This window comes from Pholcus phalangioides, unplaced genomic scaffold (genome assembly GCF_987345545.1).
Source record: "Pholcus phalangioides strain wild (caught in Gottingen) unplaced genomic scaffold, Ppha-v1.0 ptg000007l_1, whole genome shotgun sequence".
In the NCBI taxonomy this organism is placed as follows: Eukaryota; Metazoa; Arthropoda; class Arachnida; order Araneae; family Pholcidae; genus Pholcus; species Pholcus phalangioides.
Window position 1 is genome coordinate 3087877 of NW_028301600.1, and position 574999 is coordinate 3662875.

The 574999-nt window shown below is 36.7% G+C and overlaps 5 protein-coding genes, 1 long non-coding RNA gene and 3 other non-coding genes across 12 annotated transcripts; 4 read left to right on the forward strand and 5 right to left on the reverse strand.

Annotated features, from left to right (window-relative positions):
• Positions 1-1098: 1098 nt before the first annotated feature.
• Positions 1099-233224, forward strand: LOC149084801 (la-related protein 1-like). Of its 3 annotated transcripts, none has more exons than XM_089232541.1 (20): positions 1099-1234; positions 1345-1452; positions 32761-32820; positions 48125-48181; positions 64016-64151; positions 66697-66852; positions 68479-68568; positions 81992-82142; positions 85077-85221; positions 87443-87599; positions 103559-103617; positions 122565-122674; positions 126654-126858; positions 133922-134053; positions 145135-145235; positions 151089-151364; positions 176676-176785; positions 196938-197062; positions 201645-202641; positions 233085-233224. In XM_089232541.1, the coding sequence occupies exons 3-19, from the start codon at positions 32797-32799 to the stop codon at positions 202623-202625; spliced, it is 3015 nt and encodes a 1004-aa protein (XP_089088667.1). In that variant the 5' UTR covers positions 1099-1234; positions 1345-1452; positions 32761-32796; the 3' UTR covers positions 202626-202641; positions 233085-233224. The 3 variants fall into 3 exon arrangements, with proteins under 3 accessions (XP_089088667.1, XP_089088668.1, XP_089088669.1); XM_089232542.1 differs by having other exon boundaries at positions 103562-103617; XM_089232543.1 differs by lacking the exon at positions 48125-48181.
• Positions 186716-186787, reverse strand: TRNAG-GCC (transfer RNA glycine (anticodon GCC)). Its single transcript has one exon. It is a non-coding gene; the product is annotated as a tRNA-Gly (tRNA).
• Positions 233225-243457: 10233 nt separating the features above from the next.
• LOC149084803 (uncharacterized) lies at positions 243458-272589 on the forward strand. The gene is made up of 3 exons (XR_016192876.1): positions 243458-243595; positions 271158-271250; positions 272264-272589. It is a non-coding gene; the product is annotated as an uncharacterized LOC149084803 (long non-coding RNA).
• A 10028-nt stretch (positions 272590-282617) lies between these two features.
• Positions 282618-302033, reverse strand: LOC149084804 (heart- and neural crest derivatives-expressed protein 2-like). The gene is made up of 2 exons (XM_089233807.1): positions 301467-302033; positions 282618-283490 (listed from the first exon to the last, which is right to left on the reverse strand). The coding sequence occupies exons 1-2, from the start codon at positions 302031-302033 to the stop codon at positions 283392-283394; spliced, it is 666 nt and encodes a 221-aa protein (XP_089089933.1). The 3' UTR covers positions 282618-283391.
• Positions 288237-288310, reverse strand: TRNAT-AGU (transfer RNA threonine (anticodon AGU)). Its single transcript has one exon. It is a non-coding gene; the product is annotated as a tRNA-Thr (tRNA).
• On the forward strand, positions 288484-288557 carry TRNAT-AGU (transfer RNA threonine (anticodon AGU)). The gene has a single exon. It is a non-coding gene; the product is annotated as a tRNA-Thr (tRNA).
• A 43177-nt stretch (positions 302034-345210) lies between the features above and the next one.
• On the reverse strand, positions 345211-368755 carry LOC149084807 (vascular endothelial growth factor A-like). The gene is made up of 5 exons (XM_089232544.1): positions 368608-368755; positions 354253-354367; positions 352651-352841; positions 350098-350393; positions 345211-349294 (listed from the first exon to the last, which is right to left on the reverse strand). Exons 1-5 carry the CDS (start codon positions 368689-368691, stop codon positions 349069-349071), a joined length of 912 nt encoding a protein of 303 aa, XP_089088670.1. The 5' UTR covers positions 368692-368755; the 3' UTR covers positions 345211-349068.
• An 8848-nt stretch (positions 368756-377603) lies between these two features.
• LOC149084808 (uncharacterized) lies at positions 377604-383587 on the forward strand. The gene is made up of 2 exons (XM_089233808.1): positions 377604-377731; positions 382981-383587. Exons 1-2 carry the CDS (start codon positions 377604-377606, stop codon positions 383585-383587), a joined length of 735 nt encoding a protein of 244 aa, XP_089089934.1.
• A 72013-nt stretch (positions 383588-455600) lies between these two features.
• On the reverse strand, positions 455601-555814 carry LOC149084809 (C-terminal-binding protein-like). Of its 2 annotated transcripts, none has more exons than XM_089232545.1 (9): positions 555005-555814; positions 498115-498210; positions 489012-489154; positions 480792-480952; positions 472589-472733; positions 469496-469702; positions 465811-466035; positions 460032-460163; positions 455601-457661 (listed from the first exon to the last, which is right to left on the reverse strand). In XM_089232545.1, exons 3-9 carry the CDS (start codon positions 489058-489060, stop codon positions 457300-457302), a joined length of 1281 nt encoding a protein of 426 aa, XP_089088671.1. In that variant the 5' UTR covers positions 489061-489154; positions 498115-498210; positions 555005-555814; the 3' UTR covers positions 455601-457299. The 2 variants fall into 2 exon arrangements, with proteins under 2 accessions (XP_089088671.1, XP_089088672.1); XM_089232546.1 differs by having other exon boundaries at positions 460032-460160; positions 555005-555405.
• Between the last annotated feature and the right edge of the window lie 19185 nt (positions 555815-574999).

The window sequence follows — 574999 nt, forward strand, 5'->3', positions numbered from 1 at the left end:
CCAACGAGGTGGCTGATAAAAAGATGCCCATAAAAATATGGATGTCATATGTTTCAAAAATACAGCAACCCAATTAAAAATGCAATTAACACAAATTACAAACAATATATACACATGATAAAATATTATACAATGCCCATAAAGAATACTTATGGTTGTCTTATTCTAAGAATGGATAGCTTCTCGATTTACCCCAACATGTTTATCGTATTTCTTTTTAAACGTGTCAATTGTGATACAATTTACTACCTCCGGGGGTAAGCTATTCCATTTATTAACAACCCTATTGGAGAAAAATTCCCTGCGACACCATAACCTTGCATTGTCCCTCAGCAATCGATACTGGTGTCCCCTTGTAAAAGCAGTCGATTGGCGGTGTACTAAAAGTTCATGGTCCATCCTATCCACCCCATTGAAAATTTTGAACACTTCGATCATATCTCCTCGACACCTGCGTTCATCCAATGTAAACATATTCAAAAAATGAAGTCTTTCTTCATAACTCAAGCCCTGTGTGCCAATAAGGACACGCGTAGCTCTTCTCTGCACCCCTTCAACCAAGTCTATGTCCCTCTGTAGGTATGGTCTCCAAAACCTTACAGCATAGAGGAAACTTGGGGGATTAAAAACCGCTGGCTGTGTTTATGGTATTTAAACAATTTTGTGCCATAATTGGTGATTTAGCCATGATTTGGCAGCAATTTAGCGACAATTGGCACTGTCCCGTATTTTCCCGTATTGTTGAACCGAATGTCCCGTATTTTCCTAGAGGATATATGGACCACCTCGAGGAAATATATACGTATAGCCCGGTTTTCCTAGAAGCAGGTATCTACAGTGCGTGCAGCATTAAAACTCTGATTGGTTAAAAAAAAACCTGAATTTCAAGTTTTTAACCAATCAGCATTTTCACATTGCACACGGCGTAGAAATTCTACTCCTAGGAAAACTTGGCTTATGGTCACATAGACATGTAGGTGTATGAAATTATATCCCAGTTTGACTGCCCTCTATTGCTATAAAGGAGAACCCACGAAATCAGCGTGTAACTGTGAAAGCAAACAATCAGGCATTACTGTTGTAGCAGCGGTGTTGGAGAAAAGAACAAGAAGAAATACCATACCATCATTCTATGCAATGTTTTGTATTCGACTTCGCACGCGTGCCGTGTTCACTTCGTTCGGAGCTGTTAATGTTATTCTTTAGTTGCGTCGTAAGTAGTGACTGTGAGGGGGTAAGTGAATTACAGTGTCCATTTAATCATTTATAATTGATACAGACATGAGATGAGCGACAGTACTTCGATTTTAACTCAAAATGATTAAATGAAACTTTTCATTTTAGAAATAAGTACCGAAAACCTCAAGAGCACGTTCCGCCATATGGCCTCTACTGTGTTGCAGATAAGAAGCTCTTCATTCTCGTGCAGTTTTTATTAAAGGAACGTGCAAGGTGAGTACTGTTATGAAATTTATGATTTATTCACATAAACATTTTTTTCTTCTAATTCTTGGTGTTCAACTCCTTTGTCAGTTTAGTAAATAAGAACCAACTGTGTTTTCCCTCGGTAAGAAATAGTTCAAATATAAGCCAGAAGCAGGTGGTTCTGTAAAACGACCTTTTTTTTTTTTTTTCGATAGTTTAAATAAAGTCTATGAAAAAAAAAACCGCATCTCTGTTGCTCATATTAATTCATGATGTTTATGTTTGCTTGAATTACAGTAGCATGGCTTTGCTCATCACTGAAGTACTTGTTGGCAATTTTCTTCTATTTTTGTCTGTGTGATCAAGTATATATAATTTTGAAGGATTAAGTTGCTGCTAGTGGATTACAACCTTTAATGAAAGAAAATAGGGGGGGGGGGAGACTTGCTCATTTAGCTCAGGACCATTTGACTTAGGTTTTAAATAGGTTCTTCTGATGTAAGAATGGTGTATTTGAGCCCTGTTTACACATGTTACATGATTTTGTAGTTAACTAAATTTTAATTTGACAAGTTTTAAAAAAGTTATACATTAAGTGGAGTTAGTAAATTTTCATTGGATAATTTTTATATCGGGCACATGGGCATAGGCCTACTTAACCCTTTAAGCAGTTTTTAAAAATTTCTTAATTCTCATAACTGCCACGGTAGAAATCACTAAACCTTCTAGAAATTGCCACCTGTTTTCAAGAATATTTTTTTTCCTATTGCGAGCCAATAAGTGCTTTCCCCCAACATAATAAAAAAGGCAGAGGAAAAACTACAGTATTTGTTATTTATGCTGTATGCAATGATCCTATGTCGCCTCAAAGGGAAAGTGGCCATTCAAGTATTACATCCGTATTGATGGGGGGGGAAATGTGATTTCGGATTTTCTGACTTTTCATATATACATTAGATCAGTTGACTCCACCTTTGACGCAAATATGAGAGGCAATGCCACCCCTCATATTTTCGCCCATGAGGTGTGAATGATGCTTACATCATCAACCACCCTTTAAAAAATTACGAAATATTCTTAATGGTATCTTTACTCGGAATGGCAAAAATGAATAAAAAACCTTTCCCTTAGCTTGTGGGTACCTGAACTAACATCCCCCCTCCTCCATTAATAAGTCCTTGTTTTTAAGCAACCATCTTGCCATTGGATGATTAATATCTCAGAAAAATATCTAAGTAAGACGAGAGCTCAATGCTTTGTCCCAACTAGCAATGGCAATCTTACTACTTCTTTAATTAATGCTCAACTTGGACTAGTGATTTATAAACTTGAAGTACAAGTTAAAAATATAGGGTGTTCAGCCTATAATCATATGCAAAAATAATCCCTGTTCATACATGGTGTTCACAACAGTATCAGATGGTAGTAGTCAGATTCCCTATGGTTTCATTTTTGAAGGGCAATCTTAATCAGGCATTCACAGGATTGACCTTTAAAGGGGAGGTGGCATACAAATAGCTTAGGAGTGGGTCGCAATGAATTTCTTAGAGAAATTTTGAGTTTTTAGCCTTCAAATAGCATTGAAATCAGCATAAATGACTGACTATAACGTATAAAAACACTTTCTTTTGATATAATTTTTTTAATATTCCCTCCGCATACGTCTTTGATCCCAATATGCGTTAATGGAGAGGTGATAAAATTTTGCTGATAATGGGGGGGGGGAGAAAAAGGTGTGTTAAACAGCTAATAATCTGAAGACAATAGTTGAATGGCCGCAAAGAAAAAACATTCTCGCCCCATTCTGTTATCAGACTTTGAACAAATGCTGACTCCTCCCATAGCAGTTAATTGACGGAATGGGGAAGCAAAACATGTTATCAGGAGCTGAAAACTTGAAACTGTATCTGAGCTCGTCAATGCTAAAATGAGAGAATTTTAAGAACCCGAAATATGTTTTGGGGTTGCTGATACGAGAGCATTTTAAGAACCTGAGATATCTCTATATTGCCACTGTAAAGGTTAACCAAAAAAATAGAATTCAGTTTATTTACTTCTCAACTAAATCACTTGATAACTTAACGTGTGTAAATGGCCCTTAACATCTGCATACATTTTAAAGTACCTGACAACTTAAAATTTAGTTAACTACTAAATCATTTAATGCATGTCTAAATGGGCCTTCAATTATCTACAATTTTAGTATGTGAGCTGATAAATTACACCAGGACTTAAATCAAGTAGTAATTTAGGTGAGAACCAAATTTATTGGGGAGACAAGCATATTCTTCTACAGATTAAAAGCAGCCAGAAGGGTTTTTTTTAACTTTTCTGAAAGTTAGTGATTTCTTTGTCTGGTTTTGTCCTTTTCTGTTAATATTTTTTTCCAAAAATGTAGTGTTGGTCTAAGACATCCCAAACGTTTTGTTCCATCGCCCCCTTTTTCAATTTTTTTACCTCTCTCATCGCCCCCCAGCTTAATCGTACCCATAGGATTCTATGTTATACTCGTAGCTTCTACCGTCCCCTTGGACCATTTCATCACCCACTTTGGGAAACACTGGTCTAAGACCTCCCAATTTAATAGTCACACATAACATTTTTGGCAGAAATGATAATTTTTAATCGCTATAGCAGCCTGGCACTTTGTGAAGCTTTTGACTATATTGAAAAATGACACTCTGGGACTGCATCTCAGTTATATAATCATTACTCAAAATTAGTTTCAATGATGAATCCTAATGAATTTGGTTTCAGGTTATAAGCATTATTAGCAGTGATCTTGAACAGCTTAAGCAAGGGTGTCAGGGTTGCAGTAGTTTATAAGAGTTGGGTTGACAAGAGTGACAGGATTGCAGCAACTTAAGCTCTAGTTAACTCAGCCAATAAAAAAATTTTGAAATTTCTAATAGTAAAAATTCACGTAACATACTTTTGAGCCACACCTTGATGACAGATGTTGAGAAAGCTTGAGTCAATACCCAGTGGTGTTGGAGCCGGGGGTGCTGTGGGACTGGGCAGAGCACCCACAGAATTGATTAAGAAATAAAATTCTCTTACATAGATTTCTTATTTTTTCACAAATATTGAACATAAAAAAAAACTGCCTGTTTCCCTACTATGTATCTTGAACCTTGTTGGAGCCCCTGGTTTCAAAACAATTGACATTTTGATATAAGCCTTTAGGCGCGCCCACTCTTCTTTCTCACAATTTTTGCTTGTGTCAAAGATTCCTGCTTTTGCCTAAGGGATGGATGATATCCAGGCATCATATGTTTTGGCAGTGGTATCAAAATTGGGGGTTGGCGTGGTTACTTGAGCACCCACAGTTAAACAGAAACCTTTTACTGATTGATTTCGTAAAAAAAACAAATAAAAATTTTTTTTCACCCTATATGTCTTGTTCTGTCGGCTTGTTTTATCTATATGTGCTCAGTAGTTATTTGCATGGTCAGGCAGGTACAAAGGGTATTTTCATAAAGAAAGAGCACATATTTTTTTTCTTGATTGTGTCCCTCCTTTGCCTCAGAGTGAAAATGTGTTTTACAATAATTCTACATTGATGGGGGCGATCAGACATGTTTCAGTGGACCAATTGAATATCCGAAGGGGACCATTCAAGTATTACATAAGCAGATTTTCAGCTATTTTTGACCCCCCCCCCCCCCCCCCGTCATCAAAATTTCGTCAGCAGCTTAGAATATTTCATATCTTCAAAAAGGGGTGGTTGATGACGTAAGCCACCTTCAAACCCCCTCCCCCCTTGTCAGCAAAAGTCAGCAAATCCGAAACCCCCTCCCCCCTCAATGCTGAAGTAATACTTGAATGACCCCTAACAGGATGACCCAACAACTGGTTAGTATGTTCATCTGCCCTTAACCCTTTCAACTTTTGGCTTTGGGCTACCTCAAGAATGTTTTGTGCAGTGTTCTGATTGCGAACTTTGCTGAGTTGAAAGCGTATTCATAGCATTAAAATGACACACTCAAATATCTGTTAAACAAGCATTTTTGCGCTTTCATCTCGTGGCAGAATATGTTGGACAAGATATTGAACATTTCTTTTGTAAGTTGTTGGTGTTTGTTTTACTTAATTTTTGAGACATTTCCATGAATTATGAAATCATGCGATGCTAATTAAATTGTCATTTTGCTCCCAACTGGCTATTACTTCCATTCTGCCTGAAATTTCCCTAGTGTTGGATGAGTACAGCGTCATCTATTTTACATTGTTAAGTATTTTTTTCTTTGATAAACTTAATTTCATTGCTTCGGGAATATTCATGAAAATTTTAAAGTCATTCTGTTAGTGGTTCTGATTTTACAGCATTTTGAAATTGGAATTTTAATATGCTCATCTTGTGTATCGTAAATCATTGCTAACTAATCTGCATTAAGTATGCTTCATTAACCGACTGACGGTCCTGCACGTATATGTACGTGTGAAGTTGATGCCTTCCAAACGGTCCAGGCCGTATTTTTACGTGTGAACTTTTGGACTTCCAAATGGTCCTGGCCATAAATATACTGCCTTGCTTTCCCCCCATAAAGAATCACTAAGCTGGCTTAACATACGCCCCTCTCCTTTCTCCACGAAATGACCATTGTACTCGCAACAGCGCTGGGCATTGAAAACGACAAAATGGCTTCTGCCTCTTCGGCGGGAGGGGATAGTTTTCAATTAACTTAGCAGATAGACGTTTGACAAGCATCTCTCGAATAGTCAGTTCAAAGAAGCCTATTCAAAAAGCCAAAGAGGAATTTTCAGAAAGTATAAAAAAGGCGGCTCTTCAGCAAGAAATGCCCCACCTAAAAGGCACGTCTTTATCTTATTATAGAAATTCTTATCGCTTGATTGTAGGATATGTACTGGCATTCACTTTTATTTTTGCATGAAAAAATTACATCGTATTAAAACTCATTGACTGCGAAACACTGAATGCAAGATAGAGATGAACAGGATTCCCCCCCCCCGAATTGTGACATCCTGGCTTTCCAGTGATTTTAATTTTTTTACAGTATAGGCGAAATTTTTTAATTTTATTTTTCATTTGTTTATCTTTACCTCTTTATCACTACTCAAGTACGATACGGCAGAACCTCAATTATCCGATGTGATTGGAAAGCCCTTGGCATCATATACTCTATCGGCTGCATGCTCCAGTTTAAAGAGAAGAGACACAACACGAAAATGAAGGGAAGATCGCTGTGAAACACGCGGCACACGACGCTTAACTCCTCCAGAAACAGTCTGCCAATCATGCCCGACGTAAAGCGCCGACTTTTTTTAACCTTCAGAAAATAACTTTTGGGTATCTTTATGTTAGGGGTCATTCAAGTATTACGTCAGCATGGATGGGGGATTTTCGATTTGCTGACTTGATGACGTGGAGCGGGGGATGATTCTTATGTCATCAACCACCCTTTATAAAAAATATGAAATATTCTCAATGGCGTCTTACTCGGTGCGCGAAAAACGATTAAACCTTTTCACTAGTTTCTGGGCACCTGAAATAACATTCTCCCTATTGAGTCCCCTACAGAGCCACTCTAGTGATCTTCAAATACTTAGCAGATCCAAATGCTCTGGAGCTGTGCCGCGCGTCATATAAGTGATCCGTGATTATGCCGCAGATCACTTAAGTAATCTGGGAATGTGCCGCGGTTAACTTGAGTGATGTAGAACCGCACTGGTGGCAGGACCAGTGCTCTAAAACTTTGTCACATGTCATTCAAGGGATCGCTTAAATGGTCTGGAATTGTGCCACTAGTCACTTAAGCGATCTGTAAATGTGGGGTCAAGGGTTACCAAGGGCTTAGAGAGGTAGGGTCGCAATGAATTTCTTGAGCAATTTCGGGTTCTTAGCCTTCAAATAGCATTGAAATTAACAAAAATTGATTATAATAACATATAAAGATATTTTGTTTCGAAATTGTACAAATCTTTTAAAAAATTATTTTGTGGATTGAAAAAATAAATTTTTGATCAACTGGGGGGAAGCCCCCGATTTAGATTCCACCAATAAGCGTTAGGAGGAAGGGGGGCAGAGCGTTGACAGGGGGAGGGTGAGAGTTTTGCTGACTTTTTCTGACAAGAGGGGATGAGTTAAAAATTGATGAAAATTTGCTCACGTAATATTTGAACAGCCCCTTATTTTAAAGCATACATGTGCTCAACACATGGCCTAAATGTGGCCTGCCTCAAGTGGCTCGTGGAAAATTCTTACTTCAATTGAGCGGCCCACGGCACATTCCCAGATTGTTTGAGTGAGTGATTTCCGGGAGGAGGCTTTCTTTCTTTCAAACCAAGCACAACTCAGGTCTATTACCATCTATGGGCAATTTACTATCTAGGAAGTTGTGCTGGAAGTGTGTGTGCCTAGAGTTGCTGCAAATATAAATAATTTTGTAAGAGAAATCTTTGTCAGCTGTGGTTTTTATTTTGAATAATTGGAGGGGGAATGAATATCACTTTTAGAATTTTTATAATTTATGTGATGCTGTTACGAGTTATATTTTTGACTAATACTTGAAGGTTTTAGAACACTTTGGTGACAACAGAAAGCATGTATGTGGATTGATTATTTTATGAATTCTTATGATGCTGCGTAACAAATCAAAACTTGTAATTTTTGAACCACTTCTACATCTATATTTTTGAGAAGAGGGAAAGTTTGTTTGCAAATTAAAAATAAATTTGCATATGTGCCCCGGCCTTTTTTTTTGCTGTAAAACTTGTAAGTTATGAAGTTTGCCATGACTCCTTAAAAACAGCTTGAAACTCCTTAAAAAGTCCTTAAAAATTCCTTACTTTTCATTTTGAAAATTTTGTATGAACCCTATTAAAATTTAAAAATAAAATACAATTTTTTCATTGTGTCTTTTGGTCATTTATCACACTTCTTATAAAAAGTGTGCTGATTGTACAAACGAAACATACAAATGGTTGACTGACTTCTTTTTTTTCCATCTAAGATAGTGATCTGGTGGCCCAGCCATTAGATACGTCGGAAGAGTTACAAAACCGTGGGTGCTTGACTTGAGCTTTACATGGAAACTATTGATCCCTGAATGAATTTTGGGGGTGCTCAGATCAGTGGTACAGAATACTGTAGGTACTCGAGCGCTCACTGCACCCTCTGGCTCCACTCCCACTGCCAGTCATCCCCCTAAATGCCAGAATTTTACTTATATATTGTGGAATCTTGACTAAGTATTGCACTGTCAGTTCCTTCCCCCAACCCACAAGAAATTTCTGGCTACGGCTCTTCCAATAGCACCATTGTTCACATAATAGAAAGGTCTTACAGGCCTTGAGGTCAAACAACCTAACATAACATTTATTTGCACAATAATGTTTTTAGGAAGAAATTTAACAATCAAACGTGCCACAGCAATCAAATTCAATTAGTGAGAAAAACTAATTTCTTAGTAAAATAATTACCGTACTCCCCCACATTAGCTGGCATGCCGGGAAACAGTGAAGCAGACCAGCATGCTGAAAATATCCGTATTTTCCAGAATGCCGATAAATTCGATTCATGGATTCTGGGAAATTCTTGAATATCTTTATTTTTTATTAATTTCTTTTCAGGAAAATAGATTATATATATCCACGGAGCCAATAATGATGGCTCTTACTGGATGTTAGTGAAAACAAACAGTTGAATATTTAATATTAGAATGAATAACTGAATGGGAGGAAGAAGGAAATGAAACATTTCATAGAGAATCAAATATTGTTCAATGTCGGTACTGTAATTGAAAGAAGGTAAAATTTGATTAGTCTTCTATACATGTGTATGAACAGGGCCGCAACTAGATGCTTGGTCACCTGGGACAAGCACACATTTTTACGCCCCCTTGTAAAAGGAGAGGTTTCAGAATGAAATTTGCACCCCCCTCTGGTTCAGCGCTCTGGGTACGAGACCCGTCTGCTCCCCCTAGTTGCGGCCCTGTGTATGAATGAAGGCTGACAGTTGAATTCATATCAGATGGCATAGAGTTATAAAATTCAGGAACTATGTAAGTAAAATACTTTCTTTTCAAAGTTTTATGAACACAAGATAATGCATAGATTCAATTTATTCCTGAGGAAGAACGAGACAAATTAATATGTGAAAACTGATTTTTTTGAAAATGAGGAAGTGTGATTTAGAAAAATATACACATATATATCAACTTTATTCGGAAAATCCACTGATTCAGCTGAATGCATGCTGTGATCCTATTATAACCTCACTTTTTCCGGCATGCCGAAAGTGGCCAAGACCACAACATACAGAAAGCTGGTGCCCCTCGTGTTTTACGGTATGCCGGCCAATGCGTGGGAATACGGTAAGTTTATTGAAATTTTTGAGTAAAATAATTTGGTAGTTGTTCAAATCAGCGCTCGTGTAATCACTTCCATTTTGCCCAGATCTTTACTTGAAAAGTAAGAAATACGTTCGCAGAGGAATGGGAAAAAAGACGAGCCCACCAAAAGCCAAGTATTGTACTTAGTTTGAATCCTTTTACGAAAGAACACACCTTTTCTTTTCCTCTCCTACAAAGAAGCATTCAACAGTGGGCGGAACAAAATTTTAAACCACACAACACTAAATCCGATATCCCGCTGTTTGTATGGGGGGAAGGAAAAATTGTTGGATTTTTTTCGAAGAGGTTTTGTGAGAATTACCTGAACCTTTTTCAAGTAGATTTTTTCAACACCCTCAAACCATCAGTCGGTTAAACACATTTTGTATTTTTACTTAGTTTTTATCATATTTTAATCAGGGTTGTTTGGTTTAAATCGGGGGGGGGGGGTGGTTTTTCCTGCAAAATAACACTATAAATCTTGGCTTGTTTATTATTGGCCAAAATGATTAATTCTTACCACATTTCCTATTCTTGGGGTATCTTTAAATGGTGTAAAATCATATAAGTGGGTTTTTTTTTCAAAAAAATCTTATAAAAGTGGCCTGAATATAAGTTTTCTTTCATATTAACTACTTTAGTTACTGAAAATTATATACAGTACCAAAATTTCTCATTCTTATTGCATTTTATAACTTTGCACTACATTCTCATGTTCCATCTTAAGCAAATTCATGAATGAGGATTGCATTACACATATGTGGTGGTGGTGTATTATCTCACAGGCTTTTTTTCCTTTACAAAGAAGCAGCAATAGTAGTTACTTCACTGTCATACATTATATTTATATAAAGTTCTGATTCCAAAACACTAATAAGAACTGCTGGTCAGAATGGCTTGAAAATTTGTATGGATTCATTACATGAAGCAATGGAATTTTTTTTCACCCTATATGTTTTGTTCTGTCGGCTTGTTTTATCTATATGTGCTCAGTAGTTATTTGCATGGTCAGGCACGTACAAAGGGTATTTTCATAAAGAAAGAGCACATATTGCTTTTCTTGATTGTGTCCCTCCTTTGCCTCAGAGTGAAAATGTGTTTTACAATAATTCTACATTGATGGGGGCAATCCAGACATGTTTCAGTGGACCAATTGAATAACTGAAGGGGGCCATTCAAGTATTACGTAAGCAGATTTTCAGCTATTTTTGACCCCCCCCCCCCCTCATCAAAATTTAGTCAACAGCTTAGAATATATATAGATATCTTCAAAAAGGGGTGGTTGATGACGTAAGCGACGTTCAAACCCCCTCCCCCCTTGTCAGCAAATCCGAACCCCCCCCCCCCCCCGATGCTTACGTAATACTTGAATGACTCCAAGAGAATACAGGATTTTTTTAGATGAATTTGTCTTTCATCTGTCATCTTACAAAACTTCTAGGTTTAGAAATAGGTTTTACTCACCTTAAAAAAAGTCTTAGTTAATAACGTGGAGGTAACCACGTTATGAACTGAGACGTAAATGGGGGGAATAGTGCAAAAATTTTTTCTTTTTTAAAGAAGTTTTACGAACCCTCTGATGGTAACAAGTAAGTTGTTTGTCTTATCATGTAGGAATATGGCTTAGCAGCCAATAGTCCTGGATAATAATTGAAGATTATAGTGACGCGGATGTAGTCAAAACTTCTTTTGTTGAAGTTAATTACGGTGATAACAAAACATGAATATTGATAAGCAAAAAAATATTTAATCAATTTTAAAGATACTTATTCCCGATGAATTTCCTTTCATCAAACGTTCCAGAAAAGAGCAGACTTTTTCTGTTTGCACATGTTGTGTTACGGACATAAACATCGGTCATGGTGGAAAGACTGACATCACCCATATGAAATCAAAAAACATCAAGCAAGTGTCACAAAAAGTTAGTGTTCGTCAAAAATTGGTGCTTTTTCCCTTCATCTTCTGATGGTTATGGGGTCATTCGTGCAGAATGTTTGTTCACATAGTTTCTGATTGAACACAATATTTTTTTTAAGATCACCATTGAAGTTTTGGCCTCCTATTTCATTTGTTTTTTGCGTAGGGATTTTATTCCTAAGGGTTTAACTTCCATGTATAAAATCTCTATTTTATTTGATTCCAATTTTTGAGTAAGGATTTTATTCCCTATGTTTTAACTTTTGTGTGTCGGAAAGCCCCTATTTCATTTGGAAAAATCTCTTTTGTATTTCTTAGGGAGTGGTTTTAGTATAAAATACTGGTCCTTGTGAAAATCTCCCTAATGTAATATATCTACTACTTAATACCATTTATAGATGATAGCATGGCCTCCACAAGGGGTGGGCTGACAAGGCTCCCGCGCTGGGGCCGGGAGGATTTTGATTATTTTTTTGTTTTTTCACGCTATAAATTCATCCTAAAGGAGGCCCCGTGAAAGTCGCTGATCGTCGAAAAGATCCCAGCCTAGGGGGCCCTGCTTCAGGATGTGGGGGCCATGGGTGATTAGTAATAAAGAAGGGCAGTCATGCTCTGGATGCCATGCTAACTGGTTGTACTAATCCATGTCCATCGCTATAGTTAGTAGACCAAACAGTAAATAACCAAGCATCAATATATATCATGGTGTCAGTTAGAGAAATACTCACATATTTTTGAATTTACGCTTCAAAAAAAATCCGAAAAAGATGGCGAACAGTCTGTTGACCATCCAGCCATTCGATGCCGGAACAAACCCGTCTGAAGCATGGAGGTATTGGAAGGAAGACTTCTTGGATTATTTAGAAGAGCTTAAATACAGCTCGGAGGCAGAAACTATGAAAATTGCTCTTTTTCGTCATGTGTGTGGAAAAGAAGCAGTTGCGATCCTTTGATATTGCGCCCGCAGCGGCAATCACTGTGATATCGCTCAAACAAATCCTTCGTGAGTTTGACAAATATTTCTCTGACTATCAGAACGAGATTTATGCATCTTTCAAATTCCTTAAAATAAAACAAGAAAAAGGCGAAAAATTTGCCACTATTATTCGCGACTACGATGCGCAGTCGTCGAGTGTAATTGCGGGCAGTCAATGGAAAGAATGCTCCGTGACAAGATAATCCAAGGACTGCGTGACAAAGCACTAGAAGAAAGACTGGTCCAAGAAACGAATAGATCAACAAAAACACTGCAAGACATCATTAGCGAGTGCAAAACGTGCGAACATAGTAAGGCACAGGCAATGGAGATGGGCGAAAGTAAAATAACGGTCGACGCCGTAAGGAGAAACAAACACCACACAGCAGGCTCGTGGCCAGCAAACAACGGAAAAGCTGATCAGAGAGACTGTTAACAGTGTGGAAAAAAGCACCGTCCGAAAGAGTGCCCAGCCTTCGGAAGTAAGTGCCATGGAAAAAAATCACTGGGCCAAAGTTTGTAGGAAAAAGACTTCCTATAAAAGAACAAATACTCACCGAGTTAACACAGTAGATCGTGCCAGTGACGACAGTGGCTCAGATGCTGTTTATTTAGATGAATTAAAATCGATTGATGCCTTAGATAATGAAAAATCAAACTCTATGTGGCTTCAGAAGATCCTAGTTAATGGGAACGAAGTCAAATTTAAGCTGGATACTGGAGCACAAGTGAACATTATACCTAAGAGTGAACTGCTAAAATGGGAAATAAAGCCAACTGTAAAGAAAATCAAACAACCAGTGCTAGACTACAGTGATAATGTAGTTCCAATACTGGGTGAGTGTTCGTGAACTTGTGAGGTCAAGAATCAGAAGAAAAGTTTTTTAAATTTCTTCTAACAACTCTGAACTCCTGCCCTATATTAAGCCTAGTTGCTTGCAATGAATTGGAACTAATTAAAAGATTGAATGACCTTATGAAAATGAACAGAAATTCACATAAGAGTGATACACCGGAAGAAGTTATGAAAGAATTCTCAGATGTTTTTACTGGTGTGGGACGACTGTAAACGTACTGTAAAAATTAAATTGAAAGGAAATTATTCACCAAATGTGGCAGCTCCACGTGAAGTGCCATTGGCTTTTCATGGAAAGTGAAAGAGGAGCTGAAACGCATAATGGAATAATTGCAAAAGTAGAGGAACCTACTGAGTGGGTCAGCAACATGGTTGTGGTGAATACACCCAAAAAATTACGCATTTGTCTAGACCCAAGGCCATTAAATGATGCCACACAAAGACCTCACTATCAAATACCAGCAGCCAATAATCTGATAACAAAGCTGCAAGGATGTAAATTATTTACAGTTTTAGATGCAAAAAATGGATTCTGGCAGTTTCCACTTGATGAAGAATCGTCATTTTTAACAATTTTCACAACACCTAGGGGAAGATATCGATTTTTAGTTTTACCATTTGGACTAAACAACGCCCAAGAAGAGTTTCAGAGGGCCATGAATGAAATTTTTAAAAATACAAATACAACACCACAACAGACAAAATGCCCAACAAGGTGACTGATAAAAAGATGCCCATAAAAATATGGTTGTCATATATTCAAAATACAGCAACCCAATTAAAAATGCAATTAACACAAATTATAAACAATATATACACATGATAAAATATTATACAATGCCCATAAAGAATACTTATGGTTGTCTTATTCTAAGTATGGATAGCTTCTCGATTTACCCCAACATGTTTATCATACTTCTTTTTAAACGTGTCAATTGTGTTACAATTTACTACCTCCGGGGGTAAGCTATTCCATTTATTAACAACCCTATTAGAGAAAAATTCCCTGCGACACCATAACCTTGCATTGTCCCTCACCAATCGATACTGGTGCCCCCTTGTAAAAGCAGTCGATTGGCGGTGTACTAAAAGTTCATGGTCTATCCTATCCATCCCATTGAAAATTTTGAACACTTCGATCATATCTCCTCGACACCTGTGTTCATCCAATGTAAACATATTCAAAAAATGAAGTCTCTCTTCATAACTCAAGCCCCGTGTGCCAATAAGGACACGCGTAGCTCTTCTCTGCACCCCTTCAAGCAAGTCTATGTCCCTCTGTAGGTATGGTCTCCAAAACCTTACAGCATACTCCAGTCCAGGACGAACTAAGCCTCGAAAAAGCGGAAGAATGATTTTAGGAGAACGCGAAGAGACCTTTTTAAAAATGAGACCAAGCACTCTATTCGATTTTTTGACCACTGCTGAACAATGTTCAGAAAACCTAAGTCGCTCGTCAATGAGAATTCCCAAATCGGTGACCCTAGTTGAATCCGGGATAGTGACACCATTCAACTCGTAAGAGAACCGTGGGTTGTTCAAACCAAAATGAGCGACCATGCACTTATCAACGCTAAACGTCATGCTCCATTCATTTGCCCATGCTGCAATCCTGTTTAGACTGGTCTGGAGCAACTCCCTATCGCTTTTATTCCTGATTACCCCCATTAGCTTCACATTATCTGCGAATTTGCTAATACTCCCATCGATACCCTGATCGAGTTTATCGATAAAAAGTGAAAAAAGTATGGGGCCAAGGACACTTCCCTGAGGAACTCCACTTGTGACGTCTGTCCAACCAGAGAATTCCCCGTTCACCATAATTCGTTGCGACCTATCTCTTAACCACGATTCTATCCAATTCAGCAAGTTGCCCCCAATTCCAATCTCGTGTAAACGTTTCAAGAGTTTGCCATGTTGGACCCGATCGAATGCCTTCTGGAAATCAAGGTAAACAATATCGACATTTTTGCTCTTACCCAAAGCCTTAGTCACGTGATCATAGAAGCAAAGGAGGTTAGTTACGCATGACCTCCCCTTCCTGATTATCCGACAATAGATTATTCTCATCTATCCATTTCACAAACTGCCTTTTGATGATAATTTACAAAATTTTCGAGATGGAGCTCGTCAAACTCACTGGACGATAATTTGACACTGTTTCTCTACTACCCTTCTTAAATATCGGAACAACGTTAGCAAGTTTCCAATCTCTTGGGACGATACCCTCAGCAACACTACTCTTGTATATCTGTGCCACTGGCCCCAACAATTCATTAGCACATTCCCTGAGGACCCTGGGATAGATATCATCTGGTCCTGGTGCTTTGCTTGCACATATATTTCTTAGAAGATTTAGGACCTCCACGTCTTCTACTTGAATATCGTTGAGGGTTTTATTACCCCATGCAACACCCGTATATCGAATATCATTATCTCCACTAAAAACCGATGCGAAAAAGTCATTGAAAGCACTACACATGCCTACATTGCTCTCTACCCTAAAGCCTCCTATCGAGAGGGGGCCAACTGTCCCCTTACATCCATTATTGACGTATCGAAAAAATGATTTTGGGTCAGAGCCAATGTTATCTGCCAACCTAGATTCAACTTCCTTTTTACTATCCCTTATCGCTTCCCTTACTATCCCTAACTTTTTATTTACTATCCCTAAAGATGATCCAGAAATAAATCCATACTTTGATGACATAGTCCTTGGATCATCATCCATGCAAGAACATTGTCAGTTACTCCATCGATTCCTTACACAAGCCAGAGAAGCTAATCTTAAGTTCAATATTGAAAAGACACAATTAGCCTTAAAATCAGTCAATTATTTGGGACATATAATGTCTGATACTGGAATAACTCCAGATCCCAAAAAAAGTTAAGGCCATTAATAAGTTTGCTGTTCCCAAATGTCATGAGGATCTACAGATTTCATGGAATAACTTATCTAGCCAAGTTCACTCCTCACTTGTCTAGTTTAACTCATTCGCTACATCAGCTATTAAAACAAAATACGAGATACTGAGTGGGTGTGGGATGAAAATACCCAACGTGATTTTGACAAATTAAAACAAATGATAGAGCAAGCTCCATGTCTACAATATCTTGATGTGAAATAGTCAGTGACTGTTTCAGTGTATGCCAGCCAGCATGGATTAGGAGCAGTTCTCCTACAAGATAACAAACCAGTTGGATATGGATCTGCTACACTTACAGCAGCTCAAACACGCTATGCACAGATTGAGAAAGAACTGTTAGCTGTGATCTATGGACATTTCAATTATTACACCTATGGAAGACCAGTAGTTGTTCAAACCGATCACAAGCCCCTTCTAGGGTTGAGTAAAAAGCAATATGACACAATCTCTCCCAGATTTCAGCGCATGCTATTGAGATTGAACAAATATGATGTTTAACTTATGTTCATACCTGGTAAAGAGCTAAAGATTGCAGACACCTTGTCAAGAGCTCAATGGCCAAATCATAAATTTGAAGAGGATTACGAGCAAGAAGCAGTTGTCTCGATTAATCTCCTTGCATGTGCTACACCCAATAAGTGGCACGAATATGCTTCAATGACAGCGAATGATGCAGAGCTGCAGGATGTGCTTCATCATGTTCAAAAGGGATGGCCAGAAAATAGTAGAACCAGAGCAGCAGCTCAGCCTTACTGGCACTGTAGAGATGAGCTGTATTATTCTAAAGAAGGAATAATATGCAGAGGCCAGAGACTTGTTATGCCACAAGTTGCAAGACCAGAAGTCTTGAAAAAACTGCATGTCTCGCATCGAGGTATTATTGCTTGCAAATTCTGCGGAAGCTAGAGAATATTTCTACTGGCCGAAAATGAATGATGATGTGGAAAACTACATCAATAGATGTAAAATCTGTCAGCAAAATCAGGGGACAAATTCTAAAGAAGTCCTGTTCACACAAATTCTTCCTGGAAGACCGTGGGAAAAAGTGGCATGTGGCTTTTTCTACTTGAGAGGTCAACAGTATCTTTTGATGATTGATTATTTCTCAAAGTACATAGAAGTTAAAAACATGAAGAGTACTAATGCAAAGGCAGTAATGGAAGCAATGAAAAGCATCTTTGCAAGGCATGGAATACCAGAAGAATTGGTGAGTGACGGAGGGCCATCATTTAATGCAGAAAGTCTTCAAAAATTTTTCAAAGAGTGGAACGTGATATACAGTATTACTTCACCTCACTTTCCCAGAAGCAACGGCCAAGTTTAGAGAGCTGTACAAACTTTGAAGAAGTCTCTCACAAAAGCTGTAGAAGAAGGTAAAGATTTACATAGGATACAACCTACACAGGATCTTCCTTCTCCGGCTGAACTGCTGATGGGCAGACGATTAAGATCCTTTTTGACAACTCATCCTCATCAACTCAAGCCAAAGTTTTCTACAGCTGAAGCCAGTAAAATCTTGAAAACTAGACAAGTATATCAGACGTAAAGATTTGGCAAACATGCAGTGTATCATCCTGAACTCAAACAGGGCTCAAGGGTCTGGTTCAAGAAAAGACCTTGTGAACCATGGCAACAAGGTGTCATAACCAAGACAAGACCAAAACCCCATTCCTATATCATCGAGGGAAAGGAGGTACATATTGAAGAAATAGACACCACATAAGAGAAGACAGAACAACTAATGAGAAGATCAGAACCAGAACAGTTGAAGATTTGTACCTTTTAACGGCAGTTAAAAAGATGAAATCTTCAACTTCAGATACAATTCCATTAGTAGGTCAAATCCTGAGAAAGTCAGCGAGGACTGTAGTTAAACCCATATGTTATGGACAATAAATTTAATATTCATTATCACATTAACTATAATAGAACTTTAACGTTTCTTAAAAAAAAAAAAAAGGCATGTAATATATCTACTAAATACTATTTATAGATGGCAGCACCGTCCTGCCATGTAAGATGGTGATAGTAATAAAGAAGGGCAATCATGCTCTGGATGCCATGCTTACTGGTTGTAGCAATCTATGTCCATCGCTATAGTTAGTGGACCAAACAGTAAATAGCCAAGCATCAATATATATAACCTAATTTTCATTTTCAAAAGTTGGCAGCTATGCTCTTTGTCCTAGTCCTAGCCATCGTTTCTCCGTGCCCTTCTAGAACAGTTTAGAAAAAGAAAAAAATTTTAGAGCATGAAACTGACATGCATTAATGTTGCAAACTCACAACAAAACCCCTAGGAGCCACAATGCACAATTCGAGAACTTCTGATATCTATAATTCTTTGTCAAAAAACTTTGTTATATTTATAGATAGCAAAAGGTTCCATCCTGGGCAGGGTGTTAAATTAAGAAAAAAGAGAATTATAGCAGGAAAACTTAAAAAAATGTTGTCAGTCAGAGGCACCAACATGAAGAAAACATTGAGGAGATTGAAAGTTGTCAATTGTCTCATATATGGGATTGAAGTCTACACTGGGGGGGGGGGGACAAACGTTGTGTTGCATTTTATATTCATTAATTATTCTGTGGTACTTAGCCCCTTCACAAAATTTACTGGGGAAGGGCTGAAATGGTCTCGGCCACCAGGTTCTGGCACCTATGTGTCAGTAAAATTCAAACTATAGGGCCTAAATGATTCACAAGAAAAAACAATTTTTTAAAAGCCTTTTATCTAGTTGAGAAAATACAGCGAGTTCATTTTACAATAGGTCACTCATATAGTACCTTTACAATAGAGGGTTTGTCGATTGGTGACCGTGGCAAAATTCACTACGACTTCCACTTTTCCTCGCACAGTCATTCTCTCTCCAGTGATTGTCTGTAGCGTCAATGATGGTGGTACGTAGTGAAGTCGTTGCTGGAATTTTTGAGCCAGATCTGTCCTGACAATGCTCACATTGGCTCTTGTATCGATTACTTTTACATGGGAGTCCATTGATTTTTGCCTCTCACGTAGTGTCCAAGGTCTCCACCATGCAGATGTGAAACGTGGTACACTCGGCATGGTGCATCTCCTGTACTGGCAGCCACGACTGAGCATGCCCTCCGCAGTTAGCCCTTTTCAGGGCTTTTCCAGTACAACCATGACTTGTCTTTCCAGGTCCCACGATCGTTGGTGGCAGTCTTCAGGAGATTTTTTAGCTCTCTAATGTCTGCCATAGAGTCCTCCACAAGAGCACCGCTGACCATTCGTCTGTCTCTCCTCGAAGCTTGCTGGGCTGCTTGGAATTTCATAGTGTAGACGACAGGGACGCCGGAAGTCAGAAATGATTGGTGTTGCTCAAAGTATGCGAGTCATTTCTCTGTACAGACCATAACATTTACATATATTTTCGCCTGACCATACGTCCCTTTTTGAAGTAGGGTGTCTTGTTTTTTTTCGAATCTATTGGATTTTAGCGATAACCCGTTCTTCAACCTACTTTTGTAGTAGTGGTAAAATTTTCACTACAGTAAAATGTAACAAACCTATGCAAGAGAGGGTGTAGGGGTCCCTTGTCTGCTCCAAGACCAGTGCCGTCTTGATGCATGGGTCCACCTGAGCACGGCCTGGGGGCCTCACAAGAATGAGAACCAGTTAAAATTTTCGAAAATTTGCCAATTGGGAATCTCAGAAAAATCGCTTGGCCCTGCAGCCCATGATGCTCTAAAGACGGCCCTGCTCAATACAAACAAAAATTAAAATTATTTTTTTGAATAAATTAAAATATTGATAGAAAATACCTTTACGTGCTATATTTTTCCAATTTCTGTAAATTTAAAACGTTTTTTTGAAGGTAATGAATTAAAAATGTCTCTGGAACAGATGCCTTGGGGCCCCCCTCATAATATTTACGTAGAACTGTGAAATTCTATTATAAACCGAAATAAAGTGGTGGAAAATGGGTTTAATCATCAATCAATGATGGTTTTGATCATCAATTCTTTAAAACCATGCTAATGCGTATTCTGAAATCGAATAGTTCTATCGTATGTATTTTACAATTTTTAATCAATTATTGAATTGGATTGTTGATAATTTAGTTGAATTCGCATTTCAAGTTCTTCGATATCATTTAAATTGATAACCAATACCACACAGTAACGTTGTGGGTCATTTGAGTAAAGTGGTTTCAGAATATTGGGGAAGCTTACATTGAAAATAGAAAGTGATGCAAATATATAATGCAGGGGTTATCGAACTGTGTGCCGCGGCACCCTAAAAAGGTTTTCTGAAGAGACTGTTAAACTGCACTGGGGAGCCGTGGACAAGCGTTGATTAGGAAAAGAGGTGCCGCGGGTGGAAAAGGTTTGAGAACCCCTGACATAATATAAGTGTATAAGAAGTCCCACACATCCTCCAACGCTGCCTGCGCTGGGATCTTTGATGGGCCTCCAGGCCAAGTGATTTTTCTGAGGCCCTCCCTATTACGCAAATTATCGAAAGTTTCAACCAGATCTAATTTTTGTGAGGTTTCTTCTTCTCTTGGACCTTCGAGCCGTGGCAACACATTGTTGGGATCAGAAACGTATGCAGGAGGGGAGCCAAGGGGGCTCGTGCACCCCTCCCAGACAAAATTTTTTTTTTTTAATGTAAAAAACATTAAAAAAAAATTAATTTAAAAAGAAAATACCTTTATATGTAATTATAGTCGATTTCTGTTAATTTCAATGCTGTTTGAAGGGTAAGAACTCAAAATTTCTTTTTAAAAAATTCATTGCGACCCTCACTTTAAGCCATATATGGTATACTATGGACCCCCCGGACCAAATGTGGGCCTGAAGGTTGTCTGATGTGGCTTGCCCCCTCAAACCCAATTTTGTGAAAATGAACTAAGCGGCACATTTACAGATAGCTTAAATAATCCATGACACAATTCCAGAGCATTTAAGTGGCCCATGGCACATTTGTAGATCACTGAAGCAAGCTCGTCGCACATTCAAAGATCACTTAAGTAATCCGCGACACAGTTCCAGAACACTTGAACGATCCGTAGCACATTTAGAGATCTCTTGAGTGACATGTGGTACAATTTTAGAGCAGTTAGCGGCCCCCACTGTGGTTCTACATGACTCAAGTTATCCGTGGAACATTCCCAGATTACTTAAGTGATCCGTGGCCATGCCCCCCCAAGGAGTGGTCTGACAAGGCTCCAGCCCTGGGGTCGGGGGTTGATTTTCATCATTTTTTTTGTTTTTTCACGCTATAAATTTATCATAAAGGGGCCGGTAAAAGACCCCAGCCTAGGGGCCCTGCTTCAGGATGTGGGGGTCATGTCCGTGGCATAATTACAGATCACTTGAGTGATGCGTTGCACAGTTCCAGAGCACTTAAGCAGCCCGGACATATTTCCTGAGCACTTGATGGATCCGTGAAACATTTAGAGATCGCTGAAGAGGCTCTGTAAGGAATTTACCTTTAGGGAGAATGTTAGTTCAGGCGCCCACAATATATCTAAAGATTTTTTTCGTTTTTGACGGATCAAGTAAGATGCCATTGAAAATATTTCGTATTTTCATAAAGGGTGGTTGATGACTTAAGCATCATCCATAACCCCCTTGTCATCAAAAGTCAGCAAATCGGGAACCCCCTCCCCCATCGATGCTGACGTTATACTTGAATGACCCCTTACGTCTCAATAGTTTCAGACACGAAAAATATTTGCCCAATTTTATATATTTGGGGATAGGAACCGCAAGGGCGTAGTGAGGGGAAGACTTGGGGGGGTCTGGTCCCCTCCCGAAATGACCGAGAAAAAGGGAGAAAGATGGCCAAATCTATTGTTGTATCACTTTCATTCCCCCCCCCCCAAACGAAATTTCTGGCTACGCCCCTGAGGAATTGCCATCCATTATTTCAAAAAATACAAAAATGCTGTGAAATATTCATACAGAAAATGTTAAATACACAATTCAATAGATTAATACTAAAACTGGTGAAAATTTATCACTGAAAGCAATTTTAAACTATAATGAAAGAAAATAAAATCCTGAAACTGATAAAAAAATTTTGGACTTGATGAATCAAAAATAATTGAAAGAATTAATAATTCCTGCACCAATTCAGAATTTACAGGGGGGGGGGGGGAATTTTTCAGAATTGTTGAAAGAAATAATTCCAGAATTGATGAAACTTCAGAATTAATGCAAGAAGTAATTTCAGAATTCGTGAAAGCCTCAGATAGTTTACCGTGAGTGCGGGGGACCACAAAGCAAGGTGCCCAGTGCGACCGCTCCTGACTCACATTCCTGAGAGCAGCTCTCACTTTCACAGCGGAAATCACTTTTCCTCATTTCTCTTTGACAGCCTCAACCATTTGTCAGTGAATATCTGTTGTTTAAATTTTGTTGGCTGGGATTTTTGTCAGTCCAAATCAGAGGCGGATTTAAGGGCGGGCGCACCCCAGGGCCATCATTTCAACTTTTTCCGGGGGGGGGGGGCAAAGAGCATGTACTAAAGGTACATATATATATATATATATATATATATATAATACAAATTTGTGTATACGCACACCATTTGTAGTGTATTTTCAAAAGCCGGGGGGGGGGGGGCTTTGAAAATAGCCCAGCCCTACCCCTCCTGAATGACGGGCCTGGGGCGCACACCCTGGGCCACGTAAAACCAAAACGTTACAATTTTTTTCCTAATTTAAGGGGTCCAGTATTTACTTTTACGTCCGGGGTTTCAACTGACTTTAATCCGCATCTGCCCTCCCCCACTCCCAAGCAAAACTTTTCACGGGTTCTTCTGTAGTGAATTTACAGCTTGAAAAACACCCCAAAAAATTATGGTTATTGTCCCAGGCCCTAGGGCTGTTTTCATGTTGACCTTACCCTTGTGGGGTCAAATGCCGAACTTGACCATACGGAAATTGGGGGTCGACATCTGCACAACAATTTTACGGAATTTAAGAGGTAAACTTTAAAGTTATTGGCAACATCAGCAGATGGTTTTTCTACAGTTAATTACACAAAAGAAAGCAAAAACAAAAATATCATTTAGATAAAAGCAAACTTACGTGGGGTAGAATCTAGTTCATCAATATGTCACTATGAAATCCTTTGAACTTTTAAAAAAAACAAATCTTAAGCATTTTTTTGCTCACATAGGAGCGTTTCATTATTCCAATGGAGCAAATTTGTGATTACTACTGTCTGATATAAATAGTTCAATCTTACATGAACGGCGGCGAATGGTTTGAATCTCTACATGCAGCTGGTCATCCGACAGACACTGAGCGGGAAAAAAAAATTTACACACCATAGTTAGTCCAGCCAGGGCTGCAACTAGAGAACTAGAGGGGGGGGGGCAGATGGGTTTCTTAACCCGTGCGCTAGACCTGGAGGGGGCGCAAATTTCATTCTGAAACCTCGCCTTCAACATTTCAAGGAGGCGTCAAAATGCGCTCTTGCCCCGGGTGACCAAGCGTTTAGTTGTGGCCCTGAGTCCAGCATAGGAATCCGTATTGCTGTACAGCAGAAACGATTTTTTTCCCCTCGTGTGTGTGTGGTATAGGTATACTTTATATCTATTCAAGCAAACAGCCGGGGAATTTTTGTTGCATGCTATCAGCGGCTCTCTTTTCGCTGAGTAAAAAAAGGCAGACAGCTTCAATATTGTTAATTGAACGCATGTGTTGAATGGGTCTGCAAAACGATTTTTTCTTCTCCCTATAGAAATATTTGGTTCTGAGGAAAAAAAGAAGCCCCTTTGAAGTTATGCAGCTTGGTGCACTGTAGCACAGATGTTTTTTCAGTCTCCAAGGAAGGTGGGATACAGAGTTTTCTCGTGGCATTATTGTCATCTAGTTGTCAACGGAGCCCTGAAGCAGTAGGATATTTTCGGGGAAAAGGAACAGAGAGTATGGAAAAACATTTCCCACCCTTGCTGTGTTGTTTGAGTCTCATGAAGACGGATACTCAAAAATACGAAAAGAAAAAAAATACAATTAAAAATACTAGTTTCAAGATGGGAGGGGAGGACCAGAGACATGTTTCCCTTCCTTTGAGCCTTGCAACAAAACGAAGGATTTTCAGTGCGATAAGGGGAAGAGGGATCCTCCAAATTCTTATAATTTACAAATGAGGTTGCAAGCCTTGCTTTGTTCTGGGAGGGGTTTTCATCTTTCCCCTTGTAAATGATTTTTAGACTGAAAAATTAAAATTATATGTACCATAATAGTGAAATAAACCAATTAGTTATTCGTGGAAATGCTTGAAAAATGAAGGGGTAATGAATATAGTTGCCCGATACGATTGATGTCACGGCGCAGTACTGGGCCTCGGCCTGGCGGTGGAGAAACACTGTTTTAGACGATAACTTCATGGTGATAATTAAAACGTTGTGTATCTTTTCTTTTTATATATTTGAAGTCATTTATTTATATTTTCCTTCACAAATTCTCCCTCACACTGCCAGAAGTCGTGGAAAATGGAAAAACAAACGTCGAACCATTTCTCCTTCCTCTTTGAATCTCAATATACAGCATCTCATTTCACTAGGATGTTTTTTTAATACTTGTTTATATGTCTATATTTGTTTATTTAAACTTATGTTGAGCTTTGAATTTTAATTTTGATAGTAGCACTGGAATAAACGATTCTGTAGTGTGTGTATATATATATATTTTTTTTTTTTTTTTTGCGTAAAAACTTTAGATAACAAAGGTGTGCCATTATTGCATTTATTATTTTTTGTTTTATTTTACAAGTTTTATTTTCTCAGCGACTTTTTTTTTTGTACTTTTTAACTACATTGATGATACTTGATTGATGCCATTCAACTCTTTACACAGCATAATAGCAATAAGCTTCCTTATGATTTTCAGCAGTAAATGAGTACATAAAGTAATGAAAAGTGATGGGTATAGATCAGCTTTTTCTAAGTGTGCATCGCTGTTTCTAGGGGCATCGCCAACCTTTATGTGGGTGTAACGTATTGTGTAATCGTTACTTCCCGGTTCTTTAATATTTTCCCCCCAGTAACCATTGAGTGGATGACAACAATGAAATAGACAAAGGTTTTGATTGAACTATAAACATTTATTCAATTATATGTTAAACTATTAATGTTACGTTTTATCTACAATCATCACAGTTAGGCTTTTCTCTCAATGTTACAATGAAACAATAAAAGGGATCGATCTCACCGCCATGTCCAGGTTTTCACGTGTTAGTTCTCATCGTCCGATAGACACTCCCAGGTGTCTACCTCACAGCCAAAGACTCCCCGGTACCAGCTTCAGTCGGGTTTGGTGTCTTCAAACACTCGTTGAGACCAGAGCTCAGCCGCTGCACATGGAACTGGAGGGGAAAGTTCACGGGTAGCTGGTCTGGCCACTAACCAATCCACTAGATCACGACGTTGAAACCTCACGTGAAGTCAAGCGATGAGACGGGTTAAGTGCCAAGGTACACTTCTACAATTATAACTTCATTATATTTATGAGACGATCTAGCTCACACCATAACAGGGCTTGATGCCTTAGTGATAAGTAGCAGAATCGGTCGTAAGTAGGTAAGGTAGTAAGCATATCCCTAACTGGCTTTTATATAGTAGCATTCCCATAATGCCTCACGAAAGAACCAATCACATCATTGAAGCTACGGCATTAGCTTGTATCTAATTTACATAATTTCATGAGAGAAAAGGAAATATTGTAAACATTATAATATTGAATCTGGCAACCAAACATAACAAATTGGAGATCTGGCCAGGATCCACAACTTTTAGACCTATTGCACATTGTGTAAACTCATGACATTATAAACCGTGAGATGGTCCTAGGAACCACCGATGGCGTGGAGGTAAAATATATTGCACATTTATATAACACTTTGCTGAACATTTATATTGCACTAATATATTGCACAACTAAAATAAAGTTTGACGATGACGATTCAACGTGGCCTCCACCGACGAACGACGAACCACGGGACCCCTTCCCCCCCCCCCCCAGAGGGACAGGGAAGGTAACTAGACGAGCTATTGGGATCTCTGACATGGATGTAAAGCGTAATTTATATGGGACGTTGGCAGCCCGACCTCTGGCCCCGTTCTCGCCCAACGGCTAGGAGACCCCACACCCCCCCCCTGACCGTCAGACTAAGCAAACTAACTGCCTCTAACCGGAATGTCAGCGGAAGCCTCGGGTGGTTTCCGGTAACCAACAAACCCTGGGGCCTAAACAAGATTAATTGAACAATAGGATTGTAGGAGGTCCCAGGTCGTCATGTTATGTGGGGTGTCGTGGCGAGCTTGAGATATTGATTTGTTTATGCTTTTAAGAAGTTCTTTTATACGGGAAAATATCTATTAATCTATCCTGAAGAGCCGCTGACGAATCATGAATTAGGCGCAAGGGAGCCGTGGTTGACAAAAGTTTGTGAACCATTGGAATAGGACAGCGGTTCTCAACCAGTGTTCCGTGGAGCTCTCGGGGCTCCTTGGGCACTCCCCAGGGGCTCCACGACCACTCAAGGAAAATATAAAAAAAACCAGTAAAATTAAAAAAAATAATTATAAATATTTTTAAATAGTAAAAATAAATCAGTAATTTTGATGGATAATTAAAAATGGGCCTATGAGGCTCTGCCATAAAATTTTTTTATTAAAGAGGGTCCGCTAGTGAGAAAAGGTTGAGAAACGCTGGTATTGGGAAAGTGTTCCACTGAGAGAGGGATTAACTTTACAAAATGCCAATGCTAAAATAAGAACGTGAGGTATCTTGTCAATGCCACTCAAAGGGTTGAGATCCGTCTGAAATCAGCGATGAAACGTACTGTCTCAAGTCTATTGCTGTGACTACCGTTGTGGAATTGAGATTCTATGATGCTCATTTTATTCTCATGCTTAATGGACATATAGGATGTATGAGAAAGTCCCTTGGACCTGAAATGACTTGCAAACAAAAAGAGCTGCAGTAATGCAACTCCTCACAAGGAAAGGGTCCCATGGATATGTCTTCAAAAATTTTAATTAAAAAAAAAAGTGCTTTCAATTCAATTCAATTTTATTCATCACATCATAAAACTTACATTGGCAAAATGAAGAAAAAATCCATCCAAGGGATCGTTGTTGATCCATACTGGTGGACACGATTATTATTAAGTTAATTTTCAAACACGAATAGTAAATATTAATAATAAACTAATAATCAAAAAAAACAATGAAACAACGCAAGACAGAGAAATCATCTAATAAATATGACATACATAACACACACATATTCGCAGACATAAAATATTACATTGATTTGAATTAAGATTATTGATTTGTTTTATTAATATAAATAAAATAAATTATAAATGAAGCAAATAATTAGTATTAAGATAAATAATGGCTAATAAAATGGCTTTCAGTGCAATATTTGAGCTTAGTTCAAATGGTGATTGGTATGATTGGTATTTCTTTAGCAATACGAGCAGATATGTTCCGGCGTCCCTGGTAGACGAACACTTTTCACGTTCTTGTATTCGCCCAGACGCAATGCATTCTGCATGTCGGGGTCCTTGACAGAGTCGACAAAGCACTGCAGAAACAGTCCATCCCTGATGTCTGGCAGGCAGTCCAGGTAAGCCTACTGTGAGAGCCTTTCGACGTCCATGGCCAGTTCTTGTAAGGTTTCTCCAGCCCTCTCTGTTGCCTAGTCTTCAGTTGCAGCCAGTGAAAGTCCTTGAGGTAATTTTCTCCAAACCTCAGGTCGAGTGCGTTCGTCAGAGCTTCATAGTTGGATCTGTTCTTGGCAGCAAGCGTCTGAATAATTTTGGCAGCTTTACCTCAGAGAGCAGCGGCTAGGTGAAAGGCCTTGAGTACACAGTCCCATCCATTCGCTGAGGCAATCATCTCGAACTGGGTCCTGTAGATCTACCACAATGTCCTCCTGTCATACATCGAGGGCTTGATGTTCAGGCAGATTAAGTTAGCTATGGCTGGCGTCCATAGAAAACGTATATTCTTGAATTTTCTTTTTTAGCTCTTGTATCTTCTTGGAGAGCTTTTTGTCGACTGCATTCATTTCTTGAGAGTTCTTTCACGGTGTCAACTATTCTGTCCACTCTGCTTTCCACGACAGATGTCTCCTTTCACTCCTGCAATCGATGTAGCAATGTCTTCCTTCACTCCTACAATCGATGTAGCAATGTCTTTCTTCACTCTAGCAATCAATGTGGCCATTTCCTCTTTCATTCCGGATATGCAATGCATCAATATCTTCAATGATGATATCTGGCATTGGAAACAATGATTTACACAAGATAATATCTGAACTAAATGAACATAAAGCGACAGGATATGATGGTATAACAGTAAAAATGATCAAAATCATAGCCAGATATCATAATGACTTGTTACTATACCTAATAAATACTTCACTAATAAAAGGAATTTTCTATCCCGAACTCAAAGTTTCCATCGTGTACCCAATTTTTAAAAAAGGTGATAAAAACCTTTTAGCAAATTATAGACCTATTTCAGCACTCCCGGTGTTTTCAAAAATAGTTGAGAAAAGTATGAAAACAAAATTGATTAGTTACTTGAAACGTATAAACTTCTTTGCTGAGAATCAATACGGTTTTCAAACAGGAAAAAGCACTGTAATGGCAATCGCAAAAGTTAATGAATATCTAAACCAGAGCTTCAACAACAATAATTATTCAATAGCAGTTTTTATCGATTTAAAAAGAGCTTTTGATAATGTAGATCCATCTCTGTTATTACATAAGATGGAGAATGCCGGAATTCGTGGTGAACTATTGCGGTGGTTCGAGATGTGCTGTTATGGACGAATACAGGCAGTCTATATAGAAAATGAAAAAAGTGATTACCTTGAAATAAAAAAAGGAATACCTCAGGGAACAGTACTTGGTCCCGCACTTTTTCTGATATATATAAATGAATTATGCCTTCTAAATTTGCATGGTAGAATAGTGTCTTTCGCGGATGACACCGTATTATATGTTGAAGGTAAAAATATTTCTCATTTGATAACTGAAGTTGAAGATGACCTTAGACAGATTAACACATGGCTAACAAAAAATAAATTACTTCCAAACGTAGAAAAAACAAAATTCATCTGTCTAAAAATTAGAGATATTAAACCAGAAACTCCAATATCACTAAGATTACACGTTTGTAAATACCCCTCCCAAATTTGTTCTTGCAGTCACATAGAAAGAGTAAGAGAATATAGTTATTTAGGTGTAGTTATACAAGACGACCTAAAATGGAATAGCCATTCTAACAATGTTTGTAATACGATAAGAAAACAAATTGCAGCTTTATATAGATTAAGAAACATTGTAAGTCCGGAACTCCTTAAAACAATTTTCTACGCCTGGATCCAATCAAGAGTAACTTACGCTATTACAGCGTGGGGAGGTGCCTATCACGACAATATTAAGAACTTAAATAACATTTATAATCGCATAAAACGTAAGGTAATGTTATTTAATAATCCAGATCTACTGAAATCAGAAATTTTAATACTTGATCTAAGACAAATTTATGTGTATAAAATGATAATTTTTATGACTAAAAACCATAATTTATTTCTTAAAACTAATAAGGATAGAACCTCAAATAGATACAACTTCTTGTATATAACTCCAAAAACAAATAAATACCTTGTTCAAAAAAGTATAAATTACCTAGGACCAACTATTTGTAACAAATTCGGAAAAAAATTATCAGACCTTAGAACAAATAAACATCTCAAGAAAGAAATTTTCACGATCTCAAACTCTGTAACGAATTTTGAAAGGTTTATTGAAAATATAAATAGGTAACCAAGGAAAAATTTAAAATATCTATAATAAAAAAAAAAATAAATAAAAATAAATATAAATCGAGCGTGCCGTTTATTATATATAATATTTATTAAGCTCTAGGACGGACCAAATGGGTCCCTAAGAGCTGCATAGTGTATGTTTTGTCTTTTGTTCTGTTGTCTTTATTTTATTTTGTATATTTGTGTCCATGTATTTATGTGTGCTGTTTTGAATTATTAAAAAAAAAAAATTGTTGCATTGACATCTGAGCTCGTCAACTCGATCTTATCATTCACATCGGCAACGTCTCCCTTGAGTTTAGCAAGAGGCGGTGACATCTTTTACGGCAGCGATGGATGTGTTGACTGTGGCGGTAGATTTGTTAATTTTTTCCATGAGGCCCAACTTTATCTGGCTTATCACAGACAGCAACTGGTTCAGCTGTTCTCACATTTCATTCATCTCCATTTTTCTTGTCTTTACCATTCAAGTCCTTGAATTACCTTACTCCTGACACAATTGTTCTGGATAATAAGACCTTGAAATAAGCAGAGGATGGAAACACTTTGCAGGACGTTACAAATTTATTTACAGAACAGCAATTTACATGTATTTATAAGCTGATCAGAGAGTGAACAACTTTCTCGCAAAGTTTAATCACAACTGACTTTTTATAGTCTCTCTCCTCTCATTCTCCTGCTGTCGTCCTAGTATTGCTTTTTATAGGCTCGAAAAAATTTCTTGAGAGTTCTTGTAGTTCCTGGAAATTGAAGCCACTGTCTGAAGGGGGGAATCTTCTGCAATGTTCTCCGCCAATCGCATTTCTTTGCGATAAACAGAAACTGGTATCAACTGTCATTGCCAACAGAAGATGGCAATATTTTTTTCAGAGACTCTTTAAAAAAAATCATGCCATCTATCATCTATAGGTCATAACAGTAGCAGTACCCCTAGTGGCTTCTGATACATGCTGATATAAAAAATTATCTAGTACTAACTTAGTCTCTTTCATATTGATCTCTAGCTGAAAGTTCTCTCAATCGATATTCGGGTAACTGAAATCCCCTAATGTGACAACCCTCTTACGCTTACACATGTAGGAAATTTCATCATGTATTTTGACAATGTCACTTGAATCCCTATTCAGTGGATTGTAACAAACCCTACAAGTTTATGATGCCTTTTGTTTTCAATCTGAGCCTATATAGTTTCAATCACTTCTCTGCACATTACTCTTTAGCCTTCACACATGATTTCATGTATATCAAGACTCCACCCTATTTTCTATCCAATGTATTTCTTAGAGAAGTATAGTTTCCTGAGGTGTGTAAGATTCATCCCCTTTGTTTGCCCAAGATTCTGTAATGGCTATAAGATCCAGTCCCTCCACAGTACCATAGTTTCTGAAAAAAATTTCTTATTACCCCTGTTCCTGGCATCTGTAATTTAATGTCAATTGAGAAGCCATCCAAGTCAGAGGTGGGCAATTCCCTATCTATACGGTTAACATTTCCAGTCAGTCAAGGACTCGTTGCAGAACAATGCAAGACATTCTTTGCTTTAGGGATTATAATTTGAAGTCTGAGGACAATACAAAATTATTGTTAATTATATCGGCATGTCTGCTAACATAGAAAGATGTTTTTAAGTCCTCAAGTTAAATACTACACTATTTTGGACAGATTTTATTGGGGGAGGGGGAAGAATAGTTGATTATACTGCAACATTTTGCTGCTGCCTGAATTTTATTGATTCTTCAAGCCCTGGGTTTTTAAGATTCTAACTTGAGACATAGACTTTGTTGAAGGAGTGCAAAGAGCCACTAGAGCACTAACGAATATGCAAGGCTGGAGCTACTACTAGATATTGAGTTTTAATTAAAGCAAAACTTTTTAATGTTAGCAGAATGTATTGATATTTGAAATTTCCCTGGTTTTTTCTATTTCTGTACAGCTGATGCTCAGATAATTATTTACTAGTGGGTGCATGTTAAACATAGAGAAACTGCATATCAAACAGTATAACCAATTATATTAGACTTTTAATGCATGTTGAATACGAAATTAAGATTGTAAACATATGGTCTGGATAATTATATATTTTTCACATGAGCAAAGAAATACCAGATAGATTTTTTAATATGAATGAGGCTAGATACTTATTATAGATATTATTTTCACATGAAAATTCAATTTCGCTCATAAAACCAGGTTTTTTTACAAGTTTGCTGTAATATTGAGTCTTCATTGATCGCATAAGGAAAATTTGCAGTGGTCATTCTATTCTTTGTTAGACAGTACCTTTTGCTGTACAATGAAAGTATTTTGAAGGAAAAAAATGCAAGTAGCCTATTCTTGCCTTTTGGTCATTTTTTGTTTTGTAACTTTGATCTTACTTCATTAGTGAACTGTGCCTGTCAAGGAAATTGTATTTATTGTAGCTGTTTACAAAAGCTTGTTATTTTCATATTTACAAATTATTTTTATTTTTTTAGGATTTTGTTTTTTTGTAACTCATTCAACATCTTGTAATGGATTCAGAAAAAAGCTCTGATGTAAGTTCAACTGTTTTTATAAATGATATGTTAACATTTAATAAAAGATATAACATGTTATATGGGGTGATTATAAAAAAACTATCCCGACGTATGGGCCCCTAACTATCATACCATTCAGATACTGAATGAAATTTTGGCATAAGGTATTTTGAGGTATGCGCTCAAGAATGATATGGAAAACAACAGTGTCACTCTAAAAGTTACGGTTACAGTGAGAAAATTTCGAAAATATCAAATGGCAACACCAAGTTTTTTGTATTGGAATGTGATCTCCATTGTGAAAAACCCTAAATAGCGTTGGAATGGCACCTGTAGCACGAAAATCCCCGGAGCTAGGCAAGGAAAAAGTAAAAAGGACTTTGCCGTGCACCAGAGCATTAATGTTCGTTTCATTCGTCACACCGTTTCTTCGGCTGAGATCCCAGTCTGATTAGTCCTCCACAAGGTCATGTGGAAAATTTGTGAAACACAATAAAATGCTTTATGCTGCTTCTCTGTCCTTATTGGTTGTCCTCACTTTTAGCCTATTTACCGCTGCTGATTTTCATGCTACAGTTGCCGTTCGAACGCTATTTAGGGTTTTTCACAATGGAGATCACATTCCAATACAAAAAACTTGGTGTTGCCATTTGATATTTTCGAAATTTTCTCACTGTAACCGTAACTGTTGGTGACACTGTTGTTTTCCATATCATTCTTGAGCGCATACATCAAAATACCTTATGGCAAAATTTCACTCAGTTTCTGTGAATGGTATGTTAGTTAGGGGCCCATATGTCGGGATAGTTTTTTTATAATCACCCTGTATATATAATATTTTTATAATATGTTCTAATTGAAATATTGTCAGGTTATGTGTGTGTGTTACCGAGAAAAGAGAAGTGTGATTGATCTCTTTATTTAACACTACGAAGATGATTTGGAGGACTATACCTAGAAAGACTGCAAGGGTCTGTGTGACCCCCATAGCTTTTTTGGCAATTTTTGAACATTTTTATTTTAGAGAAAGACAGAATGGTTATGACACAAAAAATTAAGGTGCACATACATTGATCTATCAATCTATTTTTATTATTAATTAGTTTTTAAAACATTCTGTGCAAATGACTTTTTTTATGTGCGTCAGTGTAGAAGGAACATGCAACTGGAAGATTTATTTTCTCACCAATAGGATTCCAGTGTTAAATCGCTTCTAAATTTTGAATAGGATCAATGAGTTTGATCTACTTTGGAAGCACCTGATGGAAATTTTTTCCCAAAGGGTTTTAACCAAGCATATCCATTTGAAAGAAATGTACTTAATTCTAATAATGTGAAATATCAGTATCTGTAAGCCAGGGCTGGAACTGGGTGGAGGGCAATTTTGCTGGGTGAAAAAATTTAGGTGTGAACAAAAACAAAATTATCTAATTTTAAAATGGTGGGGCGGGAAAATCATGTTTGCCCGGGCAGCAAAATCGCACAAAAATCCTAGATATACCCTGCTGTAAGCAATGAGTTTCTTGTAAAATATTTTGGTATTCTTGACATTTTGTTGACGAAGATCTCGTGATATTCTATACACTTCTATCTGCAGCAGTTTCTTCGCAACCAAATAAATGGGATATTGTTGAGATCTTGAATATTTATGGTAATTAGTTGATCTTTGGACATAGTTCTAGGTTTTTGTGGTCTAAATATAGTTTGCGTTTATGGTTTCCTGCTGCATTTTATATAATACACAATAATTAAATTATGATTCACATGTCCATCAGACTGCTGATAAGTGAGTAAATGTACCATTACATTTTCGGTTTTTGACAAAATGACAGAAAAACTTGAACAATGCTGCTGCATTAAATTTTGTATAAAGCTTGGTGATTCCTGAGTGGAAACAATCCGCAAGATTCAACAGGCCTCCGGAGACGGAGTGATCGGCACTGCACAGATTGTGACCTTCAATCACAACCGGGAAAAAAAACTTCTCGAGCAAACACAATAAGAGTTGAGAATAAGAACTTATTACAATCAACTTTTATTACTGAATTTAACATTATTTAAACTTATTGAAATCCGAGAAATTTTGACTAAAGTTTGAATTTCACCATAAGTCTTGCTCCCTCGATATGACAGTCCAGATCTTCAATCCATAGAGAATCAGTCCTTCAAAGTGTCCTTCAACCACCCTCAAACTGTGCCACTGACTTCCTTTACTTTATGGACCTTAGAGGATGATCATACGGCCCGGAGTTGAATTTATCTATGGCAGTCTGAGTGTGACCGATGAAGCAAGTTACAGATGAATATGTGATTGTCAAGTATTATTAATTATTAAATGTGATTGTCGCATATTCCCAAGAGATCTTTATGATCTGATATCTAAGATGCAGATGTGAAATGTAATATCCAGAGGTCCCAAAGCAAAATGTTTTTCATTGTTCTGCAATGAGCCCTCGGCTGACTGGAAATGTTCTGTGGTAAAAATCTCCATAGTAGTGCAGTTCTATTTTTTTCTGGATGGTTCTATAGCTGCACTGATTGCCTTGCACTGCACTTGACCAATTTAACCGGGATCCTTAGTCAGCATGATATTTTATCCTTTGAAGATGACACCCATAACGTGTCGAAATGCATTGGTAGTTCTGTATTTTCCTTGTGTTTGCTTTTTTCATTGGTGATTTTTCTGAGTAGTATTAGGCAAAGTCTATTCTTCCATGAAAACCCTCTCTCTCTTTGAAACAGGAAACGCATTCAACAATTAACAAGTTTCAACATAGCTGGGTGCCGCTGTGGTGGTCGAGTGGTTATAGCGACGATGCAAGGATCCGGGTTCGATCCCCACAGTGGTGGTCGGCTGAAGTTGGTTTTCTGTGGTTCCCAACTTCAAGGCGCAAATGCGAGCCGATCTCCCTGTTAAAAAGTCTCGCCACAGAGAGCAACAGTCCTACAACGATAAATCATTCAATCATAACACTTCACTCATAGTTAGAAAAACTAGTGGCAGATGGCAGCACTACACATAACAAGCATTACAGAGAAACAACAAAAACTTCACGTCAGGTTTCACTACACGTACACGCACATTCCCACATGTACCGATTCGTTGGGGTGTTCCGCGGGGGGGGGTGCACATGTGGTGTAGTAGTAGTAGGTAGGGCCTCCAAAAAATGGCTTGGGGATCCATGATGTTCTTAAGTCAGCCACCTCGTTGGGCAATTTGCCTGTTGTGGCGTTGTATTTGTATTTAGAAACATGGTTCAGTCAATACAATTTTGAAACTGATTACTTCAGTATTTTAAATGTGCATATGAGACATGTATGGGAATCTCCACTGGTAAGGAACTAGAAAACAGTGACAGCTGACCTAATCGATGACATAACTTATTTCCTAAGTGTAGTATTTTTCTGAGATTTTTTCTTCAACTCTGTTTCGAAATCATTTGGTGTGATCCTTATAAAATTTTTAAGTTCTAATTTTATCAACTTCTATAGTTCTTTCTTTTTTCATTCTGCTGGCCAAGTAAAATAAAGAAATTGGCAGCGCAAATTCCTACAACTTCACTACTAGACATGACCATTTGTGAAACACCAACACCCTGTGGTCTAGATGCACAATAATGTGTGCAGACTGTTGGGGAACAAACTGTATATAACTTTTGTTGTACAAAGGCCACAACAGGCAAAATGTCCAACAAGGTGGCTGGAAAAAAACTGGCCATAAAAAAAATATGGATATAAATAAAAATATAAAATGTTCAATATTTAGTTTCTCTGAACAAGGATTTAGAGCAGATTGTATATAGGGGTCATTCAAATATTACGTCAGCATCAATGGGGGAGGGGTTTTCGATTTGCTGACTTTTGATGACAAGGGGGAGGAGGGTTTGGATGATGCTTACGTCATCAACTACCCTTTATGAAGATATGGAATATTCTTAATGGCATCTTATTCGGTACGCCAGAAACGGAAAAACCTTTCAATAGTTATTGGGCACCTGAATTAACATTCTCCCTATTGATAAGTCCCCTACAAAGCCACTTAAACTATCTCTAAATGTTTCACGGATCCTTCAAATGTTCTGGAACTGCGTCACGGGCAGGGTTCGCACATCCTTACAAACTCCTTAAGAAGTCATAACTTTTCATTTCCCTCTGGCAGGGCCCTTATAACTCCTTACTTTTTGCAGCCACTCCTTAAAAAGTCTTTATTTTTTTTCTCTGAAGGGATGGTCTTTCTTAAAATAGGCATTCCTACATGGTGATGAATAGCATTGCCTAGAAAAATAAGAGGAAGCTTCCCCCTCCCCAATATAAAGAGGGAGAACAGAGAAAAAAACAACCCCCCCTTCTCCTTTGTAATAGGAAATGTGAAAGCAGGGGGGGATGGGATTGGAACATCCAATGGTTGTGCGTACCTGCCAACCATTACGATTTTGTCATATTTAGTACGATTTTAACAAATTAATATGATTATACGCTTTTGCTTCTAAAAATATGATTTTTTACCAAATCGCTAATTCTGACGTTTTCCTGCCTATGTCGCGATCGGCTATGGAAATCGATGGTCCATTGAACGACATCACTCTGCGGAACCAGTAGCCGAAAATTCCCCCACACCCAGCGGTGAGAAAAAGTTGAACACCACTGGGAGGTTTTTTTTGTTGGTGTAGCTTACGCGGCGAAACGATGTATCGAGCTGCCTATATTAAGCAGTATACTGAGTGCAGACCTCGCAGCACTCCTATTTTTCCTACTATTTTCTTACTTTCGCCGCAATCGCCCTTTTTTTACCGCAATTCTCTCTTACTATTCCTATTTTACCCCCCCTTCTTTTGTTTACAGCCAATATCTCACTACGAGAAACCACAAAATGTCACTGCTTTCCGCAGTTTTTTTTTTTACAGTTTTTGTGTTTTATCACATCGCAACTCGCTACTGAAAAATAATTTTTTTTTTCAGTTCCCCGCGGTTTGTTTTCAAAGAAATAAAAAGTCGCCAGTGCAAGCAGCAGAAATTACTATGATCGATCGTCATTGCGTCAAAACAATAAATTTGCATATGTGCCCCACTCTTTTTTTTGCTTTAAAACTTATTAACCTTTTAATTGCCGTAATAGTTATTAAGTTTGCCATGACTCCTTAAAAACTGCTTGAAACTCCTTAAAAACTCTTTAATTTTTATTTAGGAAATTTTGTATGAACCCTGACGGGTTACTTAAGTGATCTTTGAGGCCTACTTCAGTGATCTGAAAATGTGCCATGGGCCACTTAAATGCTCCAGAATTTTGCCACGGATCATGTAAGGGATTTGTAAATGTGCCGCTTAGTTCATTTTTACAAAATTAGGTTAGAGAGGGGGCAAGTCACATCAGATAACCTTCAGGTCACATTTGGTCTGTGGGTCAAGGGTTTACCATATATGGGTTAAAGGGTGGCTCGCAATGAATTTCTAAAAGAGAAATTTAGATTTCTTAGCCTTCAAATAGCATGGAAATTAACAGAAATTGATTATAATATATAAAGGTATTTTCTTTCGAAATTTTAATAATTAAAAAATTTTTCTGCCTTAAAACTTTTTTTTCATCTCGGGGAGGCGCATGAGCCCCTATGGGGGGCCCCTTTCTGCATACGTTTTTGATCCTACCAATATGCGTTGGGAGGTAGGGGGCAGTGCTGACAAAATTTTGCTGGCAGGGTGTCAAAAATGGTTGAAAATTTGCTGATGTAATACTTAAACGGCCCCATATACAGCAGTTTATATGTATACAGGGATTCCCCTATCAAGACTGCCCAAACTCTGCACAGCCAGATTCCTCTCTTGGAATACATAAAAAAATACCCAAAGAACTGTACGACCTATAGTTTTCGAGAAAAATGTTAAAGAAAAGTACATATGACGTCATATTTGGTGCAAGGAAAAAAAAACTTCATTGGATGGCTTGACGTCATTCCACGGCGCATGCATGCCTTGATATGCGCAGTGGATATTTTGAACATCTTCCTATGTGAACATGTGCAAATACTGATGTTCATATTTCAAATGAAGTTTTTTTTCCTGCACTGGATATGACGTCGTACTTTTATTCCACATTTTTCTAAAACTATGGGTCATACAGTTCTGTAGGCATTTTTTATGTATTCCAAGTGAGGAATCTGGTTGCGCAAAGTTTGGGCGGTCTTGATGGGATACCCTGTATATACACATGAGCAACAACTCTAATCCATGTCCAATAGTGAATTCCTAAAACAGGTATACATAGTAAAGAATACACAATATACCAAGGATTTCACAATAGTGGATTCCTTGCAGGTATACTACTTATTACAAAAATGGTTCTTGTATATCCTCTCTGTAACCATTCAGTTCAAATGAAAAATTTCTGAAAAGTTACATTTGAATTTCTGTATGGTCCCTGGGTTTGTAAATAACATTTAGCTGAAAAAAACCCTTTTTGCACCAACTTGTGAAACAAAGCCATTCTTTTGTGACCAAAACTGAGTTATAGCAAAGGCATAGATATATATAGATCAGGGGTGGCCTGCAGGGTGTTTTTATGCTTGTCCCAACAAGGTGAAAATGTGTATTAAATGTGTGATAATTATTTGAACAATTGCTCAAATTGCTCAGCTGTTTGAGCTGTTGTTCCAACAGCAGACTGGTTAACTGACAAACTACTTGCATTTATTATTTCTAGTGTGAAAAATTACCAAATTAATTAAAAAATTATTTTCCACCACATCACCTTTTTTAACACACACATCACAAACAAATGTCTCATAACGTTTGTTTATGGCTGTTTGTTACCAACTAGGCTATGCAAATCTAATAATTCCAAAGATAAAAAATGTTATATTTGCTAGTGGAGTTGGTATTTTTCCATTGATCAATAAAGCTCCTCAGGTGGACATAATTTGTGCTGAGTATAGAGAAACATTTACCTCTAAATTTTGACATGAAATGTTGTTGGTATTCCACATTGCATTAGGCTGTCAATTCTTCAATTCAAACCATTGATATTCTGATTAAGCAAGGTAGCTCACTAAACCACCTCGCTGGGCATTTTGCCTGTTGTGGTGGTGTATTTATTTGTATAAATAAAATGCATGTATCGCAAATCTGGATCCTTGTAATTTTATAGATGTACATGAGCACCAAGTAATGACGCACGTTCATCCTCTCACATGTATAGTTTTCCCAGTGGCGTACTTACAATCCCTACTCTATTAGTAACACAGGAAGCGTTAGCACGCAGGTGATTGGTTACTACGAGCAAGAAAGATACCAAGACGTCATGAGCGGCAGAGCTTTTCGCGAAATCAAATTTCGCCAAATAACTTGCTAGGCACTTTTTAGTTGACACTAAAAAAATTAGTAAATAGTTGTGAAAATAATATAATTAATATAATGTAATTAAAGATACGTAAATTTTGTGTTTGACTGTGATAAATGCAAAATTTGCCAATTTTGACGAATAAATGCTGAAATTTTATTTTTTACAACTTTTTCAAGAAATCTGTAATTTGCACTTTTTGAAGTGGAAAGTTATAATTTTGCTTAGTACTTGTGAGCGTGCTTAAAAGGGGGGGGGGGCACAAGCATCACTTCTTTTCCCTCTGACATTGTGTTTAGATGTAAAACAGTCGAGTTCGGTTATAATATAGCCCTAGGTGATTCGAGAAGAGTATGTAATAACCTATGTGTATGTTATAAGCGAGAAGTTGAAAATAGCTTACGTAGCAATAGCATATATGCATTATTGAGATTGTCGTGGAAAAAATAAGCTTATGCAGCACATAATTGAAATATAATATAGTATGAATATAGGTTTTGATTGATACCTGAAAAATTTTGGAAATGTACTAGAAAATGAGATAAATACAACAACATGCAAACATTTTTGGAAATGTTAATGATTTTTTTTGAGATTTATGCTAACAGTTTATCCCTTTGAAGTTGACAGCAGTGTACAATTTAAAAATTCAGGAAAAAAAACCCACTGATGTTTATGAATTTTATATACACGTCATTGTATTAGCAGAGCTTTTCAAGTGACCGAGTTGATTTGCAACAACTGTTTTTCCATCATCGTCACCAATAAAAAGATCACAAAGTAATAAAAACAAGTAAAAATTCAATAATTTAAAAAACCTAGACGATACAGTTTTACACAGAAAGACAGTTGATGGTGAAAATAGTTGATGGCGAAAATAGTTGATGGCGAAAATAGTTGATGGCGTTAAATTTAAAAAGTTATTTATTGCTATCTGTTGATGAGGAATGTAACAATTCTGGCAACATGTTAAATTCAAGGAAACAATTATTTTCCGGATATTATGCTGAGGTGAACTCGGAAAGAAAAATCATCACATTCCAGGTCCTCTTCCATACCGAGCAAGCATGCTACCATCTACACCAGTGGAGACACGACCCTGACATCCTGATGACTTTTTTTCAGAGTTCACCTCAGCATAATATGTGGGAAATAACTGTTTCCATGATATATCTTGGGCTGAGAAAAACCCATCTATCACTCTCTAATATGTTAAATTATTGAAAAAAAAAATTAGGTCTTTTTGTGAGAAAATGTCAAGATGTCACCAAGAACTGAATAAAAATATAAACTCCTACTCAAGATATCACCCAAATAAATGTACAAAAATGTTTTTGACTATTTTTCTAGGTTTTTTTTGCAGTATGTTATACAGTCGAATGCCTTTATAACGAATGCCAAGAGTCCGGAGGAATCACTTTGTTAAAACAAAATTTCGTTGCAAAGGAATTTCGGGTTGCCTAGCATTGTTCGTATGTAAACTTATTTCAGGGATTAGGAAAGTGTTCGTTATATATATATAAAATGAGATTTTCGCTATAACGGTATTCGTTAAAACAGGATTCGAATGTATCCAGATTATTTTTTTCATCAAGACCATTCTTTTAGTTTGTTATATTGACAGTGTATTTTTAAGCAGGGTATGTTATAACAGAGGTAAAAATATATAGACTATGAATGGGCCATTGAGTTCCCACGACACATTCCAAACATATGGATGCATTACATGTCACCTGGAAAATAAACTAGCTTTGAACTTTAAAAAAACAGAAATCTGTGTTATAATATTTACCATCTCAGTAGTCTGTTGAAATATGGTAACCAGCATTTATTTGAACATGTAATTGCATTTAATCGCATGTACACTCGTGTTAACCGCATATATTCTCATTTACTCCTTTTCGCAAACTTATAAGGTACAACACTTATTTTTATTTTGTGGACATTTGGGGATTGTGATCAGAGTTGTGTATTGCATTATAATTTTGTTATTTTTCGAAATTACACTGATATTCATTATGTTAATGGTATTAGTCTTGCTTGTATAGTTATGAATGTATTGCAAGGTCTGGAATTTAGTAACAACTTATAAGAGGGTTGACTACTGAGGGGTGTTCACAGAAACCATGAAAAGTGTATAATTATTGTACTATTTAATAAATGAACGATATTTAAAAAAAATTACTCATGCTCTGTAAACATAAATCTCTGATGATGTCACATTATCCATGGGGGATTTTTGGGTAACGGTTTGGCGGCAGATCCGCACGGTGCGTTTCCGCATAGGGGAGATTTTGGACACATTTCCGCACAATCAAGCCCCTTCTTAAATATCTTTTTTCTTTCTCTCTACCCCCCTACTTTCATTTATTGCCTTCTTGAAATGGATAGGAGTTGTATAGAGGCTGTACAGATAACTTACCACATAACATTGGTAATTTCTTCACCTTTTTTTTTTAATCACTTGAATGTCAAATTCTTTTTACATAGAAATGTTGCGGGAAAGTTGCTAAAGCTATGATCGCTTTGGTGAACTCAATGAATTTTAAATAAGTTTATCACTTTCACTGGCGATTATCCATAATTCCTAATTTATGTCTGTATATTTGATAAATGTAAAAAAAAATTATCACTTCTTTTTTCTTCATTTAACCTGTTAATTAGTTTGCAATACGTCCACGACACGTATTTTGCCATAAAAATTAAAATAAGTGTCTGTCGAAAGATTTTCCACACACATAATTATGTACAAATAAAACCAACATTACCAATTCAATGACGATTTATTATATTTACCAATACAAGACCTTACGAACTGGGGAATATACATAATCACCAATAAATGTGATGAAGTCTTGGTATATGAACAGAATGTATTAAACTTACAAAATTGTTATGCATAATAAATCAAAATTTTTATTTACAAAAAGGTGTTTTCGCATTCTCCTGGAGCCATACCTACAGAGAGGCATGGACTTGGTTGATGGGTGCAGAGAAGTGCTACGCGTGCTCTTGTTGGCACATAAGGCTTGATTTCATTCATATGTTTACATTGGAGAAACGCAAGTGTCGGGGGTACATAATCGAAGTGTTTATAAAATTTTCATTGGGATGGATAGGATGGACCTTGAGTTATTAATACACCTTCAATCAACTGCTTCAACAAGAAGACACAATATCGTTTAGTAAGGAAAAATTCCAGGTTGTGGTGTCAGAGTTTTTCTCTAATAGGGTTGTCAATGAAGTGACAACCTTAACCCTAAGGGAATAACCTCCAGGGGTTGTGAATTCTAACACAATTGATACGTTTAAAAAGAAGTATGATAGACATAGTGGGATAAATTGAGAAGCTATTCATACTGAAAAACTATTCATACTTAGATAAGACAACCATAATTTTTTTATGGGCAGTATATATTAAATTTTTTTTGGTGATATGTTTTTATATTGGGCATTTTGGTTATATTTGACATCCCTATTTTTTATGGGCATAATTTTTTCAGCCACCTCTTCGGGCAAATTTGCCTGTCATGGCCTTTCTATATAATTACCGAATTTTACTCTTTTACCTTAACCTGTGTATGAATATTAGATGTAATACGTTGTACACGTGCGTGTTGAATATTATGCTTTGTTTGGTCCAGCCCCCACGATGCCTCAGTCGTTGGCAGAAGAGAGAGAGGTCACATGAAAACAAATCTTTCTAAAATAGCTTGTCGTCCAACTAGACCTCAGCCATGTTCAATGCACATTTTACCACAGGATTAACTCGTAAAATAAACCAATAATTTACCGATTTTGAAGTATGAATATTTATGCTGATAAAGAGACATCATTGTTTACAAAATATTTAAACCCCTTTTTTTCCCCTTAAAATGAACAGTTTTGTCACTCTGCCCGTTTCCTCTGGAATAAATAGTTTGAAGGTTACGTCCTAAAATTTATCACACTTATTTATTTAGCTTGTAACATGAATTTGAATCCTCAACATAAATATTATGATAGAAAATAGTGTTAAATGCAAAATTTTTACATTCTCATTTGAAATAAACCTTGCTTTAAAATTTTTGAAAAGCACATTTACATGATGCAGGAAAAAAAAGCTGAGCTCCAAATAAGAAATAATGATTAATAACCGTAAATTTGCCAGCAAAATATTTCGTTTATTAATTAAAAAATAATTTGGTGCCATAATGAAAAAGCGTAAAGAATATTTCGGTTGAAGAAAAGAAACATGGTTAATAAAATCTAATTAGCTATGAAGTATTGCAGTCATTTTTTCCTTGAATAATTTTTTATTTCACGGTTATACTTGTTAAACTAAAATTCTGTTGCAAAAATTTACTCCAATTTTGCAATGTAAGCTAGGCTTTTTTTGATCTCTTTCGTGCTTTTAATAATAAAGCAGAATGTGTGAAATACGTCTGTCCAGTTTAGCATACCTTGCACATCTTTTTTTTGCCTTCTAAATCCACCTCTGCTCGACTCATGTAGAAGTCGCTGTATTTAGATTCCCCTCTCATACCCAGGATCAGCCTTCTGTTCTTTGGATTTAGTTTATCCATAATGGAATTGAATCTTATGCCATCCTTCTAAGGCATTGTTTGTTTTGTGTTTTCTTTTATTACAATTCCAAATATTGATTTTCCCCACGAAATTTTCGAACCACTCTTTCACAAAGTAGTCATAAAATTCTTGAAATTTTGGGTGTTGAGAGTTTTCCTGGATGTATAGCCTCATACACCCGTCATCTACATCTTCTAATGGTAAATGTGCTAATGCTGCACACATACGCACATGTAATCTTACACTGAAGAGCTAAAAAAACTGGTACACCTGCCTAATATCGTGTAGGGCCTCCGAGCACTCTGAAGTGCCTCAACACAACGTGGCATGGACTCGACTAATGTCTGAAGTAGTGCTAGAGGTAATTGACACCATGAATCCTGCAGGGCTGTCCATAAATCTGTAGGAGTAAGACGGGGTGGAGATCTCTTCTGAACAGTTGCAAGCCATCCCAGATATGTTCAATAATGTTCATGTCTGGGGATTTAGGTGGCCAGCGGAAGTGTCTAAAGTCAGAAGAGTGTTCCTAGAGCCACTTTGTAGCAATTCTGGACGTGTGGGGTGTCGCATTGTCCTGCTGAAACTGTCCAAGTCCGTCGGAATGCACAATGGACATGAATGGGTGCAGGTGATCAGACAGGATGCTTACGTACCTGCCACCTGTCATAGTCGTATCTAGACGTATCAGGGATCTCATATCACGCCAACTGCATACGCCCCATACCATTGTAACATCCCTTAATGGGGTTACCTGCCTGGTTCGAATTATCCAGTTAAAGGCAGACAACAAGCAGGAAACAAACAAACGAGTTGTTTTGTATCACTTCAAAAGGCTTTATTACAATAACGGTTATTTTACACTAAGTTAGACTTCGTTCATTAAAACAATTTTTTTTACGTTAAAGTCAATTATTCGAACATCAATTTTAATTATAAAAAAGCGTGGATCTCACCGCAGAAGTCCATGTCCATTTAGCCGGACATCACGTTTCTTCTCGCAGACCAAGAGATGCAAGTGCGCTAGGTACGATAACAATGTAGATCTGTTCATGTCGTTGGAACCAACCGAAGAACAGTGTCCCAAGTTTCAGAGCAAGTTGTCAGCAACCAGTTTCCAGGTAAACCTCCCAGCAATCATTGATGACAGTCCATCGGAGTCCAGCCAGTTGAACGTCGAAGATAGAGATACTGGACGTTTCTATAGCATTAGACCTGAAGTTTCGTCACGAACCAAACCATTCAAGGTTTCATCTGCCAGAGGGCAACTAGTCACGGGTTAAACTGCAAGACTCGTTAATTGATTATTTAGCTTTTATAAAAACATCTTCATCGGACCCGCTGGGAACAAGAATGGTAGTTATTTAGATCATATTATATTAAAATTTCATGACCGAAATCGAGAACAAGCTACTCAAGTATCCAAAGCGAGAGGTAAATACAAGAATGAACGAATGAATGCGATTAATGAGATCGAGAGACATGCTTTTATACATCGTAAACCGGCTTTAACTTTAGGACCATTCGTCCACCGGTAACACTCCATCTCTCAATAAAAATTCAACAATTCACAAAAATAATTTGTTGCATACAAAACAAAGTCAAAAAATATTTCTTAATTTCTCAGTGGCAATGCTAAACGTAATCGGGCGAGCTGGCCAGGCTCTCCGATCACGCCTCTTATGTCAAACACAAAAACAAAACAATTATTCCGGCGGAAGTCTACAGCCAACCTCCGAAACAGGTAAATAAAAATACAATAACATTATAACGAGACGATGTGATATCTCCCCCGGGAGAATCCCCAAACTAAATAATTAAGCGTATGTTAGATGAGAACTAAATTTTGGTGGGACATCAGTCGCCCAACCTTGGTTCCGTCCTCGTCAAACGACCGCAAGACCCCACCCTACGGCCGTAGGACTAAGTTGACTTTCTGGCTCATGACAGTATGCCAGCGGAACTTCTGGATGGTTTCCGGTAGCTGAGCGGTCCCTGGGGCCTAAACATGACTATTTCCCACATAACAAATTAACAACAGTAACGGAGAAGGACGTCATCCTGATCCGTTACACCATCACAGAACCTCCACCAGCTTGAACAGTCCCCTGTTGACATGTAGGGTCCATGGATTCATGAGGTTGTCTCCATACCCGTACACGTCCATCAGCTCGAACCATCAACAATTGGAACCGAGACTCGTCAGACCAGGCAACGTGTTTCCAGTCCTCAACAGTCCAATGTTGGTGTTGTCGGGCCCAGGCGAGGCGTAAAGCTTTGTGTCATGTAGTCATCAAGGGTACACGAGTGGGCCTTCGGCTCCGAAAGCCAATATCGATGATGTTTCGTTGAATGGTTCGCACGCTGACACTTGTTGATGGCCCAGCATTGAAATCTGCAGCAATTTGCGGAAGGGTTGAACGTCTGTCACGTTTAATGATTCTCATCAGTCCCGTTCTTACATGATCTTTTTCCGGCCGCAGCGATGTCGTTGATTTAATTTTTTATCGGATTCCCGATATTCACGGTACACTCATGAAATGGTCGTACGAGAAAATCCAAATTTCATCGCTACCTTGGAGATGCTATGTCCCATCTCTCGTGCGCCGACTATAACACCACGTTCAAACTCACTTAAATCTCGATAACCTGCCATTGTACAAATACAAATACCACGCCACAACAGGCAAATTGCCTTAAGAACATCATGGATCCCCAAGCCATTTTTTGGAGGCCCTACCTCCTACTACTACACCACATGTGCACCCCCCCCCCCCGTGGAACCCCCAACGAATCGTTACATACGAGAATGTGCGTGACCTGACGTGAAGTTTTTTGTTTCTCTGTAATGCTTGTTATGTGTAGTGCTGCCATCTGCCCCCAGTTTTTCTAACTATGAGTGAAGTGTTATGATTGAATGATTTATCGTTGTAGTACTGTTGCTCTCTGTGGCGAGACTTTTTAACGGGGAGATCGGCTCGCATTTGCGCCTTGAAGTTGGGAACCACAGAAAACCAACTTCAGCCGACCACCACTGTGGGGTTCGAACCCGGATCCTCGCATCGCGAGTCCGTCACTATAACCGCTCGACCACCACAGCGGCAAATTGTAAAATTTATGTATCTCTAAATATAATAAATATTGAATAATATAATTTAAGCCTTTTTGAAATTAATAAAATAAAACAATAAAATTTGAGAAATATTGTATCCATTATGTTGGCCCTGGCAGAAAGAAGTTACCAACCTTTTGTAATTAGCTTTACAAAACCAAAGAAATGAATGTCTTGTATCTTAAAATGTTGCACCAGAAAAGCAAAAACATTTTCTAAGGTTTGTAATTCTCATTTTTAACATTTCTAAAAAAATTGATTTAGCTTCTGGTTTTTGTATTTTGTTTACTTAATTATAAGAATTTTTTTTTTTAAAGGATACTGCTAAAAACCTTGATGAATGGCCCACGTTAGGTGAAGTAAAAGAAAATGAGGTAATCTTTTCTTTCAACCAATTTGGAATATTAAAACAATTGGTTTATACATAGTATCTATGGTATTGCACAGTTACTAACTTGACCTTTAATGTGTACATGCACCTTTATTTATATGATATTTTAGGCCAAACTAGGCCTATACTAGAGAATGCGGTAGAATGAGAGACACATAGGCCTATTGTTTGATATTGTACAAAAATTCAGTGATCGTGGGAGAATCGACAATAATGGAGAGCAGTTTGTTCCAGTGAAATATGATATGAAGAAAGAGAAGCTGTGTGTGTGTATTTAAAACAGTAAGTAGAAGCAAAGATAGATTGTACTTTTTAGACATGGTCAATTCTATTGGAGCTACAAGATTGTTTAGGTAGAATACCAAAAGTTTAGGTGACCATGGAGAATATGGTTAATCAAGAAATAAGTTGTAATATAATACTCGTAAATAAGAGGATAGTGATGGAATTGGAGATTAAGTTTACATTTTAGTTCGAATACAAAGACAAAAAGCGCAACCAGCGGTCATGGATGAAGCAGGTGGATTTATTTTGGATTGATTTAAATTTGTCGATATTACTGGAAGTGTAGGAGCCCCACATTTCAGCTGTATAGGAAAGTATGGGAGAAATGTAAGTTTTATAATAGAGTAGTCGGACATCCCCTGAGTAGAATATTTAAGATTGCAGCGTAAGGAGAGGTGTATTGAAATATTTCTAGTGGATGTAATCAGCATTTATTCCAGCGTAGATCTGCTGAGATAACGATGCTGAGGTATTTAATTTGAAAAACCTTGGATATAGTCAAGTTACTGATAAGAGTATGAAAATTCAAAGGGATGCATTTTACGGGAAACTCTCATAGAAACTGGTTTTGGGGTGTTGATAGGCATTTGCTTTATTAACACATTTCTCGGCAGAATTTCTAATGAATCTGTACATATAAGACAGAGTTTTGTGAGTGTATGTTGTGACTTTAAAGTATATACAGTAGACTCTCTGTATCTCGACACCCTAAAAGTATAAACATGTTGACTTAAGCGGATGTTGAGTTAGCGGGTTTCGCTCTAAATTTTTGCCGATCGTTTTTGTGTATGTAATTATATGCATGCAAACAATTCGATTAAATAAAATGCTAATTCTCTCATTAATTTTAATTCGGGTTTGTTTCATAATAGAATCAAAACAAAAAAATTTACCTCATGAAAAATAATCAAGTATATTTTTCTTCAGAAAACGAAAATTCTGCTACACTGTTCAGTTTATCCCGCGATTGTTCAGCTTTTTCCTGAGTGCATAGGAATCGACGTATTACATCTACAGCTTTTAATGCATCGTGACGAGATGGTGCAAATACTTCATCTGAACTTTGATTCTATTTCTTCAGAACATGAAACACTTCCTCTTTGATTCTAGAATATCGTCGTCTTCTAAAAGTCCTGGAGTTACAAGATCAAAGTCAACGTTCACAAATTCATCCTCTATAAAATCAGCTGTAGCGTTATTTATGTTTTCTGCACAAGTAATCTGAGAGGAATCTTCGGATAAATTATCGTTTTTCAGACTAGGAACAAAAACTAACATGACGAAAGCAGTTCCGAATCGTGACACTCGTGACTGACTTCCACGCATAATCAATCATTTCAATAGCATCTAAAACAAATTTTTGCGTTCATTCCAACATCCATAAATTCACAAATTTTTTTTGGTCTGTAATTTTCTGTAAAAAGTTTTCATACTTAGGATAATTCCTTGATCCAGTGGTTGTGAAATTGCTGTTGAATTAGGTGGTAAAAAGCATAATTTTATTGCAGTAAGGTCCGTTATTTTTGGATGAGTGGTGCAATTATCCAAAATAAATAAAACTTTTTTTCTCTTGAAAATTTTCTATCAAACTTCCTCAACCATTGTTAGAAAATCTCATGTCATCCATGTATTTTTGTTGCCATCATAGACCACAGGAAGAGTTTTAACATTTTTAAAGCACTGCGGGTTTTTTGATTTTCCGATAACTAAGGGTTTCAATTTTTCAGAACCGTCTGAGTTTGAAGCCAAAAGAACTATCAAACGATCTTTGTGTTTTTTACCTCCTTCACATTTTCGCCTTTGAAGGCAAGCATTTGGTTGGGCAAAAAGCGAAAAAATAAACCTGCCTCATCACAAACACATCTGCATCTTTATACCCTTCTATCATTGGTTTCAGAATATCATTCTTCCAATTTTCAACTGTATCTTGAGATGCAGATATGCTCTCTCCACAAACTTTCCTAAAAACAATGCCATGACTCTCTTTGAATCTGGTCAACCATCCACTGCTCGCAATAAAATCACCTTGATTGAGACTTTTTGTGAAATTTTTTTTTTTTTTTTTTTTTTTTTTTTTTATTGAACAAACAGCACAATTGACAAAACAGACAAAAAAAAAAATTAAACAAACACTTTTCGACCCAAAGGGATATAAGAAACCTTCCATGGGTCGTATTGATACATTACATAAAGAATTTCTGGCAACATACATACATTTACTACAATTGCTGCATTCAAGTCACACCAACTATATTACCTTAAAAGTTAAACTATAGTCTGATATGTCGAAATACAGATATATTTTCTTACGCAACAAAAATATAAACAAATTTTACTCCTTATATCATTTGCAATTGCATTAACCATCGAACGAAACGAACCGCTCCATATCTGCTATTTCCAGTATACGATCCTTTATAGTCTTTTTAAACATATAAAATGATTGCTGTTGTCTAATAATATCATCAAATTCTCTACATATTCTTGGAGCAAGAAAACATATTGATTTTTTGAAAATTGTTTTTTTAGGTAATGGTATTTGATATAAATATTGTGATCTCATAGTTCTTTGTATATTCACTCTGGGATACCAATCAGGATTCTTATAGATGTATACTAAAACTTTATACAGATAAAGTTGCCGTATATTAAATTGGATCAATGATACTTTATTTTGTGCAGAACTGTTAGTTTGTATAATGTCACGTCGCAAACAGTCATAAAGATTATCAATAGTATGGATTGAATTTTTATATGTTCCCCCCCAAACTTGTAGTCCATATAAAATATGTGGGAACACCCATGCAAAAAATACTTCTTTCAAACTTTGGTGTGAGATGATAGCCTTTAATTTATACGTCATTGCTGTGATTGCTCGTAATTTATTAACAACTTGATCAGTATGATCTTTCCATTTTAGGTTAGATGAAATAATGATTCCAAGATATTTATAATGCTGTACTCTTTCAATGTATGAACAGTTACATATAGTATTTGAAAGAAAGTCGTTACATTCATGAAATTTCATTAAATCTGTCTGTGTGCTTAAGTTAGTTAAATTAAAAAGAACCCATTTAGTTTTGCTAGCATTTAGCCTAAGTCGAAGGTTTCGAATTCTTTTATTTATTGCATGAATGTCTTTTTCCAAATTTTTTATCAGTTCTTCAGTTGTTTCAGCGGAGGAAACTAGAACTGTATCATCTGCGAATGAAACAAGTTGACCGGAAATATTGATATTATGAATTTCATTAATGTAAATAGAAAAAAGTATTGGGCCAAGAACCGATCCCTGAGGTACGCCTGTATCTATTGCCTTTACCTGACTTATCGCATTGCCTACTTTAACTGTCTGTTTCCTATTTGTTATAAAAGATCTGATCCAATCGAGTGGGAGCCCTCTTACTCCAATATTTTTTAGTTTTTCCAATAAGATATCCCAGTTTACTGTATCAAACGCTTTACTGATATCTATAAATACAGCTGCTACTTTTTTGTTATTATTAATTTTATTTTGTATATAATCCATTAATCTAATCATAGCCATTTCAGTATTCCTTTTTTCCCTGAAACCAAATTGATGATGTGAGTAGTAGGCAATGGCGTGTAAATAACTATTAAGTTGTCGTTTTACCCATTTCTCTAATAATTTTGACATAATAGGTAAAATCGAAATTGGTCTGTAATTGTTCATGTCATCTTTATTACCTTTCTTGTATATGGGCGTAACAATCGACTTTTTTAGTTCATTATAAAATATTCCAGTATCTAGAGATTTATTAATCAGATGGGTTATTAGTGATGGGTGGTGACGATAGATAATTTTAATCATTCTTGGTGTCAGACCATCACTTCCTTTGCTTCACCATCCTTTGCTTTCTCTTGAATTATTGGTCCTGATAATGGGATTGAGTGAGATCGAGCGGATTTGAACCACAAAAGAGTTGCTTCTTCTACATCACTGAAGTCTGATTTTCTTATGCGTTTTCTGCTTGGTTCATAAGAAGATTCAAATGCTGACGAAATTTTTTCTTTATTTTTGGCAAATGTTGAAATAGTGTTCCGTGCAACTCCATATTCTTTGGCGAGTTCACTTTGAGTTTTACCCGATTCCATTATTTTCAAAATTTCAACTTTTGATTTTAAACTTAGTGTGAAGTTTGCGTGGAGCCATTATATTCATGGCCGTCGATACTTTATATATATATATATATATATAGATGATAGTTTTCCAACCTTTTTTGTCCCAACTCCCTCTTCTTTAGGTCCCGCTGGAACATTCCATCGCCCACGTTGGGAATCACTGCTCTAGATGAAAACCAAATGACATATTCAGCATCTAACCAGACTTCAGCTCTTTTTCTTTTACTCCTTTTCCAAGAAATCGAAAAACTGAGTTCCACCGAAAACATTCTTTACAACAGAAGATATCAAAACTCCCAGTAGATAAGATTTTTATCCCTATTGGATGTTGACAATATCCACACTTTTTTGACCATGAAAAGAATGAAAGACCTTTTTTGGAAACTCCAGTAAAATGATAAGCCAGCCAACTGGTTTCAAACATTCATTCTTCACATATACGCCCCCCTCCTCTGCCCCCAATGCAAAAAAGGGACCCATCATAGAGAACAAAGAAACTAAGGATTGTCAAAGTACCCATGAACAATGTCAAAAAATTTTTACAACTTGTAACAGAAGGCCGATTGTAAAGACCAGTCGTGGTGAAGGGACAAAAATCGTAGTCGACTTAAGCGGAGCTAAGCCAAACATATGTCGAGTTAGAGAGGTTTCCCTACATTGAAATTAGTATTGTGCCAACCAAGGGAATAATAGATGTCGAGTTATCTGGATAGTCGTGTTATCCACGTGTCAGGTTACAGAGAGTCTATTGTATATTGTGTCAGAGTTTAGCTTGTTCATGTTGTTGTGGGTGCTGCTATCTGTCTTTCATATTTTGAAGTAAAGATAGTAAATGATAGTTGCTAACTGTTAAATTTTTCATAGTTTCTACAGATGGTTGCATTCAACTTTTGAGTTCTTGGGAAATATTCTCATTACTGCGAAATTTTTTTTGCAGTATTTAGTTTATTTTTAAAACTTTTTAAAGTGTGTCAATCTTTACCAACTAGCTATAGCGTGACAAATTCATATATGAGACTTGTTAATTAAGTGTGCTACTTTTATTCATATAAAATACAGGGCCGTGAGGATTCACAGTTTCATTTTCCCATTAATTTCTCATTAGTTGTCTGTATGACCGGACCTTTCACTTACACAAAATAAATTTACCGGGCAACAGGCTTCCAAAGGTTGAGAACCACTGATCAAGCCTTTGGTCATTCACATACCTGCACACATTCTAGGTCATTCACTGATTTGGTCTCTTTGTTGGTCACTCTTTTGCTCACTCAAAAAAATGTGCTTGCAAACTTGGTCACTTACTGATCTATTACCTAGCTGTCATTTGGACAGATGCAGATTTATTGAGGGTCATACAAATTTTGCTGGCCTTCTCCTATTCTACTAATTTTCTGGGACATCTGTTCTTCAAATTTACTGTCCTGGTCCGTAGTCCCCCGAGGCTCCCTGTAAATACACTGCTGGTGTTTTTCATTGTAGCTCAGTTGAATTGGTAATATTTACTGAAGTCATGGGCAAAGATGATATGTGTAACTTATTATATTATAATAACTGTGACAAAAAATTACGTATGTTCATCTTATATTTTTCATACATAGCAAATACTTTACTTACATTTTAACGAGGGTTGGGGTTTTGGACAGGACACGCGGGATAAACTGTCCAAAACTGTCTGAAACTGTCAAACCTCCAGGTTTCAAAATGGTATGTGGGAACCTATAGATTATTTTTCATGATATCAACATTAAAAAATATACTAGCGGAATATGAAACTAACAAAATCAAAAAATCTTTCAAAAGGTCTTTTTTTCCAAGTTTATTGTTTCAACAAATTCATGGTTTTAAGCTGGAAATCTGATAAATTAATATCACTTGTCTAACTGTTTAAATAAACTGTTTTAAATTTTTCAGTTTGTTATAAATGTTTTTTTCTACTTCACATTATTTTTCATACATGATTGCGAAGCAAGTACTGCAATTAGGACAGTGGATTGTCTAAAACCGTGCTGAATCTCGCAGAACACTTTTCTTTAGAAAATACAATTATACATTATATTGAGTGTACCAAATATGCACAGTCACAATCATTGCATTGTGAAACTCAACAAATATTATTTTCTATTAGATAATATTGGGAACAGCTTTGGTATAAGGGACACGCCAAATTGGCGACTTTTTTTCCGGCGATAAGTTGCCATCGTTGGCGCGCTCTGGTTTGTTGTTGTTCTGCTGGGTTGTCGTTGTTCCAGAATGTTCGTAGAATTCTGCCAGTCGGTGGCGCTGACTGTTGTTTTTCCGGGTTCTTAGCGTCCTAGCGCGTCTTTCAAACGGGTTTTACTGCCATTTTCAAACTGGGTTTTCTCTTTTTCTCATTCTATCCTTTCTCTTTTTTTCTTCCAAATGACGTCACTTAATAGCCGCGGCTTTTTGAAAAACCGTTGGGATAGTTCTTCATATTTTCTCTTCCTTCCGTATATATGATGTAGTGTGTGTGTCGGATTAATTGGAATCATTTTGGATATCTTTTCCCTCAGGTTGTACCTTTAATATTTTCCAATATTTATTCTTTTCTACATGCAGGATGCCCCTGCATCCTTTTTATTTTATTTATTTTATACCGTTGATTATTTTTAAGAACCCGGATTCTCGGAAAGAGAGTCCGGGTTTTAATTTATTATAAATAGAATATTTTTATTTATACAACATGCAGGACCGTTGATTATTTATAAGAACCCGGATTTTCGGAAAGAGAGTCCGGGTTTTAATTTATAATACATAGAATATTTTTATTTATACAGCAGGACCGTTATTTATTCACAACGGTCCGGGTTTTATTTAAACCCTGATTTCATTTTTTTTTATCCAGTTTTATTTTTTAAATACTCCACAGCTTATTTTTGTTTATGCCATTTGTTTTTACTGTTTTCTATGCTGGCGACTTTTTTTTTTCTGGCGCACGTAGTGTCTGGCGGCTTTTTCTCGGGCTGTCTGACATATTTGGCGCCAGGAAAAAAAAGTCGCAGAAAATCGCCAACCTGTCCCTTATACCAAAGCTGTTCCTAATATTGTAATGATGTAAATAAATATCAATGGTCTAATGTTTATTTAATGCAAATTGTTCAATTTTGACTTTTTAAACTTTTTATTTTGTAATTTTTAAGTGAACTTTCTATTTTACATTCACAATTAAATTAAAAAATTTTGAATAAATGAAAATATCTGAACTGAAAATATCTTTATTTTCAAAATTAATGCTAAATTTATATATTACCACAGCTCTAAACCAACACCACTGTCGATATAAGTGAAAACCTTTTTTTCCAGTCTTTGGAAAATTTTGAACAATTTCAACTATAGTTAGCAATCATTTCGTGACAATTGGCGATGTCTCAAATTTCCCAGTATTTCTGATCCTGAGAGGAATTTTCTATGAACGTCGGTGAAAGAATCCATTGACACGCATTATGTATAATATAAACATTTATTACACATAATAAAGTAAAGCAGGATTATATAACAAAGATACAAACGTGTATACAGTACAACCGCCAAATAGCTACTGACGAATAGTTCACATTACCCATCAGGGTGCTGAGCTCAATACGGAAATTGCATTCCATAGCATCAACATTTTCTGGATTTTTTAATTTTTTCTTTACTTTGTATCTTAAACACTACCATCATACCATATTTAATGTTTCTATACGACTGCTAGAAGTGCCTGGGATTTTTGATGATCATGAGTCAGTGTCACAAGGAAATCACGAATTCAAATTTCTCAATAACTGCAAATGATAAAGTGAAATTCAGAGGTTTAATTGAATTTGTAAAATACTCTAGATATACAGGGGTTGGACAAAATAATATGAACACCTGTGTGAAATGAGACAAAATCTTTATTAATAGGCTGTTGGCCTTCCTTTGCATTAATTACAGCTTGTATTTGTCGTGGGATGGACATATACAAGTCATGCACAACAATCACAGGGATACGTAGCCACTCCTCCTGAAAAAAGACCACTAATTCAGAACGTGTCTTTGGAGGTGGAAACCTACTGCACATTTTGGCCTGCAAAATATCCCACAAAGGTTCAATTATATTAAGATATGGGGACCAAGTGGGCCACACAAGGTGTTGCAGTTCATCATGGTGTTCATCAAGTTAGTCTCCGACAACTCCAGCAGTGTGAGCGGGCGAATTATCTTCTTGGAACACAGGTCGAGAATCAGGGAACAAATATTGCACCATTGGATGAAGATGGTCTCCCAGAATACTGACATTAATTGCTGCATTAATCCGCCCATCCAGGACAACAGGTGGGCCGAGACCAAGGTGAGACATCGCGCCCCACAGCATCACTGATCCCCCTCCATACTTAACAGTAGGAAGGAGACAATCAACGTCATAGGTTTGTGCTGGCGTTCTTCAAATGTACTCACGTCCGTTAGTCTGGTATAATGTGAATGACGATTCAGCTGACCAGATGACATTCTCCCATTTGTTGTGTCCAATTCTTATGTTTGTGACACCATGTTTGTTGTTTCAAGGCATTGCATAGTGTCACCAATGATTTTGGACTAGTCGCTCTACCTTGTATGTTTGCTGCATGTAGTTCATGGCAGATATTTTTTGTCTATACACCTCCCTGTAGATGTTTGTTCATCTCAGATGTTATCTGGGATGCTGTTATCTTGTGCTTTCTGGCTGCAATCCGCTTCAAAACCCTTCTGGGTCTGTCGGCCACTGTTATGCTTGGTAGATGTCTTTCCCTGTTTGCTATAGGCTGTCATTACCATCGACACAGTACTTCTCCCGACACTAACAAGGGTGGCCATTTTCATTATTGTGGCCCCGGCAAGACAAGCTCCAACAATCTTGTCTCTTTCAAAATCAAGTCAGCCATAACAAAGTTTTAACGCCCCAATATATATCACATCCGAACTCTATCACTGTTACAACTACACTGATGTGTGCACATTATCGCCCATCAAGTGAGACTCTTCCACACTAGAGGGCAGGCGTATATGATAGGTTCCCTCAAGTGTTTTTTGCACAGGTGTTCACATTTTGTCCAACCCCTGTATGTCAAGTTTCAAGTCTTTGAGCAACTTCAATATGGAGGTATGAGGGTCTCAAAAGTACCTAAGTTGCTTCCAAAAAAGGATGTTATGGTCATGCTGGTTTTGCTAGACTTGGCAGGGGTACTGCAGTGCTCCCAGTTACAACACACAGGAAAGGAAAAATTTGAGTTATGATTCTAGCACTCAAATAATGTGAAGTTAGTATTGGAAGTTTAACCCCTCAAGGCTGGAGGAGATTTCAATGAATCCTGTCTCGGAGGAGATTAAAATGGAATCGCTTGTTTTTGCAGATGCTTAGTTAAAAAATTATAACATTTAAACTAATAGAATTAATTTGAAATTTTTTATGTTTATAAAATAACGTCTATGATATATAACAGCGTTTCTAAACCTAAGGACCAGTAAGATGTCTGAAACAATTTTACGGACCACTTGCATCCCATATTACAGGACATTCCTGTAATTTTGGTGGTTCTGATTTTTTTTTATACATTTGTCCCGCTTTTTAGATGCTTTTATTTGAAGTAATGAATACTGGTTTTTTTTCTAAAAACAGTATGTAAATTATGTTACTGTAATTATGCCAAAAAATAGATATTCATTTCACATATTTGTCAGGTTAAATTTTTTTCCCTAAGTTTATTTAGCGATTTTAATAAAAATTAGTGATTTAGTGAGTACTTCCATCAATATTTTTTATGACAGTTGGTTATGTCCTGCATTTTACGTTAGTTAAGATTCCACTTTACCTTATTTTTGTCAATGAAATATGCCCATCTGATCATTTGAATATTTTTCGAGAAATATATTTTTAATTTGATTTGCAGCAGCCCTTAATTTCGTCACCCTTAAGCAATTTTAAGGGTAATTAGAAAAATTGAATTTTTAGCTATATATATAAAAGTATGAAGGTATATTTTTGGTTGAACCCATATGGATATTACTGATATCAATTACAAAGGTTGAATAATTTTTCATTCTGTGGGAATTAAATTACCAAGTCTGCCTGCGGACCACTCTTGCCATCATCGCAAGGGTTGAGAAACGCTGTTCTATTTCTATAGTATCACCTGTGCTATCTTAACTTTTTTTTCTTTTTGTAAAATTTTTTTCCCACTTCTATCAGAGCCCAAAAATCAGATTTATAACTCAGCTCGTTGCTGTAACACCAAACTATTCTACTATGTACTGAGTACGTCGCTTGATGGCATGTAAAGGTGGGGCATGACTTTAAGGGGTTAACAAAAATTGAATCAGATTTTTTTGAATATAAATTCTTTTATTGGTCAGTTTCTTATCTTTATTTTACATTGTTATCCTTCTATTCTAAGTGATATCTTGCATGTTCCTTTTCATTGACAGCAAACCGTAAGGGGCGATTGGTGTTTTGTTGCACCATTTTACTGACATTCTTCCCTTATTAAATGCAATATCTCTTTATTATGAAAGTGGTAATAAACTCCAAACAGTTTAGTGGTTCTCCTTGTACTTTTAGCGTTGACAAGTGCATGTTCACTCATTTTGGTTCCAGCACCCCATTACATTTCACTCATGAGCTAAATGGTAATGTAATATACAGGTCTTCAGTAAATGCATTCCCCGGGATATCCTTGGTCATTTTTTGGTGATCAAATACAAAACAAATATAACTAAATACCAAAAGTAAAGACTTAATCCATAAGAAAGAAATATGGTGCACTGACCTTAACCTCATTGTTCTCCAAGACAATTGTTCAACAAGGTGATAACCAGGTCAGCTGACCTTCCAACTCTCAATTATCCAAGGAGGTCCCACAACACATTTCCACTCACGGACGAGTGATCAATATAATCACAATTGGTTCAAAATATAACAGAAGGGACCACACAGTCCTCACAGGTTTGTAGTTACATTGGGTGTAGAGAAACTCTTCTGGCAATGCTGAACTTATATATGAACATCCTAATACCAACAATCTTTTTTGCATTTTTCACTGATCAGAATTGCCCATATCTAACTGGTGGCAATGGTTCTACTTTTTGTACTGTCAAGGCCATCGGTGTGTCACAAACACTATGCTGGTTAAGAAAACAATGCTAGAAGTAACAATTTGTTATGGTAAAACTATTCTGGATGCAACCAAGCTTACCGATTTGGGAATTCTTGAATGGCTTAGGTTTTTTTTAACTTTGTTTCTCAAAGGTCAAAAAAGCAAATACTCAAATACAATACTCGGCTAGATTATTAAAAAGGCCTGTTTGCAATCTCCTAGAATCATTCTTTTGCTTTTCCTAGGCTTAGCTCATCCTGGCCTGGAGTATGCCATGTGGTTCGGTTCTGTAGACCTATCTTATGATATACTTATTTGAAGGGAGTGCAAAGAACAACCATTAGAAAATATATATATGACACCGATATTTATTATGGGCATCTGTTTCTCAGCTATTTCGTTGGGCATTTTGCCTGTTGTGGTCTTGTATTAGAGCCCCCAAAGCAGAATGTTTTGCATTGTTCTGCAATGAGCCCTCAGCTGAATGAAAATTGTTCTGCAGTAAAAGTTTCTATAGTTGTGTTTTGCTATGTAGACAAGTTCTTTCCTTACCAAGATTGTTTTGCAACATAAGTTGCAATTTTCAGCATATTCTGTTTTAGGGACTAAAGCACTAGTGTGTATGCAAGACTGGAGCTACGAAGAAAGACCTGATTTGTTGAATGTTTTCTTTGGAACAAGGTTGGCGTTATAGAGATTAGGGATCAACATTTCTCTTACAGGAAAGTGGAAATTGGAGTGCTCATTCCTGTGATTATAAACATATTGGTTATCGTAAACGTGTAATTCAAGTAAATTTAAAAGCATTTAGTAACAAATAAAATATTAATATTAGAGTTATTAATGTTCAAAGTTGATTAACTAATGTTAATAATTGTTATTAATTTATTAAAAAATTTTGAATGATTAATATTATGTGATTGATTTGTTAGAAATAATTTTTCTCACTAAAGGTTCAACTCTAAAACAGGTCAATGTGGGAGTGGGTGAATATATCTTAGAAATTACCAATTTATTGTGCTTCGAGTTTAAGGCAGGTATTATGCTAAAAGTTTTAGAAAAGTTCTTGTACAAAACTTGAAAAATGCAACCAATAAGCATATTGCTTGCATTTGAGCAAATGTAATCAATAGGCTTATTGGTTTTTTTTCAAGTTTTGTGAACGATCTTTTATAAAACATTTATAGTGTAATCTTGGCATTAAATAATATTTAGTAATGGATGTGGATAATATATAAATTTTTGTAATTAAACTATATTAATATTCTCACTAGTTGGAATTATTGCAAATTAAAGTATTCTACAATACTGTTGGAAATGTAATGTGTTGGAAAAAAAAACTTCTTTAGAAAAATTCACTGAAGTACAGAAAAATTGCTCCCCCCCCCCTTTCGAAGTAATTTCAATATTTGTAGAGAATAATTCTTCAAATAGATTTACACTTGACTAGGCACTTATTATTTTTGAAAAAAACATTTTATTGAGTTTAGAAACAAAGATTTGCCATTGCAAAAAGGATTAGTGTTTTGCATATGCAGCAATGTTTCGGTGGTGGACTTAACCCTTTAAGTGGCACAGCAAGAAATCACCAAGCCCCCTTTAAAATGCCATATCTTTTTCGATGAAGTAATTTTTTTTGATTTCATCAGGTGGAAAGATAGTGGCATAAGGAAAATTGTTCCATTGAGAAATCAACTTTACAAAATATCTGGGCTTGTTATAATGCTAAAAATTGAAGGCTTTCAAGAGGCAAGGTATCTTGTCATTGCTGCTGAGAGGGTTAATAAATGAATTCACAAATGAATGAAAAAAGACCAAATTCAAGTGACTTATTTATTGTAGATTCTCACTCTTACAAATTACTGTAAATTTTGCCAACATTAAAATATGTATGGGCTTGTCAAAGCTAAAATAGCAGGCAAGAGATGTCTCGTCAATGTCACCTAGAGGTTAAATACACTATGTAATTCATTAATTTAATAATTTATCTATTCAATTAATTTTATTCAAAATTTATTGATTGTTGCATCTAAAATGCCGTTTCTAGTGATAAAAATTTCTTAGGAATGCTTAATTCAGTATAGAAAAGTGATTTTGGTTCTTCTGGGGTCCCGAGAAATGCGTTCAGATTCCTGGAAAATTCTCTTGAATTTTAAGTGTGGGATCCCAGGAGGGAAACCGTAGTGGAGATATGATTGAAGTATTTAAGATTCTCAAGGGGATCATTAGAATGGATCATGAAATATTGTAATGCCGTCATATTAGTTAGGATAATTCCAGGTTGTGTCACAGGGAATTTTTTTCCAACAGAGTTGGAAAAGGCATGGTATAGTGTATCTTCTATTGTGAATGCTCCCACACCTTCAAGAGGAAATGTGATAAGTTGGGTGGGGGTAATTGAGAAGCTATCCATATTTAAATGAATGGCAACCATATTTGTATGAGCAGATTAGTTGTTTACTTTTCCTGGCTTATTGGTATGTATTAGTTAGCTGTATTTAGGCTATGACAACCATATATTTTTTAACTTTTTTCCCAATATTTAATTTTTTTTTCCCCAGCCACCTATTTGTACGATTTGCCTGTTGTGGTTTCTTATTTTGCATTTGTATTTATTTGTATTTTCATTCTGTTTTTTTGTATTTACTTTCTAAAGTTGCCTTTTTAGTTCCTCATTGAATCCAAACTACCATTAAAAACTGGCTTGCTAAAAGTGACAGAATAGCTATAAAAAATTAGTTGTACCAAAAAATATATTAATTTCTTCTTTAAATCCAGATTTGCCAACGCCATATGGCAGAGGCTACTATGCGATATTGTTCATGCATCCCACTTCACTTTTATTGATTAAAAATCCTAATTTTTTTTCATAACCTGAGTTCTGGAGATTCAGACTTATTAGAATGAAGTGAAATCACTAATCTATTGCAGAATTAACAAAACTTGCATTAAGAAATATCTAAGTTGAAATTTGTGTTTATCATAGTAGTACGTAAGGCTTTAGATGTGCAGGTCTTGGTTCAAATCCTCTTTTGGACTTGGATGTGTATTAACTCTAATATTTTTCCTGAACAGATTGCATGAATCTCTTGGAAAATTGAACAATAAAAAAAAAATTATGTAAGATTGCCCAAAACATTTATTGCTCTTTTAGTAATTCAGTTAAGTGAGATATGAAGATTTAAAAATTTTGTCAACAATGACAGTCTTTAATTCTTCATTTTTTTTATGCAAGATGTCAGCTTTTTGTTTGTTTTCAATCTGGTCTTTGAAGTTTTGCATCCGACTTATCTATTTCATGAATAATTATGATGGCAATTAGTTTTTTTAAATATAATTTTCATACTTGTTGTATTTATACATATAGTGATACCTTGGCTAACAAAGATAATTGATTGCATTTGTTAGCCGTAACATGATTTTCCAAGTTTCTATAAAATTGTTTAATTTGCTCTAGGAACTGCCTAAAATTTCAAAGTAACCTTTGTAAAACCTTCATATATCCAAGTAAGCACTATAAAAAAATAAACTGATCGAAGGTTGAAATAAACTTCACAATTGAATGAAAGAGAATTTAAAGAAAGATGAAAAACTGAACATCTTTTTATGTTATATATGTTTAAGTATGCTAGTTCGTCCACCGTAGTTAAAAAAAGTGCTTGCCTGAGGTGGTGTGCTATGTGATATAGTCAGGACATTTCTTTCATGCATGCAGATGAAAAATAAGCTAGATTGTCTAGACTGTTCATTTCGATGCCAAGTGTCTTGCCATTAGACTGCTGAAACCAGTTTAAAAAAGTCTAAGGCTCTTTTTTTAAAATTCATTTTCTTTTAGCCTAATCATTTATTTCACATGTAATGGCTTTATATAGTGAATGGCTTCTGAAAGTGAAGGCGATATATCTGGAAAGTGATTGCAAAGAGGAAATAAACTAATCTGCTTCAAGGGACAGTAGTTATTTGTTGAATTCATTTTGATTGGTACAGAAACTGAGCTTATGACATGTCTGTTTTTTGATAGTGTATGCATCCATAATAACAAACATGTTCATTAGCCGAATCTGTATTTATTAGCCAAGGCAGAAAAACTTTAAAAAAAATCGGTTAGCCCAAAAATCTGTTAGCCGAGGTATCACTGTATATGTGTGTTTATAAAAGTTTTTAGACAAAAATTCGGAGATACTTCTGATATTGTTTGAAAGTGTTCCAAAGCCACTGAATTTAATAGTTACAATCTTCTAAGGTAGTTCCAAACTTTTTACAATAAATATTTTTTATAGAAAAATGATGTTTCAAGCACAAACCGAAGTATTAACAAGGAACAAGAAAATCCACTGCTTGTTCAAGATGATGACTCAGCAAAAGAAAATCAAGATACTAGAAAGCAATCGAATTGGCCTCAAAATAAAAAAAAAGGTTGTTATTTGCAAGTCTTTTTTTTAGTTTTATTGAAACAGGTTATAGTATGTGAGGGGTGATTCAAAAGTTCGAACCATTTGGCTGTAGAAAAAACATAATAAATTTAATTTATTCGCTTATGCATGCATAGTAATTTTTACAGGTTCTTAGAGCATGTAAATGTAAAATTTTTGAATGTATAGTATTGTTTCTTTTTTGTGTGACAATGAATGATAATTTGTGTGAAAATGAATAATCTCCTTAATTGAAAGTCTGCCCAGTAATTCAATTTCTTATTGTGAAAAGGAAAAAGTTTGAGAAAATCATCCTGTGCATTTTTGTGAACTTCATTTAGTCTAGAAGAACCCTCACGTGTTTCTAAAACACTTTCAATGTTATGGAGCATAATTTAGAAAAACTGTTGAACTGGTGGGAAAATTTTTAAAGAGGGTATGAAATGGTTTTTTTTATACATTGCACTGTGCGTTTAATGTTATTATATTGGGGACTCAAGATTTCTGATAACAATAACCAACTTATAACTACTGTATTTTAAGTATAAGTTACCTTTGTTTGCCAAAAATAGGGTTTCTTACTCATGGATAGTATTATAGATATTAAGAAATTATATATATATTCAGTTCTTTGTAATTCACAATGAGGGTGACTTTGATAATGAACTATAGTTAATATAGCTGATTGTAATTTATCAGAGAAGAGTGACGAGTGGTTTTAAGGGTTTCTATGATGAACGAAAAATCTCAAATATTTTGAAATAAATATTTTTGAAACTTTTTCCAAATTCTAACCCCAAAAAATCAGGGGGCTCCTTATTAAACATTAAGATAGAGTATAACTGAAAAAAAACCAGAAGTAAATGTGACCATGCATTCCGTTTTTACGTAGAAAATGGTATAGCTCAGTTTTTTCTTGCACAAAACTAGTTGCAAAATGTTGATATTGCAGCGTTACACTGACTTTTCTTTTGAATTTCCTGCATTAAGCTGTGATTCTATCCTTTTTTTTTTATTCAGCTATTGTGAGGAGTTATCATAATCCACATTAAGCAGTTTTATTTTATTTTTTTAATGTACTGTGTTTCTTTGGAGAAAGTCTTTCAGTTGAAGATCTGTGAATCTGGTCAACTAAAAGAAACTGATCTAAAGCTGAATGGGCTTATTTCTACATTACTTTTGCCTCCACTATACAAAGTCTAATGCAGCTCCATATATGTATTTGACCATAGCTGTTACTACATTGAACATTGCAGGACCGGACACACCCCGCTTCCCATCTCAAGGAGATATCGAAGCTGTTACTACAGCAAGATTAGGACATACTAAGCTGAGTACGAAAATGTTCGTCAACAAGGGAGAGTATCTACTAACCTCCCACATAGTCTTGCATATTTATAGCAACTTGCAGGGGAGAAATAAGTCTTGTTCAGCTTCAAAATGTTAAAAACAACCAGATGAATAAAATTATAAAACAAAATCCTGAAAACTATAAATTTTTTCGATATTATGGTGTATGTCCATTTTTGTACTTGGCAAAAGTGATGAACCGGAAATAGCATTATCCATCAGTGCCTATTGTATTATCAAAAATATGAGGAAAAAATTACTGATTAAAGAAAAGTGGTATTTATGTATTGGGAACCATTAACCTGTCAACGCCTGCACTTTGATATGCTTTGAATTCCATTTTGGTGTTGGGATATTTTTTTGAAATTGCAGCAATTAGGAATATTCCAAGAGATTTTTTAAATACAGTAGACTCTCGATCCGATCATGCATTAATCAGGCCCATCCAGTTATCCATTGTTTTTTAGGTGGGTTTCCTTTGGGCATATATAGAAGAGGAGAATATGTTGCTGTATGTGTCTGTGAGCTGAAGTTTTTATTATTCAAATGGGCTTTTTCAATTGACTTCCAGTAATCTGGCAATTTCAATAATCCGGCACACTCTGGTCTGATATGTGCTGGATTAGCGAGAGTCTACTGTACATCACAACAGGAAGTATAACATTGGGCAACAAGTGTCCTCTATTGGGGACAGTAAAATATGGCAACATATTTGAGAAAATTTAAGTGAAACAATTTAGAATTGTGCTGGTTAAGAACATAAAACTGTAAGTAATCAATTACAAAAGAATAACCTGCATGAAAATAACAATATAATGTTGGTAATACAAGGTGGAAAACAAAAGTGCCCACCCTGAGATAATAAAATACACTAACTTCAAGAGTTCATTTCTAAACCAAAAATGGCTTCTTGAGAATCTGTTCCATGTCAATCTCTGAGTAGGGTTGTCATCTACACCTGCTAAAATATACAACATCTAGCTGCAAGGTTAAAATATTATATAAAACCAAATCCTCACTGTCCTCAAATGAAGACACTGGGTGGAAATGGGTTAATACATTTATTCCTCTCATTCATACTTATTCCTCTCATTCGTTCTTTTTTTTAATTACTAATCTGTCCATATGTTTGAATTGGCCCTCCTATAAATGTGAAAAATGAAAAAGATTTTTTTTTAGTTCGCTTTTTGATTTTATAGGATCTAAACAAAAATGGGTGCCTCTTGATATCGATTCTGGTAAGGACAAAAAGAAAAATAGTAAAAATGGAAAGTCATCTCCACAGAAAAAAAACAGTGAACTCATCCATACTGAAAAGAAGAAGAAAGAAAAAGAAGATTCGTCTAAGTTTTCAGGTTGGTTTTTAAAGCTCTTACATGATAAGAAAATTAATGTTTAATTATGACAACATAATTTTTAATGTAGTTACCCACCCACTAAGACAGGATTTATGAAAAATACATCCCCCAAGGTGGTCATGACAGGTTCAAATGTTATATGAGGAGAATCAACACAGAGTAGTTTTCAGATTACCAAATCAGTGCGAGCAAAGCCGCGGGTAACAGCTGGTCATTTATATATATTTCTAGCTCTTGTAATTTCATTCTTTATTGGGTTGCTGTATTTTAGAAATGTGACACTCATGTTTGTAATGAGTATCTTTTTCTCAGCGACCTCGTTAGGTATTTTGCCTGTTGTGGCCTTGTATTCAATATATATGTTAATTTGGATGCTTTGGAATTTTCAAACAATATAATTATAACATTCTTTTTTTGACAGAAGCAATCTCTGCATTCTCAGGAAAAATAAATTTTCCCATCTTCTCACAAATCTAATAAGAACCTTGTATTCATCTGCCATCATTAGCACAATAACATATTTACAGCACTTTTCCCTCGGTAGTTAAACAAACTAAAGTTCCCAGCGAAGCTTGGCTGGTGTGATCCTCTTTCAGTGCAGAAGCTTATGTGGCAATATTCATCCCAACCCCAAAGCAGAATATACCAAAATTTGCAACTTACATCACAGAACAATCTTTGTTGCTGCAGAACAATTTTCAGAATACCTTAAAGAGAAGACACTCTTTAGTATAAAAAACACTGTTTCACTGCAGAACATTTTCAATCAGCTGAGGACCCATTGCAGAACAGTTCAAAACTTTCTGCTTTGGGGCATTCCAAAATCAAGCAGAATTTTAGTGATTTTTCAGAAATTGTGGTCATCTTTATTTGAGCAACAAATTCAAAGAAAAATGTTCATGTTCACTCATAATCACAATAGCACAGGCATCACACTCTTGTCAGCATCACCCAGTAATGGAGGAAACTGTTGTAAAAGTAACATCAACATAAAAACTGAGCTTAAGTGCTAAATTTCTTTTTCTTCATGAACTTTGCAAAGTAAAATTTCAAATGTAATGAATTGATTTGGGGAATAAATTTAAGCAAACATAAAAGACCAGAAAAATTATAAAGTTTTCTGGAAATATTTTGGCACAAAATTTGAGTTTTATTCATATCCAACAAATCTTTTGCCCTATTTGATAGCATCTTGTTGTAATTTTCCATGTATGATTTTCTAAGGTTGTACTGTAAAGTGTTGAAACACATTCATTAGGAATCTCGTACCTATTATCATAATCAATACAGTTTTATATGAAAAACATCTTCTGCCATCACTGACTGATCTTGTTCAACCACTGTTTTTTAAAACAATGTTTGGGTTGAAACATTCATTTTCATCTCTTCCTTTGTTGAAATATTGCTCATACATAAAATAACACACTGGTCTCACTTGATTTAACCCTAGACCAGCTTTTAAAAAAACTGCTTAAATGTCTATCTTGAAAGCATATGCTTCTGAAGTCAACTTTGGCTTTAAAATCGTGAACCGACAATGATGCGAAATAATAATGTTGCTTTTTTTAATACTATAATGACACATTGAATAATCAAAATATTTTTTATTTACTCTTTTTTTAGGAAAGAATCAAAAAAATAGTGAGCGAGAAATGTATTCACGAAGCAGACGAGGAAGGGGATATATGCATGATTGGCGATCTAAAAGACGAGGTGAGAAAACTTACGTGTAGTATAAGCATATGTATTGCATTCAATGACTTTTTTGCATCGGTTTTCTAAAGAGAAGGCAATATTCAAAGTGTGGATGTACCATGGGGTTATAAAGTTCTCAACATTATTGAAGTGGAAGATATGAAACTCCTAAAATTTCTTGAAAATATATCTGCTTACGAAGCACCAGGACCAGATGATATTTATCTTAGAAGCATTAGAGAATGTGTTAATGAATTGTATATTGAGTAGTGTTGCTGAGGGTATCGTTCCAAGTTATTGGAAGCTTACTAATCTAGCTTCAATGTTCAGAAAGGATAGAGAAACAGTATCGAATTACTGTCCAGTGAATTTGATGAATGAGCTCCCTCTTGAAAATTTTGGAAATGATCAAAAGGCAACTATAGTGGAGTGGATAGACAAGAATAATGTATTGGTGGGAAACAAGCTTGGGTTCTCACAAAGGGAAAGTCACGTGTAACCAATCCTTTTTCCTTCTATGTTCATGTGACCAACTCTTTGGACAAAGGCAATAAAGTTGATATTGTGTATCTTGATTTCCCGGAGGCATTCGATTGGTCCAAAATGGTAAACTCTAAAGCATTCAAACAAGATTGATATTTTTGGGAATTGGCGAGAATCATGGTTGTGAGATGGGTCAGAGAGGGCTAGATCAATGCTGAATTTTCTGATTGGATAAGTATCACAAGTGAAGTTGCTCTAGGAAGTGTCTGTAGCCCCATACTTTTTCACTTTTTATCAATAAACTTAATCAAGGTATCAATAGAATTGTTATCAAATTCACACATGACGTGAAGTTAATGGAAGTAGTCAGGAATCCAAGCGATAGGGAGTTGCTTCAGACAAACTTGAATATGATCGCAGTGAGTTCAAACTTTTACAAGTGCATGGTCACTCATATTTTGGTTTGAACAAACCACTTTTCATTTATGAGTGTACATGGTGCTCTTTAGTTCTGACATATAAATATGATCTACTGTGCTCTTCTTTTTTAACCAGTACATTTGGAAACTTCTTTTATGCTAAAGTTTGTTAATTGTAGAGTTCCTATCACAATAAACAGTTCTATCAATTTTTAAATTTTTGGATGCACCCATCCTTTGGGAATGCTTCGGTATCTCTGTGGGATGTGAAGTGGGGTGCATGCGGCAATGTTCAATGCACAAATTTTTGATATCACTGATTTTTATCTCTGTTGGTTGTAATTTTAATCATCTGAATTTTTCAAGTTCAGTGTTAATTAAATTCATTAGATACCACATGTTTCATAAATATTGATTATTAATCAATAATAAAGATGTTTATAAAACATTTCAATGTTGATTTTGTACTAGTTCGGTTTGTCAACTCCTAGGTTTTACCCATTTCAAGTATAATACCCATTTAACGTAAAAAACAATTTTTTGTGGAGTGATTTAATACTCTTATACATGTTTTGTGAAAAAATAAAATTGGTGGGGCAAGTGCATTTTTTTTTTTTATCAACTTTTGCCTTCAAAATCTATTGCATCAAGATTGTTTAGCAAGTGCACAAGACAGAAATGACATCAAGAGCAAACTTCGCTGCAAAATCATCATACAGGATGTCTATCAACATGGGAAATTCTTTAAATGAGACAAAAGTCACTGAAGTCTAGAAAAATTCATAAGATTAGAAAAAGGATTACTGATTCCTTCAATTTCAGTTCAAAGTCCCTGCAAATTAAATGGAAATCTAGCTTACAAAAACTTCAATGTTAGTTCAATTTGCAAAATGTGATTTAGACCTGAAACATCTTGATGATGACTGAGAACAGTCTCTCAGAATACCTAGGTTACAAAGAATTTTTTTTAAATTTTAAATTGAGTGATTACTTTTTAATCAGATCTTGTTAATTATTAAGAATGCATATCTTTTGACCTAATCTCTCGCATTTTAATTCACCATAAATAAGTAAACTAACAAACTATCTACAAGCAGGAAATGTGAACACAAATCTGTGTTTGTCCTGGGATTACATTATAAAAGTTTTATGAAACTTGAAAAATTCAAGTAATAAGCCATATCAGTTACATCGAGCAAACTTTTATAGTGTAATCTCATCCTTTATATATGCAACATTAAAGGTCATTGAGCTTGAATCAACTTCATGGATTAACATTTTTCTTGTAGAGAAAGGTGCTTTTTTATTCATGAGTGCCCCCTTCCGTAAAGTAAATGCCTAGTAGTGTCACAGTATGACACATGGTGCAGGTTTATCGATTCATGGGATGCGTAACCAAAGGGTCATTTAGCATCAACTAAATGAAAACATCTTATTGACAAGATTGTTTCTTACACAATTGTGTAACATGATCCATGTTACCAACATAAATGTTTAAAGAAGGTCTCTAAAAGTATATATTTTCTAAAATAATTGTTAAAGTAATGTTAAAATAAATTAAAAAATTACCCTTTGTTTATCCGATCTTCTGCAATCAGCCACTATGATGGCATGGTTGACAATTGCAGCCGATTAACACTTTTACTTCCATCATTCTGTACTAATGTTTTGAGTTTAATGTACCATTTGACCTTCGGTCATTAAATTTTTAAGACTAAAATAGAATAAATTATAGTTTGTGCATTTATTACCCACAGATCCAGCTGAATATCATTCAATGATCTAATATTTTCAAGATTCTTTTGTAGGTCCAGTCTCTCCATACTTAAGATGAATCACAGAGTTATCTCATTGCTGTCTTCGCCACTCAAAGGACTCTGTTTTCAAGTTGATCCATCTTCATGTGGAGGACGAAGAGACACTGGGGAGAAGCCAACCATCCTAACTTATGTTAATACAAAAACAACGCCACAACATGCAAAATGCCCAATGAGGTGGCTGAGAAAAAGATGCCCATAATAAATATGGATGCCATATACTTAAAAAATACAGCAATCCAATTAAAAATGCAATTACAAACAATATTTATACATGACAAAATATTATACAATGTCCCACAAAGAATACTTATGGTTGTCTTATTCTAAAAATGGATAGCTTCTCGATTTACCCTAACATGTTTATCGTATTTATTTTTAAACATGTCAATTGTGTTAGAATTTATTACCCCCAGGATCAGACATTCCATTTATTAACAACCCTATTAGAAAATATTTCCCTACGACACGCCATAACCTAGAATTATCTCTTACCGATCAATACTGGTGTCCCTTTCTGAAAGCATTCGACTGACATTTTACTAATAATTCATGGTCCATCCTATCCATCCCATTGAAAATTTTGAACTCTTCGATCTCCCAGACATCTGCGTTCATCTAATGTTAACATTAAAAAAATTAAGTCTTGCTTCATAACTCAAGCCCCGTGTGCCAATAAGGACACGCGTAGCTCTTCTCTGCACCCCTTCAACCAAGTCTATGTCCCTTTGTAGGTATGATCTCCAAAACCTTACAGCATACTCCAGTCCAATATGAACTAACCCTCGAAAAAGCAAAAGAATGACTTTAGGAGAACGCGAAGACACCTTTTGAAAATCAAATCAAGCATGTTTTTTGACAACTGCTGAACAATGTTCAGAAAACCTAAGACGCTGGTCAATGAGAATTACCAAATTTTTGAACCTAGTTGCATCTAGGATAGTGACTCCATTTAACTTGTAAGTGAACCGTGGGTTGTTTGAACCAAAATGAGCGACCATGCACTTTCAATGCTGCCTCAATCCTGTTCAAGTTGGTCTGGAGCAACTCCCTATCCCTATCGCTTTGATTACTTTCTACCCCCATTAGCTTCATGTCATCTGTGAATTTGCTAGCAATCTCATTAATACCCTGATCAAGTTTATCGATAAAAAGTGAAAAAGTATGGGGCCAAGGACACTTCCTTGAGGAATTTCACTTGTGACGCCTTTCTAACCAGAGAATTTCCGATTCACCATAACTTGTTGTGCCCTATCTCTTAACCACGATTCTATCCAATTCAGCAAGTTGCCCCCACTTGAGCTGATCACTGGTTAGACTTGTGGATGTGTTTGATATCTTTGTTGCATAAATAATAATGAAAGTACAAGTAGCGTATGGCTCTGATCGTAAGCAATACTTGTACATCAAATCGCGAACAATTTTCCAGGCACTGCCTGCCCACTGAAACCCCTATATCTCAAGATTAAATGAATTGACATATCTAAAAATCATCTGCATATTTCTACAAGAGAAATATTTCAGATTGGAAACACTGATCGATCGGCCGCATTCACATACGGCTTGTGTTGTACTGCGATTTCCTTCTGACTGATAAAAGAAAAATTTGCCAGGATTTTTCTGAACACCCCGAAAAATTTTTTTTGTAGAGATCCGCCAAGCACATGAAATATATATCATATTATACACTCAAAAAATTAATAACCCGCTTGAAATACACATTATTAAAATAAACATATGTATGGCATAATTCAACTAACCATCCTGTAAACTGAAAAATCTATCTAAAATATACATAATATATGCTACTCCTTCCAAAAAATACATTAAATATATAATTATTTTCCCAAATGCATATTATACACATACTAAACCCCTAAAATACTATGTACAAGATTCCTAACGGGTCCCACTCTCATCAAAATTTAGTGTCATTAATCGATCCTGGATATAAGTGGCAATTTCAGTAAGAAATCTACAGTTGTGGACATAAATAAAATCTATCATCAATCCATTCAGTATGGATATTGAACTAAAACAGATCTCTAAGTATGATTTGGAAATTAAGAATGATCAGGAATAACTATTATTAACAATTCATATTGAAATTTCAAAAACATATGTATGGAAATTTGTTTTCATGTTAGGACAATCAACGCTGTCTGTGAGCAATTCTCTGATCGAAATCGGGCCGATAATGGATCATTTTCAATGGACCACCCCGGTCGAGCCCCCATTTATGCAACAAATATATTGTTGCCTTCCCGGGATTGTTTGTGATCTACAGACAACAAATTGAAAACAAAAAACAATATTCCATCAAAAACTATTCATTATTAACAATTGATTTTCCCTTACCTCTACATTTCAAACATAAAATTCAATGATCATAAATTATGAATATTATAACAGCTCGATCATTGCGCACAAAAAATAACAATGAATGATTTGACCAGTGTGGAATCTTTGTTGGTCTCCAATTTTAGCTGTACATTCAAATAAGTCCAATCAAGTTCAAGTATCCAGAGCAACTCCATCACCACACAACACAAACTATCAGTTCGTAGTCGGTTCATTGGATGATCCTCCACTCCAAAGAACACCTCCAAAAGTCCAAGCACAGTGATCAGCTCAAGTCAGAATGGTCTGCCTCTCCCCAGTATCTCCGTCTTCCACATGAAGATGGAATTAACTTGAAAACAGTTTTTTGAGTGGTGAAGACAGCAATTGAGAACTCTGTAATCAGGGCTCCCATTTGTCCTACTTTTTGGTAAAATGTCCTACTTTCTCAGTTTTGTTTTACTTTCTAGTTTTCATCTTACTTTTCACCAAATCCTATCAACAAAATTGGTGTAATTTGGTTTAATTCAGCAAGGAATCATCAATATATTGCCAAATATTACAAATGTAGTAGATTGCAATTAATGATTCTGCCAAATTATATTACAAATTATATCATTTTTGATGTTATTTGGGACTGGGGTGTATGTGGACCATTTGGTTTATTAATTTTTCATTTTGCTTAGTTTGAGGGTTCAACAAGTAGAATAGTGATTAACAACTTCTGTCTGATTGGAAAAATAATTTTGTATTTACTACTTCATGGTCTTGGGCAGTAACTAACATTCATCATTCAAAATTATGGTCCACATTCTGTGTATAAGTGAAACAACAGTTTGCACTGCAAATAAGTTGGATACATAGGCCTATTCTAGGTTTGGCGATTCTGACGCTACCCAATAGCATTCAGTTGTCTGTATTTTTAGTACATGGAGAGACATAAACCATATTTACAATGCTTGGCAAAGAGCTAAAAATTAAAGCGCTTTATTTGTCAAAAATGATTACACTGATATTGTGTGCGAGTGATTAGTGAAGCGTAAAGAAATCCCATTAAAAAAAAGGTGGATAGCACAGTAAAACCATCTGGTTCACCTTGGCTTATTTACATAGGATCGTGTAATTTACTCATTTTGCACTGTGCTTTTGAAAGTGGTTTCGACAGTGTCATTTTTAAAAGACTTGCATGTCTTCATAATTTGCTGTGTATTGTCCAAGAGAGTTGACAGGCCGGAATGTGTAAGACTAAAAAAAAAAACGTTTATATTGTAGGGAGAGACAGAAAATAATTATCTAGTTGCCAAGAGTGGGGGGGTGGGTGTCTGGTTCCCCCTCCCCAAAATGTGAGAAAATGACCAAAAAAAGGAAAAAGATAGCCAAACCTATTGTTCTATCACTTTGAAAAATCCCCCCCAAAATGAAAGTGCCCCCTCCTCCAAATGAAATTTCTCTCCACTGGCTGCTAGTACATTGTTTTGACCAAAATTTTTTTCGTAATCAAGTCATTTATGTCATTTTGCTTTGGCTTGAGTCAATGTTATAGGATACTGAAATATTTTTATTTAAATAAAAGTAAAAATTTAGGGGGAGGGGGAGAGAGATATTTTTTTATAATGCTATGATTATGTTGTCTAAGGGGGTACCCTCCCCGTCCTACTTTTTCCTATTTTTTGTAATTTTTTGAGTGGGAGCCTTGCTGTAATTCATCTTAACAGACTGATGGATCTGCACGTAGAAATACATGTGAAAAAAATCCTTTCCAACACAGTTCTGAACATAGAAACACGAGGCAGAATATCTGCTCTTGAACGGCTCTGAACGTATATCTCAGTTTTTCCTTCCACCTTAACATCTTTGTTAAACATAACAAGGATGGGCCAGGGCCTCTCCCCTTTCTTCACGCGAACACTCCTGAAGGGATTAAGCCCAACGGTACTGTGCAAGACAAGTGTCAGAATTTCTGTGGTCAACTTCAAAAGTCAATAATTCTTTGTGGCGTACAACATGTTTTGAATATCACAATCGGAATCTTGGAAAAAAAAAGTATATTTATCTTCTGTCTTTTGGAAATCCCAAGTGATTTTGAGGAAGGAAAGAGATGTTTTCCTCCCTTTTTTTCATTACAAATATTACCCAGTTTCCAAGAAAATCTCGTTTTCAGCATAGACTGATTCCAGCCCAGTTGACCCGGCCAATGTCCAAAATTCGGGTTTTTGCCGGTCCCTATACATCAGTGGTTCTCAACCTTTGGAAGCCTGCTTCCCGGTTGATTTCCTTTTTGCAACTGGAAGACCTGGTCATACACATGACTGACAGGAAATAAATGGGTAAAAATGAAACGGTAAACCACACTTATGGCCCGGTTTGACTGATGTCAAGGTCTGGCACCGGGTCACGACCCGGTGGTTGAGAAACACTGCTATACATCTTTATATCGGCCCCTATGATTCTCTGTCATCACCGTGTTGGCATATTTGTTTGTGATAATTATGGCCATTTATAATTGGCCATAGTGAACCATAATGATTATGGTTAGCTATGGCAACCCTAACGAACAAAGGAATCTGAATATTGATATATAGCATAAGCGCTGGAACCATTTGAGCCTCCTCCCCAATAAATTTTGTAAGAGGGCTGAGCCCCCCCCCCCCCACAATAATTTCTAAAAAAAATAATGTAATTCACCTTCCCACTCCTGCATACTTGCTTGAGTCCCGTATATATACGGGACGACCAACAACTTTCAGTCCCCCAATGTTTTCTTCATGTCGGTGCCTCTGATATATAGGGGCCGGCAAAAGCCTGAATTTCGGATATTGGCCGGCTCATCTGGGCTTTCCCCGTCACGAATTGGCCAACTTCGGGTTTTGGCAGCAACATATCTGTTATACTTGAATGTGCGGAATTCTTTTTATTTTTGAGAAGCAAAATCTGACACTAAATGATATCAACCGCAGTACAAATGAATGTTGAATACTGTGTGCAATTGTGATACTCTAGCTCTTTCAGAGTACTCCACTCCCATCAGAGCTTTTTTCATTTTTAAGTTTTCTTATTTAGATCAGTGGTACTCAACCTGGGGCCATATGGAAGGGGGGGGGGGCCCTTGCGGTCCTGGGATATTTTAAGGTTGCCAAGGGTGAAAATTAGATTAAAGGAGAGCCATGACAACTGGTAAAGGGGCCACAGAGAGCTGTGAAGAAATAAAGCTTTCAAGTGAATTATGTTAGGAAAAATCTGGTTACTTTCACAATTCAGCAGAGCTATTCATAGAACCAGGGTCATACTTGCTCATGTAAGCATGATCCGGGGCTTCATATCGTGGCTTACATGATGTGATCTGATGCGATTTTCGAATGTAAGTTTTTTGTGTATATTTATACATATAAACTTACATTCGAAATCATCACATCAGATCGTAAGTTCTTACTTCCGGCTAAGCATGGGACCCCAGAACATCATCTTTGTCCAGGGAGCTATGACGTGAGACGGCCATGCATAAAATACCCTTGAGAAGGAAGCTTACTGAACTCTAGCCCAGGATAGGCGCTGACCCAGGATAATGATGTATAGGGAGGCTCTATTTATTGTGTTGGTTCGTTGGTCATCCCATATTCAGGGGTGGGAACTCTGCGCCAATTGTGCCGCACTGCGCCAAAACTAATATCTGGCGCCATCCTGCTCCAATAGCGTATTTTCGCATTTTTCTGCATCAAATAGTGAATTTTGCTTCAGTATGTCCGCAATTTCGGAAAGGAGGGCAAAAAAATTTTGTTCCTGCTAGCCACGAAACGTTTCTTTACGAGAGAGAAGAGCGTGTTTTATTCCACTATACTTAAACTATCGACCCCTGATCGGGCTTTCCATCGCAAAACCCCGGATATTGTCCATGATCGTGGAACTGAAGATGGCTTGCAATGCCTTTCAGCTTTAAAGTGCAAATTCGAGTGTTTCCGTTTAAAAAAAAAAATGTCGTCACTGGAAGCAGCAGAAATTACTGTAGTCGATTGTCATTGTGTTAAATCCCGATGTTTCGTGAAAAAAATTTTCATTCCGGGAGTAAAAAGCGCATGTCCACTGAATTACGAATTTTAGTTTAGAAACTTTGCCGAATAACGAGCGTTAAATTGCTAATTTTGCTGAATAACGAGCGTTAAATTGCTAATGTTACCAAATAACGAGCTTTAAATCGTCAATCTCGCCAAATAGCGAGTGTCAGATCGCCAATCTCGCCAGATAATGAGTGCTGAATCGCCAAACATAGAGTTGATTGTTCCGGAATTCTCTCCCATTTTGCAACAATTTCTTTCCAAGTATAAAAAAATTAAAAACTTATAAAATTTTTTTAGCTCATTTGAAGTGCTGCTGTTCAAGGCAGCAAATAGTGCCCACAGTAAGCAAAAATCATCTTAAATAGACGGGTGCAAAAAATTTTATGATAGCCGCTCTTTCAAACAAGGTGTCAAAAGCCTAAAACACAAAAATCAAGCTGACGAAAAGATGTTTGATAACAAAAGACAGTGCAGTTTTATTTTGAAAAGGGTGGAGAGTTAACGAAAATATTCTTGTTGATTTCACTGTTCCAATTTATAAATATCTGCTCCGAATCCCATATTTTGCTGCTCCAAATCCCATATTTTGCTGCTCCAAAACTGATCCGAATCCTGAATTTTGCTGCTCCAAAGCTGCTCCAAAATGGACTTAGTCACTTCCCACCCCTGCGTATTTTACAAAGACATATTTTCCCATATAATTTGGAGTTTGGTAGGGATGATCACACACCTGGATCTGCACCGGCCCCATTGTTCCAGAGATTTTTTTGAAACGCATAAATTTAGTTTTGATTAAATTTAATTGGAAATGGTCCCACTCTTGGATGATGGGGGGGGGGGGGCAGATAAGACAGAGGGCTAAGAGTAAAAAAATATTGTCCGAAGAAGGTCATGGGCTGAAAAAGGTTGAGAAACACTGATTTTTAGATGATCGTACTTGTCAGGGACTAGGCCAGTGTTTGATCAGAAGAGTGACAGAAAGCGTGGCTAGTAAGTAAGGAACGAGGTCAATGAGTGACCAATTGAAAGATTGACCATCAAGATTAGGGTATGAAAGCATGTGAGCTACCAAAAGAGTAATTTAGAGAGAGAGAGAGAATGCATGGAGAGGGTGGAAAAGTGAGCTGTAGCCAAGAGCGACAAATCAGTGGTCAAAAAAATTAGACTAGAATGAGTAAAGAGCGGCAAAATTTGTACAGTGTACAGCCCACTTGACGGAAAAATTGTGAATCTGCCTCCGAACATTTTTTCCGAGACAATGTGCTTGATTATAATGTTTTTATTTTTATTGATTTTATTGCCAGCAAACCTAAACAAATCATTATAAAAGTATTGAAAAAAGTATCTTTGTTAGTAATGAATGCTTCATTGCTTCAACTTTTTATGAACAAAGACATTTTTCTGCTTGAAATGGATAAAATATTACTAATTGCATTATAAATTCCATTATTAAGTTTATGCCGTGAGCATTCTAGACGTCAATTTCAATTGGCGCGTACAGCTCTCCTGAGCAGAGATACAATATCTACCAAAAAAGAATGAAAAATACCTAAAGAAAGGAGGGAAAAAAGATGCGATCGGCACACAAAAGTAATAAAATGAGCGTATGTCATTCCGAGAAGATTGCAGACATCTGTCACGATCTGGGCAGTCCAAAGCAATCAACCTCACAGAAAGGCCTCTATGTCCTGTTGTGCGTATGTGGGGAAAGGAAAAATAGCCAGAACCTTTTCGAAGCGTTTTTCATCCTGGAGACCAAGCATTTTTGAAGTAGTTTTTTGTCAACACCTTGAACCGCCAGTCGGTTAAGTATGGCGAGATTGCACCTACACAAGGATCTCGAACATATTAGATCATTGAATTATATTCCACTAGATCCATGGGTAATAAATGCACAAACTATAAATTATTCTATTTTAGCCTTAAAACTTTAATGACCAAAGGTCAAATGGTAAACTAAACTCAAGTTATGAGTATAGAATGATGATGGAAGTAGAAGTGTTAATCGGCTGCAATCGCTAATCACGAGATCATAGTGGCCGATTGCGGAAGATCAGATAAACAATAAGTATTTTTTAAATATATTTCAGCATTACTTTAACAATTATTTTATAAAATATATACTTTTAGAGACCTAAACATTTATGTTGGTATCATTTATCATGTTACAATTGATGAATTTATTATGATCTGTTTCCTCTTCTGACTGGCATGTTTTTGCTTAACATGCACACATAACAATTTACACATTTATATTCTTTCATGGTTTTCATAAACATTGAGTAGACTTTTCTCTTTTTCATATTAAAATTTCAAGTCCAATGGTAGTTGATACAATGATCAGCAATTAAGGCATAGAATTCAAGGCTTCATATGAAAACTAAATTTCGGTTTTTATTTAGGGACCCTAGTGTCCCATTGTAATGCATTGGAAATATTTAGTGCAATTATATCTAAGTTTAGCTCCCTATATTTCTCTAAAATTTATTCCATGAAAAAAATCTATAAATAATAGAACAGCTATATTTCTGTACTGTATCTAGGGATTAGGTTCAAGTCTATATTTACCGGATCTTCTATATATCTTTTCATCAAGAACCAACATGCATATCATACTATGTTATACTTTACTTCAATATCATTGAAGTTAAATATAAAAAAAATTAAAATTAATTTTTTTTATGTAAATTAGTGACTTTTAAAAAAAAATTAAGGAATTTATATCAAGCTGATTTAAATCAGCATACCGTAACAATACCTAAAACTCTTCCCACCATATTAAGTTATATGTGGGATGCTCCTTCCTTGACCCAGTCTTGAGACCATAAGTTATGTAGAATTACAATTCTGTTGAATTTTTATTGAAAATTTTCACAGACCTCATAAGTAATCATGGTCTCTTTACCCCTTTGTTTACAGCATCCTTGTATGCTGTTGCGAAGTTCAAATATCTTAAGACATCCCTTTCCTGCCTAACTTACAGCAGCTGTCGTGTGTTTGTGTGGGTATCATGATCACAGTTTTAAAAGAGATAACAAAAAAAGAAATACATATCTTATCATATAAATGTGCTATTTAATGTAATTTTAACCCATGTAGATTTTAAACTTAATGTGGCTGAGAGAGAGAAAGAGAAGATAGTGCAGTAATATAGATTTTATGAGAAATGTGCCGTAACACTGGTTTTGGTCTTTGAAGAGTAACTGGGCTGTTATTGGAATTTGGCATCATCTACCCCAGCAGGTGTGATGTCACTGTTGATTATTTATATTGTTAATTGAGAAAAAGGAAGAGAGAAACTATATAAAGTACATGTTTCAGGAAGAGTACACTCCTGCAACACTCCCTTTGGAAGCTTCAGGAATCAAACGAACTTGATGTCCACTTAGAGTGATTTTGACTTGCCAGAAATATGCTGATGAAAGGGAAAAAAGAGCTAGAGTGCGATGAGGAGGATATGTGTGTATTAAGTAATCTTTTCGAAAGAGTTTCAATATTGTGCCAGTGTTGCGCCTAGAAGAAACAATAAAATAATTTCACCATTATAGCTGAAAATTATCTGTGTAAGGGTCAACTGCTACATATTTCACACCCGAATATGGGAGCTATGCTTGATTTGTGTTTGTGTAACCTAAAGGAGTGCTTGTGTGTTCAAAATAGGGTGCTATCTATCCTCCAAATTGCCAATGTGGGGATTCATAATTTAGTGTATAGGTCTGCTGAGCTCCATGACATCAGACTTTTTCCCAAAAGTAAAGATAGCCATTTTAAAGTTAGTCAGAAAATTGTATTTAGCCAACCACTTTTACCAGTGTAAATCTGGATTTTCATGTTTTGCATCTGTGGATATTAGACTTTCTTTCCTATTATACGCCTATACTTATCTGAAACCTGATTTTGTGTGACATCAGTGATCAGATCCCCCAAGTGCCATGGGTGCTCGATACCCATTCGAATCTGATTAAACTGAATGATCAAACTGCAAGTTTCCCGAACTGCATACATATGAAATACACATAACCACTTATAAAGCCCTTATTTTGTACTTAAAAGCCATGTTAAATGACCATCATTCAGTTGTCTTATGTTTAAGTTTCTGCTTCGTTATTTTGCTCTCTCACCCCCAGCTTGAGGAACATTGGTCTAACTGTAATTCATAAATATTGAAGTGGGGATTAATAAGTACATGATGAAATTGGAATTTAGCATTTTCTGAATATGAAACTTCATAGTTATAAGTGGTACCTGAAATAATCAATTGAAACTATGTTGGACCAGGCTTTATTAACGAGTTATTGCAGTGAAGTTATATTTCTTATACTTTGTCTAGCTTACTCACAGGAAAGTCATTTTCCAGAACTAAATGGATACGATTCCTTTGGTTATGATATGTACTATCCATCATATACAAATGCATGTTATTGGACTCCTTATTTACCAGCTACTGACATTGCTTTAAAAGATGCAATTCGGAAACAAGTGTGAGTATAATTTTTTTAAATATTATGCAGTGGAATTTCAGTTTATGAGTATAATTCATTCTGCAAACATGCTCGCAATTCAGATCACTTTTTCATCGAAACAAATTTTTACATAGAAACAAATTTTACATTGCAAGAAGGCCTTTTGTCCAAAAACATCAGTTTCAGACTTATTTATTGACTTTCTCTTGTAAATATGTATTTTTAAACACTTTTGTTTTCGTGGCATTTTTCCCAAGTTTTCTTGGAATTTGAGCTCACACTGATGAAATGTTTGCCTGCCTTTTCTATTGATAAGTATGATAATAAAAACAGCATTAGTAGCAGGATTGTCAATCATTGTTCAGTTGCCATCCATTGTACATGTTGAAAAAAATAAATTGGATACGATTTTGAATAAGATATGAAAACTGTCATAGTAATTTAGTCTAAAAATAATTCCCTTCTGAAGGAATTTTTTGTTGTAAAATTCTCTCCTACTTTTCTCAATATCTTTTACATTATGTTGAAGGCAATTTTAAATTAGATGAAAAAAAATAGTGTTTTTTTTTTTTTTTTTTTTTTTGGGAAGAGATTTATCTCCTACACAGAGGTTACACCGGCTAAATACAACAAATATAAACAGAATTTACTATTCATGATCATTTCATCTTGGGGTTCATCCTCTCATGTTAGATTTCGAAGTTTGAAAATCACATAAAATATCAGCTGACCACCACTGTTGCGACTGCTGAAATCTAACCAAGGCTTTCATGAAGTGATTCAATACCCACGTAACAGTCCTATTTTAAACTAACTAAACTTGGTACTCTTAAGGCAGTGGTTTTCTAAGTGTGCATCACAGCTTCTAGGGGTGTTGCTATTTTTTTTCCAGCGGTATCATGATGACCTTTTGATATTGATATGCACCTGTTTGATGCTTTGAATTTTTTGTTTGTTAGACTATTCTGGTGATATTGACTAGACTTCTGGATAGATATTTTGTGGATAGATATTGACTTGGCAAGGGGGCCGAGGGTGATATAAGTTTGAGAACCACTGACTTAACCATATTGTAGCCTGATACATGAATGGTTCAGGCTCAACAGAATCCTGTGCTAAGGAATGCTTGCATGCAGTTTTGGGTTCAGCAGATGCCATTTAATTGTGGATGCAGACAAGACATACCTTCACTATATATTGCTTTCGATGTTTTTGGCAAGATTATTTATGGAGTTGCCTTTACAAACCACATGAACATACACTCGTGTGCAAATTAAGAGAATTAGCACATTATATAGAATTTCTGAAAAACCAGGACAGATTTTAATGAAATTTGGTACAAATACACTGTTATAACAGAGAAAGATGTCCCATACAAAAGTCATAGTATGCACGCATGATTATCAGTAAAGCTCATCATTGCAGGAATGTCCAAACTCCACATTGGGAGATCGAACTGAAAATGAGTCTAATATGGGGTGAGGTCCCCTCTTACAGCCACACAGGTCGCACAGCACGATGACATACTGGACTCGAGGCAGTTCAGGAGTGTCTGTGGCAATCAGTCCCACTTCTGCAGCAATGCAGTTTTCAGTTCCGGGATGGTTCTGAGAGGGGGATGGCGAGATGCAATTGCCTTTCCAAGTGCGTCCCAGACATGTTCTATAGGGTTTAGGTCAGGAGATCTTTCTAGCCAATCCATATGCTGAATATCCACACTTTCTAGATAATCATTGACCAGGTGAAGCCCTATGTGGATGAGCATTGTCATCCATGAACAGGAACCGAGGGCCAACTGCACCCCTGAAAAGTTGAACATAGGGCTCTAAGATCTCCTCTCTACCTTCTAGCAGTCATGGACCCTCTGCCAAACATATGGAGGGGTGTGCGGCCCTCCAACATGCCACATGCCTGCCCAGACTATGACACCTCCACCACCATAGTGGTCCATTTCCCTGATGTGTGAGGGATGGTATCGGGTACCAAGCTCTCCAGATAAGTGTACGTCGAGAATCAGTGTCCAAGCTGAATCTCAACTCATCTGTGAAGAACAGGGTGCTCCACTGAAGTCTGGTCCAAGGCTGATGTCTGCACCATGCTAAACGCTCTCGCATGTGTGCTGCAGTTAGCGGGATGCAAACAGCGGATCTTTCATAAAGCCCTCGGGCAAGAGTAAACCATGAAATTCAAGTTCTAGTGGCAGCATGTAGCTGACGTGAGAGCTGTGATGCTGTAGCAGTCCTGTGGCGCCGCGCTGAAAGTGCCAAATAACGATCCTCATTGGTCATCTTGGTTCTTCGATGACCTTGTCCAAGTCTTCTCAATATGGATCCAGTTTTCTGAAACTGTTTCCACAAATTGCAGACGACACTTGGAGTAACATTGAGCTCTGTAGCTACCTGCACTGTGATTGCCCTGCCTCCAATCTACCAACGATTCTCCGTCTCATTCCGTCATCCATACGTTTGTGGCTACTCATTTTACCTGATAGCTTATAAAATTTAATAACCAAACTCTTGTGAGAAACAGCGAATGTCGCAGAGAGTATGAGCACATGAATCCTGGGAAATGCCTCGTGCCCTTATCCCCTCCATGGTCACTGCTCCACCTACACGCACGTATACGACATTGAATATTTGCATATTCCTTCGGTGGCATTATTAGTACCTGTGGTTCAGTACTTTTTGTGAAAATAGACAATGTGCAAATTTCTTAATTTTGTGCATGAGTGTAGATGAGTTAATAGAAACAATATTTTGGTATTTTTATTTTCTCAAAAGATTTTGTAATTTTCTTGCAATTTCTGACAAAAAAAAAGGAAATGGGCATTAATTTGAAAAATTCATATTTATATTTATTGAACTAAACAAAGACCAAAAATGCTTAAGTTTTTGAAAATACGATTATATCATTCATTGTATTAACGTGTAGCTGACTTAAATTTCATTTCAGGGAATACTACTTCAGTGAAGAAAATCTTCAAGGGGATTTTTTCATTCGAAGGAAAATGGATACTGAAGGCTATCTTCCAATAAGCTTGATTGCAAGTTTCAATAGAATACAATCAATGACTCATGACATTGGAAAGATTGTTGAGGTATTTTTGAGATTCCTAAATATTGAAATCATGTTTGAGAGACTGATTAGTTTTTCAAAGACATTCTTTTTTGGATTCTAACAATTTTTTTTGTAATTTTTAGGGCTATTTTTTTGTTTTCATTTTTTTTTTTTTTTAGTATTTTTTTAGGTCAACATCTGGGCCTTGGTGATATAGATACCATTCACAAGTCAAACAGGTGCAGATTCAGATAAGAGCAATAAGGTGACCCCCCCCATCCCCCATAAAATCCAGAATGTCAATGGAAACTAATTATTTTATAGCGTAAAATACAGAATGTATATTCAACATACATCCTTTACTCCCACTGGATCACTATTCTCGACATAATGCCCTGGATTCACACCTGGCTAAAAACTGGTTGATCTGTCATTTTGTATACTAATATTCTTTAAGAACACCTTTTGCAGACTCTTGTGTTTAAAACTGATATGGCAGTCACACAACTACTCACATTTGTTTATCTCAAATTAACAAAAATTCACCAAAATGTAATCAAAGTACCACATGCATGCATCAGTGACAGTAAAAATTTGAAGCATTATTTAACTATTCCAGAGTAGGTTGTTGCTGGTACAAGTATATAATATCATTTTCATTGTTCATCATTACTCAACTTTGTGAGGTCTTCCTCATCCATTATTCTTATAATTCTAGTCTTCAATTCTCAGGAGGAAAAATTTTTCATCTTTTGTCCAAGCATATTTCAAGTTGCTCTTTCTAAACTCTTGTGGGGAAAAACAAGCATTTGCTCTCCTGCAAAAGATGCTCATTTATATATATTCTGTTGGATGCAAAGTTGGAGTTTATTGTATCTGCTGTCAATTGTTGAGACTTAGCTTTTTGTATCCAGTTTTTTTTTTGAGTGTTCGCTTGCAAATCTTACAGGTTTGTTTTTATTTGCATCTCTTGTGGGTACTCTATGCAAGTTCTCTATTTCTGCATTTACTAGTATTCCTATTTTGTGCTTTATTATATTCACAATTTCTATAACATCTGAAAGCATCTCTGGAACTCTATGTACTTCGATATTGTTTTTCCTGCCCTTGTTTTCTATGTCATTTATTCTAATTTTTATCTCTTTTTTCAGGCTTAGATTTTCTGATTTAATTTCCTTAATATCCTTATCAATGCATTCAATATTTGATTTCATTTCTTGTATATTTTTCCAGAGATCGTCAACGCTGTGAATTAAAAGTTATTGCCTTTGTTATGCCAACTGTTTCTTTGTTCAGCTCCTTGTCAGTTTTCAGATTGTCACAGTAAAATGATTTTTCATCTCCTGTCAAAGTTAGATTTTTTCGAGTTTGTCAAGCTTCTCCTCAAAGGATGTTTTAATATAGTTTTATTTCCTCTGCATTAACACTCTCAAACTTGGGGCACACACAAGCATCTTCTTTTTACTTCAGCCATTCTTCTAAAACAGTGGTTATTAACCGGTGGTCCACGGAGCCGCAGGGGCTCTGCAGCGACTCAAGGAAAATAAATGAAAATCAGTAAATTTGATAGATAAATAAAAAAGGTCTACAGGGGTCCGCCATAAAAATTATACACAAAAAAGGGCTCCTCGAGTCAAACAGGGCTTCACCAGTCAAAAAAGGTTGAGAACCGCTGTTCTAAAAGCACTCTCACTTGTTCCTACACAAACAGGGTGTAGTATCAGAGCACTTTTTTGCATTGAAAAACTTCAGTCCTGTCCACAGCAACACCATTAGTTTCCTGAATTTTTTTAAAAATAGTTTGTTTTTGACTAATAGACGTCGCTATGATTGTTCTCTTGTTAAGTCAATTTGATACATATAATCGATGTTCACATTATATTTTAATACATTCACACAAATTTTATTGTTTCTAGGTACCTTGTACTTGTATTTTTTTCAGAATATATTCCTTATCATCCAATATCTTGTTAAAATTTGCCTAATAAACATAAAAATTAGCTCTCAAGCGTATGTGTTTGTAAATATAAGTGATGTTGCCACTTCCCAACAATGTTTCCACCGACAATATCCTTGCCAATCCCACCATGTGAATTCTAACATAGCGAATTATTTCATGTCTACCTCTGCTTAATATATCTATAGAACGTTTGGTTAGAGAAGAAAAGTTCAGGGAAAAGTCAGTTTTTCTTTCAGTACGTGGTAGACACTGATACATAATTCTTAATGATCTAATAATTTTTTTGTGATCTTTTTTTCAGGCATTAAAGGAGAGTTCTAAGCTTGAGCTATTAGACAGTGTGAAAGTGAGAACTAAAGTAGAACCAGAAAAATGGCCACTCTCTGACACCTTAGCCTCAGAACTTCACCCTGATGTTCCAGATTTTATCCCTGGAAAAATCTGGCCATTGCCTTCTGGTAAAGCAGTTTATTACATTTACCAGTTCAAAACAAAGAAAAAGAGACATTGTCTATTAAAACTATGAATATACTACTATTTATTGCCAAACAGTTGTTAATAAATAAAATAGCTTACCCCCGGAGGTAGTAAATTGTAACACAATTGACACGTTTAAAAAGAAATACGATAAACATGTTGGGGTAAATCGAGAAGCTATCCATACTTAGAATGAGACAACCATAAGTATTCTTTATGGGCATTGTATAATATTTTATCATGTGTATATATTGTTTACAATTTTTGTTAATTGCGTTGCTATATTTTTGAAATATATGACATCAATATTTTTATGGGCATCTTTTTCTCAGCCACCTCGTTGGGCATTTTGCTTGTTGTGGCATTGTATTTGCTTCTAATCCAATGCAGTGTTTTTCAACCTGTGGTTCATGGACGCCCATGGGTTTGTGAGTACTTTATGATGACACATTTTGTGCCGTGAAACTATAATTTATTTAATTTTTTGACATGCAAATTATAAAAAAAAGTACATTTAAGATTTTATGGGAGAGAAACATCAAAATTTATTTTATGACACTACGGGAGTAGAGCATTGACTGGCATTACAGGGTGTTCACAGTACATTTACGTTCACTACAGGGGCTCTGCAACATCAAAAAGGTTGGAAAACACTGATCTAATGGTTGAATAAAAGGTTTTTGCAGCTACAAAGCCATTGTTCTATGGTGATGCTAGTGCTGGTGGATGTGTCTGGTTGTTATTTCGGAAACATACAGTCATGACTCCTTTCTTTTTTTAGTTATTTAATAGAAGAGAGAGACTTTTAGGACATGTTCGGTCGACAGTTGGAGCCAGACTGAACTCCAATACCAGAACACACTAGATAATGCCTAGCTAGTGAGTGGCATAAAAAATATAATAAAAATATAAAAATTGTACAAGACAAGCAGCGCCACAGTTCATTGGAGTTCTCAGTCAACATTTCTGGTACCTCCATTGGTTGGTATCGTTGGCAGTGTTTAAAGATCTTGAAATTTAAGATTTTTGTTTTTGACTACTATAATGAACTTTCTGAGATTTCAGCCCACAAATAAAGCCAGTGATGCTGCTCTATTCTGAATTATCTGGGTCCCTCTTAAAGAAACAATCATTTCCCCTTATCATTTACTGTTTTCCCCCGAATCGCACTATTTAATTTCTGAAAACGCATACCATATTCCCCTGCATTAGTTGTCATTATGGGAAAAACAAGGTTTGATAAGGATCACCATATACATTCAGCCAATTCAATTGATTTTTAGAATGAAAATACTGTATTAAAGAATGTTTTTGAGGCCTGTTGGTGCAGTGTAGTAGTTAGTATTTGGGTTTAATTACTTTTATTGGGGTAAATATTCTACTAATATAGTGAAAGCTTACAAAAACTCTGACACTGAGGAATTGACTCATCAATGTAATGAAACCATGGTTCGTACGGTCCTTGAAAACCTTGAAAAGTCCTTGAAAATAAATAAGAGTCCTTGAAAATAAATAAGAGTCCTTGAAAAAGAATTTTATTTTAAGAATTCTGTGAGAGTCCTTGAAAAATTTGTGTTTTCCGAAATAGTTTTCGCCACTTTTTTTTTTTTTTTACTTCGTAAGGGACTTAAAAAGTCCTTAAAAAGTGCAAAGCACAGGGAAAAAGCCTTAGTAGCCAATAACCCTGGATAATTGGATTTAAAGCACGTTTTTCCCCATTATTATAAAGCCGTGTTTTCGTAGGAGCAGGTTTTTTGTGCCGCGTGCAAAGTGAATCGCCCAGCGTAATACGCCGTCCACTCACCAATAATAAGAAAACAAGTTTGACTGTTTTCCTAGAGAGCGCAACAAGCCTCACACTGCAGTGTTTTACGTCGGGCGTGATTGGCCGACTGTTTCTGGAGGAGTCAAATGCGTTGTGCGCCACTCGTTTTACCGATCTTCTCTTCATTTTTGTTTTCTTTCACTTCCCTTCATCGAGCTCGATGCTTCCCTTCAAACCGGAGCATGCAGATGACAGAGTAGCTGATAGCAGGGCCGTGAGCCGATGCGCCACGGTAGGAATACACAAACGCGTAGTGTGATTATGTAAAACGTTTCTGCCGACGCGAAATGATACAGTTCGGTTCATGCGGTGCCAAAAACTTTATTGGAATGTTTTTTCCCTTTTTATTCTCTGTGCACGTGGAACCGCTCGGCCCGACGCAATATGTAAATCGCTGGCGGCATGCTCTCACCCTCACAGGAGCTCGGCTTTGTACTGTAGGCTGGTTTTTTCCTCGTCTATGTCGGGATTGTTTTTTTTCTCCCTGAGATTGCCGGTTGTTATTTGTCGGCCGTTTTATTTATTTATTTCTTTTATGATCGTAAATGATCTTGTTTTTTTTCCTTGCAACTTTTATGGAATAAAAGCTAGAGTTCAAAATGAACTTCCGATCATTGTTTTTTTTCTTCAGCTCAGTCGGCACGCTCTGGCCCCCAACAACCAACCAATACCTATTTCTAGAGTAGAAGTCCTTCTGCAGTTGCCCCCCCCCCCCTCCCGCGTTCTAGTACCGGCGCTGGTATGACGTCAGTGGTCTACATAATTACTTGGAAGATCACGTGACGCGTTGAATGTCGGCGCATCTCCGTTATTTTCTAATGGTATCCATAGTTGTTTAAAGGAGTTTAAAACAATAAATGAAAGAAATAATTTCAGTATCGATGATATGATTCCAAAATTAATGAAGGAAAAAATTACAGAATTAATGAAAGAAAGAATTACAGAATTAATGAAATATAATTCCAAAATTAATGAGAGAATTCCAAAATTAATAAAGCAATAATTCCAGAATTAATGAAATAATTTTAGAATCAATAAAATAATTCAGCATTAGCGAAAGAAACAAATCCAGAATTGATGAAAGCAATTCCAAAAGTTATGAAAAATTATTCCAGAATTGTTGAAAGAAATAATTCCAGAATTGATGAAAAAATTCCAGAATTAATGAAAGAAATTATTCCAGAATTAATGAAAGAAATTATTCCAGCATTAATGAAATAAATAAATCCAGAATTAATGAAAGAAATAATTTAATCTTTTTCTATCTTTAGAAGAGTTTTTTTTTTTAGCCTTTAAAAGGAAATTAATTGCAATATTTAGAGACTAAACTACGTTTCAATGAGGAAATTGACAGGCACGAACTGTGTTATTCAATGTGTCATATGTTTTGTATGATATATATGTGTATGTGGCCTCCTTTATTCATTACAGATGATGTGAAATAAAATAGGTAGAAATGTAATCTCTGAAAGTTTTAATCAAAATTAAATATGTGCCTATTCATGTTAAAAATATGCTTTTGTAAAAAAAAAGTCCTTGAATTTTTAAGTTTTACCTTGAAAAGTGCTTGAATAGTCCTTGAATTTTTTTTCGTTGGAATAGTACGAACCATGTGAAACAAGTATAATTAAGTTAGATGCAATATATATTTACTGATAAACCAAATTTGAATTTCCCCTAATCAATTTTTCATTTTGCACTAGTGTACGTTTTAAAGACCTTTTGCTTTTCTTTCAATAATATCTTCTGATTCATTCAAATCCTTGCAGAGTAACTAACTTTATACAAGGAAACAGTTATTTTCCGGATATTATGCTGAGGTGAGCTCGGAAAGAAAAGTCATCACGTCTCCGCCGGGACACGAACCCAGGCCCTCTTGCATACCGGGCAAGCATGCTACCATCTACACCACTGGAGACACATGAATCTGCCTTCCTAATTTCACGTACTGTGTCGTGAGGCGCTGAAGTAGAGGCATTAGTAGCCTCTCTTAACTTCAGGAAATGGTCAGGAAATGATGACTTTTCTTTCCGAGCTCACCTCAGCATAATATCCGGAAAATAACTGTTTCCTTGATATCTCTGGCTGAGACAAAAGCCGGCTAAATCTAACTTTATACATTTTTTTTTATTCATTCCATTTACAGCCAAACATCTGAACTTACATCATGCAAGATAAATCTCCCTGAGCTTTAGCTGAGCTGGATATTTTCCTCCCCTAGTGGTTACAACACCACAACAGGCAAAATGCCCAACGAGGTGGCTGAGAAAAAGATGCCCATAAAAATATGGATGTCATATATTTCAAAAATATAGCAACCCAATTAAAAATGCAATTAACAAAAATTATAAACAATATATACACATGATAAAATACTATACAATGCCCATAAAGAATACTTATGGTTGCCTTATTCTAAGAATGGATAGCTTCTCGATTTACCCCAACATGTTAATTGTATTTCTTTTTAAATGTGTCAATTGTGTTACAATTTACTACCTCCAGGGGTAAGCTATTCCATTTATTAACAACCCTATTAGAGAAAAATTCCCTGCGACACACCATAACCTAGAATCTCTTACCGATCAATACTGGTGTCCCTTTCTGAAAGCATTCGACTGACATTTTACTGATAATTCATAGTCCATCTTACCCATCCCATTGAAAATTTTGAACTCTTCAATCTCCCCAACACCTGCGTTCATCCAATGTTAACATTAAAAAAATGAAGTCTTGCTTCATAACTTGATCCCTGTGTGCCAATAAGGACACCGGTAGCTCTTCTCTGCACCCTTTCAACCAAGTCTATGTCCCTCTGTAGGTATGTTCTCCACAACCTCACAGCATACTCCAGTCCAGGACGAATTATGCCTCAAAAAAGCGGAAGAATGACTTTAGGAAAACGCGAAGAGATCTTTTTGAAAATGAGACCAAGCATTCTATTCGTTTTTTTGACCACCTCTGAACAATGTTCAGAAAACCTAAGCCGCTCGTCAATGAGAATTCCTAAATCTGTAACCCTAGTTGCATCCGGGATAGTGACACCAACTCGTGAGAGAACTGTGGGTTATTTGAACCAAAATGAGCAACCATGCACTTATCAATGCTAAACGTCATGCTCCATTTATATGCCTATGCTGCAATCCTGTTTAAGTTGGTCTGGAGCAACTCCCTATCCCTATCATTCCCGATTACCCCCCATTAGCTTCACATCATCTGCGAATTTACTAGTAATCCCATCGATACCCTGATCGAGTTTATCGATAAAAGTAAAAAATGTATGGAGTCAAGGACACTTCCTTGAGGAACTCCACTTGTGACGTCTGTCCAACCAGAGGATTCCCCGTTCACCATAACTCGTTGTGACCTATCTCTTAACCATGAAATTTGGAGATGTAGTGGATCCCTATTCGGTGGATTGTAACAAACTCCAACAATAAGTTTATGACTTCTTTTGTTCTCAAGTTCAACCCATATACATTCAATATCACTTCTCTGCACGTTACACTCTCTAGCCTTTGAACAGGTTTTCAAGTATATCAACATTCCACCCCCTTTCCTATCAGATCTATTTTTTAAAAAAGCATCTAATCCTGAGATATGTAAGAAAGATTCATCCCCATCGTTTGCTCAAGATTCTGTAATGGCTATAAGATCCAGGCATTCCACAACTATCATAGTTTCTAAAAAATCTTATTACCCAAGCTCCTGGCATTTATTAGCACACATTTTAATTTGCCCAGTGATTTAGTGTCAATCAAGAAGCCATCCAAGTCAGAGGTGGGTAATTCCCCGTCAGTACTGTTGTGATTATCGTTAACTAACCCGCATTCCCGACTACGTGGTCTGGGAGTAAAAAACCTGACCTAAGACTATCCCAGACCCCCCCTCTTATTTAGATGGATCCCATCTGAACGAAGCCACCTATCGGTAAATACGGGAAGCTCCAAGAATGTGACCCCAAGTGTGGAGAAAATATCTTTCAGGCCTATATTGAATTAGTGGATCCTACTCCTGTACCCCTTACTACCCCTCGGCAGCACCGGAATCACTGCCACATCTGAACCCCCCTCCCTAGCGGATAATAGTAAATCCTGGTACTCTGACAGACACTCACTAATATTCGCTCCTGCCTGATTCGTTCCCACCCACAGAATCACCCGCAAGGGCAACTTTCGGCAATGAAAAATGTCTCGAACGTTTCCAATCTTCCCCCTAGGAAGACAACAGCTCTCGAAACCCCGAAAATCCCTACACACTCGGTTCCCAAGTTCCCTAACCATAGAATCGCTGATGATTAAACCCCTATCACTATCCCCCTCTACCTCATCCACGACCACCCATTCGCCCTCTAAACTGTCATTCGTGGAGATAGCTTCTTCATCAACAGGTGGCTCCGTTATAACCGGGCCCTCTAGCACCCTAACTTTTTCCTGTAAAGCTTTGACCTCGAGTTCCAGCCTTGTCCTATCCAAGCACCCTTTACAATTGAAACTGTCAGCTACTACACCCCTAGACCAGGGAAACCTCCCTTCGCAAGCTCTACACAACACTAGTTGAGATCGAGGCATACTATCAATATTGCTAAAGCTAGATAATAATAATTAAAAATAGGAAAATGAGATACATTAACAGGAATTTAAAATAATGTAATATACATTAGTATGCGAAATATACGTAAGAGAATGTACGAAAAAATTATGTAAAATGGAATGCTCAACACTAAATCATGAAGAATAAAATGTATATTAAATAAGGAATACAACACTCTAAAAAAAGTATTAAGCTACAAAGTACAACTTAAACTTATTAGAATTAGCTAACTATCTCAAATCACTAACACTACAACAATAGGCCCAAGTGGAAGTAAAAACAAAGTTATTGAGAGTACCCGGGAAAAAGTATGCACTGTTTGCTAACACTAACGTCCAAAAAACAAAAATTTATATCAAAGAAGCGAGAAAACACAAACCTGGCGAAAATACAATGAAAATGAAATGTGAACGAGAAAAAAAATATCGGTCGATCGAAAATACACAACGAAAATTTTAAAAAATGAGAGCAATATAATAAAAAAACCACTTATCTCGCAATCCAACGTGTGCTAGAAAAAAAAGAAAACCACAGCAGAATATGACCCAAAAATAAACAACACGCTAAGTAAAACTCACGAGAGCGAAGAAAAACACATAGAAAGACACAACATAAACGGTTCATAACTGTAATCTATTATCATTAAGGTGCATAAATGCGCCTTTTTAATCTGAATAGAGTAATTACGTCATGTGTTGGTGACATAGGCGTACTCAAAATTTCCTCAGGGCAAGTGTTGATAATTTTGTTTTTCTCGCAAAATAACACTGATCTTGGCTGGAGAAAAGGAGGGAAAGGGGGGTTACACAATAATTGATTAAACCTATCATGTGCTTTTGTATCCATTAGAATGTCTGTTTTGTGCTCAGTAGGTGGTGCCATCTACCCTTAAAATTGTCAACATACGGATATGCAATAGAATGTATATTTATATTGTATGTTTTCAGGGCCAGAGCTAAAAACTGTGGCCTGGGGGACCAAATATTATTTTGCTGCCCTTAAGATATGGCCGTCTGAAAAGAGTTTCCTTTTTTCACTTCTGTTGCCCTTTGTGATTCCCAAAAAGTTGGTCACGACCCCCTTTGGGGCAGAGGGTAATTACGATCTGAGATGTTGCGAGGCAATTTCCTAAATAAAATGTCATGAGAGTAAATATATCAAATCAGTTTAATAATTCTTGAAGGTGGCAGGTGATCCCATAATGAGCGCATAATAATACTAACGTGATCCACACGTATTCCCAAGGGATCAGCATGATCCGTCCAGGGAATTTGTTAGTGTTAATAAACATCCATGCCCGAACCGGGATTTGAACCCAGACCTGCACAGTGAGACGCTAGTTCCCTAACCACTCGACTGTCAGGCGGCATCATTTTACATTTTCTCCTATGGGTTTTGGAAAAATGCCTGCCCTTCAAAGGATTGAGCTTATTACAGTTGAATCCTGCTTTAACAAATACCGTTACAGCAAATCTCGTTTTGATGAACACTTTTCCAACCCCCAAGATAAGTTTACACTGAGACATTCAAAAACCTGGAATTTCCTTATAATGAAATTTTGTTATAACGAAGTGATTTCTCTGGTCTTTTGGAGTTTGTTATAACAGGATTCAACTGTATATATGTCATATAACATTAAAATTCTAAATAAAATTTGATCAAAATAATTAAAAGAAAAATCTTATATTCAGTCATGTATTGCAAATGTGCTTTTGTGCACTTTTATGAGAAAACATGAAAATGAATAAATTAATACATTTATTCTGTATCCGAAGACAAAATTTATCTATTGAAAATCCTAGAATTGCTTTTTTCATTTCCTAGTTTTTGAAATTGTGATTCTCATCATTATTTTGCTTACACATGTGTAGCATAAAGATAAGTTTTACCTACCTATTGCTGCGAAATTTTCGAGCAGTCTTGAATTCATATGTTCATGACCAGAGGCGTGGTACACAGGGGAGAACATAGTGGGCTCGTGCCCTCCCGAAAACAATAAAAGTTTTCAAACATTTTAGTGAAAAATTAAAATATCACTCTATACTGTATTTTATCTTTATCCATTTCTGTTCATTTGAAATGCTTTTTGAAGGTTAGTAGCTCAAAATTTCTCTGAAAGAGATTTCTTTTGTTCTCCGATTCCAATGTGCCTCTTCTAAAGGTTGATCTTGCGTACACTAGTATTCGTGACCAGGGTGCAGGGTATTGTAATTTGGTAGGTTTTCTCATGATGCAACTTCGGTAACTCAAATTCTACCTCCAGTCATTGTACTGTTTGATTATTATTTGGCACAGCATAACCTTGATGGTGCTTTCACCAATAAAAATCAAAACACCAATTCAATCCAAAGGTGCATATGTACTCTCGAATGATTGATGGCACATATCGCTGCAAATCTGTCTGAAAATATATTTTTGTTGAAGTGGGCTGTTGTGCACTCTCTGAAGATTTTTTCTACTGCTTTTGCTATCTCAATTCGACCACACATTCTATGACTAAAAGTGCTTGTTCAGGTGTTTCATATCAAAAATTATCAAAATTTCTCCCATGAATTTAGAATCGCACTGTGACTAAGGTTTTGGGTAAGGGCAAAAATGTAGATTATGTTTACCTTGATTTCCAGAAGGCATTCGATCTGGTCCAGCATGGTAAACTCTTGAAGCGTTTACACAAGATTGGGGCAACTTGCTGAATTGGATAGAATCGTGGTTGAGAGAGGTCACGGGTTATGGTGAAAGGGAATTCTCTGATTGGACAGGTGTCACTAGTGGAGTTCCTCAAGGAAGTGTCCTGGGTCTTATATTTTTTCACTTTTTATCAATAAACTCGATCACGGTATCGATGGGATTGTTAGCAAATTTGCAGATGACATGAATCTAATGGGGGGGGGGGCGGTAGCTGGGAATCAAAGTGATAGGGAGTTGCTCCAGACCAACTTGAACAGGATTGGAATATGAACAAATGAATGGAGCAGAAGTTTAGCTTTGGAAAGTGCATGGTTTCTCATTTTAGTTCGAACAACCCACATTTCTTTTAAGAGTCTATCCCGGATGCAATTAGGATGACAGATTTGGGACTTCTTATTGATGAGCAGTTTAAGTTTTCTGAACATTGTTCAGCAGTGGTAAAAGTGAATAGAATGCTCGGTTTTATTTTGAAAAAGTGTCTTAGCATTCTAAAGTCATTCTTCTGCTTTTCTGACGCTTTGTTCGTCCTGAACTGGAGTATGCTGTAAGGTTTTGAAGACCATACCTACAGAGGGGCATAGACTTGGTTGAAGAGGTGCAGAGAAGAGCTACGTGTCCCCTTGTTGGCACACAGGTCATGAGTTATGAAGCGAGGCTTTATTTTTTTAATGTTAACATTGGATGAACGCAGGTGTCAGGGAGATATGATTGAAATGTTCAAAATTTTCAACGGGTTGGATAGGATGGACCATGAATTATTAATACAGTCAATCGACTGTTTTCACTAGGGACACCAGTATTGATTGGTGAGGGACATAGACACAAACATTATAAAAAAAAAATATATATATATATATATATATATATATATATATATATATATATATACAATGATAAAATATTATACAATGCCCATAAAATGTATTTATGGTTGTCTTATTGTAATTATGGATAGCTTCTCGATTAACCACAACATGTTTGTTGAGACAAGGTTATGGTGTCGCATGAAATTTTTCTCTATTAGGGTTAATAAATGGAATAGCTTGCTCCCGGAGGTAGTAAATTCTAACACAATTGACATGTTTAAAAAGAAATACGATAAACATGTTGGGGTAAATCGAGAAGCTATCCATACTTAGAATAAGACAACCATAAATATGTTCTATGGGCATTGTATATTATTTTATGTGTATATATATTTTTTACAATTTTTGTGATTACATTTTTAATTGGCTTGCTGTAGTTTAGTAATATATGGCATCCATACACTTGTTATGGGCATTGTTTTCTCAGCCACCTCGTTGGGTATTTTGCCTGAGTATTTTTTGCAAAATAAAAATTATTTGCCTTGTATTTGTATATTCTCCCTCAGGTTTGATCCTGGGACCATGACAACAACCTTCACGGTGGTAGACGAGCATCTTACCACCATGCCACTCAGCCACAATTGTCATTGCCTTATGCCTGGTGCCAGCCCTGTACGGTTTTTATTGTCATGGCAACACTTTTTAAAAGGAATAGCCCATTTTAAATTGGAAAACCATAGAAATAGTCATTACCAGACAATCATTGGCATAAGCGAAGGGGAGAAGATTTAGGGTTGGTTTCTCCCCCCCACGCGTAGATTATGGTCACAGAAAAAAAAGTAAAATCCCCTTTTGGAAATTTACCCCTTTCCCGCGATCATGCATATACTTCTGCTGCCAACCACCACTGCATGGCCGCTTGTGTCAAACTTGGATTTATACTATGTGGAACTTCCATGACCTGGAACTCAGAACAACCACCACCATGTCGCATAGCTGGTGGATGGCAAAATATTTTAGCAAGGGTTTTACAGTAGTAGTTTTTTCCACATTGGTTTTTAAAAGATAATAAAATATAAATGTTACAGGAAAAATATAAATTTTTTAATTATAATTGAAAAAATGAAAATGACAAATATTATTAATATACATAAACAAAAGTAATAATGGAGATAGGAACGTATTTACATGGGTGAAACACATAATTATTATTTTTTATACTAGTAGAAAGGAAAATTATATTTTTAAATCTATAGTTCTTCTAGTTCTTTTGATGCTAGGTGATTAAACAATATCTGATATCAACATTAACTATATCTGGCACTGATGAACAATAAAATAGATGTTCAACTTTTCTCTTAAGGAACTTTGTAAAAGTTTTTATTGGATGCATCCCACACTGTAAACGTGTAACAAATTTGACTAGGAAATAACCAAAGATGGAATTAAAGAGAAGAAATGGATATAGCTGAAGTTTTTATAGGGAAAAGTATAGAACTAAAATATAAATTATATTCAAAAGCAAATAAAAGTAGTATTAAAAATCGGTGTAAGTTGAATATTCCAAGGTAAACTAGGAAAATTTCAAGTTTTATACTGTTCTAAGGTACACAATCTTTTTTTTTTTCAAGGCACACAGTGCTCCATTGTTTGTGAAAAATATTAACTTTTTCATGATGCTTGGTTTTATTGAGTACTTCATACGATTTATGAGGAGAATGCATATATAATAATTACTAGATATAGTTCAGTAAACTTGAAACATTGAGAAGAAACACTGCAAAAATAAGAACAATTTTTTTACTTTATATGCCTACTTCAAAAAACTGTCAATGTCATAGACAAAGAGCTGATACCACGTTCAGTTTTAAGGTTGTTCTAATTTCTTGCACTCCAAAAACATCAGCTAGAATGCAATACTATAGAAGATTTGCTTTCTATTTTGTACCTTTAGAACACAACACATCTCTTATAAGAGCTTTCTTGTTATCTCAGTCAGCAATCATCACTGTCAAAACAAAAACAAAACTAACCAAAAGACTGAAAATTACTTTGAATGGATTAGTAGAACTACGAAGCTACCAACAACCTTCAAATGTGATGCACAAAGGCAAACCGAAGACAACTTGTTGAACTGAAAAGTCGCAAACAAGAAAAATGTATTTGTATGTGTTTTATATGGTATAAAGTGTCAAATAGCCCATATGATGCACTACTAGGGAAAGGGTCCTTTGCCAAAAATATAAATATCAGGGAATGTGTTGACGTAGTCTGACACCCCAAACGTGAGGGGGTGTATGATGGCCCCCACATTCTCCAGGCCACAGCAAGGTCTCCAGGCTGGTATCTTTTTCGAGCCCTCAGACCAGACTTTCACAGGCCCCTTTATGATGAATTCATAGTGTGAAAAACAAGTTATTAGAATTGTGCCTTGTCAGCTTCACTTTTGTGGGGGTCATGGGGGCTACATTTATAATGTTTTGTGACTGTAAAAAATGCAAAATGCCACTGACAGATTTATATGGATCCGTAGTAGCGCTGCACCTTCTCTAAAAGATATATGAGTAAAATAAAACAAATGAGTCTTCACGGGAATCTAAAATAACAGAAATTAAATAAATGTTTGGGGATGCAGCCATTCAAGGATGAAGATAATAATAATCTGATCATTTGTAATATATCAACTAGATAAACTCCATCTAGTTGTGAGATAATAAAGCAGAAGGATGGCTGTGCAGTAGCAGCATATGTATGACATTATTCCATCATATCCATCTGATAAAAATAGAAAAATCAGCTCAACATACTTTCGTAAGTACGACCATCACGTATAACCGCAATGAAAAATGTCATTGCAACCAGCTGACTGGTTAACACTAGAAAGACCCTGCACGCTGTTTAAGCTTACATATCTCTGCTAAGAATAAACCAAACCACTTGGAATTTCTCGACTTTTCTTGAATTAGCATGTTCTTATTGTATACCAAAGTTTTTCATTCTCTTTTTTTAACTACGAAGATACGAGAGGATATACCTAGAAAGATGGAAGGGGGTCATTGTGACCCTTCCTTATATCCTAGCACATTATGCGGTAAATACTACTGTCATCGTCATAATTGATTTCTAAGTAGATTGTAATTCTTCTGAAAGTCTTTTTTTTTTTGTGTTTGACTTTGCGTGTGACCTTTCTTTTCTTCTCATTCTTATCTGCAAGTGTCCGTCAGCAGGTGTGTAATTTTTGTCTTTTGTCAAGCATTTTTTCCATATTATTCGATAAATTGTTTGTCCTGAGATGTAGAAAATTTGAGTATGTGATCATTTCAAATAGTTTAAAAATGGAGAAAACATGTATTTACTGAAAATACTCCAGGAGTTGCGAAGATTAATGAGAGAAACTCTGGAAGCAGTGATGATGAAAGTGCAGAAGAGCACGAGATCTACTCTATGCCGAACTGTGGAGAAGCAAGTATCGGTTCTGATGACTAAGATTTAAATCAAAATAAAATTATTTCTTCATCAGTTGGTACAAAATAGAATGCCATTGAGAAATAAGAAACGCAAAATCGTGAGAAATGATACCTTGTTGAAGCCACAGAAACGATCTAAGAGTCAGATAATTTCTATCCGATAGCCTAGTAGTACTCCATCTGTCGTTGGTGAAGAAACTGCAGCAGATGGGAGCATATGGAAAATCATAAAACCTTCCTCAACTTTAGGACGTTGAGGATCTCAAAATATATTGAGAGAAAATCAAGACCCGTATTTTGTGCGTCGAAAAACATAAATGAAAGTGTTCTGAGTTCGTGCTGCCTTATTTTCAGCAATAAAATGTGTCATACAGAAATGTACAGAAGCTCAAGTTCATCGTCATCTAAATGAAACTTGGTCAGTTTCTTTGCCTGAACTGGATGCAACGATATCCATTATGTATGCAAGAGGTGTATATGATGCAAAAAAACTTCCCCTTGAATTCATTGTGGTTATCGGTTTGGGGTCCTCCAGTTTTCCCAAACAATGACAGATCATTTCAAAGAAATTTTGAAATTCATGAGATTTGATTTGAAATCTGAAATGTCTGAAAGATTGCTCGCTGATAAATTTGCTCTTGCATCTTCACTATAGAATTCATTCATAGAAAACAGTGCGGCTTGCTGCAAACCAGAACCCAATCTAACTGTCGACAAACAACTTTTAAGAGCAAGATGTCCATTTACACAGTATATCCCAAGTAAGCCAGATAAATTTGGGATAAAATTCTAGCTTCTTGCCTGTGTTGACTCCAAATATATTCTAAACAGATTTCCTTACACTGGAGCTGATAACACCAGACCAGCAAATAAAAATGTCCATGAGCATGTTGTAATTCGATTAGTCAAACCTTATCTAGGAAAAGGTTGACTATTTTTGTATCGCACAGATTATGTGCATTACAGCAAGGGTTACAAGCTTGGTTGGGACCCTTCGAAAAAACCGTCGTGAGGTGCCACCAACTGCAAAAACAAGATAAGATCTATACTCTTCAATCGTATTCAAAACTGGAACTGATATCACGCTGACATCCTGTCAGGGTGAAAATAATAGAAATGTTTTAGTTCTCTGAGTTTGCTTCATACTGATGTAACTTTCAACGATAAAGAAAAAAAGATCCCAGAAACAGTTGCCTATTATAATGAAACTAAATATGGAGTCGGCATCGTGGATCAAATGGTGCGATTACACACTAACGAGACTGGAAGTTTTTGCTAGCCAATGCATGTATTTTCTAACATTTTGGATATGTCGGCGATAAATGCTTGGATTTTGTACAAACAAGAGACAGGAAAGAAATCACTCTGAGAACTTGCATATTGCAGTTATGCGAAGAACTCTGTGCTGAGTATTTCAACTTGAAAACTACAATTCGAAATGTGATAATATACAAAACACCTATTGATGGAGACAAAAAATGACAAATACCAAGGAAGAAGGAACTGCAAGGACAATAAAACACTTCAGTCGTGTACGCAATGCAAAAATCCAGTGGGCGGCAAATGTGCATTGAGAGAGGTGATTTGTACAGAATGCTTTGAGTGTTAGATAAAAACAAAATATAGTAACAGGTCAGTGGTTTCATCCTTTGTTTTTTGTGTTATAATTGTTTTAAAAATGACATACCGTGATTTGAAACAAGGTATCTGAAAATTGCAAAAAAACTACGGGGGTCATTTTGATCCCATCCCGTCTTTCTAGGTATACTCTCACGATCTGTCTCTCTAGTGTTAAAGCACACAACCCCATGTTTTCTTAACGTTATTTTCTTTCGTCTACTCAGACTCTCGTTCTGAAGCTCCACTACAACGCTTCTTTTTCACTCTCACTCCACAAAGCATTGTTTTCTGATGTGTTCAGTGCATTTGTAATTCATCATTTCCTGAATGATTTTGATATCATTTTTAAAGGTATACTCCTCCATGCATCTAGCAATCAATCGGTTATTATCAGAAACCCTTAGAGATGTGATCACATTAAGCGCAATGCACTGTTCTAAAAAATGAATTCTTTGTTCACCCACATGGAACAACCTAGGTTTTTGAAGCAATCGTAATTAAATAAAAACCTTGTCCTGTATGCATATTTCTTCTTTCCAGTCTGGGACATGACCAAGCAGATTTTACCAAGAACACTGTAGAGTTGATGTAAACTTGTTCTCATGTGCATGGTATTCTAAATATACTTGCAATTAATAAAGATCTATGTTGTTCTTTGGCTGATCATAGACCTTTGGTGATTTTCTGTGCAGGCTTGAAGTTTGTCTTGATGTTTTTTTCCTGATTTCATCTGAATAAAATTAGGAGAGTTGATGAACTGATCAAAAGTTTTGTATTTTTTTAGGTTATTTTGCCATTTATAAGAAGTTAATGTGAATATCTTTTTTTTTTTTACACATTCATGCAATTCCAAACTAACACTACCAAATTAAACTTATTTGCTGATAATTAAGTATGTTCTAGGAATTTGTATTCTTATGGTAATTTTAATTATCTTTTAGCAGTTGCTAATGGTGAAACCGGTTCAAAACCAAAATTCAGTACATCTGGATCCATGGAGGTAATTGTTTTATTTCATTTTATTATCTTGTTCAATTTTTGTTAGGCACCATTTTTTGTCTTAAAAGTTCTGAGTACTTTCCCCACTGTCATAAAAAATATGAATTTAAAATATTGTCCAGAAATCTGATTACAAAATATTTGAATTTTATTTAGAAAAATGCGAGCTTTTCTTTGTACAATCTCAGCTTCTTTCATCTAAAGAAGCTCTGTCAAATAACTATTGATTGCACCTTTGTAATGATCATATTTATATCACACTAAATATATTTATTAAATTAAATGGAGTGGGGAGTGCGCTATCATTTCCAAAATATTCAGCTTTATTGCACACTTACTCTTTCTTGAAACACTTTGAATGTACCCAAAAATACTGTGACAAAGTAATTAGCAATCTGTCTTGATTGACACAATGAAATTTTATCCCTTAAATATTTTGCAGCCTGTGGTTAATTTATCAGCAGCATAATGGACCACGGTATACCCCATGACAGCATTTCTCAACCTATGGTCTGTGACAATGAGAGTCCACAGGCTTTTAATTAAATGAAAATTTCTTTACCTGTTTTGATTGCTTATTAGTAATATAATTATAGGTTCAAATGAAAAATTAGGCCTTCATACTTAGGATAACCATATTTTTTTAATCAAGAGAAATACAGGATGGCGCTGCAACTGTAGCCATAAAATATTTTCCAAATATGCTGCAAGTTATCGCTGAATGATCATGAACTACTGCAAATTGCAGTGAACGAAAATATATTTCACCAAAAAAGTTCGTGACCGAACAACCATATTTCGAGAAAAATACGGAAATATAGGGCCTTAAAAATAGAAAGATACGAATCCAACTGTCACCAAAGACATTGCGATAAGTCCACAAAATCTCCAATTGTTGCTAAAATAGCTGAAAAGTTACTAATTGGCATAGGGTTTGTTGAAACATATCAGTAAATATGTATCATTTTATATATCCGATATTTTTTTTTTTCAAAATGGTATAGTTTTGATATTTTGAGTCACAAATGATTTGATATTTTCATGGATTAATGAATTCTTCAACCATAAATTAGTTCATCTGTAAATAAACAACTCAAAAATGAAAATATTCAGTTTAGAATAGGCAATATATCTTCAGCCAAGAATGGACTGATATTTTCGTCTCATGTTTTCAGTTGTAAATGGGCTGACATTTTCAGCCTCATGTTATGTGTTGTAAATGGCTGATATTTTCAATTGAGGATGGTTTGATATTTTCATCCACGAATGGGCTAATATTGTCAGTTAAAATTGGACTTGCATTTTCCGTTAAGAATGGTTTGCTATTTTGCAATCGAGAATCAACTGATATTTTCAGTAAAAAAGTTTAGATATTTTCGAAAATATCATTTACAAAACCTGCTACTCCAGTTAAATCTGAAGAGTTTGAAACATCATATTAATAATTGTCAAATGTAAATCTTGATGTCAAGTTGGAAATGTTCTAAATTTTATAGTTTTCACAAATGGTGTAAACATTCATACTTGTAATGACTCGTTCAGAGAGGCGATCTGGCTTCGGTAATTAGAGACATTACTTAATTAAAAAATATACTTTATTTACATCTTCAAGTACTAATGGCACAAAGGCCTAACAGACATTTTTACTCTTCAGTGTTTACTGATCGACTGACTCTTCTTTTTTTTCCTTCATGCTCGCACACACATATAGATCGTCCGTGATGTCACAGCTGCCAGTTTGTATTTGCTGGAGGTGGTACCGCAGTGCCCCCTTTGCAGTGTTCTTGAACATGTTAAGGCACGAACCTGTTCACAAACTTGACTTTGTGACTGGACCGCGTCTTTCGAATGTCTTTTGCTTGCAGGTCTTCGGGTGGATCGCTGTTGCGTACTTCTCGGCTTGATGTCAGTGGGACTTCAGCATCTTGAGTCATGAAAGCGGGCTTGATTCGATTGATACGCACTACATGCGGCTTTCCCTTTTTCAGTATCTTGAAGACATCTTTCTTCCACTGTAGCACTGGATAAGGGCCTTCATACAGTGAGATGATGCCAGCATTGGTCGGAAATCCTGGAATACTCATCTCAACGTCACTTAAGACTTCAGATCTCTCAGGTGCATTGAATTCTCGAGGAATTCTAATGGTTGAACCATACACCAGTTCAGTTGGACTTACCTGAATATCTTCCTCCAGGGATGCTTGGAAGCCTAAGAGGGTTGTCGTCAGTGATTCTGTCCATCTGAAAGAACTTTATTGCTCATTTTAGAGGACGGTGCAAATTTTTTATCAAATCATCAGATTTTGGATTATACGGTGAAGTTCGTTTTCTTTCGATGCCCTACAGTTTAGTCAGTTCATTGAACAGGCATGATTCGTACTGTTTACCCTGGTCGGTCTTGATGCACTCAGGAACTCCAAATCTGGACACCCATTCTGTGAAAAGTATTTTAGCTAGAGATTGTGCTGTCATATCCACTATTGGATATGCCTCAGGCCAGTGAGTTGATTGATCTATGACTGTTAAGCAGTCGCTCTTGCCTTCGGATTCTGTCAAAGGGCCTATCAGGTCACAGTGTATGTGTTGGAACTGTAATGTTGGTAAATCATATTTACCTAGTTCAGATTTCGTATGTTTCACAATTTTACTTTGCTGACAGTCAAGACATGTCTTGACCCACTCATGACAATCATGATTGATTGATGGCCAGACAAATATTTCTTTCACCAAAATCAAGGATTTCTTGATTCCCAGGTGTTAAACAATGCAGATTGGAGAAGACACTTCTGTGTAATGATTTTTTATTATATATGGTTTTGCTTTTTACTCGTGGATATGTCACAATTAACCATGGTGTTTGAATTTGGCATAGAAGTTTTTTCAATTTTGGCACTGCATTTTTGTCATAATGATAGTGAATTAAAAGAGTATCTTAGTTTTCTGAAGCGAGTTTGTCGTAATTCAAAGGACTTGGAATTCATATTTCCACTATGCGCCACAATGCATTGGCTGACTTATTTCTTTTACCGGTCGCATGGATTATGTCGGTTGTGAATTCGGATATGTGAGAAAGCCGACGAGACTGTCTCTTTGAATAATTATCACCTGCTTTTCGAAGAGCATAGATGATAGGCTTATGATCGGTCTGGATTTAGCATAGTTGTGCTTCTAGCATATGCTTAAAATTTTTTACTGATTCGTAAATGACAAGTCTTTTACTCTTTTTTTTTTTAAATGACTATCAAAACTCGAATATTTTTGTTGTGTTTTTCTAAATGTTTAGAAAAACTGTGCATTGTTTTAGTTTGTTATTTTTGAGAGTGTTCAATGTTGCACCAATTGCTTTGTCGCTGGCATCACACTGGAGTATTAATTTCCCGTCAACGCTAGGAAATGCTAACAATTTTGCTAGCAATTTCAGAATTTTCGAATGCAGTATTTAGTTCTGCATTCCATTCAGTCTTCGTCTGATTATTCTTTTTTGTCGACCTTATAAGTAGGTTGGGTTAAAGGTGCTAGAATTTTTGAGTGGCATTTCTAATGAATCTGTGATAGAAATTTATTAATCCAAGATATTTTCTTAGTTTGGCAATGAAAATAGGTTTAGAAAAATTTTGTGTAGTAGTGATCTTGCATTCGAGTGTTTGTATGACATCACTTATTTCGTGACCTAAGAAAGTGACTTTAGGTTGGCCATAAACGCATTTTGAAACATTAATATTTAGACCATAGGCATAGTCTCTGGAGAACCTTCTGTACGTGTTGCATGTGTTGTTGCTCGTTTTAGGAAAGAATTAGAACATCATCTAAGGCCGAGATTACACTAAAGTTTTATAAAATCCCTTTTATAAAACTTGAAAAATCCAGCCAATAAATCTCATAGGTTACAGTCAAGCAAATGCAACCAATAATTGGTGGCAACATGACAGTAGGGAGGACACACACATGTTGCTATTCTCCGGAAATTTATTCAATTTCCCATTTATTTATTGATCATTTCTTAAAAATATTTAACTTGCTTGCGTGTGATAGAAAAGTATCTTTCCAAATATGTCGATGAAATAAAATTAATCCATAGACATATGTGATCTCTTTGCGAATGACGTCCACCGAGTTCTTGATATCTATGTTAATATATCTCTTTTGATCAATCATAACAATGGTGGATACATGTTCAATTTGTGAAGGCGAAGTACTGAAAGGGAAGGAGGTATTTTCATGTTCTGATTGTGAATCACTTATTCATTCGAAATGTGTTGGAACCACAGACTCAAATTTCAAATTTCAAAAAAAAAAAAAAAAAATGTGTGTGCTGAAATGAGACAAAAATGGCTGTGTACTGACTGCATAATATCAGCAAAGATAGAAAAACAGGGAAAATTGTGGCTTGAAAAAATACATGATATTCGTGAAGAATGTCGAATTATGACTAAACAGATGGGAAAAAAAAATCTCTGAAGAACGCAGTGCATTGAAATTCGAAATGATGAAATTGAGAAAATCCATCGAGTTCAATGATGAAACACTCAAGACATGAAAGCTGAACTATCGGAGGTAAACAAAGAATTACAGGCAATGAAGAGATCGAATGAAAAGTTGCGAAGTGAAAATAATATTTTGAAAGAAAAAATCAAGACCATTTACGATGAACTGGATAAAATTGAGTTACGATCAAAATCAAGCAATATAGAGATACAAGGAATGCGGGAGGAAAAGGGGGAGGATATGATGAAAATAGTGCTTGAAATCGGTAAAACTTTAAAAGTGTATAAACCGAATGATATACAAATAATACAAATACAACGCCACAACAGGCAAATTGCCCAACGAGGTGGCTGACTTAAGAACATCATGGATCCCCGAACCCTTTTTTACCCTACCTACTACTGCTACACCACACATGCACCCCGCCCTCAACCCCCCACGGAACCCCCAACGAATCGGTACATGCGGGAATGTCAAAGCTACTCATAAATAAACGTTTTACTAAGACTCTCAAAGACCTTTTTTATCACATTCTGAAGTTCAAGAAGGATAACGAGTTTGACTTTGCATGGGTGAGAGACGGCAAGGTCTTACTGAGGAAAAGGCAGGGTGAAAAATTCATCATATTCGTAACATAAATGACTTGGATAAAATTAATCAACAGCAGAATTCCCAGGAATAAATAACGTAAGTATCAATTCACCTTGCCTTGAAACATTCGATGATTTAGTGAGTTTTTCAAACAGTCCTAAAACTTTCAATATATTGCACGTAAATATTAGAAGCACCTGTGAAAATTTTAACAATTTATTATTGTATTTAGAAAAGTTAGTAGTTCCATTTGATGTTGTATTACTGTCTGAAATTTGGATCAAAGATCATGAAACTGATCTGTACAATATTTCTGGTTATACCTTTTTTGAATGTCGAAATAGAAATAGATCAGGCGGCATTATTGCATACGTAAATAACAAATATTCATTTTTAAGTACTGCCTTGAATATGAATACAGCTGAAGGCTTATATTTGTACAGTGAAATGTTAGATCTATGCATAATTTTAATTTACAGATCCCATGATTTTTCTCGAATGGATTATACTAATGAGTTTAGATCAATTATTAGCAATTTAAGGTATAAAAATATCTATACTGGAGATATTAATATGGATATATTGAAGTTTGACACGGACAGTGTGAGTACATGAGTCTTGTCGGAGTTTGATTTTTATCATACGTAAATACACCAACAATAAAGTCAGCGTGTTTAGATCACATTTTCATTCGAAACGCAAAGCTAAATTATCAATATGAAACAGCAGTATCAAAATTAGAGATAACTGATCATTTACCACTGGTTATTAAATGTGATCTTGGAATTGATACACAACTTTTAAATAATAATCAAAACAATAGTGATAGATTTTGTCAATGTGGATTATGACAAGTTTGAAGTATGGGTAGAAAATTATGAATTTGATGAAAACATTTCAATGAGACTGATGCAAATATATTATATTACAAAATTCTTGATATTGTGTTCAGGCATTATAATTTCTGGACAAAGTAGTCTAAATTCTAAACAGGAAATAATTTTAAAAGTGAATGGATTACACATTGAAATGTATGGTCGATACTAAAGAAAGACTTTATAAAGTTTTTAGACCAAATCCTTCAGATTGTGATAAGGAAAATAATTACGAAAGCTATAACAAACAGTTAAAAAAACTAAAAGCTGCAAAGGATGCTTTTACCATGATAAATTTATAAAATGTAACATCAAGAAACAATGGAAAGTTACTAATGATATCATAAATCAAAAAATAAATAAAATAGTACTTCCAGTAAATACTGATTCTAAAACATTAGTAAATGAATTTTTTATCAATTCTGCAATAACTGAAGATTCTGAGTTATATAATAGATTAGTTTTTAGTAGTACCAAACCAGTATGATTCTATAGTCGTGACTGAGATAGAGGAAAGGAACGTAAAGAATTTAATAAACAAACTTGAAAATAATAAAGCGGTTGGTTATGATGGAATCATGCCAAAAATGTTAAAAATTGTCAGTAAATACCATATAATGTGGGTTATAAACTTTAAAAACTCTTCAATTCTCTGTGAAGTTTTTATTGATGAATTAAAACGTGCTCTTGTCATACCCATTCATAAATCAGGTAATGTCAATGATTTCAAAAACTATCACCCGATCTCTTTTGCCTTTTTTTTCGAAAATTTCAGAAAAAATAATGAAACACAAAATTATAAGTTTTCTAAATCAAATTTTTTTTTGAGAAATCAGTTCGGTTTTCTTGAAAATAAGAAAACCGAGATGGCAATTTTGAAATTTTCAGAAAAAGTGTATGAAAGTATTAATGACAGCAATAGAACCCTTGCTATCTTTTTAGACTTAAAAAAAGCTTTTGATAGTGTCGATCATCCAATTCTTATGCATAAGTTACAGGGTTCCCAGCAACCTGGAAAGTCAGGGAGAATCAGGGAAAGTCAGGGAAAATATGAAATATTTGTCAAAAGTCAAGGGAAAATTCTAAATACCGTATATACTCGTATGTAAGCCGACCCCCCCCCCCCCACTTCAAGACCACCAAAATCGCAATAAATAGAAAACCCGTGTATAAGCCGACCCCAAAAAATCCATACATTTCAGAGAAAAAAAATTCTTATATTTTCATGAAAAATTAATAGTTTACGGAAATTTACAATAAAAAAACGTTTAAAACCTTTTAATCCGTTTCTTCTGAGTCTCCAAGCTCATCGTAATCAGATCCGCATCGGGGGTCTGGCATCTTCGTTTTTATCTTCATCTAGGCTGTCATCGCCATTGTCATTTTCAAAGATGATATCATCTGCAGTTCCGTCCATCGCATTGCTGATGCAACACGTTTTGAACGATCTGATGATAATTTCGGTGGAAACAGAATTCCACGCCTCATGTGTCCATTGGCACACTAGGCCAATGTCAGGTTTCTTCAAGGCAACCACTTTTTTTTGTAGTTTCTTTATCATCGGAACCCATCCATTCGATCCACAAATTCCTCAAATAATCTTAGAAAAACTTGTCGATGTGCACATAAGGCTTTCCAGTCGACATTAGCCCACCTGGTATCAAAGCCAATGATGTTTTCGATTTCTTTGCCTCGGATTTGACATCGGTTCTGTGGGGTTTGAACATACCCCATACCAATATAATGCTGGTTTCTCTAACACTGGTATAAAAATGACTACTGATTGTGGGGTCAAAATTTTCTCATCAAAAACTGACCCGAGTATAAGCCGACCCCCCCACTTGAGGAGCGAATTTTTCCACAAAAAAACTCGGCTTATGCACGAGTATATACGGTACTTGGGAAAAGTCAGGGAAAATTTGAAGGGGAAAAAATCAGAGGATAAATCTACATTCAAATGGTTTACCTTCACTTTTTTCCATGGAAGATTATTTTTCAGATCCCCAGGGAGAGGAAAAAAAATCCTTATTAGCATTTTCCTCCAGATCTCCTACTGAGAGAAATGTCTTATCAGTTGAAGGGTGGGATTTTACAATGTTGGCCAAGAAACAATCTGCCCTCTGAGTAAATAGATGGAGGGAATCTAAAGTGGAGAGACCCTCCTTTCCAATGTTGAAATCAAAGCCAATACCAGCTCTTAACTTCTTTACTATTTCTCCTGAAAAAACATTTTATTTTCTTGTTTTTTTTTTTTCCTGCCTGTGGGTAGAGAACCTTTAGGCCCACTGAGCGGATGTGGGTCCAGATCCCAGATCCGCATGCCCTTTCACACGAGCACTAAAGTTCTTAAAAATCTTTAGTTTGAAATTTGTGCATAAAAACTTTTTTCCCCCAATTTTTGTAATTATTTTTCTCCTTCACCCCTGATTTAGTGCTCATAGGCAGCCTAGAGCTATTCTTTGGTGGTTTAATCTAGAGTCCCATAGAATAATCTTAATAGTTTAATCTTAACATAAAGATGCCTTTTCAGTTTGATCATCACAATTAGTCAATGAGAGAATATATCTCAAAATATTTTCAAAAGGTTTTGAAAAAAAATCTAAGATCTGTGTTTTTCGAAAATATGAAAAAAAAATTCCAAAAACATATCCAATGATGTTCCAAAAAAAAAAATCAGGAGATATCAAAGACTTTGCAAGTAGAAAAAGGGGAAGGGGTGGAGACTTTCAAAATGTCTGTGCTTAGAAATATTCACATCACAATTCTGTGTTAAGCCTGGATTATACTATAAAAATTTTATAATTCTTTTATAAATGCAACCAATAAGCTGATCGGTTGCATTTTCTCGAATGTAACCGATAAATTTATTGGTTGCTTTGTTTCAAGTTTTATAAAATAACTTTCATAAACCTTTTAGAGTGAAATCCCATTCTTAGATTAGTCATTTCTGAAATATAATTTTTTTTTTTAAGTTTATAGACTCAATATCATGTAAAGTGTATATGTAGGTATTGGGGGTGGGGGGCACACACCAAAACTATTCAAGTGCTTAGGGCTTTCAAACGTGTTAATCCAGCCCTGAGTGAACGCCGTACATGGATAATGTTGTTTAATAAAAGTATATAGTTTTAAAAATACAAAAATAAATATTTAAAACAATTTTAAATATTTATATTTTTATAATTTTAAAAATTTAAAAAGAAAAAATTAAAAATTTGTAATTAAATTTAAAAGTTATTAAAGTATTCAGTCAATTATATTTGTAATGAATTAAAGAACGGCTTATAATTTTGGTCCCGTCAGTGTTCGTTGTTGGCAGGTTTTATTATATAAAATTGTAAAGTATGGACAAAAGGCAGTTAAAATTGCTATATCTCCTTTATCTCAGAAGGAAACGGAGGGATAGACGTATATATGTGGGTACATCCTATTGATGCACAGGGACCTTCATATGGTGTTTTTATATTTATGTCAAATAATTAAAAAAATTCCATGCAAAATCATCTTGAAAAACTAGCCAAAGATGTGGACTAATTCGACCCGCATCCGTGTCGTGTGAATAGCTCCAAATAACCTAATGTACGAAACTTGTATGTGCGGATGCGGAGCCCGCACATAGGTTTTCACACATGCGGATGCCATCCGGACCCACATGAACACTTCAAAGGTGCGGGCGCATTCCACATAGTCTGAAATGTTCTGTATATATCAATTATTAAAACTTCTTCCGGACCTGCATCCGCTCCGTGTGAAAGGTCCCTTAACCTTTATATGTTGAAGAATGGTTTGAATTCAATTATCTCTGTGAAATTTCCAAGGAAACTAGTGTTGTTGCAAGATCATATACACAGTTTGATTTTGTAAGGAGTGGTGTTGGCGGCAAAATATTAGCATCTGTCTGTAATGTGCTTTTCAATGGTATATTACCGTGAAATGCTATACAGTCGCCCCACCCCGTATTTGTCGTTTTTTTCCTTCATTGGGTTTTTTCCTCAGCAATCGTCATTTACATGTTTTGTTTAGAAAATTTGAGTTGTTCCTGTTTAGGATGGCTCATTTGTCTAGTGCTACTGATAATGCTCCGAAAATACAAAAAAAAAAGTTTACAAAAAAAATTAGGTGTATTGACTATGCTTGGCGAAAGTAAGTCAGTTGCTGCTTTGGCTCAACACCAGATGGTTTTCATGATATAGATCCCTTTATGGTACGTTCTACACATGTAGAAAAATTGGTAGAGGAAGTCTCTTCAACATACTCCAACATACTTGATGATATGGAGAAGAAACGGCAAACAGAAATTACAATGTTCTTTCAGAAAACATCACCAACAATCAATCGCTGCATCCTCGTTTGCATTCCCTTACAATTTTGTGTTACCCTGCTCTTCTCGCGATGTTCAATAAACAAGATAAACAAAAAATCTATGGTTTCAGTTATTTGCAATTTCCCATATTTTCCCCACCCCCAGAATGTAACCCCCACAAATACGGGGGAGGGGTCGACTATAATTTAGAGCATAGTTTCCTAACCTTTTTTGTCCCATCTCGCCCCCCTTCAGAAATTTTTTTCTCCCATCGCCCCCAATGCAATCTAACCTATAGGATCCTATGTTATACCTGTAGCTTCTACCGCCCCCTGGAACATTCCATCGCCCCCAAGGGGGCGTTAACACCCATGTTGGGAATCACTGATTTAGTGATATTAGATGGTTTAGAATTATATATTATATATGCGTGTGTCGGTGTACGCACAATTGTCAGGGAAATTTTTGAATTTGGTCAGGGAAAGTCAGGGAAATGATCAAACAGATTTTGTTGGGAACCCTGAAGTTATATTGTTCAGGTATAAGAGGTAACACTTATCACTGGTTTAAAACTTATCTGTCAAATAGAATGCAAGCAGTTAAAATAAATGATACAATAGGTACATACAGGATTATTAAAAATGGCGTCCCACAGGGTTCTGTTCTTGGACCAATTTTAGTTCTAATCTTTGTTAATGATATCAATAATCTGGATCTACATGGTGATTTAATTAGCTATGCCGATGACACAGCTATTGTTTTGTCAGAACGAACGTATACCATGCTGAAATCTGATACTCAAGATGATCTGATACTGATCAGATACTTGATGAATACAAGAAGAAAAATTAACACTTGGCTGAGGCATAATAAGTTAACCTTGAATCTCAACAAAACTAAATATATAAATTTTCAATTATATAATAGAAATATTGAAACACTTATAATTCAATGGCATGAGTTAGGATGTTCTGATGACCAATGTTTTTGTCCCATTGTTTAAGAGTTTAAATATTTAGGGGTCATTATAAACAAAAATTTGAAATGGAACTCTCATGCAACTGCACTTGGTAACAAAATAAAATACATGAATGTTCGTTCATATTGCTTGAAAAATATATATCCTCAATTTATTCATAACTTTATTTTGCTTGGTTCTACTCACTTATTCAGTATGCTATGTCTTTGGAGGTGATTATGAGTCCAACGTAAATGTTTTAATAAGTGCTCTGAAAAAACTATAAATATCATCTCTCTTAACTCTACACCATATGCCTATAAGTATAAATCAGACCATATTAAAAACTGTACATATACCGAAGCCTAATGTTTGTTTATAAAAATCCTAGTTGGTTTGAAATCAAACAATGCCCAGCAAACACACGACTCTGTGAAGGTTTTCAATATAATATAATATACAACCTATAAAAACATTAACCCAAAAGCAGTTCATACATTTGGCTCCATTATATTTTAATAACCTGCCAAATGAAATAAAATATGAAAATTAAGAGCTTTCAAAAAACTAATTATCAATATATTAATATTTTACTACAATAGGAAGGTACTTCTCGGCCCCCAGTATACAGTGTTGTCACACCAAGGCCTCTGTATTAATTGTCTATTTGTATACTTATATTTTGTTGAGTACTTAGTATACGAAAGTGTTTGCCACCACAGAAAAATTTATGTTCATATACTCTGGACGGATCAAGTGATCCCTTGAGTAGAATACTGTATTTATATATATATTGTTTTTTTCCTTTCTTTATGAACTATTTATTGTTATTAATCTTATTGGTTGAATTTTTCAAATTTTATAAAAACTTTTAGAAAACTTTTATAGTGTAATCCCGGTCTAAGTAGCATATGGCGAAATCAACAGAATGTAAAACTTCATTCATAAACCTTTGGAAGGTTAGTGTGATGCATTTAGGTCTAACATTTAGCTACAAAAATTTGAAACTTCCAAAAGGGGTCGCTAGGGCTGTTTTAGGAATATCTTTGTTTGATACAGGAATATGGAAATACACTCGGACAATGTCCAATTTCGTGAAAATCTTTTTGCCATGTAACACATTTGTCAGATTGTGAATATGTGGGATAGGATATCTATCGGGCGAAGTAACCATATTTATATAGACGGCAATAATCTCTGCATATCCTGTATGAGCCATCTGGTTTCTGAACCATGTGGATCGGTGATGACCAAGACGATCTTGAGGGTCTACATATCCCTTGTTCTATAAGATATAAACACTTTTTTTTACACCCCCTTTTTCTTATGTAATTTCTCGGTTTCGAGTACAGCGCCAAACTTTTGTTTGTATATAATGCAGTGACTTGTTTGACTGCTTTGTGAAAATTCGGTGTGGGATTTATGAGTTCTGGAAATTTTTTCAGGATGTCTACATATTTAGAACTGTTAAAAATTAACCGAATTTCAGCTGTGAAATGTTTTTTATTTTACCAAAAACATGCATATTTTTTTACAGTCCAGAATCCTTTTGTTTTTCAAATCGAGTAGACTGAAATTTTTCAAGAAATCAGCTTCAATAATCGGAATTGAGACTGGGGCTATGATGAAACTCCATTTGAAACACCTTAATCCAAGGTCAAAGTTAAGAACTTGTTGACCGAAAATTGGAATTTTAGTGCCATTGGCAGCTAACAAATGTTGATCGGAAGACTTCAGTTTACAGTTTAACGGGGACAGTATGCATGACACGTCACTTCCAGAATCAAAAATATCAAATGAGAGTGTGTGTTGAAAATATGCAATCGTTTTTTTGTTTGTGCTACACCGTTTTCAGTGTCGTTTGACAATGCAGCACACCTTATTAGTTTTCTGCATTTCATAAGTTGCAAGGTTTACGACATTTATACAACTTTTTTTTCGAATTGTTCATGATAATAGCAAATATTTGTTTCCTGTTGTTGATTTTCTTTTGGGGCATAAGACTTTCGATTTCGAGACTGAGTGTGGCCTGTGTTGTGTAGTAGGAAAACTAATATTTTTCGCTTAAGCTTCGCTATGACTCTTTGTAAGTCAGCAATTTCATCATTTTTCGATGCGGATGGCCAATCCGATATTGCATAAAAATTTGCATCAATGCAAACTTTGCCAATCTTATTGACTATGAGGGCTAATTCTGAGAAGTCCGCCATTGCAGCACTCAATATTGCCTGCACATTAGCAGGGAGCTTTTTGAGAAACAATATTTTGAGAAATTCCTGTCACCGAGCTTTTCTTTCTAGCTCTTAGCTAACACTTTCATTTGTCATAAAGTAGATGGTTTCTCATCCCCTAGCTGTAGCTCGGAAAGTAATCTCTGGATTTGTTGAGTTTTGAGAGTCTGTAAATTCCTCCAACAAGTGTTTTTTTGGTGGTTTCGTATTGACCAGTGCTTGTGGATCGACTATGACATTTGTCACAGCAGACAACGTTTCCAAATCGAAGTGTGCCATCAAAGTACACTGCTGGCCACCCAAATTGCAACACCAAGAAAGACAAGAGATATCGCAACAATATTTATTTTGTAGATAACATGTTGACCAAGCATCAAATGATTAAATTTATAGACTTCTGTGAAGTGTGGTTCCTGCCAAAATCAGTAGCCAGAGTAGCCGCCATTGTTGGAGATCACCGCTGCCACACGCCTCGGCATTGATTCAAAGAGACTTTGGATGTGTTCTTGGGGTACAGCAGACCAAGCAGCTTCCACGCGTTGCCAAAGTTGATCTGGTGTGGCAGCTGGGGATGTAATCTGGGTCAATCGTTGAGCAACCATGGACCACATGTTTTCTATCGGCGAAAGATCCGGAGAGCGAGCTGGCCAGGGAAGCAATTCAATCTGGCGATTGACGAAGAACCTTTGGACAATGCGTGCCACGTGTGGTCGCGCATTATCCTGTTGAAATATGGCTGTGGGCAAGCCCCTGAAGGTAAGGAAGGACAACTGGCTCCAACACCTCGGAGATGTAGCGCTGGCTTTTTAAAGTACCGGCAATGCATACTAGAGGAGTGCGAGAGTGATATCCAATACCGCCCCATACCATAATACCCGGTGCAGGACCAGTGTGGCGGTGTATAACGCAGCTGTTCAGCATCCTCTCTCCACGGTGTCTCCAGACTCGAATCCGACCCTCGTGGTGTTGCAGACAGAAGCGTGACTCGTCAGTAAAGACAATTTCATTCCATTGTGCCGTCCACATCCTTCTTTCATTGCACCATTGGCGGCGGAGACGTCTGTGGCTCTGCGTCAAGGGTAGACGAAGCAATGGACGTCTTGCGGACAGACCACTCTGCTGTAAACGGCGTCGAATGGTACGCGCAGACACTGGATGATGCGGTACAGACTGAATGTGCTGTGCTATGGTTCGTGATGTGGCTGAGCGATCCGTCACTGCCATACGCACAATACGCCTATCATCACGTGAAGTGGTGCACTGAGGTGGATGCGATCGAACACGTCGGTCCGTCGTACCCTCCTGCATCCAACGATCACATATCCGCATTACAGTTGTTTGGTTTCGTCCAACACGACTACCGATTTATACCGAGATAATCCACAATCTTGGTAGGCCACTATCCTTCCTCTGTCAAACTCGGATACTTGATCAAAAGATGATCGCTGTTTTCTACGAGGCATAATTGATCGTTGTTTTGAAAAAACCACAAGAAAAACACAATTGCCGTATTTCAAATCGTCGAAATCTCCAAGCCTTAAATAGCGCTTTGAAGTGGCACCACAGGCACGCGTGATGTGCGTCTGCGCTGAAATTCTAATCATTTGCATATCTCACCTCCGCTAATGCATGTTGTAAATTTCATATTATTTGCATGCTTCCTTCAGGGTGTTGCATTTACGGTGGCCAGCAGTATACTTTGTATTATCTGAAGTTATTTTAGAAATTTCAAAGTTCGCCTCGACCTTAGTAAACCATATTGCAATATTATTTTTCCACATAGATGAGATTTTTACTGCCACGTGCGCTACTTTGAACGTGGTTGCATTTTTGGAATTTCAATTTTTGGTAATTTTTCTCAAATTGTTCAGTGAGCGGCAAATTTAATTTGTAAATTTCAATGCTTAAACAATTGCACGTTCAAACTAGACCCTCTCAGCATGATACAGCTATTAGCACATACCTGAAATGAAAGCTCACGCCATGTATCCATGTTTAGATTTGCTTCAAAGGCTGTTCTCTGGGGTCACACACCAAATGCAATGATCTGGCTTCGGTAATTAGATGCATTACTTAATTAAATAATATAATTTTTATTTACATCTTCAGATACTAACGGCACGCAGGCCTAATGGACTTTTTACTCTTTAGTGTTTACCGATCGACTGACTGACTTTTTCTCTCATATGCACACGCACACATAAATCGTTCGTGATGTTACAGCTGTCAGTTTTTATTTGCTGGAGGCGGCAGGCACTGCATACTCTAGAATAGATTGACTATTCTGTTGAAAATATCTGATCACAATTTTGATCTTGAATGTGAAAAGTTATGTTAAAAACATTATGTTATTTAGAAATATCAGATAAATGTTTTTAGGTTAAGGGATAAATATCTTGACTATTACTTTATATCAAGCCTGAAAATGTTCATAATCAGCAATATGTGAACTATTGAAAATATCTGATATATATCAAAATATCCTATATATATCTAAATATCGGATATTTTCGATATTTATGACCCTTGAATAGGCAGGAAAATGAAGGGTTAGTGGAAATTCAGAATGAATTTCAATGCAGTTCATGAAAAAAACATTTCGTAACAAATATGTAAGATGAAGGTTTTATAGCTATAGTTATAATATAATTTATAGTTTTTAAAAGCCATTCATGATTTTAGTAAAGATGAAAAATTCAAATAAACTTCATTTTAAAAAGGAAAATTGTGTAGTGAAAAAAATTTCGAACGACAAAGAAAAATACGAATGTCACATAAAATTCCAGGTAATATTTTCCCTCTAATCATGCTGTAAGTTCATGGTCCGTTGAATGGTTCAAGACATTTTACTGGTTTTTAGGTTCGAAAAGGTTGAGAAACACTCGCACATTTCCTATGGGAATTACATCAGCCCTGAAGCAGAATGTTTATTATTGTTCTGCAATGAGCCCTTAACTGATTGAAAATGTTTTACAGTAAAAATTTCCATAAAAGTGTTTTTTTTTTGTAGAGAAGAGTTGTTTTCCTGAAATTCTTAAGAGATGTGCTGCAGCAGCCCTGATTTTTTTTTTTTTTTTTTTTTTTTTTTTTTGCAGTGTTACGTCACAATTTTCGGCATATTCTGTTTTGGGATACTGTAGGGAAAAAATATTCTATGGATGTGAATCTCAATTCTTTATTGTTCTGTCACCCTTAAAAATGACTATTTCTGTTAGAAATCTCTTTGAAAGATTTTGAAAAAAGTGTAAAAAGAGACATATTTCAAAAAACCAAATCACTGAGTAAATGTATTATAGAATGGACTTTTTTTTTTTCATCTATATTTTAGATGGGAAAGGAAGTAGTTATTAATTATATGAAGTAATTACCAATTTTTAAATTACTCCTGAAAAATTACAGTATGTTAGGTTCTCCTGAAATCATTCTCATGTTTGATAGTAGAAAACTACGGAGCGAAAAATGCTTTTGGAAGGAAGCATTATGAAATCAAATAAGTATTTGAGGAAGGTAAATGTATAACTTTGAGAAAGCTAATTTTTAGCTAAGAAACCGAAAAAAACAAGAAATTGATATTAGTTAAGATATGTAAATATATGTATGATTTTGAAAAAAGCGTTATATCAAAATTTATCTGGTGGGGGAAAAAGTTGACGAAATTTGAATAAAAAAAAAAATTAACTTGAGAAAGTCAAAGAAATCCATTTATAAATGTGAATTCACAATCTATTATAGAATAAAACTAGAAATATTCCTATGCAAGGGTGCATAGTTAACAGCACATATAGCATTTTACTGGCAAACTGTTGATCCTATGAAAAGTACCCAGATTACATGGAAAACTCAGATGTCATTCATGTTGCAAGTGATTGTATAGTTAATAAAATAAAAATGTTGCTTTTTATATGAACATCCTTTCTTCAAAAACCCAATTAGAAAGTTGGTTGGTCTGTCTCCTGAAACTAACAAAGAAAAAATTCACAATTTCAAGTCTAATATTCGCTGAGATATTCAAATTTTAAAAACGCAGGAAAGTTGGAAAAACTACAGCATTATAAATACGAATAAAACTATTTACCCACATTTAATGGATTTTTTTTTCGACTTTTTTTCTGTTTTTTGAATTGGAACATCTCGGTGAATATTGCACTTAAAAACTTTTAATTTTTTTTGTTTATTTCAGGAGAGAGACGGGGCAAAATTTTTCTAATAAAGTCTTTGAGCACACAGCGACCATATAAAAAGTTTTTTTAGTTTGATAACTATATAAGCCCTTGCAACATGAATGATGTGTCTGAGTTCTACATGTTATTTGGATAATTTTTCTAATTGGAAATATTACTCTAGGATCAATGGTTTACTGGTAAAATGCTGTACGTGCAGTTACCTATGCACCCTATATTCTTAAACTATTTTAGAGTTATAGGGGATAATAGAAAAAATATGTGTTACATCTAAAAAACCTACATTTGTGAAGTTTCTACGAGCCCTACACACAAACTAAGCACATATCTGGGAAAAATCCTTTATGATGATATCATTTACATTGAAATATTTGGATTTATTGGCGAGCCAGAAGTGTTGAAAGATTGGCGAAGTTCAAAATCAAATTGTTGCCAAAATTTTCAAAATTTTGCCAATTATGCAAATGCCCTTCTGGCTACAATTGGTCAAATTTACCAAAAACTTGTCTATTGCATCAGCTGTCAAAAAGAGCCCACAATAAACAATATCTGTGTTTTGATTCAGGAGGAATTTAGCCCTTTTGTTTGCAATACATCACTGAAATCTGTGTTCACATGAAGTAATTTTAGGCTGCAAAATCAAATTGTCACCAAAATCTGTAACTGCAGATTCTAAATTTTTGTTGAATATCTACTTTGATAAACATTGATTTCATTAATGTATTACAAATAAAGGGTTAAATTTCTCCAGAACCAGAACACTAATGTGGTTTATTGTAGGCTTTTTCGAAAGCTGATGCAATGGACAAGTTTTTTTGGTGAATTTTACCTATATATATTGTAGCCAAAAGGGTATTAGCATCATTAACAATGGAAAATTTTGGCAACAATTCAATTTTGAACTCTTTTAATCTTTTAGCTTTTGTAGCTTGCCAATAAATCTATTTATTATTAAAATAGTGTCCTCATATAGGATTTTATCTGTTTTTTCCAAATATGTGTCTAGTTTGCGTGTAGGTCTCTTAAAAACTTCACAAATACTGTTTATTAGACTTGACACATATTTTTTTGCTAATCGATTATTTACAATAACTCAAATGGTTTGAGATAGTACAGGGTTGGTGGGGTGTTTTATGATCCACTTAGGCTTGTCTATCACCCCCCCCCCCCTTGTTTGAGAGAATAGGTCCGATTCATCCTGTATATGTATGTTCATGTTATTTGAATTTTTACAAACTAATTTTTAGTACATTAAATGTTTAAAAAATGCATTTTAATCTTCACACACTTTTTTAGATTAATTTTTATTCGAAAATATTTCCAGGAAATTGTGGAAGAGGGGAAAGAAACTGGTGAAAATAGAGATGATTTAGATTTCAAATTTGATGAGGAGTTGGTGGCAGAAGCATCCGAAAAATCAGCTAATTCACCACTGTAAGCAATTATTTTAAATTATTTATTATTTTAAAGAAAGAAAAGTTGATAGTCTCAGCTGGGAATCGGACCCTGGTACAGATTGCCAGAGAACTAGTGTTTTGGGCTGTGAAAAACATCTCTCAGTACATTCAACTTTTTCACTACTGATTTTAACTGCAAATGCACCTAGTGAATTATTCCTTTGAGAAATCTAGTTGAAAACAGTTTGGAAAGTGTAAGAAATTGTTGTTTGGTGATCTTTGTCTGCATGTATGTCTAGGGGTGAGTATGTTATGCATTTCTGAGTGCATCTATCTTCCAAATTCTAAATGAATAATCAAGGATTTTGGAATTTGACTAATTTTTTGCGTTGTAGGTGGAGTGTCCAAATTCCTTACATTTTTAATCCAGCTGCAAATCGTATTTCCCAATAATTCTCTTGGGAATTCGAGAAATCACTTATTTACAGTTAAACCCTGTTTATACAACTCCCTCTGTGTATGCAATATTATTTTCGGCCTCTTACGCTTTATACTTTTTAAAGTTGAAATATTTTATTTATGTGATGCACACAACTTAATCAATTACACGATGTTTTCACAACATGAATCCCATATTTTATAATTAATTTTTTAATATTATATTATTTATAATAATGATGCATACAGTTAAACGTAGAAGGTTTACAAATCTTCGCGCCGAAGGGTGAATTGGTGCTTGTGTACTCGACTCTCCCAGTGACGGCCGTGGCACCACATCCTGAATTTCATTGTGGTTTTTCCAGGCTCCATAAAACTTACACAATTTCATATTATTCCTATTGCAGATTAAATTGAATTTACACAGCATGAAATTTTATTTTCTTTAATTTTTCCCACAGTTAGCAAAGGGAAAAAGAAATAGAATGTCTTACCTTTTATATAGTTTGAATTACAACTTGCCTATGCAGCACTAAGATGGCTTCATTCCAATTATACTGATCACATGCTTACACATCACTCTTAATCACACTTTTGATAAATATAATAATTCATACCCACTAGCACAGAAGCAGCATTCAATAATTCTGCATTTTAAATTATGTCTAAACATTTGAAATTTGTAGCTTGAACTGTATAAACTGATTTTTCCCCACTTGTACATCATGGTCTTTTTTTGGCATTTAAAGCCATTCAGATTGAAAGGCAATCTTGTTCAGTGGTCATTCCACTTAAAAGTAAAAAAGAACAAAAAAATAAACTACCCCCTCTCCTTCGCACACAATCTTTTATTTTCTTTTAGGATTGCTTAAAAAACAGGATCAGTTGTGAAGGACAAATTTTCCTAGGGAAGGGATTAATGTGCACGAAATTGGGCAGCATAAAGCCATAAAATTTCCTCTCTCAATCACTTGCAGGTGGTTAGACGAAAATGACAAAAAGAATAAGTTTTTAAGTATCAAGGTTGCAGAGAGAGGAAAGCCAAGAAAGTATTGGAGGGTATAGCGCAATTATTCCCCATGGAAAAATGGGGTCTTAAGTGAGGCCAGAAAGTAATGGGTGCTAATGAGTGAAGAATTTATATTACATATTACACATGTTTGACTGAATAGCAGAGCACTTCCGCCTTTTTCAGAAATGGAGGGATCGCACACATAGAATAATTGGGATAGCTATTGACACACTATAACACGTTTAGAAATGACTACAGGCATGGAATTGTAACACCATTTCCTTTTTTCAGATCTTATCTCCTTCGTTCATCTCTTGTTTCCACTTCCCGAAAACAGTATTGGGATTTCAGAGAAGGCAGGGTTGCTAGTACAGTTTACACTAACTGGAAGCCCCCTCCACATTTTTTTTCCCAATTCATCCCCCATCTCTTTCTGAAGCAATGCTATAGAATATTGAGTAAATTTTTAACAAGTATTCCCATTATGTTGTTTTTTAAATCGTATATTTCATTTTCAGTATTAATGTGTCGCAACAGTAATTTCCAGATTTCCCGGGAATTTTTCTGAGGATTTTGGGAATGGAAAATCACAAAAAATTCTCAAGAACTGGGGCAGGCCGAAATTCTCCCAAAGAACCTAGTTGTGGGTCTGTTGTTTGGTGTAAAGACTTTCAACCCCTTTACATACAGGTTTGCGGCAACAAAATTAGATGCATAGTTGAAGTAACTGATATATCTTGGCATCTTTGTCAATGTTTAGGAGAAAAACAGGAAGCAGGTTTTCCTTTCTATCCCATCTAAGCCACCCTTTTCATATACATGTTGTACTATTTTTTTCTTACTCGTCAAAAAGAAGTGAGTAAAGAAAAAAAATGCTTAATTGAAGGGGGAAAATTGAATTGAGTTCTTAGGGTTATTGATGAAGCCTGATTAGAAGGAAAGGAGAGAGTGCTGTAAAGAAAGTGGTTCTCAACCTTTAGAAGCCTGAAGCCCATTGAAATTTAATTTTTTATTGCAAGGGCCCGGTCATAAATGCAACTAGTGAAAAATGGAAAGTGAAATGAATAACTCATGGTCAGATTTCACTGATGAGGCGGTGACCCAGCGGTAGAGAAACGCTGCTCTAAGATGTTACTCTCCCTCATAGGGAAAAAGGTAGATGTTAAGCTGCCTCTCATTTGTTCTGATGTTGGAAAATAACACTTCTGCCAGTCCCCACTGCTCAACCATAGGAATCAAATTTCCACTGCTCCAGGTCAACTTGAACAGGATTGCAGCATGGGCTAATGAATGTGGCATGACGTTTAGCATCGACAAATGCATGATCACTCATTTTGGTTTAAACATCCCACGTTTCACTTACGAGTTGAATGGTATTACTATTCCTGATGCAATTAGGGCCACAGATTTGGGAATTCTCATTGACGAGTGGCTCAAGTTTTTGAATATTGTTTGGTGATCAAAAAAGCCAATGGTTTCATTCTTGAAAAAGTGTCTTAGTGTTCTCCTAAAATCATTCTTCCACTTTTCCGAGGTTCAGTTCCTCTTGGACTGGAGTATATGTGATAAGGGGAGAACATCTCCCCTTATCACATATGATCCCAATCCAATAATTTCTGAATTTTCTATCATTTTTCGAACTTTTCATGTGTTTGAATGCATGCATAATATGTTATCTTGTTCTGTGGCAATACAGTAAACTTTCAATCATTCGAAGCAGGCCTGTGATGTGTTGGATAATTGAAATAGTCCGATTACTAGACAGATATTGTGATATTTTTTTGTGTCCACTCATTTATCTTTGATTAATATTAATAAAATAACTATCCCACCTTGATTGATAGTTAGTTTTTTATCTCTTAAATTTGTGTTATCTTTCTATCTAATACTTTTCTGATTTAACAGATTTTGTCTATAATTCTTTAACTTTGTGCACCAGTAGAGCAGGGGGTGTGTCAGATAATTAAGAATCTATCGTGTGTGTTCTCCTATCTATTTATATATAAAATAACGTGTCCTAACTGATTCATCATCGCTGAGCCCAAACCTATGAAATTTGATGAATGTTTCATTTCATAATGTAAAGACTCGATAAGGGGTTTTTCAAAGTTCAATACATAAGGGAGTTCAAAGGTTATATAGAGAAATTTTGCTGAGCTGAAACTGCTGTAAGTATATATGACATTTGATCAGTTTTATTTCATGATGCAAAGACTTGGTATTCGACCCCTGAAGAGGAGGTCATAAGAGGGTTCAAAGGTTATAAAGGAAAATCATGCCAAGCCAAAAACCACAAGCTATAAATATGAAGTTTGGTGAGAGTCTATTATAAAATATAATACTAAGACATTTTTAAAAATTCAACCCTGAAAGGGTGTCATGAGGGGGATTCAAATGTTGTGTGGGGGAAATCATCGCTGAGCAATTTTCAGAGTACTAAATCCACATGAGCGAAGCTATGGATAACAGCTAGTGCTAACATATAGTGCTATATTTAGACATCTATAATGAAGTATGCGTTTTCATGCACATATGATGCATTTTTATTTTGTTTTTTTTCACGTAGATCCAAAAAGCCTTTTAGTGAACTAAGTGATCAGGATGTATATAAACTTATAATAGTCACTCAAACGCCTCAGTCTTCACGCAAGGTTGATAGCAATCACAGACCAAGAGCTTGGACATCAGGTATGAGCCCAGAAATGGCAACGGTAATGAATGATGGTCTTCATTACTTTGAACAAAACTATTCCGGAAACCATTACTCAGATGTAAGACTCTCTATATTTCATTGATTCATTGTTAGTTTTTCTTAGCTAAAATTGCTTCTTTTGAACAAATGAATGTATAGGAAGTGCAGTGATTTTGAAATACCATTTTTATTTATTTTATTTTTGTTCTAATTTAAGATGGCAAGAAACCTGAAGCCTGTATTTTTTATGAAATTTGGTTTCTTTTTTTGTTGTCAAATGTATGGTATTTAAAATTAAAAATGTCCAAAAAAGGAGGATTTATAAAGAATGATATTTGGGGGTAATATGAAATAGTCAGATAATATACATACAAATACAAATACAACGCCACAACAGGCAAATTGCCCAACGAGGTGGCTGACTTAAGAACATCATGGATCCCCGAGCCCTTTTTTACCCTACCTACGAGCCCTACCTACTACTGCTACACCACACATGCACCCCGCCCACAACCCCCCGTGAAACCCCCAACGAATCGGTACATGCGGGAATGTGCATGTACGTATAGTGAAACCTGACGTGAAGTTTTTTTGTTTCTCTGTAATGCTTGTTATGTGTAGTGCTGCCATCTGCCACCAGTTTTTCAAACTATGAGTGAAGTGTTATGATTGAATGATTTTTTGTTGTAGGACTGTTGCTCTCTGTGGCAAGACTTTTAAAGGGGGAGATCGGCTCGCATTTGCGCCTTGAAGTTGGGAACCACAGAAAACCAAATTCAGCCGATCACCACTGTGGGGTTCGAACCCGGATCTTTGCATCGCGAGTCCGTCACTATAATAGGAGTGACTGATCTATGAATAGGAGTTCAAAATGAAAAATTAAAATTAATCACAAAATCAAGTTTTAATAGACATTAAGGCTAGTCCATTCAATTGTTCTTGACTTATAGTTGATGTTTAATAAGTCTTTATTAATTTTAAATTTGAAAAATTATGTTCATTCTTCCAATTACTCTTTAATCTTAAGCTTACAAAAACATTTGGAAATGAATCCACATAGCCATTGTTTGTGATGAAAGATAAGGCTTTTTGTGGTGGGGGAAGAGGCACCAGAGGTACACATAGTTGAAAAATTTATATATGGTCATATTTGGTCAAACGGTTTTTGAAGTTTGTTGAATGGAATCATTTCCATTAATGCCATGTTCCTCTTCATCACTGAACATAATTTCAAGATTCCAACACGGTTTCTTCAAATCCTCTTTATCCCATGTTCGCAGATTGTCTATTTGATACAGAAATCAGAAGCTATTGCTGTGGTTTTCCATATGCTGGAATTTTTAAATATGTTCATCCTCACTTTCCTAAGAGAATTTCTTTTTTTTGTTCCTTGGGCGCACTTCTTTGTCTGCAAGCATTGTTAGGTCTGTAATAACACCATTGACTCCATCAGACCTCTTGTTTTCAAGAAATACAGGACATTTTTGAGATTCATTGAACTTTTTAGATCACATGACTTTGTGTAATATTTTATTAACCATGTTTATTCTAAACATTATCTCATGCCAGGTGACTAAAAAGCAAAGGAACTTGAAACTCAGCAGTTTTCAAGCAATTCTCCAAGCAGCGTTTTTGCCAAAAATGTCAATTTTTTTTATCTTGGGAGGATTCATACACAGCATCATAAATTTGCTCAGTATAGTGAGGCTTGCCTGTCTTTCCTCAACTATATTTCTACCTCTTTATTGTCGGAAATCTACAAAAGAATTTCTCATATATATGAATACAGATATTTCTCTGCCCCACTTTTGTCAATGTATTTAGAGAGTTTTTAGCAATTTACCCATCTCTTTCTTTCTCTGATCTTTTCAGTCATGCATTGTTTTTCCCATTATTTTTCTAAAAAAAACCCTGTCTAAGCGCCATAAAAATGTAACACCACCTGGAGTAACATTGTACCCGAAGGATACAACAATTATTAACAAGTAACCTACGTATGTTCATAAATGTCTGTTTCTTTCAAAGATGACTGCAGTATCAATATATAGCCTGAAAAATGTGCCTGGTATGTCTTAAAATAACATAGACACCCAAAATTATTTTCGATTAAATGTGTTCAGCTAGCAATAACTGGCTTGTTTGCAACAGGATCTTGGGAAAGGCGGCTAGATTCCCGGAAAATACTCTGGTGCATTTCAGGTGCGGGATCCCGGTAGAGAAACCATAGCGGATAGCAATTGTGGCTGTGGCGTTAGCACCAGTCAGCCAGTTGATGGATGAGTATTTTTTGGGGAAGGGGTGTTCGTTGAAAGTTCTATTGCTCTCGGCTCAGTTCACCATGGTTGGTGCCAAATGGACCGATGTTATATTGTCATCGCCAATTCACAAAGATTCCACCTTGTTGTCCCTATTGCTGTATTGTATAGTAATATTTTGTCTGAAAATATTCACCTTTGAAACAAAGCCTTAAAAATCTCCCCTCTTTAGTTGATGCTCCCTTTCTTTCAAACCGAGCACGACTCTGGTCTATCACCATCTATGGGCGATTTATTACCTAGTGAGTTGACTGGAAGTGTAACTGTGTGTGACCTAATAGTCTGAGTTTGTATGTAGTGTTTGATTTTTCAGTGCTGTCATCTATATTTCAGAAGTGAAATGAGTGATGTGTTATGATTGAATTACATTTGTACTGTTTGTAGGTCTGTTGCTCTGTGGCGAAACCCCCATCTAACCAGAAAGCTAAAAATTATCAATTAAAAAATGAGCAGAGCGCAATAAAATGCACCTCTCATGATGTACATTGTGCTTGGTTTCAAATTATTAACCAGTAGATTATTTGCTGATGACTGTAATTTACCATATCATTCACCATGAATCTTATCAAGAACTTCTTTAACATAACCTGGCTTCCAACACAGACTGGTGTCCTGATGGCAAATGCCAATCAATATCTCTAAAATGGTTCACATGAAAGTTACTAGTAAATTACTTCTTCTTGATTACTCGTATGCCGTCAATAATTTAACGTTATCCCAAGTTTCTCAAATCAAATACCTCAGTGTCATGATCTCAGTGGACCTACGTTGGAACAAACATGTTAACTGCGTTTACCAGAAATGTCTAAGCAAACTTTTCTTCCACCCCGCCACAACCTTAAACACTCCACTCAGGATATCAGACTACTTTGTTACCAAACTTATATCTTCCCTGTTCTTTCTTACGGCGCTGAAATCTGGGACCCCAACACCTCCAGTAATATAGACAAACTCGAATCAATCCAAAATAAATCCGCTCGATTTGCTCACGACTACTGGTCATCTTCTGTGTTCGAACTTGAAAACGAACTTCATCTCCCTCTCTACTCTTCATCTCATCTCTTGATTAACATTGTTATATAAAATTTTCCATGGTCAATTCAACATAGATACTTCTGGTATTTTAGCTAAACCATCCTACATCTCTAGAAGACTCGACCATTCCCTTAAAATAAAACCTATTTTTGCTTCCACTGACTGCTTTAAATACAGCTTCTTTCCTCATACCATTGGTGAATGGAACAAACTCCCAAGCTCTATTGTCGAATTTCCCAGTATCACTAGTTTTTTGTCCAATATAAAACAATAATTTGGTCATTTTCAATCACATACTCTTGTATAGGCCCCAGGGCCAACAATATTGTATAAATAAATAAAAATAAATTAAAACTCTTTCAGTAATTTATAAATACTTTTCAAAAGTTGGACAGGCAAATTTCTAGTAGGGAAAAAACGAATCACCAAGCATGATGATGGTATGGTGACAATCGAACCACATTCATTGTAGAGTATCATAGGAGCATTTTGAAGTAGTTTATTACTGTTTCACTTGACAGCCATGCTTTAAGATTGGAAAAAGCTAGTATTCCATAATTTCCACACTACCTATATAGTGTGTAAAGTCATATGCTCTTTGTTTTTCTACTCATTTTGTGATACATATATTTCCAATTAAAAAAAGTATCCAAATAATGTGCACATTTTTAGATATGTCATTTCTTTTACTAGAGACTGTATGTACAGAGAATTTAATTTTTTTCTATGCAGTTTCTTTGTCCTCTAACTTTAGATTAATATTTTTTTCCTAAGCCCAAAAAAAAAAAAATTACTTGTTTCTGAGAGCAGAATTTGCTGAGATATTGCTGATTGAAAAGAAAGGGGACATCTCGGAAAGGAGAAAAATTTAGTTTATTAAAACTGCAAAAAATGATTTTTCCCCCTCTAGTTTGTTCCTTAATATATGCTCTGTTCTTTCCCTTATTTTCAGTTAAATTTCCAGCTAATATTGCACTTAGAAACAGGATAATTTTTTGTGGGGGACTCGGAAGAGATGGAAATGATTTTTTTATTGGAACATGGGGACCTTATAAAAAATAAAATTTTGTATATCAGTACACATATAGGGATCGCCCTAGTAAAAGAAATGATATATTTAAAATGCTCTAGAGTATTAGGTTACTTTTTATAATTTTAAATTGAAGTCCATCGAAAAAATTTATAGAAAGTACTTTTTTCCAAATGCTTTCATACTGTATTTAGTTTTTCATTCTACTCAACACATCAAATTCAAAATCGTAGGAAGAATAAATTTTCTATTATTTTGTAATATTATGTGGTTTTTCAGTCCAAAAGTAAATTTTAAATTCAAATTTTCTATAAGCAAATCATTTGTGTATCATATATGATACACTTAATAGTCGTAAAAAATCTGAATGCTGAAAGCTAAGCCAGGGGTTCTCAAATTGTACCAGATGAGACCACAAGTGACGGACAACTAGTTTTTTTAAATGTTAATAAAATTCAGATGTTTAACCCTAGTAAAAGTGTGTACACTGCTTCCCACAACATGTTTGTTGACAAATGTATAAAACAAATTGTGGCTTTCTTTTCGTGGCAAAATAAATATTCATTATAATGTATTCAACATATTTAAATTGGTAAATATATATATTTTGTGGAAGAATAACCTTTACATAATGATACTCAGAAAAATAACTAATGAAGAAGGCAAATACAGGAAAAAATCAAAACTCCTTATGCATTTCAACATGCTATGGGTGTCATTTTCAAAGGATACGAAATATCACGATCGAGGATCCTACTAGTTTCATTACCTAATCTTAACTCTCAGTTGCTCAGTGGAAAGAAAAATATACGTCTGTCCAAGTCATTCTTGTCACAACGTTTGACTTGACGCATATTTTTCTTTCCACTGAGCAACCGAGAGTTAAGATTTGGTAATTAATCCAAGTGGAATCCTCAGTCAGCATGATATTTTGTATTCTCTGAAGACAACACCCATAGCATGTCGAAATGCATAATGAGTTTTGATTTTTTTTTCTCTCTTTCTGTATTTGCCTTTTTCGTTGATTTTTCTGAATATTTTGTTAGCTTATAGTGCTGAGGAAATTTTCAAGCACCAGGTTAATCAATTCACTGCACTAAATGATTAAAAATTTTTTTTTTTTTTCAGACTGATTAGAACTAAAATAACCTACAGAAAATTTACATCATAATTATTTTTTTTTTCACAATGGGGTAGTGAAAGGGTTGAATATTCAAGCTGAAATAGCAAGTTGAGTGTTTAAATTGTGATTCAAAATCCTTGAACAATTTTATTGTGATTAAATAACTTTACCATGAAAAACCTAGTTTAGGAAGACCACTTGTAACAAGTTTTTGTGATGACAGGCAATTGCAAAGAATGGCTTAGTCTCAAAAAATGTCTGCTGGAGGTATAATTGTGTCATCAGTTAAGGCTACCTCAAAAAATACAGTTCATAAGCCTATTAAAGAAACTGGTTATTTGGTTCGCAAGAGAATGACTCTTAAACCACCTTTCAGAAGCATCTCGAGCGTATATCATAATGGGCATATGTCTTATAGTTGTATGTATTATTCAGTGACAAAAAAGCAAATGAAATCTCTTTATGATCCGGGTAGGTATGCAAGCTAAACTAAATAAACTCGTACTGAGTTTTATTAGCTAAAAAAGCTTGCGGTATGCTGAGCAACAATTACACTCAATGCTTTGTAAGAATGCACTGTCCGAACAAAGCTGCTGTGAAACATAGGTGCACAGATCACGAGTTTACACGTGGCCGGTCCGCGACGTTTTGGCATGATGACATGAGTTTACATGTGGCCGGTCAACAATGTGTTAAGTTGGTCTAGACCATTTCCCTAATCTCTTTGATTCTCGACTTTGCCCATTAATTTTAAGTTATCTCCGAATTTGCTGATCCCATCAATACCCTGGTCGAATTTATTGATAAAAAATGAAAATTATGGGACCAAGGACAACTCCTTTAGGAACTTCTGACATCTGTGCAATCAGATCTGCAAGGATGAATTGAGGAGCTTAGTTTCAAAATATAACATTTCAATTTTTTTTATATTTACAGTAGAAGTAAACGTATTCGTCCGGAATATGTTTGTTTTACAAAAGTCAAAAATATCCTAAGTGGTAGCATACAGGAATGGTGGAAGAATATTTAAATACTATTTTTCTTGATCCGCATTTGAAGGGGAAAATTTACATTTGAATTTTGGAAATGTTCTGTTTTGAAAGAAAATTGGTAGAAATGTCAGCTTGTAATGAAAATTGGAGCTGGTCAAGTATGACAAAATAGGAAATTTCCATGTCACCTGTTGATTCTAGAAGGTTTTACCTAGCCCAGGAAGGTACCCTTACTGCTCTCTCATCATTAACATATGAAACACAATCATTCTACAGTGGAACCTCCCGCAACCACTGATAGAATGACTGAATAGAATGAATTTTGAATTACATCGACAGAACTCAATGTATTTTACTATTCATTAATGGATCTTATATATACAACTCTCACATCAATTTTGCACTTGGTGCTCTGCTGTTTCCAATTTGGTTATTTGTAATAATGGTATTTGTCTAGTTATAGTAACTTTTTAATGATCCTTCTGCTGGGAAATTAATATTATGTGTGAATATAAGGCTCACCTGTTTGAGATACTTGCCTTATTTCATTAGTTATGTGCAATTGATATCAAAAGTATTAAGTGTCAAAATAATGTGACTTGACTATGTCTTTAGAAATGTAATGACATAATTTTTTTTATTTTCAGCCTAGTTATGTACCATCAGCATATTTTGGACCCATGTCTTTGCCTTCTGCAATGAATCCATTTTTTGATCCCAGAGGATTAATGGTATCAAGGTTTTATCCTGTTCCGAGAGGCAGCTATCCTTTTGATGCTGTAAAGTATATTTTTATTTATTTAAAGTTTAATTCTCTCTGAAGAGTATTTAATAATTGAAGGTTTTGCTTCCAGAAGTTCTGTTTTGGCACTTTTGAGTCAAGTTTCATTTTCTTGTTAAAAATATATATATCCTTCATTTTGTACTAGACAGGTAACTCCAGCAGTTAGTTCCTACATCTCTCAATAGATAGAGCTAACATCATCATAGCATTTGGGAAAGAAAGGGGCAAAAAAAGGGAGCGGACTGTTTCTTATCGAATGGAAGAAAAATGGAGCTACCTCTTTTTTTCAGCAAACCCTTCAATTTCAAAGTTTATTTTTAACTTTTTATACTTCAGTAGAACTTGGTATGTTGGTAGTTGTTAATTTTCGAAATTGACTAATGTGACTTTTACTGAATACCATTATTGTAATTTTTTTATAATTATAAATAATGATAGGGGTAAAATTTGTCAAAGAATTCCACAATCCCACCTGGCACCACATTGACCTCATATTCATACAGTATGTCTACTATCAGTGACCAATAGCTAATTCCTAAACTCTCATTCTTATGGGTAACCTCTAATAACAAAAGTTTCAAATGTTGTCATCTGTTATGCAAAAGATGTTTGTCAAAAAATATATATTTCAGAATGGGACCATACATTAAATTTAATTTGGTAACTGAGTCCTACATGTGACACTTGGTAAATTCTTCATGCAGTAACATGTAGAATGAAAAATTTTTTTTTTCTTTGACCAAAATTGACCAAATAAAAAAATTTGGAATTGTGCGAGTTTTAGGCAGTTTCCTTATCTAATTTCCTTATCTAAATGACTTGATCTGTCAAGCTCCAAGGAGCTGTGCAAAAGTTTTTATCTAATAACCAGTATAATTTTCTTTCAATTTTATTGAATGACATGAGTTGTTATGGTGCTCGTTATTTAATAAATTTAAGTAGTCAAAATTATTTCTCTTAAATATGGTTGTGAACCCTCTTCCCCATCTATAAGTACAATGGATGCTTGAACTTCAATTAGCTGTAATTCAGTCAGTTTTGGTTATAAAATAATGGATTGTTGTTTTTTTTTTGGTTTTGCATGTCAATGCATGAATTTTTGATAAATGTAATGTACAAGATCCAAGGCCACATAAAAAAAATGAAATTCATAATTTTCAGGTATAACTTTTTAAAATTGAAACAGCTCCTCAGAGATAATTGACAACATTTGAAACATTTTTTGTGATTATAAGTTATATGCAATTTCTAAATAATTAGTCTTGGACATAAGTGAACCTTGGAACCAAGCCTCCCCATATTGGCAATGTTCATCACCGGGAGGGGGAAGCCCTAAAAATTTTTTTACCATAAATCTTTTTTCTAAAACAAATTTTTATAACATACACAAAATTTATTCATGGCTTTTTTTAAAATTCAAGTCAGTTTTCCTTAACTTAAAAAAAAAAAATTGTGAATCTGCTATTCTGTGTCAAACTAGCAGTAATACCTACCACTGCCCGGGTTTAATCACAACAGTACTGATGGGGAATTGCCCACCTCTGACTTGGATGGCTTCTCGAATGACAATAAATCACCAGGCAAATTGAAATGTGTGCTAATAAATGCCAGGAGCTTGGGTAATAAGAAAGATTTTTTAGAAACTATGATATTTGTGGAGGGCTTGGATCTTATAGCCATTACAGAATCTTGGGCAAACGATGGGGATGAATCTTTCTTACACATCTCAGGATTAGATGCTTTTTTAAAAAATAGATCTGATAGGAAAGGGGGTGGAGTGTTGATATACGTGAAATCATGTTTGAAGGCTAGGGAGTGTGACATGAAGAAAAGTGATATTGAAACTACAACCTCTGACAATATAGTTCGGTGAATGAAGTCAGAATGACCGATCTGGCAACACTGGCGAAGAAAAACGCTGCACATGCATAGCGGCAGGTGTTGACCATCTTCCGCCACCGTTGTTCAGTTGAGCGTCGTTTGTGTTCCGTGAAAGACTTGTTTTGCAAAGTGCTTGTTTAGTGCGTTGGTTCTTAACTGAGAACAGGAAAATTAACAGGAAAATCCACAAGGAATTTCTACCTGAGGGAATGATGATGAATGCTGCAAGGTACATTGAAATTTTGACCTGTTTCATGAAACGTCTATGCAGGGTACGACCTCAGTACGCACAACAAGGTTCATGGTTTCTTGTTCACAACAATGCTCGCCCTCACACAGCCAATATCGTCAAAGAGTTCCTGGAAAAAAAGGGGGTGGTGCAAATTGAACATCCACCATACTCACCAGATCTCCATCCTCCAGACTTCTTCCTATTTCCACGACTCAAACTCGCTTTGAAAGAAAAGAGATTTGACGATATTCCTGACATCCAACGAAACGTGACGAGGCTTTTGAACTCCATCCCAAAAGAAGACTTCTTGCAAAGTTTCCAGGACATGTATAGGAGATCTCAGCGGTGCATAGTAATGGGAGGTGACTATTTGGAAGGACAGTAAGGCAACTTTCGTTAACATTTCATCTACGTTAATGTTACAGGACTATTCACCGAACTTTATTGTCAGAGGTTGTATATGAGTTGAGCTTGAAAACAAAAGACATCATAAACTTATTGTTAAGGTTTGTTGCAATCCACCGAATAGGGATCCAAACTACATTATCAAATTTCATGATGAAATTTCCTACATGTGTAAGCGTAAGAGGGTTATCATACTAGGGGATTTCAATTACCCAGGTATTGATTGGGCGAACCTTTCATCTAGAGGTCAGTATGAAAGAGACTTTCTTAAGTTGGTGCTCAAACGTTTTTGTATCAGCATGTATCAGAAGCCACTAAGGGTACTGCTATTTTGGATTTAGTTCTTACTAGTTCTGAGGATCTTGTTGAACATGTTTCGGTGGGGAAAGAGTTTTCTTTCAGTGATCGTGCCGTTCATCAGTTTTCTCTAAATTTTCTTTGGGTAAGGTTGATAACAAAAGACTGGTTCCTTGTTTTCAGAGAACTAACTTTGATGTTTTGAGAGGAAGGTTAGCCGAAGTTTTCAAAGGGCGGTTGGAATCAGTAGGAGTAGTAGGTCAATAGGAAGAATTTAGTATGAAGCTGTCCGCTGTTTTGCACGACGTCATACCCTTTTTTCGAAAGAAGCGTATTTGTACATCGCACCCTCTATGGTTCACGGATAGTGTGTGTAACCTTTATCTTGAAAAGAAAAGAGCATTCAGAGAGTATAAAAGTGGACAAGGTGACCTAACATTGTTTATTGATAAAAGAAAGAGAGTTGAAGAAAGAGATAAAGGATAGTGTAAAAAAAGTTGAATCTAGGTTGGGAGATAACATTCGCTCTGACCCAAAATCATTTTTTCAATGTGTCAATGATGGATGTAAGGGGACAGTCGCCCCCTCTCGATAGGAGGTTCTAGGTTAGAGACCAATGTAGGCATGTGTAGTGCTTTCAATTACTTTTTTGCGTCGGTTTTTAATGGAGATAACGATATTCAATATATGGGTGTTGCATGGGGTAATAAAACCCTTAACTATATTCAAGTGGAAGACGTGGAGGTCCTGAATCTTCTAAAAAATACATGTACACGCAAAGCACCAGCACCAGATGATATCTGTCCTCAGAGAATGTTTAAATGAATTGTTGGGGCCAGTCGCACAGATATACAGGAGTAGTGTTCCTGAGGGTATTGCCCCAAGGGATTGGAAACTTGCTAATGTTGTTCTGATATTTAAGATGGGTAGTAGAGAAGTTGTGTCCAATTATCGTCCAATGAGTTTGACGAGCTCCCTCTCGAAAATGTTGGAAATTATCATCAAAAGGCAGTTTGTGAAGTGGATAGACGAGAATAATGTATTGTCAGATAATCAGCATGGGTTCAGGAAGGGGAAGTCATGTGTAACTAACCTCTGTTGCTTCTATGATCACGTGACTAAAGCTTTGGGTAAGAGCAAAAATGTAGATGTTGTTTACCTTAATTTCCAGAAGGCATTCGATCGGGTCCAACACGGTAAACTCTTGAAGCGTTTACACGAGATTGGAATTGGGGGCAACTTGCTGAATTGGATAGAATCGTGGGTAAGAGATAGGTCGCAACGAGTTATGGTGAACGGGGAATTCTCTGGTTGGACAGGCGTCACAAGTGGAGTTCCTCAAGGAAGTGTCCTTGGCTCCATACTTATTTCACTTTTTATTCATAAACTCGATCAGGGTATCGATGGGATTACTAGCAAATTCGCAGATGATGTGAAGCTAATGGGGGTAATCGGGAATCAAAACGATAGGGAGTTGCTCCAGAGCAACTTAAACAGGATTGCAGCATGGGCAAATGAATGGAGCATGTTGTTTAGCGTTGACAAGTGCATGGTCGCTCACTTTGGTTCGAACAACGCATCGTTCTCCTACGAGTTGAATGGTGTTGCTATCCTGGATGTAACTAGGGTCACCGATTTGGGAATTCTCATTGACGAGCGGGTTAGGTTTTCTGAACATTGTTCAGCGGTGGTCAAAAAAGCGAATAGAATGCTCGGTTTCATTTTCAAAATGGTCTCTTCGCATTCTCCTAAAGTCATTCTTCCGCTTTTTCGAGGCATAGTTCGTCCTGGACTGGAGTATGCTGTAAGGTAGTGGAGAACATACCTACAGAGGGACATAGACTTGGTTGAAAGGGTGCAGAGAAGAGCTACCGGTGTCCTTATTGGCACACAGGGATCGAGTTATGAAGAAAGACTTATTTTTAAAATATGCTTACATTGGATGAGCGCAGGTGTTGGGGAGATATGATCAAAGTGTTCAAAATTTTCAACGGGATGGATAGGATGGACCATGAACTTTTAGTACACCGCCAATCAACTGCTTTTACAAGGGGACACCAGTATAGATTGGTATGGGACAATGTGAGGTTATGGTGTCGCAGGGAATTTTTTTCTAATGGGTTGTTAATAAATGGAATAGCTTACCCCCGGAGGTAGTAAATTGTAACAAAATTGACACGTTTAAAAAGAAATACGATAAACATGTTGGGGTAAATTGAGAAGCTATCCATACTTAAAATAAGACAACTATAATATTGATTATGGACATTGTATAATATTGTTTATGGACATTGTATAATATTGTTTATGGACATTGTATAATATTGTTTATGGACATTGTGTAATATTGTTTATGGACATTGTATAATATTGTTTATGGACATTGTATAATATTGTCTATGGACATTATGTAATATTTTATCATGTGTATATATTTATAATTTTTGGATTGTGCTATAATTGGGTTGCCGTATTTTTGAATTATATGACATCCATATTTGTTATGGGCATCTTTTTCTCAGCCACCTTGTTTGGCATTTTACCTGTTATGGCATATTTGTATTTTCTTTGTGTACTGGCAGCATTATAAAAGCGACAAACCATTGTTTGGGAACCAAGGTATCAAAATTAAGCTATTGTTGCTGGACAGTTTTTACTCTATCAGGCATTTGCTCAACTCTGAACTTTTAAAGTAGTCTGTTACAGGCTTGTTTGGTGCACATACAAAATTTTTTCACAGATTGGTATTGAATTGTAGATTTTTATAGAGTACACGCAGGCAGACACACAGAAAATAATTTTTTATATGTATATGGATGTGAAGTTTTTCATTTTGCAGTGCCATCTGCGAGTGATATTTGAACTTTCTTTTATTTATCAAGAAGAACTCTAGGCCGTGATAAGTTATCTTAGTGTAAACTGTTCCTTTTTATGTCAAATGTTCATTTGTTACTAGTTTGATATTTATTCTTTGGAGATGCAGTCTTTGCATGTCATTTTGTATTCTATAGGATTACGGAATTCAACCTATATAACAATAAAGATTTCTACAATCCTTTTTAACAAAAGTTTCTAAAAAAACAAAACAAAAACAGACTTCCATAGTTTTTCCTCATTGGTCATAGTTTCATATTTTATGGTAGAAATCCATAGAAACTATAGAAATTCCATATTAGTTGGCAAGTATGAGTAATTGTCTATTGAATAATAAGATTGAACATCTTCAATGAAAGCAGTGCACATATATAAGAACATATATTGTGCTCACTTTTATCATTGTCCGATGGTGAATTTCTAAACTGTCTATCTCTGCGTTTGGACACACAAAACTGGTTTTTGACAGGACACGAGTTTTACTGTCCAAAACCTCAAAGCTAAAGTTAGACATGGAAACCCTATGGACTTTTTTAATGGCAGTAAAATACTAAAAATTTAGTTCTTGCACATCAAAAAAAACTATCAATCAGTTAACCATACCAAATCTGTTTAAAATACCAAAACTGTCTGAAAATTAAAATGTACTTGACTGTAGGTTTTGATTTGTCACAAACTTGTCCAAAACCTGTCCTTAAATGCCAAAATACAGCATAAAAACAAATATACTTTAATTTTATTTTACGAACACACTATAAAAACTGCTTATAATTTTCAAAACTTTGAATAGCCTCAAAGTCAGGGTTGGCAAGATTTTGGACAGTACTGTAAAAACCATGGTGAATATTTTGGTTTTTACTGTCCTGTCCAAAACTGTCTGAAATTTCCATCTTAAAATTATATATTGAAAGTAAGGTGTAAAGTAAAAATGCTTTTAACCAAATAAAAGATTGCAAATTTGAGTACAGTGTTCATACAAGCAGTTATGTTTGATATTAATTTATTATACGGATTTTCAGCTTTAAACTATCAACTTGACAAATAAAATGATGCTTTCAGATAGTTTGATTTTTGAAAGGATGACGCCGCTCTCCACGACCATACGAAGGTTTTAACTGGCTGTTGTGAAGATGAATTTTTGGAAAGAGAAAATTCAACTGCCTTTGTCGAATCCGCCTCCTTTCACTTTCAGGGTGAACGCCCTAGACCACTAGACTACAAACGCAATGAATCTCTCAATCTTTCCTTGGAGCTCGTGTGCACTGAAAGGGACCGTACATGGATGACAGGACCAGACTCGGGCCAAGCCCACAACTTCTGCAAAAAAATTCATCTTTGCAACAGCCAGTTAAAACCTTTGTATGGTGGTGGAGAGTGACGTCATCCTTTCATAAGTTGCCATCTGGTGGCAGCGTCAGCAGTTGTGAGCTTGGCCTTAGTCTGGTCTGGCTGTCCATGTACGGTCCCTTTCAGTGCACACGAGCTCCAAGGAAAGATTGAGAGATTCGTTGCTTTTGTAGTCTAGGATGTTTACCTGGAAAGTGAAAGGACGTGGGTTCAATTCCTGCAAATGCAGTTGAACTTTGTCTTTCCTAAAATTCATCTTCGCAACAGCCAGTTGTTAAAACCTTCGTAGTTTTTTTTTTTTTTTTTTTTTTGACACATTCTGAATCTAAATTGCTTTTTTAATTTGCTTGTGGGGTTTTATTAGTACAGTGGCGAGTCCAGATATAATGAAGTCCCACTAAAACGTGAAACGCATTCATAATACCTGATATAATCTATGATAAATATTCAAGTTTAATGAGCGAAATCCACTTGAAGCTATGTTTCTCAACCTATAGTTCATGGTCTAAAGGTGGTCCTTAGACTAGAAAATTTAATTATAATTTAAATAAAAATTATTCACATGTGTCAAATATATTGACAATATTCGTATATGTTTTTAATAAAATATTTGAGATGAGTGTTACCAAAATCAATAGATCTAAAGGTGAGTCTCAGCTCTTAGATGTATTACCGATTTATGTCAGGCTATTTGAAAAATGAATTATAAAATAAACAGGATGTGATAGAAAGTTTATTGCATTGAGCTAGAGGAAACAGTAAATTTTTAGTCAGAGTTTTGGAATATTTTATAAAAGTCAGCAACAGATGCTGTGGCAGTCTGAAAGAACTAAAATACTATTTGTAAAATATTTGCCATTTCAATAGTTTAATCTCGCATAGTTCTTAAAATATGCAGAAATTTGTGCAAGCGAAGTGTTCCTAGAGTTCTCCAAGGAATTAGTCATTGTTGATGTTTCCAGTCTGTAAAAATTTTTCAAACAGACCCTTTGTTATACCTTTATTCGGACCTTCGGTCACATCAAACTTTTATTGAAAATTGTAGCTCATTTCAACAAACTGATTTAGGCGGTGGAATTTGAAGACAAAGAAATATCTGTTTCAAAGAATAAACATACTTGCACAGGAAAAACTGGCAATGAAAAGATAATTAAAAAATCATCTTTCTCAATAGCTGACAACAATGATCATTTTGGAAAAAACAGCTTTATTACTCGGTCCTAAATTTAATTTTGTAATGAGTGGGCTTCCGGCTGCTTGCCTCCAATCGTCCAAGTTCACTAACCAATTCACACATCAAACTGGTATTTTGTGTTCTTCATTCATTTATGTGTGCAGCTGAAACGCTATTTAGTTCCGGTGTTATCATTATACATCCGATTGAATATATTTTTTAGTTGTATAGATGCAGAATTATTTTCCATGTATTTGTCTCTATTCAGCTTATTTGTTCTGTCCTTTAATTGTATAGTAATTATTCTCTGAATTCTTCCTGTTCATCAGTATAGATCCCCAATGATCTCTTGAAGAATTTGCTTTTTAATATCATGTAACGTTTCATCATGATTAACTTTCAATTAGAAAAACAGCAGGACAACAATGTAAAGAATACAATTTCACAGACTGTGCTTCCCTACACCTCTCGCTGAACACCTGCAGTACCATGTGCTGCTGAACTTTTTACTAATTTCTAAATTCTGTCTAAAATCAATTTGGGCCATGTGGGATAAGACGTTTGCACAGGTTTCTGTGAATTTCATTCTTTGACTGTTATGTTGTTGCTCAACTATTTGCAGCGACAACATGCATTTATATATTATAAACACTGCATTTTAATTTTTATATAACTGCATCACCATCTGTTGCCTAACTTTGTAGCTAACTTCAAAATTATGTCCACCTTAAAATTTACTGTTTTCTATATCATGATTCAGCAAACACGACATTTCTATTGCTTCACTGTTTTTTTATTTTTTCAATAGTCCAGTCATTTTTGGGATACTTTGTATGTGACATCGTATGCAGTCGGCCCCACTTAAACTAATATCAATGATTCCAGCATCCAGTACATAATAAATTGAGCGGACACATTGATGAACAAAGACCCTTTAAGAAAATCCTACGTATGTACTGTGCCATCAACATTTTAATCACCTTGTTGCACCATTAATGTATCTTTAAAACTAATAAAAAATTAATAATTAAATTTAGTTCAGGGGTGGGAACTCTGCGCCAATTGCGCCGCACTGCTCCAAAACTAATATCTTGCACCATCCTGCTCCAATAGCGTATTTTCGCATTTTTCTGCACCAAATAGTGAATTTTGCTTCAGTATGCCCGGAATTTCGGAAAGGACGCCAAAAAAATTTTGTTCCTGCTAGCCACGAAACGTTTCTTTACGAGAGAGAAGAGCGTGTTTTATTCCACTATACTTAAACTATCGACCCCTGATCGGGCTTTCCATCGCACAACCCCGGATATTGTCCGTGATCGTGAAACTGAAGATGGCTTGCAATACCTTTCAGCTTTAAAGTGCAAATTCGAGTGTTTCCGTTTAAAAAAAAAAGTCGTCACTGGAAGCAGCAGAAATTACTGTAGTCGATTGTCATTGTGTTAAATCCCGATGTTTCGTGAAAAAAATTTTCATTCCGGGAGTAAAAAGCGCGTGCCCGCCGAATTACGAATGTTAGTTTAGAAACTTTGCCGAATAACGAGCGTTAAATCGCTAATTTTGCCGAATAACGAGCGTTAAATCGCTAATTTTGCCGAATAACGAGCGTTAAATTGCTAATTTTGCCGAATAACGAGCGTTAAATCATCAATATCGCCAAATAACGAGCGTTAAATCGTCAATCTCGCCAAATAGCGAGTGTCAGATCGCCAATCTCGCCAGATAATGAGTGCTGAATCGCCAAACATCGAGTTGATTGTTCCGAAATTCTCTCCAATTTTGCAACAATTTCTTTCCAAGTATAAAAAAATTAAAAACTTATAAAATTTTTTTAGCTCATTTGAAGTGCTGCTGTTCAAGGCAGTGCCCACAGTAAGCAAAAATCATCTTAAATAGACGGGTGCAAAAAATTTTATGATAGCCGCTGTTTCAAACAAGGTGTCAAAACGAAGGTTTTTTTTTTTAACAACTGGATGTTGCGAAGATATATTTTGGAAAGAGAAAATTCAACTACCCCTGCGGGGAATCGAACCCATGTCCTTTCACTTTCCGGGTGAACTCTCTAGACCACTAAACTACAGAGGCACAGAATCTCTCAATCTTTCCTTGGAGCTCGTGTACACTGAAAGGGACCATACATGGACGGCCGGACCAGACTCAGGCCAAGCTCACAACTGCTGACGCTGCCACCAGATGGCGACTTACACAAGGATGACGATAAACCTTTGTTTGATAGATGTGAGTGACGTCATCCTTGTGTAAGGTGTCAAAAGCTTAAAACACCAAAAATCAAGCTGACGAAAAGGTGTTTGATAACAAAAGACAGTGAAGTTTTATTTTGAAAAGGGTTGAGGGTTAACGAAAATATTCTTGTTAATTTCACTGTTCCAATTTATAAATATCTGCTCCGAATCCCATATTTTGCTGCTCCAAATCCCGAATTTGCTGCTCCAAAACTGCTCCAAATCCTGAATTTTGCTGCTCCAAAACTGCTCCAAATCCTGAATTTTGCTGCTCCGAAATGGACTTAGTCACTTCCCACCCCTGTTAGTTGTAAATTACGAAAATTACTTGTAAGAAAATGACTTCTGTATTAAATTAAACATTTATAGCAGGGGTTTTCAAACTTTTCCCACCCATGACGTCCCTTCGAAAAACCTTTGTCAGGGTCGCCTCTCTGCAGCACCTCAAACATTTGAGGTGCACGGTTTGAGAACCCCTGATCTATAGGAAGAAAATTACGTTAAAAATATCTTTCCTAAAATTGTTCCAAAAAAATTTTTCATCTTTTTGAAGGAATACAGTAAATTTATTCAAATTGAAAAATATTTTTGATTTGTATTTCTAATGCACTTATTTTTTTTTTCAGAGACTTAATTACCAAAAGTCAAGAAGCAATAGTGATGCGATGGGTCAACATGTTGGTTGGATGATGGATAGCAGATCCCGCACTCGTGCAAATTCAGTTGGGTATGTACATTCAGTTTTTCTTGTTTTTAAATCTCTGTTTTGCTTATTCAGTTTTTGAATAACGTTTCAGTTGTGAAGGTTTTAACAACTGGCTGTTGAGAAGATGAATTTTTGGGAAGAGAAAATTCAAGTGCTTTGCGGGGAATCTAGTGGTCTAGGGTGTTCACCTGGATAGTGAAAGGATGTGGGTTTGATTCCCCGCAAAGTCAGTTGAATTTTATGAATTTTTTTACACTTGTGCTTATCTAATCACTTCTTAACCCTTTCTCATGTTTTATAATTTTTCTATTCCACTCTGATGTTGGATGACATTTAACACACACGTTTTTTCTTGTGCATTTATTTGCTTGGTTTGCAGTTTCAGCCTATTCAACACTTCAATTCTTTTATGTAATTTAACGTAGATAATTAAGTCATCGGATGAGACTATAGCTTTTAAATCTCTTTTAAAACTTGGTAGTATTTACATGTAAATCATCAATTTCTTTTCCATTGAAAAAAGAAATGAGTAGATGGGGACTAGTGGCCAGGGTTGGTAAAAAAACCAAAAAACTGGGTTTTTTTTGTTTAAACCAGGTTTTTTGTTTTAAATAATTAACGTTAAAAACTATAAAATTTCTAAAAAATCATTCAAACTTCTAATAATTAATTAAAATAAAATGTTTATTAATGTAATTAACACTATTCCCATATTAATTAATCAATAAATATTTCTTACATTTTAGCAAAAACCAACTTTTTCAGTTTGATTATTTTGATTATTTTTTGCTTAACTCAATGGATTACTTCGTGTTTGAAAATTCTTTTAATGTTGTTATTAATTATATAATATATAAAGATGTTTTCTCCAGTTACTTTCAGTATGCTTAATTATGAAGCTATTTTGCAAAAACTATAATAAAAATTAGGTGATGCATAAAATAATGCAGATTAATTAACAATGATTTACGATATACAGGGTGATTATAAATAAGGTTCTGATTTTTAAAAAAAACTAAAAAAAAACAGTTGTCAGAATGACTTGAAAATTGACATGAATATTCCTGAAGAAATGGAATTTTATTTGGTAAAGGGGAAAAAAATACAAAAATACTTAAAAATGTAAAATTAATGATATAATCTAACACGTGGGAAATTTGCTCGCAGAATGGAAACGCTAGCCAATCGTGGCAAAATGATACCTTAATTATAGCATTGCACAATTTCATAATTCATGGAAACATCACAAAAAAATGAAGTAATTCAACAAATAACTACAACTTACTCAAGAAATGTTAAATATGTTGTCCACCGTGTTCTGGCTGGCTATAAGGTGAAAGCACAAAAATTCTTGTTCAACAACAGATCAGAGTATGACATGGTCATGATGTGGATGCACTTGCAATTCACCTTGATTAAACCAAACACGCCCCCACATTAATATTCCTGAAAAACTTCTAACATATAAGGGATGTGCTGGAGATTGCAATTCACCAAAGTTTGCAATCTGACCACTGTTCATAACATTTTGAGGTACCCCCCCCCCCCCCACAGCCAGAAGTTGCAAGGGTTAAGTTGCATCCTGTTATTGTCAAAATTGGTCTTCTGGAGCTGATTTGCTGGTATTGCAATGTGCATCTTGATAGAAGTTGTTCTATCCACACACTCATGCTGTGGAAATGCCGAAATGATGTGGTTGCACGAAATAGATTGTACTGCTGACCAAGTACAGCATCATTTACTTGCACATTTTGCACAAGAAACTTCCATTGTTTCAGGAGTATTCATGCAAATTTTCAAGTCATTCTGACCAGTACTTGTAGTTTTAGAATCAAAACCTTAATTATAATCACCTATATATAGCTGATTATTTTTCATAAATCTGTTACTACTATACAGTAGAACCGAGATTAACTGGGCTTAATGGTGAAGGTATTAAAAAAAACTTTAATATTAAGATTGAGATATACAGTAGATGTGCTACTTCTTATGGGAAAGAACATGAGAATGTTTGAGGTAATGTAACTACTAGTGTGTACACTGGTCTTTGTCCTTTAAGGACAGCTGGTGTCTCTATTGGATTATTGGACCACCTGCCCCTAACATGATGATGTCACTACTGTTGCTGCTTCTTTGTGAAGGGAAAAAGAAACCTTGTGAGATAATACACCACTACATTTAGATGTAAACTGAAGAGCCAAAAAAACTGGTACAGGCATGCGTATGCAAATAAAGAGATATGGAACCAATCAGAGTACGGCGCTGCGGTCGGCAACACCTATATAACACAACAAGTGTCTGGCATAATTGTTAGATCGGTTACTGCTGCTACAATGGCAGGTTATCGAGATTTAAGTGAGTTTGAACGTGGTGTTATAGTCGGCGCAAGAGAGATGGGACATAGTATCTCCGAGGTAGCGATGAAATTTGGATTTTCACGTACGACCATTTCACGAGTGTGCCGTCAATATCGGGAAACCGGTAAAAAATTGAATCTACGACATCGCTGCGGCCGGAAAAATATCATGCAAGAACGGGACCAACAAAGACTTACGAGAATCATTAAACGTGGCAGACGTGCAACCCTTCCGCAAATTGCTGCAGATTTCAATGCTGGGCCATCAACAAGTGTCAGCGTGCGAACCATTCAACGAAACATCATCTATATGGGCTTTCGGTGCCGAAGGCCCATTCGTGTACCCTTGATGACTGCACGACACAAAGCTTTACGCCTCGCCTTTGCCCAACAACACCGACATCGGACTGTTGAGGACTGGAAACACGTTGCCTGGTCTGATGAGTCTCGGTTCCAATTGCTTCGATCTGATGGACGTGTATGGGTATGGAGGCAACCTCATGAATCCATGGAGCCTACATGTCAACAGGGGACTATTCAAGCTGGTGGAGCCTCTGTGATGATATGGGGTGTGTGCAGTTGGCGTGATATGTGACCCCTGATACGTCTAGATACGACTCTGACAGGTGACAGGTACGTAAGCATCCTGTCTGATCACCTGCACCCATTCATGTCCATTGTGCATTCCGACGGACTTGGAGAATTTCAGCAGGACAATGTGACACCCCACACGTCCAGAATTGCTACAAAGTGGCTCCAGGAACACTCTTCTGACTTTAGACACTTCCGCTGGCCACCTAAATATCGGAACATAATTCATGAACATTATTGAACATATCTGGGATGCCTTGCAGCGTGCCGTTCAGAAGAGATCTCCACCCCCTCTTACTCCTGTGGATTTATGAACAGCCCTGCAGGATTCATGGTGTCAATTACCTCCAGCACTCCCGGTAACACTCCGGATCCAAAACAGGACCTGGATTGTAACGTCACAACCTCGGCTGAGTGATACATTACGGCTTGTACTTCTAGGAGACTTTGGTTCTACCTGTGGGTTGTATGGAATGCAGTTGGATGGGATGAAACAACTCCTGAGTAGTATATATTTTTTGCTTATAGAATTATCTTCCTTGCTACACACAGTTCAGACATTACAAGACACCATAAATGGGTAAAATTGAAAGAGAATTGTTTTCATTTATTTTTAAACAATTTATCTGATGTTTAAAAGTCTGTAGTATATATACAGGGTGTTGCCCCCCCCCCCGCAACAAACTCAGCGGGAGGGGGGGGGGATATTAGGCAACAAGAGCCACAAAAATAGCCATAGAGCATGGTATCACAAACCATGTTTAGTTACTACTTAGTTACTACTTAGTTACTACAATCTACTTTCAGAAATTTAACTGTGCTGCACAGACTATTATAATCAAGCTGTCAAGTAAATGATTTTTGTACTTATTTTACTTTTTTGTACTTATTATACTTTTTTACACCACAGGCTATGTTGTGATTATGCTATGAAATCATGGTTCGCACATCCTTACAAACTCCTTAAAAACTCCTAACTTTTCATTTCCCTCTGGAAGGGCCCTTATAACTCCTTACGTTTTGCAGCCACGCCTGAAAAAGTCCCTTTTTTTTTAGTTAGTGAAAATCTCAAAAATAGATGTTGAAGGGACATGGAAAGAGGCTGTTAGCCTCCAAGCTCCACAGTCCTCAATCCATTAGACTTCTTTTTTGGGTACACCTTAAATCACTTGTGTATAGTACAGCTGCAAAGAAAGAGGATCTCGTAGCACAGATCAGCATCGCTGCGGCAGATATTGCTAGCACATCCGGTATCTTTGAGCACATCCAAGAATCGTTATTTCATCGCTGTTGGCTGTGCAATGACCTTCGCGGCTGCAACTTAGAGCAACTCCTGCAATAATTTCTCTTCACCTACTTTCAGAAATTTAACTGTGCTGCACAGACTATTATAATCAAGCTGTCAAGTAAATGATTTTTGTACTTATTTTACTTTTTTGTACTTATTATACTTTTTTACACCACAGGCTATGTTGTGATTATGCTATGAAATCATGGTTCGCACATCCTTACAAACTCCTTAAAAACTCCTAACTTTTCATTTCCCTCTGGAAGGGCCCTTATAACTCCTTACGTTTTGCAGCCACGCCTGAAAAAGTCCCTTTTTTTTTCTCTGAAAGGATGATCTTTCTTAGAATAGGCATTCCCCATGGTGATGAATAGCATTGCCTAGAAAAATAAGAGGAAGCTTCCCCCGAATATAAAGAGGAAGAAAAGAGAAAAAAAAACGCTCTCTCCCTTTGTAATAGGAAATGTGAAAGTAGGGGATGGGATTGGAACATCCAATGGTTGTGCATACCTGCCAACCGTTACAATTTTGTCGTATTTAGTAAATTAATACGATTATACGCTTTTGCTTCTAAAAATGTGATTTTTTACCGAATCGCTAGTTTTGACGTGTTTTCCTGCCTATGTTGCAAACTGGTCAGCATTGGAAATCGATTGTCCGTAGAACGACATCACTCCGCTGAACCAGTAGCCGAAAATTCCAGGAAATATCTAGGAAGTTGTGCTGGAAGTGTGTGTGTGCGTGCCTAGAGTTGCTGCAAATATAAATAATTTTGTAAGAAAAATCTTTGTCGGCTGTGGTTTTTATTTTGAATAATTGTAGGGGGAATGAATATCACTTTTAGAATTTTTAGAATTTATGTGATGCTGTTACGAGTTATATTTTTGACTAATACTTGAAAGTTTTAGAACACTTTGGTGACAACAGAAAGCATTCATGTGGATTGATTATTTTATGAATTCTTATGATGCTGGGTAACAAATCAAAACTTGTAATTTTAGAACCACTTCTACATCTATATTTTTGAGAAGAGGGAAAGTTTGTTTGCAAATTAAAAATAAATTTCATATGTGCCCCGCCCTTTTTTTTGCTGTAAAACTTGTAAGTTATGAAGTTTGCCATGACTCCTTAAAAACAGCTTGAAACTCCTTAAAAAGTCCTTAAAAACTCCTTACTTTTCATTTTGAAAATTTTGTATGAACCCTGGAAATAAATCATGGGTGGAGATATGGGCCCCTCCCCCCAAGCGTCGAACATGGAGTCGGCTGATCTAATGTATATATGTATAGACATCATCATTGTGGCCCCCCCCCCCCAGCAATAATGACACTCCTCCTGTCTATCTCCGCCTATGAAATAAATGTTTTCCTACTAATTATTGGCTTTTTTGTCCCAATTGAAATCACACCCTTCATTAGTTTTTGCGATTGTCACCAACTAAATGTGGTTTGCAATACCATGTTCTACATCAGTTTTTGTTTCTCTTGATGCCTAATATCACCCTCTGAGTTTGTTGCTACTTCAAGGCAATGTCCTGTATAACTATTGAAATACTTCAATTGAATTTTTTTAAAATTTTGAATTAGGGATATTTTTTTATTTAATTAGTGATCTTATTTTTTACTTATTTTTATTTTAGTGATGAGGTAGTTTCACCTGGCAGTTGTCCACAATACATGCCAAACTTTGAGCATCCAAGCCATGCTTTGCTTAAAGAAAAAGGGTTCACTCCAGTTGCTTACCATAAATTTCATGATCGATGCCTTAAAGAGAGGAAAGTGCTTGGAATTGGTTGTTCTCAAGAAATGAATACACTGTTTAGATTTTGGTCTTTTTTTTTGAGGGATCACTTCAATCGTAAGATGTATGATGAATTTAGAAAATTGGCGATTGCAGATGCTGAAGCAACTTACAGGTCAGTTGGCAACTTTCTTATTGAGCTATAAGTAAGTAAAATATATTTTTTTTTTTAGTTGAATTCCACTCCCCTCCTTTTTTTTCCAAAAACCCGCTGTCCTTTCTAGAATTTTTCCTGACTTAGGGTACTTCTACTTGTGAAAGATATTGTTTTTATGAACACATGGTTTCTATTAGTCCTGGACTGAACAGAGCACCAACCTCTCAGTCTGAGCATTGGTAGAAAATCTGTCTTTAATTATCTATAAATTGTAGGTATCTGTTTAGGATGTACTTATGTGCACATAAAATGACTGTGGTGCCTCTAAAATGAATGAAATTGCAAATGAATTAATAGTTAAATTCTCTGAGGGCCTGTTCCCTTATAGCCAAGAACAAAGTTCTTTTTTTCATTCATTGGAAAAGGCAAGGTGAAGTCCTGAAATTCACCTTTTATCATGGTGTACCCACAGCACCTCTTAGGGATAGGCCTCCATACGCTGTTCGTGGTGACACACGAGTAGCCCATGGCATTGGAAAGAATTTTCAGGCAATTGCAAACAGTAGTGTTTGAAAAGACCGGTCAAGAAATATTTAAAACTGGGAAAAATGTTACGCAGTTTTATACAAATGAATACAAATACCACAGCAGGCAAAATACCCTATGAGATTGCTGAGAAAATATAGATGGCAATTATAACTAAAATACAACAACCTAAAATTAGAGCAGTAATTCAAAAAAAATAATACACACTAAAATAAAACTCATAAAAACTAATTATTGATGAAATAAAATACACTGCCCATAGAAAATTATGGCTGTCTTCTCTTAAGTATGGATGGCTTCTCGATTCACCCCATTATAAACATGTTTATAATGGAGGTGTCAATTATTTTAAATGGGTCAATTGCGGTAGAATTCAAGACTTTTGGGGTAAGCTGTTTCACTTTTTCACAACCCTATTAGAAAAAATTTCTTTGGACACCACAACCTGAAGGTCCCTTACCAATCAATACTGGTGTCCCTTTCTTGAAGTAGTTGATTGACAGTGTATTAATAATTCATGCATGGTTCGTACGGTCCTTAGGAAAAAAAGTTAATTTTCAAGGCCTTGAAAGTCTGAAAATCCACAAGTCCTTGAAAAATATTTTTTTTTGAAATTCTGCAAGGGTCTTACCTGGAAAAAAATCATTTTCAAGTCCTTGAAAAAAAAAAGTTTTCCAAAATAGTTTTTTAATACTTCATAAGTGACGTTATTGAAAGTGCAAAGTACAGGGAAAAAGCTTTAGCAGCCAATAACCCTGGATAATTGGATTTAAAGCACATTTTTTTCCATTATTCTTATGGTAATGTATATCCTGTGATCGTATGTAGAAGCATTTGGAGTCCTTGAAAGTAATTAAACTTTTGTTCTTATTTTTTTCTGGAGGACTTTCAATAGAAAGAAGAAAAAGATCAATATCTTTTAAAAAAGTTTCATATTTTTGCAGAAATAATTTGTCTTTCGGTCCTTAAGTGAGTGGAGCTAACTCTGATTAGCGTTAACAAAACATTGGTTTTTTTAAAGAGTGATGTGAAGCGCTTATACAAGGTTCTTGAAAGGAAAAAAAAAATGAGTGAAAAGTATATTTTTAATACCATATATACTCGTGTATAAGCCGACTCGTATATAAGCCGACCCCCCTACTGCAGGACCAGCAAAACCATAATAAATTGAAAACCCGTGTATAAGCCGACCCCAAAAAATCTGTGCATTTCAGAGAAAAAAAATTCTTATATTTCCATGCAAAATGAATAGCTTACGGAAATTTACAACAGAAAACGATTCAAACTTTTTAAACTGTTTCTTCTGAGTCTCCAAGCTCATCGTAATCCATCAAATCATCATAGAGGGTGCAGCATCGCCCCTATGAAGGGTACGCTGTCATCGCCATTGTCACTTTCAAAGAGGATATCATCTTCAGTTCCGTCCATCGCATTGCTGATGCAACAATTTTTGAAGGATCGGATGATAATTTCGGTGGAGACAGAATTCCACGCCTCATGTACCCATTGGCACACTAGGCCAATGTCAGGTTTCTTCAAGGCACCACCTTTTGTGGTTTCTTTATCATCGGAACTCATCCATTCGATCCACAAATTCGTCAAACAGTCTTTGAAAGGCTTGTTGATGCTGACATGTAAAGGGTGTACAATCAACGTTAGCCCACCTGGTATCAAAGTCAATGATGTTTTGTTTTCGATTTCTTTGCCTCGGCTTTGACATTTTCGGGAGTTTGAACATATCCCATACTAATAACGCCGGTTTCTCGAACACTGCTACAAAAATGACTACAGATTGCGCGGGGTCGATATTTTCTCATCAAAAACTGACCCGAGTATAAGCCGACCCCCCCCCCCCCCCCACTTGAGGAACGAATTTTTCCACAAAAAAACTCGGCTTATACACGAGTATATACGGTAACTTGTGGCTGAAAAATCCCTGCTATCAAGATTGGTTGCTGAGTATGCCAGAAAAAAATGCTGCCAAATGCAAGCTGTGCTTCATAATCATCAATATCGTTTCAATGGGAGAATTGGTGCTGCAATCCTATATCAAAAGTAAGAAGCATTGCGATTTTGTGAAAATCAGGCAATAATCTTCGAATTTATTGCTCAAGAAACTTCCTGCCGTGAATGATTCTATCAAGCCTGAAGGTGACACTGTTGAAAACAAAATAAGTGTTTCAAATGGAAATGGTATTGGAGGTCATTTATTGCAGTTGAAGTTGTGAATGCAGAAATTATATGGACACTACATTTTATAAAAAAAACCATCATTCGTGCAAATAATATAAAGTCTGGGGAAGGGAGCTGTAGATAATATGCAGTGGCCTATAAATCATTCTTAGAAATGTATTAGAATATGAATTATTATAAATACTGAGAATGTGTTTTTAGTGTATAATTTATGAATTATCAGCAAGAAATTAAGAGTAATTTGTATTTTTTTTTTTTTTTTTTTTTTTTTTTTTTTTTTTTTTTTTTTTTCGGAAACATTTTCCATGGGGGAAATTAGTCATAAACCTCTGTGATCTCTTAATGATTTACACAGTGCGGGTTTTTTCTATGATAAAAACATGCACCTTGCTTGTCTGAATTTTTTTATTTTATTTCAATGTTGACGTTAAAATTTGAAGATGTGTTAGTATGCAATGAATTCGCTGTATGATATACATTGCACATAATGTGAAATAAAATATGTAGAAATATAATCTCAAAGTTTCAATCAAAATTAAACGTGCATATTATTCATGTGAAAAATATGCGTTTGAAAAAAGAATCCTTGAATTTTTAAAGTTTACCTGGAAAAGTTCTTGAATAGTCATTGAATTTTTTTTCTTTGAAAGAGTACAAACCATGTCATGGTTCATCCTATCCATCCCATTCAAAATTTCAAACACTTCGATCATATCTCCCCAATGGGTTCCGTTCACAATCCCGACAGACGAAATCCCGACAAGTCACAATCCCGACAGACGAAATCCCGACAGGTCAAAATCCCGACAGGGTCGAAATCCCGACAGGTCAAAATCCCGACAGGGTCGAAATCCCGACAGGGTCGAAATCCCGACAGGTCAAAATCCCGACACGGTCGAAATCCCGACAGGTCAAAATCCCGACAGGGTCGAAATCCCGACAAGTCAAAATCCCGACACGGTCGAAATCCCGACACTGTCCAATTTAAAAATTCAATTTCGCCGTATAAGCCGCACTTCGTGATTTCTGTCGGGATTTGAATTTCTCGCGGTGAGGGGCGTGCGGCCGCCGATGAGAATGATAAATTGCGATCAAATAAATTTTTCAAATTTTAATTTCGCCGTATAAGCCGCACTTCGCGATTTCTGTCGGGATTTGAATTTCTCGCGATGAAGGGCGTTGGGGTGACGATGAGAATGATAAATTGCTATCAAATAAATTTTCAAATTTCAATTTCGCCGTATAAGCCGCACTTCGTGATTTCTGTCGGGATTTGAATTTCTTGCGGCAAGGGGCGTTGGGGTGACGATGAGAATGATGAATTGCGATGAAATACATTTTTAAAATTTTAATTTCGCCGTATAAGCCGCATTTCGCGATTTCTGTCGGGATTTGAATTTCTTGCGGCAAGGGGCGTTGGGGTGACGATGAGAATGATAAATTGCGATGAAATAAATTTTTCAAATTTTAATTTTGCCGTATAAACCGCACTTCGCGATTTCTGTCGGGATTTGAATTTCTTGCGGCAAGGGGCGTTGGGGTGACGATGAGAATGATAAATTGCGATGAAATAAATTTTTCAAATTTTAATTTTGCCGTATAAGCCGCACTTCGCGATTTCTGTCGGGATTTGAATTTCTCGCGACGAGGGGCGTTGGGGCGCCGATGAGAATGATAAATTGCGATGAAATAAATTTTTCAAATTTTAATTTTGCCGTATAAGCCGCGGTTCGGGATTTGAATTTCTTGCGGTGAGGGGCGTGGGGGCGCCGATGAGAATGATAAATTGTGATCAAATAAATTTTCAAATTTTAATTTCGCCGTATAAGCCGCACTTCGTGATTCCAGAGGCCTGAGTTAGGTCCGACCGTTCATCGCATACAAGTTCCAAGGAAAAATTGATATTCTTTGCCTTTGTAGTCTAGTGGGCTCACCCAGAAAGCTCGAGAACGTGGGTTTGATTCCTAGCAAGAGCACAGGTGAATTTTTCCTTCCTAACTTCATCTCTCATCAGCCAACCGTTGAAACCTTCGTATAGATAGCGGAAAGTGATATCATCCTCGGAAAATACAGTGTGTGTGGCTCAAAACAAAAAAATCTAAATTTTTCTTTGATTTCCCGTCCTTTAACTTCCAATTTGAAAGTTGTTGCATTGTCTCTCCTGATGCCAACAGAAAAATTGCATGTTTCTCAGTGCAATATTCGCTAAGATATTTGAATTCGAAAACTGGAGAAAAGTTATGAAAAGACAGCAAAAACTAATCGACAACGCTCCTTCCCCAAATTTATGCTGTCCTTTCCACCTTTCCTTCGAATTTTGAATTCAAATATCTCGGCGAACATTGTACTTGTCAACTTAGATTTTTTTTGTTGGTCTCAGGAGATACGGTGCAGTCACTTTATAATTAGAAGTTTTAAAAATTTATATTTTTTTATTTTGTTACACACTGTGTTTTCACTCTCAAAACTGGTACAGGGTAATTTTTGAACGCCTTTTGAGCATTTTTTCAAACTGAAATCATCTCTACCACGGATGGTTGAGAAGACAATGGCCGTACTAACTCTTAAAGGACACCCTGTATGCAACTACACTACCACACAATTTGCATACTCTCTTCAAAGCCTTAAGACCAACTTAGAGATAGAATTTTAAGAAATTTTTTTGGGAGTCTCAACAGTATAAAATAAAACTATTGACAGAATTTTATGTTTATAGCTTCGTAGTGAGAAGGGGGGAATTGGGGATCCGGTCCCTTCGAAATGAGAGAAAATGATTGAAATAAGGTAAAACATGGCCAAATATATTATTTGACCACCTTGTCCCCCCCCCCCCCCCGCATGGAATTTCTAGATACGGGCCTGACCTTCAGTGGTTGCGGCTCGGCGATGAATCAGTGAATTAAGCTGTCAAGACATGTAATTTTATACATATGAATAAAAATATTTATCTACTATTACATTGCTTTCGAAAACCTTGAAAATTTTAAATTAAGATCTTCATGAAACGGTCTAACTTTGTGCAATATCATTTGACATTTTAAGTCTATTTGAAACTTGAGCGAGAAAGAATTTCGAAAAATTCTCAAAGAAAATAATAAGGAACAGCAGTGTTTGTGGAGGATAGAAAAATCGATAAATGCCAGAAAAAGGCAACCCTGAATCCTTTGCTTTTCGCCAAGTTGGAAAAGTAAATGAATTTCCAAATTATTGATCTCCATTGATCATGGTATGCGCCACAAACCACTTGCAGCGACAAACGGAAATCCCGACAGAAATCGCGAAGTGCGGCTTATACGGCGAAATTAAAGTTAGAAAATTTATTTGATAGCAATTCATCATTCTCATCGTCGCCCCAACGCCCTTAATCGCGAGAAAGTCAAATCCCGACAGAAATCACGAAGTGCGGCTTATACGGCGAAATTAAAATTTGAAAATTTTATTTGATCGCAATTCATCATTCTCATCGTCGCCCCAACGCCCTTAATCGCGAGAAAGTCAAATCCCGACAGAAATCGCGAAGTGCGGCTTATACGGCGAAATTAAAATTTGAAAATTTATTTGATAGCAATTTATCATTCTCATCGTCACCCCAACGCCCTTCATCGCGAGAAATTCAAATCCCGACAAAAATCGCGAAGTGCGGCTTATACGGCGAAATTGAAATTTTAAAATTTATTTGATAGCAATTTATCATTCTCATCGTCACCCCAACGCCCCTTGCCGCAAGAAATTCAAATCCCGACAGAAATCGCGAAGTGCGGCTTATACGGCGAAATTAAAATTTGAAAAATTTATTTCATCGCAATTTATCATTCTCATCGTCACCCCAACGCCACTTGCCGTAAGAAATTCAAATCCCGACAGAAATCGCGAAGTGCGGCTTATACGGCGAAATTAAAATTTAAAAAATTTATTTGATTGCAATTTATCATTCTCATCGTCACCCCAACGCCCCTTGCCGCAAGAAATTCAAATCCCGACAGAAATCGCGAAGTGCGGCTTATACGGCGAAATTAAAATTTGAAAAATTTATTTCATCGCAATTTATCATTCTCATCGTCACCCCAAGGCCCCTTGCCGCAAGAAATTCAAATCCCGACAGAAATCGCGAAGTGCGGCTTATACGGCGAAATTAAAATTTGAAAAATTTATTTCATCGCAATTTATCATTCTCATCGTCACCCCAACGCCCCTTGCCGTAAGAAATTCAAATCCCGACAGAAATCGCGAAGTGCGGCTTATACGGCGAAATTAAAATTTAAAAAATTTATTTGATCGCAATTTATCATTCTCATCGGCGCCCCAACGCCCCTTGCCGTAAGAAATTCAAATCCCGACAGAAATCGCGAAGTGCGGCTTATACGGCGAAATTGAATTTTTAAATTCGACCGTGTCGGGATTTTGACCGTGTCGGGATTTTGACCGTGTCGGGAATTTGACCTGTCGGGATTTCGACCGTGTCGGGATTTTGACCTGTCGGGATTTCGACCCTGTCGGAATTCTGACCGTGTCGGGATTTTGACTTGTCGGGATTTCGACCCTGTCGGGATTTTGACCTGTCGGGATTTCGTCTGTCGGGATTATGACCCACACCCCTCCCCAATACCTGTGTTCTTCCGATGTAAACATATTTATAAAATGAAGTCCTTCATAGCTTAAGCCCAGTGTACCAACAAGAGTGCGCATGGCTTTTTTCTGCACCTTCTTAACCACGTCTATGCCCTTCTGTAGGTATGATCTTCAAAATCTTACGGCATATTCCATTTGCAGGACTAAGTCCCTGAAAGAATGAAACCAGGTATTTTTTTAGTTTTTTTGACCACCGCTGAACAATGTTTAGAAAACCTAAGGCGTCAACAAGAATCCTCAAATCAGTGGTCTTTTTTACATTCAAAATATTATTACCATTTAACTCGTTAGTGAATTGTGTGTTCGAACCAAAATGAGTGATCATGTGAATGATCACACTTGTCAATGCTGAAACTCGTGCTCTATCCATTTGCCCATGCTGTGACCATATTGAAGTTAATCTGGAGCAACCCCCATCAGCTTCACGTCTGTGAATTTGCCAACAATCCCATTGATATCCTGATCAAGTTTAGCTTTAAAAAATGAAAAAGTATAAGGCTAAGAACACTTGTGACACCTGTTCAATTAGAAAAATCCATGTTTATTACAATTCGCTGTGATCTATCTGGCAACAGAGATTCTATCCAGTTCAAGTTGCCCCCAATGCCAGGCTCATGCAAACACTTTGATAGTTAACTATGTTAAACCCTATCAAATGCCTTTTGGAAAGCTAGGTATACAGTGTCAATGTTTTTGCCTCTGCTCAAAGACTTAAATCTTCTTTCTATGATCATTTGACTGATTTGAGAGAAGATTCCAAGTATCTTTAAATTTTTTTGAAATTAAACTTTGCTTGGAATAAAAATTATCTTTTTCTTTTTTTCTTAAATATATTTAAGTGACGTAATATTTCTTTAGAAAAGTGACATACATTTTCTACATATAAAAGCAACGCAGGATGACAGTTTTCCTAACTTTAAATAAAAATCTTCATAACTTTAACATTAATTTACAGTCCATTGTGCAAAATAGAATCCTTAAAAGATAAAAATAGTTTTAAAAGTTTTAATTTTCTTTTTCCTCCTGTACATTTGGTTTTGATTTGTTTCAAGTGAAAAATTAACTCATTTTTGCTTTTACAATAATTAAAGTATTTATAGCATGTTTTACTAGATTTTTCATTGCATCAGAAGGTTGATGTTCTGAACAATTTACTGATGTGAATTTTGTTTTTAAATAACACCCGTTTTCAAATTTGTGGCAAGGGAATGATAGTTTCTTAGACAAAAAAAAAAATTTCTTTGTACTTATCAGATATCTGTTGAAAAATAATAGTATAATTAAAATAATACACAATTGGATTTTGGAATTTCCCATCTGGGAAACGAACTTCCTCTGTCATGATTTTATAAAGGAATTTTCATAGTCATTTAGTGCAAAGTGTTCAGTACCATACTGTTCGTACAAATCATGCATTTTTTTGAATTTCGAATAGAAATAATAGCAAATTTTGACAATTATCCAGTGATGGAAGTTAGAACTGGTAAGACAGGGATTGATGTATTTAATTGTCATCTGTCTCAATGGTATTATACTGAAACACCTTAAATCTTGTTCATTTTGATTAACTTCTAAATTTATTTTTCTACAATTATAACATCTATTTCCCCATAATTTCCAGAATTAATTTTGATAATCTCTATACTTTGTAATTGCAATTTTCACTTTCAAAAATATATTGAAATTGGGATGTTGTGATCTGAATTTTCCAAACCTACGTTCTAGCACATCAGTTTGGATTTTTCCACTTAGAAATTACTTTTTTTGAAGTTTAGCCTTGCACTATAAAAACAAGCAGTAGTTGCTGCCAAGTCATTTTATTAACTGACTTCACTACAATATTGCCACCCTTGAAATCAAAATATTGCTTTAAATGAGTATCATTTAACATTATAAAGACAACTGCATGTGTCATGTTTTTCCAAGTTTTTGAAAAGTTTTTTTAGCACAAGAAGGATACAACCTTCTTGGCACTGACTTGTAATCGGATAAAAAAAATTTTAGATTAAAAGTTATTTTGGTGCCCAGAAAGACAAATAGTGCTTTAATAAATGCAAATAATATCTAAAAACATCCAAATTTCATTTTTGTATGTTAAAATGATTAATGGGTATCAAAATTTTTTTAATTATCAGAATAAGGAAAGAAATTTCAATCGAGCAGTATAAAAAGAGTAAAACTTTTCATAATAGAACTTGGAGCAACAAGTCTTATTGAACGATTGCCTTGCACTAATTTTTTTCATGTTGACTTTTTTGCTAGAACTTCAAAGACAAAATTATTTAATTTAATGACAGAAAATTAACGCACTCTGGGTCCATTTTTGTGATTTCGTTCTTCCATTACAGATGAAAACACTGCATCCAAATGGCATACTGAATGAACACCATAACTCTTCCGCTAGAGTTATCTCATTGCTGAGATCTCTTCCAGCCCATCTTTGTGGCAGAGCTAAATGGCATACTGTGATATAATTTTGAAACATAATAACATGATTTTGATTAATAAAATTTCTTTGCACATGCTATTACAGGGTGTTCATAATTAAAGAACTCTGGTTTCGACTGTAGGCAGCTTTAAAATAGTCATCAGAAAATTGTGAAATTTTGTATAAGATTTAATGAAAGGATGGGAATTTCTTTCAGTAAAAAAAATTAGTTCCAAATATCGCCACAAAAGGGTGTTTCATTAATGAATTACATATTCCACCACATTTTTTACTTGTTTAATTTTTATTACAGCAAAACATGTTCCACATTGGGGATGGGGGCAGATAGCGATTTGGCTGATGTTTTGGCTTAATATCAATTTTTTTTAAATTCATCACAATTATAAATAAAATTGATGTTTTTAATAAAATTTTTATCCTTGCTGAATCAATTTTTTTTATTTCTTGTTATAATTTTACATCTAATTAAAAGAAAATGCCAACCATTATTTGCTCTCAACTAGTGATGCATCATTAAATGTATGACGTATTTTGTTATTTCTCTTCTTTAGATGTTTTTGTCCCTTTTTGCTTCTTTCAGTAGCTCAACACTTATCTTGTCTAGGTACATCCTTCAGTTAGTGAACTTGTGTAATTTATGCTCACTTCTACCTTATTGCAGTAGGATTCTATTTTCAGTTTTGTTTTCCTTATAATAGAAATTCTCTCTCACCTGACATAACCTCTTTCATGTACATTAACAATAAAATATAATAAATTTTCTTTCTCTTAATTTATGGGGAAAAGTCCAATTGATATAATTTTTTTAAAATTAATTTGTTGTGCTTAGATTTATGCAGATATTCCGCCAAATACCTAAGCATTATTTGGCAGAACCAACTATTCAGCAAAAGGGCAGAATACTGAATGGCAGCTGAATCTCATCTCTATTCCCCATGATGACTGTCTTTAAGATTAGTGGTAAAATTCTTGGGTTGTCATGACATACCAGATGTTTCAAATGCCCCAAAGCCAAAAATCACATGGTTTAAGGTCTGGGGATCAGGAAGGCCACACATTAGTAACATGCTGGCTGATGACATGTTCTTGTGTAAAATGTCATTTAAGAACGTTCTTTAAACGCACCCTGCAATAAGTGAAGCTCCACCCCATCTTGCATAAAGATTATGCGTGCAAGTATGTCCAGCGAACTTGTGTGCAGGTTTTCAAAGTACTACACCAGAGATGCCACTGTACTTTAATTTACCTGGGACCCAGGGTATTAAAAAAATGTGTGTCCTTTTTGAGTGAAAGTGGGGTCCCTCTTGAAAAAAAAATTATCTTGAAAAAGGTATGCCCCCCCCCTTCCCCATAATTCACTGGTATCTCTATGAATTTTTTTCCAGCATGCCCCATGTTTTTCATCACCTGCTTATATCTATGTTACTTATATCTTCGTTGAGACAGCAGCGGGTCATGTTCTGGGTAGGAGGAGGAAGCGCTGGCATCTCTGTGAATCAAATGATTCATTTCTAAAAACATGTTCTCTACAAAGGTTCATTTACTTTCATTGTGTATTAGTAGGAAAAGCTTTCAAAGAAGTCCATTAATGAGAATTTGACATATGAAATGTGTAGCACATATAACAAATCTAAACCAAATATACAGTTGATCCCGCTTATAACGTCCCCATTTAGAACATTTTTCCACTTTGTACAATAGATTTTCATGGTCCTGACTTTAATTCTTATTAAGATTTCCTGTTTGAAGTGTTTTCCTGCTTACATTTTTTTATGACAGTTTTTTGAAAATCGCTATAAGTAGGATCCACTGTAATTAAAAGTTAGAGGCACACATTTATATATTTACTAATAAATCAATCTATAAATTCCCTTTTGATTGATTTTTCATTTCTTTAAAAAAAATCTTAGCTCTTTCAATAATATCTTCTGATTTAAATTTAAAAAGCAAATGAGATTTTTTCTCACAGTACACTCTCAGACACATCTTCCGATTCTCTCTATTCATATGAGCAAGGATTTCATAATTATCCTTGTGAAGCAATTTCCTGGTAGAATGATTTTATTTTCCCTCCCTGTTGGTCCACCACTAGGATCTGTCACCATTTAACTGCCACATATTTTCACATCTGAATATAGGAGCTATGTCAGATTTGTGTTTGTGAAACTCAAGTTAGTTTGCGTGTATGTGTCCAGCATTTGGCGTGTTTTGTGTTCAGTAGGTAGTGCCATCTATCTAGTGCTGCAACCAGATACTTTCTCAAATGGGGCAAGCACATATTTTGGCACCCGTATGATGTAGAAGAAGCAGTTATAAAGGGGGAATTCGGCACCCCCTCTAGTCCAGAGCTCATGGAGTGGGAGTGAACTAGACCCGCCTGCTTCCCCCCACCCTAGTTGTGGCCCTGAATCTATCCTTCAAATTGGTTTTTCATGTATTTGAAATTTAATGTATAAATATTTGTGTGATTTTCGTGGTGAACAGAGCTTTTCTCAAAGGAATAGCCAAACCCGGATTTTCATCAAAGGCAAAATCGGGGGGTATGGAGGTCCCCCCTCACCCCAAGAAAATGGAAAATATTTTGAAGAAAATTAAAATATTGGAGAAAATAGTCTTTTATACTATGTTAATTTAAAATTCTTTTTGAGCATTAATGATCCACAATTACTGAAGAAAAAATCCTGCCCCTTCTAAAGCCGATTCTGCGTATCACACCATGATTAACGGTGACTAGCACATAGTAGCTATATGACAAAACTGAATATTCAAGGTAGAGTTTTTACAAATTTGTTTTTTTTAATGATCTTGGAAAATGTTTCGCACTTTGAACAGGCGTTCCAAATCCTTTAGGATTTTTTAAAAATGTGCATTCGCAATCTTATAAGAACAAGGTGAATTTACGCCGTATAGACCGTTGTCTTCGAATGCTGGCAGATATCCGCGAAAGTACAGTGATTTCTGATATGTAACTGGAGGGGAGAGAATCCGTAGGGGAGTAAAAACTCAGGAATTCTCTTTGAAAATTCTGTACATGGCCCAAAAAATGAATTAAAATTCAGAATTTTTAAAAAATCGCACAATTAGTGAAAATTCAGTGTATCAATGAAAATTCAGAAATTAATGAATCCCATAATGAATTCCGAATTTAAAAATAACTCCTGAATGAATTAAAAGTTAGAGCTAATGAAAAGTCAGAACTAATGAAATAACAATATATAATAAAAATTCAGAAAAATAAAATAATTCAGGAATGAAAAGAAATAATTGATAATACAGTGTCTATGTAAATAACATTAATATACATATTTAAAAATATTTCGTAAGAGAATGCAAACACCATCAAAATTACTGTTTAATTTTTAATAAACCCCCTACCGAATACAAAGAATTGTGCATTTGTGACACAAAATTCTGTGGCTCAACAGCAGTGCCTATGAGTGCGCATGTACACGTGATTAGTGTAGTGTCACCTTGTGTCTCAATTTGCGCTGTCCTTTTGATTTCCTTTGGCTTTAAAACAGCGCTGCCCAGTGTCGTGTTGTGAACGTGGCTCAATTTGCACGCTGTCTAAGGGAAACTAAATATCTTCAACAACCCGCGTGTTTATTACTACAATACAGTGTGGTATACGAAGTAGTAAAACCACTTTTTCAAGGTCATGCGCGATTGTGATAAGACTGTGAAAACAAGGAAAAAAGTTGGAGGTTTTTCTCTCTACTTTTTTCATCTTGGAACTAGGAAAGGATGCGTCTCAGAGGACGCGTGAACTAAATTTTTATGCATCTTTTCCTGAAATTTTGGGTATTATACATTATAGCGCATCAATGGCATCTGCTACACCTTCTGGTGACAGTATTTAGAACTAATTTTTTTCCACTGAAAAAAGTCCACAGTCCACATCACTTTATTAAGTCATCCATAAAATTTCATAAGTTTTTGATGACTGATTTTGGCTCTAGGCAGCTTTGAGATGAGGTTCTTTAATTATAGGTATCCTGTATTATATCATTGTAAGCGCTTGAGTGGTGCTGTAGTAAAATCTTGTACCACTAAGGTCTTTGTCAGGGTCTACGTGTTTGATCCGGAGAAGAACATTAAAAAAGTTCTTTACCTACAGAGCCTGGGGGTTACCATCGACAGATGGTACTGTAGTGACCTCTAGTTCAACTTTTACCCATGGTGGCAAAATGTCACGCTTCACATTTTCCCCTTAAAAAAGGATTGTTACCTAACAATGCAAAAGGCGAAAAAAAAAAGTTTTTCAGAGTAGATGACAAGAGACCATGTGTGTGAGGTGTTATAAATTTCTTTGTGTCTGCTTAACCAGTCAAGTGGCAATGACGAATATATGGGTCATAATGTTTCCAATCCTTGAGTGGTGATGACGAATATATGGCATAGCTGCCAAGTCTCCCGAATTTTAGCTTCATCGCTCGACCTCCCGAAAAGTTCTTAAATCTCCCGAAATTCCCTTTTTAAGGAAATTTTACAAACCCTCTGATAGTAACAAGAAAGTTGTTTGTCTTATCGTGCAGGGAAATGGCTTAGCAGCCAATAGTCCTGGATAATAATTGAAGATTATAGTGACGCGCATATGGTCAAAATTTCTTTTGTTGAAGTTACGTACGTGCGATATAACAAAGCACGAATAATGATAAGCAAAAACATATTTAATCAATTTTAAAGTTACTTATTCCGATGAATATCCTTTCATCAAACGTTCCAGAAAAGGGCAGACTTTTCCTTTTTGTACAAGTTGTGTTACGGACATAAACATCGGTCATGGAAAGACTGCCATCATCACTCATGTGAAATGAAAAAAAAAAACCATCAAGCAAGTGTCACAAAAAATCAGTGTTCTTCAAAAATTGACGGTGTTTTCCTTCATCTTCCGGTAACTTTGGGGTCATTCGCGCAGAATGTTTGTTCACAGCATTTCTGATTGAACACAATATTTATTTTTATATTATTGAAGTTTTGGCCTCCAATTTCACTTGTTTTTTGCGTAGGAATTTTATTCCCAAGGGTTTAACTTCCATGTGTGTAAAATCCCTATTTTAATTTGACTTCAGTTTTTGAGTAGGGATCTTATTCCCTACGCTTTGACTTTTATGTTTGGAAAATCCCTATTGTATTTATTAGGGAGTGGTTTTAGCATAAAATACGGGTTTGCGCGAAAATCTCCCGAATTTTCATTTTCAAAAGTTGGCAGCTATGATATGGGTCAAACTTTTTCCAATCCTTGAGCGGTGGTGACGCATATATGGGTCATGGAAGACCTGTTCTTCCCCCTTGACCTATTGTAGCTTGACTGACACCTTCAACGCCTCCTAATCCTTCAAATGAATGAAGCGCTCGGTTGAACAGTACAATGAATTGGTTATAGACCATCACAATAAATACCGTCTGTACAGAATAAGGTGTGGCTTTTTTACTGGTATCTTGAAAGTAAGAATGCTAGATTGTTAAAATGGAATTAGGGAGGGGTGGTACAGAGAAAGAGAGAGAAACTGTTTATCTTTCCAAGGAGAGGAACTGTTTTTTCCACACTTATATTCACAACATGTGAAGCTGTACATCAAAAATTTTCTCAAAAATATTGGGTTTTTTTTTTCATTTTAATTTTTCAGTGAAATCTCAATATAACTATATCCTCGGGACCATGAAAAATATCGTTTTAGAAGGATTGTTGCTATATTGAGAGGTAGTACTTTAATATTAGGCTATAGGCATTGCTAAATAAGACTAAAAAATATCGTTGTAGTAGGATTTATCGTTGTATCAGTGTCATTGTAACGAGATTTCACTGTATATAAACACATAAATAAACGTATGCAATCTACTAAAATCCAACAAAAAGTTTATTGACTGGAAGATGAAATTAAAATTAAATTTTTTTCAGAATTTATTATTTTTTTTTTAGAATTTTTTCCAAGTTATACGTATATAGATTTAACTTGAGACTTGCATAATATTTCGTGCTATTTGTTAATACACAATGGCTGTATTTTTTTTTACATGTTTTAATTATATTTTAAAAATTTTTTAAATACAGTAAAACCCCGCTACAACGATAAATCCTTCAACAATGATATTTTTTCAAGTTTTGTGCGGAAATGTCACTACTCTAATGTTAAATTGCTGCCTCTCGATATAACGATAACCAATATACAACGATATTTCTTTCTTGGTCTGAATAAATAAATAAATATATATATATATATATACACACACACACACACACACACACACACACACACACACACACATAATAGCAGGGCCGCAACTAGGGACCAGGGGTGTAAGTCGATTGCGCCGAAGATAAACGGTTTATAGGTCGATTGTGCTCACCCCGAATTCCAAACAACCCGATTTCCAGACTCAGCGCAATCGATCTGTTGGGGGAACACAAACACTCCCATTGTCGGTGCAATCGACCGAGCCCTGGGAGCAGGTGGGTCTCGTGCCCTGGGTGCTGGACCAGAGGGGGGCACAAATTTCATTCTCAAACCTTACCTTCAACATTACAAGGGGGCGCCAAAATACGCACTTGTCCCGGGTGACCAAGCATCTAGTTGCGACCCTGCATAATAGTGGCGAAGCCTGAAATTGGGCAGTTTGCCCAGCCAATGTCCAAATTTTGTGCTTTGACCGGCCCCATGTATCGATTTAGGGTCATCACCACGTTGGCATAGTGTTTGGTGATAATTGTGGCTATTTATAATTATGGCTAGCGACAGCAACTCTAACGATAAAAGAGATCGATATACCGATCAGAAACGCTCAGAAAGACCGTATCAGAAAGACTTTTTTTCTCTTTTGAAAGCAATAATAGCTATGTCCATTGCAGCCTACCAAAAAAAACTAAATTTTATAAAGAAATAGCTCGTACGCGGTTTACGTCAAAACCAAGACTTTCTTTATTTGAAAACGTATGTGATGTGGCCTTTTTGAAACATTGTGCTGCATGTTTAATTTGTCTTCGAAAGCAAAATCTACTGTTTTATCTGACATCTTAATTTCCTGAATTTTTTCTTTTTTATGTGAAATTTGAAAAAAAAAAATCTTAGAGATGTCGGTTTGTCAAAAATAATATTGAAATTGACATGTTTTCTGAGCAGCGTCAAGGCATGAAACGATTCCCCCAAATACAGAATGTTTCGTTGGCGTATGAAAAGGGGAGAAGGGGGTTTGGGGTTCAAGCTTTGGCCGAGATTACAGCGTTATTTTTCAGTAAAAACTTCACTCCCCCCCCCCTTCAGAAGAAAAAAAAAATTGACACCCCCCCCCCCCCACACACACACACACACACACACACACACACACATTCTTGAGAAAATCCTGAGAACGCCTATGTTGTATTTAGTATACTTTTGATACACCAAGCTACTCGATATATACAGTAGTTTTCATAATACATACCATGCATGCAAAAAAGAATGGGATGATTGTGGTCCGGATTTGATAATATAATTCCTTTTGTATAATTCTTTCATTCTCTTTGAATGATTCAAAAAAAAAAAAGACCAAAAATTGTTTGGTGTTTATGCACTTACTAAAATAAAAGACATATTTTGTGCATGCTTATTTGGCAAAAATGATTTAAACGCAACACGGTTGACATTTACAATCATATCAAGAAAAATAATAATCGGCACATATTTATTCATATGGAATGTTGTTATATCATCAATTAAATTTTTAATCTTTATTTTAATCTATTCATTTTAAGAATGTTCAGATTACTGAAAAATGCGTATCGCTCGTGCAAAATGTGTTATTCGCTTAATCATATCATTTTCCAAGCTGGTACTGATATAATGAAATTCGTGTATATTGAATACATTCGCTGTTTTTTCTAACTTTGTTATAAGCGGGTACAACTGTGTGTATGTATGCGGGGTTTTTTTTTTAATGTGTTTATAGAATCCTATCATAACACATGTAATTTATGCGAAGCGTAAAAATTCAATTACATGTGACCAACTGAATGTGACATTACATTGAGATAAACCCTGAAAAGCAGTTATCGTTGATTCAATTAAAATTTTGACAAATATTCCATTTCTTTTGTTACCTTTCATTTTATTTGGTCAGTATATCATCAAAGAAAGTAAATTTCATCAAAAGAAAAAAAAATTCTGTAAGATACATCGCATTGTTGAACATGCCACCTAGCAAAACGAGGCTCAAATAGGCTTTTAAAACGTTTGCGTTAATAACGTATCTTAAATTATTAATGGCATGTATTAAATAAATCATAATATTGCTTCCTTCCATATACACATAAAATCGATATATTTTATAATCAGTTTTTTTTATGTGAAGTATAAATCATTTCGTGTGGTATAAATAGATTAAATAAAAACGAAGGTATTTTTTCCAATTCATTGTATATTTCAAATTTACTCATAAGATATAATATCGATATTTGTGTAATTAAAATCATCGACTACTGTTATTTTCAACTTTCTACAAAATTCAAGGTACATTATATATGTATATTTTTGTGCCTTATCACACAATGTGTGTTGGTTTCATAAATTCCCTATACTGTTCAAAACTGTGCAGCCTTTTCCCTTGCGAAAAAGCTATTCGATTAAACTGAAAAGTATGCATTGGAGAAGTGCATCACACTGCTCGGATAAAATGTGCCAAGACACTTTAGTGATACCACAAAATGATAAATCGCATGCAACGTCAGCGAAAGAGGAACGAAAAAATTGCAAGAAAGTGTGATTATAAAGTATTGTAACGCCGCAAAACTCTACGTAGACTCAGAACGGGCTTAAATATTTTTTAAATAAAAAAGAAAAGAAAAAAACTTTGTTGCGTAATCCCTGATACCCCGTTATAATGTTGCTGTACATTTAGAGAATATAAACGCTTCTTTTCGCCAATAAATTAGTGAGAAAAGTACAATATAAATGTATATACAGTGAAACATCGATATAACGATAGTCTGCGGACTAAGAAAAAATATCTGTAGTGGGATTATCGCTATATCGAGAGGCAGCCGATTAACATTAGAGTATAGACATTTCCAAATAATACTTTAAAAATATAGTTGTATCAAGTGTCATTTTAGCGAGGTTCCACAGCAATAAGAAAAATGAACTTCTAAATATGTCTGTGAGCACGACGGGGAGAAAAAAAATAGCCAATACTGTAACAAAAGAACAAGTACTGAAGTTGAGTGCGTATTAGTAAAGAATAGGATCACTTAGGAATAGGTGTAGCCAACCTGTCACTTGGATGGACCCCACCAACCACGCCTTCTCTGTTGTCCTGCATGTTTGATGGGGGGGGGGGGATAGCACTACTTGAGATAAAGAAGCTTCACCACTTTACAAGTATTTTTCCGTATAACCTCACACCATTTTTCAAATATAAATCAAAAAACCTTTCACCGCTCAACCGGTTAATAAATTGTTGTTTATTTATTAAAACTTGATTGTCATCTTTTACAATGGTGCTGAACACCAGCTCATACAGATAGGCGCCCAAACCAGTACCTATAAATTGGTGACACGGACGTGATCATTTCATCCGTTCCATATGAACAATCTGCTGAATGTCGATTGCGTCGCTATAATGCCACCTCCATTTTGGAAAAAAAAATCAAAACTTGTAGTTCATCCACCTAGAAGCGCAACTCTCGATTGCAGCGATAACTGCTGATGACACAAAATTCAACCACACCATCGCTGGTATTGATGCCAATATTCTATTGGCAGTCCAAGATTTGGTTCTAGAACCTCCCCAGCAGAACAAATACGACATGCTCAAGACACATTTGATTCAGGTTTATGCAGAGAGTGAATCATCCAAAATCTATATGCTTCTGCAAGGTTTAGAGCTAGAAGGTCAAAAACCATCGCATCTGCTTGCCGGACGTAACATCAGTGATGACTTACTGAAATCATTGTGGCTAGCGTGACTCCCGGCTAACGTACAAGCTACACTAGCTGCTTCAAGAGAATGGCTTCAATGGCAGATATAATTGCCGAGTTGGCCATTCCAAATATCTGCTTAGCATCCAGTCAATCACTGGTGCAACAAGTTGCTTCTTCGACTCAAGAATTGAATGAGCTGAAGGCCATTATTCACACTTCACAGTGGCAGCCTAGATCTTTCCATTATCATAAATGGTATTCTCGCTCTCGATCCCACAACCAAGCCCAATACAAACAAGCTCATAATAGCTCTGGCTTCTACCATATCAATTTTGGAGCTCTGGTTAAGAAATGTCAACAGCCCTGCTCCTTGAACACCTCAGCGGGGGCAGTCTTCCACTGGCCAAGGCCGCAGCTGCCAATGCGTTGAGTCATACTGGCCGATCCTTCTACCAACTTGACTTATTTGATTGACATGGGTGCTGATGTGTCAGTCGTCCCACGAACTGTCATCAATACCCACAAGAAACCAGAGAAGTTATCTCTTACTGCCGACAATGGTTCCCCTATCTCAACTTAGGATACAAAACTTCTAACATTGAATTTGAACCTGCGAAGGACATTTGCTTGGCCTTTCATCATAGCCAACATAATTCGACCAATTCTCAGTGTAGATTTCTATCGCATTTCAACCTGTTAGTCGATAGCAAACATCATCACCTCATTGATGGAACAACCCTGTTATCAGCTACCTGATCCATTGCGAGAAATATCACAGCTCCATCTTTTCGCTTGAGCAGTATCGATCAATTACCATCCCCATATCAAAATATAGTCAGAGTTCCCCAATATTCTCCATTCACATATGGGGAAAAGTGGAAAGTCTCATGAAAAGAGTTCGAGTTTATGATGGAACAAGAACTTTGTGTCAGCCTTCTAAAAGCAATTGGTCTAGCCCACTCCATCTAGTACCAAAGAAATCTGGTGAATGGAGCTACAGAGCACTCAACAAAATCGCTGCACCCAATCGTCACCTGATTCCTTTCCTTATAGATTGCTCGCACATTCTCCGCAGAACGGCAATATATTCCTCAATTGACCTGATTAGAGCGTATCAACAAATTCCAATGCAAGAATCAGATATTTTGAAAACATCAATTACTACACCATTGTACTCTTTGAATTTCCGTATATGACCTTTGGATTAAGCAATGCATCGCAGACCTTTCAGAGATTCATGAATGTGGTTCTGCAAGGATTTTGTATTCAGTTACTGGGACGATATCAGGGTTGCTTCTCCAAGATGAGCAAACTTATCTCCAACACTTACGTGAAATAATCAGTGAATTTTTTAAATTTTTTTCAAAAATTTCAATATGGACTGCATAAATTTGTCAAAATGCATATTTGGTGTCCCAACTATCAAATTCTTGCGATATGAAATTAGCAAGAATGGGCTCAAACTATTATCTGCCAAAGTAGATGTCATCAAGAACTTTATGCAACCCACTTCCGTGCGTCGATTCTTGGACATGTTAAATGTTTACCACAGGTTCATACGTAAGTGTACAGACCTGCATTGACCACTCAATTGGACTCAACAAGCTTCACAATCCTTCTCCAATGTCAAGGAAGCACTCTGCAATGCTACATCCAAATGTGCACCTTTCTCTCATAACAGATGCATCAGACAATGCCATCGGTGCAGTGTTACAGCAAGAACATGGCGGCATGATTCAATCTCTCAGTTTTTCTCTTGTAGGCTATCCCAGTCCCAAGAAAAATACAGTGTGTATGACAGAACTTCTAGCTATTTATAGTGCAGTTAAACATTTCAATGGCAACTAGAAGGACAAAACATTTTACCATTCACAGTGATCATCGTCTATTGATCTACGCCTTCAAACAAGACCTGAACATAGCTTCTCCTGGGCAACTACAGTGATTGAGTTATATCGCAGAATTTACTACTGATATCAGGTGTATTTCCGGACCAAACAATATAGTTGCTGACACTTTATCATGCATCACAACCATTGCTTCCCCATCACCAATTGACTACGATGCGATTGCCGACTCAATGTGACGAATTGTGTGAACTCCAACAAATCTTAGCACCAAAGATTGTCACACTTCATTTGCCAGACAGTAGTACTGCAAAAGACTTGTTATGTGACATTTCCACAGGACACATCCGTCCTTACATTCCGGAATCACATAGAAGACGAGCTTTTGAATCACTCGATACACTTTCTCATCCAGGTGTGAAAGGGGGAGATTGGGGGGGGGGCAATCATCCCTCCCCCAAGTGAAATGCAAATATGATAATACTGCATTTAATAAATCTGTTGAAAATTACTTGTATCAAAACATTTTTGATTAAATAACAAATTCAAGAAAATATTGATTAAAAAGCGGAAAAAACTGGGGCATTTTTTCAAAAAAGTCGGGATGGAGAAGAAAAACAAAACCGGGACTGGACTTATCCAATCGCCAAGATCTCTTCCAGCCCAGCTTTGTGGCAGAGTCCGGAATACTTTATTTCACGTCAAAAAAACATACAAAAGTTTTACAACATATTTTCCCCAGAAAATTGGGTATTGTCGTGATTAATAAATTTTGTGATTTCGGACAAGATGGGGTTGGGAGTTAGAGAAAGGTTTCTTGGTTTCGTTAAGATAGGATGAATGTACACATGTTAGGATGGAGGTGTATTTTAAAAGCAATGGGGGGGGGGGGCTGTGCAATCTCATCTGTTATCTTACACTTGTCATATTATATACACAGGATACCAAAAGAGAAACAAAATGGGAATCTTGTATTGTAAAATATGAAATATAGTGAGTCATCTCACTTAACACCTTTTATTGGTGAGCAAATGGGTTTGATAAATTGCGGACTAGAAAAGCCAGCTTCAGTTTTATTGGGTTGAGTTCACTCGCTCCTGTGTGAAAATATAAAAAATATAAATATTTTCTGGGGAATATATACAATTAGGGATCAGAGTGCCATCTTGCTTAGCACCTTATTCGGTGAGCAACATGAATACGACAATATGAGTAGTACGCATTTGTGTTGTGGTCGTAAAATGCATGAAGAACGTGAATAGAAGAAAGAGAAATATGTAAAACAGCTGTAAAATATATCTACATAATAGAAAAACCTGTTATAAATTTAGGTTTTAGAAAACCTTGTACCTATTGGTATGGTACTACACAGGGCCGGTCTTAGACCTAGTTGCGCCCGGTGCAAAAACAGTAGTCAGCGCCCCCCCTCCCAGGTGCGGATACAGAGTGATGTGTCGGAGGAGGCAATTTTTGCTAGTCATTACTGTCCCGTGAAATACGGGACAGATTCATTCTACCATATTATCAGACTCTGTGTGTGGTGATAGTCCCCATCGCCCTCCCCCCCCCTCTTGGTTGGATATTAAGGGACGAAGAAGTCGGAAAAGCTTTCTTCCTAAAATGGGGTTACCACCATTTAACTTGTAAACAAGCATAAAAACCCAACTTGTTTGATTTAAAAACTATAAAAAAAGTCACACATTTATGCAAGGTACTCATCACAAAGGATCTATCTTCTTCATACTTATTTTAATTGAATTTTATGGTAAAATAAGTATATATATACACACACTGAAGAGCCAAAAAAACTGGTGTACCTGCCTAATATCGTGTAGGGCCCCGCGAGCCCGCAGAAGTGCCGCAACACAACGTGGCATGGACTCGACTAATGTCTGAAGTAGTGCTGGAGGTAATTGACACCATGAATCCTGCAGGGCTGTTCATAAATCCGTAGGAGTAAGAGGGGGGTGGAGATCTCTTCTGAACAGCACGTTGCAAGGCATCCCAGATATGTTCAATAATGTTCATGTCTGGGGATTTTGGTGGCCAGCGGAAGTGTCTAAAGTCAGAAGAGGAGCCACTCGTTCTTGGAGCCACTTTGTAGCAATTCTGGATGTGTGGGGTGTCACATTGTCCTGCTGAAATTTTCCAAGTCCATTGGAATGCACAATGGACATGAATGGGTGCAGGTGATCAGACAGTATGCTTACGTACCTGTCAGAGTCGTATCTAGAGTCCCATATCACGCCAACTGCACACGCCCCATACCATCACAGAGCCTCCACTAGCTTGAACAGTCCCCTGTTGACATGTAGGGTCCATGGATTCATGAGGTGGTCTCCATACCCGTACACGTCCATCAGCTCGAAGCAATTGGAACCGAGACTCGTCAGACCAGGTAACGTGTTTCCAGTCCAATGTCGGTGTTGTCAGGCCCAGGCGAGGCGTAAAGCTTTGTGTTGTGCAGTCAGCAAGGGTACACGAGTGGGGCTTCGGCTCTGAAAGCCCATATCAATGATGTTTCGTTGAATGGTTCGCACGCTGACACTTGTGGATGGCCCAGCATTGAAATCTGCCGCAATTTGCGGAAGGGTTGCACGTCTGTCACGTTTAATGATTCTCGTCAGTCGTCGTTGGTCCCGTTCTTGCATGATCTTTTTCCTGCCGCAGCGATGTCATAGATTTAATTTTTTAATTAGAGAGGGGGGATGAATTTTTGGCTGGGAACTTATTTTGGGCACTTTCCCCTAAATCTTTGGATTGAACTTGTTTTTAGAAATCAATTGTTTGATTCACAGGGGTGCCTGTAAATAATGGAGTGGGACCAACTTAATTTTTTTTCAAGAGGAACCCACTTTCATTCCCGGGACTCAGGTAAATTAGAGTGGAGTGCCATCTCTGCCTCAGTAGCATGAATCTCATTGAAACACAATTGCGGAACAGAATAAATGTAAAAAATATAAATAACATTATTTCTGTTCCTGTTAATGGCCCCGGCAGGCAACAATTCAATTTCGAAAATGCTTTTGAATTGTGGATAGCAAAAATCTCTGCAAATTCTTGAGAACTAAAATATTTTTTGTACTGTAATTTACATTTTATATTAAAGAATTTTTATTTATACATGGTTAGCATTTTTTGATTTATATTTTCATCTTGAACTTCATATAAGTTGTTTTGGAATCTGTATTTTATATGACGTGTCAATTTGGCTAAGGTTCTCATTTGGCTACAACTTTTTCCATCTGATTAGCCAAATTGCTACAATTGATAAAAAGTCAGGGCAAACTCTGCTTGAAACAGAGTCTGCTTGACTTTTATCTTGACATGGTCATATTTTTATTCATTGTTTTATGAAAGCTATTTGCTCATTGTATTTTCTTTCAATCAGATAAATAATGTGGAAAAATGTCAAGCAAAAAAATAGTTATTACGATTAAACTTATTTCTTGCCTTTTCATGGTAATTTTTTGATGAGTGAATACAGAAGTTGGCAGCAAGTGCCAGTGGTAATTTGGCTTGAATATAAAATTTGTTGCAGTGACTGTGCTATGTTTGGTGTTTGAAAAAAAAATTCTGAAAATGACTCTCTCACATGAGGCTAATATTGAAACATCTTTTTAGGTTTTGACAAGTTTTGCTTTCTGAGATGAGTTGGTTGAATAAATCTCAGTGAAAATATTTTCAAATAATGGTTTTAAAGTTTATAATCTGGCATAAGTATGTAAATTTTAATGTTTATGAACATAAGGTTATTTGTAACATACAGGTATGGTCTGGAATGTTTGTTCCGTTTCTACAGTTATGGATTGGAAAAGAACTACAGAGAAGATCTCTTTGAAGATTTTCAGAAAGAAACTTTGAAGGATGTGCAAAATGGTATATTTTAATATTTTCACACCACTTCATTCTCAGATTTTTAATTTCTCTAAAAGGGATAAAAATTTATATTCTGGTGTACTCAAACCTTGTTAAATCAAGGGGAAAAATGTGTGAGAATCTCGTGCAATAGAAATAGACCTTCTAGGATCCAATAACCAACTTCTCTGTTAGTTGGTTTGTGCTAGCTGAAATGAGATATAAAAAATTTTGATTCAAAATATCACGTGAATACAGGTTGACAGGCATTTCAGACATTTGAAAATCTCATGAACTTAAAATTGTGGAATGATGGTTTTGACAGTAAAAGTATGGTAAGTATTCATATTCAGTATTCATAAAGTATGGTTTTGACAATCACTTATCTAGACCAAATTAATTGGGATGAAAGGTGTCGAACATGTTATGCACCTGTGAGTACATGGGTTGAGTAATGCAGAGGGGGATTTTGATTTCTGTATAAAATTCTGGAAGTGGGGAGTGCTCAGAATAGTGTTCTACAATATGGTGGGTGCTTGAATACTTACGGCACCCCTGGCTCCAATGCCACTGTTTGGATCCCAAAATCTGGCCCAAGGCCCAACATGAAATGGGAAGGGGAGGAAGAATTATTAAAAGCTTTAACTAATTCTTAAATTGTCTATCATAAATTTTTTTCCCCTTTATTTACAGGTAAATACAGTTAGCCTTTATGTGTTGATAATTAGTATGTAGCGTAACTGTTTTTAATTATTAATGCTATTAAACTGTTATTAATAAAGATTAATATTTATTTAATCAATAATTATTAGTGTAATTTATAACATATGCAGTTGGATCTCTACAGTTGGATACCAGAGAAGAGGATAAACCATGATCAAGTATTTAATACTGATAAATTTTTTAAATATTTCTCTGCTCCATTTCCATATATCAGTAGAAGAGAAGATGGATAAAACCACTAGAGAGAATTATAAATTAGAAAGTAAATGTTTCTAAAAAAGTATTTATTTATGACATGTCACTCTCCACTTGTTAATGCAAGATATACAGAAAACTGGATGTTGTGAAGATATTTATTATTTCAGATGTTGATTCTCACACAACATCCAGTTTTCTGTATATCTTGCATTAACAAGTGGAGAGCGACATCGTATATATATATATATATATATCCATCTGGTGGCTTGTTGTCCATGAGCTGATCATGTCAGACTGTCCTTTGCATGGTTCTGTTCGGCATATATATGCTCTAGCGAAGGAAAGTCTCTATCTCCTCTGTAGCTTAGTGGTGAGAGCACTAGTCCGGCAATCGAGGGACCCGGGTTTGACTCCCAGTAAAGGCAGAGGTGAGTTTTTCCTTCCTTAAAAAAATCAGCATCTGAAATAATAAATATATTCACAACATCCAGTTTTCTGTATATCTTGTATTATTTATTTTTGCTAACCCCCCCCCCCCCCCCGTTTGTACAAAATCATTTAGTTGGTTTTTCACTGGAAAGTTTTGACTGGTAAGAACCACTGGATTGTTTACCAATAAGGCAAGGCTTGACAAATCAAGAGAAAAGTATATGACATGTATATAGCTAGCCGATAACCATGAGATAAGCTCAGAAAATGTATGTCTTAATTGAAAAAGAAAAATTAGAATTTTATATAAAAAAAACTGCTGTAATGTGATAAATGCTTGAAGTCTCCATCAGCAAAACTCCTAGTATTTGAGTCATGTAAAAACCAATTTTTATTTTTTTCCTCTTTTTGCATATATGAATTCCTATAAAATAAAAATTACTATTTTGTGCAATGTTCATACACATACTATATTATTTTTGGTAGAGATAGAGGGGCACCATATAGAAATTATTGGTTAATACAGCTGTTGCTTGATATTTTTCCCAATTATTTAATTATGATAAAAAATTTAATCGATATTGCAGTTTTTTTCCCAATTTTTTATCATTAAAAGATAATTTTTAGAAAATTAACTCATAAGATTAAGTTTTGAAAGACCAGTTATTAACAGATATTTTGACCAGAATTTATAGCCTTTACTTGTTTCTACTGATATTCAAAATAAGCATATATAGGTATTTTAATAGGCATGCTATTAAGAATATAATTTTCTCTGTAGGTGGTAAAAACCATCCATGGTAAATACCATGCCAACCCTGCCTACCCAGGGGGGTGAACTATTTCTGCAGTCCTTAGTAACTACTAATTCAAATGAACTACTGGTCAGAGGACTGAAGTTAAGGACTGCTTCAACTACCGGTAGTTGAGAGGAACTAAGAGTAACCGTGAACTACTGGTCCTTAAGACCACGTGAAATAGTAATTAGAGGAGGAAAAATTTTTTGGTTTCGAGAGAGTAGCGGATCTCGAACCAATCAGGATACCGTTTGAACTCTACAACTACTACTAATTATTTAACAATAATTTTTTCCTCACTGGTGGTAGCGATTTCATATTTACAACTGGTTGTAAGCTAACTTTTTTCCAAGGGATTTTTTCTTGCCGATGCTTCACATTTTTTTTTCTGCACTATTTTTATTGCTGGCTTGTTTACTTATCCTATAAATGTATGAGGATGCGGCAGTTTTCACTTTTGAGGATTTTTTTTTCACATTAAAATTCAGTATATAATAATAGTAAAAATCTTTTTCTTGTCCTTGACTTGACAAATGAATTCCAGGCACCAAGTCGCCATAGCGAAAAAAAGGTTTATATATTGGCAACTAAAATTTCCTATGCATGATCACAAAATTTTTGGAATTTATATCTGTGCATCTTCTAACATGAGGATGGTTGAAAAACTCTAATAATTTTTTTTTACCTTGGACTATTTTTCTTAAATATATACTTGGCGTTCACCATGAATGTTTTTAAATTTTTTGAGCTTTGTTTCTACCCTAAAGTTTTGGCCACAGATAGATGAAGAGAAACCCCCTATTGGCAGACAGCTTATTTTTTATTTTCACTCTAATTGTAGCTTTGCTTAAAAACACATCCTTAGTAATCTCTTGTGGGCCCCCATTTTTTTTTAAGTTAACATAGAAATTTTCCAGTGTCGTATGGTTGCCTGTGCAGTTGAAAGGTGTGATATTATTTGTTGTAAAGTAATTTGGTTTCAATATTTTCATTCACAAAATATGCTCATCAAAGAATATAATTATAATTTTTTCAAAGAATTAATACCATTGTTTTTCAGTTGGAAAAAATATTCAAGGTTGTTGTTTTAAATGTCCTCGCTCTTATTTATATATTTGTTCCAATGGGGTTGCTGATACAAATGAAATTAATGAGAGAAAATAAGGCAATATAATGTGTTGAAATTTGTGACGATATAATGTTTAAATTTGTGTCATTGAATCATGCATGGAAATATTTTTTCCCCATGAAAATAATAGAAACTGTTGCTTAAAGGCAAATACATAGAATTAAAATTACCTTTGCTTGATTGGGAAGCATATTTCAGAACCCTTCATTTGCTCCATGAAAACCTTAGCATAACTTTGCAGTTAGCCACATTCAAGTTCCTAGGAAACTAAATTTTTGGAGTTAGAAAAATCTCGCTATACAAATGCTGTTTTACTTATGTTTTTAATGCTGCTATACATCAGCTGTTTACTCACAGCAGGATCAAAAAATAAAGCTTGTTAAAAAAAATTTGAATTTCATAAAGTCTCAAAGTTTTCTATTTTAAACTTTTAAAGTATCTGAAGTGGAAAAAAAGAAATTTTTGTCCAATCACAAAGGTAATTAGTTTTCAAGAAAAATTTTGAAAGGCATGTGTTTGGCCATACACATAAAATAAAACAAATTTTTGCGAAAAAATAGTATTTGAGCATAACACCAAATACTGAAGTAGTAATAAGTTTCGAACAGTAATTGTGCTTCTCTTATGATGATGCCACATATACTTCAACATTAGCTACTATGAAAAAATTTCAACTTTGTTTTCTAGTCTTATTGTACGGATTTTTTTTTATATCTCAATATAACATAATTCCTTAATAAATATGCTTCATCTTAGAGCGAGTTACAGAATATAGTTGCTTAAGAAGTTGCATGATATTTCTTTTCTGAAAATTAAACTTTCATCAAGTCTTACAATATTGTTCATAGATGATTGAACAGTTCAAGATTGATAATCAAATCAAGATTTTAATCCTTCAGTGTGTGAGTTTCAGAAAAATTAATGCTTCACATTACTGCAAATTTACCATGCTTTATTTAAATTTTAACATTACTTATATCACAAAAAAATAAAATAGTATAGTCATCCAAGCACAAATTTTTATCATGTCAATAATATTCAAAATTATTTATTTACACACACATGCTCAATTTAGACACAAATTTTCATTAAAATTAAATACAGCACAACACATAGAATGTGAAACTTTAATCTGATATTATAGTTTGATTAGATTTATATATTTCACTTGCCATGTAAACATGTCCAATACGATCCAAAATAGACATGAGCTATTTTATATTTTTCAGCATCGCCAAGTGGGATCCACTGCCTATCGATTGTGAGAGATTATGGCCATTTACATTTTTAAACAACACATTTAGCGGGCAAAAAAATATTAAGAATATCTTTGAAAACTCTTCCTATATAGTTTGATAGCAAGAAATAATTCTTACCTTAGTATGAACGTGCTCGCACTTCGTCGCGGCTTCATTCGCTGATGTCAACATACACGTATATCACAGCAGCAGATTTTGGAGGATATGATGATGAGTACTTTAACTTTGAAGATACCAAACATATAGACGATGTTTTATTGGTCATTTTTTCCTGAATAAAATTGTCTAATTCATTGAAAGAAAATCATATTTTATCGCTAAATACGCTAGCGCGAGCACGCGGCTAGTGGTGAAATTTCTTCCCACCCAAGATGGCTGCCGTGAGCTACTGCTTAACGACTAGTGCTAGGCAGTCCTTAGCTGCGGTCCTAAGTAACTACTTTCTCATCTTCGCTGTAGTTGGGAACGGACGTGCTCTTAATGCGCTCCGCTCACCGACCAATAGCAGAAGTTTTATCCAAAACCGTTGCCGGGGGATTACCAAAGGATTATCTGTCACTTCAGTGCGCCATTTTGTGTCGTTCTTTGTGTTTTTCTTCGTTCTCATGAGTTTTACTTAGCGTGTTGTTTATTTTTGGGTCATATTCTGTGGTGTTCTTTTTTTTTTCTAGCACACGTTGGATTCTGAGATAAGTGGTTTTTTTTACTATATTGCTCTCAATTTTTTAAATTTCCGTTGTGTATTTTCGATTGACTTAGATTTTTTTCTTGTTCGCATTTCATTTTCATTGTATTTTTGCCAGGTTTTCTCGCTTCTCTGATATAAATTTGTAGGCTTTTGGACGTTAGTGTTAGCAAACAGTGTATACTTTTTCCCAGGTTCTCTCAATAACTTTGTTTTTCCTTTCACTTAGGCCTATGGTTGTAGTGTTAGTGTGATTTGAAATAGTTAGATAATTATAATAAGTATAAATTGTACTTTGTAGCTTAATACTTTTTTTAGAGTGTGTTGTATTCTTTATATACATATTTAATTTATTCTTTGTGATTTAGTTTTGAGCATTCTATTTTATGTAATTTTTTCGTACAATCTCTTACACATATTTTACATTTTTATATTTTAATTTCCTGTTAATGTTTTTCATTTTCCTATTTTTAATTATTACCTAGCTTTAGCAATAGTGTTAGTATGCCTCGACTAGTGTTGTGTAGAGCTTGCGATGGGAGGTTTCCCTGGTCTAGGGGTATAGTAACTGATAGTTTCAATTGTAAAGGGTGCTTGCATAGGAAAAGGCTGAAACTCGAGGTCGAAGCTTTACAGGAAAAAGTTGGGGTGCTAAAGGGCCCGGTTGTAACGGAGCCTCTGGTCGTCGAGCCACCTGTTGATGAAGAAGCAATATCCACGAACAACGACAGTTTTGAGGGCAAATGGGTGGTCGTGGATGAGGTAGAGGGGGATAGTGATAGGGGTTTAATCATCGGTGATTCTATGGTTAGGGAACTTGGGAACCGAATGTGTAGGGTTTTTCGGGGTTTCGATTGCTGTTGTCTCTTCCTGGGGGGAAGATTGGCAACGTTCGAGACGTTTTTCATCGCCGAAAGTTGCCCTTGCGGGTGATTCTGTGGGTGGGAACAAATCAGGTAGGAGCGAATATTAGTGAGTCTCTGTCAGAGTACCGGGATTTACTATTATCCGCTAGGGAGGGGGCTCAGATGTGGCAGTGATTCCAGTGCTACCAAGGGGTAGTAGGGGGTATAGGAGTAGGATCCACCAATTCAATATAGGCTTGAAGGACATTTGCTCCTCACTTGGGGTCACGTTCTTGCAGCTTCCCGTATTTACCGATAGGTGGCTTCGTTTGGATGGGATCCATCTATATATATATATATATATGTATGAACTGTTGGGATCCTGTACTGTTCTTGTGTTATTGTTATGTTTGCGTTGTTTCATCAGTTATGTTAGTATTCATATGTTAGATGTAATATGAGTTCTAGTGGAGTAGTGATAATCTTCAATGAGTTCTAGTGGAGATCAATATGCTTTCGTTAAATAAATCCGTTAATTTGCCATTCATTATTTTCGTATTCTTTCCGTCTGTACTCGTGTATAACCACACTTTGCCAACAAGGGTTATGGGCCCAGTCATGAGTGCAGATTGGAAGTTTTAAATGATACGTTACGATTTTGAATCGGAAAGTGAAAACATCCTTTGTGCAAACATGTCCATATTTTTCTCATTGCATTTGCAACACTGGTCAGTGAACTATAATTTTCAATCGGAAACTTCTGTTTGCCATCCGTAATATCTTCGACATTGGGATCTCCGTCATATTTTTATTGATCGCCGGCTTCATTGGGTCTAGCATATTCATCCTTTATCAAGCTTATGAGATTGATGGGAGCTTTATTTTGCCAATTACCAAGTGTTTCTGCCAATTACCGGGAAAGAATCATAGTTTTTCATCGGAAGTGCATATTCACAATCATCTTGAAATTCTCGTTTTTCGTTGATCAGTCTTTTCCGCTCAAGGTCGTAGCTGATTTGTTTCATCAAGGACAATCAGTAAACTTGAAAAGAACTGATTGAAGAAAACGATTTACTAATGAGTGTGTCAACTGAAAAATCACAGAATTAGAGATTGATCAAATCAAAATACCAGGATGAAGAAATTTTCAGGTATGAGAAAAATTCTAAAATTTTTCATTGTCAATACGAGTTTTTCGACGGGACCGCAGAAATTAGTTGTACTAGACTGCTCGCAAGGTTGTATTATATGCTTATACTCATTGCAACATTTTTTTAAGAAATGAATTACTGGTAATTTCATTTATACTCTATTGTTTTTTTTTTGTTTTTTTTTTGTGTATGCTTATAAATTATATTCTTATACATTATAGATACAAAGGATGTAAAAATTAAGGTCCTAAATGGGGACAATTGGCATACTTGGATAGCTGATATTAAGGTCCTTCTCATGGATAGGGGCTGTGTGTCTTTCATAGATGAAACAGAACCTCCATTGGATGATGAAACCGCATCATGTGAAGAAGTATTGGATTATAATTTGAGAAAAAATAGAGCATATTCAACAATATACTATGCAGTTGATCCTCAGTACAGAAATTTGATAGCTAAAAATACTGATGGGAAATCTGCATATATGACACTAAAAGAGTACTTTGAGCCAAATACCAGAGTGCATGTCATCTCATTATTAGATGAATTTTTCTCACTTTGATTTGATAAGAGATCAAAAACTATAGGCAAACCTGCCAACTCTCCCGATTTAGGCGGGAGACTCCAGACTTTTCATCTGTCCTCCCGCTCTCCAGATTTGTTAAAATTTCTCCGGATTTTGGCAGAAAATTAGATTTTACGTGAGCTCACGTTGCCATGACATCAATGATTCCCGTCGTTAGTTAGGGAAAACACCCATAGAGGACAGCTGTTGTCATTTCCATCGAGCAGCCTTAAAAAAAGTCTGTGACCACATTTAAGCAACTGGCAAAGATGTGACTTTGTTTTCGTAGTGTTTATCTGCAATCATTTATCAGGGGGAAAGCCCTTGGTTGCCGAAATTCCTGTATAATTGTTATTGTATTCCATTAACAGCCGTGCGGTAAACACGTTTTTTTGTCTGCAGCTTTGTAATTTGAGTTTTTTAAAATTGTTTCTTCCGATTAAACGTGTTCAGAAAGAAAATATAAAACTTTAAGCTATAATAAAGCTAAAATATAAAGCTCATGTTATTATAAAGAGTTAATGTACCCAAGATAGAATCACTGATAGCATTCACGAAAGGAAACACATATTTTATGAACAGTATGCAGATGCGACTTCTCTATTCTGCACGGAAAGACAGACATGGAATTATATTCTGCTCAGAGGCAATGCAGAACCTGTCTTGAGGGGGGGGGGGAATGTAACTTTTTCTTAATTGATGATAAAAATTTCAATTTTTTTTTTTTTTTTTAAATTTTCTTTTTTTTGAAATTATTTTTTTTGATCGAGACTGTGAGTGCTGGGGGTGGGGAAGCCCCGAGATTTTGGATTTCAAAAGTTAGCACGTCTGTATAAGGTTATATTGTGCTAGATTGAGAAATTGCGTACAAAGATTAGAAGATGCTGGACAAGCATTAGAATCTTAATATCAGAGTTTTCAATTGATAAGGTATCTCCCACAAGAATTTTCAGGAATAGTTCAAACTATTTAGAGATGGCCTGAAAAAAATTTTCTCTTTGATAAAGTCGCTAAAGAGACAGTATTGGATGAAAATAGATTGTTACAAGCTAACAAAAACATGAGTAATTTTGAGAATAGTGTAGTTGGGGCATATGGTGCAACTGTTAAATGCAATAAAGGTAATCCAAATGCTAAAACTAAGTTAAAGATCAAAGGAAAAATGAACAATTCTAAAAAACTCGAACCTTGTTACAGATGTGGGAAGTTTGGGCATTTGAAGGTTAATTGTAATGTAAAAGTACCAAATCTTTCAAACAAATATTGTAACAAAAATGAAAATTTAACCAGTGTTAGTAAAAGTTTCAAAGAAAAATGTAATGTAAAAGATAAGCCAGTATTTGAGTCAAATGTTGAAGTCTTGCTTAATCATGCTAAACTTCATATGGATAAATTTAGTTGGTGTATAGATAGTGGAGCAACTCACCATTGTTGTAACAATAAAGACTTTTTCACTAACTTTAAGGAATTAGAAGATGTAAATATGGTTTTAGCTGTAGATGGGGTTGAAAGCCCAATAGTAGGTATTGGTGATGTAACTGTCCATGTAAGATTAAAGGGAAAACTGATTACTATTGAAATATGTGATGTATTGTATTCACTGAAATTGAGACACAATTTAATGTCATGTTTATTGTTAGAAAAATGTGGTACATATTTTATTTGTTGTAATGGAAAACTTCGTCTCTATACACCAGAGGATGGACAATTATTTTATGGTATAAGAAAAAATTATATGTTCTAAGACCAATGTATGATCTTAATGGTAATTCAGATAAGAATTTTAATACAAGATATACAGAAGACTGGATGTTGTGAAGATATTTATTATTTGAGATGTTAATTTTTTAAGGAAGGAAAAAACTCATCTCTGCCTCTACCGGGAGTCGAACCCGGGTCCCTCGATTGCCGGACGAGTGCTCTGACCACTAAGCTACAGAGGAGATAGAGATTTCCCTTCGCTAGAGCGTATATATGCCGAACGGAACCGTGCAATGGACGGTGAAACCGATCAGCTAATAGCTCTTGGACGACGAGCCACCACAGGGCTATATATATGACATGAATGTCGCTCTCCACTTGTTAATACAAGATATACAGAAGACTGGATGTTGTGAAGATATTTATTATTTGAGATGTTAATTTTTTAAGGAAGGAAAAAACTCATCTCTGCCTCTACCGGGAGTCGAACCCGGGTCCCTCGATTGGCGGACGAGTGCTCTGACCACTAAGCTACAGAGGAGATAGAGATTTCCCTTCGCTAGAGCGTATATATGCCGAACGGAACCGTGCAATGGACGGTGAAACCGATCAGCTAATAGCTCTTGGTATATATCTTGTATTAACAAGTGGAGAGCGACATTCATGTCATATATATAGCCCTCTGGTGGCTCGTCGTCCAAGAGCTATTAGCTGATCGGTTTCACCGTCCATTGCACGGTTCCGTTCGGCATATATACGCTCTAGCGAAGGGAAATCTCTATCTCCTCTGTAGCTTAGTGGTCAGAGCACTCGTCCGGCAATCGAGGGACCCGGGTTCGACTCCCGGTAGAGGCAGAGATGAGTTTTTTCCTTCCTTAAAAAATTAACATCTCAAATAATAAATATCTTCACAACATCCAGTCTTCTGTATATCTTGTATTAACAAGTGGAGAGTGACATTCATGTCATAAGAATTTTAATGTTAATGAATTGATAACAAACTGTTGTGAAACCTCAAATAACTTCAAGAGTGCATCTGTTGATACAAATGTCAAAAAAGAAAAGTATAATTCCATTGCAAGAACTGATGATAATATAGAACTTTGGCATGAACGTTTTTGTCATGTGAATACACATTATTTGCGTAATATGAGTAAGAATTCAAGTGTTAGAGGGTTACCATTGTTAAATAATCCTATGGAAGAATGTGTTAGTTGCAAACTGGCAAAAACTAAGAGAAAACCTTACAAACCTACTGACAAAATTTGATCTAGTAGAAATTTGGAATTATTACACATGGATGTATGTGACCTATTGAATCTTGTGGAGGGAGTTTATATTTCCTAACTATAAGAGATTATTCGCGAAAAGTGTTTGTTTTTCCAATGAAAAGAAAAGGTGAAGTTTTCCAACTTTTTGTAAAATTTCAAAAGAGACAGGAAAGGTTTCTAAATCTGAAAATAGAGTAACTGTTCGTATAGATAATGACATGGAATTTTGTCATAATGAATTTGTAAAATTCTTAGACAATCAGGGAATTGGATATGAAAGGACAAATGATTATACTCCAGAACAGAATGGTGTGAGTGAACATTATAACCTAACAGCATTAGATGGTGTTAAAGCTATGCTGAAAGATAGTGAAATTGATAAAAAGTTCTGGGCAGAAGCAATAAATTTTTTCACTTACGTTTGGAATAGGGTCTGTCACAAGAACCAAACAAAAACACCATTTGAGTTATATGGGGGGAACAAACCAATGGTATCCCATTTGAAGGTTTTTGGCAGTACTGTTTATGTAGGAGTTCCAAAACAAAAAAAGAAATAAACTAGACATGAGAGCACGTTTAGGAACCATGATGGGATATGCCCAAAGAACACATGGTTATAGAATTTGGTTAAGAGATGAACACAGAATGATTGAAACTGCTAATAACTTTAATGAACAATTGAAAGAAAATGACATTCTAATAAACAAAATTATGCTAACTTCAAAATAGATGACATTTCATACTCAGACGATGAAACTAAGTCAGTAGACTTATCTGAAAGTTCAGAATTCATCACTAAAATTAACCCAGATGTAACAAAAGTTGCACACAACAAAATTGTGGACAGAGGAAGAAAAAATTTAGTTCCTTGTGTATATCAATCCCATGGATTAGAAAAACTGTCTTGAGAAAAGATCAATCAAGGACAGACATCTATTACTATATTGATGGGACAAAAACAAGATTTAGATCCCCACATGATATAAAAAATACTGTGTGAAACGGGGCATAGAGTTTAGAAATGAACTTTTTAATTTTAGTGGTAAAGATAATTCATCAGGTAAACTTTCAGTTATGTAAATACAATATTACCCAAAGCATGATGCAGAATTTTCCAGAAGCAAACCAAGTTGAATTGAAAATTCCCAAGAACTATAAAGATGTATTTAATTCTCCTCAGGTAAAAAATTGGCAAAATGCTATGGATGAAGAAATACAAATTATCAAAGATAGGCAAGTTTGGGAATTAGTTCCGCCACCCAAAGAACAAGTTATTGGATGCAGATGGGTATATACAACAAAATTAAATGAAAAAGGGGAAATAGTTAAGTATAAGGCTCGCTTAGTAGCCGAAGGTTATGGACAAAGAAAAGGGGAATCATATGATGAAGTTTATAGTCCAGTAGTAAATTTCAGTGTCATTCGATTATTTTTCTCTTTATTGGTATGTATGCTTGGTTGGTTACATTATCAATTAGATGTAAAAAGTGCATATCTGTATGCGAAATTATCCAAACCTATTTTTATGTCGCAACCAGAAGGATATATAAATGACAAGAAGAAAAATTATGTATGTCTGTTAAGAGTTTGTATGGTTTACATCAAAGTGGTAGGGAATGGTATTTAGAATTGGATGCAATGTTGAAAAAAAATGGACTTCGTAAAATTTAAATGATGCAACTGTGTATACAGGAGAGGGAAAACTGTAATATTAGTGTATGTTGATGATATAATAATTTTTGGAAAAACTAAGCAAGCTATAGATGAAGCTATCACTATATTAGGTTGATCTCTGGTATCACTATATTTGATGGCATTTCTGATCACTAAATTCCTTTTGTAAATTTTTCCTTCCATCACACCCTCCTTTCTTTTAAACTCCCTGCACAGGATGTTTAACATCACGGAAAAGTCCCGGAATGAGAGAAAAAAAAAGATCACGGAAGTCCTGAAGTCACAAAATTTGAGTGAAGGTCACTGTTTTTTTTTTACGATCCTCCAGAGATTTTTTTAGATTCCCCCCCCCCCTAAAATCTAGGCTTTGAAGCAGCTGTGGTGTTCAATATTTTTCCTCTCTCTCTCAGGTTTCATTTTTATTTATTTTTTGCCTTGGAGGGATGGATGGGTGAGTAGCAGCAGGAAAGAACAATGTCAATGTGTAGTCGCCTTACATCGGGACAGACATATGGGTGAGGCAAGAGCTATTTAGCCTGGATGAACAAGAAAACTTTTCTTTCTTTGCTTATCAGGACATTTCAACATCTTTAATATTCCCCTAAAGCAGTGTTCTCAGGATCGCGCGATAATTCCTAGAGGAGTGGGGGTTGACCTGGTAAGGACAGTTGAGTCATCTTGGGAACAATATTGGTTTTCCGTAGAAAGGACATGACCTTCCCCCCCCCCCTTAGATTGTGGAGCAGGGTATTTATAGTCTAGTTCACTAGCTGACAAACCCTTACGAACTTTTGCAGCTTGAATCCATTTGTGTCTGATCGAGGAGTCTTGAAATTTCATAATAATAGGACAAACTTTCTTCCTGTTGACCGAATTTACTCGATGCATCTTAACGATTTCTTCAGGGTGATATAACTCTAGTAGGGACCCAATTTTCGAAACTAAATTTTGGAGGTTCTCCCATTTGTTCTCTGGCATTCCCTGTATTTTGATGTTCGTGACTTCAATTCCATGTCATCCAGTATTGTGTATGCATTCCCAACTTTTTGGGTTAATGTTTGATTTTTCCTTTTACAGTCTGTAGTTCGTATTTTTTATTTCCTTCATCTCATCTTTCATCTCCGCCAATTCGGTTTTCAAATATTTTTTTGCATTGTCGCCAAATTCCAATGACTTTTTTAACTCCAAAATCTCAGCTTTAAGTTCTTTGCATTTGTGATGTTAATTTTATTGTGATCTCGGGTGTCATTTTTTTTCATCTCGGATCTGGTCATCCATGACTTTTTGCTCTAGATTTCCCAATGATTCTTTGCATAATTCACAATTCCAGCTTTGTTTGTCCTTCATTTTTCTGAAGTTTGCTTCAGAGATGCCAACACACATTGGATGATATAAATTTTCACACTCACAACACTTGAAAAACTCCATTGTGGTCGAAAATTTCTTTTACAAATCTTGCAATATACAGGGTGTTTAAAAAAGAATCACCCGATTTGAAATGCGTATATTACAAAAAATATTCAACATATGTAGACACTTAAGATTAATTTTATATTACATTGCTAATCAGTTTTTTTTTAAAAACAAATGAAAGGTGCTCAATATGTCCACCTTGGGATGCACGGCATATGTCTATACAGTAGTCAAATTCTTTGCGAGCACCCAAACTTTTGCGAGCATGTTTGCATCCACTGCTTCCACTGCTGCTGTTATGCATATCTTCAGTTCGGCTAATGTAGCTGGAAGGGGAGGCATATAAACGTAGTCTTTTATAACCCCCCCCCCCCCCACAGGAAGAAATTGCACACTGAGGTCCAATGATCTTGAAGGCCAGTGATATTTAACTGAATTGTGAGATCTTGTATGGCCAATCCATCGTTTAGGAATGGGATTGTTAAAAAATTCTCGAACGTCCAAGCTCCAATGGGGTGGTTCCCCGTCCTGCTGGAAAATGAAGTCATCCGAATCGGTTTCTAACTGTGGGAAAGCCGATCTGGAAAAACTCTGAAGTGGTGGCTGAAGGAAGAGCATTAGCGTTACCTCGGTAACTGTGTGAAACTCAAGATTTCCCTCTTTCTACCTATACATTATTCGATCAAAACGGATTAAATGCTGAATAGTTGATTTTTTTGAAACGCCCTGTATATTCACATTGTCGTCAGTTAAGAGCTGTTCCATCGGTTTCAATTACTGTACAACAACATACAAAAACAAAAATATTGATCAATTTTTTCCCTTTTCTGATAATTACATTTTTTTTTTGTAATTTCAATATTAATGAAGGTTAAAGTATGTATTCATGGTCTAGTTAATTCGTAAAATCAACAGTAATTTCAATATTAAATAAATGCCTAAACAAGGAAAAAATTCTGAGCTACTATAAAAGATGTTAACATGTCCATGAAGCTATAGAATTGAGCACCTTGAGGATAATTGAGAATTTTAAGTTATATTTGGTTGACTGAATCATTTCGAGAAGATAAATTTGTGTAAAAATGCTTAAACATCGACTGCTGCAAGCAAAAATAAATTTCATGAGTGGAATCCTGTTCATTTGTTAATACAGTGAAAGCTGTATAAAACGGAAGGTCAAGAGACGAATAATTTTCTGTTCCAGACAGGTTTCTGTTTTATAGAGGTGCACATGAAAATATATGCAGTGTATCTATCATTTACGAAACTTGAGATTTGAGAACATCACCTTAACATGACTTATAAACCAAAAAGTGTTAAACAGAGACATGCATATTATTTTGAATTTTTTCATGTTTTATACTTCAAATAACTGTAAATTTGAAATTTCATATTTAATGAGCTAATAGTTAAACTTCAAAATAAAATGTTCTCTTGAATAGCTGTAGAATGAACACTTACTTTTGTCAAAAATGAAAAATTCCAGGACAGTGAAACCTCAATATAACAATATTCTATAGACCAAGAAAAAATATTGTTGTAGAGGGATTATCGCACACACACATTATATCGAGAGGCAAAATTATCCTTATGTGTGATTGAATTTATGCGGTTTTTATCTTTTTCTATGTTGACATTGTTAGTACCATCAGAAAATGCTCTTTTATATATTTATTTGCTGCAAAAAATTGTGAATTTTTATAATAAATTAGTCAATTACTTGCTATTGTAAAAAAGTTTGCCGCATTGCACTTTCATGTCTTACACAAAAAGTAGTGCTAATATTGCATTTTAGCTTTTGGTGATTTTTTTAGTGCAAAATATTGATATTATCGGATGCCTTCAGAAGAAGGACAGCAAGTAAAAAAGTTAAAATTAAATTTAAAACTATTTTGAGGAAAATATAAAAAAATATCATTGGAGCTGTTTCAAAAATTTCCTAAAAATATCGTTATAAAGGATTTTATTGTAGTGAAGTATGTTATATCAACTATCGTTGTAGCAAGGTTTCACTGTATTTAAAATAAAAATTGAGAAATTACATATTTTCTTAAAACGGACAATGAGATCAACAACCAATAATGTTTATAGATTCTACATAATTTTAATACATAAATTTTGCTTTCTTACACCTCTACAAACTCCATTTTTGTGTTTGAATTCAAAATGTGTTTCTTGTTGCTGGTGGCCATCTCTGCGCTGAATGAAAATCTCTGCAGTAGCCAAAACATGGTATCACTAAATTGTAAACAATAATTCAGTCTCCCTCGCGTATTACTCTCCCAAAATTATCAAACTTTTTCCAAGTAATATGAGTATTTTCTAGCAAAAAAGTCACCATTTTCATTATAAATGAAATGCTAAACAAGCTTTTACTAAATTTTTAATAATAAATTCGCTTTTTATCAAGCCTGACTTTTCCAGAACCAGTTCAGATAGATAATAAGCATTCATCTTTTTTTTCCAAGAAGTGAAAGAGTTTGCATAACAAAAAGGGGATCAGAATGACTTAACTTTCCTTTCATCCAAAGGACAAAAAGTTGCATTTGACCAACAATTCTTTCCTTTTTAGAAGGTTTTGTATATACAGATAGACTAAATATGCCTTCCGTTTCCGCATTAGACAGTTTCCGTCTTAGAGGTTTCCTATGATTCAAAATGCATTAATTATTAGGGTGGAATGAAAAAGGGTGTTTTTTTCACTTTTTTTGGAAATTGATGTCTTAGTATTCAAAAGATGCCTTTCAAGGTTTTAAGAAGTTATACCAAGATCTAGGAAAATATTTTAATATCTTGAGGTTCCTCACAGACCCTAAAGGTCGAGCAAATAGACTTTTCTAAGTACATATTATAAAAATCTATTTAAGCATAAAAAAAGTTAATGATTTTTAAAAAGCATTCTCTAAAAAAAGAAAAACACTTAATTTGAGTTATTCAGTACATGAGGCAAAACTGAATATATATATATATAAACCCAGAGAAATACTTATATATGGAACTCTTGTTTTGAGTAATAACTGACAAGCAAATATGCAGCATTGCAGCTGTCATGGCAGTTGAAAGAATTTTTCAAGCACTCTGAATGTAGTGATTGATAGAGGGGGACGAAAATAAACTATTTTTTTGGGGGGTGGGAACAAAATGACCATGTTCCAAATTAAACTAAAAAAAACATAGTTTGATGATATAAGTGTCAGGAGAAAGCATCTATTGCTTTCTCTGTTATCACAGTTATTACATTTCACTTTTTTGGAAAATAGTCCGCTTTTTTTTCAAACAATGGAAGAGGACTACTTGATTTTATTCTGATTTCAATGAAGCCTTCACGACTCTCGGTTGTTGATACAGCAAGAGATGCTTCAGTTACGAGTCGTACGTACCATTCAACTGCTTGTGTGTTACACCGGAAATTCGGTACAGATGGAAAAGCAGGTTCGGGTAATTTTTTTGTGGGTCCATTTCCTGATTTTTATAATGGTGGTTGTCATTCGCACTTGATCCCCTGCAAATAGTTCCGAATAGTGCTTAGCAGAAAAGTTTATTTTTGGATCATATGGAATGTACATATTTCTGCTTCTGATAATCCTTCATTTTTTTAATTTTCAGAATTCTTTTGATTCCCAGTTCTTTGTAAATGAGAGTAATGAGAGCAATAAATTCTCTGGGTGGGCATAGAAAGCGTTCCTTTGAATAACTGGGTCAATGATGCATAATATTTTGTCAGGTAAAAATCCTGGATAACTCCACTAAATTTAACAAATGTTTTGCTTCATCAGCACACGATGACTTTATCTTGATATTGAACCACATTGGTGGGTAAACTTTCGTTATGTATTCAGTGAAAATGCTGAGATTTTCATTGGGCTTTTCTGTTATAGAGTATAACCTCAAAATAGCGTTAGCCACCTAGCATGCGAAAGTTTGCCTGGATCACAGTGTGATAACGAAGCAGGTAAATCACCCATTTCTATTGCTCGTACCATTTCCACAAGCTATCTTTGATCTGCACTTAAATCACTGTTGTCACTGTCCATTATCGGAAGGTTATTAGAGATTGGTTTAAATTTCACAATAGGTAATCTTTTCAAAATTTTCCAAACTTTTTCCATTATCACCTTGAGGCCTGTGTGGACTGATGGAACATCCATCTAGATGCTTCACAAGATGCCTTAGAGGTAACTCATTGAAGTGAAAAAGACAAATAAGCCATTGCAAGGGATGGCCTATTTCTTTCTCTATTAATTTGATAACACCATTTTTATAACCAGTATTGGTAACAGTTCCGTCGCATCCGATTGCCATCAATTCTTTCGTATCAAAATCTTGCTTCAAAAAGTCTAGGATTGATGACTATATATCCCTTGCTCTACTGCTTCTTGGAGTTGGGTGACCAAGATAAATTGACCCAGGTTCCTGCAATATAGTTATGTGTTCTTCTATGGAAAGAATCACCTTCTTTGACATTAGCTAAGGTTTTGTCTTTTCGACCATCAGAATATATTTCTCGCACATTTTTTTCTAGGAATTTTATTTTTCAAAAGAACTCTCTGTGATGCTCTTTCACACCTTATTTTCTCCCGGTCTATTGTAAGTTTTCAGTGGTTGAACTAGTTTCCGCCGTTTCTTCTTGAGATGACTTCAAACGGATACCATTTTCATTTTCCTTTGTTCATTGTTTCTCAATTTCTTCGTTGTTAGGACATCTATTACCAATGGCCATCTTGCGTGTACTTCTTTGATCTTGCAAGAAATCTCGCTCTGAATTTGCTACCTTTCTCAACTTGTCACACTTAGTCTTCAAAATCGCATTTGTATCCTGCAATGTCAAACAATTTCCATGCTTCGTATTGAAAAGATTTCAAGTTCAATTTGAAAGTTTGAGAATCTTTCCTTGCTTTCATATTTTTCTCAAGATTCTTGTATTTAAAGACAGTAAAAGTCTTTGAAAATTTTGCATATTCATTGGTGAGAAACCATAGGAATTGAAGCAGTTTTCCATATATTTTGAATCTTTGGCACAATAATTTCAAGAATGTCTGCAATAGCTGGATATTTTCTTGATTGTTGTGCCTTCATATTGCAAAGAGTCAGCAAATAACAAAGGATAACATCGCCATAGGTGGGCAAGACCACAGAATGCTACTCTTTAGGATTTCCAAAAATGTCACAACAATAAAAACTTCTAGTCGTCATTTTCTTCTCAGTTAAGGGGTAAGATTGCAAATGAATACTGAAAACAAGGGAAAAACAATGAGGTCACTGAATGAATCACGTGTTCAGGGGAATAGGAAATCCTCCTCCGTGGTGTCATGTTACAGAATTCCACACGTGCTTAAAACTTTAAGGGCGATGAGAAACCTGGAGAAGTTTGAATTTTGGGGGAAAAAATTGGGAATGGTATTTCTTCGCATAAAGGCATATTTTAAATTCTATTACAATGGCAATTTCGGAATAAAAAATTTCATTCCACCCTATTAATTATTCACAAGACTATATATTTTATTCGTTTTAGACAGGTTTCTGTCTCATACAATGTCTGTCTTAGGTTTCACTGTATCAGAATGAAATTATCTAAAAGATGATTAAAATGCAAATAAAATAGGAATTTTTTTCCTGACACGTTAAAAAATTAAAATTGCCTTATAATAATAAGTCTGTTATAGTGAAAAGTTTTTCAGTGATTGTAAGCTCTCATTTAGCAGATTTTTACCTTACTGAATGTTTTATTAGAAATTATTAGGATTATAATGTCAGATTTTTTTTGAATAAATGTTTTATTTTTTCATCAAGTATGTTAGAAAAATAAACCAACGTGACAGCTATATAATTTCTATATTTTTTTATAAATAAATTTTGGCCCATAAGCATTCTCTCACATGCAAGAAATATAAAAGAATCATTTTCTGCGGATTTCTGAAATATCTAAAAATAGACGTTCAATGTACTACATGCAGTAGACTTTTGATAATCCGGCATTTTTGGGCAGGTTTACTTCAGCTCCCTATTTGAGAGGAAAACGTGTCACTATGTCTGTGCACAGCAGTTTATATTATTTGAAATGAACTTTTTCAATTAACTTCCGATAATCCAGCATACCTTGGTCTGTGTCGAATTAACGAGTCTACTGTGGTATTTTAATAACCTTCCAGTTTAGTTGCATGACATCTAGAGAACTCTTATTTTACTTTAAAAAGTTGGAGAAGCCTTTTTTCTGTATTATGGTTGCATTTAACCTGCTATTTGAACATGAAAATGATATCCACATATCATAATTTTGCAGCTTTCATGAAAAGCTTTAATTTTTTTTTTTTTTTTGATATTTTCTTAATCTAGGTTATCTTTATGGACTGGAAAAATTTTGGGCCTTTCTCAAATATTATGAGCGTGGATCAGAAGTGAAAGTAGATCCTGTTTTGAAAGCTACGCTGCAAGGTTTCAAAACATTAGAAGATTTCCGGGTATAGTTTTGCCTTTGAATGACAATTGTAAAATACACTGCCTCAACAAAAAAATTGCATATTGCAACACTTTGTTGGATCCTTTATCCATTTAGAAGAAATTACAGCGCACATTCTTTGTGACTTAATCATACAATATCTTGGCACTTATTTCTAGCCTGATCTGCATCATTGTTTCTTTGAGGAGCTTGGTGAATATGGGAAGAAATGAATGACTTCTCAGATTCTCTGATACTTTTGTAATAAATTCTACCGGATGTTTCAGGAAAGATGGGGAAAACTCTCTCTTTAAGAGGTGATAGTACACACCAATACAAACAATTGTCATCAAAGAATGCATGGTCTAACATGAAATGCAAACGCCCGCTCAACAAATGTTAAAACGGTATTCCTGTTGAAATTTATCTGGAGAAAAAGAACACCATGATGCAAATGTAACCTGGGGAAGAAATCGTATGCAAATCTGCGTCACAGTGAATAAAAGGTACTGATGCCAGTCTTGTGAAGTTAGCCAGTCCCATTTCGCACAACTGCCGGTGTAAGCGCACTAATGTTTTCAGTTTGGGCAACCTTCTGTAGAGAAAATGCTCAAAACGCTGAGCATACATTAGTGCTGCCTCTGTGGTGCTTCTGTTTGCAGCTCCGTAAATGAAATGTATGTCTGCTTTTTCAGTATTACTAAAGTGCATTATATTATCCCGTATGTTAGAACAGTTGCACGCTGGAATAACTTCACAGGGTTGGCATCCACACCTTTTATTCACTGTGATTCAGATTTGCACACGGTTTCTTCCTACCCGGGTTACATTTGCATCATGATGTTCTTTTTCTCCCAATAAATTTCAACAGGAATGCAGTTGTAATGTTTGCGGAGCGACTGTTTCGAAATGCGCTGGCGCTTTTACATTTCATGTTAGACCATGCATTCTTTGACAATTGTTTATATTGGTGTGTACTATCACCCCTTAAAGTTTTTCCCATCATTTCTGAATCACCCTGTATAGGTTCTTGATTGGACTGGGTTGAAAATAAGTGCCTGCCAATCCTATTGCCCAAAGAATAGTGTTTCTCCAACCAGTTTTCATAGTCTGAGTGCATTGTATCTCAGTATTTTCATCTTGGTGTTACATGTCATTGCCTTCAGAGGAAAATGATGGATGAATATTAATGGGGCTGTAGCCAGGAAATTTATTTTGGAGGGGTGCGACACTAGTATTTTGGGGGGACCAAAGTGATAAAACAATAGATTAATTGATTTTTTTACGTAAAAAAAAAATAAAAAAAATATATAATTTTCACATTGTGTCTATTTTCACAAAAAGTACTGAACCAAAGGTACTAATAATGCCACCAAATAAGTATGCAAATATTCAGTGTTGAATACGTAAGTGTACGCGTGCGTGTGGGTGGAGCTGTGACCACGGAGGGGATGATAAGGGCATGAGGCGTTTTCCATGATCTGTGTGCTCGTACCCCTTGGCGACATTCACTGTTTCTCGCAACAGTTATTTTGTGAATTTTATAAGCTATCAGGTAAAATGAGTAGCCACAAAGGTATAGATGATGGAATGAGATGGAGAATATTTGGTAGATTGGAGGCAGGGCAATCACAAGTGCAGGTAGCTACAGAGTTTGATGTTACTCCCAGTGTCGTCTGCAATTTATGGAAACTGGATCTATATTGAGAAGACCTGGACATGGTCATCAAAGAGCCATGACAACCAATGAGGATCGTTATTTGGCACTTTCAGCATGGCGCCACGGGACTGCTACAGCATCATAGCTCTCACGTCAGCTACATGCTGCCATTGGAACTCGAGTTTCACGGTTTACTGTTGCCCGAAGGCTTCATGAGAGAGGGCTTTATGCCGGAAGACCTGCTGTTTGCGTCCTGCTAACTGCAGCACACAAGAGTGCGTTTAGCGTAGTGCAGACAACATCAGCTTTGGACGAGACTTCAGTGGAGCACCCTGTTCTTCAGAGATAAGTCGAGATTCAGCTTGGACACTGATTCTTGACGTACACTCATCTGGAGAGCCTGGTACCCGTTACCATCCCTCCCACAGCAGGGAAATAGACCACTATGGTGGGGGAAATGTTATGGTCTGGGCAGCACACCCCTCCATGTGTTTGGCAGAGGGTCCATGACTGCTAGGAGGTATAGAGAGGACATCTTAGAGCCCTATGTTTGACTTTTCAGGGGCGCAGTTGGCCCTCGGTTCCTGTTCATGGATGACAACGCTCATCCACATTGGGCTCAACTGGTCAAAGATCATCTGAAAAGTGAGGATATTTGGCGTGTGGATTGGCTAGCCAGATCTCTTGACCTAAACCCTCTAGAACATAACTGGGACGCACCTGGGAAGGCAATTGCATCTTGCCATCCCCCTCTGAGAACCATCCCGGAACTGAAAAGTGCATTGCTGTAGAAGTGGGACCGATTGCCACAGGGACTCCTCAACTGCCTCGTGTCCAGTATGCCATCACGCTGTGCGACCTGTCTGACTGTGAGAGGTGACCATACCCCATATTAGACTCATTTTCAGTTCGATCTCGCAATGTGGAGTTTGGACATTCCTGCAATGATGAGCTTTACTGATAATCATGCGTGCATACTATGACTTTTGTATGGGACATCTTTCTCTGTTATAACAGTGTATTTGTACCAAATTTCATTAAAATCTGTCCTGGTTTTTCAGAAATTCTACATAATGTGCTAATTCTCTTAATTTTGCACATGAGTGTATGTTCATGTGGTTTGTAAATGCAACTCCATAAAGAACCTTGCCAAAAACGTTGAAAGCAATATATAGTGAAAATTTTGACATGGAATATGAGTGAAGGTACGTCTTGTCTGCATCCACAATTAAATGGCATCTGCTGAACCCAAAACTGCATGCAAGCATTCCTTAGCACAGGATTCTGTTGAACCTGAACCATTCATGTATCAGGCTACAATATGGTTAAGTCAGTGGTTCTCAAACTTATATCAGATGACTTATATCTTCTGAAATTGCAGAAAAAGTGACAGGTTGCCGGGGAAAATCTCTCCTTAGTAAAAAAAACAAAACAGGAATATATGCAATGTTACTATAATTAATTGATGCCACTTTTGACAAATCTATTCATTTCATTTCCATAGTTTAGCCTTATTGTCGCCTGCTTGGAATCAATATTTACACTTGAAATGGTGAAGATTTGATTCCTTGGAGGAATGACATTTTCATTTAGGATTGACTACCGTTAAAATATTTTTTGCACATAAAGTGATAACCATATTTCTCACTCTCTTATACATGGTGATTCCTTAATTCCCTTGTTCCAATTTTACTGGTGAACGATTGATCCAAGAGGCAAAATCCTAGAGTTCAATTACGAAAAATTATCCAAATAACGTGTAGACCTTGGATACGTTATTTATGTTGCAAGGGGTTGTATAGTTAATAAAATTTTAAAAAAAATTTATATGTACACAGAGCAACAACTTTCTAATTAGGTATTTAGGACTGTCTCTCCTTATGCCAACAAAGAAATTCCTTTTCCTATGCAATATTTGCTGATATATGTGGTCAGTTTTCTTCCCTTTTTTTCTCCTTGCTCTCTTGGAAAAAAAACTTTTGAGGGAAGATCATCACACCCATTTGGTTTGGAGGGAGTGCTTCGGAATTTTTTCCACTTTTGTCGCTCTCTCTTCTTTTCAATTCCCATTGTGCTTAACCCAGTCTATCCTAATTTAAAAGTTTGATGATTGATGTGGTAGCATTTTATGAATTAATTCCCCCGTCATTTTTTTAAATGTGCATATTTTTCAAAATTTTACTGGGACTACGAGATATTTTACAAATTTCCGCCGATCCCATTGCGCTTTTTGCATGGAAAACTACACTATGTGCAAGAGAACTTCCTTCTGATGAACAAACAGTGCTGCAACTAGGAGGCGAGCAGGTGGTCTGGTTTCCCGGGCGTAGTATCGGAAGGGGGGGGGGCACAAATTCCATCCTTTAAATTTCATCTTTTCAATTGTCCCTGAATAGCTTTTAATAAGAAACGTACTGCCATGGGACATAATCACCAAAACATAACGGGGGGGCTAAATCAGACTAAAGTTGGGAAGAACAGCATAATCAGCTTGTCCATTGATTTATGATTTTTTTTTACCAACTTCTCCATATTTTTTTAATTCAAATATCTTAGTGAATATTGCACTTAGAAATGTGGAATTGTTTTTGTTGCCTCTGGAGAGATGGCAACAACTTTTTAATTAGGCTTTTTGGACAGGGTATCCTTATAAAGTTTTTTTTTAATTTTAATTAACTGTGTACAACCCCTTGCAATATGAATGACGCATCTGAGGTCTACAAGTAATTTGGATACTTTTCCCCTAATTGGAAGTATGCTGTAGGATCAACAGTTCACGAGTAAAATGTGACGAGAGTTAAGGAATCGCCCTGTGATCCAATCATCCCTAATCTGAATGAAAAACTGGTTTAATGTGTACTTGTATCAACACTAACATTTTTTAGTTTATTTTAGACTCTTATTTTTGTGTATTTATAAGTTGAATGAAATATTTTTTTTGCAGATGCACGAAGTTAGTCATGCTCAGGGTCCTTTCATCACAAGACATCGAAATTTGTCAGAATCTGGGGGATCAAATCAAGTCAGTTGTAATAATGAATTTCATTCTCGTAGAAACACAATATCCGCTACTGATGCAGCCCGCAGGCGAGGATCTCAAAACAAACAAGAAATTAAAAGAAATCAATGTTTCAGAAGAAATTCATCTTCAAATGAAACACATGGTTTGAAGGTACATAAAACCAACTCTGTGCCCATTAAAAGCTCTTTTGATAGAACTGCAGCAGGTCATCTAGAGAAGAATAAAAAAAAGTCTGAAAAAGAGAACAAAGGTAAAGAAACTTCTGCAGCTACAGAGAAACCATCTGATAAAAAAATGAGCTTAACTAACGTTGATTCTAATTCAAGTGGTACTGTAAGTGAAGTTGTAACATCTGTTTCAGCCGATGCTTCGAATTATTCAGCAGAAATGTCACTCACAGAATCAGAATTGACCGCAAAGCTTCATTTAACTCAACAAGCAGCCTTAAAGAAAGAGAGCAAAGTAAATGATGAAAGTAATATTACATTAGTGAAAGATGATTTGGGAAGTAAATCTAATAGTGTAGATGGTGATAATATTTCACAGAGTTCTAAGAAAACATCCAGTAAAGGAAGAAAATGCAATGTTTCAAACAATATTGAGAATGACAGCAAAACCAATGCAAACAATGATTCCACTGATAAAGAAACCGTAGTTACAGAATGTTCTTCTGGCTCTTTGTGCGAACAGAAAATTTGTGAGTCTGATAATATTACAGCTCATCCAGCAGAACCATTGTGTAGTAATGAAAATGTTTCTGATGCTAAGAATATTGTTCCTTCAAATGATGAAAATGAAAGTTTGCACCATAAAAGCAGCTTCCAAACCAAAAACTGCAGCTATGATGATGAAACTCAAGAAAAGATCGAGATAACTGGTGAATGTGATAACACTCATGACTAAATGTCATTGGACATAAGTAAGTATATTTTTTACACATTGGAATGTGCTGAAATAACGTTTTCATTGTATCCTCTTGAAAATGCCTAAATATGCCTAACATGAAAAAGTATCACTTGCAGAGTAATAATAGCATAGAGCAAATGGTTACACATTCAACTGTCTGAATGTGATAATATTTCTGAAATGTATTTCAGAGTAGTCAACCCTGTTTGGTTGGCTCGTTTTGCAAACAATCCTGTTTACAAACTAATCTTGGTTTACGAACAGGACTGAATTTCAAGCAAAGGATATGTTGAAAGATCTGTGGTCACATGGCTATTTTATTTTTATTTGAGAGAAGAGTTAGTTGAAGAATTTGTTTTCATCCGAGTAATGTTCATGTCCCAAAATATGACTAATGCACAGGAGTTGCTGCGAAAATTCACACTAGAAAACCAGGGTATCAGGAACAGATGAATTCATTTTACATTGTTTCTTATGAGAAAAATTGTTGAGGGTTCGCACATCCTTACAAACTCCTTAAAAAGTCCCAACTTTTCATTTCCCTCTGGAAGGACCCTTATAACTCCTTACTTTTTGCAGCCACTCCTGAAAAAGTCCTTATTTTTTTTCTCTGAAGGGATGATCTTTCTTAGAATAGGCATTCCCCATGGTGATGAATAGCATTGCCTAGAAAAATAAGAGGAAGCTTTCCCGAATATAAAAAGGGAGAAAAGAGAAAAAAAATGCCCTCCTTTGTAATAGGAAATGTGAAAGCACAGGGGATGGGATTGGAACATCCAATGGTTGTGCATACTTGCCAACCGTTATGATTTTGTCGTATTTAGTACAATTTTAGCAAATTAATATTATACGCTTTTGCTTCTGAAAATACAATTTTTACTGAATCGCTAATTTTGACGTTTTCCTGCCTGTGTCTCAAACTGGTCAGCATTAGAAATCGATGGTCCGTTGAACAACATCACTCCATGGAACCAGTACCCGAAAATTCCCCCTCGCAGCGGTGAGAAAAAGTTTTTTTTAAAGTTTTTACTGGTGCGGCTTATGCGGCGGAACGATGTCTCGAACCGCCTCTATTAAGCAGTATACTGAGTGCAGACCTCGAACGTTCCTATTTTTCCTACTTTCGCCGCAATCGTCCTTTTTTACCGCAATTCTCTCCTACTATTCCTATTTTATTTCTCCCTCCCTTTTGTTTACAGCTAATATCTTGCTACAAAAATTCTGAGAAACCGCAAAATGTCACTGCTTTCCGCAGTTTTTTGATGTGTTTTATTCACATCACAACTTTGCTACTGAAAAAGAAGAGGGGGAAAAAAATTTCAGTTCTACTGTAGTAGGGGACGACGACAAGCGTATCTTTCTGCCGCCGCGCTTAACACATACTGGCGAGTCGAACAAAGAGTGAGATTTGAAAAGAGAAAATGCATCGGGATGAACATCGATGTTCCCTCTCATACTGACGAGGCAGAGGAGAGCGACAATAACCGCAGGCGTTCCGAAGGGTAAAGAAGAAAAGCCTTTGAGCTGGAAACGTGACATCTCGCCAACTAGTAACCCTACAGCCTGTTCATGCCAAATCAATCAGTTTGGCAATATTGGAGGATTCCAATAAACCAGCGGTTCTCAACCAGTGCTCCGCTGAGCCCTTAAGGCCCCATGTGAACTCCCAGGGGCTCCACGGCCACTGGAGGAAAATTTAAAAAAATCAGTAAATTTGACAAAAAATAATTATTAATATTTTTGAATAATAGAAACAAGTCAGAAACTTTTATGAATAATGTAATAAATATACTTAGCCATTTAAAAGGCTAAAACCTAAAGATGTTATTTTGCTATCAGATAGTGGCAACGGTGCTTTTGTAAACACAACACAATATTTTTGTGTCTCCAGCAAGTAAGCTATTCGTGCATTTTCACGCCAGTGCTTAGATTATGTATCTCCACATTTAAAGTCATAAATAATCAATTATATTAATGTTAAACCAGTTCAGGAAATATTATTTATAGTAAATAAATTTAAAAAAAAGGTGCCTGGTTCTCCGCGATAGAAATTACATACCGGAAAAAGGGCTCTGTGGGTCAAAAAAGGTTGAGAAGCACTGTAATAAATGCGTTAATCCTTAGAAGACTACAAGTTTTGATATAAGTTTTTAATGACTTGTATCAAACCGTTGTTTCAAATATTATTGCATAATGTGTATAAAGATTGAAATAATTATACTTCAATCAAGATAGAGAGACAACAGAATTAGTTAAGACACTGAATAAAAATACACCTCAATGATGAAACCATAATTTTTTTTATGGCCAGTGTATCATTATGAAAATGATTGTTATTAGCGATAAATGTATACATGGTCATTAATCATAAATTATCAGTGTGGATCCATTATTTGACATCCCAGAATTATAGATTCCTCCTATATGCAGGGCCGTCTTAAGAGCATCATGGGCCCCCGGGCCAAATGATTTTTCTGAGGCCCTACCAGGCAAATTCTCAAATCTCAACCACATCTCACTTTTGTGAAGCCTTTTTTATCTTGAGGTTCCCCCGGGCCGTGCCCTGGTGGGCCCATGCCTTAAGACGGCACTGCTTATATTCGGCATGCGCTGTGCATAACCAATTTCAATGAACGCATGGATGCTGCAATAAACTGGTTTCGATTTTGTAAGAAATACAGAGATATGTATTGTGTGAGATGTTTATTATTTGTATCAGAAAAAAATCTTGTGTCTCTTTCATAACACGCATTCCAATTCAAATCCACGGAAATAACAGATATTCAGTACAACAAAATAAAAGAGAAAAAAACAAACCATGTTTCAACAATGTTAGTAAGGGATGAGCAATCATCACGGTGTTTATTCGGTTTTCCTAAAATCCAGGAGTTCTCCAATCTCAAACATTTTCCACCCGCACCGCCCCTTTCCCTTATGAAGAGCCATTGGCGTACGCAAAGGGGGATTTGGGGTTCTAACCCCCCCTTAAGCCAAGATTATAGTGTTACTTTGCAGGAAAAAACATAAACCCCCCCCCCAAAAAAAATTCTACATACGCCTATGTGAAGAGCAGTTGTAAGCAAAGCATTTCTTTAAAAAACCTTTGTCAGGACCACTGGGAAGCTTCACCCCAACAAAGGTTGGCGTATGCAGTTTGAGAATCCCTGCTAATTCATCAACGTGTTGACAAATCCAGGGCCGTCATTTGAGGGGGGTCGGGGGCTTTTGGAAATACAAATACACTAAAAGTGGTGTATATACATAGAGTTCACGTTCTTTGCCTTCACCCCCCCCCCACTCTCCTCTGAAAAACATTGAAATGATGTTCCTGGAAAAATCTCTACAAATTTGTTGAAATTATAAGAACATGTCCAGTATTCAACATTTTCTGAGTCACAGAACCCTTTTTAGTATATAATTTCTACGACGGAGCCCTGTACGTTACATTTTTTTTTCATTTGGTCATAAAATTTACTCATTCACTTTACTTTAATCGAGTGAACGTGGAGCCTTCTCAACCAGTGCACGTGGAGCACTGGTTGAGAACTGCTGGTATAGACAGCACATAAAGTTTTCTTTCTAAAAGATTTTTTGATGTGTTTGTGGGGAAGACATGATTTTTCCACCCCAGCGACTGCATAATGATTTATAGTGGTATATATAATAGTGATAATGACAATCACATTATAGTGATTTTATAGTGGTTTTCCTGTTTCCTACAGAAAGTTGCTACCCTTTACATTTTGCAGCCCAGGGCAAAGGCATGGGGCATGAAAAAACATTGAGAGGGCTGAAAGTTGCCAGTCTCGTGACGAGCCTCGAGCCCGTATGTAGAAGGATGCAGTGCCACGGATTATTTATTCATTAATTGGGGAAGGGGGTTCTCAGCTCCCCAACATGAAATTTATTGGGGGGGGGGTGAAATAGCCCCCCCCCCTCCCGTTATGTTCTGGTGCCTATGTCCCATGGCAGTACGTTTCTTATTAAAAGCTATTCAGGGACAATTGAAAAGATGAAATTTAAAGGATGGAATTTACGCCCCCCCCCCTCTTCCGATACTATGCCCGGGAAACCAGACCACCTGCTCCTCTCCTAGTTGCAGCACTGTTTGTTCGTCAGAAGGAAGTTCTCTTGCACATAGTGTAGTTTTCCATTCAAAAAGCGCAATGGGATGGGCGGAAATTTATGAAATATCTCGTAGTCCCAGTAAAATTTTGAAAAATATGCACATTTAAAAAAATGACGGGGGAATTAATTCGTAAAATGCTACCACATCAATCGTCAAACTTTTAAATTAGGATAGACTGAGTTAAGCACAATGGGAATTGAAAGGAAGAGAGAGCGACAAAAGTGGAAAAAATTCCGAAGCACTCCCTCTAAACCAAATGGGTGTAATGATCTTCCCTCAAAAGTATTTTTTCCAAGAGAGCAAGGAGAAAAAAAGGGAAGAAAACTGACCATTCCCCAAATAGCGTTTGATTTTACCTTGCGGTAAAAACAAACTGAATTGAAAGAGTCACATACCCTGTGGAGTTGCCTCTTTTTCCTCGTTGTCTTGCTGCCCGAGTATGTGAGGCGCAGAACAAAACAGTACATTTGTTTTCGACACTCGCTCGTACCTCTTCGCTCACATCCCCAGTATGTGTTCAGCTTCAAAGTGCTAAAAACTGAAGTCCAGTGGGGAAAGCGAATCTGTTTTGCAGATTGGTTACCGTAAATGAAAAGGCAAAAAAAAGGAAGGTTCTATCCACACAGAGATTCCATGAGTTTCTATAGGTTTCTATCTCCTGTAATGAGCTTTCATCCCTGGAATACATACCATATATACTCATGTATAAGCCGACCCCCCCCCCCGCCCCCCACTTCAGGACCACCAAAACCGCAATAAATTGAAAACCCGTGTATAAGCTGACCCCAAAAAAATCTGCGCATTTTAGGGAAAAAAATTCTTATATTTTTATGCAAAATTAATAGCTTCCGGAAATTTACAATAGAAAAGTTGGCAACGCCGCCTTTGTTTACAAACACCTACGTTCGAGAGCTCTTTATTTTTTGTGAATATTAGACGAATTTTAACAAGATATTACATGATAGGGATTATATTCTGAAAAATGTAAGTACCAAGTACACGAAAAATATAAAATTCACGTAAATTTATCAAAATATTTAATGTAAACATAAAAAGCTCATGTAACAAATTGACAACAAAACAACAATCGTAGTGACATCTGTGAGTCAAAAAGTGAAACATAAAAAAAAAAATCGGGAAGTATGGAATGTGAGAACTGTAAAGGTGCCATTGTGGACAAGACTGAGGTATTTCAATGTAAAAAATGTGCTCTGATGCTACACCTGGTTTGTGTAGGAACGAGCAAGAGTGCTTTTAGAAGAATGGCTAAAATAAAAAAAGATGCTTATTTATGCCCCAAGTGTGAAAGTGTTAATGCGGAGGGAATCGAAAAAATCAAAGCTGGCTTTGACGACAAACTTGACAAATTGGAAAAAATCATGGAGAAACTTCAACAAGAGATGAAAAATTATTTTACTGCTGCAATCGGAAAACTGGCAACAAGACGAGGAGCTGAACAAAGAAACAGTTGACATAACAAAGGCAATAACTTTTAATTCACAGTGTGTTGAGGATCTCGGGAAAAAGATATGTGAAATGAAATTATGTATTGATAAGGAAAATAAAGAAATTAAATCAGAAAATCGAAACCTAAAAAAAAAAGTGAAGGAGCTCAAAATCAGAATAAATGACATAGAAAAAAAAGAGTAGAAAAAACAACATTGAAATAAATGGAGTTCCAGAGATGCCTTCAGAAAATATCATAGAAATTGTGAATGTAATAAAGCAAGAAATAGGGATACAGGAAATCACAGAAATAGAGAACCTACATAGAGTACCCACAAGAAATGAAAATAAAAGCAAACCTATAATAAGATTTGCAAGTGAACACCCAAAAAAAATTATGGATACAAAAGGCAAAGTCTCAAGAATTGACAGCTGATACAGTAAACCCCAACTTCGCATCCAACAGAATATATATAAATGAACATCTTTCACAGGAGAGCAAACGTTTGTTTTTCCTGACCAGAGTTTAAAAAGAGCAACGACTTCAAGTATGCTTGGGCAAAAGATGGAAAAATTTTCCTCCAGAGACTTGATGACTCTAGAATCATAAGAATAAGGGATGAGGAAGACCTCAAAAAGTTGAGTGCTGATGAACAATGAAAATGATATAATAGACTCGTACCAACAACAACCTACTCTGGAGGAAATATGTGAAGTAAATAATTTTTTTAATTATTCCTTAAAAAGCAGCAAGATATCCTCATCTTGAATATACAAAGTTTAAAAATCCAATTTTGATAATTTTCTGGTATTTTTGAGGTCATTACCACAATATATAGATATTATATGCCTAACAGAAATATGGTTAAAGGAAGAGGAATTATTCAATTATGACATTGTTAATTATGATCATTTGAATGATTATCAAACATATTCTAACTGTAGAAGGTATAACAAATCAGGGGGGGGGTCATTATGTATATTAATAAATCAATTAAAAGCCTCAAAAACCCTTGCAATTTCATAACTGCTGAAAGCTTATGTATTAACCTGCCAGATTGTGATATTGATATTTTATTACTATATAGATCTCACTCATATACTATTTCACAGTTCAATGAGGAGTTGAAGGCCTTTATTTCAAAAACAAAAAAAAGCATGTTAATCACTGGGGATTTAAACATTAATATATTAGAGAATAATAATGAGGTATCAAATTATCTTGACATAATGGCTGTAAATGGCTTCATTGCTTTACAGGAGTCAGTAACCAGAGAATTACATGAAGGAGGTACTTGCATTGATCATGTTTTTTATAGATCAAATAAAAATACTTTACAACAGTTCTCTGTACTTAAAACACACGTTACTGATCACTATCCAATACTTGGTTACATTGATTTTCAAGATCAAAAGAGTATTAAAAATAATAAAGAATACTCCAAAACAAAAATTGATTATACTAAATTTGAAAGATTAATATCACATGTATCCTTCGGAAATGTTTTCTCAGAAAAAGAAACCAAACAAAAATATAAACAGTTTACAGATATTATCTCACTCAATTCTAATTCTAACCTCTGGACCAAAACACAACAATGTAAATGTAATAGAAAAAATGAGTGGATTACTAAAGATCTCATACTGAAGATAAATACTAAAGAAAAGTTATATAAAAAATATAGGAAATATCCCAACATACTTGCATATAAAAATGAATATAAGAATTATGATAAAATGTTAAAATTTCAAATAAAAAAAGCTAAACAAGAATATCTAAAAAACAAATTTATTGAATGTAATAGAGACAAGCGAAAACAATGGAATTGTATAGATACTTTTATATTCAATAAAAATAACAGAAAACAAATACTCCCAATCCATTATGATCCTAAAAATTTAGCAAATGACTTTAATAAGGAATTCATTGATAGAAACTTGAATACCAATACTATAGGATACACACGTCAACATGAAAGTATATACAATAGTGTAAACTCAATAGCAATTATAGATATTGATATACCTACTTTAAAAAAATTAATAAATGATTTAGATGATTTTAAAGCAATTGGTTATGATGGCTTAACATCGAAAATGCTAAAAATAATTTCATTCTATCACATTGAAGTATTAAAACATCTAATTGACTTGTCAATCAAAGAAAGTTACTTCTATGACGAAATGAAATATTCCCTTGTTTACCCAATTTACAAAAAAGGAGATCCTAATAATATGAATAATTACAGACCAATTTCAGTTCTCCCGATTTTTTCTAAAGTAATAGAGAAACATATGAACAAACAAGTTGTAAATTTTCTAAATCATAATTTTTTTGCACCAAATCAGTATGGATTTCAACAGAAGAAAAATACAGAAATGGCAATAATCAAACTTTGTCAACACATGAATACAGGATACAATAATAATAAATATTCTATGATAATCTACCTGGATTTAAAAGAAGCGTTTGATAATGTTGATCTAAATATATTAACACAAAAGTTGCATAAAGCTGGTGTTTGAGGAAGTATTCTGGAATGGTTCAAAACTTATTATTCTAGAAGGCAACAGGCAGTCGTCATCAATAAGCAAATAAGCGAATACCTACAGGTTCAAAAGGGTGTCCCTCAGGGATCAGTTTTGGGCCCTACATTATTTTTGATTTATATTAATGACTTCTGTTTGCTGAATCTAAATGGAAAACTTGTATCATTTGCTGATGATACAGCTCTTTACGTGGAAGATGACAACTTTGAGAACCTTATAGAAAAAACAGAAAGACCTCAGATATATTAATCAATGGATGACCGAAAACAAACTTGAATTAAATGTACACAAAACCCAGTATCAATGCATTAAAACAAGAAACATAAACTCTAATTTCGAGATCTCCATTAAAATTCACACTTGCCAACAACAAACACAACAGAACTGCAATTGTCATGAAATAGAAAGAGTGCACCGATATGAATACCTAGGAGTTATTATACAGGACGATTTAAAATGGAACTTGCAATGTGATAAATTAACTAATAAAATCCGATTTTATATAGTTTTACTTTATAAATTAAAATATTTAATAGATGGAGATTTTTTAAAGGAAATTTTTTATGCATGGATTTATTCAATTATAACCTATGGATTATGTGCCTGGGGTGGGGCTTACCTAACCAATATTACGAAATTAAATAACACTTACAACAAAGCAAGAACACTAATAATACAAACATGTAACACGTACGATAACAATATAAATTGCCATACATTAGACAGGTATATGTTTACAGACTTATAAATTTTGTGTTAAAAAACAATAACTGGTTAAAGAAGAAAACAAACAGAACTTCGGCAAGAATCAAACATGAATTTGAAGTTCCAAAAACAAATAAACACCTTTTTCAAAAATGTTTCTTGTTTACTGCTCCAAAAATAATGAATTCATTTCAGTCGACAGCTCATAATTGTAACAATGAATATGATGCTTTCATGTACGCAAAAAGTGTACAAAATTACGAAAATATATTTTAAGATTGTTTTTATAAAATACAATATAAATAGTGACATCAATGGGAAATATTGGAATAATTTAATCGTAGCTGAAATAAACATTTATTATGATGTCATGATACAAAAATAAAATAAATAATAAGAAAATAAAAATAAATAAAAAGGATATGTGAACCAGAGCCAGAGTTGGGTGAACGTACACAGAGAAAGCATATGGTGATCATACAAATACAACGCCACAACAGGCAAATTGCCCAACGAGGTGGCTGACTTAAGAACATCATGGATCCCGAGCCATTTTTTGGAGGCCCTACCTACTACTGCTACACCACACATAACCCCCCCCCCCCGCGGAACCCCCAACGAATCGGTACATGCGGGAATGTGCGTGTACGTATAGTGAAACCTGACGTGAAGTTTTTTGTTTCTCTGTAATGCTTGTTATGTGTAGTGCTGCCATCTGCCACCAGTTTTTCTAACTATGAGTGAAGTGTTATGATCGAATGATTTATCGTTGTAGGACTGTTGCTCTCTGTGGCGAGACTTTTTAACGGTGAGATCGGCTTGCATTTGCGCCTTGAAGTTGGGAACCACAGAAAACCAACTTCAGCCGACCACCACTGTGGGGTTCGAACTCGGATCCTCGCATCGCGAGTCCGTCACTATAACCACTCGACCACCACAGCGGCAATATGTGTGTATATATATGTATATCTCTATGAGCATGTACGTAGTCATGTGAGTATGTATGTGTATATATGAAGGTTTTGTGAAACAAAAAGGAAAATTCATTTCAGACTAATTATTTATACAAGAAATATCGTGATTCAACAATTTCAGATCTCACAATTCAAATTTTTAGTGTGCATAAATTTTTGAAATATTCATATACTATTACATAACATTTATTAACATAACGTACGATACTTAGAAAAAAAAATGGCGGCAAAATATAATAATTTAATCCATAGGGCTGCCTGAAAGGACGTTATGTCCCTTGGGGTCCAATATGACTATTTATTGTGTTCATGTGTTGTTCTTTCTATGTGCTTTTGTTCTGTCTTTTATATGTATTTTGTGTTTGTTTTTGCAAATAAAAAAAAAAAAGATTCAACCTTTTTAATCCATTTCTTCTGAGTCTCCAAGCTCATCGTAATCGATCATATCATCATAGGGGGTGTGGCATCTTCGTTTTTATCTTCATCTGGACTGGCATCGCCATTGTCACTTTCAGAGGATATCATCTTCAGTTCCGTCCATCGCATTGCTGATGCAACACTTTTTGAAGGATCGGATGATAATTTCGGTGGAAACAGAATTCCACGCCTCGTGTACCCATTGGCACACTAGGCAATGTCAGGTTTCTTCCAGGCACCACCTTTTTGTAGTCGCTTTATCATCGAGACTCATCCATTCGATCCAGAAATTTCTGTCTTTGAGAGGCTTGTTGATGCTCAGATCTAAAGGCTTCACAATTGACGTTAGCCCACCTGGTATAAAAGCCAATGATATTTTCGATTTCTTTGATTCGGCTTTGACACTATCGGTTCTGTGGGGTTTGAACATATCCTATACCAATAATGCCGGTTTCTTGAACACTGCTCCGGGCCTTTTCTTCCATATTTCCTGGATCCATTGTAGAATGCCCTTTTCATCCATCCAGCCCTTTTCCTGGGCTTTCACGATCTTTCTTGGTGGGAACTTCATGTTTGAAGGAATTTTCTTCCTTTTGAAAATCACAACTGGAGGCAATTTCTTTCCATCAGCCATGCACGATATCACGACCGTAAATCGTGTTTTTTCGTACCCAGTTGTTCTAACAAAGATGGTTTTTTCCCCCGAGTTCATCAACAGTTCTATTGCTTGAAAAATGGAAAGTAACTGGAGTTTCGTCCATATTACCGATTTGTGACAGTTCAAATCCCTGTCTTTTTCGCAGTTCAATTATGAACTTCTGGAAAGATTCAATTCTGCTTTCTAATTTTTCTGGGAGTTTTTGTGCGATCTTTGTTCACTGGTGTAAGCACAGGTCGAAACGGTTCATGAAACGAGTGCACCAACCTGGGGATGCATAGAACTTTTCTGGATTTGTGTCTTTGAATTTAACACTCTCAGCTAGTTTCGATGCTTTCGGACGAATGGCTGTCCTTGCCACGATTGTACCTTTCAGTCTGAGGTGTAGCACCCATTCATTCAATTGCTTCTCAAGTTCAGGGAACACCGATACTTTTCCTTGAAGTCTTTTTTGTCTTTCGCATGGCTGAAACTTTCTCTTTCATTTTCCGCCATTCTCTCACTTGTTTCTCTTTGACGTTATATGTCCGAGCTGCAGCACAGTTATTGTTTTCTTCCGCGAATTTGATAACTTTCAGTTTGAAAGACACATCATACGGAAATATTTTTGCTTTCTCCATTTTTGATCGTTGATACTTACTGATACAACACTAGATCAATGATTTTTCTGTGGGTGATCACGACTTGTACTGCCCGGGAAAAAAATTACCACGTGGATTTAACCTGGAAAGTACTAACACTACTAACACAACCGCCATGTATAGCTACAAAAATCACTCTGATGATTTGCAACACCATCTATCGCTACTAATCATTACGCCATCAATAGTTACAAAAATGACTACTGATTGCGGGGGTCGATATTTTCTTGTCAAAAACTGACCCGTGTACAAGCCGACCCCCCCCCCCCCCACTTGAGGAACAAGTTTTTCCACAAAAAAACTTGGCTTATACACGAGTATATACGGTATATACATTACATCAGTCGACTCCACCTTTGACGTTGAGGTGGGGGGAAATGTCCCCACGCCCCCCCTTATCTCTGCCCATGCTAACTGGATCATTTCGTGTTGGCAGAAATGTGTTACATAGTGACCTTACGCATTTGTGTTTTCCAATCGTGGCGCATCAGCTCAGGACGGCGATATAGTATATAACCCTGGCGTCAGCTACTCTATCGGCTGCATGCTTCGGTTTGAAGGGAAGAGACACAACACAAAATTAAAGAGAAGATCGCTGAAACGCATGGCACACACACAACGCTTAACTCCTCCAGAAGCAGTCCGCCAATCACGCCTGATGTAAAGCGCTGTCGTGAGCCGTATTGCGCTCTGTAGGAAAACATTTGTACTGCTTTTCTTATTGGTGAGTGGACGGCGTGTCGCGCTGGGTGATTCATGTTGCGTGTCGCACAGAAAACATGCTTCTAGAAAATCTGGCTTTAAGTGACAGAGCCCAAGCCACGTCTGGTTTTACGGGGGGGGGGGGGAGAGGCGAGCTGATCAGCCGCTAGCTGAACCCACTTTTTTTTAACCTTCAGAAAATAACTTTCGGGTAGCTTTATGTTAGGGGTCATTCAAGTATTATGTCAGCATCGATGGGGGATTTCCGATTTGCTGACTTTGATGATGGGGTGGGGGAGGGGGGTCATGAACCACTCTTCATAAAAATATGAAATATTCTTAATGTCGTCTTACTCGGTTGGCGAAAAAGGAATAGAACTTTTCATTAGTTTGTGGGCACCTGAACTAACATTTTCCCTATTGAGTCCCCTACAGAGTCACTTTAGTGATCTCTAAGTACTTAGCGGATCCGGATCTGTGCTGCACGTCATACAAGTGATCTGTGATTATGCCGCGGATCACTTAAGTAATCTGGGAATGTGCCGCGGATAACTTGAGTGATGTAGAACCGCACTGGTGGCCGCACCAATGCTCTAAAACTTTGTCACATGTCACTCAAGGGATCTCTTAATGTGCCGCAGATCGCTTAAATGGTCTGGAATTGTGCCATGAGTCACTTGGATGTATAAATGTGTCACTTGGTTCATTTTTACAAAAATAGATTTGGGGACAGGCCACATTTGGTCCACACAGGCCAGATGTTTACCGCGAGACAAGGGTTACCAAGGGCTTACAGGTAAAGTCGCAATGAATTCTTGAGCCATTTTGAGTTTGTAGCCTTCAAATAGCATTGAAATTAACAAATTGATTACAATAACATATATAAAGATATTTTGTTTCAAAATTGTAATTTTAAAAAATATTTTTTTGCATTAAAAAAATAAATTTTTGATCATCTGGGGGCAGCCCCCCAACCCAGATTCAGATTCCACCCCTGTACGTTTCTGATCCCACCAATAAGCGTTAGGAGGAAGGGGGAGGGTGAGACTTTTGCTGACTTTTTCTGACAAGGGTAGTGGGTCAAAAATTGCTAAAAATTTGCCGACGTAATACTTTAACAGCCCCTTATTTTAAAGCATACATGTGCTCAACACGTGGCCTCAAGTGGCCCCAGTACACTTAAAGATAAATTAAGTGGCTCACAGCACATTCTTACCTCATTTAAATGACCCGCTGCATATTTCCAGATCACTCAAGTGGCTCGTGGCAACTTCTTACTTCAATTGAGTGGCTCAAGGCAAATTTCCCAATCACTTAAGTGGCCCTCTGCACATTCCCCGATGACTTGAGTGAGTGATTTCCAGGGGGGACTTTCTTTCAAACCAAGCACTAGGATGGGACAAAAAAGGGTGTTTTTTTCACTTTTTTGGAAATTGATGTCTTAGTATTCAAAAGATGCCTTTCAAGGTTTTAAGAAGTTATACCAAGATCTAGGCACATATTTTAATATCTTGAGGTTCCTCACAGACCCTAAAGGTCGAGCAAAAAGACTTTTCTAAGTACACATTATAAAAATCTATTTAAGCATTAAAAAAGTTAATGATTTTTAAAAAGCATTCTCTAAAAAAAGAAAAACACTTAATTTGAGTTATTCAGTACATGAGGCAAAACTGAAAATATATATATACACACACACACACACCCAGAGAAATACTTATATATGGAACTCTTGTTTTGAGTAATAGCTGCAATGCTGCATATTTGCTTGTCAGCTGTCATAGCAGTTGAAAGAATTTTTCAAGCACTCTGAATGTAGTGATTGATAGAGGGGGACGAAAATAAACTATTTTTTTGGGGGGTGGGAACAAAACTATAACCATGTTCCAAATTAAAAAACTAAAAAAAACATAGATGCATTCTCCTGACACTTATATCATCAAACTATTGCTTCCTCTGTTATCACACTGTTATTACATTTCACGTTTTTGGAAAATAGTCCGCTTTTTTTTGAAACGATGGAAGAGGAGTACACTCAAACCGGTTTTTGTGCAGTGGATAGGGACCGCATAAAAAAAATCGCACAAAACTTCACGAGTAGCTATAAAAAATATTTTTCACAACACATTTAAAAAGTATTTTTTTTATGCGGTGGATAGGGACCGCATAAAAAATGTCTCACGTAGAAAATAACTCAAAACCTTACGACATAACTAAGAATTGCTTTTTCAAATGAAATCAAGACACGAGGCTTGGCAGCAGGGCCGCAACTAGGTCGGCCGGGGCAACAAAATGCATTTTAGCGCCCCCTCATAATATTGAAGGAGAGATTAAAGAGTGAAATTTGCGCCCCCTCTAGTACAGCACCTGCACCCCCCTGCAGTTGCGGCCCTGCTTGGCAGATACTTGGAATCTCGCCAAACCTTTTGGAATCTGATTGAGAAAATACACATGTAAACATTTTTTAATATTTTATTTACATATGTAATTATTTTACACATAATGCTCTAAGTGAGATAGGCTGTAATGTTTAATTATTTTGATACCATGATTTTTTTTTCCTTTTTAAATTTAAATTATTATACAGCTTGAAAACATCTATCAAATCTGCATTCCATTAAAAAGCAATCCTCATAGCTCTCCTCTACCCCAGATATGTCATTGATGCGCTATAATGCATCAAATGCCCAGAATTTCAGAAAAGGACTCAGAAAAATTTGGTTCATGCGTCCTTTCTTAGTTTTAAGACAAGTACTTTTCAGAGAAGAACTTTTTCTTTTCAGTCCATCACAATCGTGCAAACTTGAAAAGGTGGTTTTACTACTTTGTATACTGTACTGCATTGATATACATGTGGGTTGTTGAAGATATTTAGTTGCTTCCCTTAATAAGGGGCCGTGTACAGAATTTTCAAATTTTGGAGTTTCTATTCTCCTGCAGATTTTCTCCTCTCCAGTTATATACCGGAAATTATGGTACTTTTGTGGCTATCTGCCGGCATTCAAAGACAGCATCTATACGGTGGAAATTCGCCTTGTTCTTACAAGGTTGGGAATGCACATTTTTTGAAAAATCGTAAAGTATTTGGAACGCCTGTTCAAAGTGTAAAACAGAGATCGCTCAGAAAAAAAACGAATCTGTAAGAACTCTACCTTGAATATCCAGTTTTGTCATCTAGCTGCTATGTGGTAGTCATTGTTTCACATCGCGAAAATCATTAGTGTGTATGTGCGAAATTGGCTTTTGGAGGGGCAGAAGTATTTCCTTCACAGAAAATTGTGAGTCACTAATGCTGAAAAAGAATTTTTAAATTAACATATTACAAGACTGTATTCTCTCCAATATTTTAATTTTCTACAAATTTTTTTTTTAATTTTCTGTTTTCTTGGAGCGGGGGAAGGGGTCTTGCCCCCTATAACTTCCCAGATGATTTTGCCTTTTGTGAAAATCTGGGTTTGGAACCCGCTATTACGCAGTGGTAATCGGCTAAAAAATGAAATGATTTTCTAAGGTTATTTCCAATTTTGAGTTCGCTATTCCTTTGAAAAAGCTCTGGTCACCACGAAAATCAGACCTACAACACAAATATGTATACATTAAATTTCAAATCCATGAAAAACCAATTTGTAAGATAGGTTCAGGGCCGCAACTAGGGGGAGAGCAGGCGGGTCTAGTTCCCCCCTTCCGGGCTCTGGACTAGAGGGGGTGCCAAATTCACCCTTTATAACTGCTTATACATTACACATGGTGCCAAAATGTGTGCTGGTCCCATTTGAGAAAGTATCTAGTTGCAGTCCTAAATAGATGCCACTGTCTACTGAACACAAAACACGCTAAATGCTAGGCACACTGACACACTTTAGTTTCACTGACACAAATCTGACATAGCTTCCATCAGAGGCGCCAACATGAAAAAAAAATTGGAGGGGCTGAAAGGTGCTGATCGTCCCATATATACAGGACTCAAGCAGGAGGAGGAAGGTGCATTGCATTGGAAATTATTTCTCCAGCCATAGAAAAACAAAATACTGACATGTGAGAATGCGTGGGTCCACAATCACATTGAGTTTAAGTTTTATATATCATATAAAATCAAAATTTATTCAAACATAAATTTATTGATTTAGGAAAGGACAAAAAAATACCTTTTTTTTGGTACATAAAAAGTCAATATAATATTTCTCCAAGGGGCAAAAAAAACTACTTTGGGAAATTAAAAGGCACATAAAAATAAATTATATATTACACAAGTAGGAAAAAAATATTGATGCATAAAAATACAATAAAATTCACAAATCTGTATAAACTTTCTCCAAGAAGCAGCTAGATACCTACATTGGGAAATTGCGAAACAAGTAAACAGAAGTGCACCATCTAATATTACACACACAAAATGAAAAACATATGCTGGTCATTATCCCATAACTGGACAAGAACTTATCGAAAATAAATGACCCATATAAAGGGATAAACAAGTCTGAAACACATTGTTTTACAACTAAAGTAAACATTCCAAAACCCATTGTTGAGGCCCGTGAAACTATTGTACTCAACTTCCAATATTTTTTTTGGCTAGCGCTATTAAACTTTAACACTAGCCTAGTATTCAAGTCTGGTCCTGTTTGGTATATATGCATAGTCATGCATGGTCAAACAAGTGAATAAAATGCTTGGTTTCAGTTTCAAAAAGGTCTCTTCGCATTCTCCTAAAGTCATTCTTCCACTTTTCTGAGGCTTATTTTGTCCTGGACTGGAGAATGCTGCAAGGTTTTGGAGACCATATGAATACAAATACAACGCCACAACAGGCAAATTGCCCAACGAGGTGGCTGACGTAAGAACATCATGGATCCCCGAGCCATTTTTTGGAGGCTCTACCTACTACTGCTACACCACACATGCACTCCGCCCACACCCCCCCCCCCACACACACACACCCCCCCCCCCCACACACACACACCCCATACCTACAGAGGGACATAGATTTGGTTGACGGGGTGTGTGCAGAGAAGAGCTACAAGTGCTTTTGTTAGCGCACAAGGCTTGAGCTATGAAGAAAGACTTGATTCCTTGAATATTTTTAGATTGGAGGAATGCAGGTGTTGGGGGGGGGGGAATATGATCGAAGTGTTTAAAATTTTCAAAGGGATGGATAGGATGGACCATCAGTCATTAATAGACCCTCAATCAACTGCTTCGACAAAGGGACATCAGTATCGTTTAGTGAGAGAGAACTCCAGGTCATGGTATAATGGAGTTTTTCCCATAATAGGGAAATGGGATCATGTTGGAATTAACAATTGATACGTTTAAGTAGTACGATGACATATTGGGATAAATTGAGAAGCTATCCATACTTAGTTAAGACAACCATAATCATCTTTTTTATGGACAGTGTTTTATATATTGGTAAGTTTTTTTTAGTGATGTATGCTTTTATACTGGATTGTTATATATTTTGGTTATATTTAATATCCATATTTTTTGTGGATAAATTTTTTTAGCCACCTCGTTGGGCAATTTGCCTGTTGTGGCTCTTGTATTTTTATAATTTAGTGCCGATTAATATAAAATTATTTCGAGAATGTACACACAGAGCAGATAGAAAAACCGATGATGCATACAGATCATACTACTTTCTAGCAGGGTATGTCAATTTAAATTTGCTGGATTTGAATCATGAATTTTATTCATTTTGAATTTTTACTCGCATGTATCAGAATGGGTCTTTTTTTTTTTTTGATTGACTCCTTGGTAAATTTATTTTTTTTATACTATTATATGATAACAATAAAATTTGATTTGAAAATTCAAAGATTCAAATTACCCAATGTTTTTTTAAACATCATACATTTAAATCACAAAATTCAAATGCCAATAATTTAGTAATATAGTAGTCATATATATCTTAAGAAATATATTTTGAGGTTATCTGGCTATACAGGATATACTTTTGTCTCCCTTGGTCTGTACTTTGCCCGAGGGGTAGACCAGTCTGGTGGATTGCAGCTGAGACCCCAAAGATTACATGGGATGAGCTGAACAAATAGTATTTGGCAAAACCTGACATGCAGCAATAGAAACAAATTTCAGAAAGTTTTCTATGGTAGAGGCGAGCTATACAGGTAGGAATAGTGACGGCAACATATTCAGAGTATTTGGCATGAAAGAGTCTGAGATTTTGATATATTCAGGTCTCAAAGAGTTGTCACCGTTTGACACTTCAGAGCTTTCTGGTTGCTCAATAATTTGATAATGTTCCATTGGAATGGGTGACAAATTTTTACTCGGTGTAACCAAAGTCTTAATTTATCCATTGCAGTCATGCACTGCAAAATAAAAATACAAAACATTAGCACAGAAGACTTAGGATCAAATGCATTGACAGTGACCAAGTTATAAAGTACATACAGTCTAACCTCGTTGTAGGCCCCTCCCCCACAACGATTAAGTGCTTGAATTTTTCAGTGAACAAATCTTCCATATGTAGAGATTACACATGCTAATTTGTGATTCAATATAATGCCAAACTCGTTGTAGTGCCAGAAACTTGCGAGACAAATGGTGGCATTACATCTGGTGGGTTTTGACTTTTTTTAAAGTGAATTCCAAGGTTAAATAATACCAATTTCAGTTTTCAAACAAATTTTTGAAAAATAAAATAGTTTTAAAAATAATTATTAAACCAAAATTATTTTTGGTTTAATAATTATTAAACCAAATTGAATATTGGTTTCAATTTTTATTTGCTTATATTGTCTCGAACCTCCCATACAATCTATACAAATTATTTCGCAGGTATCTGGCTACAGGATGTACCTTTGCTTCCCTTGGTCTGTTACTTTGCCCGAGGGGAGACCACAGTTGGGCTGATTGTAACTTTGAATGAAATTATTGTATTTAATTCACTCTTTTATGATTCTCATGGCATAATACATGTAAAATGTTGCAAATACTGTACATATAGTGTCATTTATAGTGTCTCATTAGCTTCAAAGTATATGAACTGATCACTATTGGCCTGATAATATTTCACACTAATTAAAAGGAGCCAGACAATTTTCCAATTAGTTGAATGCATTGCAATAAGGCAGGTTTCCAATTCGCTTAACACATATGTTTGGATAAGGTTACTTGTATACATATTCTTCTGTAACATTTTTTTTTCTTTGTACATTAGAACCTCGTCATAACAGACTGAAAGTTATCCATTATAATGAAAGTCCAGTTTACATAGGTGGAAATAGAACTGAAAGTCTGGGGGCATGTGATGTCAATTTATTTATATGCATATAAATTAGGTTAGTTTTCTCCCCCATTGACACTGGGATTGATGGGGGCATTCCTCCCCTTCCCCCCCCCTGTATCTCTACTCCTGCTGGTTTATAACATAATTCTTATAGGGGTGTAATGTTACAGGGCGTGCATCAATGAAAGAATAGTAATTAGCTGTAAACACAGTTTATTATGTATCAAATAAAAACAGCCTTAAAAATAGGTTGAAGTTGAAAAAGATGAATTTGACCTTCATGTCAGTAAATAGTGGAACCTCCATAAATCTGGCGTGTCCATTAACGTGTTGACCCAAAGCAGATGTTAAGTTAGCAGGGTTTTGTTTGATCTCACCCTCACTAACATTGATGTATGCATGTATAATTATGTGTATATGTACAGTTCTATCTCATAATCAAATAAACAAAATGATACATTTTTTTTGCAAAAAGTTTCCAAATCTTAAATTGGAGTGAAAAAAACATGGCATGTGACAATAGTTGTGTTTAAAAAAAATCGAACTACATATTTGTGACTTGTAGTCCACAGGTTTATTTTTCAGGTTCAGAGCAGTGGGAAGTGACCCTATTCCCAGGTGTGAAGAATATCAATGCAAACAGGGGAATCAGAAGTGTTTCAAACCTGTGGGTGCTCGTCTTGAGCTTTACATAGGAAATTTTAATTTTTGAATAAATTCTGTCGGTGCTAGGATCCTGGCCATATATTATCATGGGTGATGGAATACCCACAGCACTCCTAGCTCCGACGCCACTGCGTGTAAACACAGTGAAACCAATGCACAGGTAATTTGAAAACGTAATGGTAATAATACAGCACAAATTTTAGTTGACTTAAACAGGGTTTAAACATCTTGTGTTGAGTATATATATACAGGGTTCCCAGCAACCTGGAAAGTCAGGGAATCTGAAAACGGTCAGGGAAAATATGAAATATTTGTCAAAAGTCAGGGAAAATTCTAAATACTTGGGAAAAGTCAGGGAAAATTTGAAGGGGGGAAAATCAGAGGATAAATCTACATTCAAATGGTTTACCTTCACTTTTTTCCATGGAAGATTATTTTTCAGATCCCCAGGGAGAGGAAAAAAAATCCTTATTAGCATTTTCCTCCAGATCTCCTACTGAGAGAAATGTCTTATCAGTTGAAGGGTGGGATTTTACAATGTTGGCCAAGAAACAATCTGCCCTCTGAGTAAATAGATGGAGGGAATCTAAAGTGGAGAGACCCTCCTTTCCAATGTTGAAATCAAAGCCAATACCAGCTCTTAACTTCTTTACTATTTCTTCTGAAAAAACATTTTATTTTCTTGTTTTTTTTTTTTCCTGCCTGTGGGTAGAGAACCTTTAGGCCCACTGAGCGGATGTGGGTCCAGATCCCAGATCCGCATGCCCTTTCACACGAGCACTAAAGTTCTTAAAAATCTTTAGTTTGAAATTTGTGCATAAAAACTTTTTTCCCCCAATTTTTGTAATTATTTTTCTCCTTCACCCCTGATTTAGTGCTCATAGGCAGCCTAGAGCTATTCTTTGGTGGTTTAATCTAGAGTCCCATAGAATAATCTTAATAGTTTAATCTTAACATAAAGATGCCTTTTCAGTTTGATCATCACAATTAGTCAATGAGAGAATATATCTCAAAATATTTTCAAAAGGTTTTGAAAAAAAATCTAAGATCTGTGTTTTTCGAAAATATGAAAAAAAAATTCCAAAAACATATCCAATGATGTTCCAAAAAAAAAAATCAGGAGATATCAAAGACTTTGCAAGTAGAAAAAGGGGAAGGGGTGGAGACTTTCAAAATGTCTGTGCTTAGAAATATTCACATCACAATTCTGTGTTAAGCCTGGATTATACTATAAAAATTTTATAATTCTTTTATAAATGCAACCAATAAGCTGATCGGTTGCATTTTCTCGAATGTAACCGATAAATTTATTGGTTGCTTTGTTTCAAGTTTTATAAAATAACTTTCATAAACCTTTTAGAGTGAAATCCCATTCTTAGATTAGTCATTTCTGAAATATAATTTTTTTTTTAAGTTTATAGACTCAATATCATGTAAAGTATATATGTAGGTACTGGGGGTGGGACACACACACCAAAACTATTAAAGTGCTTAGGGCTTTCAAACGTGTTAATCCAGCCCTGAGTGAACGGCATACATGGATAACGTTGTTTAATAAAAGTATTTAGTTTTAAAAATAAAAAAATAAATATTTAAAACAATTTTAAATATTTATATTTTTAAAATTTAAAAAGAAAAAATTAAAAATTTGTAATTAAATTCAAAAGTTATTAAATTATTCGGTCAATTATATTCGTAATGAATTATAGAACGGCTTATAATTTTGGTCCCGTCAGTGTTCATTGTTGGCAGGTTTTATTATATAAAATTGTAAAGTATGGACAAAAGGCAGTTGAAGTTGCTATATCTCCTTTATCTCAGAAGGAAACGGAGGGATAGACGTATATATGTGGGTACATCCTATTGATGCACAGGGACCTTCATATGGTGTTTTTATATTTATGTCAAATAATTAAAAAAATTCCATGCAAAATCATCTTGAAAAAGTAGCCAAAGATGCGGACTAATCCGCGTCGTGTGAAATGCTCCAAATAGCCTAATGTATGAAACTTGTATGTGCGGATGTGGAGCCCGCACATAGGTTTTGACACATGCGGACGACGTCCGGACCCGCATGAACATTTCAAAGGTGCGGGCGCATTCCACATAGTCTGAAATGTTCTGTATATACCAATTGTTAAAACTTCTTCCGGACCTTCGTCCGCATCCACTCTGTGTGAAAGGGCCCTTAACCTTTATATGTTGAAGAATGATTTGAATTCAGTTATCTCTGTTAAATTTCCAAGGAAACTAGTGTTGTGTACAAGATCATATACACCGTTTGATTTTGTAAGGAGTGGTGGTGGCGGCAAAATATTAGCATCTGTCTGTAATGTGCTTTTCAACGGTATATTACCGTGAAATGATATACAGTCGCCCCCCCCCCCCTGTATTCGCGGTTCCTGTATTTGTAGTTTTTTTCCCTTCATTGGATTTTTTCCTCAGCAATCATCATTTACATGTTTTGTTTAGAAAATTTGAGTTGTGCCTGTTTAGGATGGCTCATTTGTCTAGTGCTACTGATAATGCTCCAAAAATACAAAAAAAAAAAAAAAAAAAAAAATTATATATATTGATTATGCTTGGCAAAAGTAAGTCAGTTGCTGCTGTGGCTCACCACCAGATGATTTTCATGATATAGATCCCTCTATATTACGTTCTTCACATGTAGAAAAATTGGTAGAGGAAGTCTTGTCAACATACTCCAACATACTTGATATGAAGAAGAAACGGCAAACAGGAATTACAATGTTCTTTCAGAAAACATCACAGACAATCAATCGCTGCACCCTCATTTACATTTCCTTATAATTTTGCGTTACCCTGCTTTTCTCATGATGTTCAATAATCAAGATGAAAAAAATATATATATGGTTTCAGTTATTTGCAATTTCCCATATTTTTCTCACCCCCAGAATGTAACCCCCACAAATACGGGGGAGGGGGTTGACTATAATTTAGAGCATAGTTTCCTAACCTTTTTTGTCCCATCACCCCCCTTCAGAAATTTTTTTCACCCATCGCAATCTAATCCATAGGATCCTATGTTATACCTGTAGCTTCTACTGCCCCCTGGAACATTCCATCGCCCCCAAGGGGGTGTTAACACCCATGTTGGGAATCACTGATTTAGTGATATTAGATGGTTTAGAATTATATATGCGTGTGACAGTGTACGTGCATTTGGTCAGGGAAATTTTTGAATTTGGTCAGGGAAATGATCAAGCGGATTTTGCTGGGAACCCTGATATAGAGAGGTTTCTCCCCAATGAATTCAGTTTTGTGCCAACTATGAGAATGTCATAAAAAATATTGAGTTATCAGGGTAGTCACTTATCGAGGACCTACTGCATTTATTTTTAAACACATTAATATAATAAAAAAGGGCTAGGATTTCTAAAAATATTTTAAGAAAATGTAACGAGGAAATTGTTATGCCCACCTAATTCATTTATTAAATGATTAAAGTAGAAAATCACATTTAAAAATTTTTAGCGAAAAATTTAATCATAATAACATTGCATACCCAGCTCAAAGCACGTGCTTTAGGCCCCTCCCGGCTTTAATTTCTCACGGACCACCATCAAAAACAAAGCCTACTTTCTTAAGCCAAAAAATAAATAAAAATTCATCCCATGCTGACTGAATGTCATGAAGGTATGTCCATTTTTCATCACGTTCATATATCTAAACAATGAAAAAATAGCTTCACTGCGATGAATAAATATTGTTTATTATATGAAAAAAATGCTACATACCTGACAAATTTACTTCCTTGCCTATTTCACTCCAAGCTTTCTCAACAGCATCCTTCCTGGAGTAACTAGGCCTCGTATAGTCATATAATTTTGGATACTTCTCAACGAAACAGAAGAATTTCAGATTAAAGACCTCCATTTTTCCTGACGATTCGATTGGAATCGTACTTCTGTAACATCCCTTAATAGGGTTACGTGCCCAGTTCGAATTATCCAATTAAAAGCAGACAATAAGCAGGAAACAAACAAACAAGTTGTTTTGTATCACTTCAAAAGGCTTTATTACATTAACGGTTATTTTACATTAAGTTAGACTTCGTTCATTAAAACAATTTTTTTTGCGTTAAAGTCAATTATTCAAACATCAATTTATAAAAAAGCGGGGATCTCACCGCAGAAGTCCATGTCCATTTAGCTGGACATACCTTTCTTCTCGCAGACTAAGAGATGCAAGTGCACTAGATACGATAGCGATGTAGATCTGTTCACATCGTTGGAACCAACCGAAGAACAGTGTCCCAAGTTTCAGAGCAAGTCATTGGCAACCAGTTTCCAGGTAGACCTCCCAGCAATCGTAGATGACAGTCCATCGAAGCCCAGCCAGTTGAACGTCGAAGATGGAGGTACTGCACGTTTCTATAGCGTTAGACCAGAAGTTTCGTCACGAACCAGACCATTCAAGGTTTCATCTGCCAGAGGGCAACTAGTCACGGGTTGAACTGCAAGACTCGTTAATTGGTTATTTAGCTTTTATAAAAACATCTTCACCGGAGGGAACAAGAATGGTAGTTATTTAGATCATAACATTATTTTGAAATTTCACAACCGAAGCCGAGAACAAGCTACTCAAGTAGCCAAAGCAAGAGGTGAATACTTGAATGAACGAACGAATGAATGCGATTAGTGAGATCGAGAGACGCACTTTTATACATCGTAAACTGGCTTTAACTTTTGGACCATTCGTCCACCGGCAAAATTCTCGATAAAAATTCAACCTTTCACAAAAATAATTTGCATACAAAACAAAGTCAAAAAATATTTCAAATTTTCTCAGTGGCAACGCTAAACGTAATCGGGCGAGCTGGCCAGGCTGTCTGATCACGCCTCTTACATCAAATACTGAAAACACAAAATAATTATTCCGGCGGAAGTCTGCAGCCAACCGCCGAAACAGGTAATTAAAAATACAATAACAATATAAGGAGACGATGTGATATCTCCCCCGGGAGAATCCCCAAACTAAATAATAATTAAATGTATGTTACAAGAGAAATTAATTTTGGTGGGACATCAGCCTCCTGACCTTGGTTCCGTCCTCGTCAAACGACCGCAAGACCCCACCCTACAGCCGTAGGACTAAGCTGACTTTCTGGCTTGTGACGGTATGCCAGTGGAACTTCTGGATGGTTTCTGATAGCTGAGTGGTCCCTGGGGCCTAAACATGACTATTTCCCAAATAACGAATTAACAACAGTAACAGAGAAAGATGTTATCCTGATCTGTTACACTTCTTTTCACATCGCACGAAACACCAATCACCAAGCGTAAAAATTGCCAAGCAATTGTGCCGTTGGCGGTCTCCAACTCATTTAGTTGAGAAGTGAGGGAGAGGGAAAAAAGAATCGTGGTTCGCTCGCTAAGGAATCGCTCCGTATGCGGATGACCTAACTTTTAAGTACAGTAGATCCTGCTTATAACATTTTTCAAAAAACTTTCATAAAAAAACATTGTAAGCAGGAAAACACTTTAAACCGGAAATCTTAATGAGAATAATTTTGAGTTGGGACGACGAAAATAAGTCTTACTAAGTGGAAAAATTTCTAAATGGGAACGTTATAAGCGGGATTGACTGTATATTGGGCGCGGTAGCCCAGGTCGATAAGATACTCGCCTAAAGTACTGAAGGATGTGCAGAGGTGTCGCGAGTTCGATACCCAGTTTGTCCTTGTCGGAAAACTTTCCTGACACAGGTACAACCGAAACGACGACGTAACTATAAAAAAAATTGCTACCGTCCCTCATCGAGGGCTCGACTAGTATAAAAACAAGCCTGCCATTCAGAATCGGCAATAAATTGTAGGCCCCTGTCTAATTAGCCCTCGTGTGCAGGAAACGACCGTGGTGCGACAAAAATGATCAAATGACTGTATATTTGTTTTAGATTCATTACATGTGCTAAATTCACATGTTCAATTTTTGGAGGCTTTTCCTACTAGTAGTAAATAAACCTTCGAATAGAACATGTTTTTAGAAATGAATTATTTGATTCACAGATACCTCATTCTCCTACCCAGAACACGGCCCACTGCTCTATCCCAATGAAGAGATATAAGCAGGTGATCAAAGACCTGGGGCATGTGGGAAAAATTCATAGAGATACTAGTGAATTATGGGGGAAAGGGGGGAACCATACTTTTTCCAGATTATTTTTTTTGAGAGTGACCCACTCTCACTCAAAAGGGACCCAAATTTTTTGAATAACCTAGGACCCAGGTAAATTAGAGTACAGCGGCATCTCGGTACCCCTTTCAGTTTTTCAGGAATCTTTCATCTTGAGTGTATAATTAAAATTAACTTAGTTTCTAATTAAATATATTGCAGTATCCAATAATCATTTTTAACAATTTTTTTATAAGTGATCTGTTAAATTTTTCAAATATTTGTTACTCTAGGTGGGCAATACAAAAGTTTTATCAATTGTTGCTTTTCTAGTTCACAATTTATGGGTTTTCGACTGTTGAAAAATAGTAATCTTGAGAAACTCAAACGAATTAACTTTGATTTGTAATTTTAAGGGTGTGTCTATACTCATGTACAAAATCGTGCAACATGTCTCTAGACATTTGTACAACAAATTGGGTGTTCTGCAATTTCTCATAAACTGAAATTGCAAGTCTATGGTCCAGGTCTTTGACTACCTGTTTATATCTCTTTGCTATAGCTGCCAAGTCTCCTGGATTTCTACTATCTCCCGGACTCCCAAAAATATCTTTTATCTCCCGAATTTTGCCCATGATTGTAAAAAAAAATCCCTACATTTGGGGAAAAAATTATTCCCAAGAATTTACCTGAAAAAAAAAAAAACAGCTGCTGTTTCATAAGCATTGTGTAAATTTGAAATCCAAAATTGGCATGATCACGTGTATTTGCTTTATCTGTATGTCACGTTTCGGGCCCGACTGATATTTTTTAGTTTGCACGATTTGATTTTTGAGCTGTAATTTAACCCAAGGAATTTAACTTACTGGTTGGCCATGATTAGTGATGGCTTGCATGGTGTCAGTTTTTGCAACTGGAAAATATCCCTAAAATTTCCTTTTTGCTAATGAAAAATCCGTATAATGGTTTAAAGATCCCTTTTACATTTATTTTTGTACAGATTTGGATCTGTGTAAAAACCTCCTGAATTCTCATTCTCCAAAGTTGGCAGCTATGCTTTGTTGAGACACAGCGGTGAAGCCATGTTCTGGTTAGGAGGAGGTGGTCTATGGTGTCCCATCTCAGATAGGAAATGTTTAGACTGTTCACTTAACATTTCGTAGTGTCATAGACATAGTCTCTGTCCAGATTACCCCTACCCGTATGCATCCGTCTTGTTTTTTTTACATTATTTGATATTCGTTTTCAAATAATTATGTGATCCACAGAAAAGACTTCAATATTAATAGAAGATTTTCATAACATAATGCATCTTGTTTTCGGGATATTGCACTGGCTGACTAAAAGAGTCATACATAAAAAGTGACAAACCACACATCTGTAGCAATTTTTCTTTGCAAAGTGAAATTTCAAAAACCAGAACAATTTTCTAGCTTCGATCTTTCAAGTAAATCTTCCAAATTTAGGGCTATCTAATACAGCATTCCACTAAAATTTTTGATTTAGCTTTGTGTTAATTTAAAATAATTGCTGCACGAGCAGTAACCTCACTGGTCATGGTATTCTGCAAACTGAATGTAGATGAGATGGATACATGATAAAATTGATACTGTCTTGCAATTTGTTTGTGGTCATCTACAGAAAAATTCACAATTTGTCTACACAGTGATTCACTACTATGTGTACAAGCTGCTGGGAAAAGTAGATGGCTGAAAGACGTCAGAATTGTATAGTAATGCAGGGTCAGAAATGCATTCATCACATGACAGTGAGAATGCTTAAGAAATGAAAGAACGACAGGTGAGGGAAGAACGTTATATGGGAAAGTAAGTAGCTGGTGGCAGATATTATATATAGATATGTTTGATGTTTTGGTCATCAGCTACAATCAACTCAAGATTTTAAAATACAGCTATGGAGTGCAACGTGTTAAAGAATCCCTTGTCAAGTCCCCTAATAATAATTCAGTCAGTCTGATTTTTACCATGGGTGAGTGCACCATCCATGAAGATCCATACTTATATCTTGCTCATTTTACAATATTCCTGAAACTGTGATGTGTTACCCTGGCCAGGTAACCCATCACACCTTTGTTTAATATCCGATTCCTTATGTGAATCAGTTTTGCTAAAAGGTTCTATTTTTTCAAAAATATATATTTAAATATTTTTTGTATGAAATAGAACGTCCACGTCGATCAGGGGTCTGCATGTTTTGCGTGTATAAATAGTCCTGTATATAAGAGCTCGACCTGCTGTTAATTTGTTCAGCACTATCTATCTAGTAATCATGTCTTGGAGTGTTCCACGTGTCTTTTTTTGGAATTTTATTTCTCCTATAATTTAACTTCATGTCCAGGCTATTGGCAACAAATTTGGATGATCTCTATTTGATGTATCAGTGATAAATCTGGTAACATTGTTCTAATCTAACCACATGTTAGAACATAGTTTGTCAAACTTTTTGTTCCATCGCCCTCCTTCTTTTTAATTTTTTTTCTCTTACCGCTCCCCCCACTCAAGTGAACCCATAGGATCCTAAGTTAAATTTGTAGGTTCTATTGCCCCCTGGACCACATTCCATCGCCAACCAGGGGGCAGTATTGCCAACTTTGGGAGACACTGCGTTAGAAAAACGTAAGGGGAAAAAATATAAGAAAAGGAAAAATAAATTAATACAAAGTAAAAACAAGATAAGTAGATAAGGGATTATACATTAGATTTCTCTTTCACTCTCACCTTAGGTGTTCTCTTTCACTGTTACATGTATATAGTAGAAAGATGTGCATTGTGTGTGGGGGGAAAAAATCACTAATGAATTTATTCCTCTGGCATTTGGCTGAAATATTTTGTCTGTGGTTGTAAAGGGATTGAGCTGCTAAACTCATTTTCCATGCATTGATTGCGATCATATTGAAATGAGTAATTGTTGCCCTACAAAATATGCTAATTTAAGGCCACTGGATGGTCTTCAAATAGTTCCAATAACTTCTAGGTGTGTGGATGTGTAATGTCTGTCATAGACATAGGTAACTCTTTTAGTTTCAGCTCTTGGGTGGCGGATCTCCTATCATTGTTTGTTAAGTGTTTTACGTGGACCTCGTCAATAAAAGTTTACTGTGAACATGATGTGCTTAAGACTAATGGTAATTTTGTTATAATACAAATGATCTAGAGCAGGGATGACCAACTTCTTTCTGTTCGTGGGCCAGCATGGTCAGCTGCTGCGTCACGGGCCTTCACCAGTGGTGCCTCTTTGGCATATAAGCTGCACATCATTTAAATTAATTATTAAAATCACATTATTCTAAATAACTGGTTTGTAAGCAGTTTGTTAAATCAGGAAATCCACTGTTGAAACCGATAGCTCAAATAATGATCATGAATTTAATTTAATACACTGTACTTTTACCTTGTCTGAGGCTGCACAAAATTATTTTTAAGGCCAGCTGTTGTATGTATTTTTGGCCCAAAACTGTTTTTTTGTTACCAAGTCATTTCTGTCATTTTGCTTTAGCTGGAGTCAATCTTATAGGATACTGAATTAGCACTATAAAAAACATTTCAAATTAAAAAAAAAGGTTTTTTTCTATAAGGCTATAATTATGTCTTTGTGGCGGGCGGTACCTTCCCACTTGTCCTACTTTTTCTAATTTTTTGAGTGGGAGCTGTGCATATATTGATACATCATTATATCATATCGATATGGTAATGTAAAATAGATGTATCACAATGTAAAATTTACAATATATCCCAGTCCTATTTAGGGGTTACACATATAAATTCAAAAAAAAAATTTCACCAATCCCTTATAAATTCCACAGAGCTGGGCCGTCTTAAGATGATCATTTGCGTTTAGGCCAAATGATTTTTCGGAGGCTTTACTTGGCAAATTTACATGCTTGTTATTGAAAATGTCAAATAGATCTTTTTGTGAAGCCCCTCTTTCTCTTGAGGTCCTCGGGCCGTACCCGGTGGGCCCATGTGTTGAGACGGCACTGCCACAGAAGAATGTTTACGAGGTGCAGTGTGGTTAACTAGTAGCACTTGAAATGTTCTGTAATTTTTATTTGAAACTTAATTCCATTAACCATCCCATAAATTCTATATATTCACCATAAAATTACACTTATGTAATTTGAAAAAGCTGTGTTTATTTTGGTTAAAAGTATTTTTATTCCTTTAGGATGACTTTAAAGCACCAAGACAATTGAAGATTTGGACATGCCATATTCTTAGAGGGGAACATTGTGATAATTTTTTGAAAGGGTGCCTTATGGTTCAATAATGATTGTGCCATTTTTCTAAGCAGGGATATTTTTAGTGCCTGATTATTTGAGAAAAATTGAACTTTTTTTGTTGTAAATTTCTTAGGTAAAACAGTGGCATTTGTATATCATGTCATTGTTTAATTCAAATCATATTGTAAACAAATTATTTTTTGCTATATACAAGATGTTATAGGCTTCCAAATCTTTGCATTGCCTGTGAGTTACAGAGAAAAAAATGGTTGTTATGTATTGTTCTAATTTGGGGGGGAGGGGGGTATTTGAGAAATATTTCCATTGTATTTTATGGGGGGTGTTCTTTTTTTTACATCAAGTTCTCAATGTTATCTCAATTGCATTATAAGTTTCAATATGTGCCATTTTTAATAAAATGTAGAAAAATCTAAATTAGAATTATTTCATGTATGTTCTTCCCGGTGACTTCTTTCTGTATAAATTGGTTAACTATATTATATTTTCCTGTTATTATTTCCATATGATCATTTTCGATTTGAACTGAAGTTGTTTTAAAATGCTCTAGTCATGCTTTCCTGCAATTCTGGGAACAATAAGTTAGATAACATAATTTTTTTTTTGTTATATCAACATATGTATATTAATTTATGCCTAATATTCACTTCACCTGTGCCTATCATCACATAATGACAGTGTTTTCTATGTTTTTGGTGGAAACCATTGTTAATGATGTTGAAAAAATATTTGAATACAGTCGAATCCTGATTTAACGCCACTATTTATTTTGCAAAATTGTAGTGCTATAAAGAATTTTGTGTTATATCTAATCACAGTTTTACACGTGTAAGGCCTAAAAGGTGGAGATTTATTCACTGAAAATTTCGGGAGTGACATCAGGGTGCTATAACAGGGTTCGGCTGTGTTTATCGAGTTTACCTAGCATTTTTTTCATATCTTTTATTTCATTGCAATTTGCACTGATGATTATAAATTACTGTATTGAATAAAACAGGATTTTTATTCTCTTAAGCAATACTAGTAAAGAGCCTTATGGGTAAAAAATTAATGAATTTGGAATTTTTCAGCTGGAAGTTTGATTAGGAACTTGAGACTGAAATATTCATATAATAAAGACAATATAGGAATCTAGATGTTAGAAACCTTTTGTATTTATTGCGTTTTTGTGTGTAATATTTTTTTCAAGTTTGACAGATGTCATAACAGTCTTGAATGTCTTGCATCGTTGGCTTTTCTTTGTTCATAATTATTTATTTTAATTGAAATATTATAAAATTTATAACAATCATATATTTTGTTGAGCTGCAAAAATTACTAATGAAATATTTATCTCCTTACACACAGACTTTGAGCACATAAAATTTGTTGCATGCATGAATTCAAAGATTTGCTCAGTAATGTTTATGGTTGAAGTGACGCTTTCGTTAAAGTCTTGAAAAGTTTGTTCTAATTTTATTTAATGATTGAATCTCTTCATGGGCATAAAAAATTTTTGAAACATCAATGATACAGTATAATGGTGGTAATTTATATTTTGTATTTTCACACCAAAATTCAATTTTCATATGCTTTGAGCTCCAAGGCTACGTATAATCGCATCTTCTAAATACAATAAAACCTCTCTTATACATCCAACGCCTTTTAATCCAAAATTTACTATAAATTGCCCTTAAAAAATCCTGTTTCTTACTTTTGTTACTGTAGAATATACGTGCAGTAATTCATAAAAAATATATAACTAAAAGTATTCTTAATTATAATGTATTTGCCTAATATTTGTGTCACATAATATTTCTATGTGTAAGTATTTGATGGATTCAATATACATTACTTACATAACCAGTTCACTGGTTTCAATACCTCTATTGTTTAGCTGACCTTCGGCTTCAATTAAGTTGGATAAGAGTGGTTCTACTGTGCTAGTTTTACATGGAAGGAGTTTTTTTGTACTTTACATGCATTTTCGATATTCAGATATTTTCTGATGGTACCATCAACTGGGGTGGCTTTGCCAAATTTTAAAATTGAAATTAAAAATTTTCATTCTCTACCCATTGATTAAAAGTCTAAAATAAAATATTTGTTTGGTTCATGGTTCATAGATATGATTTATATAGTTACTTTAATAGATCCATTAAAGTAACTACATAAATCATATCTATGAACCATAAAGAATGAAGGAAAAAAACTCCTTCCTTTTTTTTTATGAAAAAAAAAAGTCATCCGCCATAATGCCCACCACCTGATTTGTATATATAACAAGGTGTCTGGATTTAGGGCAATGGCTGTTAAGCAAACCATAATGACAGCAAAAGTAATGCAAAGCAATAAAATTTTATTAACATACAATTTTCTAACATAATTGAAAAAGAAACTTAAGTCTCTTAAACCATTCAAATTGGATAAATTAAACAGGAAACTAAAATAATGGGAAATCATTAGTTTCAATAATATCTAGCGAAGTCTTTGTACCTTTCTTTAGGGTAGTTAGCACAATGTCGTTTAGAGAAATACTTCAGCAATGTTATTTTGGTGAACATTACCAAGAACTCCTCCCCAAAGGTAGTCTCATTTACATGTAAAACAAATGTAGTGCCTCAAACAATCAGCTATGCTATAAAAAACATTTTTTCCAAAATTGAGCAGTCATCCCAGTTAACGGTATACCATATATCACAATATACTATACAATGATTATAAAGGCAATTGAAAACTGTAGTGGTGATATTAAGTTGTATGTCAAGGCCGATTTCTCTATTTTTCTGGCCTTTTTTTTTTTATAGTAAACTCTATCATTTTTTAGTTTTAAAGTACATGAACTTTTGACGTTTCCCCAATGTTGCTCAGGTGTCATCATGAAATGTTTCTTGTATGTCCAATCCCAATATATATTTTGTGCAGTATTGAAATCGATACTGGCCTGTTTATTTTTCAGACAATTTTTAAAATGTGGTTTTTTGATAGTTTTTGGTGTTCTGATTGTAGGATGTTTGTTTTATTCAGTGTTTTTTTTTTTTAAGTTTGTATGTGAAAATGACAAATTTTAGAATTCATATGGTAAAAAAAATAAAATATTGTAAATATATATATATTTGGAAGTGTATGTATAAACAATATTTTTCCTAAAATTAAAAAAAAAATTGTGAAAAATTATAATTGTTTATTTTGCCTACATTTTGAATTAAGTTGAAGAGAAGCTACTAAGGATAGAAACTCGAGATATTACTGGTGATTTTAGCCAAGATAATCAAGGCAATTGCTTCTGAGCATTTTTTTAATTGATTGCTATCAAATTTTTTTTAATAAGTTTCCATTAAATTTAAAGGTGCTTATTTTTTCCAATTTCTAAAATTAGTCTGGATTTCCTATTAAAGAATTGGAACACTCAGACCTGTTGAAAAATCAACTTTTGAACATGTTTTTCAGATATGAAAAATATATTGGCCAGTATTCTATTTATTCAATGATTGCATAAATGTTATGAACATTTGGTTTGAGTGCTCTTGTATTATTCCTTTTCAATTGTTATAGTTTCAGGATTTTCTTTAACATATATATACATTTTTCATAATTTATTTCAAATTATGTAGATTGAGTAGTTATGTAAAATTTATTCATGTTAGTCAATCTTGTATTGCTCATAAAATGAATGTGTACTGTCCAGGGAGTATAAAGGTACTGTTACATGGTGGATAGCTTTTTTTCTCTTGTGAGTAAATTTTTCTGTACCATTTTTTACCATGTAAAAACATCTATTTACAATTGAGTGTGCCAGACTATATAGCCGTATTTGAGAACCCGTTCCTTCATTTTACTAATGAAGGTTTATATAACCTCCAAGTGTTGGTTTTCGAAAATAGACTGAACATTTATTTCTTACTTTATGAACCCAAGTACTTGAAAGATATGACATAAGTGTCAGTCTCATTAAGTCGTAGATATTTTTCTCTTAAAACTTGATGTGTGGAAGATATGTGAAGACGACCAAGTTTTAATTTCATACGTTAGCTGTTAGTTTAAAATGCATAATTAAATTAAGAGTTTGTTATGGAACTTGTTTATTTCACACTTTTCCCTTCTAAGTTAATCTATCACTGCTATAATTTCACTGAGTTTATGCTGATAGATATTTGCTATGCTTGTGTTGCTTCATTATGTTTGTCATTGGTTCAAGAGTATGAGTAAAACCATATGAAACAGGTAATGAATAAAGATGACAATGATCTGGTATCAATTTATAATCAAACAGGATTTATATCAGCATCATTTATTTTGCTGGAGTAGTTATTATAAATTTTTTTTTTACAGCAAAGGCTGAAATTTTGTGATCAACTAGTATTGTTAATTACCTTTGAAAAGCTCATGTTATTCTTTTCAAACAATTAAAAAAAAGTGATGTTGAGCAATAAAAGAATAAATTTAACCAATTGTGCATTATTTGGGTAGTTCTCAGAGAAGTGTATAAGACATTTTTTAAAAATATAGTTGTGCAATGAATGTATATTTCTTAAAAGTTTATCGCAATGTATCTATTTTTGATAAAAGTTTATAATGCCTCTTGTGCTTCTTATAACCTTTTTCTTACCGGATTCGCTAATATTCTTTGAAAGTGATTTTTAAAATTTTTGATATTTTTGTAAAAAAATATTTGATTCTCAAATATGAATTTCACTACAAAATCAACAGTTGTCTTGTGAACATCACAAGTCTTGTACTGATCGAAATGGGGGAACTTTGATTCTATCAAATTCAAGCAGGAGCATATGACATTAGTGGGCTTGGTAGATATATTTTTTATTGTTATATCAGGTTCTGAACTCCATTTATGTATGTAAGTCAACTTCACACTGTATTTGTATCTCTGATGTTTTTCAGCAAGAAATTTATATTTGAAAAGCAATCTTGTTTTTCCATAATCATATCAGTTTTATCAATAAATATTTTGCTTTGAAGTTTCACATGTCAATTTCAAGTATTAACCCTTGACTGGTTATGTATCATTGAGACTCAGTTTCTTGTTTATTTTTCTTTACCAACGCTGTTCCTTTGTTTTACCATTTTTGGCAGCTGGATATTTGGTTTAGATACACCCTTCAGCAGTGAATTTGATTTGTTATTGTTGGTTTTTTAAATTGTAAAATTTATGATCCTTTATTATGTGTAACTATTTTTAAATAATTTTTTATCATTTTTACTACTAGTTCAACATATTCAGTTTCAACACATCCATTGTGCATGACATCAATAAGATAAATAATTATAAATGCCTTAGTATTGGATTTTAGTAAAAGAATATGAATCTTATGGTTTTTCGGATGGCTAGAATCATTAGAGATGATCCGAACCTTGTAATTATAGCCTAAAAATTAAATCACTGACCACTATGCATATTGTGTTTATGATAAACAGCTTATCTCCAGTGCTGTTCATAACCATAATATAACCAAGGGAAAATACCATAGGAATATTTTCATGCTAAAATTAAGTGAAGTTATTCAATCTTAGTTGTTTCCGAGTTGCTATTTAGACATAGAATAAAATAATTATGACAATCTAGGTATTTAAGCTAGTACATTTTCCATAGCCAAGATGAAGTATATAATGAACAGTTTGTTAATCATTCGCTGCCAGCAGGAAAATGATAGCTACATAAGTGAAAAAATTTAGTTGAGCTTTTTTTGTAAAAAATTGTTTGATATAATAAGTCGCACAAATTTCGCAAGGGTTAATTACTTTGATAACATCAATTTAACATCACCAGTTAAGGGTTAAATGTGGAAGATATATTTATAAGAAAGCATTATAGTGTTGACATTTGTATAAATGATTATTGTATATATTCAGTTTTGTAAATTAAAGCTCTAAGAATTATTTTATAATGCTTTATCTATAAATCACCAAAAATCACTTTCATACATTACACAGAATCTTACTAGCTAGGTGAATTCTTGATTGGAAGGGGCGATGTGTTTATGTGTATGAATTGAAATACATATAAATAAAACTTTATTTACAGTCAGGTTTTATGCTCAACCCAGATAATCCCTCGTTGCTAATAATACAAACTTTCTTATATGTATGTATTTCTTGTGTATATCTATGCAAAACATGTTTTGTGACAGACATTTTATAAAGGTTAATTTTTCTTTGATGTAAAATCATTAAATACTTCATAGCAAATAATGCAAGCTACAATATTGCCAAATTATGCTTAGCAAATAACATTAAACATTGAATTAGATTTCTGTGGTTGCCATATGTTTGCTTTTAAGGTGCTAGTCAATGCAGTTACACAGTTGTCTTACTGAAATTTTGTTGGCAAATTGAATGCATTTTCTGGTGGGTTTCAATACAGTCCCTTAAATGTGTGGGGGGTTATACCAGCTATCTGTAGTTTCTAAAGAATGATATAAGGGTTTTGATCTAAATGTTTTTGTGGTTTTATATCTAAAATCAAATCTGTAAGCTTTAAATAATAGCTTTATCCAGTGGCCTGTTTATGCTTCAGCTATTTTTCAATGCATAAGGTTATGCCACATATCTATACATGGTCTAGTCGGTCATTTTATAAAAATGTTTTGTGTGTGGTCATTTATTAAAACAAAATCCTAGTCTCAATCTTTATTTCTAATGGGAAGTTGAATTTTATAGCTTGAAATTTTAAGCATTTGTCCTGCTCCATAAAACTTAATGCCAAATTTTAAAGTATTTGGGGGGGGGGGTGTGAATCCAATACATTTATAACTGTACAAGATATCTTCTAGTTTTCTGAAACTGAAGTGTTCTAAATCTGGTCCCCACCAATGCCAAAATCTTTTGCTATGTGTCACTAAAATGTGAAACTTTCCTTTAACATGCATCACACGTTTGTAAATATTGTTGTGGGTATGGAAATTGTTTGAATATAGTTGTATTCGAATTTTGATATATTTTGTATTCTTTCTTGCATGGTTGTTGCATATCTGTTTATAAAGGCTGGTTTATGGATAAGAATGAATTAGTGCTTGTGCTGGTGTTTTTCTTCTTTTTGTTGGACATATATGGTTATAACGTTCAATTTTTTTTTTGTTTTAAATACTGTGTTCATGTTGTTTTCCCATTATAATGAATCTGAAATGGTATACTGTATGGGTAAGCTATGTATTCAGCACTGGGATGAAATAAATTTTTTCCAAAAAATCAACATGATGTACATTTTTTTTTATTTACTTACAATATACATAAATACTTTCTATGGATTTAAATGAACCAGAGTTCGTCAGACTTTCTCTTGCAACCTTGTGATGGCTGTCTTAAAGGGTATAATGAAAGAATTTATAAAATTGTAGTATACAAGACATACGTTACTGAAGGTGTGTTTTGCATAGTGTGAAATATACAGGGTGCACAAGTAACAAAATAATACATATGGCATTTCACTGGCAAACTATTGATCGTAGAGGCATACTTCCAATTAGAAAAAGTATCCAAATAACACTTAGTACTTAGATATGTCATTCATGTTTCGAGGGGTTGTATAGTTATTAAAATAAAAGAATTAACTTTTTATACAGTTCCCGTATGCTCAAAAACTCTAAGGTATCCGATTACGTTGAAAATGTCATTTTGGAAGAAAATATGGATTTTCATTTTTTTATAAAAGCCCTATTTGTTGGGATTCCAAAACGGGCCTTGTTTTGTTTATATGATGTTTAGAATCAAAGTTACGTTCACTTTATTGTTGCGTTTTTACATACATGTAATACGCGAATAAAGACTTTAAAGGTGTTTTACGAAGAATGTTATTTTTGACATTTTACTTGACTTTGTGACACAATTTGTGAAAATTGATGATGCATTGCATCCTTACGAAATTTTAATGTGATATTTTGCTATATATTGTCGAGGTTAGGAACCAAAATCTAAGGTCTATCACATATATTTTTTGAATTAGTGTTTTATGGACAAAATGTAGGATGAAATTTCAAAAAATTCACACGTACTTAAACATATTTTGGTGTAACTTATGAACATATCATGCAATCCTTTAAATTTTGGTTCATAACCTGCAACATTACTAGCTAAATGCACTGTGAAAATCACAAAACATTTCATTAATAAAATTTTTTGCAATCGTGTTTTGAATATCACATGAATTTTGCCTAAAATTTGACATAAAAATGACTTTTTCATAGAAAATATAATATACCAAAATTTGTCACTGTTTTCACCATTTCGAGACACTTTATATCAAAAAATGTATTTAAAGTTCACTCCAGAACCATTTTAAAGAAAAGTGACAAGAAATGTAGTCGGATACCTTAGAAGTTGCTGCCCTCTCTCAATATCAACAGAAAAAAACCCATGTTTTTATAATTACGTTTTTAATCGAGATATTTGAATTCGAAAAAGTGAGGAAAGTTGGGGGAAAAAAGGGATTTAATGTGAGAAAATTGCTTTTTTCACCCTGGATTTTTAACGCTGTTTTTCCCCAACTTTCATCCGTTTTTCGAATATCTCTGAATATTGCACTTAAAAAACAGTATTTTTCATTGACACCAGCAGAGACAGTGCAACTATAATTGGGTTTTTTGAGCACACAGATTGTATGAAAGTTAGTTTTATAATTTTAATATCTATACACAACCCTTTGCAACATAAATGACATATCTAAGTACTACCCGTTATTTGGCTAATTTTTCTAATTAGAAGTACGCCTCTAGGATCAATACAGGTGACCAAGGCCGCAACTAGTGGGAAGCAGGCGGGTCTGGTGCCCTGGGTGCTGGACCAGAAGGGGTGCCAAAATGCCTGCTTACCCCGGGTGACTTTTACATGGCAAACTATTTAGTGCGATAGTGCAAGTCCCAAACCGAGTTGGCAATCTGTGTGATCTGCGACTTTGGGCTTGAGAATACAAATAATTACCATGGCAAATTGCAAGTGACTCTTGGATGTTCTCTCACGAATCTTCAGGATACTGTCCTTTCATTATGATAATGATTCACTGTAATGCCTAATGATGTAGCATGTGAAACCTGGGCTCTCACTACCTCAGACTGTTTGTGCTCGCTCCGAGACATCTTATTGCTGCCCATCGCATATCAACACAAATTATATCATGTATTTGTTTTCCTGACACGGGTACAACAAAAACGGTGACATGACCGCAGAAAAAATTTTTACCACAGGGAGTCCCCATCAAGGGGTTAGCGCACCAACCTGTCAATGAGTATAAAAAAACAAGCCTGCCGTTCGGAATCGGCAATAAATTGTAGGTCCTGTGGTCTATATATAAAATTAGCCCTCGTGTGCAAACACAGAAAATGACCGTGGTGCGACAAAAATTATCAATGATGTATTCGTCTTTTAAAATTTGGCTATTCGACTTTTCTTTTACAATGAAAAAGTTTGTTGCTCAACTTTTGAGGAGCATGGGTTGGAGCTCGAAAACAAAAGGCGGCATGCATTTATTGTAAGAGTTTGCTATACTCACCATATAGATCTAAACTACATCTATGAAATTTCATCATTAAACTTACAAATGTGTGAGCATAAGACAGTAGTTAATAGGGTATTTCAATTATCTGTATTTCAATTGGGTGAACCTATCATCTTAGAAATCAACATGAGAGAGATTTCGTTTAATTGGTGCTCGACTATATTATTTTTTGTATCGGAAGCTACTTATATATATATAGGAGTACTTTTATTTTGTATTTGATTCTTACTAATTCCGAGGTATTGAACATGTTCTTGTTGGTGACAACTTTTCCTCTGGGGACCATTGGGTTTTTAGCTTTGTAGTTTCTTCTAGGGTGAACTTATTAACAAAAAAAATATATAGTTCACTGTTTTCGAAGAACCAACTTTGAACTTTCAAGGAAAGGTTGATGGTAATTTTCAAAGACAATGGAGAATTTAGGACAAACCTTATCCGATGTTTTAATGACGTCATTCCCTTTGTTAGTAAAAAGCTCATTTGTCTGTACCACCCCTCTTCATGGATAATGTACGTAATCCATATCTTGAAAAAGGGCATTCAGAGAGTATAAAAGTGGAAAAGGTGACCTGTCATCATTTGCTGAAAATTTAAAATTGTAAAGAAGAAAAGATAAATATATATATATAGGGCGCATTAGTGGTGACGTCACGACCGGCAGCGCTGATTTCAAACAAACATGAGCTGGGCGAGATTATAAAGGAAAACTGCTGCCATCTATATTAACGAAAATGTTCAAGTGATTTAAGATTGCTGTCTGTTCTGCTTCTGTGTCTCGCTCTCTCGAGCATTCGCTATCATGTAGCCAACGTGTTAACATCTATTTCTTTCGTGCTTCTTCCTTTATCATGTGTGTATGTGTATTAAATGTAATAATTGAAAGAGTTCACTTCCTCTTCCACTCGGACGAATGTTTCAGCGAGTATGAAACATGAAACTGCCTGATGAGAGCTGGTATGTTTTTTTCGACATTGCTTTCCTTTATCACGCTCGAGTTTCGTGGCACTGGTATCTATTTATATATTGATGTTTATAAAATTCTAACGTGGCAACAAGTGGGTCTATTCCTGAGTTCGATACCTCAAATTCGGGGGTCCTGGGATTTATATATACAACAGCTGACTTTTTTCTTCGAAGCAAATGCGATAACGCTTTCTGAAAGGAAAAGGGCTGTTCTTTTGGCTGTGGGCGGAATAAAAACGCTAGGGATTTTGCGTTCCCTTGTGTCGCCTCAGCAGATTTCTGATGTGAGTTTTGATAATATACTCGAACTACTGAAGAATCATTTCTGCCCAAAACCCTCTAAAATTTATTGCAGATTTCAAAGAGAGTACAGTTAAACAATGAGTCAGTAAATTCGTACGCTACCGAATTATATAAGAAAATTGGCTGAAAATTGTAATTTTGGTGCTACTCTTGCTGAACGATTGCGCGATCAGTTGGTATGTGGATTGCGAGATGAAGGAACTCAACGGAAGTTACTGGCAGAGCCAAAATTGAATTTTGACGATGCTGTTGCCAAGTGCCTTGCAGCTGAAAAATTTCACAATCAACAAATTCATTCTCAAAATTCTCAAGTTTCTAATTCAGGAACTTCTGATTTCGTTGATCAAGTGAAGAGTAAAAAGAAATTTAATTCAAACAAATGTTTCAAAGGATGACTTTTCTAAGAACAGTTACGTATGTTTTGGTTGTGGTGGACGACATGACCGTTCTAATTGCCGTTTCAAATCAGCGACTTGCGGGCACTGTGGCCAGAAAGGGCGTATACAAACTATATGCCGAGCCACGGGTATTCAGAAAAATTAAGCGTACACACACACACACACACATATATATATATATATATATATATATATATATATATATATATATATATATATATACATAATATATATGTATATATGTATAATACATATGAAATTAAAACCAAAAATGAATATTCGAATTCTGTAGTTAACTTTTCTGGTTTCAAACAAGGTATCTACGTTTTATTGAACAACCATGCATTAAAAATGGTGCATTCCCAGATTATTTGAGTGACCCGCGGCACATTTGCAGTATAACCTGTGGCGCTGTTCTAGATCATTTAATTAAGTGGCCCGCGACATGTTTTCAAATTAATGAAGTAGCCCCGCACACTTCAAAACGTTGAGTTAAGTTGAAATGTACCGCGAGTCATTCAGGTGGTCTGAAAGTGTGCCGCGAGCCGTTTGACTCATCTGGAAATGTGCCGCAAGTCACTTGGATGATCTGAAAGTGCGCAGCGGGCCACTTGAGTGGCCTGGAAAAGTGTGAAGAGCGCCACTAAAATAATCTATAAGAAATGCATTGAACCACTTAGTGTTAATGTATCGCAGAGCATTAGGTGATCTGTGTGCTGTGAGCCACTCATGTGCCAAATGTGCCTCCAGTCACTTACAGTATAATCTGCAACTGAACTACATGCCACTTCAGTGAACTGGGGGGTTGCTGCAGGCCGCTCAAGTGATTCGGAAATATGCTTGGGGTGACTTAGCTGATCTGGATATATGCTGTTGGCAGCTTGAATGATCTGCAAATGTGCCGCAAGCCACCGAAGTAATCTGGAAATGTGTCCCACTTAAATGATTTGATGATCGTTGGTGGGCCACTTGTGTGGTTTTGTTATTCGTCCAGGGCCACGTGAGATGACTCCGAGGGGCATGGGTTAGCATGTTTGTTTTAAGGCATACTAGGTTCGTGCGTATGCTATTGACGATATGTTCATTACATATGCGGACCATTCTAATCATTGTATCCTTCGGATGTAATGTAACTCCAGGAGTTGTTACATCAAGGGTGTTCAACATTCAGTAGAGTGTGGGCCATTTCATTGATTTTGAAATGTGTCGCGGGTCACTTAAGCTGACTTGTAAATATGTCTGGGTCAATTGAGTACTCTGGAACTGTGCCGCGGTGATCAGTAAATTTTCCGCGGGTCACCTAAATGATCTGGGAATGTGCCGCAGCACACTGAAAGAATATGGAACTGTGGCGCAGGTTATTGAGTGATCTTTAAAAGTTTCATGGGTCGATTGAGTGTTCCGGAACTGTGCCACGGTGATCTCTAAATATGCTGCAAAATATTTAATGATCAGGAAATGTCCCGTGGGGTCACTTGAATGATATGTAAATGTACCTCCGGTCACTTGGAGTGGTCTGGAACTCTGCCGGGAGTCACTTAAGTGTTGGTGAACAGTGTCGCAGGTCACTCAAGTGATCTAGGAATGTGCCGCAGCCCATGAAGGAATGAGCCACTTGAATGACCTGAAACTGCCGCAGGGTTGAACGATGTGGAAGTGTATTGCTTAGTTCATTTTTACAAAATTATGTTTGAAAATGTGGGCCACAACAGATGACTCTAGGGCCACATTCGGCCAGTGGGCAATGGGTTAAGCATGCATGCATGCTCTACATTTCTATGGCACCTAGACAGATTTTCTTTCTTCGAAAAGCAGGGGGGGGGGAATGGATCAAAAGATCATTATGTGGACTTTTCAAGTAACAGTAGAAATTTGATTAATTTCTTTTTAGTTCTGCCGTTTGCATTGTTTTTGATCCCGCATTCTGTGGAAATTAAAGATGTTTAAATTTGTTAGGGGGAGAGAGAGTGTGTGTGATTGAGTTTCTTGAAATATCAATAGATAATACTATAATTAAAATATATAAGGTGTGAATCTCAATGACACAACATTTTTAAATGCCACGATAATTTGGGAATTCCATTTTTTCCTTCCTACTTTTTGTCGGTGGTGTTCCTATTTTTCCTACTTTTTTTTTTTCAAATTTTCACTTCTAGGCCTGTATAAGGTAACTTTGAATAAGGCCAAATGCACACTCACCCCTATCCAATTCCAGCTGCTAATCAGTTACTGTCATACCTGAAGGGTGGAGGATATTACGCCAAAATAGATTTAGCTCAGACTTACTTACAGCTTCGTATAGACGAACATCAGCTGAGGCCCAGACAATTGTAACTCACAAGGGTACTTTCAAGGTTAACAGATTGCAATATGGTGTTAATGTTGCTCCTGGAATTTTCCAAAATATGATCGAAAATTTGTTTTCAAATTTGGAAGGAGTAGTTCCATATTTTGATGATGTTTTGATAAGGGCTAATTCTCTAGTGCAATTAGCATCAAGATTAGAATGCGTGATAGACAAACTTAAAAATGTTGGATTACGTGCTAAAAGAGGAAAATGTCTTTTTGGAGTCACTGAGGTTGAATATTTAGGGTACCGTATCGATGCTGCGGGTATTCACCCTTCCAATTCGAAAATTGAAGCAATACGTTCGACTCCCATTCCAAAAAATAAACTACCATTGCAAGCATTTTTAGGACTGATAAATTTCTATAACAGTTTTCTTAAGGATAAAGCTACAGTTGCGGAAGTGTTGCATGGATTACTGGATCAAAATGCACCATTCAAATGGTCAAAGATCCATGAGGATACCTTCAATTCCCTGAAGGAATTGTTAAGTTCAGATTGTGTGTTAGTACCATTCGATGAAAAGATTCCCATTGTGTTGGCATGCGATGCTTCACCTTTTGGAGTTGGTGCGGTTTTGAGTCACGTACTTCCTGATGGTTCAGAAGCACCAATAGCTTATGCCTCGAGAACTCTAACTACTACAGAACGGAACTATGCTCAAATCGACAAGGAAGCTTTGGGTATAGTATTTGGAGTAAAAAAGTTTCATCATTTTCTCTATGGTCACTCATTCACTATAGTTACTGACCACCAACCTCTCTTGGGAATTTTCAATAAAAATAAGCCCACAAAACAGATTTTATCTCCGCGAATGTTAAGGTGGAGTTTGCTTCTAAATGCATATGATTTTTCGTTAATTCATAAGCCGGGAAAGAAAATTGGTAATGCGGATGCCCTAAGCAGATTACCGAATGCAAAAACTTCCGAATCCATGGTCACTTCTCCATTAGAAGTGCTATTCATAGAAGAATTAGAAAATCCACCACTTCATGTTGTGGATATCTCAAAAATGACTATTAGAGATCCAATACTTTCTGGAGTGTTGAATGTGTTGAATTGGGTACTAAAAGGTTGGCCTGTTGAGATGAAAAATTCGCAGTTCCGAACTTTTTTCATAAAAAGGAATGAACTATCAGTGCATAAGAATTGTTTATTATGGGGAAATTAGAGTAATTATTCCAGTGCTAGGTCGATCTCGAGTTTTAAGTGAATTGCATGTCGCGCATCCAGGCGTTGAACGCATGAAAGTTCTTGCAAGATCGTTCGTATGGTGGCCAGGCATGGATGTTGATATTGAGAACTACGTAAGAAGATGTACGAACCATCAACGGACAAGGCATACACCTCCCAGAGTTCCAATCCATCCGTGGGAAATAACAACCAAGCCTTGGTTCCGAGTTCACATAGATTTCGCTGGACCATTTCAAGGGCAAAAAACTTCCTGATTCTGATTGACTTTTACTCCAAGTGGACTGAAGTACGGCGAATGACATCAACTACTGCCACTGAAACCATCGATGTGCTGCGCGAGATTTTCGCTACTCATGGTTTGCCGGATGTTGTAGTTTCCGATAATGGACCTCAGTTCACATCTAACGATTTTCGCTGTTTCCTAGAAAGTAATGGTATTCGTCAAGCACTGATTGCTCCTTACAGACCATGTGCAAATGGTCAAGCAGAGAGAACCGTCTAGTCGGTGAAGGACTCTCTAAAACACATCGTTTCAGGTTCCTGGAGAAAGCGTCTTTCCAATTTCCTACTTCATCAACACATCACGCCATCTTCAGTAACAGGTGTCAGTCTAGCTGAGCTGCTGATGGGAAAGAGGCTAACTACCGTTTTAGACCGTCTTCATCCAGACTTGGTGGCTGATAGAAGGTGGAAACAGGAGCAAGATGCAGCTACAGAGCAAAAACAACGAAAAGTGAGACGATTCGATGCCAAAGATGCTGTCTACATCAGAAATTATAGCCAAGGTGCATCCTGGATTCCGGCTACTGTTGTGAAACCAACCGGACCAGTGTCATACAAAGCCATTACCGAAAAAGGAGATGTCCAACGTCACGCTGACCAAATGATGAACCGTTATCCTACAGACCCTACAAGTTCAGAGATTTCCGGATCGAGTCCAATTCCTGCAGATGTGTCAACAGAGACTAGTGCAGAATCTTCAAGTTCAACGATTGCAAACGAGCAGATACCAAACGATAACGGAACTATGGCAACAAAGACTCCGAAACCGAAACGAACAATCATTCGCCCAAAACGTCTGGGAATCGACGACTTTCCCAACTAAGAAGGGAGGGGTGCTGTGATCTATTTCGTTAATATAGATGGCAGCAAAAACTCCATAGGACGTAGGTGAGTCTCTGCTTAAATTATTTTTCTAAAAAAAATATGATCAAATAAGACTTGTGAGCTCTTGAAATGGAAACTTCAAACTCTTGTGAACATGAAGTGTTAAAAATATAATGATAGTTCGTCTCTAACTTGCTATGAAAGCTTTTTATTTCTCGCATGCTATGCATTCACGTACATTTGGCCTAATTGCTCTGAATATATTTATTTGATTAAATTTGAATTTTTATTTATTTTTAAATAACTTCCTTTCATTAATTAACTCTTTTTGACCGATTATTTCTTTTATTAAATCTGAAATTTGTCCCGATAATTCTGAAATTAATTTTTCAATTTACTTTAAATTTTCATCGATTATGAACTTATTTCTTTCAAAAACTCTTAATTTTTTCATAATTTATTACTTTTAACAGTTCTGAAATTACTCTTGACAATTCCAAAATTATTCTCAATAATTCTGATTTCTATCAGTAGTTTTGCAATTATTGCTTTCAGTAATTCTATGACTATTTTTTCATTAATACTAAAATTATTTTTTTCAATAGTTCTAAAAAGGATTTATTTCATTAAGGTGTTTTTTATATATTCTGTAATTATGTATACCTTTTAGATGCAGAGTTTGCCTCTCGAAATACGTAGCCTATATAAAACCATAGGGTCCCCCAACGGCCCCCTTTAGTGTTTCAAATGCATTGATATTGATTCTGGAAAGCATTTCACAGTTCTAACTAAATACAGCAGTACAGATTTCAGCAGTCGGAGCTTTTTTAAACTATTTTTCTTGTTTTTGGAATTTAATCTTTTTTCTATGTAAGGTAGCTAATTTCTAAAAATGGTCGGCGGGCCTCTGCAAAAAGCTCAGAAGGCCACGGGTTGACAGGGCCCGGGATATTTCTCATCATTTTTTGGTTTTTCACGCTATAAATTAACCATAGAAGGGCCCGTAAAAAGTGTGACCGGGGGCCCTGGCCTAAGTGAAGTTGCGATTAGTATCTACAGTCGAATCCCATTTTAGCCGCTGTGGTGGTCGAGTGGTTACAGTGCCGGACTCGTGATGCGAGGATCCGGGTTCGAACCCCACAGTGGTGGTCGGCTGAAGTTGGTTTTCTGTGGTTCCCAACTTCAAGGCGCAAATGCGAGCCGATCTCCCCGTTAAAAAGTCTCGCCACAGAGAGCAACAGTCCTACAACGGTAAATCATTCAACCATAACACTTCACTCATAGTTTGTAAAACTTGTGGCAGATGACAGCACTACACATAACAAGCATTACACAGAAACACACTTTACGTCAGGTAGCACTACACGTACACGCACATTCCCGCATGTACCGATTCGTTGGGGGGTTCCGCGGGGGGGGGGGGTGCATGTGTGGGTAGCAGTAGTAGGTAGGGGCTCGGGGATCCATGATGTTCTTAACTCAGCCACCTCGTTGGGCAATTTGCCTGTTGTGGCGTTGTATTTGTATTTGTATTTGTAACGAATACCGTTATAGCAAAAAAATCTCGTTTTAACGAATACTTTTCTAATCCCCCAGATAAGTTAACAGGAACAATGTATAAACCTGGAATTCCTTTATAACGAAATTTCGTTATAGCGAAGTGATTTCTCCGGTCTCTTGGAGTTCGTTATAACGGGATTCAACTATATTATATTTTTTTTTTGTCAAATATGGCTCGGAAAAATGTGATAAAGTTTCATAATTTATATATACTCGATTCCATCAAAGAACCTAAATTGATAGAAAGAGGTGAAAATGCAGTTGTTTTCCGATCATGTCAGATCCATTCGCCATGATAGAGATGATGGAAATATCTCGGGCATTTTGAAAGTGTTTACAATGGCACAAAACACATCACCATTTTTCATAGAGGGAAAAAAATGACCCGAAAACAATTTGTTCGATTCAATGATTGAAGGTGGATTTAAGTGATTCGTGGATTTAATCACTAGGATAAATACGACTAAACATAGCATGCGAGAAATAAAAAGCTTTTATAGCTAATTAGAGAAAAATTATTCATATATTTTTAACATTGCATGTTCACAAGAGTTTGAAGTTTCCATTTCAAGAGCTCACAAGTCTTATTTGATCACATTTTTTTAGAAAAATAATTTAAACAGAGACTCACCTATGGTTTTTCCTTTATAATTTCACCCAACTCATGCTTGTTTGGAATCAGCGCTGTCGGTCGTGACGTCACACTAATGCGCCCCATTGCATTTCTCTGAAACCATGCAGTTGATCCGCTAATGACTTAAAAAGATTTGTACATTATTAACTCACGTTATTTTTCTGTAGAACTTGGCTTACTTTTGATGAGTGGGTGTCACCAAAGCCTCCTACATACTGCATCTAGGAGCATCAAGGAGGCTTTGGTGTCATCCGGATATAGCCCGAGAACTTCTTGACAATTAGATCTGTTTACAATTTGCGAGAGTTAGCATGCAAATTGGTAGGCAGCAGGGGCGTCGGAAGTGTTTCGAACCTGTGGGTGCCCGTCTTTTGAAATTTCGATTTTTGAATCAATTCTGTGGGTGCTCGAACCCGTTCTGCAAACTTCCGTGGGTGCTCGAGCACCCACAGCACCCCCAGCTCCGACGCCACTGGTAGGCAGGTATTTTTAGCTAGGTAGGGAGGCCTCAGAAAAATCAGTTTGCCCAAGAATCCTATGATGCTGTTAAGAAATCCCTAGCTTACTTTATGGAAATTGCTCGAAATCTCATTCCAAAAACTCAGCATTAACGTGATCTCTGTTTTGCAATATTATTAGTTTTCTGCATACGTGCATTACGTGGGATGAAGGTCTTCAACTGTACAATCAATCGAAAATTCTAGGATTTTTTGCCGGATGCTTGGTGCTGGAACAAATTGTGCATAAAAAAAAACATTTTGATAACTTTTTGTGGTGTCCCATTTTTTTGTGATGCCCTAAGCACGTGCTTATTTTGCTTAATGGTTAATCCGGCCCTATAAGCAACGCCAATTCAGAAGAGATACCAACAACAGCATAAATTTGGCGGAGTCTGATGATAATGCTACGTCTCGATATAACGATAATAACTGTACAACGATATTTTGTCTTGGTTCCGCAGAGTATCGTTGTATCGAAGTTTCACTATATAATATCATATACAATAAACGACAGCTGTTATAATATAGTTATTTATCCGTAATTACGTAGAATTATGAAAGTTAGTTTTGTGATACTGAATGATTTATATATAAAATTAATCTTCTATGGCCCAGTGTATATTTGAATATGCATGGCAAATACATCATAAAAAACTCATTATACCAATTTCTTTGGTATTTTGGAAAATGCATCTCTTAAGGTCATTTCAATATTACGGCTATATAAGTACAATAATTTTTATCTGTAAATAATTGATTCCTTGTTGATGCCATTTTTTGAGAGCTGCTGAAATTTACGTAATCTTACGTATAAATTAAGTAAAAGTTTCGTAATTTACTAAAATTAATTGATAAATAAAAACAATAAGTCCACAGAAAATACTGGAAAGGCCTTAAAAGTATTAGATTCTTTGTGAAGAAATTTTGAAAAAAATATCACGTGCAAAAAAATTTTGAACTTCCTGGAATAACTCGTATATTAACAATCAGTTCGAGACAGTGCCGTCTTAACGCATGGGTCCACCCGGGGGCCTCACAGAAATGAGATCCGGTTGAAATTTTCTAGAATTTGTAATGTAGGACCTCAGAAAAACCAATTGTCCCGGGGGCCCATGATGCCCTTAAGATGGCTCTGGTGCGAGATTCAGAGTGAAGAACCTCCCCCCCCTTGCCGCAAAGAACGGAGTTAAAGGGCAAAACAGCTGATTTCCAGGGGTCAACGTGATTGGCTCCTGTTCATCTTTTACTAATAGATGAGAAGAATTTACTAGCGAGTATAGTGTGACCACGGAAAGATGGCCTCTGACCTTATATGACCTTCATCACGAAAAGAGAGGATTCATTCTTTAGTAGGGAGAAAAGAGGGTTCCAGGAGAGTATAACCCTTGAGGATCTTTATTTTCTTTTTTTCCCCCATTTCTCCCTATTGAAGAATGAATCCTCTCTTTTCGTGATGAGGCCAGCTTTCCATGGTCGCACTATAAAAAGTAATCATTATTAATACAGATTGAAAGATTTGTTTTTAGCATTTCTCTCCTTTTGCTTCAATGCTCGTGCTTCTACATCTACCCTTTTGCTTCAATGCTCGTGCTTCTACATCTACCCTTTTACTCGCGAGCATTTCCTTCTTTTTATTAATACGGCCCACTTTTCCAGCGATTTTAGCAATAGTTGGCAACTTTTCTTACTTTTGGCACCATTTTTGTCAATACAGTCAACACTTGGTTTATGAACGGCTTTGTTTGCGAACATCAAAAAATTATTCGGTTTACCAATCAGTCTTGGTTTATGAACATACAAAAAGACAAAAAGAACTGAATCTTCGAGGAAAGAATATTTCAGAGAATTTGATTTTATCTGAGTAATGTGTTCCCGCCCCCAAATACAGTCAAACCTCGTTAATGAGTCACTCTTGGGAGAGCAGAAATATGACTTAGTAAGCGGAGTGACTCGTTAAACGGAATAAGCCATAGTTGTGCCAATTCCTGCCTGAGGGCAACTGGGACTTCCAAAAAGTGACCCGTTAAGCGGAGTGACGTGTTAACCGGATGACGCACTAACCAGGTTTGACTGTACTACTCGTATTATTCACTGTTATCCATGGATCAGCAGGTCATTTCAAGCTTCAAGAAACTCTACATCAGATAACTATTTTCAAAAATGTTTCACAATAATTTTTGGCATAAAACTAACAATCTCAATGACTTCTCAAAACATTCTACATTAAAAATGTCCCATAATCACTTTTCGGAACTGATTTTCACTGTTTCTCTTGGTTTTAATTTAGTGATGCTGACTTTTAACAATATTTATTATTATTTTCAAAAAGTATTATATAAATACAGCTACCCTCGGTTTACGAACTTGATTCGTTCCTGAAGTCCGTTTATAAACCAAATGTTTCGCAAAACGAAATAATTTATACTATAGGAATCAATGTAAAATGAATTAATCCGTTCGTGAAACTCCGAAGATTTCTAGCGTGAACATTTACAACCGCTCCTGTACATAATCAATGGTAATCATTAAACAGACAGTGAAAAAATTACCATAATTCGAAAGAGATGAAATTCAAACGGAATGAAAATGATAACAGGATCATGTTTAGTTTCATGAATGTGTATCATCTACTACTAAACATTCATGCATCTCGTCCACATTACTTTGCGGAACTTCTAACGAATTGGTACATATTGGAATGTGCGTGTACGTGTTGTGAATCTAACTTTGTTTGTTTCTGTGTAATGATTTTATGTGTATTGCTGCCATTGACCATCAGTTTTTCTAACCATGAGTGAAGTGTAATGATTGGATAATTGTATCGTTGTAGGCTTGTTGCACTTTGTGGCGAGACTTTTTAACAGGGAGATCGGCTCGAATTTGCGCTTTGAAGTTGGGAACCACAGAAAACCAACTTCAGCCGACCACTACTGTGGTGACGGTGGGGTTCGAACCAGGTCCTCGCGATGCGAGTCCGTCACTATGATCACTCGACCACGACAGTGGCAATTTGAATCACCTGTAATCCCAGTGTCAAAGCCCTCAAAATCTCCATTTGCTACACTATCTGGCCACAAAATATACTCCAAGCTAATGGATTGATGTTTCTGTGTGGCACTTGCTGTTGCTGCCAAGCTTTGCAAATAAGAACTATGCAACGTACATTATGATAGAATAATGTTTCCAGAAGTTACTGACTGTTAGTTTTATTCCAGATATTATTGCAAAACATCTTTGAAAAAGTTCTTTTCTTCAGTTTCATATAGTTTGAAATGACCAGTTGATTCATGGGCTGGAGGAGAGAAGCCGTATTTGGTGGCGGGAACTATACTCTGCTGAAATATACCTCTTCAATCAAGTTCTGTCGAGAAAAAAATTGTAATCTGAGATTTCTGAAATATTTTTCCTACGGCATCTAGGCCGTTTTGTGTGTTCCTAAACCACAGTGGTGGAATGCTCTGGGGGGGGGGGCGCATTTCTTAGAATGAAACAAAATTTCATTCTAAGAAACCAGTAATTAATTTCCACATAAAAATATGTGTTTTTTTTTAATTCTAATTAATTCGATAATTTGTGTATTAAAATTTCATTCTCAATACGTCTGCCAAAATAGAAAAAAATTCACTCTTAACCTTGCAGTATAGAAGTAAACAGTCACAGTACAGTATGCCCGAGCACAATTTTTTCCACAAGATGCTGAATTTATGAAGGGTGTCTCAGTACCAGGTTTAGAAAGTTTCTAGGAAAGGTAGGGCTCACCCAAACGACTCGAGAGGACATAGCAATGCGGAGTCGGAAATGATAAAGTGCGTAAACGGAAAACACATCACGTAAGTGAATGTGCATTTCTACAAATAAGAGATCAAAAAAAGGTGTTCAAAGTGCATCCAAGAGCTGTATGTGGGTCTCGCATCTCCTGCGCATGAAATTCCGATCAGCATTCTGGAAGGTTCTGGGCATGTCTCGGACTTCCCTGCAATGCATGCAGCCAGTTTATCAGCGCAGATATACAAATCGAGTAACACATTCGTTAAAACATGCGCTGTGGATATAACATACGATATTGTGTTTTACTGTTTTTGTCCTATATCCACTTCTATGTATTTTTACCCCAGTTATAACACCCCTTGCTCAAAACATACACTGTGGATACAAATTACCCACAAAAAAAATTGGCCTGACCAGAATTGAACGTTTCCCTCCTCGCCCAGCCCTCGCAGGCTGTCTGGCGACTTACAAATCACCAGAGATGGTATGTGAAGGGGAAAGACAAGTTTGTGCGTGTGCGTGAGTTGTGTAGTACATGCATGTGTAGAGGAGGATTAAAAAGAGCCAGGAATGGATTTTGTTCACAAATGATTGCAAAATGAGTGCTCATCCAGAGAAAACGCAAAAACAACACAGTAGAAGGAATTATAAATCATAAAAAGGGGAAAAGTAGCGAAGAGAAAAATATTGGCTTAACCTAGTGTTGGACAAACTGTTTTAGAAGGGGGACAAAAACAAAGAAAAAATTTTGGTGGGCCGGACATATCCGGCCATGTATTCATAATTGGAATTTTGTGCTTAGAAATGAAGTGGCGGCTTTTCTTCTCTACTTTGAAGACTGCCACGGTTTCATTGCAAATGAGACACATTGGTTTGTCCTTTACAACTATGAAAAAAAAAGAGTACAACATATTTATCGCATATTATGTTACATTTTTTTGCATATGCAAAAGGGGGGGGGGGGTTAAATCAATTTCTATTCAAATTCTCACAACTATATTGTCTGAGGCTTTCATGGCCGGCGTTAAATGACTTGCAAACGGTTTCCGGGTTATTAGGCCATGGTCTAGGAGATTTTCTTCCTGACGTTTCACCCGTTATTTGGACAAATAACCTCAGATGATGCCTGCCACAGATGTGGGCGAAACGTCAGGAAGAAAATCTCCTAGACCATGCCCTAATAACCCGGAAACCATTTGCAAGTCATCTCACAACTATATTTTCCACATGCAAAAAGTGGAACAACCCCTTGAATGAATTTTTTAAAAACATTGAAATTCAAAACTTCTATACTGCTACAGTATTTTGAAATCTGCAGCGGGCTGTAGTTTGCCTATCACTAGCTTGACCAAAGAAAAATAACAAATTGAATTAGAAAATAGTTTGGATATAACATACTATAAAAACGTTGAATAATATTAGTCCAAAACCGACGTATTTTTTTATGACATTCATTCACGCGGGTGATATCCAAACGTTTTCTCTCAAAAAGGCAGGAAATTTTTTAATATTCAAATAATTTCAAATTTCATCGCCACAATAGTTACAGTTACTACCTAAAGATGGGGTGGCCATACGTTCCGCATTTCCCGGAACAGTCCCGGTATTTTTGGTCTTTCTGGGCGTCCCGACTTTTTGGCAAAAGTGTCCGGATTTTCCCCGTTTTTTACACGATGCCTAAACGAATTTCTATTCTTTATTGAAGTCAGAGATTGAAATTATTTTTCAACTCATAAAATATATTATGATAATTACACAACTAAAATATATTATGATATTACACAAGATTGGAATAACGCAATCATGGTTCTTCTTTACAAAAAAGGCGAAAAAGAGGATATCAAGAACTATCGACCAATCAGTCTCCTATCAGTAATTTATAAAATATTCACCAAAGTGCTGACATATAGGCTTGAATCCAAATTGGACGAAGCTCAAACAAAAGAACAGGCAGGATTTCGAAGTGGATTCAGTACAATGGATCACATTCAAACAATCAGGGAACTTATAGAGAGACACAAGGAATACGAATTACCATCGTGTATCGCCTTCATTGATTTTGAGAAAGCGTTTGACTCTGTCTTCACATCTGCTGTTGTTAAAGCTCTAGATATAATTGGGGTAGAGAAGACTTACATCACACAATATCATCAAGAAAATATATGACAAAGCAACTGCAACGATTCGTTTGGATAAAGGAAAAGCAAAGATAAACTCGGAAAAGGAGTCAGACAGGGTGATGCTATCTCACCAAAACTCTTTACTGCTGTTTTAGAAGAAGTATTCAGAAAACTGGATTGGGATAAAAAAAGAATTAAAATAAATTGAGAATTTCTCAAGCATTTGCGTTTTGCAGACGACATTGTTGTTATCAGCAGTAATCCAGACGAACTAGAGGAAATGATACAAGAATTGGCGAAGGCAAGTATTCAGGTGGGCTTGAAAATGAATCTGCAAAAGACTAAAGTTATGTTCAACCCCTTCGCGTTGAAGAGGACAATCTTGCTCAACAACACAGAGATAGAAGAAGTAGAAAGCTATGTATACCTGGGACAAGAAATTATCATGGACAACTGAATAATATTAATGAAATAAACAGAAGGATCAGGATTGGATGGAGCACTTTTGACAAAAACTGTGTAATTCTGAAGAGCCACATGGCCATTATGCGTGAAGTTTTTAATCAGTGTGTGCTCCCAGCACTGACTTATGGAGCTGAAACATGGACACTCGCAAGCAAGACGATGCAAAGGCTACAGACAACACAAAGGAGCATGGAAAGATGTACGCTAGGCATCACAAGGAGAGACAGAAAACGAATTACTTGGATAAGGAACTACACAAAGGTATATGATATCATGGAAAGAATTAAACGTTTGAAATGGAAATGGGCTGGACATATTGCAAAAAGACAGGACAACAGATGGACACAAGTATTCTAGATTGCTACCCCCGTGGTGTTAAACGTCCGAGAAGGCATCCCCACGCAAGATGGATTGACGAGATCGGGAAAGTGGCAGGAGTCAACTGGATGGCTAAAGCATCAGACAGAGCAGAATGGAAAAATTTAGAGGAGACCTTCATCCAGCAGTGGATTGAAAATGGTTGTTGTTGATGATGATGATGACACAACTATAAATAAGAATATTTGCTACGGTGAACTTTTTTTTTTTCGTGGAATTCATTTTAGTCCACTGCAATTTGCAGTAATGCTTCATTTCCCACCATTGTGATTTTTACCGTAATTTCAGCAATATTTGGCAACTTTGTCTAGTTTTGGCATCATTTTTGGCGATAATTGGCGATGTCCCGTATTTTCAAATACAAATACAAAGCCACAACAGGCAAAATGTCCAACGAGGTGGCTGGGAAAAAGATGCCCATAAAAATATGGATGTCATATATTTCAAAAATACAGCAACCCAATTAAAAATGCAATTAACAAAAATTGTAAACAATATATACACCTGATAAAATATTATACAATGCCCATAAAGAATACTTATGGTTGTCTTATTCTAAGTATGGATAGGTTCTCGATTTACCCCAACATGTTTATCGTATTTATTTTTAAACGTGTCAATTGTGTTACAATTTACTACCTCCGGCGTTAAGCTATTCCATTTATTAACAACCCTATTAGAGAAAAATTTTCCCTGCGACACCATAACCTTGCATTGTCCCCTTGTAAAAGCAGTCGATTGGTGGTGTACTAAAAGTTCATGGTCCATCCTATCCATCCCATTGAAAATTTTGAACACTTCGATCATATCTCCTCTACACCTGCGTTCATCTAATGTAAACATATTCAAAAAATGAAGTCTCTCTTCATAACTCAAGCCCTGTGTGCCAATAAGGACACGTGTAGCTCTTCTCTGCACCCCTTCAACCAAGTCTGTCCCTCTGTAGGTATGATCTCCAAAACCTTAGAGCATACTCCAGTCCAGGACGAACTAAGCCTCGAAAAAGCGGAAGAATGATTTTAGGAGAACGCGAAGAGACCTTTTTGAAAATGAGACCAAGCATTCTATTCGCTTTTTTGACCACCGCTGAACAATGTTCAGAAAACCTAAGTCGCTCGTCAATGAGAATTCCCAAATCGGTGACCCTAGTTGCATCCGGGATAGTGACACCATTCAACTCGTAAGAGAACCGTGGGTTGTTCGAACCAAAATGAGCGACCATGCACTTATCAACGCTAAACGTCAATCCCAACGTTTCAAATATTTAGAATCCCAATTTCCCATATTTCTCTCAAAGAAATATGGTCAGCCTACCTACAGACGACGCTATAAAAGTAATTTTCAATTTTAGCGTCAGCTGTCAGCAATAAAGGTAATATTGTTATTTAATAAAATCCTGTCCTTGTGTTCAAACTAAATTGTTCATGTTTTTCTAATTTTTTTGTTACTTTTTATCACCTTATCGATATTTATTTCCCTCAAAAATTTCTCTTTGAATAAATTTTTCACACACAGTTTCGAAAATGTGCTGCCAGCTATCGGTGAAAATCTGTAGTCACATACAAAAAGTATTGGGACAGATGATGATGTAGTCACATACAAAAGTATTGGATAAAATTGTCACTCAATGCTTGCACACTGTTTTTGTCACTCAATGCTTGCACACTGTTTTTGTCACTCCATGCTTACACACTGTTTTTGTCACTCAATGCTTGCACACCGGTTTTGTCACCCAATGCTTGCATACTGTTTTGTCACTCACACGCTTGCACACTGTTTTGCCACTCACACGCTTGCACACTATTTTTGTCACTCACGTGCTTGCACACTGTTTTGGTAATTTACATACTTGCACACGCTCTAGATCACTCTTTTGGTCGCTCACTGCTATGGTTCTTTGCTTTATAAGCCACTCTTTTGATCGTTTACATGTTTACACATGCTCTAGGTCAGTGATTCCCAACGTGAGCGTTAATGCCCCCTGGGGGGTGATGGAATGTTCCAGGGGCGGTAGAAGCTACGGGTATAACATAGACTTCTATAAGCTAGATTGCGTTGGGGGTGATGGGAGAAAAAAAATTCTGAATAAGGGGCGATGAGACAAAAAAAGGTTGAGAAGCTATGCTCTAGGTCAGTGGTTCTCAACCTTTTTTGACTCGCGGAGCCCTTACATAATTTTTATATCGGAGCCCTGTTTGACTCGAGGAGCTTTTTTTGTATATAATTTTTAGGGCCCCATAGGCCTCTTTTTTCATTTTATCTGTCAAATTTACTTATTTTATTTTCCTTGAGTCGCCGCGGAGCCCCTGGGAAGTGCACACGGAGCACCGGTTGAGAACCACTGCTCTAGGTCATGGGTTCCCAACCTTTTTCAGCTCGCGTACCCTCAGCAGGCTCTGTTCCTTTCCGCGTACCCCCGACCCCGAATCCTCGAGGCATCTCCCCCCAATCTGTTTCACCCATTGCAGATTCCGAAAACTTTTCTAAAATAGGTATATGTTGAATTAAATTAAATGGTCAATTTTTTTGCATTATATAGTTTTTATTTTTGAAGCAAGCAAACAAATTAACACAAATATTGGAAAAAAAATTAATGTGATAGTTGGGACTGTATTGAATTACAAAGTTTTGAAAAATTAGGCTCAAAAGAGGATTAATATAAACCCAAATTTAGAGCTGTATTCAATTTGCTTCTATATATTTTTTATATAAGTATACGAAGAAAACGCCCTTTCAACAAGCTCCGCGATACCAAACGGCAATAAAAACATTATGGCTTTTTTAGAAAGTTCACTGTATTCGACCGCGGCGAGCCCAAAAACTGACTACAGGTTCACCATTCCACCATTGAAGAGAATCTTCAGAGTGGTGTCTGATGTGTGCTCTAGCAATTTCCCTTTTTCTGGAATCGACAATGAAGCCTGTTCAAAATACTCTTCTTTGAAAGGATTAGATATCCACCGATCACCCCCATTTCCGACTCTGAAAAATAATTTTCAAACGAGGATTTAAATCCATCCAAGTGACCGACTGTTAAATTTAGATCGGCTTGTGACAAGATATCGTGAAGTATTTCGAACACTTCCAAAAAAAGAGCTACTTCGTGCCGAACAGCCGCATCAGGACTTAACCCTGACATCGGTGTGCAAAAGCAAAGCGTTGTGAATGCTGTCCATGTCTTCACACAACAATTCAAACAACCTGTAGTTGGTAGGATTCACCTTTATATAAAGTTGACAACTTTGACCGCTTCATCAAGAACGTTTCGCAAATGTGGAGGCAAAAGTTTCGATGCCAGGCTCTGCCTGTGAATATAGCAGTGAGTCCATTTCGTTTTGGGGGCGACTTCTGCCATGCGTGCACGAAGCCCTTCCGTGGATTTTCCTCCATCTGTGGTGAGCCCAATGCATTTTGACCATTGAATTTCTTTTTCAATGAAATAATGATCAATTGCTTCAAATAAGTCTTTAACAGTCGGCCACCCTCTTGGGTGACAAATGAAAGAAAATTCGAAGAAAATGTTTTTAAGTACTTTTAGCAATTAAAAGTAGCACAGAATATTGCACAAAATGTCGGTACTTTCGTCGACTTGAATAGAAAAGAAATCACAACCTTTAACGTGACTTACGACTGCTCTCAACATCGTCTGACATGTCCTGTATTCTTCGAGACACCGTATTATTTTGCAGAGGAATTAAAATCATTATAAGAGCACTTTCCTCTGCAAGCGCATGCATCTGACAGCATCTTTGATGCACGGCGAAATTAAATTTTCACCAATGGTGTGATTTTTTTCCTCGTCTCGCAATACGATATCTAATGTAGTTGGAGGTTTCGGTAGCTTTGACAGAATCGCTTTTGACAGATTCAAAATATGTTTTCACGTTTACAGGTTCACGGTACTTCATTTTGGTTTTTCAGTCAACTTCAGCTTCCGCACAAATCCAGTTGTTAGCCACTGATCCATAGCGTAAATCACGTGAGTAGTAGGTGCTTGGTAGAAAAGTTGACGTAAAAAATAATAGGAATAACACGCACACGCCTCAATACAAACACCCACAACAAAAGTTAAGCACAAAAAGAATGAATTAATTTTTCGTTTTTATGCACAGCCCGGCATATGCGTCAACAATCAAATCTAAAACGATGAAGAAAAGTGAGTCGAGAGGAAGCAGTTGCGCCAATCATAGGTTGGGCGGGAGGCCAATACTTCCAGCGGATGCAACCCCTCTGCTATAGGTTTTATTGATAGGGAGGTCAATATATTGCTCTACTGACAATATAAGTAAAAACATCTACCTACTTTTTAAAATTATTTTTAATCTTTTTTTAGATGAGTGGCCGCCATTACCATTTTCTTTTCGCGTACCCCCGGTTGGGAACCGCTGCTCTAGGTCATTCATATGCTTGTACGCGCTCTAGATCACTCACTGACCTGGTTCCTGGCTCCGTAGGTCACTCTTTTGGTCATTCACAATGTTTGCATATGCTCTAAGTCACTCTTTTGTTCACTTTGCTCACTCACGTGCTTGCAAACTCTTTAGGTCAGCCTACTCCCTTACTGTCTTGCAGAGGCGGATTCATTTAGGGTTATACAAATTTTGTCGCCCTTCTCCCATTCTACTAATTTTCATGGCCACACATTCTCTCAAACTTACCGTCCTGGGCTATAGCGCGCTAAGCCTCCCTGTAAATACGCCACTGTTTATGGACAGTGTGTATTATATAGTATCAATTATTAGTTATTTCTTCCGTGTGATATACGCTTTTATATTGGGTTGCTGGATTTTGGTTACATTCGACAGCCATATTTTTTATGTCAGCCACATCGTTGGGCAATTTGCCTGTTGTGGCCTTTGTGTTTGCATTTATATGAAATAAATCAATAGATCTGATAAATAAATTAAAAAAAAGAGGCTTACGGGGCTCCGCCATAGAAATTATAGAGTAAAAAGGTCGTAAAAAAAAAGGTTGAGAGCCCTGCGATAAATCATTCGATTGTAGAACTATGCATATTATTTAACGTAATTTTCAGACTTGAGTTTCACCTTCATCATTAATATGTATTTCCGGGAGGGAGGAGTTTTATCGCGCAATACAAATGATCAATCAAACAAACTTTTCGATCTCTATCTGATCAAAAAGGGTTTCACATAATCAGTTTATGGAATGGGCAAATGTTTCGGCGTTATGCCTTCAAAAGCTTTGTATTGTGTGTTACGCATGCTCTCAGTGGTTGATATCGATCTCGAGCGAGTGGAGGGTCCCCTCGAAACGATCGCCATCAAATATATAAAGCAAGGAGACGAGTCCTCTTCTGAAGATTCTAATAGAATTACTCAAATATATTGCGCTCAAAGAAATAAAACTTATCTCCATATGATCATAATGATTCACGTCTGATAACAGAAAACCCCGTTGTTATTCACTTATCCCATTGAATTTTGGAAGGACAACAAGGCACGTTCCGCTTTGAAACTTCAAACAACATATTCAAGTTTTTGAATATTGTATTTGATTTTATGCATTATTATTGTTCGCATTATTTGAAATTATATCGCTTGTTTTGGTTGCTGTGCTATGGTTTCAATGTGGGCACATCCATATTTCTTTCGAATACTTTTTTAATTAAATTTCTTCATATACAGTAGTGCTCAAAAAGTCTTTTGATAAATGCAATAATGTTTGTTGTTGAGTGAGGGTAGGGGTCCTGGGTAATGGCAGGAGCCCACGAGAAGAAAACACTGTTCAAAGGGGGCCGTGGGCTGAAAAAGGTTGAGAAACACAGCCCTGGTTGGTGTAGGGCAGTTTTCCCAAAGTGTGGGCAATATCGCCCCCTGGTGGGTGATGGAAAGGTCCAAGGGGGCGATAGAAGCTACGTTATGACATAGGAATCTATGGACTCGCTTGAGTTGGAGGGCGATGAGAGAAAAATTTCTCTGAAGAAGGGGGCGATGGGGAACAAAAGGTTTGGAAAACTGGTTTAGGGCAGAGGAGTTCAACCTTTTCCTAGTCACGAGCACTGCCTGTATCCTTCATCAAAAGAAGAGCACCCTTTTCGGCAAGGTTGACGTACAAATGCATGAAATCAGGATGGTTTTAATCTTCGAATGCAGTGTGTACAAGGTGTTTATTCGAGACGTTGATTAAGTGCTCGTGAGCACGAAATCGAACACGATTATTGAGCACTGTGGGTGCTTCAGGGAGCACCGTGGTGCTCGCGTACAACAGGGTGAAGATGCCTGGACTAAGGTGTCCTTTCAGTAGGTCTGCAAAAAATATTAAAGTAATCTTTCACCTTTTTTTATTTTAATATAAAGTAGCACAAAGAATTAGTTAATATCAAGTTATGTGGACCTTTACATTCTATCTTATCGGCTGAAGTTGGTTTTCTGTGGTTCCCAACTTCAAGGCGCGAATGCGAGCCGATCTCCCAGTTAAAAAGTCTCGCCACAGAGAGCAACAGGCCTACAACGTTACAAATATTCAATCATTACACTTCACTCACAATTACAAGTATAGATGGCAGCACTCAAATATCATACACAACACTAGCTACACACTCTGACTGTTAGGTGTACACACTCACTTTGCTCCAGACTCTGCCACGAAGCTGGGGTGGAAGAGATCTCGGCAACGGGATAAGTCCGGTGGCAGAGACCCTGGCGTTCATCATTGCAGTGATTGTAAAGATCAACTTCAGTATGTGAACGCAAAATGGCCAAATTCCAAAAAGTCAATTCCTTGCAATATATATATAATTTTTATTTATTTACTTATTTAATTTATTTATTTTATAAAAGGAGCAAATAATGACATACTGTACATGCATTGGGGGGGGGGGCATTAAATTAAAATGGGTATCTGATCAGGAAACTCGAAATGTCAAAACTTGATAGTCTTTCGCAAAATAACGCGCACGTCGGTATACAAACGAGATCGGATGGAAGTCTATTCCAAGCTTTGCCAGCTCGACATAAAAATTAATGTTGCAATCGATTTCTTCTTGAAAATGGAATATGTATGCACAGCTGGCGACTTCTGGTGCGAGAGTTCATGAACTTTGATGAAAGAGTCGATGTATAGACCACACACAATTTTATACAGCAGTCTCAAATCGTTGATCAGTCTACGCCATTCTGGGGAATGTTACCCCAAGAGTTGCAATCGTTCAGGATACGAAAGGTCTCGGAGACTAGGCAGGCACTTGGTGGAACACTTTTGGGTTTTTTCAATTTGTTTGATGTCACCAATCAAATAAGAGTTCCACACTGGCGATGCGTGATCGAGAATCGGCCGAACAAAAGTGTTGAAAATACACATCAGAGTCGCACCGTCACTCTTCGAACAGCACTTTCTTATCATGTAAGCAACAGAATTAAATTACTTTTGCTCACAATTTTTCTTATATAGCTGGACATTGAAAGGCTTTGGTCTATATCAATTCCTAGGTCAGAATGTACAGCTACTGCTTTTAGTACACAATTATTTAGAAAATATCGGCATTCAGGATTGTGATCCCTATACACGAACGTTTTATCCAGGGATATAGGCAATGAATTTTGTTCACTCCTCATCAAAAGGCGATCACATGCCAGTTGAAGGTTATAGGCAGACTGAAAATCTGCTACGACCTGGAAAAATTTCAAATTGTCGGCATATACATAGCAAGGTACGGGCAGCAGGGAAAGTGGGATGTCATATGTGAATGCGAGAAACATCAGCGAACCTAACAAAGAGCCCTGAACGATTCCACTAGTTACAATCTTACTACTTGATAGAGTATGGCCCACTTTGACTTGCTTGTAACCAGTTGAAAATAAGGTCCTAATATACGTATCACTTTATCAGGAAGTCCTAAATAACTTAATTTCGCAAACAGAGCTGATCTTTTCAGCTTGTTAAACGCTCTCTTGAAGTCAACGTAAATCACATCTATTGACTTATTATAAGATCCATAGCGTTGGACCATTCATTCAAGCACTCAATCATTTGGATAGTTGGTGATAATTACAAAAAAAAGTGATTAATATTTAGAAGGAACAAAAAAATTTTATGACAATAGTAAACTATATATTCATCAATACCGTAAAAAAAATTACATCAGCTTTTGTTACTGTTATCAATCATCTTCATTTATTACATGATTTCTTCATAGTTTATATCTTTTGCTAATGAGTAAATGTTGAAATTTGAGCTCATATTACTATCCGCATGGTTCATTGCATGATAAAGATTTAGTATGTTAGAGACAATATAACAGAAACCCTTTTTAATAATTGCCATAGTAAGTGATAGCATTCAATATATTTTTCATAATTATCAAGAATTTTTGATTTTTTATGGAAGTAAGTGTCATCCCATATTCACTTGGACAATTCGAACTTTTTTGCTGTCCCCTTGTGGGATTCCAATTAACCAAGTTCGACCGTTTATGTTACTGCCAAAGCCTGAAGTGCGGCCAATTCGCGACGGGGCCGGCCACTTCCTGAATTGGCCAAGAGTTTTGGCCACAGTCCGAATTACAGAAATGATTCGGACTTTGTCTGGCCAATTCGCGACGAGGCCGGAGGTCCCTGGCCAAAACCCAATATTAGGAGGTATAACCTTCCTTCAAAAACAAGAAGAGAATTTGAACGATGAAAATGATGAAATAGCGAAAATAGATTATATAAGGTTTGAACAATTCATATCAAAAATAAATTTCAATTGCATACGAGAAAATGATTCAGTACAAAATAAATACAGACATCTCTTGGATATACTAACATTAAATACTAATCTCTGGACTAAAGTTTCAAAAAATTACCCTAAGAAAAATAAAAAACAATGGATAACTAAGGAAATACTTGACAGAATAAACCTGAAGGAAAAGCTATATAAAAACAAAAAAAATCCACACATAACCTTATATGAGAACGAGTACAAAAGTTATAATAAAAATTTGAAAATTTATATAAAAAAGTTAAAACAAGAATACTTCCAGAGGAACTTTAACGCTTGTGAAAAGAATAAACGATTGCAATGGCAATTTATTAGAAGAAATGTATCAAATAAAGATTTGAAAAAAAATATATTACCAAATTTTGAAAATCCAACAGAACTTGCAAATAAATTTAATTAAGAATTTATCACACAAGAAATATAAATGATGATGAGGAAAACGCAGATAATTGTATTTGTATAGAACAAGAAGGCTCTTCAAACACATCAATAAATTCCATGTTCTACCTCGAAACTGAAAGTCATATACTGAGGCAAATTGTGGCAGAAATTAAAGAAAATAAAGCAAGTGGCTATGATCGAATTACACCTAAAATGTTGAAAATTATCTCTCACTACCATATAGATGTATTAAAGGATTTAGTGGATTCCTCAATAACAAATGGAGTATTTTATTCTGAACTAAAAAATTCCCTCGTACATCCTATATTTAAAACTGGAGATTCCAATGATACTAACAACTATAGACCTATCTCAATTCTCCCGATTTTTTCAAAAATTTTTAGAAAAGTGTATGAAATACCAACTGCTCAATTTCCTGAATCATCAAAAATTCTTTTCAGCCAATCAATATGAATTCCAAAAAAACAAAAATACAGAAATGGCAATTCTAAAATTAACGGGCTTGATAAACAATGGAATAAATAAAAATAAATATTCGATAATAGTTTTTTTGGACCTAAAACGAGCATTTGATTATGTGGACCTAAACATTTTAACAGAGAAATTATATTCAGCCGGTATAAGAGGAAATATCTTAGAATGGTTTAAATCATACCACTACTCTAGACGACAAGCTGTCATAATAGAGAAAAAAATTATCAATTTTCGAGAAGTAAAAAAAAACGTCCCACAGGGGTCGGTCTTAGAGCCGATACTATTTTTAATTTACACAAATGAACTGAGTAAACTAAATCTAAATGGTAGCATTATATCTTTTGCAGATGACACAGTTTTATATGTTGAGGATACGGAAACAGATAGTTTGGTTAAAAGAACAGAGAAGGACCTAAAAAAAATAAATCACTGACTAATCAAACACAAATTAAAAATGAATACTTAAAAAACTAAATTTATGTGCTCGAAAACAAGAAATATAAATGACAGTACAGAAATTCACGTAAAATTACACACTCACTGCCAATCTCAAACTATATCAGTATGCAATTGTGAAGAAATAGGTAGAGTGTTCAATTATGAATACTTAGGAATAGTTATACAAGATAACCTAAAATGGAACATACATAGTGAAAAAATGATAAAAAAACTCAATGTATTCAGGAGTCATTTATAAACTTAAATACATAGTTGATAATAACTTCTTGAAAGATATCTTCTATGCGTGGGTTTATTCAAATATAAATTACGGAATATGTGTCTGGGGAGGAGCATATTATGAAAACAATCTTCACAATAAATTAAGAGAATTAATAAATATTCCAATAGAATACAAAAACATACAGTGCCACATATTGACACGGAGACAGAACTACATGTACAGAATTTATAAATTTATCGTCAAAAACGAAGAATGGTTAGTAAAAAATGAAAATAGAACCTCGAATAGATATAAAAATATCTATCAAGTGCCTAAAAGTAACAAAACATCATTTCAAAAAAATTTTTGTTACACCGCACCGAAAATAATGAACTTCATCTACTCTAGTAATTACACAAATAGTAATAAAAATTACAATGTCTTTATTATGATCAAAAACACAGATATTAATGCAGTACTTTGAAATAAATTATTACACCAATGCATATTAATTATATACTAAAATACATCTAATGAAGAAAAGAGCTGTTGCTGAGGGAGAAAATCATGTAATAAAAATCATATAGGCCTGCTGGAAGGACTTCATAGTCCCTTGGGGCTACATAGTGTATGTATTATATGTGTGTGTGTAACATATGTTTGTATTTGTATATTGTATTATATATTTGTATATTGTAATTTGCTGTTTGTTCGTTTTAATTTAAAAAAAATCTATGTTCTGATGTAAGACGACTCGGTAGGAGCCAAATCCATTTCTTTAATCGCCAACGTCATACATGTCTATATATAGCAGCTGTATTGGATTTAGCTCCATGCGACGAAAGAAAAAAAAGTGAAATTTGGAAGAAAAACTATAAAAATAATTCTATAAACACATAGTTTTTTTGCCAATTTTTTGAGAAAAAATGATTATCGCATCGTGACTGCGGTTTGATGGGTTGCCATAACTAACGTGGACATAATTATCATGGAAAAATACGCCAATTTGACGATGATTACGACTCATGTCTTTATTATCGGATTTTGGCCAGGCATCACCGGCCACTTCTCAAACTGGCCGGGTCAATATTTAGCGAAATTGGCAGTAACATATGTACAAATTTCTGGCTCGCGAGCGGCAGAATTATCGCATATCTGACCCGTGGACTGCAAACGTTCTGCATCTCTCAAACAATTTATAAATTATGAAAATTATCTTAATCTTTAAATTTTAGTATTTTACCGAAGTCAAGGCCGTAGTGAGTAGCCGGGGAGACGACTTGGTGGCCTGCCCCTCGAAATGGGAGAAACTGACTGAAGAAAGAACAATAGATTTGGCCATATTTTCCCCCTATCACTTTAGTTCCCATCCGAACGAAATTTCTGGCTACGGGCTTCACTGTAGTGGGTTTCGTTGAAAAAACGGGATATTTGTATATGAATGTTTTGGGAAATAGAAGCAATGGGACGAAAAATTTGTCGTTATATCCGAAGTCAATACGTTTTCAGCGACATTATAAACAAGGTTCCTTTCCATTATTCTCTTTGGAAATCAGCTGGGGTCACCAATTATTGACGTTATAGCCGAGGTATCGTAACGATCGAGGTCATTATAACTGAGTTTGAGTGTGTATTTTAATTATATGCGTTAATTTTTGTCGATTAATAACAGTCGATATGTTATATTAACATTTTTACGCGGACTTTTTGCTTTGACATTGCCATTTCAAATCATAAGCTGTTGTAATATTGCCAATGCTGAACCACGATTAGCAAATATGTAGATGATGCGACGCATTCTTCTGAAATAATAAACAATTATATTGTGAAAACATCGATCGCAACCTTTCGCAAAAGCACAGCCCATTAACACGCAATTTCTTGTGAAAATTTTTTCCGCGAAAAAGACAATTGCCTTTATGTTTTTCATTCATTTCTTCCCTGTAAAAGTAGACGATGCAATGAAATTCAATTATTCAGCTTCATTTAGCTGTATTAGACTCTCAAGCAGAAGAAAGATTTACCTTCACTGAGTAATTATTTTCTTTTGACATGTGCTTTTTCCCCCCGTGAAGTACATTTTAAATCATCGCAGACTTGCAATGCGCATTTCTCGCCGAGAGTTATTTATAAGCAATATATCTGACAATTTTGCCTACACACACACAAATAAGCAACATTTTTAGCGGTATATGGTAATGCTCCGTATTTATTATCCCAATTTCCAGTATTTTTATCGATCAAATTTGGTCACCCAGAGCACAATGAAATAACTTCATGCACAGTATTGGATTGCATCTGATTTTTTTTTCGTCAGAAAAGTTCTCGAAAACGTCTACCTCGGTTGTAATGACACCTCAGTTATATCAACAAAATTGTGTGTAATCTTCGATATTCCTATAACCGAGTTTAACTGTATTTTGAATATCATTTTGTATTATTTTGGATTTCATTCTTGTATGAATGGATAGAATACTGTACGTATTTATATATAATATAAAAAAATATTTATTTTTAGTTATATTTCATTTGCGCAATCTTGCGGGTAGAATGCGACTTAGTAATTTTCTTTGCTGCTTGGTCGTAGTGCTTATGGCTTTGATGGCCAGAGGTAAGTTCAGTTTTAAATTTCAATTACTTTGAGATGTTAATTATTCGATCGATTTACGTTGTTCCCATATTGAACTGCATTCGATAATACAGTGGATTCCGCTTATAACATTTTTCGAAAAAAACATCGTGAGTAAACGTTGTAAGCGGGAAAACGGTTCAAACGTCAAAACTGAAATCTGGGGAGTATTAGTAAAGCCGAGATTTCCTAGGAGCAGGTTTTCTGTGCCGCGTGCAACGTGAATCGCTCAGCGCGACACGCCGTCCACTCACCAATAGAAAAAACGGTGCGACTGTTTTCCTACAGAGTGTAACATGCCTCACGTCAGCGCTTTATGTTGGATATGATTGGCACACTGTTTCTGAAGGAGTCAAATGCGTCGTGCGCGTTTTACGGATCTTCTCTTCACACTTTTGCTGTGTGTTTTCTTTCCCTTAATTTCTGTCTCCCTCTTTTATTGTGCGAAATGGCAAAAATACGTGGATGTGCAGACGGCAGAACAGATGATGCGCTACGCAAGGAAAAGACAAATGCGTAGGGTGTAAAGTTGCACGTTTCTGCCGACGCGAAATGGTCCTATTCAGTTCACGCGGAGCGGAAAAACCTGCTCCTAGGAAAACCCGGCTTAACAGCAGGTTTTCTGTGTCGCGTGCAGCGTGAAAACGCTGATTGGTTAAAAAAAAAACTGTTCTACATCACTTGAGTGACCCGTGGAATATTTCCAAATCATTTAAGCGATGATTGGTTAAATCATCGCTTAAATGATTTGGAAATATTCCACGGGTCACTCAAGTGATGTAGAACTGTACTGCGGGTTACTTAAGTGATCTGGAAATGTGCCACTTAGTTCATTTTCAACAAAATTATGTTTGAGGTCATAGGCCACATCAGATGACAATGAGGGTCACATTTGGCCCTCGGGCCATGCGTTGAGCATGTATGTTCTATATAGATCGTAAGATGATTAAATGAATTCTATTATTCTCATACGCATTTTTTCGCATTTACTTAAGGTTATGATGAAAACGCACCGACGGAGATTTGATGTGGTGATTGCATTCAGCAGTGCAGAAAGGGGTTTCAGAGATTGCGACCATGACTTTCGTGCATGCGATTTCAATAATGAAGTCTTCAAGCCACATCCATGAAGAAGGATCATGACCACACAAATACACTGGTGTAAGAAATTAAGAGAATTTGCAGACCTGGTCGATTATCTTTAGAACTACTGTACCGATTTTAATGAAATTTGATATGTACATACATTGATACAATACAAAACAAATAACCATTCAATAATTGTAATACACACGCATGATCGTGCGTAACACTCGTTGGAGTCGGAAGTTATGAAACAGCGGTTGCAGAATAAAAAAGCTTTGTTAATAGATGGGTTAATAGGGGGTATGGTCCCCTCTTACAGATATACAGGTCTCGCAGCGTGATATCATACTTGAAATAAGGCAGTTTATCATTTCCTGTGGCAATTGGTCCCACTCGTTTAGCAGCAACGCTGTTTTCATTCCCTGGATGGTTCCCGGAGGGGGGTTGCGAGTTGCAATTGCCCTCCCCAGAGCGCCCCAGACATGCTCTATAGGGTTAAGGTCTGGAGATCTGGCTGGCCAATCCATCCGGCGAATATCCTCACTCTCCAGAAAATCATCGAGCAGAAGAGCTCCATGTGGCCTCGCGTTATCGTCCATTAAAATGAACTCAGGGCCAACTGCACCCCTGAAAATGCGAACATAGGGCTCCAAGACCTCATCCCTATACCTCACACCAGTCACAGTGCCTCTTTCAAAGACACGGAGAGGTGTGCGGCCATCCAACATGATGGTAGTAGGCATGATGGCAACATTGGAGGGTAGGTAGTGGGTTCCTGGTTCTCTCCATATGAACGTACGGCGAGAATCGGTGCTTAGGCTGAACCGGGACTCAGTGAAGAGAACGGTCGCCCATTGATCCATACTCCAATCTCTATGCTCTCTGCACCATGATAAACGGATTCTCCTGTCCGTAGAAGTGAGCGGGACGCAAACAGCAGGTCGTCTTGCAAACAACCCTCTCTCATGAAGTCTTTTGGAAACAGTCACCCTTGATACACGGGTTCCTGTGGCTGCATACAAGTCACGAGAGAGCTGAGAAGCTGTAGCACTCCTGTTACGTCTCGCTATAATCGACAAATGGTGATCTTCTCTGGCCCTCGTGGCTCTTGGACGACCTTGCCCAGGCTTTCTCTCGATGGATCCGGTATCCTGGAACTGTTTCCATAAGTTACACACGACGCTGGGCGTTAAATTGAACTCTCTACAAATCTGGACTTGAGATCGGCCTGCTTCTAGCCTTTCCACAATTCGCCACCTCATTCCATCATCTAAACGTTGGTGGTTACTCATTTTTACTGTTACAATTTGAAATTAACCGATTGCTGCAAAATAACACCAAGAAATTCGCCGAGGTGTGCTAGCGAACGAAATGCGTCTTAACTTACGCGCGCTTATAAAGCCTGTTTCTCTACTGGCTCCGCCTACACGCACGTGTACGCTTACGTATAAGATTTGCATTTTTGTCTAAAAGCAGTGGTTTTACATTCAGTTCAGTTATTTTCATGAAATTCGATAAAATATGCAAATTCTCTTAATTTATTTCACCAGTGTATGTTGAATGGTGTGTGATTGAAAAGCATTAAAAAAAACATTTTTGACTCTTTTTATTTATCGTATTGGTGAAGAACAAGAACGCACAACCTCCGGCCTCCGGGCTAAATGCGGAGTGATAAGGGGTCCCATCCGGCCCGCAAATTGTGTCCCAGTAGAAAAGTATCAATATACACACAACACAATAAATACCCACCCTAACTACATTTCTTTCATGAAAATACGGGAAATCGGGATCCATACGGAGATATCACCAATTATGGCCAAAATAATTATAAACTACAAGAATAGTTGCCACGCACACCCAGACAACTGTCAAATGCAAACAAAAAATTGCGAATTATATAAAAATATTGTCAAAATGTGCAAGCAAAGTTGGAAATTATACCCAAAAAAAAAATGATATCGGAAGCAAGTAAAGTTTCGAATTATACCCAAAAACTGTCAAATTGAAGTAAACTTGTCAATTACAGCCAAAAAATTTCAAATACAAAGTCCACAAAAGACAAAATGACACAAAATGACAAAAGACAAAATGACAAAAGACAAAATGACAAAAGACAAAATGACAAAAGACAAAATGACAAAAGACAAAATGACAAAAGACAAAATGACAAAAGACAAAATGACAAAAGACAAAATGACAAAAGACAAAATGACAAAAGACAAAATGACAAAAGACAAAATGACAAAAGACAAAATGACAAAAGACAAAATGACAAAAGACAAAATGACAAAAGACAAAATGACAAAAGACAAAATGACAAAAGACAAAATGACAAAAGACAAAATGACAAAAGACAAAATGACAAAAGACAAAATGACAAAAGACAAAATGACACAAAATGACAAAAGACACTTATCGAGGTGGCTGAAAAAAGATGTCCATGAAAATATGTTTGTTGAATATATACCTAATATCTAAACCAGAGGTCTTAAACCTTTTACAGTTTCGAGTACTGTGCCTGTACTTATCATCAAAAGAAGAGCACCTTCACGGTACGTTTAGCATACGAATGCATGAAATGACGATGACTTCAATCCTTGGATGCAATTCCTCCAAGGTGTTTAACTGGAACGTTGATAATTACACTCCGGGTAATTCAAGGAGCACCACGGTGCTCGCGAGTAACGGGTTGAAGATGCCTAGTCTAGGGCATAGTTTTCCAAACTTTTCATTAAATCGCCCCTTCTTTTCTCTCTTACCGCCCCCAACTCAAGTGAACCCATAGGATCCTATGTTAAATCCGTGGTTTCTGTCGCTCCCCTGGACCATTGCATCGGGGGGGGGGGGGCGATATTGCCCACTTTGGGAAACACTGGTCTGGGGTCTATGCAGATCTCTGCTAGGTCCTCAGATGAATGTGTACGAGGTGCATATTCGGTTAAGTAGGAGCAAGCATGCAGTCCATGCGGAATTTCTAACGAATCGGTACCTGCCGGAATGTGTGTTCTGAGTGTATGTGTGGGGCCCCCTAACGTATCTATGTTATCAGAATTGCGGCTTCATGTTTCATGAGTTCGGGATTGCTTTAAAAGGGTGTGACGCAACAACTCCCTGTAGCGGCTCTGTGTGGCGTTTGCGCACCTATGTTTCTACTATGTGACTTTGGATTGTTATCGTATGCCTGAATTTCGTTTTCATTTTGGCGATGTTTATCTGAATCACCTGTATAACACTCAATTGATTCGCCTCTGTCCAGACAGTAAGGAACTAGGTAAGTGAGTGACCAAAAGAGTGACTTAAAAGACTGCAAACACGTGAGTGAGCAAAAGAGTGACTTAGAGCGTGAGTAAGCATGTGAATTTCCAAACAAGTGACCTACAGAGCGAGGTACCAGGTCAGTGAGTGGCCTAGAGCCAGGGCCGTCTCAACAGCTCAGGGGCAACGTGGTTATTCTGAGCCCCCCCCCCCCCCCACCTGGTGACATGGGCGCCGACATGAAGAAAACATTGGGGGGCTGAAAGTTGCTGGCCGTCCCGTATATATGGGACTTAAGTGCGTACGCAGGAGTGGGAGGATGCATTGCATTGTTTTTTCAGAAATTATTGGGGGGGGGGCTCAAATGGCCTCAGCCCCTAGGTTCGGCGCCTATGCCTGGCGAGATATGTTTATTTTCGAAAATTTTAACCAGACCTCATTTTCATGAGCAGTGCCCGGGTGAGCCTGCTTAGAGCGTGTGCAATTATATGAGTGGCCAAAACAGTGGTGCAAGCGTGTGAGTGACCAAAATAATGTGTAAGCATGTGAGTGACCAAAACAGTGTGCGAGCGTACGACACTGCCTGCAGCGTGTGCAAATGTGTGAGTGTCAGAAACAGTGTGCAAGCATGTGAAAGTCAGAAACAGTGGACAAGCATGTGAGAGTCAGAAACAGTGGACAAGCATGTGAGAGTCAGAAACAGTGTGCAAGCATGTGAGTGACCAAAATCACCCTGTACAAAAATTTCGCCGCCCTTCTCCCATGCTACTAATTTTCTTGGCCTCTCATTCTTCAAAAAAATTTGCCGCTCTGTATTTCTCGCTCTGGGTTATAACCCGCTAAGCCCCCCCCCCCCCATGTAAATATTCCATTGCCTGTATAAAAAAATAGAAGAAAAACCTTTCCCCCTCCATTTCTAGTCTCAGGCAAACTTATTGATTCAAGAACGATCCTTGTCATAACATAAGAATAGTTATTTCGACATAGATGGAATTCTTCCGAATCCCTCCTCTGGTTCGTATTGGTGCATCAAATGGATGCTTTTAGCCAATTCGGTTCGAGAGGCGGGGCTCCGACCTCCTATATAGAATTACGTATCAGCCAACATTTTTCAAAAGAGAATGACGTTCCACGTAATGCAGGGGTCTTCAACGCATGGCCCACGGAGCTTTTCGTCTCTTGGCCCACCGACCATTTTCAGAATGTGATTGAAAATATCGAGAATTAATTTCATTAGTTCTATAAAATTATAGAATTAATGAAAGAAATATTTTCGTAATTGATGAAAGAAATATTTCTAGAATAAATTAAAGAAATAATTCCAGAACAAATTGATGAAAGAAATAATTCAAGAGTTGGTGAAAAAATAACTTATAAATCAATGAGAGAGAAATAATTTCAAATTAATAAAAGAATAATTGCATAATTATTGAAAAAAAATTATTTCTTGATATATTTAGAGGAAAACAATTTCAGAATTACCGAAATAAATAATTAAAGAGTCATTTGTTCAGATTAAAATTAATCTCAGTATTGATTAATTTAATCAGTAATTAATCAAAAACTTCTTCAGAATTAGTGAAAAAAATGATTTCAGAGCTAATCGAAACTAATAATTAATAAAAGAAATAATTTCAGAATAAATGTCTTCAATTACTTTTGTCTCTGTTTAACTGATGCCTCAAAGGCCCCTTTTATTAAGATGTCACTAAATTGCGGAGTTGGTGGCCCACGAGCTTCGTGGGAAGTTTCAATTTGGCCCGGGTGTCTGAAAGTGAAGATTCCTGACGTAATGCTGCTCTGTTCCTTTCGTCTTCAAGCTCCAACTACATCTCAACCTGTGATCCGCGTATCCTTGCGGGTCCGTGAATAGGCTACTTTGTAAGACGTCCGTGGGATCACATTTAGTGCCGTAACAATCAATTTATGATATGTAAATTGTAAGAAACAATAAATTTTGGACTTTATGGTGCTGGGAGAGAGGGGTCAGTATCGTCTTAACGAATAGGCCCACCCAGTCACTATCTAGGGGCCCTCAAGAGAATGGGAATTCAAAAATGAGAACCGGTTGAAATTTTCGGTAATTTGCCAGGCAGGGCCTCAAAATCACTTGTCCGGGTCCCATGATGTTCTTAAGACGGCCCTGTGCGGGGGCTTGAAATTGAAGGGGCTCTGCAAAGCATTGACTCTCACCAAGAGGCCCGCGACATCAAACAGGTCGGGAAACACTGAGGCTAGAAAACAGAGGCTGGGAACATTGAAAGGCGGCACACAGCCGCCCTTAGGGGTGTGCGACAGGCGCGATCACACCGAGAGAAATGATTTGAAGAATTTTAATATTTCAGAATTGATAAGAATTCCGAATTTGTTTTTAAAAAGCTATTCCAGAATTAATGTAAATTCAGAATTCATGAAAGAAATTACCATTATCGTAAGTGCGGGGCCGAGTGCGACCGCACCTGTCGTACACCCCTATGGGCGACTCTGGTTGTACTGTATCTGTAGCGTCTGCTGACTTAAGCTGGATTTTCCTAGGAGTAGAACTTTTGCGCCGTGTGCAGCGTGAGAACCTGCTCCTAAGAAAACCCGGCTTTACCCCCAATCAGTTCCATCGCTCCCCTAGGGGCGATATCACTCACTTTGACAAACAATGTTCTTTCTAGGCAAAATTTAATTCCTGCAGTGCAAACTTCCAAAGATTTTATTTCTGTATTTGTTGAAATATTAAGATTTGAAAGAGAAAGAAAAAAGTTTAAAAACCTAGTTAATCCATTTGTATTTTTTCCCACGTTTTTGGCCACGTGCGTACGCAGTATTTCCTTAAGGGAAGGGTCCTCCATTTTATCTATCATTCGAGTGGGGGGATGATAGTCCTTATCCTATACCTTATATTACATGTGTGCTTTCTCCTGCCCTTTCATTAGCTTTGAATATTTTGAAGTTGCATATTCGCGAAATTTATATTGAACTGAACTGCCATCATGACGATTGCAATCACATTAATCTGATGACTAGGAACAGCATAAACCAGTGGTTCTCACCCGGTGCTCCGCGACGGCTCGAGGAAAATACAATAAATCAGTAAATTTAATAAGTAAATAAATAAAAAAGAAGAGGCCTACGGGGCTCCGCCATAGAAATTTATATACCAAAAACGGTTTCGCGAGTCGAATGGAGTGGAATAAGTACAAATACAAATACAAATACAAATACAACGCCACAACAGGCAAAATGCCCAACGAGGTGGCTGATAAAAAGATGCCCATAAAAATATCGAATACGTTGACATATTCTGAGGTTGTTATGAATGATAGAGCATTTTGTACCGAGATTTCTAAAGGCGCGTGTACACTAGTGCGCGGATCATGCAATAAAAGCATCCGCAATTGGTTGTTCAGTAATTTGTACGGTGTTGTGAACAATTCTTGAGCTGTTTTCAATGGACCCACCTGGAATCGGGGTTTTCAACGAACACAAAGGGAGTTTGTGTACCCACGAGCGGATTAGAACCACTGCAGGGGTCGTGCGTTGCAAGATTGGCTCGCTAGTGTATACGCGCCTTAAGATGCAGTAATAATGATGTATATAGTGTGTGTTTTGAATTTTCATCTTATTTTCATTTTATACTAGTACCCGTCGCGCGTTGCTGCGATCTCTGAAGAAAGGAAATTCAAGGAAATGAAGGAAAGGAAAAAAAACAAAAACACTATGCCAGAAATCTTCGCGGGAGTGTACTCAACAATTTCCCAAAGTTTCATGGCGATCGGATGAATGGTGTAGTAATGCATAAAGGACAAACAGACATACATTCGTTTTTATATATATGAGTTACTTATCCCGACCCGGCGAATGTGATTCGCCATACGGGGGTGTTTTTATATATATAAAAGATATGCATGTTTTTATTTTTATGTCCAAACTGTAACTGGGCTTTTGCCCGTAGTTTGTATTTTTTAAATGAATAAATAAATATTGACCACTACATCGGTTCTATTGAAAAATCGAAATGCCTCCAGAATGTTATCCAGAATTGTTTTAATTAAAACACACACACACAAATTCGACTTTACACAAATAAACTAACGGACAACGTCTTTCCGTCATTTTTATGTTGTTCTTCCCAACTTTTCTCCGATTTTTGAATCCAGATATCTCAGCGAATATTGCAATTAAAAGGAGGTATTTTTTTTTGTTGTCCTCAGAAGGAACAGTGCGACAACTTTATAATTGGGTGTTCAGTCCTCGTGTAACAGTTCCATATTATAAGCCCATTCCATATTATCCGACTATAGAATATAAAATATAGACACCAGAACAATTTTTTAGGCGCCAAAAGATATTTTACCCGAAAAAAGGTACAAAATAATGCTTCTTTCGACTTTTTCAGGGCATAGTGACCATTTTTCATGATGGCAGATATGCTCTGTCATCAATTCCAAACATTTTGTGCTGCTCTCAGCTTGCAAAATTTAGTAACTACACAAAGAAAATTTTAGGCACCAATACCAATTTTTTAGTCGCCGTGGTGACTTGGCGCCTGGGATTTGTAAATCCCTTGTATATAATTTGTGCGTGTACACTATAGGTCTATCTATGCTGTAAAGCAAGGGTACTCACTTTCGTACTCAAACTTCTGGAGAATGCGGGCCACTTCATTTGTTTGGAAACGCGGCGCGGGTCACTCAGGTGACCTGAAAATGTCCCAAAGGCCACTTAAGTTATTTGGAAATGTGTCACCTGCTTGTCACTTACGTGATCTGAAATTGTGCCACAACCACTTGAGTCATTTGAAAATGTGTCAAAAGCCACTTGAGTGATTTGAAAATGAGAAAAAAGCCACTTGAGTGATTTATGAAAATGCCGCGGATCACTTAAGTGAACCGAAAGTGTGTCATGGGCTGCTTAAATGATCTGCCAATTTACAACGTGCCACTCAAGTGAATTGGAGGTGTGCCACGGGTCGCTCAAGTGATTTGGAAATCTGCTACTGAAGTAATAATCTGGAAATGCGCCAAGAACCACTGAAGTAATAATCTGGAAATGTGCCACGGGCCTCTTAAAAATCATTTGATAATCTTTCGTAATCCATTTGAGTTGTTTGGTTCTTTGTCGTGGGCCACATCAGAGGATTCCGAGGGACACATTTTGCCCGCGGGTTATTTGTTGAGAATGCATGTTGTACAGCGCTTGTCTAAAATTACTACTGTTCATTCTGTGATCGACAGCTATCCACATGTTTAGCTCTAATTAACGTTCAGAAAAAACAAAATATAGACTTCCAGAACATCTCATTTAAAAATCTTGGTAATACCTCGTTCGGTGACATTATCCGTTCTTATTTCATTGCATAAGTAAAGTGAAAAATTGTCACTGAGACATATTCTGTGGTTGTTATAAATAATAGAGCATTGTGTACATCGAGATTTCTAAGATGCAGTAATAATGATGATGTATATTTTTTTGAATTTTCATCTTATTTTTATTTTATTATATACATGTGCTTTTATTTTCAAACTGTAACCGAGGCTTTTGCCTATAGTTTGTATTTTTTTAAATAAATAAATAAATATTGACCACCATCGGTTCTATGAAAAAAATCAAAATTCCTCCAGAATGTAATCCAGAATTGTTTTAATTTGAAAAAAAAACACAAAAATTCGACTTTACACAAAATATGTTCACTGGCAAAAAAAGGGTAAAATATGATACAGAAAATGAAGTATAAAAAAGATGAATGGGTAAGTGACGTCATCATATATTCAATATTTTGAGAACACAAAGTTGAGATAAACAACGCATAGTGTTTGTTATCATTAGAGCCCGGAAGTTCAGGCAAAATGCCTTTTTTTTGGCTATTTTCGATTATTTTTTGAATTTTTCTTGGCATAAATGCCCTTTCCGACATTTTTTTTTATGTTTATTCGTGAATTTTAGAGGCCATATTCTGAAGAGCTTGGATATTTTTAGCATTGCGTGCCCGAGAGATACGAAAATTGGTGTTTGGGCGTAGAAGTGACAAAGACTTTTCATCTTTACTATACATTTCAGATTAAAATCCTCATACCGTTCGATTCAATACATTCGAGCAAATGCAACCGATCTATTTATTGGTTGTATTTTTCAAATTTTATAAAAGCACGTATACAAAACCTTTATAGTGTAATCCCGGCCTAAGGCCGCCATTACACTATAAAAGTTTTATAAAAGTACTTTTATAAAAGTTGAAAAATTCAACCAATAAGAGCATTGGTAACATTCTAGCAAATGCAATCGATCACCTTATTAGTTGCATTTTTCAAGTTTTATAAAATTACTTTTATCAAACTTTTATAGTGTAATCCCGGCTTAACTACTTTCACCGGATGGGACATAAATGTTTTTGTTTCAGATAAATGCAACATTAGAAAAGCCGAAAATAAATTAGACGTTTGTCTCTCCGCATGCTTCACATAACATGTCTGGCTCACGCATTGCAAATAGATAACTGACCGATGACTATCCCAAGAGCTGTCCCACTGTCCAACAGAGTGGGATATGAGCTAGGACCCATATACTCTATTTCGCTTTTTTTTACACTACGAATAAATGCACAACAAAAACAACCATGGCCAGAAATATATGTAAAAATCATCTCAATTGGAGAATTTTTTTTAAACTTGATACAGACTCACTGAATAGAATAAAGATTAATATTTGAGAAGTTTGAGCAAAATATGTCGTTATTATGAAAATTTTTTAGAATAATTCCACATGGAAACGTTATAGTTTTGATATAATTATCTTTCAATTTTAGCTGGCATTTATATTTTGCAGATAATTCCATATTAAGTATCCGATTAAACCGAACTCCGACCTAATCTTAGGCCGGTATTACACTATAAAAGTTTTCTAAAATCCCTTTTATAAAACTTGAAAAATGCAGCCTATAAGGTCAACGGTTGCATTTTCTAGAATGTAACCAATAACCTTATTGGTAAGATTTTTCAAGTTTTATAAAAGGGATTTTATCAAACTTTTATAGTGTAATACCGGCCTAAAAGGACCACGAACACTTTTTTGGCGTGAGGATATCAGTTTAACTCTTGGTTAATATTACAGTTATTATAATCAAAAATTGAAACAGTACATTGAGTCAGAGCAATAATTTTTTTAGCCAGTTTTTGGACCGGGATTACACTATAAACATTTTATGAAAGTTCTTTTATAAAACTTGAAAAATGAAACCAAAAAGCCTATTGGTTACGTTCGCTCGAATGTAATCGATACTCTTATTGGTTGGTTTTTTTTCTAGTTTTGTAGCAGATCTTTTATTAAACTTTTATAGTGTAATCCGGGCCTTAGTATCATTGCTCTTTTAGTTATTTTTCCTTTTTCCAATAATTATAAACACCTTTTTTAGTGCCTATTTTAAGCATTTTTGGTGTCTTTTTGACTGACTATTTTGCCCATTTTTAGTGCCTAAACTTCTGGGCTCTAGTTATTATTATTACAAGCCGATGCTTTCAGCGTTAAATACAAGTTAACAAATACATATTATGCTGTGAGTTGCTGCTCTGTAGAAACACACACTAACGTTCGTATGTACGTTTAGTAATGACTCTTACTAAAAACAACAGTCTGACGTGAAAGATCATTAGCACAGCGTTCATTATTTCGAATAAACAGCTAACCGTCATTATTTTAGTCTCATGTTTATTGAAACAACAGAAATTGTAATTCACACTCACAGGCGTCCAATTCATCGAATGATTTGAAAAAAAATCTCTTTGATGTGAATTTAGTTCATGGATCATTTTTCAATTCCAATGCCCACACGTGTTGTGGCCATCCAGTTCGACCTTTTGATTTGCGATCTCCGTTGCATCCGGGCATCAAACTCGCCTGTAAAACATCAACAACATCAACCTTAATGTTAGGCACTTACAAAATACGTTATTAGCGCATGTGCTGTTACATGTTCTGTTTAAATACAGGGTGTTTCAAAAAGAATCACCCGATTTTAAATGCGTATATTACGAAAAATATTCAACATAGACACTTAAGATTAATTTTATATTACATTGCTAATCAAAGTTTTTTTTACAAACCAAATTAAAGGTGCTCAATATGTGCACCTTGGGATGCACGGCACATGTCTATGCGGTAGTCAAATTCGTCCCAAACTTTTGCGAGCATGTTTGCTTCCACGGCTGCTGTTATGCGTACCTTCAGTTCGGCTAATGTAGCTGGAAGGGGAGGCACATAAACGTAGTCTTTTATAAACCCCCACAAGAAGAAATCGCACACTGTGAGGTCTGGCGATCTTGGAGGCCAGTGATGTTTAACTGAATCGTCAGGTGAACTGAATCGTTCAGTTAACTGAATCGTGTTAACTGAATCGCCGTCCCGTACGGCCCGTCCATCGTTTAGGAATGGGATTGTTAAAAAATTCTCGAACGTCCAAGCTCCAGTGTGGTGGTGCCCCGTTCTGCTGAAAAATGAAGTCATCCGAATCGGTTTCTAACTGTGGGAAAGCTAATCTTGACAAAAACTGAAGTGGTGGCTGAAGGAACCTGTCGGTAACTGCGTGAAACTCGAGATTTGCCTCTTTCTGGGTATACATTATTCGATCAAAATGGATTAAAAGCTGAATAGTTATGATTTTTTTAAATCGGATGATTCTTTTTGAAACACCCTGTATAACCTGCCTATATATCAGATGCACACTTAAGTCGTGGTCGAACGTCCACCATTAAGAGAAAAAATCTTTTATAGGCCGGAATTGCACGATAAAAGTTTTAGAAAAGTTCTTTTATAAAGCTTGAAAAATGCAACCAATAAGGGTATCGGTTACTCGAATGTAACCAATAGGCTTATTGCTTATTTTTTTCAAGCTTTATAAAATAACTTTACTAAAACTTTTATAGTGTAATAATGGCATTAGACCGGTATTACACTATAAAAGTTTAATAAAAAGATCTTTTACAGAACTTGACAAAACAATTAATAAGCCTGAGAAATTGAATTTTCTGGATATATGCCGAAACTGATATTTGGAAAGAAAAGTGATTTGCCTCCTCCGGGAATCGAACCCGGGTCCCCTTAAATACCGGGCAAGTGCGCTAACCAATACACCAGAGACACACTTCACTAACCGAATTGGTAAAAAAAGGGGGAATGGCAATCCTTCTTCCCTGGCTTATAATGAATTGATCAAACAGTCTAGCCAATTTTATTACTTTGCTTGGCGCAATGAGAGAGGTTTTCTAACTTTACCCTCAGAAGAGTTTTTTTTTCTGTCGGGAGCGTTGGTTTCTCTCCAGCGGTGATTTCGCCATAGGAATCAGCATTGATTGTTGTTTGCATCCCATTTTCCTAGTTTGCAACACCCCCCTCCCTCCCTTCCAACTTCAGTATACGATATGAGGCTTTTTGGATCACGTGATATTTCCCTCTTTCTTGAGGGACATACAAGGTAACCAATATGGCGAATCGCACGAAAGAAAGAAATCTAGATTGAAGAAAAAGTTCAAGTTATCGATCTGCCTATTTAACATCCTAAACTATACGGATTGATGCAATTGGATAATTGGATAAGACAATACGGAGACATTAATTATCATTTTTGCGCTTGAGAAGATATAAATAAAAAGTTTCAATCAACGTGTTATTACATGAATATTCACCTCAAAAGTGGGTCCGGATCATTATTTTATATTTATGTTATTAGACTTCGTATCTTTAAGCGAACTGAATATTTCGAAAATCAAAAATTCAATTCAATTTTTAAAATTATTGGTGTGGTGGAAAACCTCACTGAATTTCCGCATTTCTACGCTAAAATCGGCAATTTTAACATTGATCTCTATGGGGATCATCTAGTGCAGTGGTACTGGGATACTTCAAGGGGTCCACGGAAGAAAATGGAGAAAGGGGCCATGACAGGTGGTTTGGAGAGCTGAGAAGAAAAATTAAGGTGTGAAGAAATAAAGATTTTATATTAGTGACTAACACTTACAGTGAGAGAGAGATACAAAAACCACCCATAAAACCAGGGCCTTCTTTAGGGCATGGACCCACCAAGACGTCACCGCCTACATTTTGCAACAAGATCCCTAAGATGGGGTTTTTCTCAAGTCCCCGGCTAAATTTTTCAGACCCCCTTCCCTATATGAAAATTATTGTATGAAAAACAAAAAAAAGATGAAAACCATATTAGGTCCCGGGCTGTAGCTCTGTCAGTCCCACTCTTGTGAGGGGCCTCATGCCCATAAGTGACCCCACCTTATGATATTTTGTATAGTACATTTAATTTTGAAAATAAGTAGGAAATATGTAGGCTGTTTATTTCCAGATAAAGTATGGGACTACCATAGCATCACTTTGCCTAAGGAGGGGGGCCCATGATATTGAGACGGTCCTGATAGAACTCGGACTAGCAGGGAGATCAATAAATTTTAGGCTAGTGGTCTGGAGGCCAATTTTCTTTGCTAAATTTTCGGTCACTGAAAAAAATCATTTCAATACGTATAAAGTGTCTTGCTTCTAGATGAGAGTTGAAAAGTCTGGGTAAAACAGGGAAGTCACGAGAAAAAAATATGGTTCAAAGGGGGCCACGGGCAAAAAAAGGTTAAGAAACACTGATCTAGTGTGTCCCTCATAGTGATGCTGATGATTATGACGTCTATTCGAAAAGCCTCATTAGCATTTGGTGAGCAAGGGTGGCAACACTGGCCTTCATGTGTGAGAAGGACCCTCATTTTTTATTCTCTCCGAAGCCATTTTTGAAAGTTTTTTTTAATAGTTTTTAAACGAAGATGTAGTTTTACAATTTTTTCAACAATTATAAAATTGAATGTGAAGCCTAGCCCTCAATATATTGATCCGTCTCTACCGATCATAAGCTGATGGATAGAATGGCGAAAAATACCAAAAATACTGAGGAAATTAAGATCGACGGAATATTTCACTCTCAACGTTAGCTTGGCAGAACACCACCTGACCTTGCTGATCGGTCTTCGAACAATCTTACGCCCTAGACATAATTCATCATCCGATGCTACTCTTGCTGTCTCTGATGATGTGAATCAGAGTGACAGAGATCTACTTATAGAGCTAAGAACTTTTGCACTGCGGAATACGGGAGAACTTGCCGATTTGTCGCGACGATTTGAATCGGTTGAAAACTCGCTGTCCGGAATCCTGATGGACTTGGAAGTGGCTAAAACGAGAGAGAGATGACCTCCGTACTGAAAATATCAAAATGGCTGCTGAAATACAGGAGCTTCGTCATCGACTGGATCACGATATAATCTATAGTTAAGATAAGAAAATTGACGACCTCGAAAACCGTTCGCGTCGTGATAATCTGGTGTTTTTCGGGGTTCCCTGTGATGAATTCGCTGAAACCTGGGATGTGTGTAAGGTCAAAATCAAGAACTTGTGCGAAAAAGTGGGAGTGTCCCGAGTGCAATCGACAGGGCCCATATGATAAGAAAATCTACAAGTGAAAAACTGGCACCGATCATCGCTCGCGTACCCTCCACTGATGATCGCAATACAATCCTGCAAAAATGGAAGGATTTGAAATCCTTTGGCATATCGGTCTCCTAGGATTATTCACCGGCCGTCAGAAAGAGGAGGATGCTGAACGTTGAAAGGAAAAAGGCGGTAACTCAGGGTAAGAATGCAAAAATGTTCATGGACAAACTAATAATAGATAACGAGATTTTTATTTGTAATCCGGAATGTACAGATAATTAAAGTACAGAAGTCAAATTTATGAATTATGGCCGGCCCGTTTGCAATACAGACCCTTGTAATTATAATGATGAATCGACTTCTAATCAAAATTTTATATCTTCAAAAAAAAAAAGTCTCGAAAGTCTCAAAAAATAAAACCCCCAGAAATATTTTGCACTTTAATATTGCCGGACTGTATAACATATAAATATCCTGATTTCTGGAATGATTTCACGGATTGCGATTTTTTCACTGGTGGGAAAACCTGGCATACTACGGAATTTAAATTGCCACCCCAAATACAGAATTATAAAACTATCCAAAGTCTGGCGGCTAAGGGCGGTATTCACCGACGTGGGTTAAACTATAGTCACAATTTTTTGATGAGATCGACACGGATTGGTTAAATTCAGGTTTTTAACCAATCTATGATCTCTTATCCAAAAATTGGGACTACGGTTTAAACCATGTCGGTGAATACGGGCCTAAATCATATGTTGGTAGACCCAGTGGACGCCTAATTTTTTGATACGATCAAAATAAATTAACAAATATAAACATTTTAAAAATTACTATTTTCATTTTTTTATCAGCTGATTATTTTAAACTCCACATTGTATCTTGCTACTTTCTGCCCTACCCCAATTTTAACAAAGATTTTGAGGACCTATTTATTTTCATAATTACATTTAATTGTGAAAACATTGCCAACGCGAGCGTTCAGATCACCCATGATAATCTATATGCTCTTAATCCCTCTTTCTTTGATGAACTCATTCATCACAGATCGAACGACCTTGTCGTAAACCATAGAAGTAAGCTCCTGAATGGAGGCAATATGTACTGTATCAAGGAAACAGTTATTTTCCGGATATTTTGCTGAGGTGAACTCGGAAAGAAAAGTCACGTCTCCGCCGGGACTCAAACCCAGGCCCTCTTGCATACTGGGCAAGCATGCTACCATCTACACCACTGGAGACATGACCCTGCCTTCTTTATTTCACGCACTGTGGCGTGAGGCGCTGAAGTAGAGGCATTAGTAGCCTCTCTTAAGTTCAGGAAATGGCCCCCGGGTGGGACGGCATTAGAGAGGCTAATGCCTCTACTTCAGCACCTCACGCCACAGTGCGTGAAATAAGGAAGGCAGGGTCATGTCTCCAGTGGTGTAGATGGTAGCATGCTTGCCCAGTATGCAAGAGGGCCTGGGTTCGAGTCCCAGCGGAGACGTGATGACTTTTCTTTCCGAGTTCACCTCAGCAAAATATCCGGAAATAACTTTCCTTGATATCTCGGGCTGAGAAAAAAACATCTATCTCACTCTGAGTTCTGTATGTTTAATTTATTTTGAACCGCACTTTCCCCAAGACAACCCAGGTAATTTCACTTTTAATCAAAATGGTGCTAGTGTCGTTGATTATATTAGTGTATCTGCAAATGTGTACCGTCAAACAGTTGAATTTGAGGTTATCCCGAAACTCGGTTCCGATCATTTCTCTATTAGAGCGATCTTATATTTAATGGATACTAATTTCGAAAAACCAAATACTAATACCACCACCAAACCAGAACATGGCTCCCACTCTGTCCCAAGATAGGGATATAAGCGGTTAACGAAGCCACGCTGGAGAATACTAATACCGGATTTTTAAAATCCCTTTGGGAATAGTGAAGGTGGCTCTAAATTCGTGAACGATATCGATTCTCCGCTGATCCCAATATCGGCACCGAAGAAATCGTTTCATTTCTGATGCAGACCGCAAGAAATCATGGATTAATAAAAAAATTGGGGGGGGGGGTGCAGTTTAGACCCCTTCAGAAACGTTTATTTTTCGCTGTGCTTGCGTGCTTTAACTGGATTATACTGCCTGCTAGGGCTTCAATCGTGCTTAGTGAAATAATATTCCCATGTTTCTGGTTGTAGTGAAAACAGTTGATAATTTTAGTCCGGGGCCCACTTTAACGGCCGGTAGAGCGAAGCGACGTCCGAGAATGAGCCCGCGCCGAACAAAGTTCGTCCTACAGGTGTTGTAGCCACTGATTTGCATATTCGCATGCGCCTATGTTAGCGATTGGACGACACGTTTTCTGCGCTGATGCATTGTTGAACTACGTGTCATTTCATTTCCATCGCGCGTTGGTGCAGGATATTCTGCTCTCAGTCGCGTTTCAGCACCGATTTTTTTTTATATTCTTGACGGTGTAAATAGCTTCTATTGGGCCGAGGCCTAGTAATTTGAAACTCTTCGGAATTTATTTTTCAATCGATTTCAATTTCTTATTGTCGTGATTCTTTTTAAAATTCGGTAGTATGATTTTACCGCCCATTCAATTCCGCGTGGATTATTTCAATTCATTACGTGCATTTTGGATTATTTCACCTGTGTGCCCTAAGGATTATTCCGATTTCTATGGGATTATTGCTGTGCGGTCGAGGATGGAAAAAAAGGTGAGCAGTGAAAAAAAACTTTATTTCCTTTTTTCGCGGGGTTACATTAGACTCGGCACTTTGCGCCAATGGCGCCAAGCAGTGCTAAGAAGGGTGCTTATACTACTGTGGCGAACTGAACTTTTTGACTTTAACCATAACCGTGAAATATACGTCACATCGTGGATCTATAAATACTGCCGAATTCTATTGTACATTCGCATTGCATTCGTTCATCTCTGTAACCATCATTCAATAGTTCACGTTAATTAATCATGTTACTCAGTTCTGAATATTTAACCTTCTGATAAGATAAAATGCAATAAGTTATGTTGATTATGGAGTCTACTGCTATTTCTGAAGTTTTATCATTCCTTCATTGGTTACCGGGACGTGATGTTGTGGAGTTAGCTGACATCGATGCCTGCTGATGCCGAGTATCCTGACCGAGTTGTCGCCGGTGATGCCTGAATTTTGTTGAGCCTTTTCGTCGGACATTTTTGAGGTGCGATAAAACCAATTTTTTCGAACTATTGTCGTTTTGAGTGGAGTTGGTGATTCTGCTGTCCGGTCCCTTGGCGCTGGCCATTAAAAAAAAAAAATCGCTCATATTGTCATGATGAATCCCAACGATAATTCGGTCCCTGGGATTTCCAGAGTAGCCGTCAAAGCACCACCTTTTTGGGAAAATGACGCGGAATTGTGGTTTCAGCAAATGGAATCGAAATTTCACATTGCAGGTATCACTGTTGACACTACTAAATTTCATATAATAGTCGCTAATTTAGATGTAAAAATTTTAAGTTGTTGAGATCTTGTTCGCGATCCGCCTAGAGAAAGGGCATACGAACAAATTAAAATTAGAGTGCTTGAACATTTCGCACAATCTGAAAATTCGCGACTCAGACTATTGTTACAAGATTTGAGTTTAGGTGACAAACGACCTTCACAGTTATTGAACGAAATGCGAACGTTAGCAGCTAATTCAATCAGTGAAGATGTGTTACGTACACTCTGGTCACATAGGTTACCAGCTCATATGCAACAGATATGTCAACATGTAAAGATTCGCTTACAGATTTGGCAGTTATTGCCGACAAAATAAATGAAGTCTCAAATATCCCTATAGTATCCGGCGTTCAAAAATCAAATTCTGAATTAGATCAGCTTCGGTTAGATTTGTCAGCTTTGATGGACGAAGTCCAAAGAATGTCTCGTTGTAAACAAACATTTTTTTCGCAACAAAAAACGATCTCGATCAGGTGATCGAAATTTTTCAGATCAGTTGCGTTCAGGAAAATTATGTTGGTATTATAGCCGTTTTGGTACCAAAGCCGCCAGGTGTGTCCAGCCGTGTCAGTGGTCGGAAAACTGCTAGCCCCCCTCGCCTGCTTTAACGGCGGCAGACGATGGCCACTTACACAGCCGTCTATATGTTCTTGATCTCAAATCAGGATTTCGTTTCCTTGTGGATAGTGGAGCTGCTATCAGCTGTATCCCGAGATCACTAACTACGACTTCAAAAACAACAGGATTTCACCCTGTACGCGGCCAATGGTTCAAAAATTTTTACCTATGGCACAAAAAAGCTCGAATTAAATCTTGGACTACGACGATCATTTCCTTGGACGTTTGTCATTGCTGATACATCTCAACCGATTTTGGGAGTCGATTTTTTGGAAAAATATGAGTTATTGATTGACGTCAAAAATAGGTTACTTATTGATAGCAAAACATCTCTTCAATCGAAGGGATTAAGTTGTTCAGGACCCTCGTGCGGATTAACTCCGATTTCTGGAGAATTACCGTACCATAACATTTTAAAAAAATACCCTGAATTATTTAATTATAATTTAAATTCTAATCCTAAACCTCATGACGTCACTCATTGCATCGAAACAAAGGGTGCACCAGTGTTTTCCAAGCCTAGGAGACTTTCACCTGAAAAGTTGCAAGCGGTTAAATGTGAATTTCAGTCTCCTCTCTCATCCAACAGGGCATCATACGGCCCTCTAAAAGTCAGTGGGCAAGTCCTATACACCTTGTTCCCAAGAAGAATGGAGAATATGTGGTGATTTTAGGCGTCTACGTGCAATTACGATCCCTGATCGTTATCCTATCCCCCATGTTCACGATTTAACAAATTCTCTTTCTGGCAAGACCATTTTTTCGAAAATAGATTTAGTAAAAGCATAACATCAAATCCCAGTGGAACCTGAAGGTATCCCCAAGACCGCAGTCATTACGCCAATTGAACTTAACGAGTATGTATACATGACATTTGGCCTGCGTAATGCTGCTCGAAGTTTCCAGCGGTTCATGGATAGAGTTTTATCTGGTTTAGGATGCTGTTTTTGCTATTTAGACGATTTATTAGTCGCTTCGGTCGATGCCGAATCTCAAAAGTGATTTGGAACAAGTATTCAAGACTTTCTGATTTTGGTATTTTAATAAATCTTGAAAAATGTGCATTTGGTTATGATGAATTGCCATTTTTAGGATATTTGATAACACAAAAAGGCCTTTTGCCCATGCCCGAAAAGGTCAAGGCATTAGTTGAATATCCATTGCCAAAAAATGTCGACGTTTGCGTCGATTTTTGGCTATGATAAATTTTTATCACAGGTTTCTAAAAAATGCAGCTGAAGTTCAAACAGGTTTGCATGAGTTAGTCAAAAGTAAGCCTAAACGAGATAAGTCATTAATTATTTGGTGTGACTCGAGTAAAAAAGCTTTTGAAGCCTGCAAAAAGGCTATTTCAGAGGCATCACTTTTGACTTACCCCCAACCGGATGCCAAACTTTCGCCATGTGTAGACGCTTCTGAGGTAGCGATAGGTGCAGTTTTGCAGCAAGAAACTGGTAATAAAATTGTAGAACCCCTAGTATTTTTTTCTCGCAAACTTTCTCAACCAGAAAAAAAGTATAGTACTTTCGATCGAGAATTACTAGCTGTCTATTCGGCGATACGCCATTTTAGACACATGTTAGAGGGCAGTAACTTTACCCTTTTTAGTGACCATCGTTCTCTCCCGTATGCACTACAACAGAAAGGTGACAAACATTCCCCTCGCCAAATCAGACATTTGGAATATATGAGACAATTTACAACTGATTTGCGTTATTTGCCTGGCAACCAGAATGTGGTTGCAGATGCTCTTTCGCGTGTGAAAGAAATTTCACTGAGCGGTTTGGATTATGAGCAAATGGCCTGCGCCCAGCGGTCGGACCCAGGATTGCGTTCTTTACTCGATTCCGACAGTGGTCTCGAATTAAAGGATCTCACGATACCGAACGTAGAACAGTCCCTGTATTGTGACGTTTCTACGGGAGGAATTCCGACGTAAAGTACTTAACATGATTCATGGGCTATCGCATCCTGGCATTAAAGGTACGATAGACATGGTGAAAAAGCGTTTTGTGTGGCAATCCTTGAATAAAGACTAAAGAATTTTGTCGAACTTGCATGGAGTGTCCAAAATACAACGGCACGTGAAATCTCCTCTCGGTACTTATCCATTACCTACAGCCAGATTTGCACATGTGCATTTGGATGTGGTAGGTCCTCTCCCATCGTCTGGAGATAACCGTTATGTATTAACGTGCATCGACCGTTTTACACGTTGGCCCGAGGCATTTCCGATTCCAAATCAAACTGCAGAAACAATAGCTGAAACATTTTATTCTGGCTGGGTAGCTCGTTTCGGAGTACCTGAGACCATGACAACTGACAGAGGAAAAAATTTTGAAAGTGATCTTTTCAAATATTTTTGCAGATTCCTTGGAGCTGAAAAAACCAGAACCACTGCTTACCATGCGCAGTCTAATGGCTGCGTAGAGCGCTTTCACCGCCAGTTGAAAAGCGCCATCGTGTACCATACTGACATCCGATGGACAGAAGTTCTTCCCAGCGTGCTGCTGGGATACGTGCAAGTTTGGAAGAAGATATGGAAGCTACGCCTGCCGATTTGGTGTATGGATGCTCCCTCCGTTTGCCCGGCGAGTTCTTCCGAAACTCTTCCAAAGACATCTCCAAGGCAAGATTTCGTGGGGAGTTTGAAAGCTTATGTGCAGCGACTACGTCCAACTCCTACTTCAAGCAACACCTCTAAAGCATGCTTTGTTCACAAAGATCTACCGATGGTCAAGTACGTTTTCGCCAGGAATGACTCCGTTCGTCGCCCACTGCAATACCCGTATCAAGGTCCACATCGTGTCTTGCAGAGAACGGAGAAGTTCTACACTTTGTTGCTTTCTTGCCGTTGATGTCCAATTTCCATCAACAGGCTAAAACCCGCCTACGTACAAAGTGATTCCTTGGTTCAAGTAATGAAGTTCGGGACGGCGCAGTGATTACACGCTCTGGTCGTCGTTCTCGTCCGGTTTACTTCTTGATTATCTTCACGACTCAAGGGGGAGTATTTGTGGTGAAATGAACTTTTTGACTTTAACCATAACCGTGAAATATACGTCACATCGTGGATCTACACTGGTGAAATAAATTAAGAGAATTTGCATATTTTATCGAATTTCATGAAAATAACTGAACTGAATGTAAAACCACTACTTCTAGACAAAAATGCAAATCTTATACGTAAGCGTACACGTGTGTGTAGGCGGAGCCAGTAGAGAAACAGGCTTTATAAGCGCGCGTAAGTTAAGACGCATTTCGTTCGCTAGCACACCTCGGTGAATTTCTTGGTGTTATTTTGCAGCAATCGGTTAATTTCAAATTGTAACAGTAAAAATGAGTAACCACCAACGTTTAGATGATGGAATGAGGTGGCGAATTGTGGAAAGGCTAGAAGCAGGCCAATCTCAAGTCCAGATTTGTAGAGACTTCAATTTAACGCCCAGCGTCGTGTGTAACTTATGGAAACAGTTCCAGGATACCGGATCCATCGAGAGAAAGCCTGGGCAAGGTCGTCCAAGAGCCACGAGGGCCAGAGATCACCATTTGTCGATTATAGCGAGGCGTAACAGGAGTGCTACAGCTTCAGCTCTCTCGTGACTTGTATGCAGCCACAGGAACCCGTGTATCAAGGGTGACTGTTTCCAAAAGACTTCATGAGAGAGGGTTGTTTGCAAGAAGACCTGCTGTTTGCGTCCCGCTCACTTCTACGGACAGGAGAATCCGTTTATCATGGTGCAGAGAGCATAGAGATTGGAGTATGGATCAATGGGCGACCGTTCTCTTCACTGATGAGTCCCGGTTCAGCCTAAGCACCGATTCTCGCCGTACGTTCATATGGAGAGAACCAGGAACCCACTACCTACCCTCCAATGTTGCCATCATGCCTACTACCATCATGTTGGATGGCCGCACACCTCTCCATGTCTTTGAAAGAGGCACTGTGACTGGTGTGAGGTATAGGGATGAGGTCTTGGAGCTCTATGTTCGCATTTTCAGGGGTGCAGTTGGCCCTGAGTTCATTTTAATGGACGATAACGCGAGGCCACATAGAGCTGTTCTGCTCGACGATTTTCTAGAGAGTTTTCTAGATTTTCTCGATTTTCTAGATATTCGCCGGATGGATTGGCCAGCCAGACCTTAACCCTATAGAGCATGTCTGGGACGCTCTGGGGAGGGCAATTGCAACTCGCAACCCCCCTCCGGGAACCATCCAGGGAATGAAAACAGCGTTGCTGCTAAACGAGTGGGACCAATTGTAACAGGAAATGATAAACTGCCTTATTTCAAGTATGAAATCACGCTGCGAGACCTGTATATTTGTAAGAGGGGACCATACCCCCTATTAACCCATCTATTAACAAAACTTTTTTTATTCTGCAACCGCTGTTACATACCTTCCGACTCCAACGAGCGTTACGCACGATCATGCGTGTGTATTACAATTATTGAATGGTTATTTGTTTTGTATTGTAGCAATGTATGTACATATCAAATTTCATTAAAATCGGTGCAGTAGTTCTAGAGATACGCGACCAAGTCTGCAAATTCTCTTAATTTCTTACACCAGTGTATAAATACTGCCGAATTGTATTGTACATTCGCATTGCATTATATTCGTTCATCTCTGTGACCATCATTCAATAGTTCACGTTAATCAATCATGCTACTCAGTTCTGAATATTTAACCTTCTGATAAAATGTAATAAGTTATGTTGATTATGGAGTCTACTGCTATTTCTGAAGTCCTATCATTCCTTCACTACTTTTTGACTCCAACTTCAGTCAGAAATTATGCATAAAGAGGCCATACAAGTATTACGTCAACAGAGGTGTCCCCGGTGGTATACAGTCCTCGTGTACCCCGAAACCCAGTTAGAAAGTTGTTGCTCTAAAGTTCAATGTTTTTAAGTGCAATGTTCACTGAGTTATTCTAATTCAGGAAACAGGGAAGTTGGGTAAAAACAGCTTGAAATGCGGGAAAACCCGTTTTACCAGCATTTAATGCTTTTTATCCATACTTTCCTGTTTTTTAAATTCGAATATCTCAGTAAATATTGCACTTAGAAACATAGAATTTCTTTTGTTGGCATCACGTGAGACAGGGTGGGCAACAACTTTCTAAGTGGGTTCAAGGGGTACACGGGGACTGTATAAGAGATTTAAGTTTTTATTTTAATAACTGTACAACTCCTTGCAACATGAATGACATGTCTGAGTATTACGTTATTTGAAAATATACCGCTATACGATAAACGGTTCGCCAGAAAAATGCCATACTCCAATGCACCCTGTATGTGAGACATTTTTTTTATTTCATTACTACAATCTGTAATTGGGTTTTAGCCTGTTGCATTGTGTTTTTAAATAAATTAGAAGAAATATATGTTCTAGACCACGTGCGAGGAAAATAAGTTTTCAGTATAACATCAGCGAATTCAAAAAATTGAGTTTTGTTCTTCACTCCTGGTTTGTGTGTATCTATAATTATTCAAAAAAAACTAGATTCTACATATGTATACACAGTTTTTAATATATTCATTTATAAATGTGCCTTCAATTTTATAAATCTGATCAGTGTTCTGGAGTGGCCTTATAGATGTTTGATCGTATAGCGCAGGGGTCTTCAACCTTTCAGACATTGCGGGCTAAATTAGACTTTCCACAAAGCCCGCGGGCCTCCAAGTCATACCGCGGTATTCTCGGTTATTAAACAATGTTCTCCAAATTATTGAACAATTTGTTTACTCTGAATTTATTTCATTAAATTGAGATTTTTTTATTTTCAATTAACTTCCTTTCACTAATTTATTAATTCGTTTTAATAAATTATTTCTTTTATTAAACTTGAAATTTACCCAATAATTTTGAAAATATATTTCCATTAATTTTAAATTATTTAAATTAGAGCTGTTTGAAGAATTTTTTTTAGAATATAAGTTTTTCTATGTAAAGTAGCTATTATATAAAAATGGTCGGTGGGCCACATTTGGCCCGTGGGTTATGGGTGGATCCTGGTGCATCGACATCGATTGCATATTCCCGAATTCCGTAATAAATAAGAACAGCCTGGTGGTAGTTTTGTGCGCAAGAGAGAATGGTATGCCGCAGAAACAACCATACAGATGTCTTTGTATTAATCGTGGGTAAGCTTTGATGTTGGTCAGTAATAAAAATAAGGATTACCATTTTTGGTCATTTGTCAGCAAATGACGTTATTGGAACAAGAATGGGGGGGGGGGAATATACAGTTGGTGTATCGATCAGAATTCAGTTTGGTGGCCGATTCCCTTTCCCCATCTTCAATGTTTGTTCACCTGCAATTCATAGCGAAGTCCCCATCGACCATCATCGTACTTGGAATGTGATCATTACATAAAAACGCCCTCACGAAACTAACCCCGAAGCTTATTAAATAGAGGGAACATTTTTCTGGAGATTTTTTCATTCTGTTCATTCACCAAAGTTTCGTTGCAATATATCAATCAATGCATATTGAATGAATGGCCACAACTCTTTTCTATTTATAATTAGGCACAAAAAACAGAATTGACATTCATGTTTGACTTACTACTTGTTGAACCTACTACGAATCTTTGAACTACATCGAAGTATTTGAATTATATTTCAAAAATGCTTACTGAAGACTCTGAACCAATTCTGAATACCTTTAGCTGAAAAAACTTAACCCTTTATTTGGCAGTGTTGCTCTCAAAAAAAAAACATGAGTTTCTTACATTTTTCAAATAAAGGTATTGTATATTTTGAGCTCGTTTCGGCATTGAAGCTTCTAAGCAACTCTTAAACATTCGATTTTTATTGTGAGCTTTTTATTTCATGAAGTTTCTCTATAATTACTAGCTGAATGGCTGAACGGTACCTATTGAGCCAAGGTACTTCTATTGGTCTCCTATTCCTTGACAAGCCAAAGAAGAATGATTTTTAATCATTGAATTTTGGAGGGAAATACACGTATGGAAGTATTGCTGTGTATTCTTCAATAATGATAAAGTAAAATGGCAAACAATAAATGACATTTTTATACTATTCAAATCTTAAAATCATGAATACACTGTGCTCCCTGAAGTGAAACCAAAAGCTCAAATTCTGGTCTGGTAGTGCAACATTCCATATTTATTTAAATATTGACAATAAATTTTTTTTGCCATGTAATAGAATTCGGGGTACCTCATTTTTTTTAATATAATCCCTCAAAAAAAATTTCTGAATATTTCAATGCTATCAAATTAAAGGATTAATTTAACTTTGACATAAATTTGAATTTTATTCAATTTTGCTTATTTTTTGGGGATACTAGCGAGAATGACATGGTTTTTCCTCAGTTCAATACATCAACGAGAGACTTTTTTTTTTATATTATGCCAAGGTTAACTCGGAAAGAAAAGTTCTTGAAATAGAAAAGTTACTAAAAAATCTAGTCTTCTAGTAGAATTTTCTTACTGAGTTTACTTCGGCTTAATATCCAAAGAAACGTCTCTTTTCTTGATGGGTTTTTTTTTTGAAACAAAAATTAACGTAGCCTCCTAGACCAGGGGTCTTCAACGTATGTGGCCCACGAAGTTCTTGTGGTCCACGATAATTTTTAAAAAACGGTTGAAAACATTGAAAAACGATTAATTCTCGAATTAATGAAAAAAATAACTTCAAAATTAGTGAAAGAAATAATTCCAGAACTAAAGGAAATTCAGAATTACTGAAAATAATTTTTGAAACAAAATTCCAGAATTAGTGAAAAAGTAACTTATAAATATATAAAAACTACTCAGCCACCTCGTTGGGCGTTTTGCTTGTTGTGGCGTTGTATTTGTATAAATCAATGACAAATAATTTCGTAATTTCTGATAATTATTTCGCAATCAATAAAAGAATTCCATAATTATTGAAAGAAATGATTTCAAGATATATTAAGAAGGATAAGAATATCTGAGTCACAGCAATAAATAAATTCGATAATAATTTAAAATGAATTTAGATTAAAATTCATCTAATCAAAAACTTTTCCAGAATTAGTGAAAAAATTTATTTCAAAACTATATATTTAAAATTGATAATAACTAATGGAGTATTACAGGGAGACCCATGCTCCCCATTAATTTTCGTCTTATTCTTAGCAGACCTGGATGACACCTTCAACTCAATTTACAGGTGTTTCCATTGATCACAAAAATGAATTGCAGTCTTATTTGCGCGGATGATATAGTACTTTTTCAGAACATTCAATATCTCTTCAGAAGAAAATCGATAGACTCGTGGTATATTTCGATAAATATAAGCTATTTGTAAATCTCAATAAAACAAAAATTCTGATCTTAGAAAGGGAAAAGCAGCTTGCAGCGATCACTTCACATTTAAAGGACAGTATAATAATTGTAAAATTTTTTCCACTACCGGCACATTTCGGAAAAACAGTAATTGCACTATAGCTAAGGCCGAAATTGCTACCGGAAAAGTTATCCAAATCTTCAGCAAATCCTGTAATGCATCTATACCCACAGCCTTCAAACTCTGATTCCATGGCGAGCTCCGTCATAACTTACGCTTCCCCGATCTGGGCCCTAGATTACTTTCTTGATATTGAAAAGGCACAATAATTTTTTACGCAAACTTTTCGCAACTGCCAGATATTGCCCCGGATACATATTGAGACAATCGACCAGACGTCTGATATCAATAGCTATTCAACACACCCTGTTTTTCTGGTATAAGTTACTACTCTGACCAATAATCGTCTTCCCAAAATCTGCTATAACGCTCTAATTCGACGCGCCCCCCTCCCTCATAAATAATAGCCGCAATTGGGCCTACAGCATTTTAAAATTTCTCAAAACACTCGACTTGCATGTATTTGGGACCTTCAAATCGTACCAAGTTCACTTAAGAAACATTTCCCATTGGTAGTCTCGAGGTATGTAGACATTACGATTCAAGACGATCTAATTTCAGTTTATCGTTCAACAAATTACGCGTATTACAATCAACTCTTCCGCGATCTCACGATGGAAAACTATCTTTGCTGTAATGCTCTATTTTCGTGGAAACGATTGATCTTCCAAATGCGGTCTGGAGGGAAATTCCTGCGCACTTCTAACGGATGTGATACTTGAACCGGACAAAAACTGCTTAAATTGTAGTAATGCGTCTAATCAAATCGATTTATTCCATATGCTTATGGAATGCCCGTTATTCAATTTACAACGTACTGCATAATTTAGTTCCTGTTTCAAACCCAATACTAACCGATAAAATTTTCTATCTTATATAACAAAATTCTCCGAGCTTCAAATCCGAAATCTGTACTTTTTTTTGCAATGGACACGATCAAATTACTATACCCTTTAAATTGAGCTGTTTATTGTTCATACGATACCGACCTATGTCCTGTTTTTGTGCCAACCATTCGCACGGGTTTGGCCCCATAAGCGAAATAAAAATGATTGATATATATGTATAGGGGTCGGTCAAAATCTGGTGAAAGTCCGAAATTTGGACATTGGCCGGGTTAACTGCGAACTGGCCGATTTCGGGGCTTCGGCAGTATGCATACATCATAGGCGTACGCAGGATTTTCTCAAGGATTATGGGATTTTAATCTTTTTCCCTCTCTGAGGAAGGGTTGGGTTTGGTTTAATTTTTTACTTCAGAATAACACTATAACCCCGGCTCGGGGTCCAACTCCTTCAACCCTTTGTGTGTGCGTCAATATCTTTTTTTCTAAATGTGATCATCACGTATTCCCAAGAGATCAGTATGATCTGTCCAGGGAATTTGTTAGTAGATATCCATGCACGAACCGGGATTCGAATCCAGACCTACAGTGAGAGTTTAGCTCCCTAACCACTCGTATGTCCAGGCGGCATTTTTAATGAGGTATTCTTCATGAACCTTCGGGAAGAAGTATCGCAAATAAACTGAATTAAAATTCCAATGTGGTACAGTATTTCAAAGACACTGCTAAGCTAATAATAAGCTGTTTATCCTAGTGAACCTTCAAGTCAATTTTTGCGCACAATGTATATTACTGATAAATAAAGCAGGGCCGGAACTGGGGGGGGGGGGCAACTGCCATTTGCAACAAAATTTAGGGGCGGCAATTTTAGCTGGGAACAAAGAACACCGTGTTATAAAATTTTATAAAGTTTTGGGGGCGACAGAATCATGTTTGACCCGGGCTGCAAAAATCCTAGTTACGGCCCTGAATAAAGTATAATTAAAGCATTTGTAGTGTTTGTAACTGAGGTGGTTTCGAGTGATATTCTGCCTAATTCCAAGAAAGTACTTACAATTTCTTTTCTCCTCGTTTCTTCTCTGGATTCGAACTTCTTACTTAGTTCGGCTTTAAAACCTCCTTGAGGAGCTCGGCCTGGTTCGTCTTGGGCCAGAAGATCCATCAGGTATGCGATGTAGCTTGTCGCCAGCCGCAAAGTTTTGATCTTCGAGAGTTTTGTATCAGACGGCACATTCGGAATGCAATCTCGTAATTCCGCGAAAGCATTGTTAATAGACAATGTCCTTCGTCGTTCCTTTCTGTTGGCCGTGGCTCTTCTTTTGAAGCCCCGCTCGGGCCTTAATGTAGCACTAGAGCAATATTCGATGCCGTTGGATATAGTTATTTGACTGGGCGCGTAGTCTAACGAAGAATCGGTGGCGTAACCTGCGAAAGACCAAGTGAGGTAATCCGGATTCGACGAGACGGTTTCGTAGCGATTAGTCGCGTAATATTGTTGGGGGTACGTATTGTCGGCCGTTCCCCTGAACTGTTGCTCAGAGTAACCGCTCACTAGGCTCATGGTTAATTGACAAGATCCTGCAGAGATCACGATGATACTGATGATGGTGGCTCCACCCATTTTGTAGGCGGTCGCTTCTTTGAAGCCACACCCACGATTCGACGAACGAAAAACATTGCTGTTGTCTTTTTCGAAATTATTGTCTGATAACACATTTGTGCTCGAATGTTTTGATGCAATTACAAATACTCAGTCATACGAAATTACTCCGCAATGAGAAATGTTTGTATACACGAATGCTTTTCGTAATGAAAATGTTTCGGGAACATTTTAGATACGAGCACAATTTTTCTGTGGAATATTCTAAAGTTAAAATTTAAAAGTGTTAGTTGCATTGATTGTTCCCACCGTCCCACCCTTATCACAAATTGAAATTCTTTTTTGCCGTATTTGTAAAAACTACTCAATAATCCAAATTAACCAATTAGATAGAAGGATGCTTTATCGTTTCTTGAAATGCAAGCACCGTCTATATCCATCATCAGCAGAAGAATGCACCACTATGGCAACTCTTACATATACAAAAACAGCACCACAACAGGCAAAATGCCCAACGAGGTGGCTGAGAGAAAGATGCCCATAACAAATCTGAATGCCATATATTTCAAAAATATGCTCAAACACTCAAATCGGCATAATACTGTAACTCAAGCAGTCCCGTCATTTGGGGGCAGGGCACCCTGGCTTTTGAAAATACACTAAAAATGGTATATATATATACATACATAGAGTACATGTGCTTCACCCCCCTCCCCCCTGGAAAAAGTTGAAATGACGGCCTTGAACTCAAGGCCTAATCCTTAAATGCTTTTTGAATGAGGTTATTTTGTTTGGCTGTTGGCCACTAAATATCGCGTGTAGGCTACAAATTGGGCGCAGTCACATCGAATTCACTTAAATGCTTCAGTAAGCACCTCGGTGCTCGTGAGCAGGTTAAAAATGCTCGGGATAGACCATATAACAGCATAGAGAATGAAACAGAAGTATCAAGTTGACATAAGAAATTTGTTTCCTAATGTTGTAGATAACAAAATCTAGGTTCCTACTACAGAGATCGTAATTTTTGCGGAGTTAGAGCGCACGCATGCTATATAAACTATCTAAAAATATAGTCGGTATGAATACTGAAATATGTGATTCTGTGGATACTTGGTGAAGACGGGACAGTTAATTTGGAACAATTCAGACTATAATTGTTATGGAGGATTATATTTTGGTTAGTCTTTGAAGGTCTTCGTTAACTTTATCTTAAAGGTCACGAGAAATAAACAAATTTACGAATTATTACGAATGCAAATCAGGTTTAGTTCTTTTAAATTGAATAAAACCTGTATCGTATGCAAAAATTATTTTATCCGTTAAGTTAAAGGTTACGTGAATCATTCATAAATATCGATTATAATCAATAATGGTCTTGAAACTGACTTTGAAAAACTAATCTTATTTTAAAAGGGTTAGGTTATTTCCAGTTTTGATGTTTCATGGTCTATAGCACAATTTAAGTACCATGATACAATTATTTTCAGAGGATTACCCAGATTACACAATTACGTACGTAATTTATTTAGTAAACTTCAATTATTGACCCTATCGCGCGCGTGCGGCGCGAAAGCATTTTTGTATCAAATAATGTAGAAAAAAGTTTATTAAATCGATCTGTTCAAATAACAGTAATATACACAGTAGGCCTATATTATGTATTTAGCAAATGTCGGCAATGCGATTTTCTGTGTATTTTTGTGGAGGAGGATCATAAATTGATTATTGGAAAAATATTTTAAATATAATGAAAACGATTTTGGTAATGATTTCTAATATTATGAATATACTGATGATTTTTATTTAAAATGCTTTGTAAACAGAGTACGAATTTGATAATGGTCCGTCGCATTCTACGTAAGTGGTTCTTTACCAGGCTACGTGCATTCTAGAGAATGCTTACGATAATTTATGGGAAATTTTTCTAAATTTAGTGTACTAAGGGGTGTCGTGACCCCCGAAGTCGATTTTTCAATTGCAAATCAAATGCAAAAAATTTCGTGTCAATCGGTTAATTTTAGTTCTTTCAAAATAGATCAGTGGTTCTCAAACTTTTTTCACCTATATTATTTTTTCCCACTATATTTTTTTCCCACATAAAAGAACCAATTCAAAGCAGAAATAGACACACAAATCAATATCTCCAGCTTGCCACGATGCCCCTGACAAAGGTTGACATCCCTAGGAGCCGCGGTGCACACTTTGAGAAACACTGGTGTAACTGTATATACAAGAAAAAACACTTTGAACACAAATATCTCAGATTGCAGTTTTTGAGTTCATCCGTAAGATTAAAAAAACTACAGCACCAAGAATTCTATAACTTTGCAGGAATTTTTATGAAAGATGTGCTAAGAAAATGAACCTCCGATCATGCAACTGATCCACGAAGCATTTTTCAAAAAAGTTGAATACTCAGATTTTCGAAATTTCTATATATTTTTTCTAATTTTAAGAATTCATAAAATTCTAACGAATGGTTAGATATTCAAGTTCGAGGTTCATTTTACTAACACATATTGAATAAACATTTCTGCAAAGTTTTAGAATTTTAGGTATATTATTATTTTTTTAAATCTTATGAATGAACTCAAAAACTGTTACCTGAGAAAATCGCATTCAAAGTGTTTTTTCTTATAATGTATATACTTTTATACTATAGTTAATTACTACTTTTATTTTGAGAGAACAAATTAGCCGATGGACACGAAAATTTTCGCATTTATTTGCAATTAAATGAAATGTATTTTTATTGTGCGACCAAGATAAATATTTCCGTGTTCTGAGCGACAAAATCCTTTTCTATTCTTTACTTCGATAATAGAGGACTGGCCCTTACGAGATAATATAATTGTCAGCGATTATAGGCCTTGCCTTTTAGTTCATGTGTTAAAGTGTAAATTCCTGTATTGCCAAGTATTTATTTTTTAAAAAGAAACTTTTGCTATACCGTATACAGTCGATCCCGCTTGTAACATTTTTCAAAAACCGCAACTAAAAAACGTATAAGCGGGAAACTTCTACAAGAATTGTAAGACAGTTTTTCACCGACCATAGCGTTTTCGTGCGGTTTTTTAATTTATTAGCGGTACATAGATATTTAATAAAAAAAATTATGTATTCGTTATTTCATTAAATATTAACTTGCATTATACGGTATGTAGTTTGTAGGGAATAATCAAAAAAGCGACAAAAAGGAATCTTACATTTTTATATTGATGTACAATGCATCTTTGAACCTAGGATGGTGTTTAACGTGCTGGGTGATAAATTGAATTTTTTTTTTTTTTTTTTTTGCTGTTGCAACTCTCGAAAGCAAGAAGGGTTATCATCGAAAAATTTAAGAATTTTTATTTAATCTCCTACACTCTTAGAGCTTTTCTTTTAAACTTGTTCCGAGACATTCTGACTCGAACTGGGCTCGGCAAAATCTAACGATAATACTGCTTTTTTTTCCAAAATTTCAAAGGCCACGAAAGCATCGTATTGGCTGTTTTGTTAGGAATTAAATTCCAAGACGTAGAGTTGGTAAATCCGATTTTTCTTATCTGAAAAAGCCGCCTTCAAATGCTACTTAATGCTGGCGTCTGAAAATCTGTTAAGTTGTTTGTTTTGTGTCCATGTCGCTCTATTCCGATTTCATTTTGTATAAATAAATTCAGAGTTGGATGAAAAGACCCACCGTTTTATTCCTTTGTTATATGCAGTCGTCCATAGCCCTACGCAGAATTTTCTCAAGGGGGGGGGTGGTTAAGTTTTTTCCTGCAAAATAACACTATAATCTCGGCTTGGGGGGGGGGGTAGAACACCAAAACCCCCCTTTGCGTACGCCAATGCAGTCGTCTATAACACCACTTAAGATTCGTTTTTTGGATGAAGTCATTTTTTGGAATAGATCTAGTGCGGCAAATTTGAATAAGACCGCAAAGGAAAAAAAATTGACCTCTTCTGAGAACTCTTTCTAGTTCTTATCTGTTAGTCTACCTATTCAGTGGCATAACTTCAATCACCCTGGTGTATGTGAACAGTAGTAAGGGCAGTTTATGCTCTGCACACTATTGTTTGACGAAGTGAGAGAAAAAGAAAAAAAATATTAAAATACGCACTTTCAGTTGATTCTTTATGCCGAAAATATTATGCCATAAAAGAAACCCTCACCTTTATTAGTTTTCACGTATTAATCGCTAGCACACAAATAACCACCATTTTCGTTTCTTTACCTGTGAAAAAAGGCGAAAAAGTACGCTGTTTTCAAAGGAGGAAAAAGCCCGATATGAATTTTCGAACGTTGTTAGTGGGAATAGCAAAAAAATTCAAATGTTGTATTCGAGAAAGGTTATTATCAATATAGGAAAAAAGTTAATTTTTTTCAAAAATTAGTTGTCTAAGCGGGAACGACTGTATATTCAATAAGCTATTAGCACCAGGATTTCTAAATAGTGTGCCGCTGTACCTCAGGGAACCACGAGATTAACCGGATAGATGTGCCACGAGACATCTTGAGAATAACATTGCATTAAAAATACCAATTAGATCAGTAATTTCCAACGGTGCGTCGAATGGCACTTTAATGTGCCCTGACATCGCGCTGCCTTGAAGCGGAGTCTTCAATTACATTCTAGTAATTCAAAATCAAATTAAGAGTTTAACTGTAAACATTCTGCTTTTGATACAGGGTGGGGGGGGGGGAAGTAAATCTCTCTCTCTATATATATATAATGACATGTCCGGACTGACTGATTCACTAATTTATCATCGCAGAGCCAAAACCGCCAAATTGAAAAAATTTTCAATTAGGCCCACCGTGTCTAGAAGGTTTAAGACCCCTTGTCATGAACTAGAGGGTCATCATTGACAGTGGGATTGTATAGTGAGAAATGATAAGAACTAATTTCGTGAATGATATCGATGAGAGTTTTTTTTGTTTGGTGTACATCCCCCTAGTGATTTTGCTCCCACTTAATCTGATTACTTGGATATTCTCCAGAAACACGCAACGATTGCTTGGAGAGCGAAAATGAAGTTACGGTTGGCTTTCCACTACCGACCACCAAGAATGCAGGCCATTCTTTGCCCTGCCTGCCACTTACTTTCTCTTTCGTCCACGGAAAATACCACATTTTGAACGATAACTTAGATTAAGGCAAAGCGCGAGCAAAACGGATTTTTCCATGCGCTACCGCAATTTCCAGGCTTGAGCTGCACTTGGAATAAATTGCTCAAAGCTACTCGGTATCCCATAAACCATCTCTGCCTCCTCCCGCCCTAATCTTGCAACTAAATGCAGTCAACCCCGGTTTACGAACTCGATTCGTTTCTGAAGTCCGTAAAGTCGGATTGTTCACAAACCGAAACATTTTTTCTCATAAGAATCTAAAATGAATTGATCCGTTCCTGATACACCGAAGTGTATATTTTCTAGTGTGAATTTTTACAGCAGCTCCTGCGCATAATGTGAAACCAATGAAAATAATTAAAAAAATAGGTTGCTGAAAAAATACCCCCCCCCCCTCTCACAGTATGAAAGAGACGAAATGAAACGATGCTAGGGCCATGTCTGATTTCATTATCATCTATAATCCCAGTGTTAAAGCCCTCAACACGACCAGGCCACAATATCCTCCAAGCCAAATCCATAGTTCTGTAAAATATTTGCTGCTATGCTTTGTCAATGATAGGAAATGCAATACGCAATTTCCTCAATATGCAATGTAGAATATTAATATTTTAAGAAGTCATTGAGTGTTAGTTTTATGCCAAAAATTAATAATACATTACAAAAATTATAGTACCCCGCCCGGAGTACCCAGGGCGGGGCATTGAACGTATATCTTCATGGGGAAGTTAAAAGGCTTCATTTCCAGAGGCCCCTGATGGATCTCATTGTTTTCTTGTTTCTTTAACATTGAAAAATTTGCAATAGCGGAAGCCCAAGATATATCCAGTCCTGGGGCCCATAAAAAAATCTGCGAATTAGGTCTCGGGTCCTTGGTTGAGCGGTCCTGTGTTTTATTCATTATTAAAATGAATACAAATGAAAATTTTTCGTGGTCCTCACAGGGAGATGTCCGACAAGCTTCCAGGTTGGGGCCCCCATGGAAAAGTTGACAGATTTCATTTTGGGGGCCCTGGATGAATCTCATTCTTTTCTGTTTAACATTGTATAATTTTCAACAGCGGAAGCCCGAGATAAATCCAGTCTGGGTTCCCCCCCCCCACTAAAAATCTTCGTATTGGGTCGCCGCTACTGGATGTGGAACCCTGGATTTTATTCTTTGTGAAATTAATAAAAGGAAAATTTTTCGATGCCCTCTCGGGGGGGGGGGGATGCCCGACAAGCTTCCCATGGAAAAGTTGACAGGTTTCATTTCGGGGGCCCCTGGATGAATCTTATTGATTTTTGTTGTTTAACATGGTAAAATTTGCAACATCAGTAGCCCGAGATAAAGCCAGTCTGGGGACCTACTAAATAAAAGTATGCGAATTGGGTCCCGGGTAATTGGTTGGGGCCGTGGATTTTATTCGTTGGTAAAACGAATACAAATAAATTTTTCGTGGCCCTCACGGGGGATGTCCGACAAGATTCCAGGCCGGGAGCTCCATGTAGTAGTTGACAGGTTTCATTTTGGCGGCCCTGGATGAATTGCATTATTTTTTCGTTGTTTTAGACTAAAATTTGCAACAGTGATAGCCCGAGATAAATCCAGTTTGTGCCCCGCTAAAATTTTGCGAATTGGGTTCCGGGTCCTTGATTGGGGGCCCTGTATTTATTTTACCAACAAATAAATTCCAAGGGAAAATTTTTTGTTCAACAGGGCTGCAGTCTGGGGACCCCCATGGAGAAGTTTTCTGGGGGTACTTGGAGTCACATTTGCTTTTTTTCCCGTTCATTATAAAATTCGTCAGTAAGCTGGTGCTTTGTCATGTCATTTTCATAGCACTCTGATGAAAGTGAGACGAAATAAACAACATATGTTGTGAAGAGGGAGTTGGCCGGCAAAGGTTGCGCCCCAGTAAATGTATAAAATCAAAGAGCTTTCATAATAATTGCATATTTTTGAAGGCAATGTTTTGACAATTTTTGAAATAAATTCTGCTTATAATATTTTCATGACATCGGTTTTTTCCAGAGGTGGAATTTAGCGAATTAATAGATGTTTTTGAGAGATACAGTATTTTCCAAATATCAATTATTTTACTGTGACGCTATTTCTAGAGACATGTCAAAGGTGCTCAATTTTTTTTAGAGTGTGTCGAAAATCTTTTGTTACTGAGCAGCTACAACAAACTAGAAATTAGAATTGTCTAAATTAAAAATATGTAAAAGTTATTTGCATATCCAGTATGTACATAAGTGGGGATATTTTTTGTAAACATATTTGCACTAAGAAATAGAAAATATGTATTTTAAAAACATGATTTTATTTGGTATGGTAATTTTTTTTAATCCACATTTTCTCATTTTTAGTACATATTTCGTAATATTTAACTTTTTGAGGATTTTTAGTGCGTTTTGGTTTCATGGATATTTAAAAGTTTTACATACAAATTTTGGAGGTTTTTACGTGCAAAATTTGCATATTTTTAGAGCATATTCCGCCACTTTTTTTTTAGCGCATATAATCCGGGCTCTAGTCATCAATAATTATTTACGTTATCTTTTTTTTTGGTATCTCATGTGGTCAATATGATAAGTTTTTCAGTACGTTCCAGTGCAGTCGAATCCCATTAAGATGAAGTCATATTTCATACAAACTGACTCTCACATCTATAAACAGACAAAACCGTGAATTCTGAAAAAAAGACTAAACAGGTTATTCTGTAAGAATTTAAGCATTACCAAGGGCGTAGCCGGGGGGGGGGGGACTTGGGGGTCTGGTCCCCCCCTCCCCGAAATGTGAGAAAATGACCGAAAAAAGGGAAAAAAATGGCCAAATCTATTGTTCTGTCACTTTGGTCCCCCCCCCCGAAATGAAAGTGGTCCCCCCCCGAACGAAATTTCTGGCTACGCCCCTGAGCATTACCCAAAATCGACACGATCAACTTTGCGCCCGAATTTAAGTATGTATGTCGAATTTAAAACTGCATATTAAATATTCTTTGTTAACTAAGTATTTAAAGTTTGCGAAATTAGTGAAACCAGTGGATTCATATCAGTATTGTTTAGTGGATATTTATGATCCATCTCGGAAGCCCTTGCGATCCAAGTTTGGGTCGCGTCCCATAGGTTAAGAACAGAGTGGTGTAAATTTAGTTATTTTCTAATTAGATCAGGTCTTTTTTGGGCCATTTAGGTGCAAAGCAAACAAAGTTGCATAATTGGTAATATTACTGACAAAAGAGTTTCAATCAATGACCATTAATGATCATTTTTTCACGGTCATTTTCTTCACACGAGGGTTAAAAATTTTCGAGTTGTATAGATCAAGATTTCATTTCTTTTCTTATGCGAATTTCAAAAATTGTAGATGTTCAATTTTTGTACTGTTGGCAACACTTGTTAAGGACCCATGGTCTAAAGACCAGAGAAGTTATCTACACTTTCTCTTATGATATAAATCATGAATAAAGCTGAAACGGCAATATTGTATGATCCATCTTGAATTTTAAGACATCCATTAAAATGGATGTTGGGTCTCAATTTATCAATTTTATTATAGGCTTAGTTAGTTTACATTCCAGATATTCTCTTAAAAATAGAATGTTTTGCTTGTTTCAACACCTAATTATTTACAAATTAGATTTTTTTGAGACTTCAAAATAATAAACATAATAAATATATAAGTTTTAATATTTTATAGGATTAACACCTTTAGAAGCGTTAGAGTTAATTGCAAATGGAGATTTATCCGACATCGACATTGACGATTGGAGTGATGAAGACGTTAATGATTCAGTTCCTAATGTACTTAATGATCCAATTTCTGATGCGAATGATTCTGATGAAGAAACAGATATCGAAGATAATTCTCTTCGTGTTCTCCTAAAGTCATTCTTCCGCTTTTTTGAGGCTTAGTTCGTCCTGGACTGGAGTATGCTGTAAGGTATGGAGACCATACCTACAGAGGGACATAGACTTGGTTGAAGGGGTGCAGAGAAGAGCTACGCGTGTCCTTATTGGCACACAGGGCTTGAGTTATGAAGAGAGACTTCATTTTTTGAATATGTTTACATTGGATGAACGCAGGTGTCGAGGAGATATGATCGAAGTGTTCAAAATTTTCAATGGGAAGGATAGGATGGACCATGAACTTTTAGTACACCGCCAATCGACTGCTTTTACAAGGGGACAATGCAAGGTTATGGTGTCGCAGGGAAAATTTTTCTCTAATAGGGTTGTTAATAAATGGAATAGCTTAACCCCGGAGGTAGTAAATTGTAACACAATTGACACGTTTAAAAATAAATACGATAAACATGTTGGGGTAAATCGAGAAGCTATCCATTCTTAGAATAAGACAACCATAAGTATTCTTTATGGGCATTGTATAATATTTTATCATGTGTATATATTGTTTCTAATTTGTGTTAATTGCATTTTTAATTGGGTTGCTGTATTTTTGAAATATGACATCCATATTTTTATGGGCATCTTTTTCTCAGCGTTGGGCGTTTTGCCTGTTGTGGCGTTGTATTTGTATTTATTTGTATAACACAACCGAAGATAATCAACAGCAAGAGTCGAAAAGAAAAATGACCAAAACAATCTTTACATGGAAGAGATCTTTGAAGTAAGTTTGCACAAAAGGTTAATTTTTAAATCGTGAGTTGGATAACTTATGCATGTGTGTAATGAATGAAAATAAATGATATCATTAAATATGAAATTATAGCAATAAAATGTTGATATTTGCTATTGCTGTATTTACATAGTGCTGAATCTATTCATTTGGATATTGGACAGTGTTGGACAATGTGCATATTTTATTCTCATATTTTTGTAATACATATTTTCCCCACACCATTCCCAATATACAGATGTCAGATCTAGTGACGTAAATACAACTTTTTTAAAGTAATTTCTTTTCTTGATTTCATTTCACAAAATATATTTTGATAAGTAGGAAAATATGAAAATGCATTTTTTTATTTTCAGATTTTCGTCGAGTATCCCAGATGCACCTGAAGTTATTCCACAGCTTAATCAAGATGCGCAGCAACGTTTTAATTATAAACCACATGAATACATTCTAAACTATATAGATATCTACACAAAAATTGCTGATTGCACCAATAGAACATGTGTGATGAAAAATGGGAAATCACCTGATGTTACTCTGTCTAAAACTAAAACTTTTGTTGGAATGACTTTGCTCATGAGTACATTGGGTTATCCCCAAGTACATATGTTCTGGAAAAGTAGCACTCGTGTGCCACTAATTTTTGATGCAATGAGGAGGGACAGGTTCTTTTTTATCCGATCAAACTTAAGTTGTTGTTGACAATGATGTCTCACAAATAGAGAGGGAAAATAAGCTATGGAAAGTTCTGCCAATGATAGATTCTGTTCTAAATGGGTGTTTAAAAATCGCAAGATCTTTTGTCAGTATTGACGAACAGATGATACCTTTTACTGGAACAACACAGTTGAAGCAATATGTACCACGCAAGCCGAATCCAGTTGGTTTAAAAAATTTTGTAGTAGCAGGTCCGTCTGGAATTGTACTAGATTTTGTGATCTATCACGGTAAAGGTTCATTACCAATGCAAAATGACACAAAATCCCTTAGTATTGTTGAAGCAGCAGTACTGAAACTTTGTGAATCATTTCCTGCTGGCACTCGAGTATATTTTGATAGAAATTTTATATGAAAAGGGAATAGGTGCAACAGGAATAATATTGAATAGAATTCCATGGCCATTTTTGATGACCATTTGTTCAAAAAAACTAGTAATTGAAAGAATATTCATATCTTATTTTGCTCGGGTCTCAGGAGGGTATACACCATAAGTAATATGGTAGCACAGGCAATTTAGCCTCATTAAACTTCTATTAACTGTATTTCTCCACTTCGTAAACTGACACACATTCTTTGTTTAATTGGTTGCGTTCCCCGATATTTGTAATGCATCAAAAATTAGTTTATTCCGTAAAATATTTCATCCAATGTATTAGGAGGAATTGTTATTAAATGTGCACGCACAGGTAGACATCCAGAGGAATTTTATTATCCGGATAGTAAGCGTGCCAAAAGCTAGTCAGTGAATGGGTAAACACATGATAATGAGATAAGATGGACCAGCTTCGCAAGGATTAAGCAGACCCCCCTGTAGATGTGACAGAACGCACACGCTCCATTATTTGGTGCTCCAGTACGTCCATAAAATTACAATGAACCAGATTTGTGGTTTATGTATTATTACGTGAGCTACCTTTTTTAACCAGAATATCGATATTTCGATTTGAAGAAATACCAGTCTGGTGCGACATGGAATGTCATTAACCTGCCATGTCAAAATTTAGATGAATGCTTCTCTGCTTTGGGTGCGAATACGTCATCGTGTTTAGCCGTGGAATTTCCTTAGACAAAAGCACAAAATCAACCCGAGTATCAAATTTGACAAATTTTTTAAGTCAGTAAATGTTTAAGCAATTATAACTATTCAATACAAATTTCTCAAGTTTTTAGGGTTGATTCACCCTAATATATCAAATATTGAAGCTTATTTTAATACTCAGACATAAATTTACGCATTTTGATTGCAAATATACCAGTTTGCATGCTTACTCTCAATTTTTAGCCAGATCTCATTTTTATGAGGCCCTCGGGCCGTGCCGGGTGGGTCCATACATTAAGACGGCACTGAATTCTGGTGCTCCAGGCACGGAACAAATGAGACCCCGAGTTATTTCTTTTACTTGACCGTTTCTGAAAAAATTACTGAGTGGAGCACCAAAATATGCTGACTGATTCCTCGTGAGAGTTCATTCTTGTTTCCGGTATTACGACCCCAGGCACTGTCTATTCCCTAATGTTTTTCCAACATCATTTTTGTCAAGGTATGTCTCAAAAGAGTGACACCACTGGTGTCTTGTGACTTTATTCAAAATTTTAGAAATGTATATGTTAAACATAAGTTTAGGCTGCCGCACCCATTGTACCTTTGCTTAAGCCGCCTCTGTGTGAGATTATACTTATTGTAATGTGTTATTTCAGCGGGAAGACTACATGCACACCATTCGCGGAAAAAAGGAAATATTTTCTTAATGACATTTTTCGCAGACTCGTTTAACAAGTTGGATTTTATTGTAGGTTTCGCAGTGACCATTTCTTTGGTTATGCTAACTAAAACGCTGCAGTTCGGAAGCCGTGGAATTTTAAGTGGCCCACCATCCAGGTTGCTACCGTCTCTCGTGTTGTGTTCGTTCGTCACCACCTACCGCAGCTTCCATTATCACCGTAACGTCTGAAGCAGTTTCCGTCAGAGCCACGCAATACTGAAAAAAGAACTGGAAAGGAAAATAAATACCTCAGTGAATAACCATAAAGTTCTACGACATTTCAGTCCATTGTCAATGGAAAACGAACACTTGCAGTTGCAGTTCTCATCACTTAGAAAGAGCACACCCTGTTATTAGGAGTAAGCCGTCTGGTTCTGCCCCTTCAATTCACGCAATATTCCATCATTACCATTATCTCACTAAACCAACATTTCAAGCTCGTTAGAAGCTATTTCGTTTCTGTCAATGGCGTCAGTCAAATTCTTAAGTACCTATCTTTCGTCTCCTTGAGTTGTTCTGCAGTATTACTTTGCTCCAGGGAACCGTCATTTTTTCTATCGTCATCTTTATGACATGTTCGTTCATTTCTTTGTGGAATTATTTAGAAAAAACAATTTTTATAGCTCAAAAATGCTCGAAAGTTAGTTATAATGCCGCAACGAATGTTTCAAGGTTTCTCTAACGGAGAGGTTATCACTTAAGAGTATACGTTTTCTTTAAAAAAACGGGAGAATATTTACTGTAAAATAGTATGGTAAGAGAGTAATTTATTACACATCGAGTAAACGGTGAAGATTAATGCTGATTAGAGAGGGACAGTCATTGAGTCTCAAGTATTCTATCATTATTACAGATAGAACCGCTCACATCCCCGGACTGATGCAAAGCACCTTACTTCCGTTATCATTATTACAGATTTTATTACTCGTAACATGAAATTAGTAATTATTTATGTGTGTTGGTGGGTGATTCCAAATATTAATTTCTTAAAAAGACACAAATCATGATAATTAACGCAAATCGTTCCATTTTTCAGATTTAAAACAAACCCTATCGCTTTCAAGAAATATGAAACATGCTTAATATGCTCTTACTACGAACAAAATGAAAACAAAAATGTTTTAACGTAGTTTTCATCATTTTTCTTCAAAGATCAAGCAACGTTTGTTTTCCAATTGTGAGACGAGGAGATGATGGGGATATTGATGAGTTAAATATTAACTATCCTGTGGGAAGAGCAGTTTACAACTGCCCATAGATATGATATTGAACATGCAATCCTCTTCCTTAATCAGTGTCGTCTTAATGCATGAGGTTCACCCGAGCAAATAACACCTGATACCTATATCCTATGTATCTGTAGGAGGCATTGCCTGAGCACGACCCGGGAGTCTCATAATAGTGAGATCTAGTTGTAATTTTCGAGAAAAACTATATCTAAATTTTTAGGTAGATACCTTTTTCCAGGTGGGCTATGATGCTGTTGAGAATCAGTAGGTTCCAGACGTGTTTGATGTCGTCTGTCTAGCGTGGTACCCAGTCCATTTGTATCATTGGCGGCACAGTGGTGGTCGGCTGAAGTTTTTTGCGGTTTTCAAACTTTGAAGAGTTAATGCGAACCGGTCTCCCATTTAAAAAAGTCTGCCCTTCAATATGATCCTTACATAGCATGAACATACAAACGTTTACAATCTTTACGGGGCCCGGTCAATAAGATGCTCGCCTAAAGTACCAAAGGATGTTTAGAGGTGTCGCGAGTTCGATACCCGGTTCGTCCTTGTCAGAATACTTTCTTGACACGGGTACCACAAAAAACGGTGACTTGACCACATCAAAAAATTGCTACCGCAGGGAGTCCCCCCCCATTGAGGGATTAGCGCACCAACCTTTCGATGAGTATAAAAAAAAACAAGCCTGCCGGAATCGGCAATAAATTGTAGGTCCCGGTCTAATTAGTGGTCCCGGTTTAATTAATCGACCGTGGTGCGACAAAAATGATCAATCTTTACGTCAAAATATGGAAGAGAGCATCAGCAGAACACAAGCACAATTCTGACAACATAAATACGCCAGAGGCCACACATAAACTCAACACACATTCCGGTGTTTTCTGTTTCGTTAACCGAGGAATGCGAGATGCATATACGGTTAAATAGGTGATGGATGATTTGATGAGTTTTCACAACGTGAGAACGATATGATATGCGATTGTTATCATGGACGAAATACTCTAAGAGATATCTACTATGTGTGTGCTAACTGCTCTATTAATATTTACTAAATTTATCGCTGAAAATATTGAAAAATCTAAACAAACCATAGCAATATTTCTTAACATAAGAAAAGATTTTAATAGCAAGAATCACACATGCTGCTCAAAACAATTAGGGTGAATATAGGTTTTATTTGTGATTTTTAAACATTTTAATTCGTAACAATGACAAAGGAAATTGTTAGGTATTCACAAAGAGTTGTGTCGTAAGAGTTAATCAACTAAATTTTAATAAATTTAAACGGATAATACATATCCCCTAATTGTTAGCAATGTATTTAGTATAACAAGTATGCCGGAGGTAAAGGGTGTCATGTCCATTTTCGTCAATATTGAGATAACGCTATTAATTTGCAGTACTTTCGTTACACTATACATATATAAGTGTGGGACATAAAGTTCTATCTCCATAAATAAGAGATTTTCACTTCATAAAAAGAGCAAGCCCATAGAAAAACATACTAAAAAATCTTTAAATGGCTCCTGTAAAATTTCCCTTTTGTGACATGGTACCTTTTACCTCCGACATACAGATAAATTACAATTATTTACTAAATAATTGTCATATTACGGAATCTGATAATTTCGATCTAATTGCTTTTTATATACACTGCTCAAAACAATTAGGGGAGCAAGCAAAAAAGTGAAGAAAACCGTGCGAGACAGCCACGTATTGGCATACAATGGATAGTACACGCGTATCAATGCGCAATACAGAAAAAAGACTTAAAAAAATTTGGAATTAAGCTTTAATTTTTTGAAAATATGGAGAAAAGATGATTTAGGGCAACAATTTGGTTACATGTAAACGATAAAAAAAAAAAAAGTACTGTTTAGACATGATGCATGAGTTTTAATAGGGCGTGTGGTCTCCTCGAACAGCTAAGACTGCTGCACACCTTTTTGCCATGGATGCGATGAGGTTATCGATCAGACTTTAGGGAATACTGTTCCACTCCTTAAGAAGTGCAATCTGCAAGTCTCGGACAGTAACAGGCGGCCTTGGTCGCGCAGCAATGCGTCGTCTGAGCATGTCCCAAACATGCTCGATTGGATTCAGGTCAGGAGAGCACGCTGGCCATTCCATACGCTGTATTGTTTCAGCTTCAAGCATGTTCTCCACCAGACGAGCTCTATGCGGTCGGGCATTATCATCCTGGAAAACAAAGGAATCTCCAATGGCTCCAGCGTAAGGGATGACATGAGGTCGCAGTATCTCGTCTGCATACCTTCGGGCCGTCAAAGTGCCATTCCGAATGATATGCAGGTCTGTACGTCCGCCTATGCTGATTCCACCCCATACCATCCAACCAGCTCGTCTGTATTGTGACTTTTCACGAACGAATGAGGGGGTTATTTCGAGTGCCCCTGTCCCTCCATACCAGAACACGTCGGTGTCACACTCCAGACAGAATCGGGACTCGTCTGTAAACAGCACTTGGCTCCAATCATGTTGCTCCCAATCTCGATGTTCAGCACCCCTTTTTCTTCGGGCCGCACGGTGGCGTGGGGTCAACGGAATGCAGACCATTGGCCTACGTGCATAGAGCCCTCCCTCATGAAGCCGATTACGTACTGTTTGGCTGGACACCCTTCGTCGTGTTGCCAAGAGCAACCGTCTTTGCAGCTGCGTAGCATTCTCTGTTCTGTTTCGACGGGCTGTTAACCGTACATACCGGTCATCAGTTGCTGTAGTGGCGCGTGGCCGACCTTGCCCTGGTCGACGTCTAACATTTCCTGTTTCTTGGAATCGATTCCACAGCCTTGCAACAACACTTCTGGCGACCTCCGCGACACTACGTTGTGTTTGCCCGGATTCCAGTCTGCCTATAACACGCCATGCCATGGATTCCGGTAAATCACGTTGTTGAGACATCCTCAAGTCACCTTGTCTCAAAAAAAAATACTGCGCAATCGAATTTCACAGTTACGGCAGTAAAACAGACGTTTCTGCAACATCCCGATATCTGCCCTTATCTCCTTTTTCTGGTTTTTGACGTCATGAACTTTGATTTGCATATGAAGTTTTCTTCTTCCGTTTCCTGCTAGGCATTAAATTATGGATGCTTCATTTTATGTTACTTATCGGTATACATCTTTGCGTAATTTTGTTAAAACCATGTGCTCCCCTAATTGTTTTGAGCAGTGTATAACCCCATAGAACACAACCAGTCAAAATTCACTATAGCTTTAGCACCCCATTGGAAATAGTGAAAGGCGTTCCTTAGAGTTCTGTCGTGGTACCATTATTATTTTTAATATTCATAAATAATGTATGCCACTTGAACATAAATGGGAACATAACTTTCCCCGATGACACTGCATTACTTTACTCAGCTGAAAATACTAACTGTAGTGACCGGGTGGTAAGGAGCACTCGACAACGGTGTATGCAGGAAAACACAACGGAGGTTTAATCCATTAATGTGTACTTATTAATACATTAGAAACTAATTACAATGCAGTTAAAACGAACAGGCACGCGAACACACATGAGCATCACCGCAAAAGACATACTGAAAAACAAGGAAACAGAGCGCCCGCAACAGGGTTGCACAGGATATATATAGACCAGTGGTTCTCAACCTTTTTTGACTCGCGGAGCCCTTTTAAGTAACAAAGTTCTATGGCGGAGCCCCGTAGGCCAATTTTTTTAATTATTCATCAAAGTTACTGATTTATTTTTACTACTTAAAAATATTTATATATTTTTTTAAATTTTACTGTTTTTTTCATTTTTCTCGAGCGGCCGCGGAGCTCCTGGAGAGAGCACCGGTTGAGAACCGCTGATATAGACATACAAAAATTCCCGTGGCGCCACCTAAGATTTATAAACACAAATACGCAACGTTCCCGGGTTGCTTAAAAAAAGAAAAAGTTCGCACTATAATGTCATTTAGTGTCCTCTATCCCAAGTCTCTGCGGAGCTCTACGTATACGCGAACTTCGTCTAGGCACAAACACTGAAGAATTCGGAGCATTGGAAATTCCACTTACCTTCGGCTCTTCTAATGGAATTTTCTCACCTGAGAACTCGGAGAGGTTCCGCGATGGATCTTCAGAGGTTGTCACGGAAGTCTGTCGCTCTTCCTGGGTCACATCAGGTGGTGACAACACCTCTTGAAGTGTTGTACTGTGGTGAGATTCGATTTGTATTTTATCTCACAGATGGCGGCACTTGTAAAGCCGACGCCATTGGATTGTCACGCGGGAAATCGCAAGAGAAGCGATCGAACCATCAAGAGCTTAACATGTCGCTCCGTAGATTTTTTATTTCGTCTTATGTTTCGTGTTGTAAATAAATAATTATTTTTAGAAATTTATCAATTATCCTGAATCCAACATTTTATTCAAATCACGCAACCTCATAACCCAAAGTATGGTGACCGCGGACTTCAAACAAGTTCCAGTTTCTTCACTGCAGCACGAGGCAATCTACTGGCGTTTCCCGTGAGTGAACTTTCGCTTTCCGGAACTTGACATCACTTTTCCTGGATTTTCATCATGGAAGTAAGTGCCGTTCAGGTACCACTTTTTAACCACCATGATCCAGCGCTGTAGTTTATCATGTGTGAAAGCACTTTCGCTCTCGCTGTTCCGAAACCGATAACCGAATCTGTCACAAAGTACAACTATGTTGTCGCGAATCTGCCTCCGGAAAGTGCGGCTCTTGTCCGGGACATTCTCGTTAATCCGCCGGCCACGGATCCGTATGAAAGGCTGAAATCGGAACTGATTAAACGGTCGAGCGAGTCGTCGTCCACTCAACTTCGAAAGCTCTTAACATGCGGGTCATTGGGAGATCGGAAACCATCCGACATTCTCCGCGAATTGCGACGACGAGCGGAATCGCATTCTGTCTCCGACGAATTGCTGATGGAGCTTTTTCTCCAACACCTACCGGCATCAACTCAGTCCATTCTCGCTGCTGTCACTCCACTCGTTCTCGAGAAAGCTGCTCAACTCGCCGACAAAATTCATGAAGTGAACCCTCAGCATGTTGACTCAGTTGAGAAACCGCAACAGCCGGATTCCGTCGCGCAACTTCGGGACGAAGTGGCTCAGTTACGCCGCGAGTTGAAAAACGTCCTGCGTTCGCGTAGCAACTCTCGCAAACGTACCTCACGTGCGCGCAGTCCGCATCCACGATCGGAAAACTGCTGGTATCGCAACAAATTCGGCAACAACGCCAAAAAGTGCGTGTCGCCGTGCAAGTTTCAAAAAAACGGGGCGGGCGAGGAGTAATCGCGACATGCTCCTTGCCACAGGCATCTCGTCGCCTTTTTACCATGGACAGAAATTCCAAAATTCGATTCCTGATTGACACTGGATCCGATGTTTCTATCCTTCCAGCATCACCATCACAACGACGCTGCGACGCCACTATGAAGCTCTCTGCTGCTAATGCTTCATCCATTAGTGTTTATGGTCAAAAGAGGGTGACATTAGATTTCAATCTCCGTCGTAATTTCACTTGGACTTTCCTACTGGCTAATGTTTCCACACCCATCATTGGGGCAGACTTTCTGTTCAACTTTGATCTTGTTCCGGATCTCCGACGACGATGTTTACTGGATAGGACAACAAAACTCAACGCTGACTGTGATCTTCACATTGCAGAAGTTCACTCAATCAAACTCATCGAAGGTGACACCATCTACCACAGCCTTCTCAGCAAGTTTCCCGACATCATCAAACCACCACAACCAGGACAACCTGTGAAACACTTTGTCGTGCATCATATCGAGACTGTTGGTCCACCTGTGCATGCCAAACCAAGACGTCTAGCTCCTGATCGATTGAAAATCGTGAAGCAAGAATTTCAGCAGATGCTTGACCTCGGCCATTTACGACCATCTAACAGCTGCTATGCATCACCTCTGCACTTGGTCCCGAAAAAGGACAGTGATGAATGGCGTCCAGTTGGTGATTACCGAGCTTTAAATGAACAGACTGTGAAGGACCGGTACAGTGTTCCAAATGTTCTGGACTTTACATCTGAATTGCATGGTAGTAAAATCTTTTCTCACATAGATCTCATCAGGGCCTATCATCAGATTCCTATACATCCTGAAGATGTCCATAAAAGTGCTATTATCACACCATTCGGGTTGTTCGAGAGCACTCGAATGCAATTTGGCCTTTGCAACGCTGCAGCCACATTCCAAAGGTTTATTGACGAGGTCACTCGTGGACTTCCATTTGTATATGCCTTTGTTGATGACATACTGGTAGCCTCGAAATCACCAGAAGAGCACATCGAACATCTAAGGTTGTTATTCGAACGTCTGCAAATATATGGCCTCAGCATCAAGCCCTCTAAATGTGTATTTGGTGTTTCATCAATTAAATTTTTGGGTTACAAAGTTTCTGGATCTGGCATCAAGCCTTTAACAGATCGTGTTGATTGCATCCTGAACTTTCCTAAGCCAAAAACCATCACTCAATTACAACGTTTTCTTGGTCTCTTCAACTTTTATCGTCGTTTTGTGCCCAGAGCTGCACACATCTTAACACCTCTACACAAGTTTTTGGAGGGAATAAAAAACAAAAAGAAATCCAAAAGAGCTACTCAAACCAAGCCAGCTGATATCCTTCAGTGGACTGATCCAGCCGAGCAAGCATTCATCGATGCGAAGCAAGCTTTAGCGGGTGCAACATTACTTCACCATCCAATTCCTGGTGCCAAGCTAAGTCTTTGGGTCGACGCCAGTGATTTAGCAGTCGGTGGTTCGCTAATGCAATCAAATGGAAAAGGATGGGAACCCATTGCATTCCTGTCCATGAAACTGACAAAGAGTCAACAGAAGTTCTCCACTTACGACCGAGAACTGTTAGCAATGTACACTGCTGTCAAAAGATTCCGGCACATGCTAGACGGCCGTGAGTTCATAATTTTCACCGATCAGAAACCTCTTGTCTTCGCCTTCAAGCAAAATCCTGATAAATGCAGCCCACGTCAATGGCGACACCTCGACCTCATCTCGCAATTCAGCACTGATGTTCGTCATACTAAAGGTGCAGATAATGTGGTAGCTGACGCTCTTTCAAGAATAGAAATCAACTCGATTTCCAAATCACCATTCCTGGATTTTGACCTTTTTGCAACTGCTCAACGAGAGGATCCTGAATTAAAACAGTTACAGCAAGACAACTCTAGTTCACTGACTTTCAAGTCAATGCCAAGTCCATTTACCGCAACAGAACTCGTGTGTGATGTGTCTACAGCACAGAGTAATAATACTATAGAGTGCGCGCGAGGGGTTACAATGTGAAGCAAAGATCTGGAGTCACGTGACTCCAGTCGAAAGGCTGGTCAGGGAATCTCGCTGGCAATGCTTTCCTTATGGCTACTCGTATGACGATCTACACGCGCTGTCTTATTTTTGATTAGAATGGCCAACACTTGCGCAGCTTTCGGATGTTCTGAGCGGTTTAGGAAAGGGGGACCAGTATCCTTTCACAAGGGAATACTTTTTTGCTTATTCCCCTTCTTATAAATTAAAAATTGGAATATTAAATTGACGATGCAATGGATTTCTGACGTAATCTCAGTTTTTAACGACTCCATTTTGGATTTAATTCAATTAAAGTTCCAAGTTTTGGTAAAATTCAAATGTCATGAATCATTATTAAATGTTTTAATAGAATTTTTGGCAATAAATGATTGAAATTGTGAGTTTTATGAAGTTTTAACTGAAATATACGTCTCCGCAAGATTTGGCGAGCTAGTGAGTTCATTCGACTTTTGCTCAACTTGGAAGAAAATATGCTTTTCAGGAGGAGAAATTTATGAAAAATATTCTATTTAAATAGAATGTGAGGAAAACTCCCCCCCCCCCCACCAGACAATTGCAGTTTTGCATAAAAGTGCATAACAACCTCTAAAAATAATAGTATTTTTACCCCTCTTCACACCTGAGATAAAACTATTACAGAAAAGAAATTTTTTTATTCATTAATTTATGTTTGTTGTATGTGAAATTGCCGCTTCAAACAAGAAAATTAATTATTCAATTGATTTTTTGAGTCAATATCTGTACTAAGACCTGAAGTCATATATTGTGTACCTCAGATGTTATCTTGAAAAAGAATCATTCTAAAAACGATTTAATACCTTAAATTAAGATTAACATATGCATACTTTTGGAGCGAAGAGATTACATGTGTCATATATATATATATGTGACATGTGTAAATATTATATTATATATATGAAATATTATATCCTAAAATATTATATATATATATATATATATATATATATATATATATATATATATATATATATATATATACACACATACACACACACACACACACACACACTTTAAATTATTACATATATACTCTACATGGAATTTTAATTCTTATAATTTAGAGAAATTGATGATGAGATTCTGTAATTTTCTTGAGTAAAATCTATTTTAATCCTGAAATATTATGAAAGTGTTTACAGTTTTGTGTGATGAGGTTATAAAAGGTTTTTCAGGAATGTTAGAAATGAAACTTTTTCTTATTGTTTGAATATTATTTCATGACTGAATATGGTATGAGTGTGAATGTGTTACATTACATAACATAATATGATGCATTATAATTAATTATACATTAATTATGAGTATATAGAGTAATTGTAATGTTCTGGAAAGATATATTTTTGTTTTAATAACCCCTAGTATAAATAAATTTTCGAAATTAAAAGCGACAAAGTGAATGAAGAGAATATTTAAAAATATAAATGAATTAGGCTTTACAACATATACGTTGTTCCGTTTTCCAATATTTGTTTATTTTATAGAATTTATTTTTTCAAATCTGATACTCCCTAAATATTTCACATAAAAATGAGTGAAATTCATTGAAAAAATGAAGGAAAGTTTTCATCAACTTGATCGAATTGAGTCAAATTTCGTTACAGCAACATCCTAGCTTCTGCGAAAACGCGCCAAATGTAATAGCGCAGAACCTGTTCTTTCCCCGACAATACTGCTCATCTTTTCTTCACGTTCGACAAGTTTTATGAATAGCGTGCGCGGTCTATTTATATCTTAAGTCTATGGTCTACAGGCTCACCAAGACCATTTGTTCCAGCGAGCTTCCGCAAGACTATTTTTCATCATTTCCACAATCTTGCTCATGCACGTGTAACATCATCTACTCAGCTAATATCTGCAAGACACGTTTGGCCTAACATGAGAAAGAACATCAAAGATTGGGTAAAGTGTTGCAATGAGTGCCAACGCTCAAAGGTTCATAAGCATACCAAAACACCTTTAGGCACCTTTGCAACACCCGATGCAAGATTTTCTCATATTCATATCGATCTGGTTGGACCTCTGCCTCCTTCAGAAGGAAAGACATACTGCTTAACAGTAATTGATCGCTACACCAGATGGCCGGAAGTCATACCTGTAGCAGACATCACAGCAGACACAGTTTGTCGTGCCTTGTTCGATGGTTGGATTTGCCGTTATGGATGTCCATCAACCATAACAACCGATCAAGGACGGCAGTTCGAATCATCTCTCTTCAGAGAACTGATCAACCTGCTTGGCACTAGCAAGATTCGTACCACTGCTTACCATCCACAGGCCAATGGCATGGTCGAACGGTTCCACCGTGTCTTAAAAAGCTCATTGAAGGCACATGAGAATCCAAAGTGGACCGTCACATTGCCAGCCATCTTACTTGGTCTCAGGGCAGCCGTCAAGCCGGATATCAAAGCCTCTAGTGCCGAGTTAGTTTTTGGTACATCTTTGAGATTACCTGCAGATCTCTGCACGGATACACCCGGTCAGCTCTCATCAACATACACATACGTACAACAGCTCAGAGAGCGTATGAATAGTATCAAACCATGCAAAACATCAGCTCATGGTCAATCCAAAATTTATGTGCATCCTCAACTGCAAACTTGCTCACATGTGTTTCTTCGAATTGACAAGATCACACCACCTTTGACACAACCATATACTGGACCCCATGAAGTGATTTCTCGTAATGAAAAAAATATCACTTTAAATGAAAATGGGAGAAAGACCTGTGTTTCACTTGACAGAGTGAAACCCGCATTTATGTTTAACGATGTATGTGTGGAACTTGACAAAAACAAGCTCGAAGAAAAGAAAAATGACACTGTGCCAGTACAACCATATGTCACTAGGTCTGGCAGAAAAGTCAAATTCAGTCCTAGGCTGATAACCGAAATTAATTTTGTTTCGAATTGTGCATCATAATATTTTTTTTGCATCATATAATTCTACATTTCATTGATTTTTTTTTTTTTTTTGCATCTTGTATTTCATGCATCTCATTTATATTATGCATCCGATATATATTTTGTACAGCTTATTGAATTTTCTGCATTTAATTGTACATTTTGCATCATATTTTTTTTAAGTGTATACTTATTGCACATGATTTCCTGCATCATTGTATTATGTCTTGCACATCTATTATTCTGCATCTTATGATTAATTTTTTGTATCACATTTTCATTTTTCGTTCTCTCACCATGTTCCTTCACTGGGGGGAAACTCATGTGGTGAGATTCGATTTGTATTTTATCTCACAGATGGCGGCACTTGTAAAGCCGACGCCATTGGATTGTCACGCGGGAAATCGCGAGAGAAGCGATCGAACCATCAAGAGCTTAACATGTCGCTCCGTAGATTTTTTATTTCGTTTTATGTTTCGTGTTGTAAATAAATAATTATTTTTAGAAATTTATCAATTATCCTGAATCCAACATTTTATTCAAATCACGCAACCTCATAACCCAAAGTACGTTCAGCTTGAGGCGAAAATGCAGCACTCTATGACTCCATAATTTTTAATATTTAGAAGGTTTTTTTATTCAAACTAAGAACATAAATTTCATTAATAAAAAATTAATTAAATAGTTGTAAATTGTTAAAAAACGTTAAAAATTATTTGTTGAATAACACGACCAGCGCTAGTACAAAAACAAAAATCAAGTGAGTGAAAAATACAGGATTAGTTCTCTTATATACTTTGCAACCACACTAAAAATTAGCATATTGGCAAAAGAACAGAATACAAAAAATAAAGTCAGTCTGCATGACGTCATAATCCTTTTCTAACAAACAGTCTCACGCATCGCAATCTTTCTTCAGATCGGTACGCCACAAGCTGTATGTCTAAGCCGAACTTGGTCAACATGTCTTCTGGTAACTCCAGAAGAATTTTCACAATCCATCATAGTAGTACCAATGTGGGTTTTCACGGTGCCAGGAACCCACTTAGGTCCTTTGGCATAATTCCGGAACCATACGTCGTCCTGAACTCTATATTCGGCACTGACGCTGGAAAGGACCGAAAGGTATCCGGCCTCAGCAAATCTAAACGTTCTGATCTCGCGACCGAATATTAGTCTGGCTGGAGACAATCCGGTAATGTCACAATTAAATCATCCAAATAGACTGCAACACCATGCAAGTCTTGTATTAATTTGTCCATTTCCCTTTGACAAATAGCTGGAGCAGATGCAATACCGAATGGCATTCTTTTGTATGAAAACATACCATGATGCGTGTTAATGACTACTAATTTCTTAGAGTCGTCATCCAGTTCAAATTGACAATATGCATCCTTTAGACCCAACTTGGAAAACTTTTGACCTCCCGCCAACTGAGAAAATATATATTCAATATTCGGAAGTGGGTACTGTTCTAACTCCGTGGCAGAATTGACTAAGCTTGAAATCGCCGCAAAGTCGTACAGCACCATTAGTTTTACGGACTGGAACCACCGGCGTAGCCCATTCAGAAATTTTAATAGGCTCAATAATGCCCTCACGTAACAGTCTACCTAATTCATCATCAACCTTAGCACGGATCGCCATCGGCACCACACGAGGTTTGAAAAACTTAGGAACTGCATTCGGTTTTTCAAAACCAAGTTCACTTTCACATTCCGCATAGCACCGACACCAGGAGAAAACATGGTCAAATTTTCGCAATATTGATTACAAAGTAAGAGGTTGATTTAGAAAGTATTTACCTCTTGTTGTTGAACAAATGTCCATCAGATTCAAAGCATGAATCCAATTACGACCGACCAAGTTGCCATTTTCGTTTCTCGAAACTAACGGTGGAAATTTCGCTGACGTATTCCCAAACGTAACATTCACATCAATTTTTCCCAAAATTGAAATTTCATGCGTAGTATATGATCTCAAAACCACGTTTGTCTCTTGGAAACGAGGGAGCATCGTTTTGAAACGCTCAAAGGTAGATTGTGAAATGAGAGCATAAGGTGCTCCCATATCAACTTCCATTTCAAGGTCGCATTGTTCAACTCGAAGAATCACGCGCTGGGGGCGGAGCTTGCGGTAATCGCAAATCGGCAGCGTTAAAGTTTGAGAGTTCGAATAAACTATGTTTGATTTGAAACTAGCAACACCGAATCATTTTTATTTTTCGGATAAAACCTTTTAACTCTCGACTTGGCATTTGATTTTTGTGACGATTGACATATTCGGGCAAGATGTCCGATTTTTTGAACACGCATGACAAATAGTTTTTATATGCGGACACGAAGATGAAAAATGCTTATTGGATCCGCACCGCATACAATTAACTGGCTGTCGTTCCCGTAATTCTAGATCTCTTGATCGCACTAAGTTAACACCTGAAGAAGCAGTAGAATTTTCAATGTCACCAACACTGCACGTAGCTGAATCCATGGCGACAGCTATTTCGACGGCACGTTGTAAAGTTAGATTTGTTTCAGCGACCAACTTCAGAGTTATTTCTTCGCATTCAATTCCACAAACTATTCGATCGCGTAACATACGATCCAAGAAATTGCCAAAATTGCAATATTTCGACATGCGACGCAATTCCGCGATGAAAGTTTGTACCGATTCCCCCGGCAAACGATTTCTTCTAAAAAATTTCAGTCTCAAGTCTCTAAAGGGGTCGGTTCAAAATGTGTCGTCAGAAGCTGAACCAACTGCGCGAAAGTTTTGTCAGTGGGTAACGCAGGAGAGAGCAAATCGCATAGTCTACTGTAAGTATCTGAGCGTACTACCGTCAAAAATATGGCTCTCTCGAAGTGGATCCACAATTTCATTCGCAATGAAATATTGCTTCAAACGCGCAACATATTGCGACCACTGTTCGACGGACGGATTAAACGCTTCCCAATGTCATGTTCACAAAAATAACGAATTGAAAATCTTACTTCATAATTTACTGTCGTCGACTGAAATATTTCTCGTCGCCAGCCAGTGTAGTGACCGGGTGGTAAGGAGCACTCGACAACAGTGTATGCAGGAAAACAATGGAGGTTTAGAGGTTTAATCCATTAGTTTCTAATGTATTAATAAGTTCACATTAATCACAATGCAGTTAAAACGAACAGGCACGCGAACACCCACGAGCATCACCGCGAAAGACATACTGAAAAACAAGCCAACAGAGTGCCCGCAAAAGGGTTGCAAAGAATATATATATATATAGACATACAAAAATTCCAGTGGCACCACCTGAGGTTTATAAACACAAATATGTAACACTAACTAACCTAATGCCTGACGTAATTAAAGAGGTTTCTCTCTACAAAATGATCTGTCACGAATTCAAAACTCGTCGAATTTCCCCCAATACAAATTCTTAAAAACGAATTTCGCACAGGAAAATTATCTGCATGTGAACTTGGAAATTCGTGCAATGCGGGTTTTCACCCAACTTGATTCGGATTGCATTCAATCTTCGGAGGCGGAAGAGTAATAGCAATAAACCAGAGTGAGATTTTCTTTTTTCCTGTAATGAAATGATAACAGAGACTTGGCAGCATGTGATCCCGGGATGCAGAGTTTAGTCACCAGAATAAAATACAGTAAAACCCCTGCAGACACTCGCGGGACAAGAAAAATTGTCCGTAAAAGAAGGGCAACGTTATTAGAGAGGATTCCTGTATTAATTGTATTATATAGTGTTAGTAACTGAAATGTTTGTTTGAATATGAATGAAATTCTGACAATGAGATGCGTTTAAAGTCATGAAAATACATGATTATTGCATAGATAAGAAATTAAAATTACAAAAGAAATATTACACTAAATTTACATACTGGATTATTATCTTTTGGAAAAACTTAAGCTGAAAAACTGACCAATGACTTTTTAAGCTCCAATGACTTTCCGTCATTGCGTTTTCAGAAAAATGTATTTAATCAATGCATTGAATTCATTTGCGACCGAGCACGAACTCCAATTTTGCGTTTTTCACTATATTTGAGACATCAATTTTTTCATTTAGTGATAGAGATACGATTATACTAGAGAAGGCCATATTAAATAATGTAAATATAGGAGCACAATCAGCAACACATGATTTCATATTCCAAACGGACATCAGAGGTGCCAAACATTAACAAATTTCAAGCCAAAATTTCATTAAAAGCTAGTCAAATATAAAAAAGTTGATCAAATATTTAAACTTTTGTTGCGATCTAGGGAGCATAATTCTAACCAAAATTGCAACTGATGAAAATGGCGTCCGCGACAGTATCTGAGGGTGACCGCTGAACAGGGGTTCGAAATACATTATTTAAATAGGCTTCGGAACCCCAATAATGAACCAACCCTCCGCATACATTATAAAAAATGCCGATAATTTCATATACACAATATTCTGGTTTCCATCTGACATTTCAATGTTCCGGGATACGTTGGAATTGTAGCATTACAGCCGCTTTTTCACAGTCCTGTTATTGTATTTACATTTTACAGTTTTGCACCTCTAGTATTTGATTGTACACTCACCCCCGTGTACCCAAAAACCTAATTAGAAAGTTTTTGCTCTGTCTCTCCTGATGCCTAAAAAAATTCCACGTTTCTAAGTGCAAAATTTACCGAGATATTCGAATTTGAAAAATCGGAGATAAGTTGGGGAAAAACAGCATTAAATGCGGGTAAAACGGTTTTCCCGCATTTAATGCTATTTTTCCCAACTTTTCTCCGGTTTTTGAATTCGAATATCTCAGTGAATGTTGCACTTATAAACCTAGAATGTTTTTTTAGTTGGAATCAGGAGAGACAGGGCAACAACTTTCTAATTGGGTGTTTGGGTACACGAAGACGGTATAAAAAGTTAATTTTTTTTATTTTAATAACTATATACAACCCCTGAACTGCAAGTTATGTGGGAACACTACGCTGTTTTGGCGCACAAGAGGGTGTTTGGCGAGATAGAATGAGACCTTCAGGAAGAAGCCGTGACAGAGTGACAAGAAACTTCGACGTGCGCGGACACCCCTGCCTGGCGGCGGTAAGTTAATTACTTAAAGGCCAGTCGTAGTCCAGGCTCTGTCCCTGGTGGGATGTAAGCCATTTACCCGGAAGGGTTGGACCACGCTGGAGAGGGCCAGCCACGCCGAACCGGAGGGCCTCGACTCTAAGATTGGTGCTGCAGGCCGTAATGCCTGGTTCCTTACTCCCATTGCCCGGAGCAGCCTCGGTCCACAGCTCCCCCCACCCAGGGCACGCCCAGGAAGGCCTCACAAACCCAGTAGACGCCGATCCAAAAACCCCCAGAAAAAGTTTTGTTGCAAATTCAAAATATACAGTATATACAAAATGTACTCGTTCACTTCTGACCGCTTACGGCGTGACAGGTGCCCAGAGTGGGCGCGGTCTTTATACAGAGTACTGCCGTTGGTCATGTTTTACGAATGACATAGCAACAAATTGGACCGCCCATCGCGACAGTTGCCCCGGTTGGGCGCGGTCTTGACACTATTATTTGGTCTGCCGCCGGACGTATATACAAAATTTGCAGAAAGTTCGTGGAGGCTTCGGTGTCGCTGATATCCGTTGATGTGTGGCCAGCCCAGGTGCTGGGCCACGTCACTCTTGGTAGGATGGCTCTGGTGAGCCCAGGTGCTGCCGGGTGACTCTGGTGGGCCTGCGGTTGATGATGCTGCCAGCCCAGGTGCTGGACTCCTTTTCCTTGGCGAGATGGCTCTGCTTGGCCCCAGTTGGTTGCGTGGCCAGCCCAGGTGCTGGGCCGCGTCACTCTTGGCAGGATGGCTCTGGTGAGCCCAGTGCAGCCGGGTGGCTCTGGTGGGCCTGCGGTTGATGATGCTGCCAGCCCAGGTGCTGGACTCCTTTTCCTTGGCGAGATGGCTCTGCTTGGCCCCAGTTGGTTGCGTGTCCAGCCCAGGTGCTGGGCCACGCTTCGTTAGGTTAGATGGCTCTGGCGGCCTGCCGATGATGGCATGGCCGGCCCAGGTACTGGACCACTTTGTCATGTCTAGGTGGCTCAGTCAGCCCAGGTGCTGGACTGCTTCTCCTTGGCGAGATGGCTCTGCTTAGCCCCAGTTGATTGCGTGGCCAGCCCAGGTGCTGGGCCACTTCTTGTGTGCCTTGGTGTCTCTGTTGGTCCCTTCGTTTGCGGTGTGGCCAGCCCAGGTGCTGGGCCACTGCTCTCATGGCAAGGTGGCTCGGCCGAGCCCTTCACTGTTCGCGTGGCCAGCCCAGGTGCTGGGCCGATGATCAGCATACCTCCAGAGAACCTAGGGATAGAACAGTGTGTTTCCCCATAAGCGGGTACTCTTCGGTGTCTTTTTTTGGGCTTTCTGCCTCTTTTTTGGGTCTTTGCCTCTTTTTGCACCGCCTTCCGATCTTATGGAGTGCGTCACTCTCTGTGGTGGACATTACGGGTGTCTTTTTTTGGGCTCTGTGCCTCTTTTTTGCACCTAGTCTCTATAGAACAATTTCCCTTGGAGTGACAATCTAAGGCTCGCTTTGAAGTGCGTGCCTTTAAATGCATGGGTCGGAACTGTTTTGTACAAAGGACTCATGATGGGCTGCCAGTTGTAGGGGCAAGAAAGGCCAAATGACAGATAGCGAAGTTGCGACACGGATAGATTACAATATAGGTGCGGAGAGATACACACATGCAAAAGCTTGGAGCATATGTTACATAAGAAGACTTTGTTCTCCTAGGCTTCGAGGGTACCATTATACAAGACAAGGGGTACCATTATACGGTTCAATGGCTTCTCAGTACATGGTGCGGAACAATAAGTTAATTACTGACTCCTTCCTCTTCATCACTACTTCCCACCTCACGTAATTAAATGATTATGTAAATTCTAAGAAGTGTGATGAATGATGGATTAAATAACGATGGAAAATGAAACTGGAGTTAAGTACTTTATTTTAATCGTAATTATTTTATTCATGTCTAATTTTAACATACAACCGGCCTTCGTATCACTGGTACCGTGACCAATCCTCGTTCAATCCGCATCCATCCACTTCTTATTGTGCAATGTCTCTCAATCCATGATTTTATTTTAATGAAATAATTGCAATATTCACGATTCCATCAGTATTTTTTTTGTTGTTCGGTAAAATATAATTTTAATGTGACCACGTTTTTTTTTCTCTTGTGAAATCACGTGACGTGAAAATTCGTAATGAAGTCTTGAATTAATCGGAAATAATTAATTAATAATTGGTGGCTTGTGTAAAATATTTCATGTTGTAAAATTTCATTGTGCATTTAAAAGTTGGCAAGAAGGCCACAAATTCAAATTTCAAGAAGCGAAAGTTTTTCACAAAGTCAAGTCCACATTTGATCTAGATTTCTACGAAGGCACATATATTCGGGTCTTCAAAAATATACTTGTGAACGATAATAAATCTACACCCCCGATCGCAACACCATGGCTTAAATTCATTTTGAGCGGGAATTACAAGAAAATTCGAATGGACCAATCGGATAGTACTATTCCGCAAAGGTCCAATCAGGACGCTGCATTAGTATCTCATGCAGGCTCACAGCTTCATTCTGACCACGACGTTTGAAGTGAACAGACGTACTACTTCCGCTGAGCAACCGAGCGTGAAGATTTGGTATTCAACCCAAATGGGAAACTCGGTCAGCAAAACTAGTGGTTAAATTTTTTTCCTCTGAAGACGGCACCCATTGGTGTTGAAATGCATTAGGACTTTTATTATTTTTTTGTGTATTTGCCTTATTCGTTGGTGTCTTCTAAATATTTAAAAGTATTTATAATTGCATCTTGAAACAAAAAAAAAAGCCGTAATGAATAGACGCATTCAACGCCGAGCACCCGTGGTTACACGCACAATCAGAAGGGTCCCCACAGCAAATGTCAATGCTGCTTTTGTGGATTTAATTCCACCGTTCTCGGGAGAAGGTTCAGGCAGCGTGAGAAATTTTCTGAATAAAATAAACGAAGTTGCGCGACTCAGCGGGTGGTCCGAAGATGACAAAATTCCCATCGCTAAATTAAAATTGACGGCAACCGCCGAAGCATATTTTTTTTCCGTCCCACAAAATGACCAAATTTCCAGTTTTTCGGAGTTTTCCCAGAAGTTGGTCTCGAGATTTGAGAAACAAGTGCCCCTGGCTACCCAGTTGCACACCCTGGCAACCTGTGTACAGCAGGAACAGGAGTCAGTTGAAGATTTTGCCACTCGAGTGCGACACCTTGGCAACAGGGTTTTCCAAAACACAGCCGCCATTTCTCCAGAGGTCATAGCAGCCAACGACAGGTTACTGCAGGCTCGTTTTGTTGCTGGGCCTAGACCCGACATACAACGCCATGTGCTTAGCAGAGCCCCTCCAAATTTTGACCAAGCTGTAACTGATGCACTCACTGAGGAGGCAAACAACAAACTCTACATGAGCTCACTGCAGAGTAGAGAAGAGGCACAACGAGACATGGTGTCTCAATTGAGCGACCAGATTAGAGAGCTCACCATGCAAGTACACAATCTGAGCTCACAACAAGTTAATACATATACTCAGAGAAACAGCCGAACACACATACCACGAGCACACATCAAATGTTTTTTTTGTGGCCGTGTCGGACATGTACAAGCAGATTGTTGGAGAAAACGATAGAGTACACAGGGCCATCGATCACACTCACGAGGTAGGAGAGTGCATTTTGCACACAACACTCAGGGAAACAATACAGGAAACAGGCAAAATTTAAACTGGCAAGGGAGGCGCCAAAATTAAATACTCGTGTTGGGCCAACTGTGCGATCTCCCCAAAATTCAAATTTTGGTCCTAAATTTTTTTTGCCAGCTGTAGAAGTCAACTCAAATGGCTATGATTTTCTTGCATTGATAGATTCAGGAGCTTCGGTTTCACTCATTTCTCCAGATCTTTTTGGTAAAATAAATTCACACGGTAAATTGATACCGTTGAAGGCAAGTATTCAAATTAGGGCAGTAAATGGAGGCGACGTAGCCATCAGTGAACCGTACGAAATTCCTATTGCTATAGGCAATTTACGAACTGAACATAATTTTTGTCACACAATTTGAATTACTGACCGGGTATCAGGCTATTTTGGGATATGACTTTCTGAAAAGTAGGCGATCTATTATTGACATGAAGAATAATTATTTGAAATTTAATGACATTACTGTACCAATTGTAAATCTAGAGATGGGAGGAAAATCAACAAATTTGAACGGGGAAGACATATTTATGAGGTTGAAAAATAAAACCTTCTTGCCCCCTAACCAAAACACCATTGTTAACGTCCATGTACCTGTTTTGCCACATTCTAGTGTAGAAGCGAGAGTTGTTATCAGTCCTAAACTGCAACACAAAGGTGTAGATAACATCTCCTATTGTTAATGCAAACAGTGATGAACAAGAAACCAGTGTCAAAATAACTAACTTGTCTAGGGAGCCAATAATGTTAAATAAAAATATGAATATTTGTACTGTCAACAATTTTGAAGAGATTCCCACAGACATTCACGTTTCAGATGTAATACCATTACCTTTGTGTGAGAAAGATTTTTCTTTTCATGATGTCGACACACATCTCAAACACAAACTGTTGAAACTCTTGTTGAAACATTCGAGTGCTTTTGCTCGCTCTACCATTGAGTTATCAGCAGCGTTAACCGAACCACACGAAATCACACTAGAACACGAAAACCCCATAAGATGTCCTATATATAAAATCCCCTACAATTTGAGATCTGAGTTTCGCAAACAAGTCAGTGACTTAGAAAAGGCTGGAATCGTATCGAAATCACAATATAACACCCCAGCACTTTTTGTCAAGAAGCGCACTAAGTGGCGCCTAGTTCTTGACTCATTAGACACGAAATCTGCTTTTAATCAGATACCACTACACCCAGATGATAGACACAAAACAGCGTTCTCTACACCTGACGGTGACAAATATGAATTTAATAGATTGTGTTGTGGATTGAAAAATTCACCTAAGGCTTTTCAGTCTATTGCTCAGGAAGTTCTTGGTGATTTGTTACACAACGGTGCTCTTTGTATATGTAGATGATATAATTTCGTTCACTAAGACTATTGACGAACACTTGGTGTTATTAGAAAGGGTACTTCAGAGATTTGAAGAGGTTCGTCTGAAATTCAATCCCGAAAAATGTCAGTTTCTCACTAAATCTTGCAAATTTCTTGGGTACATAGTTACTCCTCAGGGTATGATGATAGATAAAGATAAGGCAGTGTCCATTAATGAATTTCCTGTCCCCACTGATCAGAAACAACTAAAATCTTTCTTAGGCTGTAGTGGGTTCTATCGTCGGTACATCAAGAATTTTTCTTCTCGTGCCCACCCTTTAACTACACTTTTGAAGAAAAATGTATTATTCGTATGGAATGACGAGGCTCAAGCTGCATTCGAGGACATTAAGAGTGCTATATTAAAGCCCCTGTTTTGGCATTGCCAGATCCCTCAGCAGAGCTGCAGATAACAACAGATGCATCATGTAAAGGTGTAGGTGCAGTTCTTGAACAGAGATACCCCAATGGTGAAGTGAAACCCTTGTATTTCTTTTCTAAGAAATTGAATCAGTCACAATCCAAGTATAGTGCCACTGTTTTGGAATTTTTTGCCATCTATTGTGCACTGAATTTTTTTAGACCATTTTTAATTGGAAGGAATTTCAAGGTCTACAGTGACCATAAACCTCTGCAGGGCTTTCTATCCAATAAAAACCCATCTTCTAAAATATTGCATTGGAAATTGACACTAGAAGAATTTAATTATGAGATATGTTATGTAAAGGGAACATTAAACGCAGTAGCTGACCATTTGTCTCGCAGTGTCAACACTTTCACTATAGTTTTTCCTGAACCTGATGAACTTTCATCAATGCAACAAAACGATGATAAATTAAAAGTAATAATTGACAATGTTAAAGAATCTAACACAGACCCTAAATATAGAAACTACAAGATTGACGAGAGAGGTATATTGGTACATTTGTCAAAACGACATTCAAAATCCCCTCGTCAAGATGTGCGAAAACAAGTTTGTGTTCCTCATTGCCTCAAAGCTAAAGTGTTGGAGTCTGTACATTCAGAAGCAGGAGGTCATTTGAGATTCACCAAGACATACTATAGTCTAGCAGAAAATGTTTTTTGGAATAACATGTACACAGACACTAAGAATTTTGTAAACTCGTCCACAACCTGTCTTTCTCGTCGCAGTGCTTTCAGGGTCACTTGTGCCCCAAATGAGCCAGTAGATCAAAGTGAGAGTCCAGGTGAAAGGTGTCATATGGATGTGTTTGGTCCCTTAAAAACCACTAAATCAGGTCAGTTATGTTCTATCCATGATAGATGCTTTTTCGAAGTACATAAATCTTGTTCCACTGTCAGACCTTAAGTCGACAACTATAGCTGAAACTTTTTTTCAACAATTACATTGTACATAGAGGCTGTCCACACACATTAATTACAGACAATGCTAGATATTTCACTAGTGCAGAATTCACTGAATTTTGTAGAGTTCGTGGTATACAGAAAAGACACATTTCCACATATTCTGCACACGTCAATGGACGAGTAGAAAAACCAAACCAATCCATTGCTAATATTTTGGCTTCCATGTGTAGTAATGATGATTGGGACACTTGTCTGCCCCAGACAATGTTAGCATTGAATTCAGCAATACATGAGGCAACACACACATCACCATTCTTTTTGGAACATGGTCGAGATATCAGATTACCATACACTTTGAACACAGAAACACAAACACAGGAGTCTAAATTTGAGTACATACAACACTTGGTACAAACATTAAATGAAGTATTTCAAAAAGTTTTGCAAAATTTAAAGGAACAAGGAGTTAAACACATGGCTCACAGTAGAATTGGAAAAAGTAATGAAAAATTTGATTATCCAATTGGGTCATCATGCTTTATAAAAACTCCAAACTTAAAACCAGGATTGTCACACAAGCTCAAACCTAAATTCGAAGGTCCCTTTAGAGTGTTGGAGAGATTTTCAAAAGTTAATTATAAAGTTCGTCATGTACATAACACTAGAAAAACATTTAACACGCATGTAAACAGAATGATCCCATACACTCAACGATTTTCACACTTGCAAAACACAGAAGGGAATGCAATTGGTGAGCCAGAAGGTGAACTTGAGGCGAATGACAACCCAGAACCTCAAGCCAGGTACGACCTAAGGCCAAGAATTTAACTCTTAAAATGATGCCATTCAAATTTTTCAAGATGCAAAATTTTTCTGATTGACTATATGAGTGTTTTGAGATATACTTTCATGAGATATGCTATCCATGCCTACAACATAAATTTTTTCAGTGCAGGCATTGTAAAATAACTTGTGTTGAGGTGATACAATTGTCATTGATTAGTGTGTCTATGCATAACTTGAACTATAACACCTCCACACTGATCCCGTGGTTGAGTTGCAGTTTGATATATGAAACAATATACATGTATATGAAATCAGATTAATTTAAAGTTTAACAATAATTTTAATGTTGCAGTTCTCAAGGATAGTTGTTGATAATAATTGTATGAGATAACAAATTTTAATCTTGGTTGTTCTCGAATGTTTAGATAACTGTATATAAACGAATTCACACATCACAATTTAAATTTTGAATGAATTTCGAACAAGCTCCTGTCGTAAATACAAAGTCATTATAGATGGAAATTTTTGAATATAATTTGTTTTTGTTTGTTGAATTTAAATTATTTGAGCCATACATTGTTTCAATTGCAGTGTGCCAAATTGAATATGGAAATTGATTGAATTTTTAGGAATTTGAATTTGTTCTAGAGTTGAGATTGCTCTTTCTCAATAGCAATCTCAACAGCAAAAATCGAAATTTTTTTTAAAGTTGGTGAATGTGTCTAATAAGTTTTTTTTTCTTCATCGTTGCAGAGCGAAGCAATTGTTGATAATGAAATTTTTTCTTGAATTCTCAGTTTACAGGAATTTTGAGTTGATAATGGCATTTGTGTATTGATGTATATGTTTGAATTTTGTGAATGTGTATTATTTTTCTGGCGTCACTCTCTCTACTCGATTGTTTTGGTATAGTCACATGCATTCTCTCTCCAAATTGAATATAGATAAAAATTTTGGCAAATCTGTACAGCAAGCAATAGTGTACAGGTGGTAAGTGTGGAGAGGGAAGGAGTGGTCGCCAGGAGAGGTGTGTTGTTTTGTAACATATCAATACAACCAAGAATATTTTTTTTCCTTTTTGAAACATCCACATCCCTACTGGAGCAACGATGAGCTGCATCATGACCATGCCACACCAGGGTCCATTCATGGTTTGTCAGGGTCAAGTCACCACTACAGGCTTCATCGAGGCATCGTCGGCCAGGCGAAGTGTCACCCAGACACGCACCAGCATGCAAAGCCATCACCACACCGCAGCACCCTTGCAAGCTTCATCAAGGCATCGTCGACCAGGCCAAGTGTCACCCAGACACACACCAGCATGCACAGCGGTGGACAGAATAGGACATTACGAACACTTGGACATTACGAAACAATGAACTGGTAAATTTAGTTGAAAATCCCTCGGTGGCAAGTTTTACAAAGGGGGGAGGGATGATACAGGGAAATAATATGTGATAATTTCCCTGCTCAATTTAACCGTAACTGCAAGTTATGTGGGAACACTACGCTGTTTTGGCGCACAATAAGGTGTTTGGCGAGATAGAATGAGACCTTCAGGAAGAAGCTGTGACAGAGTGACAAGAAACTTCGACGTGCGCGGACACCCCTGCCTGGCGGCGGTAAGTTAATTACTGACTCCTTCCTCTTCACTACTTGCCACCTCGCGTAATTAAATGATTATGTAAATTCTAAGAAGTGTGATGAATGATGGATTAAATAACGATGGAAAATGAAACTGTAGTTAAGTACTTTATTTTAATCGTAATTATTTTATTCATGTCTAATTTTAACTGATACAACCGACCTTCGTATCAGTTCATAAAGCGTATACCAAGTTTCAATGGAATACGTCTACCAGAACGGACGTAAAGAGGTCTGAGTAGGTTCGGTATAACTGACACTACTCAGACCCATATAGTGCCTGTTCTAGTGGACATATTCCATTGAAACTAGGTATATATACTCTATATGGAAAAGGAAAAATTTAATTTAAAAAAGTGCCACTCTTCCACCTGGGGTTCAAAAATTGAACTATTTTTTTTATTTCATAAATCTCTCTCCCATGATCATTAAGATATCCTGAAAATTCGGCTGTGTTCGGAAGAGTAGTTTATGAGAAAAATTGTTCAGAGTACGGGAACTTTGATTGTAATCACCCTGTACATTTATGTTTTGGCCAATCTCGGGAGAAGCGGGAAGAGATGTGCAATTTTTTTCCTAGAAAGAAGAAAGATAACAATTCCGGTAATCTGAAAATGAGGACAAAAGAAAGCAATTTCAAGAACACAGTATGAGGACGATTTAAATGACATAAAAAGTGAGAACGTCTTTTCAGAGGAAGACGTTTTACACTAGGCTGACCATATTTCTCCGAGAAAAATGCGATATCAGGATTTTCCCCAAATACCGGAAAATGGGACATCGCCAGTTATCACCAAAAATTATGATAAAAGTCGTATTTATAAATATAGCCGTATTTATTAATAAAATTATGCTAAAGAGCGTATGCACAGGAGGGCTAAGGGGGCTACAGCCTATGGCGGACGGATTCGGAAGGGTGGAAAATTTGAGGAATGAGAAGGGGTGAAGTAACTTTTAAGTAACATGAGAGCGTAAAGTTATTATAAATATTGGGGAGGGGGGCCTTCAAACAACATATTTTTTTAGTTATGGAGATGGTGGCAAAATTGGGGGGGGGGGGTGCGCGCGCTTGAGCTCACGGGTCAGATACAAGTTTACGCTTATGGTAGAATCAGCAAGAAGGGAGAAGGTCAGCAAGCCATAAATACCCTCTGCCCAGAAAGCAAGGGCTAGGTGAGTAAGCGAAAACGAGTGACCTGAAGATTACAAACATATTTGAGTGACCAAAATAGTGACCTGGAGAGTGTAGGTATAGAGGAGTGACCTACAGAACAAGAAACCTCTTTTAGTGAGTGAGGAACAAAAACCTAGAGGTGTGGAAACATGTAAGCGATCGAAAGAGTGACCTGAATGACCTAAAAATAAGTAAGCTTGTTAACGACCACAAGAGTGACTTGTGTGAACTCTACCCATATCACATGCTTACACATGTAATGGAGTTACGGATATATGACCGGAGTTGGTGTGCGGTAAAGTAGTGTATAAGTAGTATGGAATGAGTGGTCAAGAAAATGTGACAAGAATGGGTAAAATGCGGCAAAATTTGTACACCCCACTGGCGACAAAACCATAAATCCGCCACTGCCGAAAGTAAGCAAAGTTGTCACCCATTGCTAAAGTTACTGAAAATCGCCAATAGCGGTAAATGAAGCACTACTGCAAATTGCAGTGAATTAAAATGAATTCTACGAAATAAAACGTTTTCACATGACAAATACGTGAGATGAATGTGTATTCTTATTTATGGTCGTAATTATCATAAAATAATTTATGTGAGTTGGGAAGATAGTTTTAATTCTTGATTTCAGTAAAAAATAAAATGTCTGCTTCGTTGGAAATACTTGAGAAAAACGGGACTTCATTACAAAAAAAACAGAATGACCAAAGTTACATTAAAATGCGGAAATGTCCCGAAATACGGGACGTATGGTCAATATAAATTTTCCATTACAGTAATTACTGCGGTGACTATACGTTCCGTATTTCTCGACACAGTCCCGACTTTTTTTGCAAAAATGTTCCGGTTTTCCACGTATTTTCAACGAAACCAACTTGACTTTTTATTCTTCGTTTTACTCATCGAATCAGCTAATAAAATTATCTTTCCAACCCAGAAATTATATTTCGACAATTACGACTACAAATAAAAATATTCATCTCACATATTTGTCATTCATTGCAATTTGAAGTGGCTCTTCATTTCCCGCGATTTTGGTGACTTTTCTGTGATTTTAGCAGGAGTTGGCAACTTTGATTAATTTTGGCGTCATTTTCGGCGATAATTGGCAATGTCCTGTATTTATATGTATTTCGAGAAGACCAATTTCGCGCATTTTTCTCGAGAAAATATGGTACCATACGAAGTAAACCAATTACAAAAATCTATAACAATGTAGCTTTATGTATAGCCACTATAATAAGGTCCTTATCTAGTCGCCTTAGCTTTATGCGATGTCGTCAATAACGTAGTTTTTGAATTTAACTTTTTGTGTTTAGTGCTGCCATCTCTTATAAGTTAAGCAAAGTTTTTGTTTTATCATATTTTTTTGTATATTATACTGTAATTTTTAGCCTCCCAGGCCTTCTTTAAGCCGATGTATGATTCGCGGAGCCGCCTCTTTTTATTTATCAGATTTATTGATTTACTAGGGGGGCTCGGCCGCCAACCCCCCCCCCCCCCCCTTCTCTTCACAACATATCTTGTTTATTTCATCCCACTTCATCAGTGTGCTATGGAAAGGGACCAGCTTACTGGTGCTTTCACTAGTAGAGAATTTTAATAAAAATAATAATAAAGCAAAACACACAAAAAACAAATGAGATTCATCAAGTACCCCCAGAAACCTTCCCCATGGGGGTCCCCAGATTCAATTCGCTGAATTTTAGTGGGCCCCACACTGGATATATCTCGGGCTACCGATTTGTTGCAAATTTTTCAATGTTAAACAACAAAAATCAATGAACTACATCGAGGGGCCTCGAATTAGAACCTGTCAACATTTCCATGGAGCCCTGACCTGGAAGCTTGTCGGACACTTCCCTGTGAGGGGCCCCGAAAATTTTTCATTTTTATCAATTTTATACCGAATAAAATCCAGGGCCCCACATCCACTAGCGGGGACACAATACGCAGATTCTTAGTGGGGAATCCAGACTGGATTTATCTCGGTCTTCCGCTGTTGCAAATTCTACAATGTTAAACAACAAAAAAGAATGAGATTCACCAGTGCCCCCAAAATGAAACCTGTAAACATGGGGCCCCCGACTTGGAAGCTTGTCGGTCATCCCCCGCTGCGAGTGCCATAAAAATTTTTCATTTTTATTCATTTCACCAACGAATAAAATCCAGGCCCGCCCTCGCCATCTAAAGTCCAGCCTAAGGGCCCTGCTGTAGGATGTGGGAGCCTCTCCGTACGTGCACATAACATGGTCCCGATGGGTCAAATGGGTCCCGATGCGCGCTAGAGTTAAATGAATACTTGACCCAAAATCGTAACCGACTTTCGTAACACAAAAACGTCACTAATTTCGGTTGCTTAGAAACCTTTTCGAGTTTGTGATTTTATATTATAGAGTAGATTTGAATTACCTCGGGCGGCTGTGGAGCTCCAAGGGCTCCGCGGAGTGCCAGTTGAGAACCACCGGTCTTGAGGATAGATCTCAGCACATTTTCATATGAATCCCCAAGGAAAGCTTAGTCATGAAGCCAACACATAGCCCGAGAGGTGTAGCATAGAATCGGAGTTGACACTTCTGATTCTGGTTTTGGTCAGATTTCGGTGTACATTCCGCATCCCACATTGCACTGTAATTCGTAATTTTTTTAAAAAATCAAATATGCCCTAGAAATAAATTTTTGTTTGTTTCCCGATGTTTTTTTTTGTTTTGTTATTTGAGGATAAATATTTTGATTGCATTTTGACTTTAACACGTTTGATTTAACATCGACAAAGCGCGCGAATAGCTTTAGATTCTGTCCAAGACCTCTAAAACTCAGACATTGGCCTAGGGTTTTCACAGCATCTCTCCCTCTCAAGAAAGAAATACCGATGGATTTAATGCTCCAGGCGCTTTCTCGTTAAAACTGAGAAGCAGGGTCGTCTTCACACATTAGTTGGGTTTTGGACACATTCCCCAAATGCATGAGGAAGCCTCATGGTACACAAAAGTGAAAAAAATAAAATTCTAAATGGGTCCCGCTTAAACAAAGATTGAATGAATGCATGAAATAAAGGGACTAATCGACACTTCAGGGCTGTACTTCAGTAGGGCCGTAATGTGCCTTCTCGGGGGCAACGGAGCAGACTTTTCCTTGGAGCCCCTCTTACAAATACAAGGCCACAACAGGCAAATGACCAACGAAGTGGCTGAGAAAAAGATGCCCATAACAAATATGGATGTCATATATTTCAAAAATGCAGCAACCCAATTAAAAATGCAAAAACCCTCTTGAAAGGATTATTTTATGCAAAAGTGTAAACTTTTGTGGGGTCCCCTTCGGCTCGGAGCCCAGGAGTAGTGTCTCTGGTTGCCCCATCCTAGTTGCGGCCCTGGAGCAGAGTACATCTTTGTCCGAGGGTTCCGTGATGCTCTTTCAAAACAGCCCTGGGTACAGATTTTTAAGAAATAAGCAGTCAGATCGTATTAAGTCAGGGGCAGCTCTTGGGCCGTGCGGCCATGCGTGCTTGGGGAGTGCCAAACCTGAATTAAAAGGCCAAGAAATTTTTTTTCATTGGAATTTATTTTTAATTTCGACGTCTTCCTTTAATTCTGAACTAATTTTAATTCAGTATGAACTAATTTCTATATTGTAATATTGTAACAAAATTTAAACCATTTTATCACTTGAAAATGTTTGTACTACCTAACGAAGTTTATGAAAATAATTAGCACGTTAGCCTTAGACAGCTTCTATTTGGTTCAAAATAATTCAGCCAATCCCAGGATGTCACGACATTTCACAAAAGAAAAAAAACCGGAAAAAAAACAAGCACAGTTCGTGTTTCACTCAAAATTCATCTGCCGTGCGGCGAAAAACCGTAGTGCGTACAAGGCCTTCAAGTTTGGGTAAGTTCTTATTCAGGCAGCATCAATTAAGATTTTAGGTGTACTATGGAATCTGTTAATACTCTCATTTATACGATTTCTACGACGTTTTGCTTGGGTCGCGCGACTCAATACATTTTAATTTTTAATATATTTTATTTACCATTCGTCAAAATCGTTTATTTACCATTCGTCAAAATCGTTTATTCATCGTTTATCAAAGAAAGTTGATTTTCTTATATGAACTTTTGATTCCCCTAAACAAAAATAATTTTGGTAAAGTATATCCTCAAATGGCTGTGAAACTTGTTTCATCAACTTGTAAATTTATGAGCTACATTTTATAGCTGCGTGTGTGTGCTGGAGGTTATTGTGTTTTGAAGAATATTAAAAATTTCATTTTAATTATTTGTTTCTTAGTACAGTGCTAACATCAGTCGTAAAATTTTTTAGCTGATTTCTATATTGACGAAGAAATATGTAATTAAATAAATTCGTAAAAGCAGCGGGAAAAAACATTAGTAAATGTATTTATTTCCTTTCTCAAATTCACAACTTTTATTACAAACATAATTGTTTGTTTCAGAAGAAAAAAAAAGATACACACATATATATATATATACACATTATTAGCAACCAGTGACCATCTATACAGGCACAATCATAAAGAATTAGGCTATAATACTTTTTATAGGCAGGACAGTTAATATGCGTATGTTAATACTTTTTTTTAGCACAAACCAAATACATGATCAGCCCCAAGACTAGTTGAGTTACAGATTGGTTTATAGTGTTTAGTCAATTTCAAGAATTTCACACAAAATACCTCTAAAAAATGCACGTTTTACAGTTTCACACTTAGGTTTATGGTGAAGGCTTCGAACGTATTTTGATAGAAAAAAAATGATAATTATCATAAAATCGAACAAACCTCTCAATAAAAACAAAGTAGGTAAAACTTTATTGGAAAGAAGTTGGAAAAGAAAACTTTTGCACCTTTTGACTATAGTAAACCTTGAAACACGAAATACTTTCAATAGTATTGCATTCTAGCTGATATTTTTGGAGGGTGTAAGAGATTAAAAATATGTATATACTGTATAACCTCGTAACACTGAATGTTGTTTCTGCGCTTTGTCTGTGACCTTGACAGATTTTACAAGTACTGTAATTTGTTTCAGTAACAAAATTGTGTAGTTTTTTCCGTGTTCTTCTCAACATTGCAATTTTAGTGAGCTATATTTACTAATTATAATCTATGCAATCACCTGATTAACCATACCAAGTGCTCAATCATACCAAGCACTGTGAATAAAGTTATTAATATTTTTTTCACAAATCGCGTTAAAAATCGTGTACCTTGAAACAAAAGATCGTGTACCGTGGAACAGTATAGAACTTGAAATTTTCCTACTTTATCTTGGAATATTCAACTTACACTAAGTTACAACTTTAAGTTTTAATTTCTTCTTTTGCGTTTAAATATAATTTATATTTGAAATTTTTTAGTTCTATATACTTCTACAAAAACTTCCGCTATCCCAATTTCTTTTCTTTCATACACGTTTGGTTATTTCCTGGCCAAATTTGATGAAAATATAAACGCATGTGAGATGCGTCGAACACAGAGATCTATCCAACAACAAAGGTGCGAAAATATTTCACTGTTTATCGGTGCCAGATTATAACAAATGCTGATATCACGGATGTTGTATCTCTAATGAAATCACCCAACACCAAGCGAACTGACAGAACTAAAGATTTAAAAACATTTAATATATTTTCCTTTCTATAAGTATAATGTAAAATAATATGTATTTCATCTACGTAAATACGTTCCTACTTCCAATTATTGTTACTTTTGCGTATATAGGCCTACATTTTATTAATCATATTTGTCATTTTGTTCTGATGTTTTTATTTCAATAAATAATACATATTAAAAAAATAATCATTACATTATTTTTTAGTGATATTTGTATTTTTTTTGTCTTTGTAATTTTACCCTGTTTCAAGGTACAACATTACGTGTGTCAAGATACAAGACCCAATGTTGTACCTTGGGACATTTTAGCCTGCTTCTAAATCCATACCTCATAATTATAGTTGAACAGAATGGTAATTTAAATATCACCCCCATGTTTCATACAATATACAGATACTGAAAATAAACTTAAAGAAATTTTACGGTAAAAACTGATTTGGAAAAAAAAGTTTGAAAAATATTGTTCCAAGGTATAAAGTCTTCTTTATACGTTCTTAAATATAGATTGCTGTGAAATGGGAAAGATGCGAATTGCTTTTTTTCGCAAATATCTTCAAAATGACAAATCTCAGCAAGATTTTTTTTAAAAACCATTTTATCAAACAATAAAAATATGATCGACGACAGCAAATTATATTGATAGAAAGGGACGGACGAGAAAATATTGGTCAGGTGACAACTAAAAAAAATCTACTTCTGAAAATTGTTGCGTAATATTCTGTTTGAATGTGATTTCCGGATGAAGCATTTTATCCTCTTTCCATCTATCTATGTTGAAAACCACAAAAATGCATGTGCAGCTAATATGCTAAAAAAAAGTCGTAGTATTTCGAATTTGTTAAAATTCATCTTCAGTAGGTGCATGATGAAACGAGACAAACAGTGGTGTCAACAATATGAAGCAATTGATCCTATCTGCCTTATTCAAGCAAGTAGAATTTCTTTCTAGAACATGCGTCTCTCTCTCACGTTTCAATGCAATCCCTCGATGATCTTAGAATAGTCTTCAAGATTTTAAATCTTCGATGACCAGGTCTTTTCCAATAAGAACCTGATTTCATTAAAATAACGATTCCTACAGTAAAGCTGGAATCAACTGTTTGATGAAGACATAAGGCTGGTCGTCCACTGGAAGCGACAACATGAGGCAAACTACTCGAGAAGCAACAGCCGACATTAAGTCTGACGACAAAGGGCGTCTGATGTCGTTCACTGAAACCGCGACCTTTACTCTACTTATTAACTTACACTCTACTCAGTTCGCGACTGCATTCCATGCAGACGAGTGTTCGTTAAATAACCTTAAGGAAATATAGAAAAACTAAAATTTTTTTGAGAAAATTTATCGGTTGAATTTATTTGTTAAAACATTCAATGAGACATCTGACACAAACTCGGAGGCGTTCGTTGTTGTAAATAAATGAATAATTATATTTAATCGATTACTCAATCCACACACATGAACGGCAATTATCAAATTTTCAGCTTCCATGTTCACGCGGGAAAGGAGAGACCAAGTAGAGGAGGAAAAATACGGAGCGAATATATAGCGCGAAAAAAGTAAACAGTACTGTGCCTGCGCAGATACGGGAAGTGACGTGTGATCCCGTTGGAATCGGAAATTTTTCTCGTCTGCTGTTGTAGACGCAAATCACTAGCTTATGATCGCTGCTAATGGACGAGGTTCTCGGACTTCCTGTGCAATGCGAGCAGTCTTACGAATACGAGTATCTGCGACCTACTTGTTTATCGCTTCAAGTCGCTTCCAGTGGACTAACCGCCTAAAAGTGACTTTTAACAATTTCTGGGATTTAACTCTTGAAACGCATGTCGAATGAATTGGTAAAGAGGATTTGAGCAAACAGACTTCTTCGGGGTTGATGTATGAACTCATAAATATTCTCGTAATAGCGTCGGATTGGAAATATCAGTGAAATTTTTTTTTACGTTTTCTTCAAATAAACAGTGGCAGTTTCTAAGACCAAGGGTGGTCCGACGTGTCATTTGGTACATTTTCATGACGATTCCACTATAGACATGACAGCAACTTACAGTATTTGTGCTCTAATCTTGTTTTGATGACATAAAATTCTGCTTCATAGCTTTGAAGTAATTTTTTTATATTTGATACTTTACTACTCTTTCAAATAAAATTTATTCGAAAGATGAAGAATCGTTCATCCAAATTTGAGTACATTCTAATTTATTCTAGTTTCGAATTTTTGTGAGGTCATTACCTCTTTTTTTTATCGTTTGTTTACAGGTAAATCACAGTCTCTCAGATATAAATATGTTCGCCATTTTCTTACAAAAATATGCAGATCATTATTGTTAGACGTTATTCATAAAAAGTGATTATAAATTATTTTCTAATAATATATATTATTCGCTCCAGTACCAGTTACAAAATGTATGTATTTGCTCGACGTCTTTTCCTGACCCTGTTGTCCGAAAAAATGGTTTTTTTTTGTCAATTTGGTATTGAACCGAATTATAACTGGTGGAAAAATTTGTCTGGCTAAGCTCTGATTCTCTGCAATGATATCAGACGCAGAGATTTTTCGATTGATTTTCACCCCAATTTTTTTAGTTTAGGTATGAGAAATAGTATCCTCTTTGTTATGTTGGAAAGGTTATCATCCTTCTGTCCAATATGTTTGAGTGCCATTTTCCACTAAGAGACTGATTCCCGTGTGTTGGTAATGAGGAAGTTCAAAAGGTCCAACTTGTCTGTCATCTCCAACTCCAGAGTACCTGAGCCGATAACTTTGGCTTTCGATGTCATCTCGTGCTGCAGATCTGTGATAGGATACGGCACTGTCTATTATTTCGGCCAGAACAGAAGACCTAACACGATCACACCTACAACAAAAAAGCACACACATTGACTGAATATTAAAAGAAATGGCAAAGCACAAGTAACGATTAACATGTAATTGAAATCAAGGAAAACATGTTCTGGATATTATGCCGAGATGAACTCTGAAAGAAAAGTCATCTGGTCGTCTGTCGGACCCGGGCCCTCTTGCAAACCGGTTCAGCATTCCACCATCTACACCACTGGAGACACGACCCTGCCTTCCTTATTTCACTAAATGTGGTGTTAGGCGCTGAAGTAAAAGCTAACCCTGCCTTATTTCACGCACTGTGGCGTGAAGTAAGGACGGTAGGGTCGTGTCTCCACTGGTGTAGTGAACGAGTGGCGCAGTGGAATGATGTTCGTCTTCCACTAATGAAGGTTACTGTCAAATTCCGCGGGTTCGAATCCAGGCAAGAACATCAGGAATAAGTTTTTACCTACCGAACCTGATGCGACCAACGATAGATGGTACCTTCATTTCCCACCTAACTCTGGTGGAAATTGCCATATGGCGATATATGACCGGAATTTGTTGGTAAAGTAGTGATGAAGATGGTTAATTGTAGATGGATTCCCTGTTTGCAAGGGAGTCCGAGTCCCGGAGGAGACCCAATGACTTTTCTTTCCGAGCTCACCTCGGCATAATATCCAGAAAATATCTGTTTCCTTGATAGCTTAGGCTGAAAAAAAGCCGTCTCTCTTCACGTAATTGAAATATATTTCTTATTCTATATAATAAGATTTTTATTAATTTAAAAGAAAAATTAATTTTCTTCATAATTTATCAAGGTACATATATATGTACCTGCATGTCTGCTTGTTAAAACGAGATCCGGTTGAACATTCGGTCTCTCTTCTGCATCGACAAAAGCATTCTTTATTGTCCCAGTATCTATCGGACGTATTGCAATGCAGAGAATCCAGTTGGTTTTTGCATACGCATCGACACTGTCCAGGTTGATAGATCTGCTGTGCTGTACAGTCCCGAGCTTGTTCTTTGCACAAACAAGCGCACCTGTCATGCTGTTCCAATCGGACACTGTCGTAACCTTCAAGATCTAGCATTTCAGCTCCGGGATGAGGATAACGGGCTTTTATTACCTACAAAATGAAATTGTGAAGGTAAAACATTAGCAACACTGAAACACGAAACAATAAATCGACATTCGTTATTTAGCTATTCAACCCCTTTTTCTCTGATTTAAGCTGATACTTTTAAGAAGTGTGCTTGACCTTTCAAATCATCCGATCACTTTTATGGCATCGCTGCCATTTTTACGCACACGCAGGCAGACCCGATCGGGACATGCAGTTTAAAGCTGATTTCAAACGACTTTTACTTTCATGCTATTCGCAGAAACTAGACTCAGACCTAACGAATCGATTTACGGGAAATTCACCGAGAACAATATATTCACTGCCATGCAATTCACCGATGGGAAAACTCACCGCCAACAGTTTGGCACGAGTCAGTGAGCCATTAAGTGAGCGAGGAATGACAGTGAGTGACTCAGTGAATGATACAGTTGTTAGTGAGTAAGTGAAAGAGTGGTTGATGGCGGTGAGGGAATGATCATTGATCATTTTTGTCACACCACGGTCATTTTCTGCACGTGAGGGCTAATTAGACCGGGACCTACAATTTATTGCCGATTCCGAACGGCAGGCTTGTTTTTTATACTCATCGAAAGGTTGGTGCGCTAACCCCTCGATGGGGGACTCCCTGCTGTAGGGATTTTTTTTGCTGCAGTCAAGTCGCCGTTTTTTGTTGCACCCTTGTGTCAGGAAAGTTTTCTGGCAAGGACGAACCGGGTATCGAACTCGCGACACCTCTATACATCCTTTGGTACTCTAGGCGAGTATGGTGAGGGAATGACATAGTGACTGAATGGGCGACCTAGTGAGCAAGCGAGTGTAATATTGAGTGACTCAGTGGTGGGCCGAGTGAGCGAGTGACAAAGTGAGCTATCAGATGATTGAGTGTGTTACAGAGTGAGCGACCTAGTGAGCAAGTGAGTAACTAAATGATTAAGTGTGTTACAGAGTGAGCGACCTAGTGAGCAAGTGAGTAACTAAATGATTAAGTGTGTTACAGAGTGAGAAACATGGTGAGTTGATGATAGAATAAGCGATCAAGTGAGTGATAGAATGAGTGATCTAGCGAGTGAATGACAAAGTGAGTGACCTAGCGAGTGAATGAGTCGTTCATTCATTCGCTCACTCAATCTCCCATTCTTTCATTCACTCATTCAATCGCTCATTCATTCACTCACGCGTTCACTTGCTTACTCCATGTCGAACTGTTGTCGGTGAATTTTCCCAGTGATGAATTTCCCGGACACGATCGAATTGATGCACTATCCAATCGATTACCAAGAAGTAAAGTTCATAATCATACGAATAAGAATCACCTGTGAAAGTAAGTTCTTATTTTGTGTCCCAGTTTCAAGTATGATTTGAATAACTTTTATAAGATTGTATTTTTCTCATTAAAATTTAGCAAGTGAGTTTTTGCGAAGAAGGGATCACATAGTTAAAAAAACGCTATTTTTTTTTACCCCTCATCATTCGTTGGTGTCCCAGAAGGAAGAGCTTGGACAATTTTGCCCACTGCTCTGACACCAAGTAGTATAATATGAATTGCGGATCATGAAAATGTGAAGTATCCTTCTGTAGAGATTTCTCAAGTGTTTCTAGAACAGTATTGGGAAAGAAAGCCATGGTAACTCCAGGCGCGAATCCAGGACGATATGCCGGGAATTGTTTAAGTTCGTTGGATCGTGGGACAGACACGCTTTCCTTACATTAGTATTCGGCTCTTGGAAGGGACGCTCGTTCTTATTGATCCCTCCCGCAACTCTGGATCCTTGCCTGAGTGAAGGTAGACATCTTCAGCTGCGAATGAACCAGAGGTAAATATCAAATATCTTCAGCTGCGAATGAACCAGAGGTAAAAAATCAAATATCTTCAGCTGCGAATGGAGTGGAGGTAGGCGTCCTCATCTGCGAATGAGCCGAGGTAGATATCTTCAGCTGTAAAATAAACTGAGGCAGACATCTTCACCTTCGAGTTGAGCGAAGGCAGACATCTTCAGCATCGAATGAAATGGACGCAGGCGGATCCAGAGCGATGTGTCGCAAAAGCAGCTTATTGTACAGGTTATTTGGATCATACCGTACTTTAGGGGAACAGAAAAATGTCTCTTATATTATTCGGCTCTTCGGCGATCGCTCCCATCGCCCTCTGGATCCGCGCTTGGGTAACTGATACCATTCTGTTAAATACTAGGACCGGTAATTTGGTCAAGTAATTTTTACCCCAGTGAATACACATATATTTCGATAATTATCATCTTACTTTGACTGTGACAGTACTCGTCCTTGTTGGAGTACAGTGAAGTAGTTTACTACTGCAACATCCACCACAACGCCTAACTCTGGTGCAAGATGGCCAAACGACGACGGAAGAATCATACGGTTTCTGAAATTCAACCACGGTCATCTCTGGGATACAGGCTGCAGGGCGAGCCACTTCTGCTGTTGCTCCGTCTGTTGGCCAAAACACATACGTGTATTCAGGAAATTATGAATATAATTTGAAATAATTCTCCAAGAGCGCTCCCGATAATAATTGTTCCTTAAACTTTAACGATTTGAAAATTTTCTTAGTGTAGGCTGCACTCATGAATCGGGTGCAAAAAGTCTCATCTTTATATTTTTTAAATTTGAAAATAGAAAATCATAGGTAGAATTTTTGAAGAAGAAAAGGAAATATTAATTAAAATAGAAAATTTACAGCAATTCGAGGTCATGAATATTTGAAATTTTAGGCATATTTGTTTAAATGTTGTCAAATGAGTTTGTTTGCTAACTTTTTGAAATATTTAAAGAAAATATAAACTATATATACAGGGTGTCCTGTAAGTGCTATCGCGGCCTTTATCTCATTAACCATCTGTCGTAAAGGTACGATTCCAATTTAAAAAAATGCTCAAAAGCCGTTGAAAAATTACCCTGTGCCAGTTTTGAGAGTGAAAATACAATGCGTGTAGCAAAATGAAAAATCTAAATTTATATACGGTCCCCCCCTGTGCTCTAATTTCCAATCAGAAAGTTGTTGTCCTGTCTCTCTTGATGCCAACAACAAAAATTCCATGTTTCTAAGTGCAATATTCGCAAAAATATTCGAATTTGAAAAATGGAGCAAATTTGGAAAAGGACATCGTTATATGCGGGTAAAACGGTTTGACCGCATTTAACGCTGTTCTTTCCCAAATTTCCTCCGTTCTTCGAATTCGAATATCTCTGAGTATTGCACTTAGAAACATGGAATTTTTTTTGTTGGCATCAAGAGAGACAGATTGCTCTTAAGCCGCCCCTGCTCTTGACCTAAATCACGAACGTAAATTATAGAAAAGTCGGTTTCACAGACGACTTTGGAAAAGTAATGTTGCTAACTTCAAATTTTAATTATACTATTTGTGTGCGAAGGGGTACCCGTTAAAAACAGAAAGCGACATGAATAAGATTTTTTTTAAACATAAACATATATCAGAACATTGTACTGTATTATATGTAGCTCTCTACAATTTCATCAATATCTATAACAATAACGAAATAAAATATTTACATTGTTTTTAGACGTATAAATCCTTTGCATTGTCAATTTTGATTTATTTCTGATGCAGTCTTTATAATTTTTATTTTCGTTTTTTATTTTCAGAGAAATAAAATAACCTTGAAATTTCATTGATAGAATTGGGGTTCGTTAAATTGACGGTTTAATGTATATTCAAAACGGCTGAATCAAAATGCCTGATATGTTTTAATATTAGAAGATGCGCGGATTTTTAGTTCATTAAGGATTTTTTTAAAACACTCGGTGAAAGTAACAGGGTTGGTCGGTACTTATTAACACGAATAAGAACTGGATAAAATACCGAAACGTATATCTATTTACCGTCGTCGTCTTCTAACAAGTAAGATCTTTGAAGAGCAGCTTGATTGACCCAACGATCCAAAAACTGGCTAGCATTCTGAGCAGATTGAAGCCTTATGAGAAAGTCTTCCGGCACCTGTGTGTGGTACAATCAAAGTTTAAACCAAATCAAGACTTGAATTTTTTTCATTAATATTATATGTATGTACTTGAAAGTTGTATCGGCATACTCGATTATTTGAAATTCCATAGCACAGCGTTTCTGAATCCAAGGACCAGTAAAATATCTTACACAATCCGGCAGACCTCTAACTTACAACATGAGTGGCGTGACTATACGTCCTGTATTTCACGGAACATTGCTGGGTTTTTGTCTGTTCCGATTTCATACAATTGTCCCGTATTTTTCAACGAAGCTTATTCGAATTTCTAAATCTTTACTTAAAATAGAGAATGAAGATAACTTTCATATATATATATATATAATACTATAATAATTATGACTAAGAATATAAATACTCATCTTAAATCTTACATATTTTGTCAAGTTCAACGTTTTTTATGTGAACTACATTTCAGTTCCCAGTGAGTCTCAGTCCTTCACTTTTCCACTGATTTATAATTTGCAGCGATTTCACTGATTTGCCGCAGTCATTTATTTCCCGACTCTTCAGTAATTTTGTCAAATTGCATTTTTTGGCTATAATTTACTTCATATTATTGCGATTTCCAGTATTTTCTTCGATTAGATATGGTTACCCTAAGAATGAAGGTCTAATTTTCATTTGAACCCATAAGAATATTACTAATATCAATAAAATATTTTTCATACAATTAGAATTAAAATAATCAAGTCTGCCTGCGGGCCACCTTTACCATCGTCGCGGCGGTCCGCGGACCATTGTTTGAGAAACGCTACCATAACACAACTATATGTACTTCATTCATTTTTGTATTTATTTAGTTGCGAAAGAAATGAAGAATCGCGAAGGTTTTCGTTTTTACATGTACATGGCGGGAAAACCGAAAGAAGTCCTCTACGCCACTGAGAATGTCAAAACAATACTCACATAAAGAATACGAATCCCACGACAAAAACATCGAAACGTGCGTAAAACATGATTTCCAATTTTGTTTTTATGAAAAGCCAAAAAACAAGGTTAGTTTTCAAAAAGACAACCTTGTCTTTTTTGAAAACTCACTGTTTTACGAAAATGGGGAGAAAACAATATATAGAAAAATGCATGTTGGTTGTACATTGTGATTCGAAACAAGCAACCAATAAATATAAATATACAAATGTTTATAAAAGTGAAAAATAAGAACTTTATAAGGTGAGTTTGTTCTAATCCAAGTCTGCGATTTATTTTGATGTTATTGGAAATCAGTGTCTTAGAACAAAAAGAAAAAAAGATAATGAATAAAATCATTTGTATATTCTCATTATTTCACTTTTCAACACCCTGTACACCAGGGGTTTCTAACGTATGGACCGCGGGCCACATTTGGCCCTCGAAGCATTTTGTTGTGGCCCGCAGATCATCTTCATAAAACTGTTGAAAACCGATTAATTCTAGAATTAATGAAAGAAATAATTTCAAAATTAATGAAAGAAATAATTTCAAAATTAATGAAAGAAATAATTTCAAAATTAATGAAAGAAATAATTTCAAAATTAATGAAAGAAATAATTTCAAAATTAATGAAAGAAATAATTTCAAAATTAATGAAGGAAATAATTTCACAATTAATGAAAATTCAGAATTACTGAAAAAAATAAATTTAGAAGTGTTGAAACAAATAATTTCAGAATTAGTGAAAAAAATAATTTACAAATCAATGAGAGAAATAATATCGTAATTTTTGATGTAAAATTATTTCACAATCAATAAGAGTAATTGCATAATTATTCAAAGAAATGATTTCAAAACATATCAAGAAGGACAACGATTTCGGAATCACCGAAATAAAAAATTAAAGAATAAATTTAAAGTGATTTCAGACTAAAATTCATCTCAGAATTAATTCGTTCAGCAATTGATCAAAAACTTTTTTGAAATAATTGAAGACACGTATTCTGAAATTATATATATATTTATTTTATTAATTATCAATTTTTATTAGTTCTAAAAATATTTTTAACACTAATTCTGAAAACGTTTTGATTAATTACTGATTAAATTATATTAATTCTGAGATTAATTTTAATCTGAAATCATTGCAAAGGATTCTGTATATATTTATTTCGGTAATTCTGAAATTATTTCCTTCTCAATATATATATAACTGGAAATCTTTTTTTTCATTAATTAGGCAATTCTATTAATGATTGTGAAATAATTTCTATCACAAAATTACAAAATTATTTCTCGCATTGATTTTATAATTTATTTCTTTCAGTAATTCTGAAATTATTTCTGAATTTCCATTAATTCTGGATGTTTATCAATATTCTAGAATTATTTCTTTCATGAATTCCGAAAATATTTCTTTCATGAATTCCGAAAATATTTCTTTCATTAATTCCGAAAATATTTTTTTCATTAATTCCGAAAATATTTCTTTCATGAATTCCGAAAATATTTCTTTCATTAATTTTAGAAATAGAATTAATCGTCTTCAATGTTATAATCATTTTCTGAAACCGATCGGTGGCCACGACAAAAAGCTACGAGGGCCAAATGTGGCCCGTGGGCCATGCGTTGGAGACCCCTGTATTAAGATGTCACTAAATTACATGAATTGGTGGCCCGCAGGATTCTTGGGAAGTTTCAATTTGTCCCGTCGTGTCTGAAACGTTGAAGACCAAAATGAAGACCTGCTGTACCCAAATTCATTAGCGAAACATATTGCTGACTTGGAAATAAAAACAATTTTTTCAACGTAAATTTTGTGAGTACTGTAATGTCGGTCATATCTGTTGGAATTGATCGTACAGATGTGACATAAGGATTGATTGTTTTCCCCGAGGGTCGTTTCATCCCCCGCTGAGTTCTCTCACGTTTACGCTCGCTCTAATGATAGCGTTAGTGATGTCGTCACGTGACTAGTGGCAGTTCAAACGCGACTTTAATTAATGTTTCCGTTTACGCGTTACAAGTGCCATCTGTCGTCGAACAAACAACTGTCACGTCGTGTATGCAAATACTTCGAGAGCACTCGCATGGATTATTGAGAATAATATTCTGAGAAAAGCTGAAAAAAAACGTCAAACATCAAATACGTGGTCGATTTATGATCGGTGAAGAACCGTGGTAATGTCCGTTTTTAAAATGCGCACACACAGCCATTATACATATGCCTACATCGCTATAAATACTGCATCTAACTTTTGGAGGTCAAACACCACTGTCTGTCGCATGTCTGTAAAGATATCGTAAATTTCATTGCCACGTCAAGTTTTTCGCTGCTTTATTTATGTATTTTTTGGTCTCCTTTTTCTTTCTTTATTAATGCTGGTGTGAATTGTCACGATTATGATGATAAAATATACGTCCGTATTTCTTCTCGACATCGCATTTGTAAAGTTAATTTTTCATTTTTACGTAAATAGCAACGTACAACGGTCAATCAACTGCTGCGACAAGGAAACAGCATCGTTTAGTAAAGGGCAATTCCAGGTTGTGGTGTCGCAAGGAGTTTTTCTCTGATAGGGTTGTTAATAAATTGAATAGCTTACCTCCGGGCGAATCGAGAATTCTAACACAATTGATAAGTTTAAAAAGAAGTACATAGTGGGATAAAAAGAGTATATATACGTAGTGGGATAAATCGAGAGACCATCCATGCCTAGTTAAGACAACCATAATCTTTTTTATGGGAAGTCCATTATATTATTATGTAGTATTAATTATTAGTTTTTGACGTGAATACGTCTTTTAAATCATCCGGGAGCATTCTCAAAAAGTTGCGTGACGAAATTCTTTAAACGCTCACTCAAGAAGTACGCAACGCAAATCAAAAGCGATGGTATCGCTCAGATTCCACATTGCAAAGATAAATCCAATGATATCACTCTGGTTTTAATATCTCTTCCCGTCTGGGCACTAGGCCCACTTCCCTGATTAGTAACAAAAATTGCTCTCCGCTATACTCTTTCAAAAAGTGCGCAACGCAAGTATCTATTTGTGTGTATATGTTTATATACGAATAATATTGTAAAACGAAAAAAGGTATATTTACTTTATAGACTCATTATTTATGACTCATTTATTTGTAAAATATTTTAATATTTCAGATCTGATAATTCAAATTTTTACAGTGCATAACTTTTTGAAATATTCATATTTTATGACATAACATGCCTGGCACATTTCTACGAGGTCCTGGATTCGAGACCAGAAGACTTTTCTTTCCGAGTTCACCTGAGCATAATATTCAGAAAATATGTTTTCTTGAAAAGATATGATTTGTTGTAACATTAATCACAGACACGATAAATCATTTTCCCAAAAAAAAATCAGAGTTTTTATTTCATTTTTCTTTGTTTTGATATGCCGAATTATACTTGAATGGCATCATTATCTTTATAAATGCAGTACCATAATTTTTTTGCCTATAATCCGTACATGCAAATTTCTTGTGGTTATCTTAATTAACAATAATGAACTATTAACGAATGAAAGGGGGTTAGTTGTTGATCACATTTTGTGAGAAGAGTGTCGATTCTTCCACTCGCATTTATTTATAACACCATCTGTGTTTTTTTAGTGTGAAAAAAGCTCGGATCCTTTTGGAGAAGTCAAAACTCAGCTTGTGAGGAATAAAATTTTGATGTGCGAACAAATCATTCTCCCAGTGTAGGTTGACTTGGTTGAAGGGGTGCAGAGAAGAGCTACGCGTGCCTTTATTGGCACACGGGGCTTGAGTTATGAAGAGAAACTTCATTTTTTGAATATGTTTACATTGGATGAACGCAGGTGTCGAGGAGATATGATCGAAGTGTTCAAAATTTTCAATGGGATGGATAGGATGGACCATGAACTTTTAGTACACTGCCAATCGACTGCTTTTACAAGGGGACACCAGTATCGATTGGTGAGGGACAATGCAAGGCTAAGGTGTAGCAGGGAATTTTTCTCTAATAGGGTTGTTAATAAATGGAATAGCTTACCCCCAGAGGTAGTAAATTGTAACACAATTGACACGCTTAAAAAGAAATACGATAAACATGTTGGGGTAAATCGAGAAGCTATCCATACTTAGAATAAGACAACCATAAGTATTCTTTATGGGCATTGTATAATATTTTATCCATGTATATATATTGTTTGTAATTGCATTTTAATTGGGTTGCTGTATTTTTGAAATATATGACATCCATATTTTTATGGGCATCTTTTTATCAGCCACCTCGTTGGGCATTTTGCCTGTTGTATGGCGTTGTATTTGTATTTGTGTAAACACATGGTGCCCAAATATCTGATAAACTGGTGGATATGACAATTTTCTTTTCTTTTTTACCCTTCAAATATTCTCATTTTATGCCAATGTAATATTGTGTTACTCCAAAATGAAGGAGAATAGGGCTCTTTTGAGCTTGGCGCTCTGTATAACGTTCAACGGTCATGGCAGGGCGGTAGCGTGTTCTCGGGGACCCAGGGCAGACTTTTTCTTGGGGATCCTTGGAAAGGTTGCAAACAAAATGAGTGTATATTTTTTGTGAGGTTCACATTTGGCTTAGGGCCCTGAGGTGGCGCCCCGGTTGCCCCAGCCTAGTTACGGTCCTGGATCACGGTTACTACTTTAGTGTTAAGGTTCCGTAATGGCATACTCATCTTAGAACGGAGTTAGAATCTATGAAAGTCGAGCCAGGATTTTTCATGAGCCCCTCATCTATAGTGTAAAAAATATAACATTGCTCTTGGGCACGACCACCTAGATAACCTATATAGAGCCTAGACCTCCTATATAGGTTATATAGGAGGTCGTGTCTTGGGCCGTGTGACAGGCCACTCACTCCAGGAGGGGTGCTATATCTAAGTTGAAAGGGTAAAAGAAATCTTGGTCGACCAAAATAAAAAACGTGGTCGGGGGCACCAAAAATAAATCCCGCACGGGTAGAGATTTTTTTTTTCTCGACCCACCCCTGGGGAAAGGATTGGCTCCCGTGGAAAATTTTCGTAGCCATCAAGGGTTCTGCGCAATTCCGGACTTGAACAGTTTTTTTTCCAATGCAGTGAAATCAAACAACGACACTCGATATAACGATAACTACCTCTACAACGATATTTTTCTTGGTCCGTAGAGTATCATTTTAATGAGATTTCACTGTATTTAAAACTATAAATTTTCTGGAAAATTAATATAAAGAGTTTGCTAGAAATCTTAGTCTGGGGTCCTGTCAAAAATCAGTCCCATTCAAGGATGTTTGGGCCGCGGCATATATGTTTATTAGATATATTTTTCATCAATAGATCAATAGAATTTCAAGTTCTGGCTTTTTAAAACAGTTATCGTAAAATATTATACGTAATCAATGCAATAAAATTCAGTTTTTCGACCCGGTGCGACCGCACACTTCGCATCTGCTCAAGTCCCCCTGCCCCGGTTCTATGTTAACTAAGTTCTTGTAAACGTCTGCCGTCTCTAAGAAAGTTCTCTGGATCTTATTTGAACTATTTTTCATTATTATTCATTGCTACTTCTAGCGTGGAATCCCGGTTGAGAAAAGCTGCCTTAAACAGAGTGGCAAAATTTCTAGGGCTACTCCTGTGCGTTAGACCAGTGTTTCTTAACCTTTTTTGACCCATGGCCCCCTTTGGACCATATTTTTTTTCTTGCTCCAGCCCCTCTCATCAAGGACTATTCCCCTTCCCCCATTAATTGGTGAGACCTTACTTATTGAATTGATTTTTTGAGCAAATTGATATTAAAGAAAAATTTCATGAAGAAGGTCGACCTCTGATTCAGTGCGAGTTTCCATAGGCAGTTCCATGCCCTTTAAACACATAGGGCCTTTGGGCAAAAAGATGTTTTGAAACCCCTTACTTTAGCACTGGAAACAACAGCTTACGTATTTACTTATTTCCGCAAATTATCGTACCAGATGTCATTATGTAGGACCCCCTATTGACATCAGGCTCAGAGTCATGCCTGGATAGGCTCAATGTGTTAATATGGCCCTGGTTATACGCAGGGCTATTTTAGCAGAGACCCTTACCCTCCTGGGAGTACCTATATATAAATTTACATTATGCTCGAAAAATATTAGTATCAAATATATCATTTTATCGTGGGGCTTTGTTCAGGTGGGTGCATGTTTCAAGACAGCCTTGACTCTATGGGCAGTTCTGCTTCATTCTGAAAAACACACATTTTTCCTTTCATATTTCTCTTGAAAAGCTTCATTTCTTTACATCTTAATATTTTTTATTAACTGCTCTTTGTTGGGCCCCCTTAGCAGCCTATCATGGCTCCCCTCCAACTGAATTTTCATCCGTGGCCCCCTTGAAGTATCTCAGGAGCACGAGGGGGCCATATGGCTTCAGGTTAAGAAACACTGTACTAGACAACACATAATACAATCTTAACATTACTAATACAAAAAAGACATTTCTACAAAGAAAAATTACGTATGCATGTGCTTCGAAAAGCGTTGTAGAAAGCGTGCTGATATCGTAAGAATACGCAATACTATTTTTTTTATCTTCTCCGGCTGTCTTGTTTCAGCGCGGAGTCACAAATACCAAGTCACGTAATACTATTGACATCTCTAGCTTTGGTAATAAATTTTATGCATCTAAGCATTAAACCCTTTATCTGGACTGAATCTCAACCATGAACCACTATCACAATCACAGTTTGAAAGTTGATAGTAGCTGGCTTGTACTTGGATAGCTTCTTTTTATAATATGCACCACAATCTTTCGATAGAATTAGCATCAGGTACCATCTTGAGGCATCACGGAATCACCGAAGTATCGATGAAGTTTCTCCGGTATGGCCAAATTCTTTGTGGAAACTTCATTTTCTTACGTGCCAGAGACCTTCGAACCAATTCTTCAACTGATGAATCAGAAAGAGACCAATATATCTGAGGACATCTCAAAGTACAGATTTATGTTGCTCTCTATTTTCTGATTCCAGAAGTTTAAGAGAAGATGATGTTTTGAGATGTCAGTCTGTCATCAGGATTTTTCCCATGTAAATTACAATAGTATCAATACCAGCTTCGTAGGCATATACAATATCTTGATGGGGGGAAAAATTCCATCTACAAAACAAGTCTTCAATTTCTAGAATCAGAAAGTAGAGAGGAACTTGTATTGTGTAGTCTGTACTTCCTTATTGCAGCACTTGAACACTTTGTTTGGAGTCGAAAAATGAAGCTTCCATCAAGAATTTGGCCTGGCTCATAAAACTTAATGTATGCTGCGGTAATTTCGTGATATCCGAAGATGGTAGCTGATGCTGATCTTATCTAGAGATTGTGGCGTACTGAAAAAAAGCTATTCAAGACGAGTACGTACTATCGACTTTATAAGAGCCATGTTTAAGGTTTACTCTAGATATGTGCCAGAGACTTATCGATTCAATGCCTTGATGCGTGAAACCCCCGATCAAAGTCAAAGATAGTCACAGTACAATATATTCTTACGATATCAGTGCACGTTTTCTCATACAATCGAAGCATGTGCACACATAACATCAAGTGTAGAAAGACGTCACTCTCCCCTGTTAATACAACAGATTCGAAAAACTGGCTGAATGAAGAGATATCGATGTTTCAGGGAAGGAAAATCCATCTCTGCCCTCTCGGGGACACAAACCCCGGTCTCTCGTTTGCCGGATGAGTGCTCTATCACCTAAGCGGTAACCCCGTGAGGGCAGAGATGAATTTTCCTTCCCCGAAACACCGATATTTCTTCATTCAGAAAGTTTTCCGAATCTGTTGTATAACATCAAGTTCCCAGAAATGTCGTCTTTCTGCATCCGAAATGTTGAGATTGAAGAATTCTAGGTTTACATACATAACCCTGGGAAGATGTACAACACTTGGTCAAGCAAATTGATGTACATTTGCAAAAAATGTTCGTGTAATAATCCATTTTTATTCAAATGCTCTAATAAGAAACACTGGTTCTCAGACAAATTTAGAATGATCTAATTTTTTGAAACAAAAAGGGAAATATCCCAACGTTTCAGGAGGCATTCAATCTACCTTAAACAGTTTTTTGCTACGGATATGCTCAATAAGAACCTAGTAAAAGATAGAAATGCAAATTATAGCCATACTGTATGATTGGACTTCCCAACGTGAACTTTTCATGAATTGAGCTCCAAGTTTATGGACCGTATTAATTCTTTGAAACAAACGAGTGTACTGTATACCAGGGGTCTTCAATCTTTCAGACACGGTTAAACAGGGACAAAAAAAATTGAAGACTTTTATTTATTCTTAAATTATTCCCTTTATTCGTTATAAGTTTTAATTAGCTCTGAAATAATTTTTTTTCACTAATTCTGAAAAAGTTTGATTAATTGCTAAATGAATTAATTAATTCTGAGATGAATCTTAATCCGAACTCTTTAAATGATCTTTCAATTATTTATTTCGGTAATTCCGAAATTGTTTTCCTTCTCAATATATCTTGAAATCATTTCTTTCTATACGTATGCAGTTACTTTTATTGATTGTGAAATAATTTCTATCAGAAATTACAAAAAATTATTTCTCTCATTGATTTATGTCATTTTTTTCACTAATTCTAAAATTATTTCTTTGTTTAATTCTGAATTTCCATCAATTTATTCTTTATTAATGGAATTATTTCTTTCATTAATTTTGAAATTATTTCTTTCGTCAATTTTGAAATTATTTCTTTCGTCAATTTTGAAATTATTTCTTTCGTCAATTTTGAAATTATTTCTTTCGTCAATTTTGAAATTATTTCTTTCGTCAATTTTGAAATTATTTCTTTCATTAATTCTAGAATTAATCATTTTTCAATGTTTTCAACTGTTTTCTGAAAATAATCGTCTTGCCATAACAAAAAGCTCCGAGGGCCAAATGTGGCCCGAGGGCCATACGTTGAAGACCCTTGCTGTATACTGACGATCCGATTGAAAGTTTGAGCACATTTCCAAATATCAGGAGAAAGTTATTAACGGGACCGTTATCGCAATTACGGGACACTTTGATGACATGGCATGAGGTCAAACACACACACAAACATACACAGCTGTCCCTTAATCCCGTTGAAATGTCTCCCCGCTGAGAGGTGATCGATGGCATGATATCGACTGGAAAAGCTCAACACCATTGTAAAGATGCATCGGCTCGTTGATGGGAAACACCAGTAAAAAATAGTCGCTAGGACAACGGTCACCATCCACGGAAACAAAACTCACAACACTTACTTACACCTGCTGCTAAAAATGTGAAAGGTCTCTCAGAGATGTAAAAAGAAATCCCACAGGTATAACAACAGGTGTTGTCTGCGACTAATGCACTTTTTTTCACTCTTTATGTACTTCTCTATCGACACGTAAATACAACATTATTATTACTCTTCTTACTAATAGAAAAGTGATGCTTTTAACGAAAGTATCGATAAAATAATTATTTTGGTTTCATTCGAATAATTCGAATGAGTTTAATCGTACGGAGCTTAAAAATGAATAGTTTTTCATCTTATAATAAAATAGTACACGGTTATAGTAAATCACAGGGGTCTTCACCACATGAGTGATTCTTCCGCGGGCCAAATGCGGCCCTCGGAACTCTTTGAGGTGGCCCGCCGATTAGATTTAGGAAGTAGCTGAAAAACATTGAAAAGTCGATTAAAAGTAAAAAATAGTAATAAATCGATGAAATTTGCATTCAACCATCATTAACGCTGTGCATCGGAATATTACCTGGGTCGTCAGTGACCGAAATAATTTCATAATTAATGAAAGAAATAATTTCCGAGTTGGTGGCCGAAATACTTTCAGAATTAGTGACAGAAATCATTTCAGAGAGTCCCAGCGACACCGAACTAATTTCAGAATGATTGAAAAAAAATAATTGAGCGATACATTTGAAAGAAATAATTTAGATATACATGTTTTCATTTCACTACATCATGTTAAAACATGGGAATTTACCGTTAAATCCTTCATAACACATTCATCAATGGTAATTCTCGGCCTATAGTAGGTCTATAACCCATCCAGTTGCTATTCTATAATTTGATCACAGAATATATTCGATATTGAAACCTGCATTAATTATGTGTAGACGACCTCCATAAGTGGATACCGTTAGGACCGACAGCATAACATATCTTTATACGGCCAATCATACAAATAACGACGTGAAAGGGTTCTATTGAATTCGTTTAGTACAAAAATACAAAATTATCCAAGTATACATTTTTACGTGTTAATTTCCACTACAAATATATTTTCTACACTTTTTGCAAACAGGTAGATAGAAAAAATCGGTTTCACTTTTGGGGAGTGTAATTTACGTTGTGTTTGAAGATTTCGGAATAAGCATTCAGTTAAAAGTTTCATCCACTTAAACAGTACCCACTTATCAGATTTATCCTCCATTTATGTATGAAAGCGAGATGGGATTGGAAAAAAGTTATGGTCATCCCATTTTAAGTGAGAATTGAAAACCACACCCAGGAATTTTACTGAAGAATCGTATTGAATTTCAAAATTATTTATGGGAACTGGTTGGATAACAAGAGGAATCGGCTTGTTAATTTGTCGAAATAAGATACTTTTGGTTTTTACGTGGTTCATTGTTAAAGAATTGCAACAAAACCAATCGAAAATTTTGTTGGCGTAGTGGTTAGTGACAAAAACTAACTCTTCAACTGTGGAAGAGGATATAAGAAGACTTTTGTCATCCGCGTACAAAATCAAATCAAGGCCACCCCGATTAAATTCAATATCACCCAAAGAGACCACCAGGTCATTTACATATATGTTAAAGAGTAGGGGGCCCCAATATCGCATCGTACTAAGGGTGACTTAATGCTATTTATTTGTACATATTGTTTTGGGTCTGAAAGATAACTAGCGAATAGTTGAAGTGGGTGTCCTCGAATTCCAAGGTGATAGAGTTTTGTTCTTAAGATATTATGAGAGATAGTATCGAAAGCTTTACTTAAGTCGAAGAAAGTGCCTGTACAAAATTTAGGGCCTGAAGAAGGGCAGTTTTCGTCGAATGATTTTTTCTAAACCTATGTTTACAGTGGGAGATTAAGTTAAACTGATTTAAATACGAGTTAAGTCTCTTATAAAGAATTTTTTCGAAAATAGAATTAAAGCAGGCTAAAACTGCAACGGGACGGTAATTATTAATGTCTGAATGGCTGCCAGATTTGTAGATTGGTGAGATCCGTGCAATTTTCATTAGATCGGGATAAGTCCCAGAAGAAACAGCGAGGTTAAAGATTAAAGTGAGAGGTTCAGAAATTTGCTTTGCTGTTTGTTTGATGACATAAGGACAAATACCGTCGTTTCCAGAAACTTTTTTTCGAAGGAAGCGATGAAATAATAGATTCCATCTCACCTAGTTCGATAGGCTCTAAAAAAATGGTTGATGAATGAAATTCTATATAGTCCCGAAAATTTGCTGTGGTACTAGGGATGCGGGAAGTTAATATATTGGGTAATTGAATGAAGTGATTGTTAAAAAGATTGCAAATTTGAGGGAGAGAGGTGATGCGAGAATGGTTGTGGATCAGAAAATTTGGAGATTTGTCATGCTGATTACCGGGCAAATTGTTGATTTTATTCCAGGTTTCTTTAGTGTTAGAGTTTTGAAATGTTGCAAAAAAATAATCTCTTTTCCGTCTGATTAAATCCCTATGTAGACGGTTCCGAAATGTTTTAAAAGTATTCCAGTCATCAACGGAGCGTGTTCTAACAAACTTGGCGAAAAGTGTATTTCTTTTATTTATATACTATACATGATAATTCATACATCTATTGTATTATTATATCGGGATCCGACTGTATTCATCACACATACTAGAATCATTTGAATTTTTTTCATATTTATGAAGTTCACTAATTACACTAGGGTATTATGCATAATCGCCGATAAAAGTGATAATGTTCTCAGTATTTATCAAATTTACCATCCATGTGTGCTTGGGTATTACGCATAATCTCCGGTAAAAGTGATAACATTTTTAGTCTTTATCAAACTTACCGACGACGCATGGGTATTATGCATATTCTCCGGTAAAAAGTGATAAATTTATCAAATTTACCAAAAAGATTGGTAAGTATGCATAATAACCGATTCATCACATTTACCGTAACACATAGACTATGTATAGTATTATGTTGAGCCATCTTAAAAAAAAAACACAATTTTTTTTATACACAACACAAAAATATATGTATAATTTCTGTGAATAATAATCGATTATCCGAAAATTTCTGCATTATTGACAAAAAAAATAATTTAAAAAATTCATAAATTAAAAAAAAAAGAATTACCCCGATTAATATTTGTTTGTAAATATTTTAGAAAATAACGATTTCAATCATGGAATAGCACTCACCTGTTATGCGTATCCCAGAGTAGAAAATCAAAGATTTTTGTAAATAACTACTAAAATTAAAATATAATTACTTTACCTTCTCTGGTCAATGGATGTAATCGACCAATTTATGTAAACCGATTCCGCGTATATTTGAATGTCCATGGTAAATGCATGGTCAAAAACAAACCCATTATACTAATTTCTTTCCTCAATTGTTTTTGTATTTTAGAAAATACATCTTTTAGTGTCATTTTAATGCAAAATGCAGCTATATAAGTGCAATACTTTTCTATGTAGAAAGAGTTTATTCCTTGTTGGTATCACTTTTTAAGAGCTGCTGAAATTTTATGTGATCAGAGATTTATAAAATTGCACCAAATTGAGGAAATTGGAAATAAAATTCAAGGTATAAAAACTATTCAACTTTGCTAAGGCCGGGAATTACACTAAAATTTTCATAAAAAATTTTTACAAAACTTGAAAAAACAACCAATAAGCGTATCGGTTACATTCACCCGAATGTAATTGATACGCTTATTGGTTACATTTTTCAAACTTTATAAAAGAACTTTTCTAAAACTTTTATAGTGATGCCGACATAGTGAGATTTGATCTGTTTATATACTACAACATTAAGATCAAGGCAAACATTATATTTCACCCTTAATAAAACATTTTAGCTAATTAAAAAATTCCATCTACTTAATTCAATTGCTGCGTGTTGATGTATTGTTTCATTTAAAAATATGCTAAAACTGCACCAATTTACGTCAGTTTTTGTGAAAAAAGTTTCAATAAGTTTTTATGGGGATGAACCATAGAGGGTTAATGATCTCAAAACAAATGATATCTCTTATAATGAATAAAAATTAATTACCTGGGTTTGTTTGAGTGGAAGGCATCGAATGCATCGTAAAAAAGCAGCGACAAGAAAGAAGCAAGAGGTCAACCAGTGGGTCATAGCTGCTGCTGCTGCCACGGACTCATGGTTTGCTATCCGCGGACACCAACCTGGGTTAATGCATTGCGCGAATCCCAGGGATAAACTAACTGTATTTCTCGTCTCTGCAAATTCTCAACTTGACGAGGACGGCTGTGATTTGCGGACGCTGTAACCATGACAACGGACGTGACGTCACACTGCCACACAAAAATATTCCTTTCCTCATCGTTATGTAATACGTACGTACGTAAGTGCAGTTACGTATACTGTCACCGTTTCTCAACCTTTCTATTCCCAAGGGATCAGTAATATGGATGAAAAAAAATTTGACAGACCGCCAATTTACAGCATGAGTCGAGTGACCATATGTCTCATATTTTGCGGGACATTTTCGTATTTTTGGCCGTTTTGACTTTCTTTGGCCCTTTCAAACCCGACCATTCATTTTTTGGAATTTTTCAAAATGTTTTTGCATTTTTGATATTCAAAAAATATATATTAAAAACATAAATGTCAGCTAATCTTTATTTTTTTCCATCAAATTTTCGTCGTAAAGGTATGATTTCAATTTTGAAAGTTCTCAAAATGCGTTCAAAAAGTTTCTGCACCAGTTTTGAGATTGGAATTACAGTGTGTCACAAAATAAAATAATTCTAAATTTTTATACGACCCCCCCCTGTCCTCTAACTTCTCATTAGAAAGTTGCTGCCATGTCTGTTCTGAGCCCACCAAAAATCTTATGCGTGATATTCGCTGAGATATTTGAATTTAAAAATCTCAGAAAAATTGGGGAAAAACAACATAAAGGGGGAAGTCCGTTAGTTTTGCTGTTCTTTCCCAACTTTTCTTCAATTTCTGAATTCAGATATCTCAGAATATTGCCTTAAAACGTAGGATTTTCGTTGGTGAGCTCAGAAGAGACAGGGCAACAACTTTCTATTTGGAAATTGGAGGACGGGGGGGGGGGGACTATAAAAATTTACATTTTTTTGTTTTGGGACACACTGTATTTCCACCCTCAAAACTGGTACATAAAATTTTTGAACGCATTTCGAGTATTTTTAAAACTGAAATCATATCTCTACGACGAATGGTTTATGAGATAAAGGCCGCATTAGCACTTACAGGACATCCTTTGTACATTTCGATTCATGACAATTCGATTCACATAATTTTTTAAAATTTTAGGAATAACTGGTGATTTTGCCGAGTTATGCAACGTTTCTGGTGACAATAGGCAATGTCCCCCCCCCCCCCATTTTTTTCTTTTTTTAAAGATTCCTATATATTTTATTCAGTATTCAAAATCTTCATTGAAACAGCGTCGGGCCATGATCTGATTAGGAGGAGGTCCTCTAAACTTGAGTCTGACTTCCCTTTGTGAGCCCGTGCACCAACCAAGGAAGCAGTCCTTCCATGCACGAGAGTAGTGGCATCTTAACGAATGGGCTAACGAGGCCTAGGGTTGCCGAATCAAACAAGGGCTCCAAATTATTGAAGATTTTTATCAATAAGCATATACAAGATATTTATGCAGAAATTGAGTTCGTAGGCCTCCTAAAAAATGTTGCGCTCCCAATCTCTTTTGGACGGCTTTACGTACGAGAGCTAACAGTTTGCAGAAAATTCTCTGGTTCGGTTACTAGGCGAAAATTTTAATTTTCATCTCTTCGCCCTAAAGGAAACAATTAATTAACAAAAAAAAGTGCGAATTTCTAAATAGGATTTTAAAAAACCAAATTTTTCTTGGGTGACAAAATTTGTTTTAGGAGTAACCTATTGTTACAGACATTCAAAGTAAAAACAAGTTCGAGGTTGAAATTTTTAAATTATTTTCATCAGAACACATGTATCGATATCAATCAACTAATATAATTTCGTTCTAACGATCCTTGAAATTTCCATAATTACAAATATTTCGCAGTTAATTAGAGCTACTACTTCTGAAGATGGTAGTATTTAATAAAACAATTTACAATATCCAATATAATCCATGCACCGATCTTTTTTTTTATTATTTATATATAAGCGAATAAAATAATGAATCAATACTTTCACTCGAAATTCATCGAAGAAACATTGATTGCATGAAATACAACACGTTGATTATTTGTGAAGCCGAGGAATTTGTTTCGACCTTTACCCTCATCACGTTTCATGGCCGGTACAAGAGGCCATATTGTATAATCACACAGCATATTGGTCGGATCACGCAATCACATGTTCAGAGTATCATTAGTCAAGCTTCGATGATCGGTATCATGTAGAGAAACGTTATTTTATTCATAACTTCTCTCTTCGGTTGAGTATAGTGATAATTATGCAATATTTTTCCCCCTGCCTTTTACACATGCTGTACAAAAACGTATACAAATAGCCATTGTTTGAAAAGTCAAAATGTGTGTTATATTGATTAGGCTCTGTGAGAGAATTTGTATCGAAGACGCAACAACGCAACTGTTTTCTTACTGTATAAGCTTTGTTTTCTGTTCATCATATACTATAACAAATTATATTTTACATTTCTTCCAAGTTCTAACATATTTTTAAAGAGAGCTGTTACAAGTGGATCCTGAAAAAAGTATTTAACGGCTATTTTAATACAAATGTGAACTCAAAACCATACAAGAAAATTGCCCAACGAGGTAGCTGAAAAAAAATCGATAAATAAAGATGAAAAAATCATTAGGACAAATATTTATGTCCATAATACTTAAATACAGCGACCGAAAATTAATAACGAAAAATAATTAATGCGAAGAAACTGAAAAACTTTGATAAAATAAAATATAATGCCAATAAAAATGATAGTCAACTTATCATCGAACAACGGTTAGCTTCGCGATTTTTCCTACCATGGTCATCATAATGTCTTTTTAAACCTACTGTGGTGGAATTTACGACAAGGTAAGCAGTTTTTATACAAATACCAAAGCCACAGACAAAATGCCCAACGAGATGGCTGAAAAAAGATACCCATAAAAAATATGGATGTCGAATATAACTAAAATACAGTAACCCAATAAAAGCAATAAAAAATCAATTATGATGTAATATACACTCATGTCCATAAATTGAGGACAATGCCAGCTCCGGCAAATAAAGGTTCAGAAACAAAACAAACGTTACTTATTCATAAAGCCCATTTATTAAACAAAAGATAAAGAACAAAAACGATGGTGTACGTATGATACCATTCATAAAAACTACGATTTTTGCTCCCTGGAGCAATTATAAAAAATATCTCCTTTACAAAAACTTACTATTACATGGTTGGTATGACGGTTAATACATTGTATGTCTCCCATGCGATGAAATACAGTCCGTACAACGCCTAGGCATGCCGAGTATCAAATTATCGATCTGAGGAAGATCACTCCACTCAGCAAGCAATGCTCTCCGAAGTTCCGGTACACGTATAGGAGGTGGTTGACGGGCTGCAACTCGTCGGCCAAGCATGTCCCACACATGCTCTATCGGATTCAAGTCAGGTGAGAATGCTGGCCATTCCATACGGGTTATATCCTCAGATTCAAGGCATTCGTTTACGATGTTTGCTCGGTGAGGACGGGCGTTGTCATCCATAAACACAAATTCTGCGCCCATGGCACCCTAAACAAATGTACATGTTGTTCCAGAATGATGTCCCGATAAATTTGGGCTTTCATGGTTCCGGTTTGAACATGCAGATCTGTTCTGGAACCCAGTATAATTCCACCCCAAACGAGCAATGCTGCACCACCGTAACGGTGTCGTTCAATGATGCTGTCTTGGTGGTAACGGGTACCCGGCGTTCTCCATATCAAAGTCCGACGTGAATCAGACTGCAAGCTAAACCTGGACTCGTCGGAAAACATCACACAAGCCCACTGTGACGATGTCCACATTGCATGTTCTCTACTCCAGGCTAATCGCTGCCGACAGTGAGTTGCCGTGAGCGGAACACATCTGACAGGCCTGCGAGCATATAGACCAATATCTCCCAAACGTCTGTACACGGTTTGCCTTGAAACTGTGGTACCCGTGGCTGCAGATAGCTGACGAGACAGGTCGGATGCTGTGCTCCGTCTGCTTCTTTTGGCAGTTACTGTCAAATACCGGTCTTCATTCGGCGTTGTAACTCAGGGGCGACCTGTACTGTAACGTCTACTGGCATTTCCGTTATCTTGGAATCGTTGCCAAAGCCTAGAGATGACACTTTGGGCAATTCCAAGTTCCTCGGATACTTCCATCTGAGTACGCCCACATTCCAGGCGGAGTTATCCTCCGCCTGGAATGTGGCTAGTGGAATGATAATTCTACCACGTAAAAAATCATCCACATGCGTCCTCTGTGTCATAACTATTCGCTTATGGCACTGAGCGCCTTACAGAACTCTTGTGAACAATTTTACTCCTTTGCCACCATTCCTTATATACCCCCCTGTTACACTCTCGTCATTGTGACGTACTATCGGCATCATCTGGTGGTTTCCTGAAATTTGCATATCATTCTTGCAGATGTGTGTGATAATTCTGCAGGTGAAATTTTTACTTTAGATTTCGATTTCCGTGTGATTCTGAATTATCCTTAATTTATGGACATGAGTGTAAATATACTGCCCATAATAAATTATTGTTGTCTCATTAAGTATGAACAGCTTCTCTATTCATCCCAATATGTTTATCGTATTTCTTTTTAAACGTGTCAGTCGTGTCGGACCCCCCGAGGTAAGCTATTCCATTCACAACCCTATTAGAGGAACAACTCCCTGTGACACTATAACCTGAAATTGTCCCTTACCAATCGATACTGGTGTCCAGTTGTCAAAGCAGTTGATTGACGATGTATTAATAACTCGTAGTCCATTTTATCCATCCCGTTGAAAATTTTAAACACTTCAATCATATCCCCTCTTCCCCGACAGCTACGCTCTTCCAGTGTAAACATATTCAAAAAATCAAGTCTCACTTTATAGCTTAAGCCCCGTGTGCCATCAAGAGTCCGCGTGGCTCTTCTCTGCACCCCCTCGACCAGGTCAATATCCTTCTGTAAGTATGGTCTCCAAAACCTAACGGCATACTCCAATCCAGGACGAACTATGCCCCGGAAAAGTGGAAGGATCCCTTTAGAAGAACGCAAAGAGACTTTTTTGAGAATGAAACTGGGCATTCTGTTCGCATTCTTTTTTGACCACTGCTGAACAATGTTCACAAAACCTAAGCCGCTCGTCAATGAGGATTCCTAAATCGGTGATCCTAGTTGCATCTGGAATGACACCACCATTCAACTCGTAAGTGAAACGCGGGTTGTTCGATACAAAAATACTGTCTGTATATTCACTACTCTGTTAGAAAAAACTTCCAATATTGATGTCACTTTGTCGAAGCACTCCGTTACATAAGTATCAACAGTTCCATATCTTAAGGGCGAAACACACAACACTGACGTGATGTGATTATAACGTCACGTCGGAGACGCTGTGAATTCTGATTCGTGGGAATTGTGACACAGAATTTCTTCGTCAAAAAATTTCCACGAATGAGGATTCATAACGTTTTTTCTCTGACATGACATGAAATCACGTCACGTCAGTGTAGTGTGTTTCAGCCTTCACCCCCATCCCATCGAAAACCTTAAATACTTCAATCATATTAGTCTATGAATCATATCGATGCGATACCTACGATCATCTAACGAAAAAATATTGATCCCTTTTCATAGCCCAAGCTCTGCATACTCAGTAGTGTATTTACAGGGGGCTAAGCGGGCTATAGCCCAGGACGGCAAATTCGGAGGCGCGGCGAATTTTGGAGTATAGGAAGAGGGGGGACAGAAAAAACATTGGAGTGACCTCCGAAATTTATTTTGGTATAATAGGAGAAAATCTGTAAAATATGTATTCTAACCTTTTAAATACTAAATTTTTCAAAGAATTTTTCACATAATCTACCAGGTCCGTCATTTCATCATTTGGGGGGGGGGGTCAGGGGGGCTGCTGCCCCCCTGGCTTTTGAAAATACACTAAAATGGTATATATATATATATACAAATATATATATATAATTATAAATACACTGCTGGCCACCGTAAATGCAACACCCTGAAGGAAGCATGCAAATAATATGAAATTTACAACATGCATTAGCGGAGGTGAGATATGCAAATGATTAGAATTTCAGCGCAGACGCACATCACGCGCGCCTGTGGCGCCACTTCAAAGCGCTATTTAAGACTTGGAGATTTCGACGATTTGAAGTACAGCAATTGTGTTTTTCTTGTGGTTTTTTAAAAAAAACGATCAATTATGCCTCGTAGAAAACAGCGATCATCTTTTGATCAAGTATCCGAGTTCGACAGAGGAAGGATAGTGGCCTACCGAGATTGTGGATTATCTTTCAGGGAAATCGGTAGTCGTGTTGGACGAAACCAAACAACTGTAATGCGGATATGTGATCATCACGAACCATAGCACAGCACATTCAGTCTGTACCGCATCATCCAGTGTCTGCGCGTACCATTCGACGCCGTTTACAGCAGAGTGGTCTGTCCGCAAGACGTCCATTGCTTCGTCTACCCTTGACGCAGAACCACAGACGTCTCCGCCGCCAATGGTGCGATGAAAGAAGGATGTGGACGGCACAATGGAATGAAATTGTCTTTACTGACGAGTCACGCTTCTGTCTGCAACACCACGATGGTCGGATTCGAGTCTGGAGACACCATGGAGAGAGGATGCTGAACAGCTGCGTTATGCACCGCCACACTGGTCCTGCACCGGGTATTATGGTATGGGGCGGTATTGGATATCACTCTCGCACTCCTCTAGTACGCATTGCCGGTACTTTAAAAAGCCAGCGCTACATCTCCGAGGTGTTGGAGCCAGTTGTCCTTCCTTACCTTCAGGGCTTGCCCACAGCCATATTTCAACAGGATAATGCGCGACCACACGTGGCACGCATTGTCCAAAGGTTCTTCGTCAATCGCCAGATTGAATTGCTTCCCTGGCCAGCTCTCTCTCCGGATCTTTCGCCGATAGAAAACATGTGGTCCATGGTTGCTCAACGATTGACCCACATTACATCCCCAGCTGCCACACCAGATCAACTTTGGCAACGCGTGGAAGCTGCTTAGTCTGCTGTACCCCAAGAACACATCCAAAGTCTCTTTGAATCAATGCCGAGGCGTGTGGCAGCGGTGATCTCCAACAATGGCGGCTACTCTGGCTACTGATTTTGGCAGGAACCACACTTCACAGAAGTCTATAAATTTAATCATTTGATGCTTGGTCAACATGTTACCTACAAAATAAATATTGTTGCGATATCTCTTGTCTTTCTTGGTGTTGCAATTTGGGTGGCCAGCAGTGTAAATTGAGTACATGTTCTTTGCCCCCACCCTGGAAAAAGTTGAAATGACGGCCCTGTAATCGACACCAGTGGTTCTCAACCGGTGCTCCTTGGAGTCCCAAGTGCTCCGTGTGAATTCCCAGGTAAATTAGAAAAAAAAATTAATATTTTTGAATAATAAAAATAAATCAGTAACTTTGATGAATAAATAGAAAATAGGCCTACGGGCTCCGCCATAGAAATTATATACCGGAAAGGGCTCCGTGGGTCAAGAAAGGTTGAGAATCGCTGATCTATACTGTTATTGCATTTTTTATGTGGCTTTCAATATAAAAGTAGCATAAGGGAAAGCACAAAAAATGGAAGGAACAAAAACAGTTTAATTAATAAGAATTTCCTTCTTTCTAAATACTTACTGAGATGTTTTTGAATTTCAAAAATCGGAGGAAAGTTGGGGAAAAAAGCCAGCAAAAAAACTTACGGACAACAATTCTTTCCCAACTTTTCTCCGGTTTTTGAATACGGGTATCTCTGCGAATATTGCACTTAGAAACGTAGAAATATCGTAGTAGAAAAACGTAGAAGAGACACAGAGAGAGGACAACAACTTTTTAATTCTGTTTTTGGGCACAGGTTGTCCATATAAAAAGTTACTTTTTCTTTACTATACAATTCCTTGAAACATCCCTCCCAACAACGACGTAGCTGAAAAATTCCTGACTTCGCACATAACTTTAATATCTGTCACCGTTTTCTGCTATTCCCATTTTTCTTTCAAACCGAGCACAACTCAGGTCTATCACCATCTATGGGCGATTTACTACCTAGTGAGTCGTTGCCGGAAGTGTAACTGTGTGTACCTAACCGTCTGAGCGCTATCCATCTATATTTCAGAAGTGAAGTGTTACGATTGACTACATTTGTACTGTTTGTAGGTCTGTTGCTCTCTGTGGAGAGACCGGCTCGTATTCGCGCCTTGAAGTTGGGAACCACAGAAAACCAACTTCAGCCAACCATTACTGTGATGACGACGGTGGGGTTCGAACCCGGGACCTCGCGGCGCGAGTCCGTCACTATGACCACTCGACCACCACAGCGGCGCTATTTCCATTTGAAAACCGTCAGATGATTGTGGGACACTGTATATTCAAGTATATAATTCAAGCAGTTAAATCACACGCGTGCAGAAAGCACTGGCGGGCCCCGTCTAGAATTTTAATCGGTGCACGAAACAATTTTGAAAAAGTATTTCATTATTCCAAAATACACTTTATATATAGGACGTGCGGTTAAAGATAATATGTATAGATATTATGTAATGTGCATTATTTTGATTTTGTTGCTAGATTATAACCAAGTACGCAGAAAGTATCTCATCACCATTAGTTGGTGCCGAGATACCTTCATATTCGAATGTATGCACCATACATTCGAATTTCATCGATGTGTAGACGCCTGCATGCCGGAGGTTGAGCACCCCCCACGTTATATGGCAATTGTTATGGATCGGAATAGGATTCGAATACAGGACAGAAGTAAAATTTAGCCGCATTTATATACAGTACCACTTTTTGTTTTTGTTTATGATTTATTAGTAATGCTATGGGAGGTAAAAAAGTTAGACTGAAATGGGAGGAGGCGGCAAAAACAAATACGGTGCTGCTGCATACCAAAAGGTCTGGTGTCTCTTCTCTGGACCCTTTCATCTTGGTCGAACTGGTCCAGAGAAGGTACATTCTTCAGAGTCATAGATATGGCCTCCAAAAGTGTACGACTCACTGAAGATTAGGGTGAATTCTGAAATCACGGTAAGTCTAGATCCATCCGTACCTTTCAACTCACAAGGTCAAAACCAACAGCCACCTGGCAGTCGAGTGATTTCGAAGGAGCTAGCTTATCACTGTAGGTTTGGGTTCAAATCCTAGTTCGGACATGAATGTTTACTAACACTAACAAATTCCCTGGACGGATCATGTCGATCCCTTGCGAATGCGTGAGGATCACGTTTATATTTAAAAAAAAAAAAAGAAAAGAAAACATGCACTTGTCAACTCTGAGATTCATGCTCTATTTACCTATATGTAGCGATTGCATTTAAGTTGGTCTGAAGCACGTCTTAATGCATGGGCCCACCCGGGCACCTCACGAAAATGAGATCTAGTTAACATTTTCTAGAGTTTACCAGGTAGGGCCACAGAAAAACCACGACCCGCGGGCCCATGATGCTCTTAAGACGGCCCTGGTCTGAAGCAATAGTCTTGAAAAACACAAAAGTATTCAATGTAAAAGTACAAAGCCTCAGTGCAATTGTTTTGGCAGAATGTGAAAATACTATTTTAGAATTTCTTACCGAAGGGCCTTGTAGAAAAAAAAAAAGCTGAAAAAAGCTAATTTCAGTTGATTCAAAACGGCGTGAGAATTGTCAGAAGTGGGGGGAAATTCACCTTGTACTTCAAAAATATTCCCATAAAATGTTTTCTTCATTTTTCTGCTCTTTTACGTTTGCTTTTATATATACGTCACTGCCATAGCCTGAAGTGCACGTATGGTCAGTTCGCGAATTGGACGAGAGTTTTGACCATAGGCGGAATAGACTTGGAAGTCTGGGGGGGGGGGCACGATGATGATGTCTATACATATATACATTAGATCAGTCGACTCCACCTCTGACGCTGGGGGGGGGCAATGCCCCCACGCCCCCCTCCCGTATCTCCGCCCATGGCTTTGACCAAAGTTCGATTTTCAGAAATGATTCGGTCTTTGACCGGCAAATTCATGAAGTGATCGGAGATCCCTGGCGAAAATTTTATGTGCTGATGTAAGACGGTCCGGTAGGCGCTACATCCATTTTTTTTCATCGCCAATGTGTGATGCATGGCTATATATAGTAGCTGTATTGGATTAGCTCCATGTAACGAGAGAAAAAAAGAGAGAAAACTAAAAATAAAATAATATAGCCATATAGTTTTTTCTGTCAAATTTTGAGAAAAAAATTATTACCGCATTGTGACCGCGGTTGGATGGGTTGCCATAACTAACGTGGACATAATTACCACGAAAAAATACGCCAACTTGGCGATGAATCCGAATCATGTCTTTGGTTATTGGATCCGGCCACTTCACGAACTGGCTGGCCGAAGCCCGAAATTCGGGCACTGCTCTGGTCAATTTATAACGAAATTGACCAATTCGTGAACTGGCTTTGGCAGTGACATATACAACACATTTACACATTTATATAATATTAATGTTTTATTTGGTAAACTTTTTATGCAGAAAAAAAGATAAAATTAGACATTCTGTGTGCTCAGTTTCTGTTACGGTGGTATTACTTCTATCACTGCTGTTTCCTCTATTGTCAGTTGATATTGACAACGTGTGTGGTGCTCGAGCTACTACTGCTCTAAGAGAAGATAAGCATTTTTCTTCCATTTAAAAATTAATAAAATTAAGCTTAGCATGAATTTTCAAGAATTAGGAAAATTTTGCTTGATTGTTAGGTGAGTGTTGTCACGGGAGTTTTTGCACTGGATGATGATCTAGAGCCCGGATTATATGCACTTAAAAAGTGGCAAAATATGCTCTAAAAAAATGCAAATATGCACTTAAAAAGTCTAAAATATGCTCTAAAAAAATGCAAATATGCACTTAAAAAGTCTAAAATATGCACTTAAAATGCCGAAATATGCATTTAAAAATGCCGAAATAATATACTGTCTTTACACGCATCCATATCTTTTATGGATATCTTTTTTCCGCCACCGTTTGGGCAATTTGCCTGTTGTGTCCTTTGTGTTTATATTTGAAAAATCCTGAAAAAAGTTAAAAATTCGAAAATATGTACCACAAAAATGTGAAAATATGAGTTAAAAAAACACTATGCAAGAAAATGAGATGTTTTTAAAATGCATATTTTCTATTTGTTAGTGCATATTCATTTACCTCCTCACATATGTATATGCAAATAACTTCTAAATATTTTTTATTTGAGCATTTTCAATTCCTAGTTAGTCGTGGCTGTTCAGTAACGAAAATAAACAAAAAGAATTAAAACAGTAGAAAAAAGAATTAGAACAGTAAAAGAGAATTTCGAGACTACTAAAAGAATTGAACATTTTTGATGCTAACGCTGAAACAGTTGATATTTGAAAAAAATCCTACCTGCGGGAAAAAAAACCCGATGTTATGATAATATTTGAAAAACTATGAAAAAGTGTGTGTGTGTGTGATTGAGCTTCAATAAACCTTCACAAATATGCACTTATTCTGAAAATTCTTTGATTTTATGCATTTATATGCATTAATGCTGGGAAAAGCCAAAATATGCACATGCATGTGCACATAATCCTGGCTCTCAACACTAGCCCAATTGTGCTAGGAACTTTTGTTGTTGTTCAATACAGGTAAAAAAAGGTACTGAAAACATTTTGTTGAGCAAGTGATAGAAGATAAAGGCAAAAAGATTATACAGTCAAACCTCGTTAGGTCACTTTTGGAAAGCCCAGTTGTTCTCTATGGGGTTGTAATGCTATTGAACTCGATAATACGTCAACCCCCTCCGCTTAATAAGTCCCATTTGTGAAAGCTCTGTTTTGAAAATTACCATTCAAATCGAAAACTCTTCGTAGTATATACATGTCAAAATATATACGTCAAAAGAAGACGTTTCAATACGTTAAGATCCCAAATAACAAACACCACAATAAACACCAACAAAACAATGTTTTTGGCCCACCAGTAAAGAAAAAAAAATGTTCGCTAGTGGACAATGACCTATTGTTTTTTGTTAATCATTATGACTCGATCCTTCCACACTGGTGGATGACCTTTTTTCATAGTGATCCACTGGTTTGAATTTCTTATAAAATGGCCTGATATATATGATAAAGACGGTTATATATACAGTCGACGTCGCTTATTAGAATCATGGATAAAGTAATCATTTGCATATTGGTGTTACTTTCGCAAAGAACGGAACAATATCATCACATATGAAAAAATTCGTTTATAAATATTGGGACTTCGGATAATGCTATCAATTTATTTTCCGTCGCAAATTTTTGCGCATTCTGAAGCCAAGGTTCAACAAAACCTATTTGTTTTCCTGTAAGTTATCGCGTCATCAGGCTGTAAGACTATGTAGGAGGCTAGAAGGTGTTCTTTCCTTCTTCCTTGTTGACAAACATTTCCGTTCTTAATGTCGTAACCGGTCCGTAGTATTCGCTGCGATCCATGTACGGGTGGAGCTATTTTTGTGAAGGCAAGTTTATGACGATAACCCATAAGCTGAGAATAAAAAAAACGGCCGAGATGAAACACAATACTCTGACCTTTTCTATTATTTAAACTGTACGTATTTTCCTATACTTACCAAGAAGAGAAATGATGAAAACACGAGCTCTCTCTTTCTTTTTTAACAAACTTTAAACAAAAGCTGAATTCACCCACTGGTAGTTGATCTTACAGGTTCGGGGGGGGGGGGGGGAATGGAAAACATGTTCCGTAGGCGAAGCATCGTTAGAAACGTGTTTGGGCTCGGGCGTTTCCGAAATGAGATGGTTTTGAGGAGGAGAGATATTTCAGACGTGTGTGTGTGTGCCGAAATACAACGTGTCAAGTTCAGCGAGATATCTCGTCATTGCCGCTGTAATGGTTAATTGAAAAGATACGGTATTTTTTAAAGGGGTTTAGAGATTTCTGCAATCAGAGTCCCATCATGGATTTTTGGCTCTAGAATTTTTTTTTTAGCCTCGTTGTATTCGACACACTTGTTTTCAGCTGTAATAATTTTCATTGTCTTGAATATTTAATATTTTAATACATTTCATGTTGGTGCTGCCATCTACCTGAGGAAATTTCAGGACAAAAACAAGTTAGTAGAATATTGCAGTAGTTGATTCAAATAGGCCTTTTAAGGGCGAGGCTGAGACATAGGCGGAGATAGACTTGGAAGTCTGGGGGGGGGGCACGGTCATTATTGCTGGGGGGCACGATGATGATGTCTATACATATATACATTAGATCAGTCGACTCCACTTCTGACGCTGGGGGGGCAGGTACTTCCCCCCCAGTATCTCCACCCATGGGCTGAGAAGACTCTTGCCTGAGGGGCCCAAACTACTTTTTAAATTTCCACACGAGAAAAAAATAATTAAATGAAGGGCAATATAAAGGCAAAAATTCTTAGCCTTATCGAGACAAAATTCCATTCTTTCTTTCTTTTACATGTGTTTCCTAAAATTTTTTCGCCCGTGGCCTCCTTTAGACCATGTTTTTTCTTTTCATGGCTCCCTTGTCCTCTCCAGGGTCCCTTCCACCCTCATCCGAAAACAAAATTCTTCCTGCATGTTAAATGATTGATTTTTTTTGAGTAAATTTACACTGAACAAAATTTTCTTAAATGAAATCGATCTCCAGATCCTTGATTCAGTGAGGGTTTTTGCGTGGAGTTCTATGCAGGCTGTTTCAACGCCATGAGCCCAAGGGAAAATTTTTGTCTTTTAGCTCTGGTCTTTGCTAGAAGTAACACATTTCCATACTCTTGAAAATCATACCAGATTTTTTCATATAGGGCTGCCCCCCCATAGACATCAGTGGCCAGGTGAGTCCCATATATTGAGATAGCCTTGGCTGTATACAGGACTATCTTAATAGCACCAGGAACTCATAACCTGTCTCGAAGTACCTGCCAACCAATACATGTCGAACTTATTTTCTAAAAATTTATTATTATCAGATCTCATTATGATGGTCTCTATGCTCTACACCAGTGATTCTCAATGTGGGCGATAGAAGCTACGGGTGTAACATAGGATCCTATGGGTTAGATTGCGTTGGAGGGCGATGGGTCAAAAAAGGTTGGGAAACTATGCTCAAGACTCTAGAGCCCCGGGTCGTATTCTGGTGGAGCATATGCGTTAAGACGGCTCTGGTAGACCTCTGTTGGATAAAACTAGTCACACTTTTTTCCTTCATACAGTATTTCACTTGCTTACTCGACGTCACCAACAAACGCCCTGCAAATCTTGGCTGGTCTGCCTCCACTAAGATATATCGTGGAGTACGAAGCTAAAATAGGGGCACTTCGGAACAAACGCAATATCCAACTACATGATGCAACTCACATCAGTCACACTCAACTCCAAAGGAAAATCACCGGATGGACGAGACACCCGGCAGAATATCCTGATGATAGACAAATATCTACAGACCCGACTGACACGGAACTGTTTAAAAAATCCTATTTCGACATCTATACCGATGGTTCAAAGACGGAAAATGGAGTTGCAGCGGCGTTTACTATCCTTCAGAAAGATGACATTTTCTACAGATGGACTTGTAAATTGAATACCAATAACACGGTATTCCAAGCCGAACTCTTTGCTTTACTTATGGCTATTAAGAAAGCGGAAGAATTCCAGAAGAGAACATCTATCTTCACAGACTCACTTTCATCACTCCATTCAATCAGGGATCCCCTGTCTCAACACCTCATCGCTAGGCAAATCAGAAAGGTTCTGTGTGCCAATCCTCAAATCAGTCTCAATTGGGTGAAAGCTCACGCAGGAACATATGGGAATGAATAGGCAGACCAACTTGCAAAAGCTGCGACTGCAAGAGTGACGTCTGATTTTTCGCTGCTCTTCCCTACGTCGTGGGCAAAAAACATATTATCTGAGGAAATGATGCAGAAGTGGCAAAATCGATGGCAGACAGAACGCAAAGTGGGCAGGAAAATATATGCCCTCCTCCCCACAGCTAGATACAAATATGGGAAATGAACCAGAGAAATGGTTATATTCTTTTCTGAACATGGTCCTTTCCCAGCATATCTGGCGAGGTTTCATCGACAGACTGAGAAATGCAAATGTGGCGGGGAGGGCACGGTCATCCACTACGCTACAGCCTGCCCGTTGACCAAAGAATTCCACTTACAAATCAGTGTTGCTGATACACAGTCTTGGAAGTTGAAGGTCTTCCAAAATCCTGGTACTTATCATAAGATTAAAAATCTTATCAACTTTATGGAAAATAATCAAGAGTTATACATCTTCCCGAGACCTATTGCATATGAAGACAGAGAAGATCCCTTGGACTCTGATTCGGACTCAGACTATGTACCATAACTGCGACGTCTTTCCTAACCCCATGTGCTATAAAATATATATAGTAATATTTTGATGAAATTTATCATTCTCATTGTCAGTGATGCCAGTATGTATTCGTTCCATGTTCATATATGATATATTCTTTTATCCAAAGCATATACTTCAGATTCAATGTTTAATAATATCCTGTTTGAATTTAGCTACTCTGCTTTGAAGGGCTGAGCGCAATTGTTGATTGAAATTTTTTTTTTTTTTTTTTATTGATTGCATTGTCGATAGAATTTTTATTTTTGGTTCAATTGTTGACTGAATTTTTATTATGAATCATGCGTAGTTTGTAGATGTTGTCCTATACGCATAATTAAATTTTATCCTATTTCATGTATATTCACTACGCTTATGTTATATACCATACAATGTTTACATCGTATCATCATGTATGTACGCTATATATCTTACGTTTCGTGGCATCGCTTTCTGTCTAGATCATTCCCAGAGCCCATCTGTTATAAAAATTCTGACATTGCACTTGGACACCTGCTTATAATCACATTATATATACTTTCTCAACTGCTATACGAAACGCCATAATTATTGTTTTTCATCAATATATTCATGTATTCGAATGTATACCGCCGGTGAATCCACTAGTGCGCAACTGAACCTTGTATATTCAAGTGAACTTTGTACTTTCTTCGGACTTGATCTCGTCATTAGGTCTATAATATCCATATCTAAATAAGTCTCTAACAGGCAATGGAAAGTCCCCCCGGCTCCTTCAGCCTTGTGATATTATTAATACCAGCAATTGATCAATATTGATAATTCCCACTCACATATTTATAGTTCATTGGACCTGAATTTGTACATGTGTATCCCGTTTTTCATGTTCTATTTTCAGATTCGGACCTATGAAAAAAAACCCTTCCAACAGAAGACAAGATGAGAGAAGTTGGTGTTGCAGATTGGCTGATGGTTGGGGACACAGCACAGTGATGAAGGCGGATGGCTCGGAATGTTTTCGTTGGCCTCTTGCGGGCGATCCGCCCGAGCTCCATGGCGGGGGTTTCCGGGGGGGGTGATTTTTGCGGATGTGATTGCCGTGATTCGGAGGCGATGGGGGCCTCGGCGGGGTTGGGCCCTGTGGCTTACGGTGTTTTTTTTTTTTTTCCAGCATGGCCCAGCCGCAAGGTAGCCTGCTTATATCCCACAAGGGACAGAGCGGGGGCCATGTTTGGTGTTTGCAGTATTTCACTTGGAGAAGCTTTAATCTTCACAACTGAATTTTTTTTCACAGCTCTTTGTGGTCCCTTTGGCCGACTTTCATGCCTCCCCTTCAACTTCATTTCCGGCGGGACCCACTTATAATATCTCAGGACCACAAGGGGGGGGGGGGCATGTGGTCCCAGGTGGAGAAACAGTGTTCTAGAGTAGGGTTTCTTTCCCACCCGTTGTCGGGAATTTTTTACGGTTCCCCGCATGAGAAATCCCCAGAAAAATTCTCGAAAGAGAAAAAGAATGTTTTTTCTTTTTCCTTCCAGGTAGTATAGGATTATTGCATACAGCAAAAATAACAAAAAAACGATAGTTTTTCCTCGTCCTTATTTTTTATTATTTTCGATGTTGGTGAGGGAGAGCATTGATCAACTCTCGCCTAATCGAAAAAAAAATTTCTTGTTGAAAATAGGTGGCAATTTCTAGAAGGTTTAGTGATTTTTACTGTGGACGTTATATAATGTTAAAACCACTTAAAGGGTTAACAACGATTGATTTATCGCTATTCGCAACAGAAGATGAAAAGCAAATTCGATCTCCGATTGAAAAAATCGAAGAGCTGTTTTCGGCTAGGGTAGCCAACCGTCCTCCTACGTTGTAGAAAATTCGTCCTTTTGTCCTGGTTTCCAGAATCGTTCTTTTTTTCAGGGGAATTTTTTTTCACTCTGAAATATATCTCTCTTGTTTTGACATGAGTGTTTGGGTGTGTGTTCCCCCCCCACATTTTCACACTTTTTGACCGACGCCCTCGAAATTCCCAGATGAACCCAACTTGGTTCCAAGCAGGGTGCAGATACTATTCTAGCCATGGTCCAGCTTGCCCCAGGATAAGGGGTTATTCAAGTATTACGTCAGCGTCGAGGGGGAAGGGGTTTCGGATTTGCTGAATTTTGATGACGAGGGGGTTTGAAGGTTGCTTACGTCATCAACCATCCCTTTTTGAAGATATGAAACATTCTAAGCTGCTGACGAAATTTTGCTGACGGGGAGGGGGTCAGTGTTTTTCTGACTTTTGCTGACAAGGGGGGAGGGGGGTCAAAAATGGCTGAAAATCTGCTTACGTAATACTTGAATGGCCCCTAATATGAAAAAGACAGTCGGAAAAACAGCTCTAAAAGACGAAAACCGCAATATCCATTTGGAGAATACCATTGCTTGCTCACCAACAGCAGATGCCGTGTACTGAAGTAGGAGGATTACCTATTTCATTCAGAAATAAGGAAAAAATAAAATGCAAACAACACTCAATGCTTATTCCTCTGAAAAAAAACAACTCCCAAAAAATAAAATAAAAACTGCTTGAGGGTATAGAAAGAAAACCCCTCCTTACTCCAGGCGAAGTAATAAAACTGACCAGAGACGATGGATACATTTCATTAAAAGCGACGAAAGAAGGATCGTTATTTTTTTTTTTTTTTTTTGCTCCAGCTCATAATGTCTGTGCTAGACATATATGTCAAAATGTCGAGACGTTTCAAGTCCAAGACTGTCGTATAGCTTTTAGGCCCTCATCATTCTATTCCCCTTTCCGCCTGGTCTGAAATTCTGAAAGGGAAAAAAATTAACCACACACACAATGGACGGCAATATTAAATAATATTAACCGTACGAGCGACGTATTACTTTTTGCAGATTATGACAGTTGTACTTCAAACATCTACTATATCATTAATATTTGTTCTTCTCTTTGTTGACATCTCATCTTGTGTGAGTTCGAATAACCTTTTTCATAACTAGAGTTCGGATTATACGCAAATGCATACGTGCATATGCAAATTTTGACCCTTTTCAGTATTAAATATGCGCGCACAAATGCATAAGATTTAAGTTTCAGAATGCGTGCATAGTTTCTTTACATCCACCAACATTTTTAAACATAAGAAACAACACTGATTGACTCCATCATACGAGGCTGAAATTTGAGCAAGATTTCCGATCACTAGTATATGTGATAAACAAAATTTATTAAACTTACAAAAATGGTTGGTAACCATGCATAATAACCATAATCAAATTTCCGTAACATGTGTAGCGGTTCTGTCTTAGTTGAGAAAAATTATTGTGGTGATTTCTCTCCTCTAAGGTGATTTCCTTTTTTTGGAAGAAAAGTAAACGCTATCTGTTGCGGAAATTGGAGAAAATGACGTCATCAAGGGTGTGAGTGCAACCTTCCTCAGTTTTCGGATCTGGTAACCTTATTTTCGGCTTTTGGCCTAGGGTTACCGGATTCAGCAACTTTGAAATGAGGATACATACGTGCTCAGTCTTGACAACTTCACACTTGTATATTTTCACAACAGATGGTGCATAGGCGGGAATAGACTTGAAAGTCTGGGGGGGGGGGCGGCACGATGATGATGATTCCAATTCATATATACGCAAATACATTAGATCAGTTGGCTTTACCTTTGACGCTGGGGTGCATTTCCCCTATGCCACCCGTATCTTCGCCCATGAGATGGTGTTATTGTACCAACACTCATTTTCCAACCAGCACAGACGCATTTAATATGTACATAGCAGGGGAGACCAACTAGCAGTACGTGTGCCACAAGTGGCACGCCATGGTATCAGTTTCATATCAATTCTATGTTTATGTATCGATTCCATTTTTCAATCAAAAAAAGAAATTTCCCAAACTTTTATGTGAATGATGGTCTTGTAGGCTGCCAAACCTATACATAATATGGTAGGCACTCTTGAAACAATATTTATGTGACTTTCTATTCAATGCGCTTTTGTTCGGTTTTTCATCTTTGGGCATAGTTGCTGCATATCCCATGTGCACGAGATTCAGGATGGCCGGCATAGGGGACATGCATGTATATTACATTACACAATTACATTGTATATCCATGAATTCTTGGAGGAGGGGCTAGGCCCTCTCCCAGTTTATTTGGGAGAAAGGGCCCAAGCACCCTGAGTCCTCAGGTTCCGGTGTTTATGCCCAACATAGTGTAGATAAGATGAACTTCTACCGCTTATACCAGGGGTGGCCAACCTTTTTCCTACCCGTGCCACAGTAAAGATTATTTTCGATGAGCTTGCCACTTTACGAGATTTAAGACCCAGACATTACGTTCCGTTTTCCAGGACACGAGTATTCTCTCTGTTCCTGCAAAATATTGTTTGGCTGTCTTTTTATTTTCGCGAAAATGTTCAGTTTGTCGCTTTTTTGAGTTCAAAATTGTTTTTATTTTTGTCGTAAATTCCATTACCGCAATGCAGATTATGTATGTATATGATGCAGATTATGCATAAATCGGTAGAAGTTCATCTTATTTACACTATGTTGGGCATAGACACCAAAACCTGAGGACTCAGGATGCTTCGGCACCACGTCCCTAATAAACTTTGTAAGAGGGCTTTCCCCCCCCCCCACACCCTAAACAAGAATTCATGATTTTACAGTACACTATGTAATTGTATTACAGTCAATGCATTTCTCCCATGTGAACGATCTTGAATTTTGTACACATGGGACGTCCAGCAACTACGCCCAAAGATGAAAAACCGAAAATAATCGCATTGAATCGAAAGTCATCACATAATTATTATTTTAAGAGTGCCTACCCCATATCAAAATATGGGTTTGGCAGCCTATAAGACTATATATTCATAAGAAAAAAATATTTTTTCTTATTTAAAAGTTTTATTTTTCTGAAAAAGTTTTTTGATTGTGAAAAATGGAACAGGATTTCCATTAATTGTTGAAAAACGTTCACGTGCCACTCCGGATATCATGGTGTGCCACTTGCCGCACGCGTGAAGCGGGTTGGCCCAACACTACCTATAGAACAAGCCCTCCGCACGCAGCTTGTGACGTCAATGAAGAAGGCCATTTCTCCTATTGCCATTGGATATACTACAAAAAAAGGTAAAGATATCGCATGCGTCGACCTGCTATATCCAATGGGAATAAGTAAAATGGCCTTCAGTGACGTCACGAGATTCGTGCGGAGGTCTTGTTCTATAGGTGGTGTTGGTTGACCACCCCTGGCTCATACAATACATTGCGATGATCAAATTTATGACTTCAAAATAAAAACAATTTAGGCCTCAAAAGACCGACAAACTGAACATTTTTACGAAAATAAATACATCCGAATAATATTTTACAGCAGCGGTTCTTAACCGATGCTCCGCGGCAGCTTCACGAAAATATAAAAAAAACAGTAAATTCAAAAAATAATAATTATAAATATTTTTTAATAATATAAAATTATCAGTGACTTTGATGAATAAATAAAAATAGGCCCACTTTTCTCCGCCATAGAAACTATTCACCAGAAAGGACTCTGCGAGTTAGAAAAGGTTGAGAAACGCTGTTTTACAGGAACGGAGAAAAAATGCCGGTGTTCTATAAAAACAAATGTTCTGAGTATTAAAATTTTTGGTGTGGCGTGTGTGAAGTCACCACATGTCCCGTATTTCCCAAGACAGTCCCAGTTTGTTCTGTTTTTATGGCCGTCCTGACATTTTTGCAGAAACGTCCCGATTTTTCACGTATTTTCAACGAAGGCAACTTTTTATTCTTAATTTTATTCATCAAATCAACGAATAAAATTATATTCCCAACTGAGAAAATATATTATGACAATTCGACAACAACACACACACACACACATGCACTTGCCATGTTTTTAATTCACTACAATTTCAAGTGCATTCATTTCCCGCGATTGGCGACCTTTCTTTCATATTCGCATAATTTGGTAACGTTTCTTACTTTTGGCGATAATGGGCAATGTTCCGTATTTTCCCGTATTTCAAAGTCGAATTTCCTGTATTTTTCTCGACAAATAAGGTCAGCTTATTCATCCCCGGATACGTTTTTGTAATCCTCGGATATGTTTACATAGGAACAATATAAAAAGCTGGAATTCCTTCGTAACGAAATTTCGTTATTATGAAGTGATTTCTCCGGTCTCTTGTTCACATTATAAGTTGTAATTGAGCTTGACTGTATTCCCCCCCAAAAAATCTGACATTTTTGCACTAAAGTAATTGAACTTCGGCAATTTGATCTGAAAGCAGTCCTATTTATAATGATTGTCCTTTTTTACTTTTTTTTTTAATTTAGGAAGGAAGCAAAAGGAAGAAAAAAAGAAAATTGTCGAAGAGGGGATCGGTTGTGCGTAAATGCCAAGAAATTCCACTTGTGCGCAAGGGGATTCTCGCCTCACTCTCCGTTTTATGACAAAATTTCACATTAATGAGACGTTTGACTACGGTCACGATTAATCTCTATATATATATGGCTTTCAATATTAAAATATTTCATTTATACGAATCACAATTTCAATTATTTGACATTTTCATTTTGATTCGAACTCCAAATCTTTGGCATTTAGACATCGTTTCCAACTATTAAATCCAGGCAGTTTTTGCAGATTGTGAAAACGCGTCGCTGAATTAGTTTTGCATGCATATTATCAACACTAAAAACCATAAATTTTAGGTTGACAGATACACAGAGACGCATTGAGCCGGTTATGGACATTTCAAAGTGAAGACAAAGTGAGAATTTATTGCACTTTCCTGAGTAATCAGCAGACGCAGTGAGTCAAATAAACGAATTTAAATTGTTTTAAATGTGGTCATACGCCCTTTTAGAATTTTTTTTTCCAATGGCCACAACATTGTTCTTGCAGGAAAATTGCATTGAAATTATTTGGGATGTTGCAGGCCAGTAGTAGGCCAGCAGCAGACTTAAGTAGTAGGGCATTGAATAGGAAGCATTACAGTATCGATTAAAAAAACTTTAAGGATGTGGTGTCAATCTTAGACGAAGTCCCAAAACATTATCTGCTTGGATTGCTTATAGAAACCAATCAGCAAACCAAATGACGTTAAGACCGTCTTAAATATGTTTAAAATTACGTTTTTCCTGTTAAATTGAAAGGAATGGCATATGAACACTTGCGATTGAAACAGTAATGTTATGCAATTACAGTTTCTCTTAAGTTATACAGCAATGTAGTTTTAAAAAATTAAATTTCGCATGTATTTTTCCAATGGATGGAGGCAATGGATCAGCACCCCGTCAAAATTCATAAAAAAAATACCCCAGAGCAATCATTCTTTATTCGATTTTTATAAATATATTCCCCATCAGACCACTCAGTGCCGGCTAAAGATAGCTTTGTGCTAAACTAGGTGGCTATCCGTCTGTAATTGCATGAAAACGATGGATTTGTTTTACGAGCTTTCATTTTTCACTCATTTACTTCTTGGATTACATTTACTACCAGCACTCAAAAGAATGTCAATTTAATGGTCAACAAATCTTTGTCTGCTTTCTTTATGGCAGCCCTCTTTGAATGAAAAGTCTTCGAACACACACAATTTTCTGTCTTTACAATTAGGCTACTCCATTTTGCTTAAACCTCTTCTATAGTTTGTGTCAGGGCCTACTGTCACCCCCAAGTCTTAAAACCACCGAGATTACATGAACCACATTTTTTTATTTCCTTCCTCATGTTAATGTTACTTGAATAGGGGAAAACTTGCGAAAAAGATATTGTATGCGAAAAGTTAGTTTGAATTCAGTTTCAAACTATCGTTTGAAATTAAATTTTTTTAGTCAGTGTGACTAAAAAAATTTAATTTCACAAACTTCTTCGTGGCCCCGTATCAGTAGCCGTGGCTCCCCTTTTGCGAGATTTTCATCCGTGGCTTCCCCTAGAATATCCTTGGGGCCCCGGTTGAGAACCACTGCCGTATATGAATATAATCGAGGTTCTCTATCGTACCGTAGACAGTTCGGTTCAACTTATGATCTTATAGATGGCAGCACAAGTTAAAATATTTTATGCTGCGTTTTTGCTACCGAAAAAAAGAAAGTTCTAGCTGGAAGTTAGTCTATATCAGGGCCGAATTAACCATTAAGCAAAATAAGCACGTGCTTAGGGCATCAGCAGAAAAGGGGCACTACAAAAAATGATACAAAAGCAAAGAAACTAAGTTAACTGCGAACAACTCGTGTTAATGCTCAGGTTTTGTGCTGAGATTTCACTGAATTTACATAAAGTAAGCCCACGGCCATCTCAACAGCTTCATAGATCCCTCGGGCAAAACGACGTTTTCTCGTTGCCCCATCTAGCTATATATAGTTATTCTCGAAAATTGTAAACAGATCTAATTGTGATAAGGCACCGAGTGTGTCACGCGTTAAGGTTAAAAGCAAGGGAGACTGAGGGATACGGCACCAAAATCACTTGAGTGCTTAGGGCCTTCGTACAGGTTAATCCCAAGGTGGTTACAAGGTTCGAAAACTGAAAAAGGAGGACGCCTGCGTGCTCACTCTTGATGACATCATTTTCCCCAATTTTCGCAACTGGTGACACCACTTACATTCTAAAAAAAGAAACCACCACCACAATTTTTTTTCCAACTAAAATAGAACCGCTAATATACTATGTTACGGAAATTTGATAAATTCGGTTGTTATGCATAGTTACCAACCATTTTATTGGTAAATAAGTAGTCAATAAATTATATAAATTTACCGGAAATTATGCTCAAATTTCAGCCTAGGATGATGGATTCGATCAGTCAGTGATGTCGCTTATGTTGATAAAGCAAAAATGAAAAATGTTGTATGCAAAAATGTGGAGAAAATATGCAATTTTATGCATTCTTCAATTTTATATGCATTTGTGCGCATTAATACTGGAAAATTCAACATTTGCAAATGCTTATGCACGTATGTATTTGTGTATAATCCAGGCTCTAGTTATGAAAAAGGTTAAACTCACCTGATAAATTGTCAACAAAGAGAGGAACAAATACTAATGAAGTAATGATATAGCAGATGTTTATGAAGTAGAATTATCACAATCTGCAAAAAGTAATACTGCACACCTACAGTTGTCAAGCTTATTTGATGTTTGCTGCCGTCCATTGGTTAATTGTTTTTCCTTCAGAATTTCAGACGAGGCAGAAAGAGAAGTAAAATGATGACGCTCTTGAAATACTTCGACATATACGTCTAGCACAGACATAATGAGCTGGAGCATTTTTTTGCTCACGTGCTCGTATACGAGAAAATATCTGGTAATTCGTTTTCCGAAATTTTAGTGTTTTTTCCGCTCCTACTTTTCGTGGATATTTGGGCGTTAGTTTTGCGAAGTCTAGACTTTTCCCCGAGTATTCTCAAGTATTTTGCTTAGGGCCTAATTGTTTTAGTGTTAGTTAATAATATAGTTAGCTAATACTAATAAGTACAAACTGTATTTTCTATGTTGATACTTTTTAGGGGTGAGTGTTGCATTCTTTATATATATATTCATATTTCTTGTTCGTGATTAAGTGTTGAGCATTTCATTTTTCTTAATTTTTTCGTATTATCTTTTACGTATATTTTGCATTGTAATGTATTTCAAGTTATTGTAATTTCCAGTTCACGTTTCTCATTCTTCTGTTTTTTGAGTATAAGTTAGTTATATTCTTTCTTACCTAGATTTAGCATTATTATTAGTATGCCTCGACCTAGATTAGTGTGTAGGGATTGCGACGGGAGGTTTCCCGCGTCTAGGGGGATAGTAGTTGATACTTTCAAGTGTAAGGGTTGTTTGGAGAGGGCTAGGTTGGAGCTCGAGGTTGACGCATTACGGGAGAGAGTTATGATTTTGGAGTGAACGGGTATATAATGGATCCACATGTCGACAAAGAAATAAATTAAAAAATCGTCCTCAGAGTTAGGACGATTGTGTGCTTGCTTTGGAAACTTCCATAGACAAAGAATAAATTCAATAAATAAACCAAATAAACAGTTAGTAAAAAATTAATTCTCTGTCTTTGGATTGTTCTGTCTTTGTGTGCGCAGAGGTGGCCACTTCGTTACATTCGAGCGAACGCAACCAATAAGCTTATTGGTTGTATTTGTCAAATGTTGGGGCCGAGCCTGGAAGGAATGAAACGCTTATTTTTTAAATCGATAATTTCCGTTTCCCGATGCAAATGTATTTACAAGTTCAAGGGTTGGGCCCAAGCATTCTCCAGGACTACTTTTATTCTTTTAATATAAAAGTAAATTTTAAAGAAATGGGAGATGAAGAAAAAAGATGTATACACAGATTATATATATATAATGAGCCGTCAATCGACTGCTTTGACAAGGGAACACCAGTATCGATTGGTATGGGACAATTCTAGGTTGTGGTGTCACGGAAGAATTTTTCTCTTATAGGGTTGTTAATAAATCGAATAGATTACTCCCGGAGGTAGTAAATTCTAACACAATTGACACATTTAAAAAGAAATACGATAAACATGTTGGGATAAATGAAGAAGCTATCCATACTTAGATAAGGCAACCATAAATATTTTTTATGGGTATTGTATTATATTTTTTATGGGTATTGTATTATATTTTTTATGGGTATTGTATTATATTTTTTATGGGTATTGTATTATATTTTTTATGGGTATTGTATTATATTTTTTATGGGTATTGTATTATATTTTTTATGGGTATTGTATTATATTTTTTATGGGTATTGTATTATATTTTTTATGGGTATTGTATTATATTTTTTATGGGTATTGTATTATATTTTTTATGGGTATTGTATTATATTTTTTATGGGTATTGTATTATATTTTTTATGGGTATTGTATTATATTTTTTATGGGTATTGTATTATATTTTTTATTGGGTTGCTGTATTTTGTATTGAAAGTACCTTCTATAGAAACCTATGGGAAATCGCGTTTCGGCTAACGAATTTGATGCCAGAACCAATTGTTTTAGTAAGCCGAAGCATTACTGTGTAATCCCTTCACTTTCTAATGACTACGATTTCTGACGAGCAGGAATTTGATTTCCAGTTCCCTAGTAAATCGGTCAGCAAAATATTTCTTTGAGCCTAATCGAACACAGTGATACCCCAGCTGACAAAGATAACTTGTTTACCGAAAAACACGATTTTCTACAGAAACCTATGGAAATCTATCTAATTGGTTACATATATGCCTACATATAAGCATATATATATATGCCTATATACAAGCCTATTGATTACATCTGAGCGAATATAACCAATAGGCTAATTTGTTTTTTCCTAGTTTTGTAAAAAATCTTTTATCAAACTTTTGTCGCGTAATTCCGGCTTTCTTGATGTTATCGATAAAATCAGTGGAGTTCTTCTAAATATACAATAAGTGTACTGAAGGTGAAGTGAGGTAGACCAAAATGGCTACTATGAAATTTGAGAAAATGATTTTAACATTTTCTGATGTCTTCACGGGGCCTTAATTTTTTGAAACTGAAGGGGGAATTAACTTGAGATCAGATTTCTTTTTATTTCAAATATCCCCCAATAACATCTGTAAATGCTGAAAGACGTTTATTTCGGTATAAAAATTTATTTGCAGAAATTTATGTTTTACTTTAGAGATGAATAAAATTCAGATGAAAAATGCAATGCTCTACAGATAAATACATTCATATATTGAAAATTGCCGATTTGAAAAATTCCATTAGCAGTTTATGATGAAATGTAATGTTGAGAATAAATTTATACATGTGATTTTCAATACTATAAAAACAATTTTCCTTTCATTTTCGAACACAATCGATTTTAAGGAAATTTGTTTTGTAATTTTAATAGTTTTTTTTTTATTTTAGGGCATTTTTTCGAGTTTTTGGGCCATTTTTAAGATTTTTCATTTCACCAACACATCCGAGCTTTCGTTATAACGATCCCGGAATGACTAAAGAAAGTTTGTTGAACCATTTATCACTTAATTTCTTAACATCTGATCAAATCAAAAAGAAGGATACGATAATGAGAGAATCTATAAAGAGACGCAGATTTATGCCCCTCTCTCTGGATTTTGCTGCCTTCGGACTATATTCAAATTTTGCCACCCTTCCGTTCTAATTTGATGTTCTTGACCACCAATAACTGAAATTTGTCACCCCTCCGAACTCACCGGATCTATAGCCCGCTTAACCAATACCTTCTAGAGCAGAAGGTATTGCTCTAGAAGGTATTGGCTTAACCCCGTGAATATCTTTACTACCCTGCAGATTTAGAAGCGAAGTCCCAAGTCCACATTTTACTGACGAACCATTGATCTTAGAGACATACTTCCAGTTAAAAAAAGTATCCAAATAACGTGTAGATCTCAGATCGTAGCCAGTCAATTTGTCGCACTCAACTTGTCGCACTCAACTCGTCGCACTAAACTCGTCGCGCCTCAATTTGTCGCGGTACAAGTTTGTCGCAGTGTCAATTCGTCGCGGTACAAATTTGTCGCAGCTCCAGTTCGTCGCGGTACAAGTTTGTCGCAAGCTCATTTCGTCGCGGTAAAAAGTAAGTTTTTGTATTTTAATAACTATAACTATATATATACTATACTCTCCCTTGCAATATGAATGACTTATCTGAGGTCCACACGTTGTTCTGAATCAACGGTAAGTTCACCAGTAAAATGTGGCTTAGGAATTCTTTACTACTCTGTATATAATAACCACAGTAAAAGCTCGTAAATGTCATCAGCAGCATTTTCAGAGCAGAGAGAATATTTCATTTTCTATCTTTCGTCTATAATTTGTTCTAACAAATTCATCATTTTTACAACTGTTTCATCCTTGCGTTTATATCAATAAATTATATCATAATTATATTTTATCAAAAATTGGTGGTGTATTTCTCTTAGTTATCTAATAAAATAATCATAAGCTGCGTCCTTGACGTGATACTCTCAATTTCACCCGCCCAAGACAGAGCTGGCTTTGAGATATTCTTATGAAGTCATCTGATAACTATCGGTCAACTTCTCTCAGGTCGCTAGATAGACCACAACATACAAAAACAAACACCAGTATAAAAAATATTAGCACTGAGGAAAGCTCATTGAAGAGCAAAGACTGGTGCAAACTTATAAAAAGCTACATGATAATGCACATCTTCAATTTCACTTAAGTATGAATAATCGAAATTCATTTGATCGCTTTAAGCAACTTGTACAATAATATACAGGGTGGTAACTATCGACCGCCCAATAATTGCACACGTGATTCCTTGTGAAAAACTAATACGGAAAAGTGTTTTCCGTTTTTTGATCTGACCCATAATTAATGAGTTATAACGCTTTAAAAATTGATGACGTCACTTAAAAATCCCGCCAAATTCACCAAACGTACACCAAATGTATAACTTGGCGTTTTTTTAAACTGCACAATGATATAATTCTATGCAATCGAGAAAGTAAACCAGTTTCTTTTCCACCTTTTGTTGTTTTGTGTGCACACTTTTCAAATTTTTCAGTGGGTGTTAATTATTACGATTTTATAAGGTTGCACATGTTTTTGAGTTCATCCATAAGATTAAAAAAAAGCTACTGCCACCCCGAAAATTCTGAAATTTTGCTCAAATGTGTTATTCGCCATGTTTAGTAAAATGAACTTCGGATTTCGAAGTTATCCCTAGTATTTTTTGAAACAAATATTGAATATTTTCTCATATTTTGAAAATTTATGCATTTTTTCAAACTTTAAAATTCGTAAAATTCTAACGGATGATCAAACATCGAAGTTCGAGATTCATCATCTCATTAAAAAATGCCATATAAATATTTCTGCAAAATTTCATAATTTTTGGTGTAGTATATATATATATATATATATATATATATATGTTATGAATTTGATTTACGTTATGAATTTTATTTTGAAAAAACAAATTAACCCGATTGACAAGAAATATTTTGCATCTGATTTTCACGATTGAATGAAATATTTTTTTAAGTCATGTTTGAAAATTCGACTTCAGGGATCATGACACCCCTTAAATGAATAAATCATCTCCAACAATTTTAAGATGAGATTTTTTTTCTAGTTCCAATTTAGAAGTTCTGGAAGATTTACATGTTGCATCACAGCTTTTGATTGAAATTTTGCAACACCATTAAAACTGAGTAACACAACAAACATAATGAATGAAATCGATCACAGTTACAAATATTGTCACGATTACAGTTTAAAATTTTTACGGCACCTCATTTATGTTATGAATGTGCGTATGAAACAGTAGGCTCTACTCAAAACCATATTTAGAGCAATAGACAGTAAAGACATGGTGATAAAAAATTCTTAAATTTCGAAAATTGAGAACCAGGAGGGAGGGTAATCGTGATTTTTCGGAAAAAAATTAAGAAACGAAATACACATATAAGGGCAACGGGGCGGCAAAATCCCGAAGTTCGTCTCTGTTACGAAGGATCCCAGGGCAATTGCCTTCTTTCCTGACATGACAAGCACAATTATTTTCAATTGGTTATTTGTTTTGGGGCAGTTTGACCTAATCTGTTCTTGCGCTACAAAAATCAAAGTCCAATCGAATAAATACGCCCCTGAATAAACCTTCATTTTAAAAAAATTACCAAGTTCTGCGCGAATCATGTAGGCTGGAATAAAAATTTCAAAGTAGTTCAAATCTTTCTTGTGAAAAGGTAAATTAAAATTTATTAATATTTCATCGCGGTAAAAATCAATTGCAGTCAAAAGGAAATGAAAAATCTTCATTGCACACATGCAGAAATCGGTATGAAAATGTGAATATGAATAATCGATATAAAATATCCGAGAAATCACTAATTATTTTGAATATGCCAATTCATAAAATGACTAGTTTGATTGAAAGTTTCTGATCGAAGCGTTGTTATTATTTTAGTGTTTTCACAAGTCACCTTCGTCAAGCTACCGTTTTTGCAATCTTCTTTGAAGTTTATTACACAAAAAATATTGTCCTGTTTCATTGATCAATATGTAATCTGATTAAAACGACAGCGTATAATAACGATCGCGTATTAAACAGAACGTACTGTATGCACCTTCCCCAAAAAATGTTGATTTGATAGTGAAAGAGAACAAATTAAAACATTTTGGCAAAAAGTATTGATTTGGTTAAAAAAAATTTCAAGTAGATCTCATTTGGCTAACACTTTAAAAATCTGGTGATAAATTTGCCAATTTAGTGGATGAAACTAATACGTAATTACACGTAACAATAAGGTTATACATTGCATTGAGAGTAAAAGCGCCAATCGTGAAAGAAGAAGGCCGAACTTGGCTTCTAATGGGATTGAATATTTCAGTTCATTTTTAAGAAGTGACAACCCCCTACTGGCGGAGAAATGCACTTTGGTTCGGTGTTTGGCATATAACTGACCGTTAGAAAAATGACACGTCTCAAAATTTTAAAAGCTTATAACTCACTTAATATTCGTCCGATCGAAAAATGGAAAACACTTTTCTTTACTAGTTTTTCACAAGGAATCACGTGTGTAATTATTGGGCGTAATAATAATAATATAATAATAATAATAAATACCACCCTGTATACAGGGTACATAGGTAACAATGCGTATGACATTTTACTGGTGAACCGTTGATTCTAGAGCAGGGGTCTTCAACCTTTTTTTAGTCGCGAGCGCTGCCTGTATCCATCATCAAAAGAAGAGCACCCTTTCCGGCGAGTTCGTCATACGACTGCATGAAATCAGGATGATTTAAATCCTATAACGCCATTTGTACATGTTTAATTGGAACGTTGATCAAGTGCTCGCGAGCACGAAATCGAACATAAGTACCGAGCACCCCGAGTGCTTCATTGAGCACTGTGGTGCTCGCGAGTAACGGGTTGAAGATGTCTATTCTAAGTAGAGAAATACTTCCAATTAAAACAAGTATATACAGTAAATAGCGTGTAGTACTCTATTGTGATGATGATATATCTATCTATGATATATCATTCATGTTACAAGGGTTTTATAGTTATTGAAATAAAAAAATTAACTTTTTATACCGTCCCCGTGTGCCCAAAAACCCAATTAGAGAGTTGTTGCTCTGTCTTTTCTGATGCCAAATAAAAACATTACACGTTTTTAAGTGCAATATTAGCTGAAATATTCGAATTCAAAAAAACGGAGAAAAGTTGGGAAAAAGTGTTAAATACGGATGAAAACCGTTTTACCCACATATAATACTGTTTTTCGTAACTTTTCCCTGATTTTCGAATTCGAATATCTCAGCGAATACACTTAGAAACGTGCAATTTTTTTGTTGGCTTCGGAAGAAACGGCAACAACTTTGTAATTGGGTTCTTGAGCACAGGGTGTCCGTATAAACAGTTTAATAACTATAACTTTAACATTTTAATAACTATATAACCTCTTGTAACATGAATGGCGTATCTGAGTACTACACGTTATTTGGATACTTTTTCTAATTGGAAGTATGCCTCTCGGATCAACGGTTCGCCAGTAAAATGCCATACGCCCTGTTCCTATGCACCCTGTATATACATTATGCATTATCGTAACAAACAATATCGTAAATCCAATATCGTAACAGTCGATTCAGTAAACTGTCAGCACAGAATTTGTTCAATTTTTTAAATATTAATTTTACTAAACATGAAAACAAAGTCATCCGAGCGATCGTTAGTTGCCATAATTTCTGAGCATTGAACGACGCTCAATGGTTTTTTATCTGACGAAAGAGTTAACGATCCGCTCTAATGTCATTTTGGCCGATCCGTGTAACATATTCGTCGTATGTCGTTAATATTTGCGTCATGACTGGGTTTTTTTTTTGTTCCGGAGAAACCAAGAAAGTAAAGTATATACTATACTTCGTATATTGGCTTCTCGTGTGAGTTAGCGGCGTCTTGTGTTTCTATCATTGCGGTCGGTCATTCTCTGCTCTATTCTTTTATTTTTTACATTTGCGACACACACTCATAAAAAAGGTTGCGAAGGGTGTTGCATGGACGTACGTATGAATGAACGAGGTTCGCGTGTTTTCCGGAGATTCCGATTTGCATGTTCGGCTCAACGGCGCCTTTTCCGGGGTTTCCATACCAACCGACCTACTGCAATCACGTCCACTGAATTCGCTAATGTTCCACACTATTTTGCATGCATTGCAACGGCACACATACAAAATTAAGCGACACATTAAAAAAAAGGATATTTTTTGTTGTTTGTGGAGGTTCGGGCATTTCCGACAAAAATAACCATTATACTGAAGCTATACATGTATACGTGTATAGTTATAGAGAGACGCGCCTTTACATATAATGACGGCTAATAACAAGCCTTTCTCTTTGTCTGCTAACTACCGTATCAAAATAAAAATTGTGTGAGTGAATTCGGTCTATTTTATTTTTCTTTTCAAACGATAGAAAAAAATCGATTGCGTCGGAAATAAAATTGTTGTCAAGTATAATGCAATTCGAAATATATTATTCGTAATTCGAGCCACAAGCAAATACACTGAATTTTATACAAATACAAACACAACAGATGAATTGCCCAACTAAAATTCAATTTGATTGAAGCGAAGAAACAAGTTAATAACCGAATACAGTATACAGCAGTGTTTCTCAAAGTGTGCGTCGTGGCTGCTAGGGGCGTCGCCAACCTTCGTCGGGGCATCGCGGTGAGCTGGAGATGTTATATTTTTGAGCCTAATTTATGCTTTGAAGTGGTTGTTTTATATAGGGAAATATCTACCAGACTATCCTGGTGAGCAGTAGAGGAACCATATATTCGGTAAGTGAGCCGTGGGTAACAAGTTTGAGATCCACTGGTATACAGGGCGTCCCATAAATAGAGATACAAACTTCAAGGGGGAGGTAGAGAACATCGAAAAAATTGAGATTTGTATGGAACCCATGAGCCCGGAAACGTCATCGTACGCCGCTAGGAACAGCTAGAACCCCCATATCACGTATATGAAGGCGTCCTAGGAACGGCGCTGGAGGGGAAATATGTGGTTTTAGAAGCGTGTGGGAATCGGGACGGATTTGTGAAAGGGACGGTCTCTCGCTTTAACGTACAACGGTATACAAACGGGGAGCTGGCAAAAAAAAAGAAGAAAAAATCACATATTTCCATCGAGTTTATATTATAATGCTCGATGCATATTTCTCCTCCAGCGCTGTCATGAACAGCGCCACCTAGTGGCGTACCATGACGTTTCAGTCATGGGTTACACGCAATTCTCAATCCTATTGATGTTCTTCTCTGCATCCTCTTAACTTTGTACCTCTATTTATCGCATACCCTATATATGGATAGCATTTAATTAAACCCAACAGACTGTCCCAAATTGTACGCACGGCAAATATCCGCAACCGTTGATTTTAGGAACATACTTTCAATGACAAAAAGCTTTCAATCGCATGCAGTTACTCAAAATCTCAAAATGTGTTTGAGGGGTAGTATGTATATAAAAAAATAAACTTTTTATCCAGTCCCCGTGTGCCAAAAATTCCAATCATTCAAATGTAGATCTTGCTCTGAAAAGTCTTTTGCAAAAAATTCATATTTTTAAATGGAATATTTATCGAGATATTAAGTACTATAAACGGGGATAACTTTCTTTAGCACAGGCGTGAAACTCCAGTGCAAGCATTAATTTCATATTCGAAATTATGTGGCGGGCTGAGTTTTTGTGCTATCGTCACGTTCTTGATCTGGAATTGTTTACAACGATTAGTAGAATGCGCGCTGAGGTGCTTAAGCATTTATTAAGTATTAGGTGCTTATTCTGAGTAATACTTTTGATTGTTGGCGCCTTGCTTCTTCTATTTAGTGACTATCATAACTTTTTTGTGAAGCCTCTTAGATTTTGACTAATCAAAGTTTTACGTCACATAAAAACAAAAAAATAATTATTCAATTTATAATTTTATAATGATTAATTTACTGTTCAAATTATTTCCGTATGTTGATTAGGTAATTTTTACGTAATAAAATGTAAACATTACATTTCACGGGCTAACATTAGTACATAGCTTTCAAAATTTTGGTAACTTTAGAACAATTGTCTTTCTTTTGTTCTGACTTTTGAATCCGAAGTTAACTGCATGCAGAAGACAAAAAAAAATTGGAAGTGGCCAAACGAAAAGGACAAACTTTGACACCCTCTACGAATTTGATAAAAGAAATTCCTATACCCAAAAAAAGTAGAAGTGATTTATTTCTAGTCGACTAGAATAAATAGGTTCGATTTAATGTTAATTAATATTTGTACACTTCTCACCAATTTTGGTGTTTCAATAAAACGTTGAGAATAATTGAAGAATATTCGACCGAATTTTGGATCGATAATTTCGATTCATTTGATTTTTTTACATAATTGTTGAGAAAAGCTGTACAAAAATAGTATTTATAGTTCTCCTTAAACTTTTAAATAACAAAAAGAACTTTACTGGGATAAAAACTAAAAAAAAAATTTTTTAAAAAACAAACTTAAAAAAATTACCATTTTTTTCATTGTGAAGCTCCTTTGGAATTTCTGTAGACTAGTATTGGGGTAACAATCAGACGAGTACTAATATGGTTTTCAGAATTTAAAAAAAGGCTTGTCAGGGGAGGGCGGGGAATTTTTTTCGAACACCGTGTTGTTCTCGGTCATTGTTTGAATCTAGAGAGGTCTGATTGGTAGAGCCCGAAAGTTTAGGCACTAAAAATGGACGAAATAGGAAGGCAAAAAGACACTAAAAATGGACGAAATAGGAAGGCAAAAAGACACTAAAAATGCCTAAAATAGGCACTAAAAAGGCATTTATAATTTTTGACAGGAAGGAAAAATAACAACAAAGGTATTAAAGGTCCAAAAACTGTATAAAGATGAAAAATTGGTTGCACTTAATCTACCTATTGTTTTAATTATTTAATTACAGTTAAATTGATTTCAAGCCCAAAATAAAATCCCCCTTGCGATAAATTCGACCCATAAGGAGGGGGGGGGGGTTCAAACGTTACATAAAGAAATTACGCAGAGCCGAAACCGCTGAAGCTATAATTATGAAATTTGGTGAGTAGTTTTATTTAATGACTATAAACGCACCGGGCCCCGCAATCACCGTAAATTATTGGAGGGGTTTTCACCAATTCTAAAATAATTTGTTGCATTAGTTCTAAATTTTCATTAATTCTTGAATTTTTCTTTCATCAATTCCGGAATTACTTGTTTCAATAATTCTGAATTTTCATGGGTGCTGGAATTATTTCTTTCGAGATAATTTTAATTCATCAATTTCTTTTTCAATTTCAAATGCACACACACAATCAGACAAAATTCAGAAACTTTCATAAGTTTCGGCAATTGTTTGTTTCATTGGTTTAAAACTACCTTCAGTGCTGAATTTTTTCTTCAAGTTTTGCGTTAATTTACATTTAATTGTGTTTATAAAAGTTTTTGTATAGATGTTTCTCAGCATTCCTATATATTCTGAAATAATGGATGTCGATTCCCCCCCCCCATAAGTTATGTAAAATCAGGACAAAGGGCTGTCCTAAACATTTTTGGCTCCCTGAAATTGTTGAAACGCACCTGGAACCCCACTGTTATTTTCACACCGGGCCCTACGTCTGGTAAAAGCGGCCCTGACAGGTTTTTTATATGGAGCAAAAAGAAATAAATCAGAAATCATAAAATCAAAGCGATAACTGACCAGATAGAGATTTAAAAATAATAATAATAAAATGATATTAAAAAATTTGAAAGACTATCAAGAGAAAAGGATTCCACAAAAATTGATCAAATTATATGTTTTTTAAATGCATACTTCCCCCCCCCCCAGCATCAGCCTTCGGTGAAACTACCAAAATTTTAAAAGTACTTTATTGTATAATTCAATTCGCCGACAATAGCCCCGGCAAATCGTATAGGGACAATTTACTGCCGAATCCCTTTCGGGGGGGCTAATGCGGGTTTTTTATTGTTTATGAAAAATATTTACAAAGCAAGACAGAAAATATGTACATGCATAAGTTATATACATAAAGATCTCATGCCGCTATGTAAGCCGACATTTTTTTTTTTTATACACAACCATTCATAGCCCTGATCACAGTTTCTCCCGGAGGTCTCTTGGGCCGTGACTTGGTCGCTCACTTATTGTTCAATGTGCCGTGTTGCTGCCAGTCTGCTGGGTCTTCTCGTAGGCTGCTCTGGTCTAGTTGTGTGGTTGCCTATGTCTATCCTCCTCCTGTGTAGTTTTTCAATGCCCTCTTTTTCGAGGTAGCGCACGAGATTCTCAAGTGTTCGTGATTCTTTTTTCGAGCCGGCTCATCCTCCTAAACCACTCTTTCACCAGCTCTTGCCTTGGTTTGATCAGGTGGAAGTCTTTTGTGTAAGGGCAGCTGGTGGCGTAGTGGAGTGGTGTGCCGACTTCTCCGCACATACATTTGTTGTTGTTAGATATTTTGAATCTCTCGAGGTAGTTGGGGAATGGTCCATGACCAGTAAAGAAAATGGCTTTCTCTCGGGACCATCCTACAGCCCTCCATCCAACTCGAGGCAGGATATCGTGAATCAGTCTGCCTGGGTGTTCAGGTTCGTCCCAGTCCTCCTGCCACATTTTTAATAAGTGACTTTTGAGAAGTCTTTTGGCATGGGAAAAGGGGGAAGCTTAATTAACATCGTGCTCTGAGCAGATTTGGTGGTTTTCTTGGCGAGCTTATCCACCCACTACTTTATTGCATAGTTGATCTTTATGAAAAAGTTGACGGGGACCCACAACCAAGAGAGGGGAGGGGGTATTCCTGGCGCTGGACCCGCCGAGGGCGCTGATCTTACTCTTTTTCCGTTAAAAATTACGGTTAAAGGGGTAAAAAAATAGATGCAGATCCCCCCTCCCCCCAAGTGACAAAGTAAATTTTCCTTTTTAGTTGCAGCACTGAGTTTGCCACAAAAGCAGAGAAACTAAGTTAATTGCGAACAAGAACTCGCGTTAATGTAGCATCATAGGCCCCGGGCAAAATTATTTTTCTGAAAACTGCCCCTTCCTACAAATGCCTGCTTACCACCTTACATACTTACTCTCTTATTTCTTTATACCACTTTACATACTTAATTGTCATGAGACCCAGGGCTAAGTGGTAAAGGGAGGGGGCACCAAAATTACTCTTGAGGGCTTAGGGTCTTCATATGAATTGATCCCGCCCTGGTACAGAGGGATTTCTGAGCATATTTTGAGTATTTTTTAAACCAGACTCTCTAAGACGAGGTAAAGGCCGAATTAGGACATAACTAATTTAAATATATGTATATATTTTCGTATTATTATTAGGGCTAGTTCTCTCGATTAATCGGGTCGGTTAATCGATCACTTGTTAATCGCAGTTTAAAATTTTAGTTGAATTAATCGACTCGATCAATTTGATTAAAATTCGATTAAAATTTTTATTAAGTTTGTGAATTAACTTGATCTTTTTGAAAAAACCGACTAGATGTCTTATAAATTATGTTTTATACAGAACATTTTGGATAAGTGAATAATCTCAGTGAATAATAAGTGATAAATCTCAATATTTAAAAATATTTGAATCAATAGTTTGATCAAATTAGATTCAACGAAGTTGATGATTTTAATTTCAAATTGAGTTTGATGGGAGTTTTAGAAGACGACGAAAATTCATTGTCTCCACTGTAAACATTAGTTTTTTGTATTCCTAAGTAGTTTCGAAATCAGTGAATAATAACTAAAAATAACCGATTTTTTTTAAAAAACGACAAGCTCCAAGTGAAGAAATTACCGGTTATGGAGCAATTATGTTCACAGCATATTAAATTGCTTGAAGTGGGCAACCTCAATTTCTTAACCTATTCCTACATCTACATATTTGTTTACATCTACAGATAGGTGAGTGAAATGAATGAAAAATATTTTTATAGCATCTATCTCCGTATTATATGGTCACAAAAAACATTCGATTAATCGGTTGATTAATCGATTAAAAATTTTTGATTAAACGGTTAAAAATTTTAATCTATTCCCAGCCCTAAATATTATTATTATTTTTTATTATTTTTCCCTCTTTCCTGTTTTCTCAATTTATGATGGATGTGTTAAGCATTTAATTCATACATCCTTTTTTTTGTATTTCTTCATTGTTTTTGTATTTTTGTAGTTACTTGTTGTTTTTGAATTTTTTTTCATTTTTTGTGCTATTTTGTTTTTATGAAATTCTATGTACGTACATTAATTTTGTTTAATAAAGTTTTCTCCGACACGGTCGCGCCTTTTGACAAGTGCAAAGGCTAAAATTGGCCTAAGCCGATAAAGCTTAGGCCTTGTTCAGTTGGAAAGAAAGGCCTGCCGAGATCTCTTCCAGCCCAGCTTCGTGGCAGTCTGAAACACTTTATTTTGTGTCAAAAAAGAAAAACAGAAAAAAAAAACATACAAAATTTTTACAACATATTTTCCCCGGAGAATTGGATACTGTCGCGATTAAAAAATTTTGTATTGATTACAGACGAGATGGGGTTGGGAGTTGGAGAAAAGTTTCGGGGTTTCGTTAAGACGGATGAATGTACACATATTAGGATGGAGGTATATTTTAAAAGCAATTGGAGGGGCCCCCATGCCATCTCATCTGTTATCTTACACTTGCCGTATTATATATACACAGGATACAAAAAAACAAACAAACGAAATGAGAATCTTATTGTGAAATATCCATCGGAGCGAGTCATCTCGCTTAACACCTTATTGGTGAGCATATGGGTTTAATAACTTACGAACTAGAAAAGCCAGCATCAGTTTTATTGGGTTGAGTTCACTCGCTCCGGTGGATTTGAAGAAAAAAATACAAAATAGAAATATTTTGTGGGGGAATATATACAATTAGGGATCACCCGCGCCATCTCGCTTAGCACCTTACTCGGTGAGCAACATGAATACAACAATATGAGTACGAACGTGTGTTGTGGACATGAAATGCATGAATAACTTGAATAGAGGAAAGAGAAATACACATACACACATTTATATACATATATATAACTGCCAGGTTGAGTCGTCTCGCCCTAACCCTATTTTGGTGAGCAATGTGGGCTTGGTTTAAAATGGGGAATTGTCTGGAGAGAGCCTTAGCTAAGGATCAGCTTCGGTCTTGATATTTTGGTTGACTCGCTCTGGCTGGTTATATTTATATTAAAAAAAATGAATATATATAAAATATAAATTCTACATGTAATGGGGGGGGGGTTATTATGAAACCATTCGTGTCCTCCCGCCTAGCACCCTCGCTAGAATAACGGAATGACGGACACTTGTGGATATCACATTTACATCATTGTAACGGGAATGTCATAAAAATTCTTGTTCAGGTCCCGTTAGTACCTGCTATATCTTGTACATGTAATGGTTTTGTATTAGTAGTGGCAGTCATATGGATATGATTTTTGTTGTTGTTTTTATCCATTTCTGTTTTCTCCCGTTATTTTCGTAACATTTAAAACATTATTTTATAAATCTGGTGGACAGATTTTTTTTGTTTTTCGTTGGCGTGTATATATCTGACAAGTTTTGTAATCCTTGCTGCTGTGTTTTTGTTTTTGATTATTTGAGTGAACCATTGTTTTCTATTATTTTCGGAATATTTGTACATGTGTAGATGTTTTGTAAATTTGCACTCTGTGGCATAGTGAACTGGAGTACCCACCATACCGCAGGCACATTTGTCTGTTTGGCGGCGTTTCCGTTCGTGTGAAGATATATAGGAAATGGGCCGTCCTGTTATGAAGATAGTCACCTCCCTATTCCAGTTTAGTGTTGTATGTGACTCGAGGGACAATTTCGTGCACTTTCCTAGCTGTTGTTTCTTGGTCCCAAATTTACTGCCATTTCTGGAGGGTTGCTTGTTTAAGTTGTCGCTTCAGGAGCGTTAGTGGGAAAGGGTTATCAAGTTTATTGTCACAGTTGATTGCAGCTTTGGCTAGAGAATCTGCGCTCTCGTTTCCAAGATTACCTACATGGGCCTTGGTCCAACCTAGGAAAATTTTTGGGTTATCTAATAGACGCCGCCTCAATACACGTACTATTGTGTTTCTTTTTGTTAGATCTAGAAGTGCTTGAAGGGAGGAGCGGCTATCAGTTATTATTAAAACTCGTTCTTCTGCTCCCGTTGCGTATTATGAAGCTGTTTCAATAGCTAACAATTCTGCTTGAAAGTTACTATTGTTTTTATCTAGCGCTGCTTGCCACGTTTGCTTTTCTGTATTGTTTGTATATACACAATAGGCTGCCCCGACGCCTTCATCGGTTTTGGAGCCATCTGTGTATATGTGGGTGTTTGCTAGTTTTATATCGTGGCCATCAATCGAAATTTGATTGGGGATAGTTGAGCAGGAGGGGTGGTGGTGCCAGCCATGCTCCCGTGCTTCAAAGTTATTGGGGTCGAAGTCTAGAAGTTCTGGTTGAATGTTTTCCTAAACCTAATTGTGTTTTTTTTTTTTTTTTTTGTATAGACTGAAAGAAAGGCCTGTGTGCGGGTTTGAATTCCGGCTAGGCCATGGATGTCTTTGTCCATTCGTCTGAAATGGGCCCTTTACGATCAGGTAATTTATCACCGTATTAATCACCGTATTAATTAATCACCGTATTTTAACATGTTTAAAGTTGAAAACCCTTTCATATTGATAGTGACATCATGCTCAGATAAGTCGCCATCTGATGACAATGTCAGCAATTGTGAACTTTGGTCCGAGTGAGGTCCTACTGTCCATGTACGGTCCCATTCAGCGAGCATGAGCTCTAAATAAAGCCTTTGTAGTGTAGTGGTTTAGGCCGCTCACCCGGTAAGTGAGAGGACGTCGCCCAGTGGTGCGTTTTGCGAAAACCGTGGCCCAAACCCCAAAAAAAAAGTTTTGCCATTCGACCCTGATTTTTTCACAGATGAAGAGTGAATAACCCCGGCTTCTCGACGTACGTTTTTTTCGTTCATCACCTCTTAGTTTTCGCCCAGAAGGAGCTCCAATGTGGTGATTCAAGTAGCAGTATACCGCACATCAATCTAAACCTTTTACAAAGCCGCTGTCGTTCAGAAATTTCGTAGCTCTCCGGGGAATTTTAGGCAGTTATTTCTTTTCTTTCAAGTGTTTAGTAATTTATAAATACATTTTGAATTTCGTTTTTGATATTTTTATTAAAAAATAAATTATTGTTAATATCAAGTCATTTTTGAGTGGCGATAGAAAAAAGTGTCCTGATGTGTCCTCCTGAAATTCATTTCTCAACATACTTTAACATGTTTAGTTTATGAAAAAGGTGAAATTAGCTGCTAATATCTGCTACTCCGCTGACCCCAGCGACTTTTCTTCAACATGCCATAGCTGAGGCTTGCCTATACAAAGGCGGAATGGATTTGAATTTCAGAAAATTTCTTTAAAAATGGCAGATTATTGCTTTGATAACTGCAGATTATTTGAACTTTAACATTGAAAACTGCAAAACATGCCTCAGATTTTTGTTTTGTATTTTTTAGTTTCAAACTCAGGGTGCTCTACTCTGAAAAAAATTTAGATTTTTAACGAAATACTTATAAAGGATCCTAGCTAAGATTTTAGGCAGCAATGCACCGATTTAGAAAATCGCTTAAAGAAATGAACACAGAATGACGTTTTAAATGATTAAATTAAGTAAAATTTGAATGGTGTACAGAAAACGTAAAAAAATGAATTGCAAATCTTGACTGGTCTTAACAAACGTTCTCATTTTCTGCGAAGTACACACAAAGAATCGGTGGTGAACACATATCAGAATTTGCTGAGAATAATAAGAGAACAAAAAGGACAATAACTGATTCATTAAGGACATACATCAAAAACTTGAATAAATTCGAAAAAGTTTTTTGCAAAAATTCTCAAGATGTGATGCGCGAATTAATAACTTTTTCTCATCCATTCATATCTAGCATAGGGGAACAACGAAAAAAAAATTTAAGATTGCCGCAAAACGTCTTCAATAACCCAAAACTAGTTTTGACTATTTGAGCGATATCTATATATGTAAAATTGATTTTCTGTGTGTCTGTCTGTGTATATGTTGTTCTCTCTACAAATCCACAATTTTAGATCGATCGTTACCAAATTTTACATATACTCGTAAACGAAACAGGACCCGACTTGAACGATAGGCTACTGTAAAAGTTCGACGAAACAAGTCAAATGCCCGAAATTGTCAGGCAATGGTTCTTGGGCCTCAACAATGACTTTCGGAATGTTTACTTTATTCACCGTGGTTCCCTAACAATGCGCCTCAGACATGTTTATTTCTTTACAATTGTTTGTCACTTCTTCAATGCTCCCTGTATGTTAAGAAAACCTGGGCAACGCCGGGTATTACAGCTAGTTAATAAATCATAATTATGATCATAATATTATTATGATACACATTAATATATAGTAGTAACCATAAGATTTTACACCCAGACCTCGATCAGAAACATTTTTCCATCCATTACAAACTTTTTATTATAAATTTTTGTTTAAATTACGTTTTATGCTTATTTTAACTTCCAGTTTTTTTTTATTTTTGAATTCTTAATTACTTTTTTTATGCGACATTTCTATGTTGTTATAAGTTTTTTAATACATATCAGCAATATTCTTACATGTTACACCAATTAAAATGTCATATATATGATGATGAGATATCATCAACAAATCCATGCTATGTTTTTTTTATCGCAATTCTATCAATAGCCATAATGAAAACATATATTTTATCCATTTCATATCCTTAAAATCCCTTTAATCATATAAGCTGCTCCCTGCCGTTTAAAAGCATAATATTCATTGTTCCAAATAGTTTTCAAGAATATGCAACAAATTTCAAGGCGAGTAAAGAGTTTTGACCACGTTTTTCGCAAAACGCACCACTGTGCGTCGGTTCGATTCCCGCGCAAAAAAAGCCAGTTGAATTTTCTTCCTTTTCTAAATTCATCTGCACATCAGCCAGCTGTTAAAAACCTTCGTATGGATAGCGGAGAGTGACATCATCCTAGGATATAAGGAACCAATTTTTGCAAAAATTGGGTCCCAAAAAAAAATAACAAAATAGGAGGGATTTTTCTTATACAGTGTAGATATATCTTTTTCAGCTTTTTTCCACATTTTAAGCCCGAAAAATCAGAGATTTCTTTACACGTTCGGTAAAAAAAGTTCGATAAATTCTTTCAGAGAAATATAACAGTGATAAATCAGTTACAGGAAGGGATGAATTCTCAAGTCTGATCGATATTGAAAGCATCTGTACGGTAAATGTGAGAAATGCGGTAGAAATTTCGTGTACGAGACACATGTACTGTTGAGTAGTAGTAGTACAAACCAAACACCATTGTTTACCGAACAAAATTTCAATGACCATACGTCCCGCTTTTAAAGTAACTATTCCTTCTTTAGGCTCGGAATTATTTTTGTCCTTAATTGCGCCAGATAACTTGTCCATATTACAGCTTTTATAGATGAGCCATCGTTACCGAGCCCCCCCCCCTTCCCAACCTGCAGAAGGGCCCCTAAGATAGGACTCTTGACGGGGCCTCCTCTATAGTAAATTTATAACGTGAAAAAAAATGGCCAAAATCGTCTTGGGCTGGAGACCTGTCAATCTTACCCTTGTTGAGGCCATCATCATTACTTAGACTTATCCCGTAAATAGGGACGTCGGAAATATTTCGAACCCATGGGCATGGCCCCCACTAGGGTGGGGCAGCCAGGGTTCTTGCCCTGGGGCTTGAGGACAATTCTCACCATTTTTTGCTTTTTCACGCTATAAATTAACCATAGAGGGCAAGTGAAAAGTCTTACAGGGGGAAGGGCCAGCTAAAGATCCCAGCCTAGCGGCCTTGCTCTAGGATGTGCGGGCCAAGGGCGTAGTGAGGGGGGGGGGACTTGGAGGTCTGGTCCCCCCCCCCCCGAAATGTGAGAAAATGACCGAAAAAAGGGAAAAAGATGGCCAAATCCATTGTTCTGTCACTTTGGTCCCCCCCCCCGAACGAAATTTCTGGCTACGCCCTTGGTGCGGGCCATGTCCCTCGTCTTAAACTTTATGTAGAAAATTGTGATTTCTGATCTAGTTTTGGAGGCACTCACAATTCCTGGCACCCACATAACCTCCGGCTCCAACAGTACGAGTAGGCGAATTTTTTTTTATTAAGAAATTTATTCAAATTCATTTCTGGTGCTCCAGAGTCGCACAAGTAGGAAGCCGGATTTTTCCTTTGCCTATATTTCACCGTTCCATAAAAATTACTGAGTGGGGCCCCAAAATGAACATTTGCCCTCCTTGTGGGAGAGTGCATTCTTGTTTCTGGTATTACGGTCAGAGTCCCTGTCTGTTCCACGTTTTCACTACATTTTCGTGAAGTTATAGCTCGAAAGTGCGATATCATGTGAATTTTTACTACTGGAAATTTAAAAAAAAATTTCGTCTGACTTAAGCACAAGCTCCTGCTCCTTACAACCTGTCGCCCAGGTACATGACACCCCTTGCACCCTCGTTTAACCTCAGACCGTCAAGTATTCACCACTTAAGCAGATAATCAACAAACAAGTAGCTGCACCTGTCCAAGATAAGAACCCAGAGGTTGTCTAATGTCCAAAATAGACAGGTGTGCAAAATATAGAGTATGTGGACAAGCTTTGATATAGGATTGCAGCCGGTATGTATGCCCAAAAAGACAGGTTATACTGCAAATTGGTATTGCTACTTTCTGTGTATGACGCAAAAGTGCAACGCAGTAAACAACTTTACGGGGGGGGGCGGAACGTGCCCAACTGAATTTTATGAATAAACCTAATGCAGGGTTCTTAAACTTTCTAAGCCGGGACCAAAAATCAACAAGATCAGATTCACGACCCATGTGACTGTGTTTTTCGAAATGAGTGAATCTAGTAACGCAATAAGTAAATTTATAACAGGCTGTAAGCGGATTCGAATGACTCATCTAGTAAGCCCCTACTAATCAAGTTTGGGTCGTGACTCATAGCTGAAGAATCCCTGGCCTATAAGTAGATTTTTACGACCCATTTTAGAATAAAACTTTTTCATTACCCATAGCTCAAGAATCCTTGGCTATAAGAGGGTTTGTATAGCGCCATCTTTAGCTAGCTTCTGCTTTAGAAGGTGTTGGTTTGTACGACCCATTTCGGAAGTCATTGCTAATCAAGTTTGGATCGTGATCCATAGCTTAAGAATCTATGGCTAAAAGTAGATTTTTTAGAAATTCATTGCAAATAAAGTTTCCGTCCAGACCCATAGATCAAGAATACTCTGCTGTAAATGGATTTATACGACCCATCTCGGAAACTCCTGCGACCCATAGGTTAAGAACTCCTGACGTAATCAGTTACAATTTTTTGCTGCGAAAAAGTGCATTTCCTAGTGTGGTACAAACAATGCCTATTTAGAAAAGATGACAACAGCATTAATTTGATGACGTGATGGGGATGTTGCCTCTCGATATAACGATAATCACATAGAATGATATTTTTTCTTGATCTGCAGAGTATCATTGTATCACGTTTTCACTGTATGCGGTTGATAGTTTCTACCACAGCAGTTTCTTTAAAAAAGTTGCTTTAGCTGAGGCAAATATCCTTTCTCTATGCAACTAAAACGTTTAAGAGAAACCTAATCTGGTCATAGAGTAAAACTTGTTAACTTTGACACACCTGTATCCTAAAAACATCATTTGAACGGTTTAAATGCAATCAGCCTTAATCCTATACCTCAAAATGTCCACAATGCTGTACCAGGAACGGCCTTGCCAGACGCGGGGCCCGGTGCGAAAATAATATCCGGGCTCCCCTTAGCCCTGATTTTTTTTCTTTTGTGAGAGGGGAATCGAAAATATTCAGAAAAAGAAAATCTTGAAAATTCGGAATAAAATGCAAAAAATAATTCCTGCACCAATGAAAATACAGAATAAATGAAAGAATTAATTCGCGAATTGATGAAAATGTATGATAAATGGAAGAAATACTTATAGAATTGATGAAAATTCAGAATTGCAAATATGATGAAAATTTTGAATTTATTTAAAAAAAATTCCAGACATGGCGGAAATTCAGAATTCATGAAAGAAGTAATTCCAGAATTATTTTTTTCTAGATTAAAATGCGGAAAAAATTCCGTATTTACAGAATTGATGAAAATGCGAACTTACGTAATTGATAAAAATTCAGAATTTATGAAAGAAATTATTGTTACCGTAAATGCGCCCCCCCCCCAAAAAAAAGAACGCGGGGCCAGTGCTGCCGCACACCCCTAAGGGCGGGGCTTTGTACTGTACCTTCATATATCTTGGACTCCTCACTAACCTGGGAAGATTTTAATGAAACCCTATGTGTCGAACTCACGCAGGTTTTACAGTATTTTTATGAGTTAATTTTTTTTTATTTTTGAGAAAAGGGGAACGTTTTTTCTCGAAAGAAATGTCATCTACCCCCAAATGAAGTGATGACGTCGATGGCAAAACTCTTGTTTCTTGTTGTAGTTGTTGTGCTTCGATCATTTTCCAGTTCATAATAAATATGGTATTTCGTGTTGCCAAATAACGCGAAAATAAAAATCAAACTTAGATTAGGGTGTAGCTTTGGCAAATGAGAATTCTAGGTTTTTCTTTTTTTCTCGAGCTCTAATGATCGAATTGTGTAAATGAAGCAAAAATATTGAAGCGGAGACATTTTGGAGATCATTCGGATCTGCAATACTTTAGAGAAAGTGTCATTAGTTGGTCATATCTGCAGGTGCTTGACCCTGGTTATTTGGGTCCGTGCCTGCACCGAGATGTGAGCAGGTCGATTGTACCTGGCGGCAGCCAGACTTCTGCGATGGTATGCAACTCCGCATTTGTGTACAGTTTAAGAACAACGTTCCTATAGCAACTCAAGAGAGGAGGACGACTGACTGACTAGCTAGAACAGTTTCGACCAAAGTGGTACGATCCCACACGAACCTAAAATCCCACGTCGCCCACGAGTCTAAATGACCATCACCTACAGGACCGATCATCATATTAGACTCGGACACATTCTTGCAATTCTTCATTTGTTCGAAAACTGCTCGTTCAGAAAAGACCATCGACAGACCAGCTCCTCTCGTAAGTTGATCATCACATATTTGACTTTCTCTCTCTCGTATATAAACTTTGACTCAAAACTGAAAATAAACCATATATATCTTTCCAACATTTTCTACCTTATTTGTTCTTAAAACATTTTTGTTCTTTTATTCATTTTTTACTCGGGTTTTCAAACTCATTTAGGACTCAAATATTAATAACAAGTCGCGATCACCTTTCGTCGAGTTCTTTAACATATATCTGAAAACTTAATATTTATTATTCGCGAGATTAACGCTTCGCATAGCATCGATGAATTTCTAATATCAATGTACGTGACTTAAACTAATACTCAGCTTATTCATTCCGTATGTTTCTGAATAACAAGAATGCAATTTGTTTTTTATGCGACTGTACAAAATGTGATGGATCCGATGCATCTTTCTGAAATTAACGAAAATCTCGAGATCAAATCCAAAGTTTTGATGCGACCCTTTGAAAAAATAATATTATGCTAATTTTAATTTTCTTTGTACGAATTCCTTTGTTCCATGTTGGTATCCTTTGTCTTAAAACCAGAAAAAGTCTTTCTTAATTATCATCATCTTAGTTATTTTCTACATCAAAGGCAACTTGTGATTAATTTTTAATTTTCAATTTTTTTTCTTTGAAATTAAGGAATATTTTCGTATGCATGATACATATATTTTATTGCATATTTTTATGTAAAATTAACTAACACGTCGTTTTTATTATATCTTCTAAAGAAATACAGTAGAACCTGTCTAAATTGACCGCCGAAGAAACTTCTTTTTGGTCACTATACATAAGTATATTTGGTCACTACACACACACACACAATACACGTAAAACACATCATTTATATCAAGGAATATGTTTTTAAGGCATTGCAGACACTTTTACCTGGTCAGATTTTACAGGTGGTCACTTCATCAGGTTCTACTGTAATAGGCTTTGGATCTACAACGAATACACCTATAAAATCCACTCAAGAAGTAAAGAAACTGTCAGGTCAAACAAATATCATTTCGATCCCATCGAACTACGACAGAAAGGTACGTTTATTCTGATTTTCACGCGAATTTCTAGCTTCGGCCGAAACCTAGCACTTCTATTTGCGAAAGAGTCAATTGAGCAAAAACTGGACAGACTCGGGTATGCACCTTTCTCTTGTTGTCCACTGTGCCGAATGCAGATCAGTGGACAACAGGATAATGGCGTGAGTCCGTTGTCGAAGAATGCAACAGTTCAAAAAAAGAAAGAAATCCGAAAGAGAAGGTATATTTGATTAGTCTATATTGTTTGATCACAGTAACTATCGTGTAATGTGTTCAACTATGTCACATTAAGAGGATATATAGCAGTACTCCAAACCTTTATGGGGCACAAAGGCTCATACGTAATTTCTGTGAAGATGGCAATAGCAAATCTCCAAATTTATTATCAAAAAATGACTACTTCATTACTTGAAACGATGTCTCGATGACGCTTCGCTTATGTGCCAAAAGGAATATATAAAATGTAATAAAGTATGTTCCAGAATTTTTGAAAATATTCGCGATAAAAACTTTTGAGAACTATTGTGACTTAACGGTGTTTCCCACAATCTACTTTTGAAAGTTTTCAAGATCCACGAGTGGTTCATTTCTAATCGATGCGTTCTATATAATCATTCTACAACTAATTAATTAACATTCCGTAACATATTAATTATGAATTTAACCCTTAAGAAGAGGATCTTTATATAGGATTCACATTGTTTGCTCATACATGTTCGTATCTCCGAGGACGAAGTACATATTACGGATTTTGATCAATCTGTCAATCCAAGAGCTAAATATTAATATATAGTTATTATATAATATTAATAGTAATATATTGATAAGATTTTCCTTCGGGTTAATGATTTGTTCCACACACTTTTCGAATTTTAAGTAGATCTGCATTAGTTCTCGCTAATACTCTTTGATAGTATTTACGAGTTTATAGAAATTTTAGTGTTAGCAACAATTACAAAAGACTTCTAAATGTAAGGGAATTGTTTGAATATTGCGTCAATTTTGCCTATTGCGAATTTTGAATATTGCGAACATTTTGATGTACTCATTAAAGCGTAAATAATTAAAGCTCGTCGCGCGCGCGAATTTTGAAAATTCCCACGACGACTTTTTTTTATTTCATGTGCTACAGAAAACCATGGCTTGAATTACATTTTCTATTTTGAAACATGAGTAAATAACATTAAAATTTATCTGAGTTCAATTAAATTCATTACGAAAAATTTTTCTGATAATATATCGTCATATTATATTAGTTATAGGCCTATATATTTATATATATATATACATATATTATATTTTCTGTTTTGGACCGCATTCAAGCACAGCTTGGGTAAAAGAATGTGCACCTCAACGTAAATTATGACTTGCATTCGAGCCACGTGACACTACAATAAAACAGCTGTGCAAAGTACCGTGTAAGTTGAGCATGAATCGCATCATGAAGAGAATCTTGTCCTCCTTTCAAGAAACTAAATTTAATCCAAACTTACAATGCAGCTCATAGTTTTAGCAGGACGCAAACTTAATCATCGAATGCGTTTCAGGAGGCAAAAGGGTATTTCACACAAGCATTTATGCAATCAAACTAATTACAGTAAAATAAAAACAATGATTAAAAAAAATTACCGCAATTTTCCCGTAATAAAGCCGTGGCTTAGGAAGCTTATAAGTTGTTGTTTAGGATATGGTTGGGCTAATTCAAAGCAAAGGCCTATTTAAAAAAACATTTCTAGCATTTTGACTTTAAGAGATTTGAATAAATCCTTATGAATATTTTTATGCATTTATATTTGTAATACGATTTAAAAAAATCGAATTTTCGCTCCAGAATAAAATCTAATATCAGCGTGGTATATTAAAAATTCTCCAAGAAAACTTGAAAGGTAAGTTAAACACACACACAAAATTTAATTCTATTTCGATTTCAGTGGCTTTTTTTTTAGTTCTTGAATGAAAATTACATGCGGCTTATACGAAGCAGCGGCGTTTGTAAAAAGCTACGGCATTTCTTTGCATTTCCAGTTTCTGATTGTTTTTCGATTTTGGGGAAACATTCAATGGTATATTGACTTTTCTGTTGACCTACAATTATTAATTTCGCGCTTCGATCATTTTGTGAATACGACAGCTAATTAGGCTTTGACTTTCAATTTACAAACGTTCGGTCAAGCCGGCATTATAACGCTGGTTTGTAGAAACGAAGGTTTGTGCGAAAACTGCAGGGTTTCCCCTTCAAAGTCAGACATAGTGTGGAACAACTTTTCGCTTAACTAACTTCTTTTTTAGACTAAATGGCATATAATGGAACTTCGGTTTCTGAGTGGTGTGATATACGAGCAAAGCTTTTGAGCAAGTTTTGACTCGATTTAACGGCGATGATTTGCATTACGAGCAAAAAATTTCGAGATTTGTTTACGTTATCACAACTGAACCGATGTTTTTTCGCTTTCGCTCACACGTGCTGTGAGATTGTAAGTGAAATCTTAAACAAACCGAATTTACCTTACCTTGCGAGACTTTTAGAAAAACCATTTCCATATCGTGTATTGCCTCAAAATCATCGATAGAGCCTGGGACGGGGTCACCAAGAAAACCACCAATTCGGCTTGAAGAAAACTGTGGGCTGATTGCACTATTGACAGTGCCGTCTTAACGCATGGGCCCACACGGACACGGCCCGGGGGCCTCACAAAAATGAGATCTCGTTTAAATTTTAGAGAATTTGACAAGTAGGGCCTCAGAAAAATCACATGCCGCGCGGACCCATGCCACGATGCTCTTAAGGCGGCCCTGATTACTGAACGTGGCTGGCTTTCAAGAACTAGCTCAAGAACAAAAGCCACTATTTGTAGAATAGAGTATGTTCTTAGGAAAGACCGTCTGACTAGAGGTGAATGAGGTAACGTTCAAGAACTAATGAAGAATTGATCATTAGTTCCACAGACTGATCATAACCACTGACTGACCACTGATGGATCTCCATTGCATGCAACAGCAGGAGCTTATGGACATGATCTCGTCTGAGAAGGACGAAGAGAGAAATGGGGAGAAATTTCTCGTTTTAAATGAGATAAGAGAAAAATTCATAAAATGTGGAAAGAGAGCCGAGTATAATATTTTGTAGTAAGGAACCACCCGAGTGAAGCTGTAGCAATGTGCGAGCAATGAATCTATCCAATGCATGGCCTCACATCCTGGAACAAGGCTCCTAGACGGGGATATTTGGCAGGTCCCCAGACGATACTTTCATGGGCCCTTCAACAGTGAATTTATAGCATGGAAAAACAAAAAATGATGAGAACCGTCCCGGGTTTCAGGGCTGGAGCCCTGTCAGCCCCACCCTTGTGGGGGCCATGATCCAACGACAATTCATTTCCGCAAAATCCTCAAAAAGGAGGTGAAAGCAAGCGTCATTGAAACGATTCCTCTTTTAGACGTCACTCAAAAAGAAAATTGTGGTGAGCCAGCAGTCAGCAGTGATTCCTTTTTTAAGTCATCTTAAACCGGTTCCGTTCACAATCCCGACAGGGTCAAAATCCCGACACAGTCAAATTTAAAATTTTAATTTCTCCGTATAAGCCGCACTTCGCGATTTCTGTCGGGATTTGAATTTCTCGCGGCGAGGGGCGTTGGGGCGCCGATGAGAATGGTAAATTGCGATCACATAAATTTTCAAATTTTAATTTCGTCGTATAAGCCGCACTTCGCTATTTCTGTCGGGATTTGAATTCCTCGTGGCGAGGGGCGTTGGGGCGCCGATGAGAATGGTAAATTGCGATCACATAAATTTTCAAATTTTAATTTCGTCGTATAAGCCGCACTTCGCTATTTCTGTCGGGATTTGAATTCCTCGTGGCGAGGGGCGTTGGGGCGCCGATGAGAATGGTAAATTGCGATCACATAAATTTTCAAATTTTAATTTCGGCGTATAAGCCGCACTTCGCTATTTCTGTCGGGATTTGAATTCCTCGCGGCGAGGGGTGTTGGGGCACCGATAAGAATTTTAAATTGCGATCACATAAATTTTCAAATTTTAATTTCGTCGTATAAGACGCACTTCGCTATTTCTGTCGGGATTAGAAGTTCTCGCGGCGAGGGGCGTTGGGGAGCCGATGAGAATGATAAATTGCGATCAAATAAATTTTCTAATTTTAATTTCAAATGTATTATGCAGTGGAGTGTGCGAGAGGTGACGCGTTATGTCCTGTTATTCTGCAAGCCTATTCAACTTATAGGGGTTTTCGGGGTTTCAAGCGCTGTTGTCTCCCTGGGGGAAAGATTGGCAACGTTCGAGACGTTTTTCATCGCCGAAAGTTGCCCTTGCGGGTGATTCTGTGGGTGGGAACAAATCAGGTAGGAGCGAATATTAGTGAGTCTCTGTCAGAATACCGGGATTTACTATTATCCGCTAGGGAGGGGGTTTCAGATGTGGCAGTGATTCCAGTGCTGCCAAGGGGTAGTAGAGGATATATGAGTAGGATCCACCAATTCAATATAGGCCTGAAGGACATTTGCTCCTCTCTTGGGGTCACGTTCTTGGAGCTTCCCGTATTTACCGATAGGTGGCTTCGTTCGGATGGGATCCATCTAAATAAGAGGGGGGTCTGGGAGGTTTACGATAGTCTTAGGTCAGGTTTTTTAATGCGGGTTAGTTAATGATAATCACAACAGTACTGCCGGGGAATTACCCACCTCTGACTTGGATGGCTTCTCGATTGACACTAAATCACCGGGCAAATTAAAATGTGTGTTAATAAATGCCAGGAGCTTGGGTAATAAGAAAGATTTTTTAGAAGCTATGATAGTTGTGGAGGACTTGGATCTTATAGCCATTACAGAATCTTGGGCAAACGATGGGGATGAATCTTTCTTACACATCTCAGGATACGATACTTTTTTGAGAAATAGATCTGATAGGAAAGGGGGGTGGAGTGTTGATATACGTGAAATCATGTTTGAAGGCTAGAGAGTGTAACGTGCAGAGAAGTGATATTGAAACCATATGGGTTGAACTTGACAACAAAAGACGTCATAAACTTATTGTTGGGGTTTGTTACAATCCACCGAATAGGGATCAAAACTACATCGCCAAATTGCACGATGAAATTTCCTACATGTGTAATCGAAAGAGGGTTCTCATACTAGGGGATTTCAATTACCCAGGTATTGAGTGGGAGGACCTTTCATCTGGAAATCAGTATGAAAGAGACTTTCTTAAGTTGGTGCTCGAAATTTTTTTGTATCAGCATGTATCAGAAGCCACTAGGGGTACTGCTATTTTGGATTTAGTTCTTACTAGTTCTGAGGATCTAGTTGAACATGTTTCGGTGGGGGAAGAGTTTTCTTCCAGTGATCATCGTATCGTCAGATTTCACTGTAACTTTTCCTCGGATAAGGTTGATAACAAAAGACTAGTTCCTTGTTTTCGGAGAACTAACTTTGATGTTTTGAGAAGAAGGTTAGCGGAAGTTTTCAAAGACCGGTTGCAATCAGTAGGGGTGGTAAGTCAATGGGAAGAATTTAGTACGAAGCTGTCCTCTGTTTTGCACGACGTCATACCCTTCGTTCGAAAAAAGCGTGTTTGTACATCGCACCCTCTATGGTTCACGGATAGCGTGCGGAACCTCTATCTTGAAAAGAAAAGAGCATTCAGAGAGTATAAAAGTGGACGAGGTGACCTATCATTGTTTACTGATAAAAGAAGACTGTTGAAGAAAGCGATAAGGGATAGTAAAAAGGAAGTTGAATCTAGGTTAGCAGATAACATTGGCTCTGACCCAAAATCATTTTTTCGATACGTCAATAATGGATGTAAGGGGACAGTTGGCCCCCTCTCGATAGGAGGCTCTAGGGTAGAGAGCAATGTAGGCATGTGCTGTGCTTTCAATGACTTTTTCGGGTCGGTTTTCAATGGAGATAATGATATTCGATATACGGGTGTTGCATGGGGTAATAAAACCCTCAACGATATTGAAGTAGAGGACGTGGAGGTCCTAAATCTTCTAAGAAATGTATGTGCAAGCAAAGCACCAGGACCAGACGATATCTATCCCAGGGTCCTCAGGGAATGTGCTAATGAATTGTTGGGGCCAGTCGCACAGATATACAGGAGTAGTGTTGCTGAGGGTATCGTCCCAAGAGATTGGAAACTTGCTAACGTTGTTCCGATATTTAAGAAGGGTAGTAGAGAAGCGGTGTCAAATTATCGACCAGTGAGTTTGACGAGCTCCCTCTCGAAAATTTTGGAAATTATCATCAAAATTCAGTTTATGAAGTGGATAGCCGAGAATAATGTATTGTTGGATAATCAGCATGGGTTCAGGAAGGGGAAGTCATGTGTAACTAACCTCCTTTGCTTCTATGATCACGTGACTAAGGCTTTGGGTAAGAGCAAAATGTCGACGTTGTTTACCTTGATTTCCAGAAGGCATTCGATCGGGTCCAACATGGCAAACTATCGAAGCGTTTACACGAGATTGGAATTGGGGGCAACTTGCTGAATTGGATAGAATCGTGGTTAAGAGATAGGTCGCAACGAGTTATGGTGAACGGGGAATTCTCTGGTTGGACAGACGTCACAAGTGGAGTTCCTCAGGGAAGTGTCCTTGGCCCCATACTTTTTTCACTTTTTATCGACAAACTCGATCAGGGTATCGATGGGATTACTAGCAAATTCGCAGATGATGTGAAGCTAATGGGCGCAATCGGGAATGAAAGCGATAGGGAGTTGCTCCAGACCAACTTAAACAGGATTGCAGCATGGGCAAATGAATGGAGCATGACGTTTAGTGTAGATAAGTGCATGGTCGCTCATTTTGGTCCGAACAACCCACGGTTCTCTTACGAGTTGAATGGTGTCACTATCCCGGATGCAACTAGGGTCACCGATTTGGGAATTCTCATTGACGAGCGACTTAGGTTTTCTGAACATTGTTCAGCAGTGGTCAAAAAATCGAATAGAGTGCTTGGTCTCATTTTCAAGAAGGTCTCTTCACGTTCTCCTAAAATCATTCTTCCGCTTTTTCGAGGATTAGTTCGTCCTGGACTGGAGTATGCTGTAAGGTTTTGGAGACCATACCTACAGAGGGACATAGAATTGGTTGAAGGGGTGCAGAGAAGAGCTACGTGTGTCCTTGTTGGCACACAGGGCTTGAGTTATGAAGAGAGAGACTTCATTTTTTGAATATGTTTACATTGGATGAACGCAGGTGTCGAGGAGATCGAAGTGTTCAAAATTTTCAATGGGATGGATAGGATGGACCATGAACTTTTAGTACACCGCCAATCGACTGCTTTTACAAGGGGACTCCAGTATCGATTGGTGAGGGACGATGCAAGGTTATGGTGTCACAGGGAATTTTTCTCTAATAGGGATGTTAATAAATGCAATTGCTTACCTCCGGAGGTAGTAAATTGTAACACAATTGACATGTTTAAAAAGAAATACTTTTAAAAAGAAAACTTTTTGGGGTAAATCGAGAAGCTATCCATTCTTAGAATAAGACAACCATAAGTATTCTTTATGGGCATTGTATAATATTTTATCATGTGTATATATTGTTTATAATTTCTGTTAATTGCATTTTTAATTGGGTTGCTGTTTTTTTTTAAATATATGACATCCATATTTTTATGGGCATCTTTTTATCAGCCACCTCGTTGGGCATTTTGTCTGTTGTGGCGTTGTATTTGTATTTGTATTTGTATAACTTGTTTACGCCGAATGGGCGCTTTTGATTGCTAAGCTGCAGGGCCGGATTAACCATGCCATAAGCACGTGCTTAGGGCATCAGGAGAAAAGGGGAACCACAAAAAAGGATCAAATAGTAGGTACATTTGTTTTAAATGCACAATTTTTTTCTCAGCATCAACCATCCGGTAAGAAATTCTAAAATTTTGAGAGCACTGGATTGTGCACAGTTGAAGATCTTTATCGAAAGGTTGGCCAGGACCACAATTAAAAGAGGGCAGGGGAGGGTCTGTTTCCCGGGGGCTGGACCAGTAAGGGCGTGGAGCTTATTATTTTTCCGTTAAAAATTACTTGGAGGGGTACTAAAAAAAACTCATAAATATAATAAAATAATAATGCAGGTACAGACCCCCATGCGACGGTTAATTTTTGTTATTAGTTGCGATCCTATGGTTGACACAAAGCAGAGAAACTGAAAGTTAATTTTGAACAAGAACTCGCGTTAATGCTCAGTTTTTGGATTGAGAGATTTTGCTCTATTTCCATAAAGTAAGCCCAGGGCTACCTCAACAGCATCATCTCCCCCAGGTAAAACAAATTTTTCTGAGGCCCTTATCTAGCTATACTGGGTGTCTTGTAAGTGCTAGTAGTGCGGCCTTTTCTTATCAGCTGTCCGTCGGAGAGAGGTATAGTTTCAATTTAAAAAATTCTCAAAATACTTTCAAAGATTACCATGTACCAGTTTTGAGAGTGGAAATAGTGTTTTTTTCAACGGTTAGCTGATGCCTAAATGAATTTAGGAAAGAAAGAACATTCAACTGTCTTTGCGGGGAATCGAACCCACGTTCTCTTATTTGCAAGGTGAGCACCTTAGACTGCAACGGCAACGAATATCTCAATCTTTCCTTAGAGCTTGCGTGCGCTGAATGGGACCGTACCAGACTCTGGCCTGAGTTAGGTCCGACCATTCATCGTATACAAGTTCCAAGGAAAAATTGAGATTTTCGTTGCCTTTTTATTCTAGTGCGCTCACCCAGAAAGCTCGAGAACGTGGGTTCGATTCTTGGCAAGAGCGGTTGAATTTTTCTTTCCTAAATTCATCTCTTATCAGCCAACCGTTGAAACCTTCATATGGATAGCGCGGAAAGTGATATCATACTCGGAAAATACAGTGTCACAAAATAAGAAATCTAAATTTTTCTTCGATTGCCCGTCCTCTAACTTCCAATTAGAAAGTTGTTGCATTGTTTATCCTGTGTGTGATGCCAACAGAAAAAATTGCATGTTCCTAAGTGCAATATTCGCTAAGATATTTGAATTCAAAAACTGGAGAAAAGTTATGAAAGGACAGCAAAAACAAATCGACAACGCTCCTTCCCCTCATTTATGCTGTCCTTCCCAACTTTCCTTCGAATTTTGAATTGAAATATCTCAGCGTACATTGTACTTGTCAACTTGGAATTTTTTTGTTGCCCTCAGGAGATACAGTGCAGCCACTTTATTATTAGAAGGTTATATTATTGGAAGTTTATTATTGGGAAGGTTATTTAAGGACGGGAGGCCATTAAAAATTTAGATTTTTATTTTGTTACACACTGTGTTTTCACTCTCAAAACTGGTACAGGGTAATTTTTGAACACCTTTCGAGCATTTTTTCAAACTGAAATCATCTCTACCACGGATGGTTGAGGAGACAAAGGCTGCACAAACTCCTAAAGGACACCCTGTATGCAACTACACTAACACACAATTTGCATACTTACTCTCTTCAAAATTTTAACCAGATCAAATTGTCAGGAGGTCTTCCTGACACTCGAGGCTCCTCAGCAGCAGTGGCATCATAGGCTCCGGGCAAAATGATTATTTTGAACCCCATAAACTATCTGCTTATCAAAATTTGCATACTTATACTAGAAAATTGTAATCAAATCTAACTATCACGGGCGATAAGCATGCGTTGAAGTCAAAAATGTGGGGTACCAAAATCACTTTAGTGCTTAGGGCCTTCATATGGGTTAATCCGGCCCTGCTAAGCTGCCTCTTACACGTTTACCTTGCTGATTTACTTTTTTCTCCATGATTGCAAAAATAAATGCAGTAAAACCTGCCTTCACAACGGAAAAATTTCATGGTCCCATGATTTCTTCCTGTCTCATCTCTCCACTGCCAAAATACACATTAAAAAACCTGCATTACCTATTTGCATCATAAGCGCATATATGGGCGGAATTTTCCTGGCCAAAGTGCAGATTATGCGCGCTCGTTTTTTATGCATAAGAACAAAACACTAGAGTACTATCATACTGTATCAAACTATTAAATTTAATTTTTCAAATTATTTTCAATGTATATCTTCATTGAACTAAGTAAAATTATAAATTCTTTGCGTACGCCATTTTTTTTTCGCTTTTTATCATTTTGAAATATTTCTAACTTTATACAATAACAAATTTTGGTGATATGGGCCAAGTTTCCACTTTTTCGAATGATGCATATGGGTTAAACGGAACCTGTCTAACGTGGAAGCAGAAAGAAAAATTGTACCCGTTAACAGAAAATTTCACACACGGCGATCAATGGACGATAACCATCAGAATGATATAAAAATGGTATCGGAGGACAATTTATGAAGTAATAGGTAAAATTTTTCATTTCAATCTATGCTTGTAAATGAGAGTTATACATTATCAACACCTTAGATTAGCATAAACCTTTTCTGTACTTGATGCAGTGGTTTTGATAAGCCATAACCATAGTAAATCAGTTGCTTTCTGAAATTGTAACAACATTTTTCGGAAGAGCAGGCGTTTCAACAGCAAAAATCAGTGTAAGGGTTGAATTTTTAAATGTTATGCAAGACTTACAAAATTGTATGCAAGACTTACAAAATTGTATGCAAGCTGTGTGTATTCAGTGATCGCAAGGCTTAGCAGGGCCGGAATTATTTAGAGAGAGGGAAAGGGGGACAACTGCACTCTCTCTCTCTCTCTCTGGGGCAAAATTTAAGGGGTGACAAATTTTAGGTGGAAACAAAAAGACCGTTATAAAATCTTCGAATTTTACTGTGGTAGGGGCAGCAAGATCACACATATGTTGCTCTTTCCTTTACAAAATTCCTAGTTAAGGTTCTGATGCTGAGGATTACATAAGGATTGACGATAATGTACAACCTGAACCTGACAACCCTGATCGAAAATTTTTGAGAAAGTTAAAAAGAACACGTAAAAATTTCGTTATTTTTTTTAGAACACAAACAGTGTAGGTCGGAACTTTATATAGAGGTGCTGCCAGAACTTAAATACATTATTTAGTAATTATAGACTGATCAATTATAGACAGATCTGAGACATTTACATTCAATTATTTTAAATATAATTAATTTTATCATCTATTTGTAATAAATTATTTATATTCAATTAATTGATTTTTATATGTTATTTCAATTACCTACGAGATCGTTACATAATTTCACACGTTATATCAATTGAACCTTTATTAAGTGGAAACCTGTGCTCAACGGAAAAAAATCTCAGCCTCTTGCGATTCCATTGAAGACAGGTTTTACTGTATTTGCAAAAGCAATCAAGAATGTATTTAACTCAATCCTCGAACTGCACTGTTTGTAAAAATTAATTTTACCGTTTTGTATGTGAAAAGAAATTTCAACTGTTTAATCCAGGGTATTCAACCTATCAAACATTGTGAGAAAAACCAGAACTTCCACGAAGCCCACGGGTGAAAAACTCTGGCAATTGACAACGGCTTAATTCGGCGTACAATGAGCCAACGGGAACACTCTCACAAAATTATCGAACTTCAAAGTTCTGGGGGGCCTGAAAATCATGTTTGCCCCGGGTGGCTAAAATCCGAGTTGTGGCCCTGTCCCTGGGGGGGGGGAGGTATCATGCTGTTGAGACGGTCCTGGTCAGGACTTCCTTCAACAAATAAGCTAGCTAGGGCAATGAGTACGACCTCGAGTATTTTGGAGCCATCATGGCTCCCCTGGGGCTCGGGACAACTGTGCATAATTTTTGTTCTGCATACTTTATAATGCAATGGGGGGGGGGGGCAAAGATACCAGCGTAACTGGCAGGGAACCGTTGCGCTACAGCTTTTGATTGTAATTCTGCAATACACACACACAAATTTTCCCAATTTTAAGGCGAAGAGAAATAGTTATATAAAACATTTTACAGGATCTCCATTTATGTCATGAGTGTGTGTATGAAGCAATTCTCAAAACCATATTTAGAAGAACAACTACTAAGAAATGTCTTTCATTTTTAAAATTTACAGCTGGGGGGAGAACATGATTTCTGGAGAAAAATTAAGGAAACAAATCATAAGAGCATTCCATAGGGTCGGCCAAATCAGAAGTACCTAGAACGGCGAGAGCCTGAGGTCCGTCTCTGCTGAGAAAGGCCCGGGGAAACCACCTCCTTATAAATACGCAGATGAATGAAACGACATCTGAAAAAATGCGATTCTTATGTAGGCTCATGAACGCCGGAATCTAGAGGCTGAGGCCATTTGAGCCCCCCTCCCCCAATAAATTTGTGTTATTCATCAACGTGTGATCTGATGAAAACGACAGCATAAAAAAAGGACGAACAATAAACACTATACCCTGTGTATGTCCCTTCCTTCAAAAAATTTGATTTAATAGTAAAGGCGAGAAAAATATCATATTTTGGCAAATAAGTCTCGATTTCGGGAAAACAATTTTTCAAAAAAAGTCATTTGGCAAACACTTTACAAATCTGGTGATCAATTTGCCTATATAGTGATCGAATTTATTACGTAATAACAAGGTTATAACATTAATCCTCACGAAGAGGAAAAGTGCCAATCGTGAAAGAAGACAATCGAACTTGGCTTCTAACGTGATTGAATATTTCAGTTCATTTTCAAAAAGGCCGCCACCCTCCGCTGAAGAAGAATTTCACTTTCGTTGATTGTGTGGCGCGTAACTGGCCGTTATAAAAATTATACGTCACAAAATTTCAAAATGTTATAATACATTTAATATTCTGACGATCCTAAAACGGAAAACACTTTTTGACATTAGTTTTTCACAAGGAATCATGTAATCATGTGTGTAATTATCGGGCAGTCGATAGTTACCACCCCGTATATATATATATATGTATACGGAGTGATTATAAAAAAACTATGCCGCCATATGGGCCTCTAACTATCATACCATTCACAGAAACTGAATGAAATTTTGGCATAAGGTATTTTGAGGTATGCGCTCAAGAATAATATGGAAAACAACAGTGTCACTCTAACAGTTACGGTTGCAGTGAGAAAATTTCGAAAATATCAAATGGCAACACTAAGTTTTTTGTATTGGAATGTGATCTCCATTGTGAAAAACCCTAAATAGCGTTCGAACGGCAACTGTAGCACGAAAATCCCCGGAGCTAGGCAAGGAAAAAATAAAAAGGACTTTGCCGTGCACCAGAGCATTAATGTTCGTTTCATTCGTCACACCGTTTCTTCGGCTGAGATCCCAGCCTGATTAGTCCTCCACAAGGTAATGTGGAAAATTTGTGAAACACAATAAAATGCTTTATTTTATGCTCCTTATTGGTTGTCCTCAATTTTAGCCTATCTACCGCCGGTGATTTTCATGCTACAGTTGCCGTTCCAACGCTATTTAGGGTTTTTCACAATGGAGATCACATTCCAATACAAAAAACTTGGTGTTGCCATTTGATATTTTCGAAATTTTCTCACTGTAACCATAACTGTTAGAGTGACACTGTTGTTTTCCATATCATTCTTGAGCGCATACCTCAAAATACCTTATGCCAAAATTTCATTCAGTTTCTGTGAATGATATGATAGTTAGGGGCCCATATATCGGGATAGTTTTTTTATAATCACCCTGTATATATACAGTCGACGCTCACATTATAACTACCTCATGTTATAGTGATCATTCCATTACAACGACCAGTGGGATAAGACCCAAATGTTTTCATAGGACGACAGTCATATATATTTTACTTTCGATACAACGACTCTCCTACTATAACGTCCATTTTGAAGGGACGAGGGGGTCGTTATATCGAGCGATTAGCGCATATACATATATATATATTTCTATCAAAGCCCGAAGTTGGCCACTTCGCGAACTGGCCAGCCCAGTGGACCCAGCTAAAGTCCGGATTACGGGCTTTCGCCAGGCCCTACATGTCGATCCCTATATATGGATCACTAAGATATCGATATTCAGATTCCTTTGACTGTTAGAGTTGCCAGAGCTAACCATAATAATTATGATTAGCTATAGCTAATTATAAATGACCATAATTATCACAAAAAATATACTCCAATGCGGCGATAATCTCGAACCATAGACATCGATATAGGGATATATAGGGATCAATATACAAAGGCTGGCCAAAGCCCGTATTTCGGACATTGGAAGGGTCAACTGGGCTAGTCAGTTCGCGAAGTGGGCAATTTCGGACTTCGGCAGTAAGATATAAACCGTTATTCTCCTCTCTGGGCTAAATCCCGCCCCCCCCCTCCTCAGCTTCCACTGTGAGGCCATGGGAGCTGGACCCCCAAGAACAACACTTTGCCGTGTATACGGGTTGAAAGGGTTCTGTCTATAGTGAAGTACAAAATGATTCAGTGGGGAATATCCATGAATAAGAAACTAACGTGTCTTCACTAGCGTGGATTTGGTAATCTGAAAATTCTTCCTTAAGAACAACTTAGAGGTTGAATTTTGAGTAATTTTTTTGGGAGTCTCAACCGTATAAAATAAAACTACTGACTTATGTTTATAGCTTCAGCAAGGCCGTAGTGAGGGGGGGAGATTGGGGATCCGGTCCCTTCGAAATGTGAGAAAATGATTGAAATAAGGGAAACCATGGCCAAATATATTATTTGACCACTTTGTCCCCCCTCTGAATGAAATTTCTGGCTACGGGCTTGAGCTTCAGTGGTTGCGACTCGGCGATGAATCAGTGCATTAGGTTGTCAAGGCATTTAATTTTATACATATGAATTAAAAGATTTCTCTACTATTACATTGCTTTCGAAAAATCTTGAAAATTTTAAATTAAGTTTTTCATGATACGGTCTAACTTTGTGCAATATTATTTGGCATTTAAAGTCTATTTGAAACTTGAGCGAGAAAGAATTTCGAAAAATTCACAAAGAAAATCATAAGGAATCGCAGTGCTTATGACGGATAGAAATCGCGATAAATGCCAGAAAAAGGCAACCCTGAATCCTTTGCTTTTCGCCAAGTCGGAAAATTAAATAAATTTCCAAATTATTGATCTCCACTTATCTTGGTATGCGCCACAAACCGCTTGCGGCGACAAACGGAAATCCGACACAAAGCGCGAAGTACGGCTTATACGGCGAAATTAAAATTTGAAAATTTATTTGATCACAATTTACCATTCTCATCGACGCCCCAACACCCCTCGCCGCGAGAAATTACAATCCCAACAGAAATCGCGAAGTGCGTCTTATACGGCGAAATTAAAATTTGAAAATTCATTTGATCGCAATTTACCATTCTCATCGGTGCCCCAACGCCCCTCGCCACGAGGAATTCAAATCCCGACAGAAATAGCGAAGTGCGGCTTATACGGCGAAATTAAAATTTGAAAATTTATTTGATCGCAATTTACCATTCTCATCGACGCCCCAACGCCCCCGGCCGCGAGAAATTAAAATCCCGACGGAAATCGCGAAGTGCGGCTTATACGACGAAATTAAAATTTGAAAATTTATTTGATCGCAATTTACCATTCTCATCGACGCCCCAACGCCCCTCGCCACGAGAAATTCAAATCCCGGCAGAAATGTTGTGTAAAAGCTAGAAAGTTATCTTGTAAATAGAATGCAAGCTGTGAAAATTGGGAATGTGGTTAGCGGTTATAAATATATTAATACGGGTGTTCCTCAAGGATCAGTTCTTGGGCCCATATTGTTTTTAATTTTTGTTAATGATTTAAAGTATCTTCAACTAAATGGACATTTAATTAGCTATGCGTATGACACATCCATAACCATAGCAGCAGAAAATTATGATATTCTGAAAAACCATGCAGAAGCAGATTTGTGTAAAATAAATATTTGGCTGAATAGTAATAAACTAGTCCTGAATCTTAATAAAACTACATACATCAACTTTCAACTTTATAATGATAATAGAGAACAATTGAAATTGTAATGTCGGCTGTCCTTTTCAGCATTGTGTATGCCCCACGATTTCTGAGGTTGATGAAATGAAATATCTGGGAATAACGTTAAATAGAAATCTTAAATGGAAATCCCACGCGCTATTACAATCACTAATAAACTAAAATATATCAATATAAGATTTAACCACCTGAAAAACATAATTTCTAGTGAATTTCTCCATACGCTTTATTTTGCATGGGTTTTCTCCATTTTACAATACGGTATATGTATCTGGGTCGGTGACTACAGATCTAATTTAGAACTAAAAAAAATAATTTAAGGAAAACCATCAGCGTAATATCTAGTCAATATTCTTATTCATCAAATATTGATTACAGTTCTGATTATAGATTTGATATACATAAACTTTATTTGTATCGAGTTTTACTGTTTCTACAAAAAAACCAAACATGGTTCACATTGCGACACACTCCTATACAAACAAGACAATATGGATATCTATATAAGGTCATAAAACCTAAAAAGACACTTATTCAGAAGCAATTTTTATATTTAGCACCAAGATCTTATAACACATTAAGTAATGATATGAAATTCGAAAGAAACATAAACCGCTTCAAAAAATTGCGTGTAGACTACATTAACTCCTGTAACTCAATCTAAAGAAACACCAATATCTGCCATGTGTTTAACTGTATTTTATTTTGTGAAATGAAACATTACTGGTGAAAATAATAACCATACCTCGTACTGCGGCCTACTGTTTGATCAACTTGTATTATTTATGTATATTTATGATGTTGTGTGTATTGTGTTTCAATAGCCTGTGTTTGCCAATCGATAAAATTATTTGTGGTTTGTCCCTGGACAGATCATATATAGATCTCTTGGGTCTATTATGGATACTTGCTTTTGATTTCCCCCCCCCTCCCCCTGTAATATGTTTTGTCTCCCCCCCCCCGTTTTATATGATTTGTGTTAATAAATTCTAAATTCTAAATCGCGAAGTGCGGCTTATACGGCGAAATTAAAATCTGAAAATTCATTTGATCCCCTCGCCGCGAGAAATTCAAATCCCGACAGAAATCGCGAAGTGCGGCTTATACGTAGAAATTAAAATTTTAAATTTGACCTTGTCGGGATTTCGATCCTGTCGGGATTTTGACCGTGTCGGGATTTCGACTTGTCAGGATTTTAACCCTGTCGTGATTTTGACCTGTCGGTATTTCGTCTGTCGGGATTACGACCCAGACCCATCTTAAACAATAAGGCTCCACTCTCTTGTTTAGAGTAGGTAAATTTACACTCGCCCCCCCCCCTCCCGTATTTGCGGGGGTTACGTTCCGGGGGTGACCGCGAATAACCGAAACCATAGGTTTATATATATATATATATATATATATATATATATATATCGTTCGTTGCACATCATGAGAAAATCAGGGTGACACAGAGGGTAGGAGGGAGTGTAAAAGAAGGTGCAGCGATTGCTAGCGATGTTTTCTGAAAGAACTCATTGTGATTTCCGTTTCTTCTTTTTCATATCACCAAGTATTTAGACCATTCTCAAACCTCTCCCACTTCACATGCTGACTTCTTCTTACTTGTCCCGCAAGTCTTTTCCACACTTCTTCTGAAATCCAAGGCTGCGGTCTCCGGTCCTTATGTGCCACTGGGCGCACGTGCAATTTTTCTCCCTAGTCATTGGGTTCAGCTATCCATTTTAGTCAAATGGCTTGTACGTTACATCGAGTTGATGGCTGTCTTCATGGGGGAGAACGACGCGAGTGATTCGATATTTGCGAACACGGGGCTGAGGGAGGAGGCCACTGCTATAAATCTTCGCAAAATTTTTCCGACACAGCCAAAGCGTATTAAATCAACAGCACCTATAGAACAACGCCTCCGCACGAAGCTTGTTACATCAATGGAGAAGGCCATTACTCCTATTGCCATTTGATATACTCCAAAAAAAGGTAAAGATATCCCATGCGTCCGCCTGCTATATCTAATGGCAATAGGTGAAATGGCTGCCTTCAGTGACGTCACGAGCTTCGTGCAGAGGAATTGTTCTATAGGTGATGTGTTGATTAACGACGCTTGCAGGCCTCTTTTGAGGCCACTTCTCTACTACCCTTCTTAAATATCGGAACAACGTTAGCAAGTTTCCAATCTCTTGGGACGATACCCTCAGCAACACGACTCCTGTATATCTGTGCGACTGGCCCCAACAATTCATTAGCACATTCCCTGAGGACCCTGGGATAGATATCATCTGGTCCTGGTGCTTTGCTTGCACATACATTTCTTAGAAGATTTAGGACCTCCACGTATTCTACCTGAATATCGTTGAGGGTTTTATTACCATATGCAACACCCGTATATCGAATATCATTATCTCCATTGAAAACCGACCCGAAAAAGTCATTGAAAGCACTACACATGCCTACATTGCTCTCTACCCTGGAGCCTCCTATCGAGAGGGGGCCAACTATCCCCTTACATCCATTATTGACGTATCGAAAAAATGATTTTGGGTCAGAGCCAATGTTATCTGCCAACCTAGATTCAACTTCCTTTTTACTATCCCTTATCGCTTTCTTCAACAGTCTTCTTTTATCAGTAAACAATGATAGGTCACCTCGTCCACTTTTATACTTTCTGAATGCTCTTTTCTTTTCAAGATAAAGGTTCCGCACGCTATCCGTGAACCATAGAGGGTGCGATGTACAAACACGCTTTTTTCGAACAAAGGGTATGACGTCGTGCAAAACAGAGGACAGCTTCGTACTAAATTCTCCCCATTGACTTACCACCCCTACTGATTGCAACCGGTCTTTGAAAACTTCCGCTAACCTTCTTCTCAAAACATCAAAGTTAGTTCTCCGAAAACAAGGAACTAGTCTTTTGTTATCAACCTTATCCGAGGAAAAGTTACAGTGAAATCTGACGATACGATGATCACTGGAAGAAAACTCTTCCCCCACCGAAACATGTTCAACTAGATCCTCAGAACTAGTAAGAACTAAATCCAAAATAGCAGTACCCCTAGTGGCTTCTGATACATGCTGATACAAAAAAATTTCGAGCACCAACTTAAGAAAGTCTCTTTCATACTGATTTCCAGATGAAAGGTCCTCCCACTCAATACCTGGGTAATTGAAATCCCCTAGTATGAGAACCCTCTTTCGATTACACATGTAGGAAATTTCATCGTGCAATTTGGCGATGTAGTTTTGATCCCTATTCGGTGGATTGTAACAAACCCCAACAATAAGTTTATGACGTCTTTTGTTGTCAAGTTCAACCCATATGGTTTCAATATCACTTCTCTGCACGTTACACTCTCTAGCCTTCAAACATGATTTCACGTATATCAACACTCCACCCCCCTTTCCTATCAGATCTATTTCTCAAAAAAGTATCGTATCCTGAGATGTGTAAGAAAGATTCATCCCCATCGTTTGCCCAAGATTCTGTAATGGCTATAAGATCCAAGTCCTCCACAACTATCATAGCTTCTAAAAAATCTTTCTTATTACCCAAGCTCCTGGCATTTATTAACACACATTTTAATTTGCCCGGTGATTTAGTGTCAATCGAGAAGCCATCCAAGTCAGAGGTGGGTAATTCCCCGGCAGTACTGTTGTGATTATCATTAACTAACCCGCATTAAAAAACCTGACCTAAGACTATCGTAAACCTCCCAGACCCCCCTCTTATTTAGATGGATCCCATCCGAACGAAGCCACCTATCGGTAAATACGGGAAGCTCCAAGAACGTGACCCCAAGAGAGGAGCAAATGTCCTTCAGGCCTATATTGAATTGGTGGATCCTACTTATATATCCTCTACTACCCCTTGGCAGCACTGGAATCACTGCCACATCTGAACCCCCCCTCCCTAGCGGATAATAGTAAATCCCGGTACTCTGACAGAGACTCACTAATATTCGCTCCTACCTGATTTGTTCCCATCCACAGAATCACCCGCAAGGGCAACTTTCGGCGATGAAAAACGTCTCGAACTTTGCCAATCGTCCCCCCAGGAAGACAACAGCGCTCGAAACCCCGAAAATCCCTACACACTCGGTTAACAAGTTCCCTAACCATAGAATCGCCGATGATTAAACCCCTATCACTATCCCCCTCTACCTCATCCACGACCACCCATTCGCCCTCTAAACTATCGTTGTTCGTGGAGATTGCTTCTTCATCAACCGGTGGCTCGACGACCAGAGGCTCCGTTATAACCGGGCCCTCTAGCACCCTGACTTTTTCCCGTAAAGCTTCGACCTCGAGTTCCCGCCTTTTCCTATCCAAGCACCCTTTACAGTTTAAACTATCAGCTACTATACCCCTAGACCAGGGAAACCTCCCGTCGCAAGCTCTACACAATACTAGTCGAGGTCGAGGCATACTAACACTATTGCTAAAGCTAGATAATAATAATTAAAAATATGAAAATGAAAAACTACAAAGTAAAACCTATAAAACTATATGCTACAAAGAACTGAATGATCAATACACCCAACGCGTTGAGACGTAGCCGGTCAATTTGTCGCAATCAACTTGTCGCGCTCAACTCGTCGCGCATCAATTTGTCGCAGTGCCAATTCGTCGCGGTACAAATTCGTCGCAGTACAAATTCGTCGCAGAGCCAATGCGTCGCGATACAAATTCGTCGCGGTACAAATTCGTCGCAGAGCCAATTCGTCGCGATACAAATTCGTCGCAGAGCCAATTCGTCGCGATACAAATTCGTCGCAGAGCCAGAGCCAATTCGTCGCGGTACAAATTCGTCGCAGAGTCAATTCGTCGCGGTACAAATTCGTCGCGGTACAAATTCGTCGCAATGACAATTCGTCGTGTAACCAATTCGTCGGGACGTCAATTTATCGCAGAGTCAACTGATCTGTATGTACGCGATCTGTATGTAGGTTTTTTGTCTCATACGTGAAAAAATAAACATGAAGAAAAGTTTTTTTCCATCAAGAAATGCACACAGTTTACTAAATTTTTTTTTTTTTTGTCATTTCGAAAAAAATCATCGAAATTACATCGAAATTAAAATTACTATTGATATTAATGTTTTATTATTTAATTATTGTAAATGTTAAAAAAATCATTTTTTCTATGATAAAATTTTAAAATTCTGTAAAAAAATGTCGGTGTTTATGATATTCCCCAAATTACAGTACAGCGGAGGCTCTCTTTAAGTGTAAACTTGTATCTGTCCCATGTGGAATCGAGACTCCCACCAACATTAACCACTACAGTATCTCCACAAGAACCTGAAATAATTAATAATTTAATTTAATTAATATTTCATTTTCACCGGATAAGCCACACTTGTCGCTTTCTCTCGAGATTTCCATTACTCGTAGCGAGGGGAGTTGGGGCGCACACCGAGATGATAAACTGCGATCACATACATTTTCAAAATTTAATTTGCACCGGATAAGTTGCTCAAGTTAAAAACTCAAAAAATCCAACCAATAAAGTTCATAGGTTACATTCGAGCAAATGCAACCGATAATCTTATTGGTTGAATTTTTCAAGTTTTATAAAAGGACTTTTAGAACACTTTCATAGTGTAATGCTAGCCTTAGATATATTGTCGGTAAAAAATTCCTCAAAGATGTATTCCCTACATGGCAGATACATATTCAATAGTGAATTAGGGCCATTCAAGTATTACGTAAGCAGATTTTCAGCCTTTTTGACCCCCTCCCCATTGTCAGCAAAAATCAGCAAAACACTGACCCCCATCCCCTCCCCCGTCAGCAAAATTTCACCAGCAGCTTAGAATATTTCATATCTTCAAAAAGGGGTGGTTGATGACGTAAGTGACCTTCAACCCCCCCCCCCCCCCCCGCCATCAAAAGTCAACAAATCCGAAACTCCCTCCCCGATCCTGACGTAATACTTGAATGACCCCTTAGGCAAATTGTGCTTTGGGATGGGCATTGATCCTAATTTATCATCTTGGTGTGTTCCCGCAACACCCCTCGCTGCGAGAAATGGAGATCCCGCCAGAAAGCGGGAGTGCGGCTTATACGGTGAAAATTTAATTTTGAAAATTTATTTTATCGTAATTTATCATCTTGGTGTGTTCGCCCAACGCCCCTCGCTGCGAGAAATGGAGATCCCGCCAGAAAGCAGGAGTGCGGCTTATACGGTGAAAATTTAATTTTGAAAATTTATTTTATCATAACTTATCTATCATCTTCGTGTGTTCGCCCAACGCCCCTCGCTGCGAGAAATGGAGATCCCGCCAGAAAGCGGGAAGTGTGGCATGAATACCATGAAAACTGAATTTTGAAAATTTATTTGATCGGCGTACTGACTCTGCGACAAATTTGTACCGCGACGAACTGATTCTACGACAAATTTGTACCGCGACGAACTGACTCTGCGACAAATTTGTACCGCGACGAAATGAGTCTGCGACAAATTTGCACCGCGACGAACTGACTTTGCGACAAATTTGTACCGCGACGAGTTTGTAGCACGACGAATTGACGCTGCGACAAATTGATTGCGACGAATTGTCGCGCGAAAAGTTGATCGCGACGAATTGACCTAGACCCCGCGTTGAGACATTCCCTCAAAAAGGGTGGCGATGAGCCACGCGCACACACACTTTGAGAATCCGATGAATATTTCCGAAATAATATAAATGCATTATATATACCCAAAATCGCTTTTTAAAGCAGAATTCCGGCGTGTGCGGAAAATTCACCGCCAGCAATTCACCGACAACAATTCACCGCCGGAAAATTCACCGACCAACAATTCACCGCTAGGAAAATTCACCGACCAACAACTCACCGCCATGCAATTCACCCCTAGGAAAATTCACCGACTAGCAATTCACCGACAACAGTTCAATGCGAGTCAGTTAGCGAGGGAGTGAGCGATTGAGTTACTGAGTGAGTGAGTGACCCACTGAGTGACTGAGTGAGTCAGTGATTGAGTGACCGAGTGATTGATCCAGTGACCGAGTGATTGATCCAGTGACCGAGTCAGTGAGTGAGTGACTGAGTGACCGAGTGAGTAAGTGGTTGAGCGGGTGAGTGAGTGACCCAGTAGTGACTGAGTGACCGAGTAAGTAAGTGATTGAGTGACCGAGTAAGTGATTGAGTGACCGAGTGAGTGAGTGACCAAGTAAGTAATTGATTGAGTGACCGAGTGAATAAGTGATTAAGCGGGTGAGTGAGTGACCCAGTGAGTGACTGAGTGACCGAGTAAGTAAGTGATTGGGTGATCGAGTAAGTAAGTGATTGAGTGACCGAGTAAGTAATTGATTGAGTGACCGAGTGAGTAAGTGATTAAGCGGGTGAGTGAGTGACCCAGTGAGTGACTGAGTGACCGAGTAAGTAAGTGATTGAGTGACCGAGTGAGTAAGTGATTGAGCGGGTGAGTGAGTGACCCAGTAGTGACTGAGTGACCGAGTGAGTAAGTGATTGATCGAGTTAGTGATTGGGCGGGTGAGTGAGTGACCCAGTAGTGACTGAGTAAGTGATTGATCGAGTCAGTGATTGAGCGGGTGAGTGAGTGACCCAGTAGTGACTGAGTGACCCAGTAGTGACTGAGTGACCGAGTGAGTAAGTGATTGATCGAGTCAGTGATTGAGCGGGTGAGTGAGTGACCCAGTAGTGACTGAGTGACCGAGTGAGTAGGTGATTGATCGAGTCAATCTTTAATTCGAAAAATTTTTTAATTTTTATCAATTTTAAAACGAATAAAATCCAGGGCCCACATCCAGTAACGGGGACCCAATACGCAGATATTTAGTGGGGCACCCAGACACTGGATTTATCTCGGGCTTCCGCTGTTGAAAATTATACAATGTTAAACGACAGAAAAGAATGAGATTCATCCAGTGCCCCCAAAATGAAACGGGACCCCTGACTCGGAAGCCAATCGGGCATCCACCTGTGAGGGCTACTGCAAATATTCATTTTACCAACGAATAAAATCCAGCCCCCCCCCTCACGCAATTACCCTCGACCGAATTCGCAAATTTTATGGGGTCCCAGACTGGATATACCTCGGGCTTCCACTATCGCAAGGACCCCTGGAAATGAAACCTTTTAACTTCCCCATGAAGGTATATGTGCAATCCCCCGAGTACCCCGACCCTGTATGTTGGGAGCACTGGTGATATATGTATATTTTACGTATACATACCTCTCGGCGTGACCCCCACGAGGGCAGGGCTGACAGGGGCCGGAACGTTTCTTATCGCTTTTTGATATTTTCACACTATAAATTAAGCACAGAGGGGCCCGTGAAAAAGCTTGTTTGGGGGCCCGCCATCTATTTCAGCTTAGGGAATCTGCTGTAGGATATGAGAACCTCTGGGTACATGCACATTACTTGGTCCCGATGTGTCAAATGGGTCCCGATACATGCAAGAGTTAAATGAAAACTTGATCCCAAAATCGTAACCGACTTCCGTAACACAAAAACGTAACAGATTTCCGTCACTCAAAAAACGTCACCGACTCCCGTAATAAAAAAATCGTCACTAATTTCCGTTGCATAGGAAGTATATATATACGTATATAGTAAATATAGGGTACATATACTAGATACGCACTAAGGCGGAATTTCTGAAAGTTCATCACGTGAAATCGCGGGTAACAGCTAGTTCATCATAAAAAAAATCCATTGGTTACTGATGATCAGTGATGTTTTTTATAACATCAAAGTGATAACAGGACATGATTTTAAGCATTTTTAGGAAGTTAATTCATCGCGTATCCACCTACTTTATTATCTTTTAATTCTGTTATTATCCCTTTTAACATTTCATTAGAAGTTTCTGAGTAAAACCGAGTTAATGGAATTTTGTTGAATATACTATCTTGTATTGGGCAACAGCAATTTGTAATTTATACAAATACAAGGCCACAACAGGCAAAATGCCCAGCGAGGTGGCTGAGAAAAAGATGCCCACAATAAATATGGATGTCATATATTTCAAAAATACAGCAACCCGAATCCGTATCATCTGAATTTCTTCTCATAAAGTCATTATTTAAACTTTCCGCCATATCTTTAGGATATGGCACTTACTCACTCAATAGATCACTCACTCACTTAGCAGCTCGCTAACTCACTCACGGACTGACTTACTCGCTCATTGAATCAGTAACCCACTCGCTCACTGAATCACTTACTCACTCAGTCACTCACTGGGTCACTCACTCACTCAGTAACTCAACCGCTCATTCCCTCGCTAACTGACTCGCATCGAACTGTCGTCGGTGAATTGCATGGCGGTGAATTGTTGGTCGGTGAATTTTCCGGCGGTGAATTTTCCGTAAACCGAATTCCGGGCGTTATTTGTTTATATTTCCCACAACAACACATTGGTGGTCTACGCAGGGCAGTCTTACGAACATCAAAAATTTTAACTGGATCTCATCTGCATGAAGTCCCTTTTGCACTTGAGGCACCTGGAATTGTTCATGTATTACGAGGAAAGTTTAAAAGTAACTGAAGATACATACATATACTATTTTAGAAAAACAAAAAGTGTCCACGAAACGTGGAGTCTACTCTTAAAAGATTATCCAGTGTTTTTCAATTAGCACTTATCTCCGAGGGCTTAGAATACTTTCTAATATGAACTATGGTGTCGTGAGTTTTGCCAGCACTTACCCGAATACCCTCTGGTCAAATTACGAGGGGAAAAATCCAAGAACTTATTAGTCCAGAGGATTCTCAAACTGTGCGTCACCAAGCTTTGTCGGGGCACCGCGGAGCATCTCGAAGGTTTTTCAAAGAGATTCTTTGTTAAACTGCTCTGGGGAGCCGCGTACAAGCATTGATTAAAGTAACGAGGCACCGCGGATGGAAAAAGTTTGAGAACTCCTGCACTAGTCTCTCTGTACCATTCATCACTCTACATATTTCCATTCTTCTCCGATTTGTTATAAAACACATCGCAGGAATTTATTTCACTAGAAATAAATATACATATACTATGTGCAATGCCTTTTTAAGTTTTTCAACTTCGAGCAGTACTCCCCTTTTAGTATCTCCAAAGGAAGCTGGTAGATAATAAAACAAAACGTTGGAGCGAATATTAGTGAGTCTCTGTCAGAATACCGGGATTTACTATTATCCGCTAGGGAGGGGGGTTCAGATGTGGCAGTGATTCCAGTGCTGCCAAGGGGTAGTAGGGGATATAGGAGTAGGATCCACCAATTCAATATAGGCCTGAAGGACATTTGCTCCTCACTTGGGGTCACGTTCTTGGAGCTTCCCGCATTTACCGATAGGTGGCTTCGTTCGGATGGGATCCATCTAAATAAGAGAGGGGTCTGGGAGGTTTACGATAGTCTTAGGTCAGGTTTTTTACTCCCAGACCACGTAGTCGGGAATGCGGGTTAGTTAATGATAATCACAACAGTACTGACGGGGAATTACCCACCTCTGACTTGGATGGCTTCTCGATTGACAACAAACCACCGGGCAAATTAAAATGTGTGTTAATAAATGCCAGGAGCTTGGGTAACAAGAAAGATTTTTTAGAAACTATGATAGTTGTGGAGGACTTGGATCTTATAGCCATTACAGAATCTTGGGCAAACGATGGGGATGAATCTTTCTTACACATCTCCGGATACGATACTTTTTTGAGAAATAGATCTGATAGGAAAGGGGGTGGAGTGTTGATATACGTGAAATCATGTTTGAAGGCTAGAGAGTGTAACGTGCAGAGAAGTGATATTGAAACCATATGGGTTGAACTTGAGAACAAAAGACGTCATAAGCTTATTGTTGGGGTTTGTTACAATCCACCGAATAGGGATCAAAATTATATCGCCAAAATGCATGATGAAATTTCCTACATGTGTAAGCGAAAGAGGGTTCTCATACTAGGGGATTTCAATTACCCGGGTATTGATTGGGAGAACCTTTCATCTGGAAATCAGTATGAAAGAGACTTTCTTAAGTTGGTGCTCGAAAATTTTTTGTATCAGCATGTATCAGAAGCCACTAGGGGTACTGCTATTTTGGATTTAGTTCTTACTAGTTCTGAGGATCTAGTTGAACATGTTTCGGTGGGGGAAGAGTTTTCTTCCAGTGATCATCGTATCGTCAGATTTCTCTGTAACTTTTCCTCGGGTAAGGTTGATAACAAAAGACTGGTTCCTTGTTTTCGGAGAACTAACTTTGATGTTTTGCGAAGAAGGTTAGCGGAAGTTTTCAAAGACCGGTTGGAATCAGTAGGGGTGGTAAGTCAATGGGAAGAATTTAGTACGAAGCTGTCCTCTGTTTTGCACGACGTCATACCCTTTGTTCGAAAAAAGCGTGTTTGTACATCACACCCTCTATGGTTCACGGATAGCGTGCGGAACCTTTATCTTGAAAAGAAAAGAGCATTCAGAGAGTATAAAAGTGGACGAGGTGACCTATCATTGTTTACTGATAAAAGAAGACTGTTGAAGAAAGCGATAAGGGATAGTAAAAAGCAAGTTGAATCTAGGTTGGCAGATAACATTGGCTCTGACCCAAAATCATTTTTTCGATACGTCAATAATGGATGTAAGGGGACAGTTGGCCCCCTCTCGATAGGAGGCTCAAAAGTAGAGAGCAATGTAGGCATGTGTAGTGCTTTCAATGACTTTTTCGCGTCGGTTTTTAATGGAGATAATGATATTCGATATACGGGTGTTGCATGGGGTAATAAAACGCTCAACGATATTCAAGTGGAAGACGTGGAGGTCCTAAATCTTCTAAGAAATGTATGTGCAAGCAAAGCACCAGGACCAGATGATATCTATCCCAGGGTTCTCAGGGAAGGTGCTAATGAATTGTTGGGGCCAGTCGCACAGATATACAGGAGTAGTGTTGCTGAGGGTATCGTCCCGAGAGATTGGAAACTGGCTAACGTTGTTCCTATATTTAAGAAGGGTAGTAGAGAAGTGGTGTCTAATTATCGTCCAGTGAGTTTGACGAGCTCCCTCTCGAAAATTTTGGAAATTATCATCAAAAGGCAGTTTGTGAAGTGGATAGACGAGAATAATGTATTGTCGGATAATCAGCATGGGTTCAGGAAGGGGAAGTCATGTGTAACTAACCTCCTTTGCTTCTATGATTACGTGACTAAGGCTTTGGGTAACAGCAAAAATGTCGACGTGGTTTACCTTGATTTCCAGAAGGCATTCGATCGGGTCCAACATGGCAAACTCTTGAAGCGTTTACACGAGATTGGAATAGGGGGCAACTTGCTGAATTGGATAGAATCGTGGTTAAGAGATAGGTCACAACGAGTTATGGTGAACGGGGAATTCTCTGGTTGGACAGACGTCACAAGTGGAGTTCCTCAGGGAAGTGTCCTTGGCCCCATACTTTTTTCACTTTTTATCGATAAACTCGATCAGGGTATCGATGGAATTACTAGCAAATTCGCAGATGATGTGAAGCTAATGGGGGTAATCGGGAATGAAAGCGATAGGGAGTTGCTCCAGACCAACTTAAACAAGATTGCAGCATGGGCAAATGAATGGAGCATGACGTTTAGCGTAGATAAGTGCATGGTCGCTCATTTTGGTTCGAACAACCCACGGTTCTCTTACGAGTTGAATGGTGTCACTATCCCGGATGCAACTAGAGTCACCGATTTGGGAATTCTCATTGACGAGCGACTTAAGTTTTCTGAACATTGTTCAGCGGTTGTCAAAAAATCGAATAGAATGCTTGGTCTCATTTTCAAAAAGGTCTCTTCGCGTTCTCCTAAAGTCATTCTTCCGCTTTTTCGAGGCTTAGTTCGTCCTGGACTGGAGTATGCTGTAAGGTTTTGGAGACCATACCTACAGAGGGACATAGACTTGGTTGAAGGGGTGCAGAGAAGAGCTACGCGTGTCCTTATTGGCACACAGGGCTTGAGTTATGAAGAAAGACTTCATTTTTTGAATATGTTTACATTGGATGAACGCAGGTGTCGAGGAGATATGATCGAAGTGTTCAAAATTTTCAATGGGATGGATAGGATGGACCATGAACTTTTAGTACACCGCCAATCGACTGCTTTTACAAGGGGACACCAGTATCGATTGGTGAGGGACAATGCAAGGTTATGGTGTCGCAGGGAATTTTTCTCCAATAGGGTTGTTAATAAATGGAATAGCTTACCCCCGGAGGTAGTAAATTGTAACACAATTGACACGTTTAAAAAGAAATACGATAAACATGTTGGGGTAAATCGGGAAGCTATCCATTCTTAGAATAAGACAACCATAAGTATTCTTTATGGGCATTGTATAATATTTTATCATGTGTATATATTGTTTGTAATTTGTGTTAATTGCATTTTTAATTGGGTTGCTGTATTTTTGAAACATATGACAACCATATTTTTATGGGCATCTTTTTATCAGCCACCTCGTTGGGCATTTTGCCTGTTGTGGTGTTGTATTTGTATTTGTATTTGTATTTGTATATAAAATATTTCAATCGATTCATACACCTGCCACTTTCACTTCGATTCGGAAGATAAGCAGCGGCATTACAAACACGCCTCAGAGACTTAAATACACTGCTGGCCACCCAAATTGCAACACCAAGAAAGACAAGAGATATCGCAACAATATTTATTTTGTAGATAACATGTTGACCAAGCATCAAATGATTAAATTTATAGACTTCTGTGAAGTGTGGTTCCTGCCAAAATCAGTAGCCAGAGTAGCCGCCATTGTTGGAGATCACCGCTGCCACACGCCTCGGCATTGATTCAAAGAGACTTTGGATGTGTTCTTGGGGTACAGCAGACCAAGCAGCTTCCACGCGTTGCCAAAGTTGATCTGGTGTGGCAGCTGGGGATGTAATCTGGGTCAATCGTTGAGCAACCATGGACCACATGTTTTCTATCGGCGAAAGATCCGGAGAGAGAGCTGGCCAGGGAAGCAATTCAATCTGGCGATTGACGAAGAACCTTTGGACAATGCGTGCCACGTGTGGTCGCGCATTATCCTGTTGAAATATGGCTGTGGGCAAGCCCTGAAGGTAAGGAAGGACAACTGGCTCCAACACCTCGGAGATGTAGCGCTGGCTTTTTAAAGTACCGGCAATGCGTACTAGAGGAGTGCGAGAGTGATATCCAATACCGCCCCATACCATAATACCCGGTGCAGGACCAGTGTGGCGGTGCATAACGCAGCTGTTCAGCATCCTCTCTCCATGGTGTCTCCAGACTCGAATCCGACCATCGTGGTGTTGCAGACAGAAGCGTGACTCGTCAGTAAAGACAATTTCATTCCATTGTGCCGTCCACATCCTTCTTTCATCGCACCATTGGCGGCGGAGACGTCTGTGGTTCTGCGTCAAGGGTAGACGAAGCAATGGACGTCTTGCGGACAGACCACTCTGTTGTAAACGGCGTCGAATGGTACGCACAGACACTGGATGATGCGGTACAGACTGAATGTGCTGTGCTATGGTTCGTGATGTGGCTGAGCGATCCGTCACTGCCATACGCACAATACGCCTGTCATCACGTGAAGTGGTGCACTGAGGTGGATGTGATCGAACACGTCGGTCCGTCGTACCCTCCTGCATCCAACGATCACATATCCGCATTGCAGTTGTTTGGTTTCGTCCAACACGACTACCGATTTCCCTGAAAGATAATCCACAATCTCGGTAGGCCACTATCCTTCCTCTGTCGAACTCGGATACTTGATCAAAAGATGATCGTTTTTTTGAAAAAACCACAAGAAAAACACAATTGCCGTACTTCAAATCGTCGAAATCTCCAAGCCTTAAATAGCGCTTTGAAGTGGCGCCACAGGCGCGCGTGATGTGCGTCTGCGCTGAAATTCTAATCATTTGCATATCTCACCTCCGCTAATGCATGTTGTAAATTTCATATTATTTGCATGCTTCCTTCAGGGTGTTGCATTTACGGTAGCCAGCAGTGTAGATTATGGACACATACGACAATTTCTGGCGCACACTAATTCGTTTGAAGCAGTGGTTCCTAAACCTTTTCGGATTCAGGCCACCCTCTGCTTGTGCGTCTGCAATCTAGTAGTATGTAATAGTCATTGAGATCGTGTGGGCATCATGATGGATTCATCCCGGTTTGAACCCCACTAGTGGCACAATGTCGGTTGACTGGAGCGAGTCTTTTTTTTCTAATTTCTAGGTATCAATGCTAACCGATCTTTCGTTTGGAAAGCCTTCCCGCAGAGAGCAGGCAGGCTTTCACCGTGGTATTTGCATAACTTCTGGCATCTGCCAGTTTTACTTCTAATATGGAAGATAGATGGCAAAACTTCTCGAACTGAAACTATTCATAACTATAACATCATATATAGGTTATGGTCACACATAATATAAGAAAGAACTTTCTGGCATGCATTAATTTGTTAGAAATTCCATAAGAGTCTTGGAAGTACATGGACGATTGAGTAGAAGTAGTGTACATGTGATACGTGCTCACGATAAAAGTGTAACATGATAAAAACGATTAAATGGAAGCATGAAGATTTCTCAGTACTTTCATATCTTGGAATAATTTTAGAGAGAGAGAAAAATATATATTTTTTTTTTTCCTTTTTATTTTTTTTTTCTCCTATATATATCATTTTTTTATATTTTAATCTAAATTTTTTTCCAACTACCTTTTAGGGTGACTTCCCAGTTGTTTTTGGTATTACACAAAACATAAAATGGAATTTAAAATTAATTAAAAAATTAAAATACATTAATCAATTGAAAGGTATTTAATTTAATTTGAAAAATAACATCAACTGAAAACAAAACAAATAATTTTTTGAATCAAATCTTCATTTATTCAATTACTCATTGGGAAATTTAAAGTTCTTTCCACTAATGCATAATTTTAAGTTTGTTGCGCCTTAAGCACGAACAAAAAAATGGCGCCTTTCACAATTTCGCTCCCCCACAGACCAAAACCTGGCTACGCCACTGCCTAGGCTGAGACCTTTGGTGGGCCCACAGACCAGACTTTTCACGCCCCCCCCCCCTTGTGGGGCCATGCTCCCACCACTAATCAGAAATTTTTCCCACACTTTCAATAACATCGATAAACTTGAATTGTTCCCTAAAAACAGAACTTCAGCTTCATTATGACTGCTAGCCCAACTCTGCTCTATCACTGATTTCAAACACCAACTCAATTATACGTACAAACCTTTGGCATTGTATTCACTCCCACTCACTTTTTTAAATGTTTCTAAACAGGACCGCAGCTAGGAGGGAGCAGGTGGGTCTGGTGCCAAGGGTCAGAGGGGGTGAAAATTTCACCCTTTAACCTCTCTTTCAACATTACAGGGGTCGCCAAAATGTGTGCTTACCCCGGTTGCCCAAGCATCTAGTTGCGGCCCCGTCTTTAAACCACCCCCAAAAATTAAATCGAATTTTTGAGCACATTGATTCTTAAATGCACTGTACTAGTTTTTTCTCCCTCATACAATCATTTATTAATATGGCCGAATTGTAATATTGACTGGGGGGGGAGGAATGCTCTTCCCATATTTTTTTCATTAAATCCTCTATATTTGATGCTTTTGTCAACAATTAAAACGATATCTGTGCACTTATTTGTATTCTCTTGTGCAGGCCTTGACTAATAGCATTGTATGGATTTTAAAAAAATGAATTTAAAATTAGAATCTTAATTAATTCTTGATACAAATACACGGTCACAACAGGCAAAATGCCCAACAAGGTGGCTCAGATAAAGATTCCCATAACAAATGTGGATGTCAAATATTTCTAAAATACAGCACAACCCAATTAAAAATGCATAATTCACGATAAAATATAATACAATGCCCGCACAAAATATCATTAACTCGAAAAGTTTTGCTTTCATTACTTCTAAAATAATGTTTTTCATTCATTTTTGTTTAGTGTGCACATATTTTTGTATAGGGGGTCATTCAAGTATTATGGCAGCATCGATGGGGGCAGGGGGCTTCGGGTTTGCTGACTTTTGATGACGAGGGGAGGGGGGTTGAATGAAGCTTACGTCATCAACCACCCTTTCTAAAAATATGAAATATTTTTAATGACTTATTACTCTGTTTACTCTGTGTGCCGAGAAAACGCGAAAAACATTTCGCTAGTTTGTGGGTACCTGAACTAACATTCTCCTTATTGATAATGATAAGTCCTCTACAGAGCCACTTTAGTGATCTCTAAATGTTCGACGGATCCTTCAAGTGATCTGGAAAAGGGTCCGGGCCGCTCGAGTGCTATAGAAATGTGTCGCGGGCGGCTTAAGTGCCCTGGAACTGTGCCGAGTGTCACTAAAGTGATCCCTAATTATGCCGCGGATAAATTAAGTAATCTGAGTACATGCCGCGGGTAGCTTGAGTGATGCAGAGCTGCACTGGGGGCCGCTTAAATGCTCTAAAACTGTGCCACATTCCACTCAAGCGATCTCTAAATGTGCTAAGAACCGCTCAAGTGTTCTGGCACTGTGTCGCAGGTCACTCAAGTGATCTGTGTATGGGCCACTTATTTCAACCAACTTGAAATGAAAAAATAATTGTTTTTCTGGTTGCTGCAAAAGTAGAAATCATTTCTCATTTTGATTGAATCCCAGGTACTCATCTTCTCAATAAAGATGAGCAAAGCTTGAAATATGCATTTTTAGTAAATTTGTGATGCTTTTTGGAGCATCCTTGATTTAACAGTAACTTTTGTTTGCCCTACATATATACATTGCTCAAAACAATTTGGGGAGCACATGGTTTTAACAAAATTACGCAAAGATGTATACCGATGAGTAACATAAAATGAATCATCCATAATTTAAAGCCCAGCCGGAAACGGAAGAAGAAAACTTCATATGCAAATCAAAGTTCATGACGTCAAAAACCAGAAAAAGGAGATAAGGGCAGAAATCGGGATGTTGCAGAAACGTCTGTTTTACTGCCGTAACTGTGAAATTCGATTGCGCAGTATTTTTTTTGAGACAAGGTGACTTGAGGATGTCTCAACAACGTAATTTACCGGAATCCATGGCATGGCGTGTTATAGGCAGACTGGAATCCGGGCAAACACAGCGTAGTGTCGCGGACGCTGTTGGAGTCGCCAGAAGTGTTGTTGCAAGGCTGTGGAATCGATTCCAAGAAACAGGAAATGTTAGACGTCGACCTTGGCAAGGTCGGCCACGCGCCACTACAGCAACTGATGACCGGTATATACGGTTAACAGCCCGTCGAAACAGAACAGAGAATGCTACGCAGCTGCAAAGACGGTTGCTCTTGGCAACAGAACGAAGGGTGTCCAGCCAAACAGTACGTAATCGGCTTCATGAGGGAGGGCTCTATGCACGTAGGCCAATGGTCTGCATTCCGTTGACCCCACGCCACCGTGCGGCCCGAAGAAGATGGGCTGCTGAACATCGAGATTGGGAGCAACATGATTGGAGCCAAGTGCTGTTTACAGACGAGTCCCGATTCAGTCTGGAGTGTGACACCCGACGTGTTCTGGTATGGAGGGACAGGGACACTCAAAATAACCCCGCATTCGTTCGTGAAAAGTCACAATACAGACGAGCTGGTTGGATGGTATGGGGTGGAATCAGCATAGGCGGACGTACGGACCTGCATATCATTCGGAATGGCACTTTGACGGCCCGAAGGTATGCAGACGAGATACTGCGACCTCATGTCATCCCTTACGCTGGAGCCATTGGAGATTCCTTTGTTTTCCAGGATGATAATGCCCGACCGCATAGAGCTCGTCCGGTGGAGAACATGCTTGAAGCTGAAACAATACAGCGTATGGAATGGCCAGCTCTCCTGACCTGAATCCAATCGAGCATTGGGACATGCTCGGACGACGCATTGCTGCGCGACCAAGGCCGTCTGTTACTGTCCGAGACTTGCAGATTGCACTTCTTGAGGAGTGGAACAGTATTCCCCAAAGTCTGATCGATAACTTCATCGCATCCATGGCAAACAGGTGTGCAGCAGTCTTAGCTGTTCGAGGAGACCACACGCCCTATTAAAACTCGTGCATCATGTCTAAACAGTACTTTTTTTTATCGTTTACATGTAACCAAATTGTTGCCCTAAATCATCTTTTCATGTTTTTTCCATATTTTCAAAGAATTAAAGCTTAATTCCAAATTTTTTTACGTCTTTTTTCTGTATTGCGCATTGATACGCGTGTACCATCCATTGTATGCCAATACGTGGCTGTCTCGCACGGTTTTCTTCACTTTTTTGCTTGCTCCCCTAATTGTTTTGAGCAGTGTAGCTTAGAGGGTGGGTCACAATGAATTTCTTAAAAAGAAATTTTGAGTTCTTAGCCTTGAAATAGAACTGAAATTAACAGAAATAGATTATAGCAACATATAAAGGTATTTTCATCTGAAATTTCAATTTTTTTAAAAATATTTTTTGCATCAAAAAAGAAATTTTTGATTGTGAAATTTTGGGGAGGGGGAGGGGCAATACGTCTCTCTGTCTCTGAACACGATATGCGTCACGACGTAGGGGGCAGAGCTGGTGAAATTTTTCTGACGGGGAGGGGTTAGAGTTTTGGTAACAGGCATAGGCGGAGATAGACTTGGAAGTCTGGGGGGGGCACGATCATTATTGCTGGGGGGGGCACGATGATGATGATGTTAATTAATATATACATTAGATCAGTCGACTCCACTTTTGATGCTGGGCTTCCCCCCCCCCCGTATCTCCGCCCATGCTAACAGGGTGAGACGGGGTCAAAAATGACTAAAAATCTGCTGACGTAGTACTTGAATGGCCCCCAGGTATTTTTCAGTATTTTTGTATATTCTGTAATTATGTATGGAATTCCTTTTTGAATGCCCAACCAATCAACCCCACAATTCCACCACCAAATATTTGAAATTGAGATTCAAGAAATCTCAACAAATGTTCAGAACACATCAAGACCGATTTGGTCACAGGGCAAACAAAAGTTACTGTTAAATCAAGGATGCTCCAAAAAGCATCACAAATTTGCTAAAAATTCATATTTCAAGCTTTGCTCATCTTTATTGAGAAGATGAGTACCTGTGATTCAATCAAAATAAGAAATGATTTCTACTTTTGCAGCAACCAGAAAAACAATTATTTTTTCATTTCAAGTTGGCAATGGAAAGCTATGTTCAAGCACAATGTTGAACATTTCAGGCTACACAAATACAAAGGCCACAACAGGCAAATTGCCCAACGAGGTGGCTGAAAGAAATTACACCCATAAAAAATATTGATGTCAAATATAACCAAAATACCCAATAAAAAAGCATATAGCAACCAAAAAAATTTAATAACATTTATAATACACTGTCCATAAAAAAGATTATGGTTGTCTTATCTAAGTATGGATAGCTTCTCGATCCTAATATGTTTATCATATTTCTTTTTAACGTGACAATCGTGTTAGAATTCACAACCCCCAGAGGTAAGCTGTTCCATTTATTGACAACCCTATTAGAGAAAAACTCTCTGCAACACCACAACCTGGAATTGTCCCTTACTAATCAATACCGGTGTCCCCTTGTCGAAGCAGTTGATTGACGGTATATTATTTATTTATTTACACACCTCAACAGGCTGAGCCCAATTACAGAGATGGGAAAAGTAATGGAAGTCAATAGAAAAGCAAATATATAACAATTTACAGGTTAAAGAAAAAATCATCAACAAATGTATAATACAAAAATATATATGCGCAACGGAAGCAAACATTGTGAATTCAATATGAGGAAGACAAAACGACCAAAATAGATGAGAAAACATAAAATATATACAAATTCATATAGTACCTAGTTGAACATGGAATCCCTGTGAAATATATCAGGGAATTCACCTGTATTATAAAGCTTGCATGCTCGCAAAATTGGAGAAGCATTTAAAATGTTTGTGCGTGTACGAGGAAAATAAAAGACATTTCGGGAACTATGAACCCGTCGCTCGCGAGATGTCTTGGAGATATTAATTAGGCTCGTCAAATAATAGTCGTCGATTCTGCCGTGAAGAACTTTATGAAGGAATGATAGATCTCGCTTAGTACGTCTGCTATTGAGAGATGTCATCTTGAAAAAAGAGAGAAGATCAGAAGTAGGCACATCTGGGACGTATACACCAAAAGTGTGAATTAAGAACTCATTAAGAACTCCATTAAGAACTCATGGTCCATCCTATCCATCCCATTGAAAATTTTGAACATTTCGATCATATCCTTCCAACACCCATGCTTCTCCAGTTTAAGCATCTTCAACAAATCAAACTTTTCTTCATAGCTCAAGGCTTGTGTGCCAACAAGAGCATGCATAGCTCTTCTCTGCACCAACCTCAATGAAGTCTATGTCCCTCTGTAAATATGGTCTTCAAAACCTGATGGCATACTCCAATCGAGGACGAACTAAGCCCCATAAAAGTGGAAGGATCACTTTAAGAGAACGCGGAGAGACCTTTTTGAGAATAAAACCGAGGATTCTGTTCAATTTTTTGACCACTGCTGAACAAATTTCAAAAAACCTAAGCCTAGTGGCTTAGGTTTTTTGAACTTTGAGAGTCAGAGAGAACTTTGAACGTCAATGAGAATTCTTAAATCGGTAACCCTAGTTGCATCTGGGATAGTGATACCATTTAACTCGTAAGTGAAATGTGGGTTGTTGAAACCAAAATGAGTGACCATGCACTTGTCAATGCTAAATATCATGCTTCATTCATTTGCCCATGCTGCAATCTTATTTAAGTTTGTCTGAAGCAACTCCCTATCACTTTGATTCTCAACTACCCCCATTAGCTTCACGTCATCTGCGAATTTGCTAACATTCCCATCGATACCCAGATCGAGTTAATTGATAAAAAGGGAAAAAAGTAGGGGGCCAAGGACACTGCCTTGAGGGACTCCACTTTTGACACCTCTGCAATCAGAAAATTTCCCGTCCACGATAACCCATTGTGACCACCATTCTATCCAATTCAACAAGTTGCCCCCAATCCCAATGTCATGTAAATGCTCCTAGAGTTTACCATGTTGGACCCGATCGAATGCCTTCTGGAAATCAAGATACCACATCAACATTTTTGCCATTTCCCAAAGCCTTAGTCACATGATCATAGGAACAAAGGAGGTTGGTTACACATGGCTTCCTTTCCTGAACCCAAGCTTGTTTTCTGACAATATGTTATTCTTATCTATCCACTACTATCCATGATTCTACTGTTAAATAGAGGAAGTTAAGAATAAATAAAGCACAAACATCATAGACTGCAATGAAATTCTGTACAGATCTTTTAATTTTGTTGATAAGTTTGATGTATGACTTCTCAAACTAAATGTTTCTTATTCTCACATGCAGACAAAGGCATCAAAGTCTTAAAATGAAGCACCAGAAAACAAAAGTAAAAGACAATATTTATTTTTTACTGCCACCCATGAAATGATTTGATTCACACATGCACATGGCAGAATAAACGGGACATGAAGACTGGAAACTACAGGCCACTGAAACTACATGACTTCACAAACTAAATATTTCTTTAGGCTCACTTTATACATTGGGTAAAGACCCAAAATAATGAATGGGCAAAAGATAAGCATTTGTGTAATGTCCGTAACCTGAGACAATGAGAACACTTATTTGTCATGAGAAATATTACAGAAAAATATACTTATGCATTAATCAAAATAGCTAGACAACATATCTAGGCTATAAGTATGAATTAGCTTTTTAATCTTTAAAAATCTTCATTTCATATATATTTACTGTAATGGAAATGAGAAAAATTGGGCAAAAGTGAAATACAAATGCTTTTTGTGTTTCCAGTCAACTTATCATTGATAGCAAATGCCAAATTTGCACTTTTTAAAAACAATTGAGATATCGATTTTGATTAACAAAAATTAACAAAAAACTTTAAATATACAAAACAATAGTAACTATTGACATTGCAAACTAATAATGATAAAGGTGTAACAAAACTCTTCCAACACATGATATTATTTATCCTCTTTTAAAGAATACTAAAACTTGCACAGTAAAAAATGGAATAAACTGAATGACACACAGCCAACATGAAGCTTCCTGAATCTAATAAATGCTTTATGAAAAAAATATATAGGTAAAATTGTTTGAAAAAAAAAAAGAAGAGAACTCAGGCTCAGACTACTTATTTTACATAATTCATCTTATTTGGAATGATTCTGCTACGATATGTTGACAGCTGATAAAACGCAGAGAGCAAACATTAAATACAACCAACTTCAAGGTATACAACTCATATAAAAATTGCATTATCTATACATTTTCTGTTATAAAAAATTGTTAAAAGCTGACCAAATTGCATAATCAATAGCTTTGTCCTCAAATGACTTCTGCACTTGATCTAGATATACAGTCACACAGATGAAATTATCCAAACTTGCGAGTGTTTTAATGGGAGAAAGAAAATATATATTCTTTGATAAAAAGTTTTGTAGCAACTTATTATTTGGGGAAGACAGATGAAAATTTTCTGCTCTTATTTCCCTGATTTATTAAGGCTGTAGTGATGAGCAAAAAAAATATTCATCTTTCTTCTCTGGTGGGATTATTTTCATGAAACTCAAGCATATAAATTTGTTTCTTATGAATTCCATACAAATACTGCTAATGAAAAACTTCATATAAGTAACTTGAAATAACATGATCTATTGAATAGAAATCCTTTGATTTGATATATTGTGCCCAGCATGCATAGTATCAGGTGCAGACTGCTACTGAGAAGGATTATAGAGATGTGGCCGGACTCTCTATTTAGAATAAGTCCATTTTCTTAATTCTTTAAAAAACAGATTTTTCAGATATTTCTTTTTACAAATCTATTTTAAAAAATTCTCAGCAACTAGTTGCAGGAGAAAGGCATTAATTTTACATCTTCCCAGTTCTCATTAAATCACATGACTGGATGGTTGCAAACAAAACGCTGTCTAGTCAGAATATTCCAGGAAACTTTCTGCAACAACCATACACAGATGGTTAAAGTTGTCTTGATGAAATGACCCTGACTTGATTCAGAGAAATAGGTGGGATGCAATTTCATGGCACGGCAAAAGAAAGAGGCTAATGAACTTCAGAACTTTCTGCTTTTGGAGTTAAATGATTTGGAGTATCTTGGAGTGTTGAATGGGGTTGTGCATGAGGTGCAGAGATGGCTGGTGATGTTGATAAAGGTTCTATTGTTGTGGAATGAGGAACCCCTATAGGATTATAGTTATAACCACTTGCTCCATTGATACCCTCACCATATCCACTACTAATAAAATATTCCTTATTCACACAATTACGAAGAGAGTCTGGTATCCGTCCCACAATAGCTCTCCTTATTTCTCCTGCAGCCATTTCCCGCAGTTCAGTAGAGCTTGCATCACTATACCATGCTGCATGAGGAGTGCATATAAGATTTGGAGCATCTTTTAGTGGACCTGTGAAGAAAAGAGAAATGACAATATGAACTCTCATATCCTTATATTTAGACTACTTATTTTACATAATTCATCTTATTTGGAATGATTCAGCTATGATATGCTGACAGCTGATAAAATGCAGAGAGCGAACATTAAATACAACCAACTTCAAGGTATACAACTCATATAAAAACTACATAGTTATCTATACATTTTTTGTTATAAGAAATTGTTAAAAACTGACCAAATTGCATAATCAATAGCTTTGTCCTCAAATGACTTCTGCATTCGATCTAGATAAACAGTCACACAGATGAAATTATCCAAACTTGCGAGTATTTTAATGGGACAAAGAAAATACAGTAAAACCTCGATAAGTCGTCACCTCAAGTTATCGAAAAATTATGACGGCTTAAGCGTAGTGCCATCAGTTTCAATAAGCGATGTTGTGAAAATCATATAAATTTAAAGTAATATGAAATTTGTTAAAGTCTGAATCAAAATAACAATATTTATTAATATTGTTATTTTGATTCATTTAGTAATATTTATTTAGTAATATTAGTTCATTTAGTTATTTAGTAATTTATAGATCGCGATAGAGTAAATAATAGCAATTTTTTACCTTTTTATCTCTTATTACTTAAATTATTGTGGTAAAATGTACTGTATACACTTTGATTTATACTAGTAATTTTTAATTTAGACAACTATTAGTCTAAAGCTATAAGTAGCTTTTCTTCATAATAAAACTCTCTATTGCACATTAATTTTACATAGACATCAAATTTAAAATTTTAGTATTTTAATTCTTCATCAGTAGTGCATGATACAACTACAAAGTAATCTCAAACACTTTTGACTTGGTGGAGGGGCCCTGGGCAGGGAAAAGTAAACAGAAGACCAACTTGGGAAAGAATGTGTAATTTTTTTCAACAAAGATATTTTGTTTAAATTTCAAGCCCTAAATTAGTAGAGTCCATGCTTTCTATGATTATTTATTGTTCGCGCATTGCACTTTGACATGATTAATTTGATTCAATTTACGTAATTTTTGATTTCCTTGCACTGTGTGTAATCTTTGACGTATCAATAAATTTTGGTTTTGCCGGAGATGCCCTGGAGGCCAAAGTGCTTACGTTGCTTCTTGCGACAGAGCCTGGGTGTCTCACGGTTTCTCCAGTTTCTCCAATAGAGCCCATGCAGAAATGAGATCTAGCTTGAACAGTCCCCCACGTTCCAAAAACCTTAGTCTGCAAATGAACTTCCCCAGCGTAACTTTTGTTACTTAAACTGTTCCATTTGGGTATATAGGATTTGATGGTGACTTTTAAGCATATGGCAATGATGTTAACAAGCTCTTTTTTTAGAGGGAGCCATAAAAATAGTCTGTTCCACTTTCTCAAATTTTTTTATAGTGACGAGTTAACTGAAATTAGCGAAGAGTAAACGAGGGTTTAATAACATTGTTGTCTATGAGAGGTGGAAGGGCCTGAAGAAAAATGACAACTTAACCGGAGTGACGACTTATTAGGGTGATGACTTAACGAGGTTTTAATGTATATATTCTTGGATCAAAAGTTTTGTAGCAACTTTACATTTAAGGAAGACAGATGAAAATTTTCTGCTCTTATTTCCCTGTAGTCATGAGCAAACAAAATATGATTTAAATTCATGATTTCTGATCAGCAATGTTCTCAGTATTTCTAACAGTTTCTTCAGTTGTACAAACACAAAGGCTACAACATGAACATTGCTCACCAAAATTTCTGAAATAAAAAAAGTGAAAGAAAGAAAATTATGCCCATAACAAATATTGATGTAATTTATACCTAAATACAGTAACCCAAAGTTCTCACAGAATAATAACCAAAAAACTAAAACACTCTCAGAGAAAGAAAATGGAATACCATAAAAATATGGTTATCATCTAAGAATGCTTCTTAATTCTTCCATAAAACATTGCTAGGGGCTTCGTGAGGAATAGTGATGAATAACAGTGACTTCAGAGTTTAGGTAATGCTCCAGAGTACTTTTTCAGTGTATGGCAGAGTTTTCCAAGGATTCAAAAAGTAACCTTGGTGATTATGAGACTGTTCTACAGAACACATTACCCCTGCATGATGAAGGATGACAGTGGTCTAGTCCAAAGGTCTGAGCTAATCTTATAGTAATGACCCAATCTAATAAGACCCAAACCAATCTTACAGGTTTTTTTTTTTTTTGCACTATAAATTTATTAACAAAGGGACCCATTAAAAGTCCTGTCTTGAGGGTGATCAAATTTATATGTTATCACTTTAAAATTTGATGCAAATAATAGAGAACCTAATTACAATAATAATAATTTCTACATTGGCATGACTTAAATTAGACTCAGATACATACCAGCTAAGGCGTTATAAGGTTCATTCTCATGGACGTCTAAGGCTGCTGCTCTGATACGACCATCTTTCAATGCAGCTCCTAGAGCACTCTCATCAACTAAACCACCACGCGCTGTATTAACTAAGAATGCTCCTGGGTGAAAACAAAATATTTCCATCTTACTTTTTTGGATATGAGTATCTGGTGATGTAAGAAATATATTGCTGCATGGCAACACTTTGGTGTTTATATTTGATCAACATATTTTATACTTGGTAAAATGTGTTGCAATACACATAAAAACTTTTCAAAATAAATAATGAGAATATTACTTTTCACCATGACATATTATAAAAGTTTCAAAAAGTAATGAGTGTATTGAAACTTCAATGAAAACTATTCTAAAGTTTATTCAAACCTTTCTTTTGTTGTTCGAATGGTTAAAAAGTGGTTTGGAAGATTTTGAAATGAACTTTTTGTTTGGTTTTGGACAGCCTCCCAGCATCTATGATGACACTGTGTATCTCAGTGGAAAAACAATCCAAAGATTACAGCTCAGAACTAAAATATTAGTAATTTTTCCGCACTTGTTCTGTTGGTTAAAGAAACTTGGAATTCTCTCTGAACTTCATGCACAGATTCAACACTCAAAAATAAATAAAACTGGAATCAGACCAGGGTTCTGTTAGCTCACATTGCCTACTTTCAAAGTAGTTTGAAAAGAAAGCTTGATAAAATAACAAACTTCTATGTACAGACATGTCACGACATGTTTTTTTCTTCTGTGCTTGATGGAAGCTGCTTAAAAACATGAGATTACTGGATGGGCAGAACTAACGTATGGCTGAATTGTAGAAAGTCTACTGTGCATCTAAAAATAAATCATTAAGGAAATTTCAAATTGTAGCATCAGAAATTACCCATTTTGATGTGTACAAAATGTCTAATTACATATATAAAAAAATGGCTATATTTCTTTCAATTAATTAATATAATAAACAGCTAAAATTCTTTTTTTTTGGAAGGAAGACCAAACAAATTGATATTACAGTAAACTTAACCATGTGGTTCTATATATATAGTAACACACACATTTGTATGCACTGCCATGGTCTTGGCATATATAAAGCAAAATGACGGCATTTATTGATGCTTGTAGCTGAAATTTGTTTATTTGCAGTTAAATAAGCTTTTATTCTTATTTTTGCTTTGAGATGGATTAAAAATGTTTCGATAAATGTAGTTTAATCATATAATACAGGGTGGAGTTTACCTAATCTGCCAAGCAAAAGTAGGGTAGATGAGCCCATTTGAAGCATAAAACATCATAGCAACTCTGTCCTATCTCTAACCGTTTTCAAGTTATGTTGGATAGAACAGCAATGAGTCAATGAGAACACCCAAATTTGTAAAGTTTCTAAAAGACCTACGTGCAAGTTAAGCACATATTTGGAAAGAGCAAAACAATTCTATAATCTGACACTATCAGGATATCTGAATATAATGGAGAGCTAAAAACACCAAGGCACAGTTACAGGTAGGACAGAGTTCCTAAGAATTACATCAATAACACATAAAGAATAGTAAGTGAATTTTTTCAAGAAAGTGTAATTGTGATTTTGAGCAAGAGAAGAAGTCAAGCTGAGAAAGAGAGAAAAGGGCACATGATTTTGGTGTTTGACTAGAAGCATGTAACTATTATCAATATTTTAGCACTGTAATCACTGTAAACATAGCTCAAAAGTTTTTGAACATTACTACCTGGAAAGTAATAACTATAGCTTGGATTATATGCACTAAAAATGGCAAAATGTGGTCTAAAAATAGACAAATGTGCACTTAAAAATGCCAAAATATGCGTTGAAACAAAATGTGTGCTAAAAAATTCCGAAAAGTTAAAAGTTCCAAAATATGTACCAAAAAAGTAGAAACGTATGCCTTAAAAAAAGCACCATGCAAAGAAAAATCAGATATATGTTTAAAATGCATATTTTTCATTTGTGCATATTCATTTAGAAAAAATATCCCTACCTATGTATATACTACAAATGCAAATAAGTTCTACAGATTTTTTTATTCAAGTATTTTTAATTTCTAGTTAGTTGTAGCTGCTCAGTAATGAAAGCTATTCTCTAGAAATCGTTATTTCTAAAAAAAGTGAACATTTTTGAGGCTATCTCTGAAAATAGCGTTATAATAAAACAGTTCATATTTGGAAAATACAGTGAAACCTGTCTAAGACAGACACTGTATGAGATGGAAACCTGTCTTAAACGGAATCAAAATATAGTCTGTTCAATGATTAGTGCTTTTATTTGCACCTTTATAAAAATGGAAATCGTCTAAAACGGAATATTATTTCAGTCTGTTGACATTCCATTTTGTACAGGTTTCACTGTATTACAAAACATCTCTTCATTAACTCACTAAATCTCACCTGCGGGAAAAAATCAATTTTATAAAATATTATGAGCAATATTCATCTGAAAATTATATTAAAAAAAATGATTGAACTTCAACAGACCTTCAAAAATATGCACTCATTCTGAAAATTCTTTGATTTTATGCATTAATACATTAATTACATTTTATATGTATTAATGCTAAAATGTACAGATGCATATGCGCATATGCATTCGCATGTAAACCGGGCTCTAGTAATAATGTAAGCCTTTTCTGAATGATGAAGTGAGAGCTCTCACTTAAATCCCATCAGGTGTTAATGGATTGAGCTTGATATACAAGTTAGAGCCAGAAATTATCAGAATTTGATGGGGGTTTTTTTTTCAATTGTGTGAAAAAAGAATAAGGGAAAAAACCCACTGATTAGGGTTTCCAAATTCCTGACATTTTGAAGCCTTCTGGAATCGGGAACGGGAAATTGTATTTCCTCAGAATTTCCAAAATCACTTAGTTACAGTGCAACCCTGTTTGCACAACTCCCTCCGTTTATATGACGTTATTCTCACCTCGATTTTATTTATTTTTTTCTTTTTATTTATTTAGCAAAAGAGATGTACAAGCATACATACACAAACAGAGACAACTTTTCATCCAAGGTGAACATGACTGTCACATACTGGATGATGGGTAATTGATAAAAAAAGAAAGTACAATGTGTGAAGGGGGAAAAACACCTATATGTATACACTTGTATATAAACACAAATATAAATGGGGGAGGGGAATTGATAGTTAAATATCAAGTAATAGATGGGTGAAGGGAGAAAACAAAATTAGTAGTAACATCATTGTGGCAACAGATAGTGGGTGTATTTTTAAATATCAAAATTAGAGATAATAAGTATGATTTGAATAATTGAGCTACTGTCAGAAAGGCAAAATATTTAAGATATTGATAAATATAATGGGAAAAAAACCATAACTTAATTAGTGTGGGGACAAATGTTTTAAAAAAAATTATAAGTGCACGGAAATATCATCAATAGACAATAGATATCTTTTGAGGTACTTTTTATAGGTGTAAAGAAAGGAAGCATTCTTAATTTCAATGGGAAGAGAATTATAAAACTTGAAGGAGAAATGAATTTTTTTAATGTTTTTGTGAATAATTAGCAAAGAATATGTATATGTGGCATTACGCCTAGCAGAAGATTGAGTAGATATTAATGGTAGGGAGTATTGACCTTTAAAGAGATGCAACACAGATTTATAAAAATATAAGTATCTAAGTGGTAGGATTTCTGTACTTTTGAAGAGAGTGATGGAAGGAGTATAATAGTCATTAAAAATTAGCCTTATAATTTTCTTCTGTAGTGATATAATAGGTTTTAAGTTAGTCAAATAATCACTACCCCAAATAGGTAAACCATATAGTAAGAATGGAACAGTGAGTAGTAAAGGATGATTACAAAAGAGCAATTAACAAACTCTTATACTTTTTACAATTACTCTTTATATTTTTTAAACTTAAAATATTTTATTTATATGCACCACAAAACTTCAATTGCACGACGTTTTCATGACACAAATCCCAAATTTTATGATTAATTGATTAATACAATATTATTACTATATTAATTGTGATTATATATATATATATATATATATATATATATATATATATAATATGGTATCATTATTATATCTATATTATAATATTAATGATCCACGCAGCTAAACATAGAAGGTTTACAAATCTCTGCGTTAAAGGGTGAATTGGCACTTCTGCTTGTGTACTCGACTCTCCTGGTGGTGGTCTTGGCACCAGGTCCTAAATTTCATTAAAGTTTGGCCAGGCTCCGAAAAACATGCATGATTTTGTATCTTTCCTGTTGCAATTAAATTAAATTTATGCAGCATGAAATTTTATTTTCTCTAATTTTCCCACAGTTAGAAAAGGGGAAAAAAGAATGTTTTATCTTTTGTATAGTTTGAATGCAGCACTAAGATGGCTTCATGGCTTCATTCCAATTATGCTGATCACATACTTACACATCACTCTCAATCACTAATGACAATTATAAATTCATACCTACTAACACAGAGAATAAGTATTCAAGAATTGTGTTTTAAAAAACTGCATCTAAACATTTGAGATTTGTAGCTAAAACTATATGAAGTGATTTTTCTCCAACTTGTACATCACTGTTTTTTTGTTTTTTTTTGGCATCGATCAGGGTCAGTGACCATCCCACTTGAAAGTAAAAAAAAGAACCCCCTGCAATCACTCTTCTATTTTCATGTAGGATTGCTTAAAAAAACAGGGGTTCAGTTGTGAATGAAAATTTTTCCCGGGGAAAAGCTTCACATGCACCAAATTGGGCAGCATAAAGCCATAAAACTTCCTCTCTCAATCACGTTTAGTTTAGTTTTAAGTATTAAAGTTGCAGAGAGAGGAAAGGCAAGAAAGTATTGGAGGGTATTATGCAATTATTCTCCATGGAAAAGGGGCCCTTAAGTAAGGCCATAAAGTAAGGGGTGTTGATGAGTGTGGAAAATATATTAGGTATTATGCATGTTTGACTTTACAATAGCAGAGAGCTTCCATCTTTTCAGAAATGAAAAATTCCGGGGAATAGTGGGCAGGAATTCTCGTCCAAAGACCCTACCAGTGACCATAGATTGAGCTCATCAAATCCATGCCAATGCCATGGCAAGTAGTTTTACAATCCAAAGGTTTTCCAACAAATATTGACTTGTTCTATTTTGTTATAGTGCCCATTACATGATTTAATTTGATTATTTGTTTGCTGTTTGCTTTCTTATTTGTTTGAGCCAAAAGACTTTACACATGATTTAATTTTTTTTTAATTTTAAAAATTTAGATACACATATTTCTGTTCATAACAGTTATAAATACATTTCAGTTGTTAGTGTTTTGTGGAATGGATTTCATTAAAAAATGCAAATACAAATTTTGTAGTAGTTATGGTTATCTGAAAGGCCCTTGCAAATTGTGAGGCCCAAGGTGGTGCCTTGTTTGCCTCTATGTAGGATTGTTACAGCATATATTGCACATTATCATATGATTTTTCAAACAATTTATTTTCGCTTGTACTGAAATTGTTTTTTTCCCCTCAAACTTCAAATAATCTATACCATTACAAATACAAAATCAGAAGCCACAAATCTAAAAGGCAAAAATTGAAGAAAAATTAAATTAAACAGATAATTTTTTAACATTAGATAGGAAACTCAAGGAAAGTACGTAAAAATTTGAATGAACAGTGTAAAATTAATCAAATTCCTATGTATATCTATAGTTTAGTAAATGTTTGCTAAATAATCAAATTTTTTTATTCTTTTTCATAATCAATAATACATAAAAAGTTACTTACCAGGTCTCATTTGCTTAATGGTGTACTCATTTATTAAATGATGATTATGTTCATTGAGAGTACAATGCAAAGATACACAGTCACTTTGAAAAAGAAGATCTTGCAGTGTGTACACCCTAGTTAATCCTAAAGATTTTTCTATTCCATCAGGTAGATATGGATCATAGAATATCACATTAAACCCAAACACCTTGGCTCGCAGAGCCACAGCAGTTCCAACACGACCTAAACATATAAATTTATCAAAACATATTCACCATCAATGAAATAGAAATATACTTAAAAATTACTTTGTTCATTTATGTCATAAAAAATATTTTTTTTTTTATTTAAGAGGCTTTGAATATCATATAAATAGACAAAAATTTATATAATCAAATTTCATTATCACAGCCCCCACATTCTGAAACTGGGCCCATAAGCTGGGATATTTAGCAGACCCTCCAGGCCAGAATTTTCCAAAAGCCCCTCTGAAGTAAATTTATGGCATTAAAAAAAATTCATCCCATGCCTCCAAGCTGCAGCCCTGTCAGACTCCATTCCCATGAAGACATTTTCGTGATACTATTTGCTGATTTAATGCTATTCAATAGATCTAAAGAAGTTGAAAGTAGACTCATTTCTCTCCCTCAGATGTTATACAATTTGTCAAATCGCATTGAGTGCTACCCATTTATATGTACTAGAATGGACCCCTCCCCATTTATGTACTTTTTGTTTCACACATGAGAAGGCACCCTGCAAGTGGCCAAGCGTCAGAAGTCAGGGTGGGGACCTAAGAGCAGAGGTAGAGGAGCAACTGGACCAGGCGAAGAAAAGAGAGAGGAAAAGATGATCGGATGTGATAAGAGAAGGCCACTCAAGAAATGGCTTCTCTTGATATGGAGAAGATAAAATGATGAAATATCCGTTGTTCACAAAGATCAACACCACAAAATCGTAACCAACAAAAAATATGCTCAATACACCCATTACTTGTGATAAAATAGCAATGAAAACCACTGGTGTAGACATTACAACAAGTTTCTAAAGTAACTGCGTTCAACAAGTTCTAAGGTGGACAACAGCAAGCCCTGTGCAGACTGTGATATAATTTTATGTATTCAGAGGCAAGATGAAAACTATATTAAACTATATTTATATGTCACATAATCATTCAAAGTCTGTTGTTAACCTTCTAACTGTCAAAATAGTTGGTGATATGCTTCTTTCTCTGCTCAAGCAGAAAAATCTCCTTCTTTTTTCAGCATTAGATGAGAATTTATTTATTAAACTTTGGTGAAAATGAATGACATTCAAACATTGCATAGATCCAATTGGAATCGAAGAAAGGGGAGAACACAGTACAAACAAACCTGTCAGAGAATACAGAATAATGAAAGGAGAAAAAACCTAGAATATACACATATGCCATCTCTATGTTATTTCAAAAACTTCATCTCAAAAAAGCAACTATGTCACTAATTCAAACCATCAGGAGATGATGTTTTTGACATAATATTACATCAGGAGTTCTATGGAAGAAATACAAACACCATTCTTTTGCTTGCCAAGGGTTTGAGGTAAATTACCAATTTGAGGTAAAAATGTAACCTTGAGCATTTTTGGTGTAAGCAGATAAAAACATGTTTTTCAGTATAAATCCCCTTTTCCCTTTTTTTCTATGTGTGTCTTTGCTTGAGGGGTCATACATTAGAATAATTTCATGGAGAGAGAATTTCAAACTGACTAGTGCGTTATCAAATAGAATTAATATCAAGTACAATATGTGAAGGTGTAAAGTTATTGAAAACATTGGGAGGGCTTAAAAATATTGTGGGTAGAGGAGGGGCTCAAATCTAATATTTTTATATGTCTTAGCAAGATAGTGGTAAATACTAAATGGGCTTGGACTCATGGACCAGATACAAGTTTACAACTATGATAATTCAGCATTATTCAGTTTGCTAGCAGTTTATTAGGCATTATATAGTTTGCTAGCAGTTTATTAGTCATTATATAGTTTGATAGCAGTTTATTAGTCATTATATATAGTTTGCTAGCAGTTTATTACACATTATATAGTTACCTGTCCATTACATTATACAAATACAAATACAACGCCACAACAGGCAAATTGCCCAACGAGGTGGCTGACTTAAGAACATCATGGATCCCGAGCCATTTTTTGGAGGCCCTACCTACTACTGCTACACCACACATGCACACCCCCCCCCCCCCCGCGGAACCCCCCAACGAATCGGTACATGCGGGAATGTGCGTGTACGTGTAGTGCAACCTGACGTAAAGTTTGTTTCTGTGTAATTATTGTTATGTGCAGTGCTGTCATCTGCCCCCAGTTTTTCTAAGTATGAGTGAAGTGTTATGGTTGAATGATTTACCGTTGTAGGACTGTTGCTCACTGTGGCGAGACTTTTTAACGGGGAGATCGGCTCGCATTTGCGCCTTGAAGTTGGGAACCACAGAAAACCAACTTCAGCCGACCACCACTGTGGGGTTCGAACCCGGATCCTCGCATCACGAGTCTGGCACTATAACCACTCGACCACCACAGCATTATACCCAATAGTTCTTTTTTGACAAGATGAATACACTTGAGGATCAATTTCTTATTTAGTATTTTTGTTTGATATATGTTCCATTCAATGTCACATATTTATGCTAGGATCTAAATGCTCAGTTAAAGTGGAGAGGATTAAATTCAGAAGCATTCGAGAAGATCAGACATAGTGCTTGGATCGAGCTCCATGTAAAAAAATTCTGATTTTTAAAAAAATTCTGGTATGCTCGGATGCATGGCAAAAAATACTATGGATGCTTGTTCACCCATGGCTCTGATGCAACAGTTTTACCAATGAAGCTACATAAACAGTCCCTAATGTAAGAATTTTTAAAATCTGTCGTTTAAAAAAATGAGTCTTGTTCTAATACGAGAAACAAATGAGATATCAAATACTTGTTTCTTGGCAAAAAATCGCTACCTACTGTAATGACTAATATTCAATCATACTCGCCCCCATTTTTATATACCACATCATCTTTGTTATTGAATCGCTAAAACTTGTTTGTGCAAGTATGTAAAAATAATGTAACCAGAATAATCTTTTTCCCCTCTTTTCACTAAAACCCCAGGTTTCTACTTTTAGTGGACTTGCATTAGGGAGGAAAAAATACATTTTATTGAAAGAAGGAGCAAGAACAAGAACATTAAAGAGGTTAAGTGTTAAATAGTGCTCAAAGTGATTCCTTTTTTTAGTTAAAGTTCCAATTGATGAAATAAGCATTGATTTCTGGAAACTGTCACCATCGTAAATTTTTTTCCATTGAATGATTTCAACCTGAAAATCACATCAGTAGGATCTAAAAAATCTGCTTCATGCACAAAACTTCATTTATAAATGAAAGCAGGCTCATGTGAACAATAAAGAAGTTGCTATTCAAGCAACACAAAAGGCAAACCTTGTGAATGAAAAAGAAAAAACTGACATGTTCTTAATGAATGTGAGCATTTATACAAATTTAAGAGACTCAGCTGAAATTTATAAACCTCTTTGAATAATATAAAGGCTCTTAAAAAACAATATTTTCATTATACTTATAAGCTAAGTGAACTTCAGCTCTCTTATGGACCTGTAAATCTATCTGTTTTATTTTCCATATTGTAAATGCAAATTTAATTACTTACCTAGTCCTACAATGCCAAGTGTATCTCCCCTTATTCTAGCACATCCCTGAGCTGCTTCACGAACTTGTTCTGGACCCTGGAATTTCTTGCCTTCTCTAACCATATTTGCTAACCAATACATGCGGCGATACAAATTAAGAATGAGGCACAAAGTTGTATCTGCTACTTCTTCTACACCATAGCCAGGTACATTGCATACTGCTATACCTAAGTAAATGAATGTTCCAAAACAATAAATGATCTCTCTTTCTCTCTCTGTAATTATTCAACAAACTCAATGTGTCAATTAACATTGAATAAATAAATACAAACACAAAGGCCACAACAGACAAAATGCCCAATGAGGTGGCTGAAAAAAAGATGCCCATCAAAAATATGGATGTTGAATATATATCTAAATTATATAAAAAATACAGCAACCCAATAAGAGCAATAAAAAACCAATAATTATGATAAAATATAAATATACTGCACATAAATCATGGTTGTCTCTTCAAAGTATGGGTAGCTTCTCGATTTATCCTAATATGTTTATATTATTTCTTTTTAAACGTTTCAATCATGTTGGAATTCATGACCCCTGGAGGTAAGCTATTCCATTTATTCCCAACCCTATTGGAGAAAAACTCTCTGCGACAACACAACCTAGAATTATCCCTTATCAATGGGTAATGGTGTCCCCTTCTAGAAGCAGTTGATTGACAGCATATTAATAACTAATGGTCCATTTTATCCATCCAAATTTTAAACACTTCAATCATATCTCCAGACACCTGCACTCTTCCAATGTAAACATTTTCAAAAATCAAATCTCTCTTCATAGCTTAAGCCCAGTGTGCCATCAAGAGCATGCATGGCTCTTCTCTGCACCCCGACCAAATCTATGTCTTTCTGTAAGTATAGTTTCCAAAACCTAACAGTATACTCCAATTCAGGATGAACTAAGCCCTGGAAAAGTGGAAAGACTCGAATAAATACTTCTTAAAAATAAAACCAAGCATTCTATTAGCTTTTTTGACTACCATTTCACACATTTTTCTCTCTCTCTCTCTCTCTCTCTCACACACACACACACTCACTCACTCACACACACATAAAGAATTTCAACTAAATAGAACACTTACATTTACTTAATATTTTTTATTATTCTTTTTTTTTTTTTTTTTTTTGGGCATTGATTTTAGTCTGGAATTTTTAACTATTTTTACTATGTATTCAACTAAAGCAGTATTTTAAGTTGTCAATATTTTTCTGAAGTACATGCTGGAATAGATCAGTCTTTCTCAATAGCAGCTATTAATATAGGAAGTTACAATAAGGAGCATGGCGATACAAAATTTTTTGGAAGAGTAGTAGTACAGGGAAACCTCCTAAAAACAGCCAATAAAAATAGTAGTTGTTTATAAATCCTTGTTTAAAGGTTAAGATCAATATCAATCTAATGGGATGTATTTAGTTCCACAAAACTGTGGCTTTTTTAGAGGTTTCACTGCATTAAAAAAATTTAGGAGAGCCTAGAGCAGTTATTTTATTCTCCTACAATCTCCTTATCAACACCACATTTAGATCAGATTTATCTATAAATGGGCTGTTAGCAAACTTGTTATGGGTTAGACAGGTGCTCTCAAGATGAATTTTTTTCATTGCAGTCAGTGTTTACAATCCTGATTTTTTTTGTATACCATAAAAACGAAATTGCTTGCTATTAGTTGAAGACCTTCAAGCACAGATGATTAAAGGAATGCTTATATATTTAGTGTGTTTACTTAGTTATGTTATAAAATTCTCAAAGAAAGATTCCAAGGTAAGTTTGATGCACAAAATTTTGTTTCATGCAAATTTTAGTAGTTTTTAGTTCGTCAATGGAAATTAAGTAGGGCTTATACAAAGCTGCAACTCATAAAAAGCTGTGGCGTTTTCATAAAACCTTTTTCTCACCCCTCATGTTTCTTAATGTGACTGATAGGTACATCCCAGTGGCTTATTTACAAAAAACTCTGATACATATCATCTAAGTCTTCATATGTATACAAATTTTTTTAATATTTTTTTTTCTTTACCAGAGAAGAGCATATTTATATTCCTCTGGTTTCAATAACAGCAGTAAGATTCTAGCACTATGCATAAGCTTAGACTCAGTGTGAAAATTGTATAACAAATACAGTGGACCTTGATTAGTAAAATTTTTCAAATAATTTGATTTTTTTTGCAGTTCAGTTGGAATTGAAAAAAAGTTGGGCTTGTTGGGCTGAATAAGAGGAGCAAGTAAGTCAGAGAAGCATAATGTTTTGTAAATAGTTGATAAGGTTTTCGCGGCCATCATTTGATGAAAATTGTTTATTCTGGTTCGAAGACCGTCATCCATTTAAGTCAGTTCTCAACGTTTCCTCAACACTAGTGGTTGGCATCATCAGGAGAATTGATAAAACTGGATCAGAAGTGGCTTTTGATCCAGTTTTATCAATTCTCCTGATGATGCCAACCACTAGTGTTGAGGAAACGTTGAGAACTAACTTAAACAGATGACGGTCTTTGAACCCGAACAAAGAATTTTTATCATAATGTTCTGTCAAAAGTAAGCAGCAAGCATTGCTATGGCATGTAATATAACGTAGACAGTTAAAAAGATAATAGGTAATATTTGGTTCATGTTAGGACTTCATATGGTTACTAATACACAGCCAAAAAAAGGGAAACAATTTTTTCTTTGTTCAATTTCACAAAATGTTCATATGGTCACTTCGTAATCTTAAATTTTCACACACACTCAGTATAACAATAGCAATGAAGGAGTGATGTTTTGTATTTCTTCCAATATTGGGTCAAAAATATTTGAGGGGTTAAACTGATTAGTCCATCATAAAGTTATGAAAAAAATATATTGGCATTTTTTATAGTTTCATACCCATTCTATAAAGTTTGATTTAAATATATCATCCTCATTTTTTTTTTTAAATCTGGTTGGAAAAATAAAAAATTAACAAACTATTGCATTAACAGCTACTAAATATTTTGATTCAAACACATACATTCTAATTAATGTATTTTCTTATATAGGCCTCTGCCCAAAATATTGTATAAGTAAATAAATACCTAGCTCTCCAGCAGCTTTGATATCAACATTATCAACTCCAGACCCGATGCGAACTATAATCCTCAAAGCCTTAAATTTGTCTAAGTCTTCTTTTGTTAAAGTTATTGTGTGCCACATAAGAGCACCCACTGCCTCATTCAAAACCTAAAGATTTTTAAGAAAAACCTGTTAAGAAATGCTTGTATGCATTCATTAAGAATGAATCAACATTAAACAATGATGAATATAAAATCATACTTCAATATCATGATTCATCATTATATAATATTAAGTTTCAATATCAATATCATTATTGAAACTTGCGCAACAACTAAGAAAGGTACAAATGAAAGCAAAATGTAGTTGAATGGTAATATGACAAAACATAGTGATAAAAATAAATTAAATGCAGTTATTCAATGTGGTGGGTGCATATACAAACAAAGAATGCTGCTTATCAAAATAACAATTTTAAGAAAATGTAGGCCATATACAGTTTAATCTTGCTGCAACTATACAGTGGAACTGCAGTTCACAAACATAATTTGATCTGCGAATGTGCTCACAATCCAAATCATTCATTTTACATCAAAACAAACTTTTCCATAAGAAATAATGGAAACTCAAATGAACCTTTCCACAATTGTCTTTTCCACACAAGTCATGATTCTTTTCAAAGATGGAAAGCAGGTTATTAAAATTTATATTATCGTATTTTTACTTTTTTTGTGTTAAAAGCTCAAGCATTTTCAGAATGAAGCAAAAATAACAAGGATCTCTCTCTCTCTCTCTCTCTGTGTGTGTGTGTGTGTGTGTGTGTGTGTGTGTGCGCGCACGCGCTTTTTTATTAATACATATATGTATACAATATATGTATATATATTTGTAATTTGGTCTTCGTAAATTAAAAATAGCGAAATGCACCCAAAAAATACTTGGTCCCAGCCTGTGAACTCATTTAAACATCTTTGCCCCTCAGTACAATAAAGCAAGCCATCACATTCGGCTTTTAGTAGTGATCACAAGATGCTCAGCAGACAACATGAGTACACAAAGCCTTTTATAGACTATTCTTCAGCTAGGAGATTTGGTACAGTGAAAACTGTCTAAGACGGACACTGTATGAGACGGGAAACCTGTCGTGAATGGAACAAAGTAATAGTCCAGTATTAATGAATGCTTTCTTCCATTATGAGAAACCTCTTTAAGATGGAAACTGCCTAACATGGAAACAGAAGGCATATTCAGTCTATTATATTCAGTCTGCTGAAACTGAAAGAATTTTTGGCCAAGTGTTAAGTTTTTTTCCTTTGACTGGGAAAAAATTAAGTCGTATTGATTTTTCCCTTTTGTTAGGGAAATCTTTTACTTCTTTGAAAAACGATGAACGCTTACTATTTTTTCTGAAGCAGATATATTGAAAGCCCATTGCCCATTTAGAGCATTTCGTTTATGATGAAGATGACTTTTGTTGGTAGGTACCCCTGTTTCTTAGAAAAGAGTTGATAATTTCCATTTTAAACTAGTTTAGGTATAGAATAAGGGGAGGGAGACTGAATTATTATTCACAATTTTAGGGATACCTTATTTTATCGATTCATTCAGGGGTAGATATGGCCGCCAGCTGCACAAGCAACACAAAACTGCAGGTGATAAGAGACGAAAGAAAAGTAAAATTGAAATGATATAGAGATGTAGATCTTCTCGTTTATAGTAGTCAGGCCAGGTTACACTATAAAAGTTTGACAAAAGGTATTTTACAAAACTTGAAAAGAAAACAACTAATGAGTTTGTTGATTCCATCCACTCGGATGTAACCGATATGCTTATTGGTTGCATCTTTCAAGTTTTGAAAAATATATTTCATTAAACATTTATAGTGTAATAACGGCTTTAAGGTGATATTATCGAAATTTAAGTTTCGCAAAGTGACAGAAATAAATCACTGCATACAGGGCAATTCAGAAAAGATGAAAAAAACTTTAAGAGGTGAAAGTACACACAAATACAAACAATTAAAACAGCATTCCTGTGTAAATTAATCGGGAGAAAAAGAAATGCATGCAAATGTAACTTGGAGAAGAAGAAGAAACCGTATGCAAATCTCCATCACAGTGAATAAAAGGCACTTTAGTAATACTGAAAAAGCAGACATTCACTGTGACACAGATTTGCAAACGGTTTCTTCTTCCCCAAGCTGCATTTTCATGCATGTGGTGTTCTTTTTCTCCCGATAAATTTCAACAGGAATGCGGTTTTAACATTTGCTGAGCTGCCATTTCGAAATGTGCTAGCGTGTTTACGTTTCATGTTAGACCATGCATTCTTTGATGACAATTGTTTGTACTGGTGTGTACTTATCACCTCTTAAAGTTTTTCCCATCTTTTCTGAATCACCCTGTATACATATTTTTAGGTGCACCTTTATAAAACGGAAACCTGTCTAAAACAGAAAATAATTTCAGTCCCTTGACGTTCTGTCTTATACAGGTTTCACTGTATATGCACTACATCTATTGCAAGATATCACTAATTTATCAAGTCAAAATTTGTTTGAAATTTGTTTCTCCAGGAATACACTTTATTCTTCTTTTTACTCACACCATACATGCACACACTTTTCTATTATTTTCACAAGCCCCATAAAGACAGCTGATACGTTATCAGGCAGCCTCATTAAGAAGTGACAAGAAAACTTAATGCTGATCTGATCTGAGAGACATCGCTTCTTTATCAAGTCAATATTTGTTCATAATTTTTTTATTTTGCAAAACAAAGTAAACAAAGTTACTCATAATACAAAGATCTGTACTTAATATACTAAATCTCTCTACTATGATATTTTTCAAAAAATCTTATTCAGAATTGTATTTAACCTAATAACAAATCCCTCTTGATGCAAAAATATCCATTACAATAATAAATCCATCTACAACAATACTTTTTTTAGGAGTCTTTGAAACCCCATTACAACAATATACAGTAAAACTTTGTTAAGTCGTCACCCTGATAAGCCGTCCCTCCGGTTAAGTCATAATTTTTCTTCAGACCCTTCCAGCTCTCATAGACCACAATGTTATTAAACCCTTGTTTACTCGTCGCTAATTTCGGTTAAGTCGTCACTATGAATAAGTTTGAGAAAGAGGAACAGACTATTTTTATGGCTCCCATTATAAAAAAAGAGCTTATTAACCACATTGCCATATGCTTAAAAGTCACCATAAAATCCTATATACCCAAATGGAACAGTTTAAGTAACGAAAGTTACGCTGGGGAAGTTCATTTGCAGACTAAGGTTTTTGGAACGTTGGGGGCTGTTCAAGCTAGATCTCACTTCTTCCTGGGCTCCATTGGAGAAACTGGACAAACCGCGAGACACCCAAGCTCTGTCGCAAGAAGCAACATAAGCACTTCGCCACCCCCCCCCCCCCCCGGGGGGGCCATCTCCGGAAAAACCAAAATTTATTGATATGTCACAGATTACATATAATGCAAGGAAATCAAAAATTATGTGAATCGAAGAATCAAATTAATCAAGTTAAAGTCAAAGTGCAACGGGCACAGATAATAATCATAGAATCATAATCATAGAAAGCATGGACTCTACTAATTCAGGGCTTGAAATTTAAACAAAATATTTTTGTTGAAAAAAATTAGTCATTCTTTCCCAAGTTGAGGTCTTCTGTTTACTTTTCCCTGCCCAGGGCCCCTGCACCAAGTCAAAAGTGTTCGAGATTACTTTGTAGTTGCATCATGAATTATTGATGAAGAATTAAAGCCTAAAGTTATATAAATTTGATGTATATGTAAAATTAATGTGCAATAGAGAGTTCTATTATGATGAAAGCTACCTATTCTAACAGTTGCTCTGTTAGTCTAAATTAAAAATTGCTAGTATAAATCAAAGTGTACAGTACATTTTACCACAATAATTTAAGTAATAAGAGATAAAAAAGAAAAAATTGCTATTATTTTTTCTTTCGCAATCTATAAATTTTATTAATATTGTTATTTTGATTCATACTTTAATAAATGTCATATTACTTTGAATTTATACGATTTTCACAACATTGCACATTAAAACTGACGGCACTCCGCTTAAGCCGTCATGATTTTTCGATAACTTGAGGTGAAAACTTATCGAGGTTTTACTGTATTTCATATCTTGCCTAAAATTGCTTTCAATCTATTTTTAAATACAAATACAAATACAAATACAACGCCACAACAGGCAAAATGCCCAATGAGGTGGCTGATAAAAAGATGCCCATAAAAATATGGTTGTCATATGTTTCAAAAATACAGCAACCCAATTAAAAATGCAATTAACACAAATTACAAACAATATATACACATGATAAAATATTATACGATGCCCATAAAGATTACTTATGGTTGTCTTATTCTAAGAATGGATAGCTTCTCGATTTACCCCAACATGTTTATCGTATTTCTTTTTAAACGTGTCAATTGTGTTACAATTTACTACCTCCGGGGGTAAGCTATTCCATTTATTAACAACCCTATTGGAGAAAAATTCCCTGCGACACCATAACCTTGCATTGTCCCTCACCAATCGATACTGGTGTCCCCTTGTAAAAGCAGTTGATTGGCGGTGTACTAAAAGTTCATGGTCCATCCTATCCATCCCATTGAAAATTTTGAACACTTCGATCATATCTCCTCGACACCTGCGTTCATCCAATGTAAACATATTCAAAAAATGAAGTCTTTCTTCATAACTCAAGCCCTGTGTGCCAATAAGGACACGCGTAGCTCTTCTCTGCACCCCTTCAACCAAGTCTATGTCCCTCTGTAGGTATGGTCTCCAAAACCTTACAGCATACTCCAGTCCAGGACGAACTAAGCCTCGAAAAAGAGGAAGAATGACTTTAGGAGAACGCGAAGAGACCTTTTTGAAAATGAGACCAAGCATTCTATTCGATTTTTTGACAACCGCTGAACAATGTTCAGAAAACTTAAGTCGCTCGTCAATGAGAATTCCCAAATCGGTGACTCTAGTTGCATCCGGGATAGTAAACCGGGATAGTTAAACTCTTCTCATTTGTTTTTTTTCTTCCAAAAAGAACATTATATAGTGAAATCAGTATTTTCCAATACCATCTGCCCCCCTCCCAAAAAGTGTTTATGAATTTGTCCCTCTGGCTACTTGTTATGCAAGACAAAAGTCTTGTGCAAACAAACCTCTCTACATGTTGAAACACCTTCAAGCTGACAGCAATTTTCTAGTACTTTGTTTTTTGCTTCAACCAGTTGATGATGTCCTGTTTCTTCTAAGACAAATTCAGTTTTTTTTATCCACTCACATGTTCTGATATGGAACCCTGACCCCCAGGCCAGACTTTTCCACAGGCCACTTCATGGTGAGTTTATAGTGCGAAATTTATAATGTCTCACACTGAGGCTAACTGAATCATGTTTGAGCAGTATGCTTTTGAACCAAGTTTTGAAGACTTCACCATCCATACCCTCATGATAATCTTTAGATATTTTCAACTCGAATAACAGTAGGCCGGCTTCAACAAAACCACCATCACTGCCTCCTACCCTTCCTGACAAGCTGCTAAAACAGAACTACAAAGTCTTAGGGGAATGAGTATACTCCATGATAATTAACCTCTCCTTAGTATATGTCAAGGGGCAGGGGTGAGAAAAAAAATCTTGTTTGGGGCAGCAAATTCCTGATGCTTTTAGAAGTCTTATAGGTGTTGTCATGCAGCGCTGCAAAGAAATATATTTTTGAATAGCTTTGCATGCAAATTCATTTATATGTTATCCAGCTATAAAGAAGAAAGCTTCTTTTATGAGAACTCTTGAAGATGTATAGAAGTATATCTGATTTGTTTGTGACCGCAGCAATTTAAAAAAATGTTGCATGATACTTAGGTTAAAAGAGAGACACAGAAATGCTTGGGTGAGAAGGTGGCATCCTTTCAACACCAGCTCTGATGACATAAGGGCAAAAATGTTTTGACTGATCTTCAAAAAATGGTTTTTTATCCTTCAGATAACTTCAAACTAGTACCAAAATGAAAAAAATAGTAAATTATGAGGTATTTTACAAAATGAGGGGCAAATACTGAAAAGACTATGTTTCTATGTCCATACTATAGGAGAGGGGAAATGCTCTTTATCCAATAAGTCTCTCACTTAACCGTTGAAAGGCCAATGTTCCATAAATGGAACATAGTTTTTATTTACAAAAATATCGGATAAAAATTGATTCAAACATTTCCGGTTTTTTAACGTATAAAGATGAGAGTTCAAAGTATTTTGTGAAATAAATTTGGAAACTTCAGGTTAATATAAGCATTTCTGACAGAATTTTGAAATTTCACATTTTTTGAGAATTTTTTCCATTTCTATTCAAATTTGCCAAAATTTCAATTTTGAAGTAAATAGAAGATTATTTTGTGTGTTTCTACCACTTATAATATATCAATCAAAGTAAATCAATTAGTTTCTTTGTACTATTAAATGTTAAAGAGCTATGCACGTTCAAAAATGCATGTTCCATTTATGGAACATTGGCCTTTCAAGAGAGCAGGATTCTAGGGATATCTAATGCATGGCATGCTTCTTCGATTTTCCCGTTCAAACCCCAGGGTTCCAGGGTGTTGTCATCATTTGACATGTGTATAGGGGCTAATTCTGGGTAATATGACACAGAATAATGTGATTTTTGGGGTGAATATTGGGTGAGTACTTTTTTATTTTTGCATTCTTAGAAATGTATGTTTTAGGGAACTGCAAACTAATCAAACCAAGTTCGACAATCTTAGATAGTCTTGTTGTGTTCAACTGAGTGCAACCATATCAAAAAGATATCTCACATTAGAAGAAGCTGTAAGATATTTAGAAACTCTTTCAGATTCCTAATTAGAATATGTAGATATATACCAATTACGTGTTAATGAAAATAGGAACATCACGGATGAAGGTTATATTGTTAAAAATGATCTAGTATCAACAGCGCTAACTGATGTATGTGAAATGCTAGATAATTTTGCAGCAACAAAGATGAGGTGTTAGAAAACTCCTGAAACGTTTTCTTCAAAGCTGTAGGACAGAAAAAAGGAGCAAAATATAAGTGCAGCACTCAAGTTTCAAGAAAAAGCAAGATAGCTTTGGGCGATCCGAAAAAAAAACTTGCATGGGATAAAAAAATTCTTTCCAGAATCCGATCAAAATCTCGGCTCTGAATTCCATTAGAAAAGATTTCCCATATGACCATTATAGCACATTGTATAATTCATTTAGAGTTGCGAGAAGCGGATCTTATTTCACATTTGGAATTCCGAAGAGAATTGACAATGGACCTTCTACGAATGAAGGAGGGTTAATTATTTATTCAGGTTGTCAACTGAAAAAAAGATGTCAGGTCATTTGATGGCCATTATATTGTATCTGTGATGCAAGGATGATGTGCAGTTTGCCAAAAAAACACTATGCATAAATGCTACCAATGTGACAAACGTCCCATCAAATATATATGTTTTCCTTCTTTTATAATGAACATTAGAAAAAAATTTGAATTTTCTGCATTCATTTTTATGTTGAAAAAATCTGTATATGTTACAAATTTTAATTTGTAGTAGAAAATAGAAATTTTTGTGTGATAACTGTAATCCAGAAACAAATAATCATGAGAATATAGGCGATACCAGTTTCCACTTTCACCACTCCCCAAATGCCAATGTTCCATTTATAGAACATCATGAAAAACAAAGAAAAATTTTTTTTCTTCCTATTTCAAAGTTGATCTACGTATAGGTATGCAAAAGGACCTAGAATTTCGAATTTCAAAGTAATAAGTGACTTTGTTCATAGTTCGACCTTTAAACGGTTAATACGTTTTTTGCTTAGTATGACTTCTTTTCATAGTCTATCTCAACTCTTATTAATACTCATCAAGATTTCTCATTCAAAGTGTTTTCTCATTTATAACTTTTTTCACAACCATTTCTTAAAAAACTTTATAAGTGGAATCAACTGTTTTTATAAATTAGTTTTATAAGTTCATTTTGAACAGCTGCATATTGCCATTTATGACCATTATTGCCATTTAAGTGTTCAGAATGAATCATATTCTCAGAAAGTGATTGTATGTTTTATTCATAACATCTGAAAATTTCACAATTCATTTTTTATAAAAATATTACCGGAAACTTGCTACTGTAGATCAATTAATGAAATAATTACCTTTTCATGTATTTCTTGAGTAGACTGTGCATCACAAAAAGCTACTGTTGCTACATCTTTGAGAATAGGCATTTCCACAGAACAGTCTCTTCCATCAAGGAGAGCAACCAATGGTCGTGTGTGCATAGGTCCGTTAGGTATAGTAGGAGCTCGAGCACCAACTAAAAAAAAAATTAAATAACTAACCTATCCACAACTGCAAAAAATATGATTAAGAGCTTTTGAATCTGTTCATTTCCTACAGTTTATATGCACATTTATATTCAGTAAATATCCATTTACACTAAAGTTGTTAATATTGCCCCCTGGGGGCAATGGCATGGTCCAGGGGGTGGTAGAAGCTATGGGTATGATATAGGATCCTATAGGTTAACTTGAGTAGGAGGGCTAGGAGAAAAAAATTTGAAAAGGGGAGCAACAGAACAAAAGTTTGAGAAACTATGATTTACACAATTTGTAATTTGAAGAAGTTTTAAAATATTCTTTCATGATATGCTATCATTTCGAATGATTGATATTGAACTTAACTTAATGATCATATCATGCAACTACACACTATCAGGTCTCATCATTTTTTGACACAGTGCAGGCTTGTAACTAGGCTGCAGCAACTGGAGCACTGCCCCAGAGCCTGAGTTGCACGAATGGGGAAACTCAGGTTTGTGGGGTAAACTACATTTTTGTGGGGGCCAGACAAAAATTTATACCAAATAGTATCTATATACTAAACATATGTTGTCAAATAGCTCAGCAGGCCAGGGCTGGACAATCTATTGCCCAACACACCCAGGGCAACTAAAAATGTTGACTGAACATATATTTTTTTACCACATGACTGGAATAGCCATATAGCTTTTTTTTTTACTTTTCCATTATAATGATGCAAGTGTTCTTACACACATGTATGTAATTCTACAGAAAGAGAGCATCTTCAGAAAAAAGATTACTCACTGGTGAATGGAACCAGTTTGTTATTAAGAAGACACCAACAAATAAGGCAAATACACAAAAATAAAAAGTCCTAATGCATTTTAACACCAATGGGTGCCATCTTCAGAGGAAAATGTAACCACTAGTCACGCTGACCGAGTTTCCCACTTGGGTTGAATACAAAATCTTAATGCTCGGTTGCTCAGCAGAAGAAGTACGTCTGTTCACTTCAAACGTCGTGGTCAGAATGAAGCTGTGAGCCTGTGGGAGATACTAATGCAGCGTCCTGATTGGACACTTGTGGAACAGTGCTACCTGATTGGTCTATTCGAATTTTCTTATAATTCCCACTCGAAATGAATTTAAGCCATGGTGTTGCGATCAGGGGTGTAGATTTATTATCGTTAACTAGTGTATTTTTGAAGGCCCAAATATATGTGCCTTCGTAGAAATCTCTATCTCATCTGTTCAGATCGGAACACATTAGACCATGAACTTGAAACCATCAGAGCAATTGCGATAAACAGGGGGTTCAACACCAAGATCGTTGACGAAATAAGTAGAAAATTCTTGAAACCAGCACGAGGAACCACTCTAGAAAATATTACAGAGAGACCACTCAAAGAAAGTGTAGTCATACCCTACGATCTAATACTCTCACTGAAGATCAAACCGATTCTTAAAAAGTTTAATCTAACAGCCATAGATGTGCCCACTAAAAACTTTGGTTTCATGCCCCTAAAGATACTATACCACAGAATAAACAATGGGGCATTTATTACATTCCATGTGGTGATTGCTCTCTTGGTTATATAGGACAGACAAGGAGACCCATAAAAGCAAGATTAAATGAATACGCTTGCTATGTTAAGAATCAGGAATGTGAAAAATCGACCATCGCCGCTCACTGTTGGCAAGAAGGCCATAGATTCAAATTTCAAGAAGCAAGAGTTTTTCACAAAGTCAAGTCCACAGTTGATTTAGATTTCTACGAAGGCACATATATTCGAGCCTTCAAAAATACACTAGTTAACGACAATAAATCTACACCCCCGATCGTAACACCATGGCTTAAATTCATTTCGAGCGGGAATTATAAGAAAATTCGAATAGACCAATCAGATAGCACTGTTCCACAAGTGTCTAATCAGGATGCTGCATTAGTATCTCACGCAGGCTCACAGCTTCATTCTGACCACGACATTTGAAGTGAACAGACGTACTTCTTCTGCTGAGCAACCGAGCGTTAAGATTTTTTATTCAACCCAAGTGGGAAACTCGGTCAGCATGACTAGTGTTATATTTTCCTATGAAGATGGCACCAATTGGTGTTGAAATGCATTAGGACTTTTTATTTTCGTGTATTTGCCTTATTCGTTGGTGTCTTCTTAATATTCTTGGGCAAAGTTGATCAACTCTTCTACCAGTTTGTTATTCTACTTCTTTATGACTGAGTTTGATCTTTTTTATGTACTATGTTACATACTTATGTTTAAGTACTAACAGCAGAGTCAATATAGGAGCAGATCGGGTGACATCAACATAGTGCTTGTGTGGCATATCCTTCCAATATCAGCAATAACTACATAGTATCTAATACACCATATTGTTAATATGGAATTGGTATTGGTGCTATAGTACTGTATTGGTACTTCTCGTTACATGAAAACAGGTCAAGCAGGATTCAGTATATAGTTGGTGAAGTGAATTGTAGAAAAAATTATAATGAACACAAGCTTTTATTGAGTATTTTTATATTTGGTATTTTGGTTACATTTGACATTAAAATTTTTTATGGGCATAATCTTTTCAGTCACCTCATTGGGCAATTTGCCTGTTGTGGCCTTTGTATTTATATTTAGATGGATATTACACACTTCTTCAAACTTAAAAAAGCAGCGAGAAATCTGGAAAAATTGAGTATCTCTAGTTTCAAATGCAATGATATTATACAACCAACAAAAAGTAAATGAAGCTATTATTTAAATTTTATTTCTAGTGAAACTTATTTTTTGCAGGTAAGACAGTAACAAGAGTTCAAATCATCTGTGGCAAACCTTGATACCAGCAGCACTTCCTTGTTAAATTCAAAATAAAGGCAGTAAAGGACTATTTTTTGTAAGTTATTAAAATTATTGTATGAATTCTGGGCTCAGTCATTTTGTGTGATCCACCATAACATCTGTATGTGTTAGTGGCTGCATGTGTTAGTGCCTTGTAGCTATCAATATATGAAATCACTATTAGTTAATGAAACTGTTGCTAACCCATTATGTGATGATCTTTTGATTTAAAATCTAGAGAATCATCCATTTTCATTAAGAATTATTGATTTTTAGTTAATGATATTTAATGGGGGGGGGGTAGTAATGATGATGGGTAATGAAGGGTAAATAATGACTAGAGCTAGAATTTAGCAAAAACAGATGTTATATTGGGAGGGTCATTATATCGAAAGTAAAACATATATGACAGTTTTTCTGTGAAAGCATTTTAGACTTATCCTACCAGTTGTTGTGATGGAACGGTCGCTACAATGTGGGGTCATTATAACGAGCATCAACAGCATATTATTTTATGTTGGGCTGCTGTATTTTGGTTATTTTACATCCATATTTCTCATGGGCATAATTTTTTTTAGCCACCTCTATTGCTTGTTGAGGCCTTTGTATTTGTATCTGTTTTTTGTGGCATAAAAACTTGGGCTTGTTCAATTAATCGATCAGTTGTTGATTGCAGTTTAAAATTTTAGTTGAGTTAATCAACTCAGTCAAATCGATTAAAATTTTTGTTAAAAGTTTTTAAACTGATTAGATGTCTTGAATTATGTTCTCATACTCAAAAAGCGACCATATATAAAGATATTTGAATGAATATTTTGATGCAATTTTTTGGCTGGGGAAAAAACAAACAAATCAATTCAACAAAAAATGGTGATGACTTCAGTTTCAAATTAAGTTTGATGGGATTCGCAGAAGACAAGACCAAAATTTATTGTGTTAACTGTGAACAGCAGTTTTCGTATTTGGGAAGAATCGGCTCTCCTCCTTTGCACCATTTAGGAACAAAATCAACTTTCAGATATTTTCTGCAGTTTCTAACAAGTATCATTATGAAAATCCAAAGTATTGATGCAATCACTGACCAAACAAATTTTGTTTTCTAAAACAAATAACAAGATCTAAATGAAGAAATTCCACGGTTTGACAAATATTTTAACCATATTAAATTGTTAAAGTGGGCAGCCATACTTTCTTAATCTGTCTTATTTTGTTTAGCAAACACGTGTGCAAAATGAATAAAAAAATTTATCTTTGTAGCATTAATATTACATAGTTACCTATGCCATGTTTTTTATAAATTGTTAGCACTTGGAAATACTCTATTAAAATTTGATTAATCAGTTGATTAATTTATTAAAATTTTTTGATTAATCATTTTTTATTTTAATTGATTTCCAGCCCTACTAAAAACTGTTGGAACAACTCTACAAAAGAATTCATTTATGCCATAAAAAACTAAAAATATGCCATATAAAGTCAAAAAAGACCCAAAATTTTCCTTTTCTATTTCTGGTAACATTAATTTTAGCAATATAATATGAAAATGAGAAATATTAATGCAATTAATACCCTTTAAAAAAATTAGTTGTTGCTTTGATAGAAACTATTCAGTTTAATAACTACCACATGTATGTCACAAAATCAGTAAGTAACACAGGGGGACCTGGGAACAAACCCCCCAGGCCCCTCTCAACTAGCTTTGAACTAGTCCGAAAACAGTGAAGTACAGTTCTGAAAACAATATGAATATATTGAGACCATGTTATCTGTACGTGACGTGCCCAGCATTGATTGGATGATGAATCAATTTACAGCCACACTATTATTGAGGGGAAGAAAACAGTGAGAGAGGACCTTAAGAAACCAATAGGAAATTTTTGGTACAAGAATAACTTGCAACAAGTCTCTACTCCTACACATTTTGTCTCCAGCTTGAAGAAAGAGGAGAAAGGATCAGTAATCTCAATGGGATGCACAGATATCCTGAATACCAAGATTCACCCCTTTTTTATCTCATTAGTCAGTCAATTGTATAAGTCTTTCAGTAATTAATTCAGAGGGCTAAAGAAAAAAAAATCCATTTTCACCAAAAATGCAAACTAATGCTTGAAAATGAAAAAAAAAAGCCTTAAAATGACTGAAAATCATGAGCAAAATGCTCTATTGCATAAAAATAGCAAAATTGGGTAGCAGTTCAGTAAAAAATAGGAGTTCTTCCAGATTATTTGCTGTACTTGCAAGTTTGAAAACATCTCTAATATACATCTAAAGAATTCGTTATAATTTTGCCCCACATTCACTTCACCAACCATGTGCTGATTCCTCCTCCTGCTGTAAACTTAGGAAAGTTTTTTCATGTAGCAGAAAGCATGGCTGATGGCTATCTTAAGAGTGTCATGGGTTTTCGGGCAGGTGATTTTTCTGCAGACTCATATAGAAAATTTACTTGATTACTCCAGAAAATTTCAACCGTATCTCACTTTTATGAGCCCCCCTCTTCCTCTTGAGGCCCCGGGCCCATGCATTAAGACAGCACTGGCAAGTAATGGCAACATAGTACAATAGCATTTCTTGAATTCCCTGAGTTTTTTTCCTGAAAATGTTTTTAGGTCTATCAAATACAAATAAAAAATCTGAAGCCACAACGGGCAATTTGCATAATGAGGTGGCTAAAAAAAGTGAAAAAATTAAGGTAAGAAAAGAAAAAATACAATATACATGTATAATAGTCGCTGTGATGGTCAAGTGGTCATCGCGAGGACCCGGATTCAAACCTCACCGTCACCACAGTGGTGGTCAGCTGAAGTTGGTTTTCTGTAGTTCCCAACTTTAAGGTGCAAATGCAAGCCGATCTTCCCATTAAAATGTCTCGCCACAGAGAGAGCAACAGGCCTAGAAATGGTACAACTATTCAATGGTACTTCATTCACTTTGCTTCTGAAAATATACATGGCAGCCCTGAAAATATCAGACCCAACACTTCATATGCACTCAGACTGTTAGGTACACACACTTACACTTCCAGCACAACTCACTAGGTGGTAAATTTCCCATGGCAATAGACCTGAGTTGTACTCGGTTTGAAAGAAAATGAAAGAAAGAAACATGTATAATACAGAAATAACAATGGGGGAACAAAACTATAAAAATATGGTTGTCATAGCATAAATGCACCAATCTAAAGTTAATAATAGATAACAGTTAATAATAAAGTTTAAGAGATGATTCCAAAAAAAAAATAACCTAAAATAACTCAAGGTTATAATACACGCTGCCTGTAAAAATATGGTTGTCATTCATATCATTACTGCAAGTGTACTGCAAGAGCTCTTCTATCAGTTCATCTTCTTCAGCGGGCGGTGGTTTCTCTTCTTTGTAAATGTAACTTTTACTTTCTGCAGCAAAATCATATTTTTTGAGACAACTGAATTGGGCAAACACACAAAACTTGGAACTTACACAAAAATTAGACAAACATACAAAATTTGGATGAAATTCAATTTTTTACATTTGACAACCTTCTGTTTTCTCTGATTATAACTATTATAACTGATTATATCAAAATGAAAATGTTCATAACTATTATCTTGGAATGAAAATGTTTTTAAAAATTTATTAGAAATCCTCAAAATCAGAATTCCAGAAAAGATGAAGTTATCAGATAGGCAGCAGGTTTGAATTGGCTCCATTACTAAAAATGAATTTTAAAAGATATATAAGCTGGAGCCTTGTTACAGAAAACTACTATAGTAATTATATAGTTATATATACATATATATCAGTATAATATTATTATTATTATAGTTATAATATATAATTATATATATATGGTAATTATATGTTGTATTCTGGACAGATCAAGCAATCCCTTGAGTAGAATATTGTGTGTGTATATGCATTGTATTTTTCTTTTCTCATTTTTTTTCTCAATAAACTATTTTTAATTTGATTACAATCTATAGATAGCTGGTTGTGTGGAATCCGCTGTTCTTGATGCAGTGGAAAAGAAAAAGGCCCCTCTTTTAGAAATACAAAATTAAAGTGAGTTATCTTAATTATGATTTTCTTCAAGAATATATGATCCATGCATAAATATAAAAAATCATCTAAACAATAACATATATACAGGATGTTCATGAACTTTTTAGAAAAAAATGGAATAGCGGCATCAAGATCAACAATATATAGAATATAATCTATGATTGCAATTCACTTAGAATGTCAGGAAAGCATAAAGTAAATTTTCTACATTAAAAGTTTAAACAGTGAAAGAGATGTAATGAAATCATAAGTTAGAAATAGAAATGGATGACCTTTTGGGTTTGATAATACGATTAAATAATCAACGTTTGGGTTTACCCAAAATTCCAAAATGAACACTGCTATATGCGTTTCAGAACTATATGAAGTTCCTTCATCAGTAGCAGAAACAAAGAAGAAAGAAAATATTGAAAAAACTCCTTATAGCGGGAGTTACTCGCTGTTGTAGACAAGAGTCAAATTCAAAATGAACCGGCAACAAAAGAGCAAGAGGACGGAAAAAAGAAGAAAAATGGCGGAGCCAATCACAACCGAGAACGTGATAGTGATGCTGATGGAGAAGAATTATTGTAGAAACTGTTGCCAGATTTTTGAGAACAGTGGTGTGCTAGATAGGTCGTTGACCAACTGGTTTGTGTTTTTGTTGATGTGGAATGATTTGAAGAAATCCAAGTCAGACGGTGAGGGACATTTTTGGATGATTTTGGCAGAAGAGAAATCAAATTTATGGTCAAAGGACCAGCAGTGTTGGGCTATGGATGAGCAGTTAAGGTCTTGGTTGCTTACTTATCTTCTATGCTCATTTAAACGGTATTTTAGGGCACGTTTAGTTTGGCCTATATATGATAATCCGCATTGGCATGAAATGCTGTAGATGCCCCAGTTGTTGAGTGTGTCAATGGGATCTTTTAGTTGAGAGAAACGAAGTTTATTGATGGGGGTGAAAACCACAGAAAAATTGTATTTTCGAAGGATTTTAGCGATGCGTTGGCTGGTTTTTGGGAAGAAAGGCAAAATGATCAAGTTCTCGTAGACTCCTAGTACATGTCAAATTTGTGAGGGAAAAATATGTGTATTGCAACCATGCATTCCATTGTGAATATTGATCATCTTGATGGATAGTAACATCCCTTCAATTTTTCTAAATTGTTTATTAATACCTTGTATATCAGATAGGTTCACTTACTGGGATTAGCATCCATACGAGGCCGTTTGACCGGCTTCTTTTTGTCCATATGTGCTGACAACGTGTTGGTAAGTGAAATTTTAACTCAGCTAAGAAATGGAATTTCTTCCACAATCACACCACACAGCAAAAAAATAATGAACCTACATAAATAATGAAATAAATCATGATTGCACCCAAAATAAATGAGTAACTATTCTTAAAGTACGTGAATATTCAATTTTTCACACAATAAAAATGTAAAGAATTATTTAACATAAAAATCAAACAATACTGAGGTTAAAAAATTTCAACATTTAATAATGTTGAAATTATTATCATTGCCTGTTCTATCTGACAACTGTTTTTTCCCTCAATTTTACAGAGGCAATATAGAAATTTTCAAATACCTCAACTGCTTCCCAAGTAGCACAAAGATATAGATCTATATCGTAAAATTTCAGTTTCCAATATAGATCTATATTGGGCCACGATATCGTTCTGGCTAAAAAAGGCATAGTTGGAGATAAATAGATCTATATCGTGAATGTGATATATTCAAATAATTCAAATTTTGGACGATAGATGGCGCCCTTTCGGAAGAAAAAAAAGTGTAATTATTTGGAGGTGGGTGGGTTTGAACCCATGTAACCTGAACCCTTACCAACCCACCACTACAGCACTGATTACTAGCTGTTATTATAACATTAATTCACAAGTTAATTAATAAGTAACTAATTTTTTTTACTTGTATTATCAATCAAATTTATTCATTTTCATGTATGCACAAAAGTTACAAAATAGAAATTGTGAGACATATTTATCATTTTGAGGCAGATAATTGAAAAATTATGTATAACACAAGAAACAAATTAATGTATTGTGTAGTATATTAATTATTTAAAATTATTAATTTATGCTAATAAAACAAAAAATACAGAATAAATAATATGTGAAAAATATGGTAAAAAATGAAAACATCAAAGGAAAAAAATAATTTTAAGAAAAACACACATACAACAAAAACAAGAGCAATTTTTTTTAATTAAAAAATATGTGCAATTATAAAGTGGCAATTAAAGTTACGGTGGATAAGTTCTCGCTCCTCCTAAAATACCAACATCTACGATGTAAAACATACACAGTAAGGATTCAATTATAACTGACGAAATGATCAATCCTATTAAAATCAAAATTTCATATAAAAATTATTCATTCAAATGTTTTTAATTTCAATTCAAACAAAAAATTGTACGCTCGACTTTAAATTTTCTCCAAATTTTTATTTGAAGGAAATATTTTTATTTAAAGGCACACAATATGTTGATATATCAGCATATTGTGTATCTGATATATATCTTTGTCAGGTTCACGATATAGATGTATGTCATGTTCAGGATATAGAGCTATGTCTTCTTTGATAGATCTATATCAGGTCTATATCGAGAATCTGATATAGATCTTTGTCAGGTGCATGATATAGATCTATGTTTTTCAAACTATATTAAAATAATTTATTGTCCCAAGTTGCTGTCCTTCAAAGTAGAGATTATTCACATGGAATCAAATACATATTCGGCTGAAAAATTAAAGACTTGATCAATTAACATCATAAATAATTAGCACCATATAAGACGAGATCATTCTATATCATAGTTATGACATCTGATATTCCTCTGACATTTCAATATATAACAATATGGTGCAAATATTGTACTATATCGTTGTGCTACTGGGGTTGCTACAACAAAAGAGGAGAGACAATAAAAGTTAATTTGAACTTTGATTTCTAGTTTGGGGAACATGAGATCCTCTCCATTTCAGGGCCAACATCAAAATGAACAAAAGAACCAATTAAATGACTCTGCTACTGTCAACCAGGGAGAGCATTCTGGTCCAGTCAAGCAAAATCAGTCTAAAATGCAGTGGGGCCTCAATAGCTTGACAACTCAAGGTGATATAAAGACATGTTAATTTAAATGGATGTCAATTTAGAGAGGTTTCATCTCACTCTTGAAAATTTTCAAAGATTGTTCATGCACACACGTATCTATATGTGCCCCGTTCGGCACACGCAAGCTCTAAAGAAAGACAATTTGTTGGCTTTGTAGTCTAGGGCACTCACCTGACAAGTGAGAGGATGTAGGCTCAATTCCCTGCCTGGATTTATCTTCACATCAGCCAGATGTTGAAACCTTTGTATCTATATTTAGTTGAACAAATCCATTCAACCATCTACAAATTCACCATTTTTGTTTTTATTTCTATGAAAAGTTTCTGTATTGTGAGAATAATCCCAAATTAGGTGGGAAAAAAGCCTATTTTGATAACTGAGAGATTTGCTATTTATGAATGATTAGTGAGATTGCCAAAAATAAGGAAAACTTTCCTATTCTCACTTAGAAAAATTTTGATATAGCTTTCTCAATTATTTCTAGCTCAAAAATTTCAAATATCATCCACACTTATACAGAGATTTTTGGGTTACAAACAGCAAAAAATATGGAAAGTAACCCAACATCAAAGTGTAAGGAAGAATCTTCAACAAACAAATGACAAAAAAAAACACGATGAAACAACAAACTGTTGAAATGCACAAGAGCAATGTTATAAATTTTTTCAAACTAACCAACACACTTCAATTTCAAAAAATTCATTGCAATCATACAGTAAAAGATGTGGTCAACTTAAGCAGGAATTAGCCAGTCACATTGGAGAGGTTCCCCCTCCCCACTGATTTAGCGTAGTAACAATCATGTGAGCATTAAATGTCAAGTAATCGTTGTTCCACTCTAGTTGTGTTTTTCCTGCAATTCAGTTGATCAATGCCAGCAGTAATAATTTTTATTCTACTCTGTCCGCTGCTGTCAGCTCCATCTAATATTTCCTGATGATGCAAACTGCTGGTGTTGGAGAAACTTTGAGTCTTTATTCAGATTCATGACAGCCCTTAGCCCAAGAATGTCTTATACTTCAAGCACAGCCATGAAAATTTAATCAGCTACTTCGCAGTTTCCCAAACTTTTTGTTCCATCGTCCCCTTCTTCAGAAATTTTTTTCTCTCATCACCCCCCAACTCGAGTAAACCCATAGGATCCGATGTTAAATCCATAGATTCTATCGTCCCCTTGTGCCATTCCATTGCTCACCAGGGGGCGATATTGCCCACTTTGGGAAACACTGAGCTATTTTATTAATTTAATTTAATCCTTTAAGTGGCACAGCAGAAATTGCTAATCCCCCAATAAAATGTCATATAGTCACCTTATAATTAAAACCTTGTACATAAAAAATTCCCAACTTTATAAAGAGCAGATCGATTTTTTTTAAAGCTGTAACAGGTGAGACATGATGTTCTCAATCTAAAATTGTTAAACGTCATTTTCGAAAAAAAATTATGTACGAAGTTTTCATTATAAGGTGATGATACCATTTTTAACCAAGTTAACTGAGTAGGCTTTTTTCCAATTTTCAGCAGATGGAAAGTAAGGGGTATAGAGCAGTGGTTCTTAACCTTTAGAAGCCCAAGGCCTGGTTGATTTCTTCTTGTGAGTAGAAAGCCTGGTCATACACATTACTAATGGAAAATGAATAAGGAAAAATGAAACAGTGAATCACTCATGCCCAGTTTGTCTGATGGCAGAGCCTGGTGGTTGAGAAACACTGGTATAGAGAACAGCATTTCATTAAGAAATCAACTTTAAAAAATATCTGGGTTTGTCAAAGTTAAAATAAGAGGTCTTTAAAAAGGCAAGACAGCTAATTAATGCCACTTTAAGAGTTTAAATAATAAAAATTTCTATATGCCTATCTCAAGGCTGTAAGAGAAATGCATAGTGTAAAAAGAATTTGAGGTGTGTTATTATTGCTATATTGTATACTAAAATATGTATTATAATTTCCCACAGTAAAGTTTTAGTAAACAAACTTAAAGACAGATTCTATAGTGTTGGAAGTTGATTTTTGGCTACTGTAACTTATTCAATGCTGAGGCATGTTAAATTTAAATTTTTGAAGTGAAACTTCTTTAGCCAGGGTAGGGAATTTTTGTGAAGGGAAGGAAATTCATCATCACACACACAAAAAAGTAAAAAGCTTTCTCTTTGCTCAAAACCCATTCTGTAGAACAACTGATTGTGTGATGAAGTTTCCAGAAGCAAATGGGTGGTGGTGGGGGTGTCAATAGATGTTCAGCCATGTAAGAAAATAAAGTTGGGGGGTTTGGTTTGGATGGTTTGTGTTGGACAAAGATAGTTTATTATATCCCCCCCCCCATGACCCCGTACTCCCTCATCGCACAAGAGTATATTGGGCATGCAAATGCAAGTTTTGTGATGTCACAGTACCAGCTCCTAATTGGCTGTGCTGTCATAATGCAGAATACATCCAGAAAGCTTCGCGTTTTCCTTTTCACTCCTGTACTAAAGCCCCTGCCCCCATCCCTAATTTAGAGCCAACCTCAATTATCACCAAAAAGTTTTAGTAAACAAATCTGCTGCGCATGGGATTTACAGCAGGGTCAATTATGATTCCATATGATGACAAACTCGTTAAAATTCTATGGGGGTGGTGTCTTAAAGTTTACGGAGTCAATTAGATAAAATAAGTGTAATATATAAAATAATAACAAGGTGTAAGAAAGATAAAGGGTCAACAAGATCAACCTTATTTAAAATTAAAAATTTCTAAATTCAATTTTAAATAATTAAAATTGAATTTAATTGATGTGAATCTAGTCATGTCAAGCCTAGAAGTTTCACTTCTATCGTGCACGATTCTGTTGATTTTTTTTCGCTTTCCTCATTTTTTTCTCTCTAGGTTTTCATGAACTGTTACTCTGAGTAGCAACAAAAACAGACTCATCACACATTATAAATCTGCACCAGAAATTATAAGAAAGAGAAACTATTAGGAAAACTGGAATAGTTAAGCAGAATAAAGACAATTTGCTTCTTTGAGCTTCTTAGGAATCAAGACATTTTAATATCCTACTTGCCTAAAGAATGGTAGGTGTTTGTTCAGCTAGTGAGTCCTGAATGCTCCACTCTAGCATAAGTAAAGTCCCCAAATGAGGGAAAAGTTACACATAGGAGCAAAACCATAAACACATACAGGTATGAAAGGAGGGAAATGAATATTCCAACACCCCAACTTTAATTTACCCCCATAAATGTACATATGATATTTAAATTTTTTTGCCATTAAGTGATTTTGAGAATCTGTGAACGAGATTGACTTGGAAGTTTATATATATTGTATGTCCAGCAAACCTTCACTGATTTTCCTGTGAACAAAATTATGCCTGATGTTAATGTATTTCACCCAATAGGATACAACTTGATTACTGGTGAGTGATATGGCACAAGTGCTGTCACAGTACAAGGTAATGCTTTGAGGACACATTATTTCAATTGAGTCCATTGTTGTAGTAATCAGAGTAATTCATAAACGGCTGAGGTGACTGCCATATACTCTGTTTCTGTCATTAAAAAAGTGACCATTTGCTGTCTCTTTGTATTTTAGCTGATGGCTCTGGTGGCATTCAGGAAGACATAGCTCATAGTTATCTCATGGTCATCTTCATCGCCAGTCCAGTTTAAGTTGGTGTAACCAACCAACACTGTTAATTTTTTTTAATACTGGTTTCTTGTCCAGTATGCCCTCAAAATAGTGCATTATATGATGGACAGCAGACTAATGAGCTTGACCAGGGTTGTTGGCAAGTCTTCTCACCACTCCTACAGTGTGAATGATGAGTTACTTGTAAGAGTTGTGAGTTAATTGTAAAGTATAAAGCAGAGAAGACCCTTTTTGATCTTCAAAGACATTTTTGAGGAATTTTTGCTGGTACAAAGTTATCACTCCACTCTCACCATTGCTGATTATCTTTGTTTTGAGTATATAACAAGCTTCCCCTAGGTCTTTCATCCAGAAATTCTGTTTCAGCTCACTTTTGATTCTGTTCTTTTCTTTTTTGTCATTTAAAAAATTAAAAGATCATCGACGTAAACAACTACATTGATTGTTCCAACATGGTAGTCAATAAAGATGTATTCATATCTGGTTTCAACCTTGACAGACCCAACTTTAACAAAGTTTGACTTAGGTTGTCATACCATAGCCTAATCTATTGGGTTGTGTTAAGCCATAAATAGCTTTCTTCGGTTGACAGTGTAATTTTGGTAAACACTTTTTATCTGGTAGATCAATTTCAAGATCATATTCAGCTGCAGAGATATCAGAAATCTGATTCAGCTGTGCATCATCGTTGGCAAAAATGTTTTCTCATAGAAAATGTCATATTTCTGTGAACATCCTTTTTTTCAACTACACAAACTTTGTACTTCTCTACATCAAGTCTGCTGGTTGGAAGATCACACAGTTCCCATGAACAGGATTCAAAGAGTTTTTCTTAGAGTAGATGTTATTATGCAGGGTGTCTGGTTCAAATTTCAGTATCTTTGCAAAGGTGTTACATTTTACAAAAGTTTGTAGAGGATGAGAAAAGTGTATAAATACAGAACAATAGTCACAAAATTTTTGTTGAAAAAATCAGTACACTGCCACATATTCTGTTTTCATTGCTCAAAGTGATGTGCAATCAGTAGTCTAGTTCCAGCCATGTTTAACTGCAGCATTTTCAGAGCAGCAGTTCCATAAATGGCCATTATTCTGGCACAAAGGTTAATGGATCATCTTGCTGTAAATGCAGTCTTTAATGTACCGTACTTAATGGGTGGCCAGACAATTTGTCTACTGAGTCTGATTGGGAAAGTTGTATCCCAAAATGATCAAACATCTGTACCCAAGTACAAAGGGCACCCCCCTCTTGCTGGACGATAGGACTGGGATCTAAATATTGCATTCAGGATACTGCACGAAGTTACAATATTATCCAGGTGAATGTTTGCCATCACAGATGGACAACAGGAAACATCAACTCAGTTTTGGAACAACTTCTCAGTCATCGGATCAAAGCTGCATGGTAAGCTAATGAGTAGCAGAGTACTTCACTTATTTCAAGAAGCCCTCAGCTTTAAAAAAGTTCTTCTATCTTCTTCTCTATTCACTTCAATGAAAACTTCATTATTTTGGGGAAAGAGAATCAATAGTTAGGGACATAAAAATTGTATTCACTCCTTGTATTCATGAAAATAATCAATAAATAGATCAATTCAAATCGAATTTGTTAGACATCTCCAAAAACATTCTTTGTCAAATATAGCACTAGGCATTTCACGTCATTCATGTTTTTGCAATGTTTTTTTTTCTTAACACTAGAACCGCAGCACTTTCGGTATACCTAGAACAGCAGACTGGGTCAAATTGACCTAAAACGTGAAGAAACAGTGTTCCATAGTGAAAACAGGAATTTCTTTTCGGTTCCTGTGATTTTCCCTACTTTCATTTAATGTTGTTTAATTGTGTATTCATAATGGGAAACTATATTTGTTTATGCATATAAAATGGGCTTCAAAATTAGCTAAAAAATGATGTAATTCATTAAAAATAAGATTTAGTATACATTATTTACACTGTTCATTACAAAAACGTTTTCAGTAATCCCATCTCTCATAGAGATGTAAAATAAGCACATCAAATCAAGTATGAGAAAGTCTATAATATGATTCTGTCAAACAAGTATTGATTTCTTACTGATAAATGGAATTTATGATGAGCAGTTTGTAGCAATTTTTTTTCATTATTCTTGCACATTCACTGTATGTTGAAGTTGCATAGCCCATGCAAAAATTAACAATTTTGTTTCTGCATTTTGATGTAACCGGACATCAGAGTCGTTTATTTATTTTTATTTTTGATAGCTCATGAACAGTTACATGTTCAAGAGCCCACAAACATTTCCTCTTGCGCAAGGGCAACTTGTATGATGAACGTAGCTCTTCAATAAGATTTTAGAGAAACTGTGTTCAAAAAATAGTTCTGGCCTTCTGTACTGCACTATGAAAATACAGAAATTTTTTATAGTGACATCTAGGATGTTGTGGAAAACATGGACAGGCCACCCCTGTGTGCTTCACCGAATATTTTCTTGCCATTTGATTGGCTACAACTTCGGCAAACTATGTTGAATTGTAGTGTGAAATAGTTTCTAGAAGCTTTTTGGGGCTTCCACTGCCGCTATCGACTGTCAGCTGAAACGTGCTGAGTAATAAAACATTTTTATCTTTTTCATAAATTTTGATAAATATATTTCTTGATACATTATTATTATGAAATCATTGTATTCCAGTAGCGATGTTTCATGCAACTGTAGTTTCACTATGTTCATTGCGTCAGATAACATTGCTCTTCGATTTCGTCTCACCCTCCCTACTAAGCTCGTATTTTTTTACTTTTAGCATTTGAGCCAGGTTCAGTGTAGGGAAAGAAGATGTCGGTTGAGGCATTTCTGTTCTCAAAGCCCTTGTTCTCAAATTTCTTGATCAGTTGCATCACTTAAAAAAGAGAGATTCGTTGTACGCTGATCCTTTCCAATGTTTGGACATCCATTCAAAAAGTATTTGGCGCAGTCAAAATTTTATTTTTTTCATCATTTGCCTACAGAAATTTCAGCTATATGTTTTTTCTAGAGTTAAGCTTTTACCTTCTCCCAAAACCTTTCTTGAGTCGCATCAGAATACCAGGTATTTAAATTTACAAAGGAAAAAAATATTTAGCTCTACTTGCCATTTTCCTTCATTGAAAAAAAAATCTCCTCGGACAATAAATTGGCCTTGAGCTTGAAAGACCTTTATTCTTCACTATCTTTATTTAGAAATACATTTTAGAAAGGGTAACCACTTCCAAGAAAATTCCACATCCTCTTTTCCCTATAGACTAGTATGTTGGGTCAAAATGACCCAAACCGCAGTTCTAGGTATAAGTACTTATAGCTCTGAAACACAAAATGTGAAGAGAATAAAATTTTCTTGAATTAATATTCATATGATATCATGAAAAATCACAAAATGTTTTTATCATCTGCGCTTAAGTTTTGGAGATAAATGAAAATGAATTTTGATTTGGGTCAAATTGACCCACTCTGTGGTTCTAGTGTTAAACTACATTTAAAAAAAAAATAAACCAATAGAGAGCAGAGGAAAAGTTTATTTAATCTACATACCTTTCATGTAAAAGGTGCACTGAACAATTCATGCATGGAAACTTGAAGGTCTAGAGTTTTCACATTAATATCAAAGTAGCTCAAGGTATTTTCACCCTATAAAAAATTAACCCAAAAGAAGATTAACACACAAAAAAAAATTAACACACAAAAAAAAATTAACACAAAACTATAAGCATCCAGATCAGATGGTGATGGTTACACAAATCGTCAGAATCATATTTTTCTTGTGCTCATGACTTTTAATTATGTAAGAATTGATATTTCATTTGTGAAGTGCTGATATGAGAAAAAAAACCGTAATGCACATGAATTATACAGAGTGTTCTGTTAATGGACTGACAAACTCTCAGAGGGTTGTTAGTAGGCATCAAGAGGAACAAAAATTGCAATGGAACATGGTGTCGCAAATCGCGTTGAAAGGGTGAAAATCGTGAAAAACACATGCAGGTTGTGAGTTCTGAGGAGACAAAAGATGGATGTCAGTTGATTGCAGAATGTGTTTATGGGTTCGCTCACCATATCTGACGTAAGCAGTGTCGCGAAACGCATGCGCTGGGGTAGGATCACATGCTGCGGATGACATCAAAAGCATACCTGGTATCTTCGAGCACTTGCGGGAATCGTTTTTACGTCGTTGTAGACTGTGTAATGACGTAAGCGCTTCCAATAACTCTTGTAATAATTAACAAAATAAATCTTTTTGTAGTTATTATTGTACTTTTTGTCATTCCCGCGTGACGTTGAAACCTGCATGCGTTTCTTGCGATTTTCATCCTCTCAACATGGTTTGTGACACCATGTTCAATTGAAATTTTCTTTCCTCTTGATGTCTACTAACAACCATTTGAGTTTGTCAATCCACTAACAGAATACCCTGTATATAACTCAAAAGTATTAAGAAAGAATTTTTCTTAAATGAAACATTGGATATATAAGGTGAAATCACCACAACAACAGAAATTTAAATTCTGCTCAAGCATTTATGTAAAGTAGAACTTCTGTAATGAACACAAGATGTATCAAAGTTTCACGTTTTTCCACGTCCCTTAGTTTTTAGCCTGGATTTTCAAAGACCATTCAATCAAATCCAACATAGTATATACTCTTCATCGTTTACATGAAAAGCTTGTGGAATTAGATAGATTTATGACTGTACAGCTAGTCATGGTGTATGGGGAATTTTCTGACTGAGAAAAAAAAGAGAATGGATATCAAAAGTGGAGTCTTTCAGGGAAGTGTCCTAGGTCCCATACTTTTTGATTTCTATTGATAGACTCATCAAGGCAATCAAGGCAATTGGGATTGTCCAAAAATTCCCCTTATCACAAATAATGTCCTCTGTTTTTTCTAAAACTAATTTTGGGCTTTGAAGAAAACGTTTGGCAGATATTTTTAAAGACCTTTTTTATATAATTAGTTATTTAGCATAAACCAATAATTGGAATTTAGGGAGAAACATTTCTTCATTTTGCGTGGCATCATTTGTCTAAAAAAAACACGTTTGCTCAGCATGTTCCCTCTGGTTCACACATAACATGCATAATCTTTGTTCTTATTAAAAAAGGACATTTAGAGAATCCAAGAATAAAATTATAGATTTGTCTGCATATAATAATAAAAGAAGAAAGTTGAAGAAAACGACTTGACAGAAAAAGTTTAATCTAGGTTGGCAGGTAATATTGGCGCTGACCAAAAATAATTTTTTAAGTACAGTAGAACCTCAATTATCCGAACGCATCAGGACCGAAGGGTGTTCGAAAAAGTGAAAAGTTCAGTAAATCGATTCCAAAACTAATTCGATAACGCAAAGGAATAAATTGAAATTCAAACAAATTACACCCTTCCCCCCTCCAAAAACCATGATAAGAACTTTTTCGTTGTCAAGAAGACGCACTCCTCCCTCTCATTAAGGCACACCCATAGGATTAAGACGAATTCGTGAGACAAAAAAAAAAGTGGCAGACAAATAAGCTCCTATTTTTTTGCTTGACAATCGTTTATAACTACACAAACTATACCCAAATCTGCCCCTACTTACATCTGTAGCTCACAGATACAGTATATACAATTGTTTGGAAACGGATTATTGTACATTAGAAGGAAGCTATGGAGTTGGGAGATAAGAGGGTTCAAGTTCCAAGAAAATAGTTCCAACTGTTGAGCATCATTGACTATAGAAAACTGAAAATGAGAGGTTGGAAAAGTGTTCCATTGACAGAGTTGTTCGGAAAATTGATGTTTGGATAAACGAGGTTCTACTGTATGTCAATAATGGATGCAAGGTAAATGTCGGTCCACTATTCATTGAAGTCTAGGGTAGATAGCAATAAAAACATGTATAGCAGGACTGTAGCGAGGGGGGAGGGCTAGATCCCCAAGTCATTGGAAATGACTGAAAAAAAAAGAGAAAAGATGGCCAAATCTAATATTCAATCACTTTGTTCCCCCCCTCTCCAATCCCAAAATTCAAAATGCAAGAGGTTCCTCTCCAAATAATATTTGTAGCTAAGGGCCTGATTTGTAGGGTATTCAATGATTGTTTTTGCATCTAATTTGTAACAAGGACAATGATGTTGTTCCAAGATGTGAACAACATCACATCTTCTTGGAACTTTTCGTTGATAGGAAACTCAATCGAATTCAAGTTATAAATAAAGAAGTCCTACAACTTCTTAGGATTTTATGAACTAGCAAAACATAGACCGGATGATATCTATCTCAGGGTCCTTAGGAAATATATCAATGAATTGTGTTTTTGTTAACTGCACAGATTTACAGGCATAGTGTTGCTGAGGATGTAGTCCCACAAAATTGAAACCTTACCAAGGTCCCCTTGAAAATTCTGAAAATTAGTATTTATTGAATTATGGGGACAAGCCCAAGTCCTTACCATCTGCTGCAAGGAGCCTCGAGGCTTTCCTCTCCCCTCTCTCCCTCAGCCCTATGGCATTACTCAGGTTGCCCCTGTGAAATTACATATTATGTCCAACAAAGACGTTTTACTATCTTTTAAATTAATCATCTTACCCTGTGTCTGGTTCCGGACGTCGTGGGAGACGGGCTTATGGTCCTGCCCACTTTTCCCTAATGTTGCCTATAACTTCATTGTTTTAAAATATATATGTGCACGAGTTTAACAATCAAAATATAAACATATATTATTTTAATTAATGGCTTTATAACAAAATAAAATTTTCCAATCTACAAGGAATGCATGGCTCGTACAAGGGTGGGGATGACAGGGCTGTAGCCCTGGGACCCGGGACGATTCTCGTCATTTTTTGTTTTTCACACTATAAATTTACCATGGAGGGGGCCCGTGAAAAGCCTGGAATGAGGGCCCACCGAAGATCCTAACCTGGGGGGTCTGTTCTGGGATGCGGGAGCCATGAAGGCACGCATTTCGTGGTGTATATTTAGTTCTCAAAAACATCTCCTGTTTGTTTGAAAGTTCTTGTATGCTCACAAAAAAAAAAAAAAATAAATAAATAACAAGGAAATTTTCAAAAGAAAACCCTACTGTACGTATATCTATTCTGTATATATAATATAAAATCACAAACTCGAAAAGGACCTATTTCTATGCATTAATTAAGTAATTAAGTTTTCATTTAACTCTTGAATATATCGAGAACCATTTGACCCATCGGGACCAAATTATGTGTATGTACCGAGAGGCGTGCCCCCCCCCCTACATCCTGCAGCAGGGCCCTAGGATGAGATAGTTGGCGGGTCCCCAAACCAGTTTTTTCATGGGCTCCTCTGCGATTAATTTATAGAGTGAAAAATCAAAAAGTGGTAAGAATCGTTCTGGCCCCTGTCAGTCCTGCCCTTGTGGCGGTGCATTCTGAGAGGTATGTATATATGCATAATCATAGGCGTACGCAGAATTTTCTCGAGGGGGGTTTTCGGATTTTTTTTCTTTCTGAGGGGGTTACTTTTTTTCCTGCAAAATAACACTATAATCTTGGCTCAAGGGGAGGGACCCCCCCCCCCTGCATACGCCAATGTGTATAATATACATATATCACCAGTGCTCGCAACACACAGGGTTGAGGTACCCATGGCGTGGCATTGCACATATAAACTGAAGAGCCAAAAAAACTGGTACAGGCATGCATATGCAAATAAAGAGATATGAAACCAATCAGAGTACGGCGCACAGTGGTCCAAATCGGGAAATTAGCTGGAAAAAAATAAAAAATGAAGTTTTTGCTTCGGAGAAAAAAACCATATGGGTGTGTAGAGTAATGTCTAGTGCATCTTGAGGTGATATTTGTTTACATCGGGGGGGGGGGGGTTCCGGGAGGTCAAAGAAGGGTAATGACTGACTCAGATGGGGCTCTCGCCGAAATGTGATGAAATGCTTAACTTCCCTAGATTGTCATTCGGTTGCATTTGAGTGGAACTATGAAATTCTTTTTGCTATTCATTTTTAGTTCTTTGTCCTTTTCGGCTCGATGTTTTCCAAGCTCCGAGTAGAGGAAATAATTTCCGTAATTCGTCCTTGAAGTTTGGCTTATTTTTGAGTAGTTTTGAGCACAAAAAGTGAGTTATAAAAAAAGTTTAACTCTGTTCAATCGTGAAATGTTTTTTCTGATGTTCTGCATGTTGTTGGTGAACGTTTTGCATTATGCGTAGCCGTCCCCAGCCGCCCCTTTTTACGTAAGAAATTTTTGAAATGGCCTTATGTGTGACTCGTCTAGAGTTGTTTTTGCGCTAATGGTGGGTTGAGCTTGCCTTTTAAAAAGTCTGAGACCTGTTAATCCAATATATTGATGAAAAGTCAAAATTTGAACATAGCCTGGAAATCAAGAGTAGTAAGTTTCGTTTGAAAATCAAATGTTTCATCAGTTTGACACGACCTTGACACGTTTCCTCGACAAAAATTCAGCATGGTTACAAGAGAAAATAGCTATTCCATCCAAAATAGTCCAGAAAGATCGGAGCAGACCTCAAAAGAATTTCGAAGGTAGTGGCCCGAGGACCAAGAAGGCAAAAATAAAAAATCTCTCGGAAGAACATACAACCAGAGAGTTGTGTTGTGCAGCACAAGCCAGTCTTACATCATCCGGCCAACGTACGGCCTCTAACATGAAATGAAGATGTCGAAAAGTTTAGAGAGTTTGCAAACACTACTGCAAAGCTTTATGCGCAACTTTACAGTTGGTTTTACGTGCCAGTTACTGTTCACAAAGTTTTAATTCATGGTGCAGATGTTATACAACATTTGCTACTTCCCGTTGGTCAGTTGACGGAGGAAGCACAATAAGAAGCCAGACATAAAGACTATAAGCAAGCCAGAGAACATAGATCAAGAAAAATTTCACGTCAAACAACTAATGAAGATTTGATTAACTATCTTCTTACATCATCAGATCATCTAGTATCTTCCATAAGAGAACTGCCCACAAAAAACTGCCCCAAAAAAGGGAGCATTGCCAAAAGAGGTTTTGACTTAGCTGAAATTTAGCGAGACAGAAAAGGGAGAAAAAAGCAGATCCTCAGAGTCTTACAGTGATTGACACTCCACATAAGGAGGGTGCGTTTTAGGTAAATTTTTAATTTATATGGAAAATTACTGAACATAAAAGTAAATTAATTCCGAGAATGAAATAATATATATTTTTAAGTGTTTGTAGAATTGCGAGTATGAATTTGTAAGTATTTAATAATCTGCGGAGTTTGGTTGTTTTTATGAAAAATTTCATTCCGATTTGAAATGTTCAAATCGGTGATCAAGCCCCCAAATCATAGATTTTGTTTATTTGCACTGTTTATTTTTAATGTTTTGTCTTATAAAAGAATACTTTATTATTTTTTGAGTGAAAATCTTGATTTTTTTACATATTAAACTTCAATTAAGTGTTCCCCCCAGTTTTCACGGCAATATTTTGTTTAGAATGTGCTTTGGTATTACTGTTATTTTTTAAATATTATTCGTAATAAATATGAGTGATGCATTGTTATTTTGGAGACAGTCAATCAGAAAAGTAGGAAACATCAGTAAAAGATGGAAAGATTAATTAGAAATAAGTAATTATTTCATTGAAATGGAAAGAATTGCAAAAATGTAGAAAACGTAGTAATCATGTGCCAAAGTAGTTTTAAAATTCCCAAACGTTATTATTATTAAATTATACTTCTCGGCCTGTGTGGATGCCTATTTTTGATGTGAAGCAAAAAGAATTTTTCAAAAATATTCATTAGTTTTTGAGAAAACATTTTTTTCCTCCTAAATTCGCTATATTGATCACTGTGCGGCGCTGCGGTCGGCAACGCCTATATAACACAACAAGTGTCTGGCATAGTTGTTAGATCGGTTACTGCTGCTACAATGGCAGGTTATCGAGATTTAAGTGAGTTTGAACGTGGTGTTATAGTCGGCGCACGAGAGATGGGACATAGCATCTCCGAGGTAGCGATGAAATTTGTATTTTCACGTACGACCATTTCACGAGTGTATCGGGAATCCGGTAAAAAATTAAATCTACGACCTCGCTGTGGCCGGAAAAAGATCATGCAAGAACGGGAACAACGACGACTGACGAGAATCATTAAACGTGACAGACGTGCAACCCTTCCGCAAATTGCTGCAGATTTCAATGCTGGGCCATCAACAAGTGTCAGCGTGCGAACCATTCAACGAAACATCATCGATATGGGCTTTCGGAGCCGAAGGCCCACTCGTGTACCCTTGATGACTGCACGACACAAAGCTTTACGCCTCGCCTGGGCCCGACAACACCGACATTGGACTGTTGAGGATTGGAAACAACGTTGCCTGGTCTGACGAGTCTCGGTTCGAATTGCTTCGAGCTGATGGACGTGTACGGGTATGGAGACAACCTCATGAATCCATGGACCCTACATGTCAACAGGGGACTGTTCAAGCTGGTGGAGTCTCTGTGATGGTATGGGGCGTGTGCAGTTGGCGTGATATGGGACCCCTGATACATCTAGATACGACTCTGACAGGTGACAGGTACGTAAGCATCCTGTCTGATCACCTGCACCCATTCATGTCCATTGTGCATTCCGACGGACTTGGACAATTTCAGCAGGACAATGCGACACCCCACACGTCCAGAATTGCTACAAAGTGCCTCCAGGAACACTCTTCTGACTTTAAACACTTCCGCTGGCCACCTAAATCCCCAGACATGAACATTATTGAACATATCTGGGATGCCTTGCAACGTGCTGTTCAGAAGAGATCTCCACCTCCTCTTACTCCTACGGATTTATGGACAGCCCTGCAGGATTCACGGTGTCAATTACCTCCAGCACTACTTCAGACATTAGTCGAGTCCATGCCACGTTGTGTTGCGGCACTTCCGAGTGCTCGCGGAGGCCCTACACGATATTAGGCAGGTTGTACCAGTTTTTTTGGCTCTTCAGTGTACCTCATGGGGAAGTTAAAAGATTTCATTTCCATGGGCCTTTGACGGGTCTCATTGTTTTCTTGCTGCTTTAAAATTGAAAAATTTGCTATATTGGAAGCCCAAGATATATCCAGTCTGCGGGGGCATAAAAATCTGCGAATAGGGTCCCGGCTCCTTAATTGGGCGGCCGTGGATTTTATTTGTTGTCAAAATGAATACGAATAAAAATTTCCTGTGGCCCTCACAGGGGGGCAAGTCCGACAAGTCTCCAGGTCGGGAACCCCTATGGAAAAGTTGACAGGTTTCATTTCGGGGCCCTTGGATGAATCTCAATGATTTTTGTTGTTTAACATTGTAAAATTTGCAACAGCGGAAGCCCGAGATAAATCCAGTTTGGGGCCAGACTAAAAATCTCGTAGTGGTAATTGGGTGGGAGCCCTGGATTGTATTCGTTGTTAACATGAATATAAATGAAAATTTTTCGTGGCCCTCAGAGAGGGGTATCCGACAAGCTTTCAGGTCGGGGGCCCCATGTGGAAGTCGACGGGCTTCATTTTGGGGGCCCTGCATAAATTGTTTCTAAAATTCTGCGAATTGGGTTCCGGGTCCTTGATTGGGGGGCCCTGGAATTTGTTTGTTGGTAAAATGAATACAAGTGAAAATTTTTCGTGGTCCAATAGGGCTCCAGTCTGGGGACCCCCATGGAGAAGTTTTCTGAGGGTACTTGATGAATCACATTTGATTTTTTTTCATTTATTATTGTAAAATTCGTCAGTAAGCTGGTGCTTTGACATGTCACTTTTCATAGCTCTCTGATGAAGTGGGACGAAATAAACAAGATATGTTGTGAAGAGAAAAGGGGGGGGGGGTTGGTCGCCACAGGTGGCAGGAGGGCAGAGCCCTTATAGTTTGCAAATAATTAAAACTTGCTAACTTTATTGAAAATTACATGTTCGGGAGATACATAACGGGAAAGAAAGAAATAATAGAAAAAGCGAAACTATACAGCGAAAAATAACGGTAACAAAATATTCTTCTCCGCAGCGCCATCTATTAGGGATTATACGGTGTATAAACCTTAAGCAATCTACTTGCTGTATTTTGCTTTGATTTACTGAGGATACCTTTTTTTCAGTGCAACTGGGATCAACAGCTTAAGCGAAAGTGCAAGGCGTGCAGTGCACCCAGGCAGCAAGTGATAAGGGACGGCATCTTAGGCTTTAGTTTTGCACCAAATGTTTTAAAAATTTTCAAAAGTAAAATTCACGTGACACATCACGGTTTTGAGTCATATCTTGACGATGCGATGAAAATGTTGAGGAAACTGGCTGGTCCTGGGACCGTAATACACCAGCAACAAGAATGTCAATGGAGGCAAAGTGCGCATTCTCGTGCCCCCACCTAGTAGTAATTTATCCGGAACCATTAAATATAAAAATAAAGGAAAAATTCATCTTCTCACTTGTCCCTTTACCGCAGGGGGTCTCAACCCGTGGCCCTCCGAGCTTTTAGCTGTGGCCCGCCGACCATTTTTAGAAAACAGCTACTTTACATATAAAAACGAATAAATTAAAAAAAAAAAATAGTTAAAGCGCTGACCACTGTGAAAACTGTACTGCTGTATATAGAACTGTGAGATACTTTTACAGGATTCAATAGTAATGCTGTGAAAAGAGAAGGTAGGCTTTCACGGCCGGAGCCGTGTTCCAAACTGCTTTGTACCAAGCCCGAAGGGCATGAAATTTATTACAGTAATGTTGTGCATTTGATACGTTAAAAGGGATGTCGTAACGAATTCGGGAAACCAAAGCCAAAACACTCTTTGGAACCTATGATTTAGTATAATTATTTCGAGAGGCAAATTTCTTGCTCTAAAAGGTATATATAATTACAGAATTTACAGAAATGTTAAACACCTTAATTTTTTTTAAATAATGTGATCCTCACGTATTCCCAAGGGATCAGCATGATCCGTCCAGGGAATTTGTTAGTGTTAGTAAACATCCATGCCCGAACCTTAGACCTGCACAGTGAGAGGTTAGCTCCCTAACCACTAGACTGCCAGGCGACGACACCTTAATGCAAGAAATAATTTTATAATTATTGAAAAAAATGATTTCATAATTGATAATCTATAATTAATGAAAAATTTGTTAGAATTACTGAAAGAAATGATTGCAGAACCCCACTAACAAATAATTTCAGAAATTTTAAATTAAGATTAATTTAAAATAACGCACTTATACATATTGAGACGATAAAATTTCAAGTTTCGTTTTTCTGAATCTGAATATGCCAATTATATATATAATCCTGCTTACACCCCTTAATATATGCCAGGCTGTCCTAACAGCAGCATGGGCTCTCAGGCAAAGTGATGTTCTGCGCCCCGTACCTGTACGCACGTACTTACTGTTGAAAATAATAGAACCAGATCTCATTATCGTGGAGACCCTATGCACCTAAGGTCCTGTTCCGAGCCCTGGTAGGCCCATGCGTTAAAACGGCTAGTTTATGGGCTATGCTGAAGGTAAAGAGGCTCAACTTAGACAAAAATTACGAAACGGGCCTCACGCGTCAGAAAGCGGACATAAGTATATACACATAAACAAACCTTAACATAACCTTTTCAAGCCCTGGAGCCCATTGTCAATTTTTTTAATTTTGTTTCTTTACACTGTATTTTTAATATCCCGTGAAAATTCCTGACTTTGGAATACGCCAATGAATTTTGCCAATTGGCCTAAGCCCTGTGTGCCCCATTACAGCATGTGCGATCTCTGTTTCATGTTCGTCACCTTTTTACTGCATCAAATTCCACCGCTCTTAGAATACTCTCTTAGTCATTACTGTCAAATGAGTCAACTCCAAATGAGAGAAATATAAAAATGTATGAAATATATAAGAAATATGAGTACGAAGTGATAAAGCTTTGATATTCCCTACTCTGTGTGACTACGGCGACTCATGAATGATAAGTTATGAAATATTGTTTGAACTGAAAACAATTGGACTGTATAAATCGATGAAGACAATAAGCCATATTTGTGCAGACATTGTTAACGTATCGAAAACACTTTTGTCTCACCATTCATAGTCCAAAGAATTGCGAGCCTACGCAGGGCCGCGTTCAGAGGGAAGAGAGGAGTCTTGCTCCGGTCACTGGATTAGGAAGGGTGCATTAAGCACCCTTATTAAGGGGCGCCAAAACGGACATTAGCCAAGAATGACAATGTAAGTTTTCGTTTCTAGTTGCGGCCTTGCACTTACGGTGTGCATGGTTTTGTAACCCCCGACCCAGCCCTAAGGCCATACGGGATTGGAGAGTAAAATATATATATACATACAGTAGGATAAAATACAAGAGAAATGAAGATAAAAATGAAGAGGTAGAGAAAAAGTATCTTTTTAAATGAATGAATATCTCTTCTAAACAAAAGCAGCCTTCCCCACTCATAAGGTATGTCCGGTGATTTTTGACTACTTTTTTATACAAATACAAATACAAATACAAATACAACGCCACAACAGGCAAAATGCCCAACGAGGTGGCTGATAAAAAGATGCCCATAAAAATATGGTTGTCATATGTTTCAAAAATACAGCAACCCAATTAAAAATGCAATTAACACAAATTAATAACAAATCAATAACAATATTTTTTACTTTTTTTCATTATCTTTGTAAAATATTCCCTGTAATTATTGTATTCCTGTAACTTTGTATATATTTTTCTCATGCTTCTTTGAACTTTTAATCTGAAGCTCTGTATATATTTTTCAAATACGTATTGTATTTTTTTAAATTTTTTCATTGTCTTTTTTTCGTCCAACATGTTTTTGAGAAGGCAGGCATCGGGGAACATGGGTTGGCATTTTAATGCAATTAGGCATAGCCACCCTTCAGAAACGCCTACACTTTTCGAGCCATGCACGGGGTTTCCCCTGATGACTACCCACTGCACATAGGTTACATTTCACTCTCATAAAAAATTTAATTTTTGTTTTCCTTTTTCTTAAAATAATTCTTTTTTTTGTATATATATATATATATATATATATACATATATATATATATATACACACATATATATATAGACTCCTATTTTTACTCTAAGACAAGGCGGGCAGAACCCCGAATGCACTTACGGTATGTAAGAAAGATTTATAATTTATTTAAGCCGATGGATTTTAAAACTTCATTTCGTTGCAATGCTTTCTCTAAAAATTGAAATAGGCGCACTACTCAATTTCTAAACGAAAAGCGTTTTTGGGCATCAATAAACATTTAAATTATATTTTTTATTAAACAATACCCATACATGACTAACAATGTATGGGAATGGGCGCGCTTATATGTGTGCGCATGGTTGCAACTACTGGGGGGGGGGGAATCGCAGCAGGGTCTGATACTCTGGATATAGAAATCACGCCAAATTCACCCTTTAACTAAATTCACCACTCATTCAACATCACGGGGAGCCAAAATGCATGTTTACCCCTGCTGACCTAGTATCTCGTTGCGGTTCTGTGTAAATAGAGTTTTTACATAGCAATGGTGAGAGCGAAGTTTTATCAATTTGCATTAAGGGAGAGAGTTTACATGATTCCAGCAGTCATTGATCTATCTCGTCATCGATTAATTGATTAGTCTGTCTATGCTTAAAAAAATCCACATGGCTTATTAACAATAATGATCTGAATACTAGATTAAATAACGAGTTAAAGAGACCCACAAGCATCAAACCACCATTATTTAGCATACTGTCATACTCCAAATTCAGTCATCCACTTTCATGCTGAATGTATCCGAAAAGACTGGCCTCATAGGTTAGTTTTAGTCATTCAAGCGTGAATCCAGAGGGGTGGGGGAGATCGCCGAATAATATGGGAGAAATTTGTCTGTCCCGTAAAATACGGGATGATCCAATGCACTACACAATAAGTCTCTTCTCCAACATATGGCCCTGGATCTGTCCTCCTCCGCTTCATTCATAGCTGAAGATGTCTGCCTTCGCTTCATTCAAAGCTAAAGATGCTTTCCTCTGCTCCATTCACAGCTGAAGATATGTACCTTCGCTCAGGCATGGATCCAGAAGGACGGAGAGATAGAAAGGATCGCCACTCCCACGAGCCGAATGATATGGGAAAATTAGTCTGGCCCTCTAAAATACCGGACTTAACTCTTAACTTACGCAACTCTGGACTTAATTCGCTAACTTACACGATTCGCTACTCCCGACACATCGTCCTGGATTCGCACCTGTAGTCTCATTCATTATCTCACATGATACCTCAATAGAATCCACGAATATGGAAAAGTAACACTTGATGGATGCTACACACAAATGAGATCAAAAACGAAACTTCCAACAACTCTAAACGAAAAATTAACGAGACAAAATCAATTGATTCCAACATTTCAACTGATTAAAACTCTGAGCAAATATTAACCCTTTGAGGTCCTATGGCGAGTCTACGTCGACATAAGATCGCATGAAAAAATAACGGTACTTTGTTGTTATAACAATCCCTTACGATTAAGGAGGGTCCCCGTGAATTTTGCTCCTGAGCAAAACTCGTAAGTTATACAAAAAACGCAAACTTCTGGATCGCAAAAGATCAATATATCAAAGGTTAATATAGTTTCTCGAGCTGTTTCTGTATAAAAAAAGATACCAATTATTTTAGAACAATCCTTCACTCTCTTATCATAGCTGAAAACGATTTGCATCAATTATATTGGATATTTTAAATTTAGGATTTTTTTCTCCCGTTGCACGTGTATAGGCGATAGCTTTTAACCTTTCTATGGTCCGGTATATATTTGAATAAACGTGGCAAATACATGGTCAAAAAACCCATTATACCAATTTCTTTGGTATTTTATAACGTGCATTTTTTAATGTCACTTCAATACAAAATACGGCTGTTTTAATGCAATATAATTTTCGTCTAGAAAAAGTTGATTCCTTGTCTATGTCAGTTTTTGAGAGCTGCTGAAATTTTACACGCGTTCAGAGATCCATAAAATCGCACCGAATTGAGGGAACTGGAAATAAAATTCAAGGTAACAACTATTCAACTTCGCTAAGCAATATTTTATCTGTTTACAGGTAACAGTAAATTATAGGAAAACTATATTTTAAACTTAATTGGCCATTTTCTCTCTCTCTCTCTCTCTCAAACTAATTTAAAAACTCAAGCTTGTTAATCACTTCACGTACAAGCTTTTGGCAAGAAATTTGAATTTGATGAATCAGCGATAAATATGGTAACCTTGTGGTAATTTCATCGCACGTTAGAAAAAGAGAAAAGGTAGAAAGAAAAAAATATGTGTACTGTATATATAAGGAAAAAGTACAATAGATAAGGTAGATGAAAGAGAGTTTTCTTTAGAGAGACAGTCCCCCCTTTTTTTTACCTTCACCCTACGTGTTTGTTCCTCTTTTGCTCTTAGTACATGTATAGTAGAAAGATACATTATGTGTGTAGATTTATTTGAATTTATTCTGCTGATGTTTGGACGTAATATTACGCCCATAATCGTAAAGAGGTTCATTAGATATGTATTTGATGTATAATGATGTATTTGGTCAATTAAAAATATGCTCCATCTCTCTCTCAGCATTCATTTACATCCGTATTTGTAAAAAAATTCAATATGTTTTGTGGGGGGGGGGTGAGGTGATGAACCACAGAGCAGTGGTTCTCTACCTTTAGAAGCCCGCGGCACGGTGGATTTCTTTTTTGTGATTAGAAGAAACGGTCATACACATGACTAATGGGAAATAAATGGGTAATAATGAAACGGTGAACCACTTTGGTAAAGTTTGACTGATATTGGGGGGCCCGATGGTTGAGAAACTGCCATAGAATATCAAAATTCTATATAGTCTAATCTATCAAATTTTGCTGAGGAGAATTTCAGTTTTGCACAAAATTAAATTACACAACAAGAACGATGACGATCTTATTGTGTGTGATTCAGAATTGAAAGCCATAAAAACTTACAATTTTCCCCTAGTCCTTTTTTTAGAGAGAGCCGATGACTGTTTAAATTTAAATGTGCACAAAATCCAAGTCAAATTGACGAATGGCAAGACAAACACGAAGCATCACCCCAATCAAAAACAAAAACCTCGCCTAAAGAAGAATGATCTCTCTTTGTTGAGGTAAGTGTCCTAGCAGTCTTTGATAAAACTTTTACCCCTGTACAAAGAATAACTTGGACCAGCCCATAGTGACAGGTCATGTTTCACACACATACACAAGCACGCGTCTTTTTCCTTCCCCTCTTGAAAGTTACCCCTTGTGGAATATTTCTCTGCCTTTGCCTCAACTCACTTCGCCTTGCCTTGTCTCTCTCTATATGGCTTGCTTCTTCAAACAGAGCTTCTAGCTCTAGCAGCACCTCTCTTTCCTGCACAGACACACACAGATAGCTAGCTTATGGCAGAAGGTGGAGGCAGAAGAGTTGGTCAGAACAGAAGAGAAATTGAGCCTGTACGGTGTATGGAGTGGGGTTCGGGTCGGGAAACAGGATGAGTGCATAAGATTGTTGTTGGAGTTTCGAAGGAGAGAGAGAGAGACACACACATACACAGAGAGAGAAAGGAAGAGTCCTTCTTTCCCCACCACCACAAGCATATTCCTTCTCCACATCACATACGTAATACTACAGAGAAGAGAGAGAACCAAGTGTCCCGCTGCACATCGATCGGCGTTGTACACTCGTTACGAGATTCCGTACAAGATTAAGGGCAATGACTGAAACAGCGCCTGTTATCAGAGAGCGAGAGTTGAAGGCTGCAGTAATGGAGCCTGACTGCCATACTGCTCTTCTGCTGCTGTCTTCCTGCTTTGGAAAACTACCGACGCCACCACCATCACCAACCAAACCTTCATTCTCTTTCATCCATACTAAGTTCACCCACCTACCACCACCTCCTTTCATTACTTTAGTTGAATGGGTGCGTACTAGAAATGCAGCGTGTGAAGTGCGTTTACAGAGAATGGAGGACACACATCGTGAACCAAGTGCAGCTCCAGCAAGACATTGTAATATATTTATAAAAACAGAGAAATGGGTTGGAGAAGAGGGTTTCGCAAAATCGATTCAAATCGGAAAGGTTAAGGAAATAAAAAAACGGTGAGTTGTTGTTCTCAAAACACAAATGTCAAATCCGAATCGACAAAACCACGCAGATGTACGTAGAAAGAAATTCAGAGACCGTCATTCTTTTAATTCTGTCAAAAATGGTAAAACTATGTCTCGAAACGATATCTTTCTCTAAAGCGAAATCAAGAGTGTCGACTTGTCTTTCCGGACGCTGTTTCCGAAAAGAATATAAATTCTGTGGTTCATTGTAAGAATTCAAGTAAAATATGAAAAAGGAGCAGTAGTAAAATTGTTAAATGAATAGAAGAAAAATAACGTGGATATATACCCAAATGTGTTGATAACTATCAACACTACAGAGTCACATGGATTTTTCCTCTATTTCTTCCATCACCTAAAGGGTAATTTCTTTGTTTGATCTAATTAATAATTAGAGATATGCTCTAGCTTATTCAACAGTAACGATAAGTGAAGTTGGATTACCACCCTCAAAATATCTAAGGTATCCGACTAGAGTGAGAGGAAATATCGTCGTTTTGGAAGAAAAAATCCAAATTTTTACTTTTTTTATTTTTTACGAAAGCCCTATTCTTCGTGACTCCAAAACAGGCCTTGTTTTGTTTACATGACCCTCAGAATCGAAGTTACGTCCACTTTAATGTTGCGTTTTTACATACAAGTAATATGTGAACGAAGACTTTAAACGCGTTTAACGAAGAATGATATTTTTGACATTTTACTTGTGTGTGTGTGTGAGTTTGAAAAACGATTTCTAAAAATCTATTCATTGTATCATTACGAAATTTTAATATATTTTGCTATATATTGCCACGGTTATGAACTAAAATCTAAAGTCTATCACATATATATGTCTAATCACAGTGTTTTATAGACGAAATGTAGAATTAAATTTCCAAACATTTACACGTACATCAACAGATTTGAGTTATGAGCGTATCATACAATCCTTTAAATTTTAGTTCATAGCCTGCACCATTACTGGCTGTGATGTACTGTGAAAATAACAAAACATTCTCTCCATTCATAGAATTTTTTTTTGCAATCGTGTTTGGAATATCACATAAATTTTGCTTAAAATTTGATATAAAAATTATTTTTCATAGAAAATGACCTAGATAGTCCAAAATTTATTATTGTTTTCATCATTTTGGGACACTTTCTATCAAAAAATGTTATTAAAGTTCACCCCAGTACATTTGAGAAAACTGACGAGAAAAGTAGTCGGATAGCTTAATCGAGCAAACTCCTGCCTCGGATTGCATGTCCGAATTTTGTGAAAACGCCTACGGGTCATTATAACGTTATTCAGTTTAAGTGCCGCCAGGGCATGAGCTACAGGAAAGTGTGGGAAGCGTTGCACCAAAAGGCAATAACGAGTCTCGATCTGCCAGAAAATCAACTTTCCTAAAAGTAAAGCCACCGAGCGAGGTGCAGACTCAGTGATAAGCAGATGGAAAATATAAAAAGAGAGAGAAAGATAACGTTTTCCTATATACCATCCTCCTCGCAATACTCATTCTTTGCCTTCGTGGCTTGCTCAGACTAACAGAGAAGAAATGTCTAGGTATATTATGCACCTAGAGTGGGTCGGAAAGCAAAGAAAAACGTCCTCTACTTCCAACAGGATTTCCATTCTGTAACCCCCCACCACCACCACTTCATAGTTGGACATACGAGCAGCAAAATGAACTTCCTCGACCTTCCCTTTGGAACAGAGAAGTTGTCTGTAGTAGCAGGGAGATAGATACGGATGAGAGAGGCCCATGACCTAGTCATGTGAGTAGCATTCACCATTTCGCGTACAACAATCAGAGCCACCCTTACCAAGCGCGGGACCCGGTGCAAAAATTATGGCGAGGCAGTTACGTCTCAACAATTTCGGGCCTCAAAAATGTTTAGGACCTCGCTTTGCCTAGATTTTATATATTTTGTTGGGTGAGGGGATTCGGCTCATTTGATCATTTTTGTCGCACCACGGTCATTTTCTGCGCATGAAGGCTAAAGGGGATTCGCCTTCCATAATTTCAAAATATACGGAAATGCTGAGAAATATTCATACAAAAAAAATTTAATCACAAAATTGAATGTGAATTAAAACAAAAACTTATGAAAATTCAGCACTGGAGGTGATTTGAGAAAGGTTGAGAAAATTCCCGAAACTAAAGAAAATTCCGGATTTGATGAACTAAAATAATTGAAAGAAATAATTCCAGCACCAATGAAGTCACAATCAATGTAAAAAATAATTCCGGAAATGAGGAAAATTCAGGATTTACGGAAAAAATAATCCCAGAATTGATAAAAATATATAATTAACGGAAGAAATAATTCCAGAGTTGACAAAAAATTCAGAATTTATGAAAGTCATAATTTCCAGAATGGATGAAAATACAGAATTCACGGTAGAACAAAATTCCCCAGAATTGATGAAAATTGAGAACATTTACAAGGAATAATTTCAGAATTGATGAAAGCGTCCAATAATTTACCGCGAGTGCTCTTCCCCCCAGAGTGGGGGGGCCCGGTACGACGGCACCTGTCGCACACCTCTAAGGGCGGCCTTGACACTAATAATAAATAAAATAAATAGCCATACACACAATCCGCAGATGAGCATCTGCAGAGAATTTCGCTTCGAATTTCTAAACGCGAAAACGAATCATTTTTTTCCCATTGTTCAATACGCAACTACATACAGCAAGGGCGCTCAACCTTTAGGAAAGTGCAGGCCACTTCATTGGTTAGAAAACGCATCGGGTGCCATGATCTGTAAATATTACGCAGTATGAAAATTTGTAAATGTGTCGCGGGTCACATAAGTCACGTGAAAGTGTGTCGTGGGCTGCTTCAGTGATCTGAAACTGTGGTGCGGGTAACTTAAGTGATGTGGAACTGCACCACGGGCGACTAAAGTGCTCTGGAACCGCGCCACATGTCAGTGAGTAAATATGTCGCGGGTCACTTGAAATATTTGTAAATGTGCCACGAGTCACTCAAGTGATCTGGAAATGTGCCACGAGTCACTCAAGTGATCTGGAAATGTGTCGCGAGCCACTTGAGTAATGTGAAACTTCATCACGGGCCACTTGAGTAACTGTGTCGCGGGTCACTTAATGATCTCTAAATATGCCGTGGGCCACTTGAATGATCTGGAAATGTGCCACTTAGCTCATTTTTACAAAATTAAGTTTGAGGTCGCGGGCAACATCAAATGACTCCGAGGGCCACATTTAGCCGGTGGACCATGGGTTGGGTATATATGACATACAGTATTGTAAAAATATGAAGTCCAACGATATTCGCTCAAAAAACAAAAACCGGTCAGCTGTTTGAAGGCTAGTTGTAGCCCCTTCGTCAGTGGAAATAGCCTCATAGGCACCGGAACCTGACGGGTTGCCGCCATTTGAGCCCCTCCCCTACCAATAAATTTTAGCGGAATATATATAAACAGGCTATTTCCACTGACGAGGGGGCTATATTAGCCTTGAAACACGGGATCTGGTGTTCAATTTTCGTATTTTGAGCGACTATCGTTGGACACTTCATCTTTCTACACCAAAGATCTCCAACCTTTCAAACACCCGGGCCAAATTGAAACTTTGCCCGCGGGCCACCAGCTCATGTGATCTAGTGCCATTTTAATTGAAGGGAGCAATGGGGCCCGAGTTAAATATACTAGTAACTTTTATTAATTATAATTTTTCTTGGTTACCTCTGAAATCAATTTTTTTATTCATTCTGAAAAAAAGTTTTTATTAATTACGGATTAAATAAATTAAATCTGATTGATTAAATCCTGAAATCTCTTCAAATGATTCTGTAATTATTTATTGTGGTAATTCTGAAATTATTTTTCTTCTCAATATATCTTGAAATCATTCCTTTCAATAATTATGCAATTATTCTTTTATTGATTGGGAAATATATTTTCAGAAATCACGAAATTATTTCTCTCATAGGTTTAAAAGTTATTTTTTTCATCAATTCTGAAAGTATTTGCTTCAAAAATTCAGAAATTATGTTTCAAAAATTCAGAAATTATGTTTCAAAAATTCAGAAATTATGTTTCAAAAATTCAGAAATTATGTTTCAAAAATTCAGAAATTATGTTTCAAAAATTCAAAAAATTATTTCTTTCACACAGTAATACTGACATTTCATTAATTCTGGAATTATTTCTTCCATTAATTCTGAATTTTCATCAATTTGTTGTGGAATAATTTCTTTTATTAATTCTTATTTTTTTATAAATTTGTTCTGGAATTATTTTTCTCATTAGTTATGAATTTTCATCAATTTGTTCTGGAATTATTTTCTCATTAATTATGAATTTTCATCAATTTGTTCTGGAATAATTTCTTTAATTTATTCTAGAATTGGTCATTTCTCAATTATTTCACCCATTTTTGGAAAATGATCGGTGGGCCACGACAAAAACCTCCCAGGGCTAAATGTGGCCCCCGGGCCATGCGTTGAAGACTGTTCTACACTGTGCTCAAAAGATATATTTCCATTATACATACAGTATTACTATAGACAAAAAATTGTTAAATTCTTCGTCTATGAGTATTGCAAACGCGGCTGTCATTTGTGACCCTCGACATTCTGGGATATGAATTTTTATGGTTTTGATAGTTTTATAACATTAGAACAGAAAGGAATGAATGTGCAAAGCAATTTGAATTTATATTATACGGCGAACCAGAAATTTTAGGCGAATTTTATTGAAATAAAAAAATTAACTTTTCATACGGACACCTTGAGCTCAAAAACCCACTTGCCCTGTCTCTATTAAGGCCAACAAAAAAATTTTTACGTTTCCAAGTGCAATATTCGCTGAAATATTTGAATTCAACAACCAGAGAGAGAAAGGTTGGGAAAAAACAGCATAAATGAGGGTATAAACACGTTTTCAGTTTGTTTTTACTTTTTTTCTCCTTAATTAAGTCTTCCAATTTTGAATTCAGATGTCTCAGCGAATAGTGCACTTAGAAACATGGAATTTTTTTGGCTCAGAAGAGACAGCGCAACAACTTTTTTATAGGGGATTTGAACACAATTTTGAATACAACTTTTTTTATAGGGGTTTTGGTATGCGGTACGAGGTGTTAACTATGCACCCCGTATACTAGAGATGGTACGAATATCCGGCTGCTATTCGGTATTTGGCCCATTTACCGAATATTCGGTTCGGCCGAATAATGCTTAGGTATTCGGCTGAATATCTGTATAAATCCAAGCACAATAAAATGATTTAAAAAAATTATATTCATTGGAATTTTTTGCACAATTAAAAATTTACTGATTATATTGTGTGATGTATATCTCTTTCTCTATGAAAGAGGTTATGTCAGGGTGAAGTTCTAGGATAAGGAAAACATGAAACTGAAAATAGAGAATCCAACAGCAATAAGGTAGAAGTGAGCATGAATTACACAAGTTCACTAACTGAAGGATCTACCTAGATGAGAACATGTTGATCTACTGAAAGAGGCGAAAGGGTCAAAGAACATCTAAAAATGAAAAATAATAAGAAAATAAGTCGTTAACTTTATGATGCACATTGTGAGTAAATAATGGTTGACATTTTCTTGATTAGATGTAAAATGGTAACTAGTGTTACAAAAACTTGATTCCGTAAGTAATATTGAAATACAATATTCATCGTTAAATTTGATTGTCAGTATCAGGGCAATAAAAATCTTCCAATTACCAGTTTATTAATATTTACTTAAATAAATTGCATTATTAAAATTCAATATCAATATCATTTGAAATTACCAATATAATTTTATTTTTAATTACAAAAACACCATTATTAATTTTATTTATAATTGTGATGAATTTTAAGAAAATTGATAATCGGTATCCGGTTATTCGGCCAACAACCACCACTATTCGTCCCATCCCTACTGCACGCATACGTAAATGATACCGACTCTCGAATATGAAGTGCAACCTCGATAACTCGACATGCGGATAACTCGATTACCCCGGTAACTCTTATTTTTCTCATGATTGGCACAATACTAAATTTAATGGAGAAAAAACTCTCTAACTTGACACATGATGACCACATCCCGTTAAAGTCGACTACAATTTAACATTGCGTTATCACAACTCATTTTCAGAAATTGCCCATATGTTGATCAGTTCAAAAAATTTTACGGCATTACTCTCGTGTTTTAAATATTCTCTCTCTCTCTGTTTCATCTCATACAAATAAATCTTCGTTGATCGATATGTTTCGAAGATTCTCCCCCACACCGTTGGGTAGGGTTACTTCCCGTCATTCCTCTGTTTGGAACCTGAAAACTCAACCTGTTGAGTGTTGACTACGAAAGCCACAGTTATATATAGACCTAAATGATTTCTGAAATTTTTGAGAGAGATGATCGAGAAAGCTAGATCGAAATGTTTTAAGTGAGAGGAAAGTGTTATTTTTGACAATTGCACTGCCTCATTCACAATTAACAGATCTTCTGGCAATCAAAATGTTTTTTCTAACAAATTCGGAATTATTCTCAATACAAAAACTTTCAATACAAAATTGCAGGTAAAAAAATTTTATGAATCATCTACAAATGTAGAATTGCTCAACAATATAAAGGTACATATACATACATGAACGATATTTAAAATTTGTTAAAGGTGAAATGAAATAAAACCTCACTAACTTGACATCCACTTAACCCATTTTTAACTGCTCTTCAAATTCTTGACCAAATTGTGAAATTAATATATACTGTATATGATGAATGGCTGATTACTTAAGTAATATATATATATATATATATATATATATATTTGAGAAGTTTAAAAAAATTGAGCATTAATTTAACATGTTTTTCTTTGCAATTAATGTAACTTTCCAATTAACCTTTCAATCAACCAACCTTTCAATTCATATAAATTAATTAATTTAATAATAACAATTAATAATTATGATATGAATTAATTAATTTAATAATAACAATTAGTAATTATGATTTTGAGAAATATTATGTGCCTCATGACAAAAAAATTGGAAGAAAACTATTTTTTTTCTATTTTTAAAAAATTTATTTCTGTTCATGGTTATGAAAAAAAAATTTTGATTGAAAATCAGGATAAAATTTCTCAAAATTTCGTTTATGAAAATAATAAAAAAACAAATTTCTTTGTAAACAAATGTTAAAAAATACTATGACACTCTTTAAATTTTTACAATTGCCAAAAATATTCATTTCATACAAATATTTGCATGAAAATTACTTGAAAAAATTTTTTAAACAAAGCGCTGTGCAAATACAACGTCAGTCAAAAACTGGTTAGGTCGACATTTTTTTCGATCCCTTTGGGTGTCCAATTAGCGAGGTTCCACTGTATAATGATACTAAACACAATGCAACGAAACAACAGTAACATTCCTTAACGCTTTATATAGTTTTATATAGTATAAGAATTTATAGTTTTTGTCCCAACTCGAAACATGCAATCACATAATAATATCATTTTCGTAATGTCTCTCCCATAGACATTGATAAATCAATTAATGACCATAATTATGAATTAATGACCATAATTATGAATTAATGACCATAATTATGAATTAATGTCCGAATGATCAATTAATGACCATAATTATGAATTAATGTCCGAATGATCAATAAATGACCATAATTATGAATTAATGTCCGAATGATCAATTAATGACCATAATTATGAATTAATGTCCGAATGATCAATAAATGACCATAATTATGAATTAATGTCCGAATGATCAATTAATGACCATAATATAACGAACAAAGTACAGCTGAACTTGGTTAATTCGAAGTCAAAAGTCACTAGAAAAAGTTCGAATTATCCAATTAATCTATCTTGGATTCGAAAAATGACCACGAATTGCAACTTAAGTATCACTATTCGCATGGGATATAATAATTATCAATTATTATAATTTTATCATTAGTTACGAAACTGTTTCCTATATAAATTGTAGTAACTGATAACCGTATTTTGTACTTTTCGATACTTTCCTTACTCTTAATATGACGATAAAAGTTTCAGGTTTTGAATGATATCAAAATGGATACAGTTTGATCCATAGGTTGAACAACGTAATTCGTATTAAGTGGTAAACATTCTCGATGCACTCTAGCTGAACTATGTTAAAATGGGCATCAAATTATCAAAGGAAGAACACTTAAAGTTTACAAATTGGCATTTTGGTAGAAGGGAATGTGTGGGTTGGTTAATGATAATAATAACAGTACAGACGGGGAATCACCCATCTTTGATTTGGATGGCTTCTCGATTGACACTAAATCACGAGGCAAATTAAAATGTGTTCTAATAAATGACAGGAGCTTGAATAATAAGAAAGATTTTTTAGAAACTATGATATAGCTGTGGAGGGCCTAAAGATCTCATAGCCATTACAGAATCTTGGGCAAACGATGGAAATGAATCTTTCTTACGCATCTCAGGATACGATACTTTTTCAAGAAATAGATCTGATAGGAAAGGGGACGGGCTCTTGATATAGTAAAAAATATGTTTGAAGGCTATAAAGTGTAGCATACACAGAAGTGATATTGAGAGAAACTTTATGGGTTGAACAGATATTTTATGGATATTATGCTGAGGTGAACTCGGAAAAAAGTCATCTTGTCTCTGCCGGGGCACGAACCCAGGCCCTCTTGCATACCGAGCAAGCATGTTACCATCAAAACCACTGGAGACACGACCCTACCTTCCTTATTTCACGCACTGTGGTATGAGGCGCTGAAGTAGAAGCATTAGTAGCCTCTTAATTTCAGGAAATGGCCCCCAGGTGGGATAGTAGAGAGATAGACGGCTTGTTTTCTCAGCCCGTGATATCAAAGAAACGGATATTTTCTGGATATTATGCTGAGGTGAACTCGGAAAGAAAATTCATCTTGTGTGGGCGGAGATAAACAAGATGACGGTTAAGAGATAGGTCGCAACGGGTTATGGTGAACGGGGAATTTTCTGAATGGACAGGTGTCACAAGTGGGGTCCCTCAAGGAAGTGTCCTTGGCACTATACTTTTTTTTTACTTTTTATCGATAAACTCGACTTGATCAGGGCATGGATGGGATTGTTAGCAAATTCGCAGATGACATGAAGCTAATGGAGGTAGTCGAGAATCTAAGCGATAGGGAGTTGCGCTAGACTAGTGGTTCTCAACCTTTAAGCCGGGTTTTTCCAGGAGTGAAACTTTTGCGCTGTGCGCAGCTGATTGGTTAAAAACCTGAAATTCAGGTTTTTTTGACCAATCAGCATTTTTATGCTGCGCGTGCTAAAGAAACCTGCTCCTAGGAAAACCCGGCTTTAGAAGCCCGCGATCCGGTAAATTTCTTTTGTGTAAGTAAAAGGCCCGGTCAAACGCATAACTAACAAGGAATTAATGGGAAAAATGAAACTGCGAAATACTCACGGCCCGGCGTGACTAATGTTAAGGTCCGGTACTGCTCTTATAAGTTTATCTAGATCAGTGTTTTTCAGTAGCACTTATCCAAGGACCCTTTCGTCAAATAACGAGGAAATCCAGGACTCGTTAGTCTATGTCTATGCCATTCCTCTCGCTATATTTTTATTTTTTTTTCTCATTTATTCTGAAACGCAAATGTACTGCACAGAATTTTTGCTTAGGTTTTCCAATTTTAAGCACGCAGGGCCGTCCTAACAGAACCATGGGCTCAAGGGCAAAGTAATATTCTGGGGCCCTAAATTAGCTGAAAGCAAGGACTGATAAAATTCTATGCTTTCTCTCAAAAATCATAGCACCAAATCTAATTAGGACCGCGGTCCGGCGGTTGAAAAACATTGCTCTAGAGTCTAGACCAACTTAAACAGGATTGCAACATGGGCAAATGAATGGAGCATGGCGTTTAGCGTTGACAAGTGCATGATCGCTCATTTTGATTCGAACAACTTATGTTTCACTTATGAGTTGAATGGTGTTACTATCCAGGATGCAACTAGCTTGACCGATTTGGGAATTCTCATTGACGAACGGCTTAGGTTTTCTGAACATTGTTCAGCGGGGTCAAAAAAGCGCATAGAATGCTCTGTTTCATTTTCAAAAAGGTCTCTTCGCGGAGTTTTGTCGGTTTCCGATCAACAATGGTTATTATTTTCTTTTTTTTGTAGAACTGTGTTGCTAAAAAACTAATCTAACGAGAAATTCTGACGTACGTTTTAGTATGTCAAAAGGTGTCAAAGAAAGAAGTATACTCGTTTTTTTAGACCAGGGTATATCTTTAGGACTGGTTACACATCGCTTTCCATGTTGCTCAGCTGATAGAATGTTATCATGGCAGTTCGAACCAGAAGTCAAGATAAAAAAACCGGCATCCATAGTGTGCTGAAATTACGTCAGAAGTTTCAAATTATGTATTTTTGGTGTTAAAAGGTTTGTTGTATAACAACTTGGTCGAGAGAAACAAAGTCTGACTGCTTATAGAATTTTTCCAAGCTAAATTTTGCACTTACAAAAACCACGATTTTTTTCCAACAACTTCAAACTATCCAAATTATGCAAAAAAATCGAATTAAACAAGAAATTTTAACACTAATTTGTATAGAAAACTCAAAGAGAGCTCGTAAAAGTTCGAATTAATCAAGTTCTACCGTATTCTTAACTTCTGTCAGAAAGACATGAAGCAAACAACATTTTTATGACCACTCAATCAATCAATCGACAGACGACGAAATGAAGAGCCCAATATGTATACGGTCCCTGCCGCCGATTTCAATCATGAGGAAGTCCAGCCACTTGGAGAGAAAAGAGTTTGTGGTTTTTTTTTTTCTTTTGCGTGGTTGTGCAAAGAAAATGACTCGCTTCAGCGATGCGCCAATGTTTGCCAATTTTCGTTCTACAAGCAATGACCTAAATTTAGAAAATGGCAACTTCGTGATTTTCACGCTAGCCAACGGCCTCTCTCTCTCTCACCTTTCTTTTCTGGATGTTACAGCATCGAGACTGATGCTTCCTCGCCCACGGGCAAACAGAATACGTAATACATAGGAACAAGCACATACCTACGTCTCCTCTTCTCTTCGCGTTGCTTTCTCGTGCTGACCTTATCTCCGAAAAAAAGAAACTTATTTCTTTTCATTTTTATAAAAGATTTCTTTTGGCACAAGAAGGAGCGTCTTCAGCTGTTTCGCAGCAAATTCTTATTTTTCTTTTTGGCAAAAGAGGAGGAGTCTCGTTTCTTTGTGCTCTCTTTTGACAATCGGCCTCTTCTTCTCCCACCTTTTCTTACATTATGGAAAAGAAGGAAAATAATCATATGCCACAGCACAAGTTGATGCCGCTAATGATCATCTTTTGCTTCGATGCTATAACTTCATCGCCGAAAAATTATCAGTCAATATCACTGAAATGTTTTTGCTGGTTTTTTTTATGAAAGATGATTTTTGTATCCAATTGCGGAGTTTATACAGTGGGTCCCACTTATCCCACTTCTAACGTTTTTCAAGAAACCGTCATAAAAAACGTTATAAGCGGGAAATATTTTTTTTTTTTTTTCCCTAAATCGGCGTCGTAATTAGTTGAGGATCAGTAAAAAGTCGCTAGAAGTTTTTTCGTTGCTTGACGAATTTATAAAATGTTCAGATTGGTTGTTTTTGGAGACTCACCCACAAATATTTTACGTGCTTAAGTTGGTGAAAAAAAGGACAACCGAAATATTGCCATACCTCGAAAACCTGTGGATATAAATATATGAAAATTTTAGAGCGATAATTACAAGTAGAACTATCCTGAGCCATCAAAATCTGCTCCCCTCCAGATTCATTGAAAAATTAACTATAACATATCAAAACAGTTGCCATCGACCTATGGGCTATCATCATTCTTTGATTGACAAAATCTTCCACAAACAGCTCCATTCTAGACCCATAGCTTAAGTCGAATTCCACACGCAATATGATCGTGCTTCCTTTTTTCCCCAAACTAGCTTCCATCTTGCCAAAATTCTCAGCAAATTCCAATTTCTATAGGTGGACAAAGGTATTACCTGTGGACAAAATTCATTTCACTCAACTTAAAGACCCTATTGGTAATTGAGTCCCCCCCCCCCACATTAATTGGGGGTATTTCCATCATTTTCTGCCAAGGCGGTCTTTCGTATATTAGCCAAAAATCAAACGTTCCTTAAAATTTCGCCTTTCCGAACACAAGCGCTACGTAAAAAAATCAAGAGCTCAAGCGTTCTTTCATAGCCCAACACTGCTGGACCAACAATCACCACCGCTTCGACTTTAATTCTGCTAAAATCATTCAAAAATGTTCTTCACCCCTCGACTTAGATTTCTTAGAAGCGCTTCAAATTCATAAAAATTCTTCTTCGCTTAACGATTTTCCCCACACTCCATATTTCTCTAATATTTGGGCCCAAAATTCTTAAATCCCCCCCCCCTTTCTTCCACTCCATCATCGACATAGTGGTGAGCCAAAGAGGTAGCAAGGGGAGTATATATATTATGTAGAACAAAATTTTACCTACATTTGTGCCCATTCTCCAATGTGACTAGATTTTCCGAAAAAAAAAATAGTGAATATTTTATATTTTGCCTTCATCGACTGAAATAAATGAATACCTAATGAGAGAGAAAAAAAAACTCAATTTAAATGTTCATGTTGAAATTTCACTGTGATTGGGTCTGCGCTATTCATTTGACAGAAGAAAAGAGAGAGGAAAGTGTGTTGAAGTATTTCCTAAAATGTTTCGGTTGGCAGAAATTTAGTCAAACACTTCCCCAATACAGTCTAGATGCAGAGCCATCTTAATAGCAACATGGGCCTCTGGGCAAAGTAATGTTCTGGGGCCCCTACCAGGCTAGAAATATCTACGTACTACAAATTTCACTAAAATCATGGTAGGTATCGCATTACCATGAGGCCCACTTCGCACTTGAGACTCCGGGTCATGCCCAAGTCATGGGCTTATTCGTTAAGACGGCCCTGCCCAGACCCAGAACCGAGAGCTTATGAGTTGACTCCCTCTTTCTGCTTTTGGAAATGTTCTTCTCCGGCCAATACATCCGAGATAGCTTACGTACGTAGCTTAGATGCGTACTATACAGGAGGTAGCCTATTGCTCCGGCAAGTGTTTTCAAACGGAAAAGAAGTATAATTAATGAAATTAATTTCCACATAGTTCATGAATGGTCATTCTATCAGGAGGCAGCACACAGTTATGACAGCCATGGATTTTTTAAAACTAAAACTATTCGCCAAATGTTTCAGGAACAATGGAAATTATACATGGGAAAGCAGGTGGACGCGTACATGTACTGCATCGGTGAAAGATGAAGTATGTGAAATGCTCTCTGAGTCTGCTTTCTCTCTCTTATAAGTTTATCTAGATCAGTGTTTTTCAGTAGCACTTATCCAAGGACCCTTTTGTCAAATAATGAGGAAATCCAGGACTCGTTAGTCTATGTCTATGCCATTCCTCTCGCTATATTTTTATTTTTTTTTCTCATTTATTCTGAAACGCAAATGTACTGCACAGAATTTTTGCTTAGGTTTTCCAATTTTAAGCACGCAGAGCCGTCCTAACAGAACCATGGGCTCAAGGGCAAAGTAATATTCTGGGGCCCTACCATGCGTTAACTTTCCTTTTGCGCTCCCCTTCTCTTTAGAAAGTCTCTCCACACAAAACTGGCAGACCAGTAAACAAAAATTATTTCAATCGATATTAAAGAGATTCACACCTGCCAATAACACTTCAATTCGGAAGAATTGCGTTTTCAATTCAGTTTTAATTTCGAACACTTGTAACGCCTCCGACAATCTTGAATACGTTGGTGACACACGCACATATAAACGCGGCACTTTTCAGCACGCACTAATTCCTTTGAAATGCCCGAGCAGTACTGACAAACTTTTTAGGCTCATAGTGCCCATCGCATGTGCGTTTGCATCTAACAGCGTGATATTTTGCTTACGATAAGAGCGTAACATCCCCAAAGCACAATGTTTTGCGATGTTCTGCAACGGCCCTCAGCTGACTGAAAATGTTCTGCGGTAAAAATTCGCATATACATAATAGCAATTTTCTACACTTTTCTTAAAATTCTTCCAGATTGTTCTGCAACAGCACTGGTTGTTCTGCGACGTACGTCGCACATTTCAGCATATTCTGCTTTGGGGCGTAACATAATGAAAAAAGAGCGCAATAATGTAATATGATATGACATTTTTGCTATACACTTTCTTATCGCAGACTATTTATACATTTTAAGTTTTTTAACTTTTTAATTTTTTTACAATTCAATCTTATTCTTTTTCTAGCCACTTTTTTGGGCAATTCACCAATTCTGGCCTCAAAATTGTATAAGTATGCAGTATATACTAAAATATTACTAAATTTTTTTAATTAAAACAATCAAATAGTAATTAATTTAATTTCTAAAGATCAACTAAAAATAGAAAATATATTTAATTTAATTTTTTTATAGACATTTAAAGTACTTTCTAAATTTGCGCCTAAATCAGGAACAGAAAAAGGGCACCTTTCCCCCCATTCGCTTCCCCTACTGACAAAAACCTGGCTACGCCACTGCATCAATACACTCCACCTAACTGTCGTTAATCGTACCCGTCCATCGCCATCACTATCAAGTCAAGTCTCTCCCTCTGCCATCATCATCAAGTGTAGACACATCACAAGTGTAGTTAACATCAAGTGTATATTCTATTTATTTTAATTTTTATTTTTGTCTAGCTTTTTCCTCTCCCTTCTATATTATTAAAAATTTGCCATTGAATTAAAGTGAAAAAAAACCGTAGCATGAAATTCTCTAATATCAGCTTTTGGTTGCCATAATTCACTCTCTAATTTAATTAATAAATATATTTACACCTATTGGGCCGATATACTTCGTTCTTTTTATCTTTCTTCCAGGTCTAAAGAAATAAGAAGATTTACGTGTATCGCAAGAACAGAGATGTCACAGGGTCGAGAGCATTTTACTAGCTTTTAGCTACTGCTCTCTTCCCTGTCCCAGCTTTCTTCATCACATTATGAATTAACTGTTCGACCGTGTTCATTCAAACTTTTTTCTTTCTCTGCATTTTTTTTTCAAATATTGTAATATATGTAATTTAATTGTAAATTCTAATTTGTATAGTATTATCGTAATTGACTGGGGACAAATAAATTATGTTATGTTATGTTATGTTATGTCATCACCATCGCGCGTCGGCGTCATTTCAGCCACGTGTTTTGTCTGACTATAACAGACTCTCTACCAGAAGAGGCTATATTAGCCTTGAAACAGCAGTTTGGTATTTGAAATCTTTGTTATTTTGCGCTTCAACGTTGGATTGTCACTTATATTATCATAAATAACTACAGTGAAACCTCGATAAATGATTCTCTGCGGACGAAGAAAAAATATCGTTGTAGAGGGATTATCGCGCGTTATATCGAGAGGTAGCATTTTCATCAGGTGCCGCCAAATTTATGCTGTTGTTGGCATTCTTCTGAATTGGCGTCGTTAATACTACCATAAAATGCGCTTATAAATATTTATTCGCAGCAAAAAATTGCAGTTGTGTGTGTGTGTGATTAGCTGATGAATAAAACTCAGTAAGTTGTTTCACTCTCTGTAAAATAGTTTCTCTCATAGCACTTTCATGTACTACACACAAAGTAACTTTAAAGGCAACTTCATTAACACTTTGGGAGGATGGATAATGCAAAAACAAAACTAGAAACCACAACAGGCAAATTGCCCAACAAGGTGGCTGGAAAAAAGTAAAAGGAGAAATAAATAATAAAAATAAAAAATAAATAGAACTAACAAGCATTAGAAAAAAGCCCATAAAATTATGGTTGTCGTAGTCTAAATACAGCTACTCAGAAATAATAAGCCAGAAAAAGTAACTAAACAACTAAAATATTCGCCCATAGAAATGTGGTCTTCATTCTTTAAATATGGATAGCTTCTCGATTACTCCCACCCATCTTATCATATTTCCTGTTGAAGGTGTCTATCCAGGGGATATTCACGACATCAGAAGATAAGCTATTCTCCATGAATTTACAAACATGTTGGAGAAAAATTCCCTGCGACACAGTAACTTAGAATTATCCTAAACTAATCGAAACTAGTGTCTCCGAGTCGAAGCATTTCAAATACGGCGTACCGATGTCATTAAACACCCTCGAAACAACAAAAACTAGTAAGGAGTTTAAAAAGTGAAAGAACTTTATTTATTTTTTCAGCAATGGCTAAACTTGGTTTTGAAACACATTTAAATATCTTAAGGAAGTGTGGAGGAATAGTTATTTGAGGTCAAGTTTAGTTCCGAGTCACTATTAAGGCTGGAAACAGCCAAAATACCCAAAAGTTGTCACAAAGTCACCCCTTCCTACGGTACAGTAAAACCTCTCTTTTGCGGACAGCGGTGAGACAAAAAAATTTGTCCGTAAAACTGGGGTTTGAAATGCATACTTTTATTACACAAGGGGAAATTATTATTTGGCCACAAAAGAGGGATAACCGCATCTGAGGGGTGTCCGTTAAGAGGGGTTTTACTGTATATAGCACCTCTATGTTTTCAAACAATGAAATTTTTACTTTTTTTGCGACCATCCAGCGATATAATTTCAACCTCACAATACGAAATTCTATCGAATGAATGGTACCAGTAAGATATTATATAATCTTTGCTTCTCCAAAAATATCAATTCATTGCATTACATTAATACGAGAGATTCGTAAGGTAGTATCAGGTGAGACAAAATCAGCTCGCGCATGTTGATATGAAAACAAAAAAATACCAATAAGAGTTAACACTCACACCAAAGATATGATAAAATAAAGCAATCTGAATAGCGGCAGAGAGTTTTAATCTAGTTCTAAATCTTGCATCAAAAATCCGGCACATTCGTACAGACAGTAGAACAACAATTGAGAATGAGTGAGAGGTTCAGACCACAATTAGGAAACACTGAGGAGAAAATTTGTCTTTCTGCGGTTGGACAAAATATGACTCATCCATGACCAGCACAAAAACATATACTGAAAAAAAAATCTCATCACATATACATACACAGAGGGAAAAAACATCTCAGTAATAGATGATGCGACCCGTTTCGTGCAATTATTGTCGCTAGGTCGGGACACATGCTATCGAGCATATCCGATGTATACCTTCACCATTTTTGTTTAAGGAAAAAGAGGATACAAAAGATGCAAACACAAAATAACTACACGCACGCAATCCACGCGAGACTCTTCTCATGACACGATGCAGTTTCACACAGATTGTAAAGAAAATTAATATAATGTTTGCAGATGGCATTATTGCATGATGTTGCTTGACGATGGGTTTCACATTACGCCAACTTAACTGCGCACCACTAAAAACATTTAAATTACATTCGTATATTATCTAACCACTTTTTGTTTTTTGATATGAGCTGCCGATCGAAAAAAAGCGATAATTCAGCGACAGCCTATTTACGAACGGAGCGATAATCTCAGCTAAATTTTCCATAATCGAGGTAAACGCTTACAGGCGACGTTCATTAAATGAAATTAAATCTGAAAAATGAATCTGATATGAAACTCCAGTAAAAATGTGTGACATTTCTGAAATTCCATGCTTATTGAAAATATTTCAGACTTTTCGGTTTAATTTTTTTTTTCAAGTTGTGCTTCTTCTTATTATTATATCAATGAAATGTTACGTCATTCGGAATTAAACGCCATTAATCCTAATAGTTTAGTCCATATCGGCAACCTACGGTTTGGCAACATGCAGTACAAAAAAAAGAAGTGGATTTTTCATTGATGATTTTAAAAATGTCGTTCACCCCGATTGGGATAATCCCCGATAATCACGATAATATTATAAGGTGGAATTTTACGAATGGAGATATTGTATTTATTAATCTCGCTGAAAAATAAAGTCGTTCGATATCGATTGCTGTTGTTATTATTACAGTAAAACCTCTCTTTTGCGGACACCGGCGGGATAAAAAATTCGTCCGTCCAAGAGGGGTGACCGTTAATCAGGGGTTTGAAATACATACTTTTATTATACAGAGGGAAATAATTATTTGGCCCTAAAAGAGGGGTGTCCGTTAAGAGGGGTTTTACTGTATTACCGTTCACGAGGTTCGAGCATGCTCGCTGTACTGAAATATTGAAGACACCGATGGGTTGTCACGACACGAAAAAGAAATGCATAACTGATTTTTCGTTGTCGTGGAACTGAAACTTGCCTGATTCTGTTCAGACTTTCACTTCTAAACCACACATGCACTTCGTCCACATTCCTCTGCGGAACTTCTATTGAATTGGTATATGTTCGGATGCGCGTGTACGTGTTGTGAACCTGAAGGAAGTTTGTTTCTGTGCAATGCTTACATGGTGCCAGCTGTTTTTCTAACTATGAGTGAAGTGTAATGATTGAATAATTGTATCGTTTTTGTAGGCCTATTGCTCTCTGTGGCGAGACTTTTTTTTTGGGCTTTCACTGAGATAAACGTCGTTTTTGTTATGAAGAAGACCCAACGTTTTTATTAGAGACTATAAAGAAGAGCACGTTAGAAACTAACATGCAGAAACAAAAACTCGCAGTGGCGATCCCTCGATGAAGACTAATTGAGAGAAATAGAAAGACAGAAACATAATAACAGCCAACATAACAGCACGTGAAAATGTGAGGATAGATTCACCGCGAAATGGAGTCTAACAAAGTTTGACACGAGCATATAACAATAGACTCTGTCACGAGTCAGTTGTGATTCAAAATCCCAGTCGACATGTGGAGAGCTGCCAACGAAAACCATCACTCGCCAACAAAATAATTGCTCGTCCCGCTAATTACCGTTCACGATGGAGATTCGAGAAAGGAGCAACCCTTCAAATCCTCCCCGCAGTAAAAAGATATCGAATCTCCGACCGATCATTATCTATGAAAAAAAGTCGACTTCTCCGATAGACGCACTTGGATTATTATCAATCGACTTATAAAACGGATACGGCGCCGTGTTTAAACGGTATTTATCGAGTTGATTAGCCGCCTGGCAGTTGAGTGGTTAACTCACCAGACTTCGATTGTGTCGATATGGATTCAAATTTCAAATCCCATTCGGGGGCATGTGGTTGTTTCTTTTTTCCAGTCTTTCGGAGAGAGAGAGAGAAATCGACTTTATAAACTGTAAGCCCAGTCTAATAGCCATAGGTTTAACTGATGTTCTGCGAGAGATTTTTCTCGGATTCCACAGTGTAGTTCAACTTTTTAATTCTTATATATTCTATGTATATAGTATGACGCGTGTAAGACAACAGATGACACGGGGGGCATGGACACTCCAATTGCTTCTAATAAAATAGTACATTCATTCTTTTACGAAACCCTGGAACATTCTCTCCACACACACACGCGCACAACTCCGAAAACACCATCTTAGGGACCATTCAAGTATTACGTAAGCAGATTTTCAGCCATTTTTGACCCCCTCCCCCGTCAGCAAAAAAAGTAGAAAAAAAGAGAAGAAAAAAACAAATGAACAGTATATAGGCCTAATAAGAGAGTACGTCGAAGTATATTTCTCTTTTCACCCTCACCCTACCTGTTCTCTTTCGATCTTATATGTATATAGTAAAAGGATACATCGCATGAGGAAAAAATCACTAATAGGAGTATAGAAATAACAAAGGTGAAAAGAGCAACTTTTTTTCATAAGGTTACAATAAAGCTTCGCATAGATGAGGAGATCATATCCCCCGACACTTGCGTTCTTCCAATGTAAACATATTCAAAATATGAAGTCTCTCTTCATAATTCAAGCCCCGTGTGCCAACAAGGACTCGCGTAGCTCTTCTCTGCACCCCCTCAACCAAGTCTATGTCTCTCTGTAGGTACGGTTTCCAAAACCTTAGAACATACTCTAGCGCAGGACAAACTAAGCCTCGGAAAAGCGGAAGAATGACTTTAGGTGAACGCGAAGATACCTTTTTAAGAATGAAACCGAGCATTCTGCCGCTGTGGTGGTCGAGTGGTTATAGTGCCGGACTCGTGATGCGAGAATCCGGGTTCGAACCCCACAGTGGTGGTCGGCTGAAGTTGGTTTTCTGTGGTTCCCAACTTCAAGGCGCAAATGCGAGCCGATCTCCCCGTTAAAAAGTCTCGCCACAGAGAGCAACAGTCCTACAACGGTAACTCATTCAACCATAACACTTCACTCATAGTCAGTAAAACTGGGGGCAGATGACAGCACTGCACATAACAAGCATTGCACAGAAACAAACTTTACGTCAGGTTGCACTACACGTACACGCACATTCCCGCATGTACCGATTCGTTGGGGGGTTCCGCGGGGGGGGGGTGCATGTGTGGTGTAGCAGTAGTAGGTAGGGGCTCGGGGATCCATGATGTTCTTAAGTCAGCCACCTCGTTGGGCAATTTGCCTGTTGTGGCGTTGTATTTGTATTCGCTTTTCTGACCACCGCTGAACAATGTTCAGAATACCTACGTTACTCGTCTATGAGAATAACCAAATCGGTGACCCTGGTTGTGACCTTTTTCTCAACCACAAATTCAACAAGTGCCCCCCCCCCCCCCCACAATCCTAATGGCATGTAAACTAGGAATGGGACGAATAGTGAGTTAGCCGAATATCAATTTTCTTAAAATTCGTCAAAATTATAAATAAAATTGTCATTTTTAATTGAAAATAAAATTATTGGTAATTTCAAATGATTTATACTGAATTATTTTAATTAATTTTATTTTATTTTATTTTAATTAATTTTAATTTTTTATTTAAATAAATATTAAAAAACTGGTAACCAAAAGATTTTTGTTGCCATGATACTGCCAATCAAATTTACTAATGATATATTGTATTTTAATATTAGTGGTACCTCAGTAACGAAGATGATTTGTTCCGGAATCACTTCATAAATCGCGAACGTGATTTCCCATAGGTTTCTATGGAAAATCGCTTGATTCGTTCCATCTTCTGCCAAAAATTTAAAGATATAAGTTTTCTAAAACACCAAGGGATGCTATAAAAAAGACAAAAACTGATTGAAGGCTAAAATGAATAGCTTTAAAATTGTATAAATGAGAATATACAGGAAGATGAGAGAGAGATGCTGATCTTTTTATTTTCCAGCATGTAGCACAACCAACACCAGCTTTTTAGTCTACAAAGGCTCGTGTTGACACAACCTAATCGAGTTCATAAGTGTCCCCATCCATTTGTGATTTGGTCAGCTAATTTTTGAGTCTGATACATGCAGATGGAAAAGGTAATCTCTCAGACTGTTCAGCTTCATGAGTCTCGCACTGAAAGAACGCATGTGTGGTGTAGCAGTAGTAGGTAGGGCCTCCGAAAAATGACTCGGGGATCCATGATGTTCTTAAGTCAGCCACCTCGTTGGGCAATTTGCCTGTTGTGGCGTTGTATTTGTATAAAATTTGTAAGCTGAGGCGTTCGTTAGCCAAGGTATCACTGTACTTACAGAATCAATTTTTCTTCAACCTGTTACAATTTTACATCTAATTAAAAAAAATGTCAACCATTATTTTTACTCTCAAGTATTAATGAATCATAAAATGTACAACTTATTTTTCCAGTCAAGATGTTCTTTATCCCTTTCAGTAGCTCAATACGTTTCTTGTCTAGGTACATCCTTCAGTGCTCATTTCCTCTTATTGCAGTAGGATTCTATTTCCAGTTTCATGTTTTCCTTATCCTAGAAATTCACCCCAGCATAACCTCTTGCACAGAAAGGGATAGGCATGCACCACACAATTAAATTGTTAATTTATGCAAAAAGTTCCAAATATTATAATTTTTTAAAATTAGTTTGTTGTTAATAGATTTACAGATATTCGGCCGAATACCTAAGCAATATTCGGAAAAGGGCCGAATATGTTTTAAGATTTCATAGAATAGTCTCGTAACTATCAAGGGTTCACACGAACAAAAATGTGTTGAAAACAACTATAATAAACCTTTTTAGAGAGAGGAATTTGCATCTGCGAATTATATGCAGGAAATAACGGTAATATCATGGACAATCTGTGAAGGTTCAACGTACACAGAAGATCTGTGTAGGTTGAAAAAATAGAGGGAACATTTGTCATATTCGAGATGATTTGTTCTATGTTTTTTAAAAAGTCAATTCACGAGGAGTCGAATATCTGTTTTAATATTTTTTCGTAGCCCCCAGAACATGACGTTATTTTAGTATATTAAAATGTTTTCTTAACTCCTCAATGCTTTCCTCCTTCAAGTCTAAGTTTTCTGGTATGAGATGAATGAAACAAAAAAATAGCATTCATTCTCTCAGTAAAAAACTACAGGTGCAACGTACATAATTCGAAGAATTCCTCCCCCACCTTCTGGAATTTTCTTGATCACCTGATTAACAAAAATTATCTAGGTCACCTATGTTTATGAATCTTTTGTTGCACGTTTGATTAGGTCAACATCACCATTTCATTACCGCTCAGAAGCGAACGTATTCAGTGCCGAAACGTCGGCTAAAGACAGGTTTTCCTAGACGCAGGTTTCTACAGCGCGCAGCGTCAAAACGCTGATTGGTCAAAAAAAACCTGAATTTCAAGTTTTTAACCAATCAGCGTTTTCACGCTGCACACGGCGCAAAAGTTCTACTCCTAGGAAAACCCGGCTTAATGAACTGGTCTGGTCTGGTAATGAACGTTTTAGTTGGCGTGGATGCAAGTGCTATCCTAACACAAACACGTTATGAGCTGACATTTCACGCAAATTATCATTAGAATTACTGCCACTGAGTAAAATTAATTTATGTACACGTTGAAATCAATTTGTAGATGCATCTCCACTTCCTTTTCATAACGTTTTTGAACCATTTCATGTAAAATGAAAGATTAAGCCTAGAGCATTAAAAAGAGGGTGCCTAGACTTGTATGTTTTCAGTGCACACGTTCATTTTGCAAGACTCTTAGCATCAAATTGAACTTTTTGTACATTCTATCTAGGAGCTTATCTTTTGTAAGGTGTCTTTATAAGGTATATCTAGAGGCTATAATATTTTTCATCTGCATGAATGAGACAGAGAATGGAGCCGACCGCCCCACATAAATGGACACCAACGAATCCGATCGGGTTGCGCACATGAGATGAAGTAAAAATATCTCAGGTTTTCAACTTGTAAATATTTTCCTGTATCCGATTGTGTCTTCAGTCAGTTTTCGCCATCGGTCAGTTTTTGTATTTTCTACAAAGCCTCTTTGATTGTTTTATAAAACTTCAAAGAGTTCATAGTCTTTAGTGAGTCTTCAGAGAGAGAGTCTTCGTCTTTAAACTTTCAACTGAAAATCTTTAAATTGTTGGCCGTTAGGGAAATCGCGTTTCGGCTAACGAACGTAATTCTGGAACGAATTATCTTCTTAGCCCTGGTATCAATTGTAGCTCAAAACTGGACCGCATCAAAACCCAATCAACAATTTAGAAAAAACATTAGGGCACTATTCCTTCAAGATTCTCTTCAAAGGACACATTCGACGACTAATCGGGATTTCAGTGCCGAAGTCTCCCTTGTTTAACGCGATTAATTGGTTTCGCCAAATAGTCGCGAGACGAAATCGCGTAATATGAGTTGAATTTAACATGGGAAAGATGGGGATGGGGCATTAGTTTTCTTCTGAAGGATTTAAAAAAATGAACCCAGCAGCAATGTAATGAATCAAACTTACGAATAAATCCCATGAATTTAAGCAATATGAATGAATTAACTTTTTCTGACCTCACTACTTCTGATTGATTCTAGCGTGAGTGTGGGTGTTTTCTTTCCTGAAGAGACTGGTATCATAGGCTGATAAAAATCTTTTCAATGAAACAGTCGAGATTCGGCTGACTAGCAGCATTTTTTGTCCCCTTATGCAGGGCCGTCTTAAGAGCATCATGGGCCCCCGGGCCAAGTGATTTTTCTGAGGCCACACCTGAGAAATTTTCGAAAATTTCAACAGGTTCTAATTTCTGTGAGGCCCCCGGGCCGTGCCCGGGTGGTCCCATGCGTTAAGACGGCACTGCCCTTATGAAAACTTTAGTAGCAAAGAAAAAGAGAATTCGCTAATATGAAAATTCTAGTTTCACTGGAACCACTTTTTTCGATTAAATCTCTCATGGCATTGTCAATGTGTTATCAAACGTTGTTCATCAGTAAGATCTGGTGAGTTGTATTTGAGAATTTCTCTCATATTTCGATTCAGCAACTTCATCCTTTCCAACGTTTTTCATCGTCAAAAATATTGTTATATATATATATCTTCAATTTGCAAGCCCATTTTCAGGGTTAAAGTTAAATTCCAAGCCGAATTTTGCAGGTTGGAATATAGTACAATCAATTTTTAGCGAAATCGCATTAAAACGAGGGATATCTATATTCAAAAAAGAAATGTGAACGCGAACAAGCCAACCAGTTGACAAGATCGCGAGCGATTTCACCAAAGAAAAATATCCCGTGAATCAAGCAACAGAATATTCGCAATACACCCGTAACAAGGTAGGACGGGCAGGGAGAGAAGATGCCTTTCCTACCTACACATCAGGCATTGGGAGGAGTTTCCTTCAGCAAGAAAAAAAAAGGAAGATGTGTGTATGGTGCTGTCTCCCCACTGGGCGACTTTTGGCCCTTATGGACAAGAAGAAAGCGGAAGGGTGTAGAGAGAGAGTGTGCAAAAAAGAAAACCTCCCCCCCCCCTCCTCTTGCTTTCTGTTCCTCTGTCAAGGGGCAAAGAACTGCCAGAAAAGAAGTACATTCTCTACTTCTCTTCCTTTTTCTTCTGGTTGCCAAGCCTAAAGAACGGCTTCGGCAGTACAAGAAAGAAAGAGAGTTCGCATGGCCGACCCTCATCTCGTCCGTCCTCCTCCAATACTACATACAGTATATTATAAGCTGTTTCTTTCTTTTACCCCCTTGGTCTGTTGGTCACAGTCACCAACCAACCAACCACTCTGGAATCACCATCATGTTGCTGCTGCTTCTGCATTTCTCTCTTCTCCTTTCCATTTACCTTATTTTCGCTTCCTTTCGTCCTCTCTCTCTCTCTCCCTAGGGATCATATGTTTGTCTACCCTCCACCACACGCACTCTCCTTTTCCTAACATACATAGAAGAAGGGAATGTTACAATCATATTCGGTGAGGGAACTTGTTACTTACCCTGCGAAAAAGAGAATGCGAATCTGTCTGCAGCGAGGACAGCGCCATTACCGAGACATGTTATGTGGCAGGACGGGAAAGATTGATGAGTGAGATTAATAGCCCTTTTTTTAACTTTGAAAAGACAGCATTAATCACCCTTCCACGGAGAGATATTTAATATTTACTCCAATCATTTCACGGATTCTATAAAATTCCGAAAGTGATTCAGAAATTTTTGGGATGAGAAGCAAATCTTGCAATCAAATCACATTTTTGATTTAGTCTCCCAAAAAAAGAGCAACGAGAAGCCTGATCACAACGAATGCTGTCTACCTGACCAAAATCAAAGCTGCGTTACTAAATTCGGGTTGGTGCAGCATGCCTTCAAAGGTCCTTGCGCATAAAAAACCGAAATCAAATCAAAAGTTTGTCATAACAAACGCACTTCCGAGAAAAATGTGAAAACGCGAAGGAAGGACAGTACAAGACCATTATAAAAATTACTCCCCCGCGATCAGAACGGGAAGAGATGATTACACACACGAGGTGATAAAATAAAGTAACGGATTTGTACGCACAAAAATGATCGATCCATGAGCTAAACAAGATACTCATCCACCCACATACCCCTATTCGGCATAATTTCTGAAGAAATCAGATATTGAAAACTACAAAAATGCTAACTAAATTATGGGATATCGAGAGCAAAATACAAGGAGTCTGTTTTCCATGGAAATAAAGAAGGAAAAAAACAATCGCACATTCATCAATCCACAACCATCTTTCTTTTTATGCATCCCCGAGATGCTCGTCTCGTGTACTAATAATAAAATGAAAATAATAATAATGAGGAACAACATCATCGGTATGAGGTTCGGCAAGCGACGCACCAACGCACAAGAGCCGTTAATACACGTCAGAAATACGTGGACGCAGATAAAGAAGCCGTTGTGGTGGTTGCGCGGGAAAATTCGCATTCGATTCGCGTACTCAAGAGAGAGGTGGCTTTTTTTTCTTCCCTGGCTGAACACCATGTGCAAATATGTGTTATTCATATACGGCATCGACAGTCCATGAACTTCCAAGACAACAAGGTTGAGTTACATAATGTATGAGATTCTCTCTTTCTTTTTTAGCTCGAGTCTTCTAAGTAATTCTTCGAATAAGTATCCATGGCCCGACTTTGACTTTATGGGGCCCTGAGCAAACGACGTATTCCCCCCTCCCCCGATTGTGGTAGAAGAGGTTAGGTCTGCCCTCAAATATGGTACTTGTTGTTTGTAAACACATCAAAAAATAATATACGCTATTTTAAATGAGAAATGTAATGTAATTTTCTCCGTGAAATACCTACAATAAAAATGTGTTTTTTCCTCACTTTCAAATGAACGAAACCATTAATAATGTCATCAAAATCTAATCTTTGAGCTATCTCAGCTTCAAACACAATAATTTTTCAATGATCTTTCAAGAATGATCTTTCTTCAAAGAAACAACAGTTTGATATTGGTGATGTTGTCAATAATGATTAAATACGGTTTCAAAATTTGGAAGATTCTCTTCTAAACCTCTAGCGCTGTTCAATACTGTGACATTGTGTCACCAACCTGAATCGAGGATGAAAATTGTTGCAGTTCGTCTGGGAAAGTGTTTGCAAGATCCAGATGTGCATAAAGTTTTGCATTGCAGAATTTCATTAAGATTTGAGGATTTCATGTTGATCAAACATGCAAACTTTCTTGTCATCGTTTTATAAATAATTTCACAGTCAAAAAGGTGTGAAATTGAAAAATCGAAACAAAAGACCGTGAAACATATTTTTGTCATGGAGTTAATATTGCAATAGGTGCATTGTACATGCTGCGTAAAGTCTATTACTGATTGGTATCATATTAAAATTGATATTTAATAGGGTTTGCTAATAATGGGCACTTTGGAAATAGTATGATGTGATTTAGGGAAAGTTCTTTGGTTTTCCAAAATTTTACCAAATAAAATTTATAAAACTTTGAGTAAAATATATATTATAAGTTTGGATTAATATATATATTATAAGTTTGGATTAATATATATATTATAAGTTTGGATTAATATATATATTATAAGTTTGGATTAATATATATATTATAAGTTTGGATTAATATATATATTATAAGTTTGGATTAATATATATATTATAAGTTTGGATTAATATATATATTATAAGTTTGGATTAATATATATTAACATTATAAGTTAAAGTTAAACGTTAAAAGTTAACGTTGTTATTATTATAAGTTGAAATATATATTATAGTTTATACTATATTATAAGTTCAGGGGCGGCCCTTTAAAACATGTGGCCCTGAGCAAATGCCCATGTTGCCAATGCGGGAATCGAGCCCTGTAAGTGTCGGAGGCTGAAAAAATGCATGGCTTTTTAAATATTTACCTAGACCGATACACAAGTCGAACACATACAGACATACAGTCATCTACTATATACATACAGTCAGCCCCGCTAAATCGGATAACGGATATCCCGATTAAACGGATAAAATCCTCCGGCAAAAAAAGTTCTCCCAAACAATGTTAAAGTTCCCCGCTGAATATGACAATTTCAACGGCTTTTCCCGGTTAATCGAATATTACGCTTCACACGTCATTATGTGTATAGTGGTCAGATGTTAATATATATTAACCAGGGCCGCAACTGGGGGGGGGGGGAACAAGCGGGTCTGGTGCCCCGGGCACTGGACTACGGGGGTGATAAATTCACCTTTTAACTGCTCTTGCTACATTACACGGGAGTGCCAAAAATGGGTGCTTGCCTCGTGCGTCAACGTATCTAGTTGCGGCCCTGACATCAACCACTATACACAAAAGGTTTTTATTTAATGAAACATTTTTGGAATTAATGGAAAATATGTTACTAAGTGTTGAGATTTTTTAAAAAAATTGAGAGTGCAGGGGTACTGGCCTCTAAGTAGTCAAGTTATCTTTTCAATACATACATTTAATTATTTTATTTTTGTTGTTAAGCCAATAGAGGGCGCTAACTTTCCTAATGAAAAGTAAAAAATCTTAGGTATTGTGATCATTGTAATTAAATATAGTTTTCATTTCATTTTTTGATATCTGATTTATTAAAAAAAATGTATTAATATTGAATATTGGTATCCTTCATCAGTTTTCAATATACAAATTATAAAAACGTTGTAAAATGAAAATTGAATTGTTATCGGATACCCCTTAAACGAATATTGTGTGCTGGAATCGTTAATATCCGATTATGTGGGACCGACTGAGCCTTGTAGTGATGATTTTACGTCCGATGCAAAAAATATCTGTTTTTATACATAGCCATACTGGAAAAGGTTTTTAATCGTCATCAGCAAATATTACGAAGGTAAGGACCATGACGCACGAATTAGGTCTCATCTCTGGAGGAGAATATTAAATAATTTTAACGCTTCCAACTTGGACATCACGATTAATAAATGAAAGGTTAGCAGTCTCTTATACATTTTTTGCGAGATTGGGGTTTTTGACTGAATAATATCCTATGTAGCTTCTCCATTACACGTTCCTTAAGTAATTTCTTGCAGAAACCAACAAATGTCGTTGCATTGCTGCAATCGTGGGTTATATAATTGGAACAATGGTCTATGTCACCATTACGTTCATTGTTTCCCTTAGTTACCTTCCTACATAGGCTTTAGGAGGAATGACGGTCTATGTTTGTTCCAGACAAAAAAGGCGTTTCCTTAATTCAGCGATGACTTTTATTGTCTTTCCTCTAAAATTAAAAAAAAAACACATAGAACATTATTCGGCTGAACCCTTCAAATTACAGTGACTTCTAACAGATATTTCAGAGACTGGCAGAGAAATTGAAGCTATCGATTCAAAAGTTTATCATTCGGTGAAATAAAAACAGAACTTTAACAGGACGCATTAATGTAGGAATTTAACTCTTCAAGTTCATGACGCCACAGAATCCATGTTCTTTAATTACCACTTAGGCCCGTGATAGGCATTACTAAGTAGCACGAAAGCCTGCCGCTTTCGAGTATATGCACCCAAAGAGATTATTGGCAACATTTGCGCGAATGTTACCAATAATCTCATCGGTTGCATATGCTAGAAAGTGGCATACTTTCTAGTGGGGCTACTTAGTAGCATGTGTATCACGGGCCGTACTTGAGGATACCAAGGAAACAAAGCCCATGTCAAAGCCACATTCTAACCTCTTGTGAACTCCCGGTATCCACTGACCACCTTTATAAAACCACTGTCAGATACTGAGATCAGAAGCTTAGCGTGTACTAAAAGTATGCTTTATTTCTCTCCAATTTTGCGTTTTTTCATACCTGGAACATGTTGATTTCGATTTCAAATAAATACGCACGCCATTGCAGAAAATGATTAACTCGATCTCACCTTGAAGCTAAATTTTCGACATATTCTAATTATTACATTAAACATAATTTTATTTTATGCATAGCATCGTATATATTTATATAAACAACATCGCTCGGAAACACTCTGGTTAATTAATCGAGTGCTTTCGATAATTTTTACGCGCGTTGTCAATAAAAAAAACGAGATTTTATTTCACTCAAATATTTCAACACGGTTTGTACACGAAATGTAAGGCCCCTTTCACACGGAGCGGATGCGGACGGGTATACCGGGCAAGAGGGCCTGGGTTCGAGTCCCGGCTGATGACTTTTTTTCCGAGTTCACCTCAGCATAATATCCGGAAAATAACTGTTTCCTTGATATCTTGTGCTGAGAAAAAGCCATCTATCTCTTTCTTTGTGTAGTTACTAAATTGTACGCTAATGAAATTTTTTTCACTAAAACGATGAGTTAAGGTGCTCATGGACTACTCTGACGTGACCTGCGACCACGTAGTAATGCGTGTAATATAAAATCGAACCTATGAGTATTCTGACACGGCTTTAGCCCTGGGGCCCATCTTTTTTTATTCTTTCATGCTATATATCCACTGTAGAAGGACCGTGAAAAGTCTGGCTTGGGGATCCGCCAAAGATCTCAGCCTAGGGATCCTGCTCCAGGATGTGGGGGCCATGTCCGTAGATTCACATTGTGCTGACGTAACGTGGGAGTGTGTCATGTCAGCACAGTGTGAATGTACCTACAGAGAATTCCTAGGTGGAATTCTATATCACACGCGTTACCACGTGACGTCACAGTCGTCTGTAGGCACCTTTAGCCGAATACGAAATACAGTAAATAATTCTGTCCTGGGAAAAAGCGGGATGTATGGTCATGGTCACCGTAGAGATAATATCAGATATTAATTAAGTGGGCAGACGACAGCCATGCCCTCCCCACACATCCTGCAGCCGGGCTCCTAGGCTGAGATCTTTGATGGACCCCTCTGCAGTGAAAATTTATAGTGTGAAAAAACAAAAACCGATAAGAATCGTCCCGGGCCCTGTCCTTGTGGAGGGGCCATGTGTACGCCCATCATTAAACCAATAAGAAAACGGTTCAGTGGCATTTCGACGATTGATAGTGATAACGTCATCTTAGGTAAGTACACATCTCATTTAATTGATGTTACGTACGATTAAAAAAAAGCCTTCTACCGTGTTTCCCCGAAAATAAGACCCGGTCTTATATTAATTTTTGCATCGAAAAATGCATTAGGGCTTATTTTCGGAGTATATATTAGGAGCATCCTGAAAAACCACAAGCTAAGGCTTATGTTTTGGTAGAGAATAACTCTATATCATCATTTAACTCTAATATCGTTTTGAAGACATTTTTGAATGATGGTTATTACACAAAAATCGACAAAGAATTTCAACTTCAGAAAACATTTCTTTTGAGTGTCGTCGTTTAAAATAAACAGGAAAATCGGTTTAAACTTTCAGGACTAAACGAGGTGATGTGTGCATGCTCACCGAAAATACTTGTCGCTTCATTCGATCCTCAGCGTTGAACTGCATCGGTTTACTTATGGTCGGGATTAAACTATGAAAGTTTGATGAAAGATCTTTTACGAAAGTTTAAAAAAAAACAACTAATAGCCTATTGGTTACATTCACTCGAATGTAACCGATACGCTTATGGGTTGCATTTTTCAAGTTTTATCAGAAGCTTTTACAAAACTTTTATAGTGTGATCCCGGCCTATGACAACGGCATTCATTGAGTAGCCGGAATATGTCAAAGGCCGGGATTACACTAGAAAAGTTCTTTTTATAAAACTTGGAAAACAACCAATGAGCCTATTCGGTTACATTTGTTTGAATGTAACCAACAATGTTTTAAGTTTTATAAAAGAACTTTCTAAAACTTTTATATTTTAATACCGGACATATGGACAGCTTTTATATAAAAGGAACCAAGCGCCATTAAATCTCTCAAAACTGAGAAAGTCATTTAAAGTTTCTTCGATTCAGTCATCTCTTCAGTTTGGTAGTTGGTTCAAGTGCACACAGACGGTATCACAGCCCATATGTGTCACTTGGTTCTATTTAGCTAAAAAATCCCACCTCTTTCAACAGTTCAGATGTCGGTATATCTCCAAAATGTTAAAAATGGCGCTTGGTTCCTTTATATAAAAGCCGTACATACGTTGTTTTTGTATTTATAATCAGAAACGCTGAGTGGTAATTTTCTTCGTTTTCTTTGGTAAAAGTCGAAGTCTGAAATTTATCTGTTTACGTAGGCGTTCACCTCCAAGGAGACCTGCTTCGGTGTTTAATTTTTGTTTATAACGTATTTCAAGTATAAATTTCGATGATATAATTTATTTATATTTTTATTTATTAATAAATAATTATAAAGCCATTATCATTTTATATAGTTCAATACATCCGTCATGTGTTGCAACGACATACTAAATGCGTCTCATTGACGATTTTAGCTAGGGCTAATTTTCAGGGTAGGAATTTATATAGGAGCATATCCTGAAAAATCATGCTGGGGTTTATTTTCCGGGTAGGTCTTATTTTCGGGGAAACACGGTAGCATCATAAATAATATTATTTTTGGACATAACCTACTTTAATGAACTAAGGCCGGGATTACACTATAAAAGTTTGATAAAAATTCTTTTATAAAATTTCAAAATGCTACCAATAAGATCATCGGTTGCATTTTCTAGAATGTAACCAATAATCTTATTGGTGGCATTTTTCAAGTTTTATAAAAGTACTTTTATAGTGTAATCTCGGCTTCAGTCTGGGAATACACTGTAAAAGTTTTAGAAAAGTTCTTTTCCAAAACTTGAAAAAGCATAGTGTAACAATAAAGGCCAAAAGGCGTTTCAAATGGATACAACAAACAAAATTCCATAGTTTCACTATCACTCAACATCGACTAGAACAGTGATTCTTAACCTTTGGAAGCAAATGGCCCGCTTTCATTTATTTTTGTTAGCGAAGGCGCGGTCAATGAAGAAAACATGGAGGGGACTGAAAATTGCCATTCATCCCATATATACGGGACTCAAGCCCGTACGCAGGAAGCGGAATGGTGCGTTCCATTGTATATTCATGAATTTTTGAGGGAGCTCAGCCCCCACAAAATTCATCTGGGGAAGGGGCTCAAATGACCTCAGCCCCCAGGTTCCGGCACCTACGCACACGACTAAGGCCGGGACTACACTATAAAAAAATTATGAAAGTTCTTTTATAAAACTTTAGAAATGCAACTTAGGCCGAGATTACACTATAAAAGTTTGATAAAATCGATAATGCAACCGATAATCTTATTGGTTGAATTTTTCAAACTGTATAAAAAAACTTTTAGGAAACTTTTATAGTGTAATCCCGGCCTAAGGGATTATATACAACTAAGGGATGCCCGGATTACACAATAAAAGTTTCGTAAAAGCTCTTTGATAAAATAACCAATAACATCACCGATTGCATTTGCTCGAATGTAACCGAATAAACGTATCGCGTTTATGGTTGCTTTTCTTTAATAACGATGCGCTTATTGATTGTATTTCTTAAGTTTTATAAAAGAACATTCACACACACATGAGAGAGAGAAACTTTTATAGTGTAATTCCGACCGTAATGATGTCAGGGCCCGGCGGTTGAGAAACACTGGACTCTAGCAGCCCTCTCCTAAGTCAGGGGTTTCTAACATAAAATTCTCACGGAACCCTTGATAGTTAGCAAGGTGTTCAACGGAACCCTGAATGATAATGAGACTGTTCTACGAAACTCAAAAAGATTTTGAATATTTTTCCAAAAAAAAAGGGTTTCTACTGCCTTCTTCCCCCCAGGGCAAAATGAAATAGGCCTTAGGGCACCACCTCTTAATTTACATATTTATTGTCATAAATCATTGTGCCAGATGTTATTGTTGAAGCTCCTATGCAAACACCTTCTATAGCAGAAACCCTCCGCGCGAAGCTTTGACGTCACAAGTCGTACATTTCACATGTAGCCATTGAATATAGCAGTCCGACGTATGCGAAATCCACCTTTTTTTTCAGTATATTCAATGACTATAGGTGAAATGTGGATGACTTCAGTGATGTCACGAGCTTCGCGCGGAGGCTTTCTGCTATAGAAGGTATAGCCGGGTTTTCCTAGGAGCAGGTTTTCCGTGCTGCGTGCAACGTGAATCGCCCAGCGCGACACGCCGTCTACTCGCCAATAAGAAAAGCAGCATGACTATTTTCCTACAGAGCGCAATACGCCTCACGACAGCGTTTTACGTCGGGCGTGATTGGCTGACTGCTTCTGCAGGAGTCAAGTGCGTCGTGCGCCGCGCGTTTCACTGATCTTCTCTTCATTTTTGTTGTTTTCTTTCCCTTCAAACCGGAGCATGCATGACAGTGTAGCTGATGCCAGGGCCATATACTATAACATAGCCACCCTGATCTGATGCGCCTAGCTAGGAAAACACAAACACGTAGCGTGATTATGTAACACGTTTCTGCCGACGCAAAATGATTCAGTTCGGTTCACGCAGCGCAAGAAGCCTATTCCTAGAAAAACTCGGCTTATTGGCCATGTCCGGGTGCGACTCACGTATTAAGATAGCCCTGGGTGTCCCAAAATGTACATGTGAATTTTACAATTCAAGAATTCAATTCTTCTAGTGGATAAAAAATTTTTTAAAAAAACATCGTTTTTCTTAGTTTCCTGCTGAAACGGAAAATTACCTTCATGAGCTTTTGCATGTTATGATTCTGAAATTCGGTGTGAGAAAACGTGATGCAACTATTTCTAAATTGTTTAGTCATCCATGAGAGCAGTATGGATTTTTTTAAACAAGGCCCTATCTCGTTAAAATTCAAAATAAAGAACATCTTTGCAAGTACTTTTTATTACTAGTAACGAGAGAAAGTTTTCTTCTTTTAAAACTATTTGGGTTCCCGGATTTTCAAGGGTTGCGTGGCGTTTGATCATGTGAAACCCCAGAGTTCCGCAGAACACCAGTTGGAAACCCATGTCCTAAGTTATGTGGACTCGGAGAATATAAATTGTAAAATGTTGTCTCTACACGTCAATTACTTCGATTTTCCAATGTTTATAATATAATCATTGTCAAATGCCCACGGTAAAGGAAAAACGCCTACGCACGATCGACGCTCATTGTGTGGCTGCTAGAAGGTCTCGTTCGTGTCTCTCTTAAATAATAATATATTCCTATACTATACGTAATACAAAAACTCACTCTAAAGTCAAACAAAACAACAAGAAAGAAATTGGTTTTTCTTTTTCGCTGGCACTTTAGCGCTCCAGACATATTCTGGCTGTATTCCAACTGAAGCAGGGATTAAGTCAGAGATGACTGTTGACAAGTAAGTTTGCTTTGCTGCATAACTGCGAGAAGAGAGAGCATAGGATATTTTTTTTATATTATTGTGTGTATGTGTTATCTCTCTCTCTCGTTACTATTTTTTTTTCTCTTATAAGAGCGCTCACATAACTGATATTTTTCGATGTTCGTCCTACTTTATCCCTTGCCGCTCCTCACATAAAGCAATGAAGCGATAATCCTGCCATTACTTTCAGAATGGTCCATGAGACATAAAGGGAAGGAAGCAAAGAAGGGATAAGTCTCAGAAAAATTACGACATTCTCAATATCTCTCTTGGGGTTTGTTTTGCTATAATGCGGAAATTCATGCGTTGATTGAATAAAATTGCGAACGATTGCGAATATCGTATGTCGATGACCACCACGCATGGCCTTTTTTTTTTTTTTTTTTGGTTAAAGCGTCGCTATTTCGCAACTGAGGAGGGAAAAAACTCAATTTCTTGCTCGATCAAACAAGGCTGGAGAAAAGAGAGCGACCAAGTGAAACAAGAACATCGGTAAAAGCAAGGTTAGTCAGAGCAAAACAAAATGACATCTCAAATCAAATAAAAGCCAATTTTAGTGACCCGTATAATGCGGAATATATTTATATATACTATATACGTGCATGTATACTTAATAAAACTGTGCATTATTATCGAGTAGCACTCATAACCAGGGACAGACTTTGACGTGATGGGGCCCTGGGCAAAAGAGGTATCGGAGGGCTCCCTCGAATGTGGTCGAAGAGGTTTGGTACATCAGCAAATACAATACATGTGTTGTTTGTAAACACGTCAAAAACAGGATATGCACTATTTTAAATGAGAAATTAAATGTGAAGTTTTCCATGAAATATATCTTACAATATATAAATGCTCTTTTCGGGCTCTCGTATGAGCAAAATCACAGTAAATGTCATCAAAATCTAATTTTTGAGTTATCTCAGCTTCAATATACAATGAAGCTAAAGAGAAGTTTTTCTTGTAAAAGACTTGAGAGAACTGATGTTTTATCCTTTTTTAATGAGAAGAATGACCTCTTTCTCTAGAACAGTTTGATATTGGTGATGTCAATGATGATTCAATGCTGTCTCAACATTTGGAGAGAAACGTCTCTTCTAAACCTCTAGCATTATTTAACATTTGTGGCATTGTGTCACCACCCTGAACCAAGGCTTGTCATCGTTTCACAAATAATTTTAACGTCAGAGATGTGAAATTGGCGAATCGAACAAAAGACTGACAAACTGAAACATATTTTTGTCGTGGAATTCATTTATTGCAGTAGGTGCATTATACATGCAGTGTAAAGTCTAATACTGATTGGTATATTATTAAAAATTTATATTTAATAGGGTTTGATAATAATAGGCACCTTGGAAATAGTGTGATGTGATTTGGGGAAAATTCTTTGATTTTCCAAAATTTCACCAAATAAAATTTGAGTAAAACATATACTAGGCCCTATATTATAAATTTGGGGGCCCTAAAACATGCGGCCCTGGGCAAATGCCATGTTGCTCATGCGGAAATCGCGCCCTGCTCATAACACTCACATTAAGCTGCTGATTTGGATTCAGGGCAGTGAAAATTACTCTGCGAATCTCAAATGAAAACACAGTTCCGACTATCAAACAGATAAATCGATACCCATTTTGAACAATACAAATGCTCCCAATCCGATTACAGCCGCCTAAAACTAAAATGAGCCGCTATCAGCTTCAGCTGATTTGTGTGAAATAGCTGTTCGTCATACGCAAATCACGCTGCGTGTACTAATGGAGATTGTGAATGTCGATGGCAAGAGAAAGAATGCAAAAAAAAACCATCCGACAGGAACATTATCTGTACAGGACTTTGCACGAGGTCACGTAAAGCAGCTTCAAAATATTTCTAAGAATTTCCAAATCCCGCTCCAGAGATATTTGCGATAAGACGACGAGAAAAGGTTTTGTTTCTTCAAAACGACATTTTTTTTTTATCTTTGCACGATTCGAGATGGACTTCCTTCCTGCCATCTGTTCTTGTTGTTCGATTAATTCGATAAGCTTTCTCACATCGTCCCTAAACTATAATTAGGTAATTTCTATGGAATATTCTTGAACAGGTCACGATCGCTTTTCTTTCAAGTTCATGGAAACACTATGAATCAAAATCTCATAAAATAAGCAGATAACTAATTAGGGATGTGCGAAATGTCACAAGACAAGCCAGATATTCTGAAATGAAGGGGATTTATGGTTTTGTTACTTGTGGGCAGTACAATTTTTCGAATTCAAATACAAACTTTGCGAAGAAAAGCGAATTCTGCAGTGAGTGTCGTTTTTGAATTTCAGGTCAAATTTTTGATATCAACAAAATACATGTGCAACTTCAAAAAGAGGGGGAAAATGTCTTCATGCGGAAAAACTTATTTCGTACGTTAAACAACAAGTCACCTCCTAACAGCAAGCCGTGAAAATCATGGCCGAACGATTATAGCACAGCCATTCACAAACGTGTTCTACCAACTCGGCGATGAACACCATTGAAAAATTATCTGTATAAACCAGTGGCTTCCAATCTTCATATGCCCAGAGGGCCGCACATGTAATTTTTAGAGAGGGCGACGGGCACTAATGCCCAAATCTACGGTCAGAAACTGGTGGTATAGTAGACTCTTGACTAACCGGCTCGCGACTGTCCGGTCTAGTTAAATAATAATTTTCTATTAGAAAATGTGTGTGTGTGTGCGTGAGGAATAATTTACTTTGCCAAAGCGTTCTAAGTGTTGTCAATTTGTGAAATCATTTATTAATGAACAGAGTAAAATAAATTTGAATAATTTTTTATCAGAATTAAGTCTGCATTGATATTTTGTTTATTTTAAAAGTTTAAGTATTCATACAGATTCATGACAGGGCCGTAACTAAAGGGGTCAACTGCCCTGGGCGGCAGTTTTAGGTGGGGGAACAAAGAACACCGTTAGAAAATTATATAATTTTAAAGGTGTAGGGGCAGCATAATGTTTGCCCCGGGCGGCAAAAATCCTAGTTACGTCCCTGTTCATGATTAGTTATGGTCCTTTACATGATTTTATATTCCCTGTAGTTAAGTTAAGTTAAGCATTATCAAATTTATCTTAAAATGTGCGCAGTTTTTTTTCAGACTTCCTTTTTCCATAATAAATTTTCAAACGTATGCCAGAGAAAGGGGGTTTGAGACGGGAATATGGTGTATTTTTGCAGTAGAAAATGAAACACTAGAAAACAATATAAAAAAAACTGAGCCGCCGTTCCCAATAAAGTCCTGCTTACGCTATTGTACACAGCACAGCATGGCCCCCACATGGGGGGGGGGGGGGCTGACAGGGCTCTAGCCCTGGGGCCCGGGACGATTATCATCATTTTTTTGCTTTTTCACGCTATAAATTAACTGCAGAAAGGGCCGGTTAAAAGTCTGACCGAGGGGCCCGCAAAAGATCATGCAGCAAGCACAGTACATAACAAGCATTTATAAAGTACTGGCCTATAATTAGAGGTTAGAAAATATGAATAAGAGCGGGTTTTGGTATAAAAAGTGTGTTTTTAACGGTAAATGGGTGGGGGTAGGATGTGAGCATTTATAGAACTCCGGCCTATCCGGCTTATATTTTATCCGACATGTTGGATAGTCAAGAGTCTGTACTCCATTAACTGTAACACATAGCAACTTGTCGATACGTTCTTAAAAAAAGAGTGGTTTCCGTGGGTACCCGGATGAGTCCGGAGATCATTGCGTAAACTGTTCAGTAATGATCGGTGGTTCAGACCAGTGGCATGTGCGCCATCTCAGTGGGGTGTAGTGGTACTTGTAGCACCGGTCTGAGCAACCCCCCCCCCCAAAATTGAATCAAAAAAATCTATATAACGATCAATTTCAGCACCCACAGATCTAAAACACTTCCGACACCTCTGATTCAGACGAGAAACACCACATTTAATCTGAGCAAAAACAACGATGTACACTTTAATACCCAATAGCGTTACAGCCGGCGGTGCAGTGAGTGCTAACAACCACGGTAATCTGTAGCACGGGTCTGAGCACGATCAGAATTGATTCAGAAAGTCGAAATTTCCTATATAAACCTCAAGACGAGCACCGGCAGGTTCGAATAAACACTTTCGACGCCCCTGTTAATATACTATATCTGTATATAAGGGCGTACCCAGGATCTGAACTGGGGGGGGGGGGGGGGCGAAAACTCACCGATACTAAATTGATACGTCCGTGCTGTGTGACAATTACTACACTTTAATTTCTCTTTTTTAATTCCCCCTCTGGTATCGTATGACCATTTTTGTCAATTTTGGGATATTACTACATTCTCGTACTGCGTTCTTCTCTTCTCTGCACCCCTTCAACTAACGGGTGCAGAGAAAAACTACGCGTGTCCTTCCACGAAGAGAGACTTAATTTTTTGAATATGTTTGCATTGGATGAAACCAAGTGTTGGGGGAATATGATCGAAGTGTTCAAAATTTTCAACGGGATGGATAGAACGGACCATGAATTATTAATACGCCCTCAATCGACTGCTTGCACAAAAGTACACCAGTATCGAGTGATAAGGGACAGTTCTAGATGGTTGGTGTCGAAGGGAAGTTTTCTCTAATAGGGTTGTTAATTAATGGAATAGCTTACCCCCTGGGGTAGTAAATTCTAACACAATTGACACGCTTAAAAATAAATACGATAAACATGTTGGGGTGAATCGAGAAACTATCCATATTTAGAATAAGACAACCATAAATATTTTTATGGGCGTTGTATAATATTTTATCATGCATATATATATTGCTTCTAGTTTTTGTAATTGCATTTCTAATTGGCAGTTGCTGTATTTTAGTAATCTATGACATCCACATTTGTTAAGGGCATCTTTTTCTCAGCCACCTCGTTGGGCATTTTGCCTGTTGTGGCCTTGTATTTGTATTTCTCATTCTGTAGTTTTAGGGCCGTAGTATTGTATTTTAGCTAAAATAATTTTTAAAATTTAAAAGTCACAACAAAATACAGTAATATCTCAAAATTGACAAAAATGGACATACGATAGTATGATTCTGAGGCACAGATATATCTCACACATCTATACTATTGACGATTTTTTCAAAATAGTGAAGATTTTAGAAGCTGATTTGATGACGGACATTACGTGAAACGCAACTTATAATTTATATTTGTTGGTTGAGAGGGCGGGGGGGACACGTGTCTGTCTCGTGTCTGAATCGAATCGCTAAGTTTTCGATAACTCAATGAATAAAACGAACAAAAATAATCTCGCCAACTGATTCAAAACCCGCAACAACGAACGCACCGATTAAAAAGCATCGTTAAAACAATAGAGAAAAACGTCGGCGACTAACACGAGAGAGAGAGAGAATACACAACCCACCGATAAACAAATCATTAAGCGAGCGACCAGCTGATGTCCAATCATTTTCGTGATCACGCGCCTCACGCAAATCAAAATAAAAAAAACGTGGATCATCACAAGAGTGTGGGTGGATGGAGCATGCGTACTTTATCATATAGTATAAAGCGAGGGAAAGTTGTTACAAACTAAAACAGATTAAAAGACTCGGCGAGCGCTTGACCAAACAAACGCTGCGCAGTCACCGTCCGTCCCAAAAAAACTTTTCCATTACACCCAATTGCAAAATAATAACCAACCGCGTTCCCCCTCGCAAAGTTCATTCATCAATACGCAGTCAATTCGCGATAAGTCGGCTCCGTACATAGACTAAAGATATAATTATTCTTACTCTGTGGCTCCGGATATCTGTCTATAAGTCCAAGTTTTCGCTAGGCCCCAGAACTTTTTTCCGCATTTTAGAGGTAAAATTTTCTCTCAACTCGAAGGTTTTCCTCCAAGTCGAAGTTTTCGAGCATGAGAGGAAATTAAAAAATAGCATTTCGTAATATAATTTTTAGCAGATTCATTTGTCTGCTTGCAAAAAACGTGAACGACTTTCTCACGAAAGGAGACAGTCAAAAATTGCTGCAAGAAAATAATTTTTTAATACTACTTTATATAGCACTGTTATTCAATGCCGTCTTAAAGCATGGGCCCATCCGGCCACGGCCCGGAGGCCTCAAGAGAAGAGAGGGGATCTCACAAAAATGCTATCTGGTTGAAATTTTCGAGAATTTTCCAGGTAGGGCCTCAGAAAAATCACTTAGCCCGGAGGCCAACGATGCTCTTAAGACGGCCCTGCTCTTATTTTAATGAATCTTTCTTTTCCCCCAATTCTGAAATTGGAATTTCTGATAAGTCGAACTATAACGATAATTCGAAGTTTTTTGTCGACCACTGCACATTCGACTTATCGAGATTTGTCTCAGTGATACTTTCGATATAACTTACCTCCAATTATTTTCCAAGTATATTCCAACCTTGAAATGGGTCAAGAAGGTCAGCGACACTCGGTCACACACAAACCGCGCGGCAAATTAACGTTCTTCAAAATCGCAGCACCAACTTCTTCACGAATAAAAAAATTATAATAATTATAAAAATATACAAAAAAATAAAGTGATATGAAAGTTTTCAACGGAGACAGTCGACACGTCTTCGACGATCCTAGGCAATATCCAGCATAATTAAAAAAAAAAAACACCCGAATTTTAGAAGGAAAAAAAAACAAAATCTTAATCGAAAACGTAGACTTGACTAAAAGGAAGAAACACAAGCGTAGTAATGGCGACGTTCTGTGGGAGACTCATTGTCAGGGCCTAGTCGACAAGTGAACTCGATAGAAGCAAAGCAAAGGCAAGGCAGAACTCAACTCTACTACTAAAGGCAGTTGTGCGTGAGGAGGTGGAGATGGCACCAGGACACAGAATCCCAACAACCCTGTGGCGATCCTTCGCCCGTTCGCGGGGCTGCTTGCTTTTACAAAAGGGAAAACGACAAACGCCAGCAGAGGCTTCGCTTTGAGCTTTGGCTCATTTTCTATCCCTTGTAACATTATTTGTGGAAAGAAACATTAGTCTCCAGCATTGCATCTAGCGGCACAGTACGTTTTATCGAACCAAGAAGGGGTGGAAAAGTGACAAGCAGGTTGAGAGGCGAAGCAATAGAGATGGTTGCAGCGAGTGAGTGAGTGAGTGAGAGGGTGAAAAGAGAGTTTTTGGTTGGGTTGTGCGTTGGTAGAGAGAAGAAGAACCTTTTACTATATACACACTCACACACACACGGGAGAGTCGTTGCTTTTGCTGCTTCTTCTTGTTGTTGTTGTTGTTGGTTGTTGAACGAACGGAAGCTTCAACCCATCGAACGCGTTCTTCGCTCTTTTTCCTTCACTTTTTCTTTTACTCTCTCTCTTTTCTTCTTTTTATGTTATTATTATTACCAGTGGTGGTGTTTGTGTGACTTTGCTCGTGTTGGGTGACGAAGAAGAGAAAAGAACAAAAGCGCTGCTTCTTCGACTGATTATAAGACGACGTTCGTCGCAATTAGCAAAATCTATCGGGGACGATTCAAAAAATACGTATTTTTTCCTCAAAAATTATTCGATTTCCGCATGGGCAACATGGACATTTGCCCAGGCCCCCGTGTTTTAGGGGGGGGGGGGCTACAAATTTATAATAGTATATATATATATTTTACTCAAATTTTTATAAATTTTATTTGGTAAAATTTTGGAAAATCAAAGAATTTTCCCTAAATCACATCATACTATTCCCCCGTGTTCATAGAAACAACATTAAAATTGAAAACAAAAAAATTAAATTTTATTCTTTCTTAAAAATAAAGAGGTGATTTAAAAATCAATTATGGCATACTGTCTGATACCCGTAGTTTCGCTCGCACGGATTTAGTAATATGAAAATTACTCGACGGGACCATCCCCCGTATAACATTTTAACCCCTCATGATCCCCCTTGGGGGATGAATTTTCAGAAATCCCGTCTTGGTGGGACCAAATTTCATGAATATTTAAATAGCCGAGCTAAACCGCTGAATAGCTTCAGCGGTTTATCTCGGCGTGATTTCTCTATGTAACCTTTGAACCCCCTTATAACCCCGATAGGTTTTAAATTTCAAAAAAAAACCTTCCAAGTTGGTCTTTACGTCATGAAATAAAAAGAATTTCATGTGAATAATAGATAGCTTCAGCGGTTTCAGCTCGGCGTGATTTCTATGTTACCTTTGAACCCCTCCCCCATCACCCCCTTGGGGGTCGATTGAAATGTCTCAAACTACTGACAAAATTTGATATTTTAGCTTCAGGTATTTCGGCAATGATGAATCCGTCAGGACATCTATTTTGTAAATTTTTGTTTTGTAAATTAAGTTAAGAATCTCACGTGTCCAGGGGAAAAAATAAAGTACTTTCACGTGTTAGAAAAATATTTTTTCTGATTAATAAAATCGGTGTTCGCAATTGCGAACACAGGCCGTTAAAAGTTTAATGCCAGAACCGTAACTATGATTTTTGTATTATTTTGCCGCCCGGGGCAAACATGATTTTGCGATCTACCCCCCTCCCAATTGAAAATGCGGTAATTTTACAACGGTGTTCTATGTGTCCACCTAAAATTTTCCGCCTCTAAGTTTTTCCACCAGGGGTAGTTGCCCCCCTTGCCCCCTCTAGTTCCGGCCCTGATTGATGCCATAAAAACACATTCTATTCATTTCACGCATTTATCTACTGAATGGATTTGAACAAATATCGAAATGAATTAAGAAATGAAAGCCGTCCATTGAAATAAATTGGGAGAGACATACTTATAATTCTGTTGTCCTCTAAAGCAGCGGTTCTCAACCTTTTTTGACCCGCGGAGCCTTTTCAGCACATAATTTCTATGGCGGAGCACTGTTTTGAATAAAATTTTTATGGCGGAACCCCGCAGGCCTCTTTCTTTTATTTATCTATCAAATTTACCGATTTATTTTGTTTTCCCCGATTCGACGCAGGGCCCCTGGGAAGTGCACATGGTGCCCAAGGGCTCCGCGGAGCACCGATTGAGAACCGCTGTTCTAAAGTATAAATATATCTTTAGGACAAGCTTTTTTCTACTAGCCTATAGAAATTCTACAGGAGGAGTTTTACAATGAAAAACTGGTCATTTCTTTAGTTTGTTTCTTAAAAACAATTTTTTTTTTAGTTTTTCTCCCAGTAAAGTTATTTTTATTCTTTTAACATTTAACAAGAACTAGAAATTTTATTTTTATGCAGCTTTCTTTATATTTTTTAGCAACAGTTGAGTAAAAAAAAATTGAATTTAAAAAAAAATAACAAATAAAGTTTCAAGCTACTTTTTCTTGAAATACGGGTGATCGGAATTTGTAAAAGATCGAAAATTCTTCACTTATTCACAACGTTATATTGAAACACAAAAATAGCTGAAAATTGTACGAATATTAATTAGTTAAGATTAAATTAAACCAATTTTTCATGTCGACTAGAAATAAAAATCACCTTCAATTTTTTTGGGTACATGAATTTTTTTTATCGAATTCGTAGCAGGATATCAAAGTTTGTCCTCTTCTTTTGGCCACTGCCAATATCTTCCTGCCTTCTGCATACAATTGCCTTCAAATTCCGAATCAAACGTTTTATTTGTTTTACCAGGATAGAAGCTTCTACCGTATTTTACATTTCTAAACTTACTGAAATTTACACAGCTGTGTCTTAATATTAACCCGCCAAATGTAATATGTTTACATTTTATTACGTGAAAAACTACCTAATCAACGTTCAGAAATAATTCAAATAGTGAACTGATAATTATAAAATTATGAATTGAATAATTACTTACTTTTGTTTGTTTTCTCTTGACGTACGATTTGGACTAATCAAAGTTTCAAGAGGTTTCGCAAAGTTATCATAACTAACTAGAAGAAACAAGGCGCCTCAGAATATTACTAAAGATTAATATCACTCAGAATATATTTAAAGATCTCAGCGCATTCTTACAAATACAACGCCACGTTGTGACAATTGTGTCTAATTGTTGTGAACAATTCTAGATCAAGAAAGCGACCATCATCGCTTGTCACCACGACGAAAACTCAGCCCACCAAATAATTTCAAATGTGAAAATAATGCTTGTCCTAAAGTTATCCCTCCTTTCTTAAAGTTACCCCAGTTTACGGTATTGTGAATTTATTTACCGGTGGTGTATTATTCCCAGCTAATAATCATGATAAAGCATCAACAAATTACAGTGATACCCCGAGTTGCATAAACTCGGAGTTACGTGATTTTCTGCGAAAAATTAACATTTTTGAAATTCAATCCTAATCACGAGATTATTGCTGAAATAATAGAGATTAATAAGCGATAATTATGCGAAGTTTTATTCGATCGTTCGTTTCTTTCGTTTTATTGATGAAACTATGCTGATTTTTGAGTCTACGGTGTATAACGATGAAAACCTTGCCGGGATTTAGAAATGGAATCCCGAGGCTTATTTGATTTCTGTCATTTTTGCAAAGGTCAGAATTTTATACCTGAAGTCCAACGCCAGTTTAAAAAATAATTTGTGATTCTCTTTGATGACAATGCACCCGGTCTGCCAACTTTAATTAATTTTAACTCACGAGTGAATGTTTTTTTTTCTTCCCTCCTAACCCAAGCAGCTCGTTTCTTTCGATGAGTCACGGTGTTACAATGTTTATCGAAACATTTAAAACAACATAATTTTAGTGGAATATGGTCTTTTTTTCAGGACCGGATTGCAGTCACAACGCAAATTAGATTTCATGAAGCCATAGAAGAGCATACCATAGCATCAGTCATGGTCAGGGCCGCAACTAGGGGGGAACAGGCGGGTCTCGTGCTCGGACACTGGACCAGAGGGGCGCAAATTTCATTCTCAAACCTTACCTTCAACATTACAAGAGGGCGCCAAAATGCGCACTTACCACGGGTGACCAAGCATCTAGTTGCAGCCCTGGTCATGGTAAGAAACAAAAAGACAGGTGTTCTCCCAAAAATTTGGTCCCAATTAATTAATAGTTATACGTATTTTCATGGGAAACTGTACCCCGACTTACGCGGTTGTTGTACATCCCACCTATCCTGTAACTTCGGGTGTTACTGTACTCAAATTTATCCAATGATATGCATAAACTTCAGTCTATGATGAAGAATTCGGTCTGTAATCTTGGTCGATATGTTGATAAGTGTGAAAAAAGCCAACATCAACAATACTGATGATGATTTTCATGGGATTTTTCTTGTTATCTCCTTCACACTTATTTAAATTTAATTTAATCAAACTTACCAACTTCATTTGCAAATCATTCACAATCGCCGGTAAAGATGATAAATATAGTGAATTTTTCAAATTAACCGGGATGACATAATAACCGGCAATTATGTATGATTACTGCAACGCACTAGCTAGTAACACGGTTGCAATAAAAAAACGAACCCCCCCCCCCTGAAAAAAACTGCGTATGCTACTATTGTAACATTTATACTCACTGTATATGTACAGTAGGCTACTGACATCATCATCATGTCCCTTCCAGGCCTTTAAGCCCATCTCCCGACATGTTGATACCATTCGGATTTCGTATGTTTAGAGAAGATAAAAAAAAAGTAAAATATACACAAAATTTTGTGACAAGGTACTTTGATTCCGTCACGAATATTGTCGAAACTTTTGCCAGCAAAAAAGACATCTCCTTGGGGTATTTTCACCTTATTATTTTGTTTGGTATTCTTATCATTTGAGAAGCACTCAATGACAACTTGAAAACTACTGAATGAATAGTCATAAATGGCATAAGGCATACATGTTCGACCTATGGCTCGCGAGCCAAATGTGGCCCTCGGAGTCATCTGATGTGGCTCGCGACCTCAAACCAAATTTTGTAAAAATGAACTGAGCGAAACATTCCCATATCACATAAGTATCCCGCGGCACATTCACAGATCACTCATTGACCCATGGCATATTTACAGATCTCCGCGGTGAATTTACAAATCACTTGAGTCACCAACGGCACAGTTCCAGGTCACTCAAGCAGCCGCGACCTATTTTCAGATCATTTAAGTGTCCCATGGCATATTCACAGATAATTTTAGTGACCCATGGTATATTTACAGATTGTCGTGCCACATTTTCAGTTCACTTGAGTGACCGCGGCACAATTACAGATCACTTAAGTGACCCACGTCACAGTTCCAAATCACCCACGGCCCATTCACAGATCGATTTAGTTACACGCGGCATATTTTACGATCACTTAGTTGTCCCATGGCACATTCACAGATCGATTTAGTGACCTACGGCATATTTACATATTGCCGCAACACATACAGTTCATTCCTGTTACCTGCGGCACAGTTCCAGATCACCCGTGGTCCGAGGCCCATTTACGGATCACATAGGTAAGTGTCCCATGGCATTTAGGTGCTGTTCGAGATTTATCAAGTGGCCCCCGAAACGTTTTCAAATCAACGAAGTGGCCCGCACTGTCATAAAGGTTGAGCACCCCTGGCATAAGGGGTACTTGCATGCGTTTCATAACATTCCAGCAGAAAGAAAAATGTAAAAGAGCAATTTGTGAATAATCCCCATCCCCTCCTAATACTGTGAAGCCGCATTTATTGGATGATGTTTTTCGACATAGGATTAAATAACTTTGTCCGCTCGCTATTGAAATCGCATGAAAACAAATCTTGCCGACCACCTTAGTGTAAAAAAAATGACGAGAATCAATGTGTGTGTGTGTGTGTGTGTGTGTGTGATTTTTGGAATATCAATGACTACAAATACTCGTCCTAATGATTAAGAGGATTTTAGAATTTTACGTCGTTAGAGTTCGATTGACATGAAGGAAGAGGGAATATTAAAAAAAAAAAACCTATTTTCAGTTGGATCGATGCCCACTGTCCAAAACTCACAGGTCACACAGAGAGGAAGAGACAAGACCAAGTATATCAAATCATATTTTGAAGCTTTGTTAATTGATTATGATTTCTAGCTAATTTCCAGTGAGTACGCGATTGCCATTCAAAAACTTATACGTGGTTTTGTAAATCGTTTCTTTTTAATATATTGAGGGAACATACACAAATTGCAGCGTGATTAAATATAGACTGTCATTCCTCCATCTTATTTTTTACACTATGAATCGGTCTTTCCCAAAGTGGGAACCCCTTGGAGTGGGTTCTCGTATGCAGAGTCACCCTTAGAGGTGTGCGACAGGTGCGGTCGCATCAGGCCCCGCACTTACGTAGTAATAATTTTTTCCATAAATTTTCCACATTTTCATCAATTCTGAACTTTCATCATTTTTGGAATTTGAATTTTCATCTCTTTTGGAATTTAAATTTTCATCAGTTCTGGAATTATTTCTTTCATTTATTTAGAATTTTCATGCGTGGTGTAGAATTATCTCTGTCAATTATATTTCTTATTTCAGATTCATTGATTCTGAATTTTAATTAGTTTTCAGATAATTTCGTTCATTAAGTTCTAATTTTGATGTGTTTTGGAATTATATCTTCCATCAATTCAAAATTTTCCTCAGTTCGAAGTTATCATTAATTCGTTTTGGTTAATTTACATTTGATTGTGTCTATATTTTTTTGTATAGATATTTTTCAGCATTCGTGTATATTTTGTAATAATGTATAAATTTTCAGATGCGCTGAAATGATTAAAATGCTTCTGGTTCCGCTATTATTTTCTCACCGGCTCATTGCCCTTTTTATCGCATCTGCCTACCCTGGCACGGCCCGGGGGCCTCAAGAGAAGAGGGGCCTCAGAAAAATGAATAGTAGTTAAATTTTTCGAAACTTTGTCAGGTAGGGTTTCGGAAAAATCAATTGGCCCGGGGCCCATGATGCTCTTAAGACGGCCCTGCTGGAGTAGACTGGGGGAGCAGAAGTTACAGATACAGTGAGAGCTTAGCAAGGGGGCACTGAGAACAAATTTTTGTCTGAAGGAAAACGACGAAGAAATCAAAACGGGGTGACTCTTTTGAAACAAATATTGTACTTTGCCTATTATAAATATGCATCCGAACACTGCACTTTTTGTTCGATGTATTAGGTTGAAAAAAACTCTAGCTTATACGGCTGAAATACGGGTTAGGCTATTCGACTGTGCAGAACGTACATAATTCATTTATACAAGGTGTGCCACGTGTTGCATATTTTTTGTTTTGAGACCATGACCCTCATCAGGGTGGGGCAGGCAAGGCTCCAGCCCGGGGGGCCCGAGACAAATCTTATTATTTTTGTTTTTCTTACACTATATATTCACTACAGAGGGCTCCGCCAAAGATCTCAGGCTGGGGACACGCTCGGGGATGGGGGCATGTTTGAGACATAGCATTGCCTTCCTTCATTAAACGCTGCTTTTCAAATAATCCCACAGACAAACATCGCAGCGATTAACGTTTCCCGGGGTTTTCTCAATTCCGGGACAACTGCAATTCAACAAGAAACTATCCATTCGGAGGATTCAGTTCTTATAATCATATATAAGCAACTAATAAATTAACTTATATTATGCTTGAATATTTATTTAATTGAATCAATGCCATGAAAATTTGTGTATAGTAATTTATGTAATAATTTCATAACCATAATCAATATAATAGTTGCACAATCAATATGATGATTACATAGACAACATAATAATTCATAGGCTATAACTACTATAATATATTAGTCAATTAAAAACGTCAGGCATAACCACGACTTGAAATTGTGAAATGCGACGTTAACAATAGATTAGCAAAGCCATGGAATGAAACACGCATTCACTTCCTATTCAACCCTAACTACGTTTCACTAATCGCGTCATAATTTCATAAGAGAGAGATAGAGAGAAGGCTTTAAAGAGTTGCACTTACAAGAGCCTGTGTTACTGTTATTTTGCTGAATCTCTAACAAGTAACTAGCAGGATACCATCGCAATATCAAACTGACAGTCATATCCTATACATATATGCATGCGCACATATATTTAGCTAAAACTTACTGATTCAACAGTTCTTAAGTGCCAATTAGAACAACATCCACGAACTTTCCTTCGGAACATAGCATAAAGATGTTATAGTTAGAAGTGAATCTAATACAGGGTGTGTGTGTGTGTGTGTGTGTGTGTGTGTGTGTGTGTGTGTGTGTGTGTGGAGGTCGTTCTCAAGGGGGAACCCCCCCCCCCCAATGCTCCAAACAGCAAAAATGTTTCTAATGATGGTAAGCCAAGAATAGGCACATATTTACCATCAGTTCCCCCGACATTTTTGCGAAAAATAAGCTTTGGAAGTCAAAAAGCAAATATGAGAAAATACAAAAATTATAAAACCAGAAAAACACAATATAGCACAATATTAAATAGACACCTCCACAAATCTGTGTTTAAAAGGAAGACGGATAACCATTGCCCGGCGGTTATCCGTCTTCAGTTGCCGGATGGTTAACCGTTACCCAACGGTTATTCGTCTTCCTTTATAAGTTTCAAACTTATAAGTCAACCTGAATCTCACTAAAAGCTAAGTACGGTACCTCGGTAGGTGAGGTATACCTCGATGGAATTTGTCGTTGATTTTAAAACGGCAATTCAGCAGAAACTTCGAGATATTCGGCCAGCATGCAATAATATTATAGAATGCCGTTTTCATGCAGCACAGTTAAGGTCGGTGGTTCTTAACCAGGGGTTCTTGGAGAGGTTTGTTGTACCTTAAATAAAATATAGTTTGTTATACCTTGAATAAAGCATATTATTCTCAAGACTGTTTTTCCTATACCAGTGTTCCTCAAAGTGTGCGTCGCGGTGAACTGGTGATATTGATTTGTGTGCCAATTTTTATATTTTGAAGTGGCACTATAATCTGCTAAACTATTCTGAGAAGCTGCAGATAAACCATGAATTGGGCAAGAGAGTTGTGGGTGACAAAACACACTGCCCTATAATTGAAACCACTTGGTCTCATTACATCAGGCATTGACCAGGAATTCGCTCATATCGATGGCTAAAGCATGTTTTTTTCGAAATTCAAGTAATCGTGCGTATTTACCGAAAAGAGAAAATGATTAACAAGTGTCATACAAAAGAAAGAATGGTGAGCATTGACCCCCCATGCGCCCTGTAATGCAATGGGAACTATTCTATCTTCTATCAGTTGGTGAAAACATCGTGATATCAACGTTGGATTCTATGATTCCCTGATACCACTATATGTGTGTGTGTTGAATACGAATTTTTTTTCATACATAATTATTATTGTAAATGCATATGTGGTATACCCAAGGCTGTAATTAGGATTTTTGTATTGTCTTACCGTCCGGGGCAAATATGATTTTGCCACCCCGACCAATTCGGAATTCGATAATTTTATAACGGTGTTCTATACGTTCAACTAAAAATTTTCCGCCCCCCCCCTAATTTCCCCCGCCCGGGGCAGTTGCCCCTATGGTTCCGGCCATGGGTGTACCATGCAAAACCTTTTATAATTTCAAAAATTTCCTTCCAAATGACGTGAGACAATTTTGATATCGAAACAGTGCCTCGAGTTATTAACTCGATGCCTATTACATTGGCTTGGAGTCGCCCAAGTGAATAAATGTGTTAATTCTGAATCACTCTGCCTCTGTCTCATTTAAAGGACAAAATTAAAGTCATTAAAATTTGCTCAATGGTATCCGTAATTCTCAGAATTCAGGAGGAATTCGCAGTCAAATTAGACGGCTGCATCGAAATTACGCAAAACTGTTGGCATAACCACGACTTGAAATTGTGAAATGCGACGTTAACAATAGATTAGCAAAGCCATGGAATGAAACACGCATTCACTTCCTATTCAACCCTAACTACGTTTCACTAATCGCGTCATAATTTCATAAGAGAGAGATAGAGAGAAGGCTTTAAAGAGTTGCACTTACAAGAGCCTGTGTTACTGTTATTTTGCTGAATCTCTAACAAGTAACTAGCAGGATACCATCGCAATATCAAACTGACAGTCATATCCTATACATATATGCATGCGCACATATATTTAGCTAAAACTTACTGATTCAACAGTTCTTAAGTGCCAATTAGAACAACATCCACGAACTTTCCTTCGGAACATAGCATAAAGATGTTATAGTTAGAAGTGAATCTAATACAGTGTGTGTGTGTGTGTGTGTGTGTGTGTTTAAAATTAGAAGAAAAATGAGAAGACGAAAAATATACAAAAATAAAATAAAATGGAACAATGAGGAGGTCGTTCTCAAGGGGGAACCCCCCCCCCCCCCACAATGCTCCAAATAGCAAAAATGTTTCTAATGATGGTAAGCCAAGAATAGGCACATATTTACCATCAGTTCCCCCGACATTTTTGCGAAAAATAAGCTTTGGAAGTCAAAAAGCAAATATGAGAATATACAAAAATTAAAAAACCAGAAAAACACAATATAGCACAATATTAAATAGACACCTCCACAAATCTGTGTTTAAAAGGAAGACGGATAACCATTGCCCGGCGGTTATCCGTCTTCAGTTGCCGTATGGTTAACCGTTACCCAACGGTTATTCGTCTTCCTTTATAAGTTTCAAACTTCACCCACGTTTTTCGACTTGTTAGTTTACGCCATGTGGCTTATTATTTATGACATCAGTAATAATAGTTGAATTTCAGGTAGGTTTTGCATTTTTATTTTCTATTTTTCAACTTTTAAACACACTTTTGTGGAGGTGTCTATTTAATATTGTGCTATTCATGTGTATTTTCATGTTTTTCTGGTTTTTTAATTTTTGTATTTCTCATATTTGCTTTTTGACTTCCAAAGCTTGTTTTTCGCAAAAATGTCGGGGGAACTGATGGTAAATTTATGCCTATTCTTGGTTTACCATCATTAGAAACATTTTTGCTGTTTGGAGCATTGGGGGGGGGGAGGAGGGGTCCCCCTTAAGAACAACCTCCTCATTGTTACATTTTATTTTATTTTTGTATATTTTTCGTCTTCTCATTTTTCTTCTAATTTTATAATTGCTAGTTATGTGTATACAGCTGCCTTTGGCGCTATATTCTAGCTTTTGAATTGTTTCAAATACATTTGGTTTTTAATTCAGTATTTCTTTTAGAATTGCTGTCATATATATATAGGTTTATACACACTATAACTGTAACACCTAAATAGTTATGTAGTCGAATCTGGTGAACTTACGGAGAAGTTTAATCCTGTCCTGATCAATTTTGAAACTAATCCCTTCAGGAGCAATTCAATTACAATGATTAGGCAAGAATGCAAATGATAAAAAAAACAACCTTTCCAAAAATGTAGAGAGTAGTATAGAACCAAAGATATGAAAAGAAAGTTAAAATACCGTACCTTAGTTGAGTTTTTAATTGATACAATTGATCATAAATGCACTTTTTGACAGAGGTGCAATTTATTTTACATAAAACCAAAGAACTTGGAGTTAAGAAATTGATATGAATGCAAAATTCTTGTTATAGAAGTCAGCATGCTAGTTTTATGAGAACATTTTTTTTTTGTTCATTTTTTAGTTTCACCAAATGGCCACAGTATTTATTATCCTAAAAATCAGCGTTCTCAACCTTTCTAACCGACCAGTAAAATATCTGAAACTATTCGACGGACCACTTGTGTGCCGTATTACGGGACATTCCAGCATTTTCAGTTGTCCCGAATTGTTTTATGCATTTGTCCAGTTTTTCAACAATGCTTATTTAAATTTGTAATGTTTACTAAAATCTTGAATAAACAGCGTTTTTTCCTAATTATCATGATGGTTATGGCTATAAATAAAAATATTCATCTTGCGTATTTAACAAGTTCAATGATTTTCCATCAATTTTTCAGCGATTTTAATTACAATTAGGGATTTTGCCGACTTATGGCAACGTTTCGGATGACAGTTGGTGACGTATCTTACCGTAAGATCCCAGTTTCCCCTATTTTTCTCAATGAAATATGGTCGTCCATTCATTTGAATGTTTTTTCTCGTCAAATACATTTTTAGGCCCTTTATTTCCCACCTATCATTCATTTTTGCATTCAGAAAATTTGTCATAAATTTCAATTTTCGGCTACAATCACTGATATCCCATATTTAGGATCGCAATTTCCAGCTTTTTCCTTAATGAGGAATGATGAACCTAAGTATGAAAGTATTGTTTTTATTTGTGAACTTATATGGATATTAGGCCGGGATTACACTGTAAAAGATTTAAAAAAGTTCTTTAATAAAATTTAAAAAATGCAATCAATAAGCGTATCGGTTACATTGGATCGAATGTAATAGATGCACTTATTGGTTAAATTTTCAAGTTTTATAAAAGATCTTTTATCAAACTTTTATAGTGTAATCCCAGCCTTAGTAATATATAAATCAAAAAAATTGAATAATTTTTCATTCAATTAGAATCGAATTATTAAGTCTACCTGTGGACCACCTATGCCATCGTTATGGACTATCTTTGGTCCGCGGACTATAGGTTGACAAACGTTGTCCTAAATAACAATACTATAACATTCGTGCCTCTAAAAACGAGCAAAAAACAAAATACTTTTACGCTTCTTTCACACGCTACGGATTTAGTCCGTGCGGAGGATCAGACGTACAGAAAATCTTCCGCACGGAGATAATTGCTGGAGTAGCTCCGTACGACTGGATGTCCGTAGCGTGTGAAAGCATGCATTTAGTCCCGTGGGCCACTCAGGGCCGTCTTAAGAGCGTCATGGGCCCCCGAGCCAATTAACTTTTCTGAGGCCCTACCCGGAAAATTCTCGAAAATTTCAATTAGTTCCAATTTTTTGAAGCCCCTCTTCTCTTGAGGCCCCCGGGCCAGGATGGGCCCATGCGTTAAGACGGCACTGGCGCCACTGTGTTCTTAGAAACGACACGGCAGCCGTATGTTGTAGGGGCAGCGGGCGGCAGCACGACGGCGACTTCTCCGTACGGCGACTCGTCCGTATCATGTGAAAGCTTCATTCCAATTACTCACGCCACTAATGGAATGTCTCCGTATGTCCGATCCTCCGTACGGACGAATGCGTAGCGTGTGAAAGGAGCGTTACAAGACTGCATGCTAACTTCACATATCCAATTCTCATCAAAATATTCTCTGTATATGATATGGTGAAAGTTCAACTGATCAGTTTTGATGAACACACTGACTGCTTGACAAGTTCTGCACCAAGAGTCGAATTCCTTAAATTGCTCTTTTCTAATACTAACCTCTACTCGCACGCGATACGCAATACAACTCACTCGCAATAGACCACAATACGCAATACCCCTCACCATGTTCTACAGCATGATGCACATGTTCACGGCCCCTTTATAGTAAATTAACAATGTAAAAAAAATAAGAAAAATTATCCCGGGCTGCAGGGGCGTCGGAAGTGTTTCGAACCTGTGGGTGCCCGTCTTGAGATTCATGTAGGAAATTTCGATTTTTGAATCAATTCTGTGGGTGCTCGGACCCTTTCTACAAACTTCCGTGGGTGCTCGAGCACCCACAGCACCCCCGGCTCCGACGCCACTGCCGGGCTGGAGTCTGTCAGCCTCTTCAAGATCGTTTGGAAACCATGGCAACCAAAGTAAACATTCTAAAAGCCATCGTTTTATGCACAGAAAACCGTTATCGTATGACAGATTTTCGACAATTTCGAATATTTTTCGCCTCCGAAAAAATTTTAAGGTATCATTTAGGGCGAGTCTTGATTGGTGTATATAAAAAATCCAGTCCTGATTGGTTGAACGGTTCCTGAGATATTCGTGAGTTGAGCAAAAACGTTGCACAAAATTTTTTCACACATTTAAGCTTATCATTATCATCATCAACCATTTTCAATCCATTACTACTACTACTTGACCGTACATGCACCTCGTACAAATTCCTCTGCGGAATTTCTAACGAATCAGTACATGCAGGAACGTGTGTTCTGAATGTCTGTGTGGCCCCTAACGTATTTATGTTGTCCGAGTTGTGCTTGTTTCGTGTTCTAGCTGGTTTCATTGCTGGGGAGGGGATGTAGGTTTCCTATAAAATTTTTCCATTTTTATCATATATTGGGCAGATATAATCCTTCTTCCATCACCTGCTTATATCCCTTTCTTGAGACAGAGCGGCGGGCCATGATCTGATAAGAGGATGTAAGTATAATCAATATACACTCATGTCCATAAATTGAGGATAATGCCAGCTCCGGCAAATAAAGATTCAGAAACAAAACAAACGTTACTTATTCATAAAGCCCATTTATTAAACAAAAGATAAAGAACAAAAACAATGGTGTATGTATGATACCATTCATAAAAACTACGATTTTTGCTCCCTGGAGCAATTGTAAAAAATATCTCCTTTACAAAAACTTACTATTACATGGTTGGTATGATGGTTAATACATTGTATGTCTCCCATGCGATGAAATACAGTCCGTACAACGCCTAGGCATGCTGAGTATCAAATTATCGATCTGATCTTGGGGAAGATCACTCCACTCAGCAAGCAATGCTCTCCGAAGTTCCGGTACACATGTAGGAGGTGGTTGACGGGCTGCAACTCGTCGGCCAAGCATGTCCCACACATGCTGTATCGGATTCAAGTCAGGTGAGAATGCTGGCCATTCCATACGGGTTATATCCTCAGATTCAAGGCATTTGTTTACGATGTTTGCTCGGTGAGGACGGGCGTTGTCAACCATAAATACAAATTCTGCGCCCATGGCACCCCTAAACAAACGTACATGTTGTTTCAGAATGATGTCCCGATAAATTTGGGCTTTCATGGTTCCGGTTTGAACATGCAGATCTGTTCTGGAACCCAGTATAATTCCACCCCAAACAAGCAATGCTGCACCACCGTAACGGTGTCGTTTAATTATGTTGTCTTGATGGTACCGGGTACCTGGCGTTCTCCATATGAAAGTCCGACGTGAATCAGACTGCAAGCTAAACCTGGACTCGTCGGAAAACATCACACAAGCCCACTGTGACGATGTCCACATTGCATGTTCTCTACTCCAGGCTAATCGCTGCCGACAGTGAGTTGCCGTGAGCGGAACACATCTGACAGGCCTGCGAGCATATAGACCAATATCTCCCAAACGTCTGTACACGGTTTGCCTTGAAACTGTGGTACCCGTGGCTGCAGATAGCTGACGAGACAGGTCGGATGCTGTGCTCCGTCTGCTTCTTTTGGCAGTTACTGCCAAATACCGGTCTTCATTCGGCGTTGTAACTCGGGGCGACCTGTACTGTAACGTCTACTGACATTTCCGTTATCTTGGAATCGTTGCCAAAGCCTAGAGATGACACTTTGGGAAATTCCAAGTTCCTCGGATACTTCCATCTGAGTACGCCCACGTTCCAGGCGGCCGATAATTGTACCACGTAAAAAAATCATCCACATGCGTTCTCTGTGTCATAACTATTCGCTTATGGCACTGAGCGCCTTACAGAACTCTTGTGAACAATTTTACTTCTTTGCCACCATTCCTTATACACCCCCCCCCCCTCTTACACTCTCGTCATTGTGACGTAAGTCGCCACCATCATCTGGTGGCTTCCTGAAATTTGCATATCATTCTTGCAGATGTGTGTGATAATTCTACAGGTGAAATTTTTACTTTAGATTTCGATTTCCGTGTGATTCTGAGTTATCCTTAATTTATGGACATGAGTGTATATAGTTGCAAGTATATAGTCAATCATTTCTAAATACAATACAGTACTTTTTACATTTTCATTGAAACTTATGAATTTAACATGCCAACACAATACAACACAAAACAAACACCTTTTACAATATTCGTATTATTCAAGGGATCAGAAGATTTACAGTATTTATCCTGGTTGCCTCAGAGGCGTATAAAACTTTTATAATGTAATACCGGCCCAAGGCCGGAATACCACTATAAAAGTTTGATAAAAGCTCTATTATAAAATTTGAAAAACTTCCAATACCTATTGCTTATTGATTGCATATTAACCGATGGGTTATTGGTTGCATTTTTGAAGTTTTATGAAAAAACTTTTCTAAAACTTTTATAATGTAATACGAACCCTAGATGGGACTATTAACACTGTTGGAGAGAAAGGTTTAAAATAGAAAATATATAGTAAAAAAAAAGGTGGAACTACAGAGGTGTAAAGTCGATGAGATCCTTATTGGACAAATTTTTCAGAAGTTCAATTCATTGCATAAAATTTTAAAAACTATTTTTATTGCACATACAGCCGATATATACGAGTATTTTCTCCGGATTGGATGAGAAATTTCATTAATTAAGGAAATGGTTCGTAACCTGTGCTTCGAGGAGCACTTGGGGCTTAGTGGCCACTCTAGTAAAATGAAATTAATCAGTAAATTTAGTGACTAAATAAAAAAATAATCCTGGCCTAAGGCCGGTATTACACTATAAAAGTTTGATAAAAGTCCTATTATAAAACTTGAAAAATGCAGCCAATAAGGTCAACGGTTGCATTTTCTAGAATGTAACCAATAACCTTATTGTTCAAGTTTTATAAAAGGATTTTATCAAACTTTTATAGTGTAATACCAGCCTAAGGGTGGTATTACACTGTAAAAGGTTTGTAAAAGTGCTTTGATAAAACTTGAAAAATACAACCAATAATCTGATCGGTTGGATTGGCTTGAATGTAACCTGTCAGTTTATTCGTTGTATTTTTCAAGTTTTATACAAGCACTTTTATAAAACTTTTATAGTGTAATACCGGCCTAAGAGTCTCTCAACATAGCATTTTTTTTCTTAAAAAGGGCTCCTCGAGTCACAAATTTTGGGAACCTCTGGTTTGCATCAGCAAAATAAAATATTACAGAAAAGGAGAAGGGGTAACAGAAAAAACAAATTGTGAGAGAAATGACAGCGGATCGCAACTAAACCATTAAAATATAGATATTAAATTTTGATTTAATTTGGTAAAAAATAGATATAAATTTAACCATCGATTAATGGCACTTTTTAAAATGTTACAAAAAAGCAGTAATTCTGTTCTTACGTTAGTGCTCAGCACATTTGTGTGAAACGTTTTCCTGTAATTAACAATGTTAAAAATAAAAACCGATCATTATGGGAATCTTTGGAAGAATATTATAAATAGCAGTAAAATGCTTGTGATTAATAATTAATGATAATAATTAACTAATGAGAATTACTTAATTATGATTACTTAATTATGATTACTAATTAACGATAATTACTTAACGACAATAATTAATTAATAATAACTACTCATAATTAAATAATTAAAACTGTAACTTTTGAAATCTCTATTTAAGTGTACCGTGGAAGTTAAACGGTACACTTAAATGGATGAAAGTGCCGCAGGATATATATGAGAAAGTTTAAAAACGCTGATCTATGCAAAAATATATTATGGTTCATTCTGTCTATACTACCCGTCCCCCCACTAAAAATTTTGAACTTTTCCATTATGTCCCCGCGATTTTGTTTTCCTTCTGAGGAAAACATGTTGAGTGTCTCTAATTTATCTTTTGACTAGAGCACTAAAGTCGCCTTAGTTTTGACCTTGCATGACAGTTCAATGAACACGTCTCACACTTTGTACATTTTTTGGCCAGTGTCAATGTCGCGCTTTATTTATACAAATACAAATACAACGCCACAACAGACAAAATGCCCAACGAGGTGGCTGATAAAAAGATGCCCATAAAAATATGGATGTCATATATTTCAAAAATACAGCAACCCAATTAAAAATGCAATTAACACAAATTATGAACAATATATACACATGATAAAATATTATACAACGCCCATAAAGAATACTTATGATTGTCTTATTCTAAGAATGGATAGCTTCTCGATTTACCCCAACGTGTTTATCGTATTTCTCTTTAAACGTGTCCATAACCTTGCATTGTCCCTCACCAATCGATACTGGTGTCCCCTTGTAAAAGCAGTCGATTGGCGGTGTACTAAAAGTTCATGGTCCATCCTATCCATCCCATTGAAAATTTTGAACACTTCGATCATATCTCCTCGACACCTGCGTTCATCCAATGTAAACATATTCAAAAAATGAAGTTTCTCTTCATAACTCAAGTCCCGTGTGCCAATAAAGGCACGCGTAGCTCTTCTCTGCACCCCTTCAACCAAGTCTATGTCCCTCTGTAGGTATGGTCTCCAAAACCTTACAGCATACTCCAGTCCAGGACGAACTAAGCCTCGAAAAAGTGAAAGAATGACTATTTAGGAGAACGTGAAGAGACCTTTTTGAAAATGAGACCAAGTATTCTATTCGCTTTTTTGACCACCGCTGAACAATGTTCAGAAAACCTAAGTCGCTCGTCAATGAGAATTCCCAAATTGGTGATCCTAGTTGCATCCGGGATAGTGACACCATTCAACTCGTAAGAGAACCGTGGGTTGTTCGAACCAAAATGAGCGACCATGCACTTATCTACGCTAAACGTCATGCTCCATTCATTTGCCCATGCTGCAATCCTGTTTAAGTTGGTCTGGAGCAACTCCCTATCGCTTTCATTCCCGATTACCCCCATTAGCTTCAGATCATCTGCGAATTTGCTAGTAATCCCATCGATACCCTGATCGAGTTTATCGATAAAAAGTGAAAAAAGTATGGGGCCAAGGACACTTCCCTGAGGAACTCCACTTGTGACGTCTGTCCAACCAGAGAATTCCCCGTTCATCATAACTCGTTGCAACCTATCTCTTAACCACGATTCTATCCAATTCAGCAAGTTGCTCCCAATTCCAATCTCGTGTAAACGCTTCAAGAGTTTGCCATGTTGGACCCGATCGAATGCCTTCTGGAAATCAAGGTAAACAACGTCGACATTTTTGCTCTTACCCAAAGTCTTAGTTACGTGATCATAGAAGCAAAGGAGGTTAGTTACACATGACTTCCCCTTCCTGAACCCATGCTGATTATCCGACAATACATTATTCTCGTCTATCCACTTCACAAACTGCCTTTTGATGATAATTTCCAAAATTTTCGAGAGGGAGCTCGTCAAACTCACTGGACGATAATTTGACACCGCTTCTCTACTACCCTTCTTAAATACCGGAACAACGTTAGCAAGTTTCCAATCTCTTGGGACGATACCCTCAGCAACACTACTCCTGTATATCTGTGCGACTGGCCACAACAATTCATTGGCACATTCCCTGAGGACCCTGGGATAGATATCATCTGGTCCTGGTGCTTTGCTTGCACATACATTTCTTAGAAGATTTAGGACCTCCACGTATTCTACCTGAATATCGTTGAGGGTTTTATTACCATATGCAACACCCGTATATCGAAAAAGTCATTGAAAGCACAGCACATGCCTACATTGCTCTCTACCCTAGAGCCTCCTATCGAGAGGGGGCCAACTGTCCCCTTACATCCATTATTGACGTATCGAAAAAATGAT

Excerpts from the sequence above, each read along its gene's own strand:
- LOC149084801 (XM_089232541.1), top strand. The coding sequence starts at position 32,797 with ATGGATTCAGAAAAAAGCTCTGAT. Across the intron at positions 68,569-81,991 it reads TTGGCGATCTAAAAGACGAG|CTTACTCACAGGAAAGTCAT; the intron begins GTGAGAAAACTT and ends TACTTTGTCTAG. Across the intron at positions 85,222-87,442 it reads ACATTGGAAAGATTGTTGAG|GCATTAAAGGAGAGTTCTAA; the intron begins GTATTTTTGAGA and ends TCTTTTTTTCAG.
- LOC149084804 (XM_089233807.1), bottom strand. The coding sequence starts at position 302,033 with ATGGGTGGAGCCACCATCATCAGTATCATCGTGATCTCTGCAGGATCT. Across the intron at positions 283,491-301,466 it reads AAACGAGGAGAAAAGAAATT|GCGAGTTTGATGCCCGGATG; the intron begins GTAAGTACTTTC and ends GATGTTTTACAG.
- LOC149084807 (XM_089232544.1), bottom strand. The coding sequence starts at position 368,691 with ATGACCCACTGGTTGACCTCTTGCTTCTTTCTTGTCGCTGCTTTTTTA. Across the intron at positions 352,842-354,252 it reads CTTGTTAGAAGACGACGACG|ACGGAGCAACAGCAGAAGTG; the intron begins GTAAATAGATAT and ends TTTGGCCAACAG. Across the intron at positions 350,394-352,650 it reads CGAGTACTGTCACAGTCAAA|GTAATAAAAGCCCGTTATCC; the intron begins GTAAGATGATAA and ends TTCATTTTGTAG.
- LOC149084808 (XM_089233808.1), top strand. The coding sequence starts at position 377,604 with ATGGGAGGTAAAAAAGTTAGACTGAAATGGGAGGAGGCGGCAAAAACA. Across the intron at positions 377,732-382,980 it reads GTCGAACTGGTCCAGAGAAG|TATTTCACTTGCTTACTCGA; the intron begins GTACATTCTTCA and ends TCCTTCATACAG.
- LOC149084809 (XM_089232545.1), bottom strand. The coding sequence starts at position 489,060 with ATGGACAAAAAGAAGCCGGTCAAACGGCCTCGTATGGATGCTAATCCC. Across the intron at positions 472,734-480,791 it reads CTCAAGAAATACATGAAAAG|GTTTTGAATGAGGCAGTGGG; the intron begins GTAATTATTTCA and ends AAAAATCTTTAG. Across the intron at positions 466,036-469,495 it reads ACTTGGCATTGTAGGACTAG|GTCGTGTTGGAACTGCTGTG; the intron begins GTAAGTAATTAA and ends TTATATGTTTAG.